General features: G+C 33.1%; 17 protein-coding genes across 39 annotated transcripts; 7 read left to right on the top strand and 10 right to left on the bottom strand.

Annotated features, from left to right (window-relative positions):
- Positions 1–10,027: 10,027 nt before the first annotated feature.
- On the bottom strand, positions 10,028–56,253 carry LOC124357631 (rap1 GTPase-GDP dissociation stimulator 1). Its single transcript, XM_046809595.1, has 14 exons — positions 56,118–56,253; positions 51,385–51,457; positions 45,640–45,759; positions 45,312–45,551; positions 44,295–44,461; positions 41,134–41,251; positions 40,304–40,426; positions 39,244–39,390; positions 36,633–36,764; positions 27,903–28,023; positions 21,305–21,447; positions 21,063–21,195; positions 12,184–12,446; positions 10,028–11,247 (listed from the first exon to the last, which is right to left on the bottom strand). The coding sequence occupies exons 3-14, from the start codon at positions 45,755–45,757 to the stop codon at positions 11,117–11,119; spliced, it is 1,836 nt and encodes a 611-aa protein (XP_046665551.1). The 5' UTR covers positions 45,758–45,759; positions 51,385–51,457; positions 56,118–56,253; the 3' UTR covers positions 10,028–11,116.
- Positions 56,254–62,220: 5,967 nt separating this feature from the next.
- Positions 62,221–81,294, top strand: LOC124357630 (protein tramtrack, beta isoform-like). 5 transcript variants are annotated; one of them, XM_046809594.1, is made up of 6 exons: positions 62,221–62,423; positions 70,669–71,498; positions 75,038–75,202; positions 75,634–75,807; positions 76,737–76,813; positions 79,918–80,144. In XM_046809594.1, the coding sequence occupies exons 2-5, from the start codon at positions 70,677–70,679 to the stop codon at positions 76,776–76,778; spliced, it is 1,203 nt and encodes a 400-aa protein (XP_046665550.1). In that variant the 5' UTR covers positions 62,221–62,423; positions 70,669–70,676; the 3' UTR covers positions 76,779–76,813; positions 79,918–80,144. The 5 variants fall into 5 exon arrangements, with proteins under 5 accessions (XP_046665550.1, XP_046665546.1, XP_046665548.1 ...); XM_046809590.1 differs by lacking the exon at positions 76,737–76,813 and having other exon boundaries at positions 62,224–62,423; positions 79,918–81,294; XM_046809592.1 differs by lacking the exons at positions 62,221–62,423; positions 76,737–76,813 and adding an exon at positions 62,447–62,507 and having other exon boundaries at positions 79,918–81,294.
- A 5,015-nt stretch (positions 81,295–86,309) lies between these two features.
- LOC124357629 (proliferating cell nuclear antigen) lies at positions 86,310–95,333 on the bottom strand. Its single transcript, XM_046809589.1, has 5 exons — positions 94,969–95,333; positions 92,360–92,525; positions 91,633–91,777; positions 89,239–89,378; positions 86,310–86,723 (listed from the first exon to the last, which is right to left on the bottom strand). The coding sequence occupies exons 1-5, from the start codon at positions 95,187–95,189 to the stop codon at positions 86,610–86,612; spliced, it is 786 nt and encodes a 261-aa protein (XP_046665545.1). The 5' UTR covers positions 95,190–95,333; the 3' UTR covers positions 86,310–86,609.
- Positions 95,334–110,582: 15,249 nt separating this feature from the next.
- On the bottom strand, positions 110,583–148,166 carry LOC124357628 (bromodomain adjacent to zinc finger domain protein 2B-like). 2 transcript variants are annotated; one of them, XM_046809586.1, is made up of 10 exons: positions 147,993–148,166; positions 141,219–141,476; positions 139,766–139,936; positions 137,187–137,461; positions 133,388–133,540; positions 130,931–131,041; positions 125,590–125,743; positions 121,071–121,212; positions 115,881–116,035; positions 110,583–110,898 (listed from the first exon to the last, which is right to left on the bottom strand). In XM_046809586.1, the coding sequence occupies exons 1-10, from the start codon at positions 148,014–148,016 to the stop codon at positions 110,833–110,835; spliced, it is 1,509 nt and encodes a 502-aa protein (XP_046665542.1). In that variant the 5' UTR covers positions 148,017–148,166; the 3' UTR covers positions 110,583–110,832. The 2 variants fall into 2 exon arrangements, with proteins under 2 accessions (XP_046665542.1, XP_046665544.1); XM_046809588.1 differs by lacking the exons at positions 110,583–110,898; positions 115,881–116,035 and adding an exon at positions 120,702–120,914.
- Positions 148,167–149,470: 1,304 nt separating this feature from the next.
- LOC124357627 (intracellular protein transport protein USO1) lies at positions 149,471–172,730 on the top strand. Its single transcript, XM_046809585.1, has 10 exons — positions 149,471–149,627; positions 153,785–153,898; positions 156,400–156,506; positions 158,210–158,364; positions 159,676–159,825; positions 161,558–161,746; positions 163,298–163,435; positions 169,216–169,304; positions 170,424–170,490; positions 170,963–172,730. Exons 2-10 carry the CDS (start codon positions 153,804–153,806, stop codon positions 172,262–172,264), a joined length of 2,292 nt encoding a protein of 763 aa, XP_046665541.1. The 5' UTR covers positions 149,471–149,627; positions 153,785–153,803; the 3' UTR covers positions 172,265–172,730.
- A 5,739-nt stretch (positions 172,731–178,469) lies between these two features.
- On the bottom strand, positions 178,470–194,740 carry LOC124357625 (all trans-polyprenyl-diphosphate synthase PDSS2). The gene is made up of 6 exons (XM_046809581.1): positions 193,945–194,740; positions 189,097–189,225; positions 187,205–187,406; positions 185,344–185,601; positions 184,663–184,824; positions 178,470–182,099 (listed from the first exon to the last, which is right to left on the bottom strand). The coding sequence occupies exons 1-6, from the start codon at positions 194,283–194,285 to the stop codon at positions 181,944–181,946; spliced, it is 1,248 nt and encodes a 415-aa protein (XP_046665537.1). The 5' UTR covers positions 194,286–194,740; the 3' UTR covers positions 178,470–181,943.
- A 124-nt stretch (positions 194,741–194,864) lies between these two features.
- On the top strand, positions 194,865–206,633 carry LOC124357626 (rab-like protein 3). 3 transcript variants are annotated; one of them, XM_046809584.1, is made up of 7 exons: positions 194,875–194,993; positions 195,311–195,395; positions 199,991–200,087; positions 200,988–201,197; positions 202,828–202,964; positions 204,107–204,220; positions 206,219–206,633. In XM_046809584.1, the coding sequence occupies exons 3-7, from the start codon at positions 200,042–200,044 to the stop codon at positions 206,519–206,521; spliced, it is 810 nt and encodes a 269-aa protein (XP_046665540.1). In that variant the 5' UTR covers positions 194,875–194,993; positions 195,311–195,395; positions 199,991–200,041; the 3' UTR covers positions 206,522–206,633. The 3 variants fall into 3 exon arrangements, with proteins under 3 accessions (XP_046665538.1, XP_046665540.1, XP_046665539.1); XM_046809583.1 differs by having other exon boundaries at positions 195,308–195,395; XM_046809582.1 differs by lacking the exon at positions 195,311–195,395 and having other exon boundaries at positions 194,865–194,993.
- Positions 206,634–215,200: 8,567 nt separating this feature from the next.
- LOC124357624 lies at positions 215,201–235,238 on the top strand. Of its 4 annotated transcripts, none has more exons than XM_046809579.1 (6): positions 215,201–215,296; positions 219,046–219,135; positions 220,657–220,735; positions 226,724–226,809; positions 231,896–232,025; positions 233,369–235,238. In XM_046809579.1, the coding sequence occupies exons 2-6, from the start codon at positions 219,052–219,054 to the stop codon at positions 233,467–233,469; spliced, it is 480 nt and encodes a 159-aa protein (XP_046665535.1). In that variant the 5' UTR covers positions 215,201–215,296; positions 219,046–219,051; the 3' UTR covers positions 233,470–235,238. The 4 variants fall into 4 exon arrangements, with proteins under 4 accessions (XP_046665535.1, XP_046665536.1, XP_046665532.1 ...); XM_046809580.1 differs by lacking the exon at positions 215,201–215,296 and adding an exon at positions 215,297–215,433; XM_046809576.1 differs by lacking the exon at positions 215,201–215,296 and adding an exon at positions 215,303–215,439.
- Positions 235,239–244,016: 8,778 nt separating this feature from the next.
- LOC124357623 lies at positions 244,017–260,322 on the top strand. The gene is made up of 6 exons (XM_046809575.1): positions 244,017–244,635; positions 246,867–246,953; positions 248,185–248,278; positions 250,054–250,130; positions 253,597–253,744; positions 259,867–260,322. Exons 2-6 carry the CDS (start codon positions 246,867–246,869, stop codon positions 259,938–259,940), a joined length of 480 nt encoding a protein of 159 aa, XP_046665531.1. The 5' UTR covers positions 244,017–244,635; the 3' UTR covers positions 259,941–260,322.
- Positions 260,323–269,820: 9,498 nt separating this feature from the next.
- Positions 269,821–292,991, top strand: LOC124357622. 5 transcript variants are annotated; one of them, XM_046809570.1, is made up of 7 exons: positions 269,821–269,973; positions 278,224–278,293; positions 278,835–278,906; positions 280,742–280,817; positions 284,889–284,974; positions 286,160–286,289; positions 292,761–292,991. In XM_046809570.1, the coding sequence occupies exons 3-7, from the start codon at positions 278,835–278,837 to the stop codon at positions 292,838–292,840; spliced, it is 444 nt and encodes a 147-aa protein (XP_046665526.1). In that variant the 5' UTR covers positions 269,821–269,973; positions 278,224–278,293; the 3' UTR covers positions 292,841–292,991. The 5 variants fall into 5 exon arrangements, with proteins under 5 accessions (XP_046665526.1, XP_046665527.1, XP_046665528.1 ...); XM_046809571.1 differs by having other exon boundaries at positions 269,837–269,973; positions 278,204–278,293; XM_046809572.1 differs by lacking the exon at positions 269,821–269,973 and adding an exon at positions 277,541–277,695.
- A 2,425-nt stretch (positions 292,992–295,416) lies between these two features.
- LOC124357621 lies at positions 295,417–371,000 on the bottom strand. Of its 2 annotated transcripts, none has more exons than XM_046809567.1 (6): positions 370,818–371,000; positions 309,104–309,188; positions 308,251–308,368; positions 306,100–306,185; positions 298,714–298,843; positions 295,417–296,331 (listed from the first exon to the last, which is right to left on the bottom strand). In XM_046809567.1, the coding sequence occupies exons 2-6, from the start codon at positions 309,182–309,184 to the stop codon at positions 296,258–296,260; spliced, it is 489 nt and encodes a 162-aa protein (XP_046665523.1). In that variant the 5' UTR covers positions 309,185–309,188; positions 370,818–371,000; the 3' UTR covers positions 295,417–296,257. The 2 variants fall into 2 exon arrangements, with proteins under 2 accessions (XP_046665523.1, XP_046665525.1); XM_046809569.1 differs by lacking the exon at positions 370,818–371,000 and adding an exon at positions 354,972–355,088.
- A 14,031-nt stretch (positions 371,001–385,031) lies between these two features.
- On the bottom strand, positions 385,032–402,078 carry LOC124357620. 2 transcript variants are annotated; one of them, XM_046809565.1, is made up of 7 exons: positions 401,862–402,078; positions 399,805–399,889; positions 399,132–399,249; positions 395,968–396,053; positions 391,723–391,852; positions 389,367–389,426; positions 385,032–388,194 (listed from the first exon to the last, which is right to left on the bottom strand). In XM_046809565.1, the coding sequence occupies exons 2-7, from the start codon at positions 399,883–399,885 to the stop codon at positions 388,169–388,171; spliced, it is 501 nt and encodes a 166-aa protein (XP_046665521.1). In that variant the 5' UTR covers positions 399,886–399,889; positions 401,862–402,078; the 3' UTR covers positions 385,032–388,168. The 2 variants fall into 2 exon arrangements, with proteins under 2 accessions (XP_046665521.1, XP_046665522.1); XM_046809566.1 differs by lacking the exon at positions 385,032–388,194 and having other exon boundaries at positions 388,457–389,426; positions 401,862–402,076.
- A 4,709-nt stretch (positions 402,079–406,787) lies between these two features.
- Positions 406,788–447,801, bottom strand: LOC124357619. 3 transcript variants are annotated; one of them, XM_046809564.1, is made up of 6 exons: positions 447,316–447,801; positions 437,631–437,715; positions 437,200–437,308; positions 433,166–433,251; positions 410,614–410,743; positions 406,788–410,180 (listed from the first exon to the last, which is right to left on the bottom strand). In XM_046809564.1, the coding sequence occupies exons 1-6, from the start codon at positions 447,345–447,347 to the stop codon at positions 410,092–410,094; spliced, it is 531 nt and encodes a 176-aa protein (XP_046665520.1). In that variant the 5' UTR covers positions 447,348–447,801; the 3' UTR covers positions 406,788–410,091. The 3 variants fall into 3 exon arrangements, with proteins under 3 accessions (XP_046665520.1, XP_046665518.1, XP_046665519.1); XM_046809562.1 differs by lacking the exon at positions 447,316–447,801 and adding an exon at positions 438,893–439,846; XM_046809563.1 differs by lacking the exons at positions 406,788–410,180; positions 410,614–410,743; positions 447,316–447,801 and adding exons at positions 410,772–411,658; positions 438,893–439,863.
- Positions 447,802–448,814: 1,013 nt separating this feature from the next.
- LOC124357618 (jerky protein homolog-like) lies at positions 448,815–450,446 on the top strand. Its single transcript, XM_046809561.1, has 2 exons — positions 448,815–448,905; positions 449,175–450,446. Exon 2 carries the CDS (start codon positions 449,175–449,177, stop codon positions 450,444–450,446), a length of 1,272 nt encoding a protein of 423 aa, XP_046665517.1. The 5' UTR covers positions 448,815–448,905.
- Positions 450,447–468,287: 17,841 nt separating this feature from the next.
- On the bottom strand, positions 468,288–497,959 carry LOC124357617. Of its 3 annotated transcripts, none has more exons than XR_006921956.1 (8): positions 497,681–497,959; positions 493,786–494,090; positions 491,695–491,893; positions 488,886–489,046; positions 488,563–488,688; positions 484,296–484,448; positions 474,400–482,848; positions 468,288–470,379 (listed from the first exon to the last, which is right to left on the bottom strand). XR_006921956.1 is itself a non-coding variant. In XM_046809559.1 (8 exons), exons 1-8 carry the CDS (start codon positions 497,922–497,924, stop codon positions 470,342–470,344), a joined length of 1,443 nt encoding a protein of 480 aa, XP_046665515.1. In that variant the 5' UTR covers positions 497,925–497,959; the 3' UTR covers positions 468,288–470,341. The 3 variants fall into 3 exon arrangements, 1 of the variants encoding a protein (XP_046665515.1); XM_046809559.1 differs by having other exon boundaries at positions 482,632–482,848; XR_006921957.1 differs by lacking the exon at positions 488,563–488,688.
- A 3,713-nt stretch (positions 497,960–501,672) lies between these two features.
- Positions 501,673–524,695, bottom strand: LOC124357616. Of its 3 annotated transcripts, none has more exons than XM_046809556.1 (8): positions 524,502–524,692; positions 517,515–517,791; positions 513,621–513,925; positions 511,522–511,720; positions 508,715–508,875; positions 508,392–508,517; positions 504,122–504,274; positions 501,677–502,680 (listed from the first exon to the last, which is right to left on the bottom strand). In XM_046809556.1, exons 2-8 carry the CDS (start codon positions 517,756–517,758, stop codon positions 502,348–502,350), a joined length of 1,521 nt encoding a protein of 506 aa, XP_046665512.1. In that variant the 5' UTR covers positions 517,759–517,791; positions 524,502–524,692; the 3' UTR covers positions 501,677–502,347. The 3 variants fall into 3 exon arrangements, with proteins under 3 accessions (XP_046665514.1, XP_046665512.1, XP_046665513.1); XM_046809557.1 differs by having other exon boundaries at positions 524,521–524,692; XM_046809558.1 differs by lacking the exon at positions 508,392–508,517 and having other exon boundaries at positions 501,673–502,680; positions 524,502–524,695.
- Positions 524,696–548,521: 23,826 nt separating this feature from the next.
- On the bottom strand, positions 548,522–557,360 carry LOC124358385 (otolith matrix protein OMM-64-like). Its single transcript, XM_046810686.1, has 6 exons — positions 557,318–557,360; positions 555,612–555,782; positions 554,281–554,477; positions 551,175–551,523; positions 550,745–551,067; positions 548,522–548,671 (listed from the first exon to the last, which is right to left on the bottom strand). The coding sequence occupies exons 1-6, from the start codon at positions 557,358–557,360 to the stop codon at positions 548,522–548,524; spliced, it is 1,233 nt and encodes a 410-aa protein (XP_046666642.1).
- Between the last annotated feature and the right edge of the window lie 18,399 nt (positions 557,361–575,759).

The raw sequence follows: 575,759 nt of genomic DNA, 5'->3' as shown, positions 1-575,759 counted from the left end.
TTTCTAAACTCGATAAAGAACTGCATGATAGTTTGTTTGGTTTTTCTGAATTGATAATCTCCCAAAGAGCTTTGGACTTGTTGTTTGATTGAGCTATATGTTCAGCGGCACTGTTGCGTTTAAGGGTTCTAAGTTTAATGTCATACGCTGTCTTTTTTGTAATCATTGTTATCCTGTCGCTTTCATTCCCCGTCATTTCATACTTATAGTGTGCTCTAAGGAAGTCATCTTTCATCATCATAACTCCTTCATCATAGTAGATCTTAAGCTTAGATTTACGTTTTGTTCTAGTTCTTTTCTTTGGGCAAGCATGATCCAGTGTTCTAGCCATTATGGTTTGAAATGATTTGAAGGCTTCTTCTGCATCAAGGGCATTGTGAACGGAATCCCAGTTTTCTAATGCAAGTGTGGCTTTCAAGGTTTCTCCTACTGTAGATTCTTTTGAATGAGCTTCTATTTTCATGAGTACGTTTTAATCCTAGATGGAAGCTACATGATTGTCCTAAATGGTCAGATATTCCTGTTTCAGTAATTGAAAAGCTTATTTTATCCTCTGATAGGTTTGTACATATACAGTCAATGGATGATCTTGAGTTGTGAGTTATTCGAGTTGCCGGCAGTGGAAGACGTCGGATTCCGTAAGTCAGTAAATCCTCTTCAGTGTGTTGTCAGTATTTTCAGTAAGTCTGTCAAAGTTAACATCACCCATTAAGACTAGGGATTTATTTTCAGCTTGAATGGATGAGAGAACAGAAGAGATGGTGTTCATTGCCAATCTTGCTTGCCCTCCTGGTGGTCGGTAGATTCCAAGCACATATATTGTGTGTAATTTAATAATAAATTTTGCTAATGCAGCTTCACATACAAGTTCTAGACAGTGTTCTGATATGTTAATCTCTTCCGCCTCAATGTTTGCTGTATCTTTGATGTAAATGGCCACTCCACCTAATTTGTGATATTCCCGACAGAACTTTGTAACCAATGAATAACCATCAAATTTTGTTAGGTTGTTAGTATTTAATCCATGTTCAGTTATTATTAAAATGGTTGGGTTATCAGTATTTAAAATGTGGTTAAGCCTATCTACTTTCTTAGATAGTCCTCTTACATTTTGATGGTAAATTATGAAGTCGTTTTGTACTGTTTTTTAGTAGGTTGGAGTTCAGAAAAATTCGGGGATTGTGCCTGGTCTGGTTTATTTTCTTCTTGGTGTGAGTGTTGTCTAAAAAAAGAGAGGGATGTTTGGTTTGATGGCTGTTGATATTTCTAACGAAAAACTGTTCATAAGTTTCATTTTCTCCTAGCTTTTGGGATGTCACTGGTGGGCACCTCTTCACTTTTAAATAAGAACCGGTCATGGGGCTAGTTTTCTGTGGCAGTGTTTCAATCAGTTTTTATGTCGGGGTTTGGCTGATTCCCCCAGTTAATCCAATTGCCTGAGAAGTTGTCGGATGGCTGGAATCCTCTGTCAGTGTCGGATGGCTTGATTCCTCTGTCAGTGTCGGATGGCTGGATTCCTCTGTCAGCGTTGTTGTAGACAGTTTTTCTGTCGGGGTTTCACTGATTCCCCCAGTCAATCCAGTTGTCAAGTGGTAGAGATCCTCTGTCAATGGTTTTGGTTTACTTTTTGCTACCTGTTGGGAAACATTAAACAAATTTTCTTTTTTACCAAAATGTTTAGGTTTTTTAATGCTAGTATAAGATTGGCTCTTTGGTTTTTGCTTGTCTTTATTTGTTTTACTGCAGACAGGGCAAGGGACCATTTTAATCTTGTGCTGTTCCGGGTTGGGATTGTTTTTGAGCTTATCAGCTAGTTCCCTTACTGTGTGTTCCATTTCTTCTTGCCTCTTTCTTAGCTGTGTTACTGTTACTTCCAAGAGGAGTGGATTGTGGATTGAATCTCACATTGGAAGAAAAGCTAAGATTAATAAAATACAGTTATTCCTATTTCTTCTTCTATAGCAGGGAAGGAATCTTTAAGCATCTCATGTTGAAGGTTATTGTTGTGGATATCGCTAAGAATAATAAATAGTGGACTCATACTCTACTGCCCACTCCAAAAATGTCTATTTTGTCACAATTCAACTCTCTACCTGCTTGAATGTTGCAGATTGACTTTTCTCAATAAAACTTTTTTTCTTGATTAGTTCTCCAGAATTAAAGACATTTTCATACACGTGATATCACATGGTACATAAATATTAGAATCCAAGTGAAAATAATATACTTTTGAAAGAACATGGTGAACCTTGTACTATAATAATCCTACAGTATGTTTTTCTCACTATTTAAATGCACTTTGTGGAAAACACTACCCTTAAAATTATTTTTAACTCCTGTTGAATATCACTGTATCAATTTGAGTTAGATCTATGAGGTCACGTAAGGGACTGGTAATATTTCTTTTCTCTCTGTCTGTCCACATGATATCTTAAAAGTGAATTGGCGTACATCAAATTCTTATGGATAACCATGATGAGAATCTGTCGCCTTTATGAAGCCTAACTATTCACAGAATAACTCAAGAATGATACCTTTACAATCTTTCCAAAAATATAAACTTTTCTGCAGTTTTACCCTTCACTCCATGACTCACTGGCTGGTACGATGGTGATATAATGAGGTAACACTTGTTGAATAGATGATTCCACACTAATGACATTTAACCCATTGATATACTAGTTTTCACAGCATCTAAACAGCACAGTGAATCCAATTGATTTGTTTCACAATTGAACTTTAGTCATGCTTTTTAAGTTTTAATGAAACTTGAAAGATGTAATAAAACCATTAAATATTTATATAAATTTATTGGATTAATACAGTGTTCATGTTAATTTTGTTAATTTATATTAATTACAAAATAATAAAAAAATGGCAAGTTTTGGTCAATGTTATTGAAAAAAAAATAAAAATCTGGTTTTTGGTCAAAACTTTTTGTTTTTTTGTGTGTTAAATATATAATGTATAAACAAAATACATCTTTTCTGTTGAAACCCCTTACTTTCGCAGCAGTTGTGAATATGGGGAAAATTCAAGGTCATTAACCAGCTTTAAGAGATAACTGCATAATATGACTGAATGATAATTTTCTTTAAAGACTAGAAAATGAAAAATTCCTAAATTTCATTATTTTTCCTACAGTTACAAGATGTAGGATACAGTTGTGCCAATTTAGCAATGGACTCCATGAGTTGGGCGTTTGCTAAATTCAGAAGTAGGATACAAGAGATGATTAGTTGAAGCTGGGGTTACGTTTGTCAAGAAATACAGCCAACCAGAGCGTACATTTAACAGATAGTTGAGCGTTGACGTTCAGTACAACATATGTTTTGACCATTGATACTGTTTACAAGTATCTGTATTAAGTTTTGCGAAATGTAAAATATATATTTATGTTTATTTTTAGATGGTTATAATACTAGTATATATCAAATTTCACTGGTTATAAGGGTATAACAACAAATTTACACATGTGGAATAATATATTTTTCTTCAAATATTGTAATGTTTGAATTTGTTTAAACTTAACAACACAGTTAAGAAATTAAGGCCAATTTTATTTTATTTAGAATGTTTAAAATATATTGATAAAAAAAACTCAAGGAGTTTAAATTTAAAGTATTTTTGTTATAATATTTGAAGAATATTAGTAGGAAAGATACTTGAAAATCCATATATTGTGCAGTTCAGGAATATATATATCAGAGATGTTAAAAAAAATCTGATGTGAGATGACATTTATCGCTTTATAATTTTAACCCTTCCATTTTAACCACTACCAAAACCAGTTAGTGCAGCTTATAATCAATTTCATCCTTAGGAGATTCATCTATCAATTTAATGAAAAACTAGGTTGTGTCCTGTTATAATGGACATTGCCACCAAAATATATACAATAATAAATGCCCACGCCCCCACTAATGACAAAAACCGTTTGACAAGGACTATGCAAGAGGTGGAAGATTTCTGGGACCTCCTGGATCAAACTATAAGTCAGACTGATAAGAAGCATGTAAAGATTTTAATAGGGGATTTTAATGCCCAGTTAGGACAAGAAAAGAAATATCGAGATGTAATTGGAAAATGGGCTGCCCATAAACATACAAATAGAAACGGACAAAGATTAATAGAAATCTGCAGAACCCATGGATTTATCTCTAAATCAACATACTTTAAGAGAAAGCCAAACAAACTTAAGACATGGAAACATCCAGACTGGATAAAGGGGGAATGGCAATTAGACCACGTATGCATGGATAAATTCTTCCACAAGGAGATCTACAATGTCAAAGTGCTGAGAGGAACTGATACAGGTTCAGACCATTACTTAATAAAAATTAAAATCAAGTTGACTCCACTAAGAAGAAAGAGACAACAAACAGATGTGAAGAAGAAAAGAACATTTGACCCTCATCAACTAATTCAAAATGAACAATATAGAAAAGTTACAGAAGGTATAAAGTTGACTGAAAATTTGGAGGAAATAAAACAAATTCTCAAAGAACACGCAACAAATTTGGCACCACTAAATCCAAGGAAAAAACATGCTTGGTGGAACCACGACTGTGACGAAGTGCATGAAAGAAGGCATCAGGCTTGGTTGAAATTTCAATCTCATAAAACCGAGGAAAATGCCAATAACCTCAAGAACACAAGGAAACTATTCTCCAAAATTATTAGAAAATGTAAGAGACAATATGAAACACAGTTAATTAACTCTATAGAGAAGAATTACTATAGAACCAACTCTAGAGACTATTACAAAGCCTTTCATACACAATTACAAAAGTACAGCCCTCCAACATTATTGTTGAAAAACAAAAATGGAAAAACTGCACATAACAATAAGGAGAATGCTGAAATAATGGCAGAAGCATTTAGGAACTCCTGAATTGTAAGGAACCGGAGGAAATTTTGGAAATCAACACTAATACTCCAATAAAAACCAAACCTGTAAATATTGACCCCCCTACAGTAAAAGAAGTGGAAACTGTACTTAAAGAATTGAAGAACTACAAAGCAGGTGGTGAAGACCAAATGTTTGCAGAGGTGTGGAAGTATGCTGGAGTATCTAGTCATACCTCTCTTCATATGATACTACAGAAAATTTGGATTACTGAGACATTTCCCGATCAATGGACTATAGCTATAATTCACCCTTTGCACAAGAAAGGTGACAGATGTAATCCAGATAACTATAGAGGTATATCACTCCTCGATTGTACTTATAAGATTTTTTCAAAGATTCTCTACAACAGGATTAAGGACCAACTAGATCAAGAACTTGGAGAATACCAAGGAGGATTCAGGCCTTGGAGAAGTTGTACAGAGCAAATAATTACACTAAAGTTAATTATGGCATATTATAGAAAACAAAATAAACAACTCTCGATAACATTTGTTGATTTCAAGAAAGCCTATGATTCCATTCATAGAATATCACTATTAAAAATACTGAGACATTTTGGACTTCACCCCAAATTAATTAAATTAATAGAACTAACATTAACTAATACAAAGTATAAAATAAAGTTTAGAGGAGAACTTTCAGAACCATTTCAGATAAAGACTGGCTTAAGACAAGGTGATGGATTATCACCGCTTCTTTTTAACTGTGCATTAGAGTACGTCATGAGGGAATGGGAAAGAAATAACCAAAAAAACATAAAGATTGGATATCAAAGGGACAACATTAATCTGAACTGTCTGGGGTTTGCTGATGACTTAGCTCTTTTGGCCAATGACATTCAGGAAACAAAACAGCAAATTAAATCTTTACAAGATATAGCTCAGAAAATTGGTTTAAAGATATCGTTTGAAAAAACAGAAGTTTTATTAACGCAGCCTCCACTTGCAAATAAAATAAGGTTGAACAACCACAATATAAAAATTGTGCAGAAATTTAAATACTTAGGAGAAGTAATCACTTATAACCTGAATGAAAAACCATCTTGGCAAAGTAAAATAGACAAACTAACTAAGATTAAACATGCTACTAAGAATACGTATAATAAAAAATGTCTTTCAATAAATACAAAATTAAGACACTACAAAACAGTTGCTCTGCCACAAATTACATATGCAAGTGAAACAATATTTAAAACAACAAATACTATTGCAATAGATAAGGTTCTTAAGATGGAGAGAAGAATAGTCAGAACTTGCTTAAACAAAAACTATCAAGTAGACGGAGTTTGGAGACTAGCTTCCAATGAAACAGTCTATAAAAATATAGAACCCATTACAAGTATAATTAAAAAGAAACGAATATCATTCCTGGGGCATTTGTTAAGAACACCTGAAAATAGAATTAGCAGGAAAATAGTAGAAAAACTGTGGTATAGTAAAAGTGACATTAAATGGATCACAGAATTAAAAGAAGATATGAGAGAGTTACAAATTACAGTAGAGGATTTAAAACACAAGACAAACACATTGAAGATATTGAATGACAAATACTCTACACTACAGCTGAAAAGAAACAAACAACGAATAGTAAGAGTGGTTCCGGAGGAGGAAAGGAAATTACGCTCGGAAAGGATGAAGAAATATTGGGTGGATAAAAGAAGAAAGACTAGAAAATATAAAGTGACTAAAGTGGTCCAATGTAGGCCATAAAATTATAAATAAATAAATAAATAAATATAGTACAAATTGGCTATCGGCTCCAGGACCAATAGAAGACTAGACACTCAGGAGTAATAACACCACAAATTGTAAGGTTTGATAAATGTATTTCATCAAAAGTGAAAAACATTAATAAACGACTGCAAGAAGTAATATACAGATTATTGCCTGATGTATTTTTACGAAGCAGTTAAATACTTTTAGTAATTAAATGATAAAACTATATACTAAATAATATGCTTGTATAATGCATAGTAGCAAAATCAGAAATTAATTTAAAATAATAATTCTTAAACTAACATACATGAATAATAAAGTCATACAAAATTTAAAACAACAATATGATACACAAAGGTATCCTAAAGAGGGAATGTTAGAAGAATATTAAAACTGTCATGGCTCTCAATAAATACTAAATAGTTTTATAAAAATCAGAAATCTTGCATTTAACCATCCTAAAATCCCTCATTATGTTACCACTAGCACAAAATTATTAATTTAATAATAGATTTAGAAATATTCTTGAAAACTTATTTGAACGTAAGCATATTATAACAAACTATAAAAACCTTGAAAACATGTCAACTGCGGCAGACACCATGTTGCGTGTTAAGTACTAAAGATCACACAATATAGAACCACAGTGTTGATGTTAAATGTAAATATCTCCAACAATTTGTAAAGTTGCAGTTAGCTTCTTGTATAATTGAATTGTTAGTACTAATTTGGAGTAGAAAGCTTTCATTCTTTATAATATCAGGTGTCTGAAATAAAACTCTCTAATTTAAAAATTAATAAACAAAACTAGTCTATAAAATTAGTGAACTAGAAGTTCAAATTTGTTTTATATCCATACAAAATTGCAGGAGCCCTCATTTTTTAGTTTGAATTATTTTGTACCTCGCTATATCTGTAAACAGTGTTTACATAACCTAAGCAACATGTGACAAGAAGACCATAGAGCTAGCAAATGATAATATTCCTTAAATTTGTGTAAATGGCTTACATTAATTTCTATTAAATAAGTCATCCAGGTTCGAATCAGCAGAGCAAGTACTTTTTGTGAATCAATCTTAATTAAAATTAAATTAGGTTATAACATGTATACAAATGTAAGAAATACAAAGAAATTTTTTAGATTTATTTCTATCGATCGGTACTGTGTTTAGTACAACTATTTGATTTTGTGTAAATTCTAAAATAAAACACTGCCAGTCAAAAGTGTCAGTTCATTGTTGATATTTTAATTCAGAGTAGAAAGCTGAAAGTGTTATTTGGATTGTCGACACTTGTCCTACTACTGTTGTGGATTGAAAATACAGATGTGGGTTTAGTTAGTGATGATATACCTAATCCTAAGATGGCTAATGGTTGAGTAACAAGATTTAATGGAAGTGACAGTTTGTAGTTGCAGCTCTAAAAGTTATAGCACAACATAGCCAATAACTGTAGTTAATAAGATGATTTTTATTATGTTGTAAATAAAAGGCTAGAGTTGTATAAGATCCAGTTGGCGAATGAAATAAAACCAAACCATATATCAAAGCTAAAAACCATCAATTTCCAAATAAAATTCCTGGTTGTAACTGATATCAACTACGATGTTAAACATTTAAAATAAAGAAGCACACCAATTTGACTCCTTTTTATAAAAATTTTAGAAAACTGCATTTAGTTTTTAAGATTTAGATAAAGATAATTTAACAATACCAGTTTTGTATCTCTGCTATACATGTAAGACTGAAATGTGACAATGAAGAAGTTTTATTTTTAATTTGAACAATGTCGCATTTACATTAGATTTCCAGGTAAATGGAATTTTAAACTGGTGAGTTTTCAGCAAGGAGAGTTTTTTCAGACACCTGACATTAAAAGACAAACATTTTACTGTACGTGTACAGTAATTATGTAATGTTACAACATGAGATTTTTTAATCTAAAAGGTCTGTCCAATAAAAGAAACGTAATCTAATAAACAGTTATGTTAAATGTCAAACTGAGTCAGATTTGTAAAATTTTAACTGCCTTCCCATAATGTACCACTCCTTACAATCGCAGGCTACTTCAGACTACCTACCTACTATACCAGCTCCTCTACTCTTTTCAACAATAACCTCCAGCAAAGGCTGTTGAAAGCTGTAAAACTATATATTTTAATTAAAAATATATAAATATACAATTCAAACAACTAACGACTAAAATTACAAGTCCGTAAGTATATTGACTAGAAACCTTGGGTCACTTGCAGGATTCAAACATGTATATTAGTCTTGAGAATATGACCCAACGGTGGAAGAGAGATTAGTGGAAATGTAAGCTATATGTTGGATACTGCAAGGACTATCTATAGGCACATTTCTGTTTGATTTGCCATCCATCAACACTAAAATTTTAATACTCCATTTACAAAACTCTAAGGAGTAACCATCAATAACTCTGTACAATATCTTTAACAACAACCATACATTTTGAGTTTACAAGATTAAAAGCACTAAACTTATGCCTCTGTTAATAATTTAATTAACGTTTATATAAAAAATTTAACTTTTAATACTATATCACTTACATGTATGTTAGATAGAACTTTCATTTGATCATACCTCTTGTGATTTTTAGACACCTGAAGAAGAGGATATATTCCAATCCTCGAAATGTAGTTCTATTTTTGTAACATTAACTTTCTGTTACTTGTCTGCTTCGTAATCATGCGGTGTTTCTCCCTCCTTTACATCATTAATCAATTAACATTTCATCAGCCTAAAAGTGGTACTTAGGAAGTCAACTTTTGGTCATATTAAGGTACGCATATCAAAATTTGCACAGAAAATGACAACACTTAGACAGTCACCTGCTAAGACAATTAGTGTATTACCTTATGACCTTCTAAATGAAGAAATTTAATAGTTAATTAATTATAGTTTTTTTTTCATACTACCCTTTTTAACATTATAAGTCTAAGTTCTGAGGGCAGTGTTCTTAGTTGCATGTAATTGTGAGACCTTGCATGTAAAAGAAACCAAAGCAGTAAAAACCTGTAGGTAAAGGAAAATATTAAAAGTAATAATAGTGTTTTGAGACATAAATTAACTGTTACAGTAAAATATCCTTTTACTTATTTTTGAAAACTTTGAAGATTTTGACATATGAGATGCCATATTTAGACTAATGATTTGTCTTCGTCACATTTAAAACTTTTACACACATTTAAGCTACATTCCACAATGTAACACTCAGTTGTTACTAGTTTGCAATTTTAAGTAGGGCACAAAAATATTTGTTTTAATATATATACAAATATATATATATATATATATATATATATATATATATATATATATATATTTGTAAATACAAATAAAGACTTTTTTATTTTAAAATCAAAGTATACAATAATAAATACACATAAATTAGAGTATAATTTAAAGGAAACTTGTATGTTAAAAAATCAAAATTGTAAACATAACTTAATCCTTTTAAGTGCTAGCTTATTTCATATGTGTGCTCTGCCCTGGCTGGATTATTTGGTTGCATATGTCCTCGCAAAAGTCATACAATTTTTTTAACATATAAAGAGGCATTATATAATTATAAAATTGTCCTAAAGTTATAAAATACTATATTTTCAAGTTTTTTTTCGTGGGGGGATAAGTGTAGGAGGGGAGGTTATGGTAGGGGCGTGGGTAATACAATCTTCGGTTTTAGCAGAAAACAAGGATTATGTATAAGTCGTCAGCACTTATCCACTTCTCAGCCACAGACACACACTTACCGCACTTAAGGGAACAAGAAGAAATTTCAAATCCTTAATAATAATTCTAAAGTATCAAATGGCAAATCTTTTTGTGCCAAACCATTTAACTATATATAAAACCTTTTTCTTTTTAACAAGTAGCAGTAGTTGACAGAATTGTGCGTACTCCATTTATATTTAATCTGGCAAACTCTCTTTCCAGTTTAAAAATCTGTATTAAACAACTGGCTTAGTTGTTGTCTTAACTATTTCCTTTTTTTTTAAATTTGAAATGTTTAGACACATCCAAACTTTTGCTATAGTAAAAACGATTTCCATATTATAAAAAATATATAATTCAACGAACCTAATCTTTTCTTTGCTTTTGTTTCATACAAAATCAGTATTCAATGTTATTGTTGATTGCTCCCCTGTAAGTATTCCATATGTGAAGCACATACTATTATCTAATTAAACACTCATAACATAAAAGTCTGTACTTTGAAATCGAAAATAGAAACACTTATTGCACGATTATTTTGATTTCTCTTTGTACGCAGGTTTTATAATTATCTGCTATATAAACCAGAAGGAAATAACAGAGTAACACGTATTTCAAAATTCTTAAATAGGATAAACCTACAGACATGATGAAAATGGCTTTTAAGGAGCTAACATATCAATTCCTGACTTCAAGGGTCCAAGCAGAAATGTGACTATAACAACAACTGGCGATGGAGAAAGCAGTGACAGCCCTCAGCCAGAGTCAATCATAGAAGAGAGTCGAGCTACCTGGTCCCGCACGTCTGCATAGCTGTCGTTGCTGATGACTACTGCTGTCAGTGCCTTGGCCACACCTGTGTCATGCAGGTGTGACCTCATCTCACCTTCAATCATCACAAACAAACTTTAAGCTCCCAGAAATCTATAATTATAATAGTGTAACAGAAAAAAACAAAACATTGTATTAACTATCATATCCGGTCCTGTGAGTACCTTCTTCTTCTTCATCTCTGACCAGCAAAGCTGGATAGACTGCATCAACAATGAGTAGAACCAATATTTTATTGGTTTTAATATAACCAACACCTCGTCGAAGGAATGGGAAAAAGTATCCAAGCCTGTTTAATTTATAAATGTTAGAGCAGGCAATACCAAATACTGAGAGAGCAGCCATTCAATTATCAATATAGTGAGGTGCGTTTTAATGTTTTGAATATTGTGAAAATTGGTACTTTAATTTAAATTTCCCATCTTTTGTTCTTCGAGTGTAAAATAAAATTTATTTTTTCTACATACTCTTTTCCTAACCTATTTTCATGTTTCACCCATAATAAAAGTATAAGATTTGATTTAACAGTGTTTTAATATCAAAACTTGAAAATCAAGGTTTGTGCTATAATTTTGAGCAGGATTGTTATTGAACACACCAGAAACATCTGTCAGCTATGTACATTGAGCGTCTATTACAGTGGGGCATCACTGTACAAAGCACCTTATGCTAGAACACATGTTAGCATACACATGTATGCCCACCAGACAATGCACCTTACATTTTTTTGTCTAGCACACATCCTGTCTGACATAATTGAGATCCGTCTGGCTTTGGCTGTTATCCCTAGTCGCATGGATACTGCAATTGGAAAAACAGCCATCTAGTTTTAATGTCTGTTATCATTACTGGATGCAGACTGACATTCATAACAATGTTAATGTTAGCAGAAATCTAATAATTAATATAATATTGATTTTACATTGAAATCTGTAAGAACTGCAACGGACTATAATATTTCGCTGTGTTATTGCTAAACAACGCATCATACCTGAAGTTGACATGGTTCCGACCAGAGCCAGAACATTTTGGAAGACTTCACGTTCAACAGTGTTGGATGATACGAGAGTGACAATCTGACTGCCGACGTCAGCAGCGACCAAGGCTGGCTCAGCATCTGACATACGCATGGCCGTCAGCAGAGACAGTGCCAGCAATGCCTCTGTCTGCATCACTGCATGTTCGGCTGTCACCATAGCGACCAGCCGCGGCACCGCCTTACACTGCACCATCACTCCCATCACCTCTCTATCCCTGCAAACAGTATCAGAGTCAAAGACTACGATGTAGCTGAGCCTGCGATGGCTGTACAATCCTTATAAAACATGAGAAGGAAAGATAGAAATACTAAGAAGGAAACTTGAGGGTACAAGAGCAATAATGAATCACAAACGAAGAATATCAAAATTAATGATGAAGTAACAAGCCTTGCATCAAAATTTTAATTAATGATTTGGTAACCCATTGCAAATAACATTAAATCTCAAGTCATGTGGTGATGAGGTCAGCTAATAATAGTGAAATATTTTTAATTCTGCCTTGTTATAGTTCTAATAATAAATGTTATAGTTTTAATAATAAATATTAGATTGTATTATTGTATTTATTAGGCAACTTAATAAATTATGATTTACATTTAACCCTTAGCGAGCCACAAATAAATAACCAAATCTACTCCTAAGAGCCATATACCTTAACCCTTACCGCGCTATGCACTCAAATGCTAAATGTACACCCAAAAAGCTGAAACTTATGTAAAAAATACAAATTTTAAATTTGAAAAGTTATGTTTGGTTTTAGGTTTCTGTAATGTTAAAATAAAACAAAAAATTATATACATATTTGTAAATAAAAAAAATCAAAAATTTTACCTAAAATTTTCTTTTGTATGATATGCTTCAAAACAGTCCTTCTACATGAAGTGCTGGGGTTGATGTGCATGTTTTGCAGAAATATGGTGTGTCACGCCGTCTATGTCCGTTCTGCATAAAAACAACACACCTTCTCCTTTTTTCTGCCTTTGATGGGAAATGCCGCCCACTTAGCCGCTCGTGAAGGGGCCCAGCTGGCGCGCGCCGTCGTCTCTTCTCTCTCCGGAGACTTGCCTTCTCTGCCACAAGATCTTCAACAAAGGCTCTCCCTGAATTCCTCATGTGACATTGGTCTTCGGCCCGTGTGTAGTTTTGTATACTCTTATACAACAATAAGAGTTTACAATTGCTACTTCTAGTAGCCAGAAAAATATTTTCCTATACCACTTCTTTGTTTTGCGCGTAAATTGGTAATTGGATATGAAGTGGTCACTTCTATCAACAGCACCCATGTGCTTTGTATAATTCTAGGACGACATTAGGTTTTGGTATTGGAGGTTGATTGGGCCATTTACTTGGAACAATTGTCATTTCGTGTTTGCTCCCTTTGCTCTTAGTGCTGAGCATGGTGACAACTCTCTTGTCCCTCCAACTCACAACTAAGGTGTCTCCTTTTCGGTACGAAAATAAATCACCTTTTTTCATTTTTTTATATTTTTCTTTGAGTCCACGTGGCATTCCAACCCTATGCGTCATTACAGTGCCCGTGAGATGGCAATGAGTTTTCAATAGCTCTGCGGCTAATCCGGACTTGTATAGTAGCGGTCGGTATATACATGAAGACCGCGTTTGGGATTAGTTACATCTTTATAGATTACAGAATCACTGAGAACTTTCACAATTTGAGTGGTTTTCAATAGATTTTGAACCAGAAATCAAGGTTTCTTTTCCAAAATATGGAATGAAATTATAAACATAAACCGTTATCACAGTCTGAGACAACAAAAAGTTTCATTCCAAATTTTTACAGGTTTCTGAGGGTTATAAACCTTGAAACTAATATTTCCCTTGAAGGAAACTGTGCTTTCATCAATAGCTACGGAATTAGTTGGATTATAAAAACAATTGACACATTTTCTTTATATGATCAATAATAGGTCTCACAAGAAACCCTTTATCTCTTGGTAGTTGCGTTTCGTTGTGGTTAAAATGGATGTTCCAAATATATATGAGAAACTCGTCCTTAGAAAACACATCGCTGAAAAAATGGCATCCGCTTAACCCACTTAGTAGAGAAATAATTATTTATATTAGACATAGTTAAAAGGCCCATGTTGATGATAACTCCTAAGAAAGCTTTCAAATCTACTTCAGATATGTCTGTCCATTTTTGTAGGCGAGAATTTGGTGACAACAAACGTGTTTTTTTTTGTATTAGCAAAATAGTTAGTTCTCATCACAAATGTATTTTAACAAGTCATCATTAAAAAATAAAGCAAAATAGTCCATTGGTTTTGTCTTATGATCAAAGCTGGTGGGCAAGTTAGGCCCAGTATTTACACTATAAATCGGGAATAGTAGTAGAAGGTCCTTGATCGAAATTGGTTACATCTATCCATTCATTATCATTTGTGGGAATAGGCCTATAGTTCCTCATGAAAGTTGACATACCTGGTAATCCGTCATTATTTTGATTACCGCCACTAGTACTTGGTAATCCTTCATTTGGAACACCACTTTCACTGTCTGTGTCACTGTTAGCTATATTGTGCAAAATCACATCGTCCATATCGAAATCTTCTGGTTCATTTGGATAAAAAGCACTCGAAAAAGGATGTGTCCATTATCCCCTCAACAAAACTATCAAACTCCGGATCGTCTGGATTCGCCATATTTTCACAAAAGAAACACTAATACTAATAAAAAACTAACTGATACTAAATAAACCTGGACTAAATTTTGAAGAATTTATACACAAAATGCGCCAAATTGATAAACAAGGAAAACTATGCAAACATCTAAATCCCCCAAAATACCAATAACAAATGACAGAATAACATTAATTGGACAACACAAACAAAATTGCTCAAACAACTTGCCATCAGTGAACGAGGACAGATCTCCTAATCCGGCCCAAACTCAACTCTGTGAGCAACCTAAATCGCCTCAATTCAACCACCTGGACTATGCAGCCTGGACTTCACTACACAACTGGTCCAGAGGTGATGTCCAGCCAAGAAGCAATGAGAGATAAAAGGTCTAACATCAATCTAGATACAGAACAATCGGCAGTGGAGAGGGGCCCCAGCAAGCTTCGTGACACTGTACGGGGAGCAGCTGAGACCGCAAAATCGGACTGGTGATGTGTTTGTGGTTCGGGAGACCTCACATTTTCTGAGGCTCTAAAGCAGAGTAATAGTGGTTTTGGTGAATTATTAATTAGTCATAGTCAGGCAGTACCTGCCTCAATAGTGGGTGGCTCCTTGGTTGTAACAGCTGAAAAAAACTGCCATCCTCCTGTGTCCAGGAGTGTAACCTAGCTGATAGTGATTATAAAATCCATACTTTAAACAGTACTTCTAAAAGTCACGAAAATGTTAAATAAAAAAAATGTAGAAGTAAATAGTTCGTTGACTTTAAACAATACTTTTCTTTATGCTGAAGATATTCTAGTAAATGATGATAGTTTATATAATTGTAAGGGTATACATGAGGATAAGCATTTAAAAGAAATGTTATATGAACGTAAAACAGGTAACATTCAAAATAAATCAGATGGATTGTCTATTTTGCACCAGAATGTACAGCATCTGCCATCACGTTTTGGATATCTTGAAAATAAATCTGGAGGAAGTACATCCTGATATACTAGCATTGTCAGAACACAAAATGTCTGAGGAAAGAAATCATGGTATTGAACATTCCAAATTATAAAAAAATGCTCCTTCTTTTTCAAGATCTAATTCAATTGGTGGAGGGGTTGTCATCATGGTGAGAAAGGATATTAAAAGTAAAAACAATCTTAATTCCTGCGGTTCAGAATTTACTAAATGAAAAAGAATTTGAATGTTGCCTGTCAGAAATAACTGTTGACAAGTTTTCCTTTATTCTGGTATGTGTGTACAGGTCTCCTAAACAATGTTTTGTAGAATCTTTTTTAGAAAAATTTGACATCTTATGTACAATATTACATGACAAATTCAAAAATATTATTATAACTGGTGACTTTAATATTAACGTTTTAAACCATGGACAAAACATATTTTACATTTGTAAATATTTTAAAATCTTTATAATTTGGATTACAAAGTAAACTTCCCGACTAGAATCACTACAGAATCAGAAACTGCAATAGATAACTTTGTTACTAATATAAATAGTAAACCCTTGAAAATATGTGGAATTATATAACCCAGATCTCCGATCATGATGCTCAAATGTTGGAAGTTTTGGGATTAAATAAGTTACAAAAAAATGTATACAGAAAGTTCTCTAGAAAATATACACAAAAAAAATATAGAATTGTTTTTGAGATATTTAGGTAGTGAAAGTTGGTCTCAAGTGTACCAAGCTACTGTGGAAAGAAAATATAACATGTTTTGTAATATTTTTTCACACATTTTTTGAAATTTGCTTTCCTAAAATTATGGTAAACCGATAGAATGTTTGATTTTAATCAGTGGATTTCAGATGACATTAAAATAAAAAAACAAAAAATATTAGAATTAGAAAAAGATTTTAGAATGTTTAAAGATAAAGAGTTGAACGTAACAATTAGAAGTTTTAAAAAAAAGTCTTAGAGTTGAAATAAATAATGTTAAAAAAAAAAACTACTTTCAAGAAAAAATAACAAGTTCGGGAAATAAATCGAAAGCAATTTGGAATATTGTTAGATCTGAAATAAATAACCAAAAATAAGTCTGTTAAGAATATAAACATTGAAGACAGTGGTAAAAAAATAACCAACCCTATTGCAGTAAGCAACTGCTTAAATGATTTTTTCGTCAATGCAGTAGACAGGCTTATAGTACCAAACATACATTTTAATCACACAAATAGGGTAAACAGTGAAACCATTCCTAATATTCCTAATGGTTTTAACTTTTAGATTTGAACCAATTGATGAGCTTAAATTGGAAAAAAAATTGTAATGGCCATTGAAAACAAGTCATCTGCAGGAATTGACGAGGTTTTCCCAATAACAATAATAAAAAAGGCCTTTTATTTAATCTCAAAACCACTCACTCACCTTATTAACTCCTCATTGATTTCTGGTATATTTCCTCAAAAGCTAAAAAATCGCTAAGGTAATTCCCAATTTTTAAAAAAGGAAATCTATGTGATCCTGCATCAATATAGGCCGGTATCATTGCTCCCTGTATTTTCAAAAATTTACGAAAAAGTAGTTTTTATTCAGCTGTTAAATTATTTAGAAAGGAATCAATTATTGGATGAACAACAATATGGTTTTTAGGGTTGGTAGATCAACAATAACAGCAAGTATAAATTTTATTGAAAATATAATTGAGTCAGTGGATAAGCATGATAAAGTAATTGGCATATTTTTAGATCTAACAAGAGCTTTCGATTAGCGTTTCACATGACACCACTATTAAAATGTCTTAGCAAATTAAAAATAAAAAATAAAGAATTTAATTGGTTTGTGATTCGTATCTTAAAAACAGGCAACAATGTGTTGAAAATACAACATGTAGCTGATGATCCTTTATGCAAATACAAATATATTAAAACATATCGCTCAAAATTGCAAAACAATGCAAATATGGAGTACCCCAGGGATCGATTCTGGGTCCTCTCCTCTTTCTTTGTTATGTCAGGGGGTTGCCTGGATTGGTGCCTGGGGGTGGCTCTGTCTGTATGTATGCTGACGACGTCAGCATCACTGTCTCAGGCAAATCAAAGGAAAGTATTGAAATATCCTCATTCGTTGGTCTTTCAAGGATACAACAAATTTTTAGCAAGTAAAAATTTACTTTTAAATTCAGGAAAGTCTAATTTTTATTTCGTTTTTCCACAAAACAGGCGAGATCAAAGTTAAACCCTCATATCACTGTTTATAATGAAGAAACTGCTTCAAGTGAATAGCACAAATTTTCTTGGATTACTAATAGATAATAATCTTAGTTGGGACCAACATATTGATAAGATACTTAAAAAAATGTCATCTGGACTTTACGCATTGCGTCAAATGGCTAAGGTTTGTAGCATTGACTTTCTAAAAACAATCTATTTCTCATTAATACATTCACATTTGGGCTTATGGATTAAATATTTATGGAGCAACGACAAAAAAAATTTAGACAGAATTTTAGTTCAACAAAAAAAAGGCACTTAGAATTATATTACATTTGAAAAATACAGAAAACAGTTAAAAAATACTTTGAAGAGCTTGGAATTCTGACAGTTTATAGCTTATATATTTTCCAAACCGTTCTTTATGTTAGACAATACGACAAATCAACAGACAATAACAATGAACATAAATATAACACAAGATTAAACAGAAGAGTAGAAAAAACATACATTAAACTTTTTTGAAAAGAAAACTACATTCATGGGAACAAAATTTTTATTTAATTTTTGCCAAGGGATCTGAGATTAGAACCAGATCTTGGCAAATTCAAAAGGAAATTAAAAGAACATTTGTTAAAACTTCCTTTATATTCACTTGATGAGTTCTTTTCAGGATAAATTGATTTATATTTTAATAATGGTTTTTTTTTTTGTGTGTGTTATACATGTGTGTGTGTGTGTGTGTGTGTGTGTGTGTGTGTGTGTATGTGTGTGTGTATATGTATGTATGTTTATATATATATATATATATATATATATATATATATATATATATATATATATGTTTGGATAGATAAACTTTATTGGTAAAATAGTAGTAGTCTATAATACTTTGAACAATTAATTGTAAACTGTTAATTACTAAGCATAAATTATGTTAAACTAATTAAATGTTATTTTGACCCTATTCAATGTACAGTGTGGCATTTTTACTTGAATAAAGTATTTATTGATTGAACCATTATTATAACACATAAACTACATCACACTACAAATAAACACTACTATAAAAATGTCTTTGTACACTAAAATAATATTGTAAACTGAATAAAAATAGAAAACGAGTAAGCAACGATCCGTAGTTGAAAGCGAGATACAAGTGACTGACGGGCTGGCAGTAAACGCACGCAGACCCTGAGTCAACCGCGCTGCCTGGAGTGTCGCCGTGAAGCTCCAGACACAAAAACAATAAATAATATTTTGTCTGTCGACAAGGAACGGTCCGTGTCCACGTGTTGGGTTGCCCAGGCCATAAATCAACCTTCCCCTTCGTTCTAGCACGTTTGTTGTAAACAACACGTCATTTGTAGCCATATAAACTGAATGCACTCAGCATCTGAGTTCACAGCATTTCAGTAACATGTGAACCTCACTCAGCGTTTGAGTGCATCGCGCGGTAAGGGTTAAAAATAAAAAAAATTCCCACATACCAAAACCAATTTTTTTTTATAATTCTTATAACATAAGAGGTAGAAAAACGACAAAATATATTTTTTTCACTCTTTATTGTTAATTTACAGCCAAAAAATGGTAAAATCATAATTTCACTGAAAAAATCTAATTTTGACATTCTATGTGTTCATATATAAAATTAATAATAGTTGAACACAATTATTGTAATATTTTACAAAAAAAAACAAGCACATGTAATAATTTTTATTTAGAGAAAATATAAAGAATATAGTAAAAATGTATATATATATACAAATTAAATAAAAGCAATGAAACTAAAAAAAAACTTGACAATAAAGCCCTACATCACGTTAATAATACATAAACTACACTGTACATTGATTAAAAATATTGATTAACATCAAAATTGAAAAGATAAACACGCAGATCGAAAATGGAAGGGCGAATAAACATCTAACCTCACGGAGGCTACAAGCAGACTGAGCGCGCGTCAGTAGACGTCGTTGGCTCTGCGGGAGACTATGAACATCCGGCCGCCCGCTATTTTGTCGATCGAACAAGAGCCGTGACCTTCAAAATAGACCTGAACGGTTGTCCCTTGTTTAACAGTTTTTACTAAGTTTGTTACCCAGAAATGCTTTTAAATAATATTTTTTTTTAAATTTGATTTTGCGTCAGTGGACGTCGTTGGCTTTTAGCGCTAGTTTAGGCATGACGTCTAGTAACGTCATTGGCTCGGAAAGGGTTAATTTTATATTCTGAAACTTTTATATATCTCGACCACATATCATGGTATATTAGAGTCAAACAGGCATTGTTTAGTTTATAATATTATCTGATAATACCTAAGCAGATAAATTCATAAGCATTAGTGTTATAAATTTGATATTTTCCTAATTTGTACATGATCAGACCCTAGGCATACTTACAGTACCTGCACTCTACATCTATGAAGCGATCTTACAAGTCAACAAATTACACCTGCAGACTCACATGGACGTTCACAATTACCCCACACGCCATGCCTCAAGGCTTACCATTCCGCAACACAGAACAGCCCTCTTTGAAAAAAAACCATCATACATAGGCCGAAAATTTTAAAAACATCCTTCCAGACTTCCTCCGAAACCTGACAGGTGATAGACTGAAGAACTCGCTTAGAGAATTTCTGCTTAAGAATCCTGTCTACACTATAGAAGAGTTTCTGGAATCTGCAAATCCAAGAACTACATGACCATCAACATTTAAACACCAACTTTTAATTCCCAACTATTATATTACAATTGTATTATAATAACTTTGTATTATAATCTGACAAATTACTGTTCTTAATGATCATGTAATAAAGATACTTTAACTTTGACTTTCATCATGTACTATTGCACCATTACAATTCATCCGCCACACTATGACAAAAACTATTTTGTGTGCGCTGGGAATAAAATAAAAAGCTCAATCTGCAATGTGTTAAGTACTATATCCTAAACAAAACCAGGAGTTAGTAAACAAAAAAAATCTCAAAATTGGAGTTTACAATATTTAGAAGTGGTACCTGCTGTTTTTGATTAGCCAAGCCAACAGCCTGTTAGCTTCTCCCTGTACTCCAGGATGGTCCTCAGTAGTACACCACTCCACAAGTCGGGAGATAAGGTCAGCATTACGCCCCACACTCACAGCTGCACTCTCTGTTACACACAAGTACATCATTTATTATTTACTTAACCACAATCAGTTGAAGTACAATTTGTATCACATGAGAGTCGTAAAGTTTTTTTTTTCAAAATCATTACCTACCTTGACCATCAATAACCATCCTGATAGTACCTAGCAACTTGAAGACTACAGGAAAGGTTGGGACTGACACCATTGGCAACACTGCGTCCAGCAGACCCTCAGCCAACATGATTCCCTTGTTTTGTGTGGGAATCACCAGGTTCCTGAAATATATATCAGCAGGATGTTAGGATTTTGGATATCATTCATCATATATAAGGTTTGATACTCAATAAACAATAATGTTACGCGTAGGTCATTTTTATAGTAAGAACTGATTATGCATTGTGCCCGTGCATCCTGTCATGTTATGCCCGTTGAAGGTCAGCCACTCTTGGCCAGTCCCCCACTACCAGTCCTAACCACTAAGGGTTGGTTGTGTGATTATACTGCTTTGTTTGTCACCATATCAATCACATTAATCTCGCCGATTGTGAAGTGCGCTCAGTAATTAATACAGTTTTTAAATGCAAAAATGTCCTGCTGAAATTCTCCAGCAGCTTGTTGAAGTTTATGGTGAGGGTGTAATAAACAATGGAAAAGTGTGAAAATGGTGTAGGCTTTTTTATGAAGAAAGGACAAATGTTGATGATGAAGAAGGACCTAGACGGCCTACTGTCATGAATGAAGACTTGACAAAAGAAGTCGATGAGGAAATTTGTCAAAACAAGCGCTTTACTATTGACTTGCAGTTGAACCCACACTGGACAGCAAAAAACCATTGTGTCACTCAAATCTGGCCAAACAGGAGCAGCACATCACTAACTGCAAATGTCGAGATTCTGGGGTGCAAGGGTAGTTTGATAGGAATAGACTACTGCGAGAGATGACTGTTGAAGTTGGTGGGGTTCCCTAAGAGTTAAAGGTTTTGCTAGCCTAGAACCCCTATCTGCTTTGACTGGGGAGTCTGGTTCAGAGCTGACTTCCCATTTTTCCAAGGGGACATGAATGAGATTAATGCCCTATATTCTTCCTCATATATCTCGACAGGAGATGGCCTCCACTCCCCAACCTTATCCATCCAGAATATCCTGTCACTCCAGATGCAACACAAAGGTTATTTTAGGACTAGATAAATAAGAGAACAAAAAAGACTAGTTTAACACTCAGGAGGCAGAGTTCTTTGATGATGGGATCCAAAAGCTGGTGCCACAACTTGAAAAATGTTAAAATTTCTTATGATGTCTATGTAGAGAAGTTAATAAATGATCATAATTTAGTTTGTAATACAGTTTCAGTTCATACATAAAGTTTCCCTTGATGCATTACAAAACAGTCCTTAATTAAAAATGACCTCTTGTATACTATTATCTTTTGATCTGTTTGTAATGCAAACTTAAGTGAAAAACTCACACCTGTTTTGCATGTTGCATCATTGCATTATAAAAACAAGTTCATGCTTATTATATTATGTAAAATAACACGTCATGGTTATTATAATAGTACCACTTAAACTTTAAAGAACACATACTTTATTATAATATGTAATAAAAATTTGTTTGTTGTTTAAGAAAGATAGTACTTGAATACCTAACTGAGGAAACATAAAGTTTCCTTTTTTGTTACACTTCAAATTTGTTTGATCTCTCAGTAAAATACCAATATAATGCATAAATATATACCAATCACTGCTCTGAACAAGGATTGTTGCAATGGGATATGTTAATAAATAAATAAAATATTGTTGTACTGTTTTTAGCCAGCAGTGATAAAATATTTCAGTAAAATATTAACCCTTTTAGTGTTAAGAGATAAAATCAAATCCATGTTGAAAAGTGCCGAGTTATTTTTTTGTGTGACTATGCGAGAAGTGCCAGAGGTTTTTAAAACGAAAACACAAGGTTTTAGAAAAGATTTGTATAAAATTTATTTCTGATCATAAAAAGCTCTTTTTACTTCTTTTTAAAGGTAAATGTATTTGGTTTGTTTTGCTAAAAAGCACAGGGTTTTGGAAAATATTCAATTAAAGTTTATTTTTCAACATAAAAAGCTTTTTTAAATTCTTTTTAAACTTTAATATTTTAACAATAGAAGCCATTTTAAAACAATGCAAAATCATGTGTGTAATATAACAATAATTACTAAAACGCAACTCAAAACTTAAACATAACCTTATTCAGGCAATTTTCAAACATACTCTACAACACTGTCTTCATGGGCACGGAAGTGACTGTCATCACTTTTTTTATTAATTTTAATATCTAATAGAAACATTTTAAATTAATAAAAACGCACAATTATATAACCTCAAAACTGCTCAGCTACTTGTCACGACTCAGCGATCGCGATCCAACTAAGAAAGTGTTGTATTTTAGTTAGTCGTTTACGTCACCTAACAGCATTAAAAAGTTGAAAAGGTTAGTTTAGTTCATGTATTGGCCTTTGGTATGATATCAGCCAGTATGGGATAAGCTATAGAGGTAATGAAATGAAATATTTCTTTATTTGAGGTGAAATTATGGCCTCATGGCCCTTTCTTACATTTAACCTCATATACAAACTACAAACTATAACAAAATATTTTTATTTTTAAATAATAATAAAACTAAATATTTTATTGTAAACATTTTCAATATTAACAAAAAGTACAACTTTATTTAAGAATATAAAATAAAAAATGTATAACGATAAAAAGGTATATAAACATATTTATAATCACATACTCACACGCAAAATAATAACAGGTACTTGTATATAATGAATATAAGGAATACACTATCCTTACACTCTCTACTCATGCTGGTGCAACCGCAGCGAAGAGACCTATGCCGACCCCGCCCCAACCATCCGCCCCAGATAGTGCTCCCTCAGCGACACCATGACCGAGGACGACTCTCCAAAGATTTTATACTACGAGGAAGGGAATTCCACAGACGACATGCCGTTACTACAAAAGACTTGTCATATACAGCAGTTCTGTGCAATGGCATGCGGAGCACAGACGAACCAGAGCGAGTTCTATCCACACCACTTTGAAAGACAAATTGGAAATCGTTTAAGAAATAATTTGGAAAGCCAGAATTTAAAATTGAATAGACCAATATTAAGATTTTTATTGATCTGAGGTCATTCAACTTCAAAATCTTTGAATTAATATAATAGGGTTTTATATGCTCATCTCTTCTGAGATCACATGCATATTTCATACAATAATTTTGGGTTCTCTGGAGTTTTTCACCCAAAGCCACAGTCATGTCGTTCATCACACTGTTACAGTAAGAAAAATGAGGCAGTATGAGTACTTTAACCAACAACAGTTTTATGTGAAGTGGCAAAAACCTCTGCAGTTTTTTCAGTGAATGCATTGAGGCAAAAACTTTCTTACAGGTCTCTGTCACTGCATCAGTCCAGCTAAGAGTACAGTTTATTGTCAGCCCTAAGTTCCCAACTTTATCGTAATAAGGTAGTACAGTTCCATTCACAGTAACGTTACGTATAGATATAAAATCAATAAAAGATCAAGAGCGGTAATGAGATATCACAATTGGTTTAGCTTAAGTCCATGTTTACTAGTCCAGTCCAGTACATTTTTTATGTCAGAGTTGATCATGGTAATGCCATTATCGATTTGGTGTATGTTAACATGGAGATATATCTGGAGGTCATCAGCATACATGTGGGACTTGCAGTGTACCAGTACTGTGCTCAAGTCATTAACGTACAACACAAACAAGAGAGGACCAAGTATGGAACCCTGAGCAACACCACACTCAACACTCAGCCAGTCGGATGTTACGTCACCTACCCGTACACACTGCCTTCTGCCAGACAGATAAGACCTCAGCCATTACAGGACATTTTCTGAAAAACCAATTATTCTCAATTTAGCCAATAGTAGTCTGTAGTTTACACAATCAAAAGCCTTTGAGAAATCAAAGAGTGTCAGTATTGTGCTTAGTTTTTGGTCCATTGTGAATCGTATATCGTCAGTGACTTTCACTAAAGCAGTTTCAGTACTATGTCCTGTTCAAAATCCGGATTGTAAATGATTTAGAATGTTATTTTGTGTTAAATAATCAGTAATCTGGCAGTGCACAATTTTTTAAAGGCCTTTGAATAGAGCAGGCAGAACACTAATTGGTCTGAAGTCTTGGCAAGATGTTGGAACTGAGGTCTTGTTCAATGGGTGGACAATAGCAGACTTCCAAAGTGAAGAGAAAATACCCTGTCTGTAACATGTTGAAAATGTATGTGATTATTGGGAGGGTTGCAAAAAGAATGTTTTTTATTAACCCTTTGAACCCCAGACCAAAATATTGATGGTGGAAAAAACGTACCAAAATCATTTGACCTAAGAACTACCGAGAATCCCCGGAGCAGAAACAGCTGTTTTGCATACTGTTTGTAAAAAATTAATACTTTTGCTATTTTTTATGCTATTGTCTTGTATTACACACCAAAATGTCCAGAATGAAATTGTATACACAGAAAAAGATTAGTCTGAAGTATAAAAAAATGTTTAACAGCATTAAAATAATTTTAAAATATATGTATATAGATTTTTAGGCAAAAAAATTGATTTTAAGATTTTTTAATTAAAAAATAAGAAATATTTTTACCATGGGCACCCACATTTTATTTTTCTAAATTTAGTTTTGTGTATGTACAAAAAAAATTATATTGATATCTCTAAAAATAAACTTTTTTTGAATTTTTATATAAAAGTATGCGACTTGTAAAAAACCTCTAGGCGTACAACACAAAAATCACTGATATTACCTAAATAAATAAATAGTCAAAATTGTTGGTACTTACGATTTTGTATTTTAATAAAATACATATAAATATGTATTAAAACTCATAAAATTAGTATTTTACGATTTCAAATAAATATGTATTAAACGCATATACCATGGCGACGATATTACGTCGCCCGGGGATTCTCGCAACTTCATTGGCGACGATACATCGTCGCCGCGGGGGATCTTCGCATATCTTCTCGGCGACGATATTTCGTCGCCTGGGGTTCAAAGGGTTAATTGAATTTTTAAGCCGTCAGCATTACTGCCAATACGGCGAATGGCTTTCAAAACGTCTGATTGTATTACAGGTTTGAAAGTAAATTTTTCATATTCTGAGCCGGGGCTCAGTTTAAATAGTTTTGTCTTTTTATTTTTCCCACCTCTGAAAATTTCAGGGGTCCAGAATATTATGTAAATTAGATCAATTAGGCCAGTAAGTAATTGCAATTTAAATCAATGCAATATAAGTAAGTAGTAAAAATATATTTAGATATATAATTAAGTATAAATAAACAGTAAAATTAGTACTAGCTATAACTTGTTAAATAATAAAAAAAATAAAAAATAAGATTAAGATAAATATGAATTTATAACGATATTACATTAACACCACATTACACTGACAAAAATATTACATTAAATTATAAACGTATTGTTAAAAATTTGAATCCACTCATTTAAATAGCAAATCAAGTTTATACGTTAGTAAATAATCATTTATACATCCAAAACAAGATAGTATATAATTGAAACTTATCAATCTTAAAAAAATAAATTAAACAATAAAATTTAAATCAAATATAAAATATATGTGAGTTTTTTGTATGGAGCTTCTAAGCGGAAGGAATGTCATCTACAGACGTGGCAACTCTCTTTTGTCCATCCCTGTCAACCCAGAAAACCCTGCCATCAACAGTCCAGACACTCCTAGGCCCAAATTTTTCAGTGGCTCTCTTGAGCGTCTCCATCCTGGCAGCAGTGAGGTCCTCCCGTATTGTTATTCTTATTCCTTTGAGTTTTTTCTTGTTCGAGTACACCTCCCTCCGCTGTCTGTAGCTGGTGAATCTTACTAAGATGGGATGCGGTTTCTTTTCTCCTTTGGCGCCTAACTGTTGTACACGGCCAACCCTGTGGGAACGGCAAATGTTCTGAAGTTCAATTTTGACACCCAGCTTCTCACTGAAGACATCCAGAGCCAAAGCGTCCGTATCTTCCCCCGGAGACTCAGGTACACCAAAAAGCCGGAGGCTGTTACGTCGCTGTACTGAGCAAGATCATCTAATGCTCGCTGTCTCTGTTGCGCTTCAATCTTCAATCTGCTCACCTCGGACATCAGTTGGTTGATGCGATTGTTAGCTGCGGTCAGCGCAGTTGTCAGGTTTGCGATGACGATCTCGGAGACTCTAGCCGAGATGTCAGCCACAAGTCGCTGGGATGAGATGGCTTTGTTTACTGCCAGCTCTATTGCCGCAGTAACCTGGGGCGAGATCTCATTGCCAATACTGGTATCAGATTAGGTACGCTTGAGCTCCTTATCAGTTGGTTCCTTATCCGTTGACCTTGAGCGGGTCACTGCAGGCGATGCAATAGGGGATCGACTCATTGGCATAATTACACTGGTTGAAAAATAAAAAAGGTGACAAACTGTTCTTACCCTCGTGTCCAAAAGGTACTTGAGCCACACTGTGCACAGTATTCTACACATTGTGTACACGGAGGTACTACAAATGAAATAGAAATCGTCTCGTACCGAGACTCCGGCACTCTTCACGTAGGAACGTCTCGTCTCGGAGCGAGACTCTCGGTACTCAAACGTGTGTTTACATCGTCTCATAGCGAGATCTCTGACACTCAAAGGGTTAATATAATGCATTTACCTGAGAGCACTCAGCAGAGCGTGTTGCAACCGGATATCAGCTGCACAGGTGTTGTTTTTAGCCAGCAGTGATAGGAGCTTTTTGCTCACTCCTCGCTCCACCATTTGTAAACAATGTTTATCTAGAAACAAACTTCATGTCACTATCAATTATAAATTAAGTAATTTGAAGCAAACATATCCCTAAAAAGAGAGCTCATCTAGAACAAAAGGTAAATTTATTGAGGGACTGTAATTTTAGAATTAAAATTGAAAATTTTCATGTTTAAGGTATACAGGGTGAGTCAGAAATATGGTAAAATATTTTAAGACATGATTTCAGAGCTAAAAATAAGAACAAAATTTTATATAAAGGTAGGTCCGGAAACGCTCCATTAGTGAGTAATGGCTGGCGAAAGATTTTGCTTTGTTTTCAGTTCACCTGGTGAAATTAAGTGATTCTGAAAAGTTTTGTTCTTACTTTTTAACTCAAATAAGGTGGATTTAAAAGGAAAATCACCTGAAAAATCAAATAAAACCACTCTAGAGGTTGTAGTGTGAACAGGTTTTGAGAAAAAGTAAGAAATTTGCCAAAAATCTAATAAAAAAATACGGTCTTAAATGTTTGATGTCCAATAATATTGTTAAATGACCAATAAACAAATTGTTTTTCCTTATACAGATTGTAGAGAATTTAATTCTGAAAACAACCATAATAAGCAAATTTAACTAAATGTGTAAAAAAGTTATAAAATTGACTTCTCACGTATTACACTACACAGCAAACTTTTGCTGTTTTATAATAAGTCAAAGTCAAAGTCAAAAATATCTTTATTAACATAATCTTCAAGATTAGTAACAGAGTCATTAACATTAGAATAGTGTTAGTTATCATTTTTCCAATTAAAAAATTCAGTCAAGGAGTAGAATGGTCGGTCCTGCAGCCAGTTCTTGAGTTGTCGTCCAAATTGTGAATGTTCAGTTCTCTTGAGTTCGTCCGGGAGTATATTCCATATCTTGGCACCGATATAGCTTGGTTTCTTTTCAGTGGAGGAAAGTCTGTGAGCAGGAAGATGGTAGTCGTGTGAAAATCTGGTATTGTAGTAGTGAGTTTGTGCTCGGTCTTTACTGTTTCTATTGCCCTGATATGAGTGTAGAGTACTACTTCCAGAACATATAAATCTATCACTGTCAGGATCCGGAGGTCTTTAAAGGCTTGCCCTGCAAGATTCTCTGGGCTGTAGGTTTTTTAGGAGTCTAATGGCTCTTTTTTGTAATACAAGAACACGCTGCAAGTTGCCTGCAGCTGTGCCGCCCCAAACTGCAATCCCATATTTTAAGTGAGACTCAAAAATGGCGTAATATGCTGTTTTTGAGGTTGTCAAGTCACTTATACTTTTCATCCGTCGTATCACGAACAGTCCGGTGCTAAGTTTTACTGCATAAAGTGGTCGATGTGTGATGTCCAAGAGAGTTTGTTGTCAAAAGTAATTCCAAGATACTTTGCGGATGAGGTTTCGTCTAGGCCCGGAAGTGTTTCAATGCTTTTGCCATGTCTTCCAATATCAGATGTTTTGTTTTATTTTCATTAACAACAAGTTCATGTTTGTGGCAGTATTGTATTGCCATATTTAGTGCTACAAAACTATCCACTTCTAGTTGTTCTGGTTTTTGCCCACCCAAAAGAAGGACAGTTGTCGTCGGCATACAGAAAGAGTTTTACTGTAACCTTGCATGAACTCGGGGAAGTCAATTTGTAAATAATATAAAAAGAACAGGTCCCCAGCACTGATCCTTGAGGCCACTCCTCGCGTGATTGATTTTGGATCAGAATTCACCGTGTTGATTCTTCCATGTCCTGTGTGATTGATTTCTACTATTTGACTCCTTCCAGTCAGGTAGCTGGTGAACCATGCCTTTTGCAGTTCCTCGTATTCCAAGGCTTGTTAGTTTGTTCAGAAGGTGCTTGTGATCCAGACAATCAAACGCCTTGCTGTAATCAAGAAAGATGGCTGCTGCGTTGCTTCCGCTCTCTCGTTGGTCCAACAAAAACTCAGCGAGGCTTATAAGGGCGGTTTGTTGTGGACCTTCCTGCTATAAAGCCATGCTGATGTGGTGTTAGCAGATGGTTAGAGGAAAGGTGTTCGAGAAGTCGGGCAAGTACTAGTTTTTCAATTATTTTGGATATAGTTGGAATTAGTGAAATGGGTCGGTAGTTTGCTGCATCAGTTGTTAGGCCCTGTTTAAATTTTGGATAAACCTTTGCTATCTTCAATGCTGCAGGGAATATTCCTGAACTAAGTGATTTGTTTGTAATGTCAATCAATGGTCTCTTATTTCATCTTCACACAGCTTTATTAATTTTGGATGAGATGTCATCATATCCTTTTGAGGTTTTTGTTTGTATTGACCTGATGGTTTTGGTCATTTCTTGCCTGGATGTCGGTGTTAGAACCAAATTTGGACAGTTTCTGTTGGATTCAGGCAGTGCTGGCGTAGGGTTTAAAGTTCCTATTTCCCTTATTGTTTTTTTCTGCAATGGAGGTAAAGAATTCATTCAAGTAGTCTGATATTTCTTTAGGGTTTATAAAGCTCCTGGTCTTGAATTATGAGTTTATTTAATTGAATGGTTTCTTCTTTCTTCTTCCTCTCATCGTTGATAACGTTCCAGATTGCTTTGGATTTATTGTTTGCTTTCTTGGATTTTATTTACATTAGCTTGTTTTCTTAATTGCCGGAGCTGCAGGTCGTAATCTTTTTTCAAAGATAGTGCCCTTATTTTGTGCTCTTCTTGACCGGTTGTTTGGTAGGTATTTTGGGCTTTAAGAAACTCTTGTTTTATTTGAGTTACTACAGGGTTGCATAAGACTGTGTAGTTCTTTTTCTTTCTTCGTTGTAGAAGTAATGTGAGGGCAACAGTGTGGTTGAGTGCTCGCTGTAAGGTATTGTTGAACTTGATATAGGCTTCATTAGCATTTTCAGTGTTGTAAACTTCTTCCCAGTTTTCCTGCTTGAGTAGGTCTTTTAGTTTATGTAGGTTTCTGTCATTCATGTTTCTTCTTTTAGAGGTTATACTGAAGAGTAGTGGGTCCTGTGTCTCTTTGGATTCTGCACATCTGTCCTGTATGGTCAGATATTCCTGCATCTATTAATTTCCACTTTGATCTCTTCTTCTTCCATGTTTGTACACACGCTGTCAATTGATGACATTGATGTTGGTGTTATTCGAGTTGGTGGCAGGTCTACTCTATACATGCTGTGGCAATTTAATGTATCTCGTAGTCTATAGTAGTCATTCCCCTTGTCAAGACAATCAATGTTGATATCACCCACGAGAATTGTAGGATGTTTTTCTGCACATATGTTGTCTAGTGAATCATAGATTGCTTCCAGTCCTTCTTCAAGGTTGCCATCTGTTCTGTAGACTCTCATAACAAATAGAGATGTTTTACCGGTTTTAACTTTTACTGTCGCTAGCTCACATGTCATTTCGATACTAACATCCTCACTGTCAATTGTTTCTATCTTCCCATCCATTGAATCATGAGCGTAAATGGCCACTCCACCTTTGCGATGTGACTTTCGGCAGTATGCTGTTTTAGACTATATCCAATGAGTCTAGTGTTGGCAAGGGTTTTCTTCTTTTTGTCCATGCTCTGTGATAATTACTAGGTTGGGTTTTAAGGTATCAAGAAGAAGCATTGAGTCTATCAATTTTGTTGGCTATGGTGTCTGCGTTTTGGTGAAAGATGGTTAAAGGCATTCTATTTAATGGGTTTCTGATGAGTTTCAACGTTTCCTTCGTTTTCATTTTGGTTTTGATCGTCTTGTCTTGGCGCTGTCTAAAAAATTAGTTTGCTGTAGTTGATTTGATGGCTCTGAGGTGGATTCATTGGCTGGTAAAAGCTCTCTGTTCTCCCTGAAGTTATAATGTTGCTTCATGTGTTCTATCTATAAAAGTTGATATTGTTTTAGAAAGAAGTCATCATAACTTTCATCCCCTCTCCTTTATTTTAGCATTTAGTGGTGGAGATTTTTTACTTTTCACTATCTGTGGTATAGAACTGGGGATGGTTCTCTTATATTGCCTTATTTTTGGTGGTGGTGAGTTACTTGATCGAGGTAGTTCTTGAGAACGGGGTTGCCCATTATGTATATCCCAGTTGATGTTTTCACTTTTTTCCTCAAAATGGTTATTTGGCGTGGGTTTTCCTGCTTGTTGCGCATTTGAGGGGGATTGAGATGTATTGGTTATGAACACTTTTAAAAATGCTTTAGCAGCAATTTCTTGTTCTTTTAGTTTTACTAAGGTTTTTTCGTTCTCCCACTTAGCTTTATTAGCCACTTCATTTACTCTTTCTAGTTCATTTTTCAGTTCAGCATTAGAGATAACGAGCTTTTCATTTTCGTTTTTGAGTGATTCATTTTCGTAACCCTTCTTTTTCAGAGTAGCATCAATTTGATCAAATCTGTCTCTCAGTTGTGTGTTGAGTAAATATAAGATTGTTTAGCTGGTCTGTGAAGTTTGTTTCTCTCATCTTCGGCTTGTCGAATGAAATCATCTCTTATTTTCTTCTCATTTTTCGAGCTTTTTGGTCATGAATGTAATTTCACTTTTTAGCTGATTGTTTTCCTTCAAGCTGGTCTTTAATAATGCTTTTTTGTGTTCTCCAGGGTATCTTCTAGTTCTAGTTCATGCAGTGTGATTTACTTGATTGTATGTCTTGTATTTTTTGTTTAAGTGTGTTGTTTTCAGACAGAAGGGCGGTTCCCAATTTCAGCAGCTAATGTTAAAGATGTTTCGTGGTTGAAGTTTTCTTCCAAGGACAAGTTCTGTATTTTTGTTTGTATGTCTTTCACGTTTGATGAAGTATCATCAAGTGCACAGTTACTGCATTTCCACCTTTTAATGTGTGTTCTTCTGTCAAATATTTATGATATTTGTCAGTCCAGTTTAGGCATTTTGAGTGGTACCAATATTTACAGTCTCCAGTGCAAAGTATTCCCTTATACCTTACACCCTATGCCACACACACCGCATGGGTATTTAGACATGATTTAAGTTGGTCAAGAGGTCCGATTGTTACGGTGAAAAAAAGCTAGCCAAGATATCAGTTTTTTTAAGATTTTGGCTGGTTGTCGGTCAATCTTGAGGTCTGATAAGTCAGTCAAATATAAGAATTAGATTAAGTCTGACAGTTCTTAGTGTTTGGTCATTCACTATGTCATGGATCATGAATTTCTTGTCCTTTCTTGAGTGTCCTTGTCCCTTAGCCGTGAGCAGGATTTTTATTTCCCCAGATTATTGGGGTTACCTGCTCTTCGTTCCCAGCTGCGCCTGTGTGGGAGGGGGACACCACAGAGGGACCTGTGCAGTCTTTCGGGCCGGGGTGCTGCGGAGCGCCCTGATACTCTTTATTAAACCAGGGACGCTTCCAGAGTAGTTTGCCCTAGACTATTGAGATTGCTTTTTATGAGCTTCAGATTCAGCAGAATCAGCTTTAGAAAGCACCGATATAAGCATGCACAACAATATACTACTCTGTGGCCGCAGGAATGAGTATCTGATTGGTAACAGCTGGTAATAATTAATCATTTAAACAACAGCTGTTTAAATATTTTTAAATAATAAATAATCAGCTGGGCATTTATTATTAGATGACATATGTCTCCTCATTGTTGAACTAAACAACAAACTGTAAAGATACTGTGTATTTGTGTTAAGTATTTTAACCAGTTATTTTTATCAATTTTATTAGTGATTTTGTGTTGTGTGTTTCATTTATTAAAAATGGAAGGTAATATTCATGTGTATTCACACTCTGAATTAGCAGACATGCATTTAATGTATGGTTTGGGACGCTGCAAGACGTCTGTATCAAGAGAACTTTCCTAACCGCAGGTGTCCAAGCGCAAGATTTTTTGTCACTATTCATCAATGCCTATCTGAAACAGGTTCTTTGAAGTCTTCGGAGCATAGTAATGCAGGCATCGCCCGATCATGTAGAACTTTTGGATTAGAAGAGTTGGTTCTTAATTAAATTTCTGATTATACTGAAAAGAGTACTAGAGAATTGTCACTACAGTTCAATGTCAACCAATCTAGTATTCGGAGAATACTACACAAGTACCAGTTACACCCATACCACTTCCAGCATGTCCAAACTCTTTTGCAACAAGACTACGCTCCCCGTGTTCCTTTTTGTCAATGGCTTCTGGGAAAATGTGCTGATCCAAACTTTTTAAATACAATTTTGTTTACCGATGAGGCTCACTTTACAAGAACAGCTATCATTAACTTCCATAACAACCACACTTTGGCAGACAGAAATCCTCACGCTATCTAACCTAATCGCCCACAACATCAGTTTTCAGTAAATGTTTGGGCTGGAATCTTAGCAGATCATTTAGTCGTATCCGTGCTTCCTGCTAGGATTAATGGCGTGGTGTACTTGAACTTTTTAAGAGATGAGCTACCTAACCTGCTTGATGATGTACCTCTGCATTTGCACCAAAACATGTGGTTTATGCATGACGGGGCACTTCCGCACTACTCTCTGGCTGTTCATGGACACCTAAATGAGAGTTTCACAAATCAATGGATAGGCCGAGGTGGACCAGTTTCATGGCCAGCAAGATCACCGGACTTAAATCCTTTGGACTTTTACCTTTGGGGACATTTAAAAACATTAGTTTACTCTTCCCCAATAGATACCATTGAAGAACTACGATTAAACATTTCTAATGGAATAGAAACCATTAGGCAGACACCTGGAGTTTTTGAACGGGTCCGAAACTTGAGGAGAAGACGCCTAAACACGTGCATTTTGAACAACGGAGGTCATTTTGAGGATTATCTTTAATCTTCCGGTGAGACTTAAAGCGATTGTAGATATGTTTATTGTATTTGAAAATAAAATTTTGAACTAAAAATGTTTGTTTTTCACCAGCTGTTACCAATCAGATACGCAAAAATCGTTATTATAAAACACCAAAAGTTTGCTGTGTAGTGTAATACGTGAGAAGTCAATTTTATAACTTTTTTACACATTTAGTTAAATTTGCTTATTATGGTTGTTTTTGGAATTAAATTCTCTACAATCTGCATAAGGAAAAATAATTTGTTTATTGGTCATCTTTTTAAAATATTATTGGACATCAAACATTTAAGACGATATTTTCTTTATTAGATGTTTGGAAAATTTCTTACTTTTTCTCAAAACCTGTTCACACTACAACCTCTAGAGTGGTTTTATTTGATTTTTCAGGTAATTTCCCTTATAAATCCACCTTATTTGAGTTAAATAGTAAGAACAAAACATTTCAGAATCACTTAATTTCACCAGGTGAACTGAAAACAAAGCAAAATCTTTCGCTAGCCATTACTCGCTAATGGAGCGTTTCCGGACCTACCTTTATATACAATTTTTTTCTTATTTTTAGGTCTACAATCACGTCTTAAAATATTTTACCATATTTCTGAATCACCCTGTATATTGCGTTGAAAGTTGTTTGTATAATGCCTCTTGGGTGATGTGTTTATATATATATATATATATATATATATTAATGTGTTGTTTTCAAAACTGTATAGGCTCCATTATCTCCAAATCTTAAAAAAATATATAGTTATAGGTACAAAGTGATTTGTGAAAGTGTTTTCCAAACAGCATTATTTACTTATATATGAGATGATGAGATAACTTACAAAATAATGTCTGAAATATAAAATACCACTATTTTAGATTATTCAACTGAACACACTATTTTGTACGTAACTGGAAAAAGTATTTTACAAATTTACATAAACTACCGTCATAAAAACTTTTAATTGGAATGGATATGGTTTAAGATTTTGTTCAGGGCATATTACATATTATACAACTGCACCATGTTTAGTTGGAATCATAAATTATTTTAGTGATTGTTTTCAAGCATATTTCTGGTAATTTATTGTATGCTTCTCAAAACTTTGCATGGTTAACATCTTGAAACCTTACAAAATATTGATAAAATTATAAGAACGAGAGTTGTATATAATCTGAGAATTCTTGAAGACAACAGATTTGCTCTACACAGCTTAACAGCTGAATTCATCCGATTTTGTACAAATACTATGAAAAATATGAGAAAATATTAAAAAAGTTTTCATGTTGAGCTGTTATAGCCACCTTCCTTCTCGACCTTTATGTAATTGAACTCCGACTTATCCTGCAGCTCACCTTTGAATGGAAAAAATAAAAAGACCCTGAGGCCGAATAAAATGTTGGAACATACTGTGCAGTATGCTGTAGTTACAATAAAGTTCTGCACAACTGTTAATTGGAGCCATATTGAAATGAAACTGACTAATAAACTTATTTAAGGCATGTGTGAGTACTATTGAATGGAGTCTGGTCTAAATTACTTATAAATTATGGCAGTTAAATTACAAGCATTACATGGAAAACGCTGTAACATGAGAGTTGATTTTGGAGCCTGGGCATCATGATCCATTAAGATATACAAATATTTTCGAGAAAGTCTGTCATGAAGATGATTTCAACAGGTATAATTTTATTGAATCTTGTGTTTTAATCTATATTATATGTCATGAGACATTTATAACCAATCTATATTAAATTTTGCAACAAATTTTTCAAGAAAACTTTAATAGAACACACTTCTGTCAATATAGAGCACTTAGTTTAATTTTTAAATTAAAACTAGTTTATAATAGTATTTTTATGGTCACTGTCGAGACAATAGTTACCTGTCCGAGCAAAGTTGCCCATGGCAAGAACACCAGTGATTTGCAGATCGTCATCTGTGGAGGTCAACCAGGACACCATGCCCTGGAACACCTTCCCCTTCCCGTCCCCGTACAGGAGATTCATACTTTCATCTGCACACAGCATACATAGCTTTCAAGAATCAAGATTTGTTTGTCATTAGCTATAAAGTAAATCAAATTAAATCACTCCCTACAGCTAATAGAATAGAACTTCTACAGATTCATCAGTTGACCTTAATTCAAATTGTCTCATATTTGTTTTCATGTGCCATGTTTGCCAGCAATGTAACTTTTACATTACAGCACACACTTTTATCTATTTCACTATATGTTTAGGCACTTATCATTTAGAAATATCCCATCCAGCTTAGCTTAGCCGGATGAAAGGTTGATTTGATGTGTGGCTGTCATGTAGAAATATCAAACTGAAGATGTATTATTGGTTTAGGAGGTTTATTTGTCCAGTGCTGAAAGTATGACAACTCTTCAATGGATGGCATGTTGGTGTACTCAAAATACCTTGGAAAATTCAGGAACTCCATCATCTTAAAACGTTAGAGACAAATATTGTTATTAGCATCTCAATTTATTTCTAAAAAGGACTTGGTGTAGTTTCTATCGATCAGACCAAACTTACTCCGGACTTGGTGTTCAATGTTATAAAGATTCTCGTATAAAGATTCAATGTTATTGTATACTTCTAAAAATCTTACACGGCCTTTATCTTGAAATCTTACAATAAATAATATGATTAAAAAAACCTGTGCCCTCTAAAACTCTTTTGTTTTGCTCTACCTTGCATAAAACCCTTCATAGCCACTTAGTTTCCAAATGTTAAACAGCCGCCATCTTGAAACCTTTGAAAGGTATACAAAAATATACAATAAAAGTTATTTGAAATCACGTTGTTTCTTAAGCAAAGATGTTTTTTTGTTTGCTTTTGTTATGACATACCAAAGATCCTGAGATAAATTTTGCAAAAATGCAAAAAGCTGCCATTTTGAAATTTTTGATTGGTTGAGTACTAAACTTAACCAGGTCTTGTTTATAACAAGTTTAGTTTTAATCAGCTGGAAATTACAACACTTAACGTAATCCCCACTATTTCCGCAATGTTACTGTGCATTACCCAAAAGTTTCTATGGCCACTATCTTGAAACTTCAGACATAGAAACTATAAAAAGTAAAAACAAACATTACTGTAAGTGACACCTCCGTTTTGTTAAATGTTGCTTATCAACTGAGACAAACATTTATTTCCTAAATTTTGTGAATGTCCACCATTTCGAAACCTTAAGTGATATACAAAAAATATGCAAGAATAATACTTATTTGCAATTACCTAACAGTTTTGTAAAACTTGTCATTTTGCATGTTGAAACGTAATTGAGTTAAAATGTTCCCACAAATGCAAAGAGAGACATTTTACAACATTTTATTGGATGATACTGGGTAACAAACTCATCCAAACTGTATGCATATACTTCTCTGTATCAAGTTTAATCAGAATGAAAAATTCTCTTGGAAAGAAGAGAAAACGTCCTGATGAATGTAAGGGAAGTAGAGATTATTTTGATCAAAGAATAATTTTGAATAAATTAGAGATTAGACTTAACCTCATTCTGCACCTAGATCCTATTAAAATAATTCACTGCAATACAAATGAAGAAGATCATATCTTAAAATGGTCAAATGTCTAAAAAGATTCACATGCACTATATTGTCTATTCCAGTGTGAATAACAGACAATAATAAAATTTGCACATGCTAAAATTACTACAATCGTTAAAGTATTTAAATTAATTATTGAAACATGAATATATAATGAATGCCTGTATAAATAAAATTTGTAAAATTAGTTGAACAAAATAGAGGTCTGATAAATAACAAATGATTACTAATTGATAATTATATTTACTATTTATTACAATTATTATACAATATATTTTGATTCATGGAGTTTGGTGAGTACCTGAGGTAGAACATTTATTGACAAGCCTATTCATGCTGTCAAGAGAACAATACATTGCACAATCAATACTTGTCACTGTTGGTGATACAAATATTGCCTTACAAGCATATTTAGCTGTATTCCTTGACACACAATCTAGCTATATTCATAAAAATATTATTTATAATTTTAACACTATTCTATTTAACACTCAATATATGTATTCACGCTGTTAGTATTTTTGAACAATTGTTGTAACTATTCTTTCCCAGGATAATATTTGAAGTAACATCTTGGAAATAGAGTATTCTTTATTTCTGAGATCAAATAATGCTTACTTTTCAATTACATTCAATCAAATTGTTCAAATACATTCCACCAGTAACTAAATATAAGAAATTACAGTGTATCATAAATTTATCTTTAGTTGATTATCAATAAAAATGAGCTTATTATTCAAAATAAGGTTCTGAATACAATGTGAATTGAGCAAGTTAAACTAAACCGCATTTCTAATTGTAACAAATACATTGATTATTAGACGATTTTTCACTTTCAAATGTTTGTGTACACCCCTAGAAAAATTGACAACTAGAGATCATAGGCACACTAGTATAAAAAATATGTATTGTACATTACCGCCATTAAGGATGATAATGATAAGGTCACAAGCCATCTTGAGAAGATTTCTTGTTTCATCATCCTCCACTAGAGGTCTGTGTTTCTCCAGCAACTCCACCAGCAACTCACAGAGTCCAGCCTTGGCTAGGTGTAGCCTCACACTCTCTGCAGACAACCACAACCATCTTTTATATAACTTTTGGCATAACTTTAAGCTGTACAAGGATTCAATTTTTTAACTTAAAGAATGGTAACTATCTATAGAGATCTTCTTCAAGGTCTTATGATATTTCAAGCATAAATTAGGTTAGTGTTATTTAATTTCACCTATGTCTATGTAATATGAATAGTATATTGATATTATCTAATAAGCATATTAATTTTAACTATTTATGCAGTGGTATGTTTTCTTTTCTGGTCATGTTTGAGCACAGCTAATTTCAATTAGTTAATCATTAATGTTAAAACTGGAACGTCCAAACAGGCTTATCCTTTTGAGGACCTAAATTTGTTTGTCTTTAGTCATAAAGTATTTTAAAATTGTGTTTAAACACTCTGGAATTAATTGTATAAATGTAATGGCATGTATTATGTTTCTATTGTTTAATGCTGATGATGTACAGGAAAGATTAAGCAAATATAAAAAATGTATTAGTTAAATTTAAAAAATGTAATGCATTTTATTAAACTGAGAAGTCCTTTCAACACTTTTGATACACGTTTTTAACAAAATCATAAAACAAAAGATAAAAACAGTTAAAGTTTTAAAATGCACTATCAAGAGAGTATACTAATATACTATAACAGAGCAATATCAAATCATCAATTATTCATTTTCTTACACACTTGAACATCAGGTACAACTGCAAAAATACTGTTATACATACAACTCACTACACAAGTAATTTTCAAAAAATTACTATTTATTACTTGCTAGTTTCTACTACTTAACTATTTTTAATCCTGATATTTTTGAATAATAAAATCAACAGAATCTTTTGACATGTTGCTAATAAAACTACTTAAATTAATTATTTCAGAACTCAAGTTCCCACTTTTAAAATGAACATAAACTGACCATTCTCTGCCTGTGTATGAAGAAGCTCAACACACAACTCACTGAGTTCCCCAGAAGTTGAAGTCTCTAGAGTCTTCACTGTAACATTGCATAGTTTCTCACTAAGAGTCAATGTCCCAGGAGCTGAAACATCCAGTCAAGTAATTACAATTTTATCTTTCATGCAGAAATATTTAAATAAAAGTTGTTGTTTTTGTCCTGGAAGTCTGTATTATAATACAGCAAAATTCTCAGATTCAAACTTAAATAATCTATAACTAACACCTAAGTTTTCCCGTTCAGATTGTGTTGAGACATTGAGAACCATTCGTACTTAGTTTAAAAAACACGCCTTGTATAACCTGTGTACTAGAATTGTCTTATTAGGAAAAATGTTGCTATATCTATGCTGACATTCCACAGACATTGTCTTTGAGCATATTTTCACAAAACAGAAATTTGATACACCTGAAATATAAATGTTAGTCATCTATATTACACAACTATGGAATTTTAAATACAACTAATGAAATTGATAAATCTGGTAATAATACACTGTTGAAGATATAATCCTTGTTATAATCTTTCAATAAGGAAATATTTTCACATTAATTTGGGTAAGCATACTCTAAAATGTATTTTTATAATAATTGTATTTTTTTCAGAAATATATTTGTTTTATTATTCTTGCTCGATAAATTAAGCTACTGTTACAGCAAATGGTATGCATATTGACATTGCAAAATATGTGAGTAAAACATTTCTAGATATTTTAGGGTAAAAAAACATGAAAAGTAACATTTTGCAATCAAAAAAATTCTACTTGAAACTTGTCATGTGTTACCACTTACCAGCATCAGTAAGCAGTCCCAAAATGACAAGCGTGTGGACGGCTGCCTCCTCTCCCTCCTTGGTCACACCCAGTTCCAACACAGAGTAGAGCAACTCCATGATGTCCAGCTCCAGTGCCTGCGGTGTAACATATTGCATTTATTACTAGCTAGTTTAATCCTATTGGCAGGCCAATTTTGGATATTTCAAATATCTAAATTTACTATTTAAGTAGATTACAAAATCCATTTAGGTTTAGTCAATTTTGCAGTTTTCTATTGAAAAGCAAAAAAAATTATAAAAACTCACCTAACTCATTTGATCTTATAACATTTTATATTCCATTAACTTTGCAAGTTTTGGTTTTTACCATGTATTTTCTAATACTAATTATTCATTGTATGTACTTTATCAAAGTTTCAAATGTATGAACAAATTTGAAGAGGTACAGACCATTCTTGAAAAACTAATCCTAGTAAGAAATAGAGAGAGAGGCTGACACTGCCTATATAAAAAATAGTTCCATAATTACTGGGAAATGTTATCAACACAGTACAGTAAAACATTTGGATTGTGGGAACCACTGCATAAGATCTAAAATGTATAATAAACTAAATAAACAAAAAATGTAATAGAACACTAGATTCAATAATTTTGTTTGTCATTACACATTTATCAAAAAGTTCTGTATACATTGTCAATGTTATAAACTTATGTATATTAGTAAATAAATAAGATAAAATTACTACTGTAAATGAACTAAATTAAAATAAGATTAATCGCTTGAAATTAAGTTAATTTTCCTGTTATTTGAATTGCTTCAAAACTGCTACAAGTAATATTTGAATAGTAATTTTTTAAACCCACTTACAATCATTCAATAAATGAACAACAGTACTATCTTTAATTGTTTTTAACACACAATCACTGTATTATGAATACATACATACATACTGAGGCTCTCAAAACCAGGTTTTTTTCATTATGTTGGCTACATTATCGTGTAGTCTGTCCCCCCTTCCATAATGAGAACGGTTCAAGGTCAGTACGTTGAGAACTGTCGATGTGACAATACGTTTTGTGAAAAATGTCAGTCCAATCTCCCGCCAAATGCGAAATTTGCAGCGTCATCCATTATCTTGTTTGGAACGGAAAAACCCCAGTCAAATCCAAATCCCAAGGAGTAACATGCACCACCATCGAACTCAGTTTTTGCTGTATAGAATTTCAAGTTTATTGGCCAGTTTGTTTTCCAGATATCACATGGACAGAAAAACAAACAGAAATGAAATGTTCTAACCAATTATTCAGTTAAAGGTTGCCTTTTGGGGTCCATTTGTCCCTCACTAGGCTGATTCACCAGGTCCAATTAATTTCAAGTGAATATGCCTAAATGTCAATATTCCTTATGTACATGTCACTATAAACCAATAAATTTTAATAAACTCTTGTTTTTTTTCATGGAAGAACCTCGTACCATTGTTGTAAAAAGTTAAATAATGCTATATAAAATGCATTATTGTTTTTATTTTAAATTAAAGTAAAAATATATTTTTGTTATGGATTTTTACATTTTATTTCTTTTTGAGTCAAAACTGTAAGGAAGTAACCATCATAAGTATTAGTCATATTCAAAATACCTACATTAAGTTCATGGCTTAGGAAACACGTCATTTGAAAATAAAAAATATATAGTACTATATATACAATGTATTTGATCCAGTACAATATCCACATTTTAGCTTATGAAAGTATGTAGTAATAAATTACATTGGTAAACTGTAGAAGTGGATTAGTTGGTGTGTTCTTTTGAACAAAGTAGGCTACTCGAAATATAGTTGGGCCTACATAAATTACTTGGGTTCTTTTTCATTCAAAAACTGAATGTTATATCAGTATGATACAAAAACCAAAAATAAATAATCGTTAATATAACAATGGCTTAATGAACTGTACATAAAATTTAAAATGAACAAAAAGAAAATTTATTACCCAATCCTATTTTAAATATACACAACGCCCACAGTTATGCGTAGGATTAGGTCTACTCTTTGTAGTTTTTTGTAGTATGATACTTGTCAAAACACGAGTTAGGATGGAGTCCAAGTTTTGCGTGGGCCTAGGCCTAGGCTTAACCATACCTAGTGCTGAAGGTTGTTGTTCAGCCTCGTTGTTATCTAAATCACGATCACTTACTACACTTTCATCCTCAGAAATAGCAAAATCAGGATCAATATCATCATCGTCACTATCACAATCAAACAGTACATCCTCAATGTCTTCATCATACAAAACAATTCCAAAGCGTCGCCTCGGCTTGTTGACGCCATTTAAATTGAAAATGAAAACTCACTTTACATGATTCTTGTAGACAACTAAATAATCATAATACATCTGTATCTATTCCTAAACAAATGAATTCAAAACAAATGTTTTACCCCACACCAGCCAGTACAAGTCGTTGGTCAGCTGAAAATAAACACTACGCAGGTTTTCAACTTCGCATCGTAATAATGCCGAAAGTGAAACCGTAGAAGAAGGTATTTGTGTCTGGTTATATAAAACCCTTTCACAAGATCTACAGAGACATTACATCGATCAAATATGAGTCCGAATGACTTTTTTTCTTAGATTTTCACATTGCAACTGATGTTGGACTAAGTCCAGCCTTGAACCAGAACGGCCGAGATAGTGATGTCGGACTTAGTTCACTTATGGACCCCGAGAGGTTAACAAAACATTTTACATTGGTCTAATAAGTAACCATTATGGTAACGAGAAAATCATAGAATAAACACGTTTATAACAAACTAAGTACAATCATATGAAATTTTAACATTTAACATAGAAATACATATAACCTATACATCCGCAAGATATCTCAAGAAAGATTTCATTTGAATATTCTGAAACTTCATTTTTACACAGACAAGAATAAGTTCTATGATGTTGCTTGCATGTCCATACATGCGACTACACAGAGCGTCATTGAAGCCTATCATTCTTTTGGGGATGTAAAAATTTCTTTTCTGTATGACTGTCTGCCTGTCTATCTGTAGCACATCTCAAGAATTAAATGAGCTATAGACCCGAAATACTGCATGCAACCTCAGTGAAGCCTGTTACGCAATACATGGTGAGGTCTACTCCTAATTGTAAGTAATTCAAATCTCTTTGTTACCTTAGGATACAAGTAATCCTGTCCCATAAGCAAATTGAGAAGGCAGCCAGCAGCACATGATCGCAGTTGTGTGGAATGTGGTGCCTCTGACTGTGAGACAGCTCGCTGTAACACTCGTAACACTGCCGCCAACCCATCCCCCTCTACCACCAGTTTGTTACCATCCGCTGCACACAAAGATTTATTCGTTATACATTTTTTTTTTTAATTGTTAAGACACTTTATAATATCACAGTATTAAATTATCTCAATCAGTCAATCAGAATTACTGTGATACTGCAAAAATAAATAAATACAAACTAACCGACAACGTTTCACACCCCACTTAAGTGCAGTATCTTTTCATTAGGTACGCATATTTGAACATATGACTTAGTTTCCAAGATAATTAGAATTTTACATGGATTGCTACAAGATCTTTTTTACTTTATTTTCTGCAATATCTTCAAATACTGAGATTTTTGTTACATTACCTACTAACTCTTCCATATGCCTGTGCCTTCTCCCAATAGTCAAATTACAGAAACTCAGTACCCAAGGCAGTAAAAACATTAATAATACATTAAAAACAATTCCTGATACTGTTTCAACACAAAAAATATGGTAATTAAGACCGATATAATTAAATTTATAGTTATCAATTACTAGAGTTTTAAAAAATTATATCTGAATTGAGGAAACCGTCTCTCATTCCATGATAACATAATCACAATCAATCTAATGTCATGAAGTTTATTATTAACAGTGGATGATAGCTGTTTCGATTTACAACATGTTATGTTGTTAAAATTATTTTAGTTTTAAGATTTTGGGCATGTTAAAATGTATTATTGTGTGGCGATGTATTAGGGTTTTTGTTTATACCACAGGAAGAGGGTGAATTTCAACTTGTGAAATGTGGTGTGTTCTACTTATTTTTGTAACATATAATGCAAAAGTCCAAAATTCTAATGTTACTTACTCTATTTTCTTCATTACACTCAAAACCTAATGGAAAGAACAAGAAGAACCACTCACTGTTCTCGTAGCAAATGTTGCCGAGAGCACGGCACACCTGCACCAGCAACTGGATGTCACTGTGTGACATCATCAGTCGCAGAAGTGGAGACGTTACACGAGAGCAGCAGCAAGCAGTGCGGCCACTCTCAGTCTTCGCCAGGGCTGCCACTACTGCCGCTGTCTTAACTAACACACCCACATTGTCCCACTCCAGCAGGTTTGCCAGTTGTCCCACCAACTCAGGCAAGTCCTTCCCACCTACCCCAGAAGAAGACGTGATAATTAGTCAACCTTTATAGGTATAGATTAATTATTACTAGTATTACAACAATAACAGGAAACTGACCTGTATCATTGGATTCAATCTGTGTCAAAACAGAATCCAACAGGTTTGGAACATTATCCCCTTTCTTCTCGTCAACAGCAATTTTTAAGTCTTCCACCAGTTTAATCAGGTTCTCCATAACTGTAGACAATAATGCATGGAATCAACAATACAGAGAATCAATAATAATATTATATATTACTATATTAATGTAATGAAAGTAACTAAAACCCTTTTTATTACATACACGTGTTTCGGTTTTTAACCATCATCAGTGTACATTAACCTCTAAATAAATAATAAACAATTAGATATACACATGTGGACCTACAATGGAAATTATAGATATCGAAAGGAAAGGAGAGAAATTAAATACAAAAGAAGAATTACATATTTATCTAAATTATAATAAAGACCCTCATAACATTTTAAATAGTAATCTGAAAAATAAGACAAATCCAATTTTTGAAAAAATTAAAATATTAAATACAGATTACTAATAAGAAAATTACATCTGTGTCATTTAAATTTAACATAAGTTTAAAAAGGCATGGTCACCTGAGGAAGCATCTCCACAGAGTCGGCATCCTTCAGGAGGATCCGCTCTGTGGAAGGTGTAATGAGCAGGAGGAGACTGCTGAGCACCTGCTCTTTGATTGCCCTGCAATAGCAAGAGAGCGGTATGCCATCTTTGGTAGTTTGGACAGTTGTGGTGAATTTTCCCAGGAGGACTTGATAGGTTGTTTTCGGCGGTTTGTTGATCTGCTGAAGTAGTAGACTGGTGGGCCTCATGGTGTGTTTCCGGGGTGCGCAAAAAGCCCTTGAGGCTTAAGTGCATGGCAGTAGTTAGGCCGCCCATGGCAAAAAAAAGTCCACATGTGTATATCTAATTGATTACTATTTATTTAGAAGTTAATGTACACTGATGATGATTAAAAACCGAAACACGTGTATGTAATAAAAAGATTTTTAAAAGGGTTTTAGTTACTTTCATTACATTAATATATATAGATAACCCTATAAGTTGAGTTATATATATTACTCCCTATATATATACTCGAGGGGGTACCCAAAAGGTCCTGGAATAGCTCAGCCGTAGATGGAACTTGCGTAGTACAAATTCTCACCACTTTGCTCTTGTAGCGCTGCTCTTTGCCAACTCACTGCCGCCTGTTGCGTTGATCTGACGTGTTTTGTCCCCATGCAGTAATAGTTTTTGCTAGTGCTGTTTTGTGATCATGCCGTTTTTTATGATGGCAAGTTTGAGTGAACAGCGTGCAGCTGTGAAATTTTGTTTTCTGCTTAGCAAAAACACTGCTGACACAGTTGAAATGTTGTTGAAGACAGCCTACAAAGACTACGCTATGGGGAAAACCCAAGTGTACGAATGGTTTTCTCGGTTTAAAAATGGTGATTAGTCAATTCAGAACAAACCTCGTTCTGAACGACCATCGACTTCCAGAACAGACTGTGAAAGTGAAAGAAATTGTGCTTGCAGACTATCGAGCATTAATATCAGAGGCTAGTGGGCTGTCATGGAGTTCAGTTCAACGGATTTTAACCGAAGACTTGAATATGAAAAGGGTTGCAGCCAAGTTTGTGCCTCGTGCTCTCACTACTTTCAAAAGGAACGTCGAATTGAAGCCTGCCATGATTTGAAGCAGCTTGGGTTTTCCACATAGCATCGTCTTTGTAGGCTGTCTTCAACATTTCAACTGTTTCAGCGGGTTTTTGCCAAGCAGAAAACAAAATTTCACAGCTGCACGCTATTCACTCAATTAGAATAGAATAGAATAGAATTAGAATATATCTTTATTGAACATATTCTTAGAGAATAGAACAAAGGTCAGTGTTTATGTCACAATCAGTGTATGAGTCAGTGTATGTAAATTACAAAGCGCTTGTCCTCCACTGAAGGAACTCCTGGACACTGTAGTATGAATGCTCCAGCAGCCAGCTTCTTAAGGAGGTCTTGAAGTTCTTCTCTGGAAGCTTTCTTAGGTAGTCAGGTAGATTGTTAAAGAACATGGCTCCTTTATACGATGGTTTTTTCTCGAACAGAGTCAGATGATGAGGGTCAAGGAGGAAGTTGTTTCTATGTCTGGTGTTGTAGGGGTGGATGTCACCAGTTCTTGCGTGCCCTGTTTTTGTGGCAAATAAGATCGTCTCTAGGATATAGAGTCCTATGATCGTCAGTATTCCTAGATGTCTGAAAGCTGCTCGGCATGAGTCCATTGGTCCTAATCCACTTAGAGTCCTGACAGCCCTTTTTTTTATAACGAGCACCCTTTTAAGATTTCCAATTGTCGTACCTCCCCAGGCTATCAGTCCATATCTGAGATGACATTCAAATAGGGAAAGGTATGCTGTCAAAGCTACTTGAGGGCTACTGATTTGTTTTATTCTTCTCACTGCATACAGGCTACTATTAAGTTTGTGGCAGAGTTGATTGATGTGAGGTTCCCATGAGAGGTTTTGATCAACAGTTAGACCAAGGTACTTTCCTGATTTAATTGTAGTTATTTCTGGGAGCCCGTCATATTGGTTTGGGTTAGGTGTAAAGACTAGCTGTTGGGTCTTTGAGTCATTTAAGACTAAATCATTGAGGTGGCAGTATTGCTTAGCCACATTGTATGCAACAAAAGAGTCTATATCTAGCTGAGCTTTGTTCTTATTTGCTAAAATCAAAGCTGTGTCGTCAGCATACATTACAATTTCACAGTGGTTTTGGAGATAATTTGGGAAGTCATTTGTTAGGAGAATGTACAATACGGGTCCAAGCACGGAGCCTTGAGGTACTCCTCTGCTTACTGGTAGTGGCTTGCATTTTACTTTCGTCACAGTGTTTTACTCCAAGTAAGTAAGTTCTACTACTTGTTCCCTGTTGCTTAGTAGCTCTTAAACCAGTCAAGTTCCTTGTCAATGACTCCAAGAGAGTGTAACTTTTTCAGTATGAGTTCATGGTCAAGGCAGTCAAACGCTTTACTAAAATCCAAAAATATGCTTGTTGTAATTTGTCCTTTTTCCAGATTGTCGATGATTTCTTCAATTAGTTGAGCTATTGCTGTTGAAGTTGATCTGTCTTTTATAAAACCGTGTTGTCTAGGGGTGAGAAGATTGTGCTGCTTGAGGTGGCCCAGTAGTCTATTTAGTATTACTCGCTCCAGTATTTTAGAAAAAGTAGAGATTAGGGAAATTGGCCTGTAGCTGGTGGCTTCATTTGTTTCTCCACATTTGAATTTCGGATAGATTTTTGCGAGTTTTAGTTCATCTGGAAATATTCCTTGTGAAAGTGATTTATTAATGATGTGAGTCAGTGGGGTGATTATTTCGTGTTTGCACTGTTTGATCAATTTTGATGAGATCTCATCCTCCCCTGCTGATGTTTTTGCTTTTAAAGAGTCAATGATTTTTCCAATTTCTTGTTTGTTGGTTTCAGAGAAGGCTAGGTTTGGTGTTTGAAGTGTTTGGTTGTTATTGTTTGGTGCTATTACAGGTGTCGATGTTCCATTTCTGAGGAGTGTTCGGTCAGCGACTGTAGCAAAGAAGTAATTTAAATGATTGGCAATAGTTATTGGAGAGTCAACGATTTCTTCCTCTATTTTTAGGCATTCTAGTGGATTTTTTGAAGATTTTTCTTTTCTTTCATTATTTATTACATTCCACACAGCTTTTGATTTGTTGTCCGACTATTCTATGAATGAAGAGTTGCACTGTTTACGAAGAGTTTTGAGTTTTATATCATAACATTTTTTCCTTCGAGCTGTTTCTTTTTTGTCATCAGGGTGGCCAGTAATGATTTGTTTATTCAGTGCTTCTAAGTATGATAATTTTAGGGCCTGACTTTCATTGTCCCATATATTTTTGTAGGGGTTTCTTTTCTTCTTTACTATCTTGAGTGGACATGCTATGTTCAATGCGGTTTGAAAAATTCCACTAAATGCTTTATAAGCAGTTTCCACATTCTCGGTGAGAGTGACTTTAGTCCAGTCTTGGGATTCCAGATTGTGCTTCAATTCTTGCACTGTTCTTGCATTAAACTGTCTTCTTTTTGTTTGGGTCAGTGGCTGTTTCGTAGAATCTGTGAGAATCGTACATAGTTGGGCCGTGTGGTCTGAGAGGCCTGTCTGTGTTATTTTGGTAGCTATTTCCGTTTCTTTTATGTTCGTGCATATAAAATCTATAGAGGTCTGGCTATTATTTGTTATTCTGGTTGCGGGTAGATGAAGTCTGCTCAAGCCATGGCTAAGGAGCATTTCATCCAGGTTTCTTCTGTCATTGCTTTCAATAAGATTGTCTACATTCACGTCCCCCATCACCAGTACCATGTCATTAATGGCTACAATTTTGTCAAGCTCAGCTGATAAAATGTCTATTGCATTTTGTAAGTTGCTGCAGGGTGATCTGTAGACGCTTAGCAGTTGTAAAAATCCTTGTCTCAGCTCAATTTTCAGGAGCATCGTTTCACAAATGAGTTCCGATGTATTGTTTGATATTGATACTACTGTAATCTTGTTTTTTAGTCTTAAGCTAGCAAAAACAGCCACTCCACCTTTCCGGTGTTGCTGTCTGGTAAAACCACCTAGTAGACTGTAGCCAGGGATTCTTGTGTTTTCCAACTTTTGACTACTTAAGCCGTGTTCTGTAAGAATTATTAAGTCTGGATTAGAGCTGTGTAGGAAGTGTGTCAGTCTCTCGATTTTGTTCTGAAGGCCATCAATGTTTTGGTGAGCAATGATAAATTTGTGTTGTTAACTGTTTACTTTTTCCTGTTACTGGTTTTAATATTTGTACTATGGTTTCACAATCTTTGTCTTGGTTTTTTCTAAAAAAGTGTGTTGTTGGTTTGGAGCTTGACCTAGAAAACCTGTTGAGCATTGGTTACTTACCTTAAGTGTTATTTGATGAGTTGTAGAACTAATTTGCATATTCCTTTTAAAGAATTCTATGTGTTCATTAAAGAAATCCTCTGTAGTCTGACTTGAAGGCCTTATGGTGGCTGTTATAGGGGGTGATAAGTTCTTTGTAAAGTTTGCAGTACTGGTGAAAGAAGGATGTTCTTTGTTGCTGTTGGAATGAATTGGTTGGGCTATTTCGGGGATGGGCTCACTGGTAGGGTGCTCAGCCTGGTAGATGGATGCTTTCGTCTTCTGCACTTTAAGGGAGGCACTATATTTGGCTTTGGGATTAGTTTTGTGTTTGTCACTCAAACTTGCCATCGTAAAAAACGGCACGATCACAAAACAGCACTAGCTAAAACTATTACTGCACGAGGACAGAACACGTCAGGTCAACGCATCAGGCGGCACTGAGCTGGCAAAGAGCTAAGCGGCAAGAATTTGTACTACACAAGCTCCGCCTACAGCAGAGCTATTCCGGGAACTTTTGGGTACCCCCTCATATATATATATGGCTATATACAGCGGTCAATTACTAAAACTAGTGGTTGCGGAGCTGTAACCTCCCCAAGTGTGTAGGAGTTTGGTACTCCTCCCAGAGTAAAGTCCAAGACCTCTTAAATAGAAGGTTTTCGTAATATGAGGTCTCTGAAAAAGTGTTTATTTTTTCAGAGAGAGGTAACAGAACACTTTTCCACCTTAAATTGAGCACTGTGTACAATCCACTTTATCTGGAAATAAAATTATTATGATATAATATTATGTTGTTTACAGTTTCAATTTTTTTAATCTTCAATGTTTTAGGAATTTTTTATGGATTAGTAATAATATTATCTATTAAATATTAATTAAAAATTCCCAAACTTACTTCCAAATCCTAAGAATCCCTTGTGATGATAGTTTTGTAATGTAGTAATGGCTCAGACAGAGCACATCGTCAACTGGAACAAGGAGTTAACATCATAATAAATTATATTTTAAATAGTACATATTCTATAGCTAATATGTAATATAATTGATTAAGTTCGTGTAAATTATTGGGATTACAATAGTCGTCATTTTATTTATCTGAATACAATTTCTCCTTACTATCTATGAATTACAAAGATCTACAAATAGGAATAGTGCCACTAACTTATGACAAGTTAAATTAAGAAAAATTACTTGTACAATACTGCTTTTCATAAAATTAATAAATAAAAATCTGACTTAATATTGTGTTACTGTAAAGCAGGAATAGCATGCTGCCTATAATACACGGATTAAACATTACTGTGATAATACCCATATATTACATATACTAGACAATTTCAGAGAGTGGCTAAACATTGTATCATTTAGGAACGTCCATATATATGGTAATTTATGCATTTATTTTTGACATCTGTATAAATGAATGTTGGGATAGAGAGGGTGTAATTATATGTAATGATTTGATCCTCATGAGCCGGTTGACATAATAAAATATTTTACCCACCACTAATTATGACTAGTTTTGGTTACTGTGTGACCATAATCAATTGCTTTTCAAGGTTATTCAGTCTTCATGACATTTACGAATAGGAACATGTTTAAAAAATCAAATACATAGAATATAAACTAACATAAAAACAAACAAAATACATATTAGGCTTTTTTTTACTCTGGTTTCCCGTCAGAACATATTAAGCTTACTGAAAGTGATCGCAGTAACATTATTTTTTAATTTGTGGATAGTAGGATGTACTGGTACAAACCAAAATGCACTCACAATCAGTGTAAGTCAATGGCCTAGTATTTGTATGGGCTGAAGTATAATAACCTTACACCACAACAATCGAATGATCAATATTCACGAGTATTGAATTCTTGATTTTCATGATTATCTAAAAATTCTGAAACCGAAATGTCAAACCAAATTACATAATAGGTATTTCAAATTACAGTATAGTTTGGATGTTTTTATATCTTAAAAAGTAATAATTCATTGATGAATAAGAAATCTCAGGCTACGTACATTTATAAAATGTAGGCCTAACAAAAAAAACAGTGTAACATTTAGTTATTTTTTACTATTTTGAAGGATAACTTGTTAGACAGCTTGTGATACAAATAACACATGTATATTTCCATTTTACTTGTAACCATTACTCAAATACCATATACGTGATTTTCCTTTGTTTTAATTAATTTGGAACCGTAATATCTAACCGAATTATGTTATAAGCTGGTTAGATAACATAATTAAAGTGAAGGTATATTTTTATTTATAAAATAAATGGTACTTTGGGATTATACCGACCACACTAGTATGAAGAACACAAAAATAGAAATTTATAGAAACAAACATGATAGAACGAAAAAAAAAACAACTCTTCAATTACAAAATTACAAACTTACAAGCATTTCCAGGTATTGTGATCGCTGTTATCTTATCTTTCTCGAGAATCCTGATTACGGCAGGCCGCGCGGCATCACGTGATTTGCACGGTACATAATTGCCTTTCCATTACAATTCAATTTATATTTCTGATTAGCCCCTCTAGAATTTGATATTTTACTGATAGGTACTATCTCGAGGGATGTTTTTCTTTCGTCGACATCAGCGCGGGGCAGCACCGAAGGTGCTGTCAATGCCCGCGCTGATGGCCGGAGGCACTCGCATTTTGGGTGGCGGAATGTGATCAAGAATAAAAACAAGTTTTTAGTGTTTTTTTAATAAAGAGTTTAGTTTGGTAAATGTTTGTTTTTGTTGAATTTTTGTGTTTGGAGAAATGTAGAGGTAAAACACGGAAGTACAACAAAGCGATGCACCAGCTGAACGGGCGGCGAGACTGCAATCACGTTATCTACTAGACGCTCGACTTTGACCTCTGTCTGAGGATGGGGAGGGGTTTGCGATAAGACAATTCCTGTTTTATATTGACGAAATATTGTTCTACGCTAATCTAGTAATCAGTAGAAACGAAATGTGAAATAACGATTCATGTCTGGGTGTGGTCGGTATAATCCCAAAGTACCAAATAAATATACGTGTTTAAGATTATTAAAAATAATAATACTTTAGTTATATTTGATAATCATACAAAACAAACCTCTTTACCAAATGATAGCCAATCTGCAATGGTATTTCTGCATGTAGGGTACTGATGCTGTCAAAACTACATTTATTTATTAAAAAGTAATAATTGGTTTGGTTTCAAAAAAATTATGCACATAAATTTTCATGGATATTTTTCATTAAGCCAAATTTAGAGTGCTGAAAAAAGTGTTCTTGTGTCTTTGTTTGTAACTTGTGTTTGTTTAAAATTTTCTTGCTTTTGTTTTCCTATCAAGTTTCCATATCCTCACTATAAACTGGCTCTTTTGTTTAAAAAATGTTTAAAAATACATTTTGATACAAAAGTGTAAATATATAGCCATTGTTCTTGCCAATGTTATTATACACTAGGCAAATGATTTGACTCTAATTTTAATCATAGAACTGGCATTTAGATTACTCTGTATTAGCGGACTACTCTTGGGTGTTTTGCAGATGTATTTTTAAACATTTGTTTAAAAGTATAAAAACCAATAGAACCATCTGTAAAAAAAAATCAGTAGATTTGAAAACAATAACATCAACTATCAAACAAAGATTAGTAATATGAGTCACAGATTTTACAATTGGAAACAAAACATCCACTAACATAAAGAGCATTTCATCCTCTTTACAACGGTGCTTAAATATCATTATTACAAGTAGAAATACTCCCTAAAATGTGTTTTTACGGATGATGTACCACCCACCCGTTTTTAGGCAGCTGTCAATACAAGCGGAAATGTACCCGCCTGAAAAGGGCGGTTGCCAGCTCAAGGGTTAAATAATATTGTTATTTTTTTAAATAAAAGCAGCTGGCAATTATTAATTATGAATATCTGTCATACGTTTTTATATTCAATAGTTTAGATTTCTAATTAATAGTCGATTTGATTGTCCTGTGGCCACTTATTATACTACAGCCAGTGTAAGTTTGGAATAGAGTACAATAAGCGGACTCGGTTTTTATATCCATTGGTATAATCACTGGTACTGAAAATTCATATATTCAATGCACGTCTAAATCATATCAACATATCTTTAGTCATAATAATTACAATAATAATTGAAATTAAAATAATTAATACAATACATATAATGACAATCTCATCAATACTCATACAATGAGACAAACAAACAATTAGAACTGGAAATAGGAAAAACTCATGAATAATAACAAAAATGTATAACAAAAAATACAAATATGTGTAATTATTTATTTTTCCTCCTGGCGTATCAATGATTAACCACTTTTAAGAAGTTGTTGAAGCATCTTTTTTAGAAACCCATACTTCTCTTCTGTACAAATACTCACAGGGATGATCTGCAGATAGGTTGGATCATATGCCAGTATTTAAACTTCATTTAACGGTCGCCCATGAGCTTTGAACTGTCTATTATTATCTATTTATATGAAAAACTGTTTATAGCTGATACAAGTTAGTTATTGTTAAAAAATCAGTATCAGTTAAGTATATCGAAAGTTATAATTAAGTAATATCATATGTCAAGATCGATACAAAAAACTGGGACAACTTGTACTCTACCCAGATAGACTTTAATAAGCGGCCTACACTCATTCAGTTGTTTTTATCAAATGGTTAGATGTTTTATCCTAAGGAATAATTAGATATTACAATTTATTTAATGATATTACATATGATTTAAACTTATATTAGTTATAGTATTTAATGTAAACAATAAAGAGTAAGAAGTAACTAATATTTTGAGACTTTGAAAATGGTGATGAATATGAGGAAAAGATGTGAGATATTTCTCACAAGTAACAAGATTTTTTTTAGTGGCTTCAACGTGTGGGTTCGGCTACTAGTAATCCATGGGGAGAATTCTTTCCTCCATTTCAAAAAAGCAGTTACTCATTGATATCAAGCTGGGAAAGTTCTAAATATTGTAAGGTTTCTTTGATATCTAAATCTAGGCCATAGTTGGTTTTGTTATTTTGTAATAGCCTATTAGTGTTAAATTGATGTTTTTGAAAATTGTAATGTACGAGATTCTTCTTGTTATATTAATTTATTATAACTCTTTTTGTGTATGATTTTCACATATCGGAGTTGGATAATACATTGAATTGTTCCATACAAATAACCGAATAACAAGTGTAGGCCACTTTTTAAAGTCTCCCCCTCTACTCTAAGTTTGTTAATCAGTTTCTAGTGTATGTATTGTGATTAAGTTTTCAATTTTATTTAATGATGTCATGAAGGGTGATAATATGTATAGATTCTTTTGATGGTCACACTGTCATGAAATTGGTTATACATAGTTTTTGACAGAGTTAATAACCATTGAGTTTGTGCATTAAATTGTTTATACTGAAAAGCCTTACTAATAAAAGCAATAATACTTTCGTAAATACAGTAAAAGGGAACCATAGGAAAATTTACCAGACCTACGACAATGTTTTAGCACAGCAGAAAACGTTAGTTTTCCTCAGGAAAAACTTCTAATAACCACAACTTAAAGGATTACACTTTCATTGCATAACAAACCCATGCCTTAACAAAATATAAATTAATTACCTATAATCCTAGGCAACTTCCAATCTGTTGAGCTCTGCTATAAAAATGAACATATCACTCATATGCTTCTACATAAACAGTCACAACACAATACTTCTACTACTCTTCGTGTTCGTCTGCTGCGTGAAGCAGACAGCTCATGCTAGAATGCGCAACGAATAACATCTGTGCTGGCAGTTAAACTATGTTGGATGTATGTGAGTGTTCAAAATTCAGAAATCTTTAAAAAAAGAATCCAGTATTTTTTAATCTTATGGTAAAATAAATAATAAAATGTAATATATTTTTGTTTATACGGTACGTAATCTTAATAGGAAATGAGCCTGTATCTATATATGCTCAGCAAAACGTCTCTTTGAAGGCCACTAAGTCATACCAACGCCTGTGACTCCTGGCCCGGAGTCCATCCCCCGGATTTTAACACTGTTCTGGTACAGCGTCTCGGACTAGCTCACCTACGCCAAAAAGATGGAGGAGCTGGCATTGGACGGGCTAATCAAACGTTTCCGCGTTGGTCACTATCGTGACGACTTTGGCTGACTTTAGGGCCCTTCAGTGCTATTTGAATTCGCAATAGCTACCCTTCGACACCTACAGCTTAGAACAAAAAATTGATCAGAGTTGTAGTCACTGCCCTGCCAGACACCAGCGACCTAGATCTTCGATTTCCTGACAGATGAGAGCTTTGCCATCGACGGAGTTGCAAGATTTAAGAGGGCTGAGATCGCTGCGCACTTAACCAACCTCACTCGGCTCTTCAGCAAGATACTTATCATATGCGGCTAACTCAACAGCTTCTAGACAGCTTCAGAGGCCAAGAGATCCTTGTCGACAGCCAAGGCATTGGACAGCTGCCCAAAGACGTGGAGGAGAACTCAAGAGACCATCCCAGTGATGAGATTTCTGATCTGAATTGTGTGTAAAATAGGTGGAATACTATTTAATGAATCTAATGACAAGAAAACTAAGATAGATTGACTAAACAACAATTAGTTAGATAGTACACCTTTATAATGCAAGATTTCCCCCTAATAACTTAATATACTTAGCAATTCTAAAAACTGCTTATAACACTTAATAAAAAAAGAGGCAAATATCATCTTGCTTTTAAGGAGGTCTAATTTTTCATATATCACCATAGTCCACTTCATTTCTTTGTGATAATAGATTTAAAAGTACTGATTTTAGGTACAACATTTAAATATATTTGGGTTCTTACTCAATCGTCACACTGCCCAGGGCGGTGTTGTCTCCTTGTAAAAACGAATGGCAACAAACTAACACAGCTCAGAGCTTGGCAACATACTCACTACTGTAACAACTGGTCACATCGGGACTACTCTAAAAGATACTTTGTACCAGGTACTCTCTCTGTTGTACTTGACTCAGTAGCGTAAAAAGAAAAGATTGCGGAAACTTTAAATACTGGCAAACATACAGTTTTAAATAAAGACCCGACTGATTCATTTGAACGCAAAGTAGTAAACACCTTAAGAAAACACAAAGAATTTTTTTCAGATAAATTTAGATCTAAACTAACTCCTCACCACTCCAAAATCCCCCATATGTATGGCCTTCCCAAAATCCACAAACCTACCATCCCTCTCCGGTCCATCATTAGTTCTCGTGATTCACCCTGCAGGGAATTGTCTAAAGTCCTCTTGGACATCTTAACGCCACTGGTAGGAAAAACTTACTCTTGCATCAAAAATTCCAGGGATTTTGTAGAGAAGTCAAAATCCCTAAAGTTGACTGAAACTGACAAACTGGTAAGTTTTTATGTTGAAAGTCTATTTACAAATGTACCAGTTCCAGAAACTCTCGGAATTATTAAATCACGTCTCAAAGAAGACCAAACATTAAAGGATAGAACTAAACTTACCGTGCCAGTAATTATGGAACTGTTAGAACTATGCACTCAATGCAATTATTTTGAGTTAGATGGTAAAATTTACCGTCAAGATGAGGGGATGGCAATGGGCTCTCCACTGTCTCCTATTTTCGCCAATATCTTTATGGAGGAATTTGAGCGAAAAGCGTTGGCTTCAGCTCAGTTCAAACCGAAGATTTGGTGGAGGTATGTGGATGATACCTTTGTTATTTTTTTCTCACGAAGACATTGAATTAAATAATTTTTCGAATCACATTAATAGTATTTCTCCTTCCAACCGCCTCACAATGGAAGTGGAAGTCCAAAACAAGCTTCCCTTTTTGGATGTGTGTGTATTAAGAGATAGGGATGTCCTTAAGACAACTGTTTTTCGAAAGATAACACACACAGGAAAATATTTAAATTATTAATCCAACCATCAAAAATCTGTCAAAGAAGGAGTAGCCTACTCGTTGTTTTATAGAGCAAAGAGCTTGTGCTCAGATAAAGATGGATTAAAAGAGGAATTTAAGAAAGTTGAATCGGATCTCAGAAGCAATGGATACCCTCAATTAGTAATAAATAAGTGCAAAAACAAAACCAACAAATGGCACACAGGATTCCAAAAACTGTGTTTACAGTATAAAATGTAGTTGCAATAGGGAATGGGCTACATATGCGAGACAAAAAGACCAATAAACGTAAGGATCAAAGAGCACAAAGAAAACACGAGAAAGGTTCTCACAGAAAAATAAAAAATTGCACACCATTGTTGGTCCGAAGACCATCGTATGAATTGGGATGCAGCCAACATAATACATCGGGAACCACATTTCTTCAAAAGGAAATTAATTGAGGCAACATACATTAAATTGGCAGACCAACCAATCTGTCAACCATCAGTTGAGATTAGGCCGCTTTGGTTGCCAATTCTAAAAAATGAACTAAAGAAAACCAAAAGTATCAAACGGACCAGATATTTGTAATAAACCAATGCGGAGTCACAATATGGTTTTAAGAAGTGCATCTCGCATGAACCAATAATAATGAAAGGGCCTATTCCTGCCCCCTTCCTTTTTATTTCCGCCATCTTGTTTTGGTCTGCCGTGACGATTACCATTGTCTAGCGCCCTCTGGTCAGTCGTAGGTGGTCAGTAGACGAATGAAGACGTATTGTGACCTGTATTCCGTAGTTCAGTTATAATGATTAGTGTTTTGTATAGTTTTTGATTAAGTGCATGGTTATAGAGTTAGTGAAGTTGACAAACAACATGGTGGTTGTGATTCCTGACCTAGGCGTGCCACAACGCTTTGGTAAGATTTCTTTATTTTAGCCTAGTTTGTAATTTATTATGTATTAGGCTAGTTTATTTTTTATAATTTGATTTATGTTGAATTTTTATAGTTTAATGATGTTTAACTTCAAAGTGTATTGTAGTAATATATATCAGTTAAAAAAGAAATTAAAAGAAAAATGGATAAAATTATATATGCATTTGCTCAAATGTACTCAAAGCATATTGAAAGCTTATTGTATAATAAATCTAGACAGTCTGGAAGTCCGATATAAAGTTACCAATATTAGTGTAAGTAAAAAAAGAGTAGTGTAAGTGTGTATGTCTAAACGTCCTAAAAGCATGTTAAACTAATAGTATAACGAGAAATAAGATTTTTCTTTGACAATATACGTAATACTGAACATAGTATAGAAAGATATTTATAGAATTTGAATAGTAATATCTTATATGAATGTAGTAGTTAATAGTTATCGAGTAAATGTAAAAGTGTAAACATGATTTCTGTAACATATAGTTTAAGCCACAACTGAATATTGTAGTAAAAACTTTGTATACGTTATGGAGCCTGCCCTGGTAGAAGAGTGGACAGTTGGGCTAAACCAGGGCAGGGAAAATAAAGAAATGATAAAATTCTCTCTCTCTCTCTCTCTCTCTCTCTCTCTCTCTCTCTCTCTCTCTCTCTCTCTCTTTCTTTCACGTATGTGTAGACGGATAGGGAGTAAGAAGCATGACCTAGAAAATGCCGGAAGACAGCAAGCAGCTTGAAGAGGAGCATAAGAACATAGGCTGATAAAAACAAAACGAAAGAAGAATTCAAAATTCCGATGATCCTAGTACATAAGTGCTAGGTGAGGGGAGAGGTGTGTTGGATAGGCACAACAAGAGTGCCCGGAAGAGGATCAAGAGTAATCAAGAGGAAGGCTCAAGAGGAACTCAGGAAAGCGGCCTGGTGAATAAGTCTCCGACTTAAACCAGGGGTGGAGGAGGGACCGCTGGGCTTCGGCCAACCACCTCTCTCTCTCTCTCTCTCTCTCTCTCTCTCTCTCTCTCTCTCTCTCTCTCTCTCTCTCTCTCTCTCTCTCTCTCTCTCTCTCTCTCTCTCTCTCTCTCTCTCTCTCTCTCTCTCTCTCTCTCTCTCTCTCTCTCTCTCTCTCATTTACTTAATACGATATTGAATTGCATGTTGGGACTCAGCCAGTACTCTTCTTCAAATTGTTGAGGCAATTTCATTGAATACATTAAGTGGTATGGCATAAACTATTAACCTCACTAATCTCACAAGTGGATCATAGAAGTCAAAACCACGTGAGTAGGTGAGTAGTAGTACAGAATTCCACTTGGGAGAGGAGCAATTTAACAAGAAATAAGATATCGGCAACATCACGCCTGACTTGAACATCCGGAAGAAGAAACAGCCTGAAGTTCAGCATGTTGCGCATCCCTAAAACGCTGTCCCTGACGCATCCCCACCAGTCTTATGAACTTACTCTAGGTAGCTTCATGCATCAGGCCAAGCTGGTAGGGGGACCAAACAGGGCTAGCTATACTCTAGGAGCTGACGCACAAGGGATGATATGAGTGTTTTTAAAACACCAGGACTAGTTGAAAATAGTCGTCAGAAGGTAGGCCAGGATGTCACTGCAGTGTCGAAGGAAAAACGTTGTCAGAACCAGTACCCTTTTCAACATCCAGTTTTTTAAGTGCTTCAAAACTTCTGATACAAAGAACAAGATTCTCGCCAAAGAAGAGAAAATATAAAAATTGAAGAGTGGTGATGAAGTTAAGGTGATGACGAAGACAGAGATGACGAATTCGGAGAACATATCTGCCCTCTCCTGCAGATCCTCTCAGGAATGATTATCAAGAGTAACCTTAGGTTGTATTCCAGGAGGTCCGTCTGTGGAACGAACAAAGTTCAAGAAGTTACTGGGGTTATATGGAATTGAATTTTTTATTTGGTTCAAGTAGCTCATATAACGCCTGCGATTAAGATTCTTGCAAGCATCACGTAATATGGAGAGGCGCGAGTAGTCTGCTCGATGAATGTTTATGTGCTATTTTCTTCTGTACCACCATATATACTAGCTCCTTGTAGAATCACTTGGGAAAGAGCGAAACCCCCCATCCGTTTTGAGGGACTGCATGTAACACAACTATCACCAAAGAAGTAATTTTACTGAAGTACTCCTGAACGATGGGTTAGTCGTGGATGAATGAGAAATCAGCAGTTTAAATCATTGCATGAGCACCAAACAGCTTGCAATTTCGCAAATTAAGGCACGTCAAATAACTAGCATGAAGCCTCATCCAGCAGCCAATGAGAAAGGCAAAGGAGGGTGGTAGGGATCAGCTGGTTCCAGGTGGTCATCTGGAGAGTCGGAATAATCAGAATTAACTGTTTACATCCCCCATCTCATAAGATATCGTATAGCTAAATTTTGTATAATTAGAAAAATATGGTTGATCAGTGAACGGTTTATTATCCCATAAGTGTTCTAAAAATCAATTATAACACTAAGGCTGTGTTTCATTCGGAGAGAACATATTATTCGGGCTAACTTTCGTTGGAGCGCCTTAGTTTACACAATGCATGTTGGCATATATTGCTAAAGTACAGTTTACACATGCTTTACTCTCGAAGATTGAACCTATCTTACTGTATACTCGTTCTAATAAATTATAAGAAATTAATATTTGCTTACAGTTATTGAAATAGTTACGTAAATCACCACCGAATGTATGTTTGTAAACAAATCGATAGTAATTTAATATTAATGAATTAAGCTACCATTCTGAACAGTGTTGCTGTATCATTGTATGTCAATACAGAGAACGAACTTCAATCGATGATTAACGAGACTACCCGATCGCAGGTTGAGTTCAGGTTGGAAATCGATAATGCGTCTCGTCTATCGATTTAGATTAGCAGTCTAGTCAGGCCCAACTGGGTATGGTGAACATTGAACAGGAGAGAACTAACCAGCTGCGGTTGGCTGGTCTGGAATTTGGCTGGTGTAGGTGGTGGCGGCTGATTCTGCTTATGAATGTTTGTTGTTATTGAAAAGAGCGGCTACATCGTTACAACTAAAAACTAATTTTGTCTATTAAGTTTTGAGTTTGTCAGGATTTGTTCATTAGGTAAGCTTATATTTATAGAATATTTGGTATCGTTTGTGTGGTTTAACATTAGTTGTATTCTTGGGAAACTGTATTTGTTTAAAAGTAAGTAGACGAATAGGCTATATGACAATCAATTTTGCAGTCAATATTTTTGAAACGTGCATTTTCTCCACCAAACCTTATTTATTCTCAAGCTTCATCAAAGAAACTGAGTTTGTAAATATTTATTGGTTAGTATATTTGTTGTTCATTGGTATTAAAGAAGAACTTTGTATTTTAATAGAAAACAAATCTTGTTTTGTTTATATTTGAGATAATCTCGTGCAAACAGGTGTCCAGAACAATACACTTATGAGGTTAGAGTTCTCATGTGCTTTCTCATGTCTGTAAAACAAACAGAACTTCTCATGTTTGTTTTAAATTACATGTGCTAATATGATTCCTAATATGCTATTTGGTGTATTCAATTCAAACATTTAATTAAAATATTTTTAGTTATACAATGTGCTAAGTTTCTGGCTGCAGTATAATAATTGACCACCAGGATAGTTGATGACAATTGAATCAACTATCGATTAGAAGTATCTACCAGTTGAATATAAAAATATTTGACCAATAGATATTCATAATTAAATTTTTTTTATAATTAAATAATAAAATATAATAATTTAATAATAATAATTATTATTATTAACTTTTTAGGGAGACTTTAATAAGCGGCCGGGTAGGGTACGATAAGCGGACCTGGTTTTTTATATCGAAATTGGCAAACGATATTACTTAATCACAACCATCGATATAATCAATCGATACTGATTAATTATTTTAAACACAATTCACTTAAAAAACCTATATCAACAGCTGTAAACACTTTCAAATAATACACGTACGGTAATATTTCAATTTTACATATAAGGAACATATTAAAAATGGCAGTCAATTTTAGAAAACTACACGACATTGCTTTGAAAGATGATGACATGTTTTAGTGGCTTCAACATTTTGGATTCATACTGAAAAGCCCATTATGTGAAATTTGTGGGAAAGAAACAACTGTAACTGTGAGAGGAGCAAATATGGTCGTCTTCAGTTTTCATAATATTGGTTATAATAATTTTTTCGATCACTGTAAATATTAAAATTCATATTTAAATTTAAAACTTATGATTGTTATTGAGGACTATAGATACTTTTATATCGATAGCGACTAGCCTATTTCATCAAATTACATGACACCTATTAAGTACGTATACATGGGCATGTCCATGGTAACTCACGTTACATTTCAACATGGGTCCTAAGTTATTTGTTGAAACATTTTAATTTTTAAAGCATAATATTAAGCAAAAAATATCTTGCAGTATTAAGCAAAAATTATAATACACATTGGCCAGATTTCAACTTCCTCAGACTAATAATTAAGGTAATAATAATTCTCTAGTTTCGGTAACTCATGTTACACAAAAAGGACATCATAATTTGAAAGCAAACTTTAACATGAAACAACTTTTGTCCTAAATGTTTAATTTTCTTAATCTAAATACTTAAGATTGACTCAAGAGTTTGTAGTTTAACTGTGACAACTACAACAATAAGAACTGAAAACATAATTTTAATAATATAACTATTGACCCAATTGACAGTAACTCACGTTACAGTAACTCATGTTACATTGTGTCTCTTTCCTAAGGACATTTGTTATTTGTAGAAATAAATTTTGTTATGTTATTTTATATATTGAATTGTGTTTAATAACTACTTTAGTATCAGTACACTTAATTATTTTAGTTTGGCATAATTAAATATTTGTTTTTAATTGTAAAAATAATACAACTTTTTTACCATTGTAAAAACATGTTTTATTATTTCTAAAAACAACATATTTTTTGCTTTAGGCCTGTTCTATAACTTCCAGTTAGTATTTTCTTATAACACAACTATGAAAGAATAAAAAGATAAGATCAAATAACTTTATGGTAATTATAGACTACATTTTTACATGGTTTGTATATATAATATATATAAAGAATATTCACTAACGCTTAAAACAATTAGACAGTCTGTGTAGCATTTTACTTTTCTCTGATATTTATTTTGTTTTTAAAATAATAATAATATCTTCCACCTTTCATTTTAATTTCTGGAAGAGGCAGAGCACTCAAAATTTGTCCAAGTTTGACGAAAAGTAACATCATTTTCGATCGGTTTGAATGTATAACAGTTTTTTATCACTTTTTCAAACACATTTACTTCAACGTCTCCAAACTTGTCAATTTACCACTTTGGCAAATAGCAACATAAAAGAGTCTTTTTCACTTGAAAATTGCACAAGGACAAAAGTTTCACTTTTGATGCTTTCTTTTCTAATTAGTTCACTAGAAACACTCGGAACGGATGATTCTTCATCAGAAAGGTCAGAGTCATCACTGTACACCAGATTATATATAGAATATTTCTTTACTGTACCACTACTTGTCAAAGGAACAATTGGGTCATTAACAGGCACTTCATATATTTTCTTGCTTAGTAGAAAAGTTTGAAAGATTATTTCTTAATCTTAAAATATTACAGATTAATTTTTTAGGCTTAATATTAATCTTACCTCCTACTAAACTACCCAGAACTGTACATTTGGGAATACTTTAATAAGCAAAGATAAAAGACAAAGGTTACTTCGAGAACTCACTTCTAGGTTGAAGTGGTAACTCACGTTACAACATATTGGTGTGTAGTTGAAGTGGGTCTAATAAAATCAAATAATAATTTCCTGAATAAAAAGATTTATATAAGCTTATAAGGTAAGGTTATCTAAGTTAAATGCAAGTTTTATATTTATTAAAATCATAAGATCAAACCCAAAATATTGGAACAAATTTCGGTAACTCATGTTTACACTTATATTTAGAAGTATGTTTGAACAATTAAAACAAGCATTATATTCTGACCAATACAAATATAAATAGTACCATAATTATTTAATTGTTTTGAGGTTAACTATGTTAAGAGCTTTTGTTTTGTATTAGTATTAACTCCAATATATAAACAATGTTTTAAGTGCTATGAATAAATATCTTTACAGTAACTCACGTTACAGAAAAACTTATATGAAATTGCTGCAAATGAAACAAATTTAAAAATTAAAAAAAAATAGTACCATACTTGTAATAGTTTTCTTAAATAGAATCTGTTTTATTATTGTTATTGGTTGTGTATTACATAAGTAAACTTGAAAAATCTGTAATTTTGGTAACTCACGTTACATGAAGTAAGGTAACATAACGTAATAGAAAGAAACAATTCTTAACCTAAATGTAAAAAAAGCATATTTTTAGTTAGCTTTTTGTTCTAAAGATGGCTTCTTGGTACTGGCTACCTTCTAGATTAATGTATAATCAGTTATAAAATTGAGATGTGAGGACTTAACAAACAGCCATCAATGAACTCTGCTAACAGTGTTAACTAAACACAAAATACCAACAAAAATAAAATTTTTCCTCTAAAAAGCCAATGCTGCCAACATTGCTCAGAATAATCTTTATCTGAAAACATTCAAACCTAGGTTATTTCATAAAAATATTTTTTCAATATTTTTGTCCTGTTTTACATGGACATACCCATGTATGGATGCTTGGAAATACTCTACTGTAGTTTTGGTACTTTGGTATTATCCTGAGGCCACACTATTATTTTAACAGTTTTTCTCAATGGGGACCTAAAAAAACTACATTATTAGAAAACAAAACTTTATTTGACTTGCTGTGAAAATTTCATGACATTATGACAATTGGTTCTCGATTTCTGCGTACCAAAGAGAAGCAATGTCAGTGAGAGTTTGAATTTAGGTACTATCTCGAGAGATGATTTCTGTTTCCTCCAGAAGTGCAGGTTGGACAACGAAGCCCTCACTAATGATCAGTGGCATTTCCGAATAGTAATTTCCCGACTTCAGACCATGTGCCTAATCGTCCAGTGTGATCTAACATCTGAAAAGTTGGACAATCTGAAACTTAAATAACATTAGGGCTCTTAAAGGTTATCTTTATGGAACTACTAGTAACATATTTATGATAGCCTACTTATATCCTACAATAACAAGAAGTAGCTTCTCGCCGACATCGCTCCCTTATGGGAGACGCAATACAAGAATCAATCGTCATTATGACATTTAATTTTTACAGTAATTCAAATACAGTCTCTACTTTCTAATGTAGTTTTTTTTGGGTCTCCGTTTCAAAAATACTAGCCTCCTGATAATACCAAAGTACCGTAGCTTTTTAATACTTTCAGTGTTAAGTTCTTATTGAGAGGGTAGTACAGACAGTGCCAATCATTTATGACAGGTTGTATGTCTTAGTGCCAAGCACTCTTTTGGCATTTTAATTTATTTGTGTGGTGTTTCACCAAATATGTCACTACTTTTCTTAAGGGGAGCGGGTCGTTCCTATCCCGCGCATGTTAAATTTTACAAACTTTAGGTACATGTATTGTCAAAACTAAGTAAGTTACAACCTTCAAATTTTTTTGTAGGCAAAGAGTACTCCTTTATAAACATCTCTTGGCAACTTTAGTAAAAAAATCTTTAAAAAAAATTTTTTTTAGGAATTTTTTTAAATATTGTGTGTAAAAAAATTATTTTTTATACCAAAAAAATTTTTTTTTCTCATTTGTTTTTTTTAGATAGAATGATAAAAGATGCAACACCATTTGGAATTGCACTGTTCTATATGCATACCAATTTTCAATTCTCTAGCATTTATAGTTTTTTGAGATACATGTACCTTTATATGAAAAAAACCAAGTTTCCGGGAAATGTCCGGTTAAAGGCAAAAATGACTGCTAAACTAACCTTTTGCTGCTAAAACATCCCAGCTCCCGTACTCAGGGTCATCTGGGTCTTCATTTTCCTCTTCTAATGCAAGTTTTCTTTTCCTCCTAGCAACCTCTAGCCTCCTTGGTCATGTCTAAAGCAGATTTTTCTGCCTTTTTCAATCGTATTGTATCAAAATTTCGCAATGCGGCAACAGACTTCTCGCTCAGTTTGATTCCTAGCTTGTTATACACATCCAATTTGCTGGTGTGAATCCATTATTAAAAGTTAAAACTGCATCAATATATGCCAAGTTTTAGAGTGTTTAGCCTTACAAAAATATTTTTAGGCACCTTAGACCAGACGGCATTGTTGAAAACTTTCGTTCTGGTTTTGAGTCTTTTTGGTCAAGGCATTTTTTTTAGAAGATCCGGATTGGCTAAATCTCTATAAATTTGTTTTGATCTGTACCATCACTTCATATGGCAAATTGGTGTGACTTATGGCTGAAAGTCTGATGTAGGGCTTCGGGCTTTATTATAACCGCACCACGACTCCGGCCCCTTTGGACATAGGCCATGTTGCCTGAGTGTCATCATTCGATATTTTTGTGGAAATAAGTTGCCCACACATTTTTAACCATTTGTTGAAGATCTGATCCACCTCTTTTTATAGCTAGGCCATAATATTCTTGCAGCTTGTCTATGTCATTATTTTGTTAGCCTATTCTATTTGCCCCCTATTGCTCTATTATCTTTTAGTTTTGTTTTTCCCAACCGTTTCTTCAATTCCCTTAGTCTGCTCCCCATTCTCTTCTTGACATGATTGACGCATTCCAGTTTTCTTACTTCTACTTCATCTCCATATGGCTTATCGTCAACCACCTTTTTAAAACCATTGCTGTCACCATCTCCTAAGTATCGTACATACCGTACATTTCGATCTCTGGACTTTCGGAAAACATCTAGGGCACCCGCAACTTCCATGCCGCCACTTGACCCTTCGTAGTTTTTGGAACATCATATATGATCAGGTACTTATTTTTTTTTTTATTTTCATGTACAGTGCAGATTTGACAGTATTTGGACATTATGGAAACATCCAACACCTTGCCAGTATCTAATGATGTTACGCTGACAACCCCATTCAGTGACTTGTGTCCCCCTCCTTTGCCAAGACCCATCTAAACAAACCGTCAAATCTCTTTTTGACGTTTCTTCACACTCATTTACAGACACAGCTTCCTCAATTGCCTGCTTCATACTTTCACTAGCACAATTTTTCAACAGCCTGATATATTATGTTACTACAAGGTCCTATTTTTTGAGGTGGTAAAGGTAAGGTCCTAATAATGAACACAGAATGTTACCTGCACTGATACCTTTTCCGATCGTTCTCATGCCGTAAATAAATTTCAAGTTTACCTCATATTTTCCCATTCTCATTTTTTTTTAGAGTTGTAAAAATTAGTTGATTCCAAACAAACACAACATTTCAGTTCAATATTCACAGCCAATCCAAATCTTTTCTTATCCGTAGTACAAAGTTCTATGCAGTCTTCGCTATCGCAGAATTTACATTTTACAAATTTTTTTAATTGCTCACTAAATAAACTAAGATCCAAAATAACACTACCCATTCCAGTTCCTTCATAATTGTCATATTTATCAAAGGACAGTTTTTTAGAAGCAGAGCTAATGTTTGCATTAGTAGTAGGCCTAGGGCTAGGGCTAGCAGAATCTGTTTGGGTAGGCCTAGATTTAGAGTCCAACTTACGGTACTTGTTTCCTCTAAACTCACGTTTAGATTTAGTTTTGTAACTAACCTTTGCTCTTGGCATGGTTATAAGAAGTTGTTAAAAACAACTTCAAGAAACAATACACACTCCTAATCTACCACTAACTATGAATAAAAGTGCAACACTTTTAGTAAAACACAATTATCCGACACAAACACATATAACATAACCTCCTAAGCATATCAAAACAAATAAAGCAATATTCTTTCTGTCATCTGTATTCCCAGTGTCAGTACCAGGTTGACCAACAGAGCAAAGCCATAACATACTTATAACTAACACACATGATATATATGATTGTGTCAGCCAACATCTTACGAACTGCTGCAAAAAACTAGTGAACATCTTTTGTTTGTGAATTTTTTTTGGTAATTTATAAATTTATTTGAGCATTAATACTTACATATTTTTAAAATACACACTTTAAACTATTAAAAAATGCAATAAAAAATTTTTCTAATTTTTTTTAATTTTCATCGACCTGCTCCCCGTAAACAATGGGATCTGTAGGGGGGAAAGTAGGCTATAAGTTTAAGTATTTATTTGAATTATAAAATCAGATAAAATTTTAAAATTTAATGTTTAAAATAAAACAATTTTAATTTTATGATTTTAATTTATTTTTATGTATGTTTTTTCTTGCTCCCTTTGTAAATAAAGTAAGTAGCCTATCTGTATTGTATTTTTTTTATACATTATTGCAAAATATTGAAAACTGCACCCACATGTAAGTCGAGTCTCATATTTGGCAAATAGTTTTTTGAATCATTGAGGTCTGTTAGTATTCATTTCTCTGTTTTCCCATAAAGCCATTGTTAAAATGTAATATAATGTCAAGGAAGCCCACCAGTTTAAATTAACTTACGTGAAAACATGCATAACTTTGTTCATTAAGGTTAGTTTTGTAACAATATTTAATGCATTAGATTATTTTAATTCGTCACTGGCGCAATCTGGAGTAAAATTTATATATTAATGTTTTATTTACTATATGCATTACATTACCGATCAAGCACTGTTTACTTATTATTGATAAAATTTAAATGTAAACAGATGTTTCAGAAAGTTTGTCGAACTATAACTGTCAACAGCTGTTTAGTGCCAGTTTAATTTGTATTATAAAACAAAAAAACTACAATTTTTTCTGAATTCCAAAATATTCCAGGTAACTTTTCTTAACTTTTTCTTCATAAAACTTCCTTGGACTTCAACAAATATTTTACAAAACCAGCCGTTTTTGAGATAATCGCTTTCCAACACATTTTGCGATTCATTTTTATTTATAAGATTAATGGATAATATTTACTTGAACCATGTTACCTAAAACTATTTAAAACCATTTTCAACAATTTCTTCATTATAGTAGGCCTATACTTTCATTTCCAGAAAGAATTTTTATATATTGCACAAAAACTATTAACATATGTAAAATTTAGTTTTTATCTCAATTAGTCCATCCATCTAGGAGACTGTGCTGCTGCATCAATCTTGGAGACCAAGAGAGTCATCAGGGTGCTGGCTGAACGGGAGCGTCTCACTGTAGGCTTCTTTTTGTGCGTCTGAGCATTCCAACCATTTTATTCATATATTCCACTTCCCATTTATACTGTTAAAGTGAATTTAACAATTTTCTTTACTAAAATTAAATAACTTTTCAGATTTCATAATGGAGCTTCAGGGAAGTTACAAATTGAACTGGAATCGTCATGGCTTACATCTACATTCCTCTATATCAAAGCTGTATAACACTGATAATTTCACTGATGTTGTACTGGCTACAGCAGATGGTCAATACATACCTGCTCATCAGTTCGTGCTGTCAGCTTGCAGCTCTTATCTTCATAAGATGTTCCGTGTGGCACAGAAGAGCTCAAAAATGTTTGCCAAAATGTTTATTGTTCTGCCTTCTGATATCAGTTACACAACATTGAGTGTCCTCCTTCAGTACATATACCGAGGGGAAGTGATTGTCAACCATGATCAGCTTCCAAACGTTATGAAAGCTGCGTCTATTCTTCAAATCGTTGGTTTATGTCCTGTTGAAGAAAAACCAAATGAAAATTCAACTGCAAGCAGTACAGATCAACATAACAAAAGTACAGATCAAAATAACAAAAGCACAGATCAACATAACAAAACCGGTTCTGATTTGAAAAAAGACTCAGTAAAGATTCAACTGAACCGTCAAATCTTGATTCCAGAAGTAAGAAAGGCAATAAGTGTTAATGCTATTAATTTTAATAAAACCCCTGCAAGTGCTGCAAGTGCCAATGAACTCCCAAGAATAAACTCCCCTAATGATCCTCCACCAGCTAGGAAAAAACTAAAGGGGAACCCAAACGAGAGTTCTTCAGAGAGTGACAATAGAAGCAACGAGAGAGGTAAAGTTACAGTAGAGATTAAGGAAGAGCAAGAAATCCAAGTAAAGGATGAGCCAGATTGGGAAGACCAGAAGAGCACAGATGGGGATGATAGCATCATTAAAGAAGTAAGGTTATTAATACAACTATAGGAGGGCTTTAAGTTCTATTATACAGGGTGAGACAGACCACCTGTCCATGATGTATGTGGCTGAACTTAGAAACGTACCTTCATTGTTTTAACGACCTAAAGAATTCCATATTTCGAACCTAAATAATTCAGGAAATAATTTTTACACCCAAAATGGCACTTTTAGAGGGGTATACGTAATTTTTTAAACATTTTCAAATGTAAATGTAGGTCGAACTGTACACCATTTTAAAGGTCTATTCACTGATAATGTTGAAAAAAAATAAAATTTGTTTTGTTTCTTGTGTATAGGGTGCCAGCAATGTCAACAATTACAGCTTTACTTATTTTTTTTTTTTTTTATTTTTTTACTGCTACTAGGTTTTAGCAAATCAAAATTTTTTCCAAAGTTACCAAAGACCCAAGAATACTTTCTACTTATAATTTCTAAAAATGTGTTACAATTTTCATTTTTCAGCATATTTCAAATTTAGGATATTTCAAACTTGTAAACTCTAAAAAATTCAAATAGCTATTCAAAAAATTCAAGCTATATCTTTTACTGCTCCTATCAATAGCTTTCTTATGAAACTGAAAAATTTTGTGTTTAACACATTCAGCCGGCGAGCCAAAAGACCCTAGCGCGCCGTACTACAGGATAGCCGGTGCGACGCGTTGCCTAGGAATGCAAGACTGCTCAGTTTTATTCAGTATCCAGTGACCCTTATAGGCAAAAATTTCGCAGTCAGTGTGTTAAAGTTTAGCTTTATCTTGGATGGTAGAGAAATGGTGCCAAACATACTAATTTTCTTGAGGTTTTGTTGCAGTACAGCATTTTTAACTCCTGCATTTGCCATAGGTTCTTAGTAAATTTAAACTCATTTTACCATTTTTAAACTTTTTCTCTGTTGGATGCTTTAATTTAATTGATTATATTATCACTACAATATAAGTTCAAACTATTTCAGTCCAACAATTATGTTGCCCAGAAAAAAAATCTATCCTTATTTACAGATTTTTTATTTACAGTTTATTTACAGTTATTTTTTATTTTTTTACAGTTATTACTTATTTACAGTTTAACTGTAATCCATTATTTCTCAACAGAGTTCTTAGTTCTACCCGGGAACTCAAGTTTTCTACAGCCCTTAAGACCTCTTGTCTGTTTATTGAGTGAACAACAGCCCTGATTATGTGTTTTTTTTAACCTTCCCCACAAGTAGTACTCCATGTATGTCAAATCCAGGGATCTGGGTGGATAGTTTAGTGATCCATCTCCCCAATCAATTTTTTAGGATATTCCTCATCCAGAGTAGAGAGCTGTGTTACTCTGCATAACCCACATTTCTGGATAGTTTGTTTAGGAATATTCAACAATAAATTAGGCATTCATGAAGTTGTTGTCCAAGTGGTCTTAAAAAAAAGCGGGCTAACAATTTGGCTATCTATAATACCACACCAAGTATTGAGGGTCCAGTACAGATGAGCCAAGGGATGTGAGCGCGTGGCTGAGGCTATACTAGCCATAGGCAATAACTCACCTGCACGCTGTTATTCTGTGATTAATTTCAAAGAACTGGACTATCGGAACACTATTTATTTGAATATAACCACAAGATAACCGAATAAATCAGTAAATGTTCCAGTTCTTGTCTCTTGGGTCACGAGAATACCAAGGGATGGGCTCTAAGAGAAAGCTCAATGTTCTTGGAAAAGACGCCCCTCTAACCCACCCACTCATCGGGTGGCTGGCTGGCAGATCCCTTGGCCCATCTGTGTACATTTGGTTGTCTATCTCACGCATCTAGTGGGGATTCTCAAAAGCCCAGAACTTTATATTGTGACGGTTCCACTTCTCTATTGGAAGGTTGCTCCGGTGCACCATAGAACCTTACAAAAGAAATATTCACCTTCATGCATTTTATCATGGGCCCACAAACAAAAATCCATTCTTAGAAGGTAGTTATCTTAATTCAGTTCTTGATGAGTGAAATCCGGTATAGGTTCATGTTGTTATCCTTAAAGATCCTGAGTACTGATTATTGGCTAATTCCTGTATTGGTAGCCACTGTTCTAGATAATTCACTTAGTAATTGAACTGAATCGCAACTAAAATGTCTGGTACGTTATTATCCCGTAAAGGCCTAGTGAGTTGTTTCCATTTGTTGTGGTCATGTTGTACATTTCCAGTTTCACGAACACAACTAGCAAGTCTCTAGAAAACCTCTTGCGAATGATGTTCACGGTCCGGGTCACATTGAGAAGCTGCAGCTGTGTAGCTTTTTGAACATTCACCTAACACCATAAAGTTAGTAATCTTCCTCAATGGTGAATGGCATATTGTCAGACAATACACATGAACATAGCAGAAAACCGACTAAAAGAAATAAAATCTCATAAGGCATGATTATTACCTTTAATAATTTCTCCTAAACCTGTTCAAAAAGGATCTATAGTTGTGGGAGATCTATACTGTAGAAATTTACTGAACATACAAATATGTGTTTTGACTAATGAAAAACAAGTTAAAACATAGCTGAAATTGCTATATGATTTCTTATCAAACAAATCCATCACAGGTCACTAATAGATCAATCGTAATCAAGATTTAAATTTGATAGGAATTTGAGCTTTTAATATAAGGTACCTCTGATTATACAGAAGGTGTTTTTAAAACAAGTGGTAGACACTTGAATACTCATAAGGCAAAGGTAAAAAAAGACAATGGCATACTAAATGCAACAAAATGTCATAACATTTGTATGTTTGGTGTCATTTCTCAACCATCCAAGATTAAGCCAAACTTTAAGTACGGACAATTTTAGTTTTTAAGAGAGGTATTGATATGTGTAATAATAGCCAAATTTAGTTTTTTAAATTATTACGTTTAAACATTTAAAATTAATTTATTTCAGATTTGTAAAATTTAATTTAATTTGAACTATTTAAAAAAGTTGAAATGTGCTGAAAAGGTAGGATGCAAATGTTTTCTTAGAACATATTTTTAGAAAGAGTACTTCTTTGGCAACCTTTGTTAAAAATTTTGATTACTAAAAATTTTTAACGAAGTAACAGAATAAATACTGTGAAACCATACAACTAACTTTGACATTTTGGATCACCCTGTAAACAAGAAAAGATATTAATTTAAACATTTTTTCAAAATGATCAGTAAATAGAGGCTTTAGAAATGAGATACAGCTTTACCTACCTTTACATTTGAAAATGTTACAAAATTGACCACTATTCCCCTCCCACACAAACAGAACCACTTTTAGACATTTTTGGGTGTTAAAAATTATTTTTCCAAATTCTATGGGATAGAAATATGTGGGATTTCCTTAAAACAAAGAAGGAAGGTTTCTCGGTTCAGCCGCTATACATAGACGGGTGGTCTGCCTCACTCTGTACAATTAATAACATTTTACTGTATTGAATTTGTAACTTGGTTTTGAACTTATTTGAATATTCTGTATTGTAATTGAAAATTGCTTTATTTCAAGGGAAAAGCTTGTATCTTTTATTTTCTTACAATAGGAGGCAGTATCAGAAGAGGAAATAGAAGTGGAGGGTGACGACTGTTATGTTCCACTTACCTGTGATCTCTGTAAGAAGACTTTCACTACTCCAGCCCTGTGGGTTCAACACATTCAGCAGAAACATCCCTCAACTGCTCTTGCCTCTGGGAAACGTGGTGATGCTGTGAGTGTACATTTTGAACTGCTTGTTGTTTTGATATAATACGTTGTAGCCTATTATTATTATTGGGATATAATACGTTGTAACCTATTATTATTATTGCCAACTTCTCTTTTCTCCTGCCCCTTTTATACTCCTTGTGCTCTTGTATAATTTATATTCCAGTTTGTGGAATCCCTACTAAGATGAACATTATAATATAGATGACACAAGTTGGTGATCCCTATCTAGTTCAATCTTGCACCTTTTGCCATACTGAACATTATACTTGTTAGTGTAATACAGTTCGGATCTAAATGATTTAATTGGTTTGTTAATCTCTTCTGTTTGTAAAAATATCCCTGAATATGTAGAAAGAATCCCACAAAATAACAGTTAAAAAATCTATCCCGATAACATGTTTGGCTTACTGGTGACATTGTTGTATATTATAGTTGGATGCTGACAACAGTACGGGATTCCCACCTTTACACTGTGAGATGTGTAAGAAGGTCTTCACGGTGCCGGCAGATTGGGTGAAACACATTCAGTCTCACACTGAAGAACAGCTGACTGAAAACAACGACAAAGTGGCTGGACGCAAGTTTCAATGCAAAGTTTGTAGCAAGGTAATGTATATGACATAATATGAAATAACCACAGATTCCTGTCAGGTATGCAAGGCTTAAATGTGCAAACATATGCTGGTTATTAGTGGAAATCTCATAATGTATTTAATTATTAGAATATTTTATTCCAAATTATTTTTGCTGGATTGAGTCAGTTGGTGCTTCATTAGTAAGTGGATTCTGTTTTTATTGTGAAAGTCCGAAACTGGTAGCCAGGTAAGCCAAACTTCATAATAAATTGTTATAACTATTTATTAAGTCTAAATTTCAGTTTATGTGTTTTGAGGATGTTAAAAAGTTTATATTAAAAAATAAAAAAACTTGACATAAATTATTAATAAAAGGTCGAATTGGTTACTTTTTAAATTCTGTAAAAACTAATGAGAAAGCTGTACTATAGTTAATTTGTAAACATAGTTCTTATTAGTCCTTCTAGTTTAATTCCTACTATATTATGGTAACTAAATCAAAATTATTGTAAATGATTTTACACACATGGGGGTATAAAATAGCCAGGTATTTATGAACCAGGATAAATACGTAATGTTTATAAATACTTGGATATTTTTAATTTTAATTTAAAATCCCATCTTAAAGTAAGTTCTTTAGGAAAGTTATGGAACCCCAACCACTCACCACCACCCGGAGAAGTGTATGGAATTTATTTTTCTGAGCTGTTACAACACTATAAAGTTATTAACCCATTGGCGTACTTTGAAGAGATAATTTCGCCGTTAGCGCTATGCACTGTGAAATACTCTGACACCTAGCCCAAACTACTACTACTACTAGTTCTTTTGAGATTGGTGCTTATGCACCATCTCGTCACTAAGTAGTTCGCCGTTTTCACAAAATATCAGTACTATTCAGGCTTAATTTCGTTTCTGTGTTGTATGGAATGGTGGGAATGGAATAATTTTACTTTACAGACTGACAATACAGCAGTTGAGGAGAGGAAAATAAGCAGATGATCGCATCACAGGCAGCTGACTCAAGGAAACAAACAGTGAGTGTGTATAATGGCATGATGTGGCGTTTTACGAAGTAGTGAAATTGATTGATGTATTGATAACAGATATATTTTAAGTGACAGTGCTTGGTAGATTGGGTTTTAATGATGTCGAGCAAGAGTTTGAGCGTGACGGTGATTTAGAATTGCTGTATGAGCAGTTACTGCACCCCACTTCCCCCTCACCATTCAGCATTGCCCCATCAGTTGATTCTCAGTATGAGGCAACACAATGATGACATCTCGCTTAGTTCGAGTTGTTTAAAAACTTTTTGTTCTTTTGCATTCGATTATTCTGCACATTTTTATTAATTTTTTGCTCATGTTTGTGTCATACTGTAAACACGTGTTAATTTAAATCGTGAAGGTAAAGTATTCAGTAAGATAGATGAGTAGTAACTATTGCTGGTTTGATGAATTCAATCAATATCCCATCACTAGTTATTCTTTTGATACAGCTGGCAACATCAAGCTACAATCCCAGCTTGTCTTGATGTCTCATACTGTAGTATGGATTTACTGTGCAGTCCGGAGGCTGCATAAACTAGTAGGCCAATGGGTTAATATTAACAGAAATTATAATTGGGACAGAACTTAGGTTAAAACAATTGGGAAACAGAATTAAATAAGTTATAAAAAAGTGGTTTTAAAGTAAACAATACATTTTGTTTCTATAGAGGAAGATTCGTAAGCTTGACCTATTCTGTAATGTAAAAATACTGAAAAAAATCTTCTACATTTATTCAAATTATAATTGTTATTAGGTCTATTCTTACTGTGAGAGAAGCAAGCACCCTTCCCTCCCACATCTTAGTTCCTATTTTCCAATAATTAAAGTGAAGCGTTTGTTGATGTTGTTATTATGAATAAAAGCCAACTGTAGTGCCTAGTTGACGGAGTATTAGCAAAACCTACTACTCTAGGGGCTGGACAAATTTCATTTCTCTCTCTGTCTGTCAGTCCACAGATGTCCTTGGTAACAAATTCACCTAAGGCCTTGAAATTTTGCATCAAGCTTTATATCTATATATGTAACATGAAGTTTGATGTACATGTCACTCTGTGGTATTTGACTGAATATAAAGAGAACATTTTTACATTGGTCTTATGGGTAACAATGATGGCAAAAAAAAATAATCACGGAGTAAACAAATTGGGTACAGTCATTTGAAATTTTAACATTTAATATTGTAATACATGGAGGTCACTCAGAGCTTAGTTACGTTCTGTTGGCTCTTTTCAATACTTACTTGTGTTGATTTTTTTTATTATTATGTACCAATAGCGTCTTTACATCATTATAGTACACATACAATGAAAAGAACATTTATATAAGTAATAAAATAACATAAAGAAAGAAAAAGGTAAAATCGTATGCTAAGACCTGTAAGTGGCAAAGAGAAGAGATATAGGAAGCTTTAATAGTCACAGTCAGGAAATGTTTAAATATTGCATTTCACCAGATCAATATTGGAACGTTTATTTGTATACAGACAAGATAGAGTTTAGTGATAGTACTTGGCCTTCTATGGGATTTGGTTTCAAGCATTAGCAAAGTCAGTAACTTTGGGTGATATTTCGAAAATGAATTAAGCTTTATACTTGAAAATTTTGTTTATTTTTGTAAGCTAATACAAAGGGTCCTTGCAAAATTCTACTTTTGTCTGCGTGTCTGTTTCCACCAGATACTGAAGAATAAATTGAACTATGGGCAGTTACAAATCAAGTTGTAGTTTAATTTTTCTGGTATTCTATGTACAGGTACAATATCACTGTAATGAAATGTTACCAACTCTTACATACTCTACTTCAGTATATAATATTAAAACAATAAATATGTATTCTTTAACATTTTATCTTACTTTAAGAAAAGAAACATTAAAACGTATTTAAAGAACTAAGAAACACATTGGCAGTGCAAGAACTTATAAATACCTAGACATACTTTTTTATTTTGAAGGATAAATATTATTGATAATTTAAATTTAAGCCAGTATTGCTCGACACTTCATCAAAGCAATAAAACATGTTGTATTCAGCTAAAAAACTAAAAGTACTATTGTTTTGGGTGTGTATTCACATAATTATCACCATATTATTTAAAATATAGTAATAATGACTGAATGAACTGGAAAGATGAATTTGATAAATCAAAACACATTTCTGGGTGCTATATTAGTAAACAGTATTGCTATTTTTTTTTCTTACTCTATACTGGGAATCAATTTAGAGGTGTTAGAAGCCTCTTTTAATCAAGAAATTTCAAAAAGAATTAGAATGAGTGCTAAGTTATATCCAAATCAGTGAATTATTTCAGTGGTTTTCATGTTCAGAAGAAACATTATTTCCCAAGTAATAAAATACTGTTAGTTTGAGCCAATTAAATCTGATAGTACCTAATCACATTAGATAATACAAAATTACATAAAATATAACGTCTACTAATACTTTCTGCGCCAGATTAAGAAAAACAGGAGACTTCTAGACAATGCTTTGCATCTTAACCTGCTCTATGTGCGTGAGTAAGTCAGTGTTCAATCTTCAGGGACCACTGCACACTTGTGCTACAGTTAACCCGATTGTAGTTACATGAGACTGCTGACCAGGTGTCAATTTTCATTAGGACTGTTCGTATTCTTTTAAATTTTGTTAGTTATAATATGGGTATTAAAGAAACATTGTAAAAGCTTAATTTGAAAGTGTAGTAAATACAAAGAAAATAAATTAGAACACACTTTTTTGTACAAAACTGAACTTAATGTAAGAGGTCTCATATATCTTTTTTTAATACCCCTATTTTATAACTAACAGAATTAAAGAAAAAGTACAGCCCCAATGAAAATTCATAAAATCGATTCTGTAGTCTAAAGTAGAGTGGACAATGTCGGATTGACTGGGTACTCATGACAAATTCACAGTGATGCCAGTAGATTGGACACCGATCACTGATTGACGTATAGAGAGTAGAGGTGCTCGAAGTCTGAAGTCACCTGTTTCTTGTTATTCTTGTGCACAAAGTGCTGATTAGACATGCTCTGCATCCGTGGTTGATACAATAGCTGACGTAGCATCAGTTAAGTAATGTTTTTGTTTGTTACAAGGTGTTGCAGTCACGAGCGTCCATGTTGATCCATGTCCGCACTCACACAGGATTATGTCCTTTTACCTGCAAGATCTGCGGCCGGCAGTTCAACGTCAAGAGTAACTACTTGAGGCACATGCGTGCTCTCCACAGTGAATGTATTGATTCACCAAATGAATAAGTTTATATCTTGTGTTTTGTTGTTTTTTAACATCAATTTATATAATACAACTGGGTGGCACAGGACTACCTGAATATTAAACCATTCCACTATACAATTTATTGGAGAATTAAGTCTACTAACCCTTCAACACGGGAATTTTCATGTGCCATTTTATTACTGGACACAGGATTTATTCATTGTACCTGTCACTGACATTGTGAGTCACCTGCCCGTAGCAAGATATAGTATGAATAAAACATTGTTAATCTTTCATTTAGTAACACAGATTACACAAATTAAATAGTATCAAATAAATAGTATATTTGATTTTAAACACAAACTTTTAGGTTTACATTATTTATATATTCAAACATTCTTTAATAGAATACTGAGTTTTATATTTGTTATGTATATTTTATTTTATTTTATTTTAATGCTTTGTGGAAGAGGAATAAATCATTTGGATCCTGTATATTGAGGATTTGTTATATAAATCTTTTAATTATAATCCATTGTAGCACCATACATCATTGTGTGACTCTCCTAACATGTTTATATTGCTAACATTTAATTTCACACCCACAGTTTCTTAAACATACATCCCATAGGTGTGGATCCTCAATCCTTTTTGTATTAACCGTTTTTTAGCATCCTCCTGATTAGCTAGACAGAGGCATTGTTTTATTGCATTCAGTTAGCCACCTGGTTATTATTATAAATGTTGATGGTTTTCTAAAGTACAATATTCGTATTTATACCATTTATTTTCATGTTTTAAAAGTGTTACTAAACTCCAAACATTTCAAAGTTTAGTTTTTATTAGTTTATTGGAGTATTTGTAATCATGTTCTTTATACATTTTTAAACAAATCAGAGGTTTTTAAGTTAATATAAGAGAGGGTTATATATTCAGTTGTGATTTTTATTACATTACTACACTGATTTTCCAATATATTGTTTGTATTAGTTGTAATTTTTAAGCATAATGTAATATACAGTTTTAAAGAACTGTCACAAGACACTACATAAATATTTTTGAAGACCAAAGTTTTAACAAGTTACAACTTCACAATCATCCTGTTGGTTATTTTGTATTTTCATGACTCGAATTTCAGTATAGATGTAAAAATCCCCTTTTATTCTGTATTCTCAATATATAATGTTATACAAAATTGTGCCAAGGATATGTAAATAAGATACTTTTTTTATAATAAATGTTATATTTGATTTAAACTGCTTGTTTATTTCTTTTCCATTTTTAAAACATGTTCACACAGAAACTGACATGGGCATTCACTCTTACTGTATGGAAATAAGTTTTGAAGAAGTTTCACTCAAGTTCATTTAGAATGTTCTCATTGCTTGGGATAATATAAACTGTCGAGGAAGATGCATATTTTTCTCTTTAAGTTGTATTACTTAAGTATCTTAAAATCAAGTAGTGGTGAAATACAAACCTAAAAGTAATTCAGAAGTAATAGTAAGATATGTTTATTGTATAAAAATGAAAATGGATAGTGTAACAAACCTGACATTGTAAAAACACACATGACTAGTGGGAACTTGTAAAATCCATCTCTTAACTCAGATAAACCAAAGAACATTATTAACTCCTTCTTTCTAATAAAAACAATTTATTGTTCATGAACAATGTGTTCCGAGTCATTTGATCTGAATAGAATTAGAAGGACCCTTACCGAAATAAAATAATTGATGATTGCTGCCTCTATAATCAGAGAAATATAAGGCCAAGGAATACACTAAATGATGGAAAACAAAATAATGAAAGTCCAGCATGGTAAAAAAAAATATCACACTATATTAATATTAATGGTATTTAAAAGGTAAAAACTACAGACATATGAATAGCATCTAATTCATTTCAAACTGTGTAAACTGAGAACAAATTTTAGCATTGTTTATAAACCTTTGACTCAGAGAGATTATTTTATTATCTGATTTAACTATCTCCTCTGTTGCCATATTGCTATATTTGAAATTATTTGTTTTGTAAATGTTTCTTTTACTACAACATTTATCAGAACCTCATAAGCATACCTTTTTTCATATAACATAATATATTAAAATAAGGTTTAGAGGCCAAATCATTTCAATCCAGTAGTGACGTTGAGGTAGCCAGAGTCTAAATATACTGAGATAGGTCGACTATTGCAGTGGCCAAGGTCCTCAATAAATAAAAAATAAATATATGATATATCTTGGTACTCACTGCTTATACCAAGATCTGATCTTAAGATTCAAAATTCACACAGCACAATCACTGGACTATTTGAATACGGGGAGGTCCAGAAAATTACAGATGTTTGGGACTAGCTCTGCAGTGGGTAAGTTGTATGGAATGTCTGAATCGGATCACAAGTTTGTTTTTGGGTTATGAATTTTTATAGTAGTAGTTAGGTTGAAAAGCGTCAAAACCAGTACCTGTTTTTGTCGATATTGTTTGTAAATTTATTTGCTTTGTGGTCTTAAAACACTAAATAAACAAGCTATATTTTAATGAATCACTGTAGCCCTACTGGTTAATTTTATGTTGTCAACTTTCAAATTCCTTGAGTATCTAAACTTTTTGATCAAGGTTTCTATCCTCATTATGAATTGTGCTGGTGGAACGAACTGTCTATCTCTTCTACTTTTCTTATTGTGACTAGTTAAAATTGAAAATCTCACCACTTTTTAAATGCATTCAGTGATTAGTTTATATTGGCAAAAAAAAAACAAACCAATTAAAATCAATCACCAACTTTATAATGTTTATGAAAATGAAATAATGATTGTAAACAGTACAAGGAGGTAATGGTGTATTTATTTTTAAATTGGCTGGAACAATGTTCAAAGATGAGCATCACACTGATCAGTCTAGCATGGTTACTGACTTATTGACGAAAATCAATGAAACAATTCAAGGAAATTTAACATCAATGAACTTTTAGAACATTTTCCCAAACTCCATGACTTTTATTTCCAGACTTTTCTATTTGACATTGATATTTTCAGTAATAATGGCCAGAAATCGTAATATTTTTACGTTAAATGTCTAAGAACATGAGAATTTGTATGTAGGCTTCGCAATTTCAAACAAGACAAATTATTGCAATATGTTTTTCGATGTTTCTTGGTGTACCTCAGAGGGTATCTAAAAAGTTCATTTACCTTAAAAATTAGCAACCTTAATAAGCGTGAGCCTGATGGGGCCCACAATAGTCAAAAGGTATTTTCAAGCACGGGATCAAATTTAAAAAAACCACAAAGACATGCAAACAATAAACATGCAATAAGGAATTGCGTAGCTACGTGTACCCCATCAGGCACATGACACGCTTTAAGAAAGCCCATTGTTTACCCAATCGGGCTAGAAAAATTGAAATTGTTGTGGAGAAGCTAGGCTTCATAAATTTTGTGCCAGGTGGGTTCCTAGAATTCTTACAAGCCACAAACAAATAAAGGCTTTTGCATCACTTAATTTTCATGACTATGGTAATGAACTACTCAATCGTGTTGAAACTACTGGTGATAAGAGTAAAGCATATTAATTCATTTTGAGATAAAAAGACAGTCTATGGAATGGGGACACGCATTCTCTCAAAAACTATGAAAATATCTTCAAATTTTATCAGCCAGAATAAAATTGGCGATCATCGAAATAAGTAGTTGATTTACTATGACGGGTGATACAAAACAAGTGTTGGAGATCAATGAGCCCAAAACTTGTTTCTTCACAACAATCGTACCAGACACCCTCGAAACGTGTTATAACTTATGTTACAGATAACGACAGCAAATGTCTGAAATCCTATTATCCTTTCGTACCAGACAGCTCTTAAATAACTGGAAAGACGTTTGATCATACTCCATACAGCCCAGATGTAGTACATTTTTTCGAAAGAGAAGACCTGGCCCACAACACAGCGCTTCAATAGATACAACAGACTTTACACTGGTGCCTTAATTTGAACGGGGTAACACTGGAAAATAGCCTAAATAAGTTTTTTTTCACTTTGTCAATTTTTTATTTCAAACTGTGTTAGTTTCTGGACAGCCTTTTCTTAAATTTACAGTATATTAAACCTAGAATCAGGGTTATTTTCAATGCCTGCTTACCTAATACTTTGTATTTTTCCACAAATTAAAAGATAAATGTATTGTACTTAGTATTTATAGAATATACGAGTATAATAAATATGCTGTCATTCCTCATAGTCATTTCTTATTCAATATTATAAATTGAGCCTACTCTAATCCAAGATATTGGAACAGCTGTTTGTGTTCATGTGACTCCCCAATTTTTTTTTAACATGAAGTCCTCACTGGTAAGTCATGTTGACTTGGTTGGGTTATAATTTTGTAATCAATGAATTCAATTCAAGATGAAAAGGGGAGAATTCTATGCACGTCAGCCTTAGGAGCTTTTCCAGCAAGTTTACTTATCATTTATGACAGAGGTCAGTACATATCTTTCTTAAAATTGCCAGCCTGTATATAGATTGGCTGGATATTCTATGTAATTCCAAAATTTTACATACATCCATTTACTCTTAAACTGGTACAGTAGTAACATTATAATGTTGATCTGAATCAATTCCATAGTGGCAGCTGACATAATATTGATCCAATGCTCACACATTTTGACAGTTTGTATAAGTCAACACTAACCACTTTTACACACCATTTCAAACAGAAAGAATTTCTGATTTCAATGGTGAAATTTGTTTTGGCTGCAGTGATGTCCTTGTGACATTATAAAACTTGCAATCTGTTCAGAATGATCATTAACAACTAACCATCTTGAATCGAGTGAGTCAATGTTTTGGTGCTTGTATCCCGCCGTGAAAAGATACTTGAGATAGTGTTGATTACTGACAAAAAAGCTTATAACGTATCTTATAATATTAGTGAAATTGATAGGTACGGTTTACAAATATTAAAATTTACACAAGATACTTTTGTTTTATCTAAACCTTTCAACACCACTTTCAAGAATAAAAATTTAGAAAATTGGTAATTTATTAATTTTTATAGCGCATGTAGAGTTTTATAAATCTATGACCCCCCCCCCAACCCAATTTGTGTGGGCGGAGTTTTGTACAAATTCAACCCTGTTGAGTAAATGTTGAAACTGCTTGGTTTTTTTTATCAACTGTGTGTAATATAAGATTGAAGATATAATAAATAGACCTTACGGCTCAGTTAGTAACTTTGTGGCAACTAGAACATTAATGTAGTTTATTCTCGAAACATACAATTCCAACTACATTTGTACAAAAAGTTTTTCTCTAGACTAACAAATAATGGAGTTGTGAATTATAAAAAAAACTGTATACTGGAACAATATGATCTACCAAGATGCCCAATGAACTTTGGAAATATAGTTGTAATACCAATTATTGTATCAGGTTTGAACTTTTCAGCATTTCTTTCACCAATTCTTACTGACTCAAAAATTTGTATAATATTTAAATGTAATCAATGTATTGAAAACCATTTTAAGATTCAAAACATTGTTTATAACTATGAGTTTAAGAAAATTTTTACATGAAGTTGAGACTTAAAGAAATTGGAACGAAACAGTGTACCAAGCTAAGCAATAAACTTAATACAAAAATTTACATTATAAATATCAAGGCAAAGATTGTCATGGCATTTCTTTTGCCAGCCCTTGGTGACTGAAATATTCTTATAAGATTTACATGTATTTGATATATAAATAAAACCATTCCATGATACAAAAGATAATTCGTAACAAAAAGTTTAGGAAGTATTATATGCATTCCTAAAGATGTATTACTTACTACTACTTCTCTAAATCTACAAATAATGGAATTGTGAACTTTAAAAAAATTTGAATGGTCGCCAATTGGAAATAAATGGCATACCAATCTAGCCAATGGACTTAAACAAAATATTAATTTTATTAGATCAATTTTAACTTGTTTGAGCTTTTTGTAGGACAATTTCTACAAGTGTTGTTACATATATTAGTTTTACACATAAAAAATGGAAGTAGGGAATAGTTAAGGGCTCTGGGGCTCATGTTCGATAAAGTCGTGTACGTATATTCCATAAGTGCAACCACAAGGACAATTATTATAATTAGCCATTTTAAATACTAAAACTACATCAACAATTTCTTATGATCAAAACTCTTAATACTTCTATTTTACTCTACACCCATATGTTTACCAATGGAATATGGAAACTACAGTAAATGAACACACAATGAAAAGACAACATTTTAGAGTAAAACAATTTAATGTAAAAAATACATGAGTTTACAATAAGCTATGAAACTGTACAGATGTTGCATATAACACAACACTTGCTTTAATGTAAGGTACAATACTGTATTATATACAAAGTGAGTGGGTCTTTCCTCCAGTAGAATATTTATTTTAACGAAGATAATGTAATAGTGTAATTAAATTTAAAATCAAAGTGTCAAATTAACACTAAAAAATATAGAATAGAATACTTTTTGTTATAAAAATTACATATTCAGCTAAAGGCAGATTTCAAACTTAAACTGTATAAAGTTAATTGGCATCTTCATCCTCAATCTTGGGAGCCAGGTAGTACCTAATATGACCAATGTCACCGATCTTGTATTCTACAACCAAAGGAACATCAGCAGACATGGAAAGCGTGACCTGAAACAAAAACATTTTAAAAGTTAGTTTGCAAACTAAAGATTAAAATCTAATCGGTTTTAACCTGCAATGATTATGTGCACTGATGATTTATACACTGGATAGTTTATGTGGCAACAGTTATTGCCTGAATATACATACTTTAACTGAATCTCTTAGTGGTAACATGGTGTAACATAATGTTAAAAAGAATTACAAATAATTTTTATTGATATTAGCAAAATACTGTAATTACACACCTAACTTTTGGTAAAAGTTTAAATTAGTCTACGCAATAAATTTTATGAGCAAATATGGTAAGTATTTTTATACAAATCAATTACGAGGGCTATTCGGAAAGTAGATTACGTTTTGGAATTAAAAATTAACAAAGTATAGGAAACAATTTTTATTATATACATATGAAAGCCACACTTAAATACTACTTTTCAACATAGTCTCCATTCAAATTTAGGCACTTATCATATCGATGGATGAGCTTGACAATGCCTTCCTCATAAATACTGCCGCCTGTGTCTTCAACCAGTTTGTCACTTCTTGCAGCAGCTCTGCGTCGTCGTCAAAGCGCTGCGTTACCAGCCACTTCTTCATTGTTGGGAACAAGTGGTAGTCACTTGGTGCAAGATCCGGGCTGTATGGTGGATGAGGAAACAACTCCCACTGGAATGATTCGAGAACTTCACGTCTGCGATTTGCCGTGTGAGGTCGAGCGTTATCGTGAATCAACAGAATTTTCAAGCTCAACTTTCCCCTACGCTTGTTTTGGATCGCTCTTCTGAGGTTGTTTAACGTTTGGCAATACCTTTCTGAGTTGATTGTAGTGCCTCGTTCCAGGAAATCAACAAGAATCACACCGTTCTTGTCCCAAAAAACCGTTGCCATAACCTTTCTTGCCGACATCGTTTGCAAACATTTTCTTGGTTTGTTAGGTGAACTTGTGTGTCCCAACTCCATTGACTGCAATTTGGTCTCGCAGTTAACATGTTTCACCCATGTTTCATCGCCAGTTACGATGCGATCGAGTAGTGATTCACTCCCCTCTTTGTCGTAGGCATCCAAAATTGTTAACGCTGCAGCCATGCGCTGGTTTTTGTGGACGTCGGTCAGGATTTTCGGTACCCATCTTGCACAAAACTTGTGGTTAAGCCAAGCTTATCAGTGACGATTTCGTATAACAAAGTTTGTGAAATTTGAGGGAAACTAAGCGAGAGTTCCGTTATGGTTAACCATAGATTTTCTCAAACCTTTGCGTCAACTTTCTTAACAAGTTCGTCAGTCACTATGCTGGGTCTTCCACTTCGCTCTTCGTCATAAACATTTGTTCGGCCATTTTTAAACTTAATGATCCATTGTCGCACTCCACCCTCAGTGATAATGTTGTTCCCATAAACTTCACACAACTGCCGATAGATTTCTATAGGCTTACAGTTTTTGGCAATCAAAAACCTAATTACTGCCTAATTTGGCGGGATTTTCAATTGCAGCAGACATTTCAAACAGGCACTATGACTAGACGCGTTACAACACGAACTTCCCGCTAGCACGGCTGGATAGCCACTGAGCGATGGGACGTCCTGACACCAAGATGGCCACGCTAGTCCCGTCCCTGGCGGCCACAGTGTAAAACGTAATCAACTTTCCGAACAGCCCTCGTACAATTTATGAATCATAATAAATTTAATTAAACCTTTGAAAGCTGTAGCTATTTTGTTATATGATTGTTTTTACTGATTTTTTTATTATTTGCAAGCCTTTAAAAAAAAATTAATGTTTAGTAACAACTTGACAGATTTTCTTAATTTTAGTCTTTTTACAATAGAATTAAGAACAATACTATTTATCTAGTAAAATACAAATACAATATATTTTTAATATCAAATCAAAAATATTTTTATGAACTTTTTGAGTTTTATTTACAATTGTTCCTAAGTGTTATATTTTAAGGTTTTTCTAGGCTATACCGCGTGGCAGGCCATGAAATTATAAACAAAATTCGTGTATATACTAAAACTACATCAACAATTCCTAAATATAATACAATATATATATATATATAATATAAATATATAATTAAATATATAAATATAATAATAATTGTAAGTAATTAGTTCCTATAACTGTTCATTATCGTTATAAATAATTCCTCCTGGACCTGTTCGGATTAACCGACGTTCGGATTACACGTGTTCGGATTAGCGGGACTCCACTGTATAAGGTTACGAATTTCAGAATTATTACTGTAATCTTAAATTATTTAAGAATTACAGACAAAACTATTACCATGGATCCAATCATCCAGTAATTCTACATCTTGATTAGGATTTCTTATTAATTCTACTAAAAATTGTAAAACAATTAATTTAGTCTATGTAGAAAAATTCAATAAAATTTCACTTCACTAGCAGGAGTTAATTAATTATGGCTAGTAAGACAATTTCACCTAAACTCAAATCCACTGTGGTCAAGAATCAATGCGTATTTATACATTTCCATGAACTCAAGTATGGAACGTTACCTGATTGGACAGAGGTGTGGCCTTGGTGAAGGAGTTGAGGTATCTGCAGGCAAATGTGAGAGTCACTGGTTCCTGCATCTCAATAGTAACAGCCTCCTCCTCTTTGTCAACATTAGATGTCTGGGCAAGTTTCACGTTGGCTGGAAATATAAGTTTTTGTTTGCGTAATTTCACGTTACATTACATTTTTATTACTGTTTATTTCAATATGGTTCTGAGATTACTGGTACAAATCTTATATTATGTACTCACAGCTTGAAGCAGTCCATTATATCCTTAAACGTGACACGTTTCGCAAGATTACAAACATGCACTTAAATAAATAAAAAAAAAAAAAAACATTAAATTAATTCAAAGTTCGCCTAGGCGGGTCGTAATAGTTAAAACAGTTATAAAGTATGGAGAGATGCTGGTTTGGCAGAGTTGAGCGTTGTGTGATGTAGCATTCTCTTAATATCACTAAATTTTTTAAATTAATTCAACTTGATGTAATTAAGTATTACTAAAAATAATAATCCTTTAAATCTTCAGCACTGTATGTTGCTATATAAATTTCTTAAGCGATTACAATGTGTATATATATATATATATATATATATATATATATATATATATATATATATATTTTGTAAGTATTCTATGTCCTTTATACAGTCAGAAACTATTTGACCCATCATTATGAAAATTTGTACGTATATGTATTTTTCCACGTAGGAGGTTTATACCGTATGCCCATTGATGTAACTCACCACCATGCGGCGCTGCAAAATATAAGTTATCAAAGTGCATGCACATTATAAACTGCGACTACGAGTCAGTTTACGTATATTAAATACCCAAACACTAGACCAGTAGGTGGCCGCGGCGAGCCTACTCCTTCCCATATTAGGCATTGAATACGATCCAGTCACTCAGTGAGTCACAGCGTTCTGTTCTGTACAGTACTGCTGTGTGCGTCGCATTTCAATATGACTGAACGTGTTGAGCAGCGCATTTGCATTAAATTTTGCCAAAAACTTGGCCATTCAGCATCAGAGACGATTAATATGATACAGAAAGTTTATGGTGACGTGTCTATGGGCGATACACAAATAAAAGAGTGGTTTAGGCGGTTTAAAAATGGCCACATATCAGTGGAGAGTGATGACCGATCTGGCGGGCCTTCAATAGCCAGAAACGCTGAAAATGTTGAACGTGTTCGTGCAGTAATTAATGAAAACCGTTGATTGACTGTCCAAGACCTGGAAGAAGATTTAGGAATACCAAAATCGTCAGTTTCTAACATTTTACACGAAGATTTAAAAATGAACCGAGTTTCGGCAAAATTTGTTCCTCGGCTGCTGACAGAAGACCAAAAGAACTTTCGACTTAAAATCACACATGACAATCTGGATTTGATAAAAAGTGACCCAGGGCTATTTAAAAAAGTTATTACTGGTGATGAGTCATGGGTTTATGGCTACGACCCTGAAACAAAGGCTCAATCTTCACAGTGAAAAACTCACGAAGAGCAACAGCCGAAAAAAGCAAGACAATGCTGACAGTTTTTTTTGACCAAGACGGCGTTGTTCATCACAAATATGCTCCAAGAGACCAGAAGGTGAATAAGGAGTATTATCTTGAGGTCCTAAGGCGGCTACAAGATGCAGTGCGAAGGAAACGACCTGAACTGTGGACAAGCCGTGACTGGATCCTGCACCACGACAACGCGTCAGCTCATTCCTCAAATCTTATTCAGCGTTTTTTGGTCAAACACAACATCAACCAACTATGACAGCCTCCCTACAGTCCTGACATAGCTCCTTGTGACTTCTGGCTATTTCCGAAATTAAAAATTCCTATGAAAGGAAAAAGATTTGACAATGTTGAACAAATAAAACAAAATGCGACGAAGGACCTGTTAGCCATTCCGCAAAATGAATTTAATGAGTGTTTCCGGAAGTGGGAGGAGCGTTGGAATAATAGCTATAAACATACACGATTGACAGGTTTTCTTGATTGTGGCAACAAAGTAAACCCCACATAGGCATTGAAAATATAATTCACTTGAACCAGAAGTGCTCATACACGGACAAAGTTTAAGAAAAGCATGTGAAGCCACAGGAAACAGTTAGTTAAATATAAAATACTAGAGCACATATATTTCTAATACGTAGTTTCATAATTTTATATAAATATTTATATTTTGTTTGATAAGGAGAATTTTCTTTTTTGAAACAAACATTAAAAAGCTGAACATACTTTAATATAAACAATTATTCATTAATTTGTATACAACTTTCCAAAAGTAACATGTAGGCTGTAGAAGTACCATCCCTAGATCCCTGCACTTCCATTGTTACAAATAAGGCTGAATTTTTCAATGACGTGTTAGAGACTACATGTCAAGCTCACCTGCACCAATGTCGCCAGCAGTAGAAAATTTTACTCCTTCCTTGGTACAGGAGATTACAACGGATTCTCCAAACTGGCTTAAGTCCTTACAGATACGGGCAAATTCTGCTGATGGCAATTTTATTAAGCAGGAGTAGTCAGTTTCCTGTAAATGAACAGTCTTGTATTACATCCTGTTGTTAAGTATTTTTTTTATATAAGGTCACACATTAGAATTTAATATACCTAATCATTTCAACTATTCAAAACACTTGTGTTCATGATGTACGCAATCGTTAGCGTACTCTTCTAACATTAGAAATGTTTCACTTGCAGTTTCATTTCAAAAGAAATTTGATGTTCACTCGCTTTTTTCTGGCGCAGAGCAAAACATTAACTCATAACTGCTGCTACAGACAAAATTTATGAGGGATACAGAATAAACTCGAACAATGGGTTTCTTTTAAGCAAAACCTCTTGTGAATAAAAGTGTTGATTATTTACTGTTATAACAATTTCTCACACAAAACTCTTGTATAGTAACAAGCTCATAAACAAGATTTGGAAATTTGATTTTGAAGCCGTGAATGTATTACATGATATATAAACTTTACATGTTTTAGAAAAATGTGCATTTTGAATAATTTTTATCCACAGCTGTTTACATATAGGCTACTTCACTTTTACAGCAAGTTTTAACTTATAGATCTAAGAACAACACATGTATTTAAAAGATTATTTAACTTACTGGAATTCCCAAGTGTTCTTGATCTAGATTCATTAGTTTCATTTCGTAGTCTGAAACTTTCTCTTGGTTTTGAGACTCAAACATGAACATCACAGTATCTGCATTGTCCTGGGCTTTCATGGTAAGTACATCATCATTTCCAGCACATTTCATAATCTTACTCATGCTAAAAAGAGAAACAAATATTAATTATAGAGGTTTACATTTTAATATTAAATCGTAATTTAAATTAGCTAAATTGAAAAAGTTGGTTTATCCTCTTTCAACACATTTCCTTCAAAAGTACTAGAAGTTATAAATGTAATAATTTTTACTTATGCTACAGCATTGTTTTAGTAGCTAGAAAAATCCAATAACAAAACACTATACTATTTAGGTCATTGTAACTTTGAATGTGTTGTATAACTTATTTATGTAGCCACATAATGCTCTATGGAAGACAACTTCAGTGGGCTGTCCATCCACACAACCTAAGTGCGCACCAATACATTTCCCACCTTACAATAAAAAAGTATGCAATCCTATAAGATTATTTATTATACCAAACAGGTAATATCAACTAAATCATATAAAAAGTAGAAAATAAAATAAGTTGGCAACTAAATCATATAAAAAGTACAAAATAAAATAAGTTGGCAATCTCCACTGAATGAATGCCAGTCCAGCAATTTTGTACTAACGTCTGGATGTTTGGGCGTGTGAAAAAATGCTGAAAAATTTGGAACTTTTGCGTCAACTTTAATAAACAGTAATAGTTTATCACAATTGTATATGAAACTGCAAGTCAGTGTGAATAAATCAAAATACAACATGATAAGGTAATTTAAGTAGCTTACAAAGTCTCAAAACTCGATGTGTCCCTGTGATAGTTTAGCTATGCCACTTTTATGGATAAGTAAACCAAGTATGAGAGAATTGGAGAAATAACACTCAGGCAGTAGGCTATATAATCTATCTCGTAACTACAAAGATTTTGTAAATTTACCTAATGTTTATAAAGTAACTGGGTATCAGTGAGGTTAACGGAAGGAGTAGCCAATCAAAATTTCAATGTTATTAACGTATTCTCCTCATTCCCCACAACAAAAATACATATGGTTTTAGGGGGTGCTATCACAAATAACTTTATTTTTTAATAATTGGAATGTAAATGTCAAATTGTATTTATATTGTGTCTACTATGCTTCTTCTTATCTATGAATTTCCGTGGTATATCCTCCAGATAGCTTCTGAATGTTCAGTCAACAAACGTCCTGTGCAGTAGCCTTCACTGCCTCATATATTACATTGGTGTCCACTTCTCATGTTGCTTTAATACCATCTTTTAGGTTAAAAAATTCTTTAAGTATTTGATTGTGGATTACGTGAGCAGTTTAAGTATTGGGCAATTAACTTTTTTTAATTCGTCGTCTTTTTAGAGTAAGTTCATTGAGTAATGAGTAAAAATGTGTTATTTTTCAATCAAGCTAAAAGCTACTTTTATGTGAAAGGAAGCTACCATGTGGTGTATACGAGTAAGTAAAGACTAAATATATACCAAGCATTGGTTAAGTTTTACTTTTTGATTAAACTTATGTTTGTTTTTTACACAATTTAATTGTTTGTTGAAAGTTTGTTTCAATTGGTCTGCAATATTTTCAAATGTAATTTTATCCACACAGGAAACGAGATTCGCATCATTAACCTATTGCTATTAACTAGTCCTACTGAACAAAACAATACAAGGTTTTAGGGTATGAAATAGACAAATAATGAATTTTAAAACATAGAACTACTTAACTAATCTAACTTTTTAGTAGCAGTTCCTATAAAGCAGTAATGGCAGGAAGCATTAATGATGACACCATTTAGATTTTGATATTTTAGTGATAGGTACTACCTCAAGAGATGTTTTTCGTATATTGTCATCAGCCCGGGCTATGGCAGCATCTTCTCTCCATATTTCAGAATTACTGTTATTGTTAATTACGTACCCAAAGATAGCATAACAGATAATGTCAGCAGCAAACAATGCAAGGTTGACTTACGATCATAACAAGACTAGGCTACATGCCACCCTTAGAAAAATGAAATATTATTCCATATAAGGAAAGTAGTCCTACTTTAATGTTCTATAAATTCATTATTTGTCATTTGCATCCTTTTAAAACTTTATCTAGTTTTGTTCCGGAGGGCAACAGCAATAGGTTAACACAAGACTCGTACTTTGTTACTCCAGCCATTAAGTTAACAGCTGTTATTGGAAGCTAATGAAAACTCAAACTAGGCCTACCAGTCCAAACTACCCGAGGACTGATGACACTACCTGTGAAAACTGCCATAACTTCCTTTTATCACATTTCCTCACCCTAAATGTTCCCTTCCTACACTAGTACAGTAAGCTAACACTACAAGACTAGGACTATAGTTCTCAGCATTTTTGTACAAAATAATTGGGTATCCATTAACTGAATAAATTATCTGAAATATTCTTAAATAAGAAATGACTTTCAGTGTGCTCTAAAGAATTCAACTCACATTGTTCACTAAAGTCTACTGACAAAAACTAGGCTAGTCCTATGGTTAGTCTACCCTAATTTCATAATTAAAATCTGTTGTCCTGTTCATACCTGGCTAGATTGATTCCCATTGAAAGGTTTCGATCACACCTGTATTTGTCAAAACCATCACTTCTTAAGTTTAATGACACCAAACTAACGTGTGAATTGTCCATAGCTTGGAGTTGGATACCCGAATCTGAGCAATCAAATGTTGCTTCATTTAACAATTCTTTGATCGCTTCCAACACCTTCTTAAGAATAGAACTTTGAACGAGACGAGCTTCAAACATTTTTGTTTAGTTGAAGTAAAATGTAACAAATAAATTAACTAACACAACACAATTACAAAGAAGGATCTCGAATTCAGTACCACTGTTTCAGGCGGCGATTGACGAAAGAGAATGTGATCGGCTAACACAAAACGGAGTTGAGAGTAGAATAAAAACGCGGGACAGTTTGTTGATTGGCGGGAATAGGTTTCGGCGGGAAAGAATTCGCACAGACACTACGTTATGTTAAAACGTTTAAATAATTCTGTTGAAATGTATACATAATTGTACATCCTTTGAAATTGTGAAGTAAAAGTAATCTGATTGAACAAACTTGACACTCATCTGAAAGCATATTTTGTTACACTTGAGTACTGTAAAAATAATCCAAGAATAAAAATAAGCACTTTTATAGAATGTAGCTACAGTTCCTAATCCATTGATGTTAAAGATATTTTCATCCTACTTGTACAATCATATCTATTTGTGATTGAAAATGTGAGTTATTTTGAAAAACAACAATGTAATGTTGAAAATCGCTTCAAATAAAGACGTTATTATTATTATTATTATTATTATCTACAACTGTATACATGATTGCACGACTACTTAACAAAGTATATTTTCGTTTAGTGGTATATTTACGTAATATTTTAACAGTAGTGTATTTTTCCATTGTGTAAAAAGGACCTCATTTATCATTCATGAATAAAAACTAATTATTAACTTTGTCGTCCTTTTTAATTTTTCCAAATTATGTCATAAATAGTTATAATTAATAACTTTATATAGTCAAACATTATTAAAATTATTTTAAAAAAGCAATAACTATTTCATTTAATTATTCTGCACTCTTTGGACCGGTGCTGCAATGACAATTTAACGAAAATTGTGTGACAACTTAGTTTTAAGAAATAACTTTATAGTCAATAATATTTCAATAATTGACGGGTCTGCTGGTTTTAGAAATTCTACTTGACGTTGGTCTAGTAGCCTATGTATAATTCATAGCAGTTAAGTATAATAATTTTACAGTAACTGTTTTATTTTTAGATTATGATGGGAAAATTGATTATGTCTTTAATAAAACCAGAAAATGAGAAGACTGGTGTTGGTGGTAAGAAATCCAACAATAATGACAACAATAGTAAGTCTAGTAATAAGAATAGTTTTGAGGCCGATTCAAACAGAACCAACACAGGAAGACTGACTATAATGAAAAGACTGTACCTAGTAATACAAAAATAAGATTAATAAGACTGAATTTAATTGCCATAAAACCCCAGAAACCAAAACTGAACTCAGTAACTAGGAGTACTAGTATATTATTGAGACAGAACTACACACCAACCGTTGTGACAAGACGTCACTTAGTGGAAAGGAAATATCTGAGAAAATTATAACATTTGATGGGAATCAAGATTCTGTAAATTATGTAGAAGGAAAAAAAATCAATTATGTCTTCTGAATATTATTCCACAGATTATTCTAATGACTGTAAAAAATTGTGTAAATAAATGTTTAGTACAAAATCATAATCAGCACTCTGAGATATCTACTGAAGACATGTTTTCAAGACGATTAACTAGTAAGGATGGTTGGTGCGTTTAAGTATCAAAAGTTGATATAAGGATAAGACTATACAAAGTTTGCAAAAGGACAAAGATTTTACAGGATAGCCTATAAGAAAACCCCAGATTTAAGATCTGTTATCCTGTACAAATAATATTAGTTTTAATGAAAGTAAAAGTGCAGCAGGTACTACAGAGTAACTTCAGAATATATATCCGCAGAGAGTATTGCCCCAGTTCAAAGTATCCCATCGAAGAAGTATTCTGTACTCAGACAATTTCGGAGGTCAGCAAAAAAACAAATACACTTAAGTTTTTGATCAAGAGACACGCCCAAAACGAGGGTGACAATGTCCACTTAGTGATTGAGAAAGAAAATTAAAATGTGCTTAAATCTCGCCCAATTTATGTACCTTCTCAGTATTTAAAAATAATACGAACAACTAAAAACGTGGACCTACATTCAAGGTAACAGAAATGTGTCATGAAGATCTTATAGACTCAGAATGTACAATGAATATGGATTTGTAAAAAAAAAACAAAACAAAAAAAAGCAAAGAAAGAGAGGTCCACCAGCTGAAGGTTACCAAAGCCCACATCATTAGAATTGAAAAGCAAATCTAAATAAAGTGTTTTATAAGGGTTTATATGCTGAAAAAGATTTCAAAGAAGAAAAGGAGAACATAAAAGATACATCCTTAGAAAAGGTTACACTAAGGGGTTTCTACACTAAAGGTTAGAAAAAGTTCAAAAGGCCTAATTTTAATCATGCTTATTATTTGTAGGAAGTTATAATTAGACGAGTTTGTCTGCTGTTTTTTTCCGACAAGCACCACAGATGATGAGGCATTCATGATCGGGTACTAAATAGATTTCAATAAACAACTTCCTTTATTTTATAAATAAAGAAAATTAATCCATCTGTAACTCCCTAGTAATGCTGTAACTACATACAACCAACACTGCTAGCCTATTGTTATTTTTTAGAGTTTGTTATTGCGATCATAATATTAGTCAGTTGTGCGGCTACACATTTTTATTATAGTTCAATATATGTTTTAATTATCTTGCTGAAATTTATAAATTTTAGTCTTTATACATCGTACTGTAGTCATTATAATGCTTAAGTACTATGAAAACTTGTTCAATTCTGTCATGGTCCTTTCTGAAATGTGACTCGGAGTATTGCGACTCAGAAAGCACACTCTTGATAGTCCTTATTCCGTGCGAGTTTTCAGTGGGCAAATGTACTTTCGATAATGATTTATACCTTTCAGAATGTATTTTCACTGACTGCACTGATGATAAGGACTTCATAGTTCACCTTATGCATTGGTTTTTGGATTATTTGTAATAGAGTATTTTAAATTATTTATAGATTCTAAATATATCTAACCATTTTATTCATTGTCTGGATTTATAAAACACAAGTATTACCCTTCTTAGACAATAATAACGTTGCTGCTACTGAGTTTCAATCTATAAATTAATAAGAATAATAATTTATATTCAAGCAATGGTTATAAAATTCTTGTTGGAAATTAGGTAATAAAGTTCTTAGACAACTGGCCTGACATTATTTTCAAGAAGGTAGTTGTAGTAGGTTCTGTCTATATTATGCATTTAATTAACTATACAAACATGTTCAAGATGATGACAAGATCTACAATCACACAAATATTTCACTGGTATCTAATCTTTTACATCCAAGATTTCTTATATGGATACCGTATATTTGGTTTAACCCCAAAATATATTTAGTTTAAATTATGTTACAGTCTTACATTCTTATAAATCAAAATGAAATATTGCTCTGGAAGCTTGAGTTATTTGAGAACAGCTAGACCAGTTTGGCTATTTTTTTTGTTTGGATTGTTCATAGTAATCTAAAATAGGCTTTATAGAAAAAGGTACGAAAAGTTGGAAATGTGTATAGGTTTTGCAGTACTCATAGAAATCACATTCTAAGTTTTTTGTTATGTACAGAGTGGCCACTCAAAATCTCTTTTCAAATTCCCGATTATCTAGTCTATTTTCAAACCAAACAGACAACTGTAGTACTGTATTTAACCCTTACGCCAAGTGCAACGATGACGTTTTATCGTCACTAGCAGTATTTGCAAGAAATGCCACAAAGCTGCGGTGCTCTAGAATTTCGTCGCTAGCGATATGTGAGAAATTCGGTGAAAATTTATCGCTATCACTTATTTTAAGCTCCTTAATTTTTATCTCTGTGTGTTTTGATGTGTCGTTTGTATCGCGGTTACTGCTCTGCCGCTTAAAGCGTACCAATCGTTTAGGGCCGAAATCCGAAACGATCGGTCGGCCGATTTTAATAAAATTGTCCAATGCATTGTTACGTTTTTTAGGGGGGTGTGGAGGGAGGGGGGCGGGTGGTTGACGTGGCACAGGAGTAGAACTAACCAAGATAAACTCACTACACTAATGGAGGTAACCTTAGATCAACCGGCGTCAGATGTTGCTCACGAACATATGTTGATCTTCATTCACAATTTCATGATCCCTGTCGCGTAAAATACGATGTTTCGAGATTAATCAGTTCTTGATTCAAGAAGCTGTCAAATTATGTTTTGATTTTATAAGTTCTTGGAGACGGAACAATTATTTTTGAATAATTCCCGGTTGGGTGGCCACCCTGTATGTAACAATAGGTATGCACATCTAGTGAATTAACAACTTAAGGCGACAAAGAACGAAGTAGTTTAAAATGAATCTCCCCTGCATCGTTTTGACATCAGAGACACCCAGACAACAAATTACAATGCAATCTAGGTGAAGAAGTATTCTCATTGTCTCATCAGGTGCACAATTGAGCGCACTATGATGTTGGCTGACACGACCCCAAAGCACGGTGGAGCAACCGAGTCTTCTACACATAAAGCAGCTATGGTGGGAAGGGCTGATTTTATGCGAATGTTGAGTTTAGCTCGACTCTGGTGTCGAAGCGATGCGGGGGGGATTCATTTTGAACTACTTTGTTCTTCTTCGCGGACTATTTTTTGGATCCCTTCAGACGAATATGACTCCAGATTTCAAGAGTCAAGACTGAAACAGCATCAGATTTCAGATCCTGCACATAAGAGGAAGATGAAATATTGAGCTAAACTAAACATTTACATTGAATCAGCCCTACCCACCATAAATGCTTTATGCAATGAACTCCGTTTTGTTTTAAAGCAGTTGTTTGGAACGCAGGCATTGAGACAAATATCAGTCGAGTAATCGCCCTTAATTTATTATTTGAGTTCTAGTTTAATATAGTCTTTGAGTTAATGACCTCTAAATGTATATGTTTCAGCTTATTCGTTGATTGTACAGACCTTTTTCCACTTTTAATGTATTTTAGAGCTGTTGACACAAAGATTCTTAGTGTAAACGGCCCCAAACGAATGAATTAGATAAAAAGATGGAAAAAAAGGGTTGTTGCGTCAATGAATCCAATGCAGTTCTGTCTTTTCACAAAGCTTCATAGAGTAAAAGACCCTTTTTGTTTAGACAGGGTCATTGAGTAAATGATTAGTAGTGTAAAATAACAATCACTAAAATTAGAAATATAAAAATAGAGCCGTTGCCAACAATTTGTAGAGTAAATCATCATTGCAGATGCTCTTATTCATATCCATAACTTATTCAGCAAACCCACATTGTACCAACCTTACTGAGCAAACCTTTCTCATACTAAAGCTGTGAGGAAATGTTTTTTTTTTTCTGAGACAGTGCCCTTTTTATCATTTCCTTTCTCCTCTATTATCATATCTTTTTGTCCATTTATGTTGCATTATTAAAGAGGACTGTGTGGTGTGAATATTTGTGGTCATGAAACAGGAAATAGCGGAATACAGATTGCGGTATGTACACAGCACTCACACAAGCTACTAGTTTCGGTAACTGAAAATGAAGTTGAAACGGGAAGTACAAAGTTTTGAAACACATACACCACACTCACACAAGCTGCTAGTTTCTATAACTGAAAATAAGGTACCTATACCTAGTATGAATAATATATATATTTTGATCTTTCAAAAGCACCATTCTTTGATCTAACATGTGATTACTAAAAATAATAATATCAATATTTTCACATCTAAGTCTATGAGTTGTACACATAGAATGTAATAAATAATTTCTCGTTCCAGTAATATGTTCATTAATAAATTTATTTTAGGCACAATGCTCACATGAAACAAACAGAGAGAGGCCCTGTGCACCCATATACATTATAAACCAAAGAACAATCATACAAATTTCAAAATACAGTGTTATATATTAACGAATTACCAATTCAAATTCAGCCTCTGTTTTACTTTATTGAAAAACCTGTTTACTTGTTAGTATGTAGCAATGTTACAAATATACAAGTATATATATATATATATATATATATATATATATATATATATATATATATATATATATATACAAATTAATTACTAAACTAAATGAGGAGCCAGGAAAAAGAATGACTTTTCGCTAGGTAAAATATTTACATTACTTTTATTTCATATTATTCTCAAACTGTACAAATGTGACATGAAATCTAACTTAATCAACACCAAAGTTAACCAATATATGCAAGTAAAACCAGCTCCAAAGACAGCAGTTAGTAAAATAACTGATAATTTTACTTGCTTTTGCAAGATTTTTATTTCCTACCAAAATCACACTCACACCATTTCTTATAAAACGTAATTTTCTACAACTAACATTCAACCTGGATGCATATGCAAGTAATAATGAATTATTGTGCTTCCTCTTGAGGAAGAAAAGAAAATGATGACCAATATTGGAATGTATAATCTCAAAAATTATATTATTATTGGCTTAATACTTCTGGTTAAACAATCTGAAATCGTTTTAAACTGTATTTGTTTAAAACCAGTTCTTGAATCATAAACTTATTATTCTCAAAATAAGGAATTTAAAACTTCTCTTTATTACATAAGGTGTTATATAACTCGGTTATTTTTGTCTATTTTCACTAACACAAGAAATGATAAATACATTTTTGTTAGGTTAATCTGTCGATCTAGACAAATAAATAATGCCTGTAACATTTTTTTGTCAACATTATAAAGAACTGGACAGTAAAAGACAGTTTATAACACTAAACATTTCAATGAGAGTGCAAACAAAAATTGTGCATTGGCTTGCAATTCCTTAGATGTCTCTGCGAATTATAATCAAGTTTTTGACCAAGGAAGGATTGAGCCCAACTGAACTTTTGCGGGCACAGTTCAGGAGCATCATAAAATTGTTTTTGGTAGCTGTATGACAACCAGTTTTGGAGTTTATAACACGTAGCAGAAAATTACGAATATAGTTCGTATTTTGCCACATTCAGTTAACATTCTAGCACACTTTATCACCAGGTTTACAAACTACAATTCATGATCAAAGATGAAACTTTAATAGCGAGATTTGCCGTCATACAAATGAGGAGTCATTTTTACAATCAATCATAATCTTTATTTACATTTTTTTAAAGAAAAGTAATGGTGTTAATTATATAAAATAATGATAATATTGACTATGAACTAAGAAGTCATTCCCTGACGTTTTCATAAAATTTGTTTTAAGGCAGCTCTAGTTAGCACTTTGATGTCATTCCGTAGAAGGTTGAAAAGTTTAGTTCCGATCTAGATTGGGTACTTTTTGAACAGAGCTATCATGTGTCTTGGGTGAGGGATTCTTGATGAATTCCTTGTGTTGTGCCCGTGGTTACTGATTTTTCTATGGAGGCCAATTTTGTCAACCAAGAGTATCACTTCTTGGATGTAGATAGCGATGACAGTCTTAATTTTAAGTTGCTTTTATCGTGTTGGAATTCCCATCATACACATGGGCAGGGTTAACACAACAGATTCCTGCCACAATTTGACGGCCCTGGATTAGCAAAGACACCAAGATAAGACTGAGTAGTATCTAAAAATTATCAGTGGATGGGTAATAGTATACATACTAGTAATAAGAAGGGAAATATATTACTGCCTACAAAGAACAGTAACAATACTTGTTATCAAAGAACTCAGTTGGAGAATGATAAAAGAGAAAATAAACTGACTAAAAGTTGCCTGTAAGTAGTGTGCTTTAAGCTATAGTTCCACTGATCTAAGTGTAGACCTGAACTCTTATCAGGCTAATCCAAAAAATAATGTTTAGCTATTTTTTGTTACAATGAAAGAAAACCAATTAGGATGAGAAACAATAATTAAAAATCTTGTTTAAAATAATCATTTACTTTGGTTATAGTACTATTACAACTATTACGAAATTAAGTTAGGGAAGAGGCAAAAGAGTGATTTCTTTAAACATATCATGTAAGGAGTTATTTAAGTCTCTGTTCAAAATAAATTACTTATTTAAAATTTATCTCCTGAATAAATGATTCAAAAGCCATCATGTACACAGATAAATAATTAAATTTATGTACTGAGACCTAGTCAATCATTACAAAAAGATAAAATTTGAAAAACTCTATCAAAGTACATGATAATAAAAGTGTAGACACAACAAGATCGAAGATTTGAAAAGAGGGGCAGATGATCAAGAGCTTCCAAATTAAAAACCAACACCTTTGACGAAAATGCTACAATTATTGGATGAATTCATGTGCAACACATGTGAGCCTTTACAATTTTTTACGTAAGAATCGAAAGCAATTTTTATAAAAATGTATTCATTAAAGTATAAATGTATTACATTTATTTTAAAAGAGGATGCATTGATCTGTTTCTGAATCATATGTTTCATGTGTAAATATTCTATACAATTTGCAATTATTTATGCTAATGAGGTAGATTTAATTTTATATGGATCTCTATCATTCATAACAAATACAGGCCACTAACTGCTCACCAAGAGTAAAAAGGATGTACATGACCTGTAATTATTTACATAATATGTTATTCTAAATATTTATGAAAGATGAAACGTTTTATATTTCATATGAAGTTTGCATATTATGTAGACTAATTAATTGATAACTCAGTTAAACCTAATCAGGGTTTTCTAAAAAAATATGCAAACCTTAAGTGGTCAGTGTAAAAAAAAAATTAAATCCACTACAAAAGCTCTTATCCTAGACATACATCTTTTAAACTCATAGCAAGCATAATATAATTATTTACCCAACTCAATATACACATTAACATTAACACACTATTAATTTAGTTTTGTTTACTGGTAAAAGCCCTTCAATAGAAAATATTATTTGGACTGTTGATGAATTCTGAAAAATTAACCAATTTAAAAAGTTTACAAGATTTAACAACACAAAATCAACATATAATTAATTGTCAATTGCTTTAACGTCATTTTACTAGTATTGCAAACATCTGTTAGTAACCAACAGTTTAGCCATCGACTTCCAAAGATCTTGATCATAAACACCCATCTAGTAAGTTACTCTATCCAATAGATAAATGCAAGTACCACAAGTCACAGTCTTTTAAAGCATCAGCTAGAACAGACAACTGAATAAACGCAAAGTAGGATTACATCACTTGTGTATCATTCATTAGGTCAATACATGAAGCAGTTTATGTAATGATAAAACCATCTTGATCCAAAACATTAGTAACATAACAACTAGGTTTATGGTTTAGGTTATTTATGAACTACTTTAAACTAGTTTCAGTGTTAACTAACAAGAAGGACCCAAATAGGTAAGCTTAAGCACACTAAGAAAGGGATGAATCAAACCATGATATCCAGGCCACAAAAGTAATAACATGAGTCTCGCAAGGCTCTGTGTTTTGTTCCATACTTCTTATTCTGTTTGCAAATGGCTTCCAAGAATATCTAGAAAAGTTTAACACAACCCTCATGTATACAAACAAAACTGTGCTTATACAAATCAAGCTCCTCAATACGAATTTCACTTCTCATGTCACTAAACGTGGCAATACAGTGCTTCCTGATAACAATCGTGGTGAATGAAGAGAAGACCCAAAAAGTGGTGTTTTGCATAAAAGGGATGTTTGGCAGTGGTAGTAACCAACACATCAACTAACCATCTTTAAAGCTTTCTACATAGCAATCAAATTTATGAACCTGCTACCAGAGAAAGCCAAAGGAGAAGAAGTCTGAACATGAGACGAAGCTTAGCTGCTGGAAAGATCTTTCTACTCCAGCTCATTGACAAGTTCATGAACTGGAAAACTTTCTCTGTATATCAGTAAAAATGCACATTATGCAACAAATTGTAAGTTGTTTCTTAACTATACTGAATATTATTCTGATATTTTTCTATTTTATAGACCATTAAAACTGACACCAGTTCTCTTTATTCAAAATTCATGAATAAAGTCTTCTAGTTGATTGACAGAATAACTTGCCATAGATAAACACGTAGTCTCGTGATATGATTTACATTCACTGTCACTATTACAAAACGTAATGTCATATATATATTTTCCTATTTTGTAATTCAATGTTTATTGAAATTAAATTAGGCTATTGCCATTTATACAAATTTAATGAATGTAAATAAAGGTCATTTGACAGGTACTTGGTCTTCCGATCATATGTTACTTTGGTTATTTAGACGCATATGTGAAAGAAACAGCCAAGTACAATATAACTTAATTGTAAAAAGTAAGGGCTCTGTGATGTAGTGGTAGCAAACTCACCCGGCAAATGAGAGATCCGGGTTTGTAGTATATGGGATAGTAGTAGATGGATGAGTGGAACTCACCTTCCCATAGTTTATTTTGGATTGGCATCCACTTTTTTATCATCAATATTGAAGATTAATACAAGTGTATTAATTACACTTATCAAAAAACTCAATAGATACTCACCACTTTCTGAAAATCAAAGTCTCAATCTCTCAAAGAGTTTTTTTGGAATTTGCAAATGAAATTGTTATTCTTCTCTAGTAATATTCATGAAAATCTTTTATTTTATACGAATAACTCAACATATTATTATGAATACCATTAACATGGTTCAGGTAATAAAAGAATAAGCATACTCTTTAATTTGACTACATAAAGATAAATATTATTTGTTTCAATCAAACTTCATAATAACTAAAAATATCTTAAAGACAGAAATCTGAATTGTTACAGCTAAAAAAAATACAATTTTGTTAACTTATCGAATAGTTTTGTACTTATTAGAAAAACTGTTAGGTGCATTTCTTGAGTAGGTTTAGAACCAATTAATTGGGTGATATGAGTCTGGGCTCTGAAACACACCTTGCCATTTAATGGTTACACTGTATGAGCCAAAATATTATTGTGCAAAAAACAAACAGAATTTATAACATGAAATCAACCACAAAATATAGTTACATGTAAATATAGTCAATTACCACATTGTTTAAAACAGTTTTGTTCAAATAAATATATCTGTTGGTTGCTAAAAAACACATTTCACAATTAAATAACTTCTATGCCTGCACACATGGATTAATAATATACAATATTTACATATTTACACTATTTACTATGAACTATATGTAGAAAATATACTTAAAACTAATGCAGGCAAATTTATTCTCTCATGTGTTGTAAAATTCACATTTTGTAGTGTTAACAGTAATAAATAACAAAAATTATTTATATTGAATGTAAAAATACCAATGAAGTACTTTAAAAACTCAGAAAAATTCAATATACCAAGAATTTTGTAACAAATTAATAAACAAACTCTTGAACGTGTATAGATATAAGAAGAAATATTGCTAAAATATATAATGATATATTTAGAACATTAAATAGAAAAAATCATTCTCTTCAAAATCAGTCTTATTTTCTATAAAACTAATGGTTACATATTTCAGCATTAATACATGTAATATATTATGTATCTAGAACATAATTTCTACATCTCGTTGTTTATTGTTTTTAAATTTTTACACAAATGTTAATTTAATAATATATATTTTTAACTACTGTATTTACAATATATTAACTCATTTAAGACTGTAGAATTTCTTTAAACATAACAAATTAACTATCTGAAGATCAGTTAAGGACTGCTTATATAGTATGAACATAATTTTCAACATAACAATTATATTAAGGATGAACCCATGGTAAAATCAGGAAACCAAACTCTATGTTGTAGTGGATCAGCTCCAACAAATGTGTTTAGTTTTAAAATTATGTACAGGTTTTCTTTATATAAAGAAATATACTTAAATGTTCCTATTAAACTTATTAATAGGTTAAGTTAAATAAATCCAATTGCATCACTGCAAAACTGTTACAAATGGACTCGAACTTGATATTTGTGAGTGGACTCCCTCATTAAATATTTCAAGATCATTTATCAGGAGTTCTAAAATTATCTAAAACAATGACTTGGTAATGACAACCTGAAAAACTTCTGGCTAGAGGCATATTTTACTCTAGATAAGAATAGTTGATTTAAAAAAAATTATTATTTATTTATTTAAAATTCAGGTCTGATTATAGAAGTAATCTGTAAATAGATTAAAGAAATTATCATATTGAGTGACAACAGCTGTACCATGTTTTAGCTGTAACCTGATGCTCTACCATCATAGTGGTATTCCCTAACTGTCTAGTTCGCAATGGGACAACTTTACCAAGTATTAGAATTTTTCATCATAACTGGAACCATTAAGTATTCAATAAAGTTTGTCTTCCACTTTAACGTAGCAATTTAAATAATGACAATATTATATTGATTCTTGATTTGAATCATCCATTTTCTCGTAATATTTAATTTTTACCGATAGACTTAAAGTATTGAATCCAATATACTTATTTATTAATTGCGCCTCGACCTGACCCAAACTAAAAAAAAGAAAACCCCTTTCTGATCTTACATGCTATGTAACTATATGGAATTACTGATTTATCGGATTAGTTTATGCAATAGATTATATGACTATCTAATAATAAAAAACTAAATTTATTTTAGACGATAGAATAACACTTTCAGAGTAACACTTAGGGATGACATATTAATATAATTAAGAAATCATAAAAGCAATTTACTTAATTTAATCCTGGATCTGGGATCCATGTTAGAAGGTCAGAATGGTCACAATGCTTTCAGAACTTAGCATGTTTTAGACAAAAATGTACAATGTGGTAACGATATAAAAATATTGTTTAGAAAGAGGGACAAAATTTCGGTTGTAGTTGCACACATGAATTCCTATTTTAGTGTCATTGATAAAAATTAAATGCTGCTTTGAAAGAAATTTTAAAAGCATTGAAATCAAAATATAATGAGAAACAATAATGTGTAATTAGTTTGTAAGAATATAAGCATAATTTTATTTGAACATTTGCTTCAATAAATTGCATTAAAGTAATAAACGTAATTGTAAATATAATTCTTTTGTTATAGAAAATATATTTTTCTACATAACATAAAAATACTTTTTTTTAGACTCGACAGAATACCCTTCGAAAGTAACTAATGCCTCGATAATGCTCTAATTTGTATGAGCTATATAAACAAAACCAAAATTTAAAAATATAAATTTTGAAAATAATTTATGTAAAAGCACTTATATTTTGTGTAAATATTTTTAAAAGTTGATGTTAAATTTCTATGGCTTGCAAGGTACCACAAAATTAAAAGTATAAGAATTATGCAGAAAGTGAGGGCCATGTAATTCTTATAGGGCCAGGGTATTCCCCCCCTTGGGGAAATATACCTGGTAGTCTTTAGTTCCAACATCTCATATAGCTAGTGCTTATGTCACATATTCCATCAGCTGTTTACAAGTTTAATTGTTGTCAGTTTTGGTTTTAATAACATTTACAATTGATTTGCATGTAAGTTTTAACTACTAGTGTTTAGTTTTTATTAACCCTAGTAGTGGCAGTCATTTCACTTGTTAATGGCAGACAGTTTTTGTGTGTTGCGTAAGGTATTTTTCTTTTTATCACAAAAAAAAACCATAACAGCAATTATAGTGTATTATACATTGGTTTTTTTCAGAAAAGAGTGGAGAACAACATTCTGTTCAGAAAACTTGAATTTATAATAGGTGTATTGTTGTTATGTACCTTATATAATTTAAATAAATTTTAAAATCTTTTACATTAATTGCGTGGGACCATGGTTTGAAAATATTTTTATTCATAGAACTTTGAAACTTCAAGATAGCCAAAAGTTGTCAAATATAATGTAGCTTTTGAAAATATATGGGTTTTTAGGAATATATACAAAGAAACTAAAAATATATGTGAAAATTTGAAAACGTGCCTAAAACCCAACTGAATAAAACAGCAACTATCAATTTGAAATTTAGTAACCAAAAACGTAATTGCTTTGAGCCATAGTAAAAAGAATTTAAAAAGAAATAAAGTAACAAAATTATATTTACAGTGATAAAATAAATCAATAATTAGTTTGTTTATTGTTTGTAATGGTTTTATTTCTGACTTGGGCTAAAACAAAACTATGATATGCATCTAAATTTAGTAAATAAATATATTACTGTTACTTATTGTTAGTCTTATTTACTAAAACTACTCACATAAGAACATTTACAGGATTATAATAAACACGTTTTATGCAATAATCAATAAATATTTACAGTTAACGAACGTAATAAATGAACAAAATAACCAATAGTCAACAACTGTGCCAGACTATAGCAACAGAGTTGAAAATAAATTCCACTATATAAACAGCTGATTGTGTCATCCGTCCACTCGCTACAACTATTGAAAAACCTATCTGTAGACAGGACAGATGTGATGTTTGCAATGGTGCTCGAATCACGTTTATACAAGTTTACGTACTATAATAAGTGAAATAGTGACGCCATGACTAATCGTCGATTGCCAACCACTGCAGGACTGTCTGGTATGTTTTGTTTACTTAACCTAGATTGTAGTCATGCACTTGTTTAGTCATTTACCTGAAGAAAGGATCAGATTGCAGATCTCGAAAAGCAGTGTTACTGATTGTATTGTATCACTGAACGATGGCAAATGTCCGGAAAAATCTTATTTCCTTAAGTAGTATTGATTTGAACTACGGATCCAAAGTAGGGGTGTTAATTACTACTACACTCTGAAGGTCAACTAAGGAACCATCGTGAAAGCAAATATTTTACCTGAACATTAGAAACATAACGTTATTGTTTTCTAGACTTTTTAATTGCGTTTTGAAGTTGCTACTATAAGGTTTTTTATTTTCTATTTTGATTGTGGTTCAGTTCGTATAACAAGAATAAGTTATCATAATGATAAGGATGTTTCATCAATTTAGATTTGATCAGATGCATTGTAGTAAGTTAGCCATTCGGCAGTATAACTTTTCTAAGAATGATAACGATCTGGATGCGGACTCAATTTATCAACCACGACCTGATGTGACAAACCTGGAGATTCTAATGGCAGTTTGGTAAAGGAAGATATTGCTGATGTTGATCATGGTGGGTGAGAAACAAGCTACATTTGCGCTAACTGTGGAACAGCTCTGTGTGTGGCAAATAAACCCGGCAGTAGCCTATAACAGCACTGCTGTAAACTCTTAAAGACACTTACAGGATTAATAACCAAGTATACATATGTGTATTTCATTTGGGAAATTCTTATTTGAAAACGTCCACTAAGGAATTTTTATGAAGTATTATAGATCTGAAAATAGTTTTATTTATAGAATGTAAAGGAATTAATTATATTTTCAGTAGTGCACCTATCTATCATTGGTACTCCATGACCAGAGCAAGAATGGACTATTTTACTGTTTGGCAATGACTGTTGTTGAATGGGAAGAAATTGTTTACATGTATTGTTTTATTTTATTTTATTTCTCTACCTAAGCCTACTGGTTAGTGTTCCTTAGAATCTTATATCATAACTGCCATTATGATACCTTGATAATTATTCTTACTCTAAGTAAATAGTGTATACAGTCATTTGTATCATTATCCACATTGATCCACATCCATGGATTCGCACAGTACTGCACCAGATCTAGGGGTAAAAGCTTATTTTCAATAATCTACATTATAGTTGCCATTACTTATACTGAATATTTTCCATTATTTATGCCGAAACATATTTGGCTTACTATTGAAGAACAACATGAGAGAATACATTTATGCCTGCCATAATCACTCATCATTATAGCTTGTTCCAATTTCCTAGATCCCTATTTTTTTCTTTGAACTTCTCGAACAAGTCTTGAAACTGAAACAAAATAATAATAATGATAAGTAAAAATGTAATAATAATAAATAAATAATGTTGGTCACTCTATACATGTTATAATAAGAATTATAAATTAAAAGCATATGATGTCCTGGAAATAAATTTGATAATGAGCAATTATTAATGCAACCAGACAGTTAAAATTTTTAATAAACTTTTGTTAAAACATAATGTAAAAGCCTTAACTTACTGTTGTCTAAGAGACAAATAGTTATGAAAATTATTAATTATCTAATACTAACAGCAATAACTAAATAGATGAATGTAAGATATTTAAAATATAGTATAAGCAGCAATTTAATATGGAGAATATTTTAATGTAGTTATAAAATTTTATGAAGTATTTATTCAGGAATATTTTCAACTGTTTCATTAAGTAACATTATTCTCTTGATGAAATTGTATTTTAACACATTTACTGCAGCGGGCTGCTTTTGTAGTACTGCTGTACTACTGCAGCATGTGACGAGCTTCTAGAACAGCCCCCCACTCCACCTTCACTTATTGCCTCAGTGGGAGCCCAGTAAAGGACTGGGAAGGTTGTACTGCTTGTTGGTTCCACTGTTTCTTCTGTTGCAAACCGTTTTCGGATCAGCATCTTGGTTCATTTGTTTCTGTTAGGTGTTCTGTTCATTGTATTGTGACTGTGTATATGTAACTATAGTCCAATGAAGAATAGTTGAATAGTATTGAACTCACTGAACATTTGTTTTCTAATGGAAAAGTGTCAAATTTAAGTTCAGACAGTTCTGTTGATGGAATTCTTAAACAATGTGTGGTAATGGTATTACTGTTAGGGGAGGGAAAGGTGAGTGGGTAGTATACATTTATACTGATTAACAAGTATATAGTTAAAAAAAAAAAAACTGATTCCCGAGTGCCATTGGGGGTGAAAAACCAGTGAAATATTGAGCACGGACTTGATGAGGGCTAGCCGCCACTAGTGGCAGTGGACTGGAATTCTAACCCTGGAATTGACATAATCAATTCGATTCCACAAGGGTTCCTGGGTACCTTAAGTCGCATTTTAGACACCCATACCTCATTTTTTAGTGAAAAACACAATTTTTCAAATTTTGCTGTTTTACATTGTCTCATTTCCCACAGTGAATATGACAAATATGTTATAATTTTACTCCAGATTACATTATAAAAACAAATCATTAAACTGCCTATAATATTAATACAGGTTAATTTTGTAACACAAATATTTTCATAAAAAATAAGACTGATTCCAAATACAGTTCTGTATAATATTCTACAACACGAGGGTTATCCAGAAAGTAACCACCGTTAATGTAGCACGAAAAGTAAAGGGGGTAATGCTGCCATGTTGACATCAGTGAGTACAGTGGTTCAGTATGCTTTTAGCTGTTTAAAGCTGAGCATTGTAGGTTCATGTGGTTTCCAATAATTATAACCTCGAAACACAAGTTCCATAATAGAAAATCCTGTAAAGTGTGAAGTGTGTAGTGTTAAAAGATGTCCTTTAGTGAAAAATTCTTCAGCAGCCGAGATTCATTTTGAATTATGTGTTGTTTAAAGGCCCAAAAATATTGAGTAAAGATGTTGCCCATCAATGGGTGCAAATTTAAAAAAAATGGTGGAACAATCATTCCCGATAAAGAAAGAAGTGGCAAGCCTTCTTTTGTAATGACCTACTAAACAGAGTGAATGAAAAAGTTTGTGAGAACTGTCGCTTCTCTATTTTAAAACTTTCTGCTAATTTTCATGTAATTTCTTTTACATCAGACAGTGACAGAAAAACTAGGCTACCTCAAGTTTTGTGGTTGTTGGGAAAAAAACCAACAAATGAACTTTTGGCTAAGTTCAAATGGGATATTTTTTATCAACCCCTTACTTTGGAGTTTGCTTAACAAATTGCACCTGTTCCTAAACATGAAGCGGTGGTTTCTTTTGAAAAGTTTGCCAATGACGACGAACTTCAAAGCACTGTAACAGGTTGGCTACATTTGCAAGCAGCAGATTTTAACCCTTACCAAGCCAATGACGTTACTAGATGTCATGCCTAAACTAGCGCTAAAAGCCAACGACGTCCACTGACGCAAAATCAATTTTTTATTTTAATATTATTTAAAAGCATTTCTGGGTAACAAACTTAGTAAAAACTGTTAAACAAGGTTTATCTAAACAAGAGACAACCGTTCGTGTCTATTTTGAAGGTCACGGCTCTTGTTCGATCGGCAAAATAGCGGGCGGCCGGATGTTCATAGTCTCCCGCAGAGCCAACGACGTCTACTGACGCGCGCTCAGTCCGCCTGTAGCCTTCCGTGAGGTTAGATGTTTATTCACCCTTCCATTTTCGATCCGCGTATTTATCTTTTCAATTTTGATGTTAATCAATATTTTTGATCAATTTGCAGTGTAGTTTATGTATTATTATCGTGATGTAGGGCTTTATTGTCAAGTTTTTTTTTTTTAGTTCATTGCTTTTATTTAATTTGTATATATATAAATTTTTACTATATTCTTTATATTTTCTCTAAATACAAATTACTATATGCTCGTTTTTTGTAAAATATAACAATAATTGTGTTCAACTAAATTGTTAATTTAATATATGAACACATAGAATGTCAAAATTAAATTTTTTCAGTGAAATTATGATTTTACCATTTTTTGGCTGTAAATTAACAATAAAGAGTGAAAAAAATATTTTATCGTTTTTTTTTACCTCTTATGTTATAAGAATTATAACAAAAATTGGTTTTGGTATGTGGGAATTTTTTTATTTTTAAGGTGTATGGCTCTTAGGAGTAGTTTTGGTTATTTATTTGTGGCTCGCTAAGGGTTAAAGCAGAGGGTATTTAAAAGATATGACAGGTGCTTGAATCTCTTAAGTGACTACATAGAAAAACAGAAAACAAGCCATAGGTGCAGGCTTTAGTAGCACCTTTGGAGCCTCTCCGCACTTCAGGCAAAAAAAGAAAAACATATCCCTAAAGATAGTACGTAAATTCAAGCTCAGATCATGTAATTGCTGAGCCTTTATATATTTATAATATGTACACATGTATTTACATATTTATATGGCTTAATAACAAATAGTAGATAGGGACAAAGTAACTTCCTCCTTGCCGACATTGCTTCCTTTTTGGAGGTAGGAAAACAAGAACGAATCATCATAAAGACAAAGACAAGTGATTTTCACAGTAAGTAAAATAAATTAATGTAGTTTTTTAGGTTCCTGGTAAGAAAAACTCTTTCAAAAATAGTGGCATCCGGATAATATCAAAGTATTTATCAAATGTTTTTCTGAAAATAAAAATTGAACCTACAACGCAATAGATTTTACAATGTAATGTATTTGCAAGCTATTGAAACAGTTTTATAATAAAGCAGGCCTAAATAGTCTCATTTGCAAACCTAGTTGTTACATCCCATATTTTATTTGGTAAATAAACAAATATACTGCCTGGTTCCTTTTAAATAAACAGCGTAGGATGTTTTTTATATTTAATGATCTGTTTTTCACTAAAAACATTTTAAATATAGCAAATAAATGTAAATCTTACTGTAATGTAGCAAAGTGCAATAATATTTCATGTTCTTTTTAAATATCTGTATCACGTTTTTTTATTACACTTTTACATTTTTATTGTAAATCAGTAGTTTGCAAATGATTTACAATAGTGCTGTCTCAGTAGTCTGTAATGGACACCGAATGGTAGGTGACATGTGGTTTCACTCTGTCGTTTAGGTTTGTTAATTCTATTGGTTACCGCCAATTGCAATTTTTCATAATCACTATTATAGAGAAAAATGTGATATCTAACTGCATTCTGGCAGTTTCATTACAAAGTCTCTAGAGAACCTAGAGCTTCAATTTTGAACCCCTTGTATTTTTATTAATGATATAGCATCAATATTGAACGAAACATTCAACTTTATATTGACAATATGAAGATATCTCTACAGGTCACCAGAGTAACCTTGCAATCAGCCACTAATTCTGCTGTAGGATGGGATGGAATCAACCACATGTTAATGAACCTCAGCAGAGCAGTGGTGGTTACTCCTACTAGTGAAACCAATCCTAGTCAGAAGGATGAAGTGAAAGTACAACATGCAGTATATTGGTACCTGATTGATTCCATGTTTCAATTAGATACTTTCCTGAAAATGTAAGCAACATTGTTTCAAAGGCTGGCGGATCTTAGGTCTTCTAGAATGGATCGCTAGATTTTTCAACAATAAAGATTCCTGTGTGATGTTTTCCAAATCTTTAGGAAGGCACCTTGAATATGTTACTACTGGATCGATTAAGAATCCAGACTACAAAGATATGGTACAGATGCTTTGCTGACTAAACTTCATTGTGATTAGTCTGAGAATGGTCAAAGCCAGTTGGAGTAGATGTGCAAATAAATCTTTAAATCTCTATTGTTTAAGCTCGCTTTACTTGTGTTTTCTACAGTTTCAGAGTGTCCATGATTAGGAGAAAATATAGATATGAGCCCTGAAATGCATTCTTTGTATGAGAGATCTATTTATTAGTTACTATTTTGGAGCATTTAACCTCATAATTAAACTTACAGCCACTAAAAACAAATTTAACAATTTAGATTTGCTTAATGCAACTTTGACAAGTTATTACAGAATCAGAAAATTACATTGATGACTGTGTGACATCATACCTAGCTTGTTTAAAATTAAATTAAATTTTTCTCAGTGTTCCTGCTTGATACTTTTTAGACACTAGATTTTTTATGGCAAGGTGTAATTTATTAAAAAGACTGGTGAGATATAGAACTTCACTAAAACAATGATGGAAATAAAACATGGACAAACTTAACATTTCACATTAAAAAGATTAAGATATCTGTCTAATTTCTGAATTTTTGGTTCGAACCCTTTCTAACGCCGCCCGACTATGAATCAGAGCATAACAAAGTTTTATAATGTACTGAATTATATTTAGTGTTGCTGAATCAACTTACCTTATCATCCTTATCATCTTCTTCTTCCGAGTTTTCTTCTACATCTTTGTGAGGTGCATCTTCATCCTCATCATCATCTTCTTCATCTTCATCCTCATCTTCTTCTTCATCATCATCGTCATCGTCATAATCTTCTTCCATGTTGTTTGCCTCACCTGTTGAAAAAAAAAAAAAAAAATGCTGAAGTATACAATACATTAAATACATTATATAACCCATTACTATAAGATTTAAAATAAATTCTATTGTTTTGTTTGTATTCTATTTGTATTAATCAAGTAGTTCATTGTTTAAATAGTTTCTGATAATGGAAAAATTGTGAATATAACAGGGGTATGTGGGACATCATTCAGTGATACAAAACAAATTCAACAACACCACATTTTGATATTGCAATCTGATTTCTTGTTCAGGCAACTTAACACATAACTACAAATTTAGGTTTAAAAATAACAAATTTTAAAAATCCACATGATTGCAAAGGGGAAGAATCAATTTACTCTAAAATACAGGTTTTGTTGGCTTTTATGTCAAAGTCAAAGTTAAAATTTCTTTATTGCCATAATAACATAAGTACATGCATTGGCTTGCGTCAAAATAAATATAACTAAAAACTACTAGCAATCTATGTATGGTACTCTATCTACCTTTAATATACTCTTCTATAGAATAAAAACAATTTTCAATTAGAAATGACTTGAGCTTTCTTTTAAAATAGTTTAGATCCAAGTTAGATTTAAGGTAATCAGGGAGAGCATTGAACAATGATACGGCACTGTAATAGGTGTGATGCTTAAAGAAGGAAGTGGTATGGTAAGGAATATTCAGTTTTTGTTTGTTTCGCAGGTTATATCCAGATCGAGGGACAAGAGATTGAAAAATACCATGGTTCTGCTTAAAAAACATCAAAGTGTAAAAAATGTAAACACAAGGATATGTCAGAACTTCAAGCTTCTTAAAAACAGATTTACAAGACTCTCTTTGACGAATGCCAGAAACAATTCGCATTGCCCTCTTCTGCAAGACAAAGATACAATGCGTATTGCATCTCTCGGAACCCCAGATGGTTACCGCATAAGAAAGGGAAGGAAAAATAAGTGCATAATATCAGTGTTTACAAAATGAGAAAGCCTACGCAGTACAAATATTCCAGAACTTATCCTCTGCGCCACGTCGCTTATATGACAGGAAAAACTTAAATTTCTGTCAATAGATAAGCCCAAAAACTTCAGATTCAGATTCAGATTCAGAAATTCTTTATTCATAAAACAAATGCACAGATTGTACAATGAATAGCGTCAATCATAGTTAATAAAAAAATTATCTAACATCAACTTATAAAATATTAACTAACATAAGCATTAGTACTAGGATTACTATTATAATTTTTAAGTGTATTTCATGCACAGTTGCTAGAATAAACATTCATTCATTATAAGTTATGGTAATAAATAATTATCTTATACATATAAACAGACACATACATACATAAATACATATACACAGACACATATACACGTAAATACATATAGACATGTTGAGCTAAACCAGTCAATTAGCCCTTTCAAAAAATTCTTGGAATGAATATATAGGTCTATTTAATAGATATTCTTTAAGTTTAGTTTTGAAATGATTTGTGTTGTAGTTAGTTTTCAACTCAATTGGTAAATGATTTAGAAACTTTTTCCCCATGTACGAGGTTTTCTTTTTATAAAATTCCAAGTGATGAGAATCATTAGATATATTGAACCGTGTATTATATTGATGTATTCTTTCTGTTAAAGCAAGATTGCAGAAATGAACAAAGTAATTTATAGTTTCAAATATGTATAGATTGTAGACAGTAAATATTTGGAGTTCCCTAAAAATATGCTTAACTGAATCTCTCCTCTTTAATCTCTTTATAATTCTAATAGCGTGCTTTTGTTTAACTAGAATTTTGTATAAATTATGTGATGTGGTAGCTCCATAGATAGCTATACCGTAAGCAATGTGGGAATTAATGAGAGCATAATAAATTGATTTTAGAGATTCTACACTGCAAACCTTAGCCAATCGTCTCAGTGCATATAGACCACTGGAAATTTTATTTAAAACATAGTCCACATGTTCATTCCAACTTAAGTTTTTATCTATAATCAATCCTAAAAATTTTGTGCTGTAGGCATTTAGCAATTGTTCTTCCTCAATGAAAATGTTGGGTTGAACCCTGTTTAGAGCTTGTTTTGTGGAAAAAGAGATAAAATTTTATTTGTTTGAGTTTAATAAAAGGGTTTTACTTATCAAGAAGTCTTTTATCATTGATAGACCTATAAAAGCGGACATCTCAACACTTTGAACACTTTTTCCTGAGATAACCACATTTGTGTCATCAGCATATAAACAGACAGCAGAGCTTTCTCCAACCAATAAAGGCAACTGATTTATATAACAAAGAAAAAGAAGTGGACCTAATATTGATCCTTGTGGGACTCCATGCTTTACTGTTCTTAGTTTTGAATTGAATTTGTTTTTAAAACAATATCGAGTACTGTTTGAAACATGCTCTATTTCAATGTATTGCATCCTATTTTGAAGGTAAGAACTAAACCATGCAAGTTCCTTTCCCATAACACCCAACATTTTAAGAGTACTTATTAATTTACAATGTGACACACTGTCAAATGCTCTGGTCAAGTCCAGAAATACTCCAATCACGTGTTCTCCCTTATCCACTGAATTGATTATTGAATCAATAAACTCGATACCGGCGGTAATTGTAGATCGTCCAGATCGAAAACCGTGTTGTTGACTGTTTAAGAAATTGTTAGATTCCAGATAATTTAAAAATTGGTTATAAACAACTTTTTCATATATTTTTGATAAAACTGGGAGGAGAGACACTGGCCTATAACAGGCAGGATCATTTGGATCTCCCTTTTTAAAAATAGAAATTACTTTAGCTATTTTTAGCTTATCTGGAAAAATTCCTGATATCAAAGAAGAATTAACCAAATGTATTAAGGGTTTTAATATTAGTGGACAGGACTGCTTTAGAACAATAATTGAAATTTCATCAAATCCTGACGAATATTTGTTTTCAAATGATGAAATTATGCTTTTTAAGTCAACTTCATTTACTGGTTTAAATTTAAAGGTAGTTGAAATTTGGTTTGAGTGCTGAAATTCAATATTGCTTTCATGGTTGGTGGAGGAAATGCTCGGAAGTATTAAGCTATCAACTGCTTCAACAAAAACTTAACGCTTAACGCTTTGCTCAGAAAAGACTTCTACATCATCAACCCAAACACTATCTTAATCAACAAGGGGTGGCAGGAAGGGGAAGGTATCCTCAAGAGACTCAGAATAGAGCGGTTTTTATTCTTATTATATGTTGTAATACATTTTTATAAAATTTAATGTTTATGGTTTTGTTATTTGTCTGATTTTTAGGTAGGTAGAATATAACATAAAATATTGTTTTAGAGTCTAAAAAGAGGTATTGTTATTGGTATGTTACCTGTTCCTTCAGAAAATAAAAAAACTACATTAAAGTATTTGCATAAACTAATATAAAACATAAAGTAATATTAAATTTCAAACAACATATATATATTTAGCGTTTTGACAATAGGAGTTTTTATTAATTTGTTGTCCTTTTCTCCAGAAAATAAAAAAGCTAAAACGTTAGTTTTAGGAATTATACATTTTTATAGTAGCACTAAATACCAACAAACCATTAGGCATTAGGGGTAGGGTTGTAGAACAATATGTATATTTTGAATTTTTTTGCTGAATACACTTGTAGTTGTCTAAGCTATGGAATTAATAGACGTAAATGCATTAATTGCCATCATAACTTTTTATACATATTTGTGGCAAATATTTATTGCGTTTTATTTGGAATACTTTGATATACATAAGACGAGGGCTGACATTTTGACATGGTGTGGCAATGGGCGAGACTCGTGGCGTCATCTTGCTGTCACAGTGTTTCTACACTCTGGACACAATCAGCCGTGATAGACTGTGCATTGTGCCTATCGTACTTTGTATACAGAGGAGTGTTGAAATGAGCGCAACAATTATATGTAATTTTTCGCCAACAACTTATACCTATCACAGATTGTACTTAACAACTGGTGAGATTTTCAATTGCAGCGCTCATGGAAACAGTAGGAAAAGTCTGACACCAAGATGGAGGCTAATCTGATTTAACGAATAGTCTCGCTCATTGCCGTACCATGCCAAAACGTCTGTTACCTTCTGGACAGCCTTTGTATGTTAAATTTTGAGCATTGGTTAATTTTAAAACAATAAAAACACTATCAGTAGGCTTCTAGGGTTAATACTTTTCTGTCCATCCTAATGTCAATATGAAGTGTAGCTAAAAAACCCCGGGACTAAAACTGAGAAATTTGTTATTTATACATTTTATTTACAATCTGATATTATTCCCTTCAATAAACTCCTCTCCTTGGTTTCTAAACAGCTTCATACAAATTTTATACTGTGTGCAGCAATTTTTTGTAAGCCTATTTATGATTTTTGTCACTTTGTCTTTTGCTGCTTCAACAGTTTCAAATCACATTACTTTCAAAGCTGACTTGACAAAGGTGACAACTCACGTGAATAAGGTAGATGGTCTAAGGGTAGGAATGAGGGTAGGAGCCATATGAAACTAGAGCAGTGGAAGGGGGGAGAGATATGTGACCAGCTGTACGATATTCAGCCTTATTGCATCCGCAGTTATTAAGGAGAATAATAAAATGAACAAAACTTTCTATGTAAAATAGTGAATGTAATTGTATTGTTACAATGATAACAGTTGTTCCATCAGTTCTCAAAAGACAGAGGGAGTTGAGAGTCTACTGCCACATAGCCCAATTTGTTACAAATTGTTACATAACCTGTCAACTCTATGTCTGGGTAGAAAATAGTGCTAATTGAGCTTTCTGGTTATGATGATTTGAAATCCAAATGCAAGCTGTTCAAAAATTGACTCTTCAATTGATTCCAACAAGAGTCTAAAGTCTTTATGAATTTCATTGTGACCTACAACGAAACTCAAATACATTATTACATGCTTCATATCAAACATGCGAGTATAAAATGGACTAGGAGCAGTGAAAGGGCACTGATGAAAGCAAACGTGGAGTTATCAGCTGAAGAGGTACTAACTTAACAGATAAGTAAAATCAATTAACTTACCATCATCATCGTCGTCGTCATCATCATCATCGTCGTCATCATCGTCGTCGTCGTCGTCATCATCATCATCGTCATCCTCATCTTCATCCTCTTCATGTTCAATTTTCTCTTTCTTGATTTTCGGTACTTTTGGTATTGTTTTCTGTAACAAAACAACAATATTGAAAGAACACTATTGAATGCCACATTTGTAGTTAAATAGAACAATATTTTCTAATCTAGTGGAATTAAAACTGAATTTGTGAAATGTTGTAGGACTACAATTATGTTTTCATAGTTTTGAAAATAAGATTAATTTTTCTGTTGATGGACCAAAAATATCTTTATCTATAATAGATTATAGCATACATTTGGAGATATAATGTTTTCTCAAACTGTATTATACCACTAATTAAATAACCACCAAGGTTTTATTTTGGACATTAGTGACACACATAAATGATGACCATGAAACATATGCATGATCATACTTCCCAGAAAGAGTGTACTAAAGTTAAAAATACACTGACTGAGTTTTTTGTGAGCCAATACACAACATTTCTTCTCAACCTTCATTTCATTTAATTCTGTAAATTGAAGCAACACATTGGCTCTCTTTTACGTTTTTATATTTGTAACATATGGATTCCTTATTATCTGTATTATTGTGTTTTTACTGTATTCCTGGATTATCTGGAATTTTTGTCTATTTGGATCCTTTCCAGTCCCAAATAATACGGACCGGATTGTAGTGTACCTCCATACTTTGGTTGTAGAACTGGAGTTCAGTGAATCTTTTTGGCTACTTGAATATTGCTCCTGATTCAGACTACCAGTACAATGAACAAGCTAACCATTCATGTTCAATTATGAAAGCATATAAATCAAGACATATGTTCCATCCTGCTACCTATTACAATAACTCTGTTCTTACTGTATTCCAAGGTCTTATTGACCTGCACAGACTATATTCTTGAAGATGACACAACTCATGGGTCACTAAAATCTCCTTACAGAGGTCTGTTTAAATTTGTGGAATGTAATGAGAAAAATATCAGAACTGTTGTTACTGATAGAAATGATATGTGTTTGAGTGCCAACAGGATGAAGCAAACCTACATGATGGAGAATGATGTTCAGCCTTTACTGTCACTATCATATTACAGAAAGCAGTTTCAAATTCGAGATCTAAGGTAAATCAATGACAGAGGAGCTACTGATGAACTAAATATTTAAATTCCTTGTTATAGGCTATTTTGTAAGCCTTAACAACATTGATTCAGATTCAAATTTTATTCACCATTAAATAATATCTCGTATTACAATAGGTTTCGTCATTGGTACATAAAAGTACTAAAACTAGGTTAAAATATCTAAACAATCAGAAATTAAAAATTCATCAGTAGTGTAAAAAGCTTTAGAGATAAGCCACTTAGAAATAGAAATTGAGTTTAGGTCACTGCAGGAAGCTGTATAAGAATAATCCTCCCGATTTGGTGTACTTGAAAACACATGGTTTTAGAACACATTACATAGTTGTAGAAAAATATTCAATTTAGTTGCAAGCCTCCCACAGAAACTTACCATTCCTTTTATTTTAAATAAAATACTTCATTTTTTACTCTGATTTTAATTATATTCTCATTATGTGGAGAAATTCTTTAGACAATTGTTTTCTATTATAAATATTTTAGTTCAGGATCCAGAAGGTTAGAAGCTTGCATTAGAAACCTTTCCATCTTTTATTACCTGATACAATTTGCAAAAATATGATCCGCTTATTGTGAAATGGCCAACCTTTTACAGATGGATGCTGTATGTATTATTCTTATTCTTATGTAGGGTACTGACATGCTGCATGATTTATGACTTTGACGATTAATTAGCCCGAGTATCTTTATGAACGACTTCTGTTCTGGAATGGACTTAACACGTTCAGTGCGGGCCCCGCAGATCCGCGGGGCGTTGCCATAGTCTCGACTATTGCTCAGTGTGAGCCCAGCTCTCGGCCGGGACGGTTCGTACTCGTTGAGCGTTTCTGTTTCCCGCGTTTTTAGCATGTGCAAGTGATGCGTTCTTAGTGAGTTGTTTATTTATGTGTACTGACATTGTACTATTGTAATATATTAGTTTTATATCGCATTTCAGGTGTAGTGACATTGTACTATTGTATTATACAAGTTTTATATCGCATTTCACCATGTCTGCCAACCGTGCTACAGAAAATAGTGCTACTGACGATGAAGCATCAGATGTGGATAGTGAATCCAGTGGAAACACTGCTGTTGACAGTTCGGGTAGTGATAGTGAAGATATTGTAATAAACCCTTCATGGGCTAATAATACAAATGGACTAAGACAGATCCCTTTCACCGGAAACAATAGATTGCTAGTAGATGTACCAGGTAATGGTTCACCGATTGACTGGTTTTTTATGTTGATGGACGATCCATTCCTCGAAAAAGTGTGCATTGAAACAAACAAATATGCTCTAGAACTATTTTGTGGACCAACAACAACTACACAATCTCGTGTCACAAGATGGAAGGACATTAAAGTGGCAGAATTAAAAACTTTTCTAGGCCTACTTTTGCATACTGGCTCAATTCGTCTCAACCGACTCCAGGACTACTGGAAAACAAATAGATTGTACAATTTGCCACTTTTTAGAGAGTATATGAGCCGAGATCGGTTCCTCCTCATACTCAGACGCTTACATTTTTCATCAGAAAATGGAAACGAAACTGATCGTTTGGCAAAGGTGAAACTAATTGTTGACCACTTCAACAACAAGATGGACGAGGTGTACTATCCATGTAAAGAGTTGTCACTGGACGAAGCCATGGTGTTGTGGCGAGGAAGATTGGTGTTTCGCCAATATATAAAAGGTAAACGCCATAAGTACGGAGTGAAGTTATATTCTCTTACTGAGCCTTTTGGACTGACATTGATATTTTTTATCTACTCTGGTAAAGACGGAGATTTGTCTGGTAAAGGTCATTCATCTAAGGTAGTGTTGAAACTCATGGAAGGTAAACTTGGAAATGGCCACTCCATTTTTATGGACAACTTCTATAATAGTTTTGAATTGGCAGCTAAGCTTCTCTCTGAAAAAACCTACTGCACTGGAACTTTGAGAGCAGATAGGAAACACAATCCGGCAGCAGTGAAAAGTGCCCAGCTAAAGAAAGGGGAAACACAAGCTCAGTATGCAGAAGGTATTATGGTCGGGAAATGGCGTGACAAACGTACTGTAATGTACGTATCAAACGAGTTCGAAAATGAAATGGTCACGGTTGTGAACAAGAGAGGGCAGGAAATCCAAAAGCCCCTGCCAATAGTGCAATACAATGCACACATGAAAGGCATCGACCGAGCGGACCAGATGCTCTCTTATTATCCTTGCGAGCGTAAAACCTTGCGATGGAATAAAAAGATATTTATTCATGTGATGCAAATGATAGTAATAAATGCCATGCAGCTTCACAATATGCATACGATTGACAAAAAACTCTCTTTGTACGATTTTAGAAGCAGTTTGATAGAGAGTCTTTTACCCCCAAAGCAGCAAGCTCCTCTCATTACTCCGCCAAGAAACCCAACCCACAAACTTGTACAAAATGAAGAACGGGATAAAAAGGGTGACAGAAAACGTAAAGATTGTAGGGTATGCTACAAGAATGAAAAGAAAAGGAAGATGACAACATATACATGTTCTGTTTGTCCAGGTAAACCAGGACTTTGTGCTGTCAATTGTTTTGACATATATCACAGAGGCCAGCAGTAAAAGCTATGCCCTCAAGACCTTGTAAATATTGTATATAGTTTTATTTGTTTTTGTTTTGCACTGTATAATGAAATAGTTTCAAATTGGATTGTTTTTACGGTAGCCACTCGCGTTATTAGACTTTTTAGCCGCGCTCTGTGTGACAAAACTCTTTCCGTATGCTGACCCCGCTGATCCGCGGGTCAATCTGTGACGTCATGTAATCCGCCATTTTGGATCACGGACGTTATTATCTGCCCATAAATCTGCCTCTGATAGCAAATGGTAAGTGTATTAATAAATATTAGACTTTAGCTTCTGGTGCAATTTACATGCATTTGCCGTCAGCAGTCAACGTGTTAAGGAGCGTTCTACATGCCAGGACAATGTCACTTTCCTAGGGTTCGTCTCAAACTTCACAAGAGAGGGTTCCTACACTGTACAATGACCTCCCATGTAGCCTAAAACAATTGACGTATTTATTTTGTAACATAGTATTTTAGTGTTAATGACTGGAGTACTTTTGTAAAACAGCGTTCACTGAAAAGCGCTTGACAATAAAGGCATTATTATTTATAACGCTCATACAACAAAAACCCCCTCCCCACACTTCTATTCCCCTTTGTGATACATGCAGCCATGTTGTAATCTATGTGTTGGTCTAGTTGGCAAAAAAATATTACCATTATGTGTGGTAAAAGACAATACTAAAGATCAGTTACTCTTAAAACAATATTGTATGCAAAATTTGTATTTTTTATAACAAAAACTGACCAAGTGCTCTGTCTGACTCTCGCCAGGAGGACCAACTGGTCCTTTGTGTCTCCGGAACCGCAGGATGATTGACCGTGAGGCTATCTGCGTGTTTAGAGCTGATTTATATGCATCCATGGCAGCCTCAGCTGTCTGGAATCGGATGAAGGCATATCTGCAAATAAAAGATGCAGTTATTTAGATGCAATGAGTTTAATGATTAAAAACTCTAATAGTGAGCCTATTATTACACTTATGTTAAAAAACCAACCATATTTGTTGTCGTTACAAAAACATTAAATAGAAAAGTTAGATTTAGCTTTTTGATTATGAAAATAGTTGTTTTTAAAAAAGAAATATACGCTTAAAAAAAATATAAATAAAATACTTAATAAGCACTTTATTATCCACATAAGACGAAAGCATAAGTTTTTAACCCAGCACTTAGATCACAATTTCTGTGTCAGTTTGGATACACACACACACACACGTATGTATATATCCTAACTGCTGAATGTCAAGAGATGAAACCTCTAAACAGGTAGCACCTAGAGTGATCTTGCATTTATATATCATTATACTTAACCCTTTAACTTCCACAGTAATGCATTTTTGCCACCATCTATTTTATGATCCTATTTTGTTTTTATTTTTCTGTCATTTAATGTTTCAACATAACTTGTATTCACAATAATCTTCCTGTGACATTCTGTGTTGTTTGGAAAAATTTTATCAGATTATATATATTTTGTGATTTACAAAAATAATTGCAACTGTTGCACGGCAGGGCATGGCATCTACTTCCCAATACACAAATAAAATCAGATGTAGACAACTATGTTGCAAATCTATATATATAAAAATGAATGTTTGTATGTTTGTCCTTTATGGAATCGTGAACTATTGGACCGATCATGATGAAAATTTGTACGTATATGTATTTTTCCACGGAGAAGGTTTATAAGCTATGCCCATCCCTTTCCCGATTCAGGATTCCGCCCCACTGGTTACAGAAATACCCATAAGAAATGCATTGCAGCAAACATATGTTAACGTCTTTTCAAATTTTTAATCAGCTGTTCTTTGTAAACATATATTACACTTATAGTTTTAAAGCATAGAGTAAGCTTAAGAGAAACGACAAATTTTGTTTAAACTGTTTTTGCAATCACTGTTAAACATAGACTTTACTATCCAGATAATACAATTCAAATTTGACGTAAAAATTCACCTTTAACTGCAATATTTTATTTAATATAAACCATGCTCATGCTTGATCAGAAGAGTAATGCAGATATCATAATTACTATCTTACGTTGGCTACAAATATAAAGAATGTTATAAAATCAACCTTAGTTGTTTTTTTTTGACAGAAGTATGGTTCTCAAAAACTCCGTGTGTACATATTCTCTCGATCGAGACAACAAAGCAAGCTCAATCGTGGCATCGGAGATATAACTAATTTAATCTAAAATTTATTATAGTAAAAAAAAAATTTACTAAGTAATATAAGGACTTCGGTTCTTAAGATTTGCGTGCGAAGCCGTGGGTAACAGCTAGATAGAGGCAGGAATATGGTACATACCTTCATAATACGCCCAAGAGGCTCACGATGGAACGACTATCAATTATCTCAGCAATGTTTAGAATGTGATAGAAAAAGAATAAGTGAATATAGTGTACTGTTTTCAACGGGAAATTGCGTGCGAAGCCGCGGGCAACTTTTGCAAAAAATTATTGAAATGCGCAGCAAAGCGCGCCGGGCCCGCTAGTACTGTATATAAATAAAGAAACATAAAAATTTATAAGTAAAGATAATGGCGAATAAATTTAATAAGTTGTTATTTATGTTAAAGTAAAGTAATCTTATTTTACCAGGCAAAGTTAGGGCTAAAAAGCCCTCTCTTAACACTTAACCTGGGGACCAACGGCTTAAAGATGACTTCCGAACCACCACACATTACACACTTTAAATGTAAATAAAGGATCTATGTTTTTATTTCAAACTGTTTTAGCTTATAACATTTTTCTGGTTTTTTGTTCTTCTGGTTCTTTAAATACAGGTTGTACATAAAGTCCTGCACAGGTATAATATTTTCTGAACGATAACAGATAAATCAACAAGATTTGGTACATCAACACTATACCTAAAAATCTACTTTTTGAAGGAACTATCAGTTTTCTGTAATATCATGGGGACGCAAGGAGTCAGAAGGAAATCTTAAATAGGAGCATAGGTCAATATGCACATCATTTTAAAGGGATTATCTAGCAGAGTTTAATGCCGCAAACCGCACTCAAAAAGATTGATCCAATACAAAATAGCGGCTGTTCAAAGGTTTTACTTGGTTACATTTTATTAGTAGCCATAACCCCAGTAAAGCAAAACTCCAACCAAACAAATACTGCAGCTAAATACTACATTATGCTTGTCAGTTGTACAGAAGTGAATTATGACGTTAGTTATCCTCAAGGGTTACAAATTTGGTCTTAATATATTGATAACGGGGAAAACCTGATAACAGTAACAATTAAAAAGCTCTTATCTTTGGGTCGATCACATGAGGAAGCATGCCATTTATTTAATAACTACTTTCACGAGAGACAGCCAATTTCTAGAACAACTGTAGGGAGAACTGTTCAATGCTTTATGGAAACAGGAAGTATTTCCGATCGTCATAGGTCAGTAAGGCCCGCTACTGCGACAACCGAAGACAACTCTTTAGATGTATTGCAGTCATTTATTGAGAACCCGCAAGAGTCCCTACGCTCAGCAGCACAAACTCATGATATCTCTGTTACGTCTGTTAAAAAAATTCTGAAAAGGTCTAATTTTAAGCCTTATAAAGTTCATTTGGTGCACGAACTCAACGAAGATGATTTCGATCGACGTATAGAATTTTGTGAAACTATGATGGCCAAAATAGATCGCAACGAAATTGATGTAAACAATATTGTGTTTTCAGATGAGTGTTCATTTATGCTGAATGGAAGCGTAAACAGGCACAATTGCCGTTACTGGAGTAGCAAAAATCCTCACTGGATGCGGGAGGCACATACGCAGTATCCACTAAAGGTGAATGTCTAGCTTGGTGTGATAGGTACCCAGTTGGTAGGTCCTTTCTTTATTGAAGGAAATTTAAATGCAATATCATACCAACGTTTGCTAGAAAATGAAATTACACCAGCACTTTGAAACATGTTTGGAGAACATTTCCAGAATATCTGGTTTCAACAGGACGGAGCACCCCCACACGTAAGACGTAAGAGCCTATTTAAACACTGTTTGTTGGCAACGGTGGTTCGGAAGGCGGGGGACTGTAGAATGGCCAGCGCGTTCACCAGATCTGTCTCCATTAGACTATTTTGTTTGGAGTTACCTTAAGGACAACATCTACAAAACAAAGGCTCAAAATTTAAATGAACTGAGACAAAGAATACTTCAAGAATGTCAGACGATTCCTCAAGTTGCCCTGCAAAAAGTTTTTATGTGCATCTTTCCAACTGTCAAATAACCGGAGGTGAACAATTCGAACATTTACTCTGAAAACATTTGGTAAGTAAACATCTTTTTTAAATAAAACCTTTGAACAGCCGCCATTTTGTACTGGATCAATCTTTTTGAGTGCGGTTTGTGGCATTAAACTCTGCTAGATAATCCCTTTAAAATGATGTGCACATTGACCTGAGCTCCTATTTAAGATTTCCTTCTGACTCCTTGCGGGACGTCCCCATGATATTACAGAAAACTGATAGTTCCTTCAAAAAGTAGATTTTTAGGTGTAGTGTTTATGTACCAAATCTTGTTGATTTATGTGTTATCGTTCAGAATATATTATACCTGTGCAGGACTTTATGTACACCATATATAATACATAGAGACAGTTTGCCCATTTCTTATTCACAATTTTCTTTAAAAAGACACTGTCCCATTGTAAAAATGTTTTGTTTGCGAAAACAGCAATAAATCTAAAAAAAAGAACAAATTATTAAAAAAAGCTATTTAATAATTTAAATACACTCTGTATTCTGAGTAAATAAATAGTAATAAACTATAGCTCCATTAAACAAGTATTTTGATAAGTTTCTAAGGAAACAATATTTCACGGTAAACATCAATTCTTCATTAAGAGGTTTGGATTTAGCTTTGTGAGAGGAGCTAATCATTCTGTAATAATACTTACTATCTGTTTTATTGTAAGACGACAATAACTTGTATTTTTGATCAGATTTTAGTTATCAGGTATATGAATGGTGACTGACTGAAATACTATATTATAATATTGTAAAGTAGCTGTAAATTTGTAGTTATTAGAGTACAAATAGAGAGCTTTGAGTACTGGACATAATTAGTTACGTCATTATTCTAGAGCAAGAAGAGAAATGATCCAAGTACAGACTCCTGTGACAAACATCAAGTGACAAGTTTCCACTTAGAGTGTTAGTTGTAACCAAAGCATGATAATAGAGTATTTTGGTAACTGTGAATAGAATTGAATGATAGACAAATGTTAGGTGGAATGAATGGGCTGTAAGTAACTAAAACTCAAATGAAAGTTTAAAAGAGTTGTGGACTTTGGCTCTTGGATTAAGAGCCTTACTTGGATTAATAGGACATTGCCTGTAAGGCCTATTATGTTTTCTAACAGATCCAATTCGCATTCTAATATTTCAAGGGAAATATCAACTCTTAATTATTTTTGTTCATCAATCAACACTTATGCACCTTCCTCATGTTTAAAGTTTCAGAAAGATATGATTTACTTTAGTCTAGTAAGAATTTTTTATATATAATCTTTGTGACTCACTTACAAATTTAACACTCTCTAACGCGTGAAACTATTTCAAAATTTACTTGGGAATATAAAGTGAAATGATAGAGCAGGTGACCACTTCGTATGGTATAATTACACAAATGTAATTTTATTTTGAGATCATGCCTCATGTTATGGATACAATATCTGACTTCATTAGACAAGTGTTATTAAATCATTTTTCTTTCATTGTATTATGTTTCTTTTAGTACATTCAAACATTTTTAGCTCTTTACAAACATAAACAAAATTGCTAGGGAAGAATCAATATGCAACATGTTCACTCCGAGAACTTAAAACATATATCTAAAGCGTAAAGTCTAATAATGGTTTTCATAGCATTTCCCATCTTAAAATAAACTGAAAAAGACTAAATTTGCTTATTTCATATAATAAAAAATGGGTTGCTACTCTTAAGTTTTAACAAGAGTAGCTTTTCGTTCCACTATTAATTTATCTACAGTTTTAAGTACATTTTGGTCTTCATTTAAAATTAAGAATAAAAAATACGTGAATGAATACTTATTTTAGCTACATAAAACCCAAACCTAGTATATTTCATTTTTGCTGCATATCCAATGTCTATCCTATGTGCAGTAGGAAATTTTTCTTTTACCACTTGCGTTGATATGTTTGTGGGTAAGTTACCAACATATAACCTGGAAACAAAACACAACTTTAACATTGTCATTAAAATATGAGAAAATATATAATAATTATACCAGACATTTTAATTTCTAAACACTGCATAACATAAAAGAAATTATGAATTATTTCTGAGTAGTATTACTTTTTCTAAAGATCTGCAAATTATCTCCTTAAGAACTCTCTCCTTTAAAACTTGTTATGACAACAGTAATTTCCTTAGTTCGTAAACAATATTTCCATTAACTGACACACGACTTATTTCTATATTTTATTTAGTGCTACTAATCTGTCTATTTAATACCAGTACTTGAGAAAATGTTATGTGAAAAAAAACTGTAAACGTAAATTGTAAAGAAGCTTTAGGAGTTGAAATTTTAAAGCTGGAATTAACCCTTATAACGTCACAGACGCCGTATGGCGCATAGACAAACTATCTCCAAACGGCAAAGACGCGGTACGGCGCATCGACACAAAACTGCATCTATAGCAAATTTAAGTTCCTTTTAAATCCGATCAATGTCACTAACGGTATGCGTCAACCATGTGTGTGGGTTGTTGACCTATGTCAAGCGTCAAAATATAGCTGTCGCGTTACATTGTTTGAAACAATAGACGCGGTGTCTAGACACTCTCCCCGCCACACGGCACAGACGCCGTACAGCGCGCGCGCTTTTGTTTGCAGTTTGGCTTCAGGTAGTGCGTGTCTAACCATCGCTGAGTCGGTTTCCTTCGTCGTGTTTTCTGTTTATATGGTTTTTATTTATTTGTTAAAAGTATTGATATCTTAGTTTTGTATTCATTTAGTGTTTTTAGTGTCATTTTAGTGTTTAGTGTCACCTATTTAGTGTTCAGGTACTTTGGGATTATACCGACCACACCAGTATGAAGAACACAAAAATATAAATTTATAGCTAAACAAACATGATAGAACAAAAAAACAACTCTTTAATTACAAAATTACAAGCATTTCCAGGCATTGTGATCGGTATTGTTGTCGCTTTTATCTTATCTTTCTCGAGAATCCCGATTACGACAGGCCACGTGGCATCACATGATTTGCGCGGTACATAATTGCCTTTCCATAACAATTCAATTTATATTTCTGATCAGATCCTCTAGAATTTGATATTTTACTGATAGGTACTATCTCGAGGGATGTTTTTCTTTCGTTGACATCAGCGAGAAGGCATGGCACTCGCATTTTGGGTGGCGGAGTATGATCAAGAATAAAAACAAGTTTTGAGTGTTTTTTCAATAAAGAGTTTAGTTTTAGTTTGATCATGTTTGTTTTTATTGAATTTTTGTGTTTGGAGAAATGTAGAGGTAAAACACGGAAGTACAACAAAGCGATGCACCAGCTGAACGGGCGGCGAGACTCTGCAATCACGTTATCTACTAGACCGCTCGACTTTGACCTCTGTCTGAGGATGGGGAGGGGTTTGCGATAAAACAATTCCTGTTTTATATTGACGAAATATTGTTCTACGCTAATCTAGTAATCAGTAGAAGCAAAATGTCAAATAACGATTCATGTCTGGGTGTGGTCGGTATAATTCCAAAGTACCGTGTTCATTATTAGTGATAAATAACATGTCTCGTAACATTGACAATCCTGAGTACAGTGACTTTATAATTTTAAAATTTTTACTTTTTATACTTACCATAATTATAGAAAGTAAAAATAAAAATGAACTTTACACACTTATTTTTATTTTATTTTTTTTTTTTTTAATATTGTGCCGTTTGCTGGAAGTTGTGAAAAGATATACTGACGTTATAAGGGTTAATATATTTAAGTAGATATACAGGGTTGCTACAGGAGTCCAATAATGAAATTCCCTGACTTTTCCCTGATTTCCAGACCAAATTTTTCATTTTTCCCTGACTTTTTTCGACGCAATCCCCAGGGTTTTTTGCTATTAATGGGTGGAAAAAAGCGGTATTGAGGGTGGCAAATATAAAAAAGCAAAAAATAAAGTGAACACAGTTTAATACGTACAAAAAGATTGACTTAAATGATCTTTTACAACACAGAAGTAAAATACTTTAGAACACTGCACCATAAGTAATTAGTAGCACATAGAAATTACAGAGTAAGTTTATTTGTGTAAAGGGATTTTATATTTTTCCCTGACCAACGTCGAAATTCCCTGACTTTTCCCTGACTTGAGACCGGATTCCCTGACTTTTCCCTGATTTCCAGTCCTGTTTTTTTTTTCCCTGACTTTTCCCTGACTTCCCTGATTTCCCTGACCTGTAGCATCCCTGATATAACACAAATAACTTTGGAGTGGAGTTGAATTTGTATAAATTTTTATATTGTTCATAAATTAAGAATATCAATTTTTGTTACTTACGTGTAAGGATCTATCGCTTCAGGTGTTACTGGTTCTTCAGTTTTTGTTAGCTTTCGTTCCGCTTTTAATTTACCTACTCCAAATTTTATTTTTTCTAAGTCTGATATTACTTTATCTACATTAGCTCCATCCACCAGTTGTGCAAAACAAAATCTGTAACACAGTTTAACATATGTCAATAAAATTCTGTGACACAGTTTATAAAAATGTAGAATAGGCATATCAATCATAATTACAAAACATTTCCTCGGACTCCTAGGCATTTATTTACTTTATTATTAAATTGTGTAGTATTAAAAACATGCTACTTTGATTCCAATATCAAAATGTATTTGCAAGTTCTATTCTTAATTCTTTCAGTATCAATGTCCGACTAGGAACTCGTCAGAAATACATGTGAGAAAAGCCGACGTACGACCACAGGCTCAAAGCAGAAATGTTGGAGATAAAGCCACTTTACGACTAGGAAACTATCTCAAATAACACTTAAGTAAAAATGTTTTTAATTTGAAAAGATCAATCCTTTCCGAAAAAACTTGATATAGTGCAGTTACAACTTATTCAGAAGGCCATCTATTTAATTTATTTTTCGTGTTTTTATACAAAAGTGTATTGTTTGTTGAACAAATAATGTGTTTTTTTGAGAGAGGAATTATTAGCAGACAAGTTTTTGGACCAAAAGGAAACATTCACAAAAATTTTGTAAGCACACAATTTATTTTAATAAAAAAGTATTTCCTAGCCCTGTATTTATAAAACTAATACTGTTTCTATATGAACAGTCTTATTACAAACAAAACAAACAAGTATGTATTTTTGTTGATTAATAATTAAAATATGATAGTTTTCTAAACTATTTTAAAACAGCTAATTTTGGTCTGGCTTTTCTCACACTACCTTACAGTCTAAAGCCCATATGGTCTGGCTCTTCTTGCATCCGCAAAATGTCTGGGACTCAATAGGTTAAAGTAGAATTTGAAAGGTAATTATTGACAGCAAAAATGTTTGCCCGACACAATAATAAATTACACAGACCAGGCAGAGCTTACCACAGGAGAAAACATTCACTCCTACAACACACGGAGAGCAGCAGACTATCATCTTCCACCGCACCGCACCACACAATACAGCAGAAAACCATCATATATCGGACGGAAAGTTTTCAACTCACTTCCAACAAATCTGAAAATCCTCAACGGCCAACAACTGAAACGCCATCTGCAAGACTGGCTGATGGAGCGACCATTTTATTCAATGAAGGAATATTTTGAAACAAGATGACTGAAGCAAGACCGAAACTTGAAGGACCTATTTTCTTTGTATATAAACTTGTATCTCTTGACGAATGTACATTTCTTAAAGAAATTGTAATAAAGATTTTGATTGATTTGATTGATTGATTGAATTATGAAACTTAAAAATGATAAATTGGTTTTAGTGTATTGCAATACATAGTTTCATTGTTTATGAGTTATAACAATATGAATATGTTCTTTATGACTCAACTTACAAGAAAATATGCACGAGAATTAATAATAATTTATTTTTGAATTTTGTGACCATTTATGAAATTTGAAACTGAAATAATGTAAAAGTCAATAAAAGTTATCTTCAGAGAGTGTTATGTTGTGGCAACATTATTGTTGAAACAATGATTGTTTTAAAGTATATGTGATTCTGATTCATAACATCGACTATTAGACCAGTACTTTCATAAAATCTACAATTAATCACTCCCCAAATTCCTATACATACAAAAGTCATTGACAAAACACAATAATACAATACATTAGTGATAATTTATTTGGGCTTGACCAAAAATAACTTAATGGAATAGACAAGGCTTGTGAAGCGAGGGACAACAGCAGTCTGAGTGACGTATCAAAAAATCGATAGCGTCTAACCAAAATATCATGTGTATTATGAGCTGACTATTTACATTTATTCCCTCCCTGGATATTCAGGCATTGGGTGTCTGCAGGAGACATGAACTGATCTGATATACAATCATGTAACTACAAACTATTCTCTTGTTTTTTTTTAGGTTGGAGGCCTACCACTCTAGTTTAATTAAATATAAAATCCAACTTAGTGAAATGTGTAACACAAGCTAAATACACAGATTACAAATTTAAATGGGATTACACTTCCCAAAGTTTTGCTGGTTAATTTTATTACATGTAAATTTGTTACAATCTTCATTGTATCATTTTGATTGTGTTAATCACAGACATTTGCTTAGTAAGATTTATAGCATTGAAATAAGGAATAATGTACTTAATATCATGCAGTCGCATTTAAGTGAAAGGAAGCTGAGAACTATCATTAAAAAAATTAAAGGGCTTCAAGTCTACACAGTCTAAATATTTGTTTTGGAGTCCCACAAAGGTCAATCTTGGGACCAATTCTATTCTTAATCTATATAAACAATCTCCCTCAAGACCTTCCTTTTAATTAATTGCGCTTTTGCTGATGATACAAGTGTCCTCCTAATTAATAAATCACTTAATAAATTATAAAAAATCAACAGAATGAAGATCATTACACTTACAGAACTGGTTTGAAACAAATGGACTTTTACTAAACCATTCTAAAACAAAGATTATACAGTTTTAAGTGAGATAAAAATCTAAATAAACAATTAGACAGTAATAAAATAACCTTTCTTACACTAATAACTTCTAGGGATATTAACATACCATACATTACATTTTTTAAACCAAGAAACAAGAATTGTATAACCAATACTTGTCAAAAAAGTTAATTTTATTTAGATTTGCAGTGAGGATTTTGGTAGATAAAATCTCTCTTGAAAGTCATAAAACTGTTTATTTTTCCTATATCCAATCTGTTTTAAAATATGGAATATAATATGGGAAGCTTCAAAAAGTTCAGAAAACTGTTTTAAAAGCTCAGAAAAATGAAATGAGAGCAATGATGAGGACAAATTATAAAGCTAATTGCCGTCCTTTAGTCAAACAAATTAAACTTTTAACTTCACCTTGCTTTTATATCTATGAAATTTTGATACCATCTTACAGAGATTCCTTTACCATTTGACAATTTTAGGCAGAAACATGTACAATACTAGACATAAAACCATTCATAATTATCCAATACATAATTTAACTATTCTTGAAAGAAATGCATTGTATTATGTTTATATAACAAACTTCCAGAAAATTTTAGATCACTAAATTACATACAATTGTGTGCAAAACTCATAAACATTTTAATTAAAATATGTTACTATAGTGTTGGGAAATACTTAAGTGATAATTTTGTTTATTACAACTAAGCTAAGTTATTCTGATTTTGGCTGCTATTAGGTTTTTTGTAATATTAGTTTGTTGTACAATGTTTGTAAACCAGTAAAAGATTTGTGCAATAAAGATCTTTTATCTTTTAATCTTAATCTTGTTTTTAGTAGTACCATACACGAATTCAAAGTTTTTTTTTTTAAATGAACACATAATGGATGTTCAACTATACAGGATCTCAAGATCACTCAAAGTCATGAACCCCTCAATAAAAGTCTTTTCAGAACCTAAAATTCTTTCAGCTCTTTAATAAACTGTAATGTAACAAACAGAATTTGATATTTAGCTTCCACTGAAATATTTAAAATATCTAGTCGAAGTAAATTTAAATAATTGTTATTAATAGAAAACTAATTTATTTGTGATAAATAAGGTATTATTAAAATTTTAGCTACAAACATTCTTACATTTTATAATAGTTTATATATGTTTTAAGAGTGATTGTTTTGTAAACCAAAACTAAGCTTCCAATATCTTACCTTGCTCCACTAGGTGCTTGAAAGTGAACTGAGTCTATTAATGGGTGAAATTTTTTAACTATATCTTTGGACAATTCAGGGTCAGGAAATCTTATAACTAATGACTGTTCTGTTGAATTTTTCTGACACTCATTTTCGAGCGCTAACGCCTTTTCTGCATCTTCTCTGTTCCAAGGCCGTGAGGTGTATGCAGGTGGTTTTCCGAGTTTATCTTTCTTTTTTTTCTTAGCATTTGTTCCAGAGAAAGATGTTTCCCCATTTTCTGCAGTTTGAGGCTGAAAACAACGCATTAGAGATAACATTTGCACTACAGAAATAGTAATATTAAAATTATAATTACATATTTGACCTTGTATTACAAATTTTAAAAATGTATATAAACTTATCTGAGAAAATCATTAGTCCCCAGACTTTTTTCTGCAAATCATGTACAAATGATGACTGAAAGTTTGTTACTGTAAGGTTAATGACAGATGCCAAAACTTATCACTGATAACCATATAAGAAATGACAACAGAAAAATGTAGTTTTTAATTTTGATACAATCCAACATCATACTTTAATATTTTTACCGACAAAGTTTATATTTTTCATGGTTTAATTTCAGTATGTGAATCTAACACTCAGAAAACAAAGCTATATGCTTTTACATTCATAATAAATTAAGAGGAAGTGATACATGTTACTCCTAGCTCTACTGTATCACACACTACTACATTGTGTACAGTTTGAGTTTGTACTTTGTGGAAAGAGACATCATTAACTAGTAGGTCTTAACCTGGCATGTTTTGCAAAGTTTTCTTTGTAAACACTATTGGCTGATTCTAATCTTTAAACCGAGGAGTTTGTCTATAATGAAATAGTTAATAAAAACTGGTGGATAGTAATCTTCACATTTAATATTGCAGGTAATTCTCACAATATGTTGTCCCTCATTCAAAATTCAGTACCTTGCTAGTACTGAATAGGGCCTTGTGGGGAGGGGAGGGGGTTTAGATGGTATTGTGTGTTGTTTATGGTTAGAACTACAATATAAAAAATAATTTCTTTATATAATTTATGTCTAAAAATAAAACAAATATTATTTTACGACATGGAGTATTGTTTGGTTCCTGTAAACTTACTCTTATAAACACATAAAGTAGCAACATTCCAGAAAATCAAAGGATAAAGCTACAAAACTGTAAAAATTTTAAACAAACGACTAACCAAATCAAATGTTTCAGGATTCAGGAGCTTTAACCCTTTGAGTGCCGCAGCATTTTGCTATATGGTATGCATAAAATGCCGAGCGAAAATGCCTGATTCTGCAAGGGTCTGGTTAAAAATTCATAACAAATTTATATTGGGTTTTTGTTTTTTTTTTTAGATAAATATATTTTCTTTATAAATATAACACATTGATCACTTATTTAACGTTTTTATACAAATAAAAAAAATCATTATCAAAAACTTTATGAGAATAACATTTAGTTTTTTATTTTAACACAACTTAGTGTTATTAAAATATTTTATTTTTCACTTTTAGTTATTCTATCTTATATTCCATTTAATTCTTTACAAAAAGACATTTAATTTTTTTTTATATTTATAAATAAAGTTTGGAAAATAAATACGAAAATATGAACCACTACAAAACTAGAAATTTTCAAACCTAACCTAACACTCTGTGTATTGTCTACACTGATAATGCTTAAATCTAATGCCTGCAATACTAGGTCTTCATTGTCAGCAATGTTTTTGTTCATAAATATCACTGAACAAACACAAAAAAACATAAAAAATATACAAACGTATTTAGTAAAGTACTAGATGCTTACGATCACCGTAACTCGTGGCCAAGTCATTGTTCTACTTACATACAGACTAGAACAACATACACAAACGAAATAATTTGAAGATACTAACACTACAAACCCATTTACACTTATAAACTTTTAATATCATTTGTGAAATAAACAGCAGCGCAAACAAATCACATGACGGCTCGTCCGCATAGCGGTCGATTCTAAACTTGACCAACACGCTCACTTTACAACCGCCGTAAAAATCAGAATCTAACCAGAATGCAACAGAACCTACATCAAAGGTTATGTTGAAGCCTTTGGAATGTGTATGTATAGTCATTGAGCCAATTTAGATAATTACTATATAAAATATAAGCGTTACTACAGAAGTCGCTAACAGCAATTCTGGCATTTCTTGCATATAATGCGGGATCGCTGACAGCGATGCTCCGGCACTCAAAGGGTTAATTACCAACACTCTGTAAACAATTTGGCGACAATCCACCTGTACATTGTTGATTTTCATTCTCAGTTTCATGAATCATGTGGCACAAAAAATAAAATTTGGGTTTTGTGATTAACTTATAGTTCAAGAACCTGTTCAAATTATTTCTCGATTTCATAAATTACTAGAAAAATATTACTTTTGAGATTTTCAGGGTTTTACTGGGGGATTCCCAGCTATTTTCTGGTGGAGTAAATTTTTAATTTATTCCCAATTTTCCCTGGTTGGGTAGCCTACCCTATATTTATGTAAGTGCACATACAAATTTAATATGAGCAAGCGCTTACAAATTGATTCGGGTCAAACTGGTTGGCCTGAGATTGTGGTGGCAGTGGTGGGGGGACAGTTGTGTTAGGCATCCACGAGCTGCCTGCTCCCTGGTTGTGGAACGCCTCCCCACCCTGGGGCATTGGAGGCATCCCTTCCATGAAAGGTGGTGGTGGACGGTTCCACATATTCTGGAACAAGATTACATTAATATAACTATAATACTATGTATGAAATTAAGACATTGCTCATGCCAACCCTAAGATGTGACTGCAGGAAACAAAATTCATAACAATGTGTTACCTTTATATTCATTTACTCATGTGACATTAAAACAAATTTAACTAATAAGTTATAAATTAAATTGCTGACGAGTTAGCTCTCTACCCTGAAGCTTTCCAGTAGGCCCATATGAAAGCATATGCTCTTAAAATTTAATTCAAAGGCATAGAAATATGCTCGAGAGCATGGAGTAGTAATGGCAATAGCACGATAAAAATTGCACTAGGTAACCAAATGGCCACGTTCAGCACTTATTATCTGGCCAACTCGTTTTACTTGTTTGTGGGGATCTTTGTGAACACAGCAATATTATTTGTCTCTGAAAGAAAGATGAAACCTTCTTATTACTCAAAATTGTGAAGGACAATACTAAAATACAATGGATTTCAATTTTTGTGTACAACTTACTCCTATTAAAGTATACTATTGCAATTTTCTGTTTAATATATTTTACGGGAAACTATGTCAATGGCATTGAAAAGTTTAATGGTGATTGGCTAGGATTAGGTAACTGGCAGGGTTGGTGTATTTTTTAAATAAAATATATAATACTGAAACATACTAAAAGTAGTTTTTTCATGAAAATATTAAAATGTCTTGTTAAATAATATTTTTGATCTGGTATATTTTTACTTTTTGATGAGATTACATCGTTGAAATGTGAAACTCAGTAACTTAAATCTTTAAATTAAAACTAATTAATAAAACTAGTCCATTAAATAAGTTAAATTACCTTATAGAATTCAAACAGTTATTTTAAGTACAGTTCATCTTAAAAATCATTACCAAATCCACACAATTTCAAAATAAGGTCAACTGATAAATGTGTTCTAAAGGCAGACTGTGCCAAAAAATCTAGAATTAAACTAAACTTTTACTAAAAATTAATATAATTGAACATTTAAAGTCTTTTTTTCAAACTTTTCAGACATCCAAGTAACTTCCACCCAGAACCACTCTGATACAACAAACCTGAAACCTGATAAACCACCCTGTAACCACAGTACTTGGCTTCTATTTTGTTTAAAATTAACACAATTTGAAAAACATCCTGAAACAAATTTATTAACCTTTTCTGTGCTGAAATCTCATTAAAATATATTTGGTTTCCAATCTTGTTAATATATACGTTTGCAAATAAACATCTACTTGGTGATGAAAAATCTTTAAATAACTGCAGATACAACTCACCTGGTTATAGTTGTTATAATTGTAGTTTTGATGAGGTCTCATTCCCCTGGATTGAGGAAAAAACATCCTTTGGTTGTGGTTACCTCTTCCTCTATGAAAGAATTGGCTGTGCATCATACGAGGAGGACCTCCCCATCCTCCTGACATCCATTGCTGACTACGGAAGTCCATAGGCATCGGACCTGGAGGACCAAAGTACGACTGATTGTGTATTGGAGGGGGTGGTCTTGTAATCATTGCTTCCGGTCCATCTTCAGCCTTGGAACAAATAAACAAAATGAAAGTTTGGGGCTGTTTTCCTGTGGCCAAAAAGAGAGGTTGCCAGGTTAGAAAGTGTCCAAGGGATACTCTGCCTGGCTATAACTGGAGCCTTCCCAAGTGCTCTGGGCACAGTCCAAAATCGATTTCTTATGAGTGTGAGTTATTTCAATTCTAATACCTCCTTCAAAACTAGTCTGATCTCCACTACGTTCTTTCTTTCCTGCAAGTAACTTTTAAACCACTTTAATGCTGTGCCCTTGATGCCTAAAGAGCTAAGTTTTGACAGTATTAATCTCTGATCAAGCAGTCCAAGGCTTTACTCAGGTCTAGGAAAGCACCTCACACAGTTTTTCCTTCCACAAGGTCATCTATGAGGTGTTCGACAAGATCTATGAGGGCACTAGTGGTTGATCTTCTAGACATAAAACCAAATTGACCCTCAGTTAGATTGTGATTTATCTCTAGATGCTGTATGCGACGTGTCAGTATAACTTTTTCTATCACTTTTGACACTATAGAAAACCTGAGGTCTATAAACACCAAGCACATACGAGGTCTGTCCAAAAAGAATCCGACCGCCGACCAGTAGGCGGCCGCAGCGTAACCAACCGGCTCGAACCGTTTATTGGAGGGGAGGGGCAAGCCTACTCCTTCCCATATTAGGCATTGAATACGATCCGGTCACTCAGTGAGTCACAGCGCTCTGTTCCGTATAGTACTGCCGTGTGTGTGCGTCACATTTCAATATGACTGAATGTGTTAAGCAGCACATTTGCATTAAATTTTGCCAAAAACTTGGCCATTCAGCATCAGAGACGATTACTATGATACGGAAAGTTTATGGTGACGTGCCTATGGGCGATACACAAATAAAAGAGTGGTTTAGGCAGTTTAAAAATGGCTGCATATCAGTGGAGAGTGATGACCAATCTGGCAGGCCAGAAACGCTGAAAATGTTGAACGTGTTCGTGAATGAAAACCGTCGATTGACTGTCCGAGAGCTGGAAGAAGATTTAGGAATACCAAAATCGTCAGTTTGTAACATTTTATACGAAGATTTAAAAATGAACCGTGTTTCGGCAAAATTTGTTCCTCGGCTGCTGACAGAAGACCAAAAGAAATGTTGACTTGAAATCACACAGGACAATCTGGATTTGATAAAAAGTGACCCAGGGCTATTTAAAAAAGTTATTACGGGTGATGAGTCATGGGTTTATGGCTATGAGCCTGAAACAAAGGCTCAATCTTCACAGTGGAAAACTCACGAAGAGCAATGGCCGAAAAAAGCAAGACAAAGTTGAAGCAATGTCAAGACAATGCTGACAGTATTTTTTGACCAGAACGGCGTTGTTCATCACGAATATGCTCCAAGAGGCCAGTGAATAAGGAGTATTATCTTGAGGTCCTAAGGCGGCTACGAGATGCAATGCGAAGGAAACGACCTAAACTGTGGACAAGCCGTGACTGGATCCTGCACCACGACAACGTGCCAGCTCATTCCTCAAATCTTATTCAGCGTTTTTTGGTCAAACACGACATCAACCAACTACGACAGCCTCCCTACAGTCCTGACATAGCTCCTTGTGACTTCTGGCTATTTCCAAAATTAAAAATTCCTTTCAAAGGAAAAAGATTTGACGATGTTAACAAATAAAACAAAATGCGACGAAGGACCTGTTAGCCATTCCGCAAAATGAATTTAAGGAGTGTTTCCGGAAGTGGGAGGAGCGTTGGAATAAGGTAGTGGCTTGTGGAGGGGAGTACTTTAAAGATTCCCGTTTCTGCCGAGTAACGTCAGTTCATGCCAGACGTCAAGGTCGGATACTTTTTGGACACACTTCGTATGTTACCTTCTTGCTTATACATATTAGTATACCTGCCTTTTTACATACAAGCTCAATACTGTACATTTCTGAGAGGATGCTATACTTCATTAGCGAGACTGACTTCCTGTTACAGTATCCACTCTCTTATCTATTATTTTTTATAATGTGATATAGCTAGGTAGGTAGGCTATGCACATATTATAGGTAGAAAAGGTTCAATTTAATGTTTATGAGTGTAAGTTATATGTGATCTAAACAAATTTAGACACTGCCTCGAGGGATGTTTTTCTTTTTGTGCCAGAAGTGTGGGGTAACATTGACCGATCTGGCACCGGAAAGTACTCATAAATGCCACCAAGTGTAGACTGGCATCCCACATTTTTGACAGAATCAGAAAAACATCTCTCGAGGTAGTACCTAAATTCAAGCTCTGATCACATTTAGCACTTATAAAGGTTAAATTAATTTTTGTTCTATCTATAATATTTACATACCTACCTTCTTTCACGTAATAGCAGATAGTAGATAGGGACATAGGATGAATACATTAGGATTAATCTTTATGAATAATAATATGTTTCTTTGTTTCTATTTTTTCCATAGTCATCAGTTCAACCAGACCATTTCACCCACCACCTCAGATTTGTATGAAAATTGGTATGTTTGTTCTATATGTAAAGATAAGTAAAACAACAAAATTTGGAATTTTTACCTCACTTAGTTTTTGGGTTAAAGTTTTGACGTCCAATTTCCGCACTCTGGATAATGCCAAACAATACATGTCATAAAAACAAAATAATTTCTCGCTTACATATTTGACACCCTATCTTTATGAAATATGCAAGGTAGGTTCTTTTAACAATAAAGAATTTTTGAAAATAACCTATACACCATTAGTCTAGGTTAAACATTACATATACAAAAATCAAATTTTGTATTATTTTTTTAGTTTTACATGGTTTAACATTAAATCTAATATCTCAGAAAGGAAATGAGGTAATCAATACATCTTTATCCCAAATGGTGTAGTCTGGCTGGTGCTAGAGAAACTTTCTCTATCTGCGTATATACCATCCATCTAGATGTCTTACTGCTTATACATTCAGCACAACTAGAAGAGCTACAAAGATCTATAAAAATTGGGTTTGTATGAAAATCAACCCGAAACTGTATTTTTAGGTGATATGAAAAATGTTCATCAAAAGACAATATGATCACATTCTTACAAACAAAGTTTTAAAACTATGAAGATAGAATTGATTACAAGCAGTGGCTTGATACAGATGCTAATTGTTGATGAACTGACAAAAAAAGAAGGAAATAGAAAAATTAATCCCTCATTCCCAAATTACCACGAACAAGTCAAATTATTTTAAAAGCATTAAAGTTGCCCGTGCACCAATTAATGTAGCCATTGTATCAATGGTCTTTAGTTGTATCATAAATTAGTAATAGAAAATTACTAATTTATGATAGAAGATGAGGTCCAGGATTACCACTGGACCTCTGACTCCTGTACAATTCATCCAACAATCGTTAAAATGTGTATTGACCAGGAAAAATAGTTTCATCCTATTGTATTATTTCTGATAACTTAAATCATGATGTTAGTATGGTTTATAAAGAAACTTTGATGTTAATTATTACTGACTATTGTGTAGGACAACTTTATTGAGCCTTTCGCTCCATGATAGACTTCAATATTCAAGGCCAATGTTTTTTGTTCCCTACAAGACATGGCAAAACAGTATGCGACGATATTGTTGGAACTGTTAAGCAGTTGATGCAAAAAGCAAGTTTTCTAAGGTATCTTGAAAATCAAATACTCACTGCAAGTACCTTTTTCAGTTTTGTGAATCCAGCATTTCAAAAACCAATTTTCACTATATTTCAAAAGATTCAGTAGATCAAGCTTAAAAAACCCTTTGAAGTTCTCAATACTCTTCCAGATACAAGAAGTTTTTACAAGTACATACCCTTGGACTGTTTTTGAACATTAGAAGCAAGGAGAGTCAGGTCGCAATAAAAAGCCAAGCCTAGCATATACAATTTAAGAAATAGATACACTTTACATGTGAAGAATTATTTTTACCCACTTTACATGTGAAGAATTATTTTTACCCCTTTCACTTCGCTTGTACGTATGAAAATCTCTGGTACTTTAGAATAATAACAAATGTTACCATAGAAGATGGAGATGTAACAGTCTAGTTTCTTTACCTAGCACGACCATCCCCTTCTTTTTACTGGCCAAAATGAGATTATGTATGTGACATGCCGATTTCACACATCCTTGCAGAGATTGAACCACCACGTACCTCAACAGATAATATAAATTATCAACAGATTACACCAAATTAATCGAAAATCTAGTTAAAACAAACATTTTGTTCATTAGCTTGTAAATCTTATCAGTGCAGTGAAATTTGTCTGAGATATATTATGTGTGCAAGTTACGTACTATGCATAAGTACATAACTGTTAGGTATATATTTGTGTGTAAATATTAGTCAAAGTTTATAGTTTTAATACTAAACCTAGAAATTATATATGAATTTAAATATTTTAAAATCACATTGGTTATTATTAAATATGATTTACCAAATATTAAAGTTAAGTTCATACCATTTGTAACTAATTATCCATTGGAATTGAGAAAACCACATATCACTTGTAAAATATATATTGAAATTTGCAATGCACTTTTTGAGATATTGGATTTAACATTAACCCATGTTCATATTTAACCACAATCGAAAATGTAGTTTTTTTTTTTAATATTTCAAGTTTAACGTATATTAATGATGTACATTTTTTTCAAATTCCTTATTTTTAAAAGAACCTAACCTGAAATATCATAGGCTACATATAGGGTATCAATAAGTAAATGAGAAATCATTTTATTTTCCAAGACATTGGTAATTGTGAAGTTAATGTCCGACCCAGCAAAATATGAGTTTCGCGTTATTAACTTATTGCTATCATCCTCCTGAACTAAAAAATGTAAGGTTTCAATTGGTGGAAATGACAAAAAACGAAGTTATAGAACATTAAATGTGAAACAACTTTTTGTCATGTGGAGTAATGTATCATTGTTTTACTGGCATCACATGGTCTTGTTATGATCATAGATCAACCTCCTATTGGTTGCTGCTGACATCAGCTGTTACGCCATCTTTGGATTCGTACAATAACATTAACAATGAAAGAAGGTGAATTTGACCGAAATAAGACGTTTTTGTTCATTTAGACCTTCTAAGAATAAAAGTTCATAGCAGCCTGACACATATGCCTCCGGCCATCAGTGCGGGGCAACACCTTTTGTGTGGGTGAAGGCGACATATCAAAAACATCCCTCGAGATAGTACCTATCGTTTTTTTTCATATTCCAAATTTTGTAAAAATCTGAGATGGTAGGTGAAACAAGGGGTTTTTTGTGTTAAAACTGATGTAGAATGACCCACAGAAAAGAATTATAGCTTATAGCCTACACTACGCAATGTAATAAAAATAATTTTAAATTTTTATAAACAAATTTAAAACAAAACAATACTAGCTTGCCATTAGAGTATTGTGACAGCTACAGGGTTAATAGATTTATGTATGTTCTGCTTTGAAAAAAATAACATTACTTGAAAATAAAATTTTTATGTTTTGCCATGCCCTGTTTAATTTTATCGGGGTAGACTTTAATAAGCGGCCTACACTCGGTATTCGATTGCTATTATTGAATGGTGCGATTGTTTTTATCCATGGGATAATTTGATATTGCAATTTATTTAACTTAGCATATGATTTCAACTCATTAGCTATAGTAATTGGCGATGAATATGAGGGAAATATGTAAGATATTTCTCACAAGTAACGAGATTTTTTTAAGTGGTTTCAACATGTTGGTTTGGATTCTGGTAACACATGGGGAGAATTCTTTCTTCCATTTCACAAAACTGGTTACTTATTGATATCAAGCTAGACAAGTTCATATATATTGTAAGGTTTCTTTGATATCTAAGTCTAGGCCATAGTTGGTTTTGTTATTATGTTATATTCTGTAATGTTGTTGTAAAATGTATATTTTAAAAATTGTATTGTACGAGATTCTTCTTGATAAGTTACAGTAATTTATTATAACTCTTATTTATTATGATTTTTAAGTTGGATAATATATCGAATTGTTCGATAATAGCAATCGAATAAAGAGTGTAGGCCACTTATGAAAGTCTCCCCTTTTATCGTGTTTTCTATTAAATATTAAAACACGTTCTCTAAGAAGTCCCTTTACAAACTGAGCACATCAGTGATCTGAGATAGGCCAAGGCTTATTGAATGAAATTGTACTGTTTTACTAAAATAACACCTTTAAAAATGTTGTGTTACAATCCAATAAAGGAAAACAAATTATTTTATTAAGGAAATAAGGGAAATTGGTAAAAGCCATATTGAAATCAGACCAGTTAACAAGTAGCTCTACTAGTAGACAAACTTTGATTTCCTGAGATTTCTCTTCAGTTTTGGCAATATTTAAACTAGCAAATATATGAATTTAAATCAACTACAAAGGAGTTAGTATGGTATCACATGAACATTTGGAATATTAATGAACATTAACCCTCCAAGAAAAATTATTACTTTCCTTGCTACACATCGACCAAATAACAAACATAACCTTTGTGACTGACTTAAGTACCTTTCGTTTGACAGCGGTAGTCATCTTGGGGTATCCTGGATAAAAGTGTATTTATTGTAAAAAGTTAAAATAAAGTTTTGTCCTCAAACCAGTTATTTGCACTTTCAATTTCATATCCATTAAAATAGCAACAAAAGAATCAAAACAACCAAATACATCAACACCCAAAGTTCGCCATAGTACTTGATACATAAAAAAAATCTTTTGTCCTGACGACAGGCTCAACATTTAGTTACTTAGCTTTTGTTTCTGATGTTCTTTCCCTATTAGCCTTGACTATCACATATTGAGTCTGTAATTATTTGCAATTTTCCTTTCGACTTCAAATTACGTGAATCAGCTTGGAAAGCATGTACATGAATAACTCAGAAACGAAGTTTAGATTTGTTTACATATATGATGTTTGGCCCTCACAGTAACGAGCCTAGTATAAATAAAACAAATGCATACAGACAACATACCATCATGTACAAAAGAAAAAATATTAATTTTGTATTCAAAACTGTGGTGAAAATTTTATCATACAATAACAAATTTAAACATTGAAGATTAACACCTGTGAAGATAACACACCGATTTCAAACCATTTCCAAAGATCATTTTGGAGTATAAAGCAGTAACATAATTATGGGAGAACACTAATTTTAAACAATCAGAAAAATAATATAATATTTGCATATTATATTATTTACAGTTATAGTTAGTCCACTATAACGTGGAATAACTAGCATATTTAATTTTCTATCTCATATTTACACATATATTTATATATCATAATTTGTCAACGACCATACGTTTATCGTGTATACTAAAGTACTTGCGTTAAAGTAGTAAATTAAACTAACCATAAAAAGAACTCAAACTTAATTCTTTAATACATGTTGGCGATCTCCCCTGGAAATTCCTCATGATAGGGTTCCAATTATATATTTTAAATTTGATTAATGCAATACAATTTTTATATTGTTAAATTGTACTTGAAAACGTTTATTACAATGAGAACTCTTCCAGAAGATTTCCCAGACAAGATCATTAATATATGGGATAGGAAAAGAAGATATGCAACTTAGTTCACATTATTCATCTTACAGCATATTTTATGGATTCATTCATACTACTAACTGGATGATAATGAATATATACAGTAAAATGATAGTAGAAACTGTATTGCACAATAATATCAATCTATTATAATCACATCTCGAAGTTTAAGTTCACATTTTCTAAACATCACGAATCTTTCACACATATCATAAAAACATAACACAAGTGACGGAGGTCACTTTACCTCCGAGATGGAAGGCCAGGGCAATGTCGATCTAAGTTAAATTTATATTTCAATGTATGGTTGAACAATCTTTTTTACGGCAGGCAGTTGGACAAAACAGTTATTGGTGAAATAGAACATACTTTGAATTTTTTTATTTATATGTTTATAACACTGCATTTTGTTTGACGGACTTCCAATCTTGGCAACTGAAAAAAATCGTTGCCAACTGTAAACAAATAAGATGGATATTGACAGTTATGCTGAATGTTTCTTTCACAATAATGTATTTAAATTTTAGTGTATATCGAATAAACTAATCATTAAACAGTTCCTCACAATAATTCACAGTTTCATCTTGTGGAATGGTATGGATCACTTTGGGTTTAATTAGTTTTATGACATTAGTAATTTAATGGCACACTTCATTTATTAATCATTCACAGAAGCATTTCATAAACCAGTTTAATTTAAATAAATCAATATAAAGTGTTTAATAATAATAAATACTGAAGCTCTTTACAGTTTTTTCCACTTGTATGATTAAATAACACTAAAAGAGAAACTGTTGATATTATTTTATATTTTCATGCCAGAGCCAAACTGCAAAATTATAAGCCTTGTGTTCCCACACTTAGATAAATTGTGGTTTTGTTCTACATTATATATTTATGTTAGCCTGCACATATCAGGGTAAATATTTACTGTAGCCACCTGAAAAAGAAAAAAATGTAGGTTAGAGTACGATAAGCAGACCGGGTGTTTAATATCGATTGGTACAATCATCAGTACTTATTGAATAATAAATCATATCAAACTATCTATAGCCATAATCACAATCATATTTTAAATTAAAATAACTAAAACAGCACACATACCTAATGATAATCTTATAAATAATAAATAAGCTCTAAGATCAAACATACTATTGGAACTGGAAATAGGAAAAAACTCATAAATAATAATGAAATGATAACAACATAAAAAACATTTATAACAGGAAATATGAAATATGCTTAAGTATTTATATGTTTTTTTCTGTGTAGCAATGATTAACTGTTTTCGAGAAGTTGTTGAAGCATCTTTTCTAGAAAACCATACTTCTCTCTACACAAATACTCACAGAGATGATCTGAAAGCATGTCAGCTGATATGCCACTTTTGAAACTCCGTTTTACGGTCCTCCACGAGCTTTCAACTGTCTGTTATTATCTATAAAAGGAAATATGTTTACTATATGAAAGTGCTATAGTTTTACGAGTGCTCATCTGATCTGAGCTTGAATTTATGTAATATATTGAAGGATGTTTTTCTATTTATATATAAATGAAATTTAAGAAAAACATTGTTCCTTTGGATCAAAATTCTGCTCATTTCAGTATTATTTTTCATTTACGTTAACTTTCTGGGACCTAAATTATGTTTTTTTAATTTCACATACATCTCTAGATTATCGTAGTAAAATATGAAAAAGTTTGGGGTTGACCAAGTAATTGCTCAGAATGACCATTTAAACCATCCCTTGAGATAGTAAAAATTAGATCAGTAAAAATTCCAAAAAAAGCTGATTAAAAACGCTTGAGAGAGCTGAAAAAATTACATATTCTACTAACAAGAGGACAATGGCTGCCACACTTGGTTGACTACACAAATAATTAAAAAATCCATTAAATCTAATTACATTTATTTCCACAAAATACTGAAAAATGGAAGTAAATATTTTATATTGAAAAAGAAAATAAATATAACATTTGGATATTTAATGGTAATAAAATATACAAAAATATTCAAGTAATACAATTCAAAATAATTAACATTAAATAATTTAACACTGAATAATATTAAAACGTCTTCAATCACAAAGAAATAAATCTATATATTGAGAGAAATTAAAATATATATATATATATATATATATATATATATATATATATATATATATATATATATATATATATATATACACACACATACCTAGTGAAACAGTATTTAATTTACTACATAATTTTTGTATAATTAAATATAGTATGGGAAAAGAACCTACATGGGCCTTAAAGGCCTGTGCGTAGACTCGAAAAATGTGTTTCTACTGCCCAGCTTTGACACAGTAATAGTAGCCTTCTTTAAAGTGCATTCATAACATAAAACTTGCAGAATCACTTCACTTACTAGCACAATGTTCACCACGAAAGAAAGAGAACAGCACCTGTGTCTTGAAATTAACTATAAAAAAATGTATCCAATCAGATAAGGAAGAAATGTGGTTTCTCCTGGTATGGGGTGGGGTAGAGTACGATAAGCGGACCCGGTTTTTTATGGCAATATTATCAGATGATATTTAATTAATATACCCATCGATATAATCAACCAATAGTATTAATTTGAACAATAACTAAACCATTTGCACCAACTAACTGTATATGCATTTTTTCATTCTGAACACAATTTGTTCTATAAGTAACTATAGTTAACTTTATAAAACTTTAAAAAATAACGCCAAAAGATGATTTACTATGTCTTTCTCAGTTTCAAGATGTTTGTTTTGTTGTTCAATTTTCTTTATTATTTAAATGTCATTTTTCCTATCACCTGTCTTAGTTTTATTATTTGATTAATGATTATGGTCCCTTTATTATTTATGACATTTCGTAATTGTTTAAATTTAAACTGTTTCTATTAATTTGAACAATGTGACTTGAATTTAGTATTTCAGATACGTTGATATGGATTGATAGTTTTGTTATCCGATATATAAGTATTGATGATTATAATAAGCGATATTAAAACTGGATCCGCTTATCGTTCTTTACCCATGGGGTGTTGCTGAATGATCATTTTCCTTGCAAACAGTGTATCTGATTGACCAGTGGTGTGATTTTGAAGTTACCTTTAAGCCATTGGTCATTTCGACAATTCACTCTTTAGACAGTTCTAACACCTGAGCTTGGTACATAATCTTACAATAAATCGTTCCATTCAAAGGCATAAATAGGATTTGAATTTGTCGGTTGAAGAGTCTAGGGGATCTCCAAAACAGAAGTCTGAGTCGTTTGTTCTCTTGTTGTGCCTTTATTGCCTTAGTTTTTTGTTAAAAAATTATAATATTTATGAAAAATAAAACTGATATATGAACAAAGATTATGTTGGTTTTAAAAATAAAATTTTTGACAGTGTCAGTAATACAGAATATTTATTGAATTCATAATAGAGACTCATGCTTAAAGCTAATATGAAAAAAAATTCTGTCTTCATATAGGTTCTTTCGAAGTTCTTGGTAAATGATATAACTTCATTAACAGTGATCTCATTTCTCAATGGATTGACTCATGGAAAGACCATTTAATAGTGGCTGTAACAAATTTTACAAGAGTAAATTTAAATTTAAATATTATTTTGAATGAAAAAATAATTATATAAAATGTTTTCAAATTTATGGTAAATATATAAGTTGTTTTAACTTATTTTTGGAGTGTAGTAGTGTATCCATGTTTTGTCCATAGTTATGTATTGATGCAAAAACTCATAAGGATTCTGACAGAAAAGCACAAAAACTATCTCAGAGTTGATCATGGATTTTATTTATTCTCTTCTGAAAGCAAACTCAGTACCCATATTGCTGAGATTTTTTTGTTACGCAATATTGAACACGCTGTATTTTATGAGACTACTATGGTCTCCAATACTTCACTCACTTAGGTTTTGTCAATAATTTTGGGGGCAGTCTTTTCCATTGAACATAAGGAACATTCATCATTTTGTGGATGGATGTATGATCATGTTTATTTTCATTTACCCAATTATACACAATCCCAAACACAGAAACAGATGTATCATGAACTTCATTCTTGAACTCAGCGTTGATCTCCTTTGGTGTTAACCCTTTTAAATAAAAGTGTTTAATTAAGGCTCAAAAATGTTTCTACGAGCAATAGTTTACTGCTCCAATTAAAATGAAGCCACAAGAAGGGTACAACTGAAACTCTGACTGGAGTCTAGTAAGATATAACGTTAGTATATAACAAATCTGTTTCAATGCTACTAGTGCTTACTTAGTGTTGTTTTTTGTAAAGACTTATTAAATAATCCTTAGTGGGACACAACATTAAACCTCTATTCATTCATGTAATTACTGTATGTTAATAAGTTTACCTGTATGACTAAAATACATTTCCTACTAGAATAGCATTTATATTCATGTATTGTAAATTTAATTAGTGATAGTTCCTTAGTGCTACAATGTTATAACGTGTTTTGTCAACACAGTGACATTGTCAGGTAATCATTAGTGTTTCATTATAGGTGTAAATGAAAAACATAGTACACAATAACAGAAAAATAAACACACTACACTAATGCGCTACAAAATGCTAATTTTTGGATACCTGATAATGTTAATATGTTAAAAAAGCATCGTAACATTGCAGCAGAAGGGACTGCCAGAAAACGAATTGACAATTTATTACTGCTTGATTAGGTTAATTTAACAATTAATAAAGTAACTGTACTATTATTTTGCGTGTTGCAGGTGCTGTTTTATATGAAATATGTTGAGTGTATTGGAGGAAAGGAAAACTTCTGTTCCAAGAGTTATGACCGATATATCTGAACCTAAATCTGTATCTGATGGCGACCCCTCCAGGTAGTTTAGTTTACTTTCAGGTTATAATTTGAAGATTTTTAAATGTTTTGTAATGTTTTTACAGTGGACATTTAAGATGTTGAAGTTGTTGAGTAACAGTTACACACACACACACACACACACACACACACACACACACACACACTCTCTCTCTCTCTCTCACACACACACACACCACACACACACACACACACACACACACACACTCTCTCTCTCTCTCTCTCTCACACACGCACGCGCGCGCACGGGCACACACACACACACACACACAGACAGACAGACAGAGAGAGACATACACATATATTTATTTACCCCAAGTATGTTTCTACTTTCTTCACAAGTAAATTATTCAACAGACAAAAGCTTACATAACTCCATTACGGTTTCTAAAATTATGTTGTTTTGCTGAATTTTGTTTGCAGATTTTTTCAGAGACAGGTTTGTAGAGTTTAGATATGTAATTTATTATGCAAAAAAGTTATTTCTAGTGTCTTTTTAAATTTATGTTTTTTATATCGTACACTAAGTCATTTTCAGTATCTGTGTCTGTGTCATCATCATGCAAATAATGCCAATTGTCTATTTGTGCGTTGGATATTTCCATGGTACAATAAACACGAATAAAGCAATAATACTCCAGGATGGATGACATACAACAACATGCAGTAGCTGTCTACACTGTGCGACTACAGCGGAATCACAAAGGTGCAAACACTCATGACTGAGGATCAAGGAAGTGCTGATATCTAATAGAAAATGCTAGAACTACTTGTATGACCTGTGGTTGACATAGATATGCTTCTTGCACAATATTATGGCTGACAACAGAATAAAACAGGAACATACAACGATGTGTAGTATTACGTCAGTAGCATACTTTTACGCAATTGGTATGAACGTAATATTACGTCAAAAATCGTAAACATACAATTTATTTAAACACAAAATAATTACAAACGTATTAAACTAGTAATATGAGCAACTGCTGTAAAACATTCAAGCAATAATTTTACAGCTGGCTATTGATCTAACCTCATTGTTGAGTCAGATGGGTGTGTTGTCACTAAATAGATTATTTTCTTAATCTATTTGGTATTAATTAATAGATAGATGGTACAAATAAAGAAATAGAATTAAAGGTTTTAATATTAAAAATATTCATCCACTTGAATTTGTGGGCTACCACGAGACGGTACCGTGATAAGTGGTTAATGGATTAAAAAATGTATGAAATAACTAGCACATACCTGAGGTTTCGGCCGCAATTTCTATGCAAATTTCTGTGTATTTGTCTTAATAGCTCCCATGATTTCAGTAACACTTAAACTATTTTAGATCAATCTAGAGGAACTCCAAAGTTGAAGTTCATAGTTTTCTTAGTGAAAGCACTTGTGATGTAATATGAGAGTCCTGTGATATTAAAAAAAATGGAATTAGTCATATATTGTGCATCAGGTAACCATTTTACAGTGTTCATGATTAAGAGGACCAGAAGTTAAGTAAAAGTTTGAGCAATTCTTATTTTAGGTTTTGCACTTCTTGTTCAAATCAATTATATTTCTAACAAAATTGGAGTTTACTATTTTGCCTCGAGAAAGAATAAATATATACCTATGTTAATTTTGTGCGGTTGGATTCAAACAGTATAGTTTTCTAAATTGTATGGATAAAGATATTGTTATTTAAAATTAAAAAGCTAAAATCAACATCAATAATACTGACACATTTTAATACTAACATTATGACAGTTGCCATCCATATGTAAAAATAATACGATACAGTAAAGTACTTGCTTCCCAATCCATGTTTTCTATGTCATACTATTTCCTTGGTCAAGTCTAGGAATTATATCAGTATTTATGTATCTAGTCAGTATCGTTTACCTCACTGAGAAATGGATGCATTGTGACCTTGACAATTTTCTATCATAAAAATTGCATTTAGTGTCTCTTGTATTGCTCTGTGACCCAGAATAAATAAATTGGTTTTACTTGTTGCCACAATGTTGAAATAAGAAGTGTTATTACTTTTGTTATGCTTTCACTCTATAAATGTAAACAAATTGAAAATAATCAAACATGTACTGTAGTCATACTGTCATAATACAATGTTTACACTTCAGTTGAATACATTTAACTGGCTCCTTGAATTCACATTACACAGCTTAAGAGACCAAGGTGGGAATTTTTGCTGCTTTAAAGACCAGTGAGGTGTAGTCCGGAAGAATTTACGAAATAAGAATAGGCCTATGTTCATCCAAGGGACCACGGGAATGGCCATGTAAAATTTTAGTACAATCGATTAAAATAGAAAAAATATGCTATGATATTCTTGTATGATGGTATAATAAAGGTAATTGTTATCTGCTCACAGTTGTTATTAGGGGTAGTAGTAGTAAGAACAAGAACTAAATGTTTGTTAAGTGTATTTTTGCTAGTGCAAATTTATGTGAATTGGTGAATGCCTTATAAAGTTATTTTTAGTGAAAATATTTGTTTCAGGTCATTTAAAGAAATAACTGCTAGTCCTCCTTCCTTTGACGAATTAAAGTCTGTTCAACAAACAAAAAGACTTCTTCAAAAGAAAAATCAACTTCATCCATTATTTGGTAACTTAATGTTTATAGAATTATTTATATATTTATTATTAAATGTTTTAAACTATTGTGTACAATTATATGAATATCAGAGTAGTTTTAGTTTTAGTTTTTATGCTACTTTAATATTTTGTACATTTTATCTTTCAAAAGGAATGTTTTTAAGAATTGTAATGTAATTGAAATGTAGAATTGGGTGTCAATTTTTATGAAATATACATGTTTTTGTTTCTATGCATTTAATGTTATACCATATCTATTTTTAAATTTAACTTGATACCAAAATTATAACTGAGACTTTTAACTCACACTACAAGTACTTTTGTCAAGAGTTTCCAAGTGTAAAATATGTATACAGGGTGTTTCAACAATGACTTTACAACTTTGAAAATTCATATAAATTTATTCAAAAAAGGTGCAGTGCTGATTTTAGTGTTGTTTTAAAGGAAAACACATCAAATGTTCTGTACCATAAACTAAAGGTTTTCTATGTGGCTTCAGTTGGTTATCCAACATATATCCCATTGGTAGTCGATTTGTTCCTAAACTCGCACTAGGCTTGCAGGTCTAACTTGCTCAGCGGCGGCATAGATTCTTGCTCCAAGTTCCGGTAGAGTGGCGGGCATAGGAAGTATATACACAATATCCTTGATGAAACCCCAGAAGAAAAAGTCTAGTTATTGAAAATTAAAAACTAAAATCAACATCAATAATACTAATACTACTCAATACTTAACCTATGACAGTTGTCATCCGTATGTAAAGATGACACATGATAAAGCATAGAACATGTTCTTGCTTTCAAAAATTCAGAATTATAACACCCAAAATATAAATAATATGGTTGTAGATTTTCATAATTCTATTGTAAAAAGCCAAAATATATGGGTGCAAAATCCTTTATTATACTTCCAAATTACTTAAAATTAATGGAAAAGACTACATTTTTTCAAATTAAATTGTGAAATTACTTAACCAACTTACCATTATATTCCTTCTCTGATAAAAAAAAATCATAATGGATAAAGATTGTATGATTTTGTTACCATTTATTTTATACTTATCTAAATTATTCATTAATATTGTTTATTTTTTACCAACTTTATGGATTTATTGTGGACTTTACAAACACCCACTTATTTATTTAAATATATCTATTGTGTTTATATTCTTGACACCATTCGTGTGCACCATGTGTAAACTTTGAATAAAGATATTTCTGATATCCGATCCATGTCCGTTATATCATACTATTTTCCTGATCCAGTCTTGTATCGTATCAGTATCGTATACCTCATCACTGAGAAATGGATGTGATATTGACGATTTTCTGTCATAAAAATTGCATTTAGTGTCTCGTGTATTGCTTTGTAAATTTACTTGCCATAATCACGGGCTCACTGCGCTCACTTGTTTCCTCAAATTGTAGTCAAGTGATGAAATGTATAAAACACAAGACACAAGAACAAATGAAAAAGAATTAATTATTTATATTCTATGATTACTTAAAAGAAAAATATAATCCTTATAGAAAAAGGAATGAACATGGAAAAGATAGGAACACCTAACTTTCCTCAAAAACATTTCCAAGCATAACCTTAACTCCACACAAATGAAAACTGTTGTACCAGAAGGGCTTCAATGAACCTCTTGATTCCAGCTTAAGAGAGGTCTCAATGTCAATAATATTGTCTGATTGATAAACAATTTTGCAGCCAATCATCCGTACCGATGTGCCAGCATGTACGGACCCAGAGCCACCAGCTCTCGACCCAAGCTCAAGGATGTTTCTCAACGTATTGTGTCTGCCAAACTGCTTCAAATTAAAGAACTACGCAACCAGCTTACACTTACCCAGCATCAGCTTAATGTAAGCATATTTCATATTTTACATCTTGGTCAAGTGGCTTTTTCTTACTACATTTTAATCAACAACAAGGTAAAATAAAAGTTGATCTATTTTTCTCTTGTTTATTGGAGTTTGTCTAAAAATTCTATAAAACCTAACTTTCATACACATTTGACAAAACTTTCAACACTTTATTAACAGACGCATCTATGTAATTGATTCATTGTTAAAAACCATGTCTAATTTCACTAATTACTCAGATCTGTCTCTTTAAATATAATTTGTTTGATTCTGTTTAGTGTTGTTCAAACCTTCTCCAAAACTTACTGAAATAGAAATCTTATTAAATTAATGTATTAAAAAAATGTAGCTAATGGTATTGCTCCTGTATTTTTAAGTCATAATTTTCTTTAGTGCGATTAAAAAAATAATTATAGCTATTCATAGCCGTATCTTAGTTTTTCTGCAACCTTAATGCCTTGCTTTGGTTAAAGTGAAGATACCTCCTCAAAAGCTAAAAGTACTCTCCATTTGTTATAATTTCATTATTTTAGATCTGAGGAGGGCACACTCTACTTTTTTCAGTTGTTACTGAACTTAGCAATGGCAATATTTGTGCATCTATGAGAGAGAGGACCATTCAGAAAAAAATAGTTTTTTTATAGCTGGAAGAAGGTAATGCGGAATATAGAGGACTTGTGTCACCGTTTTTTCACTATGGATGAAGCTTAGATCCATTACACCTGAAACCAATCTGGACAGTCAATGGGTAGTAGAGGAGAGGGTGTACCAAAAAAGGCAGACAGGATGGGAACTGTATTTTTGGAATAATCTTTGATTGCTAATTAGAAAATGGTATAACAGTTACAGTACCAGTGCATATTATAGCCTATATTGTTATTGGATCAATTAATGTGAAGTTAATAATATAATGGATCAATTAAATATTTCATTACAAGAAAAACATCCATGATGGCTCACAAAAAAATGTTTTATTGTGGCATTGCATTTCATGACACTCTGGTGTCGTCCCTCAGAGTACTAACTGTGTCCTGATATAAAAAAGTGGATAGTTCCAGTATTGAAATGAGGATATAACCATAGAAATTAATGTCTATTCTGTGGAATTGGACTAATTCTTCTACTTGCATGATATAAACAAACTGGAACAGTGTTGGATGAAGTGTATAAGCTTAAGAGGAGATTATGATAAAAAAATAAATTTTGTTCATAATGAAAAAGTAAGTAATTTTATTTTTGCATGGACCTGTCTAACCTCACTCCTACATGTATTGTATTTACTAAACAACATACATTGCATGTTATGTGTAGGATGTAACCAATGAGAATCGTTTTCTAAAGACGCTACAGAAGAGACAAGAAGTTGCTCTACGAAAATATGAAGGCCATGAAGCTCGACTTCCTCAACTCATTCAATCTCACAATGAAGAAGTGCGAATACTTACCTCCAAATTGAAACAGGTATAAAAATAGTATGTAAGTTTTTTATGACAAAACAATCTTGAGAGAATTGATTATTAAAAGTCTTTGTAATATTAAAAGAAAGTAATTGCTAACGATGAACAATTTTTAAACATAAGAAGAAGGTCTATAGTCATTTATAAAAAAATGATTTAAGTTTTACATTAAAACAGAAACATGTTTTGATTCCTAAAAGTTTGAAAAGTTATTTTAAGAGAAATCTTGTAACCCTTTGAATTTGTTAACCCACTAATTTTATTGTAACACACAGCCCCATTAGCGTAATGTATATTACCATTTATTGTGTGCTGTAAATCATTGCCTATGAGCTAGAGGATTTAGACATATTGTGGTACAGTCAGAACATAAAACATTGAATTAAAACGTAAGTGACTAGAAATTTGTAAGTGACTAGGTGAGTTACGTTATGTGTAGAAATCTCGGTTGCTCCATCATGCTTAGAGATCATATTTAAATGTTGTAGTGCACTCAGTTGTGCTCGTGATGAGACAATGAAAATGCTTCTTCATCTAGATTACATAGTATTTTGTAGTCTAGGTGTCTATGATGTCAAAATGATATAAAGAATTTATTTTGAGATTCTTCATCATCCAAATTATTTATCTCTTCGGACGAATATAACTCCAGATTCCAGGAGTCTGTGACGTCAAATTCCATATGTTGCAATATGAGGAAGATGAACTGGAGCTAACTCAAATTTCACAATTTTAAATAAGTTATGAGTACTCTCCATCATATTCTGTTGATTTATAAAATTCACAAAATCAAAAGAATCATGTGTCAGATTGACTGTGAAATGGATTCAACTCAAAATCCTTGTTGACACATATATCCATTCCATATAGATAAAAATATAAATACACATGCTGAAGATTAACTAAAATGTTTTGTTGGCAACAATTTAGCACTTTAAATTGGTAAAGGATGTAAGTAATTAAATATCATAACCAACTCAAAAAAAATAAAAGCTGTGCCAAATGTGATGGTATTTTTAACATAGAATCTTTTTGTAATAATATAAGAAAATCTTTATGTATGAAATTAATTTTTATCGGAAATGAAAATATGAATATTGATTTATTTTCTATATATTCACTCTTAATATCCAAACACTTGTTAAGTTATGATGTCAGCTTTTATAAACTGTCAAAGAACTCCTCAATATACATAACCAGTCTAACAGATCATAACTACGTCACTTCCCACAAAGAAACTGCATGTATAGGAAAAGAGCAAATTCTGCAGTGTAAATCAGAACTGTTTCATAAATTGTTAAGTAATTCCCATCAAAGGTTCTGGAGTTTTGTTGCTCTAACTGCATGTGAAGCTGAGCATTGTAGTAAATTAACTGTAAATAATGCAACATAAATAAATAACCAACACAGCTACAAATATGAAATATACTGGCAGTTATAGTGGACTGGCTTGTAGACTTTGAGTCAGATTGAGATTCTTCATCAAAGTTATGAGGTGAAATCGGTTCTTATTGTAAAACTACTACTAGCTACTATGTGACATGTGTACCTGAATCAGTCAATCTTTACCTTTAGAGATTACAATTTTATGTAGGCTTTTTCTCCTCAAAAACTGCAGGAAAATTAATGATTTTCTTTCTTCAGTTCAGTTGAAGGAATAACTTGTTATGAATACAGTGCATTTTTACTTCTGTTTCCTCATACTATCTATTAATCGAGAGCAATGTTGATTACAGCTGAAGCATACAAACCAGCGACTGGTAGATAAACTGAAGAGCGCAGAACAGCAGTTGAGCAGTCTGCAAGAGGAGCATTGTCACCTCTTGGGGTTGAGCCGCAACCAGCAGTTGGGGGAGCGAGAGGCTCTGGCTACTCAGGTGGAGGAGCTGCAGCACACTGTCCGAAACCAGCACAACACCATCCAGGTACACTTATCTCATATACATGTTGTGTAGGCAGACTGGACTAGAGACATATATATGCAGAGATTTTACTGCTTCCATGTTAAGCTAGCTTAGTGCTCTAAAATACTAGCAATGGGTATTTCTCATAACATTTAAGTGACTTTCGAAAGTGAAGATTAATCTAAAGTAATTGATACCAAATATTATGGATATTTATATTTTCAAATAAGGAACATTTTAAATTGGTTTTGTGCTGATACCATCAATCAAGGAAATATAATCATAATTAACTTGTTAACCTGTAACTTGAAATGCGGCTAATGCAATGGCTAACTAATGGGGGTAATAAGGGGATAGAACTTCACAAAAGCCCTAAAAACTTTTAAAGACACATGTATACCATCTATCCCCATCAGATGTGAAATATTTTACTTTTAATTAGGCCTATCTCATTTATTTACATTCAGATTTATTCCATATCACAGCAAAATCAACTATGGCACAAAAATATTAACACTGGAATAAATTACAGTGGCCATAAATATACACTTTTTGACATATTTTCTTATTAGGCAAAATCAACTATGACTAAAATAGGCATTAAAAATACTAAGACTAGATTTAATTGCAATAGCCATAAATATTAACGTTTTGACATATTTTCTTGATTGTGGCAACAAGGCAAACCTTAACATTGGTATCAGAAATATGATTCACTCGAACCAGAAGTGCTCATAAACATGTGATTTTTCTGTCTATGATATTGGACAATAACATAGGTTTAATCTGGGGGTCTTCTTATTTCAGATGTGTTCTGTGGAAAAGAAGGACTTTTCCAGCAGTGAATTCACCATTCGCTTCTTTAACTTTTTAGAATTCTAGTTCTATATGGTAACTGGTTGAAGAATTTCGCTCAAGCAAAGTTGATTTACTGCTAAAGAGTGTCAGTGAAGTGGTAGACCACATTCTATTTACTTTTCCTATAGTTGTGGATGTTTTTATCTGGATTGTGTATTTGAAACTAATAGTGGATGACTTCTTGCACATAGATTGTTCCTATTGTAAGGATTACGAGTTAAAAGAAAACAAGCTTGCACTTTAAAACTTAGTTTGTTATATAGTTGGTTGATATGATGTTTCCAAGACCGGTTAGAATCAATTACAATGCCAGGCTAAGTAATGCCATATTTGTTTTCTTACCTTTGATGGTAAAGTAACATTTGAACTTCTTTTGGATTTGTTCAGTACAGATTGTTAGAAAAACAGTACTCCTTGGTTATAGAGCAGGCTTCTTGAAAGTGCTATCTGTAAACGACAGTTTAGAATATAGTCTTCTGGGCTGTCAGGTAATTAGTCAGTAAGAAGAATAGAACTGATCCCAGGACAGAGCCTTGTGGAAGTACTCATTGTATGCTGGATAGTTTAGAGCAAAATGTTTGTATTGTATTACCTATTACTCTCCAGAATTCTCTGGTTGTAGGTAATGGTGAAATACAATGTCTAACATCTATAGGACAAAAGTTTGTGCCATATTTTGCTACTATTTGTTGATTTTATGTTGGCATGTTCTAGCTGCTGACCAGGAAAGTGGACCTGGAGAGAAAGAACTATAAGCACGAGTTAGGGACTGAGAAGAATAAACGTAGTGAAGTGGAGCGCAAGTTGACCCTGGCTATGCAAACCATTGAGAACCTTAAGGATCAAATTGAGGTGATACATAAGCAAAAGTTATTGTTTTAATCAAAGCAAAAGGCCAAATATGTATTTTTCTTTATATTATTAAAATCAGGACTTTATTTTTAGTTCAAGTTCAAATATTTAAAAATAACAAGCATGATATATTTATAATGGGCCAACATTTTATACAATATAATAATTTTGCTTGAAATAATAATAATTTTTGCATGAAACAATGTGTAGAAAATTAAAAAAAAGTTTTTTATCTTTATATTTGAAGCAAGACTTTAGGTATATCAGTTTAAATCTTTTAGTGAAAAGTAACGTATATAAAATAAATTAGAGTTAAAAAACATATGATGTATTTAAAATCCATTTAAAGTGAATAAACCATATAATTTAATGGCCAAGTGTAAATAATGTGTGGAGATTGGGCAAGACCTATTTTGCACTGTTCATTTAACTGGATTACCCTATCTCGCCATTGTTAATTTGTATGATTTCAAGTACACATTACAATAAAACTATAAAAGATATCTCAATGATTTTATTTTATTTTAAAGAGCATCCTTTCCCCTACATTTTAAGCACAGGCATTGCATTGTTTTTATGGAAACAAAGTGATTTAAAATTTATAATAAGAAGAACTACTAAAAAGCTGTATTTAAAATATTTAATTAAACATGAAAAATAAATTTAAAAAAAATTGTTGTGATATCTCTAATGGTTCCAGAGTTATGTGTACCGAAAATGTTAAAAATATAACTTTCGGAAAATTCAAATTAAAGTCTAGACTAGGCTTATTTCTTTTGTTAATCATACCTTAGAACATTCCAGCTCCATGAGCAGGCTGCTCTGTACCTTCCTCTTCTTCATAAATGTCTTCCAACTTCCTTTTTGCTGCTGGGTTTGCTAAATCCCTGAAAATTAGCTTTATGTCTTTGAAAACAATGGGGTTTACATGGGTATGCTGGTTGTGGTCATAGCTTTCGCCAGATTTTAGTGCTTTTTTATACTTACACCACGAGTCCTGGCCATTTGGGCAAAGGCCGTGCTCAGGATTTTCATTTGTATATGTGAAGTATTGTGCCAGAATACAAGTGGGATAAGAAAAGTTGATATCCCAATGCATAGATTAATTAACAAAAACTGCCAAATCAGACAAACTGTATGGTATATACTTTTCAAGAAATTACCACAGACTACTAGAACTTTGTTTATAAGTACATTTAGGACTAGAATGTTAAGCTGGTTGCTTAAAACTCCATTTCACACTATTAAAGAATTCTTTGGCTTTGAGATTACTGTTGATTTTAGAGGCTAATATAATTTTAAGGTAGTTTTATATATTTTAATTTTGAAATTTTTGGATGAAACCTATTTCATTATGTATGATCAATGGTTAATAAAGACTCTTTGACTACATCCTCTACTACTTAATGCGTAACCACCTGAAGTGTATGAAATTGGGGGATTTAATCCCCCCATAATAGTGACAAGGTCTGGCTGGTTGTAACTTGCGCTGGTGGTGGGCGCTGACACTGTTGTTGAGGGATGGTGAGAGTGAATCATCGCAAGGACACGTTATTTACCCAGCAGTCGCTACAATAGACAATAGACAATACACTTTATTGACATGTTCGTTGAGAACAGTACATGCGTCATTGGTACAGATTTCATGGTTGTATAAAAATTACATAGCTTAATCTAAATTACAAGTTTAAAAATTCACTTTCTGAGTAAAAAGGGTCTCTCTTGCAGCCAGGCAGTTAATGCTTTTTTTAAACGTTTGGGTGGTTCATTCTTTAGGGATTCTGGAAGTTTATTGAAGTAGGCTGCTCCCTTATATGATGGTTTCCTGGCTGTGAGGCTCAGGCGGTGTACAGGCAGTGTGAAGTCAAGGACATGGCGTGTGTGATACTGGTGAAGGTCTCTGTTTCTAGTTTTTCTTGAGTGTACCGCATGCAGAATTACTTCTAGGATGTACAAGTTTACTACTGTGTGGATATTCAATTTTCTAAATGCTTCCCTACAACTTTCTTGGTATTGGAGTCCTTCTAGAGCTCTTATTGCTAGTTTTTGCTGCCTGAGGATCTTCTCCATGTTGCAGTAGTTAGCTGTTTCCTCCCCATAGTGCTATACCGTATCTGAGATGTGTCTCAAATAGTGAAAAGTAGGCGGTTTTAGCTGCGTCTTTACTGCTAATCTGTTTAATTCTGCGTATTACAAATATGGCTGGTGCTTAATTTTTTGCAAAGCTGTTCAGTGTGTGCTTTCCAGGTTATATGTTCATCAATTAATATACCAAGGTGATTTGTTTGGTTTTTTTGTTTCTAGGTCAGTGATTGGAAGATGTGTATTTTTTTGCCTGGTGGAGAAGTTTATTTGAACAGTTTTATTGTCATTTAGCACTAAGTTTGTTCGAGATGCAGTATTGTTTTGTTGTGATTAGGGCGCTGCTTAGACTTCTGGCAAGGTGTTGCGTGGTTTTTGTTAGATATTGTTATGACAGTGTCATCTGCGTACATGGTTGTGTGACAGATGCGCTCTAGGTAGTCGGGTAGGTCGTTTGTAAGCAGTAGAACAGGACCGGGGGCCCAGCACTGATCCTTGTGGCACTCCCATCTGCATGTCGGCAGTTTTTGACTGAACTTTTTCTAATAAATTGTTTTTAGTGTAATTGGATTTCCACCAGTTGTTTCCTGTTGTTTAGGTAGTTCCAGAACCAGTCTGCAGTTTTATCTTTTACACCCATGCTTTTTTAGTTTTTGAAGAAGGCGTTTATGATTTAAGCAGTCAAATGCTTTTGTAAAGTCTAAGAATAAACTAGTAGCAGTGAGGCCCCCTCTTCCAGTTTGTCTATGACATGCTCTATAAGTTGAATTAGGGCTGTGGTTGTGGATCATCCTTTCATGAAACCATGCTGATGTTTAGTTAGTAGGTTATTGTGCTCAAGATATTGTAAAAGCCTTTTCTAGTACTATTTTTTCAATAATTTTTGGAGAAGGTGGATATGAGTGATATTGGTCGGTTAGCTAGTCATGTCGGTGGTTGGTCCTTTTTTGTATTTCGGGTTTACTTTTGCTGTTTTTTTAGTTTTTCAGGGTAAATCCCTTGTTGTAAGGATATGTTTATGATGTGTGTTAGGGGATCAGAAATTTCTTCTTTACAGATTTTTGCTAGTTTTTGATGAGATGTTATCTAGGCCAGATGAGGTTTTTGTTTTCATGGAGTCTATTGTTTTCTCTCCACTTCTTCTTTTGTTGTTGGTTCGAACTGAAAAGTGCTGTTAGTGAGTGGCGAGGGATTTTGGCTTAGTAGTATTTGTGGCATTTAAGTGGCTGTTTTGGACAGTTCTTTGTGCTATTGAGGAGAAAAATTTGTTTTAAAGCAGTCTGCTACTTCTGCAGGGTTGTGAAGTATTTTTCCATTGATTTGAAGGTATATTTGGTTGTTCGATTTGTGTCTGGCTGTCTTCTCTTTGTTTATTATTTGCCATAGGGCTCTGGGCTTATTTCGGAGTTACTTATATGTGCTGCTACCGACTCTTTTTTGAGCTTTTTGAGCTTTAAGTCGTAGTCCTTTTTCCTGGCTATTGTCTCTGTTTTGTCTTCTATTCGGCCTGTGCACTGCTCTTTTTCTAGGGCTCGGATGTAACTGTTCCTTGAGTCTTGTGCATTCAATGCCCCAGGTCTGGGTTTTGTTATGTTTTATTTTTGAAGGTCTTCAGTGGGCAGGTGTTGTCAAGGGTTGCTTGGATGATATTGTGGAATATGTTGTAAGCTGTGTCAGTGTTGTTGGAGTGGTACACGGCATCCCATTTTTGTTTGGCTAGAGTTGATTTGAAGTTTTCTATTGATTTTTTTGTTGAAATTTCTCTTCTTTGTTTTAATTTTGGTGGGAAAGTGTTTTTACTATGGTTAGTGTGGTTAATTGTGCTGTGTGGTCAGAGAGGCTGCTTTGGATTACTGATGTTTTTACTAATTCTGGGTTTATGTTAGTGCACACCCAGTCTATTGATTTTGAAGTTTCATGGGTGATTCTTGTGGGTGGGAGCTGCATCCTTACCAAATCAAATGCAGCGAGAAGTTCTTTTAATTTAGTGTTATCACTGTTCTCCTGTAGATTGTCGGCATTAATATCACCCATGACTATGATTTTTTGTATGTGCTAAGTGCTTTGTCCAGTACATTTAATAATATATCGATGGCATTGTCTATCTTTGTGCTTGGCGGTCTGTAGACCCCGAGGACATTTATTGTTTCCTTTCTAAGTTTGATTTCGAAAAGGGCTGACTCACAGATAAGTTCAGTTTCAATCTGAGCTGGTTTCTAGTAGTTTTACAAATTTTTGTAGGTCTTGTTTAACATAGCCTGCCACTCCCTCCCTTAATGTGGTTCTTTCTCGTAAAGCCTCCAACGAGAGAGTAGCCTTCTATGTTTGTGTTCTTTCTAGTTTTTCTTGATTAAGTCCATGCTCTGTTAATATAATAAAGTCTGGTTTATTGTGGCTTAAAAAATGATTTTAGCCTTTCAATTTTGTTTGACAGCCAGTTAATATTCTGGTGAAGGAGAGTGAATTGATTAAGATTTGCGTTTTGTTCTGTTGGTGTAGCTATTGTTATGTGTGTTTCTTTTCCCTTCAGGCCCACTTCTAAAAAAGGGCTGTTATTTGGTAGTGTGGGTGTATTTAGGGTTTTCAGGGGATGGTGATTGTCTGTTTGTTTCAGGGTTTAAAATACTGTTCAGAGGTGGTGGAGGATGTAGCGATTTTTGTTTTACATTTTCCAGTTTTAGTTTTTTAGTTTGCTTATAGTAGAAGTCAGCTATGGTTTCACCAGAGTTGAGTTTTGTGGCTGTGATAGGAGGGGCCATTGTCACTTTGAAATTATTTTTGTAAGTTTCATTTTCGTGTGTGGGAATTTTCGGTTCGGAGCTTTTTAATGGTGTGGTCTGTTGTATGTGACTCTGTATTTAAGCCTTGGTTCGATCTGTATTTTGTTATTTGCAGTGATGTGCTGTAAACATTTCTCGTTTTCTGTGTCTTTGATTTTTTGTGTGGGATTGGAAATTCTTCCTCCTGTCCTTGCTTTGTTTAGGTGTTCTGGAAGTCATTGGAGTTGGAAGTGCGGCTGTTCTCAGGTCTTCAGTTTTGTCAAATGTCATATCCTCAGTTTTTGTTAAATGTCATATCTTGTTTTTGTATTGTAACACTCAGGTTCTCCCAGCTTATTAAGTCGTAATTTCATTTTGGCTAATTGTGATAGTACATACATGTTTTGTATTCATGGCTGGTGTTTCATTATTGCTTGTCTGTGTTTCTGAGTTTTTCAGTATTTTTTCAGATATTGTGTATTTGTCCATTGTGTTTCCCTTTTCAAAGTGAGATTTGCGTTGCATTTCTTGAAGCCCTTTTTTCTAATTTGGTAATTGTTACTTCTTTTTCTTTGTCATGCTCTTCAAAGTGCTCTACAATGTATCACACACGTACCCACTCTTCTGGTGGAGAGTTGGCACAGTTTTGTACTGTTAAATATAAACTGTTTTTCTCAGTTATTTATTTAAACATTATATCATTCATGAAACCGTTTTGGTTGACCCGTGTTGCTAATTGGGTATTTACTGTATTACTTTTTTATTTGTAAGACTTATAAAGCCACTTTTACGTTGTAACACGTGAATAGTAAAATCATCTTAATTCATCATAAATGGCAAGTATAGGTGCCCGCAAATTTAATTTAGATTTGAATATTTATCAAGGTACAGATAACAATGATGTATAATCATATTATACGGTATAATTATTGTTTACAGGCTAAAGAGAAGTGTCTCAGTGCAATTGTGCCATCTAGATACGTCCGAATTGGTCACGGTTTGAGCCAGGCATCACTGCAGACTGCAAGGTCAGGATATATTTCTATATCTATTGATTGTTCTTGTATCAGATCTTGTTTCTTAAATCATCTACTGTCTTATTTTTTTTCTTTTGTTTATCTCAATTTGTTTTTGTAAATACCAATGAATAAAAACAATTCACACTATATACTATATTACACTATTTTAAATTTCAAAAACATAACCTGGGGTATAAGATGTAGGAGTTGACATAAACATAACTTACCTCACAGACACTTGGAAAATATTTCTACTTATCAGGATTCCTCCAACAAGCCTTTGAAACATGATAAAGACCAGCTAGATGCCATATGTTGTCGAGGTGTACTTTACTAGCTATTACTACCATTTCCTCATGGATACCAAGAAATATTTCAGTACAACAGTAAGGAAGGTAGTTATCTTGGAATAAGTTGATGCCCAATTAAGAGTTCTCTTAGAAGGACTGCAAAATGTTTATTATGTATAACTACATAATTCATTGTACAATACATATGTCTTTTAAAATTTGGCACTGCTTTCAAAATTTGTCTGGTATTGGTTTTGAGTTACTTTCATTTTGTGAAGTTAAAATAATGTTTCACTTTTTAGTTCCTTGATTTTAGTACAATTATTGAAGTCTGTTTATTTTTGATTTAAAAGTTGTATTATTATACAGTACTAAAAATATCAAGTCTATAAAACATAAAAGTAACTAATATTCTTAGATTCATTCATAAGAAGGAGAACTCTCCAAACTTAACTCAAGATTTGTCATTTTTCCTTGATGGCAGCATTTTTAAATGAACAAATGTCATGTGGTATGTTATTTAATGCCAAATGTTGTGGCACAAAATTAATAGTATTGGAAAAAGATGTGTAATGTGTAAAAGTTTATGTAAAGTAATGTAAAGTAATCAGATATCAGCTATGTATCCACAACAAAACAGCTGTCTTATCATATATAAAAACTTGATGTTTTTCAGATATGTTGTGCCGGATAACATATTTTCAGATATGTTTAATTCTTCACAACTAAAAGCACTGTAAAGTTTTTGCTCGTTGGTTTTCTTGAACTGCTCAAAATAATACATGCTATATAGTTTATATTGTTTGGTTTTTACAGATCTATTTAAAATTTGTTGCAGGGTAACACATTCACAGATACCTCGAACTCCTAACAACCAAATTAGCATCAGTTCCTACAAGAACAATGTGAGTTTATATACATCTATCTATATTTTATTTTTTTATTTAATGTATCTGTATTAGAAACCATGTTGTAATTTTTAATAATTGTTTAATGATGTCATGATATGCCTAATTTTTGATATCTATTTACTGTATATGAGATAGATATTTAAAAGTTAACTGTAGTCAAATGAACCTATTTGAAAGAACAAACAATCTTGAACAACAAACTTTAAGTTTTATTTTTTGCTGTGAAAGTATGGGGAAGTCTCATTTTAGAGATATTATACACATCCAAATGCTTTTTATTCATTTACATTTTTAAAGTGTTTTGTAATACCTAAATATTTAAGTACAAAAATGTTTGAAATTTATGCTGAATAAACCATAACAGTATAAAAAATAACTAAATCATTACTAGTATGTAAATGTTATTTAGGCCCCAGGAATTGTTAGTAGTATTTATTTCATAATAACATGATTGTGTGTTATTTAGGTCAACCAAACGTCAGAGCAAAGCAGCACTGAGCAGATGGCTAATGAAACAGATGTTCTTGAATCACAAAATGGAAATAACACATCTGATAGTGGGAAAACCAACAATGGAACTATTCTACCTAAGATAAAGCCCCAAATCACAAACAGAAACCTGAGAAGTCAATACAAGCTTTCAAGTAAAAGATTAAATACTAACAAGAAGTCAAGTGCAAAACATGAGACTCCAGATTACTCATCGTCATTCACATCGGAGGATATTCCTTTAAAGGACCTAGCTAAAAATAGCGGGAGTGAGTCAGACAAAGTGACTCAAGCTAAGCGTGAGTTTGTGTTGAACTCACAAACTGACAGTGGCAGAGGTCGTAAGTTTTCTGTGGATTCAGGAGTTATCAACAGGAGTGAGAGTGGGAAAATTACCCAGCGAACTGATCAGTCCAGAGCTTCTAGTACGAAGACAAGGAGAAATTCAGTTTCTGTTTGCCGAACTGATGTAACAAGTTCGGAAGAACTAGATAAATACATTAAACAAGATAATTTGGCTGCGAAAATTGAAACCCACAAATCAATCAGAGACGAGTTGAGAGAGTTGGAAGAAAAACTTCTAAATGGATCTAGTTTCTTGGAAAAGTCTAGAAAACAAAAGTTAGTCGACCCGCAAGTGGAGGAATCGGCAAAAGAAATGTGCAAAGGTATGATTGGAACACCTAGAAACATATCTGATGAAGACAGTGATGGAGAAACACAAGACAATCTTGATATCTCTTGGAATGATATACATAACAAGATTAAAGCTGAATCTGATGCTGCTGAAGCGAAATTGGAAGAGTATTACACTGCATTGGAGAAAAATGAGCTTGATATTGGGGAAACAGAGGATTATATTGCTCTTGAGGAGGAACAAAAAGAGAGATTATTAAAAGCTTTGAAGGAAATTGACAAGGAAGCCCAAGGAGTGAGCAGTGCTAGCTCCTCTGATGAATCGAAACTGTCCTCGAGCCGTAAACCAACTCGGAGAAAATCAGATGGTTACAGCTACAACTTCTCAAAAAATATTGATAACTTACATAGAGGCCTTCCTGTGTATGACAAAGTGAAAATTCCCGCTGTTGAAAAAATGAGAAGGGAAGAGAAGGAATATTTATCAGAAGTAGAAAGTGGTAGGAAGAACAAAGCTGATTTTATGAAAGATTTATTTGGCAACTATGACACTGTGGGTCTACAGACAGACAGTTTTCCTTCCTCTGAAAGGCGCAGTGAAGATGTGGAAAGGTTAGTGGAACTTAACAGACCCTTTGACTGATTTTTAACCTTTTTTCAAGGAGAAGCCTTTCTTAACTTGAAAGTGTTATATAAGTACAGTTTAAAATTTATTTGTTGTGGGTTGTAGAGGATGGAACTTGTACAGGATACTTATCACGCTCAAATGATACTAGTCAATACTTTTGCACCAAAGTTAAGAATAAGTTTTTATATTTTTAGATGTAAAGAGATATTTGTTCATAAATTATTATTTTCATGGTTGAAATATTAACTTATTCTAGTCAGCTATACAAAATATACAACATTTGATGTGTATATTATACAACATACTAAGAAATGAATATTTATCTGGAAAAACTATATATTGTATGCCTTAACATATGTGCATTTAAAGGTACAAATAAAATATTATTTTGATATGAAAATTGAAAATGTCTTTCGATACGTCATCTCAGACAAACTATTTTGAAAAAGTAAATGTTAATAAAGTGAATTACTGTTAAAAATGTGTTTAATTTTGTAGTTATGCCCCTATGCCTTAACAGTAAGATTAAGACAGTTCATCAGGGACGATAATCACTTAAATGGAACACTCTTGTAAAACTTAAACATAATGAAACACAATAAAAATTGGTATTTTACCATTACTGATGTTTTTATCATAGCAGATAGGATAGGAAACGACATAAGTTAACAAATGCTGTTTCACTTAGGGTATGAGTTTTTGAAGCACATAGGTCACTTTCAATTACATAACTGTTCCTGGCCACAATGGTCCTATAACAGGAAGGAATGGTTTCATCATAGACAACAGGCAGAGACATTTAAAGTCAGGTTGCCAGACGCAAACTGCCTGCTGCAGGTATTCCAGATTAAGATCTGTTAGGGTTTGTTTTCAGACAAGGTCCATAAAGGTCCCATGAGTACAGAGAAAATAACAGGTCTGCCTAGTCAGAGCCCCCTATTACCAGGTAAGGCTATTTATGCTTGGAGTGCTCACCCCCCAATGGCTCAAACAACTCCTGCCCCATGCATCCCTTAGGTACAAGTCCCTTCACACCGTGGGATTGGAGGCCTCCAGTCATACAAAAGCATGTGTGTAGTATGATTCCGGACAGACCAGTCAACACTGGTTATGTCTGACCTGGCACCATTACTGCACGGCGCTGAGTGCACAAGCGGGTGAAGATCCTGGGGTTTTGTTAATAGCAGAGCCACCTCACATAGGATGCTTAACTAGCGTTTATCCGAGCCCAACCATTGGTTGGATTCGAATTTCCCATTGGTCTTGAGTGTCACCCCTGGGATGTGTTTTTCCAGTTCATTGAGGATTACCCTAACTAAGGTCAGCACATCTATTGTATGACACCATTTTCAATTTTGATAATTGTAAAATAACATTTCTCTCTCTCTCTTTTTCTCATCCCCTAGACCGCACAGGATGCTTGATAATCAACCTACATTACGATCTGGTAATAAAAACTACACAACATTCACAAACTTCAAAACTAGTGTGATGGGTTAGTGATTCACTGATAGAGTAAGGGTTTACATGATGAGTAGGGATGTCAATCTAGCAATGTGCTTGTAGGCCACATCTAACCAGAGTCATCACACCACGCGTCCCTCCCCACCCAACACGTAACTTAGGCAGTGTTTACGCTGACATGACACTTCAAATAATGGTTGATCTGATTAAAATTGAGTTTAAAAATAAGAATGGCCCTTTTTATTTAACCTTTCCTAGGTGAAAGTACAATAACTTATACAAATTTTTCCTCTTTTGTCACCTCTCAGAATTACGGTCCTAGGTAGCCGCCTACTTTGCCTAATGACCGCACTGTGTGTAGTCTCAGAAACAACTAGTATGTGGCTGGCACATCTTTGACTAGCTAGTATTCAATCTTACGTCAATTAAGTATGAAAAGGCATCTGTATAATCGCAATGGTAAAGCAAAAAGAAATAAGGCATGCAGAATGATAGCTGTTATATATAATTTACATAAAAATTAAAATATATTTCTTTTTTCCAAAACTATCATGAAATACACAGAACTTTGAATGAGCGAGTCAAAATAGAAACAAAGTTAGTATAACTTTCCTACATATGTTATCTTTACTAATAACTTTTATGTAGGAATTTATTATATTAAAAAAAAAACCTAGGCCTGAAAGTCTTCCTAATGAATAGATGAACTTTAATAGTTTCAGAAAAATCTGTGGTCATACATGAAAAACTACATGGAACATAGAAATAGGTTGAATTATATAAACCACCTCCTTTTATAGTTAGGTAGGTAAACTGTTGGTCTTGTGATTAAAAGTTATATAAGTGGTTCGTGTATCTAACATTTGATTTTCAATACTATTATTTATTTCTGAGGCGTTTAAATTTTGTTCATGTTATCATACAACTGTAATAATAATAATCTACACATATAAAATGATGTTTCTATTTGTTATATAAAAAACCAATATATTTTACATAAAACTATTTTAATGCAAAATTTTATTACAAACAAAATTGATTCGTAACACGTTGGTTCTTATGCATGATACAATCCTCATTGTGTTGTGCTGAACATTCAATATTTTGTTGAGCCTGTGTGCTTTTTGCAAATTGCTTTAGTGCAGTTTTCACACTGTTACAGAGTAAAACTGTTCTTTCTGGTTGGACAATAAGCACATTTTACCCCATATGTATTATATGTTTGTGTATTACAGTTTCTATACTATCTATTTTGATCATTTTATGTACATATTAAAAGAAAAAATATGCCTAACCTTCCTTGTAGCATACCTATAATAATGTTATATAAAAATATTCTTACCTGTTGTGTTACTTGTTATTAATGCTCGATTTCAACTGTAGTTCGATTCATAAAGTGGGGTTTCGTGATAGCCTTTGCCAGTTCAGCAATGAACACTTTTCTAGGTATAATTGGTCCGCGTTGGCCTTGTGAATAATGATTTGTGCGTTGATTGTGGTAACATTCAACAAAGCATTAAACACTGTCAGTGGCCATCTGTTACTTACTCTTCCAACTTTGTTAATTTTTCATTCGGTCAAAAGCACCAACTCCTCCTTTAGTCATATTGTAAAGTGATGACGTAAGGTTTGTTCATGTAATCGCCTCAATCAATAGTGTCAACAGTGTGTAAGGTAGACAGCAAATGCACATTTGTATGCCCTTTGGGCAAATGATAAACTAATAGAGTATAATTGGGTGAGTACGGAAATCCAAAAATGCTGCTTCCATCTCTTTCCTTCACCTCTTTGAAACATTTAGGTATCTGAAGTTTGTTATTTTAATGATACCAACAATTTTTCTGTTTGATAAAAAGATCATTAGCAAGTAAAAATGATCCAATGTGACATTTCAGCCTGTGTCTTCTATTGGTTTGGTCAAATGATTAATCTTTTAACAACGCTGTTTACACTGCTTTCTAAAACAAATGGATCCTCTGGCTGCTTTCCTGAATATACAGGGAGAGGCAGATCACCCTTCCGTGATGTATAGTAGCTGAACCGAGAAACCTACCTTTTTCGTTTTAATAAAACCCCCATATTTCGACCCCAAAGAATTTGGAAAAATAATTTATAACACCCAAAAAATATCCCAAAATGACACTTTAAGAAGGGGTTTTTTTAAAGATTTACAAATGTAAAGGTAGCTCGAGCCATACCTTAATATAAAGATGTCTGATTCACTGATCATTTTGAAAACAAAATTTAATTTATTTCGGTTCTTGTGTAATGTTCCAAAATGTCCAAAGTGTTATGGTTTCACAATTATTGTTACTGTTAGCTCGTTAAAAATCTTAGCAAATCGAAATTTTTATCTAAGGTTACCAAAGAAGTACTCTTTCGAAAAATATGTTATATTTGTCACATTTCCAAGTTTTTTTAATAGTTCAGATTTAGGATATTTAAAACTCCTAAAACCTAAAAAATTCAAATAGCAAGGTATGACTGCCATTACACTTATCAGTAGCTCTCTTAAAAACTAAAATTTTGTGTATCTAAAGAATTTAACTTGGATGGTTGAGAAATGGTGGAAAAAATACTAATTTTCATTAAGTTTTGTTGCGTTTAGTACACTGTTATATTCTCCTACCAGTGAAATTGCAACTATTCAAATTATCTGGTGACTTTTTACAATATTTTGTTTGCAAGTTTTAGATTGTCTTCTTTCAATCGATTTATGAATCAACCATTAACAAAAGGGGTGTTTTACAACATACAACAAATTGGCATTAGCTTTACATGATCAGATTGAAGCTGTGGTGGTGTCACAATTTTGGTACCACAGAACCAATTACCATTTGTTCTTTTCGTACCTGTTCAGGAGCTAAGTAAGTAACTGTCTTTATCACTAGACTGTTTAGTTCCAGTATTATGTTCATAATAGTGGGACAGACCATCACTTTCACTGTTTGATGGAAAATACAATTCACCTTCTCTGTGATCACTACCTTCTAAAGAACTTATTAAAAATTGCATCTTCATTGCATTTACTCACTTGTAATCAATATTAAACCAAACTACAATGGTAAGTACACAAAAACAATCTAATTATAAACTATCTTGGAGAAATTAGAGCAAACATAACTAAAGGGCGATTCAAAAATAGCGCCAGTTATGATATATCAAATTAAGAGATTTATTTTAATGAAAATCTGAAATCAAATACATAAATATGTTCATCTAACCTTCCGATTTCATGTATGAAAAATAATGTCATGCATGTGTCCTCCTCTGCTATGCTGGCACGCAACAACTCTGTCCATGAAATTAGCCATGACTGCACGACAAGTTTCCACTTCAATTTGGCCGATAACCCGTCAAATTTCCTCCTTCAACTCATTGATGGTTCGGGGTTTATTGGCATAAACTAATGACTTGAGATAACCCCAAAGATGAAAGTCACAAGGTGTTAAGTCACACGACCTTGGTGGCCATTGATGGTCGGAATTACGAGAAATGACGCGATCCTGAAAGCAGTTACGGAGCAACACAATTGTTTCACGGGCAGCGTGGCAGGTGGCACCATCCTACTGAAACCACAACTGGTCAATGTCTATGTTATCCAAATGAGGCCACAAAAACTCCCTAATCATCGTACAGTATCGGTCTCCATTCACTGTCACAGCTTGCCCTTCCTGATCTTCAAAAAAATAAGGGCCGATGACGCCGCCCGACCAAAAGCCGCACCAAACTGTCACTCGTTGTGGATACATTTCCCTTTCTTTAATCATGCGAGAGTTTTTTGAACCCCAGATACGGCAGTTCTGTTTATTAACAAATCCATTGAATTGAAAGTGCGCTTCATCACTGAAGATGATATTCATTGCGAAGTTTTCTTCCTCCTGCGAATTTCTCAATACCCAATCAACCGTCGTCTCTTCTGGTGATCTGCCACTTTCAATTGTTGCGTCAGCTGAATTTTATAGGGGTGATATTTGAGATCGTACCAAAGAATTCTCCGTACAGAAGAACATCTTAAACCCAATTGTTGAGAACGGCGACGTATTGATTTCGCTGGGCTAACAGCCACACTGTCACGAACCACCTCAATGTTCTGTTCAGTTCGGGCACAACGACAACGTCCAGAACTTTTGAGGTCGACTGTTGAACCCGTTTCTTGAAACTTTTTCATGAGTCTGCGAACTGTTGATTCATTCGGTGCTTCATTACGTCCTAGAGTACCGCGAAGTCGCCTAACAGTAGCCGCATAACTCTCTCCACTCTGATTAAACGTTTTCACTATTACACTCATTGCGCACAAGTAAACTTCTCCATGGTTAGACACAGAATGCACTAATGAGAGAAATATCAGCTGCGTCAACAATCGGAATGTAGTCAGAAATAGAATCAAGGTCAAACATTGTTGCCAACCGATAAAATAAAATTTACCTGTCTTTTCAAAACCGGCGCTCTTTTTGAATCAGCCATTAGGAGTTAGGCTAGATGGCAACTAACATGGTTGATGTGTTCCACTTCTGAGCTCCCTCACCCTTCCAAATATTCATGTCTCACTGTCAAAAACTCATTGTGCTCCGACAAATTTTTGTAATGCAGTGCAATGGCTCCAATTTATTTAGATACCATCTAATAACGCGCATCATCGCAGTTTAAATAAAGAACACAAGTTTGTCATAGACAAATACCTAAAGCAATTTTTGCAATGGATACATTTTTTAAATACAAGAAAATAGGGAAAAATTAAACAGGAATCACAATATTATATTAAAATATAATTTATTTACGCTTATTGCATTTTCAAACATGCATAGCTGGACGGACTCAAATCTACAATTAAATGAAATTAATTTGAAATTGTACACATTGCTTACAACAAAACTTAAATGTCATCACATTGCTCAAAAATAATCAAAATAGATTATTTACAATTGAAATTGTTAATCTATAATTTTATAAATTTAATCATGGAATACTAATCATTACAACTCAAAAATATTCCATAAAATACTATTTATATTTAATTGCATTATAACAACTTCTGAGTGAAAATTAACCATTCCTAAAACACTTTTAATAAAAAATTAAAATTATACTTTTAGATTTCATGAATATTTTTCAGGCATCTGCCACAAATCCCATAGCTTGAGATAAAATAGCTGCATAAAATCCACTGTAATTGGTGTAAATTGAAACTCGACTACATGCACTAACTAATTGATTTGTATGGTCATAAATGTTAGTCTATTAATATGAACATACTGGGGTTTTTTAAATCATAGAAAAATTTGATCATAGATTTTAATTTAGAATTTTAATGAATTTTAAAAAACTTCAGGTTAAAAACATAAAACTATTAATATAATTACATTTTTTAATAAATTACCAAGCGGAATTTCTTTGAAATATGTTAACAAATATTTTCACTTTTTACAGCCTTCTAAATCTAACCTAAACGTTGTTATATTATATATTATTATGTAATTAACATACATATATCAGGATTATTCAAACTATGCCAAACACTTTCTGAGTAATCTGATGTACTGTGTAAAATATGCAATTTTATGAAAAAATGTTAAGTCTTTGAAACTTTGATGCAAACATTAATCAGATTAGTATAGTAGAACCTTGAAATCAAAACTATTCTAAACGTTTAGGCAAGATTAGTTATAAACTTTTTTTACAAAATTACAATAATAATTTCAAAATATCTTAAACACAATAAGTTTGACATTTTAATACAAGGCTCTCAATATCAAATTGAATATAAACATAACAAACTACAATGTAACAAAATAAATATTTTTAATAAGAAATGATTAATTATCAGAGGAATCCAAGATCATTTGGTCATACTATTAATGGTATTTGAGGAAACTTAAGTCAATCTTGAGGGATTCTAATACAGAACAGCAAGAATGTAAACGGTTCTGACCTCATGTTTTACAGCCATACACAGAGACAGATGCTAAACAAATAAGAATTTAAAACACAAATCAAATTAATAATTTATGTTCAAAATAAACATTGTGCAGAATTTGAAAATCCAATCCAACAGTTTGTTAGTGACACTCTTTATAATACAGTGTCTTACTTAGGAAGATCTTTATTTTTTAAATTTTCGTCTTAAAATACGGAAGACAAGCATTATAAAATATTTGAACTATTTACAAATTTAATACATTGACAGTTACAATAATATTTTATATTGCAACTTGTTGAACACTTATATTTCTTTAGCACATGTTTTTGAATCAAGGCAAATTATATTTAACAATGATTATATCAGTAAGTTCTTTGTACAAATATGGTATTTATATATTTATAAACCTATACAATATTTATTCTAATAAATTTACAAAGAATTTAATACAATAATATGATTCGATAAACATTATTATTTACATATAAAAATACATGCTACATGCAAAGTATAGTCATTTGTTACAATTAAAAAAACATTACATAACATGGAATATAATACAAAAAGTGCTTTATCTTTCTTTATAAGCAACAAATAATCTTACAGCATTCTATGTTATTACAGAATACCTAAAAGATTCACAAATAGAATTCTTTTTCTTAAAGGACTACACTTTTAAGAAAATTACTATTATTGGATACACAGAAGGTAATACGTACTGAAATACACACTTTCAGTACACTTTGTAATACTTTTTCCTTTTTCTTATTGTAAATTTTCAAGAACAAAAGTGGATAGAGTTTACTATATTACTATATTTAAGAAGATAAGTTGTTGAGTGTGTAAAAATCACATGACTTTAAAAGAAACAATAGTTCTTCATAGCAAAATTTATGTTCCAAGTGCAGTTAGCACCATATTGTAGTAGCGCCTACAGGCTGATCAGTTTTTGTGCAATATAAAGAAGAGACAGGAAGCATTAGGTAATATGAGTGACATTCTTAGTAGTGATGGATTGAATCTGAATCTCTAATCCACTGAATCTTTAACAATGATTTAGATTCGAGAATCTATCAATGGGGTTTGACATTTGAATCTGGGGACAACCGCCGCGTCTTTATTAGTTGATTAACAGTACAAAAATTACTAATCGCTAAAACATGTTTTTGCCGTACTTTGAATTTTGAAATCCGTAGATAGGTATCGTTATTAACATATTATTTGTAAATAATATTTTGCATGCTGTTAGTATCTTCTAAATTATCGTTCCAACAGCGCCATTAGTCTGCTGCATGTATTCACGGACAACAGCTGATCGGTATTACGCATATTACAGATCGCAAAAACATGTTTTTGTTGTATTTCATTTGTAAAGAACTATTGATATTTTATTCACTTAACAATTTTTGTAGATGTATAAATATTTTCTTCATAAAATATATTATGTTTATATATTAATATTTTTTCCAAGACAAAGGGTGGTATGAAAACTTTGAAACATTTACAGTATAGAATACATTTAATAAGTGATGCAAATTTTGCCCATATTGGTTTAGATTAAAAGCATATATTCCGGAAGCCCATATTATAAAATATCAAATTAAAGTAGAAGGTCTTTATAATAGAGTGGTATTCTTGGATTACTTTTTATATTATCAGACGGTCTCCAAAGGTTTAAGAATAAATGAAATGTAATTGGTAGTGATTTTATTTAAGTCATACTAAGTTTTAAAAAAGCTATGAGGGTTTGAGGATCGGGAATCGACTTTTTAAGGTTCAAAATTGGATTTGGGATTCAAAAATTCTAAATTTGTCCATTACTAATTCTTGGTTTCATTAATTTACAACTATACGTCTACCATACCATTATCATCATACACTTTGGACAGAGCAGTGAGAGCACCGGTAAGAAGGAACAGTCTGCAGTCTGCAGAAAGACAAGAGGTAAGTTCGCTGATGGGCTCAGTTTTCTGAACTTGGTAAGAGCTCTCCCACAGTCACAATTATGTAGGAGAAAGGAATTTGCACTAAAGTAAGAAAGAAAGGTCTACAAATTTACCACTTTGGGTATAATATGAACTGCAGGTATTAGAAGATCAAGAGGTAACTCAGATGATGACCTAAGTTAATCGACCTGTGTAAGAGCTCTCCCATAGCCACAATGATATTGGACAGAATAGTATGATCACCAAAGTGAGAAGAAATGCTCTACAAGTTGAACAGTTTATGTAGAGTATGAAGAAGAGGTTGTAGATAGCAGAAGGCCAAGAGGTAACATCAACTTATGGCCTCAGTCTCTTGACCACGATATCAAAGCTCTCCCATAGCCACAATGATGTTAGACAGGGCAGTGCGTGCGTCGCTATCTGGGAAGAACTGTAACACTTGCATGGCTTGCTGTGAATGTTCCCTCTGCAACTGTTTTGTCATGGCAATTCCTGGACCTTTTGATACAATGCTGTGCACCTGTTCAACAATAAATCACAAATGTTCAAAAATGGATTAATATTAAAATTAATAAAGTTTATGTTGATGGACTACATTAAAATAAGGTCAGTGCTAGTATATAATAATATTTATAGATTTTTCATGGATGCTTTGGAATTAAAAACATTATTTTAGATCAATTTATGTCTAAGAACTTTTTTTATTAATAGCATACTACAGGGTCTGACCAATAAGTATCGAAAATGGTTCCAAAAACAAAAATGTATTGCAGGTATCATTATAATTACTTAATAATCTTCAAAATACATTCCTCTTGCATTGATACATTTAGTTCAGCACATCTGCCACTTGAGTTACGGAATTTCGCAAGCGTGTCAGTACAAATGGCACGAACTCCTTGTGAACAATGCCACGTCGGTCGAAAAAACAATCAGCATAGTTTTAATTTTTGTGTGCCATTCTGAACTTGCCGTTTTGTTTCCAGGTTGTACTGGAACACCCACAATTCATCACCAGTAATAACGTTGTCAAGAAAATCTTTATTTTCCTGGATGAAGTCCAAAATTTCTTGTGTAATTTCCACCCACGTTCCAGTTTTTGTTCCTTGCTCAAAACTTTAGGTACCTGCTTCCTGCACACTTTTCTCATCGTAAGATCCTCTGTTTCAATAGTGTGGACGGTTCCAACTGAAAGGCTGATCTCCTCATCAATAAGGGCGATGGTTAAACGCCTATCAGAGTCTAAAACGGTTTTCACTTTGGCCACCCGAGCATCGGTTCGAGCGGTTGTTGGACGTCTGACGAGTTCCCGGCCTTCCTTCTTCCTCAAAAACTTTTTTGCAGCTTAAGGCATCATTCCCATAAGTCTTTTTAATGAGTTCAAGGGTCTCGGATGCGGGTTTCTTGAGTTTAAAGTAAAACTTCACTGTGTAGCAATGCTCGACAATCAGCTCCATGCGTAATAAAGTACAATGGTTTTTATCTGTTTCTTTCAGTTATAGTTTCTCGTTGATTCACTTTGGCTTGTCATCTGTTTCAGAACAGTAATATAGATCAGCTGGTAGATCTGAACAGTAAAATAGTAAACAGAATCAGCTAATTCAATTTCACACTTGCTTACATATTTTGCTAATTTATTAAACTAATTTTTACACATTTGCTGGACAATATTTATGGATTGCAAATGATGATTAGGGAATAAACATTCATGCAACAAGTGATTGTAATAGGATGGTATAAGGAATCTTTCAGATGACATTTTAGTTAAGAATTTTACAAATGAAAAAAGAACTATTTTAAGGATATGAGTGTGACATGAACTGTGTATCTCAGACAGCAAACCTAATATAACAAAAATCTCACTTTTCCAGGCACAAATAATAAGAAAAATCCCCACCTGTCAAATGGTAAATTAATAAATAGCCAACATACACGAGGTGTGTGTAAAGAAAGTAAGTACCGTTAAAAAAAACAAGTAAAACAATTTTGTTTCAACACAATTTTATTTTTACATGAAAGCCCACACCTTAAACTATTTTTTGACATAATTTCCACCGATGTTCAAACACTTGTCATAGCGGGTGATCATCAATTTGTCTATACCCTCTTCGTAGGAAGGTTCCCGCCAATGAATGTAGCCACAACATTACTTCACTTCACTATCGGTTTCAATTCATTGTTGGTTTCAAAGCGTTGGCCACCAAGCTCATGCTTCATATGCAGGAACAAGTGGTAGTCAGACGGTGCCAAGTCCAGGCTGTAGGGTGGGTGATCGAACTGCTCCCAACGAAATTGTCGAACCAAAGTTAGAGTGTCACCAGCGGTATGGGGCCGAGTCTCTTGGGTTTTGTGTCCGCCAGTGAGCATTTTTGGAACCCATTGGAGACACAACTTGCGATAACCTAAACGGTCCATAATAACCTCGTACAAGAGTGCATGAAATTTGTTGGAAATCGTCAGATAGCGTTGTCATAGTGAAACATCTGTTCTCTTGGATATTTTCCTCAACTGCCCTTACCAGACCATTGGTGACGAGAGAAGGCTGACCGCTCCGATTCTCGTCATGCACATTCGTTCGACCGCCATTGAACATTCTAACCCACTTTCTCACCATTCCTTCACTTATCATGTTTTCCCCGTAAACATCTCAAAGTTGACAATAAATCTCAGCCGGTTTCACATTCCTTGTGTTCAAAAATCTTATTACAGAACAAATCTCACAATCTGTGAGATCACTAATTGTATTAAACATTTTAAACGTTCAGAGAAAACTAAAAACACAACGTAGAACAACTAAAATGGCTTGAGTCGATAGCCAGTAAACAAGGACAACTAGTGTGCATGTGCAGAGCACATATTGCAGTGCTAAGGCGGCATTAGAATGAAATGGTACTTACTTTCTGAATACCCCTCGTAGTACACAAATCTTCATTTAATTACTACACATTGTAAGGAAATCAACATGAAAATCAAAATATGAATTTTCCTGACCATTACAATACTTTTTTCTACAAATGTATTAAACAAATTTAAGCAGGAGGAGATTTGATACATAATTTTAAGAAATACTTGTTTGTAAATACCTTTGCATAGTCAACATTCTGCACAGATTCCAGGCCCTTGTCAATCTCTTTAAGCAGGGAAGGCTCACTCTCCAGATGGAACATGACAGGAGCTGAGGTTAGACTGAACATGGCTCCAGGAACGTACTGATTCCCAGTGAAAGGTTCCAGGTCCAGACAAGCCTACACAGTCAGTGATCCTGGTTAATATTGATAACCTAGCTATTTGGCTTTATGTACAACATACTGCACAGATTCTAGGCCTTTGACAATCTCTTAAAGCAGGGAAGACTCACTCTCCAGATGGAACATGAAAGGAGCTGAAGTCACTTTAAATAAATTTTAAACTATTCATTGAATATAAGACATTTTAAGAGCTGAACCCAAGATATTCAAAGACAGATCATTGTACACTAGTCAATTATATTGTTATGGCATTTATAGAATTTAATGCAGATAATCAAATTGATAATTGTACATAGGAACCTCTTCTTTAAATTGCTAACAAAAATATTGTGATAATTTTTCTATACATTACTAAATTACCAAAGAGGCTAAAACAAGTTACTGCACTTTGAGTGGATGAGTGGATTTTACAAGCTGTCTCTAAGATAAATCCTTCCTTCTTATTCCCTAATTGTAGACAGCTACTAACAATTAATTTTATAACAACACAAGTTAATAATAAAAGAATCTATGTACCTGCCAAGCAAGAGCCAGATGCTTGCCAAACTTGTACCCTTGGTCCTGCAGCTGTGTGCTGTGGCCTGCCAACTTGAGCGTTCCCTGACAAGACTTGCCCAGCAGACTGCCTGCGCTCAGCACGTTACGTTGGGTCCAGTCTGCCAGTGCTGCAGTGTGGGGTGGTGGTGATGGAAGAGGGTTATTCTGCTTGTCTCTACGCCCCAGAAACTCCCCCTCTGTCAGATCTCGCACTGCACTACTCATCAGCTCAACCAGCTGTCAAATAAGATTTTATATTTCAAGATTCATATTTTAATCAACTCACTACAATGATGTAAATGTACCTGGTGAGATAAAACATATGCTTTTTGTATTATATATATCACATACACACAACTATCTTGATTATTAGAATTCTAAAGTTCTAAATCAACAAATAAATTATTTTATGACATTACTATGTTTGAAATTATAATTTAGGGTATAATATTTGATTATGCTTTAAAAACTCTCTTATTCTCAATTAATTTAAACATGTACCAATATTTTCTGAAAGTGTCTTACAAAAGTAAATTTGTCTATATAATAAAATGTATATAACCCAACTAATTTTAAAACCCATTTAGCAAATGGTAGATTTTCCCTTAGTGAAGACAATTTCCTAGGTATTTGATAGATTCCCATCTTGAGAACAAAAGCTTAAAAAAAAAAACAAGTCTATGGCGCTACTCTTGGACACGGAAGTTGACTCTGGAATCACAGGTTCAATTCCTATGCCTGAAGTTCGGGATTTTTGTGGTCTAGTGGACATTTATGTGAGAATCACTAGTCTGTGGGAAAGTTGGTGAGATGGTCCACCTTAAATTAACGGTTGTCGGCCTGGGTGGAAGCTGACGGAATCAATGTATTCTTGTTTAACCTGTTGACGAGTGCGCACAGCATTTGCCGTGCCGCTATGACGGTCCATACTGAGTGCCTCATTGACCAGTGACAGACTGTTAGGGAGTAAAACAAAAAAAAACTTTTAAATGTTAATAAACTTGTTTATTATAGTTTAAATGTATATAAAAATACATTGTAGATTGTTAAAAGCAATAACCTCGTTTTAAAACTTTGCTAGTGTGTGATACTGCTCAAAACAAGGATATATACAAAGAGCGACCTCACATGTTGAACATTCATAGCTGGTTTCTTTTCTTCTTTGTCCAGTTCGAGTGGTGTGTTTGCATGCACACATAGCACTGCCTGAGTAGTTTTCGCTTCTTTGTGTTATTCTGGAGGAGTGGCCTTATAAAATGGCAACCTTGGAGGCGTAGCGGGTCTTGTGTCCCGCCTCCGTAAAATAGTTTTAAAAGTTATCACCAGGTTCCACCACGATACAGGACTAGCAACACTGTACAGAGACACTATTAGGAACAACTGAAAAGTTCCAAAAATCTCCGCTAGACGTCACAGTAAGTCAGTGAGAACGAACTGACAGTCATTAGTCTGCAACGGAAAATGCCGTGCTCCCTCATACGGGACCAAACGGCAAATGCTGTGCGCACTCATTTGGGTGTTTTGCTGCACTCGTCAACAGGTTAAGTGTACCAGACTAAAACACCTGTTTTGAAATTTTTATCTTTATCACTAAAAAAAAGACTCCAAATGTGTTATCATGTGTTTTGAAAGGTGTTTATTACTACACTGTGGCCAAAATAGCTTTTAAGGGTTAAAACCATTTGAACCTTAATAACACCAAACCATGAAAACCCTTGTGATAAAAATACTGCACTGAAGGGTTAATGCAAAAAGGATACAGTGAACCTCATCAGTCTGAACTAATTAAATATAATACAACTGGTAAAATAAGTATGGATTTTAATGAAAAGGTACTTACATCCTGATTGCGAAGAGCCGCAAGTTCAGCACATGAATTGCCAAGCAGATAATCGCCACTGAGAAGTGCTATCTTATTGCCAAAGGTCATATCATTGAGAACAGCAGGCTCAGGATACATCTCAGGATAGATATTCACCAGGCCCTTGTGTACCAGATGGCTGGTGCGTATCATTTCTGTCACTTCAGCCAACGCTCTTTGGCTATAAAAATTAAAATATTGATAAATAATACTTCTATATCTAGTTATTTAGTACTTTTATCACCAGCATATCCTATCAAGCTGATGTCAGAGTTTATTTTGAAAAATGCCACTAAACGTTTGATTGGACAATTTAAAAAACTGAAATGTTATTTAAAAAGCAATATATATATATATATATATATATATATATATATATATATATATGTTATATATCTATGTTCTAACCAGACTTATAAAGCATCAAAAGGTAGATATAAAGATATTTTATGTCTGGCAGCACTGATCAAAAAATCCGGATGATGACCACATTATTAGTGAATTCAGCTGCTATTAACGTGTTCTACTTGAGCTGTGTAACAAAAGCGATGAATTGTTCCATATGATCCAAGTTTACACAGGTAAATATGATTAAAGGAGTACTACATTTAGTATTTAAAAATAACACTAAGCATATATGGCTATAATAAAAATTAAATTTGAACTTCGAAAATCAAGGTTGTTGAATAATTTTTGACTGAATTAGGAAAGTTAATATGGTATAAGAGGCCCTCTTACAACCATACCTGTGTCTTGGACTGATTTTATACTCTCTACTCTATCCCAAATACACATACAATTTGAAAGAAGTGCTCAATATTTTATATAGAGACACATTTCACATCTAGATATCACAAAGTATTGCAATCTACCCAATTTTGAATATACAGGGTGTAATAAAGCTCTCTACAGAAACTTTAGGATACATTGTTTCTTAATACATTAAATCCTTGGATAAAATGAAGCAAAACTCAAATGAAAAAATGGCCTATCTCTTTCTGTTATCCATATATCTATCTATATGTAGTATTTACTTTAAAACTAATAGTAAAAAAATCTACTGAACCGATTAAAACCCAATTTTAATCATCCCTTTAAATTTGTATTACCTACCAAAAAAAGTTTTTTATTGGGTTTGAGTCACTTCAAAATTGGCAGCCGTTTAAATATTTTAAAGCCAGTTTACAAGAAAACAAATAGTTTGACAAACAAGAGAGAGAAACCCTCTCTCTTTTAATTTCTGTTATCTCTTAAGAGACAGAAACCCTAAAAAGAGAGAAACCCCAAGAGAGATAAAATTTGGGGAGGTTTACAATGGCGATTAAAAGAATACTTTAATTTTGAAAAATCTTATGAGAAATAAAGTTACATTGAATTGTATGCAAAAATGCACTAGCATTTTGTGTCCAGCCAGCAATGGTACAGAGACAGAAAGGCTGATAACCTATTATTATTAAATGAACTGAAGTTTTAATAAGGTGACTTTTTCAGAACCATATATGCGGGTAACGGAAAGAAATAGACCATTGGTTGCATTTAACTTTATGCTTCATTTTACACAAAGGACCAATATCCTAAAGTTTCCATAGAGAGTTTTGTTACACCCTTTATAGTATTTTTCATATTCAATACTAACCCATACTTTCTTTCTTCCTAAACATATATTCTCCCTCTCTCTCATGAAAATAATTCCACGAGATAGGATTACTAATGTAACCGATTAATAGGTGACATATTGAAAACAATTAATTAATCCTGTTAGATGTCATATCATTTTTAAAGATACTAACTGTATTACCTTGGAATCGGAGATAAAGGAGTTGTAGGGTTAAAGTTAAATTAATTCTATGTGTTTTCAAGGAGAATCTTACCTGTGAAGAACTCCAGCTGCTTTATCCTCTTCCATTTCATCAACATTGAGATGGCCAGCTGCCTTTGAAATGAGCAAGACAATGAGTCCCCATGCTTGCATGTTGTTCCGTCCATTATAAAGTAGACTTCTGGGACAAACAGAGCTTGTAACTTACATAATTAATGTTATCAAAAATTTGATCTCTAAGTCTAATAATGAATTATAATGAGTACAAATCTATCTAAGTAATGTAAGTAATCCAATACCAAATTATAATTTTAAATTTCGTTAGTAACAAAACAATTTTTAAGGAAAAACTTTTTGCTTAATCCTAAATTTTTTCTCTAATTTTTGCAAAATCATATAATATTCCTGTTTTTATTATAAGTAGCTATTGTGTTGTTACTTTCAACTATATAAAAAATTACTAATATTAAAAAGAAGAAGCGTCTTATAAACTTTAAAAAAAATTTTAACAACAAACCCAATTGATTACACACTTACTTATGCTTAGACAGTCAGTTATTAACACTAATAACCTTTTATTTAAATATTTTGAATACTTTAAATTATGCACTTTTTGGAAAAACCTCAAATCAGAAACACCAATTTTAAAGGTAGGCCAATATTATTATTAAATCATAGTCATATAAGTGAAAAACAATTGTTAAGAATAAGTTTTTAACAATCAACTCATTATCAACCCATTACATTATACCTGTGTGACTAACAACAAAATAATATAGAATATAGTACTTTTAGAAAAAATATTCACTCAACAGGTTTATATGTATTTTGACAAAATGTTTTTATTATAACCAATGGTTTTGTGTTCCATATAGTACTGGAAAGAGCATAAAACAGCTAGCTAGGCCCAATAGGAGAGCTACAGTAATTTAAAAAAAGTCTGTTTGAGATTTTGATAATTTTTAGAACACTTCATATAGCCATACTAGAAAAACAGTTTGAGATCCAATTTTTAAAATTGGCATTTTTCTTAGATTCAGCACTCACAATTAACACATTTTTTTTAAAGTTCAGCAAAATATAAAATGTTAAGGTAAATTGAGAGTTTTGAGTTGACACAAAATGGCCCTAGTACAAACTGTGGGCTCTCTATATTAAGGGGATTTAAAATATCTGTAAATCTATGACCCAAAGTTTAATGCGTTTGAGCTCTAGAACACATTGCACGGTAAGTACATAAATAAATAAATCTATAAAACATATATTGTACGCTAAAGATAAAAAATGAAATAATGTAACTTAATTTTTCAATTATTAACTTATACATTTAGAAATTTAGCATTCAGGAAACTGTAAAACCAAGTTCTAGAGCACATCTGATATCTGGCCAAATTGTTAGCATATCCAGTTGGGCCTCCAGACCCCACATACTTGAATAACAGTGAGACTACTGTATTAGATATATTAGGGTAATAATGATTTATTATGTTGTATTTAAATATATTTGAAATTAGAACCTATGTAAGTGTCTACATATGGATATTAACATTTCTTTGTTTAATTGATCATGATCTATTATATTTAAGTTGCATTATTTATAATTTTGTTTTTAACTTTACATAGAAAGTCTAGTAGGCCTACTTAATGTTTAGTCTAAGACAAATAAATCAACACATGCTTCAGAGAGGGCCAGTTCCAGTGACTTTTAGGTATATCATTATTTATAAGGTATTATATTGTTTTATTATTTATATAACATTTATATGGTGGTTTTGTCAATCTTAACTAGCAATTATTATAACATGTAAAGATAGGTAGTAATTCCAAATCTAGTTCTCAGTTGTTCCATGTACTAAATATGATAGAATAGAATAAGTTATTCTTATCTTCATTAAACAAACAAGCCAAACACCAGTGGGTAAAGACAATGTAACTTCGTTAAAATCAATATAAAAAGTTAGATGAAGTAAACTTATTTAATTAGGTTGTGAAGTTTGAAAATATTGTAAACATAAAATATTAGCATAGAAATATGAACAATTGATTTTTTATAACAAAATAAGTTATTGCAACGTTAAAGAATTCCACAACTAAAGTGGCTTGTATTAAAACATTAGCGGCACTTTGGTATTATCTGTAGACCAGATTTTTCTTACTGGGGACCTAAAAAAACAACATTATTAGGAAAACAGACTTTATTTGACTTATTGTGAAAATTAAATATGACAAACGGTTCTTGTTTTATACCTACCACAAGAAAAAGGACGTGACGTCGATGAGAAGAGGGCACAATGTTTCTACCTACTATTTACTAGCCTGTGGCCTATATATAGGTACATATTATAAATATAAAGAGTTAATGAGTGCTCACGAGATCTGAGCTTTAATTTAGGTATTATCTCGAGGGATGTTTTTTATCACCAAAACTGTGGGGTCGGTGCCACCGAAACCCGCATTAATAGCCTGGGACATTTCCGATCATAATCTGACATCAAAAAAGTGGAACAATCTGCGAATTGATAATTTGAGGTCTGGAAAGAACCAATCAGAAATGGCCCTGGCCATCAGTTCAGGCTTCGGGGGCGCCACCCTAAACTTCTGGCGAAAGAAGAAAAACATCCATCGCTGTAGTACCCAAATTCAAGCTCACACCATGTGAGCACTCATAAATGTTATCTTTAACTTTGATACTGCTAGTAACATATTTATGATAACCTAATTTAAACCTACTTATTTCATGTAATAACAAGCAATGGAGTGGCCTCCTTCTTGCTGAAATTGCCTCCTTATGAAAGGCAGAAAACAGAAACCAATCGTTATAACCATATGTAATTTTCACAGTACGTAGAATAGTCTATGGCTGCAGTATAATAAGCAGTCACCAACACAATCGAATCATGATCATCAATTATAAATATTGATACTATTGAATACAAAATTTGACCTATCGATATTCATTATTAGTCATTACCAGCTGTTTTTACTTCATTTACATACAGAGTAGGCTAGTGATGTAATTGTCATCTATTTTTATTTTCATTTATATAATGAGTAGACTAGTGACACTGGCAAGAACAATAGCGATCAACATACAGTTATTGTCTCAAAATGTATTTTTAAACATTTAAAAATTGTTTAAATGGTTATAAGATAATGACTTTACTCCTTTAAATCTGAAGAGTCCAGTTTGTAGTAAGGAAATGAAAATGAAAATTGTATTAAAGGTGGAAATCAAGTAGTGTTTCGCTGCAAGAAAAGTCAGAACGCACTTGAGAAGACTTCTTTGAACATTCTAAATTTGGTATTATGAATGTATTGAAAATCGTGTACTATTTTAGTTAGAATCCAAGCAAATTATGACTTTTTAATTAATGAATGTAGTTTTGACAGCATAAATACCAGCAAAAATACTATTTCAGATTGACTAAAGCAATCCTAAGTACTCACTGCTAAAATATAGTTTAAATAAAGTTTAGGTTTTTTGTATAATCTGAAACAAATACATTTAAAATACATATAAAAGTATAGCTTCAATATAATACAATTTAAAAAGCCTAAAACGTAATTCAGTTCGACAATATTGCTCCAAATTCAAAGTAAAATCATGTTTGGTATTTGACTAATGGCAACAAGTAGAATTGTGATGTACACATGTGTTTTTTGTTTCACAAGGAACCAGACACATTTATCCAGAAAAATAGAAAATAGTCAAAGGAAAGTAAAAGTTATTGTTTTATTTTAACATTTTATAAATATAGATAACATAGAATTTTTTTTATTTATCCTTAATATACTGATTTAAAATCAGTATATTGTTGAATATACTGAAATACCTATCACATAATTTGGTAAGACATTTGATTTCAGTATTTTTGGGTGGTTATGAATATTGATGGATTCTATAATCATGATTTGATTGTGGCCGCTTAAAATACTGCAACCAAGTCATTCTTTCTAGTACTGTATTTTTAGGTCCCCAGTACGAAAAACTCTTCCAAAAATAGTGACCTCCGGATAATACCAAAGTACTCATTTCTAGCCATGTTTACAAGTACATAACATGTATTCGTATCCACAAGTAATTATGTTAAATGTATTTTACATGGCCCTAGCTATCGTTCAAAATACTCAAAATCTGTGGTTATCAAGACACACATTTAAGACTGAAAACAATTATTTTACTACATCTAAGATTAAAACATTAATTATGGCTGGTTATTACAGTATACAATAGTAAATTTATCATAACTCTAAAATTTGTATAATATACATTTATTTATTTTGGGTACAGTACAATAAACGAACCCGGTTTTTATTTCAATTAACTTAGTACAATCATTGATACTTAATATTTAACAATCATATTTTAAATAATAATTAAAATAATATGCATAGTGACAATCTCATTTATAATAAGGAGCTATAACAATTAAAAAAACCAATAATAACTGGAAATAAGAAAATTCATAAATAATAAAGAAATGATAACAATATAACAAAAATGTATAAATACGAAAAATGCTAACTATTTTTTTTTTTTTAACCACTTTCAAGAGGTTATTGAAAGCATCCTCTCTGGAAAAATATACTTCTCTTCTGTACAAATACAGAGATTATGTGCAAGCAGGTCAGCTGATATGCCACTTTTTAAACTTTGTTTCCCGATCCTTTACGAGCTTTCGATTATCTGTTATTGTCTATAAAAGATAATACGTTTAATATATGAAAAAGTGTTTATACAAGTTAGTTATCATTAAAAATCAGTATCAGTTGGTTATATCAATAGTTATAACTATGTGATATTATTTGTCAATAATCAATATATAAAACCGGGTCCACTTATCGTACTCTACCCTTTAATTTTAGTTCTAACTACTACGTCCTATAAAGTTACACTTACTTTGCGGTCTTCAGAAGAGGATGATTAGATCCAACCAGTTTACGAAGATGTAATGCTACATTAGCTATTTCATCACTCAATAGCCAACGAAGACTTAGAAATGATGTAGGATATCCAACTATTTTCTCTGCTTCTGACACAGCTCTATTCCAATCTGGTCTTTGATTCTGAGCTAACTTTCCAGCTACATTTTGTAGAGAAACATCCTTGTGGAAGGATTTCTTAAAATGTATGTTTACACTTCCTGCTGCATATTTTAAAAAGCTGTAGTTCAAATTTGTTAAAGAATTGTAACTCAATAAGGCTTGACTGCACTTAAAAGTAGATCTTGAAAGAGACATTACGATTGCTCTCTGATTACTCAAGACTGAAAGAGAAAAGGTGAAAGTGGTTTTAAAAGATGCTCCTGACTAACAACGGTTTGAAGAATGCAAGACCCACTTTCCTCCCCACTAACAAACTAAAGTGAAAGTTGTGTTTCAGGTGAAGGTTGAATGGTAATGAAGATAAAACCCAAAAGTTATTATTAAGTAGAAACCATTCAAACTTAAATGTATTTTTTAACTGTGTTTTTGTAATAATGATAGACGTTTCATATTATGAATAAAAATATAACTTGATATCTTACATCGGTTTCAAGATAAACAAAAATATTCTAATACACATTACATTTTTTTAACTGCATCAGAGGTACATTATCTACAATTAATTTCAGAACATAGCTATGAAAGTAGATAAAATGAAGTTAAAAAATGACACAGTTGAAACAAAATAAAAACAATATCTCAACAAGATTCACAACATTACATAACCTCATTTCACATTTGCATATTTTCCAAGGCAACTTCAAGGCCACAATTGTCAGCAGCTGTTTGCAATTCACATGTGTTTATTTGAATCAGCTGGGTGTGTGAATGAATGATGTATTTGGTCTCACAACGTACACGTCAACCTGAAGCTAACCTATTTATTTAGTTGTAACGTCAAACAAAATTGAAGTGTTTGGTTCGTGGAGTGAGTTTTAGTCGGCTTGGCGCCAGTAACTTCAGGTTTGTGTTTAATATTTTTAAAGTGATATAATTTAAATAAATTGTAATCATTTGTAACACAAAATTAAATCTTGTCTCAGTATTGGTTGATGAAGTTCCCATGCTTTAAACCAATAAACCTTTGGTTAAGATTAAACAAGAAAGTAGACTTACTCGCCCATTATATCATCCAAATTTTGTTTTAGTTGGCCCAAATCGAATTGTTTTGAATTTGCATGTTTATTTTAATATTGCAAGTTTTAGTCAGAATTCTGTAGGTTAACCAGACTCAAGTTAGCAGAAATAAGCCATTTTTGACGTGTTTTTTGTTGCAGCAGCAGCTTACGTCCCACTGCCCTCATAAAAGTTGTCTGGTCAAAACAAAAGTGTTATGCGGAATATACTGTTTCTTAATTTAATTTTGTAAGTCACTCAAACACAATTATTTAATTAAAGTGTTATTGTATGGATAAAATTAAAATATATAAAATATGAATTTAATTGATAAGTAATCTTCAAATTTTTAACAAGAATAATTAGAACTTAGTATTTTTGAAACCAAGCCACTCGTTTATCATTGGTTCCACAATAGTTGGAATAGTCCTAAAGCCGAGAATTTATATTGTACAGGAACACAGCCGAGTTTTTGTGAAATTAATAGAGAAATTCCTTCTAAGAAAGGAATATATATATATATATATATATATATATATATATATATATATAATTTTTTTTTGTGGTTATAGAAATCGAGGTTACAAAAAATAATGGGTGCTATTTACTTTAGCCACGTCAGCTATAATGATCTGAAATTTTGGCAAAAAAGTTTGAAGTAAATAATTACCATCATATTTTGGCCTTTGATTTAAATAACTCTTAGTCACTCTTCGTCAGTCGCGACGGCTCCTCCCATGCTATTTATATGTCGTTAAACATAACGACACATAGGTATCGTTTAACTAAAAAGTATTAAAGATACAGACTTGAAATTTGTTGTGGGTGATTGTTATTACTTAAGGCATAATTTCATGCAGTTTGAGTGTTATTGCATAATTGGTTCAAATTATAAAACAAAACTAAACATTGCTTAAAAAATGAATGACCGGTGAAAAAGTTATATTTTTTTTTTATTAAACCCTATATTGGTTAAAATCTAACAACAATGCATGGCATTACTCACCATAGTATGGAGAAGGTACATGTACAAAATTTGAAGATGATACGTTGAATAGTTTTTGAAATAATGGTACCTAAGTTTAAAAAACACAGGTTTCGGGAAATTGAGTTTAAAGTAAAAAAATCTAAACACTACTTCTAAAATCCACCAGGACAGTAATCAGCACTTTCACTCTTTTCTTGTTTCTTCTTAAAAAGCCTCCTTCTTACTCTCTTCTTCTTGTTTCCCTCTCTTACTTCTATATTGGCTCTTTTTATCCTTTCGCTAGCAATGTTCTGTAGGCCTTCGACCATAAACTTGCTGGGTTGAAACCCCAGGAGCTTGAGGACATTAGTTTTGGCTATGGATCCCTCATTGAAGCACATGACAGCATCAGTTGCACCTAATTTAATTACATTTAGTCCTACAAAAACAGTTTTTGGCAATCTGTGCCAAATAACACCATTCAGACTCTCATTCGGGTTCTGAGTTTTCCCGTGTAAGCACCGTTTCAAAAGATTTGGATTTGACAAATCTCTAAAAACAGGTTTTGATAAAATCCATGACAGCATCTGGCAAAGAGTGTTTGTGGCTTTAGGCTTCTCCTTTTTGTTTCTGCTTATTGTACTGACACCATGTTTCGCTATCATTAGGACACAGCTGGTGCTGAGGCTTCTTGTCAGAAGACAGTTTATGGTAAAAGTGGCCCATATCGCTTTTTTGCATAGCCTTAACGCTTTCTGTATTTTTCCTAATGGCTAGGCCATAGTACCTTTGCAACTGGTCTATCTCTTCATCTGTTAGTCTTCCTTTTCCTGCCAATAACTTACCATCGCTCAATTTCACGCCTTTTATTTTCTTTCTTCAACGTCCGCAATCTGGTGCCTACACGTTTCTGTACGTGTCCAACACATTCTAACTTACATATACTAACATTATCACCATATGGTTTACTCTCCAGAACCGCTGCAAAACCCTTTGAGTCGCCATCACCCAAGTATTGAGTGTAGCGTAGGCCTAGCTTCACTCTTACCGCAGGCCAGTCTTAGAGCGAGCTTCAAAATTGAGTGTAAGGGTTTACTAACAATTTTTTATATCAATAATGAAATATAATAACTATAAAGTGTTATATATATTCTTAATCTGGAAGAAACATAGAATTAAAAAATATTATTTTTAAAATATCCATTTTTTTGATATATTTTCACGACTGGCTCCCCTTAAGTGTTATGTAAAATATAGTCAAAAGTACCATTGAACTTGGGTTCTGAATTCCCTTTCCTGAGCCATTCAAACGTGATTAATCAATTTAGATGCTTTATTGACTAACTCATTAAAAATAAAAATATTGTTTTGTATATTGTAGGTGTAAATAACTTACTCTGTGATTTATCAAGTTTAAAAAGTATCTATATGTATAAACTGCAGTAAAACTTTTTAAATATACTTTTATAGTGTACGTGCTACAATATGGAAGTTAGAACTTAATTTGAGTAATCTTGAGAAAAGGTAACTATAAAAGTGAAAGTGAAATCTCCATGTGTCATCCAGTATGTTCAAAATGTATTAAAACTGCAATCAAATTAATAAGCCAGAATTAATCGCTATAAAATCAAATAATTTTGTCATTATTATAACAACATTGTAGCCTATACCATGTGATATGTCCACAAATAGGTTTTCTTGGTTATTGTACGCATAGAAATATAACACAAGAGTATCTACAGTAGGTTTAAATAAAGAATCGACTATGTTTGGAATGTACTATCTTCATAACACATTGAAGAGATTCTGACCAAATGATAACTAAAATTAAGGGTTTTAAGTTTATTTCTATAATATATTTTCATAAATTAATAACTAAATGTGTAACTCAAGATATGTGTGTCATATAACTATAACAGTATATAACAATAAAAAGCCCAATCAAATTAGTAAAACATTTTAATATCTATTTCACAGGAATAGCAGAGACATAATTAAAACAAAACCAAAATGCAGATGGAACTGAACAAATAACACTAGCCTTTCCATGAACATACACCCCAATCTGAACTTAATGCTCACTACCAATGTAGACATATTAAAATATCATATGTTCCCTCAATCAAAGAATTCTTGTGTTACTGACGAACTCTCTTCTAAGTTAGTAAAATACTGTACAGATGAGTCAGTTGAATCCCTGGTTAGCATAACCAATAAATCATTCTTGACAGGTGAATTTCTATTGGAGCTAAAAATCAGTAAAATTTACCCTAAATATAAAAAGGGCTTGATTACAGAGATATAGAACTATAGACCAATCTCGAAAAATCATAGAAAAATAGTACACACGGTACTGACTAGACTGATAAGCCATCTCAAATTATACAATCTAATCACACCAACATGATATCTTGAGGGGACAGAAAAAACAGCTATTGTCAATCTAATTGAAACCATTATCAATCAAATAAAAATGATCAATTTGTTCCTGCTGTTTTCCTGGACTTTAATAAGGTGTTCTCTAGGGCATCAATCAACTGCTGACCAACAAGTTGGAACATCTTGGAATAAAAAGCCTTGCAAAAGATTTGTTCCCAGGGTATCTAATTGGACAATGCCAAATAGTGGAACTTCAGTGGGCAACAGGTAACCAGTGGCAAACATATAGGTCCAGTCCACAGCACATAACTGAGGATGTACCATAGGGCTCTGTCTTCGGACCTATTCTGTTTATTCTACTAACAAATGATTTCCCCAAATATAGCCAAGACCACAAAGCTACCCCAATAATGTATACAGATGTATACACAACAGTGTTAATATAAAAACAGCTCAGAACATGGACTACAAGAAGATGTTGATATTACACTGAGCAAAGCAATACAAGACTACTTAATTAACCCCTCCAAAACAACCAAGTGGACTTTAGTACTAAAAATACGAAAACCCAGCAATACCTGATATTCTACTACAAAACCTTGGGGCTAACTATAGACTTGTCATGAAACACACATGTACAGTCAATGGAGACATGGATACACACATGTCTCTAAAAAAATCAGGTGTCCATGCAGTGCGACAAATAAAGGGGATCAGTGGGCTGAAAGCAGGTAAAATTGTTTACTATCTTCTAGTGGAGTCACATATAAAATATGGCCTATCTGCATGGGGAGGAACTTCAGCAACTAACTAAACCAAATTCTCCTCATCCAGAAAAAACAGTTAGAACCTTAGCAGGTCTCAACCACAACAATCATGTTGCCAATAATTTAAATCTTTGGAAATAATGAACGTAATCACTCTCTACATTCAGGATGTTATCCTGTGCATAGACAAACCATTTCTTCTTTGAGAAAGAGACATCCACCAATATAAAACTTGAATTGGTGAATGGTATATCCTCCCAAAGTACCGAACTATCCCTTGTACTTAAAAGACCTTACCCCAGACGAACATTACGAAACCTCCTCCCAACCAATAACCAAAACTTCACTGGAAAAAAGATTGAAAAATAGTTTCTCGACTGACCTGCCTACACCTTGAGGAATTTATTGAAAATCTAAGTTGCAAATGGATTGATAATTCCTGATCAACAATGTCACTACAGTAACAAAACTTGTACTCTTGTTTATACCTAACAAATTTGTCACCATTTATATTCTGTATGAATGTAAATAAAGATTTGATTAATTGATCGTCCTGTGTAAAAATGGAGGTTATTATAGATTTTTCAAATATTTGTGATTAAATAATATATCCGATATTGCAAAAGTGAATTATTTTATGTAATCTGTTTGTTTTTCAATGTACTACATTTATTACAGTTGCGTTTATATTTTGAGGCTTAAAATTCCAGTAATACATCCTGTTTTTACAGATTTTGGTCATAAGAAGGCCTCACACATGCAGACCATTCTAAAAGTGTTCAATGGCTGCTATAGACAAGGTGAAGGTTCTTTTAGTAGGAGATTCAGGTAAGTTTGATGAAGGTACAATATGAATAATTAAATTAGTGTTTATAGATTAAGTTCGAACAGATGTTTTAATGGATACACATATTTTCATGGTACTCTTGGTGTCTTAAAGTTTTTAGCTACCAAAAACAAAAACAAAAATATTGAAAGTTTGAATGTTTATTTACATGTACATGTACATTTATTGTATAAAAAAGGATGAGAATTCGTCCTTCCTTGTTTATAATCCGTAGAATAATAAATTTAGTAGTATGATCTAGTATGTCAGATCATGTGTTTTGTGTAAAGAGAGAACTTGTAATTATATCAAACAGGACACAAATTGAAGAATAATCTATAATAGAATCATACAGAGTTTACACTGTTTCCAGTAATATGTTTGTAGTACTATGATAATCTGAAGGCCATGAGAAAAACATTAGCTCAAGCTAGTGTGAGTGTACCCAATAATAGCTACTTCAGATTGTGCAATTAAAGCAGCTAGAGATCCTAATTGAGTTACTTAATGCACCATTAATGAACTGAGAATCAACATTAGCTTGATGTATGTTCGACTACAGTTTCTCTCAGCTGGAACCAAGAAAATGTGTTTCACTCAGCTAAAGGGAAACATATTAATATTAATTGTTATATTTTTAATTATGCTGCATAACCATACCAAAGATTGAAGAAATATCAAACTGCGTAACAAGTCAGTATTAGCACACAGTGAGTGAAAAGTATGATAACTGGTCAGTAGATTGCCTTATCTTTTGTGCATTATTTTAATTTCAATCACATAATAATCAGTAGAAACTACATTTATGTCATCTTTATGATTCAAAGAAATTTTCTGTATAAGACACACAAAACCCATATAACAATTTAAAAATGCTTATAATTCAATAACTTGGATGGTAGGTGTGGGAAAGTCATCACTGACTCACTTAGTGTGTCACAATGAGCCCATAAGCAACCCGTCATGGACCGTTGGCTGTTCCTTAGAAGTAAAGCTGCATGAGTATGAAGAGGGCACACCCAAACAGAAGACATATTTCATAGAACTGTGGGATGTCGGGGGTAGCAGCAGTCATCAAAATGCTCGTGGTGTCTTCTACAACTCTGTCCATGGTACTTGCTTGTTCACTTTTATACTAAAGTCTAAGTATTTTATTTCTGTTTGCATTCATAAATAAACATTTCCTATTGCTCCATTAATTTTTTTTCTTGCATAGCATTATCAGATAAACAAATCATATCAGTTTTACACAGAATGATAATCTAAAACATTCATTAATATCAACTAAATAGGGTTTTCATAAAATCCCACATCGGCTTAGTACTTTTTTTTACGATTCCAGATAAAGCAATAACACTAAGTTCACTATTACGATACATAAAAATCTAATATCAGGAGGACTACTCATAGGGAGTCAGAATAAAATCTTGAACGAGAGCACAAGTCGAGTAGTAAATCAAATTAAAGGGCTCTATTAAGAGAATGCAATGCCACAGATGCAACGTCAAAACGTTCATCCTTTAACAAAATTTTGCTTGTTTTAGTTTCAAGAAGTTACAATGTAGGTCTTAATATTCTTTTCTTGACTCAAGTTGAGAAAGTAAAACTTGTAAATGCTGGACCTAAAAATGGTTTTTTTAGGGTAGTCAGTGACTCTTCAAATCAAATGGAGGGTGGTCAGAAGGAGTTTGACAAAAATATCAAACTTAAGAATAGGTCAAGATGTTCATTATTTTAAAGGGTTTGTCTGGCAGAGATGAATATTGCAAGAAGGTTGAGAGTATGAAGATGGCAGATGTTCAAATATTTTGCTTAGTTGTAGACATTGTTTTTTGATAATATTATAAATGTATGGAAAGTTGCAAGGACTTTGGCAAAATGTTACTGCACTGTGGGTTTTATAATTTTAGATTCTGCTATGCTGATTTTCTTGTATTTTGAAATTTAGTGTGCCTTAAGTACAAGGTAGTGAGGCAGATAAATTCATAAATTTGTGTAGATATTTGGTTTTTTATCTGTAATGTAGACTGGCCACATTTTTATGAAATTTGTTTAATTACTCTCAAACAGTTCTTAAATTTTTGAGCTACCTCGAATACACTCTCGATGTGTAATTTCATTATCCAATCTCTTTTGTCAAATTTCTTTGAATGTAAGAAAGATTGACTTGTTTTGGACATTCCTAATTTTTATTTGGGTATTTGGTGTATTCTGATACCTAATGTTAATAATTTATTTTTAAACTGTTGTGCTTTTTTGAACCATTTGGCCAAACTTTTCATACATAAGTTTCTTCATGAATCCATAAGATTGACTCATTTATTCTTTCCACTGTAATATTCTCAAATTCTTCAAACTTATAAATTTACTACTAAAGGTGAAAGTAGTGAATTCATTGCAAACCAAAAAGTAAATACATTTATTCTACTTTTTCTTAAAATTTCATCTTCTTCATATATTGAAAAAAGTTGGCAGCTTGTGCTTAAGAAGTCACATTGATTAAGTCTCAATTTGTCATTTACCCTCCTACTCAATAAAGAGATTTTATTTTGAATAATACATTACTACTTTGATAGTAGCCATTTCCATATTCATTCAAAGTAAAATGTTATTACAATTTTTATTGGCTTTTATGTGAATAATATTAAAAGTAACCTTTAGATATACTGATTTATAATTTCATAAACATATATTTTACTATTTGGTTTTAAATAGCCTATTGAATTAATTTTTATACAATAGGTATTATTTTGGTGCATGATCTGACAAATCGCAAGTCTCACCAAAATCTGCAGAAGTGGTTAGCTGAAATCCTCAATCGTGAAGGTGGCTCCAAGAAGGAAGATTTTGACCCAGAACATTTTGTGGGCTCCACTCAGGTATTAAAATAATAGAAATATTAAACTATGAAACATCTTTAATTTTTATTTCAAAACTCTTTATTCAACATCTTTAGGACTAACAATAAATATTTTGTTAAATATAATAGTTTCTTTTTTTAGTTAATGGCTGACACAATTGATAATACTCTCGCATCAAAAAGTTTAAATGCATGAGTTTGGAATTTAGTTCAGTAGTGTTACAACAAAACTAACCAGTAGAGCTACAACATACATTACAATATATAGGAATTATATTCAAATTTAGCTTCTTTATTTATACATTTAGGCATATAAAACAGATTATTTAAAAACATTAACCTCCAGTGTTTATATAAATAACAATGAAAAAAGAACCTGTATTTAATTTTGGTTGAAAAGCTTCTGTTTTCAACTTTTTTCAAATTGCAAATTTGAAAATTCATAACTCTGAAAATTGTGATTCACAAGACCTAATGTGCATACAACATACAACAGTTTATAATTTTAGAATTATATGAAAAAGGTCTTATTTAAATATCTTCACTTTTATTTTAGATGAGACAATTCAAAACATTTAGCATTGATATCGTTATGGAATTTTTAAAGTCACTATCTTGGTTGTGTAATTTTTTAAACCATTATTTAAAACATTAATTTTTAACACCAATTTAATCGAGCTGGTTTTGTCAATTTACCACAACCGGCAACTGCTTGTTTGGATGTGGAAATTGCCAGAAAGCCCACGCACTGTTGTAATTCAATAATTTTTTTTATATAGTTGTAAGCTCATTGAAAAATTAATAATAAATATAATTTTAAATCATATTTCCTTTAGGTAAAAAATGTATTGTTACTCAAAATTGTTGCAATAAAGAGATTATAAAATTGCTTTGAAGGTTAATGTTTTACTTTCATTAAATTTCAGTTACATTTTACCTATCTATCTATGATTTAGATACACTGTATTTATTTACACAGAGTTATGAGTTTCTGTCCAAAATCACTATGTTTTTCCCTGTTATGAAAGCACTTACAGCATAGAAAGGAGATTGAAATGCACACTTGTACTATTTTTCAGATAGTTTCTTGTGTAGAATTAGGATGTTGTATTATTTAGTTGGAGTTATTATAAAAAATTAATTAATATATGTAAATTACAGATTCCAATTCTTGTGGTAGGCACCAAGTCAGACCTAGTCGCTCAAATCCGTAACAACAATCAGCCAAGGTCTTCTTTCATTGCAGAGGAATGTGGAGCAGATGAAATATTTGTTGTTAGTATTGAGCGTATGAATAATAATTGTTATACCACTGTACATTAATTAATTGATTTTATTTTTCTGTTTAAAAATCTGCTTTTGTAAACGTAAATATACAAGAGTTGTCTAAAGATTAAATTTGGTACACTTTTTTATTTGTTTGCAATGAAATAAAGAATGTGATATAAGTAACAGTATCTTTCTATTCTCACTCATGTAACAAATATATTTACCTACAATAAGATGCCTGCAATTTATGTAATGGTGAACTGTTTGCATATTTTGTATCATCTACTAAATAGAACAAAATTAATACAATTTATTCATGCTCTAGAAAATGCTGTGGAAAACTCTTTCCACACATATGATGACAAATCTCGCTAATATAGTTTTTGTCCTCAATCGTGAACTGAAATTGGTCTTGATAGCAAATGATATCCATTTTATGCTGTATGCTGGCATGTTTGACAGTTTTATCTGTGTGGGGAGGATGACAATGCAATTCTTGAGATATATGTGCAAGCTTTGTTCCTCTGTTGTGTTGTGTGCAATAAGCTGCATCTGAAAAGTTTTTACAATGACTGTATGATAACTTTAAATGGGATTTCAGTTTTGTGTAATTTTATTGATTTTTTGTATGTTTTCAGTGAATTGGAAAATATTATTTTGTTTTCTATACATTTATTTATTTGTAAAAGTATTTTTTTAAAGTATTATTTTAACCAGCTTTAATTTATTTACTTACTAAATTAACTGTATAATTTTTTTAACTTTTAGGAAATTACATTAATTTTTTAAAGGTAATTTCACACTAGGGGGAAATATAGAAATTCATATTCAGGGTTCTAAGGGTTACATTTTTCACTAATCAGGGTTGATTGATTTTCCCGAGAAGTTTCAGGAAATCTTTCTCAGTTAGAACAAACATCAAAGTCTTCCAGTTCACAGTGTGTTGAAACATTGCTAATACAACACAATGAGAGAAGATGGAGAGCTAAGATTACATCAATAAGTGTAACAGTATTCTTGTCTTTTATTATTGTATTTTTGTTCTTTATTAGTGTTAGGCCTACTTCGTAAGTACTGTAAGTAATGTGCATTTGTTGTTAAACTTGTACTTGTAGGTCTACTGTGTCAAGACTGTCAAATTTCGTATTCTTGTTTGTGTTTTTGTGCAAATTCCTGTGAGTAATTTATGAAAACCATGCGTGTGAGACATACCAAGTATTGTAAAATGTTCTACTTAATTTTTTTATTTGCAATAAAATACTGTTCAATCTTGTGTTCATTTTATATCTTCAAATATTTTAGACCTGCTGTGGAGAGCCATCTTCAGCCAACAGATGTTAAACCGTTTGGTATTATTTCAAAACAATAATTATGTAAGCAATGTTTCAACACAGTGTGAACTGAGAAATTTTGATGTTAGTTATGGTAATGGCTGTGTAAACCTAAGAACACTCTCTCTTTAAGAAATTATTAGAATAACACAATTTATTGAGTTTTCTATTTTGAAAATACACATCTAATGCTTGTGATGCACTAGGGTGAGTCATGTGTAGAACTGGCCTTTTTGTTTGAAATTACTGGCTTAATTTGTATTCATTTTGTCCTCTCTATTAAATTATGAGTTTACTGTAGCAATCATACAGTGCTATTATTTACAAGCTAAATATTCTTATGCTAATGAAATTTAGTATGTTTTCAACATTTGTGTCAATATAAATGATTACAAATAATTGCAGTAGGGAAAAAGAGGTCGACCCCAACCCCCTTATCTTGTTTTGGATTATGAAATTTAAAGGGAAAAAGAGGTTTAAATAGCCTAATACTGCCATGACATTATTTAAGCTTGGTTTCTTACCATACATTAATATCGGTATTTGTGATCACTCAAAAAGTTTAGTTAAAGAAAGAATATTCCCATTTGTTTGATACAAAGGTTGAAATTACAACATTATTAATGACAAAAGTTATAAGGTTACAAATAAAAGTAATTACTATTTTTTTCAGGATTGCAGACAAAGACGAGCATTTGCAGCTGGTACAACAAATGCTGTACGATTGTCCAGGTTTTTTGACAAAGTCATAAAACTTCGTTACCATTCAGGAAACTCACTGGGACCATTCTCTCCCAACGCACGCCGTAACCCTGCTTCCACTTACAGTTCTCCTTCTTCCTACAACTCAAACTCTACCTACAATTCTCCCGTAGCCTACAACTCTCCTCCCTCCTACCAACCAACGTCAGGTTACCACCAGTCCACTGTCTACCCCTCATCCCTCTCCTACAATAAATCTCACCACAACGACTGACACACAAAGTATGTGGAATTTGCATTTCCTCATTTTATCAGTAAGACTGTACATAAAATACAATTTACTTTAAGTGCATATAAGTTTCCTAATAAAACGATAAAAAGTAAAATTTGGTGTATTCTTAATCAGCGATTTTTCATTAGAGCTTAAAATTTAGTTAGTGACCTAAGAATTGAAATTAATTTAAATACACTAGTTAACTATTAGTATAACTCATTTCTGCCTGGTGTTCACGTTTGGGAACCGTCATCTCTTTCTAGTATCTTCTTGTATCACCATCTACTAAAAAATTGGGCTTGTATAGATTAAGAACACATTATGTCAAATAAATTAAAATATAGATTGAATGCTTTGATTAGGTTGAAAAAATGTTTCCATTGTCGTCAAGGAGAACCATAAGTTTTCTTGCTGAACTTTATATAATAATAAGCAACTCTTATCACTAGTTTTTCCGTAAGTAAGTTACATGAATAAATTGACAATCAACAAGATTGTTTTCAAAAAATATATTTTCACTTACTGGAATTAGTTTGAAGGGGTTATCTAGCTGTACTGATTATAAGCTACTGTATCAGTTGAGGCTGGATACACTTAGAAAATCTAAGCCTTACAAAAAGGCGTAATGATTATGGAAGCATTAATTTGATGTTGACACATTCACTTGGTATATACTGCGGCTGTATTAGGTCGAGCGGTCAGTACGGAGATGATTCTCAAGTATTATAATCCTTCGTTCTAGCATTTCAGGTAATACCTGTCCCCCACCATCGTGTTTAGCTTGTCTGGCTGACTGCTGCACATATGCTCAGAAGTAGTTTATTTGTGTGTGAATGTGGGATAACTTATTTACTGTAGGTCCAACTAAAATTGCGGATGAGTAAAAAATGTAAATTGTTTAATGTATGAATATTGTTTGCCATGCTTCTAAATTCTGTTTCCTTATTTTAACAATTTCAGCGTTATATTTTAATTTGGTAGTAAATTACAGTAATAAAAATGTAGAACCTATATGTCTTCTTAGATTTCAATATATTTAATGTGTACAATATAAAGAAGTAATTGATTGGTTATTTTTAGCTATTGTAGCTAAAAATTGATTTTGATGAAATTCAAATGAAGCCAGGCCTCTATTTGTGCAGTGCATATTTCCATGGTATAATAAACACTAGAAATAAAACCATAAAATATTCCAGAACGGGTGACATGTAACAATATTTGGTAACTGTCTGTACTGTGCAACTACAACAAACTCGCAGAGGTGTAAACACTCATGACAGAGGACCAAAGAAGTGCTGGCATCTAGTAAAAGATGCTAGAACTACATTCATGATGTGTGCTTGTCATATAAATGCTTCTTGTACAATATTGTGGCAGAAAACAGAAGAAAATAGAATGATGATTATTGTTACGTCAGTAGCACACTTACGTCACAATTACGTCAAAAATTATGAAGGGATGAAGTTTTTAAAGAAGAGGAATGTTGTGAGTTATTCAATATACATGTTAAAATATGTGTATGTGACCATGAAAAATAATTTCATTCGCTTGTTATTGTAAAGTTTGAGTGTGACTGCCATAATCTACTTTGTAAGTGTTAACAAACATTACAACAAAAAAGGTGGGTTAAAAAGATGATTAATTATTGTAAGTAATAGTCTGATAGTTACAAAAGGAAATGTTTGAATAAATTCAATAACATAAACATTGTTAGCCTAAAATCTGCAATAAAAAAACTCTATAATCTAAAATAATGCTTTAACCCTTTGGGTACTACTGCACAAAGGTTTGGAGAAGTGCAGAGAAATACGTACTAATGTCTGGATAACTAAACATTTTTTATTAGTACTAATTTTCTAATCAAATTGATCATATTTAGTACAAATCCGATAAAAAAACACAGATTAAGAATATATTATCCATAATAATATAGTTCTCTTCTTTGTTGTTATTTTGGTTCAAATAAAAACTGTATTGACAATCAGGCAGTTGTTATAAAGTTGCAAGACTTTTTTCAAAGTGTTATAAAAAATGTGTTTTTAAATAAAATCATCAAAAATGTGTGATTGTGTTCAGTTTTATAATGTTTAGTGATATAATGATATAAGTAGTGTTATGCTCAAGAATTTGTTTGAAGGTGTTTTTATAATACGAAAAGGAGAAGGTTTTTCTTTTCAGGTAAGTACAGTTATGTATTATAAGTTTTGGGTTTTTATTGTTTTTGTTATATTTTTATTGTGGTACTGAATAATTTCTTCTTTTTCAATGAAACCCATGAATTTTTACCAAAAAATAAGTTTCTTACAGGCAATATTATGTAAAAACAGTCTAAATTGGGCATGATATCCCTCAGTAGCCCCCAGTTAGATAGACATCACTGTTTTTTATTACAAAAGTAAATTTAAATTTAGCTCAGGTCAAACCATAATATTCAAAACTCCCATAAAACATTCCTGGGTGATATCATTGATAACCTACTAACCCAGAGACTTCTTGTGGACTATATTTCCACCAGACTATCCAAATTAATTTTTCTTTTAGAATGACTTAAGATTGTTTGTCTGAAAGTTACATGAAATCGGGATATATTTTGTTTTCAATCGGTATTTAGATTTGGTTTAATTATTAGGGATGGTTGTAGCAGGATACAAACACATACAATACAATACAAACAATCTTGACTATCCAAAAAAGAGCAATCACAAAACCTGGTCCCTCACACTGCAAGCCACTTTTCATTGAAACCGGAATTAAAAACAATCATTAAACTCTATATTTTTTATTTAACTAGGAAAAAATCAAAGCCCAAATTTTTTTAATATTCTACAGCTAATCACTTTAAAAATATAATTGAATTATATCCTCTTTTTATTCTAGTAAATAATTTTTCTAATTAAAGAATTTCGAATTTTAATTAGTAGGTTTTGGAAGCCCTCTCCTACTTACATGTGCTCTGTGTCTGCTTTGTTGTTTTTTTAAATATTTAATTTATAACATTTATTATATTACTAACATTGTGCAGTAATGTATTGTTTGATTTTTTTACTGCTTATTTATTATTGGTTGTTAGTTGACACATAATTTATTTATATTTGTTGTTTTAATCATTTATTGTCATTGGTGTTTGTTACTGTTTTGTTATGTTATTTTTAATGCTGATCTGGCTGTGTAGTGCAATAGCTACTGCATTGTGACTGTAAATATTTGTAACAATAAAATGATTTAAATTTGTGTGTAACTGCCTCTGATGTTTTATAGCAGTGTCCTAAAAGTTTCATCCTCTTTCACCGTAACTTTCAAACGGTGGAGAAGTTTCAAATCTAATTTGGGGTTTTGTCATACACTGAGGACTTTTTTTGATGGATTTTAAAGTTGTTCAACAAGTTGTTCCAAAATGAAGAGTAGGTAGCAACTAAAACATTGTAATTTGGACGATCTGTTGAAAAACTTCTCACATTTAAGGTCTTGAAGAGTGGTGAAAATTAGATGTCTCTTAAGCCTTTAGTGATAAAGTTATATTTTATGGTAATTTGTATGATAGATCCTAAGGGTTTGTTACTACATATTTCCGAATGAGATTTAAGAATTCTCAACAATTCAAGGGTTAATTTGGGGGAGAGCAGATGGGACTTTTGGAACACCTGGAATGTGTATTTATATGTTTGTGCAACTTAATGTTAACTACTTGGAATGAGAAACCTACTATATGTATTTTTAACACTTTGTACCCTGAGTCCGAGTATAGGTCGGGCCGCGTCGACAGCGCCTGCTACCGGCGCCCGAGTATCGCTCGGGTCGTGTTATTTAATTGCATTATTTAGCTCAGTCATCTTATTTTTGGATTCAAACATTTTTATTATGTTCATTGGTTGTCTAAGTTCGTATTTGTTAGTTTTGAGATCCCTGGGTCACGTTTTAGTATGAAATACGTATATTTTTCATCGTACTACAAGCGAGTCTAGACAGCTGATCGTAGGCGCCGCGGCTGATCGTCAGTACTGTCAGTTTGCTTTGTAGTGTTTCACGTTGTGTGTTGTTGTGAGTCTTAGTGATTCTACAAGTTTTCTACAAATCTTGCCGACAAATACTGAAGTAAATGTTATAATGTATTCTAAATGTGAATTTAACTGTTTGTAAATAATTAGAACTTTAGTTTCTTACAGAATGAAGTAAAGGCAAATGCAAACAATGTGATGTTATCCGTGTGTTTTGTTTTGTATTTACACTAGCTTTGTTCTTTCTTCTTGACTTTCCGTTGATTTTCTTTTATATTCTTTACTTATTATTTTCTGGGTGATGAAATCAAAAGTGATGCAATTCGCGACTGCAAGTATGCTCACAAAAAAACAAGGAAGCAACTGGCAAAGCTGGAAGGAAGGAAACATCCTGGCGGTGCCCAGACTGTACAGTGCCACTTTGTGTACCATTGTGTTTTAAAAATTACCACACTAAGGCGAATAATTGAACTAACAAGCTATGTAGCAAAAACTTTTTTTGTATTTTTTACATAACATTCAATATTATGTAATAATTTTAATTTTTGTATACATTTAAAAAAAGTATGTTTCTCTATCTTTAAAATGATATACAGTATGAGTTTATAACATAATTAATGTAATAACACAGAATTTTTAAAAAGCATCATAAAACCCCCAGGGAGCCACGCTGAAACATGTATTAAGTGCCCAGGGTACAAAGTGTTAAAATACCTGTCTTCTTAGCCAAACCAAAACATATTTGTTATCCCTTAACGATTCCCAATGCCATCCATTTGCACGTTCTAACCTTTTGGACCCTTTGCCTGCTAAATATGAGAACTATCCAGAAAGTAGATTATGTTTCGCTCTATAGCTGTTAGGGGCGGGATGTCAGAAGTTTCTCCATTCAGTGGCTATCCAGCCCTTCTAGTGAGAGGTTACTGTCATTCTTTGTTGTTTTACAATAGCAGTGTTAAATGTGTGACGCAATTGAAAATCCTGTGAGTTGTAAAGTGCATTCGGTAATATGGTTTTTGTTTGCTAAGCGCAATAAACCAATTGAGATTTAACACCACCCTGTGAAGTTTATGGGAACGATGTGATAACTGAAGTTGGCTTGTGTCAGTGGTACATTATGTTTAAAAATGGCTAAACTGAAGTGCATGATTCATAATAACACAACTCTCACTTAGTTTTCCTCAAATTTCAAGGAGCTTGTTACATGAAATTGTTACCCAGAAGTTGGGTTACCATACATTTTGTTTTTGCCCAACAATGCCCAACCACACATGGCAAATCGGACTCGAGAAGTCCTAGATGCTTTTAAGTGTGAGCTGTTTCCACATCCACCTTACAGTCCGGACCTTACATCCAGTGACTTACTACCTGTTTACAGCAATGAAGACCTGGCTTTGAAGCAGTGCTTTGATAACGATGTGAAACTACGGGAGCGTGTGACTACCTGGTTGAAGTCTCAGACGGGAGAATTTTATAACTCTAGAATTTCAAAATTAGTTCACCGCTACGAAAATGGCTATATTTGTATAGTGACGATGTTGAAAAATAGTGTTTTAGTGTCGCTTTCAAATGTATATATTACAGTTTTTTTTGTACTTTGTTTATATCAAATGTAATGTACTTTTTGGATAGCCCTCGTATTATCATGTACATTGGTACTAGGGTGGGATGAAAAACTTTTCAATATCAGGATTGTAATATAGAAAAAGTTTGCTTTATGACAACGTGATTAAGGAAAAAAATAGAGGAAAACGTTTTTGTTTGCTTCTTTTGGTTGCACAATGATGTGTCACAACTTTGATAAAATAATGTAAAATCTGCCAATTTTATGAACATGTCATTTATATTTTTTCTTTTGGGTTCTAATGCCACTTAAGTGTTCCTTTATAAGTATTATTTTGTGGTTCTTTATACTAGAAGTTTGATTGTTTATATTTTTGGCTCTAAACTTTAAGTGATATTAAGTTCTCTAGTCCTTTTAGTGATTTTATTAAACATTCAAAGAAAAAAAAACCCCTAAACTTATAAGGTCATGCAAGGAGCAAAATACACTTTAATTTAGGTGAAAACTTCTTCTACCAGATACTTTTTTATTAGTAATGCAGATAGGAAAGAAACCAAAAGGATTATAATGAGAGGATAGACAAGAAAAACTATGATCTAGAGAATCCATTACTTGGTCGATATTGCTGATAAGCCTACTTCTACTACACGTTATTGTCCCAGCAAGTCATTTGACTACAATTTATTAGATCATCATGAATCTGTATCGTCAACATCACAAATGAGAGTTAATTTACCTGCAACCGCCATATAATAAGTGGCAGGTTCAGAATATCAGACAGAGAAAAAATGCCATTGCATCCAGTATTTGAAGGATGTTAGACTATTTGATAAGGTGATTTCCACACAGGTTTGACAAAAAAAAAATAAGCCAGGAGAAATGAAGCTTGTAACTAATTGAGAGAAGATGAAAATTTTTTTGAAAGCCATATACATTCATGGGAGAAAAGATAGTACTTTGTACCAAGAAAAGATTGGATCCAAGGTGTACAGTAAAATTAAACAGGAAGAGCATATCAGCATAATTCACGAGTCGGGTGGTACTTACCTAGGACATGTAAAACCTGTCAACATTACTGAATTTAAAATAGCTGAAAAAATTATGAATATTTAGAAAAAGCCCTCGTTGACATGACCACGGTTAGTATCTTGGTTGTGACGGTACTGTTACGAACACAGGCCGAACAAATGGTGTCATATCTAAATGATGCTTCAGAGACCATTGCAATGGTTAATTTGTCTCCTTAATTTCAATGAACTTCAATTTTTGACACCTTTTCCAACATACGATGGTGTGAATACAGGACCATCTTCATTTACTTGTTATTGAAAAATCCTTACGTAACTGCATGAAATTACCTGTTGTTGACTTTGAGAATTCAATCTAGAACAATGTTTCTAAAACTGATCTCAGTAACAACGAAAAGTATTTATTGAATATTGTTAAAGCTATAAAGAATGGAGTGTGTGAGCCTGATCTCGCTGTAAGAAATTCAATACCTTTAAGTTATTCATAGTCATTGACTTGCCCTAATCGTGTTTTGTGGCTATACATTTCATAAACTGAAACTTCTTGTGAAGTGGAAGATATTTGTGATTTATATTCTGAACACTTATGCAACAGTATGGTTAGATGTAAAAACGAAAAATTCAGTGAAGCACAGATGTATTTCTATGACTCTTGTTCTTATATCTATGATAATTTACAACAGAATGTCAATAAACAATCTTTACGCTTATTTGAAATGATTCCAAACCATAAGGAACCTATTTGAGGATGTCCACAAGATAGTTGATCTGATAATTTAACCAGGTGCCTATTTCGCATATCGAGAAAATATGTTATTTGTCTATGTCAGTAGATGATTCATGTCACATCAAATAGTTGGCCTACATAAGGAACCTATTTGAGGATGTCCACAAGATAGTTGATCTGATAATTTAACAAAGTGCCTATTTCGTATATCCAGAAAATATGTTATTTGTCTATGTCAGTAGATGATTCATGTCACATCAAATAGTTGGCCTACATAAGGATTGTTAAAGCAAGAAATCTACCATCAGGTGAGACATCTGTAAGAGAGTTCTTAGTTCCAAAACTGAACTCGTATGCTTCAAACTACACTGAAATGATTGACTGGTTTAACTATTCCCTTTTATCTGTACCATAAAAAAAAAGTTTCCATACCACACTCAGGCTGTTGAGCGGTATGTACAATTGGTGACTGAGTCTTTGCAGAAGCTGTTTGGCAAGGTTGTAAAAGACGAGTACATTAGAACGACATTATTATTTCACGCCTCAATAACAAAGCTTACTATCAAATCACCAATCACCAATCAGATTTCAAAACCTAAAATTGGTAACTGAGGTTTGTTTTGTTAAAGTTTAATTTATGTTTATAATTATGTTGCTTGTTATATATAAATAACTGTCCATGGCTGGGTGGATGGGTAGGACGGGGTGGAACTCAGAGTGCAGCCACATCCTTGCGGTGAGTTCTGAGTTGTAATGAAATTATTATTATTCAAAGACTTGCACAAAGCATAATTATGCATACACAAGTGAATAAAAGAACAATAAAAAAGAAACATATTAAGAGAAAACAAATATTTTTATGTATATAAGAAGTTGAAATCTGGCCAAGTTTAGAGCCAATGCGTGACCTAAAGGTACAAAAAAATCTTGTCATAGAGCAAACTCTCTTTGCTATTGGAATCCTGATATTGAAAAAAAAAATTTTCCATTCCACCATAGTAGATACAACACTGTAAATATTTTATCGAAATTTTGTATAATTATTAAACTGACAAATATCTTATTAAAGTTTGCAATCTAATGCATATTATCCTTGTACTTGAAAATCTAAAACCTTATAAAAAATCTTTTTATTTTCAATAAACATCCTTTAATATATTTGGATTTACTAATTAATTATTGAGTTTGCTTTAATGTGACATATAAAGTATTTACCAACTGAAAAAATCTATTTAGGTTTGTATTGATATTGATACAGAACATATATTGTTGCTAATGAGACAAATAACTACATCTAAGACAAAAGAAATTGTTACTATGTACTTGTACTAGAGTGTACATGTACTGTTGTAGCAAATGAAGTGTGTCGTTCACACCTGTTTATCTTATCAGTTGTATTATCAGTTTTAAATCGATTGCTCGAGAACTCTGTCATCACATTTTCTTTCTCTCCAAAATCAGGTAACAGTATTTTTATGTTCTTGGTGAATATTTCACTGTCATGGTGTAGTCAGTCTCAATTAAGTCTTCAGTTGAGAGAAAATAGTTATGTAATGCAAGAAGTATAAGTATCAAAGTAAAACATTTTCATTTAAATAGTACGTGTAAGTATTGTAATGTTTTACCTAGATTTAATTATGTTAAATTATGTCACAAAATGTACTTCATAATTTAAATAAATTTAATAGCTTTTCTGGTGATAGAAGCAAATATTTTATGTATGTGTTACTGTTTATTAAAAGCTGGTTGTAGTAAAATGACCCACAAGAACAACACACCCTTATTTTAAGTTTTAAGGTTATGGGAGGTATACAGTATATTAGTACACTTCTAAATGCTTTTAAGATTTTATCATAAAATGTATACTTTTTGAATATCTTCATGATAAAATTAAAAATTTTGAGATATTTTCTTTACAACCAATCTCAATATTGAGTAACGTAAAAAGGGATTGGTTGCGTATTTATCACCCTAAACTCTATAACAAATAATAAAGTTGTGAAAGTGTATAAGGCTTAATATTGTTACAGGGTTAAATCCAAATGGCCGTCAGTACAACCAACTCTTGTAGAAGCAAGCTTTAACTTTTTGTACTAATTTTAGAAATTTTTTAAGAATTTGGTAATACCCTTGTACACGACAAATCAAATTTATTCTCACAAAAATATCTCTTTTGTATAAGTTTTAATGAATTCAGAGTACAGAATAAAACCATTGAAAAGATATAAAATTATAGACGCCGCTTGTTACACAAGGTACAGGTTAATCATTAATTTGAAAGTTTTCAAGTTTAATATAATTTGTACTCAGGGAGTAGTAACAGATATTGCTAATAAGTAACGTTTTCTTGACTAACCATAATTATTGTGATAGAAATATGAAAAATGTGCTCCTGAATTTGAATAAAAATGCTTCATAAGCAATATCTTCATGATAAAATTAAAAATTTTGAGATATTTTTCTTTACAACCAATCTCAATATTGAGTAACGTAAAAAGAGAATGGTTGCGTATTTATCACCCTAAACTCTATAACAAATAATAAAGTTGTGAAAGTGTATAAGGCTTAATATTGTTACAGGGTTAAAACCAAATGGCTGTCAGTACAACCAGCTCTTGTAGAAGCAAGCTTTAACTTTTTGTACTAATTTTAGAAATTTTTTAAGAATTTGGTAATACCCTTGTACACGACAAATCAAATTTATTCTCACAAAAATATCTCTTTTGTATAAGTTTTAATGAATTCAGAGTATAGAATAAAACCATTGAAAAGATATCAAATTATAGACGCCGCTTGTTACACAAGGTACAGGTTAATCATTAATTTGAAAGTTTCAAGTTTAATATAATTTGTACTCAGGGAGTAACAGATATTGCTAATAAGTAACGTTTTCTTGACTAACCATAATTATTGTGATGGAAATATGAAAAATGTGCTCCTGAATTTGAATAAAAATGCTTCATAAGCATGTTAAAATTTGTTATATAAGATATAAATCCTAACAAACTCCTATTTTATATAGAAAGATGTTTATTGTATGGGTTGAAAAGAATTTCCAGAGACTAATGAATAGTACCACAATTTGTTTCTTAATTTTCCAAACATAACACTGTAATGTATTGTGTTTATTACACTACTTACTTGGTTTATTTTATTTTGTAATTTTTGTGATATGCATCCTTCATAAGGCTCATACCTATTAGGTATTCTAATTTGTTTTACAAAAAAAAAAATGTTTTGCATTGGATTTACTAATGTATGAAAAATTACTTTTTATACTTTTAATACTGCTGTAACTAAATGATGAAAACATTACATTCCAAACGAAAACATGTCAGTTATGTAAAATCAATGTAAATACCTCAGTACCAGAGTAATCCCTAGCAGTTGGCCTGGGTACACCTCAAAACAATCTTTAGAATGGAGTGGTGGGCTCACTGTAAAAATCTTATAGAAATTAGATGGTTTCAATACATAAATTTTACTCTAACGTAAATCTTACTATCAAACAACAAAACAATATGTAATACAAGATGTACAGTTGTTTTTTAGCAGTCACCAATAACAGAACACATATGATAACTGTTCCGAGCAAGCTCTCTGGGACTGAGGATATTATCTCTAGCATATAGAGGGCTGCAGCTAACAGTACACTCAAAAGACACTTTCTAAGGTTTTGAAACCCTTTTGGTAGGACCAAAGCCGAGCTTTGGAGTAGCCTTCTCCTATGTAAAGCTGTAATAAATGTCTGGGAAAAGAGGATTAGATCCAAGGATCCGAAAGGCTTCAGAACTCTGGCAGTCAAAAGTGTTTATCTCTCCATATGTTAAAAGGGAGTCAGGTCTCCTAGATCTAAGCAAGTTGGATGTACGATTAGTATTTGGGACACTAACGATATGGCCCTTTTCAAAACATCTAATGAATGTGTTTAAGCTACTGATGAATGCAGACTCTGCGGAGAGGCAAAAGAATCAGCTGAACTTATATGGCTAAACTGTTCCGTTATTTGCAAAACCAAGACAAAATTCCTAGGAAACTATTTCTTAAGCCCAAAGGGCATCAGAGAACAGGAGCTCTCAAAGCCAATAAATTTTAGCAGAAGCTTCAAATTTTAGAGTTAAAAATAATTTATAGAGGTGCAAATTTACTTTCAATACTAAGTGCAGTCTTAGGCTCTCATTCAAGCCCTCATTAAAAAATGTATAATTTGGAAATGGGACACAACTGTAACTATTAGGAATCGTAACTTGTAAAAATTTTGGAGTGGTCAAACATTGTGGTGAGAAAGTGAGAGAGGAAACAAATTATGATAACCCACCACAACGTATAATAGCATAGAAAAACGTAGAAACATTCTTAGCGCCGTTTATAATTTTTGGATGTTACTTTGGCAGCCATAATTGTGGTCTAACTGAAATACATACGAAATATCTCAAAAAATGTGACACAAAAATACTTCAAAAAGCTCAACATGGAGTTGGAAAATAATAATGTCAAAAAGATAAAATATGCTTGGACAGCCAGACAGTATACACTGTCTGCAAACACAATATCTTTGTTTTCATCAGATACCAGCTAATAAAAAATAAAATAAAAATTAAAGAATGGTTTAAAAAGTGACTTTTTTTAATTATTTGTACAAAATCAATGAAATGCACATATAAGTTAATACAAGAGTAGTGGCATACAGTCCAACATCAGTAACTGTCCTAGTGGAGTGCACTGTGTCAGTTTACCTTGCTGTGATAATTTACATTGACATAGAGATAACAACTCTTGTATGTTTTATTTTGTGACTCACATCTCCATGTTTGATCGTGTTCGCCTGAATAACCAGTTCTGTACAGTAACGAGTAATTAGTTCACATACTGAACTTGTAGCCATGCATTTATCAGAGTTATATGATACAAAAGTTTGTGTTTCGATATGTTTGTCCATAATATCTGTCTATTTATTGTTACTTACAATGATATGAGAGTCTTAATCAAGAATAAAGTTGAGAATTTAATCCCGATGTAGAGCAATTGCGTTATAATCACAACCAAGATTTAATATAATGATCAATATGAATTACTACATAGTTATTTGGCTGTGTTATATTCATTGCTGCGAAAATTCAAGATCTATGGGTAAGTAAGTGCATTTCAAATGTTTGTAAATATTTGCTTGTTTTGGTACACTATGTATTATCTGAGGATTTATGTTTCAGGTGATCATGGTATCATTTCCAGTACTGTCTAAAGGACCATTTTCAATAGACTTGGATAAATCTGTTCGATACATTACATATATTTTCAAGGTAACATTATAAACTTCAGTACTAATTTGTGAATTATATAAATTAATTACTAGTAATATATGTTTCTGTTGCCCTATTAATACACTTTTGGAGGTTTAACCAAAAATTTCCTTGCTTAAAATATTCAAAAAATGAATATATCTCTTTTTACAAATTAAACAAACATTAGTATGAATGTACCCATGTGAATTTAATACAAACCACAATTGTATGGACAGGTAATCAATTTAAAAATCACAATAACAACAATAAAAATCATTTCTATTTAGTGATTGAGGTAGCACAGAAGAGCTTGAATTCAGCTTGACCATTTTGCATGTTTTATTTCTTTATATGTGAGTTTTTATTCCACTTTCAGCCACGTCTATTGACCAATAATTGTTTAATTTCATACACAGTTTTCATTTAATAGATTTATTTTTTAACCCTTTGAGTGCCGCAGCGTCTACATAGTAGATGTTGTGAAATGTGCATAAATTGCTGGCATCTACCCAGTAGACGATTTGTATTTAATTAATATCACATATAATTCATTTTTGTTTTGACAAATAACTTATTTCACGGCAATCTACAAGTTTCGAACAATCAATTGTGATTGATTTTTATTGTTCACCGCCTCCTTGTAGTTATTTGCCATCAGAAAAAGAACAGATGACGCAATAGTTGGTCAGCTGCTACTTGTTGCCATTAACTACACAGTTTGGTTCGTTGGGTGTTTACATTGTACTAGTTTCGTGTGTTTATGCTGAAAACTGTTGTTATTACTATTCTGCAATTGTGTTCAGTAAAACTTACAATACATTTATAAACTTCTTTTTTCGTGTTTATTTGTTTAGTGATGTATATTTTATTGTTGGATTGGTGACGAAGTAAAACGCAAGTTCCAATCAAACTATTGATTTTAGGTGAAGTAGGGTTATATTGTAGGCCTGTGTATATTTTTATATAATTAGTATTTTACAGTTGTCTTACTTCATTGAGTGAAATAGGATAGTTATAATATTGTTTCTAAACTTTTGACAAACTTGAACAAAAATTGCTTTTTGTTGTATTTTGTATATATTGCAGTATCTGGTTAAATATTACTGTAACACACCATATTATGCATGAGTTTTGTTCAGTTTTTCATGCTCTTTCATATGGTATAGCTAAAAATAAATTTAAAAAATATTGTATATATAAAATTTTAGTTCAAACTTAAAATTTTTTTTTTCATATTTTTAGTTTTTTGTTATAACCTATATTCTTTTTGTGTAAATAGAAATAAAATTATAATATTATATAGAAAAAATACCTTGTTTTATAACACACAAACTAAAAAAAATTTATTCAAATCGGTTAAATAGTTTTTTTAATATAGTTTTTTCCCCACATGCTTGCAAAGCAGAAGGAAATGCTCCGGCAATTTATGCGTATGACTTGGGAAAATATGCTGTGGCACTCAAAGGGTTAAATCAATTAATATATTAAAGGTATACTTCACTTGTATAACAGCTGAGAATTGTGTTTGTTTAAATATAGGGTATCAGCTGTGGCATTGCAGTGTCAACAATATTCACCATCCTTGTACTGATAGTAACTTCAGATACTACTTCAACAAGTGAGTCATGTAATCTAAGCAAATAATGCCATTTTACGGTTTTCAACCCAAGAGTTGGCAACTAGGTTCTAGGTTACCTTTATTGGCAGGCCTTTTTTTCTGGTTTTGCAAGAGTATTTTATTAAAGTCATGACAGCTTATTAGTTATTTGAATATGCATTGTCATATATAATGTTTTCATGAAGGTTTGTTATATTTTAATGAGTATTTTTGTAACAAAACATTTTTTATTCGGGAAAATTATTTAAATTTTTGTTAGCCGATCGGCGTGTCGTGTGCCCAAAGGGGTACACATTGCTATGCATTTCCTTATTGCGTTTTTATTATTTGCCTGTCTTGGTAATTTGTTAAATTTGATCCAGCGCTGAAATAAATACCTCAGACTATCGTATAGTCCGTCGGGCACACAATTATTGCATAATTTTTAAGGTACCCCTTGGGGTGCACGAAGAAAAATTGAAATAATTTTCGGTGTAAAATTGCGAATCCTGCATACTTTTATAATTATACTTAGAGGTGTAACCTAAAAACAAATTACGGTTTTTTTGAAATTATTAAAAAATTTTATACCAAATAAAAAGTCCGGAAATAAGTTGTTGTCATGAACCTGTTAAATACAAATTCCATAATATTTTGATTAGTTCCAGAAAATATATAGTTTTTAATAGATGCATTTAATACATTTTTATTTTTATACTGATAACATTTGAAATACAACACTTTTATGAAAATTGGCATTTCATTAAAACATAAAACCAATATTTAATACTTTTATTTTTGTGAGGCCTTTCGATAGCAAGGCCTCACAAAAATAAAAGTATTAAATATTGGTTTTATGTTTTAATGAAATTTAAATGACATTTTGTTGGTCACTAACTAGTTTCTTAAGGGTTTTGGAAAAGCAATCAAATTTTTACAAATTTTTGCTGACCATTTTGCAAATTTTTACTGACCTTCCTGGAAATTGGACCTGTGACCTCGGTTACAGAGCCTTATCCCTACGCTATGGTGAAGGCATAATCGAAAAATTAATAACTTCTCTTTGTAACATTTATTAGAACTACATGATATCAAATTCTATTAGTGAAAAATTAGTAATTACAATCTCCCTCCTAACAACATATAAATAAGTTCAGGAGGATGAAATACGTATTGATTCTATTCTATAAAACATATCTTAAGAGGATTTTCAAAACTTTGTGTGTGTGTGTGTGCGATTTTTTTAAAAGAAAGTTGTTTCCTTAGTTCCTTTTAAAGGATAAATATATGTATCCTAAATGTCCTTATTCTACTAAGAGAGGTCTCACAAAATAACAATTTGGAAGTATTTGTTGTGAATTTTAAATTTAGTAATTACCATATAAGAAACTAATATAAGTTCCACCTTAAACATTAATTCTTTTGAAACTGGATTTAAACTGGTTTAAAAGAATTGAGAGTACAATAATGTGAATGTTTTGATTTCCTTACATGAAAAACAGATGTTGCGGAGTTAAAAGAACTTAGCTGCATTAGAATTTAAGAAGCTACTCATGTTACATTTACCACTAAGCTTTGGGAGTCTATTTTGGCAAATAATTTTATTATCTGTGTTAATAACTCAAGTACATTTACATTAGAGTTCAATATGTGAGTTAATACTTCTGATATCTTTAAATGTATTATGGTCTGTAATTTATTGGTTGTCATTTATTGCAGTTTACAAAAATAATTTTGATCGTAGTAAATTCAATTCGATACAAGTTGAAGCTTTTGCGTTTTAAAAGATACACAACAAATATTAACTGGACTCAAATTTGTCAAAAGCATGTCCTGTGATTAAAAGTTTTAGTACTTTAAATTAATGTGCTGAATGTTTACAAATTTTCTATAGAAAGTTTAGGACTTTGTTTACCATGAGTCAATTAATCACAAGACCATCTAGTTTTATTGAGCCGTCTGTATTTATTTTTTATTAATTATTTTTGTATTATTTATGAATGCCTAAACCCTTAGCAATTGAAACTGTGTGGACTGTCCACTGTTTCCTAATCTTCTGGTATTTAATTGTAGCTGCACCTGGACACTAGCTCGTATTAACACCTTATGGTCCCTTCCTTTCTTCTAGACACATTCGACTGACAGATTGCTTTTTCCGCTACTGGTCAGATTTAATTGATATCCATTTGGTTATGTAAATGTAATTTATATGATTTTGAATTTCTGAAAATTGTAATTCAATTATAAAAGAGCTACTTATGCAAAATCCCCTGTAGATGGGTACAAAAAAACTATAAATCCGAAAACAATAACTAATTACCACAAAAGAACACTCAAAAGGCACAGAGAAGTGTGTGTCGTAGCAATTTTTACCTCCACTTCCAGTAAACCAGCTAACTATTAGCAACCCCTATGATTGGCCTCCCACTATCCAATTACAAGTTCATCAAGAACAAAAGTCAACTCTCATTGTAATCTTATTCACAAAGCAGACTACCAGAAAACCTGTTGTCTACCTGTATCATCCTACATGCGCAGACCCTACATGGTTAGATATTTATCAAGCTACTGTTGAAACTAAATACAATGTTTTTTATTGTAAATTTGCTTATGCCTTTGAAACTAGCTTTCCCAAACTACTAACAATAGAAAAAATAACAATGTTAAATGGATTTCAAATGATGTTAAAATTAAAAAATGATGAAATTGTGAAACTTGAAAAAGAATATAGATTGCTGAAAACCGAGATTTTAAAACAGAAAATTAAACAGTTAAAAAGGGAAGTTAAATTGCAAATTAATGATGGAAAAAAATTTTTGGATAGTAAAATAATGAATTCTACAAATAAATCAAAATCTACATGGCAAATTATAAAATCTGAAGTTGACAACACTACTAAAACAAATGAAAATATACATATTGTCGTAGAGCGGAAAACTGTATCAGAGCCAAACCTTGTCAGCAATATTTTTAATGACTTTTCTGTAAATGCTGTAGATAATTTAGTAATTCCGAACATCCAACCTAAAATTGTTAGTGAGTTGTCCTTTAAAACACAAAATTCAAGAAGATTCACTTTTGAATCTGTTAATGAAGATGCAGTAAAAAAATTGTTATGGCTTTTAAAAATAAATTTTCAACTGGTATTGATGATATTCCAATGGCTTTGGTAAAACAATTGTTCCCGCTCATCTCCAGGCCACTCACGCACATTATTAATTCATCATTAATTTCTGGCTTTTTCCCATGTCAATTAAAAATTGCTAAGGTAATACCTCTTTATAAAAAAGAAAACAGAAATGACCCATCAAGTTTCAGACCTGTATCATTGTTACCCATATTCTCAAAGGTTTTTGAAAAAGTAGTTTATAATCAACTTATGAAATATTTGGAACTAAATCAGTTACTTTATGACGAGCAACATGGTTTTCGACCAGGCAGATCCACAGCTACAGCAAGTGTTAAATTTATTGAATCGATTATAGACTCAATTGACAGAAATGAAAAAGTTATTGGAATTTTTCTTGATCTTACCAAAGCATTCGACAGTGTGTCACATGATGGGTTGCTTAATGTCCTTAGTGATTTGAATATAAAAGACAAGGAATACAATTGGTTTATGTCGTATTTGAAGAATAGACAGCAGTGTAGTCAAATTCAACACATTTTAAACTATGCTGGAAGTCAATATAATTACATTAGAACCTATTTTTCAAAATTTAAAATAGTAAAACATGGCGTTCCTCAAGCTTCTATCCTGGGCCCTCTTTTATTTCTCTGTTATTTAAAGGGGCTCCCTAGGATGGTTCCAGGTGGAGGCTCAATATGCCTTTATGCTGACAATGCAAGTATTACGGTTTCAGGTAATAAACAGGAAGACATTGAGCTTCTATCTTTTTTAAACATTCTAACTGTTAAAGATTTCCTGAGTTCCAAAAATCTCTTGCTAAACCCAAATAAATCAAACTTTGTATAGTTCAGTACCAAACAATCAAGATTACAATTTGAGCCTAACATATATTTAGAAAATTCAAAATTGAATCAAGTAGACAATACAAAGTTTCTTGGAATAATATTAGATCAGAATTTAGGTTGGGAGAAACATGTTGATTATGTGGTAAAAAAAATGTCCTCCGGTCTCTTTGCTTTACGCCAAATGTCAAGGGTGTGTAGCATTGAGACATTGAAAGCCATCTACTTTGCTATGGTAAATTCCCATATGTCTTACAATATAGGCATATACGGAGCCACAACTAAAAGAAATCTGGACAGAATCTTATTACAACAAAAAAAAGCTTTAAGGATAATTAACCTAAAACGAAGAGATACAGTGAAACCATACTTTTCTCAACTTCAAATTTTGACTGTATATGGATCTATACATTTATGAAACTGTTTTATACGTAAAAAAATACAACAACCCAATTAGTATTTTAAATCATCATGATTACAATTTAAGACGTAGCAGATATGTGGAACAACATAGGCTGAAGTTTTATGAAAAGAAAACTAGTTTCATCGGCACAAAATTTTTGTTTAACCTTCCTCTCAATATTCAAAATGAGCAAAATTATGAAAAATTCAAAAAACTACTTAAAGAAGATTTATTAACGTTATCCTTGTATTCTTTTGAAGCCTTTTTTGTTTCAATATGTAAATAACTTTTAAGTATTGTTGGGTATGTTTAGAAATGTATAAAATCCCCTTAAATTACCTAATAATTACCTTAACTAATAACTGCCTTGATGTAAAAATGCTTTAACTTACTCTGTAGAAGGTTACATAGCCAAATCTTACTTTTTCAATGTGTGTCAAACTGATTTTTATGTTTTAATATATAAATGATAAATTTATATTGAGATTTATTGTGACGCTCTTCTTGTAATCTGTTACATGTCTGAATAAAGAAATTTTAAATTTGAATTTGAACCCTTTCTTGAAAAATTACATAATTCAATTTACCTATATTTTAACATCACTAATTAACTTCTAAAATATTTTCATATATAATTCCTCCCATCAATATTTAATAAATCAATTTTAAATTGCCTATGTAGCAATTGCTACACATTCAAAGTACTGCACCACTTCTAGTCATGTATTGTTACATATGCTGTCAAATAATGGACACATTACCCACTAAATGAAAGTACTATATAATAATGATTAATAAGTCTTAACCATTGCACAAATCTTAATGCACCAAAAACGTTTATAAAACGCCAAGAGAAACAATAACACAAAAATAAGACCTAAATTTAATCAAGGGCCTCTTTTAATGATATTATTTGACATGTAATATGGTAACTGTTTATATTTATTATATCTTTATTTTGTTTTTATAATGTTCTGTCCACCGACTGAAAATATCTTTTTTGTTATTTTGTTTTGGTCTCAGACATTTGAGCATATAATGTAATCAAACTTTGAGTAATAATTTATTTTTAATGGTTTAATAAAATATAGTTTTGTTTTTGAGTAAAATTTTGTTTTGAGGCCTTAATATATTTTTGTCTACCTTCAACCATACAAAACTCAAATTTTAGAAAATAATATGTTAAAGCAGATTTTATGAATTTAAAATAATAATAATTTAAGTTTGTATAAAAAAATTAATGTAGGAAACATTTTTCTGCTGTAATAGGACTGCCAAATTGCATTTTGTTATATAGTATTCTTCTCAAATCCTTAAGACACTTTAAAATTATATGCAACTTTACCTATGATGGATGACTCCTCAAAGGCCAACACCCTAAGAAGGTGACAATTGTCAATGTGGAAAAATTGGTGCTTGTAAACCTTAAATTTATGTATAGACTTTTATTTATACAAATTTAAACATTACAGTGTTATTACCCTATTCTGATAATTTTCAGCACTGCTGTTTACAACCTATGTGTACTTTGGATGGAAAGAAATTAAAACCATAACATTTCTGTTGTGAAGTATGCAGTATTTAAAACACCTTTGAATTAGAAGATTTTCATAATTTTATTGGTTTGGTTCCAGGTGAGGTAATCCTATCGATTTGTGTTACTGCGTTTGCTGTGGCTTACTTCTACCTTTGTGTCTACCTTTACAAGGGTGTGGAAGAGGTAACAAGTCTTTTTACCTAGCTCATTACATATTACACTACACCACCCCGCACTGTTGGTTCATCATTTCAAATGCCTCTTTGCAATTTTAAAATTCTTTGGAGGCATGCATTGTGTCTTAAGTAATAGAATGATTAAATGATACCAATTTATTATATGTTTACAATGATATGAGTTAGTTTCTAGAAACAATCTTTGCCACTTTCTTGTAGTTAATAGTGCTGGAATAGCACAAAATGAGTTTTAACAAGTTTATTTTTTCAAGTTGGTGACAAGGTCTATTTAATAAGATCCACTTTTAATGGTGGGTATTCCAAACTCTTTAAAATAAAGACACCCTATATAATAAAAAAATAATACTCTAGTTTTACATTAAAACATATTTATTTTAGTGCATTACTGTTCATTTCCATTCCAACTTTTTTAACAATTTTTAAACAATTTTGGTTTCACTATTTTTCTCTGAATCTGAAAAATGCTTCTACACCAAATTTCAACTGATAGAATTGATAAATGGTATGTACATTTTTATAAGGTTTCACCTACATTTCTAAAATAAGTAAATTGGTATTTCTATTTTATTTGTTACATTGTTGTTTGATAGTAAAATGTTAGCTTAACAAAATAATAAATTTTGTTATACTATATGAGTATATATTACATCCTTTATTGATAACATTTATGTTATATAATAGAATTAAACTCAGGTGATCTCTGCGGATTTAACTGATAAGAAGATTATGGCATTTGACTTGATCATCAATGTAAATGTTTTGCTATTCACTATAATTTAACATTATAATAAACATGTTAGTATTATAAACTAATTGTTATATTTAAATCTTTTGATTATATTAAAATCATTTACATGAATTTATAATGATAATTCCATTTTTATAGAATCTTTGTAGCTTGTATTTTTTTAGGTTTTATACAGTTATACAATATAACCGGAATATAGCTGAGATTTGTATTCTTAATATATTTTATACAATTATATGTGGAGTATTACATGCTATGGGAGGAAGAAAAGAGATGCAAATTTGGAATATTGTGGTTTTCTCGTAGAATTAATGTGGTTTCTTAAGATTAACTATGAAATTATGTAACTTTTCTTATACTTCCTCGTCTGTTTTTCAAAATAGAGTTACAATATGTGTAGTAGTTCATTAAAGTATAAGAAATTGTTTAAAAAAATTTTATGTGATTCTTTGTTTTAAGCTTGTTTGTATTTTTATGTAATTTTCTAAATGTTTATTTAGAGAACCAATCAGTTTTATAATTTTAAATGTTATAATTAGTTAAGGCTAGAAAAATACTTTTGAATCAGTGTTTTTAACCCTATAATTAGAAAAGATATATTTACGACTCATTTTTTTCAACCTTGAGTATGGACTTACAAATATTATAATTTGGGCATTATTGCAGTATAAATCGTTTTTTTAACTCTTAAAAGGTATTATTATGGTCATGATTCGATAAGAAATACCTTGTAGAGCATAAAATAAACATAAATCAAGTCAGTTTTTTTTTTTTTTAGTAAAGACGAAAAAAATGCAAAACGGATATTTTGGGTCTGGTATAAGGAAATCACTGATCCTGTAACTTCCACCCAAGCCAACCACTGTTAATTTAAGGTAGGCCCTCCCACTGGCTTTACTACAGACTCTCCAATGATTCTCATAAGTGTACACCAGACTGCAAAAGTCCCTTACGTCAGGTGGGGGAATCGAACCTGCAACTCCAAGGCTGACTCCTGCGTCCTAAAGTAGCACCTTAGACTGCACAGCTATCTTGACTTGATCTCTTGAATGTGCCGATAGCTCACTTAGGACACCCACTGTTGCTGTTCGATTCAAATGGATTGTATGCCAGTTCTGGGGTCAAAATATTGGGTGAATCAAACACATTGTTGAGATGTTTTCCGATGTTATGGAGTACAGCATAGCAAACCATAACACGGGGTATTTCTTCCAATGTACCTCGGACACCGTTTCTTAAAACTGGAAAATGTCTTCATCTGACCGGAACATCTTTCAACAATTACTCTTTCCCGAGAGTGAATTAAATTAAAATTTCTTTCACAGCATTAGTTGGAGGTTTGAATGGGCTAAATAACTATAGGGATATACCATTCCCAAAGTCACCGAATAAACATACAGATCCATCAAAGCAAAATATAGTTCCCCTAATTTGCTTCTTTGCCAAATTCATGCATTGTGAAACTTCCTGGCCACTCAGACTTAAACTTTTAATTGGCCTCACACGTAGCTTGTAGCTTGTGAAATCCTTTCTGTCTACATATTCATCACCATGGACTGGGCTTCATAATTAATTTCTACATGTGTACATTTAAATACTTCTAAACGGTAGGCATACGAAAATTTTGTCAAAGAACTTTTGCCTCATTTACTTCATGCATGGTTGATGGAAAATGGATCCACTAATGAGTTCTGTAAATTATTTTATTCATTACATATTTTGCAGTTTTCCATGCAGTACATCTTCAGAAATACTTAAATAAAATCCCGGATCCACAACAAATCTCAGGATTTTTATTTGTTTCCTCAGTGAAAGAGATCCATCCGTTTGATTTAAGAACCCAGCAGCTAAAAATTCAATTTTTCATTTCAAACCTTAGTAATAAATCTCTGCACTTTGTTATATCCTGATGTATAGAATACTGTTCCTGCTAACGTACTTGTAAAAACGCAGCCATATCGGGAGATTATCAATGAACAGTTAACAGCAAGCATGCCCTGGACTAGACTTAGCAATTTCTTATCAGAGTTGCTAACCTCAAAGGTTAGAAGTTTCTTTTTATTCACTTTGTTTCTAAGCAATAACTAATGTCCGCAACAATTGCACAACTGCATAGCCTGCGTGATTGTGATTAGATAATGGTTTTTTTTACATTTCAGGTAACTTACTTTTACTTCTGTACCAGTTATTCGAAATCAATTAACTTTTTACCAGTTTTTTGGACTTAGGTAACCCAAAAATATCCATTAAAAAACAGAAAATAGTTTTTCTCCCCAATTTTAATCTTTTCTACATACATTATATAAAGAAAAGTATAGTAAATAACTTAACAGTGTATACAATTATATACTGTAATCAGTATTTAAAGTGAAACAATAAACAAATTTAGTAACACTTTATTAAACCTTACAGAATGTAAAGAGCCTTACATGTAAACATGCACAGTTTTTTTGTTGTTGTAAAATTTGATTTAATGACAATATTTAAAAAGTATTCTTAATGCATTATCACTGAACATGTTAATCTTTTTAATGCAATGTCAGCATTTTTCCAGACTTTTTTATTTGCCATTGAATTTTTAAATAATAATTGCAATAAACCGTAATCGTTTTTTTTTTTTGCATCAAATGTGTAAGAATAGCGAGAAATGTATGTAGGCTTCACAATTTTGCACAAAAACAATTATTTCATTATGTTTTTCCAATTTTTCTTCTCCCTGTGCCTCGATGGGGTACAAGTCATCGTGAACATGTTAATGATTTGACTTTACCATTAGCGCTATCTGAAGTAAAAGTTATATAATACTTTTTATCATTAATATTAGCAGTACACTACTGATCAAACACTGTACACATAATATTTTTTTAAATCACAGGTTGCGTTGTTTCCTCTGTCTTTATTGACCAGTCTAGGCATAAGATGATATAAATTTAAATATGACTGATCAAACATTGTATACTGTAATGTACAGTATCGTGTATGCCCTTTACAATGAGCACTGTTCATTGTTGCTATTAAACCGTTATTAATTTTTGCGTGATAACTCCATCCTTTTCTCCTTCACTGACTTCTATTCCATACCCTAGTGTCAGAGAAGCCAATTTCAAGTGCTGTACATGCACAGTTTTTGAGTCAAATTTTATTTAATGACAATTTTTAAATAGTGTTCTTAATCTATTAAATTATTTTCTTTATTGGCGTCATCACTTTCTATCTTCATGGCCTCAAAATACTACCTCTAAAAAATCATAATTTTTCATCACATAGAAAGATTCCTTGGTTTATGCTGACCAAAAATATATATGTTTACTTTTATGTACACATCTTACTGTTGTATTCTGTTTAATGTTTGTTATTGACAATGGAAGGTTTTAAAGGATAAGAGCATTTTGGAAATTTGGTACCTTTATATGTTACAAAATGTACAATGCAACGTTTTGAGAATTTAATTTTTTCTCTATTCTTTATTTTTTTATATATTAATACAATATAATACCATTAATTCCACTTGACAAAGAGGATAGATTTCAATCTCCAAAACATTGTGTTATACATTTTTAACATATAATGATGGCAAATATCCGAAATCCTGTTATCCTTTTATCATTGTAAATTACAATTAAAGTTTTGTAAAAATTTGATTTACTTTTTTAAGTCTGATCCCAAATGCCACTGCATATTACTCAGTATGACTGTTTATTTTTATGTATGTATGTATATATATAAAAGTCCCTAAAGGCTTTTGTTAGGGTCAAAGTGCTTTAGCAAAGGATATGATACACATATCTTAAAGCTTGAGTGATTTTTACTATTTAGTTTTTGTATATATATATTTTTTTTAATTTTTGCACTAATATATATTAATTGGGAAAACAAGCAAAATCAACTATGGCACAAAAAATACTAAGACCAGAGTAAATTTTAGTGGCCGTAAATATAAATTTTGTTACGTTTCTTGATTGTGGCAACAAGGTAAACTCAACATTGGCTTCGGATATATAAATCACTTAATCCAGAAGTGCTCATACATGTGTAAAGCCTACGAAATTCTGTGTAAAGCCATGGCTAACTGCTAGTATGTAATAAATTATATTAAAATGGTACTTTATTATACACATTACATTTATTCTTACTAGAACACACAAAAATTCATACACATATTTTTCTACAATCATTGTTTGTCACATCTATTTTTAACAATTATTAACAATGGATTTGCTGAAACTATAAATGTTTCTGCAGTCTCTGTATCTGACTTGTTTATCATACAGGAAAACAAATTGCTAATCATAATTATTTCATGTATTTTTTTACTTTGTTTCAGCGCAATCGTACATGGATCTTTCCATGGTTTTTGGTGACTACAGTGGTGGCGTTTGCTCTCATAATACTGTTTTTTGTCACACTATTTAACGGTTTTGGCATTCTCCAGGTTGTTCTACCATTTGTTATCGGTAAGTGTAAAAACCACCCCTTTAAGTTAATACAGTTAATGGCCTATCAATTAAATAATACTTTTAGTTAATAGTTTATGGATTAACAAACTGCATAATTTTGTATTTAAATTACTTTTTGCTCTAACGTCACAATATTTAGGTACATTTTCATTATAAGTTTGGATTGGATAAGATTGGTACATTGTAACTTACATCACTGACCAACCTGGTTGCTTAAAAAAATACAAGAATGTATATTAAACTAACTCTAAAACATCTGGCTTCTGAGTGCTCCTGGCCCATGTCACCTTCCCAGTTTAGAGTGCTCCCAGACTTCAAGACCTCTCAGGCTCTAAGAGCTGATCTCTGGCAACTACTACCAGCCTCTGGGATCATTTGAACTATGGGGGATCCAAGCCTTGACAGATCTCAGCCACAATAAGCTATCGGCCTCCGGCAACTACCATCCTTTGGAACATTCAAACTATGGGACCTGCTGGCCTCTGGAAGATTCCAGTTTCTGGTAGCTCTAGGCAATTGGAAGCATTTAGCCCTTTATAAATCTCAACCTGTGGGATTTCCAGCCCTCTTGATAGCTTCTGGCCTCTGTGAGCTCCCGATCCCTGGAAGCTCTTGAACATCCTGGTTTTTAGCAGCTCCCAGGTTCAGACAGCTCTTAACCTCTGGCAAGTTCTTCTCTTAGGGTGCTATGAGCTTCTAGCCGTTAGCAGTTGTGGTGACCCCTGGTTTCTGTCAGCTCCTGGGTTCTGAGAGCTCTCAGCCTCTGCCAAGTCTTGGCTCCTAGCAGCTCCTGGCTACGGCAAGTTTTGAGCCTCTGAAAGTAGTGAAATTTGAAATTGGGGCGAATTTACCTGTCACATCTGATGTCATGAGAGTGGAGCGGTCTATTCATAGTTCAGGCTTCAGTGTTATTTCAAGTTTTTTTGTTTTGTTTTGATATTATTAGTATTTTCGTATCTATTAAAAATCATTACCAACATTTTTCATACAATCATAACGTGATTAAAAACTTTTTAAATGCATAAGAAATTATTTAAGTCTTTAAAACAATACGTATCCTTTATTAATATTTTTATGTCCGTTTTAAAAATTTGTCACTGTTTTCTGTAGATTATCTGCCAGAATATTTAATTCTATGTGGCAATGCATTTTTGATTGTGATAAACTTCCTATGGGTGTAGTATTTGTTCTCAGAATCAATTAATGCAGAAAATAAATATGCAATTCAGCAAAACATTCCCTCTAACATAAGTTCTACTATTTGTATTTAAAAGTGAGTTGCAGATTTTAAGTTTTAATGATTTTTATCACTAAACAACAATTTAAACTCTATGTTTCAGTATTTCTGTTCTACTGTAACTGGATTGTATATAGTCTGTACATAGACCTCGGAACAAACTTCGTGCAGGAGACTCCACCAACCCAGGTTGTGCCTTCCTAGCCACCAGATGTTTGCCTTTGGCAAGATAATAATATTGACCAACTGGAATTTTGGCTGGAACATAATTACCGGGTGTAATTATAGAGCAATCATCAACATTTATTAAAATTAGAAAGAACAATATATTATGATCTCTTGTAACAATCTATTAGATACTTTATATACTAACAGCAAGTTCATTACCACAGTGTTCTAATAATTTTAACTCTGTAATATAGATAAATGAAAATCTCCATTCTGAGACAACAAATATGAGTATGCTATTTTTATAATTTGGTTACACAATAAGGATTACATTTTATGAAATTTACAGAACTTTTCAGAATTTTGTTATGCTGTCTCTGAGATATAGGTGCGTGCACTTTCAGCGCCAGACACTTTTCTAGGAGACTGCAAAAAGTACCAAGGTGTATTCCCTATGCTGTATCAAAATAAGCCAGGCCAGTCTTTTTATATTTTTACAGCCACTTACATTAAATGTTACAGCTTTGTTACTTTGGGATCAAAATACTTAATTATTTCATTTCTTTCTTAAAAATCTACTTTAAATTGCTTAAGAACTTATTTTATTGTTTGGGTGGCAGCAAAATTTAAAATTTAATTTTTCATATTCATAATAAAACATTTACAAAGCTTTAAAATAATTGTAATAAGTTAAGTTATTTTACTCATGAGTCATGCCATTACAAGCTTGTCTGAACGAGGGCGATGTGCCATAATGTACATAGGTAAGTTTGTGTATATCATAAGATATTGTTCTAGAGGAAATCCATCATCACCTACCATTCTACTACTTTCTAATAAAAAAAGTAGATACCCACCCGAGTTTGAACCACAAATAAACTAGTAACACTACAACAATGAGAGTTAAATTAAAATTTAGCTTGTTTATTTCTGCATTTAGACATATAAATTGAATAATGTACAAATAATAATTTCTACTTTTCGTTTTGATGCAATGAAAAAGGTACCCTAAGTGTTGAATTTTTTGAATTATATGAATAAAAGTTGTTATCACACTGCCATCTTAACTTTTATTCTTGATTGGGCGGTTCAAAAGATTCTTTTTGGTTATGTTATGAAGCTGTTAAAATCATTATCTTGGCTGTGTAACTTTTTAAACCAGTATATATAAAACTTTAATTTTTAACATGGGTTTAATTGAACTTATATAATTGATTTACCGCATAAGGTACCTTCTCGTTGAAATACACAAATTGGTAGACTGCAAAGGGCTGTGTCAACGATCCTGCATGGTCCGCTCACAAGCATGATTCTAAGAAGAAGCCATAACAATAGTTGTTTTAACGTATTTGACCATTTCTCATAAGGGCTTTGACCAGCAATGGCTGGTTTAAAAATAATTGCTTACTAAGAAGTTTTTTTTTTAATATTTACATTATTTACATTTGATGTATTTGAGTGGAAATGCTTTGCATTTAATCAGACATAAAAACAGTCTACAATGTTTTGATGAATTGATTAATGATTTTATCCATATGCAAGCTATAATAAAACCTTACTTAAGTAAGCTAAAGGTCATTGAACTGAAAGAGAGTTTTTAATTCCAACAAGTTTTCCACTATAATTACTGTTATTGTTGTCTATAATCTTATGAATATAAATAGGACTTATTTTACAAAAATCCAGATTATAGAAAAGAAAAGAAGTAAAAATATGGAGATGCATACAATAAAAAGTGTATTCCAGAAATATTCTGTAATGATTACAAAATCAGTAATATTGAAAGCATTAAAATTGATTTATTATTATAATTGTTATAGACATCCATTTAAACAGGCATTGGTTCTTCTTTTGCACATTTTAATGATGTTCTTAAAAACAAATATTGGTTCTTCTTACACATTTTTCAGATGTCTGTAAAAATGGACATTGGCACTGAAAATGTTAAAATTAAATGTTTAAAGTTAAATAAAGGTAATTTATACATTTTTCTATAAATTTAAAATTTTATTTTTTAAGTATTCACTATTTGTATTAGTCTACCTTAGTTATTAATTAACACGTTCATGATGGCTTGTACCCCATCGGGTACACGCGATCCTTCACAACTGTTGTTGTGTACCCGATTGGGTATATACTGGGCTGTTGTAAAGTGCACCCGATGGGGTACACGTTGCTATGAATTTCATTATTGCATTTTTATTTTTTGCCTGTCTTGGTGGTTAGTTAAATTTGATCTTACACTTAAATAAATACCTCAGGCAATCATGTACCCCGTCAAGCGCACGATTACTTAATTTTTAAGGTAAATTAAATTATTTAGGTACCCCTTAGGGTACACAATAAAATAATTGTTTTTGTGCAAAATTGTGAAGCCTACATACATTTCTCGTTATACTTAGATGTGTGACGTAAAAAAAAAACGATTACGGTTTTTTACCATTATGATTTAAAAGTTTGACGGCAATTAAAAAAGTTCAAAAAAACACTGACATTGTGAAAATGTTAAAACAGAAGTAATGAGCAAACAAATTTGTTTGTGTTTTATCATTTCAAATTATTTTTATGGTGACAAGTATTGCAAGTTTTATTTGAATAATAATTTTCGAATATATTATTTTCTTCAGTGTGTCTTTCACTTTTGTTTTAATGCATGGATAGTGTGAATTTATTATGGACTAGTACCTTCATACATTATCCTCTAATTTGTATATATCTGTATCACTGTTGAGAGTAGTTTACATTATATTGTTTAGTAAGTATGTAAATTATTTTGTATTCTTAAGACTGATCAAAAATATCAAATATTAATTTGTAGCATTTTTAAAAATAAATAAATTTATTTACACCATCCAGCTTTTAAATCTACCCAATTCATTAGTAATATAAATTGAAAGCAAAAGTTTTAAGAAGTATTTGTGAAATTGTAAATATTTTGGAAAGTTGCTACCACTTCTTACATTGTTTTAACAATAATGTATTACTGAATTAAGCTTTGGCTATGTAACATTTTATGATAAAATATGTCTTCCAGTATTAAAATCTGTTGTTCATTCTAGGTTTTCTTGGAAGTTTTTTAAGATTTTTTGAATTTTGTTTTGTAGTGTTGCATGCAATTTTTTAGATTGAGAACCAGGAACTCGGGCTTTTGGATTTTCCTGTGACAGCATCACAATAGGCTTGTCTTTAATCCGATTTTGCTATGTTTTGTCTCTCAACCCAGCCGTTAAAATAAAGATGTGATCAGAGGTCCTACATTTACCTAAGGGGATTTGCGTTTGTTCCCAATATATCTGATTATTGTTATCACTTTGGTGTGGACTTTAAGGTTGAGTGGGAGGGTGGGAATATCCACTTGTATCTTGACTGGATAACAAAGAATCCTTTGAAACTCCAGCAGCACTTGAAAACAGTGTACCTCCTCATATTTTTATCTGTAAACAAATTTTAAATATTAAAAAAAAACATTCTATTTGTTTATTTGTTTTTTACTTTAAATTTCATATAAATATAAATAGGCAACAATTGAAAAACTATGGCCTAAGACATTAATTATGGAGTTTTTAATAACAAACTTAGTTTGTTAGAAGTTTTGCAGAATTAAAATCCATCAGTATACACTCAAGCTAATATATATACAAGATTTATGTCCAAACCACTATTTAATAACACAAGATAATCAAGATCAATAACCGGAGGAGCCTGACAAACCTCCACTTACAAACAGATTATCCATGTTGACAATAGAAATCAATAACAATTTAATGACAGATTGGCACTATTAATTAATTAATAATAATTTTTTGAACACTCAAACATTAGTTTAACATCATTTAAAAGGTAACAAAAATGTCCAGATACCCCCGGCGGAGTATGCAACATGGGAGTTGAAATACAAAGGAATCCTATGTACAGAGGCCAGTGCAACAAGTTGTTTTCACTCAAAATGTCTTAGTTGTGACAGGATAAAAAATTCAAAAATTTAACAGCAAACCGAAGTGGAATGCTGGAAATGTGACAAATGCACTACCCTAACCAGAAGAAAACACCGGACCCTAACTTAGATGAAGTAAAAGCAAAAATTCAAAAACATGAACGAATCAGAAGAAAAACAACCTAGAAAACTCACTCTCTTGGCAGCGGAAGTTGGGAACGCACTACTAGCTGAGAACCAAGAACTAAGACAGAATACAATGACCCTAACTATAAAGAACTCAAAACTAACTTCAAAAATTGAAGAATTAACGATATCTGAAGAAAGCCACTCAAACTACCAATATAAACTTGAAGAATTAGAAAACGAAAAAGCAATCATTTTAAATAAATATAATATGCTAGTTGAAAAATTAAACTGTCTAGAAAATCAAGTGAAAAAAGAAAAACAGGTACTTAACAGAACTGATTGGAATTAATACAAGACAAGTGTGCATGGAAGACCTCGGTGAGAACCATTCAAGAACAATTCATAACATTCACAAACGCTGTGAATCAAAATGATCCAATTTCAACTGATAAACCTACTCTCAACAAACCGGTACAAAACCCACACAAAAAAAACCACAGGGGCCTGGGAGTTACGAAAAGCTACCTCAGTGTCTCTCTTCAGGCACAAAAGTTACAGGGGAGGAATGTGAGGAAACCCCAAATCAACCACAATTAACAAAGGAAAAGGAACAACGAAATACATTCAAAATCACCATCTCCCCTCCAATAACAGCTGTTAAACTGGACCCCTTAGACTCTTTTGAAGCTTTCTTTGAGAAAAATATTGAGCAATATAAATAAGAAACCGTATCAAAGAAAAATGAGCCCCGCTGGAACAGAATTAAATGAAACCAGAGCCTTACAAAACTATCAATCCCTAAATAACACTCTCTGTATAACTGAAGCACAGGAAAATCACTCTGAATCTTCCTATCAATACAAAACAATAAGTAGCAAAGTTAATAATCAATGATCTCCCCATAATTTTTTTAGGAACCAGCCAAAAAATAAAAAACCAAATTCAAAACCAAGATCTACAAACACAAACATCAGAAAAGGCCCTAAAAAATACTTCACCAAAATATTGACTCCCTGGCATCAAAAAGGGATAGACTCGGAACATCTACTCCATGAACTCAAACCCGACATCGCAATCATCACTGAACATGGACTCAGCAATGACCAACTCGACAACACACGACTCAATGGATATAAGCTGATTGGCGGTTTTTCTGCAGAAAAAAACCACAGAAAAGGAGGAGTTGCCTTTTACTCAAACGAAAATCTTTGAAATAACTATACACACAATTGATACCTCAAATTAAATCAATTGAACTTATGTGTGAACTTTTTATGATAAACCTTAGAATAAAAGGAAAAAATATTAATCTGGTCGGCGTGTATAGGCCACCTAAAGGAAACAGAAACTTGCTTGGACATCCCCAACTGATACCCTTGAACTTTCCCCAACTTGGAAAGCTCAAACCGTCATTATGGGAGACGTTAACATTGATGGACTTACAGAAAAAAGGACCAAGGCAAAACTAGACGACATGCTAGCAAGACACAACATAACAAGGCTCGACCTGCCACCTACACGAGTTTACCCACAATACAACATCCTCCATTGACTTTGTATGCTCCAACATAAACGGAGAGGATGTAAATATTTGAAGTAATCATTACAGGTCTCTCAGACCACCGAGCCCAACTCTGCACCATCAACTTACAAACCAAGAAATCAAAGTGTCCTGGCTCAACTCACAGAAGACTCAATCCTGAAAACTTAAATCATCTGAAACATCTACTGGCCTCCGAATTCTGGGAAGATGTTTACAACTCCCCAGACGGTAAACCAAGCCTACAACCTGTTTATTATTGGTGAAACAACTACACTACTTAATACAGCTTGCCCCTTAAAAAAATCCAGACCAAGAGGAAAACAAAAACTCAAATCTACCCTAACTAATAGTGATGAAGCACGTCGCCTTAGGGAAGAGTACCTGCAGGCACTTAATAATCAAATTCTGCATGGAAGAGAAGAAGACAAAGCATTAACAGCAACCAAGAAAAGGGAAATATGACTTGAAAGCTCAAACAGCTTAAAAACAACAAGATACCTCTAAGTACATTCAAGAGGCTGGAAATAAGCAAAAAGCAATTTGGAAAGTAGTTAATTGGGAAAGATAACAAAAAAAACAACACTACCGATCAAATAGAACTAATAGTAGAAAGGAAATCAAGTTAACGACCCTCAGCAAAGTGGCTCACCTTTTCAACCACTACTTCACAACAACAGCAGACAAAACTCTAGGAAATGCTAACCAAACCCCCTCCACAAAATGCCCTTTTTAACCAGCTGAGGGATGAACCACCTGAACTCATCCTTCAGCCCGTAAGCTACCAAGAAATCATAGATACAATATCTGGACTGAAATCAAAAACATCTGCTGGAGCTGATGAGATCTCCTCTAACATCCTTAAGCACTGCAAGGAAGAACTAACACCACCCCTCACATACATAGTAAATAAATCTTTTCTTCAAGGCACATTTCCTCAAAATCTTAAAATTGGCTAAAGTATACCCGGAAAACTTAAAAAAGGACCACCAGAGCAAATTAGTAATTATAGACCAATAATCCCTGCTCTCAACAATATCAAAATTGATTGAGAAAGTAATGTTAATCCAGCTGATAAAGCATCTAACTGATCACAATATCCTTACCAGTCAGCAACATGGCTTTCTTAAAGGGAGATCCACAACAACCGCACTCATTCAACGTGCAGAATTTTTTATCGACCAGAGAGAAGAAAGAAAAAAAACGTCACCACCCTGTTTTTAGATTTCCAGCAAGGCCTTTGATTGTCTGGGCCACCATCTTCTTATAAAAAAAGTGAGAGAAATGGGTGTTAAGGGAATGGCAGAAAACTGGCTAACGAGCTACCTTGAGGGACGATCGCAAATGGGTAGAAATTTCATACACACAAAACAACAGCGTCTGTAAAGCAACATCTAAACCACTACCTGTTGAATAGGGGCGTCCCACAAGGCTCTGTTCTGGCCCTGTGCTCTTCATACTGCTCAGCAATGACTTTCCTAGATATCTCAAAGAGTACAGCCAGGTAATAATGTACGCTGACGACACGGCCATGCTAGTAGCAAAAAAAGATACCGAAGAACTTGAAATAGCCTCATATGTGTCATTAAGCCTAGCAAAACAGTAATGTGAAACAAATGATCTGGTGTTAAACGAACAAAAAAACCCAACAACTTATCTTTGGACGAAGAAACACAGATCTTTCTAGCCTACCAGATATACAAATTAACTATGAAGTTAAATACTTAGGAGTCATCATTGACAGCAAATTAACCTGGAACCCACACATCGATCAACTAATCAGAAAGCTCAGCAGTAGCACTTTACATTATCAGATGCATAAAAAATATCAGCAAACATTGAAACAGCTAAAACTGCTTACTACTCACTATTTGAATCCTACCTGAGATATGGATTAGTGATCTGGGGCAACTCCTCCCAACTCAAACCTCCATCGTGTCCTGGTAGCACAAAAAAAAGCTATTCGAATACTAGCTGGCCTAAACCCATCTGACTTCTGCAGAGCTGCTTTCACTGAACTGAAGATACTTACAATAGTGTCCTTATACATATTCGAAGTTATCTGCTTTTGCCCAATCCTGCAATCTTACAAGATTAGGAGGGACCCACTCCTACAATACGAGACACGCTTACAACTTTGCACTGCCCACTCACCACCTCGCCCTGTCTGAAAAGAAGCCCAGCTATATGAGACCAAAGCTGTATAACCTACTGCCAGACCACCTTAAAGAAATAACAGAAGAGAGACGGTTCAAGAAAGAAACTCGACAATGGCTCCTAGATCGATCATTTTACACCATAGAAGAATTCCTCAACTGGAAAATTTATTTTAAATACAATATGTTGTTATTTAATTGTATTTTAGTGTATAAATGACTCCATTGTATTTCTCCAAATGAAATCACAATAAAGATTCTATGAGTATGACTCCTTTTGTATGTTGGATTTATGCTTGATAAATTCATGTTGGGCGAGTTCAGATCATTAGATCGCTCTGTGTACTTAGGTTCAGCAATGACTGCAGCAGCTCAACACTATTTTTTCCATGCTACATTGATTGACAATTTATTAAGTAAAATAATGACTAGGCAAAAATAGACTAAGAAAGACTCTTTTCTAATGATTTGAAAAGAATGTTGACTAGGTACTCGTACATCTAAATTAGATGTACAAACATTTATAACTGAAAGACAACTACCAGAACATTGCAAGTTTTATTTCTCTAGAGAAATAAACACAACTACTCCTTCTTAAATAATTAGAAAGTTTGGAATATTCCTATTGTAATATTTGTAGGTTTAATGAAGAAGCTTAAATATAGGTAATAGGCACAACTTGCTGTGGAAACTTATATGAGGTGTTAATTGATCAAGGTAGAAGATATACTACATAATATGAAATACAGTATATCAAAGCAGACAGTATGGCAGATACAGAATATTTAACTGTCAATTTTTTAATAAGTATCATGTCCCTTAGTTTCCAAGTGATACAGATGAGTATTTCTTCCAGATATTTTTAAGTACATAATGGAACACATCAGTTATCCAGAATAAGGTTATCCGAAGTACATTATACAAATTAGACTTAGAGCCATATATATTATTATGTTATCAAATTGCTTTCTATATTAGGTGTTGATTACATTATAAGGCTATAAGTATCAAACACCAGCCCTCCCTGTAGGCGTATACCTAGATGGGTGATGCCACTGTTCAGTTTTTAGATATCAACATCAAACTGAAGATAGATTTTAATGCTGGTCCAACTTATCCAAAATTTTGATCATCCAAATTGGTTTGGTCCCTCAAACTTTGGATAATCATGGTCCAAGTGTAATTTTTTATTGTAATGTAACTTTTTTACCTATAGCTGTGAGACAAATACCAAAACACATGTCTTGTTTCTCGGTACTTACAAGAAAATCCACAAATAAAAACCTTGTCTTATTCCATCAGTAACAGAATTTATACTATGCTACATTTTTGATGATGTCAAAGAGGTACTAAAATTGTTTCACTGAGTGATGAACTCATTGCAAAGAAACTGGTTATGAGATTGTTTTGATTTTTCATTAAAGTGGGGCCCAAAATCTTCTTTTTGGGAGTCCGGAAACCTTTATTTTTGTTATGCTACTGGATAGTGGATATATTGTATTCCACCATTTCCAGATTACCAAAGAGTTATGGAAATTCAAGTTTGAGATGTTATTTACTTTCACATGTATAAAGTTTTAAAAACAAAAATTTATCTTTTTTATACAAAAATATAAAAATCATATTGAATGTTTTTTAACGGAAATTTATGCCATATTAACCAATTAAGGTAAATGGTGAAAATTTAATCAAAATCACTGAATTCTTTAAGGGAACTTTTTCAAACCAAGAATTTGGTATTTTGGGTAACAAATCGAGTTTTTATGAGATTTTTTAAAGTAAAAAAAAAATATAAATCACATTTCTTTGCTTTTTGGAGAAACAACTGAAATATCAGAAAAATATAGTTTTAATGATCTAAACTTCATTTTTTTTTTAAATATTTATGAATTAAACATTTGTGTTAAATATTGAAGTTCTACTAGAACTTCTATTGTTTAAATTACATTCCAATTGCATTTTGCCTTGAATTACAGGTTTTGCAGTTTTGTGTTAATAGTTATAATTTTATTCTAAACCATTATATGTTAATATAAATTTTGTTTAGTTTTTGAAAAAAATATGATTTATTTTAAATATAAAAAGTTAAATAGAAGCTATTTTTATTTTAGTACTTACTAACTATGTTTGCATGCCAAATTAGGTAAAATCAGAACATTTATCAAGTTACAACTAGTGCCTATGCTTACAGGCAGATATTTTCCAAAAACGGCTTTTTACTATCAGTAGGGGTTTCAAGAGCAAGGTCAGAAAGCTATGCTCCACTCTGTCTCATGTTGAATAATTTCAGCTTGTGTAATTAGATTTCTTACTCTATTCTTCTACCAAAACAAAATACTTTACATTAGTTCTTTTATTATAAGGCCGCAGTTCATAAATACGATACTATGTTTATTAATTTGTATGATTATTTAGAGAGGTGTACTCTAAGCAATAATGTAGCAGTTTAAAATCTATAGAAAAGAATTTACTATATTGATTTTCTCAAATTTAAAGGATCTTAAGCTTCCAATTAAGAGATCTCTGGCCATGTGGTATATTCAGTACCTATATGAATTCACTGAATATAAATGATTCTGAACATGGAAAACAGACGAGGAAAATTGATTATCTATTTTTCACCTCTTCCTTGTATGCATTGATAGCTTTCAATGCTTTTTTACACTCTTTTATAGTAATACATTAAGACTGTTGATTGGCATTTTAACTTTTAATTTTTTGATTAAGTAAATAAATAGCTAAGTTTACAACTAATACTTTGTTACAACTATATGATGATGTATATTAGACTAGATAATAAAGAAATGTAACGAAAGCCAATGTTGATATTATACCTTTTTTCATTTTACAGAAAACCAATCTTTGTAAAAACAATCTGATTGGTATGAAAATTGAGTTATATAAAATACAATGTTTAGTTCAAAAAGATTTGATAACTTAAGGTTAAAACATTTAGTGTTTGTACCTAGAAGGAATATTTTGAACTAGGAAGACATCAATAAAATATTTCTGTTAAAACAAAGTAAAAACTCAAATTTCAAATATTAATTTTAAACTTTTATCAGATTTTTCCTTGCACTATGGAATTGCCACTTGACTTAGGAGAGATAGAAATATCAAAACAATTATCTTCACTTTTCACTTTTATCAATTTAATTTTTTATCATTACTATAATTCTCTTATACTTTGTGAAAGAAAGTAAGCAACTGTTTGTAAGTTATACCAACTTTATATTACTTTGTTACAGCATTGTTATGTAGTAGTACATAATGTTTATATTTGATAAGATAGAGCTTTACTAAAAGGGCTCAATAAAAGAAATATTGATATCGACTCAGCCCTGGTGGAGCACTGCAGATAACGTAATCTGAGGCTGAGAGGTACGATAAGAGTCAGCAGCCAGGTATGAAGCCTTCAACACACCTCCACTCTTCATTAGAAGGTATGTTAACAGTTTACTTAATCATTTCAGTATATAATAAAAGTTAATGAATAGATCATTCCTAATCTTTCATTAAGAATACCAAGTCTTACTTATCTAATAAGGAAACCATCCTAATATTTTTCACATAACACCTTTATTACATAACTGCATTTATTTATGATCATCATGATCACTGTGTCATTAATTGTAATTAAAATATTTACCATGCCTTTAATCACTGTAAGAAATCAGAAATCACATAAGAAACCTCTACATACAATTGTTTGCATAAGCACAAGTCTGATGTAAAAGTGATGGTTTATTTCTTTTGACTCAACTATTGCAGTTATACACAGTAAAAAATTTACTGGGGTTAAAAATTGTTTGTTGTGGATGAGAAAATATAACAATCTCCCAAAATTGGAAAGAGAAACCAAAGTAAACACTAACAACCTTCAAGTTAGAGCAACCAATGTTCCTTGTTCATGTTACAACCATATCTAGTCTAGGCTCTTTTAAAAATACTTTGACTCATGACAGATTATGGTGGATGTTTTAAGCTCTTCTGAAAACAACTTTGTAGCTGATTCCTTCATTAGTGAGCTCTCCTTCGTTATTTCTTTCCAACTATAAAATTATTTAAGGAAGAGAAAAATTCCCTGACAGCCTCAATATTAAAATAAATGAACTGATGTTAGTATTATGAAACTCTTAACATGGAAAGACTGTAGAGCAAGTTTACAAAGTGTCTAGCCAAGTTTGTCGTGTGATATATTTTTCTCAAGATAGATGAATTAACATAATGAATCACATACATAATTATGCAATTATGATTCATTATGTTAGTTCAGCTATCTTGATATGAATACACCATACAACAAACTTGACTAGACACTTTGTAAATTTACATGACATAAGTCTGTCCCATTATACATCATTTATGTATATAATTCATTATTCATTGAATTTTTCTCTCCTGAAAATATACTACTGTTTATGGGTAAATAATGATAGTAAGAAAAAGAGCCATACAAAATAAATTATTGCTTTAATCTTATTTGAATCTCATTTATTGAATACCACAAATATTTATTTGTATCTAGTGATAGCTGTTGGTTTAAAGTATTAGAAATTATTGTTTTTTGCAACTGACATGAACGTTCACTATTTACACATATTTGATAACAATATATAGTTTACAGTTTTTCTACAAAACTGTTAAAGCTTTCCTAAGAAACACATTGTTCGTATTTTATTTATCAGTGAAACTAATTTAAAGGATAAAAGTGCACTGGTTTGTACTTGCTTTATACTCCTATTACAATAATGTGAGTTCTGACTAAAGCACGTTTTTATGGTTAAATAGAAACCTCACATATGTATATGTGATATACAGGTATATAAGTGATTTGAGTTTGATACTATCAATTACAAATATAGGTAATCAAAATTGCTTAATCGATATAATATATTATTCCTAGTTGCAGTTTCTTTGTGAAGTTATGTGTGACCAATTCATTCATTTAACTGTTATATCATTTTGTTTTCATAATTGAGTGTTTTTCTTTAAACTTAACACATTAGTCTTGTCATGACTATTGACAGAAACTTGGGTGTACTATTGTTTTGATTTGCAGCTGTATCCACCCCCCTCCTCTTAATATAGTAAACAAGTTTTTATTTGTTTTTATAAGAAGTTATTTCATTTTTTAATTAATTAAATGTTAGACAAAAATGTTAATGATATATGGAAAACAAAACATATTTTATGTTTGAATCTATAAAATATCTATATTAATACAATTATTTGTTAATATGGCAATTTAGGTGTTTAAAAACTATTTTTTTATACATATCTAATAACAATTGAAAGCTCTTACACTCCAGGAGTATTTTTTGTGTATTTAAATTACAACCAATTACAATAACTCTGTTCCACGAGCTTCCAAAATCCCAATGTTAATCTTATGAGAGTATTTTTATTTAGTTGAAAACAGCTAATGTTGAAAACATTTAGTTGAAAACAGCTAAAACACACATGTTACAAAGGCAGAGTTATTCTCATTCTAGTGGATCTTAATATCAGCTGATTGGTTATAAACTGCAGTCTTACCATCTTCTCTTAAATCTAGAGATTGAATATCCAGCTGGATTTTGGTGAGTTCTCTCTTATGCATTATCTATATACCATGAACTCAATAAAGAATGAAAAATACAGTACTACTTTTTGCTTATAACTTTTTTTACAGATGTACATTGAGATACCTCAGGTGGAAAAATGCTGTGTCAAAATACCTTTGAAACTTGGGAGTGCGATTGTGGCTGTAGAAAATGTAGTAAGTACTACCTATTATCTAAAAATACTAATTAAATTGTAACAACCAGGAGGTTTGAAATGTTGGTAACATTTTTTTATTTGCAACACTGAACCACAATTTGTCTTTTTCAAAAGGTTACCAACACTACTAATATGGATTCAGAATGTGTGCCATTATCGAAGATTAAATGATAACCTTATACGTTTTCTGGCTCGTTTTTCAATATTGACACAGACTACTGGCCTATTTTTTATTACTAAATTCTAGCAATCTTTCACTATTTTCTCTCTTAACTTCATGACAACAGCTTATTTTCGGGCTTTTTTATTTGCCATCGAATTTTTCAATAATGGCAAAAACCGAAATATTTGTATTTACGTTAAATGTCTGAGTATTATGAGAAATGTGTATAGACTTCATAATTTTGCACAAAAGAAATGATTTCAATATGTTTTTCCAGTGTTTCTCTTTGTACCACAAGGAGTACCTAAAACTTTAATTTCTCTTAAAAATTAAACAATTGTGCGCCTGACAATTGTCTAAAGTATTTATATAAGCGCGGGATCACATTATTAACAAATCACCTAGAGAGGCAAACCATAAAAACGCAATGTGGAAATGCATAGCAACGTGCACCCCATTAGGCGCACAACGCACTTTAAGAAAACCCGGGGTGTACCTGATCAGGTTACACGTTGGCAGTTGTGAAAGATCGCGTATACCTGATAAGGTAAAAGTCATTGTGAACGTGTTAATTTGAAAGGATCTCACAACATTGATTGGTACAAGAAGTCCCAAAAAGCCATGCAAGATGTGTATGGTGTTTAATAAACTTTACCCAATCCCCAAGAGTTGTAACGAAATACTGACTAAAAAGGAGACAGGTCTTATATTAACATAGATTATTTTATTTTCCCTCAGTAAAATGATTTTTAAATTAACAATCTAACAGTTACAAGTGTAATATACAAATGTTCAAATTTGAGAAATATACAAATTTGAGACTTCTTTATAAGGGGAGTTCTCCTTCCTTAATGTTACCATCATGGATACTCATTTGGTTAAACTTTTATGTACTGTTAAAGTGATAAATTAGCATAATTATTGTTTACTGCCATAGCATAATATCGTCACTTAATATTTTTACGATGTATCAGTTTGTTATTACTATGTAATAAATTGTATTAAATTTTTGTTGTGGAAATAAATGACTATGATGTACTCAATAAAATTATATTGTTGATGGCAGGTGGTGGGAACACTAATCATCTGCGCAGCCATTTACAACATTGACTCTGACAACACAGTTTTGAACACCAATCTTGCTATCTTCACACACTACAGTCAGTAAGAATTATTACATAGATGTTATTTTTTATTTTTGAATTTAAACTTAGAGACATTTATAAATGATAACATTATAATATAATAGCATTATATTAAAATAATGGTCATCAATGTTCCATAAAATATGTTTTAGATCGATTTGAAATAATATTTTTCACAATTTACCCTGCATTGGGTAATAAATAGAATAGCATTAAATTTTCTAAAAGTACAAGAAAAACCAAAATAATTTGATTGACAATTTTATAGTACAAAACTCGTTTCTTTATTGAATATAATGGTGATAATTAGTTTAACATTCATATAAAACAATGGCATAATAAATAACAATAAGTAAAAAATCAGGAACTTATTACTTGTCATACTGTTTACTTTACAGTACATACGTATTACTTTTGTTTTCAGTCTAAAAACTTCATTATTGTATATAAATAATGTTTGACTAATTTCTCTTCCTATTTAAATCTTATTTTGTACTTGTAGATTGGTTTTATAGTATTGTTTTATTTATATATGAACTAAATTATATTCATATTCAAGTATATTTGTTTTACATTTGTTCCAGAAGAGAAATGAGTTTATTTTTTGTATGAAATAGAAATTATATACCATGTTGAGTGTGTTAATTCATTTAGATTAGAAGTGTTTTTTCGATTTAAAGTTCTTGATCAAACAAAACCAATTATACAAAAATGTTAGTAAATAATGAAAACCACTTTTTATTGTTCGTAATGGGTTCTTGTGGTGCTGTGTGTAATTTATTGTATGTTGATGTTTTATTTGTAGCTGTTTCTTGTTTTATGATCTATAGAGTAGTTTATATTATGTTATATATTTGGTGTTAAGTATTGAGCTTACACTTGTTGTCGCATCTTAATCATTATCAGAGGAATTTTGTATGATTTTGACTATTTTATATTCCATAATGAATGGGGATATAACGTTTGTTTACTTGAAAAAGACATTGTTTTCTTAAGTAGTATGGTGTTTAACCAACCATAATTTACAATATGCCAGATCATAGTGTGAAAATTAATGCTTGTTATTTTAATACCATTATTATTGTTAACACTTTGACACATCTGGTGATAAAATATACCATGTCTTAAGTAACGGTAAAAGTATGAGTGCAGTGTTAAAAATTTTGAGTATAGCATAATATATATTCTTTCATGTACAAAAATCAAATATCTTTTAACACTGAATCCAACTTTTATAATCCATTTCAGTTTTGAGCTATAAAAAATTTAATCAAGATCGGTGTAATTTATGTGCCATAATATTTGTTTTAAAAGTCTATAGAATATGAGGTTTTAGAGCAAGTAATAATCAAATGAATTAATATGTTCCATACTTGTTATTGGTTTTAAATATTATATAAATTTATTAAAATGAAAGTAATAGTATGTCATTATGATTCTGAATATTATACAATCTATGTTAGAGTATGATCTTTTCAATAGACTTATTACTCACGTATGTTTGTGTATATACATTTTCATTCTGTCCTACTACATTCTGTTGTACAAATCAAAGTTTTCTAAGAAAAACTACTGCATATAACTGAGTTTTGAAAGGATTTCAGTTTAAAGTTTTGTGATCAGTTAATATTTGGAATAATTGAAGAAAGCACTTTTACCCTCTGTTCCTTAAACTTGTTTCAATCAAATATGTGATATGATTTTTGTAGTATTAAAGGATATTTTTTATCCTTGTCAATGAAATGGATTAAGGTTTACCTTATTGTAAAACAATAAATTTATATTTTCAGCTGGATTGGTGTTTTCACTGTTTCTGGGAGTTTGTCTATTGGTGACATCATGCCTTCTACTTGTTGCTTTGATAAAGGTATGTTATTGCAAGTGAGTTGTAATTTTTTTAATCTTATAAGATGAAGTAGTTAAGCACTGATATTTCAATTGTTCTATATAGTCTTCAAATAACCAATTTAACATATCTATTAATATTTGTATACATTATTAGTAATATGTATGATGTGTAGTTATTTTTAGTATATGGGCATAGAAAATGGGCTTATTTCATTATTAAACTCGCATTTTCACAGTTTTACCTACATTATAGTAATTCACTGGGAGGTCCTTTTTTTAAATGATATCTCAAAAATTCCTGAAATATATGATGCTCATAGGAAGCCATTCCCATTTCCTGATGGGAATCATTTCATGTCTTAAGTTTTAAAGGCATGTAAGGTATGTCTAAGAGAGTCAAATTGATTCTTGATTGGGATCATTAAATAAAGATGTCATAGTCATTTACAATAACTTCCCTAAAAACAAAAAAAGTATAAACTATATTTATTTTAGTAGCTCTATAAGGAATTACATGCATGTAAAGTAGGACATTTATGCAATTTTGTTAGCAGGCTCAAATAAAACCAGTTGAAGATAGAATATGAATACTTTACATTATATACATGAGTTAGCTCCTGGGAGTGACATAGTTTTTTATTACATGATTTAAGGAAAATTCTTTTGGTTAAATATAATTTAAGAAGTAATTTTTTTAAATGCAAATTTCTTAAGGAAATTTAATTATATAAAACATGTACTTTCCTTTAGCCATATTTTATGTACATTGTATACAGATTTCACATACTTTTGGGTCTGATTATAAGACGCCCCTAATTTATGCTTCAAATTTACTTTTATTGAATTATAAAAACATTTTTTATGTTTTACCTGTCTTCAGAAAATATACTTCGAATTACTGTAAACAAGATTCTATTTTATAATTTAAAAAAAAAATATTCTATTTATAATTAATAATTAAAAAGTAAAAATTATTCCGATACATAAATACAATTTTGGAGAGTAAAGCCATTTCTTAGTAAACCATTCCTTATGTACTTACAAAGTAACACAAATTGTTCATGCAAAACCACTGCATTTGTGTGAGGTTTGAGTAATTTTTGAGATTACAGTATAGTTGCTTTTAAAATTTTGAGATCAGTGGAATCTTTGAGTCAGATAGCATAACAGTGTCTCAGAGAGCAATTATGAGGTATCTTGAATTTTAGTGCACAATTATATGGCATTTATTCCATGAGGTATTTGGTTTGACTTGGCAGTTTCTAAAAATGTTTAGTAGTTAGTTTGTGGTGTTATCTTGATAAATGTTTCACTAAAAATATCTAATAGGAAACCATCACAACACATCAGGCTAAACTGTGTCGCTTCAGTACATTTACTAAATATGTTGTTTACATTTGGTGGTTTTACTTTTCATTTTTGTTGTACCTTGGGCAGTGGCGTAACTCCAGAGGGACAGGGGAGATAGAACCCTCCCTCAGTAGCCATTAAAATTAACCCCACTTCAATAGCCATTAAAATTAAAGAATGTTCATACTACAGCGATTCATTTTTTTTAAATACAGCAGTTAATTGTCTTACTTTGAAATCTTACCTCGTGTAAGAGATCAATTTAATTCAAATTCAATTTTCAAATAGTTCATGGCAGGATTGGTAAGATGAAATTGAATCGTCCATCACAAATGCCTAATTACATGTAAGATTAAAATAATTAATAAATAAGAAGGTGAGTCAACATTAAATTAGACTAAATTTGAATTATTTAATTGTAATAGCTTCTAAAAAAATTCATAATTTGTAAGTGGTATTAACAAACATTAAATTGAAACGTAGCAGTTTGGGTCGGAGGCTAGACTCAAGACTTCCGGTCTTGTCAACCCCATCTCTGCAGGTGATTTGCATGGCCTCTTTCTTGGCTTAACCATATAGTGGAAGGGCGTATATCACCCTTCTTGCAAAAGGCCACATGTTTAAGTAGAATTTAATCATGTATTCAAATTTATGAAGTAGTGATTTAAAGTTACAAACTGTGTACAGATATTTATTTAATAATATAACGTATCCTGTTAGTGTGCATCTTTACTTTAACTAACAAGAATAACAATAAGCGACTAACAATAATTATAATAATTTAACAAAGTATCAAGTGATAATAACATTAATAAAAATATCGCAGTAATAAGTCATTTAATAATAATAATGTTTCAACAATAACAAATCATAGGAATTACCCATCAGAGAAATAAGAAAAATTAACAATATAACACTGCCGAAAAATATAACCATTTCTAGTAAGTCCTTGTTTGGAGGTATGTACAATTACTTCAATTATATAAATAGCCACAACCGTCAATATTTTTAGTGTTTTAAATACCTCTCTACAACTATCTTGATGTTGGAGGGAAGCCATGATTCTTACTGCTCACTTTTGAATGAGTAGGATCCACTGAAGGTTCTTTGAGGACAAGCTGCCCCATACAATCACTCCATATCTAACATGAGACTCAAAGAGCGAGTGATAGACTGTCTTTGTAGTCAATTCTGTACTCACTGCCGTGGTTCTTCTCAGTACATACAAAGCGGTGTTGAGTTTTAAGCAAAGAGAATCAATATGGATGTCCCATGAAAGTTTGTCGTCAAGAATCATTCCAAGGTGCTTCATTTGTTCAACAGTTGCAATCTTGGGTGTTCCAGAGACTTTGTTCTTGCGCTTACCCAAAATTATCTGTGTTGTCTTCTCTTCGTTAAAGACCAAGTCGTTTGCTATATATAACAAAAGAAATGTAACAATAGTGATAACATGTAAAAAGCAATATCATACTAACACTAGGAGAAAGTTTGGTACACATGTGTGTATTAATACGTGAATTCTGTTTGTGATAAATAGTAACTGGGAAAATATTCAAAACTGGTGGTTGAATTATTTTTGCTATGACTTGTGCGTTTGAATAAATCTGGTGTAAACTTAAGTCCTAATAATTTAAAAAAAATCAAAAGTACATTATTGATGGTGATGAGTATGCTAGAAATTTAAGACTGTGCTAGGCCTATATGAATTGACACACTTTAATCATGTACACGACCACCTACACAAGACCACGTGGGTAGTTTTAAAAGTAGACTACATGTTGTTACATTAACGAATTTGGACAGTTAAATTTAACGCACACATTTGAATATCTTCACATGATACCACTAACATGTGACAATTTATAACATTAACCTTCTGACCTATATCTGAACTTACTTTACATGACCATGTGGGCCTGTTAACTTAATCCACATTGTGACCTTCATCACTTGTGTGGTGTGCTCTTCGGTCAGATCCATCCTCAGAGCTTGGGAAAGGCTTCAATCCGAAATTTAAAATCATACTAATTATATAATTTGATTACAGAAGTCTGCATTATTCTTATCTGTTTTAAATATAACAATAGGATTCAAATGAAACAATAGTTCAATATTTCTTGTTTTTTTTTTTTCAGGAAAAACACAACTACATCCTACCTTTCTTCTTGGTCCAAATGCTGATTGTGCTGATGAATGTCACAGGATTCATCACTTTTCTCATCCGCATGTTCTCCAGCTTTCTTCCTAATGCTCTTTATATATTTTTTTTCTTCCTGTATGGAGGTTTGTTGAAGTTAAACATTTATTTTAATTAGATCACCATTTAATCTAAATGAAATTTTTAATATATTTCAGAAACTTATTTTTACTACAGATAAAACTTATGTATAATTTAACTCTCTGGTGCAGTCTAGCTCAATAAGTCACTACATATACATAACATCAAAAATGAAACTTGTGTAATTTATTAATAACAAGAATAATGAAATTAATATGGCTAAAACATCAGGCCCGTTTTACATCCTGCCAGTGCCCTAGGCACAACGAAGAGTTGCACCCCATTTTATACCCCTTGGCGTAGTCAGCGTAGCCAGCTGACTACGCCCCCCCCCACCAGCCCTACCATAACGCCTATACCCCGTAAATTTATATTTAGTCTAAAATGCCAGTTTTGGTTCGGGTGGGACTTTAGACTTAATGTCCCTTAACTCTCCTTTACAAATTATCCTGATTTTTTTAAAGTATTTACATTATTTATAGTATTTGTTTAATCACATTTTCTTTGGATTATTTTTCGTTTTTGGCTTACCACTAGACTGACTAGAAATCCATACAATAGCTTTTTTTCTGGTTTTCTGTGATGCAAAGTCGATAATAATATTTGTTAGTCTAATTTTAAAGTAATGTCGTTTTGGGTGCACAGCAACAACAAGCCATTCAGCTTTTTATCTTTCATCAACCAATGACGATCTAATTTCTGACTTCACTCTTTTCAAAGCTGAAAAGCTGCGTTCAGCTGTGCAGTTTGTCAAAGGTTCAGGTTAGAAATATCCTGAGAGCAACCTTCAAATTGGGGAAAGTGTTCTCTAATCTGTTTTATTTTATGTAGGCGTACATATCTTTGATCTTAGAAAGGTTCTTCAAAACCATGTATTGTTTGAAGTGGTTACATTCCTGGGCAAAGTCTTGTCCATCAATATCGTTCTAGTATACTTCTCCTAACAGTTTAGCTTCACAAGCCATCTCTTTGGAATTTTTCTCTTCTAGATTTTGTAAATCTTAAATATTGTGTCGAGATTTGTATAGGCCTCCCTTCTTTTGAGCTGCAAAGCTATGTTGTCAACAATCGCAATAAACATCCAGGTGCGAAATCTTTCTCGAGATGTTTCTTCCATGCTTCTGTCCTTCTTATCATCGGGCAATAACTTTCTTTTTCTAACTTTGTCGTATACAGCTTCTTCTTTTTCTGCAAGTTTTAATGCTTTGGACTCGACATCATCAAATAAATATCTCATTGCACTCAAAAAACGAGGATAGTGTTTCAAGTTCCTTTGTATCACCAAATAGGTCTAAATCTTGATTTTGAAGAGTCAAACTTGTTCCTTGTTTTATCCACTGTCTCGAGAATTTCGTCCCAGATCACAGTTAATAACGTGGTTTGGAAATTTCCAAGTGTTTTAGAAACCCAGTGGCTGTGCATTGTGTTTCTAGTGTCTGAGTACCGTCTTTATTTAGCTCATCAAGAGCATCTTTTAATTCATGTCGACTTATTTTTAAAGCTCGAAGGGCGTCTGCCCTAGCAGACCATCTTGTGTCACTCAGGGGTTTTATCATTAGCTTTCTCTGATATTTCTTTGATTTTCCTTCGTTACTCTTTTCATGTTACAGGTGGAACATTCTTTTTAGAATGTTCCACCTGTAAGTGGATGCCGAGAAAAAAACATACAGCCCTTGTACGAATGTAAAAAATATTGTGTGTTATCTAGACACGCCTTCTCGGTAGCAAAACACCAGCAAGGTTTAGTGAATGAGCTGCACATGGTACATAGTCAGCAAGATCATTTTTACTGTTAATCCTTGCCTGAAGACCTGAGTATATGCCTGACATGTTTGATGCATTGTCGTAACTTTGTCCACGACAGTTATCGACATCCAGCTCAAGTTTCTCAAGTAAACTGAGGGTTGCTTATTCCAAACTTCCAGATTCGTGGCATACACTTGGTAAGAGTTGTATCAGGCGTTCGTTGGCGCAAGCATTGGGCAATTAAACATAACGAAGTACTACAGCCAATTGGTCTGTGTGCGACACGTCAGGTGTGGAGTCTATGATTATAGAAAGATAGCAAGCTTGCTTGATTTAATTTTAGATTTGTTTCAGTACTTCTTTGCTCATAATCTCAATAAATTCACTGCAAATGTCAGACGAATGGCATGATACACTACCTTTGTCTTTGTTACCATGTGTTTATGTGTTTCGCGATAAATAGATCAAATTCACATATCAGCTCGAGACAGCCTAGAAATAGTCCGTTTGATGATTATGCATGCAGATACAACCACAGCAATTTATTTCTCCATTTTTTGCGCCACCCCAAAAATGCCAATTGCCTAGCGCCCTAGGCACTTGCCTACCGTGCCTATTTGGTAAAACGGGCCTGTAAAACATATATTCACTTTTAAATTGCAATGAAACAGTATATTGTAATTTCATCTAGCATTTCTATTTTACACCTATACATTTTAATTTTGAGCGGATAAAGTTAAATTGATTGAAGTTTTTAAATGAATAAAAACCTAAGTGATTATGACCAAAAACTCATCAAGTTGATTCAGTCACATTATGTCAGGCACATGTATTTCCTGTTAAAAGTTAAGAATATGAAAGTGAGGGAGATAGAGCTAAAAATCTGCTGATTTAGAGATTTGTAAAATTATTAATTTTTTTAATAACTACTAGCCCCAATAGTTATAACTACTAACACTTTCACTGCGACACAACTCATGTACTGACTTTAGGGTAGCCAGAGTATTAGTGATGTGCATCTGCCGCAGTGCACGTGATAAAACACAATTCATCCTTTGTAGCCTTTGTAAAAAGGTATTGAAAAACTTCATGTTTCTTCAACTGACTAGTTTATTTGAAATTAATTTTCTGATGGAAAATTGAATGCGTATCACCAAGAATATGTATCACTAGCATTTTTATTGAAGGTGTTATGTGGCCAATAGTCAAACCCATTGGCTATTTTCACCATTCTTCCAACTGTTGAAACTAGTTCTAACTGAAAGGATTTTAAAACACTACAACTAATAGAAAATTACATCTAGAGAATTCAATGTAATTAATTCTTTAAATAAAATGACCATCTGTCCTGTTCTTCAAGTATCAAAATCTGAGACATGAGGTTAATCATGCACAAAAATGATGAACTAATTAGCAATACATGAAAGGAACATGAATAAACTATATAAAGATGTAATAGATCTATTTTCGTAGTAAAAAAATTTAGAGCTTTGTGAAAACCTAGAGATAGTTGTTAGTCAAGTAAATTAATACCTGAAGTCTTCTAATAAATAAAATATTAATTTCAGCCATCGCGGGGTCAGGCTGAGGTCTTTTCTGGGGCTCGCAAAAGCTGAGTACGGCCCTGGCCACACCACCTTTTTTATAATTATTCCTGTTGAAATAGGACCTAAGTGTGTAACTTCGTAATTTTTCGTTTTCAACATTTCGCTATTTTAGACTCAGTTAGAATCTTGTAAGAAAAATTGATTTTTGTAAGAGACAGCATAATCTGTGCTTGCATTAGCAGTCTATTATAAGCAGTATTGTATAATCCACGGAGAGTGATTCAGGCTGCAAAGTACATGGAGAATGACAGACGAATAATAAGCCCATGGCTACGTGGTAAGATGTGCGCAGGGAAACAGGAAGACATACACTAATTGAAAACTAAGATATTATTACGCTTCATGCTGAACAAGGACAAGTCTAAAAGGCAATAGACATATCTAATGCTTTCAATAATCTTTTGTAGATGTAACAAAAGATCTACCAGCTTTACTTGAACTGTTAAAAAACTGAGCAAGAAAATAACTATTTAATATTTTTACACCCAACCAATCCTTAGGAAGTGCAGAAAACTATAGCTTCTTTGAAAAAACACAAATTCCAAAGGTTGGGATGGCATGCCCACTCCTATTATAAAATCATGTGCACATTTAATTGAAAAGCCCTTGGCCTTCATTATTAATGAATATTTTAATAAAGAAACATTCCCTAACCACCTCAAACATTCTGAAATAAAACCAATTTAATAAAAGAATAAAATACAGTAATGTCAAATTATTGTCTAATAGCACTATAAAACCAGTCTGATCAAAAATATTTGAAAAACATTTTTATTTCTCGAGTTTAAAATTTCTAAATATTTTTAAGATCTTTGCAGATTTGGATTCAGTTTGGATTCTGAGCCAAATCCTCAATAGGCAATGCTATTTTTAATTTCATAGCCTTTGGATGGAGAAGATCATGTTGCATCTGTACTCTGTGACCTTTCCAAAGCTTTTGATTGTGTCAAGCATGACCTTTTGCTAAAAGACTTGTTATACAGAATTAGAGGTAGATTCAATGGCTGGTTGGGTTCATATCTATTCAACAGGAAGCAAAAAGTAGTATACACATATAGTTAAATATAAACAACATGTCATCTTCTTAACAATCAGGGAGCTCCTCAGGAGTCTGTGTTGTGTCCAATTCTCTTCCTGCTCTATAATAACGTCCTGTCACATACTTTCTCCAGTGCATCAGTAATTCTTTTTTCCAATGACAGAAAAATTACTGCATCGACCATTGATTTTTCAATTTTGAATAATGTGCTGGAGGCAGCTTTAACCTGTTGAGGGGTTCGGACAGCTATAATCGTCAACCTACCTATGGTCTACTAGAGTAAGCAAATCTCTAGTAGGAGTTACCAAATCTTCAGTTTGAACTCCAAGGCTTTTTGCTCAAATTCCTCTTAAAAGATATTAGTGAAAATAGGACAGTGGAGAACCCATTGCCATCCCCTCATCTTTGTGGTAAATTTGAACTTCTAACTCAAAATAATTACATTTAGTGTATAGTTTCTAATTCTAACAGTTCCATAATTACTGGCACGGGAATTTTAGTTCTATCCTTTAATGTTTGGTCTTCTTTGAGAAGTGACTCAATGATTTCGAGAGTTTATGGAACCAGTACATTTGTGAATAGACTTTCCACGGCAAAACCTACTAGTTTGTCAGTGTCACTCAACTTCAGGGATTTTGACTTCTCTATAAAATCCCTGTAATTTTTTATAAAAGTTTTTCCTACCAATGGCGTTAAAATGTCCAAAAGGACTTTAGACAATTCCCTGCAAGGTGAATCACAAGAACTAATGATAGGCTGGAGAGGGATGCTAAGTTTGTGAACTTTGGGAAGGCCATACATATGAGAGATTTTGGAATTTTAAAGGATTAATTTACATCTAAATTTTTCTGAAAAATTTGCTTTTGTTTTCTTAAGTTGTTTGCTACTATGTGTTCAAATGAATCAGTTGGGTCTTTATTTGCCAGTATTTTAAGTTTCCGTAATTTCTTCTTTATACGCTACTGAGTCAAGTACAACAGTAGCGTTGCCTTTATCGGCTGATAAGATTTTGACCGTGTTGTCTTGGATCGACATGGCCTTTTTCTCCTCTATTTTCAAATTGGGCTTTGTGGGAGGAACAAAAGACTGGCCTCACAATGAAACCTGTCACCCTATTCCTCAGATAACTGTGCAACAGCCAACTCGATTCCAGTTACGAAATCCAGTGCTCTTACTCATTTTTGTGCCATTGAAAAGTTTAGATCCTTAAATAAAACTGATATTTCCATGTCATTGAGGGTTTTTGAAGACAGGTTGATTACATTTTTATTATTTGCATCTGTATTCGCCTAGCCATCTTGAAAAAAATCACATTGTTTGGGTTTAATTTGTTCAAGTATTGGGATTTTCTTTTTCTTGTCTATTTCAGAGACTTTTTTTACATCTTTTATGGATACTTTTGAGAATGTTGTTGAATTCTGTATTGATCAGGGTTTTTAATTCAGTTTTATTTTACATTCAATACTATTTTGGAGGAGACATCTTTCATGATGACATGCAGTTCTTTCTTTAAGTAAGGATTTAGAAGCAGAAGACAAAATTTTACTGGCATTCATATATGGTGTGTAAAAAATAATTGTTATTGTTTTCCATTATTAGTGTTACGATACATCACAAATTATGTACACATTAGAAATATTAATTTATTAATTGCAATCTGTTACACATTTGCATAAATAAAAATGTTTTTAGAAGCTGTATTGTTAGGATTAAAGTTGGTGCTTTTTATTTACAGGGTTGTCATTCTACTGTTTCATCGTAGTGTACAGCTACTACAGAGAATCTACCTGGAGTTCTACTATCACATGAGGTCACTACGGCAGTCAGCCACATTCCACCCATGGAGAACTCTGATCTTCTATTAATAACCATGAGAACAAAGCATGAAATTCCATCAACTTTTCACACTGATTTCCTCAATGAGGCAGAAAAGGCATTTTTGTAATTTTTTACAATTACATCAAGTAGAATAGATTGTACTTAAACTGTCATGGGAAAAGGGACATTATCTTTAATGAAAGATTTTAAAATGTCTTAATATAAATAAATATCTTATAAATAAGAGTAAATTTCCAACATTTTGGGAAAAACTGATCCTAATCATTTTTATTTTAACATCTATCAAAAGTCCCATCAATGTTTTGTAAGATTTATAATTTTATATGTATATATGTATAGTGGTGAAAAAAATCAGTTACGGGTAGCTATGGTGGGAAGGGTTGATTCAATGTGAATGTTGATTTTAGCTCTAGTTCACCTTCCTCTTAGTGCAGCTTCTTCCAAAGTCTGACAGCGTCAGATTTCAGACGTTGCATGCACTAAGAGGAAGGTGAACTGGAGCTAAAATCAACATTCACAGTTAAAGGCGTTCTGTTGAAAATATTCTTTGTTAAAGATAATGGGACTTTTCCTGAGGTTGTTTGCTTTTTTACTATTTTATGTCTATTATTGTAAGACTTTTGTACTTTTTGTTCAATAAACAAACACAGTAGGTGTTTTAACAATAATTTATTACCTTATCTCATCCTGGTGTTATTTTTAACTCCTCAATTGGTTCTCAGTCCATTCTAAAAATATGTTCCTAAAGTGAGTGAAAAGTGAACATCACACATAATACAAGTATTTGTTGAACTAAGTGAAAAATTCACTAGATTTGATGAAAAAACTTTTTGATGCAAAAACGTTGTATTTACATTTTAAAAAGATAACTGACCTTGAAAATGTGACCTTGTAAAACTATATACACTCATAGTTTTTAAGTCATTAATCACACAACATTTCTTTTGAAGGAGTATCTCATCTCTACTAGAGAGTAATTATTAACATAACTCTAAAAAGTTATGATTTCTGTTGGTTCTTCCTATTTAAATAATTTTAAACAATCCAATGTAAAAAAAAACTCAGGCCATATATACCATATGAGCGGCGAATATCAAATGACGCGACCATGTACTTATTTTAGAAACTGAGTTGAGTCCGCTTGTTAAATACAAGACGTATATTTATTCAATTTACAATAAAATTAATCAATACTATTTCAAAATACAACTATAATAATTAACAAAAAGGAACAAATGGAGCTCTAAATGACTCAACATCGCTGCTAAAAATGATGGTGCCTGCCGCGCCGCTTGTATCGTAACGTAGGCCTTATTGTTGAGAGACAAAATTTGTTTATTCTAAAGCACGTTTTTTTTCTATTCAATGCGACGAATCAACTGACATTGCTAACTGTGCTCAGCTTTTTGTGTTTTATTAGGTATGATTGCGGTTACTCTATTAAGGAAAATGTATTATTTTGCAAATCTTTGCCAGACCATGCCACAGGTGAATGTCTTTTTAAAGTGTTCATTGAGGCAACTGAACCATTTGAAATTGATTGGAACAAATGTGTTTTCAATTTGTAGTGATGGTGCAAGAGCCCTTTCGGGTAAAAACAGCGGATTGATTGCCAGGTTGAAAACGTTAATGCCAAATGCAAACTGGGTGCATTGTTTTTACATAGACAAGCTTTAGCAGCTAAAGGAATGACTTGCGTCAAGTTTTGGCTGAGGCTATCAAAGTTGTTAACTACGTCAAGAGTCGACCATTGCAGAGTATATTACTTGAAAACTTGTGTGAAGAGGTAGGAGCCCTTCACAAACATTTGCTATTCCACACCGAAGTGAGATGGCTGTCCCGGGGCAACGTTTGAGTAGCGCTGTTTTTCTTTGAGATCAGAAATGTTGCTTTTTTTAATGGACACTAAACATGAACTTTTCCCATTTTTTCGGCGATGAAAAATGGATAATAAAGCTTGCTTACTTGGCTGATATTTTTTCTCATCTCAACATTTTGAACTCATCCCTACAAGAACCAGAAACAGCTATTTTGTATGCTCAAGACCGAGTAAATGCATTTGTAAGAAAACTTACTCTTTGGAATACAAGAATAAAAGATGAAGACTTTGAAAATGTCCAACTTACACAAGAATTCAAGGAGTAGTATGCCTCAAGTATTGGTGACACACTCCATTGACACATTCATCTCTTTCATTACTCATATCATCACACCTTGAAGCCTTGATAAAGCAGTTGAATGATTATATTCCTGTTAAAGATACAAGTGGATCTGTGTGGGATAACAAAACCATTTTCCGAAAAAAGCTGTTCAAAAAGCAGAATTGAATGCTGGCCTCCACGATGAACTGATAGATATATCAAGTGATCAGTCATTGAAACTAACTTTTATTTATGTATTTTGTTTTTTCAACTCTCAGTTGCATATGATTCACAGTGAACCACCACTGTATCGCATCAAGGTCACGACTCATTGCTACTCGTACTGAGTCCAAATCCTTGCTGGCATAAGCACAAGGCAGTATCATCTGCAAAAGATGTTAAAGTACCATGAAAGCGAGTATTACAAAAATCATTTATATATATATTATGAATAAAATAGCTCCAAGAACTGATTCCTTGTGGTACAACCATTTTTAATTACCCCCATGTCACTACATACAGCATTAATTTTGACACATTGTTTTCTCTTCAGCAAGTAACTCTGAAACCAATCATATACAACTCCCCCGAATGCCACACCGATAAAGCTTTTCCAAAAGAATATTATGGTCAACTGTATCAAAGGCTTTTTTTATATCTAAAAATAGGCCACTAACATTTTTTCCGTCATTAATTCCATCATAAACATTGGTCATAAAGTTTAATAAGGCATGTTCAGTGTTTAGTCCGGATCTAAATCCATACTGTTTGGTACTAAAAAAAAATTTGTTTTACTTAAGAACTTAATAAGTTTATGCTTCATTACCTTCTCAATAACCTTAGAGAAACAAGAAAGCAATGATATCGGACGATAATTACTGCATAATAAACTGGAACCACTCTTAAAAATTGGTATGACAACAGCAGTTTTTAATTTAGTTGGAAAAATGCCAGTTTGGGAAGCTAAGATTAATTATATACAGAAAAAACATCTAAAATATTTTCAGAAAACTTCCTTTAGTGTACAAGTGCTTATTCCATCAATACCAGGAGCAGTGTTATTCTTTAGAGATTTTATAACACACTCTTCAGCTAAAACTGGTTCAATAAAAATCGAATGAACTTCCATTCTACATGGAAAATAATTGTTATAGTGCATAGACAAGAAATTATCATATCGATTGCGGCAGGAAGAATTAATTCCTCAGCAATGGTATGTGGCTTCCCCACTTTAGCAATCTTTAGCGCTACCTCGTACGAAGCTTTGAGGGCATTTTTGCTATCATCAGTATGACTTTTAATATTTAACCTGTTGCATGCGAAGGGACAGCAGTTTTTTCTCTGGAAAAAACTCGACTGGTTTGTTTTTCAGCGCAGAATACTTAGTTTCAAGATGACGCTTCATTTTTTGAAGGTTTCATGCTTTCAACTGATAAAACTTTACTACAAATAACACACTGAGGTTTGTTTTCAAGTTCAGTAAAACCAAACTGTAGATATGCATTATTATTACTTTCGGCATTTTTGGTTTTGAGACTTCGGAACTACTTTTGCTACATGAAGCTTCTCTATTTTAAAAACTTATCCATTATTAATACTAAAACTTGAGTGTTCAATTTGAAGATCAAAGTACGCACTATTTTCTCAAGACGACAGGCAGTCGACTGGCACACTGGCACAGTGGCTTGTCGGAGGACGAATTGCGCCGTGCGATGGCTGCGCGCCGCAGCTCCATTGTCAGGCTGTCTCCGCGGCTTTAAATACACCACGCGTCAGTTCTGTAAATACACTGCGCACAGTCTTTGCCTGCTTTGATATTGAAGAATTAAAAATGATTAAAATTACTTTTGTTACATTTATTACCGGATCGTTTATTAATTATTAAGAAATTAGTGCTCACTAACGTTTTTACATAGTTTTGAATAGTGTTTTTTTATGTTTTTTAAAACTAATCATTGCTGTCTTTTTGCATACAAAGGCTTACTTTACGATGTTACAAGAAGGGGGTCGCCAAAATTCTCAACCTAAAAAGGGGGTCGCAGCGTTGAAAAGGTTGAGAACCACTGTTCTAGACCATGCAGCAACCTCACAGCCTGCTTCTGCATTATCAGCACTCGCTCAAGGTGGCTGTGTGACGAGGCCCCCCAAAGCACGATGTCATACCTTAAGTGTCCCTCAAAGAGTGCATGATAGCTAGTCTTGGCTGCCTGAGGTGAGGCTATAGTCAACATCCGTCTCAAGACAAAAAGTGAGCTGCTCAGCTTGCTGCATAATTGGTCAATATGATTTGCCCAGGAATTATGGTTGTCCAGTATGACTCCTAGATGCTTAGTTGACTTAGCACATTGTAAATTAGGAAGAGCATCTCTCTTGCTTCCAAAGTTTATTTGTACACTTTTGCTTTCATTTGGAACAAGATCATTGGAGCTACAATAGTCAAGAGCCATGTTGAAGACTATGTATGTCTGCACTTCAAGATCCTCCACAACCCTTGATGAAGTCACAAGGACAGAGTCGTCAGCATACATCACGATTCGACAGTATTGTTCTGTAAAATAAGGGAGGTCAAAACTGAAAAGTATGGACATCACCGGGCCCAGGACAGGCCCCTGGGGTACTCCTCTGGTAATGGGAAGTTTGGTAGATCTTACTGTAGATGTTCATAGTTGCTTCATTCCTAGATTCCTTCAATTCCACCAGCTGTTCACGACCCTCCATATAACTTCTGAACCAATTCCATACTGTTCCTTCAAAGCCGTGATGTCCAAATTTATCTAAAATAAGCTTGTGGCTAAGAAAATCAAATGCCTTACTCATGTCTAGATGGATGCTTATGGCATTATCGCCTTCTTCAAGTTTCTCTAAGATCAATTCACCAAGATCCACCAAAGCAGTTGAGGTTGATCTATTGCAAAGAAAACCATGTCGACTTGATAAATCAATGTTGTTTACTCTCAATTGTTCAAAAATTCTTACAAGAACAACCTTCTCTATTATTTTTGCAAAGGTTGATATTAGCGATATCGGTCTGTAGTTCCCCATGTCATCCATTTTTCCTTTTTTGTGCTAGAGTATGACCTTTGCAGTTTTTAGCTTACTTGGGAAACAACCCTCACTCAAACTGAGGTTTACTATGTGAAGTAAGGGTGGAAGTAACTCCTCCATGCAGTATTTAATCATCATAGAAGAGTACTCATCTAGACCAGCAGAGGGTTTGGATTTCATATTTGATATTATTGTTTTCAATTCTCTTTCAGAGGTAGGATGTAACACATTTAGAGGTATTCTTACCTTCAGAGGAAATATTTTTCTTACTGCAGGTTTTACCAGAAGATTAATTTTTAGTGTTTCATCTGCCATAGAAGTAAAAAATGTATTAAATCTGTTAGCAATTTCTGTAGTGTCCTCAATTTTTGAATTGGAAATCATGATATGGTCTAAGTATGAGGTATTGGAGGCTTTCCTTTTCCTTTCACTGTTTACCAGTGTCCAGAGAGCTTTGTTTTTATTAACAGATCTGTCTAGATAGTTTGTACTTGCTTGTTGTCTTAAAGACTTTAGTTTCAAGTCATAAGTTTTTTTTAAGGTGATTTGCCCTCATCTTATCTTCTTCTATGCCATAAAAACAAGTACCTGTCCTGGGCCTGCAGAAATTGCTCTTTCAGATTTCTTGCTTCAGTATCATACTTGTGTTTTACTGAAGAGACAGGTCTTTCACGAGATTTTCTCAAGGGGCATGCTTCGTTAAGGGATGCTGTCAATATATAAAGAAAGACATCATAAGCTTCTTCTGTCAGGGCTGTCTCAAAAACCTGTGTCCAGTCTTGAGTAGCAAGAAGCATATTCAGAATCCCCAAACTCTCATCATTGTAGTGCCAACGTGTGGATGAAGTTGGTTTAGTCATGGCCACTTCAAACTCCAAACTGCAAAGTTGTCCCGTGTGATCTGAAATAGCTGCAGGAATTATCTGAACATTAATATCATCCCTGAAGGCTGAGGATATGCAAACTATATCGATGGAAGAGCTTGTGTCACAGGTAATTCTTGTAGGTGGCAGCAAAATCCTTACAATATCAAAACTAATCAGGAGCTCATTTAGTGTCTTTGAATCACTAGAAGTTTTGAGGCAATCAACATTGAAATCTCCAACAATGAGTTTAAGGCATTGAGCAGGCCATGATTCAAAAATGGATGTAAGTGTCTGGAGAGCAAGATAAAAAGACTCTTTATCTTGCCTGGGAGGTCTATAAACACAAAGCACGTACAGTTGTTCCTTCTTATTGAGATGTAATGCTCAAACTTCACATGAGTATAGAAGGTAAGTTTATTGATAACATTAATGTTAAAATGTAGGTAATACCCATTTTTAGTATTCTTTGAAAAAAGTATCCTTGGTATGGTATACAGTTAAAAGAATGTTTTATAGTTATTTTTGGTTAATAAAAATCCAATCGAAGAGGTTGTTTCCAAAACGACCTAAGTAAAAAAAGCTATTTTTCAAAGAGTCAAATGTTTAAAATATCATGTGTTTTGTTGTACACATACATAGAAACACATAAAAGTACATCACATGGTCTTCACATCACATCTTTAAAGTGCTGTTATGAAGTCATCTTGATTCTGAATCTGACAGGATATTTATGATTCAATATATGAAATAGCAATTTTTGATATACCGGTATATATATATATTTGATATAAAATATATATATATATATATATATATATATATTTATATTTATTTAGTCTCTGCTATTGTATAATCAGGGCTGTACTCAGCTTTAGCGGGTCCCGGAAAAGATTTTTGGCTGGCCCCCATCATGTCCTACCATCATGTCCATCAACATGGTACCTTCAAATATATGTGTGGCAGGGACGGCCCGGGCTCTGGTAAAATTGTCCAAAAAACCGGTCTGAATATGGACCTAAGTGTAATTTTTCTTCAGTAGCTGTTAAAATCGACGAAACACTTGGTAAGGGGGCATATAGTTATGTCTCCTGATTGGAAAATACTGTTTCTAATATCTAAAGGCTTTCGGTTTTTGTGCATAGTTAATCAAGAAGAGTAACAGTAGTACTTTTGTTTTGACCTGTGCAAGCATCTGAAAAAGGCCTTATCATTAAAGATTTTTCAGGGGAATTTTTTAATTTTTGCTCAAGTTTTGTCACAAAATGATTTGGGACTGATGTTACTTCGTTAGACCTTGACCGCTTTGAACCTCAGTCAAAATATAAATTGGGAATGGTTTGGTTTTTTCTCAATCTAAACAAAAGTCAAGTTGTACACCCATATTTGTATGGCATAAAATATTTCACATACAACGTTTTATGGTAGAGGCTGGTTCTGTTGCATGGCAAAGGAAACTAACTAATATCTCGTACATTAATATGTCCTCTTGTCATTATTTCAAAATATTTTTTGGATCTGAGCCTAGAATCTGTATTGAGTCATCAAACTAGCTTCCTCAGATAGGTCACATGAAGTCTTGATTTGATTCTTAGTTTGATCACAAAAAGACAAAATATCTGTATTAAGGTTTCCAAAACTGAGATTGAATTTTTAACTTTTATAAAACTTGGAACTGGCATTAACTGGTTTGCTTAGTGTTTTTTGTTCTTCTTTCCACATTCGTTACAATGTTTTAACTGAAAGTTCAGAATTGAGATAACCACAAATACTTTTTCTTCTTCCATAATGGCTTTTTCATAACCATTCAAAGATTTTGTAAACACTAACATTGATCCTGATATCTCAGAAAGTTTTTGTTGATCAAGCTCTTCCACGCTTTTCTGTTGGACAATAACTAATTAAATATAGATTTTTGCTTAAATTGTTTTTTTTTTGTGTGATGACCGTGATAACAACGTCCTGGACATTCTGGCGGTATTGCATGGTCAAACAAGTGGGCACTGGCCATGGTAAATGAACAAAACCTACTCAACTAAATCTGTGTTAAAAATTGAGTATTACGAATAAATAGTGGTTAACAATATTACATGCTCAAGGTAATAAATTTTAAAACTCCACTGGGAGATCAATTGAGAATTTTTTTGAACCACCTGGTCTAGAATAAAAGTTAAAATGGTAATTTAATAACAACTTTTTTCGTATAATTCTAATATTTCATATTAAAAACAGTGCACTTGTATAAAAATTATGGTCTTTATCAATTCAGAGTTGTGGTTTTTCAAGGTAACAGATTAGTTGAAAAGCGTCAAAAACCTGTATCTTTTTTCATTCTCACAGACATAAAAACTGGAAGTTATTATTTTAAAATAATTTCTTTATGGGTCTAAACGCAGAAATATACAAGCTAAATTTTAATGTCACTCCTGTTATTTTAGCTGTACCAGTTAGTTTGGTTAACATTCAAACTCAGGTATACTTTTTGGTCTGAGAGTATGGATATATACCTTCATGTAAGATACTAGGTAGATATCGAAGAATGAATATGACGGCAGAATATATGTAATCAAATCCATTCAGCCATTTCTTGGAGTTTAGATCTATTAAAAAATGTATACCTAAAATACATAATATTAAAAAAAGTAGAGATCAATCTACACTTCTTCCATCATAAACACCCAAACTCGATCCTGAACACGCAAATGATAAATTTTTATGTTTTAGTCAAGAACAACCATCCTTTCCACACTTGACAACATTGAGTTTAGCTGGCTGATAAGACAGTCGATAGTGGACTACACTATTAGATTGAACCTGCCGTTGATTGCCGCATGTTTACGAGTAATTGCCGTACCTGTTCGTACATACATCATAGTTACGATTCTCCGAGTTGTGTCGATCTTCTATTGGCCAATTTAAATCTATGAAATGTGGGGTATAAAACTTTGAACTGTTAAATGTATTTTAGTTAGTTCTATATAAGACGATCTAGCGGTAACTCCCGTATTAAACTGTATAACTTCTCCGGCCTCGGCCTTACACTATCAAACTTATTATTATTAAATTTTAAACATTTATTTTATTGAATCAGTCTTTATAGTTTTGGTTCATCTGTTTATTTTTTAACTGTTATACTGCGTGGTTTTTTCGTCGCATCTTCACTGGACCGTCGGATTACGTCTTCACGGCGCTTCATTCCTTTTCTCTCTCCTCCCCAGCCCTACCAATCCAAGTTTTTATTCGCACTGAAGTCAGTGTTAATAAGTTTACTGGGACCGAAATGCATTTCGTACAAATCGATAAGCGTTGTGCGGCTAGCCCAACCTGCAATTTGTGATAACCAACAAAACTGAAAGCGGTTTGTTATCTCTCTGACCTGTTAACTCGTAAATACCCAACACACACAATAAAACAATTACTATTAGTTTTCATTAGAGGTAGATTGAAAAACTATTTTAACACAATTTATTATAACGATATATTTATATAGCCTAGCTTGTAAAGTTTGTGGGTAACAATAAACATATTAAACACACGCGCACGGATAGTTTATAGCTTATATTAATTCGAATGACTACAAAGTACAGTAAAAAATAATTACGAGTAGACAGTGCAATTTTAATTGCATCTGATTGTACAAAACATAGTGTCAGTTTTGTGGTAGCAAATCGAGTTTGGACGCTTTTTTACTGTGTAGGAAAATGTGTGATTGACACTGGAGGAAAAACTACGCCTAGCTGGCTGAAAGCAGACAATCACTGACAAGCACGGCTGGAGTGGGGATTGGGAGTGGAGTGACTAACCAGGAGTGGAGCTATTTATAGACTGGCACCAGACCAGTTTTAGTCTTACGAGAGGAGTGGTTGAGTGTTGACAGGCCGGCAGGTTGTGCAACTTGTTCTGTGTGATGCAGAGCCATTGTGTGGGAGAGGCCTAGTCTTTTTATCAAAGGAGGTGAGGTTAAGTTGGTCATAATGCACTGCTTATGTCACTCAGCTGTTGTTTCATGACAGTATTATTGTGAACAGAACAGAGACACGATAACAGTCTTGAACAATAGTCATGAGCCTGGTATCACCATGATAAGGCAATAACAATTGGCTGATTTATTTTCATCTCAGCGCTTTATATCCTTTAGGATTTGAATATGGACATACATTACATATAATTGTCATCTCATGTTTTTTTTATTTGAATTTAAACATTGAATATTTTAAGTTAATAATGTTGTGATTGTACTTTATTTTGTATCAGTTTGTATTGCATTCCACCTGATTTGACATTCTTCTGAAACATTTTATAACTGCTAAATATTTTTTTTATTCCTAGAGACATTATCTCTATCTTATTATACTGTATATTTTAACTGTGCCTACATTGCAGTCTTATAAAAAAAGAAATTAAAAACCATTTTAAATGGGAATATTTACAACATTTTTGAAATAAAAACATGTATTTCAAATCTAAAATTATTCCTGCCACTGATCAAAATGTAGGACATCTTGAAATCTCAAATAATGTAAACAAACATTTTATTATAATGTTGAATTACTTTTTAAAAGAATAAAATTTTTTTCTTGAACAATTCAATATACCTCCTTTTAACAGAGTGCTTAAATTCCACGTTTTATTTTTGAGGTTTAACACAGGTTCGAATTTTTAATACATAGCGATGTAAAAAATCTGATATTGTTAATGTTAATATTTTGTTTTGAACTCTTATTTATTCATGTTCATATCAAATAGACTCCTTATTAAATGAAAACAAGAAGTTACAACTGCTGTATAATGGTATTTATTAAAACTCATTTTAAATTCCCATAACTAATACGCCTCTTAGAACATTAAAACATGTATCTCTATCACACTGTTGTAAAATTAATGACACATTCCTTAGCTAGCTAGCCTTATTTAGAAACCAAACAGTTTTAACACGTTCACTGCTGACATGGAAATTCATTATTGTGCAAATGCTGAAATATTTTATTTTATTTTTGGATGTTTATTATTTCTTAATTTATTATGTACATGTTCACGAAATGTTTTATTCAAAAATTAGCAATATAATGTAAAAAATAATAAATGACGCCACTTGACGTCATCAGCATATGGCATCTGGTTTTGATGGGATATGCTGATGACGCCAAGTGGCGTCGTTCTTGTTTTTACGAAACTAACTCGAATTATAATATACTCGTAAGTATTGATAAATGTATTGGGTACTTACCTTGTATCCATAGTTTTTATTCTTTACAAAATATAATATTCACAACAAGTTTATATTTACACTATATACATTGACACTTTTATACTTTTACTTGTGGTGATTTATAAAACAGTCACCCAGACATAGGCCAGGTTTACTGTCGCACGCCTCACATTGATATATTGTGTCTTTACGAATACCTTTACTGTAACACATTACACAACGTTTTCGTAGCCTTCTTCGTTTATCTCCCATTGGGAGCTTTGTCGGTTGGTGTTCGGAAATATTTGGCATATTACGGGGCAACGGCTGGTTGTCTGCGGCATTCAAAAGATTCCTTATTATGTCAAGTCTGAATGTCAACAATGTCATTTTATCTCCAATATTGTTTTGACGAAACAGTAAAAAAGCATTCAAAACTGCCATTTGTAAAATGTGCACAAATACCTTTTTGTACCAGCGGATTGTTTTTCTTTCTGCTGGATAATAACTAAGCATCTGATCCTGCCTATCTATGCCGCTCATATACTTGTTGTATTCTATTATTGGAAGAGGCTTTTGTTTTTCTACTCCTCGTTTATTCACTGACACGTTCATCTCATTTTCAAATTGGCTGGATATATATAGAACGTTTCTCTTATCCTTCCATTTTCCAACTACAACTCCTTCATGATATTTTGCACATGTTTCACCCTTCTTGAGTTTAGCTTGGACAACTTCTACTGGATTTTGTTGCCTATCTACACGCAGAGTCCCTGTTATGTACGTTCTTTGTTGTAACAACTGTTTAGTCAAATTGACACTGTTATAAAAATTATCTGCATAAACTGAATGGCCTGCGTTCAGACGTTCTCTTAGTAGATGCAGTACTACTTTTTCAGTGTGTCCCACACCACCTAACTCATCCAAAGCTCCAGAATATATACAGAACTTCATTGTAAGTCCATTAGGTTCACAAAGAAGATAAAACTTTATATCGTATTTGTGTTTTTTGTTTTTTATATATTGTCTAAAGACTAGGCGACCACGCCACAGGATCATCGACTCATCAATGGACAGTTCTCTTTTTGGTGCATAGATGTTAAGCATTTTGTTATTGAAATGGTCTATCAGGGGCCTAACTTTCTGTAGTCGATCAGTACTATCTTGATCTACTTTGGCAAAGTGAAGGCAACGTAAAATACCCATAAACCGATCACGTGACATGTGTTTCCCAAAACAAGTTTGGAACAGTTCATCTCTTTTCCAATAACTCTCTAGTCTTGGAATTTTTACTATTCCTGTATGTAGAAAGAGGCCCAAAAATACCTTTAGCTCTTGGATATTTAGGTCTCGCCAGTAACTCATGCGTGAGTGTTGTGCATGGGAACTAGAAAGAAATACTTCTTCTGCGTATATATTAGTTTCCCTAACAATTGATTGCAGCATAACGTCATCTAAAATTAATGTCAAATAATCCATAGGCTTATTATTACCCGGTATTGGAACCTTAAGACCAGTAGGTTGGTTAAATATAAAAGTTTTCAAATCAGGATTGTCATTCCATACTAACTGAGGTAAATCAGCTCTTCTCCTACCTTGTGTAGTTTGGACTGCACTGGCAATGGCAATGGGAGCAACCGTAGCTGGAACAGTAGGTGATGGAAGCGTCTGAACTGATCCATCCTGCTCATCTTCCTGGGTGTCATTACCACAGCTATCTAAATCCCAATCACTTTCCCCGGGAATATAACTGTCACCACTACTCAGTGCTTCAGATTCCGTGTCAGAATTCAACTCGCGGTCAATTTCACTTATTGTCATATCTTGGGTTTCACGAGAGGTACTCAGCATATTATAACTCATTATAACATATATTTATTTACGCACTGATAATTTAAACTCAAAACGAACACTTAAACTAATAAGTATAACTTATTACACGAGTAATCACTCTGAAAAACAACCACTTACTGACTGATAAGACAGGATAATATGGCTACAAGTTTTGGCTTGCAAAAAGGTGGGAGTGACGCCAACTGGCGTCATCAGCATTGAACGTGTTTTAAACAACTTTTATTTGCTTACACATTTACAGTATATAAATTTCAAGATGGTAGCTGTCCTAAATATTGAAAGAGAATACTTATACAGGGTGTCAATTAAGTCTGGAACCTCTTTTTTAATTTTTAAACCACAATATAAAAAAATACCAAAGTTCACACGTGCTTACTGGTGATAGTAACGCACATATCTGCCCAATTACTGACCAGATAATCCCTTTGGGGGACGGTCCACAAGGAGTCGGACAAAATTCTTAAATAGCAGCATATGTCAAATTTGGTATCAAATTAAAGGTCTTACTTAGCAGAGTACAATGCCGCAAACCGGACTTCAAAAGGTGGATTCATTCAGTAGTTATAGCTATTTGAATTTTAAAACAATTGAACAATGTAAATTATTAAGTATTACAAGTAAACATGGTAGGGGAACATTTTGAACACTTACTTTGATCACAGGTACTTCAAAATTGGTGTTTACTTGTAATACTTAATAATTTACATTGTTCAATTGTTTTAAAATTCAAATAGCTATAACTACTGAATGAATCCACCTTTTGAAGTCCGGTTTGCGGCATTGTACTCTGCTAAGTAAGACCTTTAATTTGATACCAAATTTGACCTATGCTGCTATTTAAGAATTTTGTCCGGCTCCTTGTGGACCATCTCCCAAAGGGATTATCTGGTCAGTAATTGGGCAGATATGTGCGTTACTATCACCAGTAAGCACGTGTGAACTTTGGTATTTTTTTATATTGTGGTTTAAAAATTAAAAAAGAGGTTCCAGACTTAATTGACACCCTGTATATTAACTATTACATGTCATGGAGCATAGTTCAAAGGGGTGTACAATTCTAAGATGGCTTACAACAAAATTTGGTCTTATACATATTTTATATCATATGTTTTAAGATAGTGACTATACAATGTCTTGAGAAGTATATAATAAAACATCAGCTATAAAGTGAACATGATAACTGATTCATTACACAAAATGTATAACTGATTCAGTCCAAACTTAGTATATCAATAGTTTTTACATACCGTACCTTGAACAAGTTTGTTCACCCGAAAATAAGTATCGAGATGAGACGTTTGCATTTGTACACAATGTTCATCTATGCTACTGCAGAGTATAAACCTTAAACATGCAATTTTTACAACAATAACAAACAACAACAATGCAATTTTTAGTTGTTGTTGTTACAACAACTATTATGTCTATAATTCGATATCTCTTAAGGCAATAGACACATTTCTTTACTTACATATTCTTCAAGAATACCAGTAATGGTATTTTTGAAAGCATGTCTGTAGCTATGTTGGAGTTCAAGATAAGTGAGGGTTTTTATGGCTTTTTTCTGTAGTATGAACTAGTAAATGATAAGCTGTCATTGCTGCCTCAAAATTCCCAATCCATTTTATCCACCTGATAACATATATGCCAGTGTTGAAATAGAGTCACATATATTTAAAACATAACATTTTAAAAGTAATTAAATATATGAAAATTTATACTTTTGATAATAGCTGATGTCAGGATGCATCAGTAATTCTTCAAGGATGTAAAATGGCTGGTTTACTAGGAAGTTGTGGAGTTTTTTATTCAGAGCATCTCCCTTTAATCTTTTGATAGTGTTTGGCTGTGTGGTGGATGTTATGTGCGTGGAGGTCTTTCCCTGTTTGGAAATTCAGCTGATAAGCATGCAAAATTACCCCTTGAATGTACAGACCAGTAATGGTCATTATGCCCATGGATTTTTGAAAGCATGTCTGTAGCTATGTTGGAGTTCAAGATAAGTAAGGGGTTTTATGGCTTTTTTCTGTAGTATGAACAGTGTTGAGATTTCCATCTGAGGATCCACTCCAAACGATGAGCCCATATCTCATATGAGTTTCCACTAGTAAATGATAACTGTCATTGCTGCCTCAAAATTCCCAATCCATTTTATCCACCTGATAACATATATGCCAGTGTTGATATATATATATATATATATGTGTGTGTGTCTCAGCTACTAGGCATCATAGAGCAGAAAATGGATTTAGAATAGATTTAAAATGTTTTTCTTTTCAGTTTTATTTCTTGTAAGGTTTACAAATGATGTCCTTGTACATTCTTGAAAAGTATACAAAAACATCACAACAATTTAAGTAAATACATTTGCAAACATTTCTTAATGGAATCAAATATGACAGAAATCACTTGATGCAATCGGTTTTAGGTTGGGTTAGTTTTTTAAATTATAGAGTATTTTTCGTAAACATAATTTCCTGGCTGAAGACATGCATAAAATTAATTCTTTTAATCCTATTTGATTATTTACATGCTTTCACGTATGATGCAGTGTAGGAATTGTCACAATTTTTTAATCAGACCCGAAGGATAATAGCTGTTAATAATAATGTAATTTTTATAGTATGTATTTTGAGTAACAATTTCAGGGAGTGACATGTATTTTAATTGTTTATTACTGAAGGAAGTTACATTTTTAAATAAAATTCATATTTGTTTTTAGCAAAACAATTTTTTTTTATAAAACAAAATTTGACTCTTGAATTCTATAGGAGGTGTGTTCAAAAAATAACAGGAATTTGTAAGTTTTGTGGGTTTGGAGAATCCGATTTTTAAGGTTTGTTTTATTATGTTGGTACTTATGCTTCTGAAGTATAATTAAATTTCCAGCTATATTCATTGTTTACTTTATCAGTGGCAGCTCACTGTTTTCAATGTGCTTCTTTAATTATAATGGCATCATGAAATCATCATGAATTCTTGCCACTAGGTCAATCGTCAATAAGGAATAACTATCTTAGTAAAGTACAATGCCGTTTATATGCAGCAATCTGAAAAAATGCCCGGATTCATGGCAAAACAGTTCATGGCTTTTGCACCATGACAGTGTACCTGTCGTGAAATTTTGGCAAAAACAGTACTGTAACAATATCCCAGGCTCCATATTCTTCACACATGGCTCTGTGTGACTTTTTATTCTCAAACATAAGGAGAACCTTAAAGGGCCATAAATTAAAAGCACAGATAATATTAAAAGTGCATCGTGGAAAGATCTAAAGGCTATTCCAAAGATCGAGTTTGAGAATTGATTCACAAAAAGTGAAGTGGTTCGGAAAAGCACTGGCTCAAGTTACATAATATCTAATAGGGATTATTTTAAAAGTGACAACATTAATGAAGACAAATAAATACATAAAAAAAAAAATTAATATTCCTGTTACTTTTAGAACATACTTTGTATGTTTGCTATAGGTTTTTTCAGAGTAAAGTTTTGGTGGTTAACCCACAACGAAAAAAATAAGTTAAATTTAATTGTGCATATAGGTTTAATTTATATTGTTAATAAATAAATCAATATAGTTCAGAAATAAAAGGTTGTGTCTCTGAAGTGTTGAAAAATTCTGTCTAAAAATGTTCCTTTCCCCACATGTGCTCAGAAAATGTAATATATACAAATTAATAGTGGTAAACTCAATAGGTATGTTAAAACTATAGATGTGGCATCAAACTTATATAGGAAATCTTTTATTTGTTTTGGAGACATTTGAAAATGTATAACATTCTTTTATAAATATTAGCAATTTTCTAATATGCTTAATTAGGCTTTTAGTTAGTTTAGATTTTTATTGTAAAACATGGTGTGTTTTATAATAATTTTAGAAGTGGATATAATAAGACATTTTTATTTCCGTAACTTTTATTGTGTTTCTTGAAGTAGGTATCAAAGACAAGAGAGCTCAAAGTATTGAAATGATTTATTCCATGGAGTTTTACATAAAAAAAAACATTCATTGCCTTGTTTACATAACTATTGAACCTTTCTGTTATTTTACTGTATAATCTCATTTGTTGTTCTCATAATTATTGGTTTATTGATATTTTACTTTCATAAATAAGATTCACAGTTTAAAAATCCCAATATTGCTTATTGAAGTAAATAAGAACAGAAATATCTGTGTTAAACTCTGTAAATATACGCTATTGAATGTTTTTGGTCTGAATGGTTCTATTTAGAAATGTTGCCTCATTTTTATTCGTCATTAACTTTGATTCTAAAACTGTAAAAATATTATTTAGTGAAAATATTTGTAAATACTGCCATTTTTAAATGGATGAACAATGGTCAAAATAGAGCCACAAAAATGTTTTTGCGTTGGAATTTTCAGTGTCTGTAATAATTAATTATCTAGAGTAGCATGTGTTTTTGTAAGATGAGTTTGTAAACAGCTATTATAAATTACTGTAACTGTATCAGCTGTAGCAGTAAAAGTGAACTATGGACACATTCGTTCGGTAGACGTCAAACTACTGTATTGCTACAGTTTCATGGTTAGTCAGTTCTCAGACTGACACTGTTTTGATAACACTTTGATAACACAATCATGTCAGATTCCTACCCAACTGTTGTTTGTAAGGTGATTCTTTCATTACATTCAATATACTTGTATAATTTTATTCAGTTTTAAGTTTTATCTTCATAGTATAGTTTTCTAAATATTGTTTCGGGATGTACAAAATTGAAAAATTGTTGAGTAATAATAAAAAATAAACTAGTTGATCAATAAACTAATGTTAGAAATTGTGCTTTAATTGCTCATTCTGACTAAGGTAATGATTATTTTTGTTAATTGATTTATTTTTTGCTTATTTCTTTACGAATAGAAAAGTTATTTTGTTTAAATATACTTCATGCCTGTGATGACGTACACTATGAGACTACTCATAGTATTTTTATACATTTCTTACTGTTTTTAGTATAAGTGAAACCACTAACTCATGGTGATTAGAAACAAAAGTAAATGTTCTGGCTTTTGATTTGCACAATGTCCATAGTGATTTTTCTGAATAATCTTCACTGACCGCAGGAATGCCTAGGAAATAATTTCAAACTAAATTAAAGTGTCTGATGCTCCTCTTTTGCAGTAACACTTGATGGATTGCAGGTATGAGGATTCCCTACACTGTTCATAATTGAGTTGAGACGCTTCAAGACACTTAGACATCCTGTTGAAGGTAAGTGGTAATGCACTTGTTGTGGAGATCCTTTGGAAGCTGGGTATTGTAAAGTGAGAGGGAAGAGGATTTCAACAGAACTACTAAAAACAAAACACATCTGGGAAAAAAATTATGAAACATTGCTTCAAAGAGGTTGTAAATTTTAAAATTAAATATATCTCTTTTATCATAAACATGGTTTCTTCAAGTAAATGAATATAAAAAGTGAAATTAACTATTTATTGTAGAGATTACATAATTAGTAATGAAATTCTCAGATACTACAACAGAGGGTAATTTTCTTGAATTAGACTTAATGTGAGTCTGTTGTAAAACACTTTCCCATATACATTTTTAAACAAAAATGTTAATTAACATTTCCTTTATCTGTATATTGAAAAATAGCTTTTGTTTCTGAAATATGAAATTAAGTGTATTTATGAAGGTTTTGTAATTTGTATTTTGAATTGTATAGCTGCAATGCCATTGGAAATTAATGAAACAAATTGACAATATTAATATTATTTCCAATATGTACTAATTATGTGGATAATTTCAGATGGGCCACCGTGGATTCTGTGGTTGCTGCTCCTTACAGGCTGGAGGAGTGTTCACAGGACTCCTTGCTTCTGTAAGTTTAAATTTCAAAATCAAATATTACCAGTACTTACCAATATCAATACTGTTATTGAATTATATAATTACTACTAGAAAATTACAATCTGAGATATTTTGAACACTATTCAGTGATTTCTTATAAACCTCACGTAGTAAAATGGTGAATGGTGTATGTTGCTGCATTATAAAATTACTACTAGAAAATTACAATCTGAGATATTTTGAACACTATTCAGTGATTTCTTATAAACCTCACGTAGTAAAATGGTGAATGGTGTATGTTGCTGCATTATAAAATTACTACTAGAAAATTACAATCTGAGATATTTTGAACACTATTCAGTGATTTCTTATAAACCTCACGTAGTAAAATGGTGAATGGTGTATGTTGCTGCATTATAAAATTACTACTAGAAAATTACAATCTGAGATATTTTGAACACTATTCAGTGATTTCTTATAAACCTCACGTAGTAAAATGGTGAATGGTGTATGTTGCTGCATTATAAAGGTCCGCATGAAAGTTTGGATAGATTTTACGTGTTACTACATTATTACAATGAGGTTCTCTGTTACAGTACATTGTACTAGTGAATTAAAAGTGAAGTACCTAATAATAAACCAATAATAGTACATAATAGAACTTTTACATGTTTGAAAATTTAAAGAGAGAATTTGCTATTTTCCCAGAAATAAAGAATGATATATTGTTTGATATTCTTCAGTTATTAACACATCTGAATCTGACCTTGTTATATGTAGAAATAATAAAATGGACTGCAAAATTCTACAATAATGTTCAGATTTTCCCCTTAAGTCTTCCTAAATAGTATTTTTAAAATATTGTTTTAAATTTAATTGTTATTGTCGTTGTGGATTTTTATAGTAGTATGACAGAAGGTAACAAAAGAGTTTACACAGATGAGCAGACAGACAGACTGTACTTTTAACATTTGGTCCCAAAATCGATAGAGTTCTTCCTTGGGCCAAGAGGCAATAACGTAGCCAGGAAAAACTTTGGGGAGGGGCAATAACGTAGCCAGGAAAAACTTTGGGGAGGGGGTCGGGTCCAAACAACTGATATTTTCCCGTATTGGACAGAGAGTAAGGCCCAATTTTGTTCCATAAAAAGTTTGTGACCCGATAAAAAGTTTCTTTGTTGAGAACGATCTTTCAGCAGTACATGACAGTAATACTGAATTATTTAAATAATAATAATTGTTTACTAAAAAGTGAAATTAGGGGGGTCCAGTCCCCCCTTGCTGACTACGTCCTTGCCAAGAGGAAGCTATTATAATCTTTAAAACTTTTACATAAGAATTAATATAAAGATGGGCAGATAGATAGACGTAGGAATGGACTACCATATGACCTTTTCACTTCAAAATCAACAGGGTTCTTCCCTTAACCCTAGATGGTATACCTGTGATTCAAGTTTCTAGTATCTTTCTAACAAGAGTTTTCGCACAGAAAGGCAGAAAGACACCATTTGAATGCCCTGTCACCGCTTGACCCAAAAATCAATTGAGTTCTTTCTATGTACCAAGTTTCAAGTTTCTAGGACCTTCATATCAAGAATTACACACAGACTGTTGACACAACTTTAAGAAAGTCTTAACAGGTCCTTAATAATGAGCTCAGTACTAATATAAACATAATATCAGAAAATTATAAACGTAATTAGATTTGTTGCAATTATAAAATTATCTCATGAATGAGACAATATTTTTGAAGTCTGATGTAATAATTTTGAAATTATTTTGTTAAGTAATTTAGTGATATAGTTTTTATGTGTTCGTGTTTTGTTATCCAAGATGAGTAGTCAACATTATCAAACCTTTGTTACAGGTCTACAATGGAGCAATGATCTACTGGTTTATATTAACTCTTCAAACTCTCCATTCTAATGATGACTTTTTTCTTGGTAATTACCTATTTTGTAGAATACTTAGCTAATTTTAATATACTATATATTTATTCACAATTTTTTAAATTTGTTTACCAACTACACAGTTTTAAAATGCTAGGAATTTTTGATAGAATTATTTATTAAAGCCGAGCATTAATTTATGTTGTGAGTTGACTGATATTCTTTCAGATTCAGATTCAGATAATTCTTTATTCATAGGTATTACAGTCAATACATTGAATAGTGTCATTAACTTAAGTATTCAACATTTCTTAAAATTAGGCTAATTTTACTTTATTGCATTTATAATTCCTTAAAAGAGTATAATACTTTGATTGTTAGGTAATCCTTAAGTATTTTTTTAAACTTATTGAATGATGGTTCAGCCTTAATATGTTCTGGAATTTTGTTAAAAAATTTAATTCCTGCATACTGAGGTTTCTTGCAAAAAAATGCCGAATGATGAGTGGGAATGGCAAAATCTTTACTTTGTCTGGTGTTATACATGTGAAAATCACTATTAAATATTTGATCATGATATCTTTGTTTTAAAGATACAATTACTTCGTAAACATAAAGGCCATAAACTGTAAGAATGTTTAATTTTGAAAAGTGTTCTTTAACTGGGGTTTTTGGTTTCAGGTTCTGAATAATTCTTTGTTTAACACTTTGAGTTTGACTGTGACATATATGAGGCTATGATAGCAGGTGTTATTATATTTGAAAAATGGTTCAGGAGACATATGCAATCAGTTGATAGTAAAGTATTAGTGTTCATATTTGAAAAAGTACTTTCCCCAAGTTAAGTCACTGTGTTAAGTTAGTATACCAAATTAAATAGTTACCAATTATAAGTTACTATGTATGATGAACCACCAGTTTCTTTTAATGTAATAATGTTTTGCAAAAAGTGATGAAGTGTCTTATATAAGTGAATATTGGATTATGAGTTAATAATATTCAATGTTAAAACTTATTCATCAAATTAGACGAGATTTGACGTTCCCTTGATTTTAATCAAAAAATAATATATATGTGTATGTACAGGGTGATTACCGAGAAACGCATGTTTTTCAAAGAATGAGTACCCAGGTAATTAAAAAAAAATGTATTTATGAGTGGAAAAACAGTGTACACAATTATGCAATTTCAGAATAAAATTACTTGCAATTTAGCATTTAAAAATTACATCTCTAAGGTGGCTGCCTTCTGCTTGGATAGTGTTGAAGGCGTTCTTTAAAACTTGCTATGGATTTTGCTAACATATCTCTAGGAATGGCGTTGATTTCCTGGCGAATAGCTTCTAAGTTCCTCTATTGTTCAAGTCTTGTGTATGTAAACTCTAGATTTCAAAAATCCCCACAGAAAGAAATCTGGAATTGTAAGATCCGGTGAGCAAGAAGGCCAAGTGACATCACCAAAACGTGAGATCACTCTTGTAAGGAATGTTCGCCAAAGGAATTACATGTGAGGAATGTGAGCCGTATGGGCTGTTGCCCCATCTTGTTGGAACCAAACATTACGTATCTCTATACGTTGACGCGCAGTTCTGGCAAGAGATATTCTTCCAACATTTCCAGGTACTGTTGTGCATTCACTGTCACTGCTCTGCCATAGTTGTCTTCAAAAAAATAAGGAACAATGATCCCCTTTTCACTAACTGCACACCACACAGTCACACGCTATGAAGAGGTCTCTCAGCTACGTTTTGAGGATTTTCTGCACACCAATATTGTAAATTCTGTTTATTGACTGCTCCGTCCAAGTGGAAATGCGCTTCATCACTCATAAGGATAACTGCTTCGTCATTTTTTTCCAAAATTTCACTCATTGTGTTACAAAAATTTACACGTTGTCTCTTATCTGCTTGACTCAATTGATGACATACTGCCAGCTTGAAAGGATGAAATTTAAGACGTGTGACCAAAATCTTCCTAACTGTGGATGGGCGAAGTCCGAGAGCAGATGCCTGCTTCCGAATTGAGCGGCTAGGACTCTGAATTGTTGCAAGGCGCACTCTTTCCACTGTCTCAGGGGTACTAACTGTCGTTGCTGGTCCAGGAGGTTTCTTCTTAAGCAAAGATCCATTTGTGTTAACATTATGTATCCAACGCAATATTGTGTTACGATCAGGGATAGCACCATGCCATGCAATGTTAAAATGTGCACGAAAGTCTCGCTGAGTCTGAGTGACTGATTCACCATTTGCGTAAAACCGTCGCATAACAAACGTACGAAGCTCAAGGTTCCACATCTCGGCTACAACTGAAACTGCACAACTACTACAACTGCACTCTCCCCCCTCCACAGCGCAATAACTTCTGGCCGTTGCCGACCGATATTCCTCGTATACTACGCAAGTCAAAAACATGCGTTTCCCGGTAATCACCCTGTAGTAGTACTGATGTTGGGAGAGAAGAGGGCTTTCTTTGAGAAACAGTATTTTATGATTTTTCCGACTAAACCACACAGATTAAATACCAGACTTGAATAGAACTATGAAGAAGAAATTTAATATATCACAGTTTCAATTTGTTTTACAAGCAACAAAAAAAGTCTACACACTGTAAAAGTAATTCTCATGAATAAGTTCAAACTGACATATAAAAAACTGATGTAACAGCCTCATTAACTCACAGTCTGCCCGTATAGTATCTATTCCTACCATGATGACTAAAGACAGTTAATACATCGTACCGAGATGTCCTATATATGTACCAGTAGGATAATGTGGGATAACTGTTGTCATGCACTATTATAACTCACAGTCTGCCCGTATAGTATCTATTCCTACCATGATGACTAAAGACAGTTAATACATCGTACCGAGATGTCCTATATATGTACCAGTAGGATAATGTGGGATAACTGTTGTCATGCACTATTATAACTCACAGTCTGCCCGTATAGTATCTATTCCTACCATGATGACTAAAGACAGTTAATACATCATACCGAGATGTCCTATATATGTACCAGTAGGATGTTGTCATGCACTATTATAACTCACATCTGCCCGTATAGTATTTTGCTACCATGATGACTAAAGACAGTTAATACATCAAACCGAGATGTCCTATATATGTACCAGTAGGATTTTTCATACACTATTATAACTCACATCTGCCTGTATAATTTTACTACCATGATGACTAAAGACAGTTAATACATCATACCAAGATGACCTTATATGTACCAGTAGGATGTTGTCATGCACTATTATAACTCACATCTCCCTGTATAATTTTGCTACCATGATGACTAAAGACAGTTAATACATCATACCGAGATGTATTAACTGCAATTTTAAGAGAGTATTAGAGAACTGGTTCAAGAATAATGTTTATTACTCAGTCTCAGATTTCTTAAGCAGCGATATTACATGTTTATGCTTTTGAAATTAATTTTCTTTGTGTGTCCCATTGATTTGTTACATTATAAACCATAATTGTTTGTTTTGTTTGTATTTGTTTTATTTATTCGTGATATAGTATGTGTTTTAGTTATTAATTTATCTGTATGTATATAAATGAATGACCTGACTTTGCCTATCACTGTATTTAAGCTTAATGACAATAAAATATTTTTGATTTCTGTCCTATATATGTATCAGTAGGATAATGTGGGTTAATCCCAATACATAACATGACTATTAAAGTGCTAGGCATGCAGGTAAGCAAAAAACCCTAATAAAGAGAAAGGGATGCATATCCAATCTCCTTCAAAATAAGAGAATTTCGCAAATTTTAATTTTACAACATATTATTTTTTTATCTGTAAGTATTGCGTATAAGTATAGAGTTTGAATAATGTATGCTTATGCATGAACCAACTATAATCAGTAACACAATAATCTATATTATATACAAATATGCATTATTATACTTACTGAATAAGTATAATAATACTTATTTCTTCTAATTGTACGAAGAAAAAGTAATATTAGCCTTGCCAGATATTGTTTACTGGCTTTTCTGCTTATATTCAGCATTTAATGAGTGTGTGTAGTTGCTTCAGCACTAAATGTGTCTTAAATTAATAGCAAATTTTGTACACCATTGATAAATTAATATCCTCTTATTGCAGTATTGACAGTGGTCCTGGAAGTCTTGATGTCCTTAGCAGCTGTACATATCGCTGTCAGTCTCCTACTTATCTATGCTATTTTTAAGGTAAGAAATCTGATAGATATATCAATTTATTTTATAAATGTTAATCTTTAAATAAACCGATAAAATCCAAAAAGTTTTAATATATAATGTACTTAACTCAAAAGAATAAAAAAATGAGCTTCGCCTTTGTCATATAAAACAATTCTTGAGCACAAAACTACTTATTTCACTGTATACTATAACTAAAACTGTGATAAACTAAAATTTTAAATTATTTTTATTGAAAAGCATATTTTTTATAATACTTTGAGAAAAATCTTGTTGTACCATAACAGCTGCCTTGTTGTCAATGTGTTCTATTTTTTAATTAATTCTTAATATATATACAAATGAAATGTCATTTGTTAGCTTCACTAAAACTCGAAAACGGCAGGACCAATTTGGCTAAATTTGATTTTAAAATATTTTTTGAAGTCCAAGAAAGGTTTAAAAGGTAATAAATATTAGAAACATTTTTCAGAATATTTAATAATTCTGTAAAATAATTATAATATTTACAATGATTAATCCAAAGTTAACTGACCCTGAACAGCTGTTTACACTTTCAGCTGAAGTTCACCAAAGTAACAAAAACATTAGTTTACATTTAAATTTTAGAAAATATTGAACAATTATACAGTGCTTGATCTGTAGTGTTATGCAGATTGCAAAGACAAAGATACTATATAATTTTTATTTTAGATTGCACCAGTGATGGATGAATTCTATAAAATAATTATAATATTTACGATGCATAACCAAAAGTTAGCTGACCCTGAATAGCTTAAGTAGATTTTAAAATGGAGATTTTCCAGTTATATTTATTCAAATAATGAATACTTGATGAAATGTATGCTCTAGTAGTTAGTACTAGGAGTAAAAGTAACATTCTGAATATCAAGTAGCAATGCTGATACTGGTCTATAATAGGCTGCAGACATTGTCATCCAGCTCTCAGAAGATAAATACCTTAAACATTAGTCTATTTGTTACAGGTGTTTAAAATTACACTACATATTGTCTACCAGTCTGTACCAGTACCAAACTTCAATGGTGGAATATGTGGGAAAACAAACTAGCAATGTTTGATACCCTAATCACTTTTTTAAGGATACACTTATTTTTGCTCCTTGAGAGTTTTTACGATTCTTGTTATTATATATAATCAGTATTTATACTGAAATTATAGATATTTTTTTGCCACAGGAAAAGCCAGATCTGGTCATGCTTTGGATCATTGTGTACATCTCATCTTGTTTTGTTGTGGCTGGTCTCTTCACGATTGGAGTGGCCTTCATGTTGGACAAAGTCTTCCTATATATCATCCTCTGCAACTGTGAGTTTGACTTTAATATAATAACATACAAAACTACAGTTTATGAAGGTAATATCATATGGGAGGTTAGAAATAAATATGAAAAAGTTCTTGTGTGTAGTAAGTTAAACACCAGTATTGACGGTAGCTTTGGTTATTAACACAGAAAAGAGATGCATTGACATTTATGAATTGAAGACAAAATGGGATAATCAGCAGCACTGCCATGCTACCTACTGTATATGAAGTCAACAATTGAAGGACATCAGAAGGCATGGCTAGTGGCATAATATTTGGTCTGCTTCAAAGTTGAATCTGGACCAGAGAAAGAAAGGTGGTGAAATTTACTAAATTTTATCTCTATCGGATAAAACAGTTGTTTGAAACCATGAACATATTCCTCTCCTTATCTGACTCAAACTTTTGCATTAGGTTAAATTTGATCACTGAGTCACTCTATATTATACTTTAGTTAGCAATGGGTGCTAGTAGCTACGTAATGCTTATTGGATTTATCTACACTACAGTGTGCAACAGCTGTTGCTTTTTAGATCTTGGTATCCCATATTTGACACTACCTGTTCTGGTACATGGCAGGATACAAAGATACTTTTAATCACTCCTAGTCTTTACGTCAATTTTCAATTCCAAGCGGACTGAATAGCACATTGCTTGAGTAAGGAATGACCTAACTTGTGATATGTGGAACATAATTGTGTGAGAAGTGGCGGGCGAGAGAGTACTCCACAGTTCGACTGACTGTCTGAGAGAGTCTAAACATCATCATCATAATAGTTTGGGGGAGACCTGCTTCCCTACAAGTCATGAGTTTTATTAATTGTAAACGTCTGAATCAACTACCTCACAATTAGAGTTCAAACTATGTTTTTAGATTAAGTTAAAAAAGGTTTTTAATCTTACCAGAACATGAAAATACCATTAGTCCAAAATTTTACCAGTAAGAATCTAATGAGGTAATATTTAGTAACAACACTGATTTTTTAGCTTATAGTCACTATCATCAAAGTATGAATTTAGAGGTTAGAAACATTCCATTAGTTTCTATTAATTTATTTGTTGCGTATTTAATCTTTATTTCAACAAACAAATGCTTGCCACAAACAAAATATTTTTTTAGGAAATGTGTTCATTCATTTGATTCTTAAACTGTTTTTCTTTATCATTTACAAGGAGCTTAACACAAATGCAAGTATGCTTACTATTATGTCCTTAAGTATTAGATAGTAAATTATATAATTTTTCTGTGTTTAATAGAAAAGAATAGTTAATACAAAACACACAGACTTACCTTATATACACAGTTATCTTCTTTTATATCTTCCTTCTCCTACACTTGTATACTTTATTTAAGTAATTATTACCTAAATCTCAATAGAATAAAATAAAACAATGAAATTTTACATTTGGAAAAATACAACCATACTCTTTCTGTATAAAATTAAGAATTTATGGCAATGAATTCAAATTTTTTCATGTTCAAATTAAAAAAATTAGTTATATGGTAAAAGTAGAACACATATAAACTTAAATATTTTGTAACAAAAATTTTTGGGATGTTATTTATTAATATTAGTAAAACCTTCATTAAGAGTTGGTTGTACAGGTGGCCATCTTGATCTTAGCCCCGTATGAAAATATTAAACTTATGAATTATTACACGAACATTAAGTACAGTGGAACGTTGATAAATTGAATCTCAAGGCGAAATAAAAAACTTTGATATATCAAGAATTTCAATATAATGAGATTCGATATATCAAGTCTTTAAGGGGCATACTCCGATATATAGAGTATATATATACTTCTATATATATACAACTGTTGTTAGGCGACAACAGAAAAAATACGAGTGTCTGTAGTGGGGGTTTCAAGTCTCGATATGAAAAATATGGAATTGTACTGCCATTTTTGTTGCGCTAATAAACTGAAACTTTGATGTATAGAGGTTATCAGAAGGCAAAATTAAGTGAGAAAATGCAAAATATTGATGATATCAACACATTCAATGTACAGAGGTAATATTAGCATTGAAGTAAACGCCACATTCAAGGGGAATTCTATAACCTCGATCTAGCATGGAATTCTATATATTGAGGTTCGATACATCAAAGTTCCACTCTAATAGATTTATGGTTGATATCCTATTTTTAGATACAATCACTATGTATGAGGGCTGTTCTGTTTGAAAAGTATTGGACTTTTGTTAATTAAGAGTGCATTTATTGAACTATAGCTACAACATTCTATTCCCCTCCTAAGTAGTCTCCTTGGTGATGCACATATTCTTCCAGGGTTTCTGCCACGGTTAAAAGCATTTCTGAAAGGCATCTTTTGGAATGCTGTTAAGCTTGGCCATCGTATTCTGTGTTAACCCGCCAGGAGGCGCATAACGGAGTTTTCCTCCGGGCACATAGTTTATTGCCAAAAAATTTCAGTTTCTTGCATTCGGCAGCCGTGAGCATCTAGTTACCTCACGAGCCTCTTTCTAGGAATCGTATGCGATACCGTAATCCACCCCCTATCACCACTGCTCAGTGTCAGTTGAGATCGCGTAGATACCTGGAGGATTTCTCCTTGTGCGCCTTCTCGTGTTACTGTATACTTGGAGTAAAACTCCGCGTGCGCCCGTTCGTGTGACTGTTTTTCATAGTGTGAATTTATTAATTTATTTGTGAGTTTATTAATTTTATACTGTTGTGCGAGGTGTACTATACAAAATGGACCCTGAGGAAGAAAATAGGATCGCCAGACTTTTAGAAAGTGTAGAAAAGGAGGTGAGTGAAAATGAAGTTTTGAGACCTTTTGGAGGGTTTAGGAGAGAACTTTTCAATGAAATCGATGAGGAAGAAGAACTTTATGATGGAAACGATGATGTTGAAGATCTTGACGGTATACTAGTTCCAATAGGTGATGACAGAGCAGAGCAAGAAAATGATGCAGTAGAGGAATTGCCACACTATGTACTAGATGATACAGTCGACCTCAAAAATATTCCTCTAAAAGACAGACTGGAAAATTATGTTGTGATTCGTGCTAATGGAAGGCTTGCTTATATTAGCAAAGATATGAAAATGCTCTGGGATCTTCAACCAACGCCTCAAGCAAGAACTCGAGCCAGAAACATTCTTCGAATGAGAGTTGGTCATGTCGGAAATGATGCAAAACAAGCCAGAACGCCTACTGAGGTATGGGGGCTATTTTTTACGGAAGGGATGATCATTGAAATAGTTGAAAATACAAATATATGGATAGAAGCTCATAAAGAAAGGTTTGTGAGGGAAAGAGACTGTAAACCTACAACCCCAGCAGAGATCAAAGCTGTGTTTTGGTATTTTGTATATGGCAGGAGTTTTGAAAGCATGTCATCTAAATTTACATGATCTATTGGGGTAAGGATGGACTAGGTATTGAGTTTTTTTTTTTCTGCCGTCATGTCCATAAAAAGATTCAAGTTTCTTCTACGTGCACTAAGGTTTGATGATATAAACACAAGAGATGACAGGAAATCAATCGACAAACTGGCACCAATCAGAGACTTATTTGCAGAGTTTGTAGATAACATCCAGAAACACTATGTTGTGAGTGAGTTTGTCACAGTGGATGAGATGCTTGAAGCATTTCGGGGTGGGAGTGATTTCCGACAATACATCCCAAACAAGCCAGCTAAGTATGGAATAAAAAATTTTTGCAATGGTGTGTGCAAAGAAATTTTATACCAGCAATCTTGAAATCTATGCGGGTAAGCAACCTGAGGGCCCGTATCAAGTCAATAACTCACCAAAGAGTGTTGTGGAACGACTAATAGAACCCATTTCAGGCAGTGGGAGGAATGTAACCATTGATAATTGGTTTACTTCCATTCCACTGTGTTTTGAGTTACTAAATGAACACAGGCTCACTGTAGTAGGTACACTGCGAAAAAACAAATGTGAGATTCCAAGGGCACTCCTTGAAACCTAGGGCAGGCCTGTAGGCAGCTCAATGTTTGCATTTAGAGAGGGATGCACTATGGTGTCATATCGAGGAAACAAAAAGAAGAACGTTTTGTTGATATCGTCTATGCATGATGACGATATGATTGACCAAAATGAGACTTCATATACATTTGGAAAACCGGAAATTGTACTATTTTACAACGCCAGTAAGGGAGGAGTTGATGTTGTTGATAGATACAAGGAAAACTACAATGTAGCAAGAATTAGCAACCGATGGCCGATGACTGTTTTTTATTCGCTCTTGAACATTGCAGCACTGAACGGCTTCATTATTTTGAAGGAGAATATGGAACAGCCGCAAATGTTGAGAAGAGGTTTCCTGAGAAACTTGGCAAAGGATCTCTGTAAACAGCACATGCTATCTCGAGTGGATGTTGCAGGCACTCCAAGATTGACGAAGGAGCTAATCTGTAGAATTCTAGGAGTGGAAATGCCTCAAGCTCGACGAGCACCACCACCAGCAGATATCTTTACTGGAAGATGCTTCAAATGTGATTGGTGCAAAAATCGACCATCCAAAACTAGATGTGCGAAGTGCCAATTCTTCATCTGCAAAGAACACGCCGCCCCCGCCCAATGCATTGACTGCGTCCAAGGTGAAGAGGAAATGGAAGTGGATGATGAGTAAACACTCAGGAAAAAAAAAGGAAAGACTCATTATTATGTATGTAAATAGTTATGTTATTCATTATTTCTAATTAATTAATTTTTTTATTATTTGTAATAACTCAGTAGCAGTACTTTATAGGAGATTTAGACATTAGGTCATCATAAATATCCACTAGTATACCTATTTTTATATTTTATATTATATAACATACAATTATACAATTTATAAATTGTTCTAATGTTATTTAATCACATAGAAGTGTTATTTGGTTAGTATTTACTTCAATATATACTGTTTATACAATGAAAATAGCGTTTTTACTAAACCTGGAGGAATACTCCGTGTGCGCCCCTCTCACGTTATAGAATCTGTGCGCCTCCTGGCGGGTTAAAATTTCGTTTTTGTAATTTTGTCTTCTCTTTCTTAATATCGAGTTCTTTTTAGGGGTATTTTCAGCTTAGGAAATAGCCAGAGGTCGCAGGAAGCCATGTTGGGGTAGTATAGAACTTGGCGAACAAGAGGTGTGTTGTTTTTAGCAGGAAAACTCTGAATTGGATGTGTAGAGTAGGCAGTTGCTGCCAACTTGTGATGGAGCTGTCAAGTTTTTGTTGCCCACAGATTCAGTTGTTTATCCCGCACAGCATCATGTAATCAACTAAGAACCTTAAGATAGTATTTTTTTGTGATGGTTTGACAGTATGGTGCGTACTCATGATGAACCAAAAAGTTGTTTGTTAGTTTGTTCTTCCACTGGAGTCGAAGAAGACTGTCAACGACTTTTTTGCAAACTTAAAGTGCTTTTTTTTGGTCCTGGAGATGTCGTGTGTTTCCACTGCAATTATTGTATCCTGGTTTCCAGGTTGTATCCATAAATCCAGATTCATCACCAGTGATCACTGAGTTCAGGAAGTCAGGGTTACTGTTTACACTGTCCAGCATGTCTTGTGCAATTTCAAGGCGAAGTTGTTCTTGTTCCATTGTCAGCAACTTTGGAACAAATGTTGCGGACACTCTTCTCATTTTTAAATCCTCGGTTAAAATCAAATGTTCTGACCCAATACTGACTCCAATTTCTTCTACTAGTTCTCGAACTGTAAGACGACGGTCCTCTGAGACTAAATTTCACTCTTGTTCAATGACATTCACATTCCGGCTTGTCATTGGCCTGCCTGAACACGATTCACTTTCCACTAACATTTGACCATTTTTTAATCAATTGTACTATTCTTTTATTTGAGTACTGCTCCTGGCACACTCTCCAAAACCCTGTTGAATTTTGCATAGTGTTTCCACTTGTGAATTGCCAAGCTTTTGGCAAAATTTAATGCAGTTACGTTGCTCAAGTTTTTCTGTAATTTTATAACTTGTTAAAAACCGCAGAGCACAACAGAGAGTTCTACACTACAGTCTCCTCCACATCTCCACTAAGCTTTGTCGCCAGTGCTTCATTCGTTTAAGCGGGAGGACAGAGGGTCTGATACTTTTTGAATAGCCATTGTATCTGAACACTTTTGTTTTATATTGTTTTAGTTATCAACAACAAAACTCTCATACGTTTTTGTGCTTCATCCTTGAAAATATATACACACTTTACAAGAAAACTAAAAAGCGCTTGGGTACATATCGATCACATCTTTAAAATGAGACAACTCTCTTAAATACACAACAACAAAAAGAGCATAAAAATCTTAGAAGTTTAACATTGTTCTTATAGAGTAATACTTGATTGATTGACCCACTAAGGCTGGTTAAAGTAATTTTGACAAAAGTTGAAGTGATATGTAGTAACTATTGTAAGAAAACACTTACTTACTTGTTAATACTAAGATGGTTTAAGTGTTTTTGACTGCTGTTTTATTTTTTCAGTTTTATTTCTTTTTAACGTCGTAATGACTCTTCGCCTTTATAAAGACATGGTTGGAAATGGGAAGAAAGAAAATGTTTAGCAATGACAGATTTTCACAAAATATGAAGAATGTGATAGAAATGTAATTCTTTCCAGAAGAAATTTGAACAACTTTTTGTACATAGATTTGATACTTATATATATGATGAATGTTAATATATTTTTTAATAATAAACTACATTTTAAAATAATGTGTGTTTATTTATTAAACCTTATAAAATGTAGATTAATAAAAACCAGTTCATCAGAATGGACCGTCTATACAGGGTGTCTTATAAGTCCTTACCCCCGTATTAACTTTCTTATGAATAGAGATGGAGTGATTTATTTTGAGGGATTTTTATATGACCAACTCAGGAGTTTTTTATGTATGAAGATTTTTGCACCTCCCACACCCAAAATGAGGTATTTTGGGGGTAAGTCTAAATTTTAAACAGGAACACCTAGCAAGTGACACCTCATTTTAAAGGTATAAAAAGGAGAAGAATATGGCACAAACTAGAGGTACATAAAAAAATCTCGCCTATATAAACATCCCCTAAAGTAAATCACTCCATCTCTATTCATAAGAAAGTTAATAGGGGGTAGAGGAGAGACTTTTAAGACACCCAGTATACATAGAAGGAGAAGCCCTGACTGCTGATTGAAAAGTATTAAGAGGCAAAAAGATTATTTGGATGAAACGGCAAACACATGGCTCAACAAAGAAATATTATCTAAGATTGTGTCCACTAAATAGTCCATCTGTACTTTTGACCTTATGGATTCATGTTTGAGGATAAATATGGATAATTATGTCAGTGTAAAGGTTATTATAATTTTTGTTGAAACAATTTTATGTGCAATGCTTGACTTCTGGAAGTGTAGGTGACAGAACTGTAACATTCCAAGGGTCAAGGAATTTTTGAATATAGAGGTCTTAAATTAATGTTTTGATGCATTTCTGAGGTGCAATGGAAAGTTAGCCGCACAAACCGAAAGTACTTATTTTCACTGAGAGAGGTACAACACTGTTTTGGTGTTTTCTGCCTTAAATCGAACACTGTTAATGATTTTCCATTTTAGGCAAAAAAAAAAAAAAAAAAAAAAAAAAAACACATTTATATACAAAAACATTCTATATTTCTCATTAATTAACTTAATTTATGGAAAACTTGAATAACAAAATAAATCACATGTGGCCTGCATTAATCAGAATATTTATTTGCTTGTTTGGTTAGATGTCCTGCTTACTATAATGTTTGGATTATGAAGAAAACACTAAAACATGCTTAAATAAATTTTATTGTGCACAACAGGAGGCATTAGATTGTTACACGGAAATCTAAAAATACCAACTGGTTGTGGCAGATTCTGTGGGTTCGGATTAATGCGGCCTGTATATTAGCTATACATTTAGACCAATAAGTAAGCATTGCGCAAGTTTCTAAAGATATACAAAACCAATTTACAGTTAAATTTATAAGTCTGTCTTTTTAAACTTGTATAGAAAATGTCACAAAGGAAAGGTTCATTGGCTTTATATTACTTTTCACCTAAATATTTTAAAAATGAACAAAATAACAGCAAGATAAAATATATCACATTTTACTTACCACCCGAAGCTTAATTAACTCAAGATGATATTACATATTCCTTATACAAACATTCAGGTACACTAGGTTCCATTGGAGAATTTTAGTGTACCGTACACAGCATGAAATATGCTAATCAACAAGATAGTTGAAATTCAATTGACTATTGACTATTGACTATTGAATGTATTATATATTGTCTTTTTGAGATTTAATTATGTCAAAATTAAGCACTTCATTAATATTTCAGTAAATTAAAATTCAAATAGTCCAGAAGTATTGGTATTGAAATTAAGGCTTTAGAAATAAATTGAAACATGTATTATAAGTCGAAAGAATCTTCAATGTTGTGGAAATGGAATATTATAAATCATATATTTTCAGTAAATATTTATTTATTAAAGCATTTTAGTTACAAATCGGTATAAATGTTTTAGTATATAAACAATACTAATTATAAAAATAACGTATATTTATTAATTAATTAGCATATAAGTTTGTGAAACACTAACAGTAAGTATTAAATACAAACTGCTGCAAACAAAACATGTAAACATGATCAAAACAACTTCTATTGTAGAAAAATTGGGATAGTATACTATCAATTTAAATAGATCTTTCACAATACGAAGTCTAGACTTTAAGGCACATTAGATTAAAATCCAAAATATGATTAAGAATATTATGAACACTAACAAGGGACTTATAGACATGGACAGATCTTGAGGAAAGTAAGATTCAAGTTCTTAGAACTATAACTTACAATTTAATGTCTCCACCCTAGTCTTGGGAGCTTCTTTATTCTCATATTGAGAGAAAAGAACGTTTCTAGATAGTAGAAGTTGTAAGTTACTGGCTCCCAGAACTTGAATCTTCCATTTATCTTAAAGCTATCCCTGCCTACAAGCCCTAATTTTGAGACCAGCATCTTTCCCTTAATTTTTGTGCAAGTTGAATCATTATGGTTGGTAACTTAATAAAGAAACACATTCTAATCTTAGAGAACAACATACATAAGGATAAAAGAGATTGTCACTTCAACTCCAGAAAAACGTTCCTAATTTATTGAATATTTAAGTCTGGTGAGGAATGATGATATTAAAATTAATCACTCTGATTGAGAGCCTAGATGATCAATGTGACTGTCACTATTAAGAATGACGGTTTTACTGACAATCATTGTTAATTATACATACTAAGTAATTCACAGTATTGAAACTTATGGTATGTACCTAAATGAAATGTTAAACTTAAGCTATTGGTAAAATAGTGTCTTTCACTTGGTGATATTACAGAGGATATCAATAAACAGTAGACTAAAAAATAAATTGTGTGCAATCTATTTTTTTTGCATAACTATTTTCATTTACTTCAGTATTTAATTAGTTTGTTATCTAGAATATAATTCCACACAGCTTATATGATCAGTGCTACTCTCAGCATTTAAAAAGGAGACAGTCTGATTGATTATTTTGGGTCCAATTATAAAACCTGCTATTTACCTTGTTAAATTTGCTTACATGTAGCCACTTTGTTTATCTTATATCTCTGCTAGTATAACTTTGGTTTTTTATTTTACTATTTCTAATTTACTATAACATATGTTATACTTGTGGTGAGGTAATATTAAAATAAGGAAACTAACAGAAACATACACACTTGTCAAGAATTCCCTAAAACACAAAAAGCTTACCAGAACTTAGAGCATAGCATTTGGCTTAAGAGCAAGATTCATAAACAGATCATACCTCTAATAAATGTAAAATAAACTAATTTTCTTAACCATAACTGAACAACTTAACAGTAACACAGATTAGATACACAATAAAAATCATTTGTAAGTGGAAACTTTAAGTAACCTTAAAAATATGGCAGAGAGTTGTCTAAGCATAGTTGCCGACATTCTGGATCTCACGGTAAAAACTGTATACAACCAGGATGAAGTAAAGGTCAAGCACTGTAAAACCAAAACAAACATATTAAAATAACTATTATCTCATAAATTAAAAATATCTCATAAACAAATTTGGCTGACAGTAGTAAAGAGCACATTAATATCTACTTAAAATGAAATCTAATATATTTATTTTATATTCAGTTTAATACATAGTAACTAACAGATATAAACCAACAAGGAGCACTGAAAAACTTCACAGCAATCAATCTCCAGTACCATAATTCCATTTAGTTTCTTTGGATTTTAAAAAAAGAAGAGGCAATTTCCATTTTAATTTTAATCCACTAAAATATAATAATATTAATATACTAATATTATATAGTATGTATAAAACTTGCAAGGCACCAACCTAACTCTGGTCGTTTTAATACCCGCACATCGTAACAATACCATAGATGCAAAAGTGCCTTTGTTTATTGGTTTTGCTTTCAAGCGTAATCTATTCAAACAATTGTACTGAAATTTAAATTGGACATTCTTAGGGTCCCTGGTATGAATATAGGCCTATTCTTATTTTAAAAATGCCTCCAGGCTATGCCTCACTGGTCTTTAAGTAGTAGCAATTGTTAATTCCCACCTTGGAAACCAAAGTTGCGACATATTAATTGAAAGAGTGTTATATGTAAACAACTGTTCTGTTTAAACATTGTTTTATGACAGCACAACCATATATTTAGTTAATTCTACCACTATATATACATATATATATATATATATATATATATATATAAATATATATAAAAATTTTTTTACTTTTGTACATTTTGTTGCTGTGTTGTTATTTTTTATTATACCTTATTATACCTTTTTGAAAACGGCAATGCCGAAATATTAAAGGAACTTTACATCAAGAAGTCTAATAATTGATATAATAGAGCAATTCTGCTTTTATACACCCAAAGTGAATATATATATATTTAGTGGTAGAATTAACTAAACATACACACATGTATATAATTTAGATGGGAATCAAGGACTATGGAACAAAAAAATACTGAGACCGGAGTGAATTAAGGTCAATATAAATATACCCTTTTTTGCAGAATTTCTTCTTTGTGGGAACAAGGCAAACTCAATATTGGCGTCGGGAATATAATTCACTTGAAACTGCAGGGCTCATACACTTGCAAAGCCTACAAAATTGCATTCGTATCCACGGGTAACTTCTAGCGATGTAGATATAAAAGACTTTCTAACTTTTACCATAAATTTAAAGACTATTATTATAAAATCCATTTTAGTTGTCTTTTGTCACAGACTTTTGATTCCAGTGTGTGTTTGTATATTCTCTTAAAATCTTGATATTGTTTTCTTATTGGGAAACAAAGCAAACTATACTATGGAACAAAAATAAAGACTAGAGTAAATTTAAATGGCCATAAATATACATATTTTTACAGATTGTCTTGATTGTGGCAACAAGGCAAACTCAACATTGGCGCAGGAAATATAATTCACTCGAACTAGAAGTGCTCATACATGTGCAAATCTTACAAAATTGTGTGCGAAGCCAAGGGTGTTATTACATATGTCTGAAAACCAGGGAGAAGTCACTACAATGCAAGATGGACAATATAAAACATGCTCTAGGCCTCATATTTAATAAGTGATGTCCAAGTAGTAATCAACTCTTCCTATCCATTGGTTCTCATTGCATATTGAGAACAAACTCTGATCACATTCAACAAACAATATGTCAAATTTTTAAACATGTTCCATTAGACTTAATCTAATTGTCTTTTTTATTTATTATTGTTAAAGTTATTTTATTTTAATGAATTATTGACTACTTCCTTTCAGAAAATACAGAAAATAAAAATACAAAATAATCTAATAGAAAATTTATTGAAAATGAAGAAAACTACAGAGTACTCCATCAACAGGTTATCAATTATTTTGCATCACTTGGAAAAGTTGTAGAGCTAACGTTTGCGGGTACACGAATTCTTGAAAAAGTGGTATTGACTTCCTTCACAATAATTATATTGAGTACAACCTGTGCGAGGCTCCTATTGGTGTGTTTGTGTATCACCACGTCTCTCTTTGCTACTTCTGGCAACAAATTCGCCAAGTTCAATAAGATTAACCCATTAATAACCAAATATTCAAGAACAAATATCTGTCAAATCTGTTAATAAAGAATATAATAAAGAAAATTCCCACATGGTATATTGTACGCATATATCTTGACTGTACATCCCTGATAATACACTTTCCATACATTACATTGTGAAAACTGGTACTTTCGGCAGATATTTTTACACAAATAGTGTGCATTACATATAATATTTCTATTACTTTATATGATTTTTCCCTGGCATATTGCTGTTTGCCAAAATAAATATTCTATTGCTTATTATGTTATTAAAAGTTGATACTTACAAAACCAAATTATGTTTCCAATATTCGCAGCCTGGTATACAGTGAACAACTGAATTAAGTTGACGAGTTGTTCAATGAGAGCACAAGTCAAAGCGATCAGCACCCATGTCAGCACCAGCTTGGCTTTTTGCTGTAAAAATAATTATTGTTAGTTAGATAAATCGTTATTTCACCTCGTTCTGGGACATGCCTAGAATTAAAAAAAGAAAAAGTAAACGGTAGGAAGAATAACAGTATAAACCAATATATTTACTCTGTATTGTCAGTAAACTATAGATTAGAAAATGTTACTGACAACTAAAATACACTCATATATTGTAGGATTTGCGTTCATTGCTCTTTAATGTAGTTGTATTCAAACATTTTGGGAAGCTGTTGATTCATATATTATATAAGAACACACCTGCTTGGTTTTATATTACTGTGAACAGTTTCTCCGTAATCAGAACATTTGGTGACTACATTTCTAAAATTTCAAGCTGAGCTATTTAGCTGGATTAATTCCCCAACTCCTGTCTGAGAAAGTGTATACAATTTACATGCTAGCTCCTCTATGAGTTTTAACAGCCAATCTCTATTCTTCTGTTTTAGAAACTTCAGTGGTGCTTTAACAGGGGATTTTAATGTTAATATTTTAGAGACTCGCAGCTTAAATGTTCAACCTTTCTTGAATACTTCAAGATCATTTAATTTATTTTCATCAAATGTTCTCCCGACTAGAAGTAGTGCCTGTTCAGACAATCTTTGTGTTTTGACTCTACCTTGCTAGAACAAGATTCAATACAAATTCTGCAAGTTTATAGATGACTGTTACCATTATACGTACAAAATTGAAAAAGGATAAACAGTTAAAGATATTACAAGAAATCTGTACCATGCACTTAATTTCTTCTAAAAGACTAAATAATCTTAATGGATGTTTGAGTGATTTTAACTGGACCAATATGAGTGATTAATAGTAATTTTGAAGTAGGCTAAATACTGTTGCTAAATTGTTTGTAAACGCTTTAAATGTTTATTTAAATCTCTATTGTCCACCGATATATGTGATAAGTAAACTAAGAAGTCTAACAAAGTGAACTGGTTCACTGCTGAAATGAATAAAACCTATTAGTTCTGATACTTTAAATGGTTGTTTTGTCAATGTTGGTGTAAATACAAACAATAAAGCATGCTCTGATTTAATGGCAAACTCTCTTCAGTCACATCAAAGATATAGATTTATATTGATTGATGAACTATCATTGCCCACTTACAACCAGCAGCTATAATCAACATATCGCTAAACACAGCTCTTCATTACTGTCAATATTAATTTATGCAGACAGTCATGGAAAGGATGTATCTTGGAATATTAACAAATGCAAAAAACCAACATTTAAAAAGTGCCAGCCTGGTGGTTTTGTTAAACTTGGACGCCATACCAAGCAGGTTTTAAATGAGAAAAATGTAAAACAAGAATTAATGGATAAAGAAGACATCCTGATTGTTGTTTGTGGTTCCAATGATGTTGCCAGAAACAAAGCACATGAAGTATTGGACGGCATAAAAAGTACTCTGTATTGATAACAACGTGGTTTCAGTGGACTTATCTCAAAGATATGACTTACAAGACTGGTCTTGTGTGAATAGAAAAATAAAGAAAACTAATTTAGAACTGAAAACTTTAAGTGACTGTTATGATAATTTGAGGTTGTAGAAGTGAGTACAGCTGGGAGACACATGCATACTGTACATGGTATGCATTTAAATTCAGTTGGAAAGACGTGGTTGGCAATGAAGATATGGGAGACCTTGAGATCTATCACAGGAGAATCAATGTCACCTCGATCTAGGCCTACCAAACCCAATGTGGGCTCTATGTCAGCGGGAAACTTCATCTCAACAGAAGAAGTGTTGAAGACATAGGACTTGACAATAACATACACCAATTTTCCAAAAGGATTACAATATCTATATATATAAAAATGAATGTTTGTGTGTTTGTCCTTTATGGAATCGTAAACTATTTGACCGATCATTATGAAAATGTGTATGTATATGTATTTTTCGACGGAGAAGGTTTATATACTATGCCTATTGATGTATCTCGCCACCAGACGGTACTGCATTTGTTAAAAGTTTTTAAAGCGCCTGCACACTATAAACTGCGATTACGAAACAGTTACGTATATTAAATAGCAAAAAACTATTTTAAGGCGCTAAGCTTTGATGTATATTTGTCTTCAAAATACATTTCTGGTTGAATTGAGTGTTGGACCATTTTATAATAAAGTACAAGTACGTAGACAATGGCTATAAACATACACTTTTGACAGATTTTCTTGATCGTGGCAACAATACAAACTCTACATCATCGTTGGAAATATAATTCACTTGAACCAGAAGTGCACATACACGGGCAAAGCTTATGAAAAGCGTGCGAAGCCGCGGGAAACAGCTAGTTTCATATAAATATTCAGTGACCTAGAAATAAGGTTAATGAATTTGATATATTTCTAAATGAATCTAAAAATAATATAATTTGCCTTATTGATCATTAGCTTACTCCTCTGGAGGTGGATTTCTAGTTGCCTAGTGGGTATAATTTGACAGCCAATTGTAGGAAAAACTTGGACTAGGACATGGGGGATATCTATAGTAATAGTTTTGTTTATGGTTATGAACCAATAAATGTAGAGCAATTCAGTCTTGAAAAGGGGTTTGAAGTAGCATCAGTTGTTTTCCCTACTATAAAATTAATTGTTATTACACATTATAGAACACCAGATTGAATTATTGAAGTGTTCAAGGATGCTCTAAATAATCTGATTCTCTTTTTGAATAAATTTAAGAATTGGAACCTGGTTATAACTGGTGACATTAATTTGGACATTCGTTTTACAGATAAAAAATAATTAATTTTCAGAATATGTTAAGATCTCATAACCTGTATCGTTTAAACAATAATTCAACTCAATTAAATGCTTGTCTGGATTAACATCATAACAAACAACCATTATGACAAATATTCATGAGTAATTATTCAGGCACATTTCTATGATCATCTAGGATTAAAACTTAATATTATTGTAAATCAATACTGGAAATTATAATATATATAATATATATATATATATATATATATATATATATATATATATATATATATTATAATTAAATCATAGTTTTCTTTTCAAAGTTGAAAGTTTTAACGATCACTTTGTAAATATTTGTAATTATATTATACCAAATGTAAACCCAGCTAATATTGTAAATGTAGACAAAATGCTAGAAACGACAAATTTTAACATTGTAAATAATTTTAAATAGAATGATATAACTATACTTGATGTTGAAAGATGTATTAAATAAAAAAAATCAGTAGTTCAAAGTCAGAAGATTTTTATGATTTATCAAATTATTTATTAAAACAATGTCACAGTGTCTTGCTATGTCCTTTGGCCTATTTGATAAACTGGTTGTTTTTTAAAGGTATCCATCCTATGTATCTGAAAGTTACCATTACAATACCTGTTTTTAAGAATGGAGTTATTTACTCTCAAAGTAATTATAGTCCAATATCACTAGTCCCAATTATGTCAAAAGTTGTAGAGGGTATAATTAAGCAACAGCTTGATAGTTACTTTGAAATAAATAGATTTCTGACATTAAGTCAGTATGGTTTTACAAAGACTTTCTACCATCTAGAAAATATAGTGTCCTATGTACTTCAAGGATTTAAAGAAACAATTGTACTCATGCAACCGTGTTAGACCTAAGTAAAGCATTTGACATTGTGTTTCTCAATATTCTCGTCACAAAAATTGAATTTTTGGTATTGTGCAAAATGAGCTAAGTCTATTAAGATCATACTTGTTGGATGGATATCAAATAGTTAAAACTGGTGAACAACAATCAAGCTTGCAAAAAGTATTAAACAGGGTTCCCCAGGGTTTAGTACTTGGGCCATTTCTTTTTATTATTTTTAATAATGACCTCCTAAATTCCTTATCCAGTAATTGTGTTTTTTATGCTGGCAACACAACATTGTTAAATGTAGGGAAAGATCTTAATCTATTACTTAAAAACAGTGAAACCCTGTAAAAAAACTTGCATATGGCTTGAAAATAATAAATTATTACTTAACAGAAATAAGACAGAAAAAAATTGTTTTTGGGCTTAAAAACACTGAGAATAATTACTTTTCTAGGAATAAATACAGACTGAAAGCTTAACATACAAATAAATTGTGTAAAAAATTAGCAAGAGTTCTTTTTGTATTGAGGAAACGAAAAACATGTAACAATAAGAAACTTATTTTAAATGCTTATTACTCTTCTTTTTTCACTGTCATCTGTTATATGGTACAACTCTTTGGGGGAATTCGTCTGGTGCTCAACTGGTTTTTATATGGCAAAAGAAGGCAATTAAATGTATTGTGGGGATTAGGGACATTGTAGACCTCATTTTATTGATCTAAGTATTTTAACGATACCCTGTGTGTTCATGTTTCAGGAAATTATGTATGTTAAAGAGCATTATATAGAATTTAATTTAAGAAATAGTAAACTTATATAGAACGCCACAAATAAAAACCTTATTGATGAACAATTTATACGTCTAAGTAAAACAAAAAGAAGTTACATATATATTGGCATAACATCAAATTTATACTGAAGCTAAATGTCTACTATTTTATTTATGTCGTTGTGCTACCATTTAATAGACTGTGACAAAGCATATTGCAGCCTATATATTATTTTACGCTAATGAAGGAACTGAAAAATTGAAATTGAATCATGACCACCATTAATGTCCTAAGCTCTGCCAAAATAGCCTACTACTCTTTGAATCGCACCTGGGGTATGGTCTATTAGGCTGGAGAAACTCATGCAAGACAAACATGCAGCGAGTGCTCATTAAACAGAAGTGAGCTATAAGGATCCTTGGAGAACTAAACCCTAGAAAATCCTATAGGGAGAAATTCAAAGAGCTCAACATCCTTACTGTTGTTGGACGAGTACCTCTATCACATATTCTCACACAAAGTCTGTACATCCATTGAAGACAGGATCACAGCTCCAAACATGTAACAACTGATATGCAACACATTACTGCCTTCCCAAAAATAGACTAACCAAGTATGAGCAGAAATCAGGTTACATGGCAGCCAAAATCTGGTATCACCTTCCTGAAACATGAATGGAACAGAAGACCAACACCTAAGAATACGGCTAAGCAACTGGCTTAAGTAAAATCCTTTCTCCATACTGGATGAATTTATTTACTCTTGACTTTAAATTATGACTTCATTTTTTTTCAACATTGGTAATAATGTACCTTGTTATATCTAAATTATATATAACTTGACTCAATAGAGTAAGTAATAATGTATCTTAAAAATATTGTAAATAAAGGAGTTTGATTTTATTCGGTTCTCCAGCTTCTCGATATTAGTTATTGTGTGTTGCCAGAGTCACACAATAATAGTAGATTGCTAATCCATACGGGAGAAGTGTTCCGACTTGTTGTTGTAGTGTTGACAGCCCAAACTATATTGCAGTAGGCTGTCCCCTCTACCTCGCACTTCCTCATCCCTTGCCTCCACCCGCCTAGCTCTTTCCACAGGTATTCACTCCACAGCTTGTTTATACAGTAGGACCTTGATATATCGAACCTCAAGGGGATTTACAAAACTTCGATATATCAAGAATTTCGATATAATGAGGTTCGATATATCAAGGCTGTTTGGGGCAGACTTCGATATATAGAGGTTTACAACTGTTGTTGTATTATTCATTATATCAAGGTTAACTCTGACAGACTTCGATATACTGTATAGAGGTCCACACCCACTACAATAATACAGTACAATTAAGAATCGTACATTACTTTATCGGGAAATGTGAATAAGAAATTATAACAAGAACACCATACATCAATTTAAATTTATTTATTTTTTAACTAAACGTATAGAGTAATATTATTACATAAATATGAATATGAAATACTGTAACGTCTTAAAAAGTTATGTTGTACAGTATAAATACACATGTCTGAAATACGGTTCTACTGTACTGTATTTTAAATGTTTAAAATGCTACTGTAATGTAGGCTTACGTACATGTTATAAAGAGTTTGCAAAACTTATTTACTGTTGTTAAAAAAAAATCTACTCGCACTAATCGTGGTAACGTCCAAATTAAACTGAGGGTGGAGTGGTGACCCACCACTGGCGTCTACAGAAAACAAAGGAGTGTTGGTGGTGGGGGTTCGACATGAAAAATACGGTACCTACTCTACTTTGATGGTTGTTCGTTTGCACAACACGACAATACAGTACTAAAGTTCGTTTCGTTGATAAACTGAAACTTCGATATGTTGAGGTAATTATAAGAAAACTTCGATATATAGAGGTAAAAAATAGGCAAAATTATTGTCGAAAATTCGATATATTGAGGTTATTTACTTGAAATCTTCGATATGTAGAGGTAAAATTAGCATTGAAGTAAATGGGACATTTAAGGGGAATGACAAAACTTCGATTTATCGAGGAATTCGATATATTGAGGTTCGATATATCAAGGTCCTACTGTATAATAAATCCGCTAGACTGAACTATAGCACTGTTCTCACCAGCCTCAAATTTTAACTGATTACCAGTCTACTTCTATTATTGGCCTCTGGTGTTGCTCTCATTAAGAACTAAGTCATTATACTGGCGGTATCGTTTTATTCAAAGTTATAAAAGAATTTATTTCAAGAGATGAGTCTTCGTTAGCAATTAAAGATACTGTGTCATCAGCACGTAGCATCCCTCGGGTCTAGTTAAGATGTAGCTTAGTAGGTCATTTGTTGTCCAAGTATAGAGCACTGAAGTACACTTCTACTAATCGGGAGTAAGGTTATCTTGCCTTATGGGGTATGTTGTTTATTATATAACTCACTTCAACTATTTATTACTGGTCTTCTAGGTAGCTGGCAAGCCAGTTATACTGTACAATATTCCCCAATGCCCATATTTTTCACTTTTTGAAGAAGTAGAGAATGGTTTAGGCAATCAAAGGCCTTGCTGAAGGCTTGGAGGTAGAGAATCTAGAAGAATTTGATGTTTTGAAAGCTAATCAAATGGAAATTATAAAATGTGATGATTTAGAAATCTGCAGTGATCTACAGAGTGTTGTAATCCCACATTGTATGAATGACTTGCTCAACCCAACTGGTTTGCAGAGTTTTGAAAACAATCTAAATATTTTTCTGTTTAGACTAAAATTACAACATGTTATGTTTTATATTTACTACATAAGTCTTATTTATCTCAAACAATCAAGACTTCTACATATTATATACATTACATATATAAAAAATTACAATCTAACAACATATGAATTAACAAGAAGTTACCTGATATACTCCCATGAGAAGAATCAAAGACAAAATGCAGCCAATGATATGAGTAATTATCATCATAATGGCAACAGCTTTCAATGCTAAAAACAAAACCAGAATAAGTATAAAAATTCACATTCATATAGAGAATTAAACAATTTTCAAGTTATATTATGATTTTTTAGCAAATGTTTTATGATATAGGTTTGTGACCATTAACAAATTCAAGTTTAGAAAATGAATTTGTTGTTTGGTTGCAATTCAACAACTTAACCATTCAGCTATATACACAATTTTAATACAAACTGATAAAAAATAATAGACCTCAAATGCAGCAGAAGGTTATTGCTTAAACTGGAGAATACAGAGAATGGCCCTTTGTTACAGTACTGTTGTTTGTGGCCAAAAATTTACTAACAAGCAATGAGGTGTGAGCAGGTGCATTGTCTTGGTGCAAAAGTCATGAACTATTTTGTGACAAATCTGGGCATTTTTCAGATTGCTTTACGCGTTGAACTAACAGGTAGTACTCCTTATTGACCAATTGACCTTGTGGTAAGAATTCATGATGCACTATGCCATTAAAATTGAAGAACACAGTAAGTATAAACTTCACTTATGACTACACTTGTTGAGACTTTTTTCGGTTTTGGCGATCCAGAATGCCTCCACTGGAATGATCGACCCTTAAGTTTTGACATCATATATACGTATGTACCCATGTTTAATCACCTGTTATAACTCATTTCAGTAATTCTGCATTCTTGTTCACTTCATTTAGTGACTCCTGAGCAACTGTTGATCAGGAGTCCAATTACTGTTGTTTTTGTTTAAAATTCAACAATTTAGGACCAAATTTTTCTGCCACACATTTCATACCCAAAACATCAAAATAATTTCAAGACATAAGCTAAAGTTAATATGCCGACAACATCAGCGACTTCTCTGGTTGTAATATGATGATCGTTCATAACCATATCTTCCAATTTTTTCACGTTTTCATCGGTTGTTGATGTGCTGGGGTGTCTGGACATTTGTCATCTTCAATGTCTTCACAGCCATCTTTGAAATGTTTATACCACTTGTAAACTCCTATTTTACTCACAGCACTTTTCATAGGCTTTTATTAATATTTCCACCACTTTGTTACACTTTATTTCATTTTTCACCCCAAATTTTATACAAATTCTTTAATATATTTTTGTAACAAAAAAACATGTCTAACCTTAGCAGCTGCCACTGAAAAAGTAAACAATAAATACAACTTAACATTTCATCATACTTCAGGAGGAATATGAGTACCACCATAATAAAAAATCTTGTCAATCGGACTCTCCAAACCCACAAAACTTATACATTCACATTACTTCTCGAACACACCTTGTGCGCACGCGCATCCAAACGTGTCATAGTTGAGATGTATTAGCTCTTTGTTGATCCCGACTTGTGCAAGTGTATTTTTAAAGTGGCCGTGCTCACTTATGCATTGACGGATTTCAATGAAAAAAATATTGTTGGAATTGTTATAAAAATTGCAAAATAGTTGGTATCTTTTAAATTTTTATAACCAATGTAAAACAGCTGATACCTTTCAAAAGACAAAATGTTTGTTGCTCACAGCTTGTGCAAGCGTACCTTTAAAGTGGTCGTGCTCACTTATGCCTTGATGGATTCCGTTGAAATTGAAATTGCAATAAAATTCTCCAAATAATTGGTGTCCAGTACACTTTTTATAACTATACTTGTTTTTTTTTGTTATTTAACTATAACATTTTTCAACAGACTCCATTTTGTTAATATTAAAGACAATAACACAATTATTTTTTTTATTTTCCTCTTGCCTATTCAAACCTATGTGTCAAATTTATTTTTCTTTAGCTTTAGCTAGTTTTAGAGATAATGATTTTCATATAAAAAATACAAAATGGTGGCTAGTGGCAAAACAAAGTCAAAATTGGAAGAAAAGTTATTCTTCATTTTTAGCTTAGAATTACACACAGAATTTGAAAATACATAGCAAGCCCAACCTTTTTATTACACCCTGTATATATACAGTGTGTGTGTGTGAAAATTTTTTAATATGTTAATCAGTACTATTTGTATGTTGTTAAAATCAGAGAAAAACTACCAAATACTAAAAAGACTTAATACACTGAATGTTCTTACTGGGTAAGTTATCAAGTATCGCTTTATTTTCAGGAGCAACTTTATCAGGATGTTCTTGGATGTAGTAAAGGCCTGCAAGAGCCAATCCAAACGTTATCACTGAGACAATGTTGGCTATCTGCAAAAAGTAAAACAAATCAATATTAATATTACACAGCTGTTTAAAAATTATGTTAGATACAGGTTGTTCATTTAACAGTACACACATTTTGCCTTTTAATGAGTCTGTTGGCATATGAGCATTGGGACAATGGCAAAACAAAAATGAAAAAGCCTTTTATTAATCAAAATTTATAATGAATCAATATGCATTACCATTTATAATTCAAACCTAACTTAGATATGGATATGTGTTGCATGCAGTAGCAGATTTCTGTCAAAACGTGTTTTGTATTACAAGTTATATTTTTAAAAGAAGCAAAGGGAAGAAAAAACTAAAAGCAAAAGTCTATACAATCTTAGTAATGTAGATATATTAAAATATTAAAGAATATCAGAAAGAAATGCAAATCCTAAGATTTCTCCTTTATATTAGAATTGAAAAGACTAGTCTATGACAAAAATGTTCACAAAATAAACTTGATTATTAGTGATTATAAAGTTAAAGTGGTCTATTTCATATTCAGCTGTATAGTATTCAGTCATTCAAGGGTTAATCTCTAGATGTACTGATGCAAGATGGATGTAATGTTTTAGTTCTAATTAGGTAACTTTAATTACAGTAAAAAGAGGATCATTACATAACAATTTTGAGTTAAATATATAAAAATTATAGCCTACAATTGTTAATTAATTTAATTAATTAATTAATAATCCAATTGAGTTAATTGGATGAAATAAACGGACAACTTACCATGGATATCCAACCAATGATCTTTGAGCCTGTCTTCAAGCTGCAACCGCAGCAACATGAATCTAGTTGGGGGATAGACATTTTTCTGAAATAGAAAAAAAAACCAGATTTTAGATTAATGACATTTTCATTGCATTAAAATTTAAATTCAGTAAGTTACATAAGCATAGTGAACATTAGATACACAGCAGTAGAAAGAATACATTATTACATGTATTTTGTTATTAAAATAATTGAAAATATAAGTTTATGAGTTCCTCCAGGAAGTAGAGGTAGAGGGAATATAACAAATATTATTTAGTATTGTCTCTGGCTTTAAAAGTAATTTATCTATCATCTTTATGAGGACTGTGTGAGAAACATTTTGTGCTGTAAAGTTAGTTATGTCTAGTGACTCTACGTATCACTATGATGCTACATCTCTATCAATGACCTTAATCTTATGAATTCAATACTTTTCTGTAGTATATGAATTCAATATTTATAATCACTGTTTCTTTTTTTTGCCACAACCACAACTCTCAAATGGCACCAGATTTTTGTTATGGAATGAAATATCTTCTCATAGACTGATACATAACTAAAGGAAATGTGCTTTAGGCAAGTACTGCTCTAGATATAATTGGCTGGCTTTATCGAAGCATATCACTTGTGGTACTGGACACATTTCATTTCTGTCTGTCTGTGTACACGATATCTCGAAAACAAAGTGATGCACTTGAAATAGTACATGAAGCTTAATTTCTATTTGAGGACTACTGAGTTCCATGATGGTGCATGTCAATCCATGTGATTTGACTGTGTTAGCAAAAATCTTTACATTGTTCTTATAGACCACTTGAAATAGTACATGCAGCTTAATTTCTATTTGAGGACTACTGAGTTCCATGATGGTGCATGTCAATCCATGGGATTTGACTGTGTTAGCGAATATTTTTACATTGTTGTTATAGGTACAACCACGATGGCAACAAGAAAATAGCAGAATAAATAAATTTGTAAAGAAATTCAATAGACACACAGGAGATTCAAACATGTGGAATATTAACACATATAGCACAACTATCCTAACACATACAACATAATTTTATAGTGACTTGGTGTGTAGAGTTTTATTACTTAAACACTGATAGAAAACCCAATTTCATGGAAAAATCTGAATGTATACTGTCAAAAATACTCGAGAAAGATTTAATAATATGTAGATTTTGTTTTGTATGAAACTACATTTCTAGAAGAATATGTTCTATTATGCATAATTTTCATGTCAACTTCTTTTCTGCATGATTATCTGTCTGTCTATGTGTCCGCAGGACATCTTAACAATAAAATGAGCTATAGATTTGAAATCTTGCATGCAACCACAGTGAAACCTGTTATGACACACGGTGTGCCAGTGTGGTGTACTTCTACTTTGTCATATTTAGTCATAGTAGACACACAGGTTTTATAATTTGTACCTCACACATAGTGCAAGATACAGTATTGTGATGATGACAAGTAATGTTGGTTGTCATTTTAAATATTTGTGTTGGATCTCTTGGAGTAATTAATTAAAGTGGGATTTGGGAGATGTCCAACCTTATAGTGGTGTAAACTTCCAAAAGTTCCTGTATACAAAGTTATGCTAGCTACGCACAAAAGGGTGAATCTACTATGCTAAGACTAACAATCTAAGTCTAAATCTAACATACTACAAGTGGCAAAGAAGAAGCTTTGGCTTCTAAACCTACAAAACAGGATGCCAACAGTCCTTACAGCTGCAGAACAAGAAAACTTGGAGGAGATAATAACATCAGGTGAATAGATCATTATGTTTATCTATGAACTATTGTCAAGGTTTATAATCCTCAAAAAATGTTCAAGCATTCAACAAATAAAAAATTTTTTTTTTCTAACTAAAAATCACTGTATACTAGTAGAAGATCACCATCAAAGGGAACCACAGCCCTTTAAATCACAATTCAGGAGATAATGTATGTTACTAACATCATTTTATTTTAAGGGCAAAGTGTATGAAATCAATTGTATCTAGATGGGATCACAGTGTTTAGCTGTGGGAGCAGACAGTCAGAGACTAATGATTGCTAGATTTAGACAGGAGATATCAGTATTGTATTAAAGTCCAATCAATTAGGTTTTGTGGCTGCTGCCAGTACAAAGATTCACAATGGCTGAAAACAGTCACTTCAACTGAAATTTATTTAGTCTCACAGGTCTGTCCTTGGGATTAAGAAATCTATACTGTTAGACAGGTGATCTCAGTATTGTATTTTGAAGTTATTGTAGTACAAACAACACAACCTAACAACCTTTGTACTTTGATGGTTGTTGCCAGTACAAAGAGTCACAATGGCTGAAAACAGTCACTTCAACTAAATTTATTTAGTCTCACAGGTCTGTCCTTGGGATTAAGAAATCTATACTGTTAGACAGGTGATCTCAGTATTGTATTTTGAAGTTATTGTAGTACAAACAACACACAACCTAACAACCTTTGTACTTTGATGGTTGTTGCCAGTATAAAGAGTCACAATGGCTGAAAACAGTCACTTCAATTGAATTTATTTAGTCTTGCAGGTCTGTCCTTGGGATTAAGATATCTATACTGGTCTCATTCATTCTGCTTTGGATTGTGTGGACTCCAATCTCTTAGGAGAGGCACAACACTCCAATAGTCCAATGTGTCCAATGTAATCCTCAGCCCAAGGTCAGCTAGTCCAAGTAAGGTACAAGGTTATCTTTCAACAAAAGCGGCATTTTTAGGAGCTTTTAAAGCAACTGTGTAGACAATCAAAATCACCTTGGTCCAGTACTTTGCATGCATAGTAAATAAGGAGTAAATAAGGTTTACCAGGGTCCCTCGGTGATTATGTATGCAGTGTGATCGGAAGGATTAAGTACCGTGGCTGAGTAAGCGGAAGGAAAGAGTTGCTGATTCAAGCGGCACAAAATAAACGACGGAGCATGCAACTGGAGAATATAAAACACTATAGAAATGACACCGCTTAACTCCATTAAGATGAAAAAATATTATATTGTAATGAACGAGAAAGCATTGTCGAATTTCCTTCTCATAAACCTCTCCCAATTTACAAAATTTCTTCTACTCACATGTTCTTGTCAAAGCAATATAAATCTTTATATCAATAATAAATCCAACTTTAATTGCTTAGAGCCGACTCATGAAACATGACATTTCTCATTTTAAATTATCCAGAAGCTATTAAATGTATCTTGGAAAGTGAATTATCCATTAATATTGGTATTATAGAGTAAAAATTAGATTTTAAATAAATAAAAAACTAAATAAATGTTTGAATGCGTATTAATCTTTAAAATGGGACACCATCGTTAATTCTACAATTGAAAATGAGTAAGGTCAAAAGTAAACATAAATCTATACTATTTTGTAAAAATCTAATAGTGTATGTCTGTGTGTTACTCAATCACGTAAAAACTACATATACCGATTGTAGTCCATGTAAAATATTGTAGTCTTAATATTTTAGATGGATATTCTTAGGGTCTCTGGTTAACATATATGCCTATTTCTATTTTAAAACTCCCTCTGGGCTACGCCCCACTAGTCTCCAAAGTTACGAAAAATTGCACTATTTATTGAATATAATCTACTGTTTTGTATAAACACTATTTTATTAGTACAACCATATGTTTAATCTATTTAACCATAGTTTTATTTAACTTTGAAAGCGCAAAGTAAGCTTGATAGTAACTTTTTCTGTAACCAGTGTTGAGCACAGATTAAGAAAATATCTAGATAAGAAAATTATAAGTTTTAGTAAAAATACACTTTAACTTTACATTTTAGCAGACAATAAGTATACAGTGATTGATCAGTGCAGTAAGGGAAGTATCAAAGACAAAGTTACTATCCAACTTTTACAATACATTTAAAGACCGTTGTAAATCCATCTTAGTTGTCCTTTGACAAAAGTAGGATTCTCGGATTTGCTTATGTACATATCTTCTTGATCAGGGCTACAAAGGAAACTCAGATATCAAACAAACCAGAAATATCGTAGACTGGAAGTAAACTACTCGTACAAGGGCCGAAAGTAGACGCTTTATGACCGAAGTAGACTTATCAGACCCGTGTATGTAAATATTTTTTTCCTGATGGGGGAGTAAGGCAAAATTAACTATGGCACAAAAAATACTATAATTGGAATAAATAACTGTGGCCATAAATATTTAAAAAGAATATGCCCATGGTGCTCAACACGATAATGCGTGCGTATCCGTGGGTACCAGCTAGTATTATTTTTTTAATCTTAAAATAGATACTTGTACTTGGTTTTGTGGCGCCATTTATCAGGTTTTCTGATGAAATATTATTAGCAGCAATAGCATTATTTCCTATATTTTTCATTCAGTTACAGTATTAGAAGTATATTGTATACCTTTATGCATACAACATTATAATAAAACAATACAGTTTTATAAAGATCGTCATTGACAATACTGTGCGCAGTGAGGATAGGCTAAGGACTGATCCAGTCCCAAACTCAGGCACGATGTTACTCAAGGTCATAGTGGCTAAACCGGTTTGCCAAGATTATTATTCTCGCCTGGGTACCATTCATGAAATACAAATAGGTAGGCAGTATAGTACGCTACGCAGATCACGGTTACTCTGGTTTCGGAGACGGTCGTTGGGAAGAGGGGGATGTCATTACGTCTAAATTTACGCTGCATATGTAGCCTATATCACAGACAAATGATGTATAGGTTTGTTTCTCTGTGTCTTTACATTACAATATATGGAGGATATGGATACCTAAAGTAAATATAGATTGGAAGGCTGTACTGTCCTGTTGACTCTTGACTTTCTTTTGAGCGTTTTTAATAACCGGGTACGAAATGCCGGTTATCGGAACAGCTCTCGTCTATAACGTCAATGTGAGAGACCACACACGGACTAAGACCTCCAGAACAAAAGACACTTGTGTTATATGGTGGCATTACCCAGCTGAGGCTCTTGGACAGTAGACTCTTGAATAAGTTGAATACATTGGCAACCCAATCATGTATTTTGGGATATTTCTAAACCTTGGAATTTTATAGTCGGGAAGTGACAGTCTTGTAGATCCATAAGTCTTCCAACATTCGTTCGGGTTTAGTTCTGCGAGGGAGAACACTCTTTGGAGAACTTCAGCAGTATTTGAACTTCAATGTAAATAAAACACACTGAATACCAGCACGATCGGAAACAGGGCCTTTCGAAGGGGGAGGGGTGATTGGGACTAGCTTTTACAGGCTGCGGCTGTAGACTGATGAGTAGAGGCATCGCGGGTTTAGGTTGAATCGGAAAGCGTGATAATAACACAACCACAGTCTACACTTATTTGTACTAGAATATGCAATAGTAATACAAATATTGTATTGATTATTCACAATGTAGAATTGACTTATTATATTTATGTTGGTGGGGGAGGGCAAGGCTCCGCTTGACCAGGGCGCCAACAAGCCTAGGTACGGTCCTGATCGGAATGAGTCTTGAAGTTATGTCCCTACTTACACTTGTTGATTGTACAGATATACAGTATACAATAGTTTCGAAACTTATTCAAAATGACTTCAAACTAACGTGAAAATAACAAATGCTACAATAACACTAAACACAATATTAATTGAGATTAAATTAAATTATTATTACTTTCATTATATTGTCTACAGCCTCCTCTCAGACCTTCACACACCACAGGTTTGCGCTTCCCGCGAAGACGTAAAACAATTACTATTTTCCATCAACTTTTTAGTTTTTAACAATGTCATGTTTACTAAGGAAATAAATGCACCCGGTGATTAAATTCATCATATGTATCTACTAAAACTCATACTATACAAGATTGCGGAATAATTATTTATGAAAAATGTACTTATTAGAAAACCGTCGTCACAGAAAACGGAATTGAAGAAAAGGAAAGCACGGGAACGATCAATCTTAACCTATACTTTTTTATTGGAAGGGGTTCTTTCTACGACATTGGTATTTCAATCGAAGAAACGTTTTTACCGGAAACCGGTACAGACCCACGAACAAACAATTATTGATCTCCGCGGTAATCGAACCCGTGAACTTTCGGTTAGAGTGGCGCAGCCTTTCCTCTAAGTATGTTAGTTGTTTCAATTCTCTTCTCCATGAACTTTAGAGATTTTAGTTTTAATTAATTTAAGCGGCCGAGGCAGTTTTAATCTCAAATGTACTATGACAAAAATGTTGATAAATACCGATAGTATGAATTAAACAATATGTTTCTAACTTCCGGCAAAGTTGACTAAATACTGTAGTACGACTAAAAATCAATGGTTTAACCTGTGTGAAAATTCACAAGCCTCCATTAATAACTACTTCCATTCAACCACTAATGATGTGGATCGGGGTGATTCATGTCAGGAAACATCCAGTGTCATCTGGTTACGGCCACTTACAGGAATTGTTGATGACACTGAATGAAAACACGTAATCTATTTGTTTGCATTTAATTAATATATATTTATAACTAATACATAACAAAGCTAATATATAATAAGACATGTATTCATAATATATTCAGGTCGAATTCAGTTTTAATATCAGCATTAGACCAATTTCTGTATTAATTTTAGAAAATTCCAATAAACAAATACCAACAATATAAATGTTACTTGATTTGTTCTTAATATTAAAGCTGTGTGACGAGTTAAATTAATTTCCTTTTAATATAATATAAAAATCAGAGAACCCCCTCCCTCAAATCTGATGCCTAGAACAGCACTGGTTGCGTTACTACGTAATATCCTCTGAGTTAATATTAGTAACAATTGCGGATCAATACACAGCCAACCGTTGACAGGCTTCCAGCGTCAATATAATGTGTACTGTAGATCTTTTTGATTTCAGGTCTAGGCCTACGTACGTTACAAGTTTAACAGTGTACCCGTTTGTTTCCGTAGGTGTACAACATGTTGGTGGATTGAGAACGGGTTTTTGTTGGCTTCCCTTCGACTTAAATTACATTTATGATATCGAAATACAGTATTTTCAGACCGGAGTGATCTGACATAGAAGCTGTCAGACGCGGTATCTACGAAGACTCCATTTTATCAGTAGGATTGTTACCACCTGTGTCTTTGCCTTCCTTAATTAGCCATATCAAATGTAGTCTTGAGGAATAAAAATCGAAGAACATACTTATAATTTTAGGTATTAAATTCCATCCAACAGAGCTTTCTCTCATGCGGATTTCGGTGTATAAAATAGTTTATTGGATAACTCACACTGCATGATTCGAAATTGATTAATGTTTGTAAAAATAAATAAATCGGACAATTTTTAAAACTAAGCAATTAAATTTATAACGATTGAAGAAGGAAGACGTTTTTACAGATGCCCGATATGCTTATAGACGATGCTCTGTAACTCTTACTTATCAACTCAAAGGTTAGGGGTAAAACCTTTTGACCTTAACATGGCTATTGCTAGTACATTTACATATGGGGAGAAAATCGTGACTAACTCTGACGTTTGTGCTTATCTAGAGGAAGTACGTACAGTTTATATTTGAAACACGCAATATGTATCAAAGACTGGGTAAGTTTTCGTGGCTAGGTTACGAAATTTCATATTAATTTTTCTTATATTCACAATTAAATAAGGACAATTTCAGTTCTTTAAAATTATTGAGAACAAAGACAGTTAGTTTTTAGAGACTACCAGGGCTTTTTCTAACATAAATAACAACAATCTGGAGGTGCTGTCCAGAGATGATTTTTCTCACATTTTCTCACAATCGTATATAAAGAGCCTTCAGATCTTCACATTTGACGTCCAATTAAGTTCAAATTCTATTGTACTCTATGGTTTCAAAACTCCTCTCAAACGCCCCATGCCTGTACAATCTCCGCCAATATCATCTGAGTGGAATGCAACGCACAAAACCCACACTACTTCGTCTTCTTGTTAAGCAGTAACTCGAATCTGTGGGCGGCAGTTTTCGTTGTGATATAGGAAAACGCTGCATTAGATAAGTACGGAGGGTTTTAATAATCTAGGAATAAAGGTGGAGGAGGGCTATGAATTTCAATCAGCATGTTTTCTCAGGATTACGGTGTGTATAGGTCGTTTTCTCGCTCAAACTCAATAATGTGCTGAGGCGATGATAAGTGTGAGCAACAAGCTGGAGAAAACGTTCTCCACTTTTGAAAAATCGGGAAACTAAACGTCTACAACACATTAATTTTTTTATTTTGCTTTTCTAAATGCCCTTATCTTTTACTCGAACCCGGGAACGTTTTGGAATTTCGTTCCTGAGATCGTTGACACAAGCAAACGTTAATGAGCCAGGGAACCTAGCGCTCGCTATATATGACGTCAAAAAATTAGATTAAGTAGTAATTGCAATACGACTTTTAAACTATTCCATTTTAATGCAGTTTAAATGCTTAGTTTGATTAATAATCATGAAGAAACATAATTTTGTGTATTATTACAACATTTATCTAGAAATAGTCATTGTATTTCTACTCTTTGTATTAATCAAATTTTTGACTCCTGGTTAAAATATTCAATACAATATTTCTCGTCGATGCCGCTTTCGCCGGATTGAAGAATATATTGACTGAACTACACACTTGACTCTTTAAAACTTAACATAGATATGGCCATGAGTGAAAAGCTCAGGTGTGAGACCTATGCCAACGAATTACAAGTTCTGATCCCAAGAAATAATCGTTACTTGTTTCACGAAATAAACAACAGAACCAATTAAAATTTTCAAATAGTAAACTTTATATATCGGTCCGTCTACATCGAATATAAATATAATTCCACATACCATATACTAACCACATTCTATAATACAACTGCATTAATTCAAAACGTAATATAACTTATTTTTCATTTCGTTAGTTGTCTTGTCAATTCTTGCGAAAGCTGTTTCAGTAGAATGCGATTCCTTGAACGAACCAGACCTTGATCCCAAGCAATTATTTTAAACTTTAATTTCATGCAATTCTAAGAAAAATGTACCAACTACGTTTTTGTGTAATTTTCTTCTTTCTTTAAGTGTTCTTCACTTAAACCCATGCACTTTTTGGATAATATATTCTTTAGATCATCGGTACAGACAAACAAGTGTTTTGATATAGTAGGATTTACAAACTTTAAAGAAATAGTTTTCTAATGAATCTGTAATGATTTTAATATTAACATTTTAAGAACGTAGACAATTTCCATGGTACATTAAAATAGATAAGAACAGATAGGATATTTTATACTTTCAAATTGTTTGACCATTGAAGAAGTCGTACTAAGCAGGCCCCTGCCATGGGGTCAACCAATTGACGTTCATTGGTGAATATACCTAATACTAGCAGATGGGTCCAAATGAACTCTGCCATGCATCACGTATTGAACTGAATACTACATATTGGAACACGAATACTATTTACTAAGTGTATACAGATTATGCAAGCCACCACAGCTTTTATAAAATAATATAAACATAATTTAAGACTATAGGTTTGATTATTTCATATAATATTGATTGACTGAGCGTTAGCGAAGGCTATCACTCGAGAAGCTCGAAAAACTTAATTTCTGTCTGTCTGTGCGCAGGATATCTCAAGAACATACCGATACTGATACTACATATGCTACCTGAAGCTTCATTTCTTTATAGGCAACACTGATTTCGAGGAAAGTGCATATCATTCCTTGAGATTTGGTTTTGTGAGTAGAGACTTTTATTCATAGACTAAAAAGAAAAATAAAGAGTGGAAAATCAATTTTAAAAGTCGGTAACAAGACTTGATCTCAGCGCACTCTAGGGTTTTAGTACCTTCCCTACATCTTTGAAGTTTTCATTAAACATTCATATTAATGGAAAAAACTAAATATTTATCGTGTAGAAAGATTCTTTGAGAAATATCTTATTTGTAGACTTCAAACTTTGCATGAAACTACATAGTCAAGAATGAGTTCTATGGTGTTACATGTCCAACCATAGTATTTGGCTGAGCGTCATTAAAACCTCTAATTTAGTGGACTGATACAATCTCTCTTCGGTCTGCCAGAGAAGATATGTTTTTCTGTATGATTCTCTGACTGTCTACCTGTCCACAGGACATTTCGAAAATGAAATGAGCTTGACTTGAAATAATGTTGAATGGAATCTTTAGCGAAGCTTGTTACGCTACAAGTGCTGTGACATACCTAATATTGTAAAAATATTGACATACAAATGATAGGTTATTTTGATGGTTTAAAACTCTAAACATGACAAAGCACAAGTATTAAAAAAAGACAATTGCCTCCTAGAACTAAACAGAAAATGAATTAAATTTTTAGAACGAATTGATTAAATATACCGTAAGATATACCGTTAGATATAACAGATATCCTGGATGAAGAGATTGTTATTGGCACACGAAGGCCACAATTCATACAATGTTTTTGAACGAAACTTACAAAATTGTGCGACTCGATAGTTCAGGAGGACATTCAGGGGGGAATACAAATTAGACTTTTCTCCACTTAACATAGCTATAAAAAAATAATGTAACAATGTCTCCGAAGGTCACAAAGCATACGGATACATGAAAGACGAAATATTAATGCTATGGGACAAATTACTAAAAATATAGGAGTAGTACAAACTGTAAACCGATTTACTGTACTGGTTACCTTAGTATAACCGTATGGGCTAATACATAGTAAACACATTTTTTTTACAATCCTCAAAATGTTCGTACAGACCTATAGAGGATAAAAATAAAAGGTTGCGGAACACTTAATGGTAAAAAGAATAATTAATTATTTCAAATTTACAGTAGTTAGCAAAGGATAATTGTTTAATAAATAATGTTTTGGAATACGTACTTAAAATATCTCTTAGATATTTAAGCACCCTCTAAGTTAAAATGACGATATTTGTGAAGCATAAATTATTTAAATAGGAGGAGTAGCATATATTGTCATGATTCAGACTTTTGTTTAGCTAAATGTTTACATGCTTCCGTATTATATATTATGGTAGGAAAGTTCCAGAACGGTTTATTATCCGTCATACCTTTAAACTTATATTCTTAACTTTCCTTCAAACTTACCTTTATTCACAACTTTGCTCTGTCAGAGAGATGGATCACGAGAATTCGGTAGAAAATTTAAATATAAGCATTACGAATAAAAAACAGGACACTTGTACTTATACTGTATAAAAAGTTGGTGTTAATTAATAGGATCACAAGTTTCCAAGTTAAGATTTTTCATGGTTGAAGTTTGTTTGTAAACACCAAAAACCGAACACTTTTTTCGCTCTAACCGACATACAAACTGTAAGTTATGGTTTATAAATTATTTTCTTTATGTCTAAACGGAGAAATAAACTAAATTTAATGTAACTCCTGTAATTTTACCTCTACTAATTAGTTTAAGGCAATAATTAGAACTCAGGCATCTTTACTTTTTGATCCGATAGTACGTGCCGTAGGATGACGAGCAATAATTTAAATCGTTGCCACGGATTGTTGATGAGGGCAGAAGAAACTGAGTGAAACCTCACAAGTCGGTACTCAGTGAACAGTCGTAAGTGTCCTTGAAGACAACAACCACGACAGTACCATTTACTGGCTTAAATATCGTTGATCGAAAAGCAATACCATACATCGTTGCCACGGATGGTTGGTGAAGGAAGAAACTGAGTGAAATCTCACAAGTCGGTACTCAGTGAACAGTTGCATGCGTCCTTGAAGACAACAACGACAACAGTATCAGTAACTGGACTAAGTATCGTTGATCGAAAAGGAATGAAGTACATCGTATACCATGTATGGTTGGTGAAGGAAGAAACTGAGTGAAGCCTTACAAGTTGGTACTCAGTGAACAGTTGCACGCGTCCTTGAAGGCAACAACCACAACAGTATCAGCAACTGGACTAAGTATTGTTGATCGAAAAGCAATACCGTACATCGTTTACCATGTATGGTTGGTGAAGGAAGAAACTGAGTGAAGCCTTACAAGTTGGTACTCAGTGAACAGTTGCACGCGTCCTTGAAGGCAACAACCACAACAGTATCAACAACTGGACTAAGTATTGTTGATCGAAAAGCAATACCGTACATCGTTTACCATGTATGGTTGGTGAAGGAAGAAACTGAGTGAAGCCTTACAAGTCGGTACTCAGTGAACAGTTGCACGCGTCCTTGAAGGCAACAACCACAACAGTATCAATTATGTGGTGACATCACCATCCTCGGAGACATCGGAATTAACAAGAATAACTGCTTCTAATTTAGCTGGTTACGGGATATTACTAAGGTTGCCTCATAGGCGCTGGCTGGATGGTGGCGCCCTCGTTTCTCAGACCTACTTCCAGATCTGACACCTCATCTTCAGAGGCTCTTTCAACTTGATCAGATTAAGGTTAGAAACGTCTCATCAAGGAAAGTTATTTTCGGTACAAAGTACAAGATACAACGTTTATCTTGTTCATTTGATGTAGTTTCATTCACTTGAATATTAAAAACACATTCATTATGTTTTATTAAATAATTTACTTTCCGGTTGAACTTCGATACCCATCCGCCAATTTCTTATTTAAGATAAGTAATTAAAACTGTTACACAATACACGCAATTAATTATAAATTGGATTATTCAATGAAGGAACGGGATAGTTTACTGTGTGGTGTCAACCTTTTTTACGACAAGCTAAATAAGATTTTTATAACATTCATTTTTCACATACCATTAAAAACACAAAAATAAAATTTGACCTACACATTTATAAATTTCACACGTTACTTTTTTACAAACGACGGATGAAATAAACATCTTTCAGACAGGTGAAGTATTTTTATGTTTCTCTCTATACAGCTAGAGATATGTACGACACAGAGTCGAGATATTGGGTGAAGTGAATAAAACCTAGCATTTGCTAAGTCTAAGAGATTTTTAAAGCTACTGCTTGGTTTGGTGTGAATAAAAAGCTTAGCAGTTGCTAGGGGGTAGGAGTTGCTAGGATTTTTCCGGAAACCTAGCACTTGCTTACAATACCGAGTGAATAAAAACACAAACTTCTCAATTTAAAAGCTAGCAACTGCTAGGCTTTTGTTAAGTCAGCACCGAGGCATGCTAGCTTTTTACTTAGTTGTTTGTTGGACATCAGCCATGGCGGAGTTTATGCAAGTTCGACAGCATAAACATTATGGTGCTCGACGAGAGATAAATAAGTGTAAGGAACTGTTAAGGTTTGAGTCCGAAAGTATTGATTTTTTAGCCGCGGAGTTTTTGAATGAAACTGACACTCGTGGCGGTGGACTTTCTCCAAGGAAACAAATGGAGGTTTTTCTTACGTTTCGTAGCCGATCCTGGTTTTCAGTCTGGCATAGCCGAGGACGTTGGCGTTCACAGAACTACAGCATGCAAAACTGTAAGCTATGTTATGGATAAGATTATTGATAGAGCTAATTTTTGGATACATTTTCCAGCAACAGTCGAAGAAATTAATGAAGCAAAAATTCAATGGCAGAGAGAAATTTCCGTTTACCAACTGTGATCGGGGCGCTAGATTGCACTCACGTACAAATTAAAAAGCCTAATCTGCATGGGGACGAATATGTAAATAGAAAAGGGTGTATTACAATAAATGTACAGGGTACATGTGACGCTCTTGAAAGATTTACTAGCATAAGTGCAGAGTGGCCAGGGAGTGTGCATGACGCACGAATTTGGCGCAGAAGTCCAGTTAGGGAGATCATGTCACGTTTTGATGGTAGAGTATGTCTTCTTGGCGATTACCGGGTACGGAATATCACCATGGTTAATAACCCCTTTCAAACCACCAACAAATGAAGCAGAAAGGCGGTTTAATTTGTGTCATTCTAGGGAAAGAGTTGTGATCGAAAGGTGTTTTTGGACAGATAAAAGAAGAAGATTTCCGATACTGGGTAACTGTGTTCGTGTTGGCTTCGGAAAAAAAGTGCCTAAAGTAGTCGTCTGTTGTGCAGTCCTACATAATATTGCCAAATATCTTGGTGATGTTTATGATGACAATTTTGAGATCAATGGTGACGATGAAATTGAAGAAATAGACGTACAACATGAGATTCCAGGAACTACTGGTCGAGGTGCTGACAAGCGAAGAGAAATGATGTTGTTTGTAAATCAATAAAGTGAGTATTTACTCGAATTACCCATGTCTTGTGACCGTTTTACAAAATACACAAATGGGAAAAAGTTGGGCCAGTTAGCTGGTACTGTTTAATTTTTTTTGGTTTTTTTTTGGTTTTTTTTTTTTTTGTTTTTTTTTAGGGATTAGGGATAAAGGTTGAGTGGTATATTTATTTATTATTTCGATAACAATTTACTACTTAGCTAAGAAATATTAATTTATAAGTTTAGGTAAACATGAAAATCTTCATTATCAGTTTGAGAAGCAACATCTTGAGAAGAACTTTTCTTCTCATTTTCAAGTTTATTTTTTTCTCTTTTCAGTTTCAATTTGTTCAACTGCATTTGCTGCAGCAAAACAATCCGTTGAAGTTGAGGTATATAGAGAGGTCCTTTGTTTCATCACTTTCATAGGCCATAACGGTTTTTGGCACTTTTTCTCACTTTTAGTCACAGTTTTTTTTCCGCCACAAACAGTTCCTTCATTGCTAAGGTTCTCTCGTCGTCGGACTGCTCAACTTCAGCTAGGGTTTTCGTCGCTGATGGTTGTAGGATTGCTTGATGTTCCAATAGAAAATACTCCCTGGTACTTTAGAAAATACAGGGTTGTTTTCCTTGACTTAAAAAATCATGAAATTCGGTTTCCCATGATTTCATCTTTATTTGGCTTGTTCCCAGTTTGTTTTTTGTCTGTTTTTATTTTGATTATTCGACTTCATATTACTCAACAGCTTATTTAGTTGAACAACTGTTACAACTTTCCCTGTAGCTGATGAGTAATCCTCACTGACAATTTTCCAGGCATCTTTTTTGGCCTTAACAGCAGATGGAGTTTTGCATTTTTCAATTATTACTGGGTGTTGAGTCACCAGTTTTGACAAACAAAGCCCTGTCTAAATATTTATCGTCACCAACATCTTCGTCGCTGGATGACATGACTGCTGTGATGGTAACTAATTTCCAATCAAACAGTCGAACAGTCGAAATAATTATCCTGAACACAAAGCGAACTACAAGCGAACTGACTAGTGAGTAGTGACAAGAGACAAGACTGCATCGAAAACGGAGCGGCGCGGGCGCGGCGCTGCGGCGGAGGAGAGAGGAGGGGGGAACAAGTCACAACATGAAACCTAGTTGTTGCTAGGCTTAGCAAGTGCTATGCCTAGCAGTTGCCTCAAGTTTTTCCGGTTACTTCTTAAACTAGGGTAGATGTTTCTACCTAGACCTAGCATTTGTTTATTCACTCCGATTTGGAGGAAGAGCTAGGACTAGGGGCTAGGTGCTAACCAGTAGATTCTAGGTTTTATTCACTCCACCCATAGTATAAGCAAAAAAGCTAGTTTTACTTTAAATCGACAGAGAAATTCTATCTAGAAAAAGATCAATCGTCTAGTTTTTGTGGAAACTACCAAAAGGATTAAAATGTGACATGATAACTTAAAACCAACCGCCAGACCATATATATATTAAATCAGCATCATCTATCCATGAACATACCCTTAAAATGATATCCTTCAGTCTCTTTGTCTGGTTGTCTGACGATGATATGTGTCTGATGGTTTTTATTGGGAAATATAATCTGAGAAAAAATATCGTTCCATATTTTTAACCTTTACTATACTCTTCTATTCGACCGCTACCAAAATTAGCTTGGCTGACGATCAGTTAATTACAAAAATAATTCCTCTATGGATTTCAAGAAAAACTTGTTTGCGTGCCTATAACTTGGTCAAGTCCATAGCTAATTTTAATTTTCGAGATGTCCTGTGGATAGAGAGAAAAATAGCCGATCATACACAAAATAAATCTATACATTCCCCAAGAGACAAATGAGAATTGTGTTGGTCCTCTGATATAGACTTCAACGACGTTCAGCCAAATTCCGTGTTCGCGCACGAGTCATCATAGATCTCGTTCTTGTCTATGTAGAAATGAAGCATCATGCAACATTTCTAAGCATATAGGTCAGTTCTTTTACGAGTTGTAGTACGGACAGATACATATAGACCGAAATGAAATCTTCCAGCCCCTCGAGTGATAGGCTTTGCTAACGCTCAACTAAAAGGAGACTTAGGAGATAAAGGATGACCGCTCATCATCAGAAATTACAGTATGCTCGTGAATTTGAACTATCAGTACTAAAATGACTACGTTGTTCAACTGATAAACAGAAAACGATGCTGAGTCAGCGAGTAATACGGATAACAATAACACTTAACTACCAACTGATAGACTGTACAGAACATGACTCAGCTGCTCTGTGAGGGGAACAGTTTTTTTGTGAGGCTCTGTAATAGAGCTAATACAAGTATTGTACTATTGTAGCAACACTTTTTCTATGCGCAACTTTCTATTACAAAATTATTATTTTTCTGAACTTATGTAGTTCTATTGGATACGTAATTTATTATAAGAAAATACTCAAAATGTTCGTGGATTTTCACCTTGCAATGATTGAAATACATATACAATATCAATCAAAAATTATTGAAGACTGTTTACTTGGACGTGTGTGAAATATTTATTACCATTTTTAACTAATCTATCTAACATTCTTCGTTGCAAATCACTTGTAAAGTAATTCATTGATGGCTAGAACAAATAGTTTTTTAAAGTTTGGCAGTGCATTAACTGAAAGAATTACAATAATTTGGAATAAGCATTCCACAGGAAACTAGCGGTTCCTCGAAATTAACTTATTCTATGGAAGCGTTTCCTGACTCTTAATTAGAACTTTAAATTCTTCTAAGTCACAATTTTAGCTTCAGCGTTTTATTTGGGCTTGATCGCCATTGGCTGGATTGCCTACTTTAAATGCGTGTAATACTTCGTGGAATGATAAAATTGGTTTAAGCTTTTTCTATCTTCCAAAAAGTTAGGTATCTGAAAAAGCTAAAAAAAAAACATATTTTTACACCCAAAAATTGATTGCCTATCCTATACACTTACAAATAGAAAAAAATATAAGGAGGTATGGTAGCATTGTTAATGACTGACCAGATATGAAAAAAATCTGTCGTCTAGCCGGGATATATCGTACGTAGACCACTCGCGTCATTCCAGCTGAATGGTCGATTTTCGTGGATAGAGGAAGAAAATTGGTTGTCTCTCTTCATTACATGATGCGTTTGAAGTGATGCAAAGTACTATCTTTCTGTAATCCATCAGAATATAGTCAGCTGTTCCGTTCTTTGCGACGAAGCAACACATGTCAACTGCTTTATGAGCCATAATATGTAGTGTATGATGAGTAATAGATGGTCTGATCTGATAAACCTTCTGATATTGTTTCTGGACAACAAAACTAGTTTTAACGTTTCCATATATCTCAACCACTAAGCATAGTAGGTGGTCTATGTAAATATTATTGTTTATTATTGATTCTTTGGAATTGGTGTCTTATAGTACTTTTATTTACCCAAAAATACACCATTGAAACTGTATTGAAAATTAACAACGCTAAACATCGATAAACAGAAGTCTTACATCAAATTAATTCTTTTGGGGAGAGACAATTTTGACTTCAGCCAAGTCTGCACCAACAAAACAGACTGTACAATTGGTCGAACAGAAATAATTGAAAACGTAGTACAGTAATATGAAGGTTTAGAAATTACTAAGCAATGGCAGTTAAGTTGTAGACCGGTCTGTTAAAGGTTTCATTAATCTAACTCAAACATGAGTTTATTCAGTACATTGAAAAAAAATAACAATAATCGATATTAAACCATCAGTACGTAGTTAGTTTAAGCAAGCAGATATTGCTTTAAATTGCTGTAGTCTATTAACTGCAATCACGACACGAAAGAATATAGTGTTACTGGTACAATAAAGTGCCAAATACACTTAATAAAGTGAATAGTTTTACATTTGATTCCTTAAAATATAAGTATATTATACAAGCCTATAAATCGACTAGACTATTGGAAATATTGTTTACTCTTTAAAATCCTTTATTGACTCTCTTCCTCGTTTGTATGTTAAGCAACAATTTTATAACCAGTTTTAAACTAACTTTGCGAAGACTTAGGGACTTGAAATGTTGAACATACCTAAGATCTGGATGCAATATTCCCCACAGCTAATTTTAATGAAACAAGACGTATCAACAGGAATTATACCATTATCTGTTCATACTGTTTATTTATAGTGGTAAAAACAGAACATTAAATGTTTGTTTGATTCATAAACATTTTGTTTTGTATCCCTATAAAAATTCAATATTTATTTATACAAGAGTTATGTTTATTTTTAAATATATATTCAATAATGAAATGTTAAGAAAAAAATATGACTAGATTGGTTTATACGAATTTTTCTTTGTTATAGGACATTTGAAATTGTCTATTCAAACTTATGTTGTTTTTTTTTTTTCAAACAACCGTTTAGTAACTGTAAAGGTTTAGCGTAAATAAAAAGCTTTTTGAGTACAGCGTCATTCACTATGCGTCTATTCACTTGCAACTAACGGCAACGCACTCAACGCGAATAAATCTCTTTTTCCGTTAACACATTTATACAATATTTTAAAACAAGGGATCATTTTCAGTTTATAGTATTCAAATATACGTTTGTATAAAAATTTGTTCTCAATTTTAAACTCCATAAGAAATCTTAACACACTGAGCTATAACATCTCCGTTACTGAAGGAAATATCAAGAGGTAGTAGGTGAAGGTCTTATAATTACTTTTCTAACAAAAATGATAATACAATACAGGACTTTCCATAAGATGAAACAAAGTTTTAAATACGGTATGTATTATACCGTATATTAATAATAAGTAAAAATAAAAGTTGCTTGAAATTGCATGAAAGTTTTAAGAAAAGAGATAATTTTTTTATGTTATGCAACACCAGAGATTACAAAACACTGCTTGTCTATTAACCAATAAGAACTGCGGTAGTTATCGTGTTGACAATTATTTCCGCAATGTTGTATACTACTTAAAACTTTGTACGCCCGCTTTCTGGAAATCTTAAAAGATATTAAAAACACGTAAGAACAAAGATTACGTATTGTAAATGACCTGAGAAATCTAAACCAATATTTTGTTTTGCGCTATAATACATAATATACAACCATTAAGTTCCTAAAATTTAACGGCCGCCATCTTGAAACACTTACGTAAATCTCCTCATTTTTCTACTTGTCATATTTTCTTTATCTTTCCTTAAAATAACTTCACGGATATAAATAGTTTAACGTTAACAAGATTTTATTGGGTGATTAATAAAGGTAACACATCTTACGAACGCCGATGATGTACAAAAATGAAAGAAATTCAATCCGTATATTTTATGTAAGTACTGTAATGTTATGATGCAAACGTTTTGTGCTATATAAAACTTGGCAGGATGTGGTATCATGGAAACGCCCAGTCACCACTCAAGGAAGTCAGATACCAACCGGAAATTCGATTAACTGAAGATTATTGTTTGTCGTTAGATTATATTAATCTATGATTAATACCGCTATCATTAATACGTCAATATCGGTTGCAACGGATCCTGACCTCAAACCTTTTAGAAAGAATATTAAAAAAGTTATTTATGTCTCATACGATGTTACCTTTGTAAACGGAGATAAAGTGAAAGAGATTCATCATCTGGGAGAATGCATTGGTTACTTGAAGACCGAGACGAAATCCTCCGATATAGTTAGGATCAAAATACGAAAACCCATCACAGCAAACCCACAGCGTACATCAGTGGTTCAGCCACGAATATAAAAAAAACAGAGAGGTAACAAAGAGTTTGCCCTTAGAGACAACTGAATAACTGCAGAATTCACAGATAAAACGGTATAACAATGGAACCCCTTTTTATTGTGAGGCATATTAATTATAACCTAACTAATTGATTAATCAGCCTGCAAGTGATTAATTAACCTAACAAGCATGAATCAGTGGCTCAGTCACTATCTTCAGAAAGGGCGACGCTGTAGACTTTTCACATACTTTATAGCGTGTTCCAAATTTTATATACATTGAAGAGATCTTTCAAACTGTCAGAGACACAGCAAAGATTAAATGGACAAAGTTGTGCTTAATAACAAAACCAACAAATTAACGAGGTCAATTTGAGTATTATAAGTTGCGCCGTTCACTCACTGCGATAAAAAAAACTGTTTAAAACCGTCACAGTTGTCTTTGTAATTTTGGATTAGTAAAATAACATGTAAGTTACAAATTGTATCATAATTTACAATTTTATGACTAATAAAAATCACCATTAAAAATAATTCGGCTCCTATTTATTAGTGATTTATTTCCAAATAAAAAATATCCAGTCGTGCCAAGTCTTGTGATCATGGGAGCCAGCGGACTTTTTTGTTAGAGTAAAATAAGTTGTGTTCAAATATGATCAGGTTATTTACTTATTTTTAATACGATGATTTTTATTTTTTATAAAACTCTAAATTATGATAAAATTTGAAACTAACATACTACTCAGGTAATCAATTACAAAAATGTCAGTAACAGTTATTTTTAGACATACCTTATCTGATAATTTCTTTGTTTTACTAAACAGGTGGTTTCAACGCCGTGTGCAGTGAAATATCAGTCAGGTATACCAACTATCCGAATAGCAGAATAAAAGTGTCATTCAAATAACCATACGTAACAAGTTTTTATGAATTATTTGATGAAAAACACGAAAAATGTATAACATATTTTGTATTTATGAAATCGGAAAAAAATAATTTCTTTTGATTAATTAAAAAAATGGGTCTTCGCATTAAAAAAGAATTATGCGTACCCTACACCTCCTGCTTGCTTGTCTTGAAAATTTTGTCACCATAATATTTACAAACTAGAGAAAATGTCATGCAGATTTCATGTAAAAAAGTTTCAATATATCTTCCAATAAGAGAACTGTTACAGTTTGAAGATTTTGACTAAAAATAGCCCAGAGAAACAGGTAATCAACTTGGCCACATTCATTTGTTGGTCTTGGTATTACGCACAACTTTGTCCAATTAATCTTTGCTGTATCTGTTATAGTTTGAAAGATCCTTTCAGTGTGCATAACATATGGAACACACTGTACATTGTTTAAAACTCATAGATCACAATATTTTAAACGTTTACATACAGCTTTAAAATAATTAGTTAAACCTAAACAAAATCGTAAATATTTTCAAAAATTCAAACCCAATTAAAATATTTATAACGACATTTGTAACGTACTTCTTAACAGAATGAATCACAACGAGTCTTCGATTACCTTAGGAAACATTCTAGAACATTACCTGGGACCTCACACCAAAATCTCCCTTAAAAGGGAAAGTATTCCCACCCCTATTTTGTTTGACATTTGGTTCTTGTCTCAAACCTTTCGTAAAATTAATTTTTAGATCAGATTAAATCTACTTTGAACAGTGTTATGTTTAATAATATGTGTAATTTAAGCGAACGACTATAGTTATGGAAAGTAAAGAAAATAACTAAAATACGTTGTATATTTCCCTCATCTCAGGTTCTCGTATATCGTATTCAACTTACCGTATAAATGTTTCGTCTCACACGTGTCGTATACGAGCGGCACAAAAAAGTAAACACGAAACGACGTCCGGTATTAAGACGACGGGCGCGTGACGTGCTTTACAGGTCTGAGTCACGTTCAGCCATGGCTGCGGACGATAACTGCGTTAACGACCTGTAATGAATCGTATTTGCTCGGTATAGGCACGTTCGGCCTGTCGGACACAGTGATTTACATGCACATGCGAGTCAGCGCTGACTCAAACTATCCAGTGACCTATATATGTATTACCGAACTGTGCATGTCGCCGTAAACTAGTTTATTTTAGAGTAACCATTTTTTGTTGACAAATATACGCGTGAAAGAAAAATTTGCTTTTTTGGAAGAAAATATAAATGTTCTGAAAATTTTCGATGGATAATATAGAATAAACAAATAAAAAATGTGACATTTTTTATATTGTACAGTAAAAAAAACACACCGTTAAAATTACTCCTCTCCTACTGTGTTCCAGTTAAGAAAATTCATGTATTTATGATGATTATTTTGAACGTACAAATTTAATTTTTACTTATAATCAGAGAGTAAAACAAATGCATGCACTCGTATATTTTATAATACAGTAGCTGCGGATACTGTACAAGTACGCAGATAAGACATACTGTATATAGTTGTGATTTACACTCAATTAAGTAAGGCCGTTTGAAAAATCATGTACGTCTAACTACAATTAATTGACTAAATAGACTGTTCCAGATTGTCGTTGTAAAGATTTCTATTGGACTGTGACAGGAGTGCACAGTCCAATAGCTGGACTGGTAGCTTTAGCTTTAATATAAGGGGCTCAGGCTCAAAATGTCCCTTTATAAATTAATTCTAAAAGCATCGAGTTCAAAACATGCACTATGTCACGTTCACATCGATGTATTTTGCATTTATCCACCAGGAGAATTTTTTATTTGTGACTTTAGTTTCAATATTTCTCTGTGAAATTACTCCAAGTAAATAAGCTCAGGTCTTGAATGTGATGTAACGTACTAAAATCTACTTTGTTACATCGTAAGAGTTTTGAATATTTTAGTGTTACAGACAATACTTGGAATTCGAGTTCAGTTAGATTCGCTGAGTAGAATAATCTCCCAAATCCCATTTTCGACCTCAGTAGTTTCAATCATAACGGCTTATACTCTGCAATTAATTAACTCTGAATTCCTATCTTTAAAACACAACAAAATATTGTACAGGTTCAAAAACTAAATATTTACGGAGTTAAATTAAAATAAACATTTACAATTATCTCACTCAGTTTTTTAAAGTGAATCGATAAATGAAGTTTCCTTAAGAAAGAAATCGATCACCAGCTACGCTCGTTTTGGTAGTGGTCAGCATGGAAGGGTACTGAAAGGGTTAACAATATGAAACGATATAGTGTTTCAGATTATATTTTTCTTAGCCACACTTAACAGCGAAGGTCAGACATATACATAATAGTTACGTCAGAAAACCAGATAAAGAGGTTGAAAGACGCCTCTTTCATGGTTTGTATATAGTTAGCTGACCCTAATGTAATATTTATTTACGGGTCTGACTGTTGGTTTCAAGTGGGTAAACAAAATTTTATTTGACAAAAAAATACAGTTTCATATTTTAACCCTTTTCATAACCTTCCTATACGACTTACACCAAAACTAGCTGGGCAGACGATCAATTTTTCCATTAACGAAAATTCCTCAATCAATTTCGAAACCCCAGTTTGTGTGCTTATACAGTACAAATTGACTCTGACGCTGGTCTAGAAGGTGCGACTACTTATTGTTACTCGTTTACGGTTTCAACCAAACGGTGACAGACTGTGATAAAAGACGCGTGTTATTACAACGCCCTCGTGGCTACAGAGTTAAGAACAGTTGTGCCGAAAGTAAAGTAAAGATGTGTTATTTTACTAGGCGAAGGTAGGGCTAAGAAGCCCTCTCTAGTAGCCCATACACTAGACGTGCAATGCATGCCGTGCAAGCACGACGTGCCAAAATTGGAAGAAACGTGCCAATGTGTGGAGGTCTCCGTGCTAAGCACGCCGTGCATTGCATGGCACGATGGCAATCAAGATAGGTTTGATTTTCGGCGTGCCGTGCCACCTGCCGCCGTGCCATCCTGCAAGTGTGTGGACCAGTCCCGCGCCACACGTGCTGAGAGTGGAGTGTCTTTTGAGGTTATTTTTCGTTCTCTCGCGGCAAATTCTTTCCTATATTTACCATGTCGACTGCTGACACACAAATTTTTCTCTCTCCTAATTTCTTGCCATTATTTATAGATTCGTACAGAAATCACCAATGTTTGTGGCGAGTGAAGTGTAAAGAGTACTCAAATAAAAGTCTAAAACAAAATTCGTATTTAGACCTTGTGGAACTGTGCAAAACTGTGGTGCCTGATTGTACAGTTGATTATGTGAAGAATAAAATTGATTTGACTTCAAAAATAGCTTGACATGTTTCCGGTATGATGTGGCCAAGGAGGTGATATTATTGTTGAATACTTCATGTCCTCCAGTGACCTTCCAGTGGCTAAATATCTAAGCGTGGCAACTAACCGTTGTTTCGCCGTTATAGCTTTTCTCAGATTAGTGTCTTGTCTTTCGATGCGTGGCCTAACCTTTTCCAACACATAACTAAATGTTTCGTCATCCATTCGCAAGTAGTTCCTGTAATCATTTTCATGATTTTCACGCAAGTCTTTCAGAAGTCTCATATCAGAATACATTTCTCTCTCTTTTAACCAATTTTCGTCCATAATTGTCTTCTTCTCTTCTTCACTTTGCTATCGTCATGAATCGCACCAATCAACAATACTAATACTGTTAACGCTTTATGTTTAGTTACAAGAGGCATAGTAGTAAAATATCACAATACCACAACCAACTTCTAGCACGTCACGGGACTGACTAAACTGTCAGTGTGTGGGGCACAAAGTGCCATGCCAAGCACGGCGTGCCAGTATAAAAAACTGCACGGCGTGCAATGCACGTCTAGTGTATGGGCCGCTTAACACTTAACCAGGGGACATCGGCTTAAATGTGACTTCCGAACCACCAAAAGTAGAGCAAAACATACGCTTGGGAGTGTATCTAAAGCTCCTCTGTGGATTTTCAGGTAATGTTAGTAAAATTTGGCATTTCTTTAGAAATAATATTCCACAGTACCAATATTCTATGAAAGTTATATTATTTCCAGATTGCAATTGTGGTGAATGCCAATATAGATTCAATTTAAAGCGTAAACGATCAGTTTTCGCGGACACAATAGTCAGTCATCTCCGCCGACCTTTCAAGTGCGTTTGCCAGAAGGGATCCTGCAACAGTTTAGAATACTCCAGGACAGCTTCATGTAGGCATATTCCTGCCAACTCTCGCGCGTGTAGGAGGAGTTTCTGGCGGCAAAGTGACGTCAGCCAGTTAGCAGATCTGAATGTTACACCGTGCGGGACTATCCCGTTAAACGCGGACATTGTGTAGAAATACCGTGTCCGTTTTAATTTGTATGGCTAAGTTGTTTTAAGGTAGTAATAATGTTTTTTTATTTAATTATAAACCAAAATATAATTAAATGTGTATTGTTTGGATTAGCAGTGTTTAGGCAATGAATCAAGGTTGTCGGAAGATATATGAAAACATGAAAAGAGCCACAATTTGTTCTATTCATTTTAAACACAAATGTGTTTCAGCCATTAAAGATAGTGCTATAAAGATTATTGTTATAACCCCATAATTGTTACAAATGGACCGTTTAAGAGTTGTATGTACTCCATTAAAGGTATTTAAGCTTAAAATTAGTAGCATAGCTTATACGAAGTTAAAGAAAAACAATAGGTGTCTGATACTTTTAATAATTTAAATACGAGGTTTTTGCAAATAAAAAAGTGGCTTGGTAGTTTGATCGATGTTGAGTCTGATTGGCCACTCAGCTTATATAGACATTGATTGCATGATTTATATATAAACAAAACTTCGATTCTTGAGAATGATTCAAGGACAAAATCAAGGACGAAATTTAAAATAATAAAACTAAACTAAAGATTTTGAAGTTTGAAATGTTTCAAAATGTGTGTGTTTGAGTTTTCTTATGTAATAAGTAGTTTTGACAATAAAAATATTCGTATCAATGGAGTTTTGAGTTTTTTTTGTTGTTGTATAAAATAAATAGTAAATAAAAAACTATTTTGAACAAAAATATGTGTTGGGCACTAGCAAGAAGTGTATAGGATATCTTAATTTAAAGAAGACATTACCGCACTCATTACTGTGCTTAAATTCTTTCTTCGTTGATAGATTTTTACTTAAGTGAAACGAGGTACATTAAGTAAGCTAGTGCGAAGTTCCTCTAAGCAAAATGTTTTAAAGTACTTTAAAACGTTATTATAAACTACTTTATTAGGAATCCCACTAATATTATAAATACGAAAGTTGGAATGTTTGGATATTTGGATGTTTGGAGGTTTGTCCTCGAATCACGCTGAGACTGATATACGGATTGTGCTGAAATTTGGAACAGGTATAGCTTTTGGTCTGAATTAACATTTAGAGTGCTTTTTACCACCCATAACACATAACATTTCACCAAATTGAAAAATTAGTTTGTTTACATTCGAATGTTATGATAAGAACGAAACGTAATAACGTTTCATAATTCAAATTAAACTGGCACTAAACAGCTGTTGGCAGCTATAATTCGACAAACTTTCTAAAATATCTGTTTACATTGCTAATGAAAATAAAAAGATAATGGCGGGCGACTTATTATGCCGAAACACCGGGGGTGATTTTAAACGACCAGAACAAACCCATATTGACCGCAGCAACTTTTTAGTTGTACGATACACTTTCGTCATTGGGATAAAAAGGCTAACTCTTATTGTTACTGAAGCCATCGAAGAACTTCAATAAATTATCATGGAATGTGGGATGGAAATAATAATCTTATTAAAACTGTTTCACCTTACGACTTCAGGATCCCAAACCCCTGTTCTTTAAACGTAACTATCGATTATCTCTAGACTGTTTATTATGTCATAGAAAAAGAATTCAAAGATATATTGTCCAGTTCTTCAACAGAAAATTGCGCGCGAAGCCGCGGGTAACTGCTAGTAATAGAAATATTTTTTAATCTATAAGAATTTTAATCTGAATTTATTTTACAGAGAGTTGGTCAAAACTGTTTTTAGTAATATCAAAAACCATACATTAATTAAATAAACGATATAGATAAAGTTCGAATAAATAATTGAACGGTACAAAGAAACTTCAAATAATGATGTATTTATTATTATAAAGAAACGGATTCTTCAATTTGTTTAGAAGAATCTGTATATGAAAAGTACATTATTACTGTTTTGGTGTCTAATTCACTTACTAATTTCAGGGTATAAAACCAATTTTATAAAATTCGTACTATTAAAAACATAGTTTGATGTAACAATAAATAGTATAACATATTTCTACACTATTACATTACTGAGAGAAACAGCGCGACGTTTTGTATTGAGGAGGGAATCAACGTGGTGTTGATAGCTGGCCGATGACGTCATCGCGTGGCCAATTAGTTTTAAGGACCCTTGTGTCCTTACACAATCCTGCTAACCAGAGCAAAGGTGGAAGAGCGTACGTCATATCGGAGGGTCGTTGTGCAGCTATGTAAGAGTAGCACAGGTAGCGTCCCCAGTTTATACTGTTCAGAATCGTCTGTAGTACAATCACCTTGTGTTTTTACCCATAAGAACAATGTTAAACCTCCTACAGTCTAAATGAGTTTTATTGTTTTTCGATATTTTTATTGTTTACTCACAAAAAATCTAAAAACTTTGTTGTACTTCATCGTTTAAATATTCAAAAAGTATGATACACTTCAGAAAAAAAAAAAACGTTTAAATGCGTTAAAAGCGTTTAAACGAGTATAGTATCTTCAAACAAGACATTTTCCCATACTGCTACGAATAAAAATAAGGTGCATTATTATTAATTTTATTATCATTATTATTGAAAACTCGATGTCATTTTATTACAGTCAGCTATTAAGGGCATTTTCAACACCATACCTGAATTTTTTGTCACATTACTCATCAAAACTGGTTAGGTTCAGGAACCGTGGGGGGGGGGGGATTGGTCAGGGAGAATCTAGTGGCACACCCACCGTGAAATTGTAGTAATTAGTCGCCGGAAGGACGCCCTGCTTCCGGTTGCGACGCCACGATGTTGAAAACGGTTGTCTTTGTCCCACTTATCATAATTTACAAAACACAAATGACCTAATTATATAAAGCGGAAAACAAACCAAGACATTTCACCTGAATTATAGTGTCAAATTAACCATTTAATTTATTACTTGTAAGCACTCACTTTACTTGTGCTTTTTACAATTCAAAAACATAAACTAAGTTGATTAACAAGAGTTAATATAATATTACAAAAATGTGATTGTAAATGGCCCGAATATTTGCAGCTTGTACAATGATCTCTAGTAAGAAATGCACTAAAACATTTGCTTGAACATTTCCAGTTGTCTTGTGACATTCCAGACGCTGTCTGTATTAAGTGGACGAGTGCACATGTGCAAACACTCCTCAACACGAATAAACCAGTTTGACGTGGCAATGTGTCAAGGTCAAGCAAGTGCAGACACTGCAAGTAATATGCGCCACGTTCACAAATCAGTTCTACAGAATACGATAACATATCTGAATGTTTTCAGTTTGATTGAAACATGGACTGATACGCGCGGTTCGGTTTATAAAGTGAGCAAACAATCACTGGTCGACTAACTAAACAGTGCCACGATATCAGTAAGTTGATGCATGGATAATAACAATACGCTATTGTTTCCACTTCGATACTTAATCTGGCCTCTAAATATAGATGGAACTGATTTACTGTATGGTTTTATTTATCGTTGGACGTCAAGAACACAGTGTAATTGACAGTGAACAAGTAGACAATTACAGCGCAGAAATTGATTATTGTTATCAAACAAGTAGATTTATGCGTAATCGTTTCACTTATAATTTTCTCATAATGAAATCAACTGGATTGTTTTCTTCATATACAGTTTGTCCAGAAAGTATTCTATCAAACTTCACTATTACATTTGTGAAGTCAAAATAAGTAAGAAATGTCATATAAAGTATAGCCCTATCTTGCTTAGTTTATCATAAAATGTCTGTCTGTTTGTGTTTTTAGGAAATATTATATCCTTAAACTAAATAAAGGTATGAAGATCAAACTTTTAAATGTTAGTTTAGTCTTATAAAGGCTTGCGCTTTAAAAAAGTTTCACAAAATATCATATCGGGTTTCAACTTTCCGTTCATACTCAATAGTTAGTTCCGTTTTCAAACTGTAGAACTAAAAAAAGAGAGATTTTATGAAAACTTTACTGAAATAGTGTTATGTTATTTACTTTCACATGAACATTTTGATACCAGATTTATTTTTCTGCTATAGATAATAACGGTATAGTTAAGGTTTTACTTTGCGCCATCCCTCATTTCACCAAATAATGATAATTAATCAGTTACAGTTATTAATGCGGTGTAACTGCTAATCAGGTGATCATTAATCAGTTTGTGTATTTTTATTGGGGTTATGGAGCTCAGTGAAACCTTAACTATTACATTATTATTTGTTGTAGAAAAATAAAATTGGTAACAAAATGTTTATATTTACATTACCCATATTGTACTATTCATTTATAATTTATTCGTCGGTGGCTTTGCTGGGGTTTATTACAAAATTCAGCGGACAGACAGACAAACATAAAATAAATGTTTTAAGTCCCCTCGGCAGATAAAAGAGAAAGTTTATCAGTCTTATGAGTGATAGGCTTTAATGAGCTCAACGGAGAACAGACAAATCCCAAAATAGAACTTGCACCAAGATAAAACCCATTCTTGTCTATGCAGTTTCATGTAGAATTTAAGGTCTACAGTTGTAAAGTTTTTGAGATATATTCAAATGTTTGTTCATTAAGTTGGATTTTATAGCAGTGAATTATAAAGGTCTACTTACAAATTCATTAAGTGATGGTGTAGGCCTATGTGTTGTGCTGGACAGGTGAGATGTGACTGTATTGAGGTTGTTTACAAATTCATTTGTTCTGCGATTCTTTTTGTTGTTGGATTATAATTACCCAAAAATTAAAGTAAAAAAATATTTGCTAACGCTCAGCCACATCCATAGTTGGAAATGAACCACCATCGCACTTCGTGTTTCCCATATAGATATAGCGCTTCACGCAAAATTTCAAGTCTGTAGGTCAGTTCGCTTTCGAGACATCGTCTGACAGACAGACAGACAGAAATTAAATTTTTCGGCCTCTCGAGAGTTCAGGGTTCGCTAACGCTCAGCCAACAAAGTGCTCAATGTCCTTCTCCACATTGTCCAGGCGGCGACCCCATCCCTCATATTTAATATCCTTAATATCCTAATCCTGTAATCTTCACAGATGACCTACAGGTTTAAGTTCACTGACCACACTACTTGCAAAAGTGGTCAGTCAATTCCGAGTTATTATAATTATTGATTTGATGTACATTTGATGTCATAATAACTTAATTATTTATTCATTCATTTATTCATTCATTCAAGTGCATTTCCTCACCTAGTCCTAGGAAACAAAACAAAATAAATTTGCGAACGTGAAGAAAAAGTGATAATCTGACAAACAAGCCATTAGAGTTAATGATCAATTCACTGCTTCTCCATGCAGCTCCAATAATGAATAGGTTACAAACATTGGCTCGTTACGTACACTCAAGTAACGAGATTTCTGTTATGCTTACCTTATCTAATTGGTTACGTAATTATGTTTCTGGTCATTAAATGATATGTAATATGACGTAACATAACAAGTGTAATGCAATAATTATATGGACAACGATGTATGTCTCGAAATTAAAAACAGAGAAAATTGAATGATCGATATCCTAAGATTCGGCGGCGGCAAGGAATGGTTACTCATAATAATTTGATTGCTGCGTCCCGTCATTTATCATGTTTTTACATTCAATTAGAACCCACGTTTGCTTGAATAAAAAAAACACACACTGATAAGGTTTAAACCTTTGCAATTAGTAATTATCAAAATACAAGTTTTACACGTGGTACAGTGCTTCGGACTGATACATGTGTACGTGGGGGGGGGGGATATTGGAACATTTGAGGCAATTAAGTTGGACAGTGGTATTGCTGTATAGAAGTCCTTCACAGTTCTTGGTCAATGCAGACTCCACATCCACATGGATTGAATAAATAGCGTTACTTGGGCAATCTTAACCAAGCAGACTAAAATCAGATCTATGTCTAAGTGGTTCGGAACCCTAGTAAAATTGGTAAGGTTCTGGTTGCACTTAAGCAAGCCAAAGTGAACTGTCCGATTTATATTCCGGTGTTGGCAAAATTGAATCCCCGTATCCCTTTGTTACATCAGACATATTATCTGACACTAAGCGATTAGCGTTGAGAATATAGTCTGATTATCAATCACCTTAAATCATTCTACAAATCATTCAGTGTTCTAATCAACATATCGTATTATACATTAATATTAGACTTCAGCAGTTGGTAAAGTAATACAATTTCGCTAAGCGCTTTTTGAAACCCATCCAATCGTTTTACATAATATATATGATTTTTACAGTTTGGTTTATAGTATTAATACATCAATAGTTATATGGCTGGAGAATGCACTAGTAAATTTTATTGAAACCCATTCCGAAGTGGATGAACTGTTACGTATCTTTATAAACGTCATACTATAATCATTGGTTACGCAACTTCTCTAACACTAACCACATTTATCTCTGTGTAGAACATGCATCTAAACGTGACTAAAAATAATGACTTAATAAACTTTTTCCAGAAGTAGACTGTATATGCATGATTCAATTCTAGATCTGCGACACAATAAACTATCGATGACTCACCATTTACGACCATTACACCTATAATACTAGTGCTTTATTTAGTCACTGCAATTCTGAGGTTATCACAGCTCCGTCTACAAGAATAATGGTATAATAACTGAGTTTATGGCTGAGTAAGTACAAAGCTATTGAGCACTTGAGTTTTTATTGCTAAGTCTATACAGTTTCTTACTGACTCGTATAGTTTAGACTGTTAAACTATTACTAATGCATTTCAGCTATATAAATAACTAGCTTTATCTTTCATAACTCATAGCGTAAAGTTTATGATAAATAAATTACAGCATATCTTCTCGACCAGGGAGAGGGGAAGGAGTTGGTTTGTTTGAGTCCTAATAAATTGGCCTTACTAATACAACGAATCGACAGTTTTAAGGATTGTATATTTTATATCCTGCATTTTTACATCAAAAATAGACATATTCCTAATAATTTTCCTTTTAAAAAAAAGTGTATTTGTTAGGATAAGTAACGGATTTTGAACAGTTCCCCATCACTTGACACCATATTTTGAAGGTTTGATTAAAGAAAATTAATTATGGAAATTTAAGATTTATAAGTAGGCTTCATCCAACATCAACACTACAACTACACTCATTTTCCCCCAATCCAGACTTTTATCTTTGTTCAAACTGTATCCATTTCCGACATTGTGGTCAGATATCGGTTTCTTGGTTTTGCCTTATTTGAAATTCAATATCTTTAATTTGGAATACCACTCAATGGGTTACTCTATTACAAGGTTTTTAGTTCTCCCCCAATCGGTGGATGTTAGGGGAGAGAGGGTATTTTTTAAATCCGCCAAAACTGTTCTAAGGCGATATAATTCCCCTCTAAGAACATTTTTAAACTCTCAACTTTCCCATATATTTTAAATTTAAGGTGAAAAAGTTAAAACATTTTATTGACTACATGAATAAAGTTAGATTTTAGTAAAGACATTCAATAAATTATGCCTAAACTTAAATACAGGTTTCCAGTTCACATAGTCACCTTAGAGAGGGAGTCAGTAAAAAGTGTTTCGAAATATAAAATAAATTAATTTCTTTTTTCTTTATTTCTCTAAAAGTTCTCTTACACTCTATACGTTCCAGCCAAATTTTAAAACGTAAGCATATATTGGTATTTACGGACAAATTACACTTACTTGAAACATTTTTACCTTGGTGAATGTAAGTTCGAAAACTTGATTTATTTTGTTGCACCTAACGAGACAAGACTGACGCTATTATATCCCAGCTTGTTTTAACCGAGTTGTGAGTTAAGCTCCCATTTATCCATATATCACGTGTTAAATAATAAAGCTTAGTCCATCAAAATCAATATAAACACGTGGACTTTTATACAGCCACAAATAGCTCATACATCTGCAAGGACTCATTTGTGTTATTTAGAATAGTTTTGTTTATTTTAATTGAATTGAACAACCAATAAACCGATAAAACTGGATATCGAAGGACCCGACAGAACGTAGCGAGAGTTATCGTAGGCTTTCAGACAGACTGTCATTTCACCTATTGGTACAGTTTTCCTTGGACCCAGAGAAACCTAAGATCCAAATTTCAGTACTTTAGACCTTTTCTATGACGAGTTATCGCAAGACGGACGGACTAATATTTCAAAATCACTCAAAATCAATGGGACTGGTTTCCTTGGACCACCAAGAGGAACCTCTACCTCAGGTCCTAGGTTCCTAGAACTTTTCTATCAAGAGTTGTCTCACCAGACAGACAGACTGAAAATCACGAGAATAGGAAGGCCCTGTTGGACCCTTGAAAAAGTAAGCTTAGAGAAATTACTCAGGTAGAGCCGATAGCCAATACGATCACTGGTATTACTTAATTCTGCACTGCCTTTTGTGTAGTGCATGGTACTGTACTAGATTGAAGGGACTTGTTTCTTTGTCCACTCTACATATTGTACGTTAGTACTGTACATCAGTTTTAACGTTGTAAGGGGAGATAGATAGTCGGATTTTAGTAACCATTTTGTTGACAAAAATTTCTGGGGGTTTTCCCAACGCCCTGGCGCAGCACAAAGTAATTTTAATTGATTTGTCAAACTTTTAAGTTTAACCATTTGGTTTTAATTCTACAGTTATATCTATGAGAACACTGACCGCGTTCTGGGTGTCAGCCAGACTGTCATTCCGAATACTGACTAGTAATACTGAAAATAACACTGATTGGTCTTTAGCGTGTTGGATTGAGAGTAGGACAGGCCATGTCTTGTTAAGGTCGGAGTAATATTTATCAGTACTGTACTTCGGATTGTGCTGACATTCTTCTTTTTTAGAATCCACGTCAAGATATATATATATATATATATATATATATATATATATATATATATATAAGGAATGAGTAAAGTTAAAAAGAGGACTGGCGTTATCTCGGGAAATGGACACATTGTTTCGATTATTTAAACGCATTATTAATATTTTAACTTAGGTATTTGTTTATTTATGCGTAATGTTCAAATTTAGCAATTTTTTATCGTGACCGAACACAACCAGTCCACAAGCGAACCACTTATTAACACCATCCAAGAGCATGTTCAATTTTCTCGAAAGCAGCCACATGCTAATCGTATATTATATTCTACAACCTTACAGGTCTAAGTTGTCAGAAAATTTATTGTTGCCATTTTAGATTAAGTTGTGTACCTTAGTACATGTTTTGAATTATTTAGGTTATGCAATGTCATTTTCACGTGGACATTTATTTATTAGGTCTACTATTAACGATTTTTTATCGTGACAAAACACAATATGTAAGCTCAGAAGTTAACCAGTTATTAATATAATCAATACAAAGCTAGTTCAATTTACAAGACATCACGCGACCAGACTCATATGCCAATATTCTACAACCGTGCAGGTTGTAACTTGTTAAAACCGTTTGGACTGAACAACACAATTATTTTAAGCCAGATGTTAACTTTATAAGTTATGTCCCATTCAATAATCAGTGTCTCCTACGAGTATTCATAGGCAAGGATGTTTATAACTGATTACTTACAATACGCTAGTAATTATCACATAAAATCTAACGATGACCGTATAGTCTGATTTCCAAGTTTCTTCAAGTTAAAACACGTTGATTCGACTAATACTGATTTTCATACGGTACTTCTTTTTAGGTTATAAAGGAATATTGTTGTTTTCATAGTATTCATAACGATATAGAGATAAATTATTTATTTATTCAGTTTGGTAATTCATTACATTTAATCATTTAGATTTTGAGAGTTTCCCCTCTATAAACTTATAGGAACTTAATTACTCTTAAATATAAAAGCACACGAAGAAGGGGTTTGTTTAGCATTATAGTAACCAAGTTAGTACCAACTTATGCTAAAATATTCCATTGCCATAAAGTTATTCTGAATATCAGAATATGTAAATTTCTTTATAAGAAACAAGCCACTCTTGTTACTCTTAAATTAATGTTATGCTTGGAATAAATTTAATAATAATAGATACCACGTAACTACTTCCATTCCTTAGAATATTTCACGATTTCCTAACTGAAGCTTTCGATGGAGGATTTTGCTCGTACACTGAAAACTCCGAAACGATTGCGTTGTGAATGATTTGACACGACATGACTGAATTTCGGGATAAAAATGGCCAATAAAGGGTTTTCAAAATACGTAAAATTATTTGGACTGTGATTGGATTTAAACTATTTTTGGAATTTATCCAACAAAAGATAAATTTAATTCGTATATATTTATTAATCAACGGGTTGTGTGACACCATTAAATACATATAGAAAAAATATATAATAAAATCTAATACAATTTAAAACTTAATTTTTGTTGAAAACGCTTCGTTGATGAAGAGCTAAAACATATCAATTACAAGTCTCGGTGCGACAGGATTGTAAAGGACGGAGTTTTGTTTTTCAGCAACTTACAACTGCAATATTTTTCAAGTCATCACTCTCCAATGCTATGGAATTTGTACAAAATATTCACTTGTATCTATGCTTGTTACTTGTTCTTTCGTTATTTACTCAAGTAGCCTACATACGGGAAAGAGGTGATTTAGATTGTCCGATGACAGTAACAACTAATACGATATAGCCACAGACGACCAATCCTCGCTATTCTCTGATATAACCTAACGGTCTATGTTGAATGGCACAGTTTGAATCGTTAAGTTACTTGTGACTTGACTCTACTGAGTGACAACGTAAAGTTGTGTAAGGCCAGACCCGTAACATCATATTATAAGGCCTCAATCAGCCAATTTAAAAATATCAAATTAGCAGTAATGTATTTTATTTTCACTCAATGTAACATTTCTTTAACGGTCTAATTATAATAATGCATTATAAATCTAATACAGTCTTATTAGGTTAAGTAATGCAAGAGGAGAAGATATAACTTAATAATAGAGTTATAAGTCCAGTCCTGTCACCATTAAGTCTGAAAGCTTTCCGTGTTCAGAACAGATACACAGATAGTGGCAGTGGTAGCAGCCGACAAGAATTTACTGATATCTGCTTATCTAGTGTCTGGGGGGAGATGCCACTTTGAGGGGAGTCTACTTGTACTGCTCCGTTTTGGGGTGAGTAAACCATTGAAGAGAAAATTAGGCGCAGTCGTGTCGGGATTTGAACGCGTTAAGCCGCGTTTACACCGGAGTTGGCAACCAACGATGGCAGACTTTTATCGGCAATTTTTAGTCGAACGCCTTAAAACAACTGCAACTCGCAATGCCAACTGTAGTTGCAGACCGATTTTACGAGTTGGCAACCAAAATTTGGTTTTCCGACTGAAGTCGCTAAAGATCAAAGCCGGTTGCCAACCTCGGTCGGCAATACGAGTTGCAGTGCCAAATTGAGCGGCGACTTGAGTCTGCAACTAACCCCGCTACCCCTCCCACCTATCGGCTCCACGTGGTCGATAGGTATTTAACATTTCCTCACCTGTATGTTATCCTTCAGGAAATATATCAAACATCTGGCACAAAGAGAGATATCACACTTTTTGAAACTTTAAACAAATAACTGATGCTTGTATAAGAGTCGCCAGTTGCCAAAAATCGCAAAGTTATAGCTAACCTTTCACGCACTGGAATTGCTTTCCTGTAGTTAGTATCCTTTTTGCTAATTATGTGTCCAACACCAACAATTAAACATTCAAAATCGTTGCTCGACATTCTTAAAACGTTGTTATACTGCCATCGCATCTCAATTCTCCCGTCAAAGGATCTGTATCATCTTTATTTAAGTCATTCAATAGATCGCTGCCACTATACCTTGCTCTTGCCTGCAATGAAGGTCGAACCCGAATCTTCTCCGTCTTCTCAATTTATCTAGAACAACACACGCTACCGCAGCAAGTACAACCTCTTCCGCACTCGACATTCTATATACTGTCTAATTTTTTAGTTGCAAGTTGCAGTAAAAATTAAGCAAACTGTGTTCATGGTTGCAGATACAAATTGCAAACTTCCGTCGGCAACTAGCGTCGGCAATCGGAGTTGGCAATTTTTGGTCGCCAATTCCGGTGTAAACGCGGCTTTAAGCTTGCACTCTCTTTCTCTTCAGTTATAAATTACTACATTTGCGTTGAATTGTAACGTAAATTTAAGACTAGAAACCATTTTCGTGTCGAACTGACTCTGGTAGACTATAAAATAAAGAAGAGTGGTCGCGGAGGTACCTCGTACTGAACAAATAAATGTACAGTATCATCGATAAACGTAAAAAATACAGTAGTACGTTATATTTTGGGACGAAATATTTTAACCAAGTATTTTAAGCAAAGTATTGACTGAGGCTCTGGGGATTTTACAGCCTGTGAGCTTGGCAACGAGCAAAGCACATTGTAAGCAAAGTTAAGCTTGCCATGACGAATGGTCGAGGTCGTGACCGGTCCAGTACACGAGATTACTGAGAAAAGCATTAACTTCTTGACATTCTCTCTCATTAATGCTATCAGCGTTATCATCGCCGTTCCGCACCGCACCATTACGACCATGACATTGATCACGAATATACTAGAGCAGGAGTCGAGAGCTAATTTGTATTGTATAAGCACACAACCTGGGTTTCTTTAAATCAATAGAGAAATGTTCCTTAAAAATGAAATAATCGTTAGCCACGCTACGATTAGTGGAGGTAGAAACTGGAACTCATCAAGAGTTATAAATTGGAAATGATTTTTTTTTAGCTTGACAGGCATAAAACCAATCAACATACACCATAAATGATAATGTATTAAATCAGCGTCACCTAACCATACAGTCCCTTAAAGAGATGACATTCAGTTTCTTTTTCTAGTTGTCTGACAATGACATAACTATTATTAAATGTATATGTCTGATGGTTGGTTTTAAGTGCATCAAGCTAGGAAAATATAATCTAACAAAAATATCCTTTCATATGTTTAAACCTTTCGACACCCTTCTACCAACCTCAGCCAAAATTAGCGCGACCGACAGATAAGGTTTTTTTTTCTTATAAATAATTCCTCTATGGATTTCGAGAAGAACTAGGTTGTGTGCTTATACAGGGCAGTTTGACTCTCGCTACTGGACTATAAGCCTAAGCGCGGTTTTGTAGCGTGTTGTTTTGATGTCAAGACTTGGATGAGAGGTTTATTATTATATTATAACTTACATAACCGACAATAATTTGAGGACACAGATGATAATTTAAACAAAAATAGACACGGCGTGGAAATGTTAAAAACCCAGTACTTAAGTACTAAATCAGTATATTAGACTAGTTTAAAATGATTTTATATGAAAATGAAGCAATTATTTCCAGGCAGTGCGCCAACTCGTAAAACACGTAGTTATAAAACGTTGTTACAGGGTACAAGAAAGAGTAATGGAACGTGTGTAAATGTGTGTAATGAAGAAGTGTAAATTATTAGTTTGGATTGTGTTATTTTTATTAATTAATAATAATAACTAAAATGGCTTTTTTATTTTCCAGCAAACAAAAAATGATTACTCTTCCTTTCGAGCACCATGCGCGCTTAATACCCGTTCTAAGGAATATTTTTCGAAAACAATATTTGTGTGGGGGCTCTGGGGGTTTCACAATTTGTGAGCTTAACAACAAGCAAAGCACAATGTCAGCAAAGTTAAGCTTGCGGTCACGAATGTTCGCGGTCGTGACTGGCCCTGCAGGTGTTACACAGAAAAAGCATTAACTTCTTGACATTTCTCATAAATACTGTCATCAGCGTTATCGCCGACGCGCACCGTCGCGTCGTTAATCACGATCATGTATCATGAATCTAAATAATGGAAATTAACAGACCATTGTTGGTGTGATACAGTCTTAGGGCACGTAGACATTAGAAGTACGTTTGGGCAAGTAAGCAGCGTGCAAGCATGACTATTGTGTTGTGGTTACACTGTAAGCATGCAAATGCAAGTGGTCGCTTCCAACAGTCAGTTAAAATGGAGCTGTCGAGCGACGAAGACCAATGCTTGACAATGGCGTTTTACAGTTTTTAGTGTCAGATATGGGATAAAGGTTGGATAAGAGTGGGCGAATAAATATTTTGTGAACCGAGATGACGGGGACTAAGCTCGTATTTTTCCAGACCTAATTCAGCAACCAGATAAGTTTGATCGATATTTTAGGACGATGCCAGACAAATTCTATTACATCTTGGAAAGAATAACTCCAAATATAATTAATGGAAGCCTTCCGACTTCAGGAAATGTGTACATTCTGAAGAAAAACTTATGTTACTTCAACTTACGCCTATAGCAAGCAACTCGAGACAAATTTCAAGCAACTACGAAAAATCGATTTCGAACAACAAACAATGTAGGTGGTGAACTGTCACTACTCCAAAACCAACTGAACAGTGGCGAGCTTGCCGGTAAAAACTAATGTTTCCTTGATCGGGAAAAGACAAGTTTGTGCAAGACTGCACTTGCGAGTAGCGAATACTGTAACCAGCACCGACAAGTCGCCACTTGCTTTCAACTCTTCCCTTCAAATTTAGTTTGTACAGGTAAGCAGGAAAAAGCGTATTGTATACATTCCCTAAGTTTAGTACACAACAATATTAGTAATCTTCCAAGATTTAAATCACATAATTACTAAATTTAGGCAGAGTAAATGCAACATGTATTTGATTCCTTGCCGAAGGAGCAAGTAATTTTTTTATACAAAATTGTGTGTCTTGTTCTTTATGTACGTAGACAATGACATGAGCGCGCCTACCATCCACTTAACGATTATGGCAAACACATCGTTTTACAAGATGAAATAATTCAATCCTAGTAACAAACGATAAAATGTGACTACTCTCAACAGGTGGGAATTAATCATATTGGTATAGTTAAATCGTCACATTGAAATTGCCAGTTTTTAAGATCACAACCATTACATGATACATCTATATACATTTTCATATTTATATTTACATGTGGTTTACGGAAATATGTGGTACGTGTTTTATTTTTATCGTTGAGTACAATTAGTTCTCTCTAGTAAACAAACTGTGTTACGTAACAATAATCAAACTTGTCAAATACCACAGCTCATAGACCGGTAAACGTGTTTAGTACATTCGACTGATTTGGCTGATATTAATTTCCTTTTTAGGTTACCATTAAATAATATTGGGAATCAGTGGTATCACGGGTACCACCACGATTACCGTAATTTTCTATGCATTTCGGTGAGAATGGATTGAACCCGGATATCAGTTCTGAAACCACAATCACATTTCCATTCCTATTCGAGCCTACGATTATTTCGTCATCTCCCAAACTGTGGCCTCTCGATGTCAGGGCCCTAACAGAGGAGCCAATCTCCGAGCCCACGGGTCTGAACTTGCTGCAATACAAAACACATTCCGATAATGGATGCAACATATAAAATCATAGAGATCATTGTAAATGTGATTCGGGTTTAAGGCATGCATTGATGCGCAGTGTGTATACGTTGGATCATCAATTGTTACAACTGTTTCGATTTAACATCACAGTGTACCTACATCCGGACAACCCAATCGTATGACACGAGACTGCAGGAAATAGACCAACCGGGCCTACGCCCTCATACGATATAAAACGATCGGAGTGGCAATAATTACCGGCTGTATTGGACGCCATCTTGATTTTAGCTCCATAAGAACAATTTTAAAAGTTTAAAAAAACCTTACGACCTTTCATATTAGAATAATGGGAGGTGTCTCATTTCAAATGGTCAATACGCATCCAAACGTTGTTCGTTTTTTTATATTTTATTGGTTACTAGCGACTTTGCACACAATTTCCTAGGCTTTGCACGTGTATAAGGACTTGTGGTTCGAGTAAATTATATTTCCGACGCTAATGTTGAGTTTGCCATGCTGCCACAATCAAGATAATATGTCAAAAAGTGTATATTTATGCCTATTGTAATTTATTCGGGATTTAGTATGTTTTTGTACCATACTTGAACTTGACTTCCTTGTTTCTTCGATCAAGAATATAAACAGGTCTGAGAAGCCTACTCCTGACAAATAGTTAATAACTTTTTCTTTAATATCTACTATATTACAGTACTGACCAAGCACATCATACTTAATATTTGCTAAAATGTACAGATAAAAGTACATTTTTTACTAACACTTTTAATTTTCTCATCTGCATATTTTCTTAAATGTATCAACACATAGTTTTGTTTTCATAAAGCAATGTTTACATAGAACAGTTGATTACATTTAACAATCTCTTTCAATCTTTACTTTTATTAAACTTAATTTTGTTTCTTTTTACCTGAAATTTTTCGTGAACTTTTACAGTATTTTAGTATTATTCTGCTATTCGAGGCGGATACGAATCCAATAAATCAGAAATCATTATAATCGGTACAGACATTCTTGAGTTATAAATGGTGTAAATAACTCGACTTTTTATAAAAACCGAAAGTATTGAGTATATTCTTAGTATTGAGAATTATAAAAACAAATCTTAAAATTTGAAGTATTTCATTGTTTATATATATGCAATATAAAAAAGTACGGTACCTATTCACTTCTCAAGAAATACGAAAAAGTGATTTGATGTGTATGTACGTATGCGCAACTTTGTTCTTATGGTATTCAACAATGGCAACCCGAGGGTGCTGGCTTGTTGTAGATTCGGGTAGAATCAACTTGACAGCAGTTTTGTACTGGTGCCGGAAAAATATATTTTATTTCTCTATGATACATTGCAATCATGGTTGCAAATGATTAAATTATTATGATTTTTATTTATTTATTGTCCAAAATATAGTTCCTCTAATTCTTGGTGAAATCAAGATCACCACCTCCTCAAATTTTTTGATCCGAAATTAATCAAACTGTCCAGAATGATTTTTAAGTGTTTTCCTAGATTATGATATGGGGTAGAAAGATCACATCATTCATTATGCAAAACATTGAACTCTCCAATATTTGTTATTTGTGATGTCTGTCCGATTTTGTCTCTAAAAAAGTTGCCAAGATCGTAATTTTTGAATCGAGAGTGATATACGGTATAATGTTCTGGGGGTTTTGTTGCCAGCGGGACTTTAATAGATTCTTTACTCTGCAGAGGAGGGTTCTTACCATTGCCTGGAGCCTGGGCAGGGAGGACAGTTGCCGGGAGCGTTTCCGATCGGATGGCGTCTTAACGGTGACATCACTACTAATTTATCACACCCTTATACTTATGGTCTTTCGGCAGCAGTATATCTTTCCTACATTAAAACATAATTACAATACCCGAAACAAATGCGACCTCAGTACATACAAATATTCAGATCAAGTTTGTTTAAACCATCACTGTATTTCTACGGTCCCAAGTTTTCCTGACATTAAACATATCAAGACGCGCCCGAGGCGCCATCTGATCAGGATAGCTTACTACAGTCTTGAGGACGCTGTCCACACCGTTGTATCAAACATCTTTCAATAGCTATTTATGTTAGGCTAGAAGTTTATAATAATTACTTTTATTGTCATGTCACTTGTGTTGCGACGTGCACATAAAACTGTATTGTTATTATTGTTCCAATAAATGATTTGATTTGAATATTTTAGCGCCAGCAGCGCGGAGTTCACCGGTGTTGTCGTCAACGCACCAGCAGCGCGGAGTTCACCGGTGTTGGCGTCGACGCACCAGCAGCGCGGAGCAGCGTCAACGCACCAGCAGTTCACCGGTGTTGTCGTCAACGCACCAGCAGCGCGGAGTTCACCGGTGTTGTCGTCAACGCACCAGCAGCGCGGAGTTCACCGGTGTTGGCGTCGACGCGCCAGCAGCGCGGAGTTCACCGGTGTTGTCGTCAACGCACCAGCAGCGCGGAGTTCACCGGTATTGTCGTCAACGCACCAGCAGCGCGGAGTTCACCGGTGTTGGCGTCGACGCGGCGCGGCGCTGCGACTCGAGCCTATTCTCATCTCGCCAAAGTCTGTCGCCTGTCTGTTAGTGTAAACACCACGAGGCACTAAGCAGTTCCGAGTTGTTACTGTTAGTTTAGTCACTTTTTATTGCTACTAAAAGTAGTCGTGTAGTTTTTTATAAACATTGCTCATATAAAAACAGTTTGGTCAACATTCTTTTTATTTATCTCTAATGTCAGTGTTTATCATCACTAATGAATCATTGCTGGTTTTTTGTGACTAACTGTATTATTTAATTAATGTATTTTTATTAAACAAGCTCTTTGTTGACGTATGTCTGCTAAAATAGAACCAACTTGAGTTAGTTCAGTTAAAATTTTATTCAGTAAAACTATAGCATCGTTTTCAACCGACGAGTAGCTACTTGGAAACTTTCAACGGATTAAGCAAAATTTCTCAGTTGACGTCTATAACAAAAGAAAATCTTTAAACACAAACATTCTACTAGCCACACAACTGCTGAAAAAATTGTTTCTGAAGCGAAAGAAGATATAATAAAGAATTCATCTGAAGATACATGCAACACCCACTTTAATGACAACCAAAACTACTTTTAGAACAGCCAAAATAACTGATAAAAACAACGGGTCTTGCACCTATCTTTTTGAGATACACTGTAAGCAAATTGTATGTATAAGCATTTTGAATCACCTAAGAATTTAGCAGTAGAGCATCTACAAAACAAGCTATGTACTGTATAATGTACTGTAGACAAGTATAATGGTTTGCCACAAAACTGTCGTCTCCAAGATTTTGAATTAACTTAACAATATAATATTCTTAACTTAACAATAATATTCGACCTTCTTGCTGAATTGTCTATGCTCTTAGACTCTTTGAAAAATAAACACACACACACACACACACACACACACACACACACACACACACACACACACACACACACACACACACACGCACGCACGCACGCACGCACGCACGCACGCACGCACGCACGCACGCACACAAAACTGTACTCTATGCAGCCAAACTGAAATGTACAATTTTCGGGTATCTGAGGATAGGGCTAAAAATAAAATTTTGGAAGCAAAATTAACTATCAATGATAAAAATTCAGTTTTGTTCCACCCTCAGAAAATAACACAACTACAAAAAATCAAGCATCAACAATGGGCGACATTCGTCGTAAAAACTTGCAAACAAGATATTCACAATTTCCATCCCCGTCTTTGAAAAACACCGTTTCGTCAAACGACCCACTAATCTGTCAGAGGAACTAACAATGCTCGAACTTGACCAGTGGCCTACTGACAAAATTGTATGTTTTGGAGAAACGGTGATTGAAAATATGTACAAATGGTTCGTCATATAATTTTTTAATTGTTGTTTTTTGTATTTGTAATAGGAATAAGATTATTATTCGTAATTGAGTTATTTACTTTTTGTCTAATCAGTTTCCAGTATTAAAACAAATTTTAACATGTACAGTAATGATAGTTATAATTCTTCCTCTCACGTTTATAGAGGTTATGTTTTTCAAAAATTTCCACGGAAGGATACTGGACTCCCGTTTAAACCGTGAGATTCAACGATCCACCCGCACGCATCGCGTTCCGGTAGTGGAAAGTTTACGAGTACGCCCCTACTTAACAGCCAACTGCAATCAGCTGTATTCTGGATACGATAGTTTTTTCTATAGTGTCATGGAGTATTTTAACTCTATGGCTATGTCAAGCTGCTACCGCGCCGAGCTGTGCCGAACTTTACAAACAGGTGTTCCAAACAGCTATGTCAACTGAATACACACATTCCAATACCATTATTGTTTCCTCAAATGTGAATGATCAGTTTTAAGTTACAGACAAGGTAATGTACAAGATTATGAATATGAATTTATATTATGAATTATCTTAAGTTATCTCTTTACGAATATGAAATTTGATCCTGGCTATATTTTCAGGTCAGGATTACATTTTACAATTTCAAAGAGTATGTACATCCCAATATGCCCTTGATATTAAGCAAAAATGAGGCTCAAAATAAATCAGTTTTCCAATTGAAATTTACATGAATTTCAGTTATGATCAGAATATATTATAAAAATAGTATTATTTAAACATGTAAAATATATATTTTAACACAACGAAATGAACAGAGTTATCTTTAAGCCTACCGTTTAAGTGAGAGTGTCATAACAATACTCGTATAGAGAATTTTGTAATCTCTGGAAGTTTTCTAAACGCCTACTATGGTAATTTGGAAATAGCCAACAAAAAGAGACAAAATCAAATAAAATATATACCAGATATATGCAACCACGTCCTTTTTTAGGATAAGTTAACAAGAAATTCGCATTATGGCATTTTAATCTCATTCCGCTAAACGAGAAATAGCAAGCTCGGCTTCATTAAAATTAATTTATTATTTATACTATTAACACAAGGTGCAAATGAAACAAAATATTTAGTGTTTGTGTAACAAATAATCTGTTAAATACCAATTTAATACGAGTAAACGGGTTGGCTGTAAACAACACGCTGTCGGTATCGAAAATATGTTCTTACCATTTAGTGTGGAATAACTGTTGTTAACAATGTTTGGGAAAATACTTTTCATAAAGAGATCAAAAGAATGACAAAACGTTACCTCGAACTATCTTTAAATTGCAAAGGAAACTACACAGTACGATTTCCTATTTTCACGGCATATTCTTCAGACAATTACAGGTCAAAATAAATAAATTTTCTGCATTTCATTGCAAACTTTCGCAACAGTTTCTATCAAACATACAATTGAAAATGCACAGTTAAAAATATACAACAAACTTGATTTGCAATATTTCACAAAGTTTCTTCGAAACATAAATATTAGGATACGTACCAGAAAGCAGAAAACACCAATAACGCAACAGCCACCACAATATCACTACACTCTCAGTACTGTAGCTCAAACCACTGTAAACTACTGCGCTCGCACTGACAGGCATAGTCAGCTGATACTAGTGACGTCACGGAGTACAGCGACGCTCATTCGTCCGACACGTCTAAGGAGTGACGTGTCCATGACAGGTTTCGGGAGGGCCAAACCGGTCAACTTTAATAGGGGGGGGGGGGGAGGGGGTTGAAGTAAAACTCTCCTCTTTTAAATATTGCGTTCAAAAATAAAGTATGGGAAATGCAAACCAACACTTTTAAAAATAGGTAAAATTACTGATTGAACAAAAGGGTTTTGTCTTCCATTAAGTTGTTCATCACAATCAGTAATTGCCTCTCTCCAATGCGTAAGGGATGGAATGGTCGAGTAACTCCCTGGACGTCCAGAAATATGGATTATGACCCGAAACTGTACTATATATAGATTTGACTCCCCAAAAAAGTCTTTTGTTGGCCTAACATAAATATCAACCTCGGATATAGCTCGTGTAAAATACAATGAACATAAAATACTTCACACAATGTTTTTTAACAATGATATGCCTTCCATGCAGATTGAACCGTATGTGTGAACACAGGTGAGTAACGCAATTATTTCGGATTTAGAAGTAGGAACATTCGATGTTAGAGAACGCACCCTCTCGTCAAAAAGCCGGATGTATTGACCAACATTCGATTATCATTACAGTTTAATTTTAATTCAACGCTTAAACCATTTTATTCCTATGTTATTAACTCCACAGTATTATTCTCATTTACCTATTTTTATTTACTTCCCTCATTGTATAGCATATGGGTAACGGTACTCTCTCAGAATACATACAAATCTAGTATATTTACTTGTAATTAGAAGAACAGGCAAATGTATAATACCAGATTTAAATTTACGTTTGATAGCATTTCTAAATACATCGATGTTATTTCCAAATATGTTCACAATAAAAAGGTTCTAACCGAATAATGAAATGTTAAATTTAAATTCAAACCTAAAACTAGCCTGGTATACCATATACGAACGTGCAGCTGAACCAGTTTATTCCGTGATTTATACGGTAGTTAAGTAATTAATTTAAATGGCTAACTCTAAATCGGAGTATACGTTTTTACTTGATACTTTAATACTAACAATTACAAAAACATTAATGTACAGTGTTTGATTTAATGCTAAATTTATTAGCCGATGTATATATCCTTGTTAGGGGAATTTATTACTTTTCTGGTTTATGGACATGGGAATAAGCCGATAAATCACAGTTTTTATTGTATAACCTATCCAAGTCCAGTGACTCATATAACCAACTCATCTAATAGCATTGTAACACGGGAGAATTTTGCATGGGGGAAACATGAATTGAATAGTTAATAAATGTCAATTGAGGCCTGACAGCGCGTGGAGATATGGGTGGCATCTTGGATAAAACGCTTGCACTAGGCCATGTTCATGAACAACACCCCAGACTCCAGAGTAGTCACGAGTGTTGGGCGTGGTCATCATCATGATCTCGTTGACATCGTTGGCCTGCCCACTTATAGTGCAAGGCTGACGGAATAATTAAAACCAGCTGATGGATCAAATACTGGACAGGAAAATATCTATTTACTTTTAATTGAGTGTTTATATTTTTGTGTTTAATTTCATGACCATTCAGATAAATTAATGTTATCATTTCGACTCTTGTAATACGTAGCCTAACTCTGTTAATAATTCAATTCTTTTGATTTATGGCATCCGACAGAGTGTCTATAATAAACATCAATAAGACTGCACTAACAGTTTATGTTTATACAAAGAGATGAGCCGTATCGCCTAGAGTTCTATGTTATAATATAATAATACTAGCAGTTATCTGCAGCTTCGCACGCAGGCTTTGTACGTGTATTAGTAGTTCTGGTTCGAGTAAATTATATTTCCTAAGCCATTATTGAATTCGCTTTGTTGCCACGATCACGAAAATAGGTTAAGAAGTTTATATTTATATTGTAATTTACTCCGGTGTTGGTATTTTTTGTGCCTTGTTGATTTTACCTGATCAAGAAAATATAGATATATAAGTAGATGTTTCACTCACCGGGTCCACCTGACAAACATTAATAGAATATCCGTCTTCCCCCAGACAAAGCAACAAAGGATACTGTAACCTGACATAAGGTCTACGTAACTCTGACTTTTTGGAAAACTGTCGTCAAGGCTGCGCAAAACTATATCCCTTTTATGAAATTGTTGTCCTTGTTGTAGGTAGTAAGGTTTAGGCAGTTTAACAATGAAATCACTCAAAAATATCAGTCTTTGCATTATAGAAACCTTTATCTGACTACTATGATTACAATATTGATGTATCATAGTGTACTTAGGAACCTGCCCTAGTTCATGACCAAGCCGACAGTGAAACCCGTATCAAAATCCGTCGAGTAGTTTTAGAAAATATCGATGCATAAACAGACCAATACAAAAAGTGACTAATTTATACTATGTATTGATTGATGCTTATTGCAATCATATGTTCCTATATATCACATGTTTTAATTATTATTGTTAATGAAAATTTAAGCACCTCATATGGTTGATAATTGTAATATGTGATATAAGAGAACGTTTAATTAAAGTAAACTGCTTAATGCATTATTTGCAAATATACGTAGCTATGGTGGGAAGGAATGAATCAATGTGAACGACGAGTTTAGCTCCAGTTCACCTTTCTCATAGTGCAGCTTATGGAATCTGTGTAATCCACGTGAGCTGGAGCTAAACTCCACATCCACATTTCTGTAGCATTATATTATTATTGTCAGGGTGTCGTTATAATTTAAAACTAATTTGTGGTTTGTTGTGGAATAACCGTTTATATCAAGAAACATTCTTTAAACCTAAAATGATCTCAAACTTGAAAAAAGAGGAATAAAATACTTTAAGCATTGACTACTAGTACAAATATTATAATCAAAATGTCGATCGAATGTTCCTACTTCGACACCGAAATATAGCCGTGATCACACATATGGTACAATTTGCATGGAAGGCATAACATTTTTCAAAAACATTGTCTTTTTGAAATATTTTGTGTTTATTATATTCATGCTAGGTTTATTCATGGTTGGTATTCACGCTAGAGTACCAAAAGACCTTTTGTTAGGGGGTCAAATCTACCTATAGTAGAGTTTGTGGTCATAATCCATATTTCAAGTTACTCACCAATTCCATCCCATAATCATTTAGGGAGACTATCAATAATTATGATGAATATGCTACATTTAATTGTTGCCAAGCGTTGTTTGTACACAAGTAATTTACGCTTGATTCTTTAGTGGGGGTTTTATTTTACATTTCATATTATTTATTTAATTGCCAGAGTGAGGACATGTAAACCGAAGATGTGTCTACACTGAAAGGTCAATACTAAAGACGAAATTACGAATCTTAAATGATATAACACTGCCAAAGATAAAGAAAGCTTGCATAACGGATAAAAGGAAAACAATCATTTTATATTATTTTCAACAATAGGCTACTGAGATGCTTTAGAAAGAGTTGAACGTAACAGCAAAAGTAGTAAGTGTTGATAAATGTGTAACTAGTAATCCAAATTTTGACATAGGTAAATTTCTTATAGATAATTATATTGAACACAAACATTGCTCCACTAACTATAGACAAAGCCGATCAGCTAAACGTTTATGTGGAAAAATAGTTTAAATGAAATAAATTATTATGAGAGGAAAGCGGAGGATGAAATATTAATCGACCAATTGTAGAATAGGAGGCGTGGCATTTGGGAAACACAATAGTCTTGAATAAGACTGTTCTAATGTCGCAAGTTTCAACATCGTATGCTCCAGTGTCGATGGTAGAGCAAGCACTCGACGAGAGGATCGACGACCCCTCGGTTGGTTATGATGCTGTCAAGACCAAGGCTATACTCAAGAGCGTATCTAGACGACCCACGACCGCTCTGCTGGACAGATTTATTTTTAAAGTGTTTATTTCTGGCACAGTTCATCCACGCGCCTCTTGAGATCCAGAGAGAAGTATTCACCCTGGAAGGATTTCTGTTGAAAATGTGCAGACCGGATGGGGAAAAGAAAATGTTTGTTGCTATAATTACACAAATGGCAAAAAAATCACACCTACCTCTTATTAGTTTAAAGTCTGTTATTCCCGAAGGATCATTTGAAAGGATAATAGGATTCGGACAGTTGCTATAGTTTGATATTGTCGATGGATCATTTTAAATGATAATATGATTCGGGCAGTTGCTAGCGATACGCAAAGGGCACAAACAAGACAGGCATAATTGTTACTTAAAATTTTGTTATTGTCGATGGATCATTTGAAAGGATAATAGGATTCGGATAGTTGCTATCGTTACACAAATGTCACAAACAAGGCAGGCATCAATCTTCGATTGTAAATCGTTAACGTTTATATGTCATAAGTAATAACCTCCTATATCTCTTGTTTTATAAAAATAAAAGAAAATACAACTAATTTTATTGTATATTAACGGTTTCTTTACTTATTATTATTTAAAGAAGCTTGATACGTGTTTTAGAACTAAGAATTTTTTCAGTCGGCCTAACTTTAAATTGATGTTTAATTACGTACTTTTCTCAAAAACTACTAAAGATAATGAACCGAACTTCTAATCTTTTGCGGGACAAATCAATACAGTACTGTGCATATTTATATGTACTGATGATGTGTTAGTACAAACGTTTTGTTACAAGAACACTGTTATCATTATTCTTAATTTTTTAATACCTTCACAGTGACACGGGCCACTTACCAACATTAGGACATGCAAAATTGGTAGTAGTGTGCGTCCGCCGCAGTTAGTGTTTTAAACCAGGTTCAAAAACTAAATTCCCGCGTTAAAGTGTATGTATTCAAGTGTGTATTCAACAAGTGTAGCACAGAACCTCTTCGGTCGCTTACAACACTGAATGTCAGACGAGAAAGTGTGCAAACTCCAGTCTCATCTGTCAGAGCTGTAAGATAACTCTCTAATAATCAAAGGGTTATAGGTTGTTTGTGATCGCCTAGTCGAGAAGGCCCGAGACGTGGCGGCTTGCGCTTGTGGGCGCTGGCGGCAGTGACCCGTGTCGTGCAATCGGAGCGCAACCGCTCCCGCGCTCTGTCTCTCACAAGACACGGCCATTAAAACCACTAAAATATACCCGAAATAATACAAAGAAAGGGGGTGGGAGGTGGAAGAATGAGTTATTATTTACGAGGGACAATTTTATAACAATAAACAATTGGTACCGCTTAATACTTTTATTGTTCGTTTGTGCTTACAAACACGTAACTTTACACACATTACACGTTCTACTTTGAACACCATAGGAATGTTTTACAAAACTGTTACTTATTATACACAATTACTGTATAAAACTTCACCACTTGATTTTTTTCACATCAAAATAAATAAAAAATGTCATAAATTATAGCCAAGATGCAGCGTGTTTCCAGGTTTCAGATAATACAGTGAGATTCATTAGCAATTTATACTACAAAAAGTCGTGCACAGAAACCTTCAGAGAGCCGGGGTTGCTGATTCTGCTCTGCCTCTGTTTTTTTTTAGTGTTCCTGTGTTGCAGATCAAAATGTAATTTATTTCACGAATGTTTACCATTATGAAACCAGATGTAGGAACGACTTCTGAATTCAGCATCACAGGATCTCATTATCACATCTGCCGCAAGACAGACTAATCAACAAACGCCTTTTGGTATATAACCGTTTTATTCAGTTGATGAATTCATAATGAGCCCGCTGGGATTTCTGAAAGATGCTATACAACAGGTAGTGTGGCTGTTGCAGGAGTGAATTTGTGCTGTTAGTCTGTGAGTATGTGTGGACTTGGGTTCATTTTAGTTTAATATCATTTGACGATTGCGATACAGTGCAAAATTGTGAAAAAATGCAAACCGATATTTACCTATTATCGATATTACAATAGTCTATTAAAATCTGAGTAGTTTTTAAGTACGTGTTTAATCTAAAACTATTTTCTATATTATGGTTTCACATACAAAATTCTGGTGTGCAATACCTGTAAACCTGAAGTATATTACAATGAACTAACTTTGATAATCATTTGAGGTATAAAACAAAATAAAACGTGAACGACAGTGCCCAATAAGCTAATTAAATATTTTGTACAAAGGCACCACGCTGTTGTTCATGGTTTTGTTTTATTTGTTCCTACTGAACGTTTTGTTTCCAAAGGTTGTATTTAATTGTGTCTATACAAAATAATATGGATCGTTGATTGTATTAGTTACTCTAGAGATACTTTATTCTATGTACGAAGTGTGCTGAGGTCTGGGCGGATTATTTCAGTTAGTTCTGAAAACCGACGCTAGTGCTGCATCACGTACCTTTGATTGTTACCGTTCACGTTCTATATGCCACCTGATCTGTCAGTCTACAAATGGCAGCCAAGCGCTCGCTTTTGCCTAAAGCCGCGTTTACACCGGAATTGGCAACAAAAAATTGCCAAAACCGATTGCCGACGGTAGTTGCCGATGGAAGTTTGCAATTTGTATCTGCAACCATGAACACAGTTTGCTTATTTTTACTACAACTTGCAACCAAAAAGTTAGACAGTATATAGAATGTCGAGTGCGGAAGAGGTTGTACTTGCTGCGGCAGCGTGTGTTGTTCTAGGTAAATTGAGAAGACGGAGAAGATTCTGGGTTCGACCTTCATTGCAGGCAAGAGCAAGGTATAGTGGCAGCGATCTATTGAATGACTTAAATAGAGATGATACAGATCCTTTGACGGGAGAATTGAGATGCGATGGCAGTATAAAACACTTTTTAAGAATGCCGAGCAAAGATTATGAATGTTTAATTGTTGGTATTGGACACATAATTAGCAAAAAGTATACTAACTACAGGAAAGCAATTCCAGTGCGTGAAAGGTTAGCTATAACTTTGCGATTTTTGGCAACTGGCGACTCTTATACAAGCATTGTTTAAAGTTTCAAAAAGTTCGATATCTCTCTTTGAGCCAGATGTTTGTGAGCCTTTGATATATTTCCTGAAGGGTAACATACAGGTGAGTAAATGTTAAATACCTATCGACCACGTGGAGCCGATAGGTGGGAGGGGTAGCGGAGTTAGTTGCAGACTCAAGTCGCCGCTCAATTCGGCACTGCAACTCGTATTGCCGACCGAGGTTGGCAACCGCCTTTGACCTTTACCGACTTCAGTCGGAAAAACCAAATTTTTGTTGCCAACTCGTAAAATCGGTCTGCAACTACAGTTGGCAATGCGAGTTGCGGTTGTTTTAAGGCGTTCGACTAAAAATTGCTGATAAAAGTCTGCAATCATTGGTTGCCAACTCCGGTGTAAACGCGGCTTTAATTTACACCATTGGAAAACATCGGGGGAAAAGGTATATAGATTCATGGTCAAGAGATGCACATATTAATTTAACATTGTTGATTGGTCCTTTAGATGAAAATTGTATTTTATATTCTGAAAATTCAGACTTAGCATTTTTATATCCCCCCCCCCCACACATGAATAGAATGAAGAGACTCTAAGCTGGAGAGGAACGTCAATTGTATTAAAAACTACTGCCTCAACAGTAATGCTATCTTCAGTATGACTACAGTAAAACATGATAGCATAAAATGAGGTCACCGGACATCCTGGTTCCAGAGTATGCACTGTATCTCTTTGTATAGTATCAAACGACAGCGAAATGGTTATTTGTAGCGTGTTATGTATGCTGCGGTCTGATCGCTTTATAATATCAACTGTACTATCTCGCCAGTACAGAGCGAAAATAAGTTAAATCTGTACATTGCTTGTACTCGTAAGAAACTCAACGCTAAACTGCTTGAGGGAGGTGTTGTATTATAGCTTATTTGTAGGTTTTATAATTTGTGTATGTAAACGTACATGTATAAACTGTATCATTTCATATTTTTATATTCAGAAGTTTATATTTGGGCTCGATAAAAAATTTCTTATTTTGTATATATTAAATGTCTGCAATTTCTCGCCTGTAACTCCTAGTGGAGTGATTGAAAACACATTTGTAATCTTCAGAAAGGTTTTCTTTTAAGAGCTACAATTTCAAAATAACAATTATTTTCCCAACCGAATCAATAGAACCACCTTAAATACTGATTATGGACGTGGCCACTGGCAATCATGATAATTTTCAGGTTACTGACAATAACTAAATTACTGCCTTAACATTAAGAAAATAGAATATGAGAAGATGAGAAGAATCACATCTGCCATACTGAGATCGACCACGATCCCGTCACGCTCGGTATAGTAGGCCTTGGGCGTATGACAAATGTAGGAGCAACAATGCAGCAATCAAGTGACTCGTACCAACCACACAGCGGCATTTCATCGCTAATGTCACAGTGTAGAATGTATTTCTTCGTGGCGAGATACGAACATTCAAATTACACATATTCATTTGGATAGGAAACAATTTATGGAAGGATATTTGTCATCAATGTACTCGTATTTTCCTTGAGGTTTTTTTCGCTGTAGCCGCAGAATGCACCTATGATGTACAGCAATTTTTACCTGTATCTTTGCTGCTCTTTATCAAAATGTTCTTCACCTCCCTAAAAGCCACAATCCGATATTTTGCCATGCGATTATTACAAAAAAGAAACTAAGATACTAGAGATCAAGAATTTGAGACCGGTGATTTGAGAGAATATACCGTTACACTGTATGGAATGATTCAGTGTATCAATACTCTACAGGCATATGTGAGTTAAAATAGATTATGACAATAGTTTGACCCTTATTATCCTATTAGTACTTATATCGGACAATCGTTAACGTATACTAACTGTCTTTAGTTATACGTTTATGACAATACTTTGGCCCTTATTATCGTATTAGTACTTATATCGGACAATCGTTATACTAACTGTCTTTAGTTATACGTTTATGACAATACTTTGACCCTTATTATCCTATTAGTACTTATATCGGACAATCGTTAACGTATACTAACTGTCTTTATTTATGTTAGTCTTAATACGCTTCAGTCAGATGTGAGTTATAATAGTTTATGACAATACTTTGACCCTTATTATCCTATTAGTACTTATATCGGACAATCGTTAACGTATACTAACTGTCTTTAGTTATACGTTTATGACAATACTTTGGCCCTTATTATCGTATTAGTACTTATATCGGACAATCGTTATACTAACTGTCTTTAGTTATGATAGTCTCAATACTCTACAAACAGATGTGAGTTATAATAGTATATGACAATATTATTACCCATACCTATTATTCTACTAGTGCATATATAGAACATCTCGGTATATCGTGTATTAACTGTCTTTATTTAGTTAGTCTTAATACGCTTCAGTCAGATGTGATGAAAGCAGTTTACTTTACTATTGGAATTAAAAATATGTTTACAAAGCATAATGTTTTAGGAAGGTATTCACAATGTATTCCTTCAAGGTTTGAGACAATTCTCACATATATTACTAACTACATGGTTTGTGGTATAACAATTTAAGTTTGCATGTTGACAAATAAAAATAAGATTTGCGTGATACAAAAATAACATGAACATTAACTATGTGCATATATTACATTCTTTAAACATCATCCTGACGGTGATATTTAGCTAGCCTGTTATCTGAAACACGTATTTTTCAATTTCCATTGAGTTTTCACTCGTTTCAAACTTATAGTTTGTACCAAACGGGATTCGATACAAGTAATTACCGCTTGTTGGAACTCCGAGAAGCAGGTGGCGGATACGTGCTGAGCGTAGACTGACTCAGCGCCTGCCTGATAAGCGATAAGTATGACAACTCGGTAATAGTGGGTGGACGGAAATGGGCGAGTCTAAAGGAAGGGAAGTGGACTGACCCGATAAGAAACATGTAAGGAAAGAAGGCCACTTCCTATTCCTGGAAAGAATATTGTGTTGACGAGTTGCAACTCAGGTAAATAAGAAAAAGGTTGGACAATAAACCACTGTCAGTAGTGATGAAATGCAAACAGGCAGAGGCGATAATGATATATATATATATATATATATATATATATATATATATATATATATATATATATGTATGTATGTATAATATAGTAATGGTAGCACATTCACTCGGCAAGTGAGAGATCCGTGTTCGAGTCCCGGCAGAGCAACTACTTTTTGTGATTCAATGTGTATTGAAATTAAATTCGGCTATTACCGTTTATACAAATTGAATTCATGTAAATAAAAGTCGTTTGACAGATCTTCCGATCATAATTATGTTAGTTTGGTTATTTAAAAACGCATATGTAACAGATACTGTCAAATACAAAATAATTGAATCATAAAAAGTAAGGGCTCTGTGGTGTTATGGTAGCACATTAACCCGGCAAGTGTGAGATCCGGGTTCAAGTTCCGGCGGAGCAAGTACTTTTTGTGATTTAATGTTTATTGAAATTATACACAAATACACACGAACACGTACGCGCGCACGCACGCACGCACGCACACACACACACACACACACACACACACACACACACACACACACACACACACACACACACACACACACACACACTCACACACAAGTGTGCAAATATATCTACATCAGGCAAATGAAACTTCTATTTAAGTTTAAGATATTGAAAATACAAATGGAGCTTTTATTTGTTAGTCAACTTATCATAATGGATTGATTAGCATACAACTTGTCGAAAGTAGCATAAACAATTCAATATTGGATTAAATAAAATTAAACAATATATTAGATAAACAAGCTGTCACAGGAATGCTTAGCCATAGAGGAATACTGGGATGCAAATTCCTTCCTAAAATTTTAAATTACACCTTTCTTATTTTTTGAAATCCAAGATAAGACGACATTAGCTCTTTACACGAAATACGTAGGACCTCTGAGTCCATTAAAAACCATAGCACTAATCATACGTGAAATACAAATATCCCTTCTTAAAGTTTTTTCGCAACGCCATTGAAGAGAGTGAAATAAAACTACTTCTCTCTTTAAAGTGTTTGGCAACGTCCTTGAAATGAGGTTGTGGGAATAGATGGCACCCGCAAAAACAGTTTAAAAGTGTTTTTGTAACCGACGAAACACGTGTAGGGTGTCACAACACACAAGTGAGAAAATGACTAACATTCCACGCACGCGGTGGGAGCGAGGAGTGTGGAACACAGTTCTGTGTCTGTGAGTGTGAACTGACTGAGGAGTTGAGTTGATGGGTACAGCAGATGTTGACTTGCCCAAGCCACTCATGCCTGCTATTGTCTCTAGCGACGCAACTCCTGTCGTAACACGAGGCCGTGGCCGCATTGTACCAAACACGGAGGTTCCGCCTGCTCCTGCCGCTAAAATAACCGGCTTCTACTGTCGCGGCCTTTCTCGTTCTCCTTGAGGAAGGAAGTCGGTTGCAGTGTCGGACCTCCGAACATCCACAGATTTTGCATAGTTAATTACATTAGCAGACGACTCTAACTTACATTTTGCGACAGATAGGCTACATCTATTGTTAACATGCCCGGCTATAAAAAGTGAGCAGCCATTGCCCTTCTTAGTCTTAAACCAAAGGTCTACATACCTTTAGACTACATGTACTGAGTAGAACCGGAAACAAATACAATTAAGGGGAACCTGTACACAATAATTTGTCACTCACAATTGGCGCTGATAAAATGTGAGCAAGCATAAACAGGAATTGGACTCTCACTGATCAGGTTTCTTAAGACTACAACTTTCCTTAAAGTAAACCAATAAAATGTAACAAAGGTGTTTCCCGAGCTGATTGCAAGGGTTCCTTTGACCGGTTGACAACATTAATACATATATTCCAGCTATCTACATATGGAAAACAAAATGGCCCAGAATATTTTATACTCAGTCTTCCCAAGGACAACGTATCTGCTGTTTGTCCTTTTGATACCAAAATCAACAGAGGTCTCCCTTGAACGAAGAGAAACCTATATACCTATGATTTAAAATCTCTAGCACCGTTATATGAAATAGTATCGCAGAGACAGCCAGGCAGACATAGAACGATGAGTCTTTTAAAATAACTTGTTGGATCTTAATAATGATAGATTGCCTGTGAACAACGTTTTTATTAGTCAAGAGTTATTGGTAGGACTGACATAAATGCAAATCATATAATTGAATTGAATAATAGAAAACAGTGTAGATATGCATAACATAATGTCTATAGCATACAAACTAGGGAGGTACCAAGCATTATAGGCCTACTCTTGAGGAGGATAAGAATGAAAACATAATGTAATTTTAACTTGGTATATATCTCGATTAATTACATTATTACCTATGTGCGCATGTTTTATTTTATTTGTACATATGCTTACGTTTAATGTATTACTGACAATGTAAATTCCATACACAAGTTGCTTGTAATTTACACATCTCATTTTAGAATCAAGTTTGTCTTGAAAATTTGGCAGGTAATTCATCTTCTATATTCTCCCCTCGGGTACTTACAACCCGCCCTTCTGCGTACTGTTCAGACATGAATTATATGAGTAATAACACTCAATTTGCACACTGACTTTAAGCTCCGAAGATTATACCCAAATAGTGCATCTCGCACCGTAAGACAAATGTCTCCTACCGGGCATATCACCGGAAGACTTACTTTAAAACCTTCTATGTTCACGAGCTACCTGACATGTGGAGACGCCCCCGTGCACATCACCATAGGCTTACAAGAATACCTTCCATGTTCACGAGATACCTGACGTTTGGAGACGCCCTGTGCACCTCACCAGTAGGCCTACTCGAACACCTTCCATGTTCACGAGATACCTGACGTTTGGAGACGTCCTGTGCACCTCACCAGTAGGCTTACTCGAACACCTTCCATGTTCACGTGCTACCTGACGTTTGGAGACGCCCCTGTGCACCTCACCAGTAGGCTTACTCGAACACCTTCCATGTTCACGAACTTCCTGACGTGTGGAGACGCCCCTGTGCACCTCACCAGTAGGCTTACAAGAACACCTTCCATGTTCACGAGCTACCTGACATGTGGAGACGCCCCCGTGCACATCACCATAGGCTTACAAGAATACCTTCTATGTTCACGAGCTACCTGACATGTGGAGACGCCCCCGTGCACATCACCATAGGCTTACAAGAATACCTTCCATGTTCACGAGATACCTGACGTTTGGAGACGCCCTGTGCACCTCACCAGTAGGCTTACTCGAACACCTTCCATGTTCACGAGATACCTGACGTTTGGAGACGCCCTGTGCACCTCACCAGTAGGCTTACTCGAACACCTTCCATGTTCACGAGATACCTGACGTTTGGAGACGCCCTGTGCACCTCACCATTAGGCTTACTCGAACACCTTCCATGTTCACGAGATACCTGACGTTTGGAGACGCCCTGTGCACATCACCGGTAGGCTTACTCGAACACCTTCCATGTTCACGAACTACCTGACTTGTGGGGAAGCCCCCGTGCACATCACCGGTAGGCTTACTCGAACTCCTTCCATGTTCACGTCCTACCTCACTTGTTACTCGATTCCTTAGTTATTATTATTTAATCATTTTACAGAAATGGATTGTGACCGGTTCAACCACTTTGCGTACGTTACAGAAGTTTCGGTCGCCGTTATACCTCGCAGGTATGCACATGGTATAAAGTACCTATGAACCCGCAAATTGATGATATGCTGCTGGAATCGGAGTGTAATTACAGCATTGGTTGAACTGGAAGCAGCGGATGACCTCACTATTATCATGATTGTTTTACTCTGACTTTCTAAATATAGTCTATTTTTAATTTGTTCTACAAAGTTTTATAAACGTCATATTTTGACGTTGTTTATAAACAATATATTTTGTAAAATAATATACTTAAAATGTTCTAAAAGTCTCATCAATGTTTAGGTTAAACTTTTTGTTGATATTAATAAAATAAGTGCTGTATGCGGTACTTATAAAATATTACAAATCAGTATAATACGAATTATTGAGCTTTACTCGTGCTGTGACAAGCTCAATTACAATCTTAACATTTAAGATTAATGAGATCGGTGTTATCTGGGTCAACGTTATGGTTCAACCATTCTTTAAAAAAACTGACCCGTACATGGCATTGTATAATTTAACGTATAAATTAATATACCCATTTTCACTTAATTACCAGTCAAATCTTAATTTTTCCGTAAAACAGAAGATGAGTTTATTTCTTGAACTATAAAAATGTAAGTTTTAATCAAAAGTGGTATCAACAATGTAACCCAAACCAACTGTTATTATTCGTCTAACATAAAACGGTTTAAATCAGCACAAATTGTCGATTAACAACTCATATCGTCAATTTTATAAAAGTTGTAAAAGAATTAAAATTAGAAAAGTATTTTACTTGCATATTTGTTGACAAGCTAAGACAGTCGACTAACAAATACTTTGGCCTGTAATTTATTTTAATAAAAGAAAATGCCCTATCCAAATTGCAACATGGTTTTGGTTTGCAATTAACGTTTCTACTTATGAATAATGAATATCACTCAGGCATTTCCCATAAGCACATCCTTCTACAACAAAGGTTTAGTGTGGTGTAAAATCATTTTGACTTTTTCAGTACAATTTTCCATTTGTTCTACATAATTTTATAAACGTAATACTTTTATATTATTTGTAAACAATATATTATGTAAAATAATATCCTTAAAACATTTCTAAAGGTATTATTACACAATATTTAGGTTACATTTTCAATTGACATTAATGAAAGTAGTGCACATGCATGTCGGTACTAATAAAATATTACAAATTAGACTTTCTCAAAGATTTGAAATGTAAGTAACAGTAATGAACATCACTTCATCAGTAGATTTATTTCGAAGAGCTCTCAAAAAATACAGTGGAGTTACTTGGAAATGAATACCTTCCATGCCGAGTAGCATAGCCAGGGTTTTCAAAATGGGTGGTTATCAGGGTTTTGTATTTATGGGCAGAGAAGGGCCTTAAAATCCCATAATTTCATGGTGAGTTGGTCGACAACTATGTGACTGCTATTGTATGTATTATTTCTTCACAAAACTTTTCTCTTTGATTAATTTGATACCAGCATATGCACCTCATGGCCCCCACAAACCCTCCTCTTTGCTACGCTACTGCTCATATTTATAACAAAAGATAATGAACCGGTGCTTAGGTCAGGTTTATACAGATAATAAATATAACAGCTAATAGTTATAATTTATCAAATTATAATTATAATTATAATTTATTGGTCTCTAACACCATAATATAGTAAGGTTAAAAATTAATTTTGTAAACAATTAAAGGTTTAACATTATTCGTATTACTAACTTAACATTCCACTGCCGGCCGGTTAAAACAATAGTTCATTAACAATGCAGGAGTTACGCAACAGTAAATCTATTCAAATCACGCACTATTACACAATTCAATAGCAGTTTAAGTAAATATTTGAGTACAATAAGAAGGAACTGTTATAATACGCGAGTAAAATTTAACCATGTGGACAAAATACAACAGTCCGAATTATATCAAGTTAAGTGTAAAGGCTTCTGTTTCGAAAATCGATTAATTTGCGATACACTAAGTTGTAAAACCAACCAATGGATGATTACGTAAATGGATTACAAAGATTTAGTTAGATATTTGTCAAAATCATGATAGTACATCTTAGTTTTATATACGGCTCTAAGCACACGTCAAAACAAACATCTGACAACACAAAGAGAACTAAATAACTTACATGGTGTCTAATGTAAAAAAGAAACTTACACAATGCCAATAGGTTTCTTCTACACTGAAAATATTACGAAGGCACTTTTATCCAATTAATCACTACACGACAATTAGAACAGAAATTAGGGGCAATCACAGAGTCCGCTGATGTTGAACAAATTACGCTCCTATCTCGACGACTGCAACCGACAGACTAGACTGGCGAGTGGACTGGCGGACTGACTCGCAGGCACGAGGCACTACATTCTGAGGGGCTGCGTTACGAGCGGAGGGGATCGCGATCGCCGTCTACCTTTTCAGCAGGTTGGTAACAATATGTGATTTGTCAAACAGTCGGCATGAGTATATCTGGGTAGATGCCAGATCTGATCATAGCAACTATGCCTCGTTTAATACATCAATTTATTTACGATACTAATAGATTGAGTTATGCGGGAGGGAGGGTAGATAAAAATACTGGGAGTTCTGGAATGCTTCCGGGGAGATAATAGGGTACGGAAGTCCTCCTCGGAAAATTTCTGCCTTAAAAACTGTTTTAAGGCACGTAAACTTGGTTTATGTGATAATTAATTATGTTAATATTCTCCCAATACTGAAAGGTTTTCAGATTTTAATGCCTTTATTTTAACCACTGAAAACCAATTTTGTTTATTACAGATATGCGTGTTAATTACTTTCTTCAAATATTCAGGATAAACATTTTTTTTTCATTTTAACACTTTTTAAGTGAAAATACAAATCTTATGTATGAGAAATTCATTTTAAAACTAATGTGGTTGAGGAAAAAAATCAAAATTCTACGTATTGTTCCAGAAATGTTCAAATATTTATGATCTAATATCATCGTGTTAACCACTTTAAAACTGATATGGACAAGAAAATTTTAGAACCTGTTAATTATTTAAAGTATAACGTTCAAGAACAAATTCAATTTTTTACTGTACTCCAAGAGATCTTGTGAATTTAAGTGAAGCCTAATTTAAGTGCCTATTACATCAATAGGCAACAAACAAATCATAAATATTACAAATGTAAAAATTTACAGATATAATCACTGAAGAAAGGGAAAAGTAAAAATGAGTTTTTGTAATGTAATAAACATTACTTTAACAGATTAATACTTTTATCGCATGCCAAGAAGAAAAACATCTGTTGCTGGTATTTTTTTCATTAACAACATTTGGAACCCATAAAATGTTTGAATTTTAGTATAATTCTTGTGTGCCTACAACATATATTTTCCATTTATTCTAAAAAAATAATTAATTGGAGACCGTATGATAGGTTGACACTCTTGTTTCTCAATTGAACTATTGTATCTTATAAACAAAGTTTTATAAGAGATTCCAAACATTCTATTCCTAACAATGTATCCAGGGGGAGTGGGTTTAAACATAAACCCATCAACTCACATTTCTTAGGGTTTATATCTAAGTCTACTGCTGCCTATGTATTTTCACTAAGGTGACGTTAATAATTAAAACATGCTTGATGAAATGATTAGTTTGATACAAAGTCTTAGAAGATTAATATTTGTTTGTTTTTTTTTTAAAAAAAAGGAGGAGCCCACCCTTTTTAGCCTTTTATAACTGTCATGTGGACTTCTAACCTATGTGAATATCTTATCAATAAAGTATAGAGAGAGTCTTACAGTAGAAAGTACTGATAAAATCACCAAGAGCACAGACAGGATTTGGACCTATGCTATCTGTAACTAAGATCCAAAATCTGATATATTGGAATGTTAAACCATCTCCAGTGGTACTATTACACTCTGTAATAGAAATAAAATTAGTTGTATTTATTGTGCGGTAAATATACTTTGTAAAATTAAGGAAAACTATCCAAACAATAACAAAATTATATTCATGGGGAGGTTGACACTAAATACGAAGGAAAGCAACTTCTCTGATTGTTTATTAATTATATTTTAATTCCAATGTGTATTTTTATATTTTAGGACCTTATAGAACATACTCGCCTTCGGCTCGCTGGGGGCTACGCCCCCAGGCCCCCAAAGTAAACGCTTGCAAATTCGGGGATAAGCGGAATTCGGTGACTGGTTAAGTCCGGACATTAAGTAAATGACAAGGGATTTAAAAATTGACCTTTTTCATAGATTTTTTTCCGGATTCGTAAAAACTTTTGACTTTGAGGGCATTTTGCGGTTAAACCGTTAGAGATACGACAAAAAGTGACTGGACCTTTCTTGTTGGAAATTTAATTTTGTCTTTCGATTGTGCCCTCAGATCTGATCTACGACCTATGGTTTAGCCAGAAATGAGCTCGGGAGAAAAGTCTGCACGGGTCAGCTATCTTGAATTGTTTAGTATAAACATAATAAAAACCGACCTCAAGGCAGTATTTTAAGTCGAACAGGGGGTTTAATATCACCAGGAGACTATCTAGTCAAGGCGAGAAATTCCCTGGGTGGGTGATTAATGTTAAGGAGGTTAAGACAAGAGGGGGTTTAATTTCGTCAGGATATTGTCTGGTCATATGAACAAATTCCCAGGGGGGGTTAACGTTACCGGGGGATAAGTCTCCAGGGGGTTATCTGGTCATACCAGGATCTTCCCAGGGGGGGGGGGTTAAGAGATTTGGTGACTGGTAAAATTCGGACATGAGGTCATGGCAGGAAATTCCCTGGGGGGGTTTAATGTTACCAGGGGGGTTAACACATCAGGGGGTTGAATGTACAGGAGGTTATCAGGTCATACCAGGAAATCCCCGGGGGGGGGGGGTTAATATTACCGGGGGTTAATGACACACTTGGGCCTTTTTTAGAGGGTATTGTGTCTGTGAACATAATAAATATTCCTCTGTCCCTATCTACTATTGACGCTTAGCTAACGCTCAGCCAACTCCCGAAGTCACTGAACCTTTTCTGTAGATCACGTGATTTCCTAAATCCCGTTTAAAATTTGTTTTGAGTTACGACCAACCGTTTTAGCCGCTATCAAGCCCGGAATGTAAATTTTTAGGCGAAAATGTCCAATATTTTCACTTAATCGCGTTTTGCGGTCAAACTAAGGGAAATATAGTAAAAAGTCACTGGACCTTTTTTGTAGGTCATCTTATTTCCTAAATAAAACGTTGGTCTTATTTTGACCTCCGACCAATGGTTTCGCCGCTATCGACCCCAAAAACAAAAGTTTCGCGTAAAAGTTACAACAAAATTGTACATAATCACGTTTTTTTCGGCCAAACCAATCGAGATAGGACAAAAGATTACTGGACCTTTTCTGTAGATCGCGCAATTTGCTAATTTGATGGGTCAATCAGATTTGAGCTACGACCAACGGTTCGGCCGCTATCGGGCTTGAAACATTATTTTTATCGAAAAAATCTCTGGAATTTCAAATGTTCGAGCGTTTTGTCGCTTAACCATGGAAGATAGAGCAAAAAGTCATTAGACCTTTTTTGTAGTTCACTTCATTCCTGACCATGAATTTTCCGTCAGATCCGAGCTAGCTCAAACGGTTCGCCCGCTATCGGGCTTACAAAAAATGCCTGCAGGGGTGAAGAATGCGCGATTTTTTGGGAATTTTTTTGAGGGGTTGAAAATGAAAAATTCTCACTTTTCGGGATTTTCCTGGTGGTTACACGTGGAAAGCTATCTGTGTACCAAATTTCAAGTCTCTAACTCATCTGGAAGTAGGTTAGAATTAGTATACGTGAGTCAGTCAGTCAGTTACACATGCGGTTGTATATATATTAGATTTTGTTTTTATTGAAGAAATGACTATTATACGGTACAACTGTAACATCAATTAAAGCTCATTCTTAGCGTGAAATCACCAATTAAGAGAAAAATCTATGATTTATTGGCAAGTTTAATTTCTGCCAATGATTTTCTAAATTTCAACATTATCATGTTCTTTAGAGATGTAATACAAATTTGGAGGATTATTTTTTGAACTAAAACTATACCTTTATTTATCAATAACGTTATTTATTGGCGTTTAGAACATTAGCACAGAATAAGACATGGTTCGCCTTATTCGTGGTTTTCAATAGTAACAACCAACACTATTTTGGTACATACAATCATATATATATATATATATATATATATATATATATATATATATATGTGTGTGTGTGTGTGTGTGTGTGTGTGTGTGTGTGTGTTATACATAATATATCATATTATGTATTGTGTGTATGTACATACAGTACATGTATGTACTATAATATATTTATGTTTATGTACTTGATTGTCGCACCGTTCATCAGTTATATTACATTACACATTGTAATGTTATTTAGTTTGTACTGCATAAATTTGCATTATGTAAATTATTACAATTTTGTAAATGGTGTGAAACATTAAAATTATGAAATAAAACAATGGAAAGGCAGTCACAGACTGACATACAGAAGTGACTACTTCTTATAACCGGTTCTGAATACATATCTTGAAAAAATACATTTCCTAATTATTAAATGGCTATTTTTATTATTTTAAAATAAAATGAAACACTAAATTCCTTTCACATAAAAAAGTGTTAAATTTTCTATTAATTTTTTACATACTTCTGTCATATTTTTCACATTTCATATATTACAATGATCTTAATATTAAAGTATTCTCATTACATTATAAACATGAAATTTTGGGTTTATGATAACTTAAATAAGAAATAAAACTTCTGGAATATAATCTTGCTTATTGTACTTGTGTTTTTATCGTTTGACATTGTTAAATTTAATTTATCTTTTAAAAAGTAAATTAATGGTTTTGACGTTATATCATTAAAGTTTGTATTAAAATATATTTTTCGTAATTAATTTTTTAAGTAAATGTAAGAAAAGACCCAATGTAATTGAGTAAAGGTTATAATTATTATAATCAACAGAAAGACTAATTTTCTACCAGAATAAAATTACACTACAACTTTATTAATTATTATAAAAGACCTAATCAATTTTATTTTATTCTTCTTTTAAATTCCGTCAGGACGTTAATCAACTTTACGTTGGATTAATTAATAAATAAATAAGTAGTTCATAGATTTATTCACACTAGTCCATATCTTTTAGTCTCTTTGCATTGATTGTTTGGTTTTGGAAGTTCTTTAGCGTGTTAAAGTCAACATAACTACTTAATAGCAGAGTATGAACTGATTTTGTACATTTTGACAACTTTTAAATTGAGCTTAAGTAACGTAACCTGGAAAAATCCAAAAACAAGTAAAGTCTGCAGAAGGAGGAATACAATACGACAATACGATATTTCTGATAATGTTTACGTCAATAATAATATGAGTAAATTGATCGAACAGTTAGAAAACAAATTATTATAAAACACTATTAGATTAGAGAAGTGTTTCGTTATTTCCCTTTTCATATAATGTTATGTTATTGTGCTTTATATATCCCTTTTAATATACCCTAATAGATTTTTCATTAACGTCAAATTTTGTTAGTTCAGATCAGATGTTAATATAACGGTTTGTTTATATTTCTATAAAGCTGTTATTCTACTTTGAAAGCATGTGGAAAACATAAACATGTATGACAAAAGTTATTCCCCGTGCAAAACATACATTTATAGTCCGCCAAAAAAGTCACTTCAAAAAATTAGGTGATTGTTCCGTTATTGCATGACTTACCGCTCATGTGCAAAATGATTTGTTGATTCGTTCTGGCAGAAGACGGAACTTTTAGTACCGTTGTCAGATAAGTGAAAAAAATCGTTGCGTATGTTTTGCTTGGTGCAGCCAAATTTAAAATATTTCATATCAGCCGCCTTCCGTAAAAATGTCTTGTCATGTCACGTTGCGTTCTAGCCAGTGTGCGGCAGGCATAAACAAATTCCTTGTAGACAAAAACTTCAACAAATAGGACAAATCTGAAAATTTATAAGTTAACAATATTTTAACTTGAATGAAACTTGACGAATGTGCAGTAAAAAGTATTTTGATTTTACCCATATACTTGAAGTATTTTTGATTTCCGTGTTTTCTCCACGAAAATTGTGTTGTAGTAAAGCAGTGTTCTTCAACCTTATCTTAATAAAGGGCCAAATTTTTATTAACGGTGGACTTAAGGGCCGCATTGATCTAAGTACTATATATATTTATATATAGTATAAACATATATGAACATTTTGTGCCAGATTAAAAGAAATAACATGATTTTGTTCAAGCTTATATTTGTTGAAAATCACAGTAAATATCAATATTGAAACATATAACATGTTACAAAGCTCAAAATCAAACTAAAAACATCAAATGGTGATCTTTCATTTCAATGAGAAACTTGACATACTTTCTTTTTCACTATTTTGTCAACATTGGCAATGTTGGATGAAGCAATTAGAAGAGGGTTCTCTAGATGAGTTTCAGAAATGCTGTTCCTCAATTTTGACTTCACGTTCTTCATTTTGCAAAATAGCTGCTCACAGATTAAGTGCTACCAAAAAGAGATGCTGTGGGCAGAGCATGAGATCTAATTGCTGGGAATTTATCTCCTTCAACATGCCATGAATAAAACTCCAAAAGTCCAACATTTTTAAATTTCTCCTTTAAATTGCTATTGCACTGAAACTCGATAAGATCCATTTGTATGTTTCCGGGATGGTCTTCCACATCCACATTAAATGGAGCACAAAATAGATTCATCATTTTTTATTTTTCTTGAAATCTTCAAACCTGTTGCTAAAATCAGAGCTTAGAACAGATAGTGTTTCACTGTACTTTTCCTGGTTTTGATATCGACACCAAATCCTCAAGTGGTGTCGATGACTACTCAACAAAGATGGTGAAACACCTCAAACATGAATTAACAGCCCCCCCTGGCAGGCATAATAAATAAATCCTTTCAAAATGGTCACTTTCCCTCAGACCTCAAAATAAGCAAAGTATACCCTCTGCACAAAAAAGGAGAAACAACAGAAACCCAAAACTATAGACCGATCTCTTTGATATCGACATTCTCCAAAATAATCGAAAAAATAGCACTGAGAAGACTTATGAGCCACCTCAACCACCAACATCTTGTAACAGAAAGCCAACACGGATTTTTAAGAGGTAGGTCAACGACCTCTGCCATAGTGAGCCTGGTAGAGTTTCTTGTAGAACAAATTGACAAAGGAAATTTTGTCACAGCTGTATTTCTAGACTACAGCAAGGCCTTCGACTGCCTAGGGCATGAATTAATCTCAGAAAAACTAGAAGGCCTTGGAGTAAGACATTTGTCAAAAAGCTGGTTCATAAGTTACCTGAAAGGGCGAACGCAGGTCACAGAATTGCAACAAACCAAGAACCGTGTCACGAGCAAGCACCGCTCCAACCCATTGCCAGTGACACGTGGTGTGCCCCAAGGATCCGTCCTGGGACCAGTCTTATTCATACTGCTGACAAACGATTTTGCTAGCTATATTCAGAACCCGAATACAATGACAGTAATGTACGCAGACGATACAACGATACTGCTCAAAAACACCAGTGCAAATAATCTTTACACAGACACAGCAACCGCTCTGAATAAAGCATTTCAATACTGTAAAGCAAATGACCTAGCAGTAAACCCCTCCAAGACATCCCAGATGAATTTCAGCAGGAAGAGAGAAGAAATTCTTGAGACCCCAGGCGTACTGATGGAAAGACATATGAAATTTCTCGGGCTAACCTTGGATGATAAGCTTTCCTGGAATCACCACGTAGACAGCATGTGCACGAAGATCAGCTCAGGTATTTACGTTGTGCGAAGGATCAAACAAATTGGTGGCCCTCAAGCAGCAAAAATAGCATATTATGCACTAATAGAAGCCCATATCAGATATGGCCTCATTATATGGGGAGGAACATCAGCTACTAATGTCAACCGAATACTTATCCTTCAAAAAAAAGCAATAAGGGCTCTTGCAGACCTTGGGTCGCGGGAGTCCTGCCGAAAAGCATTCGAAACACTAGGAATAATGACTGTGGTGGCTCTCTACATACAGGAAGTCATACTGCACGTCGACAGAACCAATGTCCCTACAGGAAGAGACCTCCACTCCTATGATACCCGGCATGAGTCACAATGCATCCTGCCAATACATCGCACATCCCTTAAGGAGAAAACACCAACATATGCTGGCCGAAGACTGAAAAACCTGCTCCTGCCAACCCTGGGAAGCCTGACAGGACTGGAGCTGAAGAAGGAACTTAAGAGGTGGCTGCTTGAGAGACCTGTCTACACTCTTCAAGAATTTATAGAAAACATCAACTGCATCAGGACAAAATGAACATTTGAAGCAGAATATTAAGCCTTTAGTTCGAATCACTAATTTTGTACCTTGACTCTATCACATGTCTTGATGATATTGTAATAAAGAATGATGGATTGATTGGAATGCTCTTTTTTTCTGCATCTGTCTGGTTAATCACATTCCAGATGGCTTTTTGCTTGTTTTCTGAATTTTTAACATAGTTTGATGTGGTTTCTTTCCTTGTCTAAGGTCATAGTCCTTCTTTGCTTGAGCTGTAAACACCTTGTCAGCCAATTCCCCACCTTGGGCCTCGTTTTCCAATAACTGAATGTAGATATTTTTAGTATTGCATGCTTCTTGATCTATTGTATTTTTGAAACTAAATCTTCTTTTTGGTCTAGGTTTTATCAGGATGTAGAATTCACTACCCAGTTAAGCATGTGATTAAAATTGTTATATGATTAGTCAACAGTCAAGTCAAAGCGTTATAAACAGTTTGCCATGATTAATCCTTCAGGACTTGTTTTAGATTAATAAGGTTTGTCTGAGAGAAACGTCTTCTTGTTGAGATTGGGAGTACTTTATTTTGAGTTTCCACATTTAAATGGCAGATCTGGGCAGTGTGATCAGATAGGCCAGTTTCTAAGATTTCTGTCTTGATGTTGTCATTGTGAATGTTAGTGCATATAAAGTCAATAGAAGTTGAAGTGCTGTGTGTGACTCTGGTTTGTGGGAGGCGTAGTCTTTGAATGTTATGGCTAGCCAGCATGTTTATTAATTCTTTATTACCCATATTATCGGTTAAATCATCTACATTTATGACCTCCATAACAATAGTAGGATATATCCATGTTGGTACCATGTCCAATGTCTTGGATAGGGCGTCAAGGGCTATGTTTAGATTATTGTTTGGGTCTGTATACTCCTAAAACGTAGGTTTGAGTTTTACCAGAGTTAATGCAGATCATGGAGAGTTCACAGACTTTTTTAATTGTGTTATCTGTAACCTATACTTTCAACTTTATTTTTCAAGGCTGTCATTCACGTGAATGGCCACACCACTTTTATGGTAACTTCTTTTGAGAAAACTCCTGCAAGTTTGTAGTTGTTAATTCTGGTACTAGTCAGTTCTTCACTTTGAAGACCGTGTTCTGTCAATAAAACTAAGCTGGGTTTGTTTGTTTCTAGTAAACCATTAAGTCTATTTGTCTTCCTTTGGAGGTGGTTTATGTTTTGGTGCAGGATTGTAAGCTGTCTGCAGGTTTTTAGTACCTAAGGGAATTTTTGAAGATATTTGTTTTGTAATGTTTCATTTTGGTTGACTGATCTAAAAAGTCTGCGGTAATTGGATTGTGTTAATAAAATCCAGTTGATTTATTAATATTCTTGTCAGTTTTCTAAATAATTTTTAATTGTTCCTATGTGTCTGTCAAAGAATTCTTCATATGTTCCCCATCTTCAAGCTACACTGCTGTGACTGGTGGCTTCATTGACCCCATTTTGTATTTTTTTAGGTCAAGTGAAAGTGGTTTATGAGTTTACATGGAAAATAAGTGTCAGGTTGATGGGCCTGCGCTTCTACCAAAATTTTATTTTCGTGGTTGGAAGTTAAATGATGCGTCTGTTTCGTTTCAAAGTGGTGTTGGTTCATGTATTTACTTTGACTTGTGAGTATAGCTCTTTAGCAGTTGTGGGAGCTTGTCTGGATTTAGCAACTTGCAGTGAGACGCTGAAATAATTTTTGAAGTGAAAACTTCTTTAGGCGCGTTGAGCGTTTTGGTAGAGGGTAAAATCCTCGGTTCGCGTCACCGACATGCTAATGATACTTACCTGCATGAAAAAGTCAGTCTCGCTGTGTTTTTTAACCGTAGACTTGGCCGCGGACTACTAACCTGCATGAAAAAGTCAGTCTCGCTGTGTTAAAACTGTCCCGGCGGAGTATGAAAACAGACTGCGAAAATCAGTGACCTTTACGGCTTCCTCTCGCGATTTAAAAGTGAAGCCAATGTCGTACAATTCTGTAAGATGCGTCAAATTAAAGCTCTTAATATTGGCAATCTATTGGTTACATTTTTAAATATTAAAAAAATTTCGAAATAATTTTGATTATTGTTTACATTTTACATAGCGTTTACAATGACAAGAAAAAAGTAGTAAGCGAGGATTTTTTTTATTTTTTGGTCAGACAAAATTTGTCAGCGAGAAAGTTGTGTGAAAATAGATGAATATTTTTTTTGTAATTTATCATTTTTTTATTGGAAGTTTAGTTTAGCCTGTAGTAGCGTATGAAGTGATGAGTGAACGTTTCTGCCGGAACTGTAGTTGGCGCATTGGCTCACTGATACCGTATTAACTCAATAAATTAGTTTATTGAGCAATAAAAATACCTTTACGAAAGAACCAAGTTAATTTAACTAATTTATTAGTTTTAAAAATATTGTGGGTTTAATTTTTATTGCAATTATATACTTTATCCGTAGCAATAACTGTATTATTTACAACGGTGTTCAACTCACTGTTGTTCACTCGGTGTTTACTCACTTATAAATGAATAATGAAAACAACGAATATATTTTTAAACATTTTTAATATTTGTACGAATATTTGTATTTAAAATTTAGCATTATTCATTTTAATTATGTTTTTAATATTTAACCTCTTCATCATGAAATGAGTATTATTACGGTATAAGATTTCTCTTACTAGCGTGGTAAAATAGATTTCTAGTTATTTGGTAATATTTTTTCGTGGATTTTAAAATTGGAAAATTAAAAACGCGTCACATTTACAATTACAGATGTACTGCTACTACAACGTATTGTTAATTACTCTCAACTTAATAATTCCGTTTTCACTTCTATCGGCAGTCCCACGACTGCTACTGTTTTTTTAAATTTTTTTTATAAAACTATATCTTTTCCTACTTTGAGACGTGGTAAGCTTTGGGTTTCTAGGTCTATGGACTGGACTGAGAGTCATCTTGAGACTTTGTTTTTCCCTCAGTTGGCCTGTAACATGACTGTGTGTTCCATACTGTCCAGAAAAGTTCTAATAGAATTAGCTCTTGCGACTTTAGTGAGGCACCTAATGATGTCTTTGGTAGTAAAACTGGGGGAGGGGAGGGGATATGCGGTTTGTATTTCTACGTTTTTGAGACATTTTAGAACATGATTGTTGGTTTCTTGGAGATTTGGTTTTGTTTTAAAGTGGTTAAGGATTATTTTTTTTCCAATTCTGAGATTTTCTTTACTTGTTCTTCTAATAAGAGGGAGTCTTATGTCATACTCTTTATAAAGATTTTGTAGCTCTTGTCCATGTTTTTTTCCTTCTCAGTCTGAGCTAAAGTTTCTTGGAATTTTTCTTTTAAAGCTTAAATTTTGTGCACATACTTATCTTCCATCTCGGTTTGATTTTCAATTTTTGCTTCCATTTCGACAAGTTTAGCTTGTAGGGCTGAATTTTGGATGTTTAACTCCTCAACCATTTTTTTTTCCAGTTAACAGTTTTCTGCTAGGAGAAGGTGACCGGCCTCAACTGCCAATGTTAGGGAAGTCTCGGGATCCGTTTCTTCTTGATTTGTTCTATTACTTATCCAGGTCCGAGATAGCTGTAGTGCTGTTTTCATTGTCTCTATTTTGGTATTTTATTAGGCTCTGTGTTTTTCAAGGAGGGTACTTTTGCTTCCCTTAGGGTCACAAAACTTGTTTCTGGCAGGGGGCTGCTATGAGTAATATTGCAGGGTGCTGAGTCCTTAAAGTGTTACATGTGCAGGCATTTATTTCATCCTTGGTCAGTTTTTTCAGACTTTTATCAGTTATATTAATGCAACCACCATGGTACCACTGTTTACAGACTACCCTGTTCAGAGTATTCCAGAATATTTTACCCCTATGCTGTTCACTAGGTCAATTTGTATCAAAATAAGAAAAGTAAGCTTTATAAAGATTATAAGAAATATGAGAAGTTTGAGTTGGTTGCCTTCAGTTCCAAAAGTCTGTCATTACTATACACTGTTAAAAGTCTGGTTGCGTTCCAAGATCTGCAGGCACTAATAGACGTTGTTAATCGTAGATCAGCTCAGTTCTGTTGGTAAATAATAATAGTAATCTGTAATTTAAGAGATTTGGCAGTTTTCTCTGTTCGGATGGTAAGATTGATTGTCAGAGCAAATAGAATAGTTAGGACATTTTTTTGGGTAGGCTTTGACAGGCTGTCTCTGTTAAAAGTTAAAATTAAGACTAATACGACAGTTAAAAATTGAAAATTTTTGTGGAATTTTGTGAAAAATTGTATAAATGTGTTATATAATAAAGGGATGATATAACTATGTCAGGTTTTGGTGGGATAATTAAGAACCATGTCAATATAATAAGTAGTACAGCAGCTGGATCTATTGCTAAGGGTCAGTGCAAGGTTGCAGTGGCACTGTAGGCTTGCTGTTTGGAGTGGAAGTGTCTATTGACAGACAGCTGAGTGTGCAGTCAGCAACTCTCAAGTCAACAATCCCAAACAAATACCATATCAATAGCTCCAACAACACAGTCTAGTTATCGATACATCGAACATGTCGACGTTATTCTTGAGTTAATGATTAAGTAATTATTCAGAGGTTTCTTGATTTTTGTTCTTGAGTGTATAAATAGAGATTTATGTTGGTGAAATGCTTACTATTGTGTTTTAAAGTTTGTGTAAATAAAGTTACTATGTGTCCCTTCCTTCTAATTTAGATAATTCCAATCTTAAGGTGTGTAGTGTTGGATTATATACTTTAAGAGACTTACAGTAGTAAGTAAAAGCTGATATCAGTAGGTGATATTTATTCTTCTCACTTTTACCACTTAAACACCGAACTTTTCACTGATGTTATTTTATTATTGTATTCTTGACGTGTGGGCCAGCGGCCATTTTGGATTCTCTCTCAATAGCAGATTAATAAAATTATGTTTTAGAAAATTTCAATAACCACAAGTTATCACTATTAAAAGAAAATGTGCATAAGATATTATAGACTGTATGCTTTGAAATGGATTTTCGTATTATTATGCTTAATCATAGCATGTAAAATCCATCTTATTGTTTAAGATCTGTATACATGTTAATTTGGTTTAAGGTATGTGGGTGAAATTAAGTAGCAAAGTTTCAGTAAATGATGTACAATCCCAGAAACTATATATCTTTTTGCTGCACTATTCGCATGTCCAGCAAAACTATTATTCTAAGTTACAATAATTCAGAATGTTAATGAAAGATTTAATGTTATGCTGGAATATTTGTTTTCAGGATAAGTCTTCGCATGACTCAATTTGAAGATAGTTTTATTCCACCACCAAGCGTGTGTAGGCTCAATGGCGCCAAACTCCTCTCTATGAGAACATGTATTACTCTTGGCATTCCATTATCCTCTCTCCAGGGTCCCTACAGCTTCACCTCTGGCCTACACCACGTTGTTGACTAAGTGTTTTAAACCCATTCAAAATAATAACATAAAGAGCATAGAACTTAGGAATTTACTTTGTCTAACTTATTTTTCAGTTGTACCATTGCAATAAAACAATTCCAATAAATAAAATAATAACAGTATTATCGTGAATATGGTGTCAGTTAAATATTCTGATTATTACCCTTAAAATATTATTAGTACGTGAAGTTTAAACTTTAGATTATTTTGTTATAAAAGTATTTAAGACTACAAAGTAATAAAACATAAATTAACATAATAGCACATAATAACAGTATTATTGTGTATACAGTGACTGCTACAAATTCTGACAATTACCTATAAAACTTATTAGTAGGTAAAGTATAAACTTTGGATTATTATGTTATTAAAACATTGTATAATAAAAATAATCAAAAGTAAATTAATACAATTATTTTTATTCAAATTGTGATTACATTTCTATAAACATATTTATAAATAAATAAATAAATATATATATATATATATATATATATATATATATATATAATAAACATACTTATTATAAATTAATAATAATTTTAATTTTAAATTAACAATAATGAATAATTGTGATATATAGACATAATTTGAAAAATAACCTGAGACAAATTTTCATTTTACCTGATTTGTGTTACTAAACATCGCATACACCAAATCTGCATATAGTTTTCAGAGAAATCATTGAACTATGATGAGATGAAATTAGGCCGTTTTGGTGGGTAGAAGTTAGAGTGAAACAAGAAAGGTCCAGCACTGTTCCCGATTGCTATCATATTATTTCTGCCATGGTGATAGCCAAAATTTACTACTTGGCATTGGTCAGTTGTTAGTGATAGGTTATTATGTGCATGACTGCATGGTAACGTTGTATGACTGATTTTGTTATGCCACAAATCTGGGTGATTTTTCAGATTGCTGCACACAAACGGTGTTGAACTTATAAGTAAGTAAGTACTCCTTATTGACCACTTGACCTTGTGCCAAGAATTCCTGATGCACTATGCCATTAAAATCGAAGAACACAGTGAGCATAACCTTTACGTTCAACTGTACTTATCTAGCCTTTTTTGGTTTTGGCGTTCCAGAATGCCTACACTGGGAGGTTTAAGCCTGTTTTGAGATCACATCCTTAAACATTGTTTCTTCACCTGTTATAACACGTTTAAGTAATTCTGAATCGTCGCTGACTTCATTTAGTGACTCCTGAGCAACTACCTTCACTGCTGTTTTTGCTCAAAATTAAAAAAAATGTTGGAACAAATTTTGCTGCCACATGTTTTATTCTTACTACATCCAAATAATTTAATGACATGAGACAACTGATACGCCATTACCACCAGTGACTTCTTTGATCATAATATGGCAATCATTCATAACTATTTCTTCCACTTTTTTCACGTTTTCATTGGTTGTTGATAAACTAGGGTGTCCTGAACGTTTGCCATCTTCAATGTCTTCACGCCCATTTTAGAAACATTTATACCACTTGTAAACCCTTGTTTTACTCATAGCATCATTTCATTTCTCACACAAAATTTGATAAAAATTCTTTGATAAATTTTTGTAACAAACAAAAATCTCTGAGTTTTAAAACACACCTAACCTTAGCAACTGCCACTAAAAAAGTAAACAATGAATACAGCTGGAAATTTTATTAAGCTTCAGGCTGAAGACGTTCAGGATGTCTGAGTTTATTCAATAGCCCCACTGTTGGTCGCTGTTCAGATATGTTGGGTTAATAATAAATTTTCCCTCACGTTGGTGATACCATATATATCAAAGCTCAAGTGTGGATGTGTTGTGTTATGTGTAGAAATCCAGATGTAGGTAATCTCGTTCATTTAATATCCCCAAGGTTGATCGTCATATGTAGAAAGTCTGGGGTTGAGAGAACGTGGTCACGTGGTCTTGTGAATTAAGTTCAGAGTCAGGAGGTCAAATGTTATAAATTGTCACACATTGATGGTATCATGTGAAGATAGTCAGATGTGTGGATTAAATTTAATTGACCAAATTTGTTAATGTTATAAAATGTAGTTTACTTTTAAAAGTAACCATGTATTTTTTTGAAGGTGGTCGTGTACATGATTAAAGTGTGTATCAATCCTAATAGGCTTAGCCCAGCCTAAATATTTTTGCATACTCACCACAGTCTAAATATACTTTGGAGTTTTTTTTTTTATTTTCATCACTTTAGTTTAAATTAGATTTATTCATGTACAAATCATAAGCAGTGTAATTCTAACATATCAGTTTTGAATATTTTTTCCATAGTCACCATTTATCACAAAATAGAATTTTTATATACAATCTGTACAATTTGTAACTTTAGATCACTAATTGACAAATGTGAATATATGATTAAATTCAACTAAAACATGTGCTCTTTCACAAGAAGGACTAGGCATGTTGTTCAACTACAATATCTAAACAAAGTAAGAGAAAGAGCACTCGTAGTGATGGGGTTGACAAGACTATGATTCAACAAAGAGATATTATCTAATTTTGTGTCCATTGCATAGTCCATCTTTAGTGTTGATGTTATGGATTCATGTTTGAGGATAAATATGGATAATGTTGTCAGTGTAAAGGTTAATATAATTTTTGCTGGAACAATGTTATATGCAGCGTTTGACTTCTGGAAGTGTAGGTGGAAATCCAGGGAGTATTTTAGCTCTTCAGAAAAAAGAGGAACCAGGGAAATTTGGAATATAAAGGTCTTAAAATAATGTTTTGATGCATTTCTTAAGTGAAATAGAAAGTTTTCTGTATTATTATCCAAAAGTTCTTATTATCTGAGGGAGGTGGTACCAGAACACTGTCTTCGTGTGCTCTGCCGTTAATTGAATACTGGCCGTTATATATTTTCCTTATCGGTGCTCATACAAAATATTTATATATTAAAAACCAAACCCATTCTATATTTCCTTTGAATTAATTTAATTTGAATAACAAAATAATTTCATGCAGCTCACGTTAATCCAAATTATTCATTTGCTGGTTTGGTTAGATGTTTGGCTTATAGAGTAAATACTAATCAGAAACACGCTTAAATTGATTTTATTTTGTACAATAGCTTATGCAGGCTTCTAGATTGTTACACGAAAATCTAAGAATACCACAGACTGTGGCTGAGTCTATGGGTTCTGGTTAATGCGGATTAATTTATAAGTTTATAAAGATATACAAAGCCAATATACAATTAAATGTAAAACAATCTATCTCTAAATTTGGCGGGGAAAAGTAAAAGTCACAAAGGAAAGGTTTATTGGCTTTATATTACTTTTCACTGAATGTTTAAAACTGAGCAAAATGACAAGATAAAATATATTTTACTTACCACCCACAGCTTAATTCATTCAAATTATGTTACATCTTCCTTATAAAATATTTCAGATACACCGGGTTCCATTGGAGAGTTTTAGTATGCCATCCATACACAGCATGTTTCATACTGTGTAAAATAATCATATCAAGAAAGTTGAAATTGAATGTATGAAGCATGTTCAGAAGGTAAGTACTGTTCAAAAAAGTAAAACAATTTTTTCAACACAATTTTATTTCTACATGAAAGTCAAAACCTTAAACTACTTTTCAACATAGTTTCCACCGATGTGCAAACACTTGTAGCGGATGATTAATTTGTCTATGCCCCCTTCGCAGAAGATTCCGACCAATGAATGAAGCCATGACTCCATAGCAGTTTTCACTTCATTGGCGGTATCAAAGCGTTAGCCGCCAAGCTTGCACTTCATGTGCAGGAACAAGCGTTGTTATTAATATACAATGTTAATGTTATGTTATACAGGCAAAGTTTATAAAAAGCATGCGAAGCTACGGAAAACAGCTAGTAAGATATATTTATGAATTAATTAGCATTTAAGTTTATGAAACACTAACATTAATTATTAAATACAAACTGCTGCAAACACAAAAATGTAAACATGATTAAAACAACTTCAGTGGTAGAAAAACTGGTATAGCATACTTTCAATTAAAATAAATCTTTCAAAATACAAAGTTTAGACTTTAAGGCACATCAGTTTAAAAACCAAAATATGATTAAGAATATTATGAACACTAACAAGGGGCTTATAGACATGGACAGATCTTGAGGAAAGTAAGATTCAAATTTAGAGAACTAGTAACTTACAATTTAATATCTCTAACCTCTTAATGTCTTAAGAGCCTCTTTACCCTCATATTGAGAGAAAATAATGTTTCTAGGCAGCAGAAGTAAGTTGTAAGTTACTGGCTATCAGAACTTGGATCTTTCCTTTCTCTTAGAGCTATCCCTGTCTACAAGCCCTAATGTTGATTATGGTTGGTAACTTAATAAAGAAACACATTCTAATCTTATAGAACTACACACAAAGGATATAAGAGATTGTCAGTATTTATAAGGAGACAGTCTGATTGATTATCTTTGTCCAATTACGAAACCTGCTATGTACCTTGTTGAATATGCTTACAAGTGGCCACTTTGTTGGCCTTATATCTATTCTATATATAATATTCTTTTATATTTTTTATTTTAATATTTTTACTTTACTATAACATGTTCTACTTGTGGTTAGGTAATATTAATATAAAGAAACTAACAGAAACATAAACACTTGTCAAGAATTCCCTAAAACACAAAAAGCTTAGCGGAACTTAGAGCATAGCATTTGGCTTAAGAGCAAGATTCATAAACAGATCATACCATTATTAGAGGTTATTATTATTAGGTTTATTAGAGGTTAAAGGATTATTTATTAGATGTTGGTTTTATTTCTAATAAATGTAAAATAAACTAATGTTCTTAACCACAACTGAACAACTTAACAGTAACACAGATTAGATACACAATAAAAATCAGCTTAAGTGGAAATTTTAAATAACGTTAATATATGGCAGAGAGTTGCCTAAGCATACTTGCCGACATTCTGGATCTCACGGTAAAAACTGTATACAACCAGGAAGAAATATAGCCTAAACACTGTAAGAAAAATACAAAAATATTAAACTATCTATTATCTCATAAATAATTTTGGCTGTCAATAGTAAAGAGCACATTAGGATCTACTTAAAAGAAACTATTTCAAAGGTCAAATTAACAGATATAAACCATCAAAAAGTACTGTAAACTTCACAGAAATCAGTATAGCCTCCAGTACCATAATTTCATTTAAACTAGATTTTTTGCAATTTGTAAAAAAGAAGAGGCAGTTTCCTTTTTAATTTTAATATACTACACTATACTAATATAACATTATTAATATATTAATATACTAATATAGTATATAGAAAACTTGCATTGCACTGACCTTTCCCTGGTTTTTTTTAACTCCCCAAATATCGTTATAATACCATAAAAACGAAAGTGCATTTGTTTCCAAGTTTTCCTTTCATGTGTGAACTATTCAAACGAATGTACTGAAATTTTACATGACATTCTTAGGGTCCCTGGTATGAATATAGGTCTATTCTTATTTTAAAAATTACTCTGGGCTATACCCCTGTGGTCTCTAAAGTAGAAAAAAGTCTCACCTTGGTGACAAAAGTTGTGAAATATTAATTGAGAGTGTTAAATGTAATCAACCGTTCTGTGTAAACATTCTTTTATGACAACACAACCATATGTTTAATTAAGTTAACGACTATTTTAAATTTGCTTACATGTATAGTCTTGAAAGCATAGAGTAAGCTTGATAATAACAAAACTTCTTATTTCAACATTTTCTGTAACCAATTTGGGTGTACAGAGTAAAATAATATCCAGATAAGTAAATTAAGTTTCAGAAAAAAATACACTATTAATTTAACATTTCTGGAAAATATGAAGTATGCACTGCTTGGTCAGTACTATAAGCAAATATAAAAGACAAAGTTATTATCTAACTTTTACTATAAATTTAAAAACTGTTATGAAACTCATCTTAGTTGTCATTTTACAGAAGTATGCTTCTCAGATGTATGTATATATATTTTCTTGATTGGGAAACAAGGCAAAATCAACTATGGAAGAAAAGATTAAGACCAGAGTAAATTTAAATGGCCATAAATATACATATTTTTACAGATTGTCTTGATTGTGGCAACAAGGCAAACTCAACATTGGCGCAGGAAATATAATTCACTCGAACTAGAAGTGCTCATACATGTGCAAATCTTACAAAATTGTGTGCGAAGCCACTGGGTGTTATTATATATGTCTGACAACCAACAAGAAGTCACTACAATGCAAGATGGACAATATAAAACATGCTCTCTATTATTCAATATTCAATAGTGATGGCCAAGTGGTAAGCAATTATTGCATTACTTCCTTTCAGAAAGTATATTCAGATCAGATTCAACAAACAATATGTCAATTTTTTCAACATGTTCTAGATAGAATCTAATTGTCTTTATTATTTATTATTATTATCGTTATTTTATTTTAATTAATTATTGATTACTTTCAGAAAGAATATAAAAATTCAAAATAGTCTAAAAGAAAATTTATTGAAAATGAAGAAAACTACGGAGTAATGCATCAACAGGTTATCAATTCAATTCAAAACAGCTTTATTCACTAGGCATATACACATATTATAAAAGAATAGTGTCATAATTTATTTCAAGTTCTTACTAAATTAGAAAAAAAACAAGAATACATAACAGAAAATACGAGATTTATCAACTGGAAATATAAAAAATTTAAAATACAATCATTACAGTTGTTAAAAGGTTACAATTAAAACAGGTAAAATTAAAACAGTTAACATTAAAGTTAAAACAGTCACAATTTAAACAGTTACAAGTAAAACAGCTGTACTTGCATCACTTGGAAAAGGAGTTAAGTAGAGCTAACCACGTTTGTGGGTACATGAATACTTGAAAAAGTGGTATTGACTTCCCTCACAATATTTATATTGAGTACAGCCTGTGCGAGGCTTCTACTTGTGTGTTTGTGTATCACCACATCTTTCTTTGTTACTTCTGGCAACAAATTTTCCAAGTTCAATAAAATTAACCCATTAATAACCAAATATTTAAAAACAAATATCTGTCAAATCTGTTGGTGGGATAAAGAAAATTCCCACATGGTATATCATATATCTTGACTGTACATACCTGATAATACACTTGCCATACATTACATTGTGAAAACTGGTACTTTCGGCAGATTTTTTTCACAAATAGTGTGCGTTACATATAATATTTCTATTACTTTATATGATTTTTTCCCTGGTATATGGCTGTTAGCTCTAATTCTACTGCTTTTCATGTTATTAAAAGTTGATACTTACAAAACCAAATTATGTAGCCAATATCTTCAGCCTGGTATACAGTAAACAACTTAAATATGATGATAAGTTGTTCAATAAGAGCACAAGTCAAAGAGATCAACACCCACGTCAGCACCAGCTTGGCTTTTTGCTGTGAAAATTATTATTGTTAATTAGATCAATCATACTAATCATATATTGTTTTTGATCTGCATGATATAAACCATAGAGTTTCCGAATCTCGGGAAGGGCCACGCCGGTGGAACACCAATAAACTGGGCGTGACCAAGTTCACCGAGGTCATCTCTCGGGGAGCGCAGGCGAATCCTGGCGAGGCTGGCGCCGAGGCATTAGTAACATCCATGATGGAACTTTTTGTCTCGGCCTGCGACCGGTCAATGCCGCAAAGGAAACTCCGCCGCGACAAGCAACCCGTCTACTGGTGGACTGAAGAGATTGCGGAACTCAGAAGAACATGCCTTATAGCAAAACGTGCCAACACTAGAGCGAGAATTCCTGCAGATAAAGTTCGTAAGTCGGATGTCTACAAAGCTGCCAGAAAGTCTCTCCGCTGAGCCATCAACAGGAGCAAGGCGAATAGCTGGAGGAAACTTCGGGACGACGTCGATTCCGACCCTTGGGGTTTGGGTTACAAAGTTGTGACCCAGAAACTCGGCGCCCGCTCTCCACCTTCCATCATGGAGGGTGCCGCCATGGAGAGGATCGTCACAGCCCTGTTTCTTGTACATCCACAGCGACCACTAGTTGACTTCGAACGGGTGGAGAGCGTTTCGCTCTTTACCATTGAGGAGTTGGAAACCTCCGTTCTCACCCTGAAGAGCAAAAGGCTCCCGGCCCGGACGGGATTCCCAGCGAGGCTCTGAAGAAGATTTTCACCATCAATCCCGCCAGCCTAGTGCTTATTAGCAAGGGAAAAGGTGATCCTGATCTGCCGTCGTACTACAGACCTCTCTGCATGCTGGACACGGCTGGAAAACATTTTTGACAAGTTGATTCGTTCCCGCCTGATTTCTGCCGTGGTAGCTGTCGGGGACCTTTGCCCTCGTCAGTACGGCTTCAGAAAGGAACGATCAACAATCGACGCGATCACCGAAGTGCAGAAAGCAGTTGAGAGAGCCGAGAGCCACAACCATTTTTCCCGCCGAGTGGTGCTTCTTGTTATGCTTGATGTCAAGAATGCCTTCAACTCGGCGAGATGGGTCGATATGTTGGATGCGCTTCGTGACACCTTCTGCATTCCAACGTATCTGTTGCGGCTCATCGAGGACTACCTCCGTTCTAGGCGTCTGATATACGACACCCTAGACGGAGCGCGGACGGTGAAAGTCACCTCTGGTGCCGCGCAGGGTTGAATACTCGGCCCGGATCTCTGGAATATCGCTTATGACAGCCTCCTGAGATCCGAGATGCCAGAGGAAACCATCTTAGTGGGTACGCCGATGACGTTGCGGCTCTCATCGCCGCACGCAACGTTGAGCTGGCCCAGCTAAAGTTGAACCAGGTCATGCGCGTGGTCAACGCCTGGATGACCGATCACGGTCTTTCGCTTGCTCTGAGCAAGACGGAGATCGTGAACCTAACAAAGAAAAGAATTAACACCGTCGTCCCACAGTTGGGAGGGAAGTGGTCCAGTCAACGCGTGCTGCCAAGTATCTCGGAGTTATGGTAGACAACAAGTTAAGCTGGAGAGACCAGATCTTCCGTACGGCGGACAAGGCTGCTAAAGTGGTCTCTTAGTAAACTGATTGCCAATGTCGGGGGTCCTCGGTCCAGCAGAAGACGGTTATTGATGTCCTCAGTCCAGTCCGTGCTCCTTTATGGGGCAGAGGTGTGGGCAGACGCTCTCACCAAGGAATTCTATAGGTTGCGACTCGCCCGGGTTCAGCGTCAAGCTGCGCTCCGAGTGTGTTCCGCCTATCGGACAGTATCCGAGCCTGCCGTCCTGGTGGTTGCCGGAGTCATCCCTGTCAAGCTCTTGGCAGAGGAGAGGAAGGCAATTTATCAGAGACAATGCGAGATCGGCAAGGACGCAGCAAGATCCAAAGAGCGCGCCCGAACTTTCCAGCAATGGCAACACAGCTGGGAGCACGAAACCCGAGGACGATGGACTGCACGACTCATCGAGCAGGTTCAACCATGGGTCGAAAGGCGGCATGGCGAGGTGGACTACTACCTCACGACGCGGAACACACCTTCTTCCGCTGTCCGCGTTGGGAAAGGCCCCGCCTGGAGGCCACAAGAAAACTCGGTGGACACGGTCTGTGAAAAGATTATGGAGGATGAGGGGAACTGGGATTGTTTGTCACAGGTCGTCCGGGGCATCCTCCTGGAAAAGAAACCCGATCTGGACCGCGAAGTGGCCCAGATTCCTTGACCGAGCAGCTGGATAAGGAAAACACAATAAATACTGATGTTTTTTAGTTTTATTTATTGTGTTATAAATTTATGACATAATTTGCTAATTAAAAAAAGTCAGTGAAAACACATTGGTTAGTAGAGTGAAACGCCGCCAACCGCATCAGAATACGACGATCCAGTCAGAAATGGCAGCGCATAATGTACTTCACAATGTGTACCTAAAACAACCCGCCATTTCTGATTGGATAAACCTTTTGAGGTGCGGTTTGCGGCATTCAACTCTATTAAGTGAGCTCTTTCAAATGAGGTATCACTCGACCCACGCTTCAATTTAAGATTTCCATGTTTTCCTCTGTGGGCCGTCCCCCCATGGTTGGCATGTCATGGTAATAGCAAGGAAAAATAGTTTACATGGCCATATGACACTGTGCAAAGTTTATAGATGTTATCTCCTATAGTTTTTTAAATATTAAGCCGTACCCATACTTTTCAAACACCCTGTATATCCCCCGTGTATTGTCAATACACTAGAAAATGTTACTGACACCTAAAATACACACATTATAACGTAGGATTCACATTCATTGTTCTTCAATCTAGTTGTATTCCAAAAGTTCAGGAAGTTGTTGATTCAAATATTAAGAGTACACACCTGCTTAGTTTTATATTATTGTATAATATAGTTTCATCGTAGTGAGAAAACTTGGCGTCTACATTTTCTACAATTTCAAGCTGAGCTGTTTAGATGGATTAGTTCCACAACTTCTGTTCTGGGAAAGTGTATAAAATTTACATGGTACCTCCTCTATGAGTTTTAACAGCCAACCAATCTGTATTCCTCTGTTTTAAAAACTTATCTAGTACGTTCAGCTTACATTCTGTAAATTTTCTGTAAATCTAGAGGGGATTTTAATGTTAATATTTTAGAGACACATACTTTAAATGTTCAACCTCCCTTCAATGCATCAAGATCATATAATTTATTTTCATCAAATTTTCTACCAACTAGAGACTGTTTAGACAATCTCTTTACTAATGTTGATAGTATGTATTTTGACTCTTCCTTGCTAGAACAATATTTAAATATCAGATCCTGCAGGTTTATGAGTGAATTTCACCATTATGCATACAAAATTTAAAAACATGAACAACTAAAGAAATTACAAGAAAGCTTTACCAAGCACTTAATTTCTTCTGAAAGACTAAATAATCTAAACGAATGATTTTAAATGGATCAATGTGTATAGTAATTTTGATATAGGTATTGTTGTTAATACATTTGTAAATGTTTTAAGTGTTGATTTAAATATCTATTGCCTACGAATATCTGTGATAAGTAAACCTAAGAAGTCTAAGGTCAGCTGGTTCACTGTTGAATTGAATAATATGAGAAATCAACTTTTAGTTTTATATGACGTATGAAAGAATACCTCTAATTTAGTGGATAAGTAACATTTTCAAAATAACAATAAAACAAAAAATAATATAACACAGGAAAAAAATCAATCTAATAGTAACCTTTTTTCAAACTTAATAAATCAATGTAAAGCTGCTACGAAGGTTCCACAAACTGATTGTAATCAATATCCAGTTATTGAACTAGAAATACTTATTAGTTCTGATACTTTAACTATTTTTTTTGTATGTTGTGAACATCCAAACAATAAAGTATGCTTTGATTTATTGCCAAACTCTTCTCAGTCATATTAAAGACATAATTTTATAGGAAAATTGATAAATGAAACAAAATTTCAATATGCTGTTAACAAAATGAGTAATTCCCATAGTGAAGATGTCAATGGTCTCTCAAATTACGTGCTGAAAAATAATTTATGAAATATATACAAAATTACAATCTAGTAACATATGAATTAAGCAAGAAATTACCTGATATACTCCAATCAGAAGAATCAAAGACAAAATACAGCCAATGACATGAATAATTATCATCATAATGGCAGCAGATTTCTTTACTAAAAACAAAACCAGAATAAGAATAAAAATTCACATTCATGACGAGAATTAAACATTTTTCATATAAGATTATGATTTTTAAGCAAATGTTTTATGATATAGATCTGTGTTTTGTCTACTACTAACAAATTCTAGTTTAGAAAATTAATCTTACGTTTTGGCGAAAATCTACTTTTAATCATTCAACCATGTATATTTGGGTCATAAGTATTAAAATCTAAGAATTATATTATACTTTATAATTTTAATACAAACTGATTCAGCAAAATGGATCTCAAAATGCAGTGGAAGGTTATTGCCTAATTTATTATTATTCAGAAATTGATTACTGTAATCCTTACCCTAGAAAAACTCAAATGATGAATATACCTTTTCATTAGTTACCAATGTATGCCAAGGGGTATATCTCTAACACCAAAAATACATCTTTATATTTGTTTAACAAATGGTAAGAAATGAAAATGGCAGTTTTCAGAGGATCTACCTTAAGCTGCTAAGCTCCAAGAGAACTGAAACTGACAGGAGCTAGGGACTACTCATAGGACAAAGCATATTAAGGTTGGAATTTTCTGAAGCCGAGAAATTCCACAAACAGTAGTTCCTATTGACCACAAATTTATGCTTTAGACTAGACTTTTCGGAGGTTGAGAGTTATCAAGGGGCTTTTAGGGACTTCCAGTGGTCAAAAATTATCTTAGGCTGAAAGCTACTTATATGTTGCCACCTGCAAAAGCTACCAGACACTAGATGCTATAAGATGCTGGAAACTCTCAGATTTAGCAGCTCCCAAAGATTGGAGGTTTTAAGAGGAAATGTCAAGGAACACACTGAGTGTTTTTATGAACCACTTGGATTTAGAAGTCAGAAACTTCCTTTGTGGTGTCAGAAAGTTGATGCTTTTTGAGACCAAGGGGTTTTAGTATCTGGTGGTTTCAAATTGCTTTGTGAGCTCATAAGTGAGAGGCTGCTGAATGCCGTGAGGTTACAGGGACTAAGGCAGTTCCAAAAGATCAGGTAGTCCCAGAAGCATGAAGCTGATGTAATACAACTGGGTACAGCAAGACATTAGATGGTGTTAAGAAGGCGCAAATAATAAATTATTAACGTCCTTCCAGAGTTCTGGTGGTGAAATAATGCACCAAAGAGTATAGAAGCTGTAAGATGGTATCTGATTTTAAAATGACCGGGTGAAACCACAGCTGGGTGAATTAGTGACATTTATTATACTTTTTTTCTAAAAGTTTTAGGCTCCCCCAAGATTCCATTTTTCGGAAATGGGCAAAGTTGTAACAGTGACTAAAAAGTTCACTTCTATTTCCTAGAACGGTGTCACAAGTTCTATCCTTCCATCTTTATCCATTATACACTCTGTTTACCATACTTTTAACTCACACTGTATATGTAGCCTATGTAGCACGATGTGTGTTCAAAAAGTAATGGGAATTTTCATTTTTTTTTTAAATTTATTTATTTGTCACATTAATGTTGTAACCTTCAAAATAGACCCCATTAGATATTATGCACTTGTGCCAGTACTTCTTCCGATCCTTGAAAAACTTCTCAAACTCAATCTTTGAGATAGCCTTTAGCTCTTTCGTAAAAAAATATTTTAAAAGTCATACGGAGCCATAACTGGAGAATATGGAGGCTGGGCCATTGTTACAGTACTGTTTTTAGCTAAAAATTTACGAACAAGCAATGAAGAGTGAGCAGACGCAAAACTCATGAATTGTTTTGGTACAAATCCGGGCATTTTATTTAGATTGCTTTACACTAATGGCGTTGGAAGTTGTAGGTGGTACTCTTTATTGACCGATTGACCTTGTGGCAAGAATTCATGATGCACTATGCCTTTAAAATTGAAGAACACAGTGAGTATAACCTTCACGTTTGACTACACTTGTCGAACCTTTTTCGGTCTTGGCAATGCAGGATGCCTCCACTGGGATGATTGACTCTTAAGTTTTGACGTCATAAATATAAACCCATGTTTCATCACCTGTTATAACATATTTCAGTAATATTGCATCGTTGTTTACTTCATTTAGGGACTCCTAAGCAACTTCCATTCACTGCTGTTTTGTTCAAAATTCAACAATTTTGGAACAAGTTTTGCTACCACACATTTTTTATTTTTAATGTAAAATATGCTCAAAACAGTTTAAACATCAATTGTATGGCCACTGAACCAATAAGGCTTATTCATAGTTACAGAACAATGTATTTTTAAAGCTAGACAAAATTGTAATATTGTAACACTATATAACTCATAAATACCTTATTATAGGCATTAAATTTAGATCATACAGAAACATAAAAGAAGTTGAAAACATAGTAGTACTTAGAAAAAAATTTTGATTCCATTTATAAAGTTCCACTTGAAAATAATTTGTTATGAATGCAAAAATAACAATGAATAATCAAAAAACAAAAATTAATATAGTAAAGTGAATGTTTCAATCAATTCTCTGCTTTTTCTATAAAGGCTCTTTTTCTCTGTCCAATACCATTTCAGTTTTCAGTAACGTAATAGTCAACTCCAATGAAATTATCCTGATAATAAATAAATTTTTCTTTACATTTCAGAACAAATCAACTATTCAATTAAATTTATGTTAATTTAGTTAACTTGTTCTAAATATATATATTTTCAGTTAACTCTAGATCTATGTATGCAGGTTTATTTCATTCATTGGCTAAAGTATACACCAGGCTTAGCAGATCTCAAAATATATTACAAATGTATAATGAATATTAATAAAGGTTTAGTATAAAACTAATGACTTGTAACGAATATGCAACATTTAAAATTTCGCCTCTTACAATAATCAGAACTTCTTGGAAAATGATAAAATGTGTATAACTGAAAACTATGAAAGCGTATTTAAAACGTTATTGAATGAAAAGAAGATAGAAGATTACAATAGTAAGTAATTAAAACACAAAAATGTAAGATCTTGCTGATATATACTTTTGGTAATATATTATTTTAAATCATTATTACTTGTATGTTGTCAAAATCAAAGAAAAACTATCAAATACTATAAAGACTAACTTAAAATACTGAACGTTCTTACTGGATAAGTGATCAAGTACATCTTTATGTTCAGGAGTAAGTTTATCTCGATGTTCTTCGATGTAGTAAAGGCCTGCAAGAGCCAATCCTAATATTATTACCAAGACAATGTTGGCTATCTGAAAAAAGTAAAACAAATCAATGTTAATATTACACAGCTGTTCAAAAATCTAAAAAATAAGGTTAGCTAAAGGTTTGTTAATTTTACAGTACACACATTTTGCCTTTTAATAAGTCTGTTGGCACATGAGCATTGGGTCAATGGCGAAACTGAACTGTTGAACATTTAGTAATCTTTGTAAGACATTTATGCCATAAAATGAAAAAGCCTTCTATTGATAAAAATTTAAGATGAATCAATATGCATTACCATTTATAATTCAAACTTAACTTAGATATGAACATTTGTTGCTTACATTAGTAGATTTATGTCAAAATGTGTTTTGTAATATAAGTTACATTTTTAAAAAGGGTAAGGGGAAGAAATAACTAAAAGCAAAATTCTATACAATCTTAGTAATATAGATATATTAAAATATGTTATATTTTAGTTCTAACTGACATTAATTACAGTAAAAAAAGGACTTTACATAACAATGTAGAGTTATAAAAAGAAACATTTTTTGCCTACAATATAATATAATGAGTTCATTGGATGAAACAGGACAACTTACCATGGATATCCACCCAATGATCTTTGAGCCTGTTTTCAAGCTGCAACCGCAGCAACATGAATCTAATTGGGGGACAGACATTTTTCTGAAATATAAAGAAAACCAAACTTTAGATTATTTACAAATTAATTACATTTAAATATCAATACAGCAAGTTACATCAGCATAGTGAACATAAGATATGAAGCAGTAGAAAAAATACATGATTAGATGTGTTTTGGAATTAAAATAAATGAAAATATAAGTTTCTGAGCTCCTCCATGAAGTAAAGGTGAAGTGAATACAGGAAATACTATTTTGTATTTTCTCTGGCTTTTAAAGGAATTTACCTATCATCTTTATGAGGATTGTGTGAGAAACATTTTGTGCTGTAAAATTAGCTATGTCTGGTGACTCTCGATATCGCTACAATGCTACATCTATTAATGATCTTATTCTTATGAGTTATAATTAAAATGTTAGATATTTTTTAGTACTGTTAGGGATTACTCTATATACACGTTTAATACTTTTCTGTAGTAAACTTTTAATTACTATTTCTTTTGTTTGCCACAACCACAACTTTCTAGTGGTACCAGATATTAGTTTGGGATGAACTATCTTCACATAGACTGTTACATAACTAAAGGAAATTTGGTTTAGACATATATTGATCTAGGTATAATTGGTTGAGCTTTATCAAAGCCTACCACTAGAAGGGCTAGACAAATTTCATTTCTGTCTATCTGTCCACATGATATCTCAAGAACAATCTGTAACTAAACTCCATGGGTTTTGGCTGAGTGTTAGCAAATATTTTTACATTGGTGTTATGGGTACAATCCTGATGGCAACAAGAAAATATCAGAATAGATAAATTTGTCAATAAACTCAATACACCCTTAAGAGATTCAAACATTTGACATATTGACACATGTAGCCAAACTATTCCAACACATACAACATAATTTGTTAGTGATTTTGGCATTTTGACTTTTATTATTTAACACTGATATGAAACCTAACTTAATGAAAAGATCTGAATGAATCGTGTGGCAAGCTATGTTGAGACAGATTCCACATGTAGACTTTAACTTTATTATGAACCTTTATTTCTAAAAGAATAGGTTCTATGATGTGTCCTTTTCGTGTCAACTTCTTTTCTGTATGATTTTCTATCTGAACGCAGGACATCTCTAGAATAAAATGAGCTATAGATTTGAAATTTTGCATGCAACCACAGTGAAACATGTTAGAACATTTGGTGTGGTGTACTTCTACCTTGTTACGTTTAGTCACAGTAGAGGCACACAGGATTCTACCTCACACATAGTGCAGGATACAGTATTGTGATGATTAAAACAAATAATATTGGCTTTAATTGGAAATATTTCTGTTGGATCCCTTGGAGTAATTAATTAAAGTGGTTTTTTAAAATATGTCCAACCTTATAGTGGAGTAAACTTCCAAAAGTTCCTGTAACCAAAGCTACAACAGAATGCTAACAGTCTTTACAGCTGCAGAATAAGAAAACTTGGAAGGGATAATGTCAGGTGACAAGTGCCTGCCACTTGCCAGTGCCAGTGCTGACTTATTGTTAAGGTTTATCATCCCTAAAAAATATTCAAGTGTATAACACCAACTCAACCATTCTTGTCTAAATTTCAAGATAGCGCATAGTGCTTAGATTTTCGTCACAGACAAACAGACAGGGAATCTCAATATTGTATCAAAATCATTAACTACAGTTTAGTGACTGCTGCAAGTATAAAGATTAACACTGGCAGAAAACAGTCACTTCAATTGAATTTTTTTGATCTCACAGGTCCCTGGGATTAAGATATCTATACTGGTCTCAATTCATTCTGCCTTGGATTGTGTGAGCTCCAATCTCTTAGGAAAGGCAAAACAGTCCAATGTAATCCTCAACTTAAGGCCAGCTAGTTACAAGTAAGGTACAAGGTTTTATCTTTCAACAAAAGCGGTGGCATTTTCAGAATGTTCTAAACAAGCGTAGGCAATCAAAATCACCTTGGTCCAGTACTTTGCATGCAGAGTAAATAAGGTGGATGGTTTACCAGGGTTCCTTTGGTGATTATGTATGCAGTGTGATCGGAAGGATTAAGTACCGTGGCTGAGTAGGCGGAAGAAAAGAGTTACTGATTCAAACGGCAAAGAATAAACGACTGAGCATGCAACTGGAGAAAATAAAACACTATAGAAATGAAAACTTAACTCTATCAAGATGAACAAATATTATATTCCATTAATGAACGAGAAAGCATTGTTGCCCACCCATTAGCCCCTCCCACATTTGCGAAATATCTTTTACTCACACATCCTTATCAGATCAATATTAATCTTTATATCAATAATGAATCCAACTTTAATTGCTTAGAACTGACTCATGAAACGACCTTGAGCTTTGCACAATGCTAAATGTCAAATATTTTAGTGCCCCTTTCTAGTTATAGATATATGTGACATTTCACATTTTAAATGATCCAAAAGCTACAAAATTTGTCTTTTAAAGTGAATACTCCATTAATATTGGAACTATTACTACAAATTTAAAGACTGTTATAAAACACACGTAAGTTATTTTTTTTACAGAAGTAGGTTTCTCAGATCTGGTAAGAACCTTACCGCTGCTTCCGGAGTGACAGGATATTCAGGATGGGTAAGGTTAGGGATAGAGGCCGCATCCTATCGAGATCTATGAGCAAGAATTAGGGCACTAATCTCAAAATCATGTCCCTAAGGGAAAAGGGGTCCAGGGGCCCACCTCAGGTAAATTTGTAGATTTCAATGTTCTCATACTGCATATTTATGGCTGTTTTAAGACTCAATTAAAAATACATTTTTCTACATTATTTTAAGGTAACAACCTTATTTGAACACTCACTGCTTTACGATAGTGTAATGTAAAGTTTATTTAGTTTTTAGAATTATCTTGTAGTGGAACGTGAGGAAACAGGACTACAACACGCTGTGGAGGCCTTTTATCACCGATTAGCTCACTGTCAAACAACAGAAGGCGGACACTTCGAGCATCTGTTGTGAAAAGGCTCTCTGTAAGTAGTAATCTTCTAATGACTAAATCATTGCAAATAATGAATCTTATTATTCTACAACAACAATTAATTGTAAACAGTTTTGGGTTAGTAAAGTTAAAATCAAAAAGCTCATCAGTGTATTTTTTATATTAACCTAAGTTGCAAACTTTAGCCATCTTTGAACGGCTGTCATTTTTGACTCGGTTATCTGTTTGAGGTCAGGTTTGCGGCTCTGTACTCTACTAATAAAGACCTTTTATTTGATATTCATATCAACCTATGCTTACATTTAAGATTTTCTTCTGACTCCTAGCGGGCCGCCCCCCTGAGGAAGTAGTGGATCACTGAATATGTGATAAAATAGATTTTTATGTCCAGTAACTTTGTGTAAGGTTTTGTAGCTCTATTTTAAATATTTAACCGAACCAGGACTTTTTGGACACCCTGTATATATATATATATATATATATATATATAAAACTTTACTAAGCAAACATTACACATTCCTGAATAGCCTACAAGTTACATATTACTACATTACATTACATTTTACTGAACAATATTTTACTACAAATTAGATGTACATTGATTTTAAACAAAGTTCGATTTTATTTTTGTTTCTGTCAATTTGTTAATAACTTTATTCCTTAGATATTTATTTAACGTTCTGAAACAAGAGAATGAATGTTTGCGTGAAGCTAAACTCATTGGTACTGTAAGATAAAGAGGGAAAAATTAAAATGTTTTTGGAAAAAACGTATTTAAGATTTTTTCGTTAGTAGCTCACATTTTGTTTTTAAGTCTTTGTCAATAACCATTGGATAAAAACATTTTAGTTCAGCTAACAAAGTCTCTTCATTTACTGAGTATGAGTAGTGCTGGCATAGGTCATGTACGTCGTTGGGTCTAACGTTGTCAGTGGTTACCAAGTGTATTCAATATGGCAGTGTTATTTCCTTGTTATTTCCTTCCAACTTTCCTTTGATTTTTCATACAAGAATGTCGAGAACTGGATTGAGCACTGTCACCTTGTAGTAAGAATTTGTTCCCGACGTATGAGGGGCCAGAAGAGGAAGTATTTTGTGCACATATATTTCTAGGCTGAATGTTTGTAATGCACATATGTAATATGGTTGTGAATTCGCTAAGGGTAATACAAACAAAAGAGGTTCAACAAAACGGTGCACAAATAGAAAAAGAAGTTATGCAGTCAGACTAGACAGATATTTCTGTCACGGATAAAAACGTGGTGGCTGAACTGAATTTAGCATTATTCTTCATGACCACTATCATTACTCAGTAGCAAACCAAGGGTGTTCTGAATTCTTTGTCTACTTTGAATTTTACATTCTTATTCTTTCAGATTCTAATTTTTTAAATTAATATGTTATTAAAAAATAATAAAATACAAACAACAGTAGTTTCTAATAATAAATTATGAAAGTATTAGAAAACTGGTGGGAAACCATCCCCCCCCCCCAAGATGCCACCACTGCTTGTTATATGGTAGGAAGTGGCATTACCAAACTGAGACTCTAGGGACAGTAGACTCGTGAATAAGTAGAATGCATTGGACAACCCGATCATGTATTTTTGGACATTCCTCCGAAACCTTTAAATTGTACTGTCGAGAGGGGGCAAATAGTCTTGTAGATTCTTTTGGGGGGCAAGACAAAGTTTCACTTCAGCCAAGTCTCACAACCAAAATAGATTATACAGTTGGTTGAACAGAAATAATTGCAAACAGTAGTACAATAATATGAAGGTTTAGAAATTATTAAAGAGTGGTACCATAGTAGATCGGTCTGTTAAAGGTTTCATTAATCTAACTCAAAAATGGGTTTATTCAGTAAATTGACAAAATAGCAATGATCAATATTAAACAATCAGAATGTAGTTATTTTAAGCAAGCAAACATTGCTTTGAATTACTGTTTTAACTGCACACAGGATACGAAAGAATATAGTGGTACTGGTACAATAAAGTGCCAAATACACTTAATAAAGTGTACAGTTTTATATATGATTCCTTGAAGTATAAGTATGTCATACAAGTCTATAAAACGACTGGAATATTAGGAACATTGTTTACTCTTTAAAATTCTTTATTGGCTCTTCTTTCTATAACCAAAAGTACTTATGTTCTCTCAGAGAGATGCCAGAATGCTGGTTTGGTGTGCTGTGCTTCAAATTGAATACTGGTTATGTATTTTCGATTTTGATGGTCATAAAAAGATATTTATACATGAAAAACCAAAAACATATATATATTTTTTCAATTAATTTAATTTATAGAAAACTTGAATAACAAAATATATTACATGCAACCCGCGTTAATCCAAATATTTGGTTACGTGTTTGGTTACATTTTCGGCTTATCAAGAGAATACTAATTAAAAACACACTAAAATTGATTTTATAGGGCACAATGGCTTATACAGGATTTTAGATTGTTGCATTGAAATCTAAAAATACCAACAGTTGTGCTTGATTTTATAGGTTCGAATTAATTTATTAGCTTTAAATTTAGACCGATAATTAAGCATTGTGCAACTTTAAGATAAAGATATACGAAGCCAATATGCTATTAAATGTACAATAATCTATGTCTTTGAACTTGGAGGGAAAGAGGGGAAAAAAGGAAAGGTTCATTGGCTTGACATTAATTTCCACTAAATGTTTAAAATTGAACAAAATGGCAACAAGATAAAATATATCAAATTTTACTTAACCCTTTGACTGATCAACAATTTTTTATTTTTTTTTTCCAAAATTGATATGATTTTTAACAGGGTTATCCCTTAATTGATAGGCTAAAATTAGCTTTTTTGTAGTGTTTTACTAGATAATTTGTAGCTTTATTATGTAATATAATAGAAACTTGAAAGTAGTTTTGTTCTTTAGACATTTAAATGGCCTATTAGGAAAAAATATAAAAAGCCAAAAAAATTACTTAAAAATATTTTTTTTATTTGTAAAAAAAATTTTTGTTTTCTTACTTTGTCAGTAGTAAACTAAAATAATGTTTTGAAATTTCTTATTGACAGTAATTTATTCTAAAAGTACGTATTATTGTCAACAAATCCAGAAAATTTGAAGCATGTAAGTTAAAAAATGCATGAATTATTGGTAAAATAATAAAAATTTACTTATGTGAATTTGAGGCAATCTGTTTGGAAATCTAGAGTCAAACACATTGAATGTTCTATATTAATTAAATTTGTTTGTGAATCCTGTCTTAAAAATACACTTTATTGTCAAAACACAACACTAATAAAAAAGTTATTATTTACAATATTTACAGTTTTTTTAGTTTTTATAATTTCAGTGGCAAACATGCTTGCCGAGGCATTCAGCATGTACACCAAGACCACACCTTACACACACTGTCCGAGACCTCCGCTTCTTTCCTTCAGGATGATTGTCACCTGAACAGGTTCAGCACAGTTTTTCCTTCTTCTCAGGTAATTTCCTGAGTCCGAAACCAACTGATGGACCATCACCACCACCCCGGAGATTTTGCGGGATTTGCTTACTTGCAAGCCATTCCGAAGAAAGATCTCCTATCACTTCTTTCATGAACTCAGCCCTCTTCAGTTGGCCTTGTGTTGTATTTAACTTGTACAACATATATGCATTATTTTTTAAATTAATTAGATATATTTCTCTATCAATTGAAATATAGTAAGATTTATTTGGCAAAGTAATAACGCTGAAATAAATTTATGATGCAACAACGATATATCGTTGCATATCAATTTTCGCCTGAGACATCAACAACGATATATCGTTGTGTATCACTTTTCGGTAAATTCACTCACAACGATATATTGTTGCGTATCAGTCAAAGGGTTAACACCCGAAGCCACCAATTATATATCAGAAAGAATCTTCAACTACAATCTTCAACCTTACAATTTGGTAGAAATGGAATATTAAAAATTAAACATTTTCAATTAAAATTTATTTATTAAAGCATTTTAGTTACAAATCTGTATAAAGTTTTTGTATGCAAACTATATTAAAAACAAAAATAAGTTATATTTAATAATTAATTAGCATTTAATTTTATGAAACACTAACAATAAGTTAATAATAAATAAAACTTCTGCAAATACAAAAATGTAAACATAATAAAAAGAAATTCTATTATATAAAACTGGTATAGCACACTTTCAATTAAAATAAGTCATTCACAATACAAGGTTTAAACTTTAAGGCAAGTTAGTTTAAAATCAAAATATAATAAAGAATATTATGAAAACTAAAAAGAAGGGCTTTTTGACAGGGACAGATTGTGAGGAAAGTAAGATTTAAGTTCAGAGAATATTAATAAATAACAGACCAAAAATATAAATGACGTGTGCAATCTACTTTTGGGTACAATCATTTTCATTCGATTCAATACTTCATTAGTTTATTACGTAATCTGTCATCCACACAGCTTACAATATCAGTGCTACTGTCAGTATTTATAAGGAGGCAGTCTAAATTGATTATCTTGGGTTCAATTACTATGTACTTTGTTATATTTGCTTGCAAGTAGCCACGTTGTTGATCTTATATAATTTCTATATATATATAATTTTGGTTTTTTTATTTTACTATTTCTACGCTGCTATATGTCATACTTGTGGTGAGGTGATATTAAAATACACACTTGCCAAAAATGTCCTAAACACAAAAAGCTTTCAGGAACTCAGAACACAGCATTTCTAATAGGAACAGATCATAACTCTAATAAATGTAAAATAAACTAATAATAACTGAACAACTTAACAATAACAAAGTTACATTACATTCACAACAAAAATCATTTGGAAGTGGAAGCTAGGTCTGCTAATGCCCGAGAGCGTTCCTGGTTATTAGTCAGAAAAGAACTAGAATTCATAATACGTAGAGGTTCATAGCTTTGAGGGATCACTTCCAAAACATAAAAATATTTTGTTCAATTTAGAGAATTCCAGGTTATGCAGTTGATAAATATTTTTATATAAGTCTGAAAATGTATAAGAAAAGTTACAAAAAGAGCATAATTGCTTCTGATATTAACATTAATATGATGCAAATTTACCAGTCATCACAAAACTTTTTAGAGCTTTGTGATTCTTATGGGTTTAAAATAAATTATTTGGAACCTACTCGGGTCACTACACAGTCCAGTACCTACATTGATAATATCTTTACAAATATGAAAACGGTTTCGAATATAATTGGTACTCAGGTTCTTCTGATTGTTAATATATCAGACCATAAAGTTCTTATTAGTGATTTTGTCAACTGTTAGAGTCACTGAGAAATATACAAAACCAGTGAAAACATTAGAAAGTTTACTAAACACAATGTAAAAAAATAGAATTTTTACTTGAACAATTTTTTTTATTTTTACTTTTGACAAAACATAAAATGCAAATGAGAAATTTTAAACAATTTAAAGAAGTTTATTAGCGTTTTCAATGAAGCTTATCCACTAGTACCAACAAATACAAACAATAACGCAAGTCCAAAAATGGATGACTCAAGGCATTAAAAGTTCTGCCAACGCAAAAAGCAGTTGCATTTGTAATCAAAATGGAATAAGGATCTCCAGTATTTAAATTATTACAAAGAGCATAAAAAATGTTTGAAACAGTTGTCACTCTGGCAAAAAATGCAATGATAGATTTATAATGACAAGTGAAAACAAATCCAAAACTACATGGGTAATAATAGAAAATGAAAGATTAAAACATTCAATGCCTTAAATACCCATTTATATTAAAGAAACTGATGTCAACGTCCACTACCAAACACTATAAGTTGATAAATTAAACTACTGGCATTACTGTTACAAAGATAAATAACCAATAAGTCAACAAAACCAAGTTTTTTTTCAACCAAGTACTTTTCAATTTTCATACATAACATTAGTGGAGTTAAGAACAGTTTTAGTCAATCTAAAAAATAAAAAAAAAAAAACTGTGGGTTGGGATGGTGTGTCAATTCTGATTATTAAAGGTTTCACATATTTGGGGACCCTCTTTTCAAATTGATTAACCAATCACTTGTATAAGGCATATTTATAGAACAATCCCAATATGTTGAAGTGCAATCATTATTTAAAAAAGGAAATGTGAACGACCCATCTTGCTACCGCCCGCCCGATTGCAACACTACAGAGCTTTTATAAAATCTATAAAAAGGTAGTAGAAATTGAACTGAATAAGTACTTAAGAGTACAACTGTCTTTTTATATCCATCACAATATGGCTTTCTTAAAAATGTCAGCACTGACTGAGCATTCTCAGATCTGATTGACTGTGTATCTGAAGCTTTCGATGGGTTACAGAGGGCTATTGGTGCTCTATGTTACTTGTCTAAGGCCTTTTACTGTGTCAATCATGAGATCCGACAATGCAAGTTAACAAGCACTGGGATAGAAAATTATAATGTTTTCTTTACAAATGATTAAATATAAAACAATGTTAAAAACTCAACTTGATGTTTACCATACTTATTTCTCCTCAAAAATCAGGAAAATCAGGTTACTTCTTGTTTATCAGTATGGGGTGAAAAGAATATGAAAATTCTAGCAGGCATACCCTCCACATGCTCATTGCAAACCCAGTTTTATCTATCTAAACATTTTAACACCTTACAGCCAATATATCTAAGATAACATGTTCAGTAAATTCAAAACTTTACACATTCATGGAACCAAACAAGAATCAACAAGTCCACAGCCACAACACAAAACATAAAACCTGTACAACATAGACTAACTTTGAACGTTCGCCTCAGTATGTGGAGCCAAAAGTTTACAAATTACCTGTGCATTTCTGAGACATTACTTGTCCAAGTAAATTCAGAAAAAATCTACAACAATGGAGCAAAAGGTATTTTATTATTTAACAGAATATTTAGAATGTCAATAAGAAAATGTCTTATACTAATATAATTAATAGACTTACATGTGCAATTGCTGTTTCATATGTTGTATTTATTGCTATTTATTTATCGTGTATATACGACATATTTTAATTTATTTTTCTATTGTAGTGTTACTCAACAAACAAAATTATTGAATGTATAGCTCTTAATATAATTTATAACTTTTAATGTATCATATTTGAAAATTGTTGGTTCATTTATTATATTTATTGTTGTTTGATTTTAATCTATATTTTAAGGATTTCAATGTAGCAGGATTTGTCTTTTAAGTTTCATGACAAATCACCTGTAATGATGTAATGTAATGCTTAAGAATACATAAATTAAGTAACCATAATCCAGTAACCATTGCCGACATTCTGGATCTCACGGTAAAAACTGTATACAACCAGGATGAAGTATAGGTAAAGCACTGTAAGAACAATACAAACATATTAAAATAATTATTGTCCAATAAATTTAAAACATCTCATAAACAAATCTTTGTTTATGAGGCTTTCAATGGTAAAGAACACACATATCTACTTAAAACAGAAGTTCAATAGGACCAGTCCATTAATAACCAAATATTTAAGAACAAATATCTGCAAAATCTGTGCGTTAGAATAAACAAAAATTCCAATATCATTTAATGGTATATTGTAGGTATAAATCTTGACTGTACATGCTTTATACACTTGCCATGCATTAAATTGTGAATACTGTTGCTTTCACCAGACCTGTTACAAAAATAGTGTGCATTACATATAATAATTATATTACTGTATATCATTTTTCTCTGGTATATAGCTGTTTGCCAAAATAAATATTCTACTATTTACCATGTAATTAAAGTTGATACTTACAAAACCAAATTATGTTTCCATTATTAGCAGCCTCGTATACAGTAAACAACTGATATATGTTCAAAAGTTGTCCAATGATAGCACAAGAGAATGCGACCATTACCCATATCAGCACTAGCTTGGCTTTTTTCTGTAAAAATAATTATTGTCAGTTATATCCACCATACTGATTTCATCTGGTTCTATGGAAATGCCCAGAATTAGAAAAGAAAAAGTGGATGGGAGGAAGAGGATAACAGTATAAACCAATATCTCCCTGTGTATAGTCAATACAGTAGAAAATGTTACTGACAAGTAAAATACACACCAATTCCAAAATTTTGGGAAGTAGATTTATATATTCTGAGTACACAGTTGGTTGGTTTTATATTACTGAATATAGTTCCTTCGTAGCCAGAACACTTGGTGACAACATTTTCTAAAATTTCAAACTGAACTGTTTAGCTGGATTAGTTCCACAACTCCTGTTCTGGGATAAGTGAATAAAATTGACATGCTAGTTTCTCCAAGCATTTTAACATCCAATCTCTATTCCTCTATTTTAAAAACTTATCTGGTACGTTCAGCCTACATTCTGTAAATTTTATAATGTTTTCTAGGTCAGCCATTCAAGATAAGTTTGCAAAGTTCAACTGAAGCCATTAAGATCTTTAGACTTTTAGTGAGCACAAAGAGATAAATTTTAGTCTTTATAATATGAAATGAAACAGCTTTATTATAGGTGAAGTTTGGAGTATGAAGTCTTCTCTTCCACTTACTACAGTACATTCTTATTAAAAGAACATACTGAAATTACTTGAAATGAACAAAATAACAAATATAAAATAGCTTAATGACATCAAACTTAAAATAATAATATTGAAAATAATGTCAGTTCAACACAAAACAAAGCATAATTATAAATTACAGAAATCTTACAACAAACTGTTTTGAAAATAAGTAACCAATTACTGAAGCATCCATTCAAATTATTCACAGATTTAGCCCCAAAGTGTGCCACCCACGACCCAGACCTCAATACATCTGCAGCTCGGAGACCTCTGCCCTGAAACCAAGATTTCTGATGACATAGGGAAGTGTATCTCATTGTTCACATTGGTAGGAATGGATAGACGAGATGCATGTAATGAATATAGTATGAAGAAGAATAAGAATATAGTACCCGCGAAGTTCTTCCTATTTCATTACGGATAGTTGTTAAAAAAAGAAATTACATGATAACCCTTAAAGTGAAAATAAATCTGATTTGATAGTTTTGAGCTCTTTGCAGTCTGTCCAAAAGCTCAAAACTTGCATCATTGTAAACTACGTCACAGTAATTAGAATGCAGCATAATCAAGTTCTTTACCAGCATAATTTTTAAGTTGACGGGTAAAAAATCAAGTGTTTTGTCATAATTAGTCCAAGGTTCTTTACTTTCAAAATATTCAATTTCTTTATTGTTGAGTTTATGCCTCGGTGCAGTAATCAAGTCAATTTGACTAAGGATTCTGAAGTAACTGAAAAGCATAGTCTGAGTCTCATTTCATTCAGTTTGAGTCCATTTCTGAAAGCCCATTTTGCAATTGCATCAATGTCACTGTACACTGAAATTCAGCATTGTTTATGTTGTTGGATGAAAAGTATGTGTAAATTTAGAAGTCATTAGTATATAAGTTTAGAATTACTTATTACAGTTGTCACATCGTCCACATACAATGAGAACAGTAATGGATCAAGCATTGAGCCCTGTAAATCTCCTCTAGTTCTCCTTAACGAGTACTCAACCCTTGTTCTCACACTCTGTTGACGGTAAGTAAGGTATGATTTGACCCAGTTCACACAACCATCAGGAAAACCCACCTGCTTAAGTTACCCAAAAAGAAAGGGACGATAAACACAGTCAAATGTTTTAAAGAAGTTGAAGAGAGACAACAGAGTTAGTTTGTTTTCTATCTAAAGCTAGACAAATATAATCTGTGGTTTTAGGAAGTGTAGTAATTGTGCTATGATTTTATACGAAAACTGAATTGGAAGTGAGAAAGAATATTATACCACTAGAGATAAACTGAAAACTGCTGATGTGAAATGAAATGAAAAATGTCTTTATTAGAGGCGAAGTTAGGACTATAAAGTTCTCTCTACCACTTAACCTCGTAAAAAATTAAACTAACATACATATACATGTATAACTAAAAATAAATCTATTGCTACAAAGACATAGACAGAGCTGGGAGGGTATTGGTGGGTCTGAAATCACAAGATGATTAGGAGATGTTTATTTAGTTTAAGAATTTAATAAGGCTAATTAACACAGAAGATTTTTGGAAACACATCACTGACTTTTATTCAAGGATTATTGGAAATGTGTCTTTAAGAAATCGTATCGGAATATTAATGGCTTCAATTGCTTTATTAGTTGTTCTCATGCCAACATGACATGTTGAGGACATTAACCTCAAACACGGAAATGAATCAGAAATCAGAAATTTATTGTCACATAACGTTACATAAATGTAGTAGATAAAATCTACAATGAACAGGTGACTCGTCAATATAGTTTAAAATATACTAATCCTAATTAAAAAAAGTTATAAACATAATTAACAATTCATTGATAAATAATCAATATTAATTGCACAAACAGTGATCCAGTAAGTATATAAAACATTAAACTCTAATGATACAGGTACAGATTATAATTCATATTAAAATTAAATAAAGATAGATGTAGCTATTATTACACTAAAATAAAATAATTTACAAAACATAAAACACATTTAAAAATAATTAGTGATAAAATAAATACAGTGGAATTAATATATATACATCAAAATGTTTTGATACGGTTGGGGGGTAATTTAATTAATGAAGGTTGCATCATTTAGAAAATCAGTTTCTGAATAATATTCTTTCTCTATTAAAATATGTTTTAATTTTATAGAGAACTTTTCTGGAGGCAAAGAGGATAGAGATATTGGAATTTTATTGTAAAATTTTAGTTCTTTGTAATAAGGGGACATTTCAAATAATTTAGTTCTATGGATTGGGTATGTAAGTCTGTCTCTCTGTCTTGTATTATAATCATGATCTTTTGTGGTGATATTATTAAGTAAGTTTTTATGGGTATACATTAAGACCTCATATATATAAAGTGACGGAATGGTCAATAAATTTAACTGTTTAAATATAGACCTACAGGATGATCTAAAATTTAATTTTGTTATGATTCTCAAAGCTCTTTTTTACAATATAAAAATAGAAATTGCTTTGGAGGAAGAACCCCATGCCAATATACCGTATTTCATGTGAGGAAAAAAATAACCATAATACACTGTCATCATCACTTGAAAACTCACAATATTTTGTAAAACTTTTAAGGCAAAACACGCAGAGCTCAGCTTATTTTCCAATTTTTCAATATGATGTTTCCAATTAATGTTTTCGTCAATGTATAATCCTAAAAACTTTACTGTATTAGAAACACCTACCGATTCATCATTGAAATTCACGGTCTGAAGAATAGATTTATTTTGGTGTGTTTTAAAATGAACAATTTCTGATTTTTTGCTGTTTAAAAATAAACCATTTAGATTGAACCAATTATTTAATTTTAAGATAAGTGATGAGATTTTACAATGCAAACTTACGGTGTTTAGGTCTTTTACTATTGCTGTTGTATCGTCTGCATACAATATTAAACCTTCATCTGTTACTTCCTGTAGGTCATTTATATAAATTAAAAATAATGTTGGGCCTAAAATGGATCCCTGAGGCACCCCCTTACTTACAGACTTCCATTCAGATTCATATTTTATGCTTCCAATTTTAATCAAAGTTTTTTGTTTCCTAGATTGGAAATAAGACCTAAACCAGTTTAATTCTCTCACACCATAAAATTCCAATTTTTTAATAAGATTGTTATGTATAACGCAATCAAAAGCGCTAGATAAATCGCAGAACACACCAGCAGTGGCCCGCTACTCATCCAAGGCTTGAGAAACCTCATTTACCAAATGAGCCAGGGCCCCTTCAGTGCCATGACCTCTCCTAAAGCCAAATTGATTTTTATGAAATAAGTCATATTGTTCCAAATATCCAGTCAACTGAGAATTTACAACACTTTCAAAAATTTTTGAAAAAACTATGGGACTGAAATTGGGCGATAGTTTTCAATGTGAGCTCTGTTTCCTTTTTTTAAAGATAGGTGTTATCACCAAATATTTCAGTCTGTCAGGAAATTCGCTCTTCATAAAAGAGAAATTAATTAATGTACATAGTTGGGTGCAGATGTAGGGATTCACTTTTTTTATAAGGAAGGTAGGAACATCATCCCATCCTGTGGAATTTGTATTTTTTAATTTCATTATGGCTTTTGATACATCTTTATTTTTTAGTTAAAAATTTGAATTCATAAGGCGTTTGTTTCATATTATGAAAAATCATATGCTCATAATAGGGTATACTTTTGGAAGTTTGTTTAAGTTTCTCTGCAGCTAAAGCAAAATGTTCATTGAATTCTTGAACAATTCTATTTGGATCAGATATTGTATCATTGTCAATAATTAATTGTCCAAGACTTTTTTCCTTTTGACCGAATCCCAATTCAGATTTAACGACTGACCAGACAGCCTTAGATTTATTTCTCGACTTGGAAATTAGTTCGTCATTAAACATTCGTTTAGCATTGTTAACAACTTTTCTAAATATTCCTCTGTATGTTCTATAATATTTTAAAAGCAATGGTGATTTGTTTGTTTTGACTAAGCTGTGTAACTCTCTTTTTTTATACTTGAAACTTTTATCCCCGTAGTACACCAGGAGTTTTTAGTAATTCTCGTCTTCCCACTAATGGTTTTCATTGGAAAACATTCATTAAATATTAACAAGAATTCTGACAAAAAAGCATTAAAGTTATTGTTTACATTATCAGATGGGTCCAAAGTCCAATTTAGTTTTTTTATTCTTGATTCAAAATTGAAGACATTTATTGCAGAAAAAAATCTTTTACTTATTAAAATTGATTCTCTTTTAGTTTTCTCAGGTAACTGGATGGAAACAAACAAAGAATTATGATCTGACCACCCCATGTCAAAATTTATTTTATCATTTACCATACAGTTCATACTTGAGAAAATGTTGTCTATGCATGACATTGTGAAATCAGTAATTCTGGATGGTGCCAAAAAATTATATAAAAATCCATTTTGTGTCAGAATGTTTTTAAAAGTTTTAACATTGTTACAATTTTTATTCAACAAGTTGATATTAAAATCAGAAGCCACCAATACTCTGTTATTTTTATGTTTGCTAACCAAATCTAACCAATTCTGTATTTTATTTAAAAAGATTTCTGTGGAGTTTGATGAACAATATTTAGCTGGTGGTGGAGTTCTATAAATAGATGCTATTGTAACATTATAATCAATTAGATTTATAAAGCAACCTTCAAAATGAAAGTCAGCATTAAAACATCTAAGGTTAATGTTTTCTTCAAACTTAATACCAGATTTGACTAAGATACATGATCCACCTCTAAGAGTTGTTTTTCTTACAAAGTAAGATGCAAGTTTAAACCCCTTTAATTTTTTCAAAATTTCAATATTTGATTCATTTAGCCAATGTTCATTAAAACAAATAATAGATATGTCTTTGCCTTCATGTTCAAGAAAAATTTCAATGTCATTTATTTTACACAAAAAACCTTGAGTATTACAAAACATTATCCAAATGCTGTTCCTGTAATTAAATTTTAAACTATCAAATATTTTGTTATCTATACAGCATTTTTGCCTGTGAAGGTTAGTATTATTATTGACATGGTGTGCAATCAATTCTAAATCTAAACTTCTATTTAACAATCCTTTCTTGACATTTATTTTATTCCTAAAAAATGTCTACCAACTTCATCAGGACAAAGGTTTTGTGAATTCACATTAGAGATTTGACTTTCACTCACACTATCACTATCACTAGAGCCTAAACCACAAACTGACTGCTCCTCTCCCATGACACCAGACACAGCAGATGCGTAGCTGTGTTCACCTGGCATGACGATCAGGGATGAATGAGATGATTCAGCTGAGAGTCCAGTAACAACCACAGAAGAGGAAGATTGTTTAGTTGGCAATGGATCTTGTAGTTTGTTTTGAAAATCTTCAGGCAATAAATCACACTTCTGGATCCCAATGTTGTTCATATTTGCATCCATTACAGAAGTCCTGTGAGATGGAGAGAGATCTTTATTGACTAATTCTGCCTTTGCATTTTTGTCTGAAATTTGCTTTTTACAGGAAGAAGCTACCCAGTGAATAGTTCGATTAAGATGATCAGTGCCCTTGTAGTTTAAATGAATGCCATCTTTGGCCAAGTGTAAATCAGATAAATTCCTACTAACATCCAAAAAAACCACACCAAGTTCTCTACAAAGCCATCTTAGGTTTTTATTTGAGCGATTAATCAGATGATACTCTATGTCACGTCTTGGTAGAATAGCATTTAAAATTATTTGAGCACTTGGAAACTTGTATTTTGCCGCCTTTATAACATTTCCAACCGCCCCCATTACATCTTCCGGACTTCTAGTCTGGTGTAGGTCATTTGTACCGATATGTAGAAAAACACATGTAGGCTGCACCTTACGTTCAGTGAATTTTAGTATTTTGTTGCAAAGTACATTAGCTCTTGCACCACGAAATGCGCCAACATAAGCATCAGGAACTGTAACATGTTTCAGAATGGAATCTCCCAAAACAAGGATAGATTTCTTTTTTTTAGTAGTACAAGAAAGACTGCTGTTTTTCCAGGCAAATTTATGACTATCCAGAGATTTAATATTGGAATTAATCATTGTCTTAATTTTGGTTCCTATATTTAAATCCTTTGAATGTGAAACCGAGCGGTTATTAGGTGGCTGTAAAGCAACTGTAACATTATCGACGTTGGACTGCTCACCTGAATCCATCAGAACACTGTACCTGTTAGAGATCACAGTTAACTTGTCATTAGTAAAATTTTTAGGTTTGACAGTTTTATTTAAACTTTGCTTCTCAACAGTAGTCCAGCCAGGTAAAAGTTGTAGTGGACTCCCGAATGATTTACAGTACCAGTCTTCAAGTGACAATCCCTCATAGGGTTCCTTGTTGCAGTAGCCATCAAGTAACAACCTAGCATTCACCAGAACATCTAAGCCACACTGGAAGCCATTTTTTTGCTGTATACATGGCATTTTTATAATATTGTCTGGATTATAGCCTATATTTTTGGCAAATTTATCTGCACTGTTTGCATTCATTCCCATTATGGAATCAAAGTGTAAGAGCGACATATTGATAGTGTCAACTACTAACAGACTCCAGTGTGATCCTGAGTCATCTTTATCTGAGATTAAACTGTCACTAAGGCAACAAAAAACAAATTTGTGTAAATTAAAAGAAAGTTGTCTCATAGTATAATCAACATCCATGCCATTAGCCAGCTTCAGGAACTGAGTCGATGCAGGACCCAAGAACAATATAGACTTTCCAACTATAGATTTTTCTCTAAAAGAGTCAAAATAACATTCCATCATGGAGTCGTTCAGAAAGTTATTTCTATTAGTTAATGGCACATTATAAGATTTATGTGAGGATAGTTTTTGTTTTTTTTTCCACTAGAGAATTTTGCAGCACAGTTACTTTTTTACTTTGGGTTTTAAGTTGAGTTATCAGGTCTTCATTTTTAGTTTCGAGGTCAGTGACAAGAGCCCTGCTATCAGCTAGCTTACTTTTAAGGGAATACAGTTCTTTATTAAGTATCCCATAACGTTTTTCAATACTTTCAGCTTTTTCCAATGATGCCTTACTTTCATCCTCCAGTTGAAGTGTAACTAACTCAGCACTTAGCTTCATATGTTTCATTTCATTTAACTTTATATTCAGCATATTATTATCATTTTCCAGAAGTTCTATTTTGGAGTTAAGAGATGTAATATTATCAAAGAACTTTTCCTCAATAGCATTTTCTCTGAGTGACATGTTAAATTTTGTAGAATGAAGCTCCTCTCTTAGGCTTTTATTTTCCTCTACCAAAGAGCTCAGCATTTCGTCTTGTATTGAAATGTTAACGTCATCTTTATTAATATTTTTACACAGTTCAGTTCCTGATAATTTACCAGATGATGAAATGGGGCAATGAATTAAAACAGGAAGATCATCCTCCTTACTATTTAGATGACTAGACGCTGTACAAGTGCTCTGATTCATAATTATTTCTGCCTCAGTAATAGCATCCTTTAGGCTTTTTTTGATACTAGATTTATTCAGAAGAATTTGTTTAGTTTCTTCAAAAGAGCTGAGGCAAGATATAGTACAGTATGCTGTCTGATTGGTACCAAAAAATGTTAGTTTAAATTTTTTTCTGCCACCCTCATCATCTACAGACATAATAGTAGCAGGCCACTGGGAATGACCTCTTATTTTAGCAAAGACGATGTTCCCTACCATAAATGTCATGTTGATATTAATTCAGAACAATTATCCGTTGATAAACTGTTTTTATAATTTAGATTGTACAATCAAAGTTGGTAGCAAACTACAAAATGAGTATTAAACTTCTTTCTTTCAAATGTCACCAATTAAAGAAAATTGATTAAAATTAAATTTTAAGAATAAGTAAATAAAAATGTCTGTTAGATATTATTTTGTATGATAGGTGTCGAGAATAAATCACAAAATATTTATGTTCAATAGAAATAAGTAACAAAAATTATTCAACAGCAGAGGGATTTGAACCCATTCTCCTATAGTTCAACAAGTTTTCAGAGATAGACACTATACCAACTGAGCTATTGGACTTGTTGATAAGCAATTGAATAAGTTATATCTTCAGCCAAACAGAAAGCTGATGTCAGATAAGAACAGCAGAGCCGAGCCCAGGGGGGTCAAACTGCAACTAGAGTCCAGCACCAATTATCTTATCAAGTCATCTACACATGTGATAACAACTAACAACTCAAGTCTCAAGTCTATGCAAAGATAAAAAATAGAATAATTAAACTTTTTCCTTTCACTTTTATAAATGTTACAAATTTTTCACCTGGTTACTGAAGAAAAAATCTTACTTGACACTTAGGTGTAAATTTTAGCACTAAAAGAAACTAAGAAACCACAGTATCTGAGCCAGAAAGCAGGAGCACAAAACCTCTTTTACTCACATGTGGGTCTTCCCCCACCGCACCTGGGATGAATGGGATCTGATGACCAAAACCACCAAAAGGAATTGCCTCAAGCTTAGTTATAATAGATCTACCTATTAAAGAAGAGTATATTTTAGCCTCTAACATACAAACACCATGCCTTCCAGTAATTATTATAATGTACCATTTTTAAATGGCAACTAAGGACATTCCAATACTGCCTTCAACCCGATATCGATTCAATGTTGAAAGGAAAGTATCTATAACAAATATAGGATTTGTAATATCAATACCTTCAGTATTGTATGGGATGGTACCAAAAAATCACAAATGATCAAGATTTAAATCATTGTTTATATTTAGTTTTACCTATATTCTAAAAGTACAAACACATTTCTATTATCACTGTCTATATTGACACAAGATAATATTTATCATTACATATAATGTATGCAATTTTACAACTAATATTATAAATTAACTTGGAGCAAGATCAGGATGGTAGGGAAATGAGGAAAGGGTTCCCAGTCAAACAAATCAAGAATTCTTGTGTACGGTTTACCGTGTGAGGTTCAAAATTGTCAGGCAAAACCAAAATTTTAGATGACAATTTTCCTCTACACTTGTTTCGGACAGCTCTCCTAAGGTTTTACTATGTTTGGCAGTACCGCTCAGAGTTTATTGTTGCACCACGCTCTAGACGCAGCGTCTGGACGCAGTCCAAACTATGAATGGCGAATGTGTAGAAACTTTGCTTTTCAAACACAACAGCATTCTATGGATGGGCCACCCCTCAACTGGAGGAGCAAGCAAGAGGACCACTATCATATACTGTACCTCATCCACTCCAGGCCAAGAAAAAAACCAAGAATTTGTGGATTCCAGTCCGACGACTTAAATAATAGACTGACTTGTAGAACAAGTGTAATTTCACTAGTAGTAGTAATTTTTGCAAAATAGATAATCTGTCTAACTCTGTTAATACAAGTAAGATAACTAATGAATCTCATCAATCTAGATTAGGGAATTAATATAAAGTACCAACAGCCGACAACATTTGACATACCAGTCTCAACCAACTTTAAACGTATTGAATTGAATATCAGATCACTTAGGAACAAAATTGGTCATTTGGAAACAATCTTGAAGAAGGAAGAAATTTCATTGTATGTGCCTGATAGTTTCATTCTAGCATCCTCTTATTGTCGCAAACCTCCTCACATTCACGGAGACTCATCAATTTTATTAAAGGAATCTTTGAAATATGAAGTAATTGATGTCTCTGAATACTGTCTTGATTTTGTGTGTGAACCCTCTGTAATTAGGCTGATAGAATATAATTTTATTTATTGTATGTATGTATAGAACTCCCAATTCTGATTTTTATGCTTTTGTAAATAATTTAGAAAAACCTATTAGTATATTTAATGACCAAGCCCACAAGTTTTTTGCCCTGGCTGGTGACTTAAATGTTAATATCTTAGAACAGAATACGCCACATGTGCAGTACTTCTTAAACGTTCTTAGATCAGTAAATTTATACAACACGAATAGCTTGCCAACAAGAAACACATCCTGTTTGGATAATCTGTATACTAATATCAACAAGGAATTTGTTATAGTTGCTCCTTGCTTAAACAGGACAAATCTCTGACCATGCAGGTGTTTTTGTTAGTTTTTCTCTTTCAATCACTTCAAAAGAGAAGGGTGAGAACAAAACCATATAAAAAAACGTCTCATTTCACAAGATAGATTGTATGACTTAGGAGAGTACTTAAAAGGTGTTGATTGGTCAGGTTTAAGTAATTTCGATGATGTAAATGGTTGTTTTTTTCTATGTTTGTAGATATGTTGGTAACTCATTTTAATTATTATTGTCCATTGATTAGTGTCAAATTAAGTTGTAAACCAGGTGATCACTTAACAAGAAGTCAGTTTACTCCCAAACTCCGGTTGATGCGCACTTTCTTGCTCGCCTTATATGATAAGTGGAAATTAAGTTCAGACCAACTTGACAAGAATAAATACATGCAGTTTAAAAATTGTACTACAAAGCTATCAGTGAAGCTAAAATAAGTCTCAATGATAAATTGATTCAAAATGCAAAAAATAAATGTAGAAAGGCTTGGGAAATTGTTAAAAAAGAATCAGGGCATATTGAACACACAATAAAAAAATTCTCTCTCTGCAGATGTATTGAACAATTATTTTACAAATACACAAATTAACACAGTAAACTACATGTCAAATAATGTTAATTGGGCGGATCTGTTGAGGAATTTTCCCCCCTGAAATATGTAAAAATGACTTCAGGTGGAAATCAATTGACAAAAAAAAAACTGTTAAAGATGTAGTTACAAGATGAGCAACTCTCGAAGTGAGGATGTATTTGGTTTATCCAATTATGTAATCAAAGGTATAATAGATGTAATATTAGTTCCACTTACTTATCTTGTAAACCGCATGTTTCTTGAAGGTAGTTTTCCTCAGTGTTTAAAATTTGCCAAGGTGACACCTATTTTTAAGAAAGGTGACAGAAATAACCATGAGAACTATCGTCCAATTGCAATTGTCCCCATATTAAGTAAAGTAATTGAATCCTGCATTTTGAAGCAACTGTATGATTATTTTGTATCTAACAATTTGCTATATCCCTTCAGTTTGGTTTTAGACCTCATCACTCCACTAATATGCTGTTGAGTCTGTTATTGACATTATTCTCAAGGGCTTTGAAAAAAAACTTGGTTACTGGCTGTAGTTTAAATTGATTTGAGCAAAGCATTTGATTTAGTGTCACATTCAGTGTTGTGTAAAAAGTTAGAATTTTACGGTATTAGGAATAAAGAATTGCAACTACTTGAAAGTTACCTTAGCTATAGAAAACAATTTGTATGTGTAAATAACTGTTCTTCTGATGTGTTAAATGTAAGTACAGGGGTACCTCAAGGCTCAGTCCTTGGACCTTTTTATTCTTAGTGTTTACAAATGATTTTAGTTATAATGTACCTTCAAACATCAGTGCTATACGCTGATGACACAACATTGATATGCTCTGATGTTAGTGTTTCACAAGTTAATTCTCAACTCACCAATTCATTTGAACTAGCGAAAATGTGGTATTCTGCCAATAATCTGGTTATAAACGATAGTAAGATGAGAGTATACTTTTTTCATTGAAAAATAATTTAGACACAATTAATGACAACTTTTTAAAATCGGTTAAACTACTTGGTATTTCCCTAGACAGTACACTCTGCTGGGATGAACATTGTCGATGGCCTTTGTAAGAAATTGTCAAGAGTGTTTATTCTTACTAAGGAAACTAAAGTATTGTGTGAGCCCGGATGTTTTTATTGATGGCCTATTTTGGTCTCTTTCACAGCCATTTAAGTTACGGTGTACGCCTCTGGGGTAATTCTAGTGCTGCAAAAAAATCCTTTACATGGCAAAAGAAGGCAGTAAGGGTATTGGCTGGGTTATCTAATCGAGAATCCTGCAGAGCAAGTTTTTGTAAATATAAAATCATGACACTTGCCAAACTTGTATATTTATAGCAATTTAATATTTGTTAAAGTAAATATAAATAATTTTAATACTCACAGTTTAGTGCATAATTATCAAACAAGAAAACAAACAAGACCTGGTTGCACCAAATATTAGATTAAGTAAAACAATGAAAAGTTACCAATACCAACAGTTGAGATTCTTTAATAAGTTACCTGTTTCAATTAGATTGTTGCCAAATAATGAGTTTTACAAAGTTGTATCTAAGTGGCTTAAGTGTAATGTGTTTTATACAATTGAAGAGTATATGTCTTGTGAAAATTTTATATCTTAGTTAACCTTTTTTATATTGTTAACATTGTTCTAGTACATAATATAGGTTTAGGAAATCTAGACTTACTCTGACGAAGCCTATTGTAATTTGTAAAAATTATTTAATGGCTAATAAAGATCTTGATTCTAGAAAATCAATAAGAAGTTTGGCGGTACTCACAAATCATTTTGTCAACTTTGGCAACCAGTTCATCAGTCACAATGTTCGGACGTCCACTATTCTCTTGATCATGAATGTTTCTTCTGCCATTTTAAAAACTAAATGCACCACTTCTTAACAGACCGTTCAGTCATTACGTTGTTCCTGTACACTTCACACAATTGCCACTAAATTTCTATCGGTTTTAAGTTTTTTGCCAAAAAAAAGGAATCAGTGACTGCACTTCACAACTGGTGGGATTTTCTATGGCAGCACACATTTCAAATTTGAATATAACAAAAACAGGTAACGAGGGGATGTTCTCGCTGTCATGGCTGGACTCTGACTGAGATGCTGAGCACGAGCACACCAATATATACACGATTTGCACGCGCCTGACTGCCTCAGGTGAAAACATTCCTTACTTTCTGAATAGCCCTCTTATATACTTAAACATGCATATATTTACCTTCAGCTGTTTTTGTAGGCCTTATATTAAAAAAATATAAATAATTTTAAATACTACAATTCCTTGTAGAATAATAATTTTCTCAATTTCTCCTGTTTCAAGGCAGTTATCTCATACCCCTGTTGTTGAAAACAATTTTTAAACTAACCCAAACAAAACTGACTGCACCACTTTAAGCTACCTCAAGAGCCTTCAATATATAATGGTTAAAAGACTTGGAACTACAATTAGGTACAAAAGGAACAATGCATTTAGTAGCTTGGAAACACAGAGGATACAACAGGGTTAAGGGAAAAGAATTACAATAGTCCAGTGACTCAATCAATCAATCAATCAATCAATCAATCAAAGAGAACTTTATTCATATACATCGAGTACAGAATATGTGTCAATATGTATGTAAAAATGTTATCTAGTTTAAAACATAGATCAAGTCCTAGTTTAAAAATGTCATGTCCAGTTTCAAAATTCCTCGATGGAGTAAAACGTCCTGTCAGCAAGCCATGCACTGAGATTCCTCTTCAACGCTGACTCTCTTGTTATGCTCTTGAGGTGTCTTGGTAGGAGATTGTAAAATTTTGCACCTGCATAAGATGGCTTCTTGGTAGTCATGGTGAGTCGATGAGGTTGTAAGACGAAGTTTGTCACATTGCGGGTTCCATATGAATGAATTTTGCCCAGTCTATTGTAATCAGTGTTAAATACATGTAGAATGGTTTGTTGTATGTAAAGAGTCACCACTGTCTGAATTCCAAGGTCTTTGAAAGCACTTCTGCAAGAGTCAAGATGATTTAGACCTGCCAATATTCTTACCGCTTTCTTTTAAAGTTTTAGAACTTTAGTCATATTTCCTATACTTGACCCTCCCCATATTACCAAACCATACCTCACAACAGACTCAAATAGGGCAAAATACGCGACCCTGGCCGTTGACAGATCTGCAACAGACCTTGTTCTTTTTACAACATACAGGGCAGTACTCAGTTTCCTGCACACCATGTCCACATGAGGGGTCCAGGACAGATGTTGGTCAATGATCACTCCTAGGTATTTGGTCTCGTCCTCTACTTCCACCATTGGCAACCCCTCGGTTAAGTTTGCAGCTCTTGTAAACAGGATTTGTTTAGTTTTGCTGTCATTTAGTGCAAGATCGTTCTCCTGACAATATTGTTTTGCCATATTGAAAGCAATGAAGGCCTGACAATCTAAATCATTAGGGCCTTTTTCAGCAAGTATAAGAGCTGTGTCATCAGCGTACATTGTGGTGTGGGCTTGCTCCTTTAGGTAATCTGGGAGGTCATTTGTTACCAATACATACAAGACTGGACCCAGTACTGAGCCTTGAGGGACCCCTCTTGTTATATTGAGGGGTTTTGACCTAGCATGGTAAACTGTGTTATTAGCTGTATATTTCAGCTCTACTAGTTGAGTCCTGTTCTTCAAATAACTATTGAACCTTGGATTCCTAAAGTCATCAGCTTAGTAAGAAGTAAATTATGTCCCAGTGTGTCGAAAGCTTTACTTAGATCCAAGAAAATAGCAGATGCTATTTTTCCAGTTTCAATTTGGTCAATTACATTCTCAAAGAAGTCAGTGATAGCTGTGGTTGTAGATTTAGAGGATAAAAATCCGTGCTGATGTTTACTGAGCAAATTATTGTCCATGAGGTGGGTTATTAATCTTGTTAAAACAATTTTTTCAAATATCTTGGAGATGGTTGATACAAGAGATATTGGTCTAAAGTGGCCAGCTTCTGTGCTTTGTGGTTGTTTCTTAATAGGGATTATTTTGGCAATCTTGAGGTCAGCTGGAAAAATACTCTGAGCTAAGGACTTGTTCATAATATCAGTCAGAGGCAGTGTAATTTCATCAACACAGTGCTTAAGTAAGATAGATGAGACATCATCTATGCCTGCTGATGGCTTTGATTTCATTGCCATGATGGTTTTCTTAACTTCTGCCTGTGTAGTGCTATGAATAACAAATTCAGGTGCATTGAGGCTTCCTTGAGATATCTGAAGTTTGACCTGCTTCTTTTAGTGTTATCTCAGCTATAGTTGTAAAATAAGTATTTAAGTGCTCAGCTATTTCGAATGGATTGTTTAATTTTTTGCCATTGACTGTCAATTCAAGTAGAGTGTCCTGTTTCTTCTTATGGCGTTCATTATTAATTGTGTCCCAGACTGCTTTTGACCTGTTTTCTGAGTTGCTTATGCGGTCTACTATTGCTTGCCTTTTTATATATTTCAGTCTCATATCATAGGCTTTTTTCTTTTCTGCTGTTTGGGTTTTAGCAGCTACGCAACCTGTGGTTTCTTCTCTATTTAAGGCTTCTAAAAACTCGGTCTTCAGTCTTTGAGCTTCTGGATCATTAAAGCGACAAGCTCTTGCATTACGCTTTGCTTTGGTTTTTTTATAAGGACATGTTAGGTTCATTGCAGAGTTAAGTATTTGGCTAAAATTTCTAAAAGCAGTGTCCACAGCTGGTGCATTAAGCACTAATCCCCAGTTAAGTCCCTTTAAGTAGTCACTCAGGCTGTCAAGGTTATTTTTATTAAGATGTCTTCTAATTGAATAAGTTGTGGGAACAGGTGATTTCTTCAGACTCGTTGAACACAGCTGTGCGTTGTGATCCGAAAGTCCTGTGGTCAAGACATCTACTGTGACTTCTGGTAAAGGGATGTTGGAGCAGACACAGTCAATTGATGTTGATGTAGTGCTGGTTACTCTGGTAGGTGGCAGTGATAATCTCCTAACACCATATTGTGCAAGAGCGTCATTAAGTTTCAAACAGGGACTGTCTTGAACTAGGTTGTCCACGTTTATGTCGTCAATTATAATGCTTTGTTGAAAGGGGATTGTGTTCAAGATCTCTGTTAAGTGATCGATTGCCTCATCCAAGTTCCCAGATGGTGGTCTATAAACACCCAACACATAGATGCTCTTTTGACCTTCTTTGATTTTGATAAGTTGGGTCTCACATATCATCTCTAGTGCTGGAATTGTATCAATCCTGTCCACTTTATTTCCCAGATTTAAGTGTTTATATATGGCTACACCTCCTTTTTGATGATGCATCCTAGAGAAACTTCCTACCAGTTTATAGTTAGGAATTTTGGTATTTTCAAGAGCATCATGTTTTAGTCCGTGCTCCGTTAGCACAACAATACTAGGGAGGAATTCGTCTAACAAGTGGTTTAGTCTGTTCACTTTATTTGACATGGAGTTGATGTTCTGATGTAATATAGTCAGTTTACTTGTGTCATTAAATTTCTCCCCTGTGTTTCTGTGCACAGAGACTATTTTGTTTTTAGTTTTACTTTTATTTTTTGGCAGAGGTCTAAAAAACTTTGATTTGCACCATTACCACGTATAATGTTAATGGGCTCTTGTAGCTCATTTTCTGTTGCGTAGGATAGAGAGTTGTGGTTCAGTTTTTTGGTAAAGGGAGTTTGGCTGACTCTCCCTATGTCTTGGTCGGGTATTTGTCCATTTTGTAATAAAATGTTGTAGTTCAGTTTTTTGCTAAAGGGAGTTTGGCTGACTCTCCCTATGTCTTGGTCGGGTATTTGTCCATTTTGTAATAAAATGTTGTAGTTCAGTTTTTTGCTAAAGGGAGTTTGGCTGACTCTCCCTATGTCTTGGTTGGGTATTTGTCCATCTTGAGGTAAAATATCGTGGTTCAGTTTTTTGTTAAAGGGAGTTTGGCTGACTCTCCCTATATCATTTCCATAATAACTGTTGGAAAATGAAGTCTTACTTAAGTTTTTAAAGTAGTCTTTTATGTTATTATTAAAGAAGTCGATGAAAGTTTCATCTTTGTCCAATTTGTAGGCTGTGCAAGGGGGCTGGATGGTGAATATAAAATACCCGGTTAGCGTAGGGTATAGATTTGTGTCATAGTTTAGTTGTATAGGTCAGGCTTTAAAAAATGTATACTAAGGTGTAAAATTACTCTTGCAGTAGCCAGATCTTAAGTGTTACCGTACAGCGACGTAACTAGGGGGGGGCACGCGGGGGCATGTGCCCCGGGCGCAAGTTGTTGGGGGGGCGGCGCCAACACCGGCCACAGATTTTTCTAATAAAAATTGTTTTGAAAATATATTTTTTAATGCGAGGTGTGTTGCAAAAGAAAATCATTATATTTATTATTTTTTATTTGATTTAAGTCTAAGAAAATGCAAAGTGAAATGATGAATGCTATCTGACTATTTACGAATCATTTGTTTACGGTCCTGCATGAACTTGTACAGAACGAGTATGGGCACACTGTGTTATCTGTGGAATGACTCACTAGGACGGCGCGGCGTCAGACACTTCCTTCCCCTACCGGCTCCCACCCGCCAGCTCCCCCATCCCTCTCAATACCGCACCACACACATCCACATTGCCACAAACAACACAACACATCGATGCTCGCTGGGCCTGACCTTGACTAACAACTAACTGCGTATGTTGTGCAGTTGTGCACTACTATTGTTGACAATAGTTCATACTTCTACTTCATTTATATACATCATCAGTGGTTCGGTTCACGTAAAGTGGTTGCGGAGCTGTTTCTTTGAGTGTTTACTAGCAATATTATTTTCGTGTTTTGTGAATATTAGTCATGTCGAAAAAACTGTCTGGTGCGGAAAAAAGATCGCAAAAGAGCTAAAGAGAGAAAAAAAGAAGCACATCAAACCTCGTCTCTTCTATCATCATGGCTAAATGAAACAAACAGTAAAGGTAGGTAAGATAGATATACAGTACTTTGTTACTTTGTATTTATTAACTAATACAGATTAATGATTAACTTATTGAAACCTTAAAAATTATATCATAATTAACTTTTCTGTAACTGTAGCAGCGTTACTATTGATATGAATCTGTGTTTAAAAAAATATATAATTGAACACAGGGTTTTAAGCTTTCTTCTTCTTAAGCTATTTCTTAGAAACGCTAACAAAGCCAGCAAAATCTAGTCATCGTCACACTTGAAGACGACATTTTCGCTTTAACCAAGAACTAAGAACGTCATAATTTATTTAAAAAAAATAGTATAGTAGGAGATGCTTTGTCGGCAGTATTGTTTAATTTAGCGTTAAACTATGCTTTTAGATAAATACGGCACAATTTAAAACAGCTAAGTTCTACCACAAATTGACAAATCATACCCTAATAATATTATTTTATCGAATGAAGGTAACTCGAATTTTTTATTTTTTCAGATGAAATCAGCTGTAGTACAAGTACGACTTTGAAGATGGAGGGTCATCAGCTGATGCAGTCCAAGACGTGTTTTCAACTAATGCTAATCTTGGTACGGAAAATCTTCAGCTGAAGAACTTCCAGTTGTACCAACGGTCACCAGGATGACGTCGAGGGTGAAGAGATCGAGATGTTTCAACCGGAGCAAAAGTATAATAATGGTACGTCTACGAGTTTGACAACTGATCCAATCCCATGGTGAGTCTACTAAATCTATTGATCTAAAAGATCCGGGGAAGTGGCCTAATAACTCCATTTCGGATGCCAGACAGATGTTTTCCTCGTATCGAGATTATTGAATGAAGGGAAAAATAGAACCTGATCTTAACAATACTTTAAGAGATGGGAGACAGTTGACTAAAGATGGTTTACAAAAATTATGCCTAATGGCTTAAAAGTACATTCGAACATGGCTAGTCTATAGCAAATCAAACAATTCCTTGTATTGTATCCCATGCAAACTTTTTTCGCACACTGAACATCAACATCCACATAAGATTTCTGCTTTAGCCAAAGATGAAGGGTTTCACTCAGTGGAAGAATTGAGTGAACGGATTCCTGAGCATGAGAACTCCTTAAATCACAAACAGTGCTTTTGTGCTTGGAAAAATTTAGAATCTAGTTTAAGTAAACGTTCTGGCATTGACAAAGAACTACAAGACATGATGCACTTGAAGAGGCACACTGGAAAGGGTGTTTTGTATGCTATCATTGATGTAATCTTACACTAGCAAAAGATGGCAGCCCATTACGAGGCTCCAATGAAAACCTGGATTTCAGTGACCCTAGATGCGGTAGGTTTTTTTGAACACTATTGAACTAGTATCTCATTAAACCATGCACCTCTGAAAGAGCACATTCTTCGCCATAAAAAAGGCCAAGTCAGTTACTTTTCGCCGCTCATCCAGAATGAATTTTTAGACATTATTGCAGGAAAAGTCAGAGAAAACATATTTTGTGACATCAAGGCTTCAAAATACTTTTCAATTATGTTTGACTGTACTCCCGACGTAAGTCATTTGGAGCAAATGTCTCAAGTCCTTCGTTATGTGAAAATCACCGAACAGGGTCCGGAGGTAGTGGGAGAGTTTTATTGATTTTGTAAAAGTTGGTGAAAAAACTGGATTGGGTCTTTCGCAAGAAATTTCAGAGAAAATCAAAAAAGATGGCTTAGATTTGAAGAACTGCCGGGGCCCAGTGCTATGACAATGGTTCGAATATGGCTGGCAAAATACAAAGGCGTCCAATCTAGGATTCTTGCCGAAAAACAACCTGGCTTATTTTGTGCCTTGCGCGGCTCATTCCTTAAATTTTAGTAGGTGCAAATGCTGCTAGTCTAAGGTCAGGGGAGGTACAGTCATACTTTGGAACTCTTAACTGCTTGTACAATTTTTTTGCTTCGCTCGACCAATAGATGGGAGGTTTATATTAAAACATGTCCCTCTTTCTCTAAAACTACAAAGTAACACCAGATGGTCGACTAAGAGGGAAGCTGTACAAGTTATATACAAGCATCTAGGTAAAATTATAAATGCTTTAAATGACCTCAGAACCAGCCTAACTACCTCAGATGAAACAAAAACTGAAGCAGCTAATCTTTTGAAAAAATGTCAAGCAGTTTGAGTTTATAGTTCTCTCCTGTTTTTGGTACAAGCAATTGACCCGCATTGACATTGTGAACAAGGCTCCTACAAGTGGAGAATATCACCATACATAGATCGGCCAAACACATCAGTCGATTGATCTACTGAACTGACTCGGAAAGGGCAAACTATTCAAACGCTGCAATGAAAGAAGCCAAAGAAATGGCAACAAATCTTGGCCTTGATCCTCATTTCAAGTAGTTCGAAAGAGAAAGAAAAAAGCGCATGTTTGATGAGAATGCCGAAGATGAAAGCACCTGAATTCTCAGAAGAGAAGAAATTTCAACAGCAGCTATTAGAAAATCGATCGATCGCATTCTTTGTGAACTCAGAGAAAGATTCAACTCTATTCAAAACATAAATCATTTGTTTGGTTTTCTCAACGGAGCTAGCTTTGGAACAATGAGTGGGGTGACCTAAAGGCTAAAGCAATTGAATTAGCCTCCAAATATAAAGAAGACTTGGACAAAGACGAATTGGCAACTGAAGTGGAAAGTTTCAAATACCATGGTTTGGATTTAGTACCAAATATCCAAACAGCCAATTCGATTGATCTTCTGAAATTTTTGTGTTGTGAACAAAATGGAGGATGTATATCCAAACATAATGACTGCATTACGGATCTTCTTGACAATTCCGGTTTCAGTGGCTTCGAATGAAAGAAGTTTTAGTAAACTTAAAATAATAAAAAATTATTTACGGAATTTGACAGGGCAACAGAGGCTGACAAACCTAGGGATTATTTCCCATTGAGCACCAGGTAGCCTCAAAACTATGCTTCAGTGAGATTGTCAGTACATTTTGCTGCAAGAAAAGCCGAAAAGTTAAATTCTAAGAACAATTAAATGTTTAAATCAATATTTTACATAATTTACTATCATAAGTGTTTTTAGTATAAATGGTGTTGTTTTGAAATAAAAACTATTTGTTTTTGAAAATACGTATTCTATTATTTACCAAATATATTTAGGCCTATATACTTTGAACTTGAGGTTGAGTATTTTAAGATCAAGATTCAAGATAGTATTAATTGTAGCGTACCCGGTACCGATGGACAACACCCACACTTTTTAAGAGGAGTTATAAGGAATTAGTTTCAGTTCAATTGGTGGGGGGGAGGGGCGCCAAAATAGGTGTTTGCCCCGGGTGCTGAATAACCTAGGTTACGTCGCTGTTACCGTAAGTAATTCTCTTCTCTGCATCTCTTTCAGTCTTTTAGGAGTTGGTTTAATAGTCTGACATCTGCATGACTTCCCTATCGTGCACGATCATTTTTCAATTATTTTTCAGTGTGAGTTAAATGTATCAATTTGAAACCTAAAAAAAATAATAATCTTTTGTGTATGTGCTTTAAATAAAATGTTTTTTGGTGTTTAGTAATTAATCTATCTTGTATTTATTAGTTTTTTGTTTTAGGTACCTAAGTATTATTTTTAAATAACTATTTGTGATCTTAATGAACTGATGTTTTCAAAGCCCTCTAGAGCACAAAGGTCCTTATAGGACTATGTGCATTTTCTAAGCTTCTTGTCGTAAGAGAACCAAAACCCCTCTGGAATTCAAACTAGAAAGTGGAAAGCTAAATTCTGGAGAGAAGTGGAAGCCAGTGCTAAAATTATTAGTCAAGTATTTATCGACACCCGACAAAACCCGAGCTCTAGTACACACATTGTAGCTGCGACAGACGTACCTGTAACTGATGAACACGAAGAAAGATGAGAACAAAAAAGGACAAGAACTACAACCACCAGATTCTGAAGATAGTGGAACATTATCATCAGATAAAAATGTCCAAGATGAAGATTTTATAACTGTAAATGTAAATCGTTCAATGGATAAGCAAGAGAATGGAGGCATGTTCCATTCCTATTGAAAAACCCTGCAACATAGCCTACACATCTTAATTCAAATTACCGTGACTATATTATAGCTGAGTTCTCCTGCGTTCTGAAAGCAATATAAGTATTCTTCTTTAGCTCAAACAAAACTTCTACATACTATATACATTGCATATATAAAAAATTACAATCTAACAACATATGAATTAAGCAAGAAATTACCTGATATACTCCAATCAGAAGAATCAAAGACATAATACAGCCAGTGACATGAAGAATTATCATCATAATGGTAACGTCTCTCAGTGCTAAAAACAAAACCAGATTCAAATTACAAGCTGCTTTTGATGACTAACACACTTATACCAAAGGATTTATGTTTAAAAAATACATTTAAAAATAAGAATACAATTTCACATTCATAACAAGAATTCAACATTTTCAAGTTAGATTATCATTTTTAAGTAAATGTTTTATCATATTTATTGGTCTGTGATTTTTAAAAAATTCCAGTTTAGAAAATGGCACTTATGTTTTATTGCAAATCTAAATTTAATAACTCAACTATGTATTTTTTGAACATAATTATTCATAACTAAGAATGACATTCTTATCATCATACAATTACAATTGTAACACAAGCTGATTCAGCAAAATGGATCTCAAAATGCAATGGAAGGATGTTGCCTAAATTTATAGAACTCAAAAAAATGAATTGTAATCCTTACCCTAGAAAGACTCATATTTTTTTAGAAATAATATATTATAAAAGTTTAGTATTGGGGTTTTGCATAACAATTTTAAAGAGAAAAATGAAGAAATAAACAAACTTATGTTATGTCTAAATCATATGTTGCATATATTTTTCATTAGTTACTAATGTGAGCCAACAGGTGAATCTCTATGCTAAAAATTGTTTTTATGGAACAAATGGAAACAAAAGAAAATTACAGCTTTCTATTTCAGAGATAGTTTCCAGAAGATTTTACAGAGTTCAGGAATTTGTATAGGCTGAAAGTTACTAATGTACTGCTACCTCTAGAAGCTAGAAAAAACCTACCTGAAAATAGACACTGGAAGCTCCCAAGATTAGGTGCTTACAAAAATCAGCTCGTATCAAACACATTGCTTTCAGACAAAAGGTCCACAAAATAGTATTGGAACCGTGGTAAAGGTAAAAACTGTCTAACCATCTGAGTGGCCTTGTCCCTAACACAAGGATAATGATTTACCAATTTCTAAAAATAATGAATTAAATTATATTAATTAGTTTTGACACGGACACCATTAGTTACATACTTAAATAAATTAAATTACAATAACGATTGAATTAATTTGCCCTGTCCAATTCGACACTTGACCTGTTCACTCCTGATCTTTCCGGAAAATATTAAATTATTGCTTTACTGTAAATCTCTTCAATGATGTAGATTGATTTATCTCTGAGCCAGATGCATAGTTGTCATTTTAAGGTCTTGGAATCAATTTTTTTTTATTCTTGTGGAAGTATATTGATAGTCTTGCTTCAATATAGGAAGGTTTCTTAGAGAAAAGTGTAGTTCTGTGCATCGATAATGAGAAGTCACTGCCATGTCATGGTTGATGATCATGGATAGTTCTCATTCTAAGCAAGTTTCCTTGTGAAAGAAAGAGCACGAGTGATAATTTCAATGATATAGTTACATACCACTGTGAGAATGCCAAGTGTCTTAAAGGCCCCCTGGCGACTATCTCAAGGTTGAAAGTCAGCCAGAACCCGCACAGCGCGCTTTTGTGCAACAAGAACTCTATTAAGATTATCAATTGAAGAGCTTCCCCAGAGGATTACCCCATAACAAATAGGGATTCAAAGGAAGCACAATATGCCACTTTTGTTCCTGTTGGTGTGCTTAAAATTTGTATTCTTTTCAATACAAAAATAGCAGAACTGAGTTTAGAACACAGCTTGTGAATGTAAAGCTTCCAAAAGAGATGTTCATCCAATATTACACCCAGATGCTTGGTTGCTTCAATCATTTGTAGATCTGGATGCTCAGTAATTTAATCTTTTAGCCTTTCTAATGCTACAAGTTTCGTCTTGGAGGACTTAATAACAAGATCATTGTTACAATACTGCTATGGCATGCCCACTGCGATGCAGGTGTTAATGTCAAAGAGCTCAGTGAAGTGTAACTGCCAGTTAACAGGACAGTATCATCAGCACACATGATGGGATAGCATAAATTTCCAAGTTAGTTAAGAAAATTCTGAAGTGAATAGTACAAACAAAACTGGGCCCAATATGGAACCTTGAGGGACACCTCTTTTAACCACTGTGATTTTCATTTTAAAATTCTTTCAGTCTTATTATATCCTTTTTTTATTACAACGTGTGTACAATAGCTTTGAAACCACAACAGTGCACTTTCCTCTAATCCTAGGGATTTGATCTTGATTATTAAACTGTAATCCAGAGTCAAAGGCTTTGCTAACTTCAAGAAAAACCCTTGTAATTCATCTGTTCAATTAGGTCAATAAGTGGACTTTTGGTTGATTTTCCAGATGAAAACACATGTTGTCTTGCAGGTAAGATGTTGATATTTAAATTATGTGTGAGCCTAACCAATACTAATTTTTAACCCCTTAACAGCTGTAGATGTGTTAACACATACAGTAGCCCCAAGCTATTCCCGCAGCTGAGTGGGAGAGTCAAGGAATGGCCAGCGTTGACCGTTCAATGTTAGATCGTGGATGTTGGCGTTCTGTTTCAACAACTTCTTATACTTTGAATAAAAACGGATCCTTTACAAAATTTAATTAAAAACTTAGTGCTGTAACAGCAGTATATTTTACTGCTGTAACTTCCTCTCAACTTGCAACAAACAGGTATTTCAGTTGTCTAACTGTGTACTGGGTTCTCCAAGAAATTATCTTATATCACTTTCGTTATAGTGACTATTAATTACCTCACACTCTAAAAACCAAATCATAAAAACCATCACACACTAAACATACACAGATTTAATAAATTGTGTTTTTTTATTCTCGAGAGAAAGAGATGGTTGTCTTTGCACGTAGCTCTAAAAGGACCTTTACGTCTCCCTTACTTATGTACCCTCAGAATCTGAGATTTTTACTGAAGCCAATCAAATTTGAGGGCTTCTGTTCCCTAATGTTCTTGGGGCTGAGAAGATATACCCATAGAAATGTGTCCCTACTTTTAGAAATGGCAGGACAGTTTAGCCATATGTATGCCACTGATTCTTCTGCTTCTAGGCAGAGTCTGCAATCATTAGTCTGACTAAGACCCACCTTCATAAGATGTTTTATAAGGTGGTCATGTCCTGTCAAAATCCCTAATATCAAACCCTAGCGTGTTTTCTCAGGGGCACAGCTAAGTTAACTCCTGGTCTGTAAATACCAAATACTGCCCTAGAGTCAAGGCACACACACACACACACACACACAAACATATATATATATATATATATATATATATATATATATATATATATATATATATATATAATAGAGTTTCATGAGCCAGGTAATTTAATGCCTGGAAGATTGGTGTTTAAAAGGTTTTAATCATACTTTAGAGATAAAATAATCCATGAACTATGATATAAATCTATAATAATTTTGTGGACAGTGAACAAAATTGTTTTATTAAAGTTAGGTAAAATTGCAATATTATAACATTTCATTACTCATCAATATTTTATTATAGCCATTATATTTAGATCAAACAGTGACATAAACGGATCTGAAAACAAAGTAGTTCTAAGAAAAAACATTAATTGTGATATCGTTTATAAAGCTTCACTGAATAGTAATTAGGTATGAACGCAAAAATAATATTTAATAATAAATAAACAAGAAACAACAAAAAAAAGTGAATGTTTCAATCAATTATTTGCTTATTCCATAGCCTTCTGTTTCTCTGGCCAATATGAGTTCAGTTTTTAATAATGTAATTAATCGTCAACTCCAATTATCATAATCTAAAATTAGTTTTTCTTTACATTTCAGAAAAAAATCATTATCTCCTATTAAAATTATGTTAATTTATTTAACTTGTTCTCAATATATATTTTCAGTTACCTCTAGATCTATGTACGCAGATTGAGTTTGATTGTGTAAACAAAACACGATAGTGTAAGAAGCTGTTACAAATATATATCTAGTAATATGTTATTAATTTAGATTTACTTGTCAAAATCAAAGAAAAACTATCAAATACTATAAAACTAACTTAAAATACTGAATGGTCTTACCAGGTAAGTTATCATATATCAGTTTGGTATCAGAAGAAAGTCTCTCTGGATATATTTGGATGAAGTAAAGAGTCAACCCAAAGATTAGTATTAAGTAAATGCTCACTATCTGTGAAAAGTAAAACAAATCAATATCAATATTAAATAGCTATCAAAAATCTCAAAAATTTCGTTAGCTAAGATTTCAACATTTTACAATACACATATTTTGCCTTTTAAAAATCTGTTGGCATCTGAGCATTGGGTCAATGGCAAAACTGAACTGTTGAACATTTAGTTATCATTGTGACACATTTATGCCATAAAATGAAATACTTTTATTAATCAAAATTTATGATGAATCAATATTTATTATCATTTATTCAAGTCTAACATAGACATAGATATGTGTTGCTTACAGTAGCATTGGATGAAACAAACGGACAACTTACCATAGATATCCAACCGATGATCTTTGAGCCAGCCTTCAAGCTGCAACCACAGAAACATGAATCTAGTTGGGGAATAGACATCTTTCTGAAATGTAAAAAAACCTATTAAATTATAGATTAATTAAATTTCATTACATTTGAAAATTAGTTCATCATGTTATATAAGCATAGTGAACATTAGATAAGCAGCTGTAGAAAGAATACATGATTATATATGTTTCACAATTAAAATAATTGTAAATTAAAATTTTATCAGCTCCTACAGGAAGTAGAGGCAGAGGGAATACAAAAAATATTGTTTATTATTGTCTTTGGCTTCGAAAGGAATATACCTTTCATCCTTAAGAGGAGTGGGTGAGAAACACCATGTGCTGTAAAGTTAGTTGTGTCTGGTGACTACATATCATTACCATGCTACTTCTATTTCTAATCAATTAAAATATTCTTGTGAATTTAATATTTTTCAGTGGTATATTTATAATCACCTTTTTTATTTTTTTTGTCCCAACCACAACATTTAAGATTTTAGTATGGGATAAATTATCTTCTCATATACATAACTAAAGAAAATGTGCCTTAGGCAAATATTGATCTTGATATAATTGGCTGAGCTTTATCAAAGCCTATCACTTGTGAGGCTGGAAAAATTTCATTTCCGTCTGTCTACACGATATCAGGAAAACAAACTGATTTATAAACTTAAAATAGTGCATGAAGTTTAATTTCTATATGAGGACCACTGAGTTCAATGATAGCGCATGTCACTTCATGGGATTTTGCTGAGGGTACAACCATGATGAAAACAAGAAATAACAAAATAAATATATTTGTAAACAAACTCAATACACCCATAAGAGATTCATACATATGATATACTGTATTAACACATGTATCCCAACTATCACAACACGTACAATATCGTTTTATAGTGACTTGAAGTGTAGACTTATGTAAACACTGATATGAAACCCAATTTAATGAACAAAAATCTGAATGTACTATCATGTGGCAAGATATATCCACAAAGATTTCATATGTAGGCTTTAAATATTGCATCAAACTGCATTTTTACAAGAATAATGTGCATTATAGATAGATATAATCCCAGGGACATACCTACTAGACCAAATAAATTCAATTGAAGTGATTGTTTTCAGCCATTGTGAAACTTTGTATTGGCAGCAGACACAAAACTATAAATGAATGGATTTTAATAAATTGCTAAGATAAATGAATGGATTTTAATAAAATGCTAAGATTACCTGTTTTTTTTGTCTGTGACGAAAATTAACGTTAAGGTTAAGCTAAAAATCATTAGCTTCCGACTCTGTCTATTCCACTCAGATAAACACTGTGATTCCACCTAGATACAACTGATTTCATACATTTTGTCCTTAAAACAAAATTATGTTAATAGCATACATTATCTCCTGAATTGTGATTTAAAGCGGCTATGATTCCCTTTGATGGTGATCTTCTAATAGTATACAGTGTTTTAAGTCAGACAAGGATGTTTGAGTTAATTTTACATGCTTGAAACATTTTTCGGGAATTAAAACTGTTGACAATAGGTGTACATCAGCAATCTAGTTTTCTTGTTCTGCAGCTGTAAGCACTGTTTGCATTCTGTTATGTAGGTTTAGAAGCAAAGGCTTCTTCTTTGCCACCTGTAGCATGTTTATAGTAGATTCACCCTTTTGTACGTAGCTAGCATAACTTTGTATACAGGAACTTTGGAAGTTTACATCACTATAAGTTTGCACATCTCCTAAAACCCATTTTAATTAATTACTACAAGAGATCCAACACAAATATTCCCAATAACAACCAACATAACTTGTCATCATCACAATACTGTATCTTGCACTATGTGTGAGGTACAAATTATAAAACCTGTGTGTCTACTATGACTAAATATAACAAGGTAGAAAATTCAAGATCCTAGATGATTAGTCATTGAGCAACATAATAAGTTACAATAGACTTCGTCAAACTATTGGGCAGTAATACTTAAAAAATAATAATTTTAGTATTGGAGACTTGTTTTAAAATTAACAAGAATGTTGCAAAAGACATAAGAACTTACATAACTAATAACTGGTATAAATAAAGAATGGTCGTAGGAAATTATTTAAGAAGTAATGATAGCATTGCATGGTAGAAAATAAAAAAACACATTGAACAAGAAACACAAAGAACACATACAAATAAAACCCAATGAAAAATATAGCAATATAAATATTTAAAATATATAAATCAGGTGGTTGAAACTTAAAATCTCAAAACTATAAAACAAAAGTTAAAACTTGATTAGATAAAATTAAAAACATAAGGAATTAATATCACAGGCCAAATATTCATTCACAGAGTAAAATGCCTTTTCTTTAAGCCATTTGCTTACAACTCTTTTAAACCTATTTATATTTACAATCCATCCTCCTATTGGTAATTTATTAAATAGTTTTATTTTCATATAGATATGACTACCTTTTGTTTTTTCAAGCCTGGTCCTTGGCAGCTCTAACATGTACTTTTTTCTAGTTTTATAAGTATGTATGGTTTCTCTAACAGTATAATTTTGCAGATTTGCTTTCACATCCAGTAAACAATAATATATATATATATATATATATATATATATATATATATATATATATATATACACAAACAGGACAATGCCATGATATTTAAATCCCTAAAAGCTTGCAGGCAAGATTCCCTTCAATTAAGACTTTTTATAATTCTATTGCTTTTTTTGCCAGACTAACATTTTATTTGAATTTGAACTATTTCCACATAAAGTAATTCCATAGACTAAGTGGGAGTGGAAAAAGGCATAGTAAGAGGTTATTACCGTTTCTTCAGTGACACAGTTTCAGTTTACGCAGTACAAAAATTACTCTCGCCAATTTATTAGAAAGACTTTCCATATGGCTTTCCCAGCTTAGTCTACTGTCTAAATGATTCATAATAGTTTAACAGGCTTAAAACATTTGTAAATAACATTGTCCATTGAAAACATTATATTTTCTGTTTTGCTATTGTTTACAACAAGCCTATTGGCCTGAAACCACTCAATTGCTACCTTCATTGCATTTTCTTGTCGTTTTATTAAACCATTAAGTGTACTATGGTGATTTAGAAGAGTAGTATCATCAGCAAACAAAACTAACATACAGGGTAAATTGAAAGCAAAATTATTAACTGCAACGATAAATAAAAAAGGACCTAAAACCGAGCCTTGAGGCACACCGAAGTACACTGGCATACCACGTGTCGTAACAGGTTTTGCTATGGTTGTATGCAAAATTTCAAATCTATAGTTCATTTAATTCTTGAGATGTCCTGCGGACAAATAGTCAGACAGATATTCCTACAGAAAAGAAGTTGACATGAAAATGTCGCATAATAGAACTTATATTATAACTTATGTGTGTGTGTGCGCGCGCGCACACACACACACACACATAATCATCATTTATAATATTGAAGACATAGCAAAACAGTAATAACTAAGACAGAAAAGGAATTGAAAATTTTTTCTTTCTAGCTTTGACAGCTGCAAACTCCGCAATAACTTCATCGAAATTTATATTTTGTATTGCCTCGTGTTCAATGGCTAATATACCAAGATTGCTAAGCTGCGATTGGTTCATTGTTGCCCGCAAATAGTTTTTTATTAATTTTAATTTACTGAAACTCCTCTCACACACAATCTGGCATGAACAATGTCAGTGCATTCTTAAGATTTGGAAGAGAGGTACCAGTAAGATTAAACGCCGGGGCGGCAAATCACGAATTTGACGTTACCAACGTATTCTGCTCACCCTCCTGAACAAAAAATATATATTGTACTATGGGGTGTGCAAATGACAAATAACATGATTTTTAGGGGGTATATATTGATAAGTGGTAAAGTTTCTAATGTTTTAATGTTCAGTTTGTGTGCTGTGTCTGGATAATCTGTTTACTTGAATATTATCTGCGGCCGGGACTGATAGCAGCCTGATAGCATACCTGTTATCTCTGAGTTGTCCGGGGCATAGGTCAGTTCTACACAAGATATCGTGTTCAGTAGGTCGGATTGAGTGAGTGAGTTTACAATGATGAATCAACCATCCACTAGTTCAACCAACCCTAGTGAATTGTGTGTGTCGGAGTGTTTCGTAGGGCACGTAAAGAGCTTACGTTTTAACCGGAACGAAATTATCTCTTTTTTAATAGAACAGGGCATTTTTAAAAATGAGTGTATTTGTTCGTCGTGCGGTCGAGTGGTGTTTTTAAACCGGGAGACTGTGTCGTTTCGTTGTGATAGACCACTTTTTTGTTGCTGCTGTTTAGCTATATCCGCCAACACACTAATGGTAAGTGTTCTCTGTTAATATCCATCTATATATTTGAGTTTTTAATGATTTATTTAGTTTTTAAACTTTACATAATTGCCTTTGCATTACATTTCAATTTATATTTTTGATCAGCCCCTCTAGAATTTTATATTTTACTGATAGGTACTATCTCGAGGGATGTTTTTCTTTTATTGACATCAGCGCGGGGCAGCACCGAAGGTGCTGCCGAAGCCCGCGCTGATGGCCGGAGGCACTCGTAATTAATTTTTTTTCTCGAAATTAAGAAAAACATTATTAATTTTGATCAAAATTCTGCTCATTTCTGTAATTTCTCATTTACGTTTGCAAAGATGGCGGCGCAACCGATGACGTCATCACGAGGTTCAATCATTGGCCACAAAAGGTCACGTGACGCTAGACGTGGATGTAGAACATGGAGATATTACTGGAAAGTTATTTAATTTTTTTATTTTCTAGAACTTCGTTATTTCTCATTTCCACCCCATCAAACCTTATACTTTTTTTTATATAGGACGATTCCAATAAGTTAAGAACGCAAAACTCGTATTTTTTTCCGCCCCGGCGGTTAATATGATAATTACCAAATACACATTTAACAATTCATGCCAACCAAACACAGCACACTTCACGAAACAAATGAGAAATGTTGTAATTGTAATTGATAAACAATATTAATTCATTATCACCATCTATACCTGTATGACTAACTGATAGGCGTACTGTTTAATTCATTTTAATAGTAACTAACTTATATCATCTATATTAACTGTAAACACTTGATAACTACACTAATTAAGAAGACTAATCAGTTTTCCAAAGAAGAACTGCAGTTTTTTCAATCTTGCATATTAATAAAGATGCAATACTGCTGAATTAACAGAATGAGAAGAGTGTACTGATTTCGAGGATTACTTTAAATACATTACTGATCAGGATTAATCTAAATAATACATTACATTAAATTTTTATTAGTTTTTACACTAAAATGGCACTTTTTGTAATGTTATTGAGTAACTTGAAATCTCAATAAAACTTAAATTATTTCATGTAAAAATTCTGACAATGTGTGTTTACTTTAAAGCATTCAATTTCCTTTCTCTTGCATATTGAATTAGATGCACTTTTATCACAGATTAACATAGTTTAATAACAATTTAATTATATGAAAACAAATTTTGGGCAGGTTTTTGAGTTTACTGTGCATCTTACACTTTTGCAAAGGATAAAGTATTTTTTCAACCAGCGACGTAACTAGGTTATTCAGCACCCGGGGCAAACACCTATTTTGGCGCCCCTCCCCCCCACCAATTGAACTGAAACTAATTCCTTATAACTCCTCTTAAAAAAGTGTGGTGTGTCCATCGGTACCGGGTACGCTACATTAATACTATCTTGAATCTTGATCTTAAAATACTCAACCTCAAGTTCAAAGTATATAGGCCTAAATATATTTGGTAAATAATAGAATACGTATTTTCAAAAACAAATAGTTTATTTCAAAACAACACCATTTATACTAAAACACTTATGATAGTAAATTATGTAAAATATTGATTTAAAACATTTAATTGTTCTTAGAATTTAACTTTTCGGGCTTTTCTTGCAGCAAATGTACTGACAATCTCACTGATGCATAGTTTTGAGGCTACCTGGTGCTCAATGGAAATAATCCCCTAGGTTTGTCAGCCTCTGTTGCCCTGTCAAATTCCGTAAATAATTTTTTATTATTTTAAGTTTACTAAAACTTCTTTCATTCGAAGCCACTGAAACCCGGAATTGTCAAGAAGATCCGTAAGGCAGTCATTATGTTTGGATATACATCCTCCATTTTGTTCACACACAAAAATTTCAGAAGATCAATCGAATTTGGATGTTTGGATATTTGGTACTAAATCCAAACCATGGTATTTGAAACTTTCCACTTCAGTTGCCAATTCGTCTTTGTCCAAGTCTTCTTTATATTTGGAGGCTAATTCAATTGCTTTAAGCCTTTAGGTCATCCCCACTCATTGTTTTCCAAAGCTAGCTCCGTTGAGAAAACCAAACAAATGATTTATGTTTTGAATAGAGTTGAATCTTTCTCTGAGTTTCACAAAGAATGCGATCGACGATTTTCTAATAGCTGCTGTTTGAAATTTCTTCTCTTCTGAGAATTCAGGTGCTTCATCTTCGGCATTCTCATCAAACATGCGCTTTTTTCTTCTCTTTCGAACTACTTTGAAATGAGGATCAAGGCCAAGATTTGTTGCCATTTCTTTGGCTTCTTTCATTGCAGCGTTTGAATAGTTTTGCCCTTTCCGAGTCTAGTTCAGAGATCAATCGACTGATGTGTTTGGCCGATCTATGTATGGGTGATATTCTCCACTTGTAGGAGCTTGTTCACAATGTCCAATGCGGGTCAATTGCTTGTACCAAAAACAGGAGAGAACTATAAACTCAAACTGCTTGACATTTTTCAAAAGATTAGCTGCTTCAGTTTTTGTTTCATCTGAGGTAGTTAGGCTGGTTCTGAGGTCATTTAAAGCATTTATAATTTTACCTAGATGCTTGTATATAACTTGTACAGCTTCCCTCTTAGTCGACCATCTGGTGTTACTTTGTAGTTTTAGAGATAGAGGGACATGTTTTAATAAACCTCCCATCTATTGGTCGAGGAAGCAAAAAAATTGTACAAGCAGTTAAGAGTTCCAAAGTATGACTGTACCTCCCCTGACATACTAGCAGCATTTGCACCTACTAAATTTAAGGAATGAAGCCGCGCAAGGCACAAAATAAGCCAGGTTGTTTTCGGCAAGAATCCTAGATTGGACGCCTTTGTATTTGCCAGCCATATTCGAACCATTGTCATAGCACTGGCCCCGGCAGTTCTTCAAATCTAAGCCATCTTTTTTGATTTTCCTCTGAAATTTCTTGCGAAAGACCCAATCCAGTTTTTTCACCAACTTTTACAAAATCAATAAAACTCTCCACTACCTCCGGACCCTGTTCGGTGATTTTCACATAACGAAGGACTTGAGACATTTTGCTCCAAATGACTTACGTCGGGAGTACAGTCAAACATAATTGAAAAGTATTTTGAAGCCTTGATGTCAACAAAATATGTTTTCTCCTGACTTTTCCTGCAATAATGTCTAAAAAATTCATTCTGGATGAGCGGCGAAAAGTAAACTGACTTGGCCTTTTTTTATGGCGAAGAATGTGCTCTTTCAGAGGTGCATGGTAATGAGATACTAGTTCAATAGTGTTCAAAAACCTACCGCATCTAGGGTCACTGAAATCCAGGTTTTCATTGGAGCCTCGTAATGGGCTGCCATCTTTTGCTAGGTGTAAGATTACATCAATGATAGCATACAAAACACCCTTCCAGTGTGCCTCTTCAAGTGCAATCATGTCTTGTAGTTCTTTGTCAATGCCAGAACGTTTTACTTAAACTAGATTCTAAATTTTTCCAAGCACAAAAAGCACTGTTTGTGATTTAAGGAGTTTCTCATGCTCAGGAATCCGTTTCACAACTCAATTTCTTCCACTGAAGTGAACCCTTCATCTTTGGCTAAAGCAGAAATCTTATGTGGATGTTGATGTTCAGTGTGCGAAAAAAAGTTTGCATGGGATACAATACAAGGAATTGTTTGATTTGCTATAGACTAGCCATGTTCGATGTACTTTTAAGCCATTAGGCATAATTTTTGTAAACCACTCTTTAGTCAACTGTCTCCCATCTCTTAAAGTATTGTTAAGATCAGGTTCTATTTTCCCTTCATTCATAATCTCGATACGAGAAAACATCTGTCTGCATCCGAAATGGTATTAGGCCACTTCCCCGGATCTTTTAGATCAATAGATTTAGTAGACTCACCATGGGTTGGATCAGTTGTCAAACTCGTAGACGTACCATTATTATACTTTTGCTCCGGTTGAAAACATCTCGATCTCTTCACCCTCGACGTCATCCTGGGTGACCGTTGGTACAACTGGAAGTTCTTCCAGCTGAAGATTTTCCGTACCAAGATTAGCATTAGTTGAAAACACGTCTTGGACTGCATCAGCTGATGACCCTCCATCTTCAAAAAGTCGTACTTGTACTACAGCTGATTTCATCTGAAAAAATAAAAAATTCGAGTTACCTTCATTCGATAAAATAATATTATTGGTATATTTGTCAATTTGTGGTAGAACTTAGCTGTTTAAATTGTGCCGTATTTATCTAAAAGCATAGTTTAACGCTAAATTAAACAATACTGCCGACAAAGCATCTCCTACTATACTATTTTTTTTAAATAAATTATGACGTTCTTAGTTCTTGGTTAAAGCGAAATGTCGTCTTCAAGTGTGACGATGACTAGATTTTGCTGCTTGTTAGCGTTTCTAAGAAATAGCTTAAGAAGAAGAAAGCTTAAACCCTGTGTTCATTATATATTTTTTAAACACAGATTCATATCAATAGTACGCTGCTACAGTTACAGAAAAGTTAATTATGATATATTTTTAAAGGTTTCAATAAGTTAATCATTAATCTGTATTAGTTAATAAATACAAAGTAACAAAGTACTGTATATCTATCTTACCTACCTTTACTGTTTGTTTCATTTAGCCATGATGATAGAAGAGACGAGGATTGATGTGCTTCTTTTTTTCTCTCTTTAGCTCTTTTGCGATTTTCCGCACCAGACATTTTTTTTTTCGACATGACTAATATTCACAAACACGAAAATAATATTGCTAGTAACACTCAAAGAAACAGCTCCGCAACCACTTTTACGTGAACCGAACCACTGATGATGTATATAATGAAGTAGAAGTATGAACTATTGTCAACAATAGTAGTGCACAACTGCACAACATACGCAGTTAGTCTGTTAGTCAAGGTCAGGCCAGCGAGCATCGATGTGTTGTGTTTGTGGCAATGTGGCATGTGTGGTGCGGTGAGAGGGATGGGGGGAGCTGCGGGTGGGAGCCGGGAGGGGAAGGAAGTGTCTGACGCCGCGCCGTCCTAGTGAGTCATTCCACAGATAACACAGTGTGCCCATACTCGTTCTGTACAAGTTCATGCAGACCGTAAACATGATTCGTAAATAGTCAGATAGCATTCATCATTTCACTTTGCATTTTTCTTAGACTTAAATCAAATAAAAATAATAAATATAATGATTTTCTTTTGCAACACACCTCGCATTAAAAAATATTTTTCAACAATTTTATATTAGAAAAATCTGTGGCCGTGTTGGCGCCCCCCCCAACAACTTGCGCCCGGGGCACATGCCCCGCGTGCCCCCCCCTAGTTACGTCGCTGTTTTCAACTACTTTCATGTTAGACCTACCTGGCTCGAGAAAACCCTACACCATAAACCATTAATATTCTGTGTTTTCCTCCACATTCTCCCTCAAATATCCAAAATCTTCCCGGAAAACTAACCTTGTTACGTCAGAAACACCTGTTAAAACAACGGAGTGACTATATGCCCGGTCACCGGTCTTGGTTTCAAAGAACGGGAATGACTATGACGTCACAGACTGTGACGCCAAAGGTTTTGAAGCAGCTCTAGTAAGCGCCAAGCGGCACTGTGCATTGTTATTAAAATGGCGGGTTGTAGAAAGTTTAGTTCTTTTGACCAGTTGAAAACTTTTATCAATAATAAAGAAAATACGGACCATATTCAATTAAAAATAAGTGATTCGAGGTATGCTATATACTTAAACTGTACCAATATCCCTTCTATGAGAACTTACAGTCCTGCTAAAGTCCGATAATACATAAGTGATTAATAATAAAACTATTTTTAATCGGTAAATGGAATTAATTTTCAAATATCTCAAGACGAGAGACTAATTTCCCTCTTACCACTTACATATAATAATACAATGAAATCATAATCATTTGACTGTTATTAGTAAATAAAACAAATTATGTTCCAGTTATTTTATGCTATTAAATGACATACACATTTAATATGACAAAAATTATTTATAATTAATTATGATTTCTCTTAATGACTATTAATTGAAACATTCCAGTAAAATTGCAAGAAACAAAACTGTATCTTAATAAACTACGAAGTGTAGATTCTGGTAGACGTCACCACTCATCGCCCGTCTGTATAATCTACAGACGGTAGCCGGCCATATAGCCACAGAGTAAAACCAATCATCAGTAGGTCGATTTTTTTATCAGCCACTGCATTCTATATCTGTGCTTTCAACCTTCAACTTGTCGCGCTGATCATTAAATGTACTATAACAACAAGTTGTTTGTCAGTGGTGAATGGAGTAGCTGCTATTGTTTGAGTTATTTCAATTATTTGACGCATGCGTATATAAAGTAGGCTGCACTATACATATGAAAATATTATTCATACTCACATTATTAGTGGGGCGATGATTTCCTTACATTATAAAGTGGAAATATTAATAAGCATTTACTGAGGCTATTATTATTTAATCCTCTGAGGCTTGTCTTTGCCGCTGTAGCTTGTGGTTGATGATGGAATTAATTGTGAAGTAGCGTGCCCACTTTGATTTTATTCAGACTATGTGGATATAATCAGAATTGGGTATCTAAAACTATATAAGGATTAAAATATTAATTGGAATCGTAGTGAAGAGGAACCGTATTACGGGGTGAATAGGGACGCCGAGGTGATTAGGGAAAAAACCGGAAAAAGTTTTGTTTTATTTTGTTACATGTTTTTTATCAAATAGTGGTAAGCAAAGTGTCAATAGTTAAGCCATAACATACCCTACGAAAACGTGTCTGAAAAAAACTTTGTTGACATTTATTACTCTATGTTTACATCTTCTGTGTTTTGATGACTTTTTAGGAATTTGTCATAACTTCAAAAGTTCGTTGTGGTGTGAACCAAGTTGATGTTTCTATGAAACAAGAATAATCTAGCCTTTTTAAATACGTCAAGGTGAGTAAAATAACGTAATATAAGTAGAAATAGGATAATAATTTATTATGTTACAAATTTTAAAACAAAAAAAGCGTACTTCAAAGAAAAAAAAGGGGTGAATGGGGACATTGTTTGTGGTCAAAGCCAAGTGATCTAACATAAAATAGTTTGTTGCGTAGGTTACCTTCAATGAAAGAAATTGCTTATTAGATGTTTTTATAATGATATTTATGCAGTCTTAAAGTATATTTTTAAGACTTAGCCTAATCTGTGTCGTTTGATTTCAGATGCCGAGGACTTATAAAAGAGATCCGAGGGCCAAACATCACCGCCCTGTTGATGAAGAAGCCATAAAACGAGCACTAGATGCCGTGGCAAAAGGCATGTCTATTAGAAAAGCTGCAGAGCAGTTTAAAATCTCAAAATCAGCGCTGCACCGATACGCAAAAAAAGCAAGAAGTGGACGAAAGTTGACTTTTAAAAAGAAAGGGGGACAGACCGCATTGGACTCAAAGTTAGAGCAAGAAATCAGTGCTAGCCTATCTAAGTGTGGTGAATGGGGTTATCCTCTGAGTACATTTGATGTCCGGTGTTATGTTAAGTATCATTTGGATAGAGAAGGGAAGAATGTATCAAAATTTAAAAATAACTTTCCTGGTGCAGACTGGGCTGATGGGTTTTTATCAAGACACAAGGCCATTCTGTCCCAAAGAATGTGCCAAAACATTAAAAGAAGTAGAGCGAAATTATCTCCAAAAGTAATCAATGACTATTTTGATGAGTTGAAGGACACTGTTACAGATGTTCCTCCCGATATGATAATCAATTATGATGAGACTGCGTTGTCCGATGACCCAGGCCGTCGCAAACTAATTTTTAAAAGGGGTTGTAAATACCCTGAGCGAGTTGTGAACAAAAGTAAGAGCAATGTGTCTGTGATGTTTGCTGCCACTGCTTCTGGCAAAATGCTGGCTCCTTACATAATTTATAAAGCCACTAACTTGTACGATTTATGGTGCCAAGGTGGACCTCCAGGATGCTTTTACAACCGCACCAAGTCAGGTTGGATTGACGGAAACACATTTTTAGATTGGTTTCAGAGAGTTGTCATCCCGTACTGTCGCAGATCAAATGGGAAAAAAGTTGTAATAGGTGACAACCTAAGTTCACATTTGTCACCGGTTATTATTCGGCTAAGTGAACAAAACAACATCCAGTTTGTTTTTCTGCCGGCTAATTCAACCCATTTGACGCAGCCCCTGGATATAGCACTGTTCGGTCCCATGAAAAAATGCTGGCGTAATGTTATGGAAGAAGCAAAATTTCGTGAAAGGAATAGCAATGCCTTTGATAAGAGATATTTTCCATCTCATGTGAGGAAAGCCCTACAAAAACTAGAGCCTAACTTACAGAAAGACATCATTGCAGGTTTTGACAAGGCAGGAATTTTTCCTCTTAACCGAAAACGTGTGTTGGACCGGCTGCCCCCTGAGCTGTGTGAGGATGAAGATGTTGATGGCAGTCAGGCTAATAGCAGCACTAGTGTAAATGACAGTTGAACAACTTTCTTGAAAGAGATGCGTTATGGTGATGGGAGTGAAAAACAAGCAGTAGGCCGAAAAAAGAAACTGAACATTCCGGCTGGCCGCAGCGTCACTCTTGCAGATTTTGATGACCCTGACGAGAAAGAAACAGAAAATGAAAGATCTGAAAACGAAGATGTACCAGACAATCAAGAATTTTCTAATTATGATTCTAATGAAGAAGGTTTTGATATGGAAAAGAGCGATGAAGAGCGTTCTGAAGATTTTGCGGAGTGCATCAGTGAAGGAGACTGGGTGAAAGTGAGATTTACGTATGATAAGGGGGTAAAGGTTTTTATTGGGAAGGTTTTAGGAATCGAAGATGCAGAATTTATTGGGACATTCCTTCGGCAGTCCAGTAAATGTGACAATATTTTTTATTTTCCCAATGTGCCTGATGAGTTCCCATTTAACAAGGATGACGTTTTGGCAGTTTTAAAACCGCCACACTCACAGAGGGGACGGTTTATTTTTGAATCCGACCCCCTAAAGTAGGCCAAAACAAATGTAAAAAGTGTGTCTTCATAAATTTTATTATTTTATATAGGCCTATTTAAAAACCATTGAAATGTAAGTAGCCTACTGTAAAACTTTGTTACTTTACAAATAAAAACTTTGTACTTTGCAACGATTTTCAAAATCATTTATCCTTATTTATGACAATATGTTTACAAAATAATGGTTAACAGAATATCTAATCATGTTTAATAACTAAAATGGAATAAAAAAAAAAAAAAAACATAATAAGTGTCCCTATACACTCCATAGTAACACCCAATAGGCATTTTAATGTAAAATAAATAGGTGTCCCTATTGACCCCAACCCTGGGGTGAATAGGGACAGTATTAATAAAATAAATATAAAAATCGGTATTACTGATTGAAAAAGGAGAGGGGTGTGATTAGATGCCTAGACATTAGTACCAACTATTAACCATGTGGGTTATGTCAGATGTCATTTGGATGTTAAAATATTGTTAAATAACTTTAAAAACTGTCCCTATTCACCCCGTATTACGGAAAGTGAATCGGCTTTCAAAATCTCTCCATGATGGTTATTGTACGGGCCATACCATTGCAAGCCTTTGCTGTAATAAAAAGCTGTTTTAATGCATTTTCGCTTGAGATATATTGTTTAAACTTCTCATGAGTATACAAGCCTATTCCAACGGGCTTTCCAATTTAAGTATATACTATCAAAATGTAAATGATACAAAAAATCAATTAAATGAGTTAAGACTTTCTTTAGCTTCTTGTGTACATGATACTCAATTGTTTATGTTGATTGTATTCACTTGAATTCATTGTTTCCTGTGCATGTTTCATGACAAATCGTGAAACAGTAGCAGTAGTACGAATCTGTGGATAACTCTGTTTTAGGTGTTACCCAGACAGAATCTCGACAAGAAGAAACCTTCAAGCACCACAAAAGTTGAGGCATGTTAAACTGTAACTCTGAACACATGTAAAACTGTTTTTTGAATTTAAAATTTGCACAAGTTAACTAGATATTATTTATTTAATGTTGAGCATGGTGGCTTAAAGAAATTCTCTGACTTTTTGATACCTAAAGAATAATTTCACATTAATTTTTATATATATCCTATTCACTGTTAAATGCTTCAGCTAGTTATAATCACGACCATGTATTTCAATTGGATTTTCACTTAGAAAGTGCTTATTTTCTTTATACCATTTGCTGAGTATGTGAACAAATAAAAGGTGAAACACCAACCATAGATGTAATCTAACGTTAACACTGACTGTCTAAAAGTGAATATTAGTATTGCACCATGTAAAGAACTTATCGTTTCATCATATGGAAGACCCATAGACGTATTAGTAAGATTTAGATGATGTTTAAGAACTTTACTTTTCTTTGAATTAATTAGTAAAAATTAAACTAATTTTATATTTTCAATAAACTAAACAATGACAAAATTAATCTCGTTCAATTTTGTTTATCTAATTTATGAAGTTGTATGAGCGTTAGTTGTATTTTTTTTGCCAAATCATGTAGTCTTACTTAAAAAAATAAACATCACATTCACGCCGAACATACACAGAATTTTTCTTAATTCAACCCTAGATGATTTATAAAAACCTTGCTTGCTAATTTCTTGCAAAAACCCAATACAATCTTATATCCACCTATCTTCGTATTTGCAAGTTTAGTAGTACGCTAGTTATCTAAAACACATCAAGCTTCTGACTTACTTTTAATTTAGCAATGTAATATAAAATATTCTGTTTGCAGTAAGTACATTTCAGGCCTTCTATATAAGTTGTTACCATAACAGTCTATCAGCTTCAACACTCCCTTGCTTGTAAGCTTCACATTGAACTTTGAACAACTGGATCAAACTGTAAAGCATTAAACACTTAATTTGCAAACATATTATCTAAACGTCATCTACATCCTCAATGCACACTGGAATGTTTATACATTGGGATTGTATCTACCTCTCGTACAAATGGAAAAACAGAAAACCTCAAGATGGTATTAGGAAAATTTGCAGGTTAAAACAAAATTTAACTTAAGCTCTCTAAGTAGCCTATCACATAGAATCTTACTTTTACAAGGTGGGAGTATTCCAAGCCATGCCTCCATGTAACAGGCTTCTCTTATGTTGCCTGCAAAATTTCAAGTCTATAGTTAATTTAATTCTCAAGATGTCCTGTGGACAAACAGAAAGCGGACAATCATAAAGAAAAGATATTTTTACATCCTTTTGCAGACAAGAGAAATTGTGCTAGCCTACTGAGTAATAGGCTTTATATATGCTTGGTCAAATATAATTTTATAATTGGATGGACATGCAAAAGTATAGAACTCATTTCAAGTATATAGATCAGTTTGTTCACGAGATATTGGGTGGACAGAGAGAAATTAACATTTTCCAATCGCTTAAATAATAGGCTTTGCTAATGCTAAGCTAATTTATAATAGATAAAATCCCTACCACAAACTTTTTCTGAGATGTTTAAAAATTGGTGTGTTTTAACATTTTAATTATCTAAACAAATTATTTCTTTGTTTGAAGGTTATTTTTGACGATGGAAGGATTGTGAAGGAAACAGGATTTTTTTTTTTCCGGACATTTGCCATCGTTAAGTGAATGATTCACAAAGAATTGATTCTCGGTACGGACCGGAACCAGTAAACAAATCAAAGACCTTGAGAGCTTGCATCTTAAATTAACTAAACACATTAATCATTTAACTTTCTTGCATAAATGTAAGGTTGAAGACCTTATGCCTATAGGGTTAACTCTAAAAACTCCTTTTTCATAGTAGGAAAGCCAGTAAAATTTTGTCTTCTGCTTCTAAATCTTTACTTAAAGAAAGAATTGCATATCATCATCGTGAAAAATACCTCCTCCAAAATAGTATTGAGTGTAAAAAAAACTGAATTAAAAAACACTGATCGGTACAGAATTCAACAACATTCTCGAAAGCATCCAAAATAGATGTATAAAAGTTTCTGAAACAGATAAGAAAAAGAAAATCTCCAAACTGGGAAAAAATTAGGCCTAAAAAATGTGATTTGCCTAAGGATGGCAACGTGAATACGGATGCAAATAATAAAAAACGTAATCAATCTCTCTTCGAAAATCCTGAATGAAGCGGAAATATCAGTATTATCCAAGGGTTTAAAACTTTTCTGTGGCACAAAAATCGGTAAAGGCACTGGATTTCGTAACTGGAATTGAGTCGGCATGTTTCACAGTTACCTGAGGAACAGGGGTGACCGCTTCCGCTGCGAGGCCAGTCTTTTACTCAGAAAAATTCCTCCCACAAAACCCAATTTAACAATAGAGGAGAAAAAGGCCAGGTCGATCCTTGGGAAAGATGACACGGTCAAAATCTTACCTGCCGACAAAGGCAACGCTACTGTGGTACTTGACTCAGTAGCGTATAAAGAAAAGATTGCGGAAAACTTTTAAATACTGGCAAATATACAGTTTTAAATAAAGACCCGACTGATTCATTTGAACGCAAAGTAGCAAACACCTTAAGAAAACATAAAGAATTTTTTTCAGATAAATTTAGATCTAAATTAACTCCTCACCACTCCCAAAATCCCCCATATGTATGGCCTTCCCAAAATCCACAAACCTACCATCCCTCTCCGGCCCATCATTAGTTCTCGTGATTCACCTTGCAGGGGAATTGTCTAAAGTCCTCTTGGGACATCTTAACACCATTGGTAGGAAAAACTGACTCTTTCATCAAAAATTCCAGGGATTTCGTAGAGAAGTCAAAATCCCTAAAGTTGACTGAAACTGACAAACTGGTAAGTTTTGATGTCGAAAGTCTATTTACAAATGTACCAGTTCCAGAAACTCTCGGAATTATTAAATCACGTCTCAAAGAAGACCAAACATTAAAGGATAGAACTAAACTTCCCGTGCCAGTAATTATGGAACTGTTAGAACTATGCACTCAATGCAATTATTTTGAGTTAGAGGGTAAAATTTACCGTCAAGATGAGGGGATGGCAATGGGTTCTCCACTGTCTCCTATTTTCGCCAATTTATCTTTATGGAGGAATTCGAGCGAAAAGCTTTGGCTTCAGCTCAGTTCAAACCGAAGATTTGGTGGAGGTATGTGGATTGATACCTTTGTTATTTTTTCTCATGGAGACATTGAATTAAATAATTTTTTGAATCACATTTAAACAGTATTTCTCCTTCCATCCGCCTCACAATGGAAGTGGAAGTCCAAAACAAGCTTCCCTTTTTGGATGTGTGTGTATTAAGAGATAGGGATGTCCTTAAGACAACTGTTTTTTCGAAAGATAACACACACAGGAAAATATTTAAATTATCAATCCAACCATCAAAAATCTGTCAAAGAAGGAGTAGCCTACTCGTTGTTTGATAGAGCAAAGAGCTTGTGCTCAGATAAAGATGGACTAAAAGAAGAATTTAAGAAAATTGAATCGGATCTCAGAAGCAATGGATACCCTCAATTAGTAATTAATAAGTGCAAACGAACCAGAAGAATCATTCCTGAGTCAGAAAAACAGAATTGTGATAAATTTGCGTTTATGTCAATCCCCTATGTGCCGGGATTATCGGAGAAAATTAGAAGAGTAGGTAGAAAAGTACAACATTAGAAACCGCGTTTAAAACACACAACACTCTTAGACAAAGTCTCGTAAAAACAAAACCAAAATATGGCACACAGGATTCCAAAAACTGTGTTTACAGTATAAAATGTAGCTGCAATAGGGAATACATAGGCGAGACAAAAAGACACTAAACATAAGGATAAAAGACAACACAAAGAAAACACGAGAAAGGGTTTCACAGAAAAGTCAAAAATTGCACACCATTGTTGGTCCGAAGACCATCATATGAATTGGGATGAAGCCCACATAATACATCGGGAACCACATTTCTTCAAAAGGAAATTAATTGAGGCAACATACATTAAATTGGCAGACCAACCAATCAGTCAACCATCAGTCGAGATTAGGCCCGCTTTGGTTGCCAATTCTAAAAAATGAACTAAAGAGAATACCAAAAGTATCAAACGGATCGGATATTTGCAATAAACCAATGCGGAGTCACAATATGGTTTTAAGAAGTTTCATCTCGCATGAACCAATAATAACGAAAGGGCCCATTCCTGTTCCCCTTCCCTTGTATTTCCGCCATCTTGTTTTAGCCGGCCGTCACGATTACCATTGGCTACCCCCCTCTGGTCAGTTCGTAAATGGTTAGTAGGACGAGTGAAGACATATTGTGACCTGTATTCCGTAGTTTAGTTTAATGATTGGTGTTTTTTATAGTTTTTTTATTAAGTGCATGTCTTTAGTGTTAGTGAAGTTGACATACAACATGTAGGTTGTGATTCCTGACCTCAGGCGTGCCACAACGCTTTAGTAAGATTTGTTTATTTTAACCTAGTTTGTAATTATGTATTAGGTTAGTTCTTTACCTGAAGAAGAGATCAGATTGCAGATCTCGAAACGTAGTGTTACTGTTTTCTTGTTTCACTTAACGATGGCAAATGTCCGGAAAAATCCTGTTTCCTTCACAATCCTTCCATCGTCAAAAATAACCTTCAAACAAAGAATTGATTCTCGGTACGGACCCGGAACCAGTAAACAAATCAAAGACCTTGAGAGCTTGCATCTTAAATTAACTAAACACATTAATCATTTAAACTTTCTTGCATAAATGTAAGGTTGAAGACCTTATGCCTATAGGGTTAACTCTAAAAAAACTCCTTTTCATAGTAGGAAAGCCAGTAAAATTTTGTCTTCTGCTTCTAAATCTTTACTTAAAGAAAGAATTTGCATATCATCATCGTGAAAAATACCTCCTCCAAAATAGTATTGAGTGTAAAAAAACTGAATTAAAAAACACTGATCGGTACAGAATTCAACAACATTCTCGAAAGCATCCAAAATAGATGTATAAAAAGTTTCTGAAACAGATAAGAAAAAGAAAATCTCCAAACTGGAAAAAATTAGGCCTAAAAAATGTGATTTGCCTAAGGATGGCAACGTGAATACGGATGCAAATAATAAAAACGTAATCAATCTCTCTTCGAAAATCCTGAATGAAGCGGAAATATCAGTATTATCCAAGGGTTTAAACTTTTCTGTGGCACAAAAATCGGTAAAGGCACTGGATTTCGTAACTGGAATTGAGTCGGCTGTTTCACAGTTACCTGAGGAACAGGGTGACCGCTTCCGCTGCGAGGCCAGTCTTTTACTCAGAAAAATTCCTCCCACAAAACCCAATTTAACAATAGAGGAGAAAAAGGCCAGGTCGATCCTTGGGAAAGATGACACGGTCAAAATCTTACCTGCCGACAAAGGCAACGCTACTGTGGTACTTGACTCAGTAGCGTATAAAGAAAAGATTGCGGAAACTTTAAATACTGGCAAATTATACAGTTTTAAATAAAGGACCCGACTGATTCATTTGAACGCAAAGTAGCAAACACCTTAAGAAAAACATAAAGAATTTTTTTCAGATAAATTTAGATCTAAATTAACTCCTCACCACTCCAAAATCCCCCATATGTATGGCCTTCCCAAAATCCACAAACCTACATCCCTCTCCGGCCCCATCATTAGTTCTCGTTGATTTCACCTTGCAGGGAATTGTCTATAAAGTCCTCTTGGACATCTTAACACCATTGGTAGGAAAAACTGACTCTTTCATCAAAAATTCCAGGGATTTCGTAGAGAAGTCAAAATCCCTAAAGTTGACTGAAACTGACAAACTGGTAAGTTTTGATGTCGAAAGTTCTATTTACAAATGTACCAGTTCCAGAAACTCTCGGAATTATTAAATCACGTCTCAAAGAAGACCAAACATTAAAGGATAGAACTAAACTTCCCGTGCCAGTAATTATGGAACTGTTAGAACTATGCACTCAATGCAATTATTTTGAGTTAGAGGGTAAAATTTACCGTCAAGATGAGGGGATGGCAATGGGTTCTCCAACTGTCTCCTATTTTCGCCAATATCTTTATGGAGGAATTCGAGCGAAAAGCTTTGGCTTCAGCTCAGTTCAAACCGAAGATTTGGTGGAGGTATGTGGATGATACCTTTGTTATTTTTTCTCATGGAGACATTGAATTAAATAATTTTTTGAATCACATTAACAGTATTTCTCCTTCCATCCGCCTCACAATGGAAGTGGAAGTCCAAAACAAGCTTCCCTTTTTGGATGTGTGTGTATTAAGAGATAGGGATGTCCTTAAGACAACTGTTTTTCGAAAGATAACACACACAGGAAAATAATTTAAATTATCAATCCAACCATCAAAAATCTGTCAAAGAAGGAGTAGCCTACTCGTTGTTTGATAGAGCACAAGAGCTTGTGCTCAGATAAAGATGGACTAAAAGAAGAATAAGAAAATTGAATCGGATCTCAGAAGCAATGGATACCCTCAATTAGTAATTAATAAGTGCAAACGAACCAGAAGAATCATTCCTGAGTCAGAAAAACAGAATTGTGATAAATTTGCGTTTATGTCAATCCCCTATGTGCCGGGATTATCGGAGAAAATTAGAAGAGTAGGTAGAAAGTACAACATTAGAACCGCGTTTAAAAACACACAACACTCTTAGACAAAGTCTCGTAAAAACAAAACCAAAAAATGGCACACAGGATTTCCAAAAACTGTGTTTACAGTATAAAAATGTAGCTGCAATAGGGAATACATAGGCGAGACAAAAAGACCACTAAACATAAGGATAAAAAGAACACAAAAGAAACACGAAGAAAGGGTTTCACAGAAAAGTCAAAAATTGCACACCATTGTTGGTCCGAAGACCATCATATGAATTGGGATGAAGCCCACATAATACATCGGGAACCACATTTCTTCAAAAGGAAATTAATTGAGGCAACATACATTAAATTGGCAGACCAACCAATCAGTCAACCATCATCGAGATTAGGCCGCCGCTTTGGTTGCCAATTCTAAAAAATGAACTAAAGAGAATACCAAAAGTATCAAACGGATCGGATATTTGCAATAAACCAATGCGGAGTCACAATATGGTTTTAAGAAGTTCATCTCGCATGAACCAATAATAACGAAAGGGCCCATTCCTGTTCCCTTCCCTTGTATTTCCGCCATCTTGTTTTAGCCGGCCGTCACGATTACCATTGGCTACCCCCTCTGGTCAGTCGTAAATGGTTAGTAGACGAGTGAAGACATATTGTGACCTGTATTCCGTAGTTTAGTTTAATGATTGGTGTTTTTTATAGTTTTTTTTATTAAGTGCATGTCTTTAGTGTTAGTGAAGTTGACATACAACATGTAGGTTGTGATTCCTGACTCAGGCGTGCCACAACGCTTTAGTAAGATTTGTTTATTTTAACCTAGTTTGTAATTATGTATTAGGTTAGTTCTTTACCTGAAGAAGAGATCAGATTGCAGATCTCGAAACGTAGTGTTACTGTTTTTCTTGTTTCACTTAACGATGGTAAACAAATTATATCACTAACATAACACAAAATATCATTAATACAGAGGGAGGGTGGCATGGTATCACCTGACTAGAGGTATTTCGACTGCCACCCAGTCCAACCCTCTGTGGTACTTCATGTCCAAAAAAACTTGAAATAAAAATACAATTTATACAAATATTTTTCTGAAAGATTTTTCCTGATCACAGAATAAAAAACAAGTAGGCACAACACATTTGTAAGCTCACAGTTGTTCAATTGAAATATTTTTGAGTTAAAACTATGATGTATTATTTTAATTGTACTTAGTACAATGTTAGTCCATTTTATTCTTTTAAATATCATATAAATTTATATTTATGTTTCGAGGGTGAACTGTTAGGTTGAGTGAGATGAGTTTTATTGTCAAGAGCTGAGGGCCTCAAACAGCCCTGAGCTTGGGCTTCTTGACATCAAACAGCTTTCTTGATCTGCTCTTTTTTACTTCATTGAAAGCATGATCCGTTTTATACTTCAACTGAGGTTTAAACTTACCCTCTTTGTTTGTGATTCATTTTCTATTCCAACCCCGTTTAAATCTCTTAGAAATGGTGAGTATTCAATATTTCAGAATCATATACTGCTGGTCTAGAGATACAAATTCCATGAGAAATGGTCACAGTATAAGCACAGTTACAATATTTCCTTGAAGGAACAAGGAAATATTTGTTCAGTTTAGTAGAAAAACAAAGGAAAATATTAACATATCCAGTTAATTTTATTGTATATTTTATTTTTCTGTTACAAAATGTTGAGAAACACTAACTATATACTAGTAATAATAACGTTTAATTGTACTACTACGACAAATATATTAACATAATGTAGTCTTTATCATAATGATGAGCATAAACTTTCATTTTCCTTGAAAGATGACATGTCACATAGCCACACACTAGACCATTGTAGAGACTGAGCCTTAGTGTGATTATATAGGATAGCCTACTTCAAATTTATGTATAACTATACTATTATATAAAAATTTAATGGTGTCTGTCTGTGTGTTACTCAATCACGTAAAAACTACTGCACCGATTATACTGACATTTTGTATGGAAATTCTAAGGGTCCCTGATTAACATATATAGGCTTTCTTATTTTAAAATTCTTCTGGGCTACGTCCCACTGGTATTTAAAGTTGTGAAAAATCCCATCTTGGTTTCTAAAGTTGCATTACAGCAAACAAATATTATTAATTGAAAATGCCTGTTAAATGTAATTAATTGGTCTTTGTAAACATTACTGTATAACAATAAAAACAACTCTTTAATTGATTTAACCACTATTTTAAATTTGTTTACATTTATAGTCTTGAAAGCATAGAGTAACCTTGATAGTAAGAATATTTCTTATTTCAATCTTTTCTGCAACCACTGTTAAGCACACAGAGAAAGAAAATTTAAAAGTTTCAGTAAAAATATACTTTTTACTATAGTTTTAGCAAATATTAAGTATGCAGTGCTGGATCATTACTGTGATTCAGATAGGAAAGATAGTTACTATCTAACTTTTACTATAAATTTAAAGACTGTTATACAACTCATCTTAGTTGTTTTTTAATAGAAGTAGGCTTCTCAAACTTGTGGACATTGGAAATATAATTCACTTAAAGCATATAAAATTGTGTGTGAAGCTGCGGGCAGCTGCTAGTTTTGGTAAATAATTATGATTTGGACACAATTGTAATTTTCTTCATACGGTAGGGTACCACTACTACACAATTAAGTACTGTAATCAGTGCAAGTAGTACACACAGGTCTATTCCCTAAAAGTTCTTGAATAAAATATTACGTTCCTCAAAACAATGTGTTGGGGGAAAGTAACTATGTATGCTACTTTTACACATTTATGTTTATCTTTTAGTGACTCAGAATGGAACGCTTATGAAACCCTTACTTCCCTTTTACTGCATGAAATATAAACTCTATATGGTATTGGTTTATCTTCTATTTCATTACATGAAAAGTAAACCTTTGATGGTGTAAATTTATTTTGAATTAAATCTAATCTATATATTTCACACTAAAATAACCAGTTTAAGGAGATAAAAATAAAGACTTGATCTAGGAAGATCACAGTCCTTACTGGACATGTCATCCTTAATATTGTCTACAAGGAAAAAAATATTTGATGCTCTTTAAGGCTATTGTGTGCCATGCACAACTGGAATGCAAATTGTAGTTTCTTAAACGTGTGATTACTATACAACATCAGTTTATTTTGGTTTAATTATATGAAGCAACTTTGTGTTGTGATCTACATCTAACTCATCTACATCTGGATGTACAGAGTTGATCACACTGACAATTTATGCTACACTGAAACAGAACAAACTTTATTGAAATTAAATTAGCCCATTGCTGAAAAAGTAAATCAGGTACTAAACTGGTAATTACCACTTAGGAATAAAAAATTAAATAATTCATTATAAGGTTCTGGGTAGGAATGACTCGGTTTAAGTCCAATAATTGATCAAATATTACAGAAATTAAAACATTGTTAAGAAAACAAGCATTGACAACATTAACATACTTACATTTTCAAAGGTCAATTATGTAAAAATTATTATAACGATTTATAAAACATTACACATTATAAAAGTAAAAATGTTTTATTTTATGAGCTGTGCAATTCCTCCAACACGAATGTGATATTATAGATCTTACCAATTGATGGAGTCCAGGTTTATTACACTACAAACCTAACGTTAGCCAGGATTTTTTAATTTCGCTACATATTCTAATGTTATGCAATTAGACAATACATGATTATAGCTGCTCACTGCCATAGTCAAACCACTTTATTCCATAACATACAAAAGATACAAAGTATAGTGTCACTACAATAAAACTAAATACAAATATTAATTTTAGAATATAAATAAAAAATGGTAACATAATGTTCATTCAAATTATAAAACTCATACTGGTCTAAATAATTGGAGAGATCAATTACATGGTGTTGGGAGAATTGTTAGGCTAGTCTGATTTTGACACTCATTAGAATAACTCCATAATTCAAGAGAGTGAGTTAAGAAAATTTAAGTTTTACAATTCTCTTATTAGCGACAAATAAAACATATATATTGCCTGCCTGCCTTTGTTATTGTTATTTGCTATTGCTATGTCTCAAAGCTGAATATTTTGTATTTTGGCTATTTAGGAACAAGCAATGATGAGAAATGGTATTATAGTTCATTCAAACAAATTTTGAAGCATTTTGTTTTATATTTTTGTCATCCTAAATTATTCTATCAATAGCAATGTCCAGAATCTGGAATTTACCAGTGTTGAGTTTTAGGACAATGTTCCTAGTGCAGCTGATTTTCAAATTTGGTATATTATATTACATTTAGTAAGTTATAATGTAACACACTTTTTAAAATTTGGTGTGTTTTATGCAAATTATTAAATTATGAATTTGATTCACATGACATACGAGTATAACTTCTTATATGTGAAACAACATTTAATGTGAGAAAATAAAATAAAAATCAATCTAATACAAAATACACCATTTCTATACCTGTCAATCCTGACTAGGAAAATAAAAGGCTTGAGATAAAAAGTGTTAATGGAATTTTGTATCCTAAAGCAAATGCAGAGAGGCACATACAAGGCTTTCTCAAGATTTGGTGGTAGCAGCCTTATTAGTGTGAGTTGACAAAAATCATGTATTTTATTATCAAAATATTTTCAGAATGATACTTTACCCAAACCTTTTTTTACATAACTTGGTCAAAGAAAATCAAATTCTTTCAATCATTTTTAAAAGTAATTACACTACTTTAAGAGAATTCTGAATGAGAATTGTAAAACTTTTTTGAAATCATATAATTGTTTGTGCTTGAAATGATATGTATACTTTATCATAATTTTTACAAATTATACAAATAATTCAAACCATCTTTGAGTTAATTATATACAGTCCACACAATATAACAGCAATTCTAAAAAGTCCATTTAAAGTTCTGAGTGTGCAAAGTGGGGGAGCAAATACTGTATAAGAGTGATGTGCAATTATGCTTTGTTAAAACATATGAAATGGCTGTAACTGTTCCTTAAACAAACCCGAGTGGTGAGGACACAAGCGGTTTACTTATTATTATTATTGAGTGTTTTCAAAAGTTCTTGATCCACAATTAGTGCTATATATAATTTTATTCATTGCAATTCTGTTGGTTCGATTTTCATTGAAAATTAAATACGTATTCACTCTCTTCAACCTTCAGTCTAGTAATTTCTACATCAATAACAGTTTATTGTAGGTACTTTGTGATTAATATTTACTTATAAATTTACGAGGTGTGATCAAAAAGTTCCAGGACTTTTTATATACTATGGGAATGCAATGTCTCACAGCGATGCGGTTGGCAGCATTGTATTCCCTGACTCAACAGTAACACAGCTGTGTTTGCAGATCAATCATAACATCACTGAAAGTAACATTAGCACAGTTTGTTTGAGATTAGTTTTATAGAGTTTGGCTATTTTTTTGTTTAATGAAAATGAATGTGAAAGAAGAGCAACATGTTTGTGTGAAGTTTTGTGTGAAACTGAACAAAACTTTTCTGAAACCTTTTTGATGTTACAAGAGGCTTTTGGTGAAGAATGTCTAAGCTGATCATGCTGCCATCAGTGGTTCAAGAGGTTTAAAGATGGCCGAACATCAACAGACGACGATGCTCGTTCCGGACGCCCTTCAACGTCAATCGATGATGAAAATGTTGCTAAAGTGAACGCTCTCGTACGATCAGACCGTCGACTAACAATCCGTCAAATGGCAGAAGAGTGTAACATTTCATTTGGGTCATGTCAGGAAATTTTAACTGAAAAACTTCAAATGCGTCGTGTTGCAGCAAAGTTTGTGCCAAAACTGTTGACTGAAGACCAAAAACAACTCCGAATTCATGTTTCTAAGGACCTTCTTCAAAAGGCAAATGACGACGAAAGCTTCTTGGATCATGTCATTACGGGAGACGAGACATGGGTTTTTGGTTACGATGTGGAAACAAAAGCCCAATCATCACAATGGACATCAAAAGGCTCTCCAAGACCCAAGAAAGCACGTCAAGTCAAATCAAATGTGAAGGTCATGCTTACGGTTTTCTTTGACTGTGAAGGTGTCGTCTACTATGAATTCCTTCCACAAGGTCAAACCATTAATCGTTTTGTTTATCTTGAAACCCTCAGAAAATTGCGTAATGCTGTGAGAAGAGAGAGACCTGAGCTGTGGCAAAGTGGTGATTGGGTCCTTCACCATGACAATGCTCCTGTTCACTCTGCATTAGTTATCCGTGACTTTTGTGTAAAAAACACAATGACAGTCATTCCTCAGCCCCCCTACTCACCTGACCTGGCTCCAGCAGACTTTTTTCTCTTCCTGAAGCTCAAGCGACCCCTGAAAGGATGAAGATTTCAAAAAGTTGACGAAATTAAAAAAAACGACGGAGCTGCTAAACACCTTTACAAAAGAAGAGTTGTCTGGGGCCTCTGATCAGTGGAAACACCGGTGGGAAAAGTGTGTAGCTTCCCAAGGGGAGTACTTTGAAGGAGACAAATTCGAATAACCTGTATGTTGTATGAATAAATGTATAAAAATTCAGTCCTGGAACTTTTTGATCACACCTCGTATGTCACTACAAATTAAACTTGTAATCATACATTACACATTTAACATCCTGAATGTGAAGGCACTGCAATGCGCTTCTTAATCATCACCTTAATATTGTAACACTGTTATGATGACTGGTGAATAGAGGTCAAATTAAATACTAATTTTTGGTTAATAGGAAACAGCCTTTATCACAACAGTGACATGCGTTACACCTTTAGTTACAGTTTGTGGACTGTAAATATGCATACACATTGAAACTTCATTAATATTTAATTATGTTTCTAACACATGTAACATTACTTGATTGGTTACAAATAAAATACAAAATCAAAGTACTGAAAAAAATAAAATTCTAATTTGTTGATAAAAAATAATTTATTATAATTTTTAATAAACTATGGTGTTAAACATAAATTTATAAATTACAATTTTGAACCATCCATTATTAGATTAAGAGTTAACTTCAGAGTTGAATTAACAACAGTATAGCATAAAAAAGTTTTTAATATAATTATTTATCTAAAAGAACTATATATACATACATTTCAATAAATATTGACAAACTAAAAATGCTCTCTTTTTCTAGATGAATGGGATTATACCAAACAGCCTTTATTTTCAAATAATTATTTTGTGTTTGGCTGTTTCTACCACTTATGTGTTTAGTAAGTAAATTGACTTGTGATATTAAAACCAAACATCTGTTAATAATACTCATAACATTTGTTCAAGCCCAATTTTTTCAATAAATATGAGTAATGATGAATAAAAAGTCATTGTTCCACTATAATATGAGCCCACATCTCTCAGTTGCCGAATTATACTTTGTAAGTTGTAAAACATGTATAGTGTAAGTAAATTCATATTACTTCAATGTTTTAGAATTTAATGAAAAAAAAATATTATCAAGTGAAAGAAGTATAAAACATCCCTTAATAAACATAAACATAGTTTCTCCTAATAATAGTGATAAAATAAACACATTTTTGTTTCCTAGTGTTAAAAACCATTATAGTTTTTCTTGTAGCAAAAATATAAAAAATATTTGTTAAATGTATTTGTATCCCTTGTTTGTACTAATGCTGTTAGCAAATTACAATCAGATGAGAGGATGTAACTAACCTGTATCCCAGACACAGTAGATCAATCACACTTTTATCATCCTAGCAGACAAATTACAAAATAATATAGTACAATCCGTCTAACAATAAGACCTGCTAGTCTCCTGAAGGTTTGAAAGACTGGTTTTGACTAAATCATTGCAGCAAAGTCAGACCTTGGGATATCCGTTTTAATACAATAAAGTGATCAGGGTGGCCACTCAAAACCTTTTTTCAAATTCCCGGTTTTCCTAGGCGAATCAAACACCTTTATTATCAATTTGAATATAACTTTAATACGCAATAAACTTAAATGCATTTTTAATAGGTATTCTATTTAAGTAAAACTACACAAATTATGTCGTAAAAGTAAAATAAAAACTAGCAATTATCTGTTTACTGCTGATGTCCACGTGTAGAACCAGCAGACACGCTGGTGTTGATAAATAAAAATGTAGAAGATACAAACTCCAAGTAAAATATTATTAAAAATCACATTAGTTTACTTTTCTAAATAGTTTTTTGTATAAAAAAAACTACAAAAAAAGTTTTAGCAACCAGTATTTTACATACTGCCATCAGTTGTCCACAAATCTAGATGTAGCAGACTCATAACGAAGGGCCAAGACTTATTTGTGTTCGAGATTCAGCTTCGACACATCACTAATCGTAATATTGTGAAATCATGACTTTTCAAACATAGTTTAACCACTAATGTTGGTATAAGAATCAAGTTAAAAGAGCCGCGGTATCAGGAATCTGAATCGATCCATTCCTAATAAAAATCTCAGAAACATTATAACAATTCAAGCATAATCCACACACTTTTTTTACCGGAGCCCAAAATTCATGCATATTTCTTGTCATTCCAGGTTTTCACTGTTGGTGGCAGCCTTAGTTACAGTACCAATAAAGTGTGGCTCCGAATATATCACACTATGAACCAATATACGAAGAATGCATAAGAAAGTTATTTGCTATGGAAGTTACCAGAATAGTGGTAAATTTGCGACCTCATAATAATAATTTGTGATACCATAATCAACTAATTAGTGGCTGTTAAATATTTTGTTTGCCTTAAGATAACACAAGAATAAAATCACACCATCATTTTGAGGTTAAGTGGTAGAGATGACTTTATAGTCCTAACTTTGCCTCTAATAAAGACATTTTTCATTTCATCACAGTAACACAACTCAGATTCAGATTCAGATACAATTCAGAAACTATAAAGTAAAGAAATATACGAAAGGCTATTGTGGTTCAAGTCACAAGATGTTCATTGAAGTGTAGTCATGGACTATGAAAGAAAATGACATAAGGCATATTATACACGTAACAATCAGTTGGACAATTTTGTTTGAACAGTTTGAATTGCCCAGCGGATCATCTTGTATGCGGAGAATGACAACAAAAATTGACAAGTGTTGAGAATTCATACATCCCACAAATTTAAACAAAACCTAATTTTTTTGTTTTAACCTATGTAATCTGACAATCAATTATAACGTGTGTGACAAAAGTCGTTTTACAGACCATACTAAGACGATCGATTGGCCGACTTTAATCGTTAGACGGATCGTTACATGTTTAGTGAGCTTAGTGCGACATAGAGGTAGAACTAATCAAAATAAACTGCTCTACATTACAGATTTAACTGGTGTCAGGTGGGGCTTGTGAACTCATCAGCGATCACACATACTGCAGTAACCATGTGCTGTCCACGGACTTTGTAAAAACAATTTGGCTACTCATCACCAACTCTTGGTCAATCTAGATTCAGAGTTTTACGGATAACTTCACTTAAAATACAATGTTTGGGAAATCAAGGAGCTGTCAAATTATTTCTTGATTTCATAAGTTCTAAGGGACAGAAAAATTCCTTTTGAGATTTTCCCGGTTCTACTAGAGATTCCCGGTTTCTTCCCAGTTTTTTGAATTTCCTGGTTGAGTGGCCATCCCTGATTTTAAAAACTGATTCGAAAGATTCTGTTCAAGTGTTAATTTTGCCATTCTACAATTCTTGATAGATTTTTTAACACTTGATAAAGTATGAAGAGGTTGATTTCAATTTTTTATATTGGTTATACTACCACTATGAATAAAGAAGCTCTTTAACTCAATAAAAATATTTTAATTAATCAAATTTGGATTGATTACGCACATTTCATGTGGTGGGACAACAAAACCAGTACAACTGTAATATTTATATTACAATAATAGCTCAACAAATATAATGAAAAAACTAATGGTAACTTTTTGTTTTGGTTATATTAGCGTTAAAAATTATTGGTACGGTAACAAGAAATTTATCTGATAAAATATATACAGCAATAAAAGTAAAACTTTCATAAAAATATAGAATAAACAAATGTAAACATCTTAATAAAATAATCATGCTTCTATTAATATTTATTTAAGTAGTTATAACTTATTGGGTTGAACACATCCAAGTTGTTTTATTATTGGGTTGTATTAATAAAATTAGTACATTCATGCTCAGCAATATTATCACTTGCTGAACTCTTGAATATTCTTCAGTAACTGGTTTTCATGGATTTACGAATTAAAAAACACCACTGGATTAAAAATATGTTAAAAACATGAAAGGACTTTATTTGAGTGGCTGGAAAACATTATATCTGTCTGTCCACACAATATCTTGAGAATGAATTAACATGTTGACTTAAAACTATCCACAAAGCTTTATTTCTACATATGCAACATTGAGTTTGATAATGGTGCATGTCCATGGGATATGGCTGAGCATTAGCAAACTTTTTTATATAGGTATGAGGGCTGTTAAACCTCCAATCCCTCACCATAACGGTCACTGACAGGTTTGCAATGTGCGCAATAGTCGATGAAAAATCTTCGTCACTACATCATTTGTTACTGCCGAATGAAATAGTGCAGTAAGAATTCATCAGAGAATGTGCGGTGTGTATGGAGAAAACATCATTCGCGTCAAAAGTTTAAGGATGTGACGCGTAGATAACCACAGGAAATAAAGCAACTGATAATCGAGACAATGTTTGGTTTTTAGAAGAAAATTTATTATAAAGCTAATTTTTCCCCATTGACTACTATTATGTAGACAATTGTATGACTGAAAGTCTCCATCCATACCACTCTTGCATCCCTCCCACCCATAAGGCATTGTAAAATTTTAGTTCACATGTCATATCTTTGTAAATAGCAATTGTACAAATATGTTCTTTTGAGATTTATTTTTCATATTCAATTGTCTACAAATAATGTCATATTACTTGCTTTAAAAAACTTGATGGTTTAATACATAATTACAAATATGTTATCACTTTTTTTATAATTTTCCACATTAGTTTTAAAATATGTACAATCCAACAAAACACTTTGAATAAAAGTTTTAGCACATTTTGTAAACTTTCCATGCATATAAACAATTCTATAGTTTAATGCAGTGTTTATTTTGGAAAGCGACTGCAGTAAGGCATTCTGTCAGAATTTAATTTTTGACATATTAATTATTGATTAATTGTAATAAAGTAATTTTTTTACGACAAAAAATATTTTATTTCAACTATTTTACTTTGAAAATATTTTTCATGTAACATTGATATTGAAGGTTTTTTTTAGTATACATATGAGCAAGTATTGTCTCCCCCGGGTCTCCACTGCCTGCTTTGACTAGAATAGAGCAAAACTTCTCTTTTTGCAAAGTGACAAATACCGAGTTATTGCCCGTTATCCCTCATTTGATCTTGACAGAAGACAGTCCCTACCCCTAATGTTACCTGTTCTGATTATCCTCTGTAACTCCGGAAGCAGCGCAAGGGCCCTTTTATAAATCCAATGAGGGGTTTCCTCATCTTACTGTCCTAAGTAAACAAAAAATGTTCAATATAAGTTAGCCATTAAATGTTGAAGTTGACTGAGCATGAATGTGTTAATTTCATTTCACATTCCTTTGTTTCAGTTCATTATTGAAGAAAATCATTTGAAAAAAAAAACAACATAATTAACGATCCTAAAAATGTTCGATTATGGCAAATTCAGTAATTTTTTCAATTAAAAATTAACTCCTAGATACTGAGTTAAAATTATCTATAAAGTTATTATATACTGGTCAGTTAAACATGATGACTAGGAACATTTGGCTATAATGTGGCCGGTATTACGAATTGATTATCTTCTTCCTTCCTCATCTTCATCAAGTGTACATTCTGGAACATAAACAGGTTTTAACTTTTATATCAGGAAGATGTTTCAGATGCACTATGAGAATTATTTAAGTGTAACAGATGTTGACTTAGTGTTTATTATTATTATTATACAGGGTGGTTATAAATTATTGTACACATTTTAAGATTGAAAAAAATAAACAACCAATCAACTTAAAAACATGGGAATTGTTTTATTAAATTGTAAATTTAAAACAGTTTTATATACTGACTGAAAATTAATAATTGTACACATTACAATAATTATAAAAAGTAGTTATAAAAAGAAAGTAAAAATGTCACTTAAACTGTGGGTGTAAGGTATGATTCTTCTTAATGACTTGTGTTGTGACATAGTCAGCTGGTCAACAATGGATCTTTCCACACCAGCTGTTAATTACAGTTGACTAAACAAACACTAAACTAACCTCAGTATCAAAATGGCTAGTGTGCAAGAAAAAGCAAGGTGTGTTCTTTGGTTTCATGAAAGCAGATCTGTAATAACTGTTCAAAGAAGGTTTCGTTTAGAGTATGGCCGCAATCCTCCGAGTAACAATTCTATAAAACGCTGGAATAGGCAGTTTGAACAGACGGGAAGTGTCCAACATAGAAAAGGTGCTGGTAGACCTCCAGTTTCTGAAGCTATTGTTGATCAAGTAAGAGAATTGTTTACGAGGAGCCCTGGTAAGTCTACTCGGCGTGCAAGTTTGGAATTAGGATTACCTCGATCAACAGTCTTAAAAATTTTGCATAAACACCTTAAGCTCCATCCATACAAAATTCAGTTATTACATGAACTAAAACCTAACGATAAACCTCGACGCTACGATTTTGCTGTTAGATTACTTGACCTCGAAGAACAAACAATAAACATTGGAGAAAGCAATTTCTTGAAAAAGTTTATTTTTTCTGATGAAGCAACCTTTCATGTTTCTGGTAAGGTGAATAGACACAATTGTAGGATTTGGGGTACTGAAAATCCTCATAATGTTCGAGAACAAGAAAGAGACAGTCCTAAAATAAACGTTTGGTGTGCATTGACTATAGATGAAGTGATAGGACCCTTTTTCTTTGCAGAACCGACAGTCACTAAAGAGGTATACCTCGACATGCTTGAACTTTTTGCAATACCGCAAATTGAGCATAGACAACCAAATGTTTACTGGCAGCAAGATGGTGCCCCTCCACACTGGGGTAAGATAGTACGTGACTACCTAAATGACACGTTTCCTGGTCGTTGGATTGGACGGGATGGTCCAATTCCTTGTCCTCCACGTTCCCCAGACATTACACCCTTAGACTTTTTTTTGTGGGGCTATGTCAAGGACAGAGTCTTCGCCAAAAAAGTTCAAGATATTGAGGAACTCAAGAATAGAGTTCGAGAGGTTATTGGAAGCATAACTCCAGCAATGCTCAGAAACACATGGTGTGAGGTTGAATTGAATTTAGACTACAAACTTTGCGTGCAAACCTCGGAGAGCACGTGGAATTAGTTTAGTTTCCTTGTAAAAGTATGAGTAACAGTAATCTTTTTGTCCTTCATTGGTAATAAAACTGTTTTAAATTTGCTATTTAATAAAACAATTTCCATGTTTTAAGTTGATTGGTTATTTATTTATTCAATCTTAAAATGTGTACAATAATTTATAACCACCCTGTATTATATTAATATCTATATTATTTTTAAATTGCGCTTAATTTCATAAAATTGTAAAAAATTCTAACATTGGATCAAAAATCACAATAGAAGATCAATAGATGGCTATGTTTACAATACATTGTTTTGTGAATTGTGTGATTCACTTTACATATATTAAAGTAGTAAAATAAATGTATTACTCAGACAAATTTCACTTTCTTAACACATTAGCTGCCACGTCGGGCCAAATGGACCGACGCTCTACATCTTTAAGAGATTGCACGTCGGGTAAAGTGGCCCGACAGCATAACAATGACGGTACCTGCCATTTTGATTACCTTCGTGCCTGTGCTGCACCCTGACGACTCAAACTGAAACTGATTGAACTATGAAGAGTTCTGCTACTAACAGAACGTTGTTTGTTGTGTTTATTTTTGTTATTAGTGATATGAATGAGATTGCTACATTGGACATTTGTGTCGGGCCACATTGCCCGACGGGTATTTTTATCGGTGTTAGAATATAAAATAATAAGGTTTTAGCCTTATTATTGCTACCAGGAAGAATAAAATATATGATTTGTTATTTTACAGTAAAAAGAGATTTATTTCATAAGTTTCACAAAAAGTAAATGTAGTAAATAAAAAGTTGTATCTTATTTATTTTCATATTTTTTGCCTTCCTTACTATTCAAATAATTTAATCTTATAAGTAAAGAAAAATAAGTAAATACAAAATTACCCTATACAAAAGATGAATGAAGATATACTATTTGTGTATAATTTTGAAGCATGTTTCACACAAAAATGGTTTTTCTGGATATTCACTGCAAAACGTAGTTACTTGTGTCAAATTTCTTGCTACCTTACGTCCTTTTTCCTCTGATACATTTTTGTAGCACAACTTGCACACCTTTCTTTGTCGGCGTTTTTGTACTCCTCCACCAACAAAAGCAGATGACGTCAGGTAGTGGTGCTCTGTAGTGGTCACATTTGGAATGCGTGGCTCTTCCTGCACGTTCATCAAGGAACAGGCCAATTCCTCTCTAAACTTAGTGATAGAGACTAAGTTTTGTTTTTTTTATTATGAGATGTAGTGTGGTTAAGAAAATTATTGTAGGCCAACCAACTATTTACCACTGCAGTTCCAAGAAGAAGTTCTTCAGCTAGTTTGTGGAACAAACACATTGTCTTCCGTACTGCAGTGTTATATGATGACATTTGATCGGATACATCTATCCCAACCTTCGCCTTATTGTAGTCAACGATGACTAATGGCTTCATTACATTTGGCCCTCCAACTTTTTTTGGTCAAGGACGACGTACTCCGGCCTATGGAATGTGGAAAGCATGTGTACCTCCCTTTTGTCTTTCCACTTGGTAACAATACACCATCTTTATTTTCGGAGCAAACCATTTCACCTTTACTAAGTTTTTGTTTTAAAAGGTTTTTTGGTAGGCCTTTACGACTTTTTCTCACGGTACCAGCAAGATGTGTTTTGTTTGACAACAAAGCATCAGCCAATTCTACTGATGTATAGTAGTTGTCCGTATATAAATTGTGGCCTTTATTTAAAAAGTTTGTCATGAGTTCCAGTACCACTTTAGTCGCAACAGATCTGTCTTTTGTCACTTCTACAGTACCTTTCCCCATGTATACTTTTACTGCATAAGTATAACCCGTTTTATCACACAGCTTGAATATTTTTATCCCATACTTGTGGGCCTTTCCGGGAATATACTGCCGGAAACCTAGTCTACCACGAAACGGCACCATAGTTTCATCAATAACTAAATCTTGCTCTGCTACTTTCAAAGTGAAGAATAAATTGTTTAGTGCTAGAAGCAGAGGTTTTATTTTACTAATTCGCCCATCTCTTTTGAGGTTTTCATTACCGTTAAAATGTCAGAAACGTAATAGTAACTGAAACCTGTTTCTACTCATTATTTTTCGGGCAACTGAGAATTTATACAAAGGGTTTTTAGACCAATAATCACTGATTCTTGGAAGTCCTACTAAACCCATATATAAAAGAAGGCCAATAAATTGTTTCATTTCCCCATGATTGGTATTTTTCCAGTCTTTTAGCCTACTCTTACGACTTAGTCGCAGCTTTGAAATTACTTCATTTGCATTATGATTAGTTTCTACAACCATAAGTTGAACTACTTCATCTGTCAGCTGTGGTGATTTGACTAATTAAAATGTGGTTGAAATGATTATGTGCTCTACATTTATAAGTAATTTTACCATTTAAACAAAATATTTTTATGTTTTATTCAATACTATAGTGAAATTTTGTATGCACTGAACAAAATTAGACAATAAATTTCAAGAGGTATTTTAAAAATATAAAATGTTTTATCAAATATAAATGGACTTACTGCAAGGTATGGTTAGACTAGCATAAAAATCACATGTATCTGAAGATTTAATCCAATCTTATTAATTAACAAGGAAACACTGTGAGTTCTTTATATTGAAATTAAAATTCATAAAAATGTTTTTGAACAAACTTGTAGATGACTAATATAAAAAAGGATTTGGAAAAACTATCTTAGATTTACAATCACTGCACTACGTGAGTCACAATGTGGACTATACAATAGCCAGATGCCGTCATGAGAAGCACCTGTACAAACAGTAATCAACCTATCTAGTTTGTAAAGGCTAGAGAAAGTTGACCTTTAACCACTGATAACAACTTGCGATTACCACTGAGACTTGTGTGGTTCTAATACCAACGACAAGTATTAAATAAAAAACAATATTACTTCCACATCACTCCTATAGAATAATACATACATATTGATTGAAATATACTCAGTCCTTAAATATATGTAAAAATACTAGTAAACTCATATTACTGGCTTGAGTGTATTTAAATTGTTAATCTTTTATAGGAGTATAAAAATACTTAAAATAAATTTAATAAATACTAACTTGATTGATTTAACTATTTTGACTCATTTTTTGATTTTTTGATTCATATTTTAATTAAACCTGTCCACCAAAAATCGACAGACAGGCAGCCAAAGCCTAAAAAACTGACTTTTAAAATGTCCAAAATTAAAACTAGTGGCTCTAAATACCCCTGTGGTGCCTGTGACATCGGAGTCAAATACTCATCTATTAAGTGCACTGGCTCATGTCAACTATGGTACCATGGAGGCTGTGTTAACATTAAGGACAAACAACTAAAAAAACTAACAACAAATGAAATTAAAAATTGGATGTGCAAGAAATGCCTTAACATTCCAAAATCACCTGTGAACCAATTATCTGAAAACACCCCATGCGACATCTTAGAGACGGAAGAAAGAAATAACACGAGCCTAAATATCCCTAAAATCCATGATACTGAAATAGAGGAAATTACAACCAAAGTAAAAAACTTTGAAAACCAAGAAAACGCTGACCTCGAAACATCGCTCACCTTAGCTGCAGAGGTAGGGAGTGCGCTACTTGCTGAAAACCAGAAACTTAAACAAGACCTATACCAAACTAGCCTACAGAACTGTAAGCTAAATGCAAAAATCTTAGAACTAGAAAACAAAAATGAACTAATCTATGAAGAACAAATAGCACAACTAGAAACTGAAAAGGAGCGCATTCTGAACAGAAATAACTTCTTGGAAAATCTGGCTTACGAACTGGAAAAGCAGCTAGTGAAAGAAAAAGAAATGCAAGAACAGCTGAAGAAGAACTTTGAAGAGCATGACAAAGAAAAAGAAGTAACAATTACCAAATTAGAAAAAAGGGCTCAAGAAATGCAACGCAAATCTCACTTTGAAAAGGGAAACACAATGGACAAATACACAATATCTGAAAAAATACTGAAAAACTCAGAAACACAGACAAGCAATAATGAAACACCGGCCATGAATACAAACATGTATGTACTAACACAATTAGCCGAACTGAAATTACGACTTAATAAGCTGGAGAACCTGAGTGTTACAACACAAAAACAGGATATGACATTTAACAAAACTGAAGATATGACATTTGACAAAACTGAAGACCTGAGAACAGCCACACTTCCGACTCCAATGACTTCCAGAACACCTAAACAAACAAAGCAAGGACAGGAAGAAGAATTTCCAATCCCACACAAAAAATCAAAGACACAGAAAACGAGAAATGTTTACAGCGCATCACTGCAAATAACAAAGTACAGATCGAACCAAGGCTTAAATACAGAGTCACATACAACAGACCACACCATTACAAAGCTCCGAACCGAAAATTCCACACACGAAAATGAAACTTACAAAAATAATTTCAAAGTGACAATAGCCCCTCCTATCACAGCCACAAAACTCAACTCTGGTGAAACCATAGCTGACTTATACTATAAGCAAACTAAAAAATTAAAACTGGAAAATGTAAAACAAAAATCGCTACATCCTCCACCACCTCTGAACAGTATTTTAAACCCTGAAACAAACAGACAATTACCATCCCCTGAAAACCCTAAATACACCACACTACCAAATAACAGCCCTTTTTTAGAAGCGGGCCTGAAGGGAAAAGAACACACATAACAATAGCTACACCAACAGAACAAAACACAAATCTTAATCAATTCACTCTCCTTCACCAGAATATTAACTGGCTGTCAAACAAAATTGAAAGGCTAAATCATTTTTTAAGCCACAATAAACCAGACTTTATTATATTAACAGAGCATGGACTTAATCAAGAAAAACTAGAAAGAACAAACATAGAAGGCTACTCTCTCGTTGGAGGCTTTACGAGAAAGAACCACATTAAGGGAGGAGTGGCAGGCTATGTTAAACAAGACCTACAAAAATTTGTAAAACTACTAGAAACCAGCTCAGATGAAACTGAACTTATCTGTGAGTCAGCCCTTTTCGAAATCAAACTTAGAAAGGAAACAATAAATGTCCTCGGGGTCTACAGACCGCCAAGCACAAAGATAGACAATGCCATCGATATACTATTAAATGTACTGGACAAAGCACTTAGCACATACAAAAAAATCATAGTCATGGGTGATATTAATGCCGACAATCTGCAGGAGAACAGTGATAACACTAAATTAAAAGAACTTCTCGCTGCATTTGACTTGGTAAGGATGCAGCTCCCACCCACAAGAATCACCCATGAAACTTCAAAATCAATAGACTGGGTGTGCACTAACATAAACCCAGAATTAGTAAAAACATCAGTAATCCAAAGCGGCCTCTCTGACCACACAGCACAATTAACCACACTAACCATAGTAAAACACTGTCCCACCAAAATTAAAACAAAGAAGAGAAATTTCAACAAAAAATCAATAGAAAACTTCAAATCAACTCTAGCCAAACAAAAATGGGATGCTGTGTACCACTCCAACAACACTGACGCAGCTTACAACATATTCCACAATATCATCCAAGCAACCCTTGACAACACCTGCCCACTGAAGACCTTCAAAAATAAACATAACAAAACCCAGACCTGGGACATTGAATGCACAAGACTTAAGGAACAGTACATCCGAGCCCTAGAAAAAGAGCAGTGCACAGGCCGAATAGAAGACAAAACAGAGACAATAGCCAGGAAAAAGGACTACGACTTAAAGCTCAAAAAGCTCAAAAAAGAGTCGGTAGCAGCACATATAAGTAACTCAGAAAATAAGCCCAGAGCCCTATGGCAAATAATAAACAAAGAGAAGACAGCCAGACACAAAACGAACAACCAAATACACCTTCAAATCAATGGAAAAATACTTCACAACCCTGCAGAAGTAGCAGACTGCTTTAACAAATTTTTCTCCTCAATAGCACAAAGAACTCTCCAAAACAGCCACTTAAATGCCACAAATACTACAAGCCAAAATCCCCCGCCACTCACTAACAACACTTTTCAGTTCGAACCAACAACAAAAGAAGAAGTGAAGAAAACAATAGACTCCATGAAAACAAAAACCTCATCTGGCCTAGATAACATCTCATCAAAACTAGCAAAAATCTGTAAAGAAGAAATTTCTGATCCCCTAACACACATCATAAACATATCCTTACAACAAGGGATTTACCCTGAAAAACTAAAAACAGCAAAAGTATACCCGAAGTACAAAAAAGGACCAACCACCGACATGACTAGCTACCGACCAATATCACTCATATCCACCTTCTCCAAAATTATTGAAAAAATAGTACTGGAAAGACTTTTACAATATCTTGAGCACAATAGCCTACTAACTAAACATCAGCATGGTTTCATGAAAGGACGATCCACAACCACGGCCTTGATTCAACTTATAGAGCATGTCATAGACAAACTGGAAGAGGGCCACACTGCTACTAGTTTATTCTTAGACTTTACAAAAGCATTTGACTGCTTAAATCATAAACGCCTTCTTCAAAAACTAAAAAGCATGGGTGTAAAAGATAAAACTGCAGATTGGTTCTGGAACTACCTAAACAACAGGAAACAACTGGTGGAAATCCAATACACTAAAAACAATTTATTAGAAAAAGTTCAGTCAAAAACTGCCGACATGCAGATGGGAGTGCCACAAGGATCAGTGCTGGGCCCGGTCCTGTTCCTACTGCTTACGAACGACCTACCTGACTACTTAGAGCGCATCTGCCACACAACCATGTACGCAGATGACACTGTCATAACAATATCTAACAAAACCACGCAACACCTTGCCAGAAGTCTAAGCAGCGCCCTAATCACAACAAAACAATACTGCATCTCGAACAACTTAGTGCTAAATGACAATAAAACTGTTCAAATAAACTTCTCCACCAGGCAAAAAAATACACATCTTCCAATCACTGACCTAGAAACAAAAAACCAAACAAATCACCTTGGTATATTAATTGACGAACATATAACCTGGAAAGCACACACTGAACAGCTTTGCAAAAAATTAAGCACCAGCATATTTGTAATACGCAGAATTAAACAGATTAGCAATAAAGACGCAGCTAAAACAGCCTACTTTTCACTATTTGAAACACATCTCAGATATGGTATAGCACTATGGGGAGGAACAGCTAACTGCAACATGGAGAAGATCCTCAGGCAGCAAAAACTAGCAATAAGAGCTCTAGAAGGACTCCAATACCAAGAAAGCTGCCGGGAAGCATTTAGAAAATTGAAGATCCTCACAGTAGTAAACTTGTACATCCTAGAAGTAATTCTGCATGCGGTACACTCAAGAAAAACTAGAAACAGAGACCTTCACCAGTATCACACACGCCATGTCCTTGACTTCACATTGCCTGTACACCACCTGAGCCTCACAGCCAGGAAACCATCATATAAGGGAGCAGCCTACTTCAATAAACTTCCAGAATCCCTAAAGAATGAACCACCCAAACGTTTAAAAAAAGCATTAACTGCCTGGCTACAAGAGAGACCGTTTTACTCAGAAAGTGAATTTTTAAACTTGTAACTTAGATTAAGCTATGTAATTTTTATACAACCATGAAATCTGTACCAATGACGCATGTACTGTTCTCAACGAACATGTCAATAAAGTGTATTGCCTATTGCCTATTGCCTATTGTCAAGTAATGACGAAAAAAATCTATTGGTTTTCTGTTGTTCGGTAATCAAAAATTAAATTTTGTTGTCTGAGTGAACTGAAACGTTTTCTGCTTACCCTCAAACATTTCCCAGCCCAAATCATTGTCCTTGGCGTTTGTAGAAATTAAAGAAGTACCTGTGATATCTGTAACTGTTCCATTAGCATCAGTAGAATTAAGTTCCACGTTTGATTCTTGATTGTCATCAGAGTAATATTCTGAATCAGTACCAGGAATAAAGTCTAGGTCGCTATCAGTGTCATCCGGTATATCACTAACCACCATTGACTCCACACTGTCATCATCACTTATTTCGGCAAACAAATCACCCGGGGAAGACGGATTCTCAATCATACGTTCGATTTGATCCGGAAGAAGATATCGCCACTCATTTTTACTGATCAATAGTATACACGCACACAACTATCGAAACATTACTTATAAAAAAACACAATGTAGGATTCCAGTAACAAAACACGTCAATTGGCACTCAGCTATGTGGAAAAGGCGGGTTAGAAATAAGCTGATGTAATTGCAGACAGAGAACTAAAGCGCGGGAATTATTCAGGCTGCACATCAACAAAACGGAATATCCCTGAATCAGGCGTCGGGCGTATAGGCCTGACGGTAAATGATTTATGTGATATATCGCCTTGTAAAAAGCTCTGTTGGGCCAATGTGCACGACGCTTTATAAACGTAATAAATACACATAAATCATAAAATCATGTTTATTAGTAACCAAAGAAGAGAAAAATAACAAAAGGTTACAACAATTTATCTTTTAAAAATTTGGCGCTTTAGCACTAAAACGTATTTTTTGGGGTTGGCAGCTAACGTGTTAAATAAATAAATATTTCTGTTTAAAAAAATCATACAACATAACAAAATTATTGTTCACTCTCAGATACCTTAAGAATAAAACAAAGATAACTGATTCTTATTGGTCTCTTTGTAGTAACAACAAAGAGGCATTTTTACATTATTAAACATATAAATTATTTTTAAATGTGGAAAATAAATTAGCATCTGTTATTGCTCATGATGGCATGTTCAAAACGTTTATATCACTACATTTTGCAGAAACATTTTAATTTACAGATGAACTTTTATAAGTTCAGGTAATCCAATATCATTTAATATTTAGTATTCAAGTTGCAAAAATAAAACTAATTTAATTAGTTCATTGATTTGTTTCTCTGAAAGCAAAAAATTGAATTGATAATGTAGTTTCCTAATGAAAGTTAAATGTTATTATTTAATGAAAAGCTTACACATATTACTAAGTTTTTTTCCACTGATACATACTTCCAGCAAATATAAATAAGTAATAATAATGAGTAAATATAAAAAATTCTCTATTCACAATTGTTTACTGTTGCTTTGTAACATCTCTGAATATGGCCTCAATGGCCTGGTTAATTTTTCCAACGGCGCATATACGAGGGTTATTCGGAAAGTAAGGTCCGATTCACGTTAAACAGACAAACAGTAAGCGAGCAGCGAAATGCGCATGCGGCCTGACTCCCGGCATGCATTGCACGCAGAACGACGCCATTTGCAGTGAAATCATTGTAGTCTGCTGTTTTCTGTGCCTTTTTAAAATGTTTAAAACTATTGAACGTCCCGCCGACTGTGAAATACGGTCTGTGATACGGTTTTTGACAGCAAGGAACGTTTCAGCAGCGGATATTCATCCACAGATAAATGAAGTGTACGGTCACTCGACGACGGCGGCCGACTTCTATGACACCGGCATTCAAAAACTCGTAGATCGTTATGACAAGTGTTTAAACAAACATGGAAATTATGTAGAAAAATAGTAATTGATGTCAGGAATAAAATAAAACAAGTTTTTTGAAAAAATCTGCTGTGGTTTTTTTTTAATAAAAAAACGGACCTTACTTTCCGAATTACCCTCGTAACACAACTAACAATTAATTTGGATATAAATGTAAAGGATTCCTACTAATATATATTACTGCAATGGGGGTTTTTCAGTTGGAAGAGTTAACTCCTTATGTTTAGAAATCAGCCTACAGTTTGATTTTAATTTAAAGTTAGTAATTAAAAATTTATGTGAATAAAATTTGTTGTATTAATTTATTTAAATTACATTCTTATTATAAAAATAATTGCTAAACTGTATATATATTCTTTTTTAGCAACTTTTAAATTAAAAACAAACTATTTAAGCACGATTCTATATGGACACAGATTTTGTAGCGGGCATAAAAAATATTGGTAAAAAATGGAATAGAAATAAAAATGTATATTTGAAATAATATTGTTATAAAAGGCAAACACTTAAATTGTAAATTTATTTGGTGAAACGATCACAAAACAAAATATTAATGAATTTGCAGCTTGCAGTCATATTGTAAACAGAGCAGGCTTTAAAATGTAACATGGTGCTAGTAGTAGCAGAAAAAAGGCAAAGATAAACAATTACAACTCAAAAGGTCACAGAACGCGTATTGGCACATAACCTGCCAGAATAATTTGAATCTATTGCCAAAGAGAACATTGTAAATTCAAGATCATGCTGAGATAGTGAGTCCAGGTTCAGTTCCTACTACACCTGCACAATTTGTGAAATATATACTAAGTTTTGTATGCAGATAATAAAAATACCCTTATAGTAAAGTAGTAAAAATATTCACACACAGCTATATTTTTTACTTTTGAACACCAGAAGCCAGTCTTGGAGGAGTTTACAGTTACATTGAAACACAGATACAGTACATACTTCAACCTTTTGTTTGGTAATTTAATTATAACGAAACAACTTATTGTTTAAAGCAATATTTATATTTATTAAAAGAATTCTATACTTTGTTCTTACAGTATCAAATGCTTTACTTAATTCACCCAATGAGAAAAAATATTTGACTGTTTTTCCATTTGATGATAACAGTCAGTATTTGCAGATAAAAGTTGTATTTTTAACTTACACAAAATTTATTATAATGAAAGAAAACTGATTTTGTGTGGGTCTGAATTTGAAAATGATACAGGATTTTTATGGTTTCTGTTTTATGTGGTTGAAATGTGAAACTACCTGGGTGTAAATCTGGTAACAAATCAAATTGCTCTCCTTCATGAAGTCCATTGGTGAGGAAACGTCCAATTCCTGGTTCACTTCCTCCTATTTCCATCTTCATTCCTTCCAGGTCTTCAAGAGGAAACATGCCTTCAACACTTCCAACTGCATGGGGCTCTGGGAGACTGATTCTCTCAGTAGTATCTGACGTCTCTTCTTTTATTCCCAATATGTCCTGTAAATGACTATGTGTGTAATAACTATGATGATAGGTTAATTGTGTCAGAGTGATTATATCTCTCCTGCAGTTACCTACAAATCAACTTGAGTTCTTATTCCATTTATGAAATATAATTAACCGATGATTACATAAACTACTTTAACAACTAAGTCTAAAGTTGTAACAAATTGTTGATAACGTTTTGTTGAGTTGGAATTACAAAATGTATTAACTTATATATTTTGATTTTGTTAACTGACTAATTTAACACTCTACTTATAACTTAACATTCTACCAGGATATTCACTCTTACATCTTCAATGGAGTAATCACAATGCAATTCGTTACAACAGATTGAGTGATAGCATTCATAGCCTCTTGGGAGATGTTCGATAAACCAAACCATTAATTGACCAAAGTATTAAAATGTTTTTAAGAAAAATTAAGTACATGACCGTTAATTCTTACACCTTATAACCATAAGTTAAAAATGATTTTTGTCATATATGTTATTGTTTTGAAAATTTATTCACTGTTATATCTTGCTATTTTTTTATTCTTACTGTACATTTTAGATCACCCCAAGTGGAATTCCCATATAAACCTTGTTATTTCTAATTTTTCAATAATTATTAATGAATTAACCTGTCTACAAATTCACAATTGTAACCAATTTTATATTTGGTGAAGTGAGTAAAATCCAGTCACTAGTGGCTAACATTTAATGCTTAGCTCTAGCTCTAGGCTGAGTGAATAAACAAGTTTTCAATCCAGATAGCAACTGCTAAAGAGTGGTCCATACATGTACAGAAAACTTGAGCAAATGCTAGGTTTGGCAGTTGCTTAGATGCTCCTCAGTTGCAACTATATAAATGACCTGAAATCTGTAATACCAAACAGTTCAATACTGCAATTAAAGGTTAATCATAATCATATTTCTCATTTTCATCTACATCAATCAGTTGTATACTTTGAGAATAACAAAAGAGACATTGAAACAAGAAAATTTTTTTGAAATTCACAGAATGCAAATTTTGGGAACATTCCGAATTTCAATAATAACAAGTAGTGTTTAGAACAAATAAGTGCTGTCAGACATTAGGGTCATTAGCACTAGACAGATTAATCTTAAAAGGAACTAAGGGAAGTGCCATAATTCAGATTTATAGAGACCAAGTATTTAAGAGATTCAAGGCAATGAAGTTTGACTAACCACAGTATTTTCTTAATGTCTAAAGCAATCTGCTAGTGTGCTTAGTTTGGGTATATGACTCCATTTAAAGTTAGTATTGTCACTATCACAGCCTTTTTTCTCAGAACCAGTTAACTTCATATTGTAATAACAGGCCATAAAACCACCCTACACGACTCATTTAATCACAGTTAACGAGTTATCCACTAACATTTATCTTAATGATAGGCTAAATAAATACTTTAGTTGAATAATTAGCACTGGACTTACATTGAGCATGTCTGGCATTTCACTGGGTAACAAGGGACTTGAAGGTGTAGGTGTTGTCTCATCGTTAAGACTTTGGTCCGATGTCATTACTCCATTATGTATGTCTTCTGGTGGTATTTCACCCTTTGCAACAACTTTTTTTGGATTAAATTTCTAAACAAAACATTAATATATATGAAATGTGCTATTAACTTCAACATATGTAATCCTAAAGAGACTGTGATACTCTTTATACAAGGACTGTCTGGACTGTCTTATATTCAATTATTATTCCTTATCTATGGCAGCTACTGTTATATGATTCAGTATGCATTATCTCTGTACCCCCTACTTGTTAGCTGTCAGTCAGTGTTCAGTAGGTGTTCAAATCTTTGTCGAATATTCCCCCCCCCCCCCCCCCCGAAAAATGATCTAATGTGAAGATTAACAATTCTGCATCAATTTGAAAACATGTGCGTAGATGACTCAAATAATCCAGCAAGCTTTTTAGAGAGAAGCCATGAATTTGTGGTTTGATTACCTTAAAAATATCTGCGATTCGGTTGAAAGTGATCTGCGTTCTGGTCGCCCTTCATTAATGTGAACCTCCAAACAACATTGAACATGTGCAATGAAAGCGAACAAACTCTTAACAGTGCATGAACTGGAGGAAAATTTGGACATACAAAAATTGGGTTGGAAACAAATTGTTTCAAAATTGTCCAAACATTGCTCACTAAAGATTAAAAGGAGTGTGTTTGGAAGTTGCACAAGACTTATACAAAACTATGACCATAGGGCCCGCCTTTTGGCTGTTCTTAAATTGAAACTCCCACTCAAAGAAACCATTTCAAACAATTGAAGAGATCAAACTGAATGTGACAACAGAGCTAATAGTGCCGGAAGGCAGACATTGCAACTTGTTTCCCCAAGTAGGAGGGTTGTTTTAACAAGTGCATCATGTCCAAAGGAGAGTACTTTGAAGGATACTAAATGTCAAAATATCGACTAGCCAGGTCAACGTTGCTATTCTGCGGTTTAAGAAGTTTTTTAATTATTAATTAATAGTTTAATGTGTTTACATAATTCATTATCACTGCTTAACGTAACATAAAACTTACAACAACAGCTTAATGATAAAGCAAGTCTTAGGAATAACATGCAAAAGAGGAAAAGACAAAAAATGAGGTTTTAAAATGGATCTAACACTAATATATATTCCCAAAATTAATATAGTAGAGGTCACTTCAATTTCTTTTATTGCATCAGAAGAAACACTGACGAAAATAGTATTACACACCTTTTGTAAAAGATTTATTCTTAAAAGAAGCAATTTTATTTTCCTCAGACAGCAGACTATTTTTTTTTGCAGACATTCACTAAATCCCTTATAAAACACTAACAAAAATACTACACCACATAGAAATATTTACTGTTATAGCCAAGAATTATCATAGATTATAATTATAAAACCAAATGATTAAAAGGAGATTTAATGAGAAAATTAATGTTTTTTAATCATTAAAGAGCAGATTAAAAGTATTATGTTAACTCGAGGAATAATGAACACTTATGGTAGAAATGTTGATTTCAAAACTCTATTGGAGTTAATGGGTATATTGAAGTATGAATAGTTTTTTATGATTATATCACAATAAGCAGATTTTTAGTTAGTATTTTGAGTTTTGTTGGTACTAAATGATTGTCTACATATAGGTGATGTGTTAAGAAAAATACTGTGTTAAAATACTAGGTATTGGCTACTAAATGGTGCATATTTAAGGAAACATACTCTAATTGTAAGAAATCTATTTTAGAATCAACTAAAATAATAGGACTTGTTCTAGTAAAATGGACATTTATAAGTTATAACATTTTGTTATTTTCAATGTCATTTTCAGAATCTGTGGTGAAATATACCACAATATGAATGATAATTTGTTTATATTTAATTATGTCTGTAAGCTTTCATATATGTCTGAAGTTTAAAGTTCTATTATTTGAGAAAAATCAAATGAAATTTACAGTTTTAGATTTAAAATACTGTATACTCTAGAATGTGTCTAGAATAGTTATAAAACACTTTTCTCCATAAATAAGCTTTAAAATGGTATGATACAATTATAATTGTTATTATCTATTATGGAGCAAGGTAAATGTAAATGAAATAAACAAGGTGTGGATAGAAATAAAAAACTGGAAAAATCTTACCATCTGAATGTTGTATGATCACAACATTGAACACAGTTTAAACAATTACTTAAACAATGGTGTAATTTTACAATAAAAAAACATAACAAATACACATCTGTACAGATATAAACATTTTACACTTTTTGTTCTTGCCCACTTGCACATACTGCCTACACTGGTTTTATTGGACAGCTTTCCCTTACCTTTTTCTCCCTAATTATCATCTTCCCCTTAATTCTTCTTCATTATTTACAACTGTCATACAGTTAACTCTTCATGTCAACATAAAAGTTCAATGTGCATTTTTAAGCAACTTATTGCATGACATCCTGTATATTACATTTAAAGTTGCCAGTAGATTTAGAAAAATGTGTACCAACTGTGTTATATAAGGTTATAGTTATTCTTCTATGGAATTTATGTGAAGGTATTCTCATAGATTGATGTATTCTTTGGGAAAAGGACTGTAAAGAACACTTTTAATATAATTTAAAATATCAAGGACTCATTAGAATGGCTTATTATACTCAGTGAACGTTTTTATCCATAAACGGAAAAACTGGAAGTTTACAGAGTTCTTGGTTCTTGAAATTCTTGTACTGTCTATACAAATTTTACATTATAACTTGTACTGTTTATAGATCTAGTTTTGCACCTTTCCGTGATTATAGATCAGAAAACATTTTGTTCAGATATCTTCAATTCTTTGTTAAAATCACAATACAGATTAGCATGCTTTTAAGAAACACTTCAATAATAAATTTCCATAGGTTGATCACAAAACTTATCAAAACATAACATCCAAGACATACATAGGAGAACTTTCATGGACATGTACTGATTGTTATTTTTAAGTCCTAGGATGCGTAAATAAATAAATATATTTTATAAAATGCTGCTTAATTTCTTAACATTCTTTTGTTGATTACAAAAATCTAATTTTTGTCATTTTAACTGCTTCTCTACAAGTGATGTTTGTTTATGTTTACACGTTGTCTGCTAGTAACTTTGTTTGTTAAGACATTTACATTGTAGTAATGTAGTGAGAAAAGCAACTAGATACCAAAGTGGAAATGTTTTTAAACAGTGATTTTGAAAGCGATTTAGATGGAAGTATTGGATAAATGTAAAGTGTGAAGTGCCGCAACAATTAAAAAATGATTTCAAGGCTTTTCACATAAGGAAACACTACTAAAATGTGTAGTGATTTTCATCACATGAATATGCCTAAAACATTAGTAATACCAGCTTTTTTGGAATACTTCAAAATGGCATTTGTCAGTAAAAATTCTTTTCTAGTTATATTTAAATAATTTGCATAAAAATGTTTTTTTTTTTTTTGTAAAAAATACTGTGGCCTTTAGGAAAATATATAAAAAGTAACATTTATACTTTAATATAATTTTATTTACTTACCATTTATTAAAATTTATAAAAAAAAGGTTTACTTTCAATTTCTACATATATAAAAGTAAGGTCAAATCTTATTATGTATATGTGTGATAATATTTTTAACATCTATTAATTTGACCTATTAAAGGATTAATTAAGTGCTTGTATTTTACAATCTTTAATAGCTGCCACTAGTATTGTAGAGGCTAAAATAACAACTTCCTCAATAGGCTAATGTTCAAATCCTAGTCAATGTGACAAATACTGCTGTGAATCTCTAATATTTTTTGCAGTTTTGAACAGTTTGGTTGTGAAGATTTCAAAACTGTTTCTTAGCGACAATGTAAGCGACAATATAAGTGAAGCATATGTATTTTCTTCCTCAACAGTAAGAGTTTTCTAATTCACTTGTTTTGTGGATTTGAATGGTTTAAAATTGTTAACATTTTCAAAATCGCTTTCTAACAAGCACCACAGAGAGCTTGCTTGGGACCTATTTACTAATTTTGACTTCCTGATCTGTAAATTTGTATGATAGTATTTTGGTTTAAATAATATAGTAAACAGTAACACTACAAACTAATCATCCACAACACCAATCTTTGTATACATAATTCTCTCTAATTATCTACTACTTAAAAGTTCAATAATAAAAAACAACACAACAAAATAAGAAACAGTTAAGTTTTGAACAGCATAATACCTTATTTGGAGTCAGTTTTAACTTTTTTGTTGGTGGCATCACTTTTCTCTTGACAGATTTCAATTTACTTCTAGGCTTGACAGTGACTAGTTTATGTTTGGGCTTAATGGTGTTTTTTGGAGGGTTCTGAAAATAGAAGAAACTGTGAATGTTGCTCTAACTCTAAATGCTCTTAGTTGAGACCTCAATTAAGAGTTTTTAACAAATAGTTAACTGATTGACAAAATACATCTGGTAAAAACCATCTAGCCAGAATATTGCTTGCCATATCAGTTAACAATTAACCAGGCCACATAGAGAATCTTAAAAACATGAGAATTTACCTTACAACAATTGTGCAGAGAGGGCTTTCTTTTTCTTTTGTTCATTATTTGTTCCCTAAAAGATGATTCCTTATTGCTTGTTTCATTAAACATCTGATGATCGTTGGAAGGCTGATGAGCATCAGGAGGTGGTTCTGCATTCGGCGAAGGATTAGCTAATCCTATATGCAAAAATTCATATCAATGAAATACAACAGACAACATTTTAATAAAGTTCCAATATAGAATAAGAAACTTTAGTAGTTAGCACACCAGCTTATCAATCCAAGAACCTAAGTTAATTCAGACAAGGCATTTTCTTATTGTAATGAATAATCACCTGAAATTTAACCTGGACTGTATAATGTGATAAATGATTCGTGACATTGTGTATGAAAGTTTAAATAAATTAAAACAGATTTTTATGTCTAAGATTTTCACACAAAAATGGAAACATACACACACTCCAAGAACTCTAGTTATCAAGGTGTTAATAAATATATACAGTTTGACTCTACTGACATTTAAGATTTTCTTAACTGTCTCTTAGTTGGCTGCTCCCCTGAGGAATGAGTTACCTAGAGTGTTTTAAGTACATCCATGGGCAGAGGTTTATTTAATTTTTAAGATAAACTGATAAAAATCTATGTGATCAGTATAATAATTTTCACACACCCATACATGAACCAGGATTTTGTAATTTGTTCAGAACTTCAGGAGCCTCAAGAATGTTTTATTGTCGTCTCACACATGATATGCTTTGACAGTCTTGTTTAAACAATATTAAGATATATTATCTGTTAACATAATATGAAGTAAATAATTTAAATATATATTTTATTGTATATTTAGCTAAAAGACGGATATGTCTATTGAAATGCAAAGGTTACTGATAATGTATGAAAATTTCCTTTAATGAACAGAAAGGTTTCTGTTTCAGCCATTATATCGTACAATTACAATTACTTACGATAGTGGTAAAACATCAGGAGGTATGTAGCAAGTTTCACAGTTTTGTATGTATAACTGTTCTGTGTTTTGCTAGTCTATGGTATTTTGAGATCTGTTGAATGCTGAGATCTCATGTTATAATTATAGACAGAGCTTCTATAATTATACTGATTAAGGCTTTATTTAACGAACATTAAGCTTTGCAGGATAAAAATACATCTGAAAAAGTAAGTATACCCAGGTTAACTAAGAAAGGTCTACAAGAATCTCTATCACTCTAAGATGCCTATAATAACCTCTGTACCCAATACCTATAATGCCTTTTTTGGCTCTTAAAAACCTAGATTGCCCCATTAATAGACCAGAAGAGAGGGAAGAGGGCAGATGGGACAAAATCCCCAGAACTGGTAACTTTAGAAAGTACTCACTGTTAGTATAGAATGAATACATTATAATATAGAATAGAGATTTTGTATGAAAGAGATACGATATTTTGTATTATTTGTTTAAAGTCCATAGTGATATGAAAAACTATAATATTGTGAAACAAAAGTCTAATTGGTGGGTGAGTCAAATTATGTGAAGTTTGACTCAGAAACATCTCACAGCACATTGGAAGAGCTCCATGCTGGCCTACCAGGTTTATCAATCTTGTAATTTTTATCAATTAATTACAAATTGGTTAAAAAGCATTAGGTTTGAGTATATAACTCAAACATTGGCCAAAAAAGCATTGATTTAGCTGTAATCTGATAGTGGTTTATGACTTTTGTCTCTAGTTAGCTTAGTAGCTACAAAATTAGTTTTTGTTTTTTTCATTCAGTATGAAAGGTAAATGAAATGTAGTAAAAATTACTATTCATTCAACGTGTTTACATCCACTAAACACAACTACAGTTTGTAAAAAAAAACTCAATGTGTAGTCGTAGTTCTTTTTTAACAAGATTAATAAAATAAAATTAATTACGACAATGCAAAAATATCTATTAGGTCATAAACAACAATATACTAATATGCTTTTTACTATTCATTCAACGTGTTTACATCCACTAAACACAACTACAGTTTGTAAAAAAAAACTCAATGTGTAGTCGTAGTTCTTTTTTAACAAGATTAATAAAATAAAATTAATTACGACAATGCAAAAATATCTATTAGGTCATAAACAACAATATACTAATATGCTTTTGACTTAATTATTTCACTCTCAAAATTTATGTCTACTGTTTTCCACAACTTAATGGTAAAAGTAGTTGTATTTTTGATACTGTACCTTATGACAGATTATTTGTACACTGCTTTTCTCGTATGTTTTTAAAGAGAATGTAATGTTGTTATATTTCACACATTCACAAATCTTAATACGAAGTTAAAGGTTGTAGGAATGTAGGTTTTACCAATAGATCATAATCATCTACCAGATGCAAGTATTCTACTCTCGGATTAAAAACCATAGATATCAACCTATTAAAGCTACAAGTATGAGACATACATGAAACATTTTTATCAACAAGAATGAAATAATGTACCAATTTTGTATGCTATTCAATAAAAAAAAATCGGAAAACTTGAATTTTTCCTCAGCTGGGAAACAAAATTTTTACGATCAAAACTATAGTAATTCACAAAGAAATTATGATTCTTTACAAACAGTTTTAGTACCTACTTAGTAAGTACACTCACTTTAATAAAACTTGAAAAGTTGCTAGGTAAAAATACAGATTACAATACGAATGGGCCCTTTCCAGTGTCCACTCTTGCTTTCGGTGCCCCATCCTGTAGTCATGTGAGGTTGAGGTTATAAAATCAAAATCTCACTGAAATGAAATATTCAGTAAAATATAATAATTGTGGAAATAGACAACAACCTTGTGCCAACCTTTGATCTGAAGAGCTTCTGCAACTCTGAGTATTCTCGGCAGCTGGGACTGAGGTACGTTGACCTCACCACTGTACATGAAGGCTACGAGAGCCTGAAGCTCCCAGAAGTGGTAGTCCTTGAACATAATGATGGGGTGTTTACACGCAGCTCCGCTCAGCAGCTCGTAGAAGTACGGTGAACACGCAGCTAGCAAAATCTGCAACATGCTATTTTTGATTATAATAATGTAGTATATTCAGGTATTGACAAGCATAAATAATGTAGTCAAAATAAGAATTTACTGGAAAAAATACATTGTTTCTCCGTACTCAATAATTTTATTTAATGAAACTACACTTGTTTCCTATTTAAGGGAAGAAGAAAACAAAGGACTGTAAGATATTACAAAGAGCGCATTGTAATAAATAAGCAAACTTTTTAGGTTATTTTCAGTATTAAAATTGATGTACGAGGGGGTACCAAAAAAAAAACCGGAATTATTTTATAAAAATTATATATTATCAAACTTTTTACAATACGACCTTATCTCCTTCAAAATAATCTCCATTACAACTAATACACTTGTCCCAACGGTATTTCCATTGATCAAAACATTTTTTGTAGTCATCTTTAGAAATGGCTGCAAGCTCGAGCTTCGTTTTTTTCTTAACCTCTTCAACGCTGTCAAATCGTTGACCTTTCAAGCCTCTTTTCATGTGTGGAAATAAAAAAAAGTCGCATGGAGCGAGGTCAGGCGAGTAAGGTGCACGGGGCAGCGGAACCATGCCGTTTTTGGCTAAAAACTGCCTAACTGAGATGGCTGTGTGTGCCGGTGCGTTGTCGTGGTGGAAGAACCAGTCTCCAGTCTGCCACAAATCGGGTCTTTTCTGGCGAACTTTTCGCTGAACCGAGCTCCAAGTTAACCCACTACTCTCTGATAGTTCCTCAATTGTCTGTCGACGGTCGGTGAGCACAAGTTCACGAATTTTCTCAACATTTTCGTCCGTTCGAGAGGTTGATGGACGTTCAGAACAAGGTTTGTCTTCAATCGACATGTCGCCATTTTTAAATCGAGCGAACCACTCGTAGACCTGAGTTTTCCCCATAGCATCATCTTTGTAAGCTGTATTCAACATTAAAATAGTTTCTGCAGCATTTTTACCAAGTAAAAAACAAAATTTCACAGCTGCACGTTGTTTACTTAAACTTGCCATGACAAAAAACGAAACAAGAATAAAACAAGGTTAACGAAAACAGTCACTACAAACGAACAGAATGCACTAGTACAACGGAACTGGGGTCACTGAGCTCGCAATGGGTTGCGCGACACACGCCTAGCGGCAGGAATGTGTATTACACGCTGCCGGCTGCCAGCAATACAATTCCGGTTTTTTTTTGGGTACCCCCTCGTAAAGTGGATGGAAAGGAGATACAACTCAAGTTTTCTCAAATAGAATTTTTGAATTGAAAATGTTATAAATTTGTAATATCTATTTGATTAATCCAAGTTTTCAATTAGCAAGAATCTTGATTATTTAAGATAAGTGGGATTCTACCAATAATTTATAAGGGCCCAAATCTTATTAATAATGAATCAAATTACTATTTAATAATTATTTACTTGAACAAATACATTTTCAAATCAAGTAAAATATCCCTAATTCTTTAGAAAAATAATCAAAAGTCAAATGGTCTCTGAAAATATGTTAAGCTATAAATAAACACATTACTTTGGTATCTCTCTGGTTACCAGGTTATCTCCCTGTTCAATATATTTTAAAAAAGCAATATTTTCGAATATATATTTAAAAACAATAATATTTTGGTAAAAATCAGTTTTGATTCAGATAAGACAGAAAGAACAACTAAGACTGTGATGTTCTATCACAGATATTGAGTAAACTGGAAAACTCACAATACAGTTTGTTTCTTTGCTTTTTTGTAGTTTCCCTGTTACTGAACTATTTTAGTTAATTACATTTAGTATGGATCAGTCAAACTAAACTGAGTACAGTATTTATACTTTACAAACATTTTGGAATGTTCCTTAAAAAAAATAAATTCAAATGCATTTGGAATTAAAGATAAAACTGAAGTAACTGGGTGAACCTTGTGACACTTGAGAGATTGGCCTTCGCACGCTAAAGTGACATCAACAAACTGTTCGTCATGCAGCAGGTCTGGTAGGGTTGATGTCATATTGTTCAGGTAAGTGTTCCACCTAATGCACATAACAGGTTCAACTTCAGGTACTAGGTTATCCTCAGGCTCCTTTGTTGGTTTTACTTTTTGTAATGGTGCAGGACACTTTTTTACTTTAGGCTTTGCTTTCTTGTGTGTTGTTGGGGCACTTTTGTTCAAAACTGAAGGCATTAATTTTAACTGCTTTTTCCTTAGATTTCTTTGAGGACCATCTGTAAAAGAATAGACTGATAAGTCTCAAATAAATCAAAACATATTTAGTACATATTCTCTGTTAGTAATAGTAATGTTCTTATTACTATTAGATGGATTTCATAGAAATCTTATATTGTCTAGTGCCATCAATCTCATGAAAGAATTTACAGAAAATTTTACAAAACTTTACTGAGTATGATTCTTCCTTAGAAAGTGTATATAAGGCAGTACTGAAATAGGGTGCCAAACTTCAGGAAATACGAGTAGTTACACACATTAAAATAAAGAAAAAAGCCCCTATAAGTAAATGTCCTACAATGCTTAGCTTTCTGTTTACACATTTCTGTTTATTACACTATAGCGTTTTCTAGGTAACTGTAAAAGCTATACAGTTGGAAATTTAAAAGTATGTCATTATATCTATAGTTGAAATATCACTGAAGAAATACATTTGTTCTCAATTAAGTTAGAGGTAGCATAATGCATACAAGATACAATACTAATACTCCCTTAAACATAAGTATACTTTAGAATATTGTGACATATTAAAGAAATTGGGATACAAGTTTTTTTAATTGGTTAATACTTATAGAAAATGTCATTGGGGTATCTGTTGGGAAATAGTCAAGAAAAACCATCTTGAAATTTTTTACTGGTTGACACTGAGTAACAAACTCATCCAAGTTATGTGTAATTATATTTCTGTAACAAGTTTAGTCTGAGCCTATAAAAAAAAACAATTATTTTATTTACAAGCCTACATTACATTGCATAAGCACGTAATAGCCCATATACATAAATTTTTCGGATTGTGGTGGTTGTGGATTCTAGTAGTCTTGTTCAGTGAAAATGCATAAAGTTCCCTGGAAATTCTGTCATGAGCGTGATTACAACCAGCAAATTTTTATAAATATTTCCTAAAACAATATTTGATATTTTTTAACTTAATTAAGCAGCTCATCAATTGGCATATAATCCAACAGTAACTAAGCACTATGACAATAATACAAATGCCACTTGAGAATGTGGCAGCTGTTAACTGATGACTGAATCGACTAAGCAGTTGTGTTGTTTATTTATCTCTCTCTGTTTGTTGTTTTCCTTTGTGCTGCAAATGTGGATACATTACAGCAGGCATTTGGTTCTGCTCATTTATTTTGTATCATCATTATTTTATCATAGTGACCATATATATTTCTGGATTACAACTAATAAAATTAATAGGGAACCATTACTCTAAAAAAAACAAATATGACTGAAAATGAATTTGATGATCCTTCCGATAAAAAGTATAAAATAATAACAAAATCTGATCAAATTATTACAAAATAAATGATTTGTACTATTAAATAATAATTACCATAGTGATTGATAGTAAAAATCAAAACATTATTTTAAATTATATTTAATAAAAATTAAAAAGTTAATAAGTACTATTAATAGTAAATACAAGTTTTAGAAAATTTTACCATAAGTTAATATACAATTTTCTTAAATGAGGGTCGCTCTGAAAGGTTTGAGATACCAGTAGACAATGCAAACTGCAATAATCTTATCATTCTTATCTGCTCGTCCAAGCGCCAAGCAGTATCTGACAGTAAGTTGGATTCATCAGTGTACTTGTGCCGTCTGTTTGGAAAGATCAATCATTTTAAGTCACACAGCCTCAATAGCACATTAACCTCAATATAACTTATATCAAGCTTCCATGTCTGAGTTGGTAAGCTTGAAATAAACCTAGGAAGCCAAGTTTACAGACTTGTTTTAAGATTTGTTTTAAAGATAGCAGTGGATTCAAATAGAAAAATGTTTTAAAATATACAATTATAAGAAATTAAGACCAAATTAAATGATAAAGCATGTAACTTGGCTGTCCAAGTAGGTCAACAGAGTGTTCCGTTTTATAACTAACTTGAAAAATAAATTGAACACCTTATGTAGTTTAAATTTTAAAATCAGTATTATTAGAATATATTAAAAAAAATTAACCAATCTGATAATGGTCAGAAGATTGGAATTCCCAAAGACAAGTAATTGAAGTGTCAAATTAATGAAAGGATTACACAAAACACTTTTTGAAATCATCACTAACACTAGCATACTCAGAGTCTGAATAGACAATACCTGAATACTGCTCGGTGCTGCTCTGTTGAGGAACAGAACACAAAGAACTATGTGTGCGCAGAACACCGTCAAATCACAATCCTTCAATCACAGCCCCAGGTTGTTTTAGGCTCACATGAGCTCGTTTTGAACTTCGTTTATAGTAAAAATCCAAGTTTGGATGGCCAAGTATAACAGGGAGGTAAAGAAGTTTGAATTTAACATGGTATTACAAAATCAAAGAAGCTACTTGGTTTTTAGTTTGAGGGATGTTTTCAAATTAGAATTTTAACAACTAAGTTAATAATATGCTAAATCCAAGTTTAGTGTAAGTTTACGTGCTGTCTGAGAGTTATTGCGAGAGCATTTTCGGATAATGATTTTAATGTACTTTTGTTTCAAGAGGATCCCGTTGAATATCTCAAAATTATCTTTAGGTCTGAAGTAGCATATTGTGCTACTGTTTTTAGACGATATTCCGTATTTGAAGGGGCCGTCATTTGCTTGCAGACAACAAACGTTCACGCAGGTCACATTCCGCTGTCACTCAAGAAAATATTTGATCGGGTGCGCGCGTTCAAGAGGAGAGGTAACGTGTGAAGAGAAGAGCAGTGTGATTAATATTGTATGACATTTTAAAAATTAGAAAAACTTTTTCTCAATGGGTACATTACGATTTGAAAGATGAGCAAAAAGCAGAGCATGTGAGAATCAGGCAGCAGACTCTCCAGCTACTTAATGATGGTGGTCATTGGATTATCTACAAAATTTTCACTAGTGATGAGACATACATACCATTTTATGATGACGTTCCAACTGAGGAGAGACTCATGTATGGATGTTTGAAGACAAGCTATCACCCACAATGGTCAAAAGACAACGATCAGTGAAGGAAATCATATAAACTCTTTTTCAGGAGTTCGGGACTGGTGAGGGCTATTAAGTTAGAGGGACCAGGAACTATCACACCAAGTTGGTGCACTGAACAAACAGAAGTTCAGAAATTTTGCACCACAACAATTCCTCTTCTTACACCGTTGGAAGTATTTGGTGAAAAATGCATCAAAACGATGAAATAATCCCCTTTTCTCTAGACCTCGCTATGTGCAACTTCTGGTTATTTTTCAGTCTGAAGAAATATTTGCACAGTCAGCGCTTTTTTTCGGAAGCTGAAATTGATGATGAGATTCATAAATATTTTGACTCCATTAAAAAAAATTGAGTGGATAGGTTGATTTCAACGAATGACAAATCCAAACTAAAGATGGAGGAGAGGATTAATTTAATCCATGTGCTTAATGTTTGGTAAGTCAAGCACAAAAACTCTTCATATATCTCAAAACCTTCAGAGTAACCCTCATATATGCAGTCACATTCTACAAAGCATGACACTGTAAATGAAAATTAATTTTACAGTACTATATACATTGCACACATAATATTTTCTAAAACAAATAGGAAGTTGAGTTCTACCAAGATTCTGTTGAGCTGGCAGTTAACTCACCAAATTTGACACCTGGCTTAGCTGAAGGTAGGGTAATGTTGTGAGAACACAGTACGTGACGTCGCAAGTTGGTAGTGCCACAACGGTTTGGGGCAGTGCCGCCTCGTGACATACGCACCCCACACAACAAGCAGTCTGCCCACACAGGGTTATCCTCACAAACTTTGAAGTACGACCATACTGGACTGGTATGAGCCTTTTCTTTGTGAGTGTTCTCTTTTAGAACTTCTGATTTCTTCGCCATTTTTGACTTCAAAATTTATTATTAATTTCAATCCTGTAAAAAAAGTTATGGCTATAAGAAACAAAATCTCTAAATAAAAACATATATTTAGCTTACAAATTAAATTAACATGTACAATTTTTGTGGTACCTACAGACATATGTGATGTTATAGCCTATATATTTTGGTTATTTAACAAGCCAAACAAAAGGAAAGAAACAGCCAAACACAATAAATTATACAAATAAAGTATAGGGAGGACTACCACTGGCCTGTACTAGCAAAATTTGTTCTAATGTTGTAATATTCAGTATTCTTCTTATTATGGAGCAAATAATGGTGAGTAAAATCATCTAAGCACTTGATTTTTATATTTGTTTAGTCTTACGTTATTCCATTTATAGGAATGACTAATATTTGGAATTAACGTGAACTTTCAAGTTCTGGAAAAATCTCCATTATAGCTCCAAATAAACCCATAGAACATTTGACTTACGATTTATAGATTTGATTTAGTTAATAATCACATCACACTAATATTAGGTATATTTTGAATACAAAATCAGCCTGTTGCAATTTGGGGGGGGGGTGGGGGGGGGGGGGGGTGGGGGGGGGGGGGGGTGGGGGGGGGGGGGGGTGGGGGGGGGGGGGGGTGGGGGGGGGGGGGGGTGGGGGGGGGGACAATAAAACTGTTCAAATAAACTTCTCCACCAGGCAAAAAAATACACATCTTCCAATCACTGACCTAGAAACAAAAAACCAAACAAATCACCTTGGTATATTAATTGACGAACATATAACCTGGAAAGCACACACTGAACAGCTTTGCAAAAAATTAAGCACCAGCATATTTGTAATACGCAGAATTAAACAGATTAGCAATAAAGACGCAGCTAAAACAGCCTACTTTTCACTATTTGAAACACATCTCAGATATGGTATAGCACTATGGGGAGGAACAGCTAACTGCAACATGGAGAAGATCCTCAGGCAGCAAAAACTAGCAATAAGAGCTCTAGAAGGACTCCAATACCAAGAAAGCTGCCGGGAAGCATTTAGAAAATTGAAGATCCTCACAGTAGTAAACTTGTACATCCTAGAAGTAATTCTGCATGCGGTACACTCAAGAAAAACTAGAAACAGAGACCTTCACCAGTATCACACACGCCATGTCCTTGACTTCACATTGCCTGTACACCACCTGAGCCTCACAGCCAGGAAACCATCATATAAGGGAGCAGCCTACTTCAATAAACTTCCAGAATCCCTAAAGAATGAACCACCCAAACGTTTAAAAAAAGCATTAACTGCCTGGCTACAAGAGAGACCGTTTTACTCAGAAAGTGAATTTTTAAACTTGTAACTTAGATTAAGCTATGTAATTTTTATACAACCATGAAATCTGTACCAATGACGCATGTACTGTTCTCAACGAACATGTCAATAAAGTGTATTGCCTATTGCCTATTGCCTATTGTCAAGTAATGACGAAAAAAATCTATTGGTTTTCTGTTGTTCGGTAATCAAAAAATTAAATTTTGTTGTCTGAGTGAACTGAAACGTTTTCTGCTTACCCTCAAACATTTCCCAGCCCAAATCATTGTCCTTGGCGTTTGTAGAAATTAAAGAAGTACCTGTGATATCTGTAACTGTTCCATTAGCATCAGTAGAATTAAGTTCCACGTTTGATTCTTGATTGTCATCAGAGTAATATTCTGAATCAGTACCAGGAATAAAGTCTAGGTCGCTATCAGTGTCATCCGGTATATCACTAACCACCATTGACTCCACACTGTCATCATCACTTATTTCGGCAAACAAATCACCCGGGGAAGACGGATTCTCAATCATACGTTCGATTTGATCCGGAAGAAGATATCGCCACTCATTTTTACTGATCAATAGTATACACGCACACAACTATCGAAACATTACTTATAAAAAAACACAATGTAGGATTCCAGTAACAAAACACGTCAATTGGCACTCAGCTATGTGGAAAAGGCGGGTTAGAAATAAGCTGATGTAATTGCAGACAGAGAACTAAAGCGCGGGAATTATTCAGGCTGCACATCAACAAAACGGAATATCCCTGAATCAGGCGTCGGGCGTATAGGCCTGACGGTAAATGATTTATGTGATATATCGCCTTGTAAAAAGCTCTGTTGGGCCAATGTGCACGACGCTTTATAAACGTAATAAATACACATAAATCATAAAATCATGTTTATTAGTAACCAAAGAAGAGAAAAATAACAAAAGGTTACAACAATTTATCTTTTAAAAATTTGGCGCTTTAGCACTAAAACGTATTTTTTGGGGTTGGCAGCTAACGTGTTTAAATAAATAAATATTTCTGTTTAAAAAAATCATACAACATAACAAAATTATTGTTCACTCTCAGATACCTTAAGAATAAAACAAAGATAACTGATTCTTATTGGTCTCTTTGTAGTAACAACAAAGAGGCATTTTTACATTATTAAACATATAAATTATTTTTAAATGTGGAAAATAAATTAGCATCTGTTATTGCTCATGATGGCATGTTCAAAACGTTTATATCACTACATTTTGCAGAAACATTTTAATTTACAGATGAACTTTTATAAGTTCAGGTAATCCAATATCATTTAATATTTAGTATTCAAGTTGCAAAAATAAAACTAATTTAATTAGTTCATTGATTTGTTTCTCTGAAAGCAAAAAATTGAATTGATAATGTAGTTTCCTAATGAAAGTTAAATGTTATTATTTAATGAAAAGCTTACACATATTACTAAGTTTTTTTTCCACTGATACATACTTCCAGCAAATATAAATAAGTAATAATAATGAGTAAATATAAAAAATTCTCTATTCACAATTGTTTACTGTTGCTTTGTAACATCTCTGAATATGGCCTCAATGGCCTGGTTAATTTTTCCAACGGCGCATATACGAGGGTTATTCGGAAAGTAAGGTCCGATTCACGTTAAACAGACAAACAGTAAGCGAGCAGCGAAATGCGCATGCGGCCTGACTCCCGGCATGCATTGCACGCAGAACGACGCCATTTGCAGTGAAATCATTGTAGTCTGCTGTTTTCTGTGCCTTTTTAAAATGTTTAAAACTATTGAACGTCCCGCCGACTGTGAAATACGGTCTGTGATACGGTTTTTGACAGCAAGGAACGTTTCAGCAGCGGATATTCATCCACAGATAAATGAAGTGTACGGTCACTCGACGACGGCGGCCGACTTCTATGACACCGGCATTCAAAAACTCGTAGATCGTTATGACAAGTGTTTAAACAAACATGGAAATTATGTAGAAAAATAGTAATTGATGTCAGGAATAAAATAAAACAAGTTTTTTGAAAAAATCTGCTGTGGTTTTTTTTTAATAAAAAAACGGACCTTACTTTCCGAATTACCCTCGTAACACAACTAACAATTAATTTGGATATAAATGTAAAGGATTCCTACTAATATATATTACTGCAATGGGGGTTTTTCAGTTGGAAGAGTTAACTCCTTATGTTTAGAAATCAGCCTACAGTTTGATTTTAATTTAAAGTTAGTAATTAAAAATTTATGTGAATAAAATTTGTTGTATTAATTTATTTAAATTACATTCTTATTATAAAAATAATTGCTAAACTGTATATATATTCTTTTTTAGCAACTTTTAAATTAAAAACAAACTATTTAAGCACGATTCTATATGGACACAGATTTTGTAGCGGGCATAAAAAATATTGGTAAAAAAATGGAATAGAAATAAAAATGTATATTTGAAATAATATTGTTATAAAAGGCAAACACTTAAATTGTAAATTTATTTGGTGAAACGATCACAAAACAAAATATTAATGAATTTGCAGCTTGCAGTCATATTGTAAACAGAGCAGGCTTTAAAATGTAACATGGTGCTAGTAGTAGCAGAAAAAAGGCAAAGATAAACAATTACAACTCAAAAGGTCACAGAACGCGTATTGGCACATAACCTGCCAGAATAATTTGAATCTATTGCCAAAGAGAACATTGTAAATTCAAGATCATGCTGAGATAGTGAGTCCAGGTTCAGTTCCTACTACACCTGCACAATTTGTGAAATATATACTAAGTTTTGTATGCAGATAATAAAAATACCCTTATAGTAAAGTAGTAAAAATATTCACACACAGCTATATTTTTTACTTTTGAACACCAGAAGCCAGTCTTGGAGGAGTTTACAGTTACATTGAAACACAGATACAGTACATACTTCAACCTTTTGTTTGGTAATTTAATTATAACGAAACAACTTATTGTTTAAAGCAATATTTATATTTATTAAAAGAATTCTATACTTTGTTCTTACAGTATCAAATGCTTTACTTAATTCACCCAATGAGAAAAAATATTTGACTGTTTTTCCATTTGATGATAACAGTCAGTATTTGCAGATAAAAGTTGTATTTTTAACTTACACAAAATTTATTATAATGAAAGAAAACTGATTTTGTGTGGGTCTGAATTTGAAAATGATACAGGATTTTTATGGTTTCTGTTTTATGTGGTTGAAATGTGAAACTACCTGGGTGTAAATCTGGTAACAAATCAAATTGCTCTCCTTCATGAAGTCCATTGGTGAGGAAACGTCCAATTCCTGGTTCACTTCCTCCTATTTCCATCTTCATTCCTTCCAGGTCTTCAAGAGGAAACATGCCTTCAACACTTCCAACTGCATGGGGCTCTGGGAGACTGATTCTCTCAGTAGTATCTGACGTCTCTTCTTTTATTCCCAATATGTCCTGTAAATGACTATGTGTGTAATAACTATGATGATAGGTTAATTGTGTCAGAGTGATTATATCTCTCCTGCAGTTACCTACAAATCAACTTGAGTTCTTATTCCATTTATGAAATATAATTAACCGATGATTACATAAACTACTTTAACAACTAAGTCTAAAGTTGTAACAAATTGTTGATAACGTTTTGTTGAGTTGGAATTACAAAATGTATTAACTTATATATTTTGATTTTGTTAACTGACTAATTTAACACTCTACTTATAACTTAACATTCTACCAGGATATTCACTCTTACATCTTCAATGGAGTAATCACAATGCAATTCGTTACAACAGATTGAGTGATAGCATTCATAGCCTCTTGGGAGATGTTCGATAAACCAAACCATTAATTGACCAAAGTATTAAAATGTTTTTAAGAAAAATTAAGTACATGACCGTTAATTCTTACACCTTATAACCATAAGTTAAAAATGATTTTTGTCATATATGTTATTGTTTTGAAAATTTATTCACTGTTATATCTTGCTATTTTTTTATTCTTACTGTACATTTTAGATCACCCCAAGTGGAATTCCCATATAAACCTTGTTATTTCTAATTTTTCAATAATTATTAATGAATTAACCTGTCTACAAATTCACAATTGTAACCAATTTTATATTTGGTGAAGTGAGTAAAATCCAGTCACTAGTGGCTAACATTTAATGCTTAGCTCTAGGCTGAGTGAATAAACAAGTTTTCAATCCAGATAGCAACTGCTAAAGAGTGGTCCATACATGTACAGAAAACTTGAGCAAATGCTAGGTTTGGCAGTTGCTTAGATGCTCCTCAGTTGCAACTATATAAATGACCTGAAATCTGTAATACCAAACAGTTCAATACTGCAATTAAAGGTTAATCATAATCATATTTCTCATTTTCATCTACATCAATCAGTTGTATACTTTGAGAATAACAAAAGAGACATTGAAACAAGAAAATTTTTTTGAAATTCACAGAATGCAAATTTTGGGAACATTCCGAATTTCAATAATAACAAGTAGTGTTTAGAACAAATAAGTGCTGTCAGACATTAGGGTCATTAGCACTAGACAGATTAATCTTAAAAGGAACTAAGGGAAGTGCCATAATTCAGATTTATAGAGACCAAGTATTTAAGAGATTCAAGGCAATGAAGTTTGACTAACCACAGTATTTTCTTAATGTCTAAAGCAATCTGCTAGTGTGCTTAGTTTGGGTATATGACTCCATTTAAAGTTAGTATTGTCACTATCACAGCCTTTTTTCTCAGAACCAGTTAACTTCATATTGTAATAACAGGCCATAAAACCACCCTACACGACTCATTTAATCACAGTTAACGAGTTATCCACTAACATTTATCTTAATGATAGGCTAAATAAATACTTTAGTTGAATAATTAGCACTGGACTTACATTGAGCATGTCTGGCATTTCACTGGGTAACAAGGGACTTGAAGGTGTAGGTGTTGTCTCATCGTTAAGACTTTGGTCCGATGTCATTACTCCATTATGTATGTCTTCTGGTGGTATTTCACCCTTTGCAACAACTTTTTTTGGATTAAATTTCTAAACAAAACATTAATATATATGAAATGTGCTATTAACTTCAACATATGTAATCCTAAAGAGACTGTGATACTCTTTATACAAGGACTGTCTGGACTGTCTTATATTCAATTATTATTCCTTATCTATGGCAGCTACTGTTATATGATTCAGTATGCATTATCTCTGTACCCCCTACTTGTTAGCTGTCAGTCAGTGTTCAGTAGGTGTTCAAATCTTTGTCGAATATTCCCCCCCCCCCCCCCCCCCGAAAAATGATCTAATGTGAAGATTAACAATTCTGCATCAATTTGAAAACATGTGCGTAGATGACTCAAATAATCCAGCAAGCTTTTTAGAGAGAAGCCATGAATTTGTGGTTTGATTACCTTAAAAATATCTGCGATTCGGTTGAAAGTGATCTGCGTTCTGGTCGCCCTTCATTAATGTGAACCTCCAAACAACATTGAACATGTGCAATGAAAGCGAACAAACTCTTAACAGTGCATGAACTGGAGGAAAATTTGGACATACAAAAATTGGGTTGGAAACAAATTGTTTCAAAATTGTCCAAACATTGCTCACTAAAGATTAAAAGGAGTGTGTTTGGAAGTTGCACAAGACTTATACAAAACTATGACCATAGGGCCCGCCTTTTGGCTGTTCTTAAATTGAAACTCCCACTCAAAGAAACCATTTCAAACAATTGAAGAGATCAAACTGAATGTGACAACAGAGCTAATAGTGCCGGAAGGCAGACATTGCAACTTGTTTCCCCAAGTAGGAGGGTTGTTTTAAACAAGTGCATCATGTCCAAAGGAGAGTACTTTGAAGGATACTAAATGTCAAAATATCGACTAGCCAGGTCAACGTTGCTATTCTGCGGTTTAAGAAGTTTTTTAATTATTAATTAATAGTTTAATGTGTTTACATAATTCATTATCACTGCTTAACGTAACATAAAACTTACAACAACAGCTTAATGATAAAGCAAGTCTTAGGAATAACATGCAAAAGAGGAAAAGACAAAAAATGAGGTTTTAAAATGGATCTAACACTAATATATATTCCCAAAATTAATATAGTAGAGGTCACTTCAATTTCTTTTATTGCATCAGAAGAAACACTGACGAAAATAGTATTACACCTTTTGTAAAAGATTTATTCTTAAAAGAAGCAATTTTATTTTCCTCAGACAGCAGACTATTTTTTTTTGCAGACATTCACTAAATCCCTTATAAAACACTAACAAAAATACTACACCACATAGAAATATTTACTGTTATAGCCAAGAATTATCATAGATTATAATTATAAAACCAAATGATTAAAAGGAGATTTAATGAGAAAATTAATGTTTTTTAATCATTAAAGAGCAGATTAAAAGTATTATGTTAACTCGAGGAATAATGAACACTTATGGTAGAAATGTTGATTTCAAAACTCTATTGGAGTTAATGGGTATATTGAAGTATGAATAGTTTTTTATGATTATATCACAATAAGCAGATTTTTAGTTAGTATTTTGAGTTTTGTTGGTACTAAATGATTGTCTACATATAGGTGATGTGTTAAGAAAAATACTGTGTTAAAATACTAGGTATTGGCTACTAAATGGTGCATATTTAAGGAAACATACTCTAATTGTAAGAAATCTATTTTAGAATCAACTAAAATAATAGGACTTGTTCTAGTAAAATGGACATTTATAAGTTATAACATTTTGTTATTTTCAATGTCATTTTCAGAATCTGTGGTGAAATATACCACAATATGAATGATAATTTGTTTATATTTAATTATGTCTGTAAGCTTTCATATATGTCTGAAGTTTAAAGTTCTATTATTTGAGAAAAATCAAATGAAATTTACAGTTTTAGATTTAAAATACTGTATACTCTAGAATGTGTCTAGAATAGTTATAAAACACTTTTCTCCATAAATAAGCTTTAAAATGGTATGATACAATTATAATTGTTATTATCTATTATGGAGCAAGGTAAATGTAAATGAAATAAACAAGGTGTGGATAGAAATAAAAAACTGGAAAAATCTTACCATCTGAATGTTGTATGATCACAACATTGAACACAGTTTAAACAATTACTTAAACAATGGTGTAATTTTACAATAAAAAAACATAACAAATACACATCTGTACAGATATAAACATTTTACACTTTTTGTTCTTGCCCACTTGCACATACTGCCTACACTGGTTTTATTGGACAGCTTTCCCTTACCTTTTTCTCCCTAATTATCATCTTCCCCTTAATTCTTCTTCATTATTTACAACTGTCATACAGTTAACTCTTCATGTCAACATAAAAGTTCAATGTGCATTTTTAAGCAACTTATTGCATGACATCCTGTATATTACATTTAAAGTTGCCAGTAGATTTAGAAAAATGTGTACCAACTGTGTTATATAAGGTTATAGTTATTCTTCTATGGAATTTATGTGAAGGTATTCTCATAGATTGATGTATTCTTTGGGAAAAGGACTGTAAAGAACACTTTTAATATAATTTAAAATATCAAGGACTCATTAGAATGGCTTATTATACTCAGTGAACGTTTTTATCCATAAACGGAAAAACTGGAAGTTTACAGAGTTCTTGGTTCTTGAAATTCTTGTACTGTCTATACAAATTTTACATTATAACTTGTACTGTTTATAGATCTAGTTTTGCACCTTTCCGTGATTATAGATCAGAAAACATTTTGTTCAGATATCTTCAATTCTTTGTTAAAATCACAATACAGATTAGCATGCTTTTAAGAAACACTTCAATAATAAATTTCCATAGGTTGATCACAAAACTTATCAAAACATAACATCCAAGACATACATAGGAGAACTTTCATGGACATGTACTGATTGTTATTTTTAAGTCCTAGGATGCGTAAATAAATAAATATATTTTATAAAATGCTGCTTAATTTCTTAACATTCTTTTGTTGATTACAAAAATCTAATTTTTGTCATTTTAACTGCTTCTCTACAAGTGATGTTTGTTTATGTTTACACGTTGTCTGCTAGTAACTTTGTTTGTTAAGACATTTACATTGTAGTAATGTAGTGAGAAAAGCAACTAGATACCAAAGTGGAAATGTTTTTAAACAGTGATTTTGAAAGCGATTTAGATGGAAGTATTGGATAAATGTAAAGTGTGAAGTGCCGCAACAATTAAAAAATGATTTCAAGGCTTTTCACATAAGGAAACACTACTAAAATGTGTAGTGATTTTCATCACATGAATATGCCTAAAACATTAGTAATACCAGCTTTTTTGGAATACTTCAAAATGGCATTTGTCAGTAAAAATTCTTTTCTACAGTAGTTATATTTAAATAATTTGCATAAAAATGTTTTTTTTTTTTGTAAAAAATACTGTGGCCTTTAGGAAAATATATAAAAAGTAACATTTATACTTTAATATAATTTTATTTACTTACCATTTATTAAAATTTATAAAAAAAAGGTTTACTTTCAATTTCTACATATATAAAAGTAAGGTCAAATCTTATTATGTATATGTGTGATAATATTTTTAACATCTATTAATTTGACCTATTAAAGGATTAATTAAGTGCTTGTATTTTACAATCTTTAATAGCTGCCACTAGTATTGTAGAGGCTAAAATAACAACTTCCTCAATAGGCTAATGTTCAAATCCTAGTCAATGTGACAAATACTGCTGTGAATCTCTAATATTTTTTGCAGTTTTGAACAGTTTGGTTGTGAAGATTTCAAAACTGTTTCTTAGCGACAATGTAAGCGACAATATAAGTGAAGCATATGTATTTTCTTCCTCAACAGTAAGAGTTTTCTAATTCACTTGTTTTGTGGATTTGAATGGTTTAAAATTGTTAACATTTTCAAAATCGCTTTCTAACAAGCACCACAGAGAGCTTGCTTGGGACCTATTTACTAATTTTGACTTCCTGATCTGTAAATTTGTATGATAGTATTTTGGTTTAAATAATATAGTAAACAGTAACACTACAAACTAATCATCCACAACACCAATCTTTGTATACATAATTCTCTCTAATTATCTACTACTTAAAAGTTCAATAATAAAAAACAACACAACAAAATAAGAAACAGTTAAGTTTTGAACAGCATAATACCTTATTTGGAGTCAGTTTTAACTTTTTTGTTGGTGGCATCACTTTTCTCTTGACAGATTTCAATTTACTTCTAGGCTTGACAGTGACTAGTTTATGTTTGGGCTTAATGGTGTTTTTTGGAGGGTTCTGAAAATAGAAGAAACTGTGAATGTTGCTCTAACTCTAAATGCTCTTAGTTGAGACCTCAATTAAGAGTTTTTAACAAATAGTTAACTGATTGACAAAATACATCTGGTAAAAACCATCTAGCCAGAATATTGCTTGCCATATCAGTTAACAATTAACCAGGCCACATAGAGAATCTTAAAAACATGAGAATTTACCTTACAACAATTGTGCAGAGAGGGCTTTCTTTTTCTTTTGTTCATTATTTGTTCCCTAAAAGATGATTCCTTATTGCTTGTTTCATTAAACATCTGATGATCGTTGGAAGGCTGATGAGCATCAGGAGGTGGTTCTGCATTCGGCGAAGGATTAGCTAATCCTATATGCAAAAATTCATATCAATGAAATACAACAGACAACATTTTAATAAAGTTCCAATATAGAATAAGAAACTTTAGTAGTTAGCACACCAGCTTATCAATCCAAGAACCTAAGTTAATTCAGACAAGGCATTTTCTTATTGTAATGAATAATCACCTGAAATTTAACCTGGACTGTATAATGTGATAAATGATTCGTGACATTGTGTATGAAAGTTTAAATAAATTAAAACAGATTTTTATGTCTAAGATTTTCACACAAAAATGGAAACATACACACACTCCAAGAACTCTAGTTATCAAGGTGTTAATAAATATATACAGTTTGACTCTACTGACATTTAAGATTTTCTTAACTGTCTCTTAGTTGGCTGCTCCCCTGAGGAATGAGTTACCTAGAGTGTTTTAAGTACATCCATGGGCAGAGGTTTATTTAATTTTTAAGATAAACTGATAAAAATCTATGTGATCAGTATAATAATTTTCACACACCCATACATGAACCAGGATTTTGTAATTTGTTCAGAACTTCAGGAGCCTCAAGAATGTTTTATTGTCGTCTCACACATGATATGCTTTGACAGTCTTGTTTAAACAATATTAAGATATATTATCTGTTAACATAATATGAAGTAAATAATTTAAATATATATTTTATTGTATATTTAGCTAAAAGACGGATATGTCTATTGAAATGCAAAGGTTACTGATAATGTATGAAAATTTCCTTTAATGAACAGAAAGGTTTCTGTTTCAGCCATTATATCGTACAATTACAATTACTTACGATAGTGGTAAAACATCAGGAGGTATGTAGCAAGTTTCACAGTTTTGTATGTATAACTGTTCTGTGTTTTGCTAGTCTATGGTATTTTGAGATCTGTTGAATGCTGAGATCTCATGTTATAATTATAGACAGAGCTTCTATAATTATACTGATTAAGGCTTTATTTAACGAACATTAAGCTTTGCAGGATAAAAATACATCTGAAAAAGTAAGTATACCCAGGTTAACTAAGAAAGGTCTACAAGAATCTCTATCACTCTAAGATGCCTATAATAACCTCTGTACCCAATACCTATAATGCCTTTTTTGGCTCTTAAAAACCTAGATTGCCCCATTAATAGACCAGAAGAGAGGGAAGAGGGCAGATGGGACAAAATCCCCAGAACTGGTAACTTTAGAAAGTACTCACTGTTAGTATAGAATGAATACATTATAATATAGAATAGAGATTTTGTATGAAAGAGATACGATATTTTGTATTATTTGTTTAAAGTCCATAGTGATATGAAAAACTATAATATTGTGAAACAAAAGTCTAATTGGTGGGTGAGTCAAATTATGTGAAGTTTGACTCAGAAACATCTCACAGCACATTGGAAGAGCTCCATGCTGGCCTACCAGGTTTATCAATCTTGTAATTTTTATCAATTAATTACAAATTGGTTAAAAGCATTAGGTTTGAGTATATAACTCAAACATTGGCCAAAAAAGCATTGATTTAGCTGTAATCTGATAGTGGTTTATGACTTTTGTCTCTAGTTAGCTTAGTAGCTACAAAATTAGTTTTTGTTTTTTTCATTCAGTATGAAAGGTAAATGAAATGTAGTAAAAATTACTATTCATTCAACGTGTTTACATCCACTAAACACAACTACAGTTTGTAAAAAAAAACTCAATGTGTAGTCGTAGTTCTTTTTTAACAAGATTAATAAAATAAAATTAATTACGACAATGCAAAAATATCTATTAGGTCATAAACAACAATATACTAATATGCTTTTTACTATTCATTCAACGTGTTTACATCCACTAAACACAACTACAGTTTGTAAAAAAAAACTCAATGTGTAGTCGTAGTTCTTTTTTAACAAGATTAATAAAATAAAATTAATTACGACAATGCAAAAATATCTATTAGGTCATAAACAACAATATACTAATATGCTTTTGACTTAATTATTTCACTCTCAAAATTTATGTCTACTGTTTTCCACAACTTAATGGTAAAAGTAGTTGTATTTTTGATACTGTACCTTATGACAGATTATTTGTACACTGCTTTTCTCGTATGTTTTTAAAGAGAATGTAATGTTGTTATATTTCACACATTCACAAATCTTAATACGAAGTTAAAGGTTGTAGGAATGTAGGTTTTACCAATAGATCATAATCATCTACCAGATGCAAGTATTCTACTCTCGGATTAAAAACCATAGATATCAACCTATTAAAGCTACAAGTATGAGACATACATGAAACATTTTTATCAACAAGAATGAAATAATGTACCAATTTTGTATGCTATTCAATAAAAAAAATCGGAAAACTTGAATTTTTCCTCAGCTGGGAAACAAAATTTTTACGATCAAAACTATAGTAATTCACAAAGAAATTATGATTCTTTACAAACAGTTTTAGTACCTACTTAGTAAGTACACTCACTTTAATAAAACTTGAAAAGTTGCTAGGTAAAAATACAGATTACAATACGAATGGGCCCTTTCCAGTGTCCACTCTTGCTTTCGGTGCCCCATCCTGTAGTCATGTGAGGTTGAGGTTATAAAATCAAAATCTCACTGAAATGAAATATTCAGTAAAATATAATAATTGTGGAAATAGACAACAACCTTGTGCCAACCTTTGATCTGAAGAGCTTCTGCAACTCTGAGTATTCTCGGCAGCTGGGACTGAGGTACGTTGACCTCACCACTGTACATGAAGGCTACGAGAGCCTGAAGCTCCCAGAAGTGGTAGTCCTTGAACATAATGATGGGGTGTTTACACGCAGCTCCGCTCAGCAGCTCGTAGAAGTACGGTGAACACGCAGCTAGCAAAATCTGCAACATGCTATTTTTGATTATAATAATGTAGTATATTCAGGTATTGACAAGCATAAATAATGTAGTCAAAATAAGAATTTACTGGAAAAAATACATTGTTTCTCCGTACTCAATAATTTTATTTAATGAAACTACACTTGTTTCCTATTTAAGGGAAGAAGAAAACAAAGGACTGTAAGATATTACAAAGAGCGCATTGTAATAAATAAGCAAACTTTTTAGGTTATTTTCAGTATTAAAATTGATGTACGAGGGGGGAGGGGGGTACCAAAAAAAAAACCGGAATTATTTTATAAAAATTATATATTATCAAACTTTTTACAATACGACCTTATCTCCTTCAAAATAATCTCCATTACAACTAATACACTTGTCCCAACGGTATTTCCATTGATCAAAACATTTTTTGTAGTCATCTTTAGAAATGGCTGCAAGCTCGAGCTTCGTTTTTTTCTTAACCTCTTCAACGCTGTCAAATCGTTGACCTTTCAAGCCTCTTTTCATGTGTGGAAATAAAAAAAAGTCGCATGGAGCGAGGTCAGGCGAGTAAGGTGCACGGGGCAGCGGAACCATGCCGTTTTTGGCTAAAAACTGCCTAACTGAGATGGCTGTGTGTGCCGGTGCGTTGTCGTGGTGGAAGAACCAGTCTCCAGTCTGCCACAAATCGGGTCTTTTCTGGCGAACTTTTCGCTGAACCGAGCTCCAAGTTAACCCACTACTCTCTGATAGTTCCTCAATTGTCTGTCGACGGTCGGTGAGCACAAGTTCACGAATTTTCTCAACATTTTCGTCCGTTCGAGAGGTTGATGGACGTTCAGAACGAGGTTTGTCTTCAATCGACATGTCGCCATTTTTAAATCGAGCGAACCACTCGTAGACCTGAGTTTTCCCCATAGCATCATCTTTGTAAGCTGTATTCAACATTAAAATAGTTTCTGCAGCATTTTTACCAAGTAAAAAACAAAATTTCACAGCTGCACGTTGTTTACTTAAACTTGCCATGACAAAAAACGAAACAAGAATAAAACAAGGTTAACGAAAACAGTCACTACAAACGAACAGAATGCACTAGTACAACGGAACTGGGGTCACTGAGCTCGCAATGGGTTGCGCGACACACGCCTAGCGGCAGGAATGTGTATTACACGCTGCCGGCTGCCAGCAATACAATTCCGGTTTTTTTTTGGGTACCCCCTCGTAAAGTGGATGGAAAGGAGATACAACTCAAGTTTTCTCAAATAGAATTTTTGAATTGAAAATGTTATAAATTTGTAATATCTATTTGATTAATCCAAGTTTTCAATTAGCAAGAATCTTGATTATTTAAGATAAGTGGGATTCTACCAATAATTTATAAGGGCCCAAATCTTATTAATAATGAATCAAATTACTATTTAATAATTATTTACTTGAACAAATACATTTTCAAATCAAGTAAAATATCCCTAATTCTTTAGAAAAATAATCAAAAGTCAAATGGTCTCTGAAAATATGTTAAGCTATAAATAAACACATTACTTTGGTATCTCTCTGGTTACCAGGTTATCTCCCTGTTCAATATATTTTAAAAAAGCAATATTTTCGAATATATATTTAAAAACAATAATATTTTGGTAAAAATCAGTTTTGATTCAGATAAGACAGAAAGAACAACTAAGACTGTGATGTTCTATCACAGATATTGAGTAAACTGGAAAACTCACAATACAGTTTGTTTCTTTGCTTTTTTGTAGTTTCCCTGTTACTGAACTATTTTAGTTAATTACATTTAGTATGGATCAGTCAAACTAAACTGAGTACAGTATTTATACTTTACAAACATTTTGGAATGTTCCTTAAAAAAAATAAATTCAAATGCATTTGGAATTAAAGATAAAACTGAAGTAACTGGGTGAACCTTGTGACACTTGAGAGATTGGCCTTCGCACGCTAAAGTGACATCAACAAACTGTTCGTCATGCAGCAGGTCTGGTAGGGTTGATGTCATATTGTTCAGGTAAGTGTTCCACCTAATGCACATAACAGGTTCAACTTCAGGTACTAGGTTATCCTCAGGCTCCTTTGTTGGTTTTACTTTTTGTAATGGTGCAGGACACTTTTTTACTTTAGGCTTTGCTTTCTTGTGTGTTGTTGGGGCACTTTTGTTCAAAACTGAAGGCATTAATTTTAACTGCTTTTTCCTTAGATTTCTTTGAGGACCATCTGTAAAAGAATAGACTGATAAGTCTCAAATAAATCAAAACATATTTAGTACATATTCTCTGTTAGTAATAGTAATGTTCTTATTACTATTAGATGGATTTCATAGAAATCTTATATTGTCTAGTGCCATCAATCTCATGAAAGAATTTACAGAAAATTTTACAAAACTTTACTGAGTATGATTCTTCCTTAGAAAGTGTATATAAGGCAGTACTGAAATAGGGTGCCAAACTTCAGGAAATACGAGTAGTTACACACATTAAAATAAAGAAAAAAGCCCCTATAAGTAAATGTCCTACAATGCTTAGCTTTCTGTTTACACATTTCTGTTTATTACACTATAGCGTTTTCTAGGTAACTGTAAAAGCTATACAGTTGGAAATTTAAAAGTATGTCATTATATCTATAGTTGAAATATCACTGAAGAAATACATTTGTTCTCAATTAAGTTAGAGGTAGCATAATGCATACAAGATACAATACTAATACTCCCTTAAACATAAGTATACTTTAGAATATTGTGACATATTAAAGAAATTGGGATACAAGTTTTTTTAATTGGTTAATACTTATAGAAAATGTCATTGGGGTATCTGTTGGGAAATAGTCAAGAAAAACCATCTTGAAATTTTTTACTGGTTGACACTGAGTAACAAACTCATCCAAGTTATGTGTAATTATATTTCTGTAACAAGTTTAGTCTGAGCCTATAAAAAAAAACAATTATTTTATTTACAAGCCTACATTACATTGCATAAGCACGTAATAGCCCATATACATAAATTTTTCGGATTGTGGTGGTTGTGGATTCTAGTAGTCTTGTTCAGTGAAAATGCATAAAGTTCCCTGGAAATTCTGTCATGAGCGTGATTACAACCAGCAAATTTTTATAAATATTTCCTAAAACAATATTTGATATTTTTTAACTTAATTAAGCAGCTCATCAATTGGCATATAATCCAACAGTAACTAAGCACTATGACAATAATACAAATGCCACTTGAGAATGTGGCAGCTGTTAACTGATGACTGAATCGACTAAGCAGTTGTGTTGTTTATTTATCTCTCTCTGTTTGTTGTTTTCCTTTGTGCTGCAAATGTGGATACATTACAGCAGGCATTTGGTTCTGCTCATTTATTTTGTATCATCATTATTTTATCATAGTGACCATATATATTTCTGGATTACAACTAATAAAATTAATAGGGAACCATTACTCTAAAAAAAACAAATATGACTGAAAATGAATTTGATGATCCTTCCGATAAAAAGTATAAAATAATAACAAATCTGATCAAATTATTACAAAATAAATGATTTGTACTATTAAATAATAATTACCATAGTGATTGATAGTAAAAATCAAAACATTATTTTAAATTATATTTAATAAAAATTAAAAAGTTAATAAGTACTATTAATAGTAAATACAAGTTTTAGAAAATTTTACCATAAGTTAATATACAATTTTCTTAAATGAGGGTCGCTCTGAAAGGTTTGAGATACCAGTAGACAATGCAAACTGCAATAATCTTATCATTCTTATCTGCTCGTCCAAGCGCCAAGCAGTATCTGACAGTAAGTTGGATTCATCAGTGTACTTGTGCCGTCTGTTTGGAAAGATCAATCATTTTAAGTCACACAGCCTCAATAGCACATTAACCTCAATATAACTTATATCAAGCTTCCATGTCTGAGTTGGTAAGCTTGAAATAAACCTAGGAAGCCAAGTTTACAGACTTGTTTTAAGATTTGTTTTAAAGATAGCAGTGGATTCAAATAGAAAAATGTTTTAAAATATACAATTATAAGAAATTAAGACCAAATTAAATGATAAAGCATGTAACTTGGCTGTCCAAGTAGGTCAACAGAGTGTTCCGTTTTATAACTAACTTGAAAAATAAATTGAACACCTTATGTAGTTTAAATTTTAAAATCAGTATTATTAGAATATATTAAAAAAAATTAACCAATCTGATAATGGTCAGAAGATTGGAATTCCCAAAGACAAGTAATTGAAGTGTCAAATTAATGAAAGGATTACACAAAACACTTTTTGAAATCATCACTAACACTAGCATACTCAGAGTCTGAATAGACAATACCTGAATACTGCTCGGTGCTGCTCTGTTGAGGAACAGAACACAAAGAACTATGTGTGCGCAGAACACCGTCAAATCACAATCCTTCAATCACAGCCCCAGGTTGTTTTAGGCTCACATGAGCTCGTTTTGAACTTCGTTTATAGTAAAAATCCAAGTTTGGATGGCCAAGTATAACAGGGAGGTAAAGAAGTTTGAATTTAACATGGTATTACAAAATCAAAGAAGCTACTTGGTTTTTAGTTTGAGGGATGTTTTCAAATTAGAATTTTAACAACTAAGTTAATAATATGCTAAATCCAAGTTTAGTGTAAGTTTACGTGCTGTCTGAGAGTTATTGCGAGAGCATTTTCGGATAATGATTTTAATGTACTTTTGTTTCAAGAGGATCCCGTTGAATATCTCAAAATTATCTTTAGGTCTGAAGTAGCATATTGTGCTACTGTTTTTAGACGATATTCCGTATTTGAAGGGGCCGTCATTTGCTTGCAGACAACAAACGTTCACGCAGGTCACATTCCGCTGTCACTCAAGAAAATATTTGATCGGGTGCGCGCATTCAAGAGGAGAGGTAACGTGTGAAGAGAAGAGCAGTGTGATTAATATTGTATGACATTTTAAAAATTAGAAAAACTTTTTCTCAATGGGTACATTACGATTTGAAAGATGAGCAAAAAGCAGAGCATGTGAGAATCAGGCAGCAGACTCTCCAGCTACTTAATGATGGTGGTCATTGGATTATCTACAAAATTTTCACTAGTGATGAGACATACATACCATTTTATGATGACGTTCCAACTGAGGAGAGACTCATGTATGGATGTTTGAAGACAAGCTATCACCCACAATGGTCAAAAGACAACGATCAGTGAAGGAAATCATATAAACTCTTTTTCAGGAGTTCGGGACTGGTGAGGGCTATTAAGTTAGAGGGACCAGGAACTATCACACCAAGTTGGTGCACTGAACAAACAGAAGTTCAGAAATTTTGCACCACAACAATTCCTCTTCTTACACCGTTGGAAGTATTTGGTGAAAAATGCATCAAAACGATGAAATAATCCCCTTTTCTCTAGACCTCGCTATGTGCAACTTCTGGTTATTTTTCAGTCTGAAGAAATATTTGCACAGTCAGCGCTTTTTTTCGGAAGCTGAAATTGATGATGAGATTCATAAATATTTTGACTCCATTAAAAAAAATTGAGTGGATAGGTTGATTTCAACGAATGACAAATCCAAACTAAAGATGGAGGAGAGGATTAATTTAATCCATGTGCTTAATGTTTGGTAAGTCAAGCACAAAAACTCTTCATATATCTCAAAACCTTCAGAGTAACCCTCATATATGCAGTCACATTCTACAAAGCATGACACTGTAAATGAAAATTAATTTTACAGTACTATATACATTGCACACATAATATTTTCTAAAACAAATAGGAAGTTGAGTTCTACCAAGATTCTGTTGAGCTGGCAGTTAACTCACCAAATTTGACACCTGGCTTAGCTGAAGGTAGGGTAATGTTGTGAGAACACAGTACGTGACGTCGCAAGTTGGTAGTGCCACAACGGTTTGGGGCAGTGCCGCCTCGTGACATACGCACCCCACACAACAAGCAGTCTGCCCACACAGGGTTATCCTCACAAACTTTGAAGTACGACCATACTGGACTGGTATGAGCCTTTTCTTTGTGAGTGTTCTCTTTTAGAACTTCTGATTTCTTCGCCATTTTTGACTTCAAAATTTATTATTAATTTCAATCCTGTAAAAAAGTTATGGCTATAAGAAACAAAATCTCTAAATAAAACATATATTTAGCTTACAAATTAAATTACATGTACAATTTTTGTGGTACCTACAGACATATGTGATGTTATAGCCTATATATTTTGGTTATTTAACAAGCCAAACAAAAGGAAAGAAACAGCCAAACACAATAAATTATACAAATAAAGTATAGGGAGGACTACCACTGGCCTGTACTAGCAAAATTTGTTCTAATGTTGTAATATTCAGTATTCTTCTTATTATGGAGCAAATAATGGTGAGTAAAATCATCTAAGCACTTGATTTTTATATTTGTTTAGTCTTACGTTATTCCATTTATAGGAATGACTAATATTTGGAATTAACGTGAACTTTCAAGTTCTGGAAAAATCTCCATTATAGCTCCAAATAAACCCATAGAACATTTGACTTACGATTTATAGATTTGATTTAGTTAATAATCACATCACACTAATATTAGGTATATTTTGAATACAAAATCAGCCTGTTGCAATTGGTAGCACTTTCCAAAAACCTTCTGCATAACTTCAATGAAAACTACCGAGCTCATAACCAACCCTCGTTCAAAAGTATATACAGATATATATATATCTTGAATAAGAAATAGGAAGATATTAATAAACAATTTCTATATTTAGGCTTTTCCGTCTTCAGGAAATTAAACATGATAAATACAGCTATAAGAATACAATAAACTTAAACATCAACACAAAAAACAAAAATAAGTCGCCTTAAACTTAACCCATTTGGATATCGCATTTAATAATTTATATATATATATATATATATATATATAAAAATTATTAAATATATATATTTTTGTTTCTGTTTTTGTGTACACTATAAAGTACTTCGAAGAGTATATATATATATATATATATATATATATATATATATATATATATATATATATAAAGTGATATACATGCTATAAAATGCGGCTTATGGAAACAGTAACTGTCCAGAAAGTAAGTGAAAATACATTAAAGAAATGTTATCATATAAATATCTTGACTTAGTTAGTTGGCCATCTTGGTATACCATTTCATTCCATTATGCGGTCTTGCTGTTAGAAAAATCATAAGTGTTCTGGAATGCTTTGTAGTGATTTATAACACTTCCTAAACTTTTGTTAGAAACAATTTTTTTTATATCTTAAATGGTTTATGAGATATTGAGCACATGTAAATCCCATGAGAATAAATTTAAAATATTTCCGTTATCACAATATCTAACTACTTCTTTTAGTACAATATTACAAATACCTTAATTATGCACAACACAATATTTGTTAGTTTTAACAAAGTAATTTTATTGAGCATTATTAACAAAAATAATTTATAAATTTAAGTTACATTACAATTTTTATTATTACATGTAAAACAGAATTTAAATATATAGAATACATTTTTAAAACCATACTAATCTAACAAATTAATAATAGTAAAAACAATTTTGTCATATATGCTTAAAATTAATTTTTATTGCTTTGCCATGTCACTCATTTACAAAACGTTGCCATATATAAAATGCATATTTTTACTACCAAACTACGTGGTTATAACACAAGCTGGATCTAAAACACGTTTTCAGCTTCTATTACCATAATTTACTAGGAATGAGGGTTTTTTTTGAGTTTTTAACTTGACCTGAGAAGTGTAGATTATGTGTGTTTTTTAAAACAAGCCTGGAAAGATTTGATATATAATTGAGGTAGTTATATAATATATATAACACAACTTGTGATTTCTCTAACTTTACCTCAACTTATACAAGAGTATACATTATCTATTTGAGGCCTAGGTATCTACAATAGTGATTATAACTATTTTATTTTTATACTGAATAGTATGGAGCCATAATGTAGGAGGAAATACAACCATAACTGACCTTGTTGTGCTATAATAAACTACGCAATATCTTTGGCCAAAATCATTTAGATATTTATGGAGACATGATAAGGTCAGATACAACCTATTATTTAAGTTCACAGATGTCAATAAGGATACTACTGAAGGAATCTAATAATGTCTGAACATCATTTCAAGATAGACTTAATACCTTGTGATGAATCATTTAGTAACTTACACCACTTTGATATTATTCCAAGTTCATAAAATATATATGTTTACACTTATATTCATCAATAACTCAATTCTTATCACCACAAAACATTTTAACAACCTAAAACTTTTAGTTTATAGCAAAAAAAGAAAAAAAGATAAACAAATTAATACGACCTGGGTACAAAAAATTCTTTGAACTCTTTTAGTATTACTGTGTTGCCATGATTAAAACAGTATAAGAATTGCTATTGGCAACTCTAGGCATTTCTACTTGTGCTGTTAGATTGCACGTGGTACTAGCTTCTAAAAGCATCTTCATTTTCAAAGACTTAAATGTGTTAATTTTTCCCATTTCAAATGTTCCGTGAACTGATTAACCCATTGAGTAGCAAAAGTACTATGTAAAAGTGCCAACATCTGTTTACACTAGACTTTTGATAATAGAAACATAAAGTCTTCAAATGCATATTTCGTTTTGTTGTTTGTAATATACCGTTGTTTATTTCTTATTTTTACACATAACTGAGTGAAGTACAAAAATTAAACTACCACTGAAACTACAATCACTGATCATGTGCTCACCCACAACCAAGTTATCTGTTTTGAGGCTTAAATTCATTGTGAGTTTGTTTACTTTCTGGTGTTTTGTTTTGAATATTTATAAGATTGTGCTATGTCTTGTTATTACAGATCATTAAAGATCATTCTTGTGAAAAACACAATAAGAAGTTTTGTTAAAAACAATAAATATTGATGATTGTTGAAATTGTAAATGACATTACCTCTGTTTACAATAACTTATGGTGAACGTGACAGTAGCTCTATTAGCGCTTTGTTAGATAAATTGTAGGTTTTTAAATGTGTTTCTTGAGTAATTTTTTTCTGGAAAGTTTAGCAATAAAATAAAATATTCAATGTAATTATGACTAAACTTGAAGCTCTACTAAAGGGTTACATTTCTAAAAAGTAGTTACTCACGGCTTCACACGCAATTTCCTACTGAAAAACTGGAACATAGGAAGTATATTTCTTTTGAATGTCGTTATTACTCTCCTGAGATAAATGATAGTCACTGAAAGATATACCAAGCTCATGATCCATTGAAGATTTAAATTTTAAAACAGTCTTTATATGCACCTGTGCAATAACTCTGCAATATTCTACAATTTTTTGTATACAATGAACTATATTAGCCCAGTGTGGACAGGAGTCATAAACTCGGGGTCACTGGCTTTCAGTTAACACACATACGATGTAATGAACAATGATACTCAATGTAATTTTGAAACGGAAGTAAGGATCTTTTAGGTACATATTATTACAGTTCTCTGGTTAATAGCTATAGATCTTAAGCAAAATTTGGTATGATCTGTATTTCAGGCTTTGTGCACGTATGAGCACTTCAGGATCGAATTAATTATATTTCCGATGCCATGATTGAGCTCGTTTTGTTGTCATGATCAAGAAAATATGTACAGACTCAGTTCTGAGAACCATACTTCTATAAAAAAAAACAAATAAGGTGGGTTTTATAAGATGCTTTATATTTGTAGCCAATGTAAGTTATTAATTTTGATATCTGCATTATTCTACTGATCGAACACAAGCATAGTTAATATTAGCTAAATTTGACAGTTAAAGGTGTATTTTTACTTTAAGTTTAAATTGTATTATCTGGATAGAAGAGTCTGTGCTCAACAGCGATTGCAGAAACAGTTGAAATAAAATATGTTGTTACTTTTACGCTTGCTCTACGTTTTAAAATTCTAAGTTTTCAAACTTTTAAATATATATATGTTTTAATATTATTTAATTATTATGTCATATTAAATGTACTTTGCAATAGTGAGTAAGGGGCAGACTTTAATAAGCGGCCTACAATTATTATTTGGTTGTTCTTATTGAATGTTTCGATTGTTTTTATCCAATGAATAATTCAATATAACAATTTAAGGTACTTTGCTATTATTCAGAGGCCAATACTTTTGGAAGTTATTCCAATCGGGAATCTACAAGAACTACATTACTAGAAAGAACAGATTTTATTTGACTTACAGTAAAAATTACATGTCATCATAATGATCGATTCTAGTTTTCTCCCTCCGGAAAGAAAGCGATGCCGGCGAGGTGCCCACTCCATATATCTACTATTTGTTATTGGGCTATATAAGTAGGTTTATATTATCTAATCATAAACATGCTACTAGTGGAAACAAAGATAATTTTTACAAGCGCTCATGGTCTGACCTTGAATTTGGGTACTATTTCAAGGGAATTTTTTTTTATTTTGCCAGAAGTCCAGGGCCACGAAAGCCTGTACCAATGACCAGAGGCATTTCTGATCGGTACTTTCCCAACCTCACATCACCCAACGTTTCCGACTTCAGATCACGTTGGACAATCTAGCACATGATCTGAGGTTAGAAAAGTACCGACTGGAAATGCCCCTGGCCATCAGTGCAGGCTTCGTGATGCCACCCCGCACTTCAAACATCTCTCAAGATAGTACCTAAATTCAAGCTCAAATCACGTAACGAGCGTTTTTTAAACTTTTTATAGTTATAATATGTATGCATGTATTTATCTTCTAATAAGTAGATAGCGACATAGTGACCTTTTTTCACCGACATCGATTCCTTTGGGGAGGTAGAAAACAAGAACCTATCATCATAATGACATGTAATTTTTGCTGTCAGTAAAATAGTCTGTTCTTTCGAATAATGTAATTTCTTTAGGTTCTTGGTAAGAATTACTCTTCCAAAAATTGTGGCTTCCGGATAATACCAAAGTATGCAATTTATTTAACTTAACAACTTCTTAATTAGAATAATTTGTAATGCAAAAACAATAAACAAGAAATAACTAATTTTTTGAGAATTTGAAAACGGTGATGAATATGAGGAAATTATGTTAAATATCTCTTAAAAGTGACAGAATTCGTTTCAAGATGTGAGTTTGGGTTCTGGCAACCCATGGGGAGAATCCTTGTTGCTCCATTTCACAAAATTTGTTGTTCACTGCTATCCAGGTAAGCTATAAATATTGTAAAGTTTCTCTGATTTTAGGTCTAGGCCAAAGTTAGTTTTATTACTTTGTAATGGTATTCTTTAATTTATTTTATTAAAATTGTAATGTATTATTCTTATTGTTATTGTAATATAATTCTTGTTGCATATGATTAAATAATATTGAAACAGTTGGATAATACATCGAATTGTTCAATAATAACAATTGAAGAATAACGAGTGTAGCCCAGTTATTAACGTCACGTCCGAATAAGACTTTAACTTAGCCTAAGTACTTTTTTGCCTTTAAAAATATCAACATTTTTGGTAAATACATACAGAGATAGTCAATAGATTTTTTTATAACTTCTTCTGTGCTTACATAGCCTATCTATACATTTTACTGGAACGAGTACAAGCATTTGTACTCTGACACCCCTTGTTTTGTTGTTTGGACATAAACATTAAAACACATTTGAGAAAAGAATTTTTCAAAATCAGGCAAATATAAAAAATGGGTGATCACGATATTAAAGGGATGGAGTCCTGTGAGGGGAGGCTTAAAATGTATGCTGTAATTTAAATGGATTGATCAAGAGAAATAGAGTAAATGGGTAGGGTACGATAAGCGGACCCGGTTTTTTATATCGAAATTGGCAAACGATATTACTTAATCATAACCATCGATATAATCAATCGATACTGATTAATTATTTTGAATTATTAACTTAAATAAATATTGTTTTTGTCGCTTCAACATGTTGGATTCATTTGTGGGAAAGAAACAACTGTAACATAGGAGCAAATATGGTTGTCTGCAGTTTTCCTAATTGTTGTTATAATAATTTGTTTGATCACTGTAAATATTAAATTCATATTTTAATTTAAAACATATGATTGTTATTGAGGACTATAGATACTTTTATATCGATTGATAGTCTAGGATTTGAGATGCGAATATTAGGTATCGAAGACTACATTCTTTGATATAAAAAACCGGGTCCGCTTATCGTACCCTACCCGAGTAAATCCCAGAGCCTGGGGGCCAATTATTTTTCTTTTTTTATTACCATGTTTTTCTTTTATTTATATAAATCTATGTAGGCTAATTTTATATGTATCAAACATGCCATTTTATATTGAAAAGAAAACTATAACATTTCTCTTCAAATAGGCTAAATGGGCTATTTAATGATATTTTCATTAAACTATTAGCCTAAATTTTAAGTAAAATCATATCTTTCTTGGATATCACAACAGTCAAAGGCTGCAGCATTCAAGAGGCCTTTAAGGATAGAACAAAGGCTTATTGTTAGGCCTACTTACTTGGCCCCAGTGATACTTGTGTATCTTAGGCTATTTCATTAGATTAGAGTTAATACTGTCAGTTCTGAGCTATAATCTAGATAAATCAGTGATGGGTAAATTGATAAATACTCTTATCTTATACATACATTTCTCTTTCTGGTAAACAAAGTGATTCCACCTAATCACAACAATGATTTAAGGTTAATCACTGATAACAGAATTATTTAATTTATTATTATTATTTTAACATGGCACACTTAAATAATGTGAATTTAAAGAAAGTTAGTAAGTCTATCAATACTTACGTTCAAAATCAATACCGACCTAACAGAAATCTTGCTAAAATGTCTTCTATTGGTTTGGTTTGAAAACCCCTTATCACACCATTATACTAACACATAGTGGCAGAACACCAGTAAGAACACTATCAACCAACAGACGACAGTTGGTGAATTATAAACAAAACAAAAAGGAAAATCACAACGACAATCGGAGAATGATTAAATATTTAGTAAATATTACAGAATATATTACTGCAACATAATCCATAGAGAAGTGGCACATTAAGACACAACTCTACATTCATATGATCCTAGTCCATAACTAAACATTTTTACTTTTAAGCTTTAAAACTATACATTTGTTATTACAGTTTAATTATCACACAATACTTCCCTTTCATTATGGCAAAACTAGTGGAATGATATAAATATTATAGTTTTTAATGTATTTTAACTACCTTACAATACAATAAATTAAAAGCCTTTGTCACAAAATTTAGTAGAAAGAGCTATATTTGCAAAATGGTATCTAACTTTTTCATTACAGAGACGAAGAAAAGATTTTAGTACCTATTTTAAGAAGAGCTGTATCAATCAACATCTGTAAACTAATACTTTCCGTAACAGTTGAACTATACTGTTCTTATGATTGGATTATATTAAAAGATTCATCATGATCTTAAAGCTATATATGTCAAATAATTAGTAAGCAGTAATACACATCCTGCTTAATCAGTTTGAGAGTCCTTGGATCACTTTTAGACTTCCTCTTTTGTATAGTTTGACAAGCAGAAAGTCCTCTTATCTTTTTTCGATTCATACGTCATCCAGCAATATCCATTGGTTTGGAACTTTTCTTGCCATCATACACAACTGTTTTAGAAAACAAACCAATTTGGAACCATCTTGAATTCAACAACGATAGTCTTTTTTACTCGTCTGTATCTTTAACTGAATAGGTCCGTTCCAAGTTTTCTATTTTCACGGTTACTTCGTTTATGAAGCCTGTGTATTCACACTTTGAATTCTCACATTCTGTATGCATTATTCCTTGGGTTTAATTTCAAGAGACCTTTGGAGTTATCATAGATTTATGAAGTACAATGCATTAATATTGTTTTTATTTTAAAAACATTCATTTAATTGTTATAGGAATTATATAGCACACAGTACATCATGTAATATATATTTATAGAAAGTTTTCAGTCATAGAAAAGTATAAAATCAAGAGAGAATAGTTTTTTATTTGGAACCCGTTAGAAGTTCATAAAACCCTAAATGTGGTGAGGAAATCCCTGAGTCAATTGGATGTAATTTTTAAATATAGAATAAATCGTTCAATTTCTAATTTTTAAATTATTTTCGGGGGAAATGGCATAAAATGACTCAAACATTATCGATGAGGTCTGTAGATTTCTGAATAATAGTATTTATTTTTGAATAATTTGTAATAATAAGCAAGCCATTCAGGTATATTCAGGTATTGGTAGGGATGTTCAGGGGGTATTAGGTATCCAGGTATTGAGATATATTTATGAATGTTTAATCAGAGAATAACCGCCACGAAACCCAATTTATTCAAGATAGCTAAAGTGTAACTTTTAGCTTGTTGTTTATCGTGCCCTTAAAGCCTTCGTTTAATAAACCTGAGAAACTTCTATGCGAAAATTGTAGGCATTCAAACTTATGTCCATATGTTTGGTAGACAAAATTATGCAACCTTTGAAAACATGTCCATGACTTGTTATGGATGTCAATGAGCCATCAACGAATCGGCCAAATCTCCAGTCTAAAATTGTAAATAATGCAAAGAATTCACATTGATTTGTCATATTATATTTAATGAAAATCTAATTTTTTATTTACATCTGCTTTCAGCAAATATATCTAAATAGCAAAAACTGTATGTTATAAAGGGAGGCAGTCAAGCGGCCAGAGTCTGAACCTAGCGGACCTCTCCATTTTTACTATTATGAGGTCGTGATGAAACTAAACTATCGAAATGAACTTTTGGTTGTGCCAGATAAACTGTTTCTTTCAAGCTCGGTCTGCCGTAGTGTATTTATATTACAGACATGTGAGTGTCTTATTTTTATAGGTGGCTAATTCACAACAAAATAATATTTTACCAAAAAATCGAAATTCGATTTGCTTCATGTAAACAATAGAGTAAGGGATTATTTATTTATTGTTAACTACAGTATAAAGAGATTCAAAGAAGATGAACTACTTTAAGAATCATAAGTGCCCTGTATAATTTATTATATTCCAGTGAAATTTTAATATTATATAATCGTAAGTTATAATTATTGGAAATTAGTAGATTATTATATATATATATATATATATATATATATATATATATATATATATATATATATATATATAAACTACGAATGTATAACAAAACAACAATTACTTAATAATAATAAAAGTTAAAAAAGATAATGTTACAAGTAAATTCCCAATATCCTTACAAATAATATACAGGTATACAGCGCCATATAAGTTATCTAGATTTCATTGTCAGACAGTACTTGGTAATTTCCTTAGTATAACTGTTAGTCATTTACAAGAATGCGGCATAATTGTTTATGTAGCAATAAGACTGTAGGAAAACGATGATATGGCTCATATGACGTAGAAAAAGAATTAATTTCTAAATATTGATGCTTCAGTTTTAGATAACGATACAACTCACCACACATTATTGTTAAATGTATTTGTGTGCGGAATCAAAATTGTCCATAAACATAATAATCTATCATTGGGTTTTATTTAGATTTGTGAAGGAGTTAGTATCTAGGTCTCTGTGATGGGACAGACAAGTTAAGCCCTTCCACGAAGCGAGTTAAGACGCATTAGTCTCGTCTTGATAGAGTTACATGAGACTAGAATGGGTCCAGAATACTCAAACAGACCGCCCGTTGCTGTTTTTGTCCTTCTGAATTTCTGAACTTGAATTTGTTCGTCAAATAAGAAAGATAAAGTTTCTTACAATCTAATGGTATCAACTCGTATATATATTATATACAGGGTGACTGGCTCTTGGTGTGAAAAAATAAATCTTGTAACAATATAGACTTAGGGCAGTAAGAAACTATTATTTAAACATTTTTATCTAAAAAATCCTGTTTGTAGTGATTTTTTTTTTTTCCATTTTTCAGAAAATTTATATAAAAAACTGCATTTTTCTCCAATTTTTACTTTGTAAATAAATTTTTATTGGTGTTTTCTGAAAGTTCATAAAATTTCAATTAGAAAAAGACCATAATAAGCAATTTACTTAACTTTATGTGATACTTATTACCAATAAAAGTAAGAAAATTGAAATTTATTTTAAAATTAAAAAAAAATTAACCAATATTCTGAGCAAATTTAAATGGGATTCAATTGTCAAATTTCACAAAACTTCTCCATTTAATAAGCTACTATTTAACATAAAAAAGTGTATGTAAAAAAAACTATCGTTGTTGAATTTAAGTTGGTTCCAAATTAGTTTCAAACTATGACCCAGACATTGATCGAAGACGTCTATCCCTAAGATTTGAAGGTAACAACACGTTTTTGTGTCTATTGAAAGCCCACGGTATATATGAGTGCATTGTAATACAACGTCATTATTATTACAATCACTAATACGTATGTTTTTTAGGTTCACATAGGTCTAATCTTAGACGGATTAATAATTATAAAGTCTATAACGTGATAGAATATTGGAATATTTACTTATAATCTACAATGAGATATGACCTCATTCACTGCAGATGTACTTTTCATGATATTATTAAAACTGTTGCTATTACACAAAACTTGCTCTGTGCTCAGCATGTAGCAAGAAAAAAATGTGGACCTTTAATCTCTGTTTGAATATTGTGAGTTCACATGTGTTCGATTTTTATTAATAAAAGTTCATATATTTCAACCTATTGTAACAAAAAATATACCCCCGACTTAATCGGAAGAAAGGTAAATTTCATATGAAGCGGTCACCTTGAAACATCAAACTAAAGTTGCATTATTAGTTTAGATGTCTGATTCGCACAACACTGATGGGACAATAACCTTTAATGTTAATATAATCGTAACACTTTCAAACATTTAGAAAGTCCATAATCTTGAAACCTTACTAGAGAAACAAATAAAATAATTTGTAACCATATATATTTCTCTGTGAAAATGTTCTCTTATGGTTTAATTGTATACCTCTATAATTTTAATCGGTCACCATCTTGAAACAGAAAAAAAGTTAATGAATTTATTGCTCTTGGACATTTGACATTAACTACCTCTTTTATTTTTCTACCATACCTTTTAACTGTGTTCAGGGGTTTATAGCTCTCAAATCTTATTCCAAAGACTACTCCTTTATTATCAAATCACTTGATAGCTCGTATTGGTACACCTTCAATTTCGGCTTCTTTTCCCTGAACCGTACCTCTCCCAATTTCTTACATATCTTTGTCAAAAGTGAACTCTAAACCTGGAAAACGGTTGATTCGAATTGTACCAAGAGCTGAAATTTCCATGTTTGCTAATGTTACAAAGATGTTGCGTGAGGAATACCAATATATTGTCAAAATAAATAAGTTGATTTTCATTCAAAAGGATGTCTTGAATCAGCTGTAGTACAACATTTGAGCTTTGTCCTACATCTGGAAGGTCATTGACAGGGTTTATCTGTCCTGAATACATATAGAAATTATGAATAAGACACTAAAGATAAAATGCCCCATTTATGAGGCTTTGTGGTCTGCGCTTTTTGAGCGAAGATACGCCTTTAAATGGGACGGTTTTTTTGGTCTACGCAAAGGATTTGTTCTTCAATTGGTATCTCCCTGAATTTATCATTGAGATGGTCCACAAGAGGTCACTGAGTAACACGATTTTGGCAACATTTTAGAATATTATTATTAAAATGTATCTTAGCTCTCAGTTCCTCCCATCTACTTCTAGGAATAATATCGTCTACTTTATCAAAGCGAGTTTTTAGAATCCACTACATCCTGCTTCTGGGAAAACTGGAAATACTCTTATACGCAGATGTTCCTTTAAACAGTTATATTTAATTTAAACTTGTATTTAGAGATTTTTACATTGCTTAGAGCACTGTAGAGGTTGCTCTATTCAATAGCTCTAATAATTTGATTATAAAAAAAAAATACTTGAAGTAATTCATGGGACTGCCAAGTTGGTGCCAGCAGGAATGTTGATCCATTTTGAGATTGCCGTTTGGCTCTGACATGTTGGTTTACTATGCCACACCGGTACCTACTTACGGGCTATTTTTAGTGATTGATGCGGATCGTTCTCATCCTCTTCCTCTGCATCACTCTCAGACAAACTCTCTGACCTAGTTAAAAAAAAGTTATTTTAATAATAATGACGTTGTATTACAATGCACACACATATACCGTGGGATTTAAATAGACATAAAAACGTGTTGTTACCTCCAAATCTTAGGGATAGACGTGTTCGATCAATGTCTGGGTCATAGTTTGGTTCATAATCTGTGTCTTTGCTGTCTGCAAGCGGTACCTATAACAATCAGATGTTGACATGTCCGCCTCACTCGTTTCATCTGAGGAATGAAAGCATATTATTATTTTGACCTGGTTCTGGGATTGCTGGTATAAATCTTACACTATGTACTCACAGCTTCAGCGTGACGTGTTTCATTGGGATTGTCAAATGCACACTCCAATAAGTAAAAAAACACACAGTTAAGGATAAACGGGATTGTTCATTCTGTAAATACACAATAGAAACAAATGAATAAATATTAATTTTGAAATAAATGTGTTTTTATAAATTTTACTGTTATTATCTAGAATTTTAGGAGTTGTTCCTTTATTTCCCCGTATGCCACATCTGACAAAAACTCCACATGGCGCTTTTAGACAGCAGTCCAGATGCCCACCTGTAGCACAAACACATTTTAATCCACACAGCATTTGCCATTACGCCACCTGATTACTTAAACATACTATTAGTTAGTTTATAAGATAAACATTTAGTTTTGGATTTACAAAATATAAAATTTACATTGAAATGTAAGAGAAAACACAGAAGTCTTGATTATGTGGAAATGCCCACGTTGATGAGGTTATATCAGTTACTGAGCTGAAGTAGTGCGAAGATTCGCCACCAGAGTGCTCTGAATACTGTAGTATCATGGAGGAATGTGCCTCCGAAGGGCAATTTCGGGTTAATAATGAGTGAAATTGTATATTTTTTAATGTTAGTAAATAAATTCAGATATGTACCATAAATGACACCCTGGTCGTTAAGAGGTGAACAAATAATCAGTTAACTTCTAGAAACTTTACGAACTTCTAGAATCTTTGTGATCTTTGAGATGCTGAGAGGATAGTTAAATATCGAACGTTTGCCACCATTATGTGTTACAATAAAGTATAACACTAAGTTTCGTGAATTGAATAGACGGTGAATGGCCACAGAAGCTGCTGCTGGATGCTGCGCCGAAGGAAGCAGGTATGCGAAGTAGGCAAGGAAGAAACCGGTAAGATATGATCTATGATGTGAGTGCGGAATTAATGGGTGTGGAAAACGCTGGCGTATATGGAATAAACGAAAAGTGAAATTACCAACCAAGTATTTAGAACATTGTTTGAAACAAAACAGAAATGAACTGATGGAGAGGTGGATGGTCATAAAATCAGCTTTTCTCACTGAGCATAAGAACTTATCCATAAAAACAGCAAGGATGCGCGAGGGAGAAAATAACTTTTGCAAATTGTCGGTGAGATGATCATGTTAGAGTGTGGTATGATGATTCAGGATGGAGGGGTTGCCCAGTTTAAGAAATAGTTATTAAAATACAGAAAGAATAGATATTTATTCGGTTTAGAAAATTATGTAAAGTGTCAGGTGAACAAGTAGATGAAAGGACCAAGAAGAAGAGGGGGGCTTAAGTACCGGTGATTTACAGCGTTTGAGTAAGAGGGAGGAAGAGAGATGTGCATGAGAGAGATGAGTGATGTACAAAGAAGCTGGAGAAGAGAAAACCGTTCCGGAGGAAAGATAAAATTTTACATGGAAAGAATTCGTGCGAATAAATAAGTGAGTTTTAAAATGTAAATATTTTAACCAAACCGCTCTTTAAAAATGTATTTTCAAAATATTTTTCTAAAACACCTAGTTTTAATACAAATTTTAAATATTGTAATATAAACTTTAATGAACTTTATAACTCATATTCGTTATTGCAAGTCTATACGAATTTATTAACAGAAAAACATAACAAATGTGGTTACGCATAAACCACGCCTCCATACAAGTATTTATTCAATACTTAATAGCGCTGTCGGCGAAATCGGATTATATACAAGCCCACTTTGGGGCCGGTAAGAGGATTAATTATACAGCTAGTATTCTTCCAGCTGAGAAGATAATGTTGCCAGCGAAGCCCTTGTATTATATGAGCACTATGACATTGATAATGTATAGGCTTGCCGGTGTGGATAGTGTGTTTCTCACGGCAAGACATACAGTATTCTTGGGAAAGCGTTTGTATTCTTGATAACGCTATGAGGCTCACATGAGATGATCAGCTGTCTCATTACTTGAAGAAATTATCTTAGTTAATTTTAGCGTAGACAATACCTAAATCGTGCATATAAAATAGTTTGTGATGTTGCATAGGAATGGGAGGTTTGTACACGCTTAACCATATGTTTTAGAATTGGACGCCTGATAAACAGAATATATACTTACTCTTGAGATGCCTCTTTTGAGTGCCTCTTTAGTGATTATTAATTAAATGTCCGTATCCCTCGTATACTTTCAGATCTTCCGTTATCAAGAATTTTATCTAATCAAGATGAGACATAATCTGTTTCGGTAATACAATAATTTAATTGGTTGTCTTTGACATAGTGAGGATTGTTCTTTAATAGTTTTCATAGAACATTTTACATTTAAAAATCATGGTGTATTGTGAAATTATAAATAAATAGGCCAATTTTGTGTACAGAATCTGCCTGTGTACTGAACAGTTCAATTCTGTTTACTTACAGTTCGGTCAAGTCACCAAGGCGCCCCGAGAGCTGGTGACATTACAGCGGTGTAATTGCAACAAAACTGTGACTATACGAATGCAGCTAATTGGAGCAGTGGAACGAGAATTTGTAACTAGCTGTATCACCAGACTCACAATACTCGACATTTCGTCAGTTTCGTGTCAACTTGTTTGACATATCAACCAAACGTTTGCAAAACATTAATGCATTTTGTTGAGAATTTCAAATATTTTCAGATTTACGGTGAAAATTCTGCTCACTTACGAATGTCTCAGTCTAATAAAGTAATGTATTACGTGAATAACTTCATCACTGATTCCTTAATTTTACCCTATTAAAATAGTGGGTAATGCTTTTATAATTTACTATTTCACCTTCTTTTCCAGATGAGTGGTAATTTATTTTATTTCTACCTATTTGATATTTCTGCAGAAATAATGACTCTTACATTAAATGATACTGTTTAGAGAACCATTCATAAAAAAACTAGTATTGTTATAATTGTGATATATATATATATAACTAGGTATGAGGGATAGCCCATTTCATAAACAGAGATTTCACCAAATCTTAAAATCTTAAGAACATGGAATCTGGTTAGTAGATTCTATCCATATTAAGACATCCATTCAGAAGTTTTTCTATATGATCTCAGGATTCCACCGTGTTGCCTGAAAAAATTCAATCTCAGCTTGGGTCTAATTAATATCTGCAATGCTGTCAAATTTACTTGTGATGTCGCAAGTTTGCTATATATACATGCAAAATACGTTATAGTGGAATACAAACTGCCAGTGGTTCCGTATAACGAGTTTAGCGTTCATGGCTAAAATAACCGAGAAATGTAACTTCAAGAGTAGTTGATTCTTGGATGGATGGATGACCGCTGAGCAATCCAATCATTTCAGGCAACCGACCTCAAGCTGGTTATTACTGTTGGAGATACCTGTCCAACGAGGTTTCTTACCTCTTCTAACTGGAAAATTAAGTCATCCTTTAACTTAAAATTTCTTATATTTTTGTCACTCACTTTCACATTTAGCTCAATGTATTTCATAATGAATTTTAACGTGAATAGTTAATTTTAGATATAAAAGTTTATTTCTTCAAATTTTGAAGAACTCATGGTGTAATGTAAAGTATAATATCTTAGCGGGCAATTTAATTGGCCCTCATGCACCATTTTAACATTCATAATTGGCTGGGCGTTAGTGAAGTCTATACTTTAGAGCAGGAACAATTTCATTTCTGTATATTTGTCATTTTATCTTTCTGCCTGTCTGCACAATATCTCGAAAACGAACTGAAACAGGAAATTTTTGAAATTTTGCATGAAGTTTAATTTCTGTATAGATAACACAGAGTTTGATGAGTGGTAAATGGAGTGGTAAATTTCACTCCATGGGATTTTACTGAGCCTTAGCGAATGATTTTACATCGAGTGGCTAAGGTGGAATAAAAATATCAGAAAAATTAAAATTTGTACACATACTGAGTACGATCATGAGATTTTAAAATCTAACATGTAATAGTAAGAGATATATCATTACAAGCGTGAACTTTTGATTTTATTACGTATGTAATGTAAAGAAATCTAAAATATTAGTGTTAACAATAGTATTATCGCAAGAAGTTTTATCTTTTGTACTCATGGGAAGTTTGATCAATATATCTCAGCAGTCAATGTATTAAAGAACCTAGGCTTGCAATGGTATGTCTTACTATAAGATGTAGCTTGGCTACCCAACACATACACCATTGTTTGGTGGTTTTGTGCATGTTTTTATTTATATAGCAAAAAGACAAAAATAATAAAGTCGAAAGTCAATGTTGAAAATCGATGACAAGATTTTATTTCAGCATCGTTTTAAGTTATAGTATCCTTCTTAGCTCATAGGAGCGTTATAATTTAAAATGTTATGCAACCTTACACTTGTTATAAAAAAGTGAATTTATCGAATAGCAAAATATCTCAAGATATTCATCTATAGGCTTTAAATTTGCATGAAACTTCATTTGTACATAGACAACAATGATTAGTTCTATGATGGTGCATGCCCTACCATGGAATTTGGCATCATTGAAGTAGAGGGTACATTTATATTTTGTCTGCCGGGACTATAAAAATTACCTTAAGGATACCTTAAGAATAAAATGAGTATGCAACCTCAATGATACCTGTACGCGACACGTAATGATACGTACTCCTACATTGTTTAAAAAACTAACCTAAATATTCTTAATTTTTAATACAACAGTTGTTAAGAGTAAAAACATAGGGGAGTGCCAATGGCCGAGCGGACTAAGTCGTTGGAGTTTGAGTCTGAGTTAGAGATAGCGCAGGTTCAAATCCTATCTGTGACCGTTGCACTTTTTATCAGTACCACCGACCTCGTACTGTATCGACTCTCTCCCTTATTCTGTTTGATAAGATCCTCGCACAGGCCAGTGGCCCATGAGGACGGACAGAATAAGGCTTAAAAGATCGGCTTCTCCTTAAAAATAAAATATGGCGACTTAGTGTATTTAAAGAACACAGTTAGATTTTGAATAACATTTTAGGCTCAGTTTCTCGTCATGTTTGCTTTCAGATTAATTTCTTGTTATTTTTTGACGTGTTATTATTAAATTGATTACAAATAATTCAGAGATGCAATGAAATTAAGTAATCTAGAGACAAAGCCTCCTTGAGGTTGCTGAGCGGACAGGATTACGCAGGACAGGAGAGTGTAATGCTCGTGTTTACAACATCCTGACATGACGTAAGCAGCCTCTAATGATGTTAACTCACTCGGCCTCAGGGACCAACTTGCTTGTCCTCGCTGTGCCGGTCCAGTAAACCGTGCACTTAGTTTATAGACAGTAAACAATTAATGTACTAAAATATGTATTAGTATATCCAACCTAAACCCAACCTAGTTAAAAGTAAAATTACTGTTTATGATAAATGGTACACGTATGGTTAACATTGTAGAGAATTGATGAACAATGAGCATAGTAATCGTAATCTGTATGGTTAAGAGGATACTAAGATTGCCACTGAGGCATATAACTATATATACATTAAACTTATCATTACATAAATTAGTTGTTAATTTATAGTAATTATGTGTAGCTGATTTAGCTTTAGAACCAATTTAGAGTAACGCACCCTGGTGTTGAAAAGTCCCGTTTTGAGTATCGTGATATGGTTTTACTGTTTCCATTCACAGTATTCCAACCGCAAAAACAATTTAATTTGTGGTGGAAGATTTATGGATTTGTGAGAGCGTTGGAATATATTAAATTCAAGCGTAGGGCAATGTGCAAATAGTTTTGAAGGTGTCAAAGGGACGATTACAATGTTATGATAAATATAAAAAATGGCGTTCTTTAAATATTCTGTGATGCTTTAAGGTATGAAATAGTCTGTAAAAGTAAAAAAATCTCAGGAGCATATAGTAGCAGAAAATATTCTAAGGCTGGAGAGAGTAAGAGGTCAGCTCTACCGGTCGGAGAGGTCTAGAGATCGAACAATACAGAGGCAGGTTACTCGAAAGCTCGTGGAATACCAGAGGCATAGAAAGCCAGGAGTAGGGGGAAATCAGAGACAGGGGGACAGGTTTGTCAGAAGTTTTAATTTTTTACGTATATATTAACCATACAATGTGCGAGAACGTTATTTCAGCATAGATTTTCGATTGTTAAAACTAAAACAGATTTAAATCTTCGATGTATCCGGATGATGAATTCATATTGAGACCAGCCTAGTAACCAGGACTGGTGTTGAAGATGATGTACTCGTATTAGTAATGAGCTCTGGTGGTGAGTATGATGAATTCATATTGAGACCAGCCTAGTAACCAGGACTGGTGTTGAAGATGATGTACTCGTATTAGTAATGAGCTCTGGTGGTGAGTATGATGAATTCATATTGAGACCAGCCTAGTAATCAGGACTGGTGTTGAAGATGATGTATTAGTATTGAGAACAGCCTAGTAACCAGGACTGGTGGTGAGGATGATGTATTAGCATTGATACCAGCCCAGTAATGAGCTCTGGTGGTGAGTATGATACAGCAAAGTATGATTGAAATTGTTCAGCAAAGTTGTCACATTCATATAAACTCTCAAGTATCTTAAGATTCACTTCTTCCAGGGAAATCCTTCGTCAGTTATGTTGACAATTGTGAGTCAAGTAATCAGATAGATTTTAATCTGCTTTTATTGTTATTGTGTTAGCGTTTTTAAATGAATATTTACGCACATTTATTTTAAAGTAAATCATTCGCTATAATTATTTAGTTTTACACATTTCTTATTCTTAAAAAATCAGTGTGTTTGTATTATAATTGTAGTTATACTTGCAGTATAATTGTACTTGAAAGGTTGAAGTTGTTTTGATAACAATTTTTTACCTGACAATATTAGTTTGTCCTTTTCCTGTTTCTCTTTAATGATCAGTTGTGTTTTATGGCATAGGTTTTGTAACTGGCAATTAAAATATGTTATGCCTGCTTGTGTCTAACGTGATAAAAACATACATAAGACGCCTCCCTATAGCGCTTGCTGATCAGAACGAGCTATTTAGCAATAAAAACAGAAGCTGCTAAGGCTTTGGTTGCCTGTTTGTGACAGAATGTATTGATGGTACAGAATGGTGAATTTACTAAAACTCCTGCCAAAGAGATTAACATAATTTACTTATGTTTGTGAATTATAACTAGAATATTTGTTTACATTACCAGTAATATAAGTTTGTACAAAGGGAAAAAGTGGTGATGATGATAATAACAATAGGAGAGGATAGGATAATCAAAAAATCACTGGTTTAGTACAATGACGCCTTGGACTTGTGGAATGTGTGGTCTGACTATCTGATCTTGCAAAAATTTCGCAACTTTTTTGATCTTGAATTTTTTTTCTAAAAGAAACTCCACTTATCAGCTAATCGAAAATGTCACATGAACTTCAAACTTCATTTACAGACCACATTAGGCTTATGGTGCGGCGCGCGGCGGGCACGGCGTTTTTACAGTGTCTTAACAATTGCTCCAGTGCTCCTGTGTGGATTTTGTGCTTTATCCGATCCAATCAGTTTATATAACGCCTCAGTAATCGTGTCTCATACACCATCATCACGTTTGATACAACCACCAAGTTCGATGGCAGTTCTGCAATCTCTTGACTCGTGGAAGTTCAACACAGGACATCACAATGCTTTTCTCTCTATTTATGAATATTTCTGATGAGAGGTAATTTGATTCGAACGTCAAAAACTGAACATGATCCCGGTTCTATATTCCAAGACAGAACTTGAAGCAAGAAACATTTGAATAATCCGTACCTTCAAACACCTGCACCAAATGTAGAAGACCTCTGATCCATTACTTCTCCAGTGGACACTTCTGTTCGGAGAATAGGCATTCCGAGCCCTAGTGGTCCACTTTTGAAACTACCTAAAACTTTTGAGTGTAAAAAAATATCTTGTGATTGTGTTCAGAACACAAAGCGGGTTCATAAATATTTATTGTAGACTTAACTGTATTTAAATCACCGATATGTTAATCCATAATTTACAAAGAGCTACTGTTATAGTAGAGAAGACAAGTAATGAAACTACTTATTTAGTTCACCCTGGAATTCAAGGCTTCGTACATTTTTTTTCAATGAGGGTACGTTAGGCTCTCAGAGAAAGAACTTGTCAGAGATTCGAAGCACTGTGTGGTTAGTGCCACTTCAAAACAGAATGTTTTACAAATATAAGTAAACGGAGTGTTCTTGGCAGGCTGAAATAAAATTTTGGAATTATCATGACAATGTCGATATAAATCGCTTTTAAGACTGAAGAAAATAAAATACTCGTGTAATAGATCTTTCAATTCTAAATGATATAATTATATGAAGTGGCAAAACTCATTGGTATGTGTGGACGTGGTTAAACTTGTTTACATAAACTAAACAAAATGTTATTCTAATTGGAAAAACTCAAAATATTTAAAAATAAACTTAATAGTTATATAATTTTTATTCATCATTAATATAAGAGTAGAATTTTACTGACAAATTGTCATACTTATTTAAATATACAATGTATATGTTGAGTAAAACAAAATTGGATTTGTCAGATGTTGTTGCAATAATAAATAATTACTAGTAATAATACCTTTAAAATGTCACGACTATGCTTAGTAGGTGAATTTATTCAATTTGTTAGACACGTTTCATGGAATTTTCTATGATATCGCGAAAGGAATATGAAGCAGGAAATGTTCTACTGACGTCGCAATGTCGTGTCGCATCGATACAAGCAGAAGCCAAATCTTACTAAAACCTCGTGCATATTTAAGTGATGAGTATGGCAATCCATCGAAGCTCACGTATACACTCACACTGAGCCCACACTTCATTTCCTGTGTGAATTGCAACGCCATCTCTATAATGTAGTACATGCATAGTTTATTGTGCAATCAGTTGCATCGGGTAATCGTAATAAGCGACTAATTTTAGCGCAAGGGTACATTTTGTTTTTATATTTAGCTACTCGTATTTTATTCTCTAACGAAACTAATATTTAAATCCACAATCCTAAAAGTATCCGGTAGCCATCCACATTTTCAATGTTTGCTTAGGTTACACCACCGTTTCACAAAGCCCTGATGGTGAATAAATTGTTAGCTCGATGGTTGTGTAATTCTTGTCCGCCTTCTCAAATAAATGCCCACTTGAAACTTGCATGTTTTCTTAAGGGGAGTCGGTTGACTATATAGCGCATATGTTAAATTAGATAAGTTTAGGAACATGTTTCTCAATAACCAATAAACATATCAAGATAAGGTTTGTTTTATTTGAATCTGCTATTTCTTACCTACATTTACAGCACAGCAAATTTCCATAGCATAAGTTTAAATATTAAAAATATGTTTTAAAAAAAAAATCAAATTGTATCCATTTTTTTAATAAATGATTTTTTTAAAAATTATTATTAGACTAAATACAACAATTTGCTGTGCTATAAACATTGCTCTAATTACGAGGAACAAAATTAAAAATAAATCAAAATATATTGAGTGGTTCTAGAGAAACGTGTTCCTAAACAAAGAAAAACAAGAATTTTCAGAAAACTCTTTTAAAGATTACATATACATTAATCAGAAATATAACAACATTTAATGCACTCCAGGACCATAACTAGGGCTGTCAGGATCCTCCTCTTGTTCATATAAGTCTTCTAAATGTCTTTTAGCTGCAGTTACTTTCTGGCGACACTTTTTCTCGATCTCTTCCACAGCTTTCTGCGCTTTGTTGATTCGGGTGACATCAAATTTTTTCATTGTTTCACAACAATAGCATGCAGGTGTAATACCTAGTTTGCTCAACACTTCACATTTTATTATGTTCCCTTTGTTGAAACTTGCCACAGCATCAAATACACCTAGTTATAATGTTTCCTTCATCACGAAGGTTGATTTTGGAACTCGTGACCAAATTATATTGTTCAGTGATTCACTGGGGTTTTGAGTACCACCGTGCAGACATTTTGATAACAATGATGGATCTGATAAATCTCTAAATATTTGTTTCACCTCTTTCATGACAGCAGGAGCAATGTGATTGTGATTGTTGTGATCATAAGTTTCATCATTTATTTTAGCTAGTTGGTACTTACACCAGGTATCTTGGCTAGTACTTATATCAGGCTAGTACTTGGTTCTGGTTCTTGACATTCACTAGGCACGATTACTTTTTTACCACCTGGATTTCTTGTCCCTGTAAAGCACTTTGCTTTGTTTTTGAAGGTTTTATGTGCTCTAGGCATTTTCACAAACAATAAACTACACAGTATAACTAAATATTATAACTTAGACTGAATGAAAGCAAGAAACACAATGTATGTGACAATAATAAACAAACAAAAATTAGGGTTATGTCAAATCTCAACTGACTGTAAACAGATGGGTTGACAACCTTGTATATTCAAAGCAGCATAAAGCAGGTTGGCCAACATAAGCCTAATAATAAATATGTGCTTCAATAAGGATTATGTATGAAAATGATGCAGATTACATGAATTTTACGAGCCAAAATATACTGAAGCCATTTACATAATATTATATTTGGGTGTGATATTGTTGGCCGATTTGAATAAAAATTGCACCAAATTAAACAGGAGAGTCTAAAGATTAATAAAAACAAATAAAACTTTTTTTGTTTATTTTTAGATTTTTTTGTCAACCGACTCCCCTTAAGTTTTAGAGGGATATGGAGAAATTACCCAAAAATGAAATATTGATCTTTAAGAACTTATGCCTTTTTCGTAGGTAAAACCGAAATACCCATTACATTTCTGCTAACTACATATTTACGTACCATTGTAATAATAAATTGAAATTTCATTCATTGTAAAATAGGATACGTGTAGCTGCTACATTTCTTTTAATGTTCAATACTTACTCAATACTTGTTTTTCCATAAAATAAAAAATTCGTTGAATTGGAAACCATATATTGAAATACATTACTTCAAATTGGTGTGTCCCCAAACATTCTTAAAGGCAGAACCGAATTACATTGTCAGAGAACTCTGACAATAGGCATTTTCAATTAGGCGTAGCACATAAATGTTTTATTTATAAAATGTTTAACAATATTTTGATACATCGAATTTTTGTCCGTTAAGTCCTTATATTATCGGAGTGGACAGTGCACTATAATATGGTGTCCGGTCTCATCACATTGTGCTAGAATACTACTCTCACTCAAAATAGTTTTGTCTGCCAAGGGATCAAAATGTACAATAGTTTACCACAACATCTTAAGGTGCTGCCTGTAAATAAATTTAAGAATTGTATTAAGCTTATTTTATTGGATGAATGTCTGTACAGTGTTCAAGAGTATTATGATATAAACTTTCTTAATTATTGACTGTTATTAATTAATTGTTGTAACTTATTAATGTATTGTTGTTGTTGTTGACACTTGGCCTGCACTCTGTAATGTGTAATGACAAATAAAGGAATCTGAATCTGATGATAGAGGTGTTAACGAACTTCCACTCGGTTGCGATACCTAACTTCATTACCTTTATTACTTCACAATTTCACTCAGGATGTGATACATCACTCCGCCAACAATGTAACGCACTTCCGGTCGACAAGAAATATACTGCAGAAGAATCTATCACCGCCATAGAGATTTTAAAAGTCTGATTGTAATCCATTCTGTCAATATATTGGCTGCAAAAACAAAACGGTATTATCTATATAAATGTCACAAAACATTAGACCTCATTTGATTGATGTCGATTACGATGCATTGTTTTTTACTGTTGTCACATGTTTTACATATTGATTAAAACTCTGCGATAAAAACACAGTATACTATGAAACAAATTGTGTAAAGAATCGTGAATAATATACTATTCAATGAAAACAATTTAATAACAATTTAAAGGATTTTCTATATGGAGTTATAAGAAAAAATTGTACACAAAAGTAATTTTATGAAATACAAAATTGTTTGATATTTTGTGCCATTTTAAAATCATCATTAATATAATTTAACATATCACATTCATGCCATGTTCAGACTCATTTTCTTTCTTTTTCCATGAATATAACATATTTTGCAAATTTATTACAACTGGTACACTAAACAAATAAAAAATGTAGCTTATGTACGCAATGGAAACAGTTTTTTCACATCAGGTGGATTTATTTTTCCTTTTGGCATCTTGAATAGTTTTCGGTTGATGGCTAAATTATTCTTTATTCGTTTTTCATCCATTCTTTCAATTTTTGTTCAAGATCTAATTTGCAGGGAGATTAAGTAATGATAGCTGTTTCTCCTCGCCGCTTGTACATAACCGATACCATTTTGTAACCCATTGCAGCATTTAACATTTTTTGGATGGCTGGAGCCATACTCTCTTTTTTGTAGTTCTTTTACATTTTTCTTTTCTTGGCATTGCACTACATAAAAATAGAGGTAAATAGTTTTAGGCCCAAGAAATACGTACAAAAACGTATAACATTGTTAACAATTTATTGGCGTACTTAAAGCCATTATAATTTACTCCAGTGTAAGGTATTTCTAGTGCCATCGTTGAGTTTGCCTTGTTCCCCGATCAGGAAAGGATATATACATGTATAGGCCTGAGAAGTCAGCTTCGGCCGTAAAAAGCATATTTACGGTAATTTGAATTTATTTCCAGCTACGAAATTTCTGGAACAGTTGGATTTGCTTTGTAGCTTTGACCAAGAAGTTATATACACAGCACAGGTCTTAGAAACCTACTTCTGTAAAAAAGCAACTAAGGTGTATTTTATTACAGTCTTTAAATCTGTAGTAATAGTTCGATATTAGCTTGTCTTTAATATTTACATTACAGTACTGGTGGCATACTTAATATTTTACTAAACTCCATAATTAAAAGTATATTTTTAAAACAACTTTTACTAATTTTATTATTTTGATAAACTGTGCTGAAGAGTGATTGCAGAAGAGATTATAATAAGACGTGTTGTAGCTCTCAAGCGTACTCTAAGCTTTTAACACTGTACGTGTTAACAAATAGCGGTAGTTAAATGAACTAAACATAGAGTTGTGCTAATTTAAATGATTCAATAAGTGTTGTTATTTAAAGTGAGAGAGAGGGAAATGAAGACAGATGCTGGAGCGTACTCTTAAGTGAGGAGAGAGGATGGAAACGAAACAATTAAAGAGTAGCTTTAAGTGATGAAGTCAAGTAATAAGTTTGAAGAACACTCTAAAGATTGGTTGGTTGGTTATTACATTTGGCACTAAACGAAATGTTGAGAGATTTGTAACTATTATATACTTCTGAAAATTATTCAGTTTATAGAGTCTTAAGTAAATTACTAACCTTTTTTAAAAGAAAAATGTTACAATATTATTATAACTACGTTTAAAAATTAATCTTATTAAAACCCGGACTAAAATCATGGTATCACATTTAAGTACAAACTCTCCCTCTAGATTATAACCTGAAAACTCTTTTGAAAGTGCAATAAAACAAAAGAGTGAAATAATATAATTGGCTGAGCGTTAGCGAAGCCTACAAGTCTTGGGGCTGTAAAATCTTAAATTCTGTCTGTCTAACTGTCTGCCAGCACAATATCTCGAAAACAAACTGACATAGACTTGAAATTTCTTGAAGCTTCATTTATATGTTACGTTATATTTATGTTATATTTACATGTTACCAACACTGGTTTGATGATCACGATGATTTGCCATGGGATTTGGCTGTGCGTTAGCAAATATTTTTACATTGGTCTAAAGGGTAACCATCGCATTTTAGTAACAAGCAAATAGCAGAATAAATACATTTATAAACCTAGTACATTCATGTGAGAGTCTAGCATGTGACATATTAACGCATGCAGATTATTCATACAGTAAAGAGTAAAAAATTATAGAGTGAAAATGTTTAAAATTGGTGACAATATCTTATTTCCGCGCATTTTTCGTTTCATTGTCCTCCATACTTCAGTAAAACTTTATTATTTAAACACATGAAACTTCAACTGAAAGAACACATATGTAGTAGCAGTAGAGAAATATCTCAATAAAGATCACCTGCAGATTATAATTTTTGCATGAAACTTCATTTCTACCTAGACAAGAATTATTATTTCTATGATAGTGCATGTCCAACTATGGAATTTGGCTGAGCGTCATTGAAGCCTATTACATAGTATGCTAAGACAATTTCTTGTTTTTGGTATGCTGGGGTATGTAACAAATGTTTTCTGTATGATGTCTGTCTGTCTATCTGGCTGCACCATATTTTAATAAATTGAATTAACTACGAGGTTAACTCGTATAAAAGGTTAAAGTTTGCATACAACCTTAGCGAAGCCTGTTGCGGGACACACGGTCTTCCGTATTCCTACCTAGTATTAATATAAAAGATTTTATCTATTGGGCTTGATATTATGCCATGAAACCAGAAGTAGTTTGCCGTCTAGCTTTAAGGGTACCAATTTTCCTTATCCAATGCTTATACGGAACAATACCCAACAACATTTTTTGCACTGCAAAGTTTACTTCATGAGTAGTAAATTATCTTCCAATATAAAAACATGTTACGATAAACGGCAAATATTGTTTCGCAGTGTATTATGATTGTAATTTGTTTAAAAATTAATTACCTGAGCTTTGGCGAACATATTTACATTTGTCTTATGGATAACCATGAAGGCAATGAGAAAGTCGTAGATTAAATAAATTTATAAGCAAACTTAGTATCGATCATAGTAACACATGTAACCTAATGAAAAGAGCTATAAACTTGAAATTTTGCATGGAATATCAATGAAGCCTTTAACGACACACGACGAACGCCTCACCTTGTTTATTTGGCTATTTTCTCGTTGCCATCACGATTAACCATTAGTCCAATGCAAAAATGTTCGCTAACGCACAGCCAAATCCTATAGAGTGACATGGACCACCATCGACCTAGATGTAGTTTTTATATAGAAATGAAGCTTTATGCAAAATTTAAAATCTATAGTTTAGTTCGTAATCGAGATGTCGCTCGGACAGACCGACAAAAGGAAATTATTTTTTTCCAGCCCTCGAGTGATGGTGAGGCAATAATCTGACTGGTATAACAAGAAATGAGTTATTATTATAAACACCATACGCAACATTTCAAATTTCTGTCATATGTTGAGCGTTTTATTGGTTATGAAATAAATGTTATTGAGAATGAGTAATGAGTAATTTCCTCTGGGAAATTTGTTACTATGCCGATTCATGTTTAGAAAGAATAATAATTTGATAGATAAAGAGACGTATAGCAATCTTAAAGTTTGCTCAAATATTTTCATGTTGATACGGTTGTATTCAATAACTCAGAGTAATAACTATTATGGATCCTTATCGGTAACTTATTTAATTTATGCTTTCTGTATTTGTGAGGGTTTGGACTTATTGAGACTTAATTGACGTAATACTAACTCAAATTTTTATATTACGAACAACAATAATGAAATAAATACATACCAATCGTTATTTTTGAAAGAGCAGTTGAATACCTATAAAACATGGGATAAAAATTGTTTAGAGAACTGAATAACCTCAAAAAACAAACACACAAACCGAAAATATCTGGAAATGATTGTTTTTTGACAAACACCGATGATAAAATCGAAACAAATCCTCAAATCTCATTATATAAGTTTATGGCCTGATATAACGAGACCTAAATCTGTACGTAACGAACACCAGATGGATTCTTACTTTATTGGTAAATAGAAAAATACAATTATAATGGTAACACACACCACTGCGAAAGTGGTATTTTGTTGGCTTTGGTAAAAATAGAGACAATAACCGTAAGAAAGATCTAGAACAAATTATATACTGATAACATAGCGTACAGCCAATCAACCGCTAACCGATAAGCCGGAACGGTTGCAGGAGGGGAGGATCTTGCAGGTTAAGGTTACAGCTGTGTGGGTTGTTCTATAAAAATCTTGAATTCTTGTTTTTTGTATTATAAGAATATACACACAAAACTAAACATCCTACTTTAATTGTTTTTATTTTTATAATTAATTATATTAAGAAGAAGATTGTTCAATATATTAAACGATAAATTACATAAACCGTTTAATAAGTATTTTTAAGAGAAATATTCATAAAAATAAATGTATTTGCCTTAAGATTAAATAAGTAATTAAAACACTATGCGAGAATGACTTGATTATAAACCGTGCAATATCCCTTAAATTCGCTTATCAAATATAATATAAGAAACAATTCTGGACCCAAAACAATGTTAATGAAAGCCCTTCTAGTATTCAACAACAATTAGTATCAATGCCAATAATGAGTGAAGAGAACACGTTATTACTGTACAGTACTCAACATTGTAATTTAAGAAAGGTGTGCCACCTTGTTTAGCCATCTTAGGTTTTTACTTTTTGTTTGGAAAATATCCTGATAATACTCTTTTTAATCAGGAATATTCATTATTAATACTACAGAAACATTGACCAAGAATGTATATAAATGTATATAAGGCATTTTTTTTATTTTTTTGAGAGGAAAATATTTTTAGTTTAATGACATGTTAAGATTTTTTACTTCTTCCACCTACAATTATACTCCAGTAGATCAACATCCACGCAGGAGACGTTAGCTGGCCGGGTCTGGCTCGACCGGGTAAGACACGGAGTTTCAGGATAAATCCGCCGGAGTTCGCTTCAAGGGCTGAAGCGCCTTACAGCGGACGGCTCAGGTACTACACTACGTAAGTACGCTGTGCCGGGCTGACTCGCTCTCTCGGTCGGTGTCTCTCAGTCGGAGTCGTCGTCGAGTCGGAGTCACCGCCCCCACATACGACACGATAAGGTGCAAGTAAGTCCTAGCCGTAGTAGGCACTTAATTATCTGCCAAAACACGTTTTTACCTGCACTTGCCCAGTCACTAACGATACGATAAGTACATGATATTACGTACTTAAGCTGCTAATATAAAATTGTTTTAGATATAAAGTATAGCAAGAAAATACATCAGTACGAATAGGATTAGATTACTAGTAACGTATTACTAGTATTACTAGTAACGAGAAGTTGTAATTTTGTTTAATTTAGCTTATCGTTTCGTTTCGAGACCGCTGGGTTGCTTGACGTACGTTGGCACCAGCGTTCCTGAATTTTGGACTACGCGTGAACGTAGTTTAGTTTTTTTTACATAGTTTATCGTTTCGTCTCGAGGCCGTTGGGTTGCTTGACGTACGTTGGCACCAGCGTTCCTTAGTATCGGGATAGGCGCAATTTAGATTTGCTTTTACTCAGTTTATCGTTTCGCTTCGAGGCCGCTGGGTTGCTTGACGTACGTTGGCACCAGCGTTCCTGAATTTCGAACTACGCGTGAACGTAGTTTAGTTTTTTTTACATAGTTTATCGTTTCGTCTCGAGGCCCCTGGGTTGCTTGACGTACGTTGGCACCAGCGTTCCTTAGTATCGGGCTAGACGTAATTTAATTTAGCTTTTATATAGTTTATCGTTTCGTTTCGAGGCCGCTGGGTTGCTTGACGTACGTTGGCACCAGCGTTCCTTAGTATCGGGCTAGGCGCAATTTAGATTAGCTTTTACTCAGTTTATCGTTTCGCTTTGAGGCCGCTGGGTTGCTTGACGTACGTTGGCACCAGCATTCCTGAGCTTCGGGCTAGGCGTGATTTAATTTAGTTTTATTTAGTTTATCGTTTCGTTTCGAGGCCGCTGGGTTGCTTGACGTACGTTGGCACCAGCGTTCCCTAGTTTCGAGCTCGAGTCGAGCTAGGCGCGATTTCGAGCGAACTAGTGTTCGCATTTAGTATTAATTTAGTTTATCGTTTCTTTTCGAGGCCGCTGGGTCGCTTGACGTACGTTGGCACCAGCGTTCCTTAGTTTCGAGCTCTAGTCGAGCTAGGCGCGATTTCGAGCGAACTAGTGTTCGCATTTAGTTTTTATTTTGTTTATCGTTTCTTTTCGAGGCCGCTGGGTTGCTTGACGTACGTTGGCACCAGCGTTCCTCATTTTCGAGCTTCAGTTGAACTAGCAACTGTTGTATTAGGGAACGTTTAGGTAGAACAGTCATCCTAAAGCAAATGCTGACGCCTTCCCTTTATTTCCTTTCGTTTCCGAGTCGGCGATGATGAAAGCCTGTTGATCCGTTGATCATCGGTGCTCTATTTGCTTCGGCTTTTGGTTTTACATTAATTCGGTTCTGAGCTGAACTTGGAAACTACCTCTCCCTTTCGAACCCTGGATTTTACTCCTCTCGACTGTTCTATCCGATGTCTTAGGGTTATATGTTTTTATAAACTATTCCTGACCCGATTAAACGTTATAACAAATACATAGTTTCTTTTCAGTACACAGCAAAACATATAAAAAAGTAAATTGAAGAAATAATTATATTAATTCTAAAATTAAAATGTAACATTTTAAGGTGAACTAAAGTGGCAGAAAAGGCATACTTATATGATGCTGTTGTACTCACCTCTAAACCGCCAGGATGAATATCGTCAGGAACAATATCGTAAGCGACAATATCGTCAGGATCATGTGGTCAGGATCAATATCATCAGGATCAATATCGTCGGGATCAATGTCGGCAGGATCGTCACTTTTGTATACTATTGTAATATTGTCCTAAAACTATCAAAATGTGAATAAACATAGATTTTACTAGTTTTTGTTAATCAAACATTTACAAGGATATGAACTACAGGTATTATTATTTCAGTTCCCTTCTACCTTTCTTTTACTGATTGATTAGCTCTAGAAAACAAATTTTACATCTGTAAACTTGAAACAAATTAGAAATGCATGGTTGCTGAAATTCATGTAATGTCAGGCACTATTTTGCTAGTTGTGCATATCATCATTCTAACCACTGTAGAATGTGTATTATCGAAGTAAAGTGTATACAATTACATAGTTTCTTTTCATTACATTGCAAGAAGCATTACATGCAGCTGGTTCTGTTTTTGTATTTTGTATTTAATTAAGGATTGTTTCGACATTATAAATGATATAAAGTACATTGGAGGTGTAATTAGATTAATTAAAAAAATAAAATGTTACAAATTTAATATTTGAAGCTGAAGTAAAGTAGTAGAAAAAGCATACTTATATAATTTTGCTGTACTCACTTCATCATTACCGTCATGAACAAGATCAATGTTAGGATCGTTATGATTGTTTACTATATCAATATTATCATCATAAAACAATCAAAATATGTCTAAAGATAGATTGTACTAGTTTTGTTCGTAAAAAATCTACAACGATTTGTAACACAGGTTTTTTTGTTCCTTTCTACGTTTCTTCTAAAGATGGATTAGCTGTGGATAACCAATTTTTCATCTGTAAACTTGAAACAAACTATACCATAACAGGTTTGAACGTAATTTGATAAAAGTGATTCCTTCTTCAATGTCAGGATAATGTCTCTAAGAGCAATGCCGGCAGGATAAATGTCGGCTGGATCAATGTTGGCAGGATTAATATGGTTAGGATCAATATCGCCATGATCAATGTCGCCAGGATTAATATTGTCAAGATCAATATCGTCAAAAACAATATCATCAGGATCAATATCGAAAGCTAAAATTCAGGTAATGTCAGGAACTATTTTGCTAAACGTGCAAATCACTATTCAAACCTGGGTACTATGTTTATTATTCAAATAAGTATTATATAGTTACAACTAGCCTAAACCCGCGGCTCCGCTCGCGTGGCAGTAGAGAGGGCTACATCAATCAAGCAGGTTGAATATCCATTGCAACCGCTCGATTACTTTGCATTCTCAATCTATCATTCAAATTTGATGTTTCTCTTTCTTCTTGCGACAGCATCATTCTTGATGCTGATGTTCGTATTCGATTCAATTCGTTTACCTTTGCGCGCTGGTCGTTGCTTTTGATTATTACGAATTCGTTTTGTTTGCTATCGCACGTGCGCTGTGACGGCTTAAAGCACTTTTTTTTCTTGGCGGCATTATGTTATTTTCCAATAAAATTCGTCAAAAAACTGCTCAAAGGAATTCTGTAAAAAAAAAATGTTGAGAAAAACATTCTTCAAAGAATATTTACATGAGAAAACAAAAATACTTGCCTATTTTTTTTAAACCTTTTACTGATGGAAAATAACACTGTTCTTGGAAATTGTAAAAAAGATATCAAATCACGTTTATCAAAAATTTGACATTTGTGACACGTTGTAAATGTCAAAAAATGTTTGTTTACATAGAAACGTCAAAAATATTTATGTTTACTTAGTTACTGTCAAAAATAACAACAATTTTTTGTCGCATTATATATGTTTACAAAGAACAGCTGATTAAAAATTTGAAAAGACTCTTTCACTTAATAACATATGTTTGCTGCAATGCATTTCTTACGGGTATTTCTGTAACCAGTGGGGCGGAATCCTGAATCGGGAAAGGGATAAAAAGTATCCTATAACCTTCTACAGATCAAGACGAACAAATTTTAAAACAAAATTAGGCGAATCCGTCCAGCCGTTTGTGAGTGATGCTGTTACACACGAACAGTTTCATTTTTATATATATAGATTATGTAGTTTCTTTTAAGTATATTGCAAGGAACATAACAAAGTTAAAGAACAATAATAAAATTAATTTACAAATTAAAATGTTGAAAATTTAACACTTGAAAATAACTTAAGTGCCAATAAAGCATATAATTTTGCTGTACTCACCTCTACATCTCTAGGATCAGTATCATCAGGATCAATATCATATGGAACAATATCGTCAGGACAAATATCGTTAAGAACAATGTCTTCAGGACCATTGTCAGCAGGATCGGTATAGCAAGGATCAATGCAGTCACGACTAATATCGTCAGGATCAATATCGTCAGTATCAATGTCAGGATCAATAGCTTCATCAGGATCAGTATTGTTAGGACCAATATTGTCAGGATCAATGTCGTCAGGATCAATATCATCAGAACCAATATTGACAAGTATAATGTCTTCAGATCCAATGACGGTACAACCAATGTCGCCAGAATCAATATCTTCAGGATGAATATCGTTAGGATCAATATCGAAGGATGATTATCGACAGGATCAATTTCGACAGTGTCAATGTCTGCCGGGTCAATTTCGTCACAATCAATGTCACCATGATCAATATCTCCAGGATCAATTTTGTCTGGATCAAAATCGGCAGGATCAATATCGATTGAATCAATATCTTCAGAATCAATGTCGTCATGATCGATGTCGTCATGTACAATATCAGGATCAATATCCTCATGATCAATGCAATCACGATCAATATCGTCAGGAATAATATATTCAATATCAATATCGTAAGGATGGTTGTCGGCAGGATCAATATCGTCACGATCAATATTGTCAGGAACAATGTCATCAGGATCAATATCGTCAGGTTCAATGTCGACAGGATCAATATCGTCAGGATCAATGTCGGCATGATCGTCACGTTTATACATTATTGTAATATTGTCCTAAAACAATTAAAATATGTATAAATTAGTTTTTGTTAATCAACCATTTATAATATATATATATATATATATATATATATATATATATATATATATATATATATATATATACATATAAGTAGGTATAAATAAGGCGGTTCTAGCGCACTTTTGGATCCAACAGGAATTCAATATAAAATCCTGTTCAATGTAGCATAAATGAATCTGAGATATCAAACAGCAAATTTCAATGAAAACCATGACCGAATATATAACTGTTTTACTGTGCTTTCAATATTCTTAAGCTGTTTAATAAAAATATTTATTCTACCATATTAGATACTTGTTCTTTAATTTTCTTCGTTCCCATAAATATTAAATGTAAGTTATATTTTTTGTTGATTTCTTTGATCTTTTTATCATTCAATATATTCTAAAATCTATTTGGCAAATTAACTTTATAATCTTCTAATTCTGCAATGATTAACAAGCCAAATTTATCTTTATTTTTTTCTTATTTTCTTATGATTCATTCAACGTCTTATATTCTTTAAACTTGAATTCACCAACATCGTTCAACTCTTTCAAGAACTCCATTTACATAGAAAAAACTTTTAATTAGTAACTTGTAATCTTAAATATATTTTAGTTTTACTCTCATTTTTCAATAAATTTCCTTCAGAGTCTTGGATTATCAGAAACTTTTTTGAATCCTTTTAATATTTTTTAAAATTGGAATATAGTCAATTTCACTTGTGTTTTCACTAATTTTTTTTTATCCACAAGCAACATTTGGGGAAAATGTGTACAATATTCCCGGTTCTTTGGGAAGATGTTCAGAATGATTATCAAAACTGTGTTCAACAAGATTACAGTGTACTTCAATTACATCGTATGGTCTAAATTTAGGATTTCCTAAGTTTATTTTATTTTCTTCCAAAATGGGATTATCAAATCCTAGTAAATTATTCAAACCTAGAGAAAAATAGATTACAATAGGAGATTTTGTTTTGAATATGGTTGTGTACTATTTTCATTTAAAGTCTTTTACATCAAATTTAAAAGGTTTATCTGATTGTTTGAATGTGTTTAAGTAATTCTAAATTAAATTCTTAATTTTATCAAAAGTAAATATCCTCAAATATCCTATTTTAATTTCATACGGTTTATAACGTCTTGAGGGATGATTTAATAAATTAATAGTTGCATCTTCAGTAATGTTCATCATAAAATTATCAGAATAAAAACCACTTAAACCAATAAAATAATTTGATTCTTCATCTAAATGAATAGGATGTTTAAAACTAATTTAGAGCTTTATGAAGTCTATTTGAATAGTTTCGTTTTCATTAAGCGATGCTCCAAAAACTTATTTAAATGGAGACAATTTAACAACAAAAAGATCAGATAAAACTACAAACTTTTGAAGAAAACAAGAAAAATCAACCAGTCAGATTGTTAATTGTTGGTTCAAAGTGGATGTGGAAAGACAACTTTATTATTGAATTGCATCTACAATAGATTGATTCCTTATTCAAATTTGTATGTTTTAGTAAATCTTTAGAACAAGATGCATACAAAAAATTGCAAGAAAGATGAGGATATAGTCTCATTAAGCGAATGAAAACAAAATTCTTTAATCGTTTTCGACTAGATGTTATTAAAGAATATTTTGCAATGTCTCTTCATAAAAATATTTCATGTATTTATCTTTCTCAATACTTTTCAAAGGTTGATAAACAAGTTATAACAAACAATTTGAATATGTTGTGTATTTTTTAAACAAAATGATCACTGCACTAAAAAAATGTACAATGATTTTGTTGGTTCTGATATGAGTTTTGATCAATTAAATGAGTTATGTAATACAATTTGGAAAGAAGACTATGGATTTTTAACTATTAATCTAACTTTGAAGCCTAATGGTAAATATTTTAATACATTTTCTAATATAAACGTATAATAATCACTTTTCATGTTCCAAGTTCAAGTTTCACGTTTCAAATTTCTTTTAATAAATTCTATTGTAGTTAGATATCATTTCTATCGTTGTTATTATTATTGGGAAGTGGCCACTTCCTATAGGATCCATCCCTACTTCCCATTTTAAAATTCTGATGAAAATATTTGGGGTTGCAAATGTTAAATCGGTTACTGATTGTTGATGGTATAAATTAGGTACATTACTAAAACATTTGTTGTTCAATAATAAGACATTGGAATCAGTATAATACTTGACAATATCACTACTCCTGCTGTTATTCTTATTACAATTCCATAATGTGCGATGGGCATTCATATCCCCGCATAGAATTGTTCTGCCTCTGTCCTTACGGAATAATTGCTCGGTCCAAAATTGTTTATTGATTTTATTGTGTGTACAGTATATATCGTAGATAGTTATGGGTATTTCAAAAATGTTTATTTCTATCCCCAGTAATTGTACTGTATTTGAGTTTAGTCCCTTTACAATTTTACTTTAAGAACTTACTTGTGAAAAATGTGGCTGCCTTGAGTCTATTTGGACGTGTAGTTGTACGCAACTCTTCACAATGTCCAAAATAACAAAAATTACTAACATTGAAAACTAAAACTTTTATTTAAAAAAACTAGTTAAAAAACTTCAGACGTCTAGACGTACTGAAAACGAAAAATAGCCAACAATCTAAAACCCCGCGTTAAATAATGATTCGTGTATCGACATGAAACGACGGAATGCCGTATCGTCCCGTTCATCGCCGCACAACGCGGTGAGTTCTAGCCCACTTAAGCGCTGACGTCATCTATGTCATTAAACATGTCACCTGACATGTCACTTGACATGTTGGTGGTGCTCTTTGTCCAAGCACACAGCGGTTTCACACTAACGGGACACAACACAAACACTACAGGCTGTGCGGGTGATATGTCACTAGGCAGTCGCGACAGTGAACATGGTATTAGACATGTCACCGTTACTTGACATGTTGGTGTGCCTGGACAAAGGCACACAGCGGTTTAACACTAACGGGACACAACACAAACACTACAGGCTGTGCGGGTGATATGTCACTAGGCAGTGGCGACAATGAAAATGGTATTAGACATGTCAGCGTTACTTGACATGTTGGTGTGCCTGGACAAAGGCACACAGCGGTTTCACACTAACGGGACACAACACAAACACTACAGGCTGTGCGGGTAATATGTCACTAGGCAGTGGCGACAATGAACATGGTATTAGACATGTCAACGTTACTTGACATGTTGGTGTAGCTGTTTGTCTAAGCACACAGCGGTTTCACACTAACGGGACACAACACAAACACTACAGGCTGTGCGGGTGATATGTCACTAGGCAGTCGCGACAGTGAACATGGTATTAGACATGACAGCGTTACTTGACATGTTGACATGGACATAGGCTGTGTGATATGTCACTAGGCAGTCGCGACATGAACATGGTAACATGTCAGCGTAACAGCACACAGCGGCTGTGCGGGTGATATGTCACTAGGCAGTGGTGAGTGGACATGTCACGTTAACACACACACACAGCGGTACACTAACGGGACCTACAGGCTGTGCGGGTAATATGTCACTAGGCAGTGGCGACAATGACATGTCAACGTTTACTTGACAGCAGTTTCGCTACAGGCTGTATATGTCACTAGGCAGTGGCGACAGTGAACATGGTATTAGACATGAACGTTACTTGACATGTTGGTGCTGGACAAAGGCACACAGCGGTTTCACACTAACGGGACACAACACAAACACTACAGGCTGTGCGGGTGATATGTCACTAGGCAGTCGCGACAGTGAACATGGTATTAGACATGTCAGCGTTACTTGACATGTTGGTGTGCCTGGACAAAGGCACACAGCGGTTTCACACTAACGGAACACAACACAAACACTACAGGCTGTGCGGGTGATATGTCACTAGGCAGTCGCGACAGTGAACATGGTATTAGACATGTCAGCGTTACTTGACATGTTGGTGTGCCTGGACAAAGGCACACAGCGGTTTCACACTAACGGGACACAACACAAACACTACAGACTGTGCGGGTGATGTCACTAGGCAGTCGCGACAGTGAACATGGTATTAGACATGTCAGCGTTACTTGACATGTTGGTGTGCCTGGACTGTCGGACCTGGACAAAGGCACACAGCGATTTCACACTAACAGGACACAACACAAACACTACAGGCTGTGCGGGTGATATGTCACTAGGCAGTGGCGACAATGAAAATGGTATTAGACATGTCAGCGTTACTTGACATGTTGGTGTGCCTGGACAAAGGCACACAGCGGTTTCACACTAACGGGACACAACACAAACACTACAGGCTGTGCGGGTAATATGTCACTAGGCAGTGGCGACAATGAACATGGTATTAGACATGTCAACGTTACTTGACATGTTGGTGTTGCTGTTTGTCTAGGCACAGAGCGGTTTCACACTAAAGGGACACAACACAAACACTACACGCTTTGATGTTGATACGTGGACATCATGGACTGTCACTAGACAGTGGTGTATCCAGGTATTATTATGAGAGGATCGAGGTACTCCTTCAGTTGATTTTAAATTATTTTGATAATTTATTGATCATGTAATTTTGCTATAAACCGTAATAAATTGGAATATGAGCATTGCATTTTCTATAAATCTTATTAACTAAATAAAATAACTCCCTCTATTTAAATCAAGAAATTTACTAGTGTTTAAGTATTTATTTTAATTGCTCGTATAATTTTATTTTAATAATAAAGCATACAACACTGTTGTTATTTTATAATTATTTCTTTATGTTTTCAGATATATTTATGCAGACGTTATTGCAAAGTATATCTTTACCCTGTCTAATGTATTATTTCTTTGCCAACTATTTCACGCGTATTTAACTATTGTTTTTACATAATACGTTATTACGTAGTTATGTAACATAAAGTGGTGTATATTTTTCATTTGATAATTTGTCACATCGTTCCTATCCTTTAACCAGGTTTTCAATGGTGACTTCCAGTAGATGTTTGTATTGTTGCAAAACTTCTATGTGATGTTATACTAAAGTAATTTTCAATCAGAAGGATATCTGTTGTTCTAACGAAGACTAATCGATATCAGATAACTTCAAATACATGTTGTTTGTGGAATTATGAAATAAGTGATTTTATAAATTAACACATCTGCATTAAAATATGGTATGGTATTATATTAACTGTATATTATTTATTAAGTTTCTCTACCAGCTTATTGAATTCCCTCCCTTACTCCCCCTTGTCGCCAGGAACAATCTGGTAATGGCTCGCTCTCGATGCTATCCCCGATAAGTCTGACATCTGGTGACACTATAGACTTACACCTCGATGTGTTAATCCACACTTTTTGGGAGTTACTAGTGGTAGCAATACAAGCCTAAACTAAAGAAGAAAAGCATTTTCGCATTATTTTGGCACTTAACAAGTTGAGTGGTATTTTAAAATTGGATATGCAAGTATCGGCCTAGATAACTTTTCTAGCGATATTTTAAAAATCGAACACGTTAATTAATTGAATCTCAATACTTACACCTCTTTGCAGAAATAGCCCTTTTTTGGACTTTAAGAGTTAATCTTAATTTAATATACCCTTTCCAAAAATGTATTGCATAGAAAGATTAAAATTAGTCAGTTTTGGGTTTGGTTTCAACATATTTAATAATTTATGGAAATGTATAAACTTTTAATTTTCATTAGGTTTAATTAATTAGACTTTGCGTCTTATGTGCCTCTGAAATGTTTGTAGTTTGAAAACATGTCTCTCGCATCACCAGAAAAAGTACCTGTAAAGCTAAGTGACGAGTCATTGACTCTGCCGATACACATCGTTTGTGCACTCTCGCACGAAATGTTATTTCTCACAACTCGATTACCTGCGAGTTCCACTGATGTAACTTTCATCTTAAAACTTCCTGTCACGGTAGCTCGTAACTAGAGTGTTTTTCGTAATTAAAACCAAAGAAATTACTTTAAAATAATACTTGAAAGAGGCAGCTCTTAGAATTTATACTTATGCGAAATTTAGACGTGTACGTGTAGATTTGATATGTAGGCCCCTACATGTGAGCAAAGATATGTCCGTCAAGCAAAGATAGGTAAACGCAGGTGGTTTTTACCGTGCAATTACCGAGAAAGTTTGAAAGCTGTTAATTTTTACTTTTAACCTATTAAAAAAATTTAAAACTGGATGAATCGGGTTAAAAATTGGCTTATCTGATTTACAAAATAGGCATATTTATTTTCCCTATATCTTCTCCGGTTCAACCAAAAACGCTATCAAAATCGAAAATTTTGTCAAATTTGGCAGTTTTAATGTGCAGACTTTTGAGATCCTGTAACGACTAAACCGTATATCGGATCTGACGAAAGAATCTGAGTGCGTAGTGAAGTGATCATAAAACATTTCTAGTGAAGTTAATACTCCAAACGTGTTTAAAGTAAAAACTTAAGTATACAACTTAAGTATTAATGTTTTTTCCCCAGCAATTTCCCCCCTCACGTATACATATTCTAACTTCCTTCTAGAAGGGCTGGAAACTGGAAATTTGGCACGCAGTGGCCTTTGTCGTACAACCACCAGAATCAACTCTGAAAACCCAAAAGTTTTCATTACCAACTCCTAAAAATATAAACATTTCAATGGAATTAGTAGATAGAGACAGAGGACGTGTAGGCGAGATCTGTACGATATGTAACACAAATTGAGAGGCAACAGAAGTAGACACTATTTTTTATATTTAATCTGTTTTGGATTCCTTTTAATTTTTGGTGGCTATACTTGTTGATAGTACTACACTAACACGGTCTCTGTTTTACTATACCTGAAATGGCTAAGCCAAAAAGCAAACAGTCGGTGCCTCCAACATTAAAGGACAGGGACAGATTGAAAATTGTCTTTGCTTAAACATTTTCACAAACAAACATAATTTACAACGGTTTCTGATTGCATCTCTTTATTGATAGTTATTCTCTTCGACTACCTATTGTTATACGTTATTTCCTCCTATTTACCCTTTGCTTTCTTTTCTCTTTTCTTGCAGTTAACAAAGTTTATTGTTAAACATAATATTAAAAATAATAAAACTTACAACATAATAAACAAAGTATTTTATTAAACATAATAATGCCTCTCTGCTGTGTGAGATGGGATTTTCTCATCAGGGAAATGAGCAGTTATTTCCTACGAGCAAAAACGTCCGATGAACTGTGAATTCTGCTTGTGCTCTTGTATGGAAGGCCCTTGGGTTGGAATATTCTAGAAAACCATTGACACGATTTCATCGCTGGGGATGGTATTTACAGACCAATAAGGGATGATAATCGTATTGGTGGTACTCTTACTACATCCTGTGACTGGGGGTGGGGGGGGGGGGGTGTGGCGAGAATCGTTATCTCTCTGTCAAATGTTTTGGAATCTCTAACAGCCGAGGACACTCGTAACTTAGGACTTTTGTTTCCTGGACAAACAGTGACAGTTGATTTTTGGTGCTGCCAGGAATAGCTGTAACTATTTGATCATCATCCAGATAACAAAAATAGAAAACATGACTTAAACAATGACAACAACCTGGCTTTAAGTGTGATACTTATTCTGCGCTGGCCTCGTTGTTGTTGTCAAATGCTGCTCTTGATGTGTCTGTAAGACAATACTCTATAACTCGCCTTACATTTAGTCCAACAAAATTCAGTGGAAATAAACAAAACCACGCAATGCATGGAAATGCTAAAAAGGTTATTTTGAAAATCTTAAGTTTTAACTGCCTCAAGTTATTATACCTCTAATCGACAGTGAAAAAGGTTAAACCTCTTGTAAGACCTAGAAAAGTCGTTACATCCAACAGCACTCTGAATTCACCAGAGACGATCTGCGTTACACCTGACAGAATCCTGATGTTGTCAGAGATGCTGTTGATCTTTACACTAAACAGCATCACAGGTGAGCAGGGGAGCTGTTCGGCGCTTCGGGGATAGACATGTCGGCTCAGGTCACAACAGGTTTAAAGTTTCCGGTCTGATGCGTCCAAAGCTCAGTGAACTTCGCTATTTGCCAATATCACTTGCACGAAATGTTGTTGCCCACGGACCTATGGCACACCGGAACAGTATCGTATTAACAAATTGAGGAAAATCTGGCTTCATGAAGAAGTTATATTTATCTGTCCACACTGCGAGGCACGTCTGTTCGAGGAAGAAAACTTTGCGGCGAAGGTGCGTAAAATAAAGTAAATTTACCTCCTCTCAGTGCACCATTTTATTCAGGCCGCCATTTCCACAACAGGTCTCGCGCCTATAACAACCTATTTTCTTTCTGCGCCTTCGAAATTTCTGGTAGATACCAGCACCCTAATTTACCATCAGGTGTACCTTTGGGATTAACCCGGTTAACGGTTTGTTACTAGGGTCAGAGATGTCCAATTGGTTAACTAGTGCCGCCTGTACATTGACGACGGCAAAGAACACAGGGACATTGGCATGAGTTGGTTACTTGATTTTGGAATTATTTACGCCATTGCCAATGACTTGGATAAGACATATCCTTATGTCCGTGATTTCCTGCGTTTGGGTAATGAGCCGTTGGTAAACGCTCACTAGGAGTTTTAGGAGTTCATGGTAATGTTTTTGGCGAAATAAATGGGGATGTTGAGGTGCACGCTGTGCTCAGAACTGACGAAGCAGTCACTGAACTACGACGACTCACCGTCAGGAAAGTAGGAGCTGGAAGGCCGTCAACGGTTGGTCTGTTCAGTCCTCTGAGGGAGCCCTTTCAGTACTCACCGCTCTATCCATATGGTACTTTGGGTTGGCAAATTGGCCATCTTGATAACAAATTGAAAAAGTTTTCGCAGTACAACTGCACGCGTTGTCTCTTGTTGTTTAATCCTCGCTTTACATATCGCGGCTGTCTGTCGCAAGCCTAGTAGATCAAGATGTTAGCGAGGTATGAAGAAGAGCGTCTACGGTGTATGATATAAAAGATTGTTAGGTATACGGATAGGCCACTAAATGAGCTCCTTGATGCAAACCGGGGTGGTCTGGCATGAAGACAGGTTATGGATGACATTATGGAAACCTCCAAGGCGAGGGTGGCTCAATCTCTGGCAAGATTTACAGATTCGTTTACCGGTGGGCCCAGATACATGAAGATTCGTTATAAGAATCCAATGGCTCTCGTAACATGTCTGGGCTCACCGACGTATTTTCCAACTTTTACTTGCAGCGATCCTTTTGAGGAAAATAAGAGAGCATATCCCAATGGCAGAGATCGCAATGAACCCAGCTTAGCTTGTAGAGTCTCTGAGCTTCTGCGGGATCTGCGCACATGAGGGATGTTTGGCTGAACGACCTATATCCCTACGTCATCGAGATGCAAATGAGGAGCCTTCCCCACTCCCAAATCGTAGGAGCCTGGGGGCGTAACCCTAAGGGCGAGTTTGATTCCATAATTCTAGAACTGGGATCGGCATTGCTGTGTTATGGGTCATGCATTGGATTTCGCAAGCAAATGATTCGCGGTAATGAACGATACGTATATACATAATGTTGGTAATTTCACAAAGAACACGAGATTACAGCAGCAGATATTTCACTGAAGGCGGGAGTTAGTTACATGTAGTGTCAGTTCACTTTTATACATCTACATAGCGAACAAATTCGTATAGTGGATTAATACTGTGGAGAATTTAATCAATGATTGAATATAAACTCAATCAAATAGTTAACTCCAATTCCAGATTGTAGCGAGACTAAATATTACCATATTTTATTCAGTACAGATTGATTGAATACCTGTACGATCATATACAAAGCTATATTATTTATGCTAGTCATAGGTTTTAGTCCTTAAATTTGTTTCGCAATGTAGTGTGATTATCTTGGAATTTTAACACCCCATGGGAGTGTACTTTATGGGAGGTTTGCAGAATAATCCATGATGATACACTAACTGGGCTGCGGCAATTAATATGAACTCTTATGCCTTCCTTGTTCCTGTAATCAGGTGACGATGGCGGCTTCTTAGTAGTGTGTGGTAAAATGTGCTGCAAATGTAAGCTCCTGCAGCTGACAGCGACTCTCAATCATCCGCCTTGTCAGCTGCAACAGAACGGCAGGAAACAAAAATTCATGAGGGTGTTGTTAAGTTTAGAAAATTCCACTTCAGCTGATATTTCTTATAAAATGATCAATATATTTAATTAGTTTTCCATTGTGAATAACGTATTTAATTAAGTATTATGGTTGATGATATAACGCAGATTACTTGACAAGATAACCTAACCCTTACTTTCAAAGGGTTACTTCAAGTATGCTTTTAAAGAGTGCTTGACAATGTAAAACTCTTTAATATTGGTAATAATTTTGTAGCGTTGCTTAACTTAATGCAATATTTGAAAATGGAAAATGGCTCCCAGACCTTTTATTTTCCCAGACCAGAGAAGATCAAGGAAACTAAATCCTGTACAATCAAATAAAAACTATGTCATTTTAGTACTTTCCGTAATAGTAATACATTTTGAATTAGATACAATATAAAAAATAGTTCAGTAAAAAATTATTTACATTTTCAGCAGTTTCACATTTTAAAGCTTTAGTTCCAACAATAATATTTCATAAGTATGAGAGTCACTGGTTTAATATCGACTTTAATCGGATTATTTTTACAGTGAAAAGTCATATAGTAAATACACAAATAAAATACAGTTTCTCTCTGTGTCCCAACGTACAGATTGCTAAATTTGAATTTTTAGTGCTCTTTTTATTTTTTTATGCTAGTTTTATTTATTTAAAGTCACATAATTTAATGATTTCAATTTTTACTAACTACGTGAATCTTATTATTTTCATAGAAAAGATGCAAATGCACATATACAGGGTGTTCACAAAGTGTGTTACAAATTTCTGTGAGTGATAATATTCATCATTTCAAGCAAAACATTTCATATAAATATAGGTAGAAAAATGTGTCGTTTAGCCGCTACGCCATTTTGTATTAAAATAATTAATATATCCAGAACTATTTAGGGTAAGGAAAAAAAACATGGGACATCGGTTTGAATATATAAGAGGGAAATTAAAAAAAAAGTTTTTATATAATATTAACAAAATGGCGTCTGTTGAAAATATTTAAAGTCATATGCCAAGAAAACACGTAAAATTACAAATGTAATTGATACCAACTATTTGACCAATTTCATTACAAGTCCAACTGGCACTTTTTACAACGAAATCAGTTAACGCATAAGCGAGCACGGCTACTTTAAAAATAAGCCTGCACAAGCCAGGAGCAACAAACTGATAACTGTCAACTGTGACATGTTTGGCACTCCTGGCTTGAGTAAGCGTATCTTTAAAGTAGTCGTGCTTCCAACGCATAACGTTGAAGGATTTTGTTAGAAAACGTTAACTTTGGAATTATTATAAAAATTGAAAAATAGTGGGTATCTTTTTTTACCTATTGTGAACACGCTATTTATTATTATCAAATTTTAAAACAGTCTGTGACAATAATTTTATGACTATAAATGGTTTGTATATCAAAACTTTAAAATAGTATTATGAAACCATTTCTGTAAGCCACAATTTCAAGAATACACTAAAATCTTTTGCATAACCTTTTTCCTGTTTCTATTAAAAATCTAAGAAAGATTTTGAAGTAAAAAACTGAGATTCTGGTAATGGTTGGGTATTGTATTTAATGAATGATCTCGTATAATTTGCCACAACTATAAAATTAATATAGTTTCTCCCTTGAGGACTTATAAGGCTTTCACAGCGACATCATAAACTCCCAATATAGTTAAAACTCCCTGCTACTCACGATAAAATAAAGTTATTGTAATTTGTTTAAAGTTTTTATTTTTACTTTGTAATGTTTTAAAGTTTTTTTATACGGTAACGGCATTTGAATTGAGCCAACCACACGTGTTTACGAGAAAATTCAACAAACTTGCTTACAAATATGTATTGACCTCCTCGGGAATCGAACCCGTGATCTCTCGGTTAGAGAGCCGCAGCCTTACCCCTAGACTATTCGGTTCTCTTGTATAATTTAAAGAGGTTTTGTATAAAATAATATACATCCTATATTAACAACAGTTTAATGAATAAAGGATTAAAGAAGTTTTATAGAAAACTAACGATTCCTTAGGAAACGGTATAACTTTCAAAGTGAATGTGGGAGGAATAGGGAGGAATAAGGAAAAAAGGTTTAAGAAAGGAGGGAATGTGGTGGGTGGAATACCTCGCCCACGCAGCCACAGCTATGAATCTCCTGGCAATATACATGTCTGTATAACTGCCCCATACAGCCGTTACAGTACGAGCTTTGGAGTTCCAGGTAGTTACTGAATATTACAGGTCAAACGGTCGATCCGAGGAGAAACTAGCCGATGTTTTCATCCATAGCTACAAATATCTTGAATATAAATCCTGAAGGATGATATCACTACGTAACAGTTCTGATTACACTACAAATCTACACATTATCACGACAGAAGATTTACTTATAAGCGGGCATGAGCAGTAGTATTGTAGCCCTTTATAATGTAGACCATTATCACCTGGTTCATACAATATATTTGTTAGGGTTAACTCATGTAAGGAGAGTTATCCATATTTCGAGAAAAAATGAGAGCAGTTCGGTAATTATTTCAGACTTCACATTGCCGGTGCTTTAGTGGTTCTAATTTCACGATATAAAATGTTACACAGATAATTAAATTTAATCTAAACGTATGTTATAGTATAAAAGTGCTGGACGTAATATGTAGGCTAAAAATATCAAATCGCCTGGCTTAGACAACATTAATAGTTATGTGTTGAGAATAATATCACTACAAATCGTACAGATTATAACATATTTATTTAATAAAAGTTTATCTGAAGGAGAATTTCCAGTCCGTTTAAAGACTGCAGTTGTGATTCCTCTTTTTAAACGTGGAAACAAGAAAGAAACCAACTGTTACAGACCTATATCCTTGTTATCTGTGCTCTCTACGGTATTTGAGAAATTGGTAAAGAAACGCCTAATGTATTTTTTAATGCAAACTTCTTATCTCAGCAAAATCTGTTTGGCTTTAGAGAAAAACTTAGTAGTGGAGTTGTTTTACTAAAGTTTTTGGAATATGTTTATAATGGTTTAAATCAGAGTAAAAAGTGCGCTGCAATGTGATATAACAAAGGCTTTTGACACGGTAGACCATAAAATATGATTGGATAAACTATGGATGGTAGGAGTGCGGGGTTTACCTCATAAGTGAAGGCAGTTAAACAATATAAGTGGCAGAAAACCATGTATTAGAAGCGGGAAAACGTATAGCGCCACCGAAACAATAAAACATGGTGTACCCTAGGGATCCGTTTTGGGACCGATATTATTTTTGGTATATATGAATGACTCATGTATGGGGAACTTTAATGAAGGATTGACTGCCTTTGCAGATGATACAGCATAAACATATTTGGATACACGTTTATCTGTAATATATAAAAAAATGACAAATTATAAAAAGTTTTGACCTATTGATTCAATAAAAACTGTTTGATTCTGAGCGAAAAACAAGTATACGAGTTTTGATTTGAAGAATGTGCAAGAGTTTGAAAAAAAGTGTATTATCACGATATTTCATGCACAAATATTAGAAACTGTAGATGTATGGAAATTGATAAAGTTGACAATTGATTTTAACATGTAATGGAAAGAGCATGTTAAGAGGTTCAAAGGAGAATTATACAGAAGTGTGCGATCTTTTTACCTGTTACGAACTTTATGCTCTTCTAAAGTTTTGGTTAAAGTTTATCATGCGTTAGCTGGATCAAAATTAAACTATGGGCTTGCACGTTGGGGAGGTGCATATGTCACAACGTTGTATCCACTCACTATCCTACAAAAGTCCTTCATCCGTATTCTGTCCAACTCTCATAGAAGTGAGCATGCGTGGCCTCTTTTTCTTAAACTTAATATTCTTTTGTTTAGAAATTTGTATATTTACAAAGTATTAAAGATATTTTATATAATAAATACAATAAATGTACATGGGGGAAATATTACTTCTTTAGAAAACTATTTGTACAAGTTCCAAAATAAAATTTTACATTTCCTGAACACTTTTACAGTTTTAATGCACAACTGTTTTTAACGTAATTTCTCTTAAAATAAAAGAGTTTTCAAAAATAGCTTAAAACTTTTTTATTTACTTTAAGTAACGCTGAGGGTTTTATAAAAACAATAGAATAGTGTTTATTTACTTGGTATGTTTGGAAAGGTATTCATATTTATTTTATAGAGTACATTTATTAGTAAAAATCCCACTTTATTATTCTAATTATTATTATTTGTTTATTTTTTTTCATATCATAGGATGTTTTCTATCAACTAAAAAGTTATCTTCAATAACATAATGTATATTTCCATTAATTAAAAGTTGATAAATATCTGTGTTTAGAGTAAGAAAACTTTTATTTACTTGAAGATAGTTGTAGTGTATATACAATCAGTGGACAGCAATACATTTAAATGTAGTTTTATTATTAAATATTGTTACAATAATTTTATGGAGCAACTTTTTTCTGTCTTTTAGTTCCGAGTAACCGTTTTTGACGTGACAACGTCTTAAATTAGGTTGCGGCTCGGAGTCACTCATGAAAAAGTGTAACGCCCGGTAACGTTACGATGCCCGTCCAGTGGGTCCACCGCACGGGATCCGCACGGGATAAAGCAGATAACTGTGGGTCCGCCGCACGGGATAAAGCAGATAACTATGTTTATTCGTGAAAATGTGGAGTGCTTAGATTCGTCATTTACAACAACTACAACAATAAAGGTAAATAATTGTACACTGATATTTCATTATCGTAAACTATGATTGATTGATTAATTGTTAGATTGACACAAAAGTTGAGAAACTGAGTTTATAGGTTATGTCATACTATTGACAAATGTTGATAGTGTTAAGTAAATTATTAGTTTAAATCACTCTGCAATCAATCGTAATTCAGTCGATTGAGAAGAAACAGCGCGTATTGCTAGTCAAACATTTAAAATAACAAATTATAACCTCTAACCTGTCATAACAGTGCGACCAAACAAACGAACTAAACCGACCAATCACCACGCGCGGAGTTAGAATTTAACTGTGTTTAGCAAGAATTTCAAATTCCAATTTTAGTAAATGTTTTATTCAACTTTACCATTAACAATAACAAATTTTAATTAATTTCAAATTATGTACAATGTTTTAGTAAACAAAATATATTTATATAGTTAAAATTTGTGCAATTCTTATTTTCATTCAATTCCTTGTTCCTATTGTGCAATTTAATAATATTCATATCAATAAATATTCTACCGAGAAAAAGACGTCACGTAAAATCTTCGCCCGTAAAACCGACTTTACAGGCAACCATAATTTGTTTATTTCTAATTTTTTTTGTATGTGAAGGTTTATACCAAATGGACCTTTGTGCTTAGGGGATATTCCTAATTATTACTATTTTATTCTACTTTATTTAATTTTAATAACTTATTTTACATAGTTTACCAAAAATGTAATGTAAAAGTTTGGCAGCTACACAATGTAACAAGTAGTTTATACTTTTAAATAAATGCTTCTTAGTTTAAGTATAGTACAATTAGCATTTCCATTATTATTTACGTTTTTTTTTATTACTATTTTTTATAACTATTTACTGTAACTTTATGCGACAATTTATTCATGGTTTTACGTTATTTTATAATACTTATTACATTCTTATTATCACAACTATCATTGGTTTTATAGGTATTGTTGATGAGACACTAAAGTTGATGTTTGTTTCGTTTATCTTATTCTTATTTACCCTAGTATGGTACAATACTATTAATCGAAAATATATTAATGTAATTAAATAGCAAATAAATACTTCTTTAAATAAATATACATTAACGGTATGAATCTTGAGCAGTGAAGTACAGAGCAATATTTTATAATACTGAAAGGGTAGGATTGAATGTGTGTAAGATGTGACGGCGCTGTTCGCAGTTTCCATGACATCCGGAATTCAATTTAGTCCAGACCTGCAGTCTCCACTTTCCGAGAATAGTGTCATTCCTTAACGACCACCTACGTCTGTAGATTAATTTAACTGGCGAGCATTTCCAGGTCTACAAGATCAAATTACAAAATTATTAATCTATAAAATCATGTACTGTGCAAACATTAACATACACACAAAAGAAGCTAATATTTTAATGACTAAATGAGAAGGTCTATCTCTAAATGCATTTGTATTGTGACATCTTGAATGTAATAAGCCATATCATATCTCAAACTAACCTCATATTCCTATCTAACAGTCAGAAGGAGAACGTGGAGTACTTAAGTTTAGACCAAGTATATGAGTATTAATATTAATACAGTTAGTTAGGTACTTAAAAAAAACTCTTACCTAAAATTTAAACACGATTTTCCCCGGAATAAATTTACCACATGAGGTTTATTGAACGTAGAAATTCTAATAAATATCGAAATGAAGGGTAATATTAAAACAATATTACTTTTTTCTGTGTTTAGTTTCTGTAAAGTCAGTAGTGCAAACACTTTAATTAAATAAAACAATGTGATTGTAATACCGGCCATACTCTACGTTAAAAGGTGTTTGACGTAAACTTTTCCCAAAATATTCACTCCATCCTTCTCTACTCGCCAAATATAATGTAGCCTGAAATGGGCGGTAAGTAAAAATCACTGGGATTTAGTCTTATTCTCGCCTATGCAAAAGCCTCTTCCTTTTGATACTGATTTAGATTGTAAGATATAGTGGCACTATATTCACTTTGCAGCCTTTTATTCAGCGAACATAAAATCTCGCTTTTATGAAATATTTCTTAAAAGATTAGTTCATGGTTCATTAAGTCTTACAAATTTATGGATCAATAATATCGATAACGTCTTTGCATGTACGAATTGTCGTATAACAACAGCCACTGTTTAGAGAAGTGTTCACTACGTGTTCGCGGCCCTTGTTGCTAACAATAGTGGCATTGTATGAAAAACTGGTCTTCAAGATTATTTATTACATTGGAAATTTGGAAATGCTTAAAACAATAATTGCCACTTTAATTATAAAACTACACAGTCATATTTACTATCAAATTACACAGCTTAAACAAAATTAATATGCTGAACTTTCTACAAAAAAAAGTATTATGGAAATGTTTACGAGTTTCACGAGGATGTTTATTATTTGAGCAGTATTTTGGCCATATTTAAAACGTTTAAAACTCGGCCACGACTAAAAAGTCTTAGGCTTCAAACATCAAAGAAAACTGGGTTAAAATGCGATGATAAATAATGAAGTAGAAATGGTTGAGATAGCGATAGACTTCACCAAAGTAATATAAGAAACTAGCATTTACCCGTGATCATGCACGTAAATTCGAAGGCTATGCATGCGTATGAGCACTTCTGGTTCGAGTGAACTATATATCTCTATAGTGAACTATAGTGACATTAGTTAAGTTTGCATTAGAGCTACAACCAAGAAAATAAATATAACAAATGTATACATAATCTATTATATAAATATCTATTACGTTACTCAAACACTAGACAAACTTAATTATCCACTAAAAGAATCAATTATTACAATGCACTTTTTATATCATATAGCTTTTAATAAAATTACAGGATATTAAAATATTTTGTCCAAACTGAATAGAAAGGTTTCTCCATTCCTCTCAAAATAAATCCAGGATACACCACTGCTAGTGACAGACCATGATGTGAACGTATCAACAACGCAGCCTGTAGTGTTTGTGTTGCGGTCCGTTTGTGTGAAGCCGCTGTGCTGCTGGGACAAACAGGAACACCAACAAGTCTAGTAACACAAACTGTCAGATAGAATGTCTATTGCCACAGCTGCTTTTTGGCAGACTATGATGTCCCCCAATGGTTTCCTCATTGCTCTCAAAATAAATCCAGGATACACCACTGCTAGTGACAGACCATGATGTGAACGTATCAACAACGCAGCCTGTAGTGTTTGTGTTGCGGTCCGTTTGTGTGAAGCCGCTGTGCTGCTGGGACAAACAGGAACACCAACAAGTCTAGTAACACAAACTGTCAGATAGAATGTCTATTGCCACAGCTGCTTTTTGGCAGACTATGATGTCCCCCAATGGTTTCCCCATTGCTCTCAAAATAAATCCAGGATACACCACTGCTAGTGACAGACCATGATGTGAACGTATCAACAACGCAGCCTGTAGTGTTTTGTGTTGCGGTCCGTTTGTGTGAAGCCGCTGTGCTGCTGGGACAAACACGAACACCAACAAGTCCAGTAACACAAACTGTCAGATAGAATGTCTATTGCCACAGCTGCTTTTTGGCAGACTATAATGTCCCCCAATGGTTTCTACATTCCTCTCAAAATAAATCCTGGATACACCACTAGCTAGTGACAGACCATGATGTCAACGCTGTCCCCACACAGCCTGCAGTGCTTATATTGTGGTCCGTTTGTACTAAGCCAGCTGTGCTGCCTGGATAAACAGAAAAATCAACATTTTCATTAACCCTTACTCGTACATTTCTCATATCGTCGTTGTCTAGGGACAGACCAAGATGTCAATATATCTTCATACACAGCTTACAGAGTAAAAAAATAAACTATAGTAATACAATAAATGCATGAGGTAACTTTTTGCTCACATTCATAGTGATTTATCTCGACATTAAGTGTTATAAAGCTTCAGTTCTGCCTGATCATAACTAACTAAAACATGCAGCTCATGATGGGGAAAGACAGTACAGTATCCAGAACCGAGCGAGGCTCACTTACCTCCCACTGCAACACTTTACCTTCCCGGAGAAAATCAAGTTACTTGACTCTCCAAGTATGAATATTCAACGTTTTCCTTTGCTATCTAGTTCATTACAAAATGATTACAAAGTTTATAAAAAGCTGATTATTAGCCTACATATAAGATTAAAATAACTAATAAAGCAAAAGATAAACCAACTTTATACTGGAATCAATTCGATGTATTTAATTGCGATAATCACGAAAGAAATTTATAATCTATCGGCGATATTAACGAACATTAAGGTAAAACGTATTGGTCTGAGTCGGAGGCTGAAAAGCTCTCAACTTCCTGTGTGTTGACCTGACAGCAGGAGCAGATTGCTCACTCTCTTTCCGGTTGGAACGGTGTCACAGAAAATACGTGTGTTAGTAGTCCTCGTGTGAAAGAGCACAGGATATAAAAAATTGATTATGATTAAATTTGTGAAGCGGCAATTGGAAGTTATATGATGTAGTAAGATTAACATTTAAATACATATTATGTTGTGAAAGAACAAGCGTTGCACGGATCATCAAAGTCACACGTTCAAGTGAAATAAATTGGTGAATAGAATTACGTTAAAATACGTAAAATAAATTGATATAAATAAAATACAAGGAAATCTACTAACCTAGAAATTATATAATTCGTCAGTATATCACGTTTTCACTGATTGAGCTAAACCTTCATTGAAATCACTTCACAATCAAATTCTCTACTCATAACACAGAGGCCTACAACTTGTAAAATTACATGCAGTTAACATAAACTATTAACTAAATTCAATGACATTGGTTGTTCTACATATTCAGTGAACACGTGTACCATCGAACATAACCTAAAATTGAAAGACGGAACTACGTCACATGACAACGCGAGACGAATAATTAACATAATTCAACACATACATCTGACGTGCAATATCTGCCAACATCAATGTACGGCTGCCATCTCACTTTCATAAAATTTGGAACCACGACTTACGGTGACCAACGGTGAGCAAATTTGGAACCTCGATATTGTCACAAATCTATGTATTCTCAAGAAAATTCATGAGTTATAAATAAATTAAAAATATTTGCTCTGGCATTACAGTAAAGACATAAACGCCGGACACGAAAAATTCCAAACGCTTCCATTAACCGCACTATATATGAAATAGCCAAAAGTATTATTTAAGTGTAACTGTAGATGTAGGCAATGAAGAATCCAATTCAATTATTAATCCTGATATTATTTAGTTAAATATTGTTATTTAACGAAGAAAGTTGTTTATGTGAGCACATACGTACTGTATATCCTATAATTATTGAAGAGACAAGATATTCCTCCGCTTTTTTGTTTTTTTTTGTTTTAATTTTTTTGCTTAACATAACTGTTAAAATAATTCTGTATAACTGCACAATCCGGAATAATAATTTTGATGATTATTAATGGTTTGAATTTAAAAATTGTAAAGTAACACCAAGAAATTAAGCCACATCATAACAAAATCTAATTATTAGCAATGTTTGTCTACACCGGATTTGTTTCAATAGAAACTGTAATTATGATTTAGTTTAAAGAATATAACACTAACTACAAATCTGTGTTATAAAATTTTAAAATATGGAGACTACCCAACTTATTTTATTTTATAAATGTTTCTGTATAATAACCACATTTATGCAATGAGTTTAGTTTCTTACACGAAAGAGTGATCTCAGCTCTCATAGCGATATCACTGAACTCTTATTCCGGCTGAAACCACCTGCCAATCAAAATAAAAACACAAGCTATTATTTTTTACTCTGCAATTTAAAGAATGTTTTTTAATACAATTAACATACTACATTAATAAAAATTACATAAATAAACCATTAAGGATGTTAATGGAGTATATATTATTACTAAAAAACTGAAGTAACTATGAGAGTGAATACGACGGAATAGGGATGAAGATAAAGACAGAGTGTCGAAGTGGTTTAAGAAGGGAGGGAATGAGAAATTTATGAGAGAGGGATAGGGGAGAGCATTTACAATGTACTTGATAACAGTAACGAGAAATGCAGACAAGAAGACTGTAAGCTTAATATTGTAACAGTGACGTAGTAGGTAGAATACCTCGCCCACGCAGCCACAGATATGAATGTCCTGGGGTTATATATCGGAAGCCCATAACTTATAATGCACGTTCTGGCGTTCCCGGTAGTATGAACGGTCAATCCGAGGTGATCGATACGATGTTTTCATCCGTACCTATAAACCTCTTGAATCCAAACCCTGAAGACTAAATTTCACTGAGTAACAGGTACTAATGCAATAAAAATATTTACTTATTACACTACAAATGTTACACTATTTTATGACATAGGATTAACTCATAAGGAGAGGACTTGAACAGTAGTATTGTTAAGTCTATTAAAGTCTGGATTAATGGATTGTATTGCGAAGGGTTAGTTCAGCGAGGGAGAGTTATCTTTCAGTAGACGAGAATAACAAGAGCTGAATTAGTTAATTAAAACTGACTGCATACTACGACGGTCTTAATGGTTCTAATTTCACGTTAAAGTATTTTACATACAGCATTGTATTAATTATACACATATATACATTTCTGAAAAAAGTGCACGACTATATATAATATGTCTCGTATAATGGAACTACTAAAATTGTAATATGTAGTTTATGTTCTTCAACCCTTACTTATTAATTTAAATATAGCACAATATGCATTTTAAATACTATTTAATTTAATTTTGTATTTATTTTATTTCCTAGTATATTTATTGTAACTTTACGGGAGAATTTATTCATAGTTTCATGTTTTTTTAACAATACTCTTTCTATTCTTACTTCACATTTCCTATCAGACAATAGATTTTATAGGATTTGTTCACGAGACAATAAATATTTACAGTGCAGTGTAAAAATTTAGGGAGAAGTAGTTCGTGGAAGTGTTTTCTATTGAATTTACAACTATTTAAACAATTACAATACGGTAACTCGAAAGTATATTAATTTAATTTAATTTCAAATAAATACTTCTTAAAATACAGATCAAGAGAAATTAATACTGAGGATTAAACAAGCCAGAATGGAACTAAATTTCCATTCCCTGCTCTGACCGAGGGATTGCAGCTTGCTGCCAAGCGAAGAAACGTTCTCATTGGTTCACTCATCTGTGAAGCGAGGTCTCTCCAGGATTCTCCTAAAAAGTGGTATACACCTCAATACCTCTTCAATAAGCCTTTCTATCCGAACTACTTGTCTGGCACAGGCAATGCCTTGTGATGTCTTTCCAAATCCATACAAAGCTGCCCTCAAAACTCCAATCATTCACTTAAAAGATGTCTATATAACTTGCAATTTTAATTTGTACGTATTAAAATATTATATCAATTTTTGCTCGTTGCTTAAATGTATTATTTCTTTAATTTTTAAATGTAGGTAATATTTAAATTTTATTTTCTTAATTTTAACTCGTATGTGCACGCGTAATAGGTGTTAAGTCTATGAATCATATTTGAATCATGAATCATAACCTTGTACCCAACGCATTTTGTTGCATCGAACTCAATTTGTGTTAAAAAATAAATTCAAAATCAATATTTATATTTAATTTCTGAACAGTGAGAAACGATGGTGCTGTATTGCTTGAAATAACAGTAAATACTACTCTGCAGCCTTTCCAATGCAAAATAATCTAAATACGAGTGTTATAGTACTTGAAGCGAACATGTGTAGTGATATTTCCTATTGTAAAATATGTTCCTACACTTTGGTGTACAAAGAACAACATGACATTTACTGAAAAAAGTTACTTACCGTTATCTTAAACGCGTTATTCTACATTAAGCACTACATACAAAATCACAAATTTAAATATTACTCTATTATATCATTATACTATTTTCATACTATAATTTATAAATGGTATTTCATTTCATACTTAGTTATTGCGTTTCTCCAATTTTACGGAATAAAGTTAGTGCGCAAAAATAATGAAGCTATATACGTTCCGTTTAGTTGTATTGTAAATCCAATGCTGTTTGATGTTATTGGAAAATGTAGGCCATGAATAAAAATGAAAAGCTGTTAAAACTGGAGTAAGATTATGGAATATAATTATTTTCTAGGTTGTTATGGAGACTTGAAAAACCAGGTTGTGAAAAAGCAGATAATGGCGTGTGAAGAGTTAAGGGTCTTTTCACATTATTGTTCGAAAGTTCAATACATTATACATAAATCATTATTACAATTATAACTCGAAAGTATATTAATGTAATTAAATTTGAAATACATACTTCTTATAATACAGATCAAGAGAAATTGATACTGAAATTCATACAAGCCAGAATTGATCTAAATTACCATTCCCTGCTATGTTCGTGGCATTACTGCCAAAGCTAAGAAACGTCCTCATTGATTCACTCACCTGTAAAGCGAGGTCTCTCCACATATTCTACTAAAAAGGTGGTATACACCTCAATACCTCTTTAATGAGCCTTTCTACCCGAACTAATTCTCTGGTACAGACTATGTAATGCATTGTGATGTCTTTCCAAATCCATACAAAGATGCACTCATAACTCCAATCATTCACTTAAAAGATATCTATAAAACAGGTATACTCGTATGTGCACGTGTAGCTAGTTTTAAAAGTCTATGAATTTTAATACTATAAGTCATCTACATGACTTCTTGTACCAACGCATTTTATTGTGTCTAACTCAATCGGTATTAAAAAACAAATTCAAAATCAATACATATATATATTGAATTTCTGTTGATAATGACAAGTTGAAGCAAACAACTGTTTAATGTAAACTGAAGTATTATATCCTTTATCAAGAAATTATGTTAGATTTTACTAACACTTAACTATTTATAAGGGATTATAACACCTAATGAATGTCAGACACCTTCGCAAAATTACTCTAATGAAATTAAAGGCACCTTAGTGATTGAATATTTGCTCTTTAACTTTAAGAAACGAAGCGATATTATGAAGCTGTATTGCTTGAAATAACAGTAAATATTACTTACTGTATTGCTGAAATACACTGCAGCCTTTCAAATGCAAAATAATCTAAATGACTATTATAATACTTGAAGCTAACTTGGAGTCATATTTCCTATTGTACGAGTAGAATATGTTGCTACTCTTTTGTGTACAAAGAACAACATGACATTTACTGTAAAGTTACTTACCGTTATCTTACAACGCTTTATTCTATATTAAGCACTACATACAATTTCACAAATTTAAATATTATTCTATTATATCATTATACTATTTTCATACTATAATTTATAAATGGTATTTCATTTCATACTTAGTAATTGCGTTTCTGTAATTTTACGGAATAAAGTTAGTGCGCAAAATAATGAAGCAATATACGTTCCATTTAGTTGTATTGTAA

The sequence above is a fragment of the Homalodisca vitripennis genome, chromosome 3 (genome assembly GCF_021130785.1).
Source record: "Homalodisca vitripennis isolate AUS2020 chromosome 3, UT_GWSS_2.1, whole genome shotgun sequence".
NCBI lineage: Eukaryota > Metazoa > Arthropoda > Insecta > Hemiptera > Cicadellidae > Homalodisca > Homalodisca vitripennis.
This window is presented reverse-complemented; position numbering and strand designations above follow the sequence as displayed.

Excerpts from the sequence above, each read along its gene's own strand:
- LOC124357630 (XM_046809590.1), top strand. The coding sequence starts at position 70,677 with ATGGAGCTTCAGGGAAGTTACAAATTGAACTGGAATCGTCATGGCTTA. Across the intron at positions 71,499-75,037 it reads ATGATAGCATCATTAAAGAA|GAGGCAGTATCAGAAGAGGA; the intron begins GTAAGGTTATTA and ends TTCTTACAATAG. Across the intron at positions 75,808-79,917 it reads AATGCAAAGTTTGTAGCAAG|GTGTTGCAGTCACGAGCGTC; the intron begins GTAATGTATATG and ends GTTTGTTACAAG.
- LOC124357622 (XM_046809570.1), top strand. The coding sequence starts at position 278,835 with ATGGGCCACCGTGGATTCTGTGGTTGCTGCTCCTTACAGGCTGGAGGA. Across the intron at positions 278,907-280,741 it reads TCACAGGACTCCTTGCTTCT|GTCTACAATGGAGCAATGAT; the intron begins GTAAGTTTAAAT and ends CCTTTGTTACAG. Across the intron at positions 284,975-286,159 it reads TTATCTATGCTATTTTTAAG|GAAAAGCCAGATCTGGTCAT; the intron begins GTAAGAAATCTG and ends TTTTTGCCACAG.
- LOC124357619 (XM_046809562.1), bottom strand. The coding sequence starts at position 438,945 with ATGATTTTTAGCTTAACCTTAACGTTAATTTTCGTCACAGACAAAAAA. Across the intron at positions 437,309-437,630 it reads TCATCGGTTGGATATCTATG|ATAGTGAGCATTTACTTAAT; the intron begins GTAAGTTGTCCG and ends TACTTTTCACAG. Across the intron at positions 410,181-410,613 it reads TGGAAACATAATTTGGTTTT|TGCTTTACCTATACTTCATC; the intron begins GTAAGTATCAAC and ends TTGTTCTTACAG.
- LOC124357625 (XM_046809581.1), bottom strand. The coding sequence starts at position 194,285 with ATGTCTCTTTCAAGATCTACTTTTAAGTGCAGTCAAGCCTTATTGAGT. Across the intron at positions 185,602-187,204 it reads CGGCTCTTCGCAATCAGGAT|CTGGTTGAGCTGATGAGTAG; the intron begins GTAAGTACCTTT and ends CTTATTTGACAG. Across the intron at positions 182,100-184,662 it reads AGAATGTTGACTATGCAAAG|GTGCACAGCATTGTATCAAA; the intron begins GTATTTACAAAC and ends ATTGTTGAACAG.
- LOC124357627 (XM_046809585.1), top strand. The coding sequence starts at position 153,804 with ATGTTGAGTGTATTGGAGGAAAGGAAAACTTCTGTTCCAAGAGTTATG. Across the intron at positions 153,899-156,399 it reads TCTGATGGCGACCCCTCCAG|GTCATTTAAAGAAATAACTG; the intron begins GTAGTTTAGTTT and ends TATTTGTTTCAG. Across the intron at positions 163,436-169,215 it reads ACCTTAAGGATCAAATTGAG|GCTAAAGAGAAGTGTCTCAG; the intron begins GTGATACATAAG and ends TATTGTTTACAG.
- LOC124357620 (XM_046809565.1), bottom strand. The coding sequence starts at position 399,885 with ATGTCTGTCCCCCAATTAGATTCATGTTGCTGCGGTTGCAGCTTGAAA. Across the intron at positions 389,427-391,722 it reads TGGCTACATAATTTGGTTTT|TGTTTAGGCTATATTTCTTC; the intron begins GTAAGTATCAAC and ends TTTTTCTTACAG. Across the intron at positions 388,195-389,366 it reads CCGTGAGATCCAGAATGTCG|TGCAAGCTTGGCGGCTAACG; the intron begins GCAAGTATGCTT and ends CTGCACATGAAG.
- LOC124357629 (XM_046809589.1), bottom strand. The coding sequence starts at position 95,189 with ATGTTTGAAGCTCGTCTCGTTCAAAGTTCTATTCTTAAGAAGGTGTTG. Across the intron at positions 92,526-94,968 it reads ATGGGAATCAATCTAGCCAG|CATGAGTAAGATTATGAAAT; the intron begins GTATGAACAGGA and ends TTCTCTTTTTAG. Across the intron at positions 91,778-92,359 it reads AAGAACACTTGGGAATTCCA|GAAACTGACTACTCCTGCTT; the intron begins GTAAGTTAAATA and ends GTTCATTTACAG.
- LOC124357617 (XM_046809559.1), bottom strand. The coding sequence starts at position 497,924 with ATGGCGAAGAAATCAGAAGTTCTAAAAGAGAACACTCACAAAGAAAAG. Across the intron at positions 494,091-497,680 it reads TAAGCCAGGTGTCAAATTTG|ATGGTCCTCAAAGAAATCTA; the intron begins GTGAGTTAACTG and ends ATTCTTTTACAG. Across the intron at positions 489,047-491,694 it reads AGAAGCTCTTCAGATCAAAG|GATTAGCTAATCCTTCGCCG; the intron begins GTTGGCACAAGG and ends TTTTGCATATAG.
- LOC124357624 (XM_046809579.1), top strand. The coding sequence starts at position 219,052 with ATGGTATCATTTCCAGTACTGTCTAAAGGACCATTTTCAATAGACTTG. Across the intron at positions 220,736-226,723 it reads TTCAGATACTACTTCAACAA|GTGAGGTAATCCTATCGATT; the intron begins GTGAGTCATGTA and ends GTTTGGTTCCAG. Across the intron at positions 226,810-231,895 it reads TTTACAAGGGTGTGGAAGAG|CGCAATCGTACATGGATCTT; the intron begins GTAACAAGTCTT and ends ACTTTGTTTCAG.
- LOC124357628 (XM_046809586.1), bottom strand. The coding sequence starts at position 148,016 with ATGACTACCGCTGTCAAACGAAAG. Across the intron at positions 133,541-137,186 it reads CAAGCACCTAGTGGAGCAAG|ATTTTGTTTTGCACAACTGG; the intron begins GTAAGATATTGG and ends ACTGTGTTACAG. Across the intron at positions 125,744-130,930 it reads GCAAAAATGAAATATACTAG|ATATGCCTTCATCCGATTCC; the intron begins GTTTGGGTTTTA and ends TTTTATTTGCAG.
- LOC124358385 (XM_046810686.1), bottom strand. The coding sequence starts at position 557,360 with ATGTGTATCGGCAGAGTCAATGACTCGTCACTTAGCTTTACAG. Across the intron at positions 551,524-554,280 it reads TGTTTAATGACATAGATGAC|GACAATATTACAATAATGTA; the intron begins GTCAGCGCTTAA and ends TAATTGTTTTAG. Across the intron at positions 551,068-551,174 it reads TCCTGGAGATATTGATCATG|ATATTGATTCTGGCGACATT; the intron begins GTGACATTGATT and ends TTCATCCTGAAG.
- LOC124357626 (XM_046809582.1), top strand. The coding sequence starts at position 200,042 with ATGGCTGCTATAGACAAGGTGAAGGTTCTTTTAGTAGGAGATTCAG. Across the intron at positions 200,088-200,987 it reads TCTTTTAGTAGGAGATTCAG|GTGTGGGAAAGTCATCACTG; the intron begins GTAAGTTTGATG and ends CTTGGATGGTAG. Across the intron at positions 201,198-202,827 it reads CTTCTACAACTCTGTCCATG|GTATTATTTTGGTGCATGAT; the intron begins GTACTTGCTTGT and ends TTTATACAATAG.
- LOC124357616 (XM_046809556.1), bottom strand. The coding sequence starts at position 517,758 with ATGGCGAAGAAATCAGAAGTTCTAAAAGAGAACACTCACAAAGAAAAG. Across the intron at positions 508,876-511,521 it reads AGAAGCTCTTCAGATCAAAG|GATTAGCTAATCCTTCGCCG; the intron begins GTTGGCACAAGG and ends TTTTGCATATAG. Across the intron at positions 504,275-508,391 it reads TAAAACTGACTCCAAATAAG|AAATTTAATCCAAAAAAAGT; the intron begins GTATTATGCTGT and ends TGTTTTGTTTAG.
- LOC124357618 (XM_046809561.1), top strand. The coding sequence starts at position 449,175 with ATGCCGAGGACTTATAAAAGAGATCCGAGGGCCAAACATCACCGCCCT.
- LOC124357631 (XM_046809595.1), bottom strand. The coding sequence starts at position 45,757 with ATGGAGAACCTGATTAAACTGGTGGAAGACTTAAAAATTGCTGTTGAC. Across the intron at positions 39,391-40,303 it reads TCATACACAGGCAGAGAATG|AGAGTGTGAGGCTACACCTA; the intron begins GTCAGTTTATGT and ends GGTTGTCTGCAG. Across the intron at positions 36,765-39,243 it reads CATTATCATCCTTAATGGCG|ATGAAAGTATGAATCTCCTG; the intron begins GTAATGTACAAT and ends TGCTGTGTGCAG.
- LOC124357623 (XM_046809575.1), top strand. The coding sequence starts at position 246,867 with ATGTACATTGAGATACCTCAGGTGGAAAAATGCTGTGTCAAAATACCT. Across the intron at positions 250,131-253,596 it reads TACTTGTTGCTTTGATAAAG|GAAAAACACAACTACATCCT; the intron begins GTATGTTATTGC and ends TTTTTTTTTCAG. Across the intron at positions 253,745-259,866 it reads TTTTTTCTTCCTGTATGGAG|GGTTGTCATTCTACTGTTTC; the intron begins GTTTGTTGAAGT and ends TTTTATTTACAG.
- LOC124357621 (XM_046809567.1), bottom strand. The coding sequence starts at position 309,184 with ATGTCTATCCCCCAACTAGATTCATGTTGCTGCGGTTGCAGCTTGAAG. Across the intron at positions 306,186-308,250 it reads GATACTTGATAACTTACCCA|CATTGAAAGCTGTTGCCATT; the intron begins GTAAGAACATTC and ends TTTTGTTTTTAG. Across the intron at positions 296,332-298,713 it reads TGGAAACATAATTTGGTTTT|TGCTTGACCTTTACTTCATC; the intron begins GTAAGTATCAAC and ends TTGGTTTTACAG.